The 576,716-nt window shown below is 38.5% G+C and overlaps 3 protein-coding genes and 2 pseudogenes across 8 annotated transcripts; 3 read left to right on the plus strand and 2 right to left on the minus strand.

Moving 5' to 3' along the window:
• The first annotated feature begins 374 nt into the window (after window positions 1-374).
• Window positions 375-272,403, plus strand: WDFY3 (WD repeat and FYVE domain containing 3). 6 transcript variants are annotated; one of them, XM_068542705.1, is made up of 68 exons: window positions 375-821; window positions 33,353-33,446; window positions 98,896-99,106; window positions 109,987-110,110; window positions 116,989-117,042; window positions 120,719-120,828; window positions 124,424-124,585; window positions 128,475-128,667; window positions 129,999-130,185; window positions 131,916-132,082; window positions 140,154-140,621; window positions 141,530-141,631; window positions 144,919-145,112; window positions 148,561-149,018; window positions 150,868-150,951; window positions 155,460-155,637; window positions 156,426-156,640; window positions 158,715-158,827; window positions 161,139-161,370; window positions 162,799-162,899; window positions 163,058-163,276; window positions 166,915-167,096; window positions 168,923-169,154; window positions 170,520-170,680; window positions 172,563-172,674; window positions 174,430-174,620; window positions 175,976-176,128; window positions 180,347-180,420; window positions 180,504-180,665; window positions 182,034-182,128; window positions 185,471-185,591; window positions 185,811-186,028; window positions 189,561-189,796; window positions 190,986-191,120; window positions 193,329-193,508; window positions 194,904-195,137; window positions 202,067-202,166; window positions 203,806-203,966; window positions 204,985-205,214; window positions 206,362-206,471; window positions 207,862-208,044; window positions 208,938-209,095; window positions 210,214-210,291; window positions 212,123-212,350; window positions 218,396-218,449; window positions 220,744-220,912; window positions 223,295-223,458; window positions 225,991-226,139; window positions 227,638-227,758; window positions 228,289-228,374; window positions 229,883-229,963; window positions 237,907-237,961; window positions 238,222-238,341; window positions 240,200-240,317; window positions 241,376-241,482; window positions 243,006-243,159; window positions 248,299-248,390; window positions 248,615-248,827; window positions 251,235-251,382; window positions 253,097-253,251; window positions 254,180-254,338; window positions 256,977-257,156; window positions 259,952-260,134; window positions 261,232-261,328; window positions 263,599-263,922; window positions 264,533-264,644; window positions 265,094-265,291; window positions 269,004-272,403. In XM_068542705.1, the coding sequence occupies exons 3-68, from the start codon at window positions 98,927-98,929 to the stop codon at window positions 269,125-269,127; spliced, it is 10,638 nt and encodes a 3,545-aa protein (XP_068398806.1). In that variant the 5' UTR covers window positions 375-821; window positions 33,353-33,446; window positions 98,896-98,926; the 3' UTR covers window positions 269,128-272,403. The 6 variants fall into 6 exon arrangements, with proteins under 6 accessions (XP_068398806.1, XP_068398807.1, XP_068398808.1 ...); XM_068542706.1 differs by having other exon boundaries at window positions 206,365-206,471; XM_068542707.1 differs by having other exon boundaries at window positions 189,561-189,751.
• Window positions 90,062-90,563, minus strand: LOC137763653 (protein transport protein Sec61 subunit beta pseudogene; annotated as a pseudogene).
• A 14,933-nt stretch (window positions 272,404-287,336) lies between the features above and the next one.
• CDS1 (CDP-diacylglycerol synthase 1) lies at window positions 287,337-360,697 on the minus strand. The gene is made up of 13 exons (XM_068542106.1): window positions 360,581-360,697; window positions 335,609-335,736; window positions 330,165-330,261; window positions 324,996-325,093; window positions 322,390-322,529; window positions 312,180-312,238; window positions 310,355-310,437; window positions 308,486-308,573; window positions 306,045-306,113; window positions 303,101-303,253; window positions 301,362-301,481; window positions 299,197-299,300; window positions 287,337-288,859 (listed from the first exon to the last, which is right to left on the minus strand). Exons 1-13 carry the CDS (start codon window positions 360,695-360,697, stop codon window positions 288,730-288,732), a joined length of 1,386 nt encoding a protein of 461 aa, XP_068398207.1. The 3' UTR covers window positions 287,337-288,729.
• Window positions 292,654-292,964, plus strand: LOC137763654 (vacuolar ATPase assembly integral membrane protein VMA21-like; annotated as a pseudogene).
• A 105,563-nt stretch (window positions 360,698-466,260) lies between the features above and the next one.
• On the plus strand, window positions 466,261-472,237 carry NKX6-1 (NK6 homeobox 1). The gene is made up of 3 exons (XM_068542108.1): window positions 466,261-467,764; window positions 469,449-469,621; window positions 471,889-472,237. The coding sequence occupies exons 1-3, from the start codon at window positions 467,095-467,097 to the stop codon at window positions 472,144-472,146; spliced, it is 1,101 nt and encodes a 366-aa protein (XP_068398209.1). The 5' UTR covers window positions 466,261-467,094; the 3' UTR covers window positions 472,147-472,237.
• The last annotated feature ends 104,479 nt before the right edge of the window (window positions 472,238-576,716 follow it).

Consider the following 576,716-nt stretch of genomic DNA (forward strand, 5'->3'; position numbering starts at 1 on the left):
GTGAGAACCACGGGAGAGGGAAACGGGAGCAGCTGAGAGCAGGACGGGGGAAAGGAAGGAAGCTGGGGTGTGTGCCTCTTGGAAGGGAAGGGAGAGAGGGACAAGAGTGAAAAGGGGGGCCAAACTCAGGCTAAGAGAATCAGAGCCCGCTGCCTGCAAGAGGGGGCGAAGCCAGCTAGTAAGAGAAGGGTAAAAGCGGGAAGCAGGGGGAAGGGAAGGAAGTAAGGAAAGAGGAAGGAAAAGCAAGAGGGTTAAGAGGAAGAGCGGCTGCAATTTCTGCGGCCGGCTCAGTAGGAGGAGCAGGAAGGGAAAGAGGAGGATCCAGAGTCAGTCAGTCAGGCAGCCAGCGGGAGGTGGAGAAAGCAGGAGGAGGAGGAGGGGGAGGATTAAAGATGGCCACCAACAGCTGCGGGAGACGGCAACAGCCCCTCACTTTCCGGGATGGTCCCTGCGGGGCGGCCCGGCCTTGATGGAGAAGAGAAGCCCGAGAAGCGCCGAGGCTGAGGCGGCGGCGGCGGCGGGGACCCAGCGAGGAGGAGGACGCGGGGGAGCAGGGAGCGGGGCAGGAGAAGGGAGAGGCGGCGGCGTCGCTACCCCGGCCGCCTAGCGCCGCTGCACGCCTCGGCCGACCGGCTCCCGCACCCCCCGGCCGCAGCATCGATCCCGGCCCGAAGCCCCGTCCCCCTCAGCGGGGCTCCCGGGCCCCACCGTGGACGCCGCGCCCGCCGCCCCCTCCCCGTCGCCAGCGCGCCCCCGGCGCGGAGCCCGGCCCGCCGCGGTCCCGCTCCGGGTCAGGCCAGCCCGCGCCCACCCTCCCTCCGGTGAGTGCCCCCTGTCCGCCACCTCCCACCCCCAGCCCTGCGCCCGGCGCGCCGCGGCCGCTTTGTTCGTAAGGGGCGGAGGCGCTGCCCACTCGCGGCCCTGCGCCCGCTGCCCCTGGGGACAGGCCGCGGCCCAGCTGCCGCCCTCCCCCGGGACCGCGCTGCCCCAGAGCCACCGCCGCCGCCTCCAGGGCTGACGGCCTGGCCTGTGCCCTCCACCGCGGGCTGGAGAGGGCGCCGTAGCGGACGGGTCGGGGTCGGGGTCAAGGGCTGCGGTCGGTGGGGAGCGATGCTGGGGTGGTTCGGGGGATGGGGGAGGAGGGGGCTGGACGTTACCTCCTGTAAGCAGTGGGGGCGTAACCTGGCGATACAGGAATCGGGGTCCGGTCCGGGTCCCTCAGCCAGACCCCGCGGGGTCTCGGCTTCCGGAGCCCCCCGCCCCCGGGCGCCGTCGAGCGAGGCCTCCATCCCTCGGGCGCTGTCTCCGCCGACTGCGGGCCTCTCCTGGCTTATTCCCGAGCCCTGCTCTTCCCCCACCTCCCCCCCACGCCCTGTGCTGGAAACCTTCGTTTGTGGAAGCAACCAGAGATGCTCTCGCGGAGTGTGTTTGCCCTTTTATTCTCTTGTACGGGGGATGTGGTGGCATCGCGAACGTTCACGGTTACCGTGGGATTTAAACAGCAGATGTGACCTTTCCGACCAACAGCCATTCGGCGGACCTGGCCAGTGTGTGATCCTCAGGTGCAGCGTTTCATTGATTTTTACCATGAATTCCGAGATCTACGGTATTAGGTTTTCTTTTCACTGAAATAATCAGATAAAACCGATTGAAAGGATGTTTACTATGTATGTGAACCCTTGCCTCGACTTCCAGTGCCTTAAAAATCGTTGTTTCCTGTGGGAGAATGGTGCTACTGCATGCGAAAAATTATTTTTTGTTCAGTGATGGGCATGAGTTGGTCAGTGCCAAGTGGTTATTGTAGTATGAAAACGAAACAATTAAAGGAAAACAAAACCTTTTGCTTTGAGATAGCAGCATATTTCCAGGTTGGAATTATTTGATAGCAGGTTTGGAACAGTTTCCACCATCAGACGGGGTAACAAGTAAACAACATAAAACAGAAGCAAAAATATGTTTGATTAAAAAAATAAATAGATGTGCTAGTAGTGCGTACATCTAGGAAAATATAAATCTCGCTTGAAAAGAAAAATAAAACTTTAACCTGGGACGCTAAGCATAGGAATCAGGTTTTTTTGATATTTAAAAATATATATTGCATTAGACTGACTTGGGAACCCTTCCTATGATATTTGAGCATCAGTGGTGCATGTTACACTATGAACCATTCATTCTCTGGCTGGTAGAAATATAGGTTTCGACTCCTAGTGTCTTTTTCTGAGTTGAAATTGATTCATGTAAAAAATGTTATGCTTCTAATTTAAAATTTCTGCAGAAAGGAGATATGAATTAGAAACATGATGTTCTGGTCTTACTTGCAAAAGAAAAGTTTTTTTAAAAAAAGTAGATGACAGTGTGCTGTTTCAATATTAGTTGGATTCTCTACTTTGACGATTCTTAAAATCCACTGCTCAACTTGGTAATTTTAAGAGTTTACATCAGACATTTTTAATTTCATGCATGAGCTTCAGAGGGTCCTTGAATCCTTGGGAATCATATGAATGTAGCATATATTTGCATTTTTTTCTGGGTAAAGGGTCCATGGAGTCAACACATTCTCAAAAAGATCTGGCTACGCAAAAAATTATGAACCACTGGATATATAATTAAAGAATAAATCTCCTATATTAGGAAAATTAAAATTCTTAGGATTAGAGTTGATAATTTATATCTTTCACTTCCAATTATGCATAAGAAGTGTTTGTTATTGATAGTTTAGCACATAGAAGTCATATTTCATGCATTCTTATTGAAACCTCAGGAAAATGTTAATCCCATTTTACAGATGGGGAAATAGATATCGAGAGAAGCTTGTTCAAAGTCACAGCCACTGGCGGGCCAACATTTGAGCCCAGACTGTGTAAAGCCAGAGCCAGCACTCCGAACAACAAGGCTACAGTTGGCTCTAAGTCAATGACAGCATTTGCTTGATGTTAATATTAGTAATTGATGTTTTGTTACAGTTGAAAAGTGGATCTGACATTGTCATAACACAAAATATCATGGGATTTTTGAGCCACTGACTCTGAGTAGGAAGAGACCTTAGTAATACTAACCTCTCGTAATGATACTAGTCTGGAATGACAAAGTAGGGCCATTTCTACATTATTCTTGGCAGGATTATCCCAACCCTGTTTTTTTACTTCCTGTGATTACAAGTTCACTTTTTTTTTTTTTTTTTTTACATTTTTAATCTTTTTCTATTTATGTGAGTTGTCTATTTCCACTGAGTTCCAGTTCCCTCTTTGTATGTGTGATGCATTTGTCATCCATAAAAGAATTAAGAGATAAATGACTTCTACTCTATAATTTTTTTGTAGTCAGGTTTATTGGGTGTAATTTACATGTGGTAAAAGTTTTGGCAGATGTATACAATTGGCTGATCACCACCACAATCAACATATGAAACATTTCTATCACTCCAAAAAGTTCTCTCATGCCCCTCTGTGGCGAATCCGTTCCCTCTACCTCCAGGCCTTGGCAACTGTTAATCAAATTAATGTCCCTGTTGTCCTTCTAGAATATCACATAAATGAAATCGTACAGTATGTATTCTTTGGTGTCTTCTTTCATTTATCGTAATCCTTTTTTTTTTCAACATCTTTATTGGAGTATAATTGCTCTACAATGGTGTGTTAGCTTCTGCTGTATAACAAAGTGAATCAGCTATACATATACATATGTTCCCATATCCCGTCCCTCATGCGTCTCCCTCTCACCCTCCCTATCCCACCCCTCTAGGTGATCACAAAGCACCGAGCTGATATCCCTGTGCGATGCAGCTGCTTCCCACCAGCCATCCATTCTACATGTGGTAGTGTATATACGTCCATGCCACTCTCTCACCTCCTCCCCATCCACCCCTCCCCCTCCCCGTGTCCTCACGTCCACTCTCCACGTCTGTGTCTTTATTCCTGTCCGCCCCTAGGTTCTTCAGAACCATTTTTTCTTTTAGATTGCATATATTTATCATAATACTTTTGATATTCATTAAGTTGTTGCATGTATCAGTAGTTTGTTAAATGGTATGCTGATAAACATTGTAACGGCCTGCTCTCCAAAAAAAAAAAAAAAATCCCTGATTGGTAGCATCTGCTAATTATTGCAGTGTATATACTCTCATCGCGGCCCGTGTTAAGCTACCTAAATCAGCTTGCAAAACTCCTGAAAATTAACAGTGGGCTTTCGTAAGCCGTACCAGTCAGCCCTAGCACGCCACTAAATTTGTTCCTTTGTATTGTTGAGTAGCATTCCATTATATTGAGGTACCACGATTTGTTCATCCGTTCATGAGTTGGACATTTGAGTTGTTCTCCGTTTTGGACAATTATAAATAAAGCTGCTGTAAACAATTATGTACAGGTCTGTGTGTACGACAGATGTTTTCAGTTTTCTTGAGTTGTACCTAGGAGTGGGATTACTGGGTCCTATGAAAAGTGTATATTTATCAATATTGGTAACTATTTGAACTGCCAAACCTATTTCCAAAATGACTACTGTTTTGCATTCTTATCTGAAGCAATGTAAGAAAATTTCAGTTGCTCTGCACCCTTGTTGACACTTAGTATTGTCAGTTATTAGAATTTTAGCTGTTTGTTATATCTAGTGGTCTCCTTTAATGTTTTTGACTTCTTCTTAATTCTTACGTTCAGTAGTATTTGAACTAGCGTAGGAAGTTTATGACAGACATTGCTAAATAATTTTTTTTTTTTTGGCTTGGTCATCGGTCATGATCTCAATATGAAGGCAGTAGCACTTAAAGGATGTTTCTTTGAGTTTCTTACTGTACAGTTGGCTTTCATTTATTAAAATTGCTTTTATAAAAGAAAGCATCATTAGAGAATTCTGATACTTAGCTCTTAACATTTTTTAATGTGGTTTTAGAAAAAGCTAGGTAAAGTTTTGTTTCTTTAAGAAAAATTTAGAATTAAAAAATTCTCAAATGATGAAGCATTTCTTCGATTTTTACTTGGACTTAGAGGGAAAACAATAGACTGAAATAATTCAGTCAAGTAGTCTTTGAAGTCATCCCAGATCTTGTAAGGATCATTAATCCATGAATAATTGCAGCATTACTTTTCAATATTTAGAAAGCCAATTTTCAGTTAATATTACAATGTGTGTTCCCCTCTGTTAAGGTGACTTTTGAGCAGAGGTTTGACACATTTAAGGGAGTGAGAGAGTTTTAGATCTGGGAGAAAAGCAGGTGCTGAGGCCCTGAAGCAGGAGGGTGTTGAAATGTTTAGAGAACAGTAGGGGGTTGGCTGGAGGGAGGTGAGAGCTGAGGTCAGGGTAGTGGAGGCCCACGGACCCTGTAGGCAGTGTAAGGACTTCTGATCTCAGTTTAAGCCTAGAGCGTGTCCTCTGCATGGACAGAGAAGTGTTCTGTTTCCTGCTTGAAGTTTCTGAAGTGTGCCACCCTCTCCTGCCTGGAAGCTGGTCCTTTTACCAGGAGTAGTGCTTGGTTGTCCCTCCCCTGTGTGTTCCCTTAGCACATTTTGTCATACCTCTACTTAATAGCTGCTTTATTTATCTGTCTCCTCTCCCTAGATGGAGGTCATAGATTTTTCTTTTAAACCTCTGAATTCCTGTTTCATTGGATGAATGTTTGTGGAATTATGGAATTGCTGAAAATGGTGTTAATCATTAAAAACTGGGTAAGAGATAATCCAAGAGTATTGCTCATGTAGACGTGGATTCTGTCTGTTTTGCTGACCGCTGTACATTTAGTGCTGGGGCAATGAGCTGTGCATAATAGGTGCTAAGTAAATACTTGGTGAATGACTGAATGGACATCCATGTGCCAGCCTCTCCTCCCTCTTTCCTCTGCTTCCCTTAAGCATTTACCATGGGCAAATCCCTTAACGTGTTTCCCTATGGACTTCCTTCTTCTAACTGCATGCTCAAGAAATGCCAAATACTTAGGAAATTCACTCATTCATTCATGCTAAACAAATGTAATAATAAAGAAATGTAGATAATTTCTCTCCAAGCTAAATAGTGTTCATTGAACAATGTTTTTGTTCATTCACACTTCTGTATTCCTTTCTTTAATGGGAATTTTTGAGGTTACTTTATAACTGGGCCCCTGAATCTTTAATAAACAAGACACTGATTATTTAATAAACAAGACACAAGGTCTAGAATATCACTTCTGTAAACAGCTGAAGCAGAAGCCCTGCAGAGTGAGAAAAGTCTAGTATAGCAATAAAGTCGATATTTTGTAGTGTTCCACTTGGTTGAACAGGCAGTCGTAGCTGCTGTATTTATTCGACTGTACGGATGCAGAGCTTTGGGGTTTTGTGCTCACCACTGAGACTGTAGAAATGTCCGGCTCCAGCACAGACACCCTCAACACTGGAACATCTAGGTTATCATCTTAAGCCTAGAATTGTTAACAGTAACTGCGAATCCCTCCGTCCTTACATCTCAGGCTTCCTCATTCTGTCTGATTCCCCAGTACCTGCATGTCTTTGAACCTGCAGGAGAAGGACATTGGGAGATGCTAAGTATTGCATCTGCAGAAGCTGTAAGACTTGAGGAAGAATATTTAAAGTAATGTTTTTTAGTGATATGAGTCATTTTCCCTCCATTTTTGTTTAGCCAAAAAATTATTGTGTACAATAGATTGTTTTGTGTGTAACAGATCATAAATATTGGATTATTGATCTTCATAGTGTTGTAATCCATTGTGACAAGTCTAGCAGTGATATGCCCTGTAGTTCTTTTGTATATGAAATACTTTGTATATCTTAGCCTGCTTAATGTAGATACTATTTGTATTTTGACCAACTACACTGTGCTTTCACTAAGTGCGGAAAGTTTGTTTGGGGTTTGGGTGTTTTTTTTTTTTTTTGCTGTTTTAATGGTTATGTGTGAGTAGGGCCTTGGTTTTACTTCTCTAGTAGAACAGTCTTAGTATTAAATTTGCACATTGGTTTTCTTAAGTCAAGGAAAATTATTAACAACTTAGATTTAAGTTTACTTCCATAAAGTTTGTTTTTAAATTTTTGTCACCTGCTTCGATTTGTGTATAGTATATTAGTATGTGGCTTGGCACAGTGTTAATGCAATTAGTTATTTTAAGTTTAATATATCATTGTTTTGTGATCAGGTGCTGTAGTACCCGCGCAAACTTGAGACTTTGACATGTACTGTGGCAACCCTTTTTATCATTATGCCAACTCAATAACAGATACTTTTAAGTCTTAAGAGAACTGAATCCCTACTCAGTAAAGAGAAGAGACTTAGGCGGTACTTTAGTTACGCATTTTGGTGAGATTGCAAGCTTAGATGAGTAACTTTAAATCAACTAGATACATGTGAAGCCACAATGGATTTAAAGCACTGCTGTACTGATTTTGGAGTTTAAAAGACTACTGAATGAGGATTTTAAAAAAATAAATAAATAAGCTAATTACGGTTGTTTGATTCTTTTGTGTGTGGCCTAATCCCTTTAAAGTATTTGTTATTACTACTTATAAAAGATAAGTGCCTATTTATAATGGTACTTCAGAGGCCCCCAAATTAAGAGATTTGAATTCTTGTTCTGCCTTTGCCCCTTGAAAGCTGTGTTACTTTGGGTGGGTCACCTGTCCTGTTTGCCCTCTGGTTCTTCATCTGTTGGCAGTCATTTCTACTCCATGTCCCTTACATAATAGTGATCATTGAGTTCTGACACAACTTCTTTTAGCTTTCCTTGTTTCTTAAGCCACTGGTACCTATGTTGTGAGAGGTGTCATGTTACAGCTTGATCTTTGACATACCTTTGATAGGTATATCTTCAACACTTGATGAATCTGCCAGGCCCAGCTTCCTCTTCCTGTATAATGTTTCTTCCTAGTTGTGTCCCTCTGTTCTCGAGCCAGTATGGACTTCAGGGAGACCAATTAATTTAATATTAGCCTAAGAAAAGTAGGAATCTGATACACAGTCATTATCTGATATTAGAAAGTCATACCAAAATTATTTTGTGTTTGCTATTTTTTCTTCAGGGGCGACAACTAGTTTATCAGCACAGAATCTTTTAGGTTTATTGCCTTGCTCTAAGTAAAGCATCCACTAAAAAAAAGCATGTAAGTAAAATTTTGCTTTATAAATTATATAACTTAGGAGGTGATTAATTATTGTAAATATATAGGACTCAACACTTTGAAAAGGACCCCACGAGTATCTTCTCAAAATATCCAGATTTCTTAGTACATTTTGAGTGTTTGAGTTTAGAAAAGCAGCTTACTAGTTTTAATTTCCCTAACATTTGTTCAAACTGCATTGCCTTACTGATATATTTTTTAAATTTTGAAGAAATTATAAACTCACAGGAAGTAGCGAAAACAGTAGTCCCATGTACCCTTCACCTATCACTCTTGACCAGTGGTAATATCTTACATGACTATAGTACAATACTGATTTGTACTTTATTACTAAAAGCACAGTGATCTTGCTAGCCTTGAAAAATGTTGACAAATACAAGAATGGTGATATTTTTGTTCTCCCCAGAGAGTGAAGAGGTTAGATTCTATACTTTGTTTCCATGGGCCAGCAGACCAAGGGTCTCTTTCTTTCCTTAATTTTCTGTGAAAAGGGCAACAGGTAACTAGGCAAATGGCTGATTATTTTCTACCAAGTAGGTTATTCACAGCCCCGATCTAGTCAGGTAAAATTCAATCACATGGCATTCTTTTTGCTGTGCTCTTTTATTTAATCACTACTATATTTGCTTATTGGGAACTTTCATTCTTAACAAGTAACAATATAAAGAAAGAAATATTGGACAGTTAGTCAAGGGATGGTATTTATTAAGTACCTGCTATCACTTTGTTGAATAGAGAGGAGATTTCAGAAATAGAAGGGGTGTTTTTAGTATAGTTGTATAAACAGCTGTAGAACATTACCATATATTGTATAATATATTTCAGCAAATTTTATTCTCTCTCTAAATACACATAGACATGTAATTGGCCTTCAGTAAGCACTGAATGAATGAATGTAGTTAGGTAATAAGGATGTTGTCAGAAAATTATGTAAGTCTTAAGAAAATAAATGTTTACTGTCACTCCTAGGAATTCTAAGACTTCATTATCAAGTGAAAGAATGATAATATATTTTTTTTATGTTTCCTTATTCTCTTTGTCCTAGAAATCCCTCAGTAAATTCATAATCAGATCTTCTTGATTGAAGCCTGGGTTTCTCTGACTCTAAAGCCCAAGTTCTTTTCCTGTGGCACACTGCTCATTAAAACACAGTGATTTAGATGATAAATGCCACAGTTAAGTAAACAAGTATGAAATAAAAATAAACTCAGTATTTTTAGAAATATCATTGTCGATTGATTGCCTAATAATTTTATTTAATCTGATTTATTTGTTTAACGCCTAGTGACTAAATTAGACCAAATATAAGGGATTCAACTTGCTCTGGGAACCTACTTCTTATTTCCCAAAATGCTAATACACTGTAAGTGGATTCTCAAATGATACTATAATGTAAATTAATAATTCTATACTTTTTCCTAATTATTTATTAAATGTTTTATTGTGTGCTGTCCTGAGTGCTCTGGTAGATACATGGATGTTTAAGACATGGATAGTTCTGCTCTCAATAACTTTACAATATAATGGAGATAAGATGGATGCATAAATAATTGGACAGTATGTGATTAGTCTGTCTGAGGGGTACAGAAGTTCTATGGATACTTAGAGAGTAGAAAGATTACTTTTAGTTGAAATGCTTAGGGTAACCCTAAGATGAGGTTTGATCTGAGTATCAGGTGGATTCGTAGAAATTCCTTGGTGAAAACTGTGAGATTTACTTATATTAGAATTACAGAAAATTATAAAATCAATCGATTTCACCATCAATGAATCAGATGAGGTCTCTTGGGAAAAAATTAGTCTGAATTTATTATTTAAGTAATGAGGAAAAGGAATACGGATAAAGTAAAACATTTAGAAGAAAACATATTTTTAACATGAAAACCTTAGTTTTGCTCCTGAAGCATTTTACAACTAGGTCACCATGAAAATTGTACTAAATATGACTTCCCTAGCATGTATTCTTTTTAAAGATAACTTGATCTGTTGGACTGATGACAGACGTGCTTTATGTATATCATTTCATTTGCTAAGTCCAGAAATAAATTAGATGAGTTACCTCTTTGGTCACGATGAAAACTGATTTGTTGCTGTTTTATTATTTCTGAAGTCTGACCGGTGTTTAAAGTATTTTTATTATCTCGGAGTGAAGTAGCATTGAAAAAATTATCTTGACATTGTGAACTTCAAAATTGCTAAGAGGTAGCTATTGGTGGCGGGCTTAAAGCAAAGGCTGGAGAAGGAAGGGAAAGGACAGTGTGGGTGAGTGGAAACACCATGGGGGGGAACAAGGAGAGAGAGAGAAAATAAAGAGTTCCCTGTAAAAGGGACTTGTTCTGCCCAGGGTCATTCAGTCTAGCAGATGCTGACCTGTATCTAGTCAAACCTGGAGCATTTCCGAAAGCTCGTTTCTTCGTCAAACTTATAAAAGAGCAGAAAATGTTGAGTTTGCTTCAGTTATACAATAAATATTAATGAAAAATGGTGTCATAACATGCATTTGTGTTCTCTGCCTCCTTTTCCACAGAGACCTAGATTTAAATCTGAGTCACCAGAGTAAATAAGTTCAGTGATTCCCAGCTTGAGTTAGGTTACATAACCACCACATGCGTTGGCATAGGTGTTTATACTTTAAGGAGGGTATGGGGAATCCTGACACGACATGGCAGCTGCTGAAAAGGCATTAAGACCACTGTAGCACCAACATGCACTTGTGTAGTTGGGAGAGGGCAGGGGGAAAATGTGCTGAATAGCCTTTCTGAGATGATAATACTAGTGATCTCTATTCATAGCTAGGGGTATTGTGTCTTTCTTAGAAAGCTTATTCTTTTTTCTCTTTATGGGTTTTCATGAACTCTGATTTTTCTCAGCCTAATGCATTCATCAGAAACGAGCCATTTTTTGACTGTTGTTTGCCAGCATTAAGAGATCTTTAAAAGGTCCCCATATTCTAGCCTTTCTTCTTGCTACTCTGCTTGTTGACACCCACTTTAGTGCAGAATTTAATAGTTGCTTTGCATATCCTAATGTCATCCAACAAAGCATCATTCCAGTCCAGTGAAGTTCTGCTCAGCGAGTGCTATTTTAATGGAAGAAGACTGGTTGCATTCCAGGACCTAATTGTTACTTTGGTCTTGTTATTTAACATCAAGCAAGCATACATTATAGATAGTAATCACACCTGGGTGTGCTTTCTTGTGTTTTGTTAAAGTTTAGAAATGCTCTTACATGATTAACATAGTGGTGACACTGATTTGTATTAAAAATTTTTTTATCTCATTTTTCTAAGTAGCAGAGGTAAGTACTATGCACAGGTTTTGAGTTAAGACTTTTGCATTTTGTCATCTGTTATTAAGAGATCAATAAGAAAGTCCTGTTTTTATTTTAAAAAAAGTTTAAAGATGGCAGAGTGACTAGTAAAGAATGCTATAGCTTATTGGAGTTACAGTTAAAACTAAATTTCGTTATTATTTTCCTCTTGGGACTTCAAATCACTAGAAAATGTCTATGAACAGCAATTTAGAAGATAAATTGGCCAGATGACTGAAATAGAGAAGTCCTACCAATGTAAACAAGTAGTAAGGTGAATTTTTAAAAGATAAATATTAAACATAGTGTTTGAGGAAAGTGTTATAGTAATATTAAGTTAGAATAGAGGGAAATAATTACCTGGTGAAAAGTTAAAAGCAAATGAAATTAATCCATCATGTGAGCTGCATTTTGCCTTGTGTTTATCGACTAGTAGAGAGTGTTTTGGGGGAAATGGGACTTAAGACTAATATTATACTTGGTTTTCTTCGAGTAAGGTCCTGCCTGGCAGTTGTCATTCCACAGTGGCTTTATTACACTGTAAGATGAGTACATTTGACACTGTTTTACTAGCCATCTGAATCCTTGATTTTTTTTTTTGTTTGATTTTTTTCATTCAGCAAGAGAATATTAACTGTCTACTTTGGGTTCTGAAAATAATAAGATGATAAGATACTATTTCTCCATTCAAAGAGCTAGTAAACTAGTTTAGTTTATGAACAGATAATTATTAAATAATGTGGTAACGACATCTGCTTTGAGGTTTTATTGGCTTTCCTTTCTAGCCACAGTATTTGGAGTTCCTTATTATCCATTGTACTTGTTCTTACTGCAGCCCTCTTGGCTTGTAAGGGGCCTGAAGTAAATACACACACCTTTTTCCTTGAATCTTGGGCTATTTTGCGGTTTTGTGTTAGGTCCATGATGATCCCATTTGTAACTTGATCTTTAGTTAGGAATCAAGGTAGAGAAAGCCAGGAGGGGAAACACCTTTAATGAGGATATACTATTAATAACAAAGCAAGACTTTGGAGAAAATGATGGGAATCCCATTTTTTGGCAATAGATGGAATTAGAAATTTAATCATGTTTCATAAAGAAGAATTTAGCATTGCTCAAAAGAGATACGAATTTATATGATTAGATGTATATACTTTATTGCTTTGATGTACCTTATTTGTTTTGTGTCAAGAAATTTCTGCTTGAACTCTTGGGAATGAAATGGTCATTTCTGTATGCTATAATAGACTATAGTTACAAAATGTAATTGTTTTTTTTCTCTACTTTTAGAAATTATAATCTGATGATTTAAAAAAAAAATTTTGGCATGTAAATGTCCAGGATTCATATGATGTTATTTTAATATCACTGTATTACAAAGTTTCCAATTCATACCATTTAGAAAAATTTTCTCATTTATTTGTTTTGTTTCTAAATTATGTTAAGTTTGTATACTTTTACCATATCTCAAGATTTGATAGAGTTTTGTTGTATTTGTGATATGACAGAGCATGGCCAAGTTTTAGAGTAGGGCTGAGCTTAACTGTTATACAGGACAGACTAGAATGAGTCCACATTTGAAAGACTGCTGCATGTTAGAGCCAATCTCACCTAAACTACAGGCGTTTGAGAAAAAGTTCTCTTTGGTAGCCCATGTCAGGGATAGAACAGGCAGAGAACAATCTGCACAATCTATTGCTAATGGGAATTCAAGGTGAAGAAGCACATAGAATTGAGAGAAAGAGAGAGAGAAATTAATGAGTGAGTTCATAAATTTATACATATATTTATGTGATTGGCTGCCAGAGAATTCTGTCTGGGTACTGGACTCCAGATAATGGCCTGATACCAGTCCTTGGGATTGGGACTGGTAATCGAAAGTAGGCATCCCAGTACTAGGAAGACACCAGGCAGGGACCAGACTAGGAATCTCCAGAAGTGTTAGAACAGAAGCCTAGTTACAATAACTGAGGTATAAACAGGGCTAGAACAGCAGAGAGGGTAAGAGTAGAACACAGTGAGTATCAGAACAAGTTAGGATCCCTAGTAATCTAATCTGGGATGTAAGGCTGGGTGAATTAATGTTAATAGTGACTTGATCCAGAATTGAAGATTAGGGCTGAAACTGCTTAAGCATCCCTTGTCAGAAGTCTATATCTAGGATATAAGTGACCGGAGAAGCAAGGCACGTGGAGAGCACAAAGAGACTAGGCTTGAAATTTTTTTTTATATACTATTGTCTTTTAAGGACAGAATTCATTTCCATTGTTAATCAGTAATCATTCACTTTGCTTTGTTGGCACTAGTATGGGATCACGAGATGCAGAGAACTGCTGACATTTCAGAGTAATGCCTTAACACGGAACTGGTGCTAAAATGAACAGACTGAAGCTTTGGGGTAAATGTGCTTTCTTGCAAAATAGGAGGATATGAAAAAGCACGTTAGGCATGAGAGTTCTAATGTCACAATTCTGAAGGCAAAAGTACACTATGTTAGTTTAGTTTTTGAGCGGGCTAAGAGGAAGCAAGGAAAATGTACGATTGTGATAATTTGACGTTAAAATGAGAACCTTCCATACCTTTTTACTTCCTAGAAGAAGTCAGTAGCATTTTGGGGTTTCAGTCAGCTGATACTCACCAGCTTAAGGGCGACCAAAAGGCATTTTTGGAACCCATACTGGAAATTGATGAATGGAATGAGTGGGGCTTGAACAGAAGAAACCAGAGCAGCTCTTGGGAGCTCATCAGCAGGAGTTTTTATACCTTCTTTCCAGACCCCTGCCATTAATGTGACTTCACTGTAAAGATTTATTCTCTGCCTTGCCTTTTCAATTTTTATATTCCAACAAGAAATGATTAGATTAGCCCTTTTCAGCTCAGGGATCTGTCTCCTAGAGCCAGAGGACCCACGGTTATGATGTACAGTCATAACCCCAGGAGTCTGCCCTTGTGTGGTGGGGACCATCCCCACAGAAAGAGAAATGGAAAGCCGGGCAGCCCTCCTCGGGGGTGTCTAGAAGATCTCACCCATTAGTGGTTTAACTACCCCTTTTCCTTCCCTTCTCTTCTTTCCCCTCACTTCCCTCCCCACTTGTATAAATGTCGAGATAATCCTGCTATATCCCATCCATGGAGGCAACTTTTCTAGTGGGAGAAAATCTAAATGCAAGCTGAAGTGCCACATTCAGAGGCAGAGGGCTACTGATTCGGGGTGATATCATGCTGCCCCTGGTTCCACTGTGATTCTATCTTGATATTTTACAACTTAAATTTAAATCCTGTTAACTTGCCATCTTCATGATTGGGAGAAAGGAAATAAAAAGAAAATGTATTTAAAGGGAAAGATGGAGGTACTTACCATCTACCAGTGACTAGTAAGGAAATTAGTGGTGGCTACAAGCCTTAATATTGTATCAGTGCACACACCCTGACCTGTTTCGCTTCAGATTTCATACCTTCTGCTAGCATCTCGGCTTATCGGGGTTCTTTTCCTCACAGCCTGACCCAGTCCTTCATTCTTTTTTTTTTTTTTAATTTTTATTTATTTTATTATTTATGGCTGTGTTGGGTCTTCGTTTCTGTGCGAGGGCTTTCTCTAGTTGTGGCAAGCGGGGGCCACTCTTCATCGCGGTGCGCGGGCCTCTCACCATCGCGGCTTCTCCTGTTGCGGAGCACAGGCTCCAGACGCGCAGGCTCAGCAATTGTGGCTCACGGGCCCAGCCGCTCCGCGGCACGCGGGATCTTCCCAGACCAGGGCTCGAACCCGTGTCCCCTGCATTGGCAGGCAGATTCTCAACAACTGCGCCACCAGGGAAGCCCCAGTCCTTCATTCTTGAAAGCGTCTGAGCTCCTTGTAGCTCTGACTGTATGGTATTGTGATAGGCTTCCACTAACCTTAACACTACATAGTACTACCAGAACTTAATCCAGTGGATTCCCCTGAGTTCTTCTCATGGTCTTCCTAGCCCCCAAAGGTAGAGTAGCAACCTCTCTCCCCCTTGATAGTCATGGACAGTCATTCTTAACCCATCCTGTAGCCTTCATTTTTGCTTGTTTTTCTACTGTCATGAAGAAATCAAACTGAACATGATAAGCTCAGATTTCAGTGGAGTAAAACGGTTATTTTGTCCCTGGTAGAAGTATTTTTTTTTTTTTTTTTTTGGTACTAAAACTTCTAGGTCAGCAGATTCCAGAGTTCATAAGATAAAAAACAAAACTTTGAGAGCAGAAAAGACACACCACTCCACTATTACTGTTTGGTTCCCACATCCAATATATTCTGGAGATGGGAGACAGCATATTTTGGTAGATGGTTCAGAGCCCATTTTGTATCCTGCAGGACAGCACCCCAAATTCAGAAGTTTTTAGCTCTGGCAATAACTCTTACATCAAGCTTCTCTAATCATTGCTTCCTACTGTGGGGACAGCTGTGTCTGAATAAGAGTCTATTTGATAAGATTAATCAGGCCATGTGCATCTACCCATTGCCATTTGAAGTGAATTCCTGGATCAGGGGCCGTGTGATTTATAGGAAGCATTCAGTTAATTCTGCATAGTGGTGCTGGCAGAGGCAAATTCCGAATTGATGACTCTTACAGCAAGGATCGGCCATCACCATTTCTGTAATCCAAGGGGCTTGATGCCTGCTAAGAGGTAGTGCCTGCGGGGGACTCAGGCAATTGGCTTCTCAATAGTAGAGGCAGTGAGGTCAGTCTTAGTGAGTCAATGTAATTGATCCCTTGCATAACTGCTTCTTCTGCCAGCTGCTTGTGGTTATTTTCATGAAACCACTGAGCAAGGACTAGGCTGGCTAGAGAGGGAGTGTGACTTGATCTATGATGAGGGTCATCTTGTCCACCCGATTATTAAGAGGCTTTATATTTTGATTTGTTTGCATTGATTGGCAGCGGCAGGGTTCTGGTGAGGAATTTTTTTAAATTGCGGTCCTGTTGTGAGAGATTCATTCAAATAGCCATTCCCTAAATCTCCCTATTAGTTTTTTCTCTGATCTTTTTCTTCAAGGCCATTGATCATGGCACAGAAAAGGGAAGGGACTGTAGGCACTCCAGCTACTCTAAGAAGTGTCTACAACAGAAATAATAATATATTCTGTAAGTTCTCAAAACTTAAGCAGGATTTCAAGTCACATCCAATGGCTGTGTTAAATTTTAACCTAGTTTTGTCTTACTTGACTCAAATCTTTTCCCCTTTTGATTTCATGTTTTACAGTTCCTCAATCATAAAAGCCTCATTTAAAAACTTTAAAAATTTTTGGTTAATAGAATTTTAAAATGTCATATATCCTGTATTTGTGATGGCGTGTGTGTGTACGTGTGTGTACCTATATATACTCATTTGAGCAGAGAAAATGTCTAAAGTGCATACCAGACTGTTAAAGACTATCTTTGGGGCATGGGTTAGGGAAAAAGAAGAGTTGCTGTTGTGGTGGAGAGCAGTTTTATTGTTTTGCTTCAAAAAATGTGCTACTTGACATTTTATATTCTACTAAGCATGTATTTTTATTAATACAAAAAATGCCAACATATAATTTTTGTTTCTTATAATGTTAGGAGAGATAATTTTGGGATGATTAAGGACTAATAAATAGTACTTACATATAAAGCTATCTGTGCTGCCAACAAAAGCGTATGTAATTTTTGTTTAAATTGAAGTATAGTTGATTTACAATATTGTGTTAGTTTCAGGTGTACAGCAAAGTGATTCACCTGTGTGTGTGTGTGTGTGTGTGTGTGTGTGTGTGTGTGTGTATAGATATTTCAGGTTATTTTCCATTATAGGTTATTCTAAGATATTGAATATAGTTCCTTGGGCTATACAGTAAATCTTTGTTGCTTATCTATTTTAAGTATATGTAATGTTTAAAATTTTTTTAGCATATGTGTTTGGCAATCAAATGTTTATTGAAAGTCACTGCATTAATTAGTTTTTTATGTAATTACACTAAAGTTGAATCTCTTTGCTTTTCTCATCAACATAAAGTTTCCACTTAAAAATGTAATTGACAAAAAGTATAATATATCCTAATCTGAAATGTCTAGAATTCAGAGGTCGAATTGCAATAAGGAATTGCAGAAGAGAGGCCCTCAACACAGTATTTTCCTTTGCTAATTTTAGTTTTCATGCCTGGGCATCTGATAGGACCCGGATGCTATGAAGGGCTCTTAAATTATATGGATATATTTTCTAGTTTTTAGTATTTGCAGACCATTTTGCATCGTCTTCAGACTACTGGTTGATGATGACTTTGTCACCTTTCAAAGAACCATCCATTATCTAGCTCCCTCTTTCTCTTTTTAAATAAACCTATTCCTTCAAGTATATACATAAATAAAAGTGAAGAAATTGTAGGTGTACAGCTCAATGAATTTTCTCTAAATGAACATTCTGTACCATTAAAAAAATGAAAAGGCTAGCCAAAGACTGGGAGAAATATTTGCAAAACATATATCCAACAAAGCATTTGAACCAGAATATCTTAAGAACTCTCATAATCTAATAATAAGACAAAGAACCCTGTCAAAAAATGGGCCAAGGATTTCAACAGACATTTCACCGTGGGTATATGAATGGCCAATACATACCACATAGAAAGATATAACTACACAGAAGGATGCTCAACATCACTAATCATCAAGGAAATGGAAAATTTCCCTAACATGGGAAAGGAAGTAGTCACCCAAGTCCAGGAAGCACAGAGAGTCCCATACAGGATAAACCCTAGGAGAAACACACCAAGACACATATTAATCAAACTAACAAAAATTAAATTCAAAGAAAAAATACTAAAATCAGCAAGCGAAAAACAACAAATAACATACAAAGGAATTCCCATAAGGTTATCAGCTGATTTTTCAGCAGAAACTCTGCAGGCCAGAAGGGAGTGGCAGGATATACTTAAAGTGATGAAAGAGAAAAACCTACAGCCAAGATTACTCTACCCAGCAAGGATCTCATTCAGATTTGATGGAGAAATCAAGAGCTTTTCAGACAAGCAAAAGCTAAGAGAATTCAACACCACCAAACCAGCTTTACAACAAATGCTAAAGAAACTTCTCTGGGTGGGAAACACAAGAGAAGAAAAAGACCCACAAAAACAAACCCAAAACAATTAAGAAAATGGTCATAGGAACATGCATATCAATAATTACCTTAAATGTAAATGGATTAAATGCTCCCACCAAAAGACACAGACTGGCTGAATGGATACAAAAACAAGACCCGTATATATGCTGTCTACAAGAGACCCACTTCAGACCTAGGGACACATACAGACTGAAAGTGAGGGGATGGAAAAAGATATTCCATGCAAATGGAAATCAAAAGAAAGCTGGAGTAGCTATACTCATATCAGATAGAATAGGCTTTAAAATAAAGACTGTTACAAGAGATAAGGAAGGACACTACATAACGATCAAGGGATCAATCCAAGAAGAAGATATAACAATTATAAATGTTTATGCACCCAACATAGGAGCATCTCAATAAATAAGGCAGATGCTAACAGTCATGAAAGGAGAAATCAACAGTGACGCAGTAATAGTAGGGGACTTTAACACTCCACTTACACCAATGGACAGATCATCCAAACAGAAAATAAATAAGGAAACACAAGCTTTAAATGATACGATAGATCAGATAGATTTAATGGGTATTTATAGAACATTCCACCTGAAAGTGGCAGAATACACTTTCTTCTCAAGTGCACATGGAACATTCTCCAGGATAGATCACATCTTGGGTCACAAATCAAGCCTCGGAAAATTTGAGAAAATTGAAATCATATTAAGCATCTTTTCTGACCACAACGCTATGAGATCGGGAGTTAATATCAGGAAAAAAACTGTAAAAAACACAAATACATGGAGGCTAATCAGTGCACTACTAAATAACCAAGAAATCACTAAAGAAATCAAAGAAGAAATTAAAAAATACATAGAAACAAATGACAACGAAAACACGAGGACCCAAAACCTATGGGATGAAGCAAAAGCAGTTCTAAGAGGGAAGTTTATAGCAATTCAGTCTCACCTCAAGAAACAAGAAAAATCTCAAATAAATAATCTAACCCTACACCTAAAGCAACTAGAGAAAGAAGAATAAAGAAAACCCAAAGTGAGTAGAAGGAAGGAAATCATAAAGATCAGAACAGAAATAAATGAAATACAAACAAAGAAAACAGTAGCAAAGATCGATAAAACTAAAATCTGGTTCTTTGAGAAGATAAACAAAATTGGTAAACCCTTAGCCAGCCTCATCAAGAAAAAAAGGGAGAGGATGCAAATCAATAAAATTAGAAATGAAAAAGGAGAAATCACAACTGACACTGCAGAAATACAAAGGATTATAAGAGACTACTACAAACCACTATATGCCAATAAAACAGACAACCACGAAGAAATGGGCAAATTCTTGGAAAGGTATAATTTTCCAAGACTGAACCAGGAATAATTAGAAAATATAAACAGACCTATCACAAGTAATGAAATTGAAACTGTAAATAAAAATGCTCCAGCAAACAGAAGTCCAGCACCAGATGGCTTCACAGGTGAATTCTATCAAACATCTAGAGAAGAGCTAACACCCATCCTTCTCAAACTCTTCCAAAAAATTACAGAGGGCGGAACACTCCCAAATTCATCCTCAAAGCCACCATCACCCTGATATCAAAACCAGTAAAAGATATCACAAAAAAAGAAAATTATAGACCAGCTTTACTGATGAACATAGATGCAAAAATCCTGAACAAAATACTAGCAAACAGAATCCAACAACATATTAAAAGGATCATACATCATGATCAAGTGGGATTTATCCCAGGGTTGCAAGAATTCTTCAATATATGCAAATCAATCAATGTGATACACCATATTAACAAATTAAGGAATAAAAACTATATGATCATCTCAATAGATGCAAAAAAAGCTTTTGACAAATTTCAACACCCATTTATGATAAAAACTCTCCAGAAAATGGACATAGAGGGAACCTACCTCAACATAATAAAGGCCATATATGACAAACACACAGCAAACATCATACTCAGTGGTGAAAAACTGAAAGCATTTCCGCTAAGATCAGGAAGAAGACAAGAATGTCCATTCTTGCCACTCTTATTCAACATAGTTTTGGAAGACCTAGCCATGGCAATCAGAGAAAAAAAAAAGAAATAAAAGGAATAAAAATTGGAAAAGAAGATAGAAAATCCTAAGGATGCCACCAGAAAAGTACTAGAACTAATCAGCGAATTTGGTAGGGTTGCAGGGTACAAAATTAATGTACAGAAATCTCTGGCATTCCTATAAACTAACAATGAAAAATCGGAAAGAGAAACTAAGGAAACAATCCCATTTACCATCGCAACAAAAAGAATAAAATACCTAAGAATAAACCTGCCTAAGGAGGCAAAAGACTTGTACTCAGAAAACTATAAAACACTGATGAAAGGAATCAAAGATGAAATAAACAGATGGAGAAATATACCATGTTCTTGGATTGGAAGAATCAGTATTGTGAAAATGACTATACTACCCAAAGCAATCTACAGATTCAGTGCAATCCCTATCAAACTAGTAATGGCATTCTTCACAGAATTAGAACAAAAAATTTTACAGTTCATATGGAAACACAAAAGACCCAGAATAGCCAAAACAATCTTGAGAAAGAAAAACGGAGCTGGAGGAATCAGGCTTCCCGACTTCAAACTATACTACAAAGCTACAGTAATCACGACAGTATGATACTGGCACAAAAACCAGAATTATAGATCAATGGTACAGGATAGAAAGCCCAGAGATAACCGACACACATATAGTCACCTAATTTACGACAAAGGAGGCAAGAACATACAGTGGAGAAAAGACAGCCTCTTCAATAAGTGGTGCTGGGAAAACTGGACAGCTACATGTAAAAGAATGAAATTAGAATACTCCCTAACACCATACACAAAAATAAACTCAAAATGGATTAAAGACCTAAATGTAAGACCATACAGTATAAAACTCTTAGAGGAAAACATAGGGAAAACACTCTTTGACATAAACCACAGCAAGATCTTTTTTGACCTACCTCCTAGAGTAATGAAAATAAAAACAAAAATAAACAAATGGGACCTAATTAAACGTAAAAGCTTTTGCACAGCAAAGGAAACCATAAACAAGATGAAAAGACAGCCCTCACAATGGGAGAAAATATTTGTAAATGAAACAGTGGACAAAGGATTAATGTCCAAAATATATAAACAGCTCATGGAGCTCAATATCAAAAAAACAAACAACCCAATCAAAAAATGGGTAGAAGACCTAAGTAGACATTTCACCAAAGAAGACATACAGATGGCCAAGTGGCACATGAAAAGCTGCTCAACATCACTAATTAGTAGAGAAATGCAAATCAAAACTACAATGAGGTATCACATCACACCGGTCAGAATGACCATTATCAAAAAATCTAGAAACAATAAATGCTGGAAAGGGTGTGGTGAAAAAGGAATCCTCCTGCACTGTTGGTGGGAATGTACATTGATGCAACCACTATGGAGAACAGTATGGAGGTTCCTTAAAAAAACTAAAAGTAGAACTACCATATGACCCAGCAATCCCACTACTTGGCATATACCCTGAGAAAACCATAATTCAAAGAGAGACGTGTACCACAATGTTCATTGCAGCACTATTTACAATAGCCGGGACATGGAAGCAACCTAAATGTCCATTGACAGATGAATGGATAAAGAAGATGTGGCACATATACACAATGGAATATTACTCGCCATAAGAGGAAACGAAATTGAGTTATTTGTAGTGAGGTGTGTGGACGTAGAGACTGTCATACAGAGTGAAGTAAGTTATAAAGAGAAAAGCAAATAACTGTATGCTAACACATATATATGGAATCTAAAAAAACATGGTACTGATGAACCTAGCGGCAGGGCAGGAATAAGACGTAGACGTAGAGAATGGACTTGAGGACGTGATGGGGGGAGGGCAAAGCTGGGGTGAAGTGAGAGTAACATCGACATACATACACTACCAAATGTAAAATAGCTAGCTAGTGGGAATCAGCAATATAGCACAGGGAGATCAGCTCAGTGCTTTGCTACAACCTAGAGTTGTGGGATTGGGAGGGTAGGAGGGAGGCTCAAGAGGGAGGGCATATGGGGATATATGTCAGCATAGGGCTGATTCAGTTTGTTGTACAACAGAAACTAACACAGTATTGTGAAGCAATTATACTCCAATAAAGATATATTAAAAAAACAACAACATGGAGATACTACTATACACCCACTAGCATGGCTAAGAATCAAGTCTCACAATGTTAAGATTGATGAGGATGTGGAGCAACTAGAAGTTTCCTCTCATACATTGCTGGTAAAAGGGTATAGCCACTTTAGCAAATAGTTGGTTAGTTTCTTACACAGTTAAACTTATTCCTTATGAGCTGTAAATTCCATTCCTAGGTATATATCCAAGAGAAATGAAAGCATATGTCTGCAAAAAAGCTGGTTTTCATAGCAGCATTATTAAAAATGGTTTTAATTTGCTTTTCATGAGTAAGTAATCATATTTACATCCTTTTATCTGCTTGTTTACCATCTACATCTGGTTTATTTTAGAAGTATTGACATCTTTTGCTCTTTTGAAAATTAGGCTGCTTGGGAATTCCCTGGTGGTCCATTGGTTAGGACTCCACACTTTCACTGCCAAGGGTGTGGGTTCAATCCATGGTTGGGGAACTAAGATCCCACAAGCCACAAGATGCGGACAAAAAATAAATAAATGAATAAATAAAATTAGGCTGCTTATTTTATTATTATTGAGTTTTAAGAGTTCTTTATATATTTTGGAAATACCGGTCTTTTAGCTGGTATTTGTTTTACAAATACGTTCTCCCATTTTTAAAATAGTGGCTTCATTTTTAAAACAGTGTCTTTTGAAGAGCAAAAGTTAATTATGATCAAATCCAGTTTCTCAGTTTTTTCTTTTACGTTTTGTGCTTTATATCCCATAGAACTTTTTGCCTAACCCAAAGTCACTGATTTAGCACCATTTTATTCTAGAAGTTTGATAAGTTTAAGGTTTTACATTTAGGTCTATGATCCATTTTGAGTTAAAGGTTGTATGTAATGTGATGTATGGGTTGACTGAGATTTTTTAGTTTTGTTTTGGACTTTTGTACGTGGATGTCCAATTGTTCTAGGACTATTTGGTGAAAAGCTTTTCTGTTCTCCATTCAGTTGCTTGACATCTTTGTCAGAAATCAGTTGACCATGTATGTCTACATCTGTTTCTGAAATCTTTCTTTTCCATTGATTTACTGTGGCTTTATAATAATCTTGGTATCATGTAATATGAGTACTCCAATTTTGTTTTGTTTTGAAATTGTTTTGGCTATTCTAGTTTCCTGGCTTTTCTATGTAAATTTTAGAATCATTCTGATGGTTTCCAAAAAAAAAAAAAAAAATCTGCCTGAGTTTTGATTGGGGTTGCATTGAATCTGTAGATAAATTTTGGGGAGGAGTGATAATTTAACTATGTTGAGTCTCCCAGTCCATCAATATGGTATATATATCTCTTCATTTACACACATCATCTTTGATTTATCTCATCAGTGTTTTATGGTTTTCAAAATACAGATCTTGCATATAGTTTGTTAGATTTATCCTTAAGAATTTCATGGTTTGGTGGTGGTATTATAAATGGCAATATAGTGGGTTGGCCAAAAAGTTCATTCGGGTTCTTCCATAACATCTTAACGGAGAAACCCAAGCGAACTTTTTGGCCAGCGCAATATAAATATGTAATTTCCAAGTGTTTCTTTGTTGATATGTGGAAACATGATTGATCTTTATATATTGGACTTTGTATACTACAACCTTGTTAAATTCCCTTATTATATCTAGTAGGCTTTTTGTTGTTGTTTTTGTTTTTTGTAGATTCTTTGGGATTTTCTGTCTATATAGACAGTCATGTTGCCTGGAATAACGAGTCTTATTTCTTCCATAGTAGTGTATGCCTTTTATTTCTTTTTCATACCATATAGCCCTGGCTAGTACTTCCAGTATAATGTTAAAGACAGAAAACATTCAGCCTTTCACCATTATGTATGATGTCAGCTGTATTTGTTTTATTTATTTATTTATTTATTTTTAGTTTTGGCTGTGTTGGGTCTTTGCTGCACGTGGCTTTCTCTAGTTGTGGCGAGCTGGGGCTACTCTTTGTTGCGGTGCATGGGCTCCTTATTTCAGTGGCTTCTCTTGTTGCGGAGCACAGGCTTTAGGTGCATGGGCTTCAGTAGTTGGAGCGCGCGGGCTTAGTAGTTGCGACATGCAGGCCCTAGAGTGCAGGCTCAGTAGTTGTGTCGCACGGGCTTAGTTGCTCTGTGGCATGTGGGATCTACCCGGACCAGGGCTCGAACCTGTGTCCCCTGTATTGGCAGGCAGATTCTTAACCACTGCGCCACCAGGGAAGTCCCTGTATTTGTTTTAAAGATGCCATTGTTCAGCTTAAGTTCCGTTGTATTCCTTGTTTACTAAGAGTTTTTAAAATCATGAATGAATGTTGAATTTTGTCCAATGCTATTTTTGCATCTATTGGAATCATCGTATGGTTTTTCTTTATTCTGTTGATATGGTGAATTATATTGATTAATTTTTGAATGTTGAACCAACCTTATATTTCCAGGGTAAACTTCAGTTGGTTATGGTGTAATATCCCTTTTATATATTGCTAAAATTCTGTTAAAATTTTTTGCATCTGTGTTCACAAAGATACTGGATTTCTAGTCTTCTTTTCTTGTAATGTCTCTGTCTGGTTTTGGTATTGAGGTATTGCTAGTCTTATAAATTACTTTGGGAAGAGCTTCCTCCAGTCTCGATTGAGCTGGTTAGTGTAAACACACATATTAGTTTGCTATCTTTTGTGAAAAAATGGCAGGGGTGGGGAGTGATAAAACGCACTCATGTCTGCTTAACTTCACAAAAAGAAGGGGCAGTAGAGAACAAAAGTTTATGGGAGGGAATGACACTTCTTAAGGCTATATACCTTTTTATATAGTTTTGACTTTTCAAAGCATATTATCTTCCATATTGAAAATAAAGATGGGAATGGGGAAAGTCCTAAACCACCAGAACAAATGAACCTGATTGTACTATAAATTAGTACTATACCTACATTGAAGGGGAAGAAAGAGTGACTGTAAGTAATTTTTTAACATAATATTTGACTGTTTACCCTCATCCTGGGTACCGGTAAGAGAGAGGGATTGCAAACAAATCCTGAACTCTTTCCTCTAGAGTTTATTTTTTGTAGTGATATGGACAAAGCAACTCTGGGTCATTTTTAGGTATATTATGGATTGAGTAAATGTTTTCAGGTTGTTGAAGCTAGGACCTGAGGAAGGAGGGACATACAAATATACATTGGGAGAAGGGAAAAATGAATCCTGTGGGGATGGATTGGAATTGAAGGTATCAGTGTAAATTTATTATTTTTGAAACCAGTATGTATACGTGCACATGTATATGTGTGTATGAACATATATTTATATGCATATGTGTATATGCATGCATGTATTTCCTAGTAGTTCTGTCCAAGAAAAAGGCAAAGAGCAGTTGGCACACCTAATCCCCCAATCTCGATATCTAATAGTATTCCCAACACAAAGGGACTGGAGTTCCTCAGAGGAATGGCTGATTGCAAGGGTATATACCGGGTGAATCTGTACCTTTTTTTTAATGCTAGAAAATAAAATGTTTTTGAAAAATATGGGAGCATGTCACAAGCCTTTTGGAGGTCCTACTGGTCTAGTCATCAGATAAGTATAGTAATGAGTTATGAACCATTAAAAATAGAAATCCATTATCCATAATGATAATAAACTAATAAATAAATGAACAAATAAGAGAGCTCTCATGCTTACAGTAGAATTCTGAATTCTAGAGTTGGAAAATCATCATTTTGCAGCTCTTATTAGGCAGGGCAAGAATCATAACAAAATCTAGGGGGGGAAATATTGATGAGGAGCAGGGTATTTCCATAGAGTTAAAGTGTCTCCCCACCGCCTGTGTATTATTTGCAAGGTTTAAAATAGGGATTATGCATTGGTGAAATCCAGCAACAACATGGGTACCACGTGAATCTAGATATGATGCCCTGAGGGGATATATCGTCATCTGTGTAGTATTCTGGCCAAGACTACATAACCTGAATCTGGAGGAAACAATAGACAAACCCCACACGAGAAACATTCTACGTAATAAAAAGGGGAGGAGGCTGTATTCTTAAAACAAAACAAAACAAAAAACAATGTCATAAAAGACAAAGGCTGTGGAAGTGTTCCAAATTATGGGAGGCTTAAGAAAGATAAGCCTAGGTATTGCATTAACTGCAATACCTGACCCTGGACTGGATCCTATACTGGGTGGGGGGAAAAATACTACTATAAAATGATTATCATTGGATTAATTGAAATAACTTGGAGTACTGATCCTAAATACAAATATTGTAGCAATGTTCAAATTACTGACAACAACTGTATTGTGGTTATGAAAGAGAATATCTCTAAGGAAATACACATTGAAGCAAAGGCGCAAAGAACCATGATATACATAATTCATCCTCAGTTGCTTTAGGAAAAAAAAAGACAGCTCAAGTGTGTCTGTCTGTGTGAAGGGAAAGAAAGTTCATGAGCACAAATGACAAAGTAAAGAAGGTACCGTTAACAATTGGTGACTTTGAGTATAAGGGTGATTCTTGTATTCTTATATTTGTAACTTTTCTGTAAGTTTGAAACTATTTCCAAACAAAATAGTTAAAACACTTAAAAATATCTGTCCTTTATTTTTAGACTTTCCTTATTTATAAAGAGCTCAGTTCTTTATCTGGAACAAGTTTGGAATGAACATTTTAATAATATTTTCCTATGTGTGTTGTGGCTCTGCAAACTAACCATTGTTGAATATGATAACACATGGGAAATAAATGTCACCCTGTGGACAGCCAGAGACTAAAACCTAATCTGGCAGGGGGTTGGGGGTGGGGTGGGGAACCATTTATTATAGTGGTTACTTAAAGTTTATGGAAGTATTGGTTACAACATCTACTGAAGTCTTTGAGTTGTTGTTATCACTTAACTATTGAAGAAATATTAGAATGATTGTTTTACATCAAGAATCTAGCTATTGTCTCCTGATTATTTATTTTCTTTTGTAAACTCAGAAAGATTGTCATATTTAGCCCTAAGAGTGTAACTATTCATTTCTTCATTCAAAAAATGTTTATTGAATGCCTACTATGTGCTGGACCCCTTCCTAAGCATTGAAGATGTAGCACGAAACAAAACAAAGCTCTTGCCCTTGTGGATTTTATGTGTTGGGGGGAGGAAATACACAAACAGGAATAGAAGTGAAATAAATGAATATTAGTAACATTGGAGAGAAATACATCAGGGAAGTGTGTTAGGGATGCTGGGAGCAGAATAGTTACAGTTTAAAATAGACCAAATAGGAAAGAGTTAACTCAGACGTTTGAGCAAAGATCTGAAGATAGCAAGGGAGTGAGGCAGGTGGAGATAATCATCTCAGAGTAGCTTTGAGGCAGAGAGAACAGTAAGTGTAAAGGCTCTGAGGCAGGAGTATGCCTAGCCTGTATAAGGAATAGCAAGGAGGTCAGTAGGAAATGAGGTCAGAGGTAATGGGGGCTAAACTATGTAGGTTCTATTTTGCTATTTTAAAGATTTTGGCGTTTGTGAGATGAGAAGCCATTGGGAGATTTTGGGCACAGATGTTACATTATATGATTTATGTAAGATTATCAGGATCACTCTGGCTGCTTTGATGAAAAAGGACTGAAATAGGGCAAGGGTAGAAGTTGGGAGGCCAGTTACTAAACTATGGAAAAAATCCTAGTGAGAGATGATAGTTACTACTACAGTTTCTACGTAGATGATGAGAAGTGGTCAGATTCTGGATATATTTTGTATATAGAGCCAGTAGTATTTGCTGATGGGTTAGAAAGAAGAGTCGGAACTTGAACTTCAGCGATGATGGAGAAAAGGAGAAATAAGCAAAGGAAGCTGAGGAGTGGCCAGTGAGATAGGATGAAACCAGGAGAAACTAGGAGAGTCTTTGTTCTGGAAGCCAGATAAAGAAAGTGTTATCAGGGCTTGATGAGTCATGCCGATTGCTGCAGATAGGGCAAGAAAGATGAGATCTGACTGGCTTTTGGATTTTACAATATATATGTAAGTAACTGGTGACTTTGGAGTTTCAGTGCTGTGTGCAGGAGCAAAAGTCTAATTGGAGTATGTTCAGTTTGAACTGAAGAATACTTGAAGACAGTAAGGATAACTCTTTTCTGACTTTTCGCTGAAGAGGGAATCAAAGAAATTGGCCATAATCTAGAGGGGTGGGGTCAAAAGCTTTGCTGCTGATGTTGTTTTCTAATGATTGGAAATATATATATATATATATACACACACACACCCCAGTGGTTCTGCTTTATTGGGAGGACAGAATTAAGAAATTGATGACATAGGAAAGAGAGGTGGGACTTACTAGAACAATTTCTTTGAATAGTAGGGACATAACATCTAGTATTAAAGTGGAAGAGTTAGACTTTGATGTGGTTTCAGAAAGTTTAAGCACAGTAGAAGGGTACAGATTCAGTACCCTGAATCTGTGGGTGAGTGTGGTTCTGGAAGTTCTCTTCTGATTGCGTACATAGGAATCAACGCCAGCATTGTAGAGTGATTTCAGATTTTATGTGGCTTTCTATTTTTTTTTTTCTGTGTGATGCTGTTCATCAGGTGATCTGCCAAGAGTCCTGAGAAGCCATAGGAGGGCTATAGTCCTGCTTGTTAACTTTTGTTTTTCAGATATTTAGCTTTTTGTTACTCTCTCCAGTTTACTTAACACTTGGGAAGAGATTCCTAAAACTCTTTTGGGGATATCTGGAAAAAAACTTTTTTCTCATTGATCTTCAAAGAGTATGATTCAAAGGTCCTTAGAATTTACCAGCACAATTTTCATGTTAGGTATAAGAAAACCAACTTAAAGACATAGTTAGGCCAAGGAGGTACAGCTAATTGTCTAGCCAAGCCTGGAATACAGGTCTTTGTTTTTCTAGTTTATATAATTTAGTTTTGAAATTCAGTTTTTATACCTATGTACATACACATTCATACTCAACGTTTTGACAATAAAGCTAACTTATTCTAAATTGGAGGCAACCAAAGCATGAAATAAAAACACTTAAAATGTCAGGGTCAAAATGTAACTCTGTCTAAAATGTGATTTAAATTTTGATTTGTATCAAATGGATACCTGAAATTATATTATATTGCATATTGTAATTAGAATGCACTGAAATCATATCAAAGCATTTGCCCTTGGCTAAATTTATATTAAAAGATTACAAAACAGGATCAGTAATATACCATTTTAAATTTCTGGTACTTTAAGACATCTGTAGATTGTAATAAAATACAAACATGGGTTGAGAAAAGCATTGGTATTCTAGCCCGCTCTTTCCAGTTCTGTCTGGCTTCCTGCTATTTCTGCTTCTTTATCTCAATACTTGGCTGTACCTGGTAATTCAAAATGGATAAAACCAAATAATCAGCATCCAAAATACATATATAATTTCTATGAAATAATAAGTAAAGGGCAAAAAACTGAGGAGGAAGTGGCCAATAGAAATAAAGAGGCATTTCATGAAAGAGGAAACATGAGTTAGCCAGTAAACCTGAAGAAATGCTCAGTATCATTAATCAACAGAAAAATGCAAATTAAGACTACAGTTAGGGCTTCCCTGGTGGCGCGGTGGTTGAGAATCTGCCTGCTAATGCAGGGGACACGGGTTCGAGCCCTAGGGTCTGGGAAGATCCCACATGCCGCGGAGCCACTAGGCCCGTGAGCCACAACTACTGAGCCTGCGCGTCTGGAGCCTGTGCTCCGCAACAAGAGAGGCCGCGATAGTGAGAGGCCCGCGCACCGCGATGAAGAGCGGCCCCCGCTTGCCGCAACTAGAGAAAGCCCTCGCACAGAAACGAAGACCCAACATAGCAATCAATCAATCAATAAATCTTTAAAAAAAAAAAAAAAAAAGACTATAGTTAGATGGTTTTACACCCCCAAATTAAGAAGTTGGCATTACTAAATGTTGGAGAGCATGTAGATCAATATGAACTACCTGGTGCTGATGAGATTATACATTGCTAAACACACTTTGGGAAAAAGAAAAATTGGCGACCTCATGAAAAAATTGAAAACACATATATTCCTCAACTCCTAGGCAAATACTTAAGAGAAACTTTGGCACATGTGGAACAGATGTGTATGAGAACTTTCATAACAGTAATGTTCATAATAGCAAAGCGAAACAAAACCTGGGGAGAAAATAAGATGCTATCATAAAGAGAATGAATAATTCAGTCATGGTGTATTTACACAATGTAGAATTATTCTGCCCTGAAATGAATGAACTACAACTATATGCAACATTTAGTTGCATATGTATCATGAATACATCTTGAAAACATAATATTGAATGAAAAGAAATGAAAGTGTTGTTGAAGGATATGTACATATGTGATATGCTTTCTAAAAATCAGAGGAATGATAAACACAAAACATAGGATAGCAGTTACAGAGGACTGAAGAGATGAGAGAGGTGGGGTATAGGACAGGGAAGAGCAAATCAGTAAAACATTACCAGTAACTTATATTTAGGTTCTTGTGTTGGGTGACAACCAACATGTTTTACGTAAGTTGGTGGTTAATATATTAAAAAAACAGTGCAGGTATATTCTGATGTTATGATTTAGGAGACCTGTCATCACTTCTGCCTACTCTCTCACTGCCACTTGAATCCCTAACATCACTCAGAATTTCACTAGAGGGATCTTGTTTTAAAATCTTATATCTCATTAAGCATGTGTCTGCCATCTGACAAGCCACTCAGAAACAACTTGGATGAATAACTGAATGAATGATTTGGGAAAATAATTCAGAATTTTTCTTAGAAACCACCTAAGAGGTAGGTTTTTTTTTTAAAATAAATTTATTTATTTATGTTTTTGGCTGCATTTGGTCTTCGTTGCTGTGCATGGGTTTTTCTCTAGTTGCGGTGAGCGAGGGCTACTCTTCGTTGCAGCGCGCAGGCTTTTCATTGCGGTGGCTTCTCTTGTTGCGGAGCACGGGCTCTAGGCGCACGGACTTCAGTAGTTGTGGCACGTGGACTCAGTAATTGTGGCTCGTGGGCTCTAGAGCGCAGGCTCAGTAGCTGTGGCGCACAGCCTTAGTTGCTCTGTGGCATGTGGGATCTTCCCGGACCAGGGCTTGAACCTGTGTCCCCTGCATTGGCAGGCAGATTCTTAACCACTGAGCCACCAGGGAAGTCCCAGAGGTAGACTTTTTAAAATACTTTTTCATAAGTAGTGAGATAGACAGCAGAACTAGGTTATTGCAAAACTAGGTTTTTGAATGAGAACTAACTGTATATTTGAGGGCAATATTATTGATGTTTGAACTATTGTACTAACAAGATTACAGAGATTAACAAACATATGACAAAAACAAATAGTTGATCAGTTGATCAGATTAACAAACATATGACAAAAACAAATATTGATGTTTGAACTATTGTACTAATATGACAGAGATTAACAAACATATGACAAAAACAAATAGTTGATCAGAAAAGCAGAATGTTGTTAAAAGATGAATCTATTCTTAGGCATAACTTTTTAGACTTAGAAAGCCCATGGGGATTAATCCAAGCTCCTCATTTTTTAAAAAAAATTTATTTTATTTATTTTTGGCTGCATTGGGTCTACATTGTTGCACGTGGGCTTTCTCTAGTTGCGGCGAGTGGGGGCTACTCTTGGTTGCAGTGCGCGGGCTTCTGATTGTGGTGGCTTCTCTTGCTGCGGAGCATGGGCTCTAGGTGCGTGGGCTTCAGTAGCTGTAGCACGTGGGCTCAGTAGTTGTGGCTTGCGGGCTCTAGAGCACAGGCTCAGTAGTTGTGGCACACGGGCTTAGTTGCTCCATGGCATGTGGGATCTTCCTGGACCAGAGATCGAACTCATGTCCCCTGCATTGGCAGGTGGATTCTTGGGATCTTCCTGGACCAGAGATCGAACTCATGTCCCCTGCATTGGCAGGCGGATTCTTAACCACTGTGCCACCAGGGAAGTCCCCAAGCTCCTCATTTTTGAATAAAGGAGCTTTGGAACCAAAGAAGTAATTGATTAAGGGCATAGAACTTGTTGAGAGCAGAGTTAAGAAAGACCAGAACCTATATCTCATCATTCATGTGCTGGTGTTTTCATTTTGGAATATTGAATGGTAAATAAAAGAAACAGTTAAATATCCTATATGAGACATGCTAAATAACTCGAGGTTGGATTATAACCATTGAGTGAGGAAGCACTGTTTTTTATTTTGACTTAGAACATATCAGTTCAGCTCTATACCACATTTATCTTCAACTACTCCTAGAGAAATAACATGATTTTTTTTTCTTTTTTGCTCATATTTGGTTCTCCAAAAAGAGACATTGTGATCTATGATGTACAAATGAATACTGGACTAAAGCAGAAAGAATTAGGTTCTGAACCTGGCTCTGCCACTAAATAACTGTGTTGTCGTTGATTCTTTGCATAACTTTTCCGGGTCTCGGCTTCCTCACCAGTAAAATAAAAAAGCTGAACCAGATGGTCTGTAGAGACCAGTTTTGAATGACTCTATATTCTCCTTTGAAGTTTGAATAGCAGATTTTATCTGTCTTAAATAAAGTGTTGTCATGTGTTCCAGTATGAAGCCATTGGCAAGAAATAAAGAGGTAAAGAGAATTAGTAGGAAATGAACAACTCATAAAAAACATTCTGAAAATAAACTGGGTTTTCTTTTTTTTTTTCTTTCATCACAGGTATAATACTTCTCCACGTCTGCTTCAGGAAGAAAGTGCCTGCCACTCCTATTGTTTCTACGCAGGTTCATGCCAGCCCAGAACATAGAATCAGGTCAGTTTTAGGATTGTTTTGTCTGTTGAACAAGAAGCCAGGAACAGAATCATGATAATCTTTGCTGCATTGTTGCATTGTAACTGAACTGTGACTCAGAAGGGCTGGGTTTTATCCTTCTTTACCACTGATGGCTGGGTGAACTAGACAAACCTTCTTTCCTGGATGGCTTTTAGTTTTTTGCACCAAAAAAAAAAAAAAAAAAAAAAGGATATATTGGAATATATTTAAGTTTCAATTCTGGCTTTAAAGCATCATATTTTATTGTAGACACCTACATAGAATAAAATCATGTTATTAAAGTTTTTCCTTTTTTTCCTGGAAAAATCTAGTTGTAAGCACAGGCTTTGGAACTTTTTATCGTATTATAGTAACTTTGAGTGACTAGTTTGAATAATGAACTACGTTGTGAGGCACTTGAGAGTACTATGGCTACTTAGTTGCCTGAGTTTTAGTATTTTACTTTGCTCTATTGTTACTGAAAAGTTTATTTTTAAACAACAGAAATTAATTTTCTCAACAATTCTAGAGGCTGGAAGTTCAAGATCAGGGTGTCAGTGTGGTTGGATTCTGGTACAAGCTCTCTTCTGACCTGTAGATGGTCACTGTCTAGCTTTGTCCTCACAAGGCAAAAAAAGGAGAAAGAGAGGGAGATCTCCCTTTACCTCTTCTTATCATATCAGTTTAGGGCCCCACCCCTATGACCTCATTTAACCTTAATAGCCTACTAAAGACCCTATCTCCAGATACAGTCATGCTGAGGGTTAAGGCTTCAACATATGAATTTTGGGGGGACACATTTCAGTCCATAGTAGCCACCTAGTAGTAAAATTGCTGGGTTGTATGAAATCTGCACTTTCAACTTTTCTAGATATTTCCAAATTGATCTCTAAAGTGGTTGTAATAATTTACACACCCACTAGCAAGTATATAGATGATGGGATTTTTTTAAATATAAATCTGATTCTTTTTTTATTTTTAATTAATTAATTAATTAATTAATTTTTTTTGGCTGTGTTGGGTCTTCGTTTCTGTGCGCGGGCTTTCTCTAGTTGCGGCGAGTGGGGGCCACTCTTCATCGCGGTGAGCAGGCCTCTCACTGTGGCGGCCTCTGTTGTTGCGGAGCACAGGCTCCAGACGCGCAGGCTCAGTAGTTGTGGCTCACGGGCTTAGTTGCTCCGCGGCATGTGGGATCTTCCCAGACCAGGGCTCAAACCCGTGTCCCCTGCATTGGCAGGCAGACTCTCAACTACTGCGCCACCAGGGAAGCCCCAATGATGGGATTTTTTTAACTAGAAGAACTAAAAAATCCCAAATGGAAGATAGAGGGTATAGTCTTTTCAAATTGCAACTTCTTTTTCCTATTCCACCAATGTCTGGAAAGTCTTCCAAATAGCTGTTTAAACCTTGGCTTCTGTCAATCATTTCTTTTGTTTGTAGCCATGATACTACATGGAGTGCTCTGTTCTCCTCTGTTTTTTTTTTTTTTTTTTTTGAATTACTAGTCATTCGATAATGTTCTTCAGCTGTAGAGAGGGTATCTTTTTGACCATGTTAGTTCTCTATTGATTGCATGTGACTCAGTTCAAATTAGCTTAAGCAGAAAGGGGAAGTTTATCAGACTTTTGGGCACACCAAAGGATCCAGGGCAGAAATGCAGCTGGGTTGTACACGGAGAACCCAGGAATCAAATGTAGTCAGGTCTCTCTCAAGCTCTCAGCGGCGTGCCTCTCCTGTGCATCTGTCTCACTCTCTTTGGCTTTCTCCATGTTTCCATTCTTTGTCATGGAAGCGTGGTTGCCACCACTGCCCATGATTTATATCTTGTAATTCAGACTCCCAGAGAAAGGCTTACTCTTAAGTACCTAATCCCAAATATTCCAGAAAAAAACTCTGATTCCCTGGACAAGTTTGCAGTGGCTGTCTTGCCATCTTTGTTTCAAGGCCTGTTCTCTGAAAGGGATCTGACTTATTCCTAGTAAAATGCAGATGACCAATAATATAGTATTACTCCTTCCAGGTGTATTTGTTAAGCTAAAGGTGTTTTTCTAAATGTTAAGCTAAAGCTGTTTTTCCAAACTGTGTGGAAGTGAAATCCTGTGTTCTGGTATATAAAAATGATTAACCTAGATGCAAGAAAAGTATTAGGAATTGAAAGGTAGTGTTTTAGGGTTCAGGGAGTGGAAGAAAATGAGTAACTCTGTAGGTAGAGGAGGAGGGCAGATAGTCAAATATATACTTCTAAGGTAGCAGTGTTACAAAGATTGAATACAGCAAGTAAAAGAAAAGTCTTTCTATTTGCCTTTTTTTTTTTTTTTTTCTATTTGCCTTTTTGAGAAAAGATTTGAAGGTAGGAGAAAGAACCATTAGCCTTAGTCCCATCTCAACTACTAACTATGATTTTGGATAAATCACTTATTTTCTGTGTACCTCGGTTTACTAAATCCTGGCTCCTTATCAGCTGTGTCCTTAACTCCTGGACATCAGTTTCTTCATCTTAAAAATGGAATTGATGATAGTGGTGCCTCAGAGGGTTCTTGTGAGGAATTAATATATGTTAAGTGTTCAAAACAGTTCCTGGCACATCAGCAGCAGCAGCGTCCATTTTTGAAATGCGTCAATTAGATTATATGATTGCAGGAGTCCCAGCTAACTTAAAAAAAAAAAATCTGTGGTCTAAGATCTTCTGATACGACCTTATGTCTTTTTTCAGAATAAAGACTTAGAAGCTTTGGCCATCTACTTGAGTCCTGCATTGAGGCTAATTTTTGTATTGCCAATAAAAGTCATTTTGAATTCAGTGTATGTATTAGTTCTTTTTGCTACATGTATTAATTTGTTAAGGTTGTCACAACAAATTACCACAAACTGAGTGGCTTAAACAGCAGAAATTTATTGTCTCACAGTCTGGAGGCTAGAAGTCTGAAATCAAAGTGTCAGCAGGACTGGTTGCTTCTGAGATCTATGAGGGAAGGATCTGTTCCAGGCCTCTTTCCTTGACCTGTAGATGGCCACCTTTTCTCCATAGCTCTTTGCATTGTCTTCCCTTTCTGTGTGTCTGTCTCTTTGTTCAAATTTCTCCTTTTTATAAGGATACTAGTCATATTGGATTAGGGCCCACCCTAATGAGCTCAGTTTAACTTGATTACCCCTGTAAAGGTCATGTCTCCAAATAAGGTCACATTCTGAGGTGCTGGGGGTTAGGACTTCAACATATGAATTTTGAGCAGGACACAGTTCAAGCCATAGCACTACATAACACATTACCCCAAAAGTTAGTGACTTAAAACAACAAACATTATTTCACAGTTCTTGTGGTCAAGAATCTGGGTGCCGTTTGCTGGGTCCTCTGGCTCAGGGTCTCTTGCAAAGCTGCATTTGACATGTCCACCAGGGCTGGTCTCATCTGAAAATCCTAGAGGAGGATCTGCCTGCAGTTCACTCACATGCTTGTTGGCAGTACTTAGTTCCTCACTGGTTGTCGGGCCGAAGGCCCCAGTTTCTTATGTTGGCTGTTTGCCAGCAGCCTACTAGTTCTTGCCGTGTGAGTCTTTGGTTTTTGTAGTGTAGTCTTGGAAGTGGCAACCCATCACTTTTTCCCTGTTCCATTCACTAGGAGTGAGTCATTAGGTCCAGTCCACACTTAAGGAGAGGTCCAGTCCACACTTACAGGGATGTGTATCCCAGGAGGGGAGGTTATTGGAAGCCATTTTGAAGCTCCCTGCAGTAGACTATAAGAATGAAGAAAGAAGAAAATATGCTAAGTGGAAAAATACATAAATTATTTAATATTCAGGAAGCTTTAGTCTTAAACTCTAAGCAGAAGTTTATCACTTTTGTGCCATATAGCTTTGTAATCAGAAAGTTACCCCCTCACCCTTAAAAAAAGGAAAAGTGTAACTCTTATCATTTCCTTTTTCTTTTTTTTTAAAACAAAGAGGAGTTAATTTTGTTCCATTTCATCAAATTTGTTATTTTTTTAATCCTATGTAGAATTCTTCAAGTGGTGCCTGACTTTTCACTTTGCTGAGTGAAACCTGCTATTTCTCATAAAATATCCAAAGGCCGACCCTCATTTCCCTAAAATACTTAAGAGCAAGAGGTCGTAGGTTATTAAGAGTACTTTAATTTTATCAGCTTTTCTGTGGTCACTTTCTACAACTAAGTTATAAAGTGTGAGAAATCATCAGACATTTGTGAAGATATTTAGTATACCAAATTGGCTAAGGGAAATGCCCAATTACAGTTACCTTTACAGAATATAGTGGCACAATCATGTATACTTCATTTACCAGCTAGCAGTTCTCAATATTTATATTGATGGAAAGGTAATTGGAAAGTATTATTATGGATTCATTTTTGTAATCTTTGTTTTGGAAGGCAGAATAGTTGTGTTTCTGCAAGCAAGATTTGACCTAGTTGGCATTATCTGTATAAGTTAATCTAAGGGGTGTGTGTGTGTGTGTGTGTGTGTGTGTGTGTGTGTTTAGCACATGGAATAACAGTGTTTTAGTAAATTTAGTCTAAGAAAATCTCAAATTCATTGAGAAAAGATTGTCTTAACTCCATTAGGGTAGATTGAGCATGTACTTCTAAAGCATCTGATTACATGACTGAATTTTATAAGGAGTTTTAAAATTATAATTATTTGTGGATTACTATAAATATAGATCATACATTTTAGTTTAGTTATTATTAGAAATGATGAGACTTATTTTTAAATCTCAGTAGGTTTGGAAGTCAAAGTCCTCTCATACTGTACAGAAATTAATTGATTATGAATTCAATAGGATTTCTATGTGATATCCCTTTTAACTTGTTAGGGGGATGTAGTTTAATAGAAACCATACAAATTTTTGATTTAAAACTTCCTTTTGATACACATAGAGTGGACTGGGGAATTCATTCTTATAGTTGAACAAATGGTAATGTTTTTTCTTAGAAAAAAAGCACTGTTGCATTGATATGGCAAAGAGGAAGTTTTAAACTTAAGCTCTTAGTATTTTGCATTACGAGGATGTTGAGCTAAGAGTTTTGTTTATAATTTACTCCCTTGTTTGAAAACTTCTGGGAATAGATTTATGACTAGATTTTGGGCTTTAGACTCTATATGAGAAAAATAGTATAGCATTTTTTGTGGTTTAGAAAACTATTACCCACAAATGAAATTCTGTAGAATGTATTCTTTCTAGAAACATATATTAAGAGAGTTTAAAAAGCTCAAAGAAGGGAACTCAGTGCAGTATAAAAAGTGCAGATGTACTTAATGTGAAGCTTAAATTACAAGATTTGAAAGGTTTTTATAATCAGAAAAAATAAGTTGAAAAGTAAAGTAGCACTACAAATTGGAGAATTGAGATTTAAAAATTTAATGCAGTTTTTCTTTATTTTAAGAAATAATACTTAAAGTTTGGGACTTAAAAATATGAATCATTTTAATCATACTTTAACCCATGTTGTGAAACTTTTTTTCTTTTTTTTTTCCCTTAGACTTTTGGTTTATTGTCTAGAGCTTACCGTTTCTATGACTATATCATTGAGTTGATTTTGATCCTGAATATCGCTTATTTGGCTCTTGTTTTGAGGTCAAATTATGCATCAGTCTTTATTGACAATATGTTAAAAAATTGTATAAAATATTAAAAGTAGATATAAGAGGGGGTAACTGCAGTGTGTAATATGTATTAAGATTCAGTTTCCAAACTTAGTCGTACTTCCTGGTTTAAATGTTGGTGTCATTGCTTACAGCTGTTTGCCCTAGTATAAATTTCTTAATTTCTTATGTCCTCATCTGTTAGATGGGTTTATTGATAGTATTTAATGGAAGCTCATAAGGGTTAAATGAGATAATGCTTGTAAAGTGCTTAATATTGTGTCTGGCACATAGTAAGTAAAAGCTAAATTCATGTTAGCTGCCATTTCTTGTTACAAGCATCGGCCTTAAGTCATTTTTGCTTATGTTTTTGAAGGATAGAATATAAGCAAACTGATGTCCTGTTAATGATAATATATAGCCCTTAGTATTCGGTTGATTGATTACATATGTTATTAGCATATAGACTTTATTTTTGAAAAGTAGAACAGAGTTTACATAAAAGGTTATGAGTTTAGAGCCATCACCAAAATTATTGACTTAAAAGGGGGGAGAAAAAGGGAATGGAGGAGGTAAGTGTGCTGTTTTTGCTGTAGGTCTGAGGAGAGATTTTGTAGTCACTAACAACATTTTTTTAAAAAAATTGGAAACATTAGAATGTCAGCTTTTCATTTTCATTTTCTTTTTAAACTTAACTGCTAGCCACTCTGTTCCGGTTTTTGTTTTGTTTTGACCTGGGGAAAAGGAGTGGGAGAAGGCGTGCCTGTTTTTTCCTAGTCTTACAAAGGATATAATATCCTTTTGGTCTTGTGTTCCCCGTGGCAGGATGTCCCTTGCGCCTCAGTTTTATGAAGACCTCTACTAAAAGGCATCTTTAAGTGTATTAATCTGGTCGTGAGATGACTGTGGCTACTTCGTAGCATCCTAAGAAAGCTAAACTCCTCCGTTTAGAAAAAGGGTCTATGCCTAAGTTGGGGGAAATAGGGAATTTAGGAGGAAGTTTCTGGCTCAGGTACATTTGCTCCTGATTTGGTCAGACATCAGCTCTATCTTTGCCTGAGGACATTTTTGTTGTGTGTGTGCTTTATGTAAATGAAAACAAAGATGACTGCTGCTCTCCTAAGAGCTTGTGAATGGAAAGTGTTATACAACATACATGATATAGAAGGAAAGGGAATGGGGGAGGGGGATTCTGAAATATAAGTAAGCTCTCAAGCTGTTTTATTATCTTCTTTGTGTGTAGTCGGGGAGGAGCTTTAAAAAGCCTAACTTAGAATCATATTTTGAAAGTAAAGATTCAGTATTTCTTGACTGAATGAAGGATTGTCGTGAATATGTCTATATGCTGAAGTAGAAGGTGAGTTAAAGAATTATTTGATTTCAAAATGTATAGGGAAGGAAGTACAGGTCGTTTTAATTTAAGTTGATATAATTTTTTGCTTTTTAATTTTTTACATAATCATTTTGGGTCTTTAAGTAAAGATTAGGATATTTTGGTTCTTTCCTCTTCCAAATAGCTGAAATTATTTGTAATAGTCTGTTCTCTCTTCCTTCCACCTTCCTTCCCTTCGCTTCCTTGTTTCCTTCCACATAGTTTTTGACCTTTCAGTTGGTTCTTTTATATTTGGTCTTAACCACATGTTTTGGAGGAAGCAAATCATGTAGCATGTGTTCATGATGCAAGGATTGTTTTTCTCCTTATGGTATCCCTAGCTCTTTCTTAACTGTATCATTGCCTAGTCCAAAAAACCCCACAGGAGTGAATTATTGTAGTTACCTCTGAACCAATCAGAATTCATACTTTATGAGAGCAGTTACTATTTGGTTTATTTTTTAAATCTTTTATAATTAAAAAAAATCTTTTAAAGATTTTTACCTTCCTCTAACATCAGTAGATTATCCTGTGCTTTGCTGTATCTAAGTGGGCGTTCAGGAAAAAGGGCTTCCTTTTTCGGCCAGAGTTTGTTGAAGGAAAGCTTTTATAAAACTTTATCAGAAGGCAAGCTATATCCCTCATGAAAGAATAACTCTTAGTTTATTGTTGCAGAAGCCCTACTAAAGAAATTGTGGGGTTTTTTTAAATGTGGGCTTATCTTTATCTGCCCTGTTTTTTGAATCATAGATTTTTAAGTTTTTCATTTCCTAAGCCTGCTAAAGAATGGCCTTGTTCAAGAAATTCAGTTTTATATGTCACAGATATATGAAATATACCTCCTTCCATGAATAATAATAAAAATAAATACTATTAATAACAATGAACATTTATTGTTTCTTAGGATTTTTGCATGTATTACATCATTTATTCTTCATAACAACCCTATGAAATTAGTTCTATTATAGTAATTTTGTATGTTAGAAACAGGCAGAAGTAACTTGCCCAAGGTTACAGGATTAGGAAATGGCAAAACCAGGATTCAAACGTAGGAGTCTGGCTCCAGGGTTCAGGCATTCACCTCCTCATCTATCCTGCCTCTCTTATACATGAAGAAAGACATCACTTATTTCTTTTCCCTAAAAGAATGTGAAGCATTCTTATTATATTCGAATTTATGTTTGAGGACAGTAGCCTGTGAATGTTCATTGTATCAAACATGGGCCTCTAATATTTTATTCTATTGCTGAGAAAAGTAATAAAAAATGTTTAGAGCAGAATGATTTGTTCTGTCTTCTCAGGTGACCTTGTGTAAAGTTAATATACTATATCGGGGAAGAATCTATTGATTTATAAGTAATTGAATCCTAGGCTTTGCTATGTCCTAACCATATTTTTGATATTTAGTATGCTAATTTTACTTGTTTATTTCCTTTGTAAGTTTTGTACCTACATAGATGTCCATATTTACCTTTTTTTCAAAAAAAAATAATATTTTGAGAACAATTATCCATTACCAGATACTATAGAACTCAAGTACAGGAAGTATAGCCAGGCTTCCAGGGAACTGAATATTTTTAGGTGTTTATTCTCTACTTCTTTTTCTGGAGTTGCCTGTACTCTTGTTTTTGTTTCTCTTTGCCAAGTGGTTTGCTCTGCTTTCTTAATCAGCGTACAGTGGTCAGTTGTGGGTGTTAGGTTCAGCTAGCTCTCAGCCCCCATAGCTAATTATCTTGGTTCTCATATTCTAAATTTTAACTTGCTAAGGGAGAGAATCCATTTGTCTCACATTATGAAGGATGTCCAACATTGTTCAGTCAGCGGTTATTGGAAGGACTCAGTTTTGTGTTCACAATAGTGTTGCCTTTTCAGTGAGTGGGGAAAGGACAGATTCTCTAAGGGCTTGTGTGTAGGAAGAAAATAAATATCTTTAGTATAGTAACTGAAGCTAACCATTATCCATGAAAAAATGTTTGAGATTTTAAGTTTCGATACATTTCAAGGTTATTGACTTGAGTTACCTCTTTGCTTTTTCTTACCTTTGTAAGTGTAGGGATTTTGTGGCAAGCATATTTTCCACAGCTCACAGTTTATGAGTCTGGAATGGGGAATTTTAAGTCTAATAGTGGAAAATGGTCTGCCAATTAAATGAATGAATTTTTCAGTCATATCTTATAACTTAATTTTGAAGAAGCATAGGTGCTTAAAAAATTTAAGGTGTTCTCTTTGACTTGTATTCCAGCAGAAAGAAAAAAAAGCAGTGGCCTTAGCCATTCTTTTTACATTTTCTTTTGGTCTATTATACTCCTTTCTGCATGGTTTGCCTAAGAGCTGGGCCTCCGAGAGTGGTTGGGCCTTTTAAGAATAAGAAAGTATCTATCACAGAATTAACAGAAAGGAGAACATATATGAGGTTGTGTAAGGTATATACAAATAATTCACAGATTTTATTAAAAAATATAGTTTGATCCCTTACCGTTTGTTTACGTTGGTATATGACGTTCTAATGGAGACTGTAAACTCCATGGTTTAAGGAAAGATTTGTGCAGTACAACCATAAATTTTCATCTTTGGTAACAAGGGAAAATTACATGGTTTTATGTTTAAAGTATTAATATAAAATACATTTGTTTTTAGAGGAAAAGGAAAGCGTTATAATTTTGCGTATCCCTCTAACTCACAACCTGGCTAGAGTAGTAACCCATTCTAATATTTAGCACTTAGCCCTTTGTAGACCAGTGGGAAGTTTCTTATTTATGCTCTAACAAAAGTACTAGAAATCTAAAAACAAGGGGTGACTGCCTAATGGTTTTATCCCCCTCCTTTTAAACCAAACTTTGAATTTCGAAATTTTCAAACATACAGAAAATCTCAATGAATAGTACAGTGTAGGGCTTCCCTGGTGGCGCAGTGGTTGAGAATCTGCCTGCCAATGCAGGGGACACAGGTTCGAGCCCTGGTCTGGGAAGATCCCACATGCCGCGGAGCAACTAGGCCCATGAGCCACAACTACTGAGCCTGCGCGTCTGGAGCCTGTGCTCCGCGACGGGAGAGGCCGCGACGGTGAGAGGCCCGCGCACTGCGATGAAGAGTGGCCCCCGCTTGCCACAACTAGAGAAAGCCCTCGCATAGAAAGGAAGACCCAACACAGTCAAAAATAAATAAATAAATAAAATAATAATAATACAGTGTACATCCAAATACCTTCAACCTTGATTCAACAATTACCAGTGTTTTGCCACATGTATTCTCATTGTGTTTATATACATTTCAGGGAGGAGGTGTGGCATCTCTGAACCATTTGAAAGTAATTTGAACCATCATGACACTTCACTTGTAAATACTTCAGCATGTACCTCCTAGAAGTAAGGACATTCTTCTCTGTGACTGCTGTATCATTACCATATATTAGAAAATAACAATAATTCCATACTGTCATGTTTAAGTCTAGTCCATATCCACATTTTCCAGTTGTCCCCAAGATTTCTTTTATAGCTTTTTTCACACAACGATAAGGTCTACTCATTACATTTGCTTATGTCTTTTTACTCTTTTAAAATCTAGATTAGTTTCCCCTATCCTTTTTCTCTTTTTCTGTTTTTTTTTTTTTAATGATAGTGACCTTTTGAAGAGAGTCCAGAAAAAATTTCTTACAGAAAGCCACATTCTGCATTTGTTTCTTCCTTGTAATGTTGGAAAATATTCCTGTCACAGGAGCAGGAAGCTACATGAGATATATGAGAAAAATCTCTGGGGAAATTAAATAGTGACTGGAAGTAGTTATTATTGGGTTGAGGTTAATAAATGAGAATAATTAAGAAAAGTTTCTTTCAGGTTAATGGAGCAGAAGTTGGGATAAGAAAGATGTTAAAGGGAATGCATATGGTACTGAGGTGAGGGATAGTATCAGGTAGTTACTTGGTAAAAAGAGGAGAGGGTTGGGGAATCACAGTCTTCAGCACCTAGAGGGTTAGTTGTTCAATTCTGTGTTGAGTGGTTGAACAAGCGAAGAAGTCTTTGAATTTTCTGCCCAGGTGAGCCCAGGTCAGCTTAACTGCTGTTGGAAAAGCAAAGAAGTTTGTGTGCATTAGACCTTTTGTATGTTATGAGGTTTTGTATGAAAGTACAGGTGTCATATTAATGGGTACTGCTTCTTGGAAATTTTCAGGGGAAAATATGGAGGCATGATTTTGTACATTGGCTATATCTCTGTGTTTTAGAATGATTGTATAGGTACTAAAGTGGGAAGTGCCAGGTACTATAGTGAAAAGAATTTCAGTATTAGAAATCTTAGGTTGAGATCTTGTTTACCACATACTAGCTAAGCAGTCTTGTTTGAGTACCTCAGCCTCTGTTTCCTCCTTTGTGATGATGAAGCGGCATGGTGTAAGGGAAAGAACAGGCTTTGGAGTTAGGCAGACCTGTTTCTCAAGCAGCCTAGTTTTTCTGGTTACTACCATGTGACCTTGGGCTACTTCTCTTATTCATAATATTCTCTTTGGTAGAAATGGGATTGATAATATCAATTTCATATGATTATTGTTAGAATTAAAGAGATAATGCATGTAAAATGCTGAATGTGGAGCCTGGCATATGGTAAATACTTGACACATGTTGCTATTCTTCCCACAGGATTATTGCCAGGATCCTGTTAAATGGTCAAATAAATGTGAAATCTCTTTGTGCAGAATTAAGACCTATACAGGAAACTTTGCCAGTGCCTAGGAAATAGGATATGGATATGGCATTTAGTTATTTTCATTTATTTTTACATTGAAGAAATCTCTGCAATGATGGTTTCCTAAGAAACATTCTGTAAATGCTATAAAATAACATTAATGGAATCTGCCTTTTAAGAAAATAGAATAAGTGTAAAAATTTTGTAATTATTTATGTTTTTGTGTATTGTAAAATGATTCATTGATCTCTCAGGTCTGTGAGCCAGAATCAGTGGGGCTAGATATTTATTGCCTGAATGCTTTTGATGTACCTTGCAAGAATTTGTTTTATTTTCAAAATTTTTTATAAAAGAACAAAAATAAGCTGATTAAAGTTTTGCAGTTTGGTAGGAAAAATAGTATCTCACTCATAGAGTTAAGGACTATTAATCTGTTATCCAATTGGAATTTTTATTTTTGATAGGTTGATACATGGTGTATGGAACCAACTGCTAAGAGTATCTATCATTAGCATTACAGATTGATAAGGACTTCATTAAGAATCTGATGATCTTTTCACCAAAAGACTAAGGTGATTTTCCCTTCCCCCATTATTTATAAAATCTAAAGAGGTACACAAACTACCTTTGTAAGCTCAAAGATCTCTAAGCATGTTTCCCAGTGGAATAGAAGATAGGTCAAACACTTCCGCATTTAGCTATCATTTAATTCTTTAAGCAATATGTATGGAGAGTAAATTAAACAACTTTGTGGCATATAAGTTTTTGCTGTACTATTGGCCAGTATATTTACATGCTTAGACCTATAGAAATGCAAGCAAAAGAGCCCATCTGTCAACTGAATTGACCTTTGGTATTACCTTTCTGTCTCTGTCTCTCTCTCCCCTGCCACCATCCCACCCGCTCCACACGCACGCACGCAAGTGCACGCACAGTTAAGATTTTTATTTTTTTAATTTTTTTTTTATTATTTTTTTTGACTGCACCACATGGCCTCTGGGATCTTAGTTCCCCGACCAGGGATCGAACCCACGCCCTCTGCATTGGAAGCGCGGATTCTTAACCACTGGGTCTCCAGGGAAGTCCCAAGATTTTTAAATTAAAGTCTGAAGGACAAATGTTACTTGTTACTGAAAGACTAAATGAGGTGATGAAAACAAAATTTTTGTGGGGAGAGGAGACCATGCTGAGACTTATTTAATCTTCAGTACTTCTATTTAGTTTGTTTTCTTCCTTCTTGATTTTGTTTTCACTGCCTAAAAGAACAGTTTCATAAAAATGTTCCAGTTCTAGGGAAAGAGGATGATAATTTCTATAAACTGGAAAAGAGCTATAAGAAGTAAGATTTTTGCCCTGAGGAACTAAATCGTTTAATGAGCTCTTTAATATATATTTGCCATCTGTTGTTTTTTATATTCTTAGTACAAAATATAAAGAAATTTTATATTTATAAAATAAAATGTTTTATTTATCTTTATTGTGCAGCTTAAAGTGCCACATGAAAGTTATTTGAATCTATTACTGATATCTAAAATCTACAATATGGGTACAAAAGTGGGATCCTAGAATTGAGATATAAATATATATTTCATAGCTTTTGTATATAATATATACATATATATTATATATGTATATAGTTTTATATAGTATATGGGTCTATATTGATGCCTTGAACTGAGAAATGAAAAAGGGTCTACAAAGTGAAAGCAGTAGAAACATGACTCCATATTTACTTATACTTTTCAGTGCTTATAGAATATACTTTGATTATGAATAATACTGCTCTCAAGTAACTTCTGATAAAATGTCAACTGTTCATAAAGAACATAGAATTTCATAAAGGAATTGTTCCATTAGGAACAATTAAGAGGGCTAGTTAATTCTCAAAAGGTTGACATCTTACCATTGAGACAGATCTATTTTTTACCCTGAAATCCTAGAGAATAGACTTTTTTCTTCTTCTCCCTTTCTTTCTGTTACCTTCTCTATTTTTCCCTCCTCACTTTTCAATACTCGACCCTTCCTCCCTTCTATTCCCTACCTTTTCTTTCCATTCTTTCCTTTTAATGACCTCTTTTTCCAGAGGTCCCATCTCATGTTATTTGTGTGAAACAGGCACTGAATATATTGCTCAATAGCAGTTGCTTTAGGATTGGGTCCAGGATGGCTCTTGCAGTTGTTTCATGACTAAGTTTACAATTATGTTAGACTAGCTCTTAAGGCTCTGGGCAATCATTTTTGCTTATTTGGATCTCAAGGTCCAAAGCAGTGTATTTTATCAATATTGGGATTTTTAAGTTGACCCAGTGCATTCTTTCCTACCGATGTTCAGTACCAGTTGAGAAATATAGAGAGTGACATGATCAGGTTTCATGTGGGGAAGGGCACTCTGTAGCAGTGGTTAGAGAGATTTAGAGCCAAGGCTGGAGAAAGGGTGAGCATTAGTAGATTGTAACAGTAAATCAGAGGAGAAATGCTAAATGATTAGGACCTGAACCAGTTTGGTATGATTGGAGAAAACAGGACAAATATACAAGATAGTCCCTTAGGGTATGTCCCTTTGGGTGTGGGAGTTGAAAGAAAAGAAGGAAATGAATTGAAACCCTTGGGTAATCTAGGTTAACTGCCAAGTTTCTAGCTGGATGACTGGTTGACAGTGGTCCTGTTCTGCTATGTAGAAATTATGGAAGAAAAAATAGAATTTAGTGGACTTCCCTGGGGGCGCAGTGGTTGAGAATCTGCCTGCCAATGCAGGGGACACGGGTTCTATCCCTGGTCCGGGAAGATCCCACATAACGCGGAGCAACTAAGCCTGTGCGCCGCAACTACTGAGCCTGCGCTCTAGAGCCCACGTGCCACAACTACTGAAACCCGTGCGCCTAGAGCCTGTGCTCTGCAACAAGAGAAGCCACCACAATGAGAAGCCTGCACACCGCAACAAGAGTAGCCCCCCGCTCGCGGCAACTAGAGAAAGACGGCGCCCAGCAACAAAGACTCAACTCAGCCAAAAATAAATAAACAAATAAATAAAATTTAATTTAAAAAAATAGAATTTAGGGAGAAAAATAATGTGTTAGATTTTGAACATAATGATTTTAGGGGGAAATAATTTCAAACTTGCAGAAAAGTTACAAAAATAAAATAAAGAACATCCATGTACCCTCACTCCAGATTCGCCTATTGTTAACCATTTGTCCTCAAATGCTTTATTATTCACTTTGTAAATGAATGTTTCTGTGTATGTATTTATAAATACATATATGCATATATGTGTATTCTTTTAATTGGACTATTTGAGAGTTACATTGACTATATCATAGCCCTTTTAGTCCTAAATACCTTAGTGTGAATTTCCCAAGAATAAGGATAATCTCTTGCATAAAGTCTAAAAAATCAGTGGATTTAACATTGTTACATTACTTTTATCTAATCTACCATTTTCCAATTTTGTCAATTGATCAAATAAGTGTCCTTTATAGCAAATTTCTTCCCCTTCAATACAGAATTTAGTCTATGATCTTTTTTTGCATTTAAATGTCATGTCTTTAGTATCTTTTAATCTAGAATTATTCTTCAACCTTTCTTTGTCATTTATTATATTGGCATTTTAAAAGTATACAGTCATTCCCTTCCCTCCCTTTTTTTTTTAAACAGTATATTCCTTATCTTTGGTTTATCTGATGTTTTCTCTTGATCAGATTCAGGTTATGCCTTCCTAGATGTAATATTACATAAAGGTTGTGTCTTTCTTAGCACATCTTATCTGGAGGTACACAATGTCCATCTGCTCTTTATTTGTGATACAAAATTTGACCACCTGTTTCATTGTCTGATTTCTCCACTGTGTTACTCTGCTCCCTTACAACTAATAAGCAATCCGTGAGGAGATACTTTAAGACAATTAAAATATCCCACTCTTCATCAAAATTTCATCCGCTATATGTAGGATCCATTGATGATAGCTTGCTTAAACCATGGTTCTAAAATGATGGTTTTTTCTAACTCCAGAACTCCTACTTTTATCAGTCATTACTCAGCATCCTACTGTAATAAGAGCCCTTTTATTTATCTATATATATTATTAGTTATTAAACTCATGGATTCCTATTTTTTCCCTGATGATTAATAATTCATTACTGTCCTTAAATATTTTGGCCTTCAAATTGTCTCAGATCTCACCAGTGGGACCCTCTTGTTTTCATGCTGCCTCCTTTCGTTTTTCATGCCTCCGTCACTTTTTTTTAATCACTTCATTATTTTCATCATTTATAAGACAACTCATCGTGTGTCTTCTCTGCCCAGCCTAGAGTCACTCATTTCTCCTAGAAGCCCTGGTCCCTTTGAGTGGGGAATGGGGAATGACAGAACCAAGATTTGGACACACAGTACGTATGTTGCTACTTGATGTCTTTACTTCTGAGCCCTGTGAGGGGACAGAGCTAGAAAATATGTCTTTATACGTACACATGTATGTATGTATATACACATTTGCATGCATATGCTCATGGATGTATGTTTGAACCTGGATGTATATCTTAGAATATGAGTTCACACTGATTTCTCCAATTCTCCTTTGTTCTGTAGTGAGAACATGGGCTCCTAACAGTACCAACATTCTTACGCATTTGCTCTAAATGAGTATCACCTAAAATAGTTTCAGAATTGTTTCATCTATACCACTACAAAAACAAAACAAAAGCAACACTCCATTTTTGTAGGTAAAAAAATGTATTGGTTTCTTGTTTATCCTTCTGATTTTTCTTTTGGTAATGAGCAGATATGTATGTTTTGTTTTTTTTTTAAATAAATTTATTTTACTTATTTATTTTTGGCTGCATTGGGTCTTTGTTGCTGCGTGCGGGCTTTCTCTAGTTGCGGCGAGCGGGGGCTACTCTTCGTTGTGGTGCGCGGGTTTCTCACTGCGGTGGCTTCTCTTGTTGCAGAGCACAGGCTCTAGGCATGCGGGCTCAGTAGTTGTGGCTTGCGGGCTCTACAGTGCAGGCTCAGTAGCTGTGGCACACGGGCTTCGTTGCTCTGCAGCATGTGGGATCTTCTCGGACCAGGGCTCGGACCCGTGTCCCCTGCGTTGGCAGGCAGATTCTTAACCACTGCACCACCAGGGAAGCCCTATGTTTCCTTATTTCACTTTTTCTAACACAAAAGGTAGCATACTGCCTATATAAGTACTTGGGCACGTAGTGATTTTCACTGAAAAATATACCCTGGAAATCACTCCATATCAATTCATAGAGATTGCCATCATTTTTCTGTGTATGTATGCCAGTTTATTCATCCTGTGTTCTGTGTTTGGCTATTCAGGTAATATTTTGCAATTTTAGAGTGCTGCAGTGAAATAACCTTGTGCATATGTCTTTTTCTGTTGTTGGAGGTATATCTTCAGGATTAATATAGGAGCGGGTTTATTGGGTCAAAGGGTAAATGGATATGTATATAGTTTTACTAGATGTCACCAAATTCCCTTTCACTGGTGTTGTACTGTTTTGCATTCCCACCAGCAATGTATATGAGACTGCCTATTTTTCCACAGCCTTACCGAGAGAGTATATTGTCAAGCCTTTGAGTTTTGCCAATCTGAAGGGCAAAGAAATAGTATCTCAGTGTAGTTTTAATGTGTATTTTTCCTGTCAGTTGAGTTTATATCTTTCAGATCTGTAAGAGCCATATATAGATATATGGGGATATTTATACATGTCTTTTTCCATTTTTCACTAGGATTTTTGGTCTTTTTTTCCTTCAGTTATTAAGGTCTTTGTATATTAGGGATATTAGCTCTTTACCTGTAATGTATATTTGGAAATATATCTCCCAGTGTTTTCATTTGTCTTTCGACTTTGCTTATGGTGTTTTTTTTGCCATTGAAAGATTAAAAAAAAATTTTATATAGTCAAATTTATGATTGATTTCTTCTATTGCCCTGGCATTTTTGAGTTATAGTTAGAAAACATAATGCATTTGGTGTATTTCACAGTGAAGGAATGAGGTAGTAATCTATACCAGAGAAACAGAGATAATTCTCTGTGCCCTGTTTCTCACTGACCCACAATTTTACATTTTAAAGCCTGAACCATAATAATTTCATACATAGAATATGCCAATTCATACATAGAATATGCCAATATATTCATACATAGAATTTCATACATAGAATATGCCAATATATTTATTTTACTTTTAACTTTTTATTACAGAAAATTTTAAACATCCATAAAATTAACACTTATATATACCTATCATATAGCTTCAGTATAGCTTTTAAAGCTACTGGGCCAAATGATCTAGATTTATAGGTTTTCAGTTATTGTGAATTATCTTTGTAAAGAGGAAAGTTTGGACTAGCTTAGTAGGCTTTGGCCAACTGGCCTCCCAAGCTCTCTGGCCTCTTTTCAATGATCTTGACACCAGATCTGACCTCTTTCAGGCTTCTGTAACTCCACTAAATCCACAGATCTGAAGTGTATAGAAAAAAGGTGAGAAAGATAATAAGTCAGAGAGTAGTAATGTTGCCATGGATCAGTGGAGTAACTCAAGAGAGGTCCGCTTGATTGATTCATTAGAAGTTATATCTTTTATTTCTGGTCAAAGTAAACACTGTTTACTGTGTACATATATATTTACATATGTAGTGTATTTATGTTTTTCGTGGTTCAATGTTATTAGAGTAGAACCAGCAAACATCTTTTATCAGTGCATCTAAAAAGATAACCTACAGACATTTGCTACTAGAATCTAAACATAACACAGAAAACACTCAAAAATTCTAACTTGCTTAATGGAATTTTCTTTGTACTGCAATTATTTTAAACTGAAATTATATTGTTTTCATTTGATAGCCTCCATGGAAATTGTTTTATTAATTCAGTATGTTCATTTTCAGTTTATCAAGAGGCCATGATTAGTGTCAGAGAATGACTGGAGATCACAAAAGCTCTGGGATTTCTTCATTTTAGTTTAAGGGCCTGTATCCTATTTGGAACAACATTCTTGATACATCAAAACCCAGTTGAGTTACAACTTCAGAGTTTTAGAATGGCTTTCTCTTCTCCTCAGGTAGAAGCCAGATAGTCACTTGCCAGTAATCATATGCTGAGAATATCACTGTTCTTTTAAAAATACTTTAGCAGAGGCAGGAAGGAAAATCAGTAAATTCTTCATCTAATGGCTATAAATAATTTGCATAAGTAAAGTCCACATTTGGTTTCTTTTTTTCACTGAGGATAACAATGGTAGTGATCATGGCAAGACAGAAAGCTTTCTGACGAGAAGTGGATGAAGAGGACTGATAATAATCACAGGGGAGTGTTGCTGCATGTGTCTGTATTCACTGTTTTTCCTCTGCCCATTTCTGTGAACTTGCCTCGATGGACTAAATGTTATCTTTTGCTTGTATTTTGCATTTCTTGACTTGTCCTTTTTGTCTTTCTGTTTTGCTTTAGTTTATGATGTTTTTCATCCCTCTTCTAAAATTACAGCTTGTCCACAAAAAGGTGGTCTTCTTACCTAGCCAGCATGATGTTAAAACATTTTTATGATTAATATCTACCCCCTAAATATATGACAAGGCTCTACTTTTGTGAATTAGGAACATCAAATGTAATTTCAAGATTAAGTTTATTTATTATGAAACATTCTTTATTAGTTTTTGGAAAATAGTAGCATTCCTTATTAGAAAATAGCATGTTAAGTGATTGGTTTTGTGCTGCTTGCCAAAAGCATGTAAGACCTTTTCTCCTAGTTTCTGTTAATTGAGGTTTGCACACTTAAAGTTTCTACTACCGGACTTCTCTGGTGGCGCAGTGGTTAAGAATCCGCCTGCCAGTGCAGGGGACATGGGTCCGAGCCCCGGTCTGGGAAGATCCCACATGCACGGAGCAACTAAGCCCATGCGCCACAACTACTGAGCCTGCGTGCCACAACTACTGAAGCCCGCACACCTAGAGCCTGTGCTCCGCAACAAGAGAAGCCACCACAATGAGAAGCCCGTGCACCGCAACGAAGAGTAGCCCCCGCTCGCCACAACTAGAGAAAGCTCACATGGAGCAACAAAGACCCAACGCAGCCAAAAATAAGTAAAATTAAAACTTAAAAAAAAAAAGTTTCTACTACCAAGAAATTATATAGTTTTGATTATTAAAAATTTACATGCAAAAAAAAAAACTTACATGCACATATTTTTTCTTGGGAGTCCCATTTTTAAACAAGTTTAAAGAGAGAGTTGTCCATGTGGAAATAGAAACAAAGTAAAAATAGACAACTAAAGACTTCAAGGCGCAATGAACTTAGTTTTATTTCCACGCAGTGTTTCTGAGTTTAGCTTGTCTTGAATGCCAAGTTCTTTCTATAAAAACAAAAATGTGTTTCTTTGGGTTAATTTATAAGCTGCTTTTTTAGTATGGCCAGTGGAGTTGGATGCTTGATATTAATGTTGGCTATATATCTTGAAGGTAGTACTGCATCAGTTTTTCTTAATTTGAAATTTTTGTTGTGATAGGCTTAGGTATAATTAAATTCTGCATTTCACGAATAATATTGAATCTTAAATGCTTTAATTTTTAAAAATTCTGGTAAAATACATAACCTAAAATTTACCATTTTAACCACTTTTAAGTGTACAATTTAGTGCTATTATATATATTCCAAATGTTGTCTAACCATCACCGCTATCTATTTCCAGAGCTTTTTCATCATCCCAAACAGAAACTCTGTACCTATTAGGCAGTAATTCCCCATTCTCCTTTCTCTTGGCACCTGGTAACCCCGATTTCTGTGTCTATGAATGTCCATATTCTAGATATTTTATGTAAGTGTGATCATACAAAATTTGTCCTTCTTTTTGTGTCTGACTTATTTCACTTAGTATGTTTTCAAGGTTCAATCCATGTTGTAGCATATATTAGAACGTTATTCCTTTTTATGACTCAGTAATCTTCCACTGTATGTATATACCACATTTTGTTTATTCATTAATCTATTGACAGACACTTTGGTTATTCCCACCTTTTGCTATTGTGAAATCTGCTGCTATGAACGTTGGCTCACAAGTACCTGTTAGAGTCTCTGCTTTCAGTTCTTCTATACACACACACAGACACAGACACAGACACACACACACACACACACACACACACACACACACCCACGAGTGGGATTGTTGAGTCATGGGGTAACTCTGTGGTTAATTTTTTGAGGAACTGCCATACTGTTTTCCATGGTGGCTACACCATTTTACATTATCACCAGCACTACGCAAGGATTCTAATTTCTCCACATCTTTGCCAAAACTTGTTATTTTTTTTATAACAGCCATCCTAGTGGATGTGAAGTAGTATCTCATTGTGGTTTTGATGGGCATTTTCTTGCTGACTAATTATTTTGAGCATTTTTTCATGTGCTTATTGACTGTATACATTCTTTGGTAAAATGCCTGTTTAAGTCCTATATTTTTAATTGGGTTGTCTTTTTGATGTTCTTTGTATATTCTGGATATTAAACCCTAGTCAGAGATGTGATTTGCAGTTATTTCTCCTTTCTGTGGATTGTCTTTTCACTCTTTAGATAGTGCCATTTGATGCACAGAAGTTTTTAACTTTGATGAAGTCAAATTTATTTGTTTTTCCTTCTGATGCCTGTGGTTTTGGTGTCATATTTAAGAAACCATTGCTAAATCCAAGGTCATGAAAAATTGCTCTTATGTTTTCTTGTAAGAATTTTATAGTTTTAGCTTTCAGATTAGGTCTGTGGTCCATTTTAAGTTTATTTTTGTATGTGGTGTAAGGTAAGAGTCCAACCTCGTTTTTTTTTTGCATGTGGATTTCCAGTTTTCCCATCACTTTTTTTTTGTTGTTTTTTAAGTCCTTTCCCTATTGAATGGTCTTGGCCCCCTTGTTGAAAATCAAATGGGCATATATGTGAAAGTTTATTTTGGGGCTCTGTTCTATTCCATTGGTCTATATGTCCATACTTAGGCCAGAACAATGTTGTTTTGATTACTATATCATATGTTTTATTTTTAACTGACTTATCATTCTTAATGTGTGCCTTTTAAAAGATTTCTAATATATCTTTAAATTTTGCATTTAATAGTTTCATTTAATTGACAGTACTCCAAAAAGAACTGTAAATATCAACTTTATAATAAGTTCTGCTGGATTTAGGTTACCAGGAAAATTAATATTAAAGCAAGCAAATTTGGGGTTATTTAATTGATATTGCACTTTCTTTGGAAATTAGAAGGAAAAGCATAACGACAAAAAATGAAACGTTAATTGTATTTGCTCACAGAAAGAATAAAAAGAACGGGAAAGACCAATTATTCACATAATCTATTAAGTGATCCTTTAATTTCATGTTAAATGTCACTTTTCTTTTAGTTCTGGAAGTAATCTACTTAATGAAACTCTTCAGGAATTTCATAAAAGAAAATATTGGCATTTTGTAAGGAACATTTTCAATAAGGAACTTGTAATGACTCTTAATTATTAAGCCAGAACCAAATAACTGTTTATTAGGCTTTTTTTTTTATGTTACAAATACCCAACTTAATTTTGGTCCTTTCAGTCTGCAACAAAGATTAGAAAACTTGAACATCAGCTGCTATTTTCCTTCTCTGTTGATATACAAATTTTATTTTCATCAGTTTTTTCAGAGTAGGTTTGTATCCTCTTCCCTTAAAAGAGTATTCTCTCCAATATTTTAACTATAGTTCTTAAATAAATTATTTGGGGTTTAGAACCATGAAGTAAAAATATTTTGTAACAAGAATTCTGGGCTATAAATTAAAAGCAAAAGCCTCTAAGAAAGTAAATTTAACCTCTTTAAAGTTTGTTATAAAGTAATTAATTCTGTCCCATACATTAAAAAGATACCCCTCCTTAATAACTCAATTGATTACTTTCACTTTTTTCTAATAGGTCTCACAAGGTTTTAAAAGTTGTATAATGGCCAGTCTTGTTCTATCTATATCCTCATACACTTATTCTACCCCTGAATTATTTTGAAACAAATCCCAAACATCATTTCATCAGTAAATATTTTAGTAGTTGTGTGCGTGTGTGTGTGTAGGAACAGACTGCTAGTATACAGTTTAGGGCAAATCCATTCAATAAATAATTTTTTAATTTCTACTATGGTCAAGATGCAGTGGGGGATAGAAAAATGTTGAAGTCATCATCTCTGTCCTAGAGGAGCTTACTTTATAGCTTAGAGCCAGTTCCTAAGTTGAAAATTTATGGGCACTGAAGTCCTGAAGAATTTGAGTCCAGCCTTAGAAAAACTAAATAGAACTCTTGAGCCAAATAAGAACAGTGAGCTGTATTCTGACATACCTGACTCACATACTCAAGGAGAGGTAATGCCATATCCTTTTATCTTAAAAGGGGAAAAAATAAAACTGTTCTTGATATCAGCAATAAAAAAAATGTTAGAAATATATAGAGTTGGGCTTATCAGTTATAAATGACTTAAAATTTTAGGTTACGTGAATTAGAATGATGCAAAACCACTTACGCTTTCATCATATTGACTTTATAGCTCCTTTTTTTTTGGACAGTCATAATTTAAAAATTCATTTCCATTTTCAGAATGTACTGGTGATTTTTATTAATTTAGAAGGTATACAACATATACCAATTAAGATTTTTCTTTTATTTGTTCAAAATATTTTTATAGTACTGCAGTTTTCCTTTTTTAGAGCTCTGAGATGTTGATGACATTTAATTTCAAATATAATCCCAAAGTTCTGTTTTTGTACCTTTTTAATGTCTATTGATTTCACCTACTACTTTTTGTCTTTCTTGTTGCTAACATTTTTCAGGCCATCATCCTGCCTAAACTGAATGGCTGCAATCTCCTTTTTTTAAAATAATTTTTAAAATATTTAATTTATTTATTTGGCTGCTCTGGGTCTTAGCTGCGGCACACAGGATCTTTAGTTGCGACGTGCACGTGGGATCTAGTTCCCTGACCAGGAATCGAACCCGGGCCCCCTTCATTGGGAGTGTGGAGCCTTAGCCGGGGGACCATCAGGGAAGTCCCTGCAATTTCCTCTTAACTGTCTGCACTAGAAAGAGCTCCTTTGGAGCCCTTTTCCATACTGCAGCCAGAGTCCTCTTTGTAGAATACAAATCTAATTTTTTTACTCTCCTTTTGGAAATTCTCAACGCCTCCCTACTGCCTTTAGATAAAGCCCAGAGTATGGTATATCACACATTTCTTTACCCAGTTGGAGCTTATATGTCCGGTCCCTTCAGGTGTCGTCTCTTGTGCTTTCCTCACCCCTAACGTGTAGATATTTATACCCATAACCATTCTTGCCTCCTGCAACAACTTCTCCTCATCTTCCTCTCTCTTCTTTTGAAATCTGGTATTATGTGCTGGGTATACAGGTAGGGTCTTGTTAGTTACCTTTTAAAAGCACTTTTACCTTATTACCAGCCTATTTAATTTCATCCCCTCTGTGATACATATAGTGTCTTATTTGTTCTCTGTATCTTTGGGGCCTGGTGACTGGGACATAATAGGCACAGATTGATATTTATTGAATAAATGAATGAATGAATGAATGTTACCTATCGCTATGATATGTTACCCTAAAGCTTAAAAAAAATAAACAAGCATTTATTATCTTATAGTTTCTGTAGGTCAGCCATTCAGGAGTGGTTTAGCTGGGTGGTTCTGGGCTGGAATCTCTCATGAGGCTGTAGTCATCAAGATGTTGGTCAGGGCTATTGGTGGTTTGACTGGGGCTCTCCATAGGGCTGCTTGGGTATCCTCATGACACGGAAGTCAGCTTCCTTCAGCGCAGGTGATCCAAGAGAGATAACAAGGAGGAAGCCACAGTGCCTTTTATAACGTGATCACACATAGTCACTGCCATTACATTCTGTTCTGTCACTAAATTTAACTCACAATTAAGAAGAGACTCAACTTTTGAAAGGAGGAGTATCAAAGAATTTGTGGCTGTATTTTATAACTGACCATCACAGAGTGGAACAGTAATTTATGATTCTCCCTTGGACGTGACCAAAATTGGTCATTTTCCCTCCTTTTGAAATGCATTTGTTCAAATGGAAATAAATTTTAAATGTATGCCTTTAAAATATTTTATTTTTTTAACTTTTTATTTTATATTGGAGTATAGTTGATTAACAATGTTGTATTAGTTTCAGGTGTACAGCAAAGTGATTCAGTTATACATATACATGTATCTATTCTTTTTCAAATTCTTTTCCCATTTAATATTTATTTATTTTTGATGATACAAAGTTAACTAGATTGCACATAAATACAATTATTTAAATGAGCTAATTATTTTCTAAATATTCATAATTTTATTGTAGCTCTTTCACTTAGATTCTGGAAATAAAATAAGAAAGTCATCTAAGTTTTATATTGTCTGTAAAATGAATGTGACACAGTATTCACTGCTTTAAGGCTTATTGCAGGTCTTCAAAAAATCAAACACATCTATCTGTGAGCCACATTTACATACTTTTAAGAGAGAAAATGATAATCTTTTAAACTTGTAGCTTAAAATAGTTTAAGTTAATTGTACAAAAATTAGTCTTTTTAGCCTAATATATATAACTTGCTCATTCAAGAAAAATTGGAGTCCCTAATATGTGCCAGGCATTTTACTAGGTGCTGGGTATGTACTGGTGAATAGAATAGACATATTTTTCCTACTTGGAGTTCATCTTTTGGAGAGCAGATAATAGATAAATAGATATCTATGGAGGAAATAAAGAAAGCAAAGTGACAGAGGACTATGGGAAGACAGATACTTCCACATTGTTAGAAAAAGATTGTCAGGGGAAGTGACCTTGAAGGTGAAAACTGAAGGAGTTATCCTTGCCAGGAGCTTTAGCACCCTGCAGTGTGAACAGTTGGTGTATGAGGAGTTGAAAGGATGCCTGGAGATGTCCGGGGGGGAAAGTGGAATGAAGTTTGAGAGATGGAAAGCGATCATATTATCTAGTTTAAGAGTCCATGATAAGCAATATGGATTTTATTCAGCATATTGAAAACCATTGAAGGATTTTGAAGTTATGATTTGTGCTAACCCCCTCGCCCCCCCAAAGAAAGACTTTTTGCCTGCAAAAAAAGAGAAAAGAGAGGAAGTGGGAAAATGGTAAGGAGGTCATTATATTGATAGTAGTCCACATGAACAATGATGGAGGTTTGTTCTAGAGTGATGGGAGAGAAGAGGATGGGTTTGAGGTCTAGTTTGTAGGTAGAACCAATGGGACTTAACATGGATCGTGAGGGAGAAGGAAAGTAAGGACAATACTCAGGTTTTTGGCTTGAGCAGACCAGTGAATGGTAATATCCTTAAATGAGATTGGAGCTCAGTGAGAAGGAAAATTGGGTTTATTTTTGACAATGTTAATTTTGTGATGTCTGCAAGTCATTTGGTAGACATGTCAGATGGCAGACAGTTACGCAGTCCTGGAGCTCAGAGGTTTGAGAGGAGATATACAGATGGTATTTAAAGTTGTGGAATGGTTGAGATCCTTTCTAGGGAGGGAATGCCCTAGGAACTCCAGCTTTTAGAATTTGCAGGTGTGGGCAACATTCTTGCTTTATTTTGTGAAACAACAAAAGGCAAAACTACAGCACAGAAAATTTGGTTTATTTCTATCTAATATATATTGAAGATATGTATGCTTTCTTTCCTTCAATTTGACAGTAGTGTAGTATATGAGAAAAAAGTTTAAAGCTCCACCCAGCCACTTGTTGAATGAATAACTAAGCCATTTACTAGCTGTATGACTTTGGAATTTTACCTGTCTGAGCCTCAGTTTCCTTATCTGTTAAAGGAAGTAAGAGGAGAGTTATTTTGAAGATTAAATGAATTAATTTATCCAAAGCATCTAGGACAGTGTCTGGTACATAGTAAATACTCAATATTCTTTATTTTCCCTTTCCTTGCTTTTAATTTGTTTATATGTGTGTCTGTGAGCAGGCGAGCCACTCTGAAACAGGTGTTGTATTTAATGCCATTCCCCCTGTTCTCATACAGTGTTAGAGAGAAAGGTAGATATAGACATGTGACACATAAATATATGGGTGTGTAGCATAGTTTCTTAAATATCTGAAAACTATTCTTTGCTAAATGTTCATACACTGTTTTTGTCCTGCTTTTCTTAGACTGTCATAACTCTGCTGCCTTCAAAGAAGGTTATCTCTTAAATAATGAAATACTAAGATAAAGGTTTGTTTTGAAATATGAAGTCTAGTGAGTATGAGAATGAATTAAAACAGTATTATAAAAATTTTCACTCTTATGTATTAAAGCTTTGTAATTATTAACATCGAGTTCTCAATTGCATATTAAATTGTTCATTGTCAGATATAAAATTGGATAATCTAATACTTTGAAGGCAAAAATAAAGTGTTAAATTTGAATCTATGAGGTCTGCTTCTAATTCATCCTTTCCCTCCCTCCCTCCTTCCTGCTCTCCTTGTCTCTTCCCTTTCTCTCCCTCCCTCCTTCCAAGTAAAAGCAGTGACTCAAACTCTCTTCATGTATGCTCTGCTATGGAAAATTCTCTAGAGGTGTCCTTTTGCTTTGAAATGTGATCATGTGTTTAATATCAAAAGGAAAACATGTATTCCATATGTGTTATTTCAGTTTTCTGTCACCTAAATGTACCCAATACAGCTACCAATGTTTTGGAAAGACCAGCATGCATTGTACAGTGGGGCTTACAGTAGACCTCCTTATCTAGTGCCCTACATGTGAGACAGCCTGCAAAACCTTAGTCTTTTGTTCTTTATTAATATTTCTCGGTACTTATAGGTATTGGCACAGTATTACAGAGAAACCCCTTGTGCCTTCAAGTACCCTGTGATAAGAAATCCCGTTTAGTAGATTTATCACAACCTTATTACCTTTCGTTTATGAATTTAAGTCATTGTAGAATGATGTACTATATTTCATCAATTCTAAGATACACTATTTTCTCATTTGCAGAATTTTGAAACTAGAATCATCTTACAGTAGATATAATAGGAAGTTATTTTTTTTTTTAAATTGGCAGTGTTTTTTCTTGGTGGTACATAAAATAACAATAGTCTTATAATTGATGGTAACTTGGATTTGATGAAATTTGGTATCCCTTCAACTGCAAGTCTCTAGCCATAGAATGCATTTGATATTAATTAATGCTTATGTAAAGTAAGAATCAATTTTTTAAGATCAGATCATGTTTTCTACATTTGTTTCCTACTTGATTTGTTGAGTATAACACAAGAGGTCAGCGAACTTTTTCTGTAAAAGGCCACAATGTAAATATATTAGGCTTTGTGGGCCATACCGTCCCTGTTGCAGCTCTTCAACTCTGCTGTTCAACAAAAGCAGCTTTAGACAATACATATGAAAATAGTTACGTTGCAATAAAACTTTATTTACAGAAACAGGCTGTGGGCCAAATTTGGCCCATGAGCTGTAGTTTGCCAGTCCATAGCAGAATATTGTAATGATCAAACAACTTCTCGAACGTTCACTCCCCAAAATACGACTTCTGGATCATCTTTGAGCCTTTGCGCGTGTATTCTATACCTAAAATTTTCTTTTTGTTTCTTTTGGTTGTTTGATCTCTTCCATCTGTCTGTGTCTAAATCAGGGTCATCATACTTAGGTTCATGAACCAGTAGATATTTTGTTTTTGTCCGTGTGAGTGATCTTTGGTTCAGATTTGTTACCCACTCTAACAAATGATTTGCCAGTTTGTGCAGTGAAAAGCTATTAACAGATTAATGAGTCAGAGATTTTTAAATACTGTGCCTGAGAATAATAGTTTATTTTAATTCAGTCCTCTTCCTTGCTTGTCAGAGTTGGTATCAGAAAGTCAGCTGCATTTGGATCCATGCTAATAAAGTTGAATCTGAGCGGTAACCTAATGAAGTTGAATATGAGAGGTAGCATAATAAAGTCATTAAGAGTACTAACTCTGGAGCCAGACAGCCTGATTAAATCTAGGCTCTACCACTTACTGGTCTTGTGACCTTGGGCTACGTACTTAACCTCTCTATGCCTCAGTTTCCTCTTCTTTAAAATGAGGATAATAACAGTACTTATAGGGTTGTTTTGAATATTAAATGAGTGCCTAGAACTTAACTGTCATAAATAAATAGGATTTTAAGCATAAGATATATGATCTTTAGAAATAATTCCATTACTATTGAATTTGTCAGAATATTTGCAATTTAAAATGATAAATTAAAAGGAGCTCATAATGAACAGTATTTTCTCCTTTTTTCCATGAACATATTTTAACTATCAGTGTTTTCTCCGTGTTTACCTCCATGGCAACATCCAGTATCTGGCTCTCAGTGAATGTTAATTAAATGAATGGGAATTTGTGTTTTTGTTTCAAGGTGCTGTTTTTCCAATTATTTTCCTAACTTTTATAAGACCCATCTTTTGTCTGATTTGGAGAGAGTAGTCTCTTGCTTTTTGAAAAACATGTTTTATATTTCACTATAATCTAAAAATCTGTGAATTGTTCTTAAGGCATTTCTGTAAGCCATTATTTCCCTCAGTTTCAATGCCTCCTGGTGATATTTCTGATAGAGACTGCTATAACTATATACAAATATATTTAACTTTTGTTTGATCTCAGAATAGGCTGGGTTAATAACTGACATATTAAAATGGCTATGAAAAAAAGACTGACTAGTTCATTATATAGCAATCTTGGCTTCAGTTTTTCTTGTGCCATAACTTGTGAGATATAAATTTATTTCAGTTTTTAGTAATAAGAAAATGCCTTTTCCATAATATTTCTATGCCTACCTGTATTTTCTTTATATAACTACCATTAGGTTTAACCATATAAAATTGCTGGTACTCTACCGTTTCTGACCTAACAAAAATCACATTTTACATAACTCAACCTAATAGAAAGCAAGATTTTTTTTCTAAAAGTCTTATGCTGTTTGTAGCTTCATTTGATTTCAGCAATTTGTGACTTTCATTCATTTAACAACATAATAAACATTTTTCATCTTTAACTTTTGATAATACACACCTTCCAGGAGCCTTTGAGAACTATATATAAGTGGTTAGTTAGAAGCTATATGTTAAGCTTTTAATGTTCTGGCATCACGTAAAAGGCTTAACGCACATTATCTCTGATCCTGACCATAGACCTGAAAGAGGAATTAATGTAAATGGCAGAGCTAGGATTTGAATTCATTCTAATGACCTAGTCTTGGAAGTTACGTAGTGTTAACTCCTAGCATCCTGTTTGTTAGGAGTCCCCATTCAGGAGGAAGGGAGATAGGCTCCTGTTTTTGAAGGTATCTAAGAATTTGTTGACATTTTAAAGTCACCACAAAAAGCTAGAGACTTCTGAATGTGTTTTCTGTCATGATGAAAAATTTTTCTTCTCTTTGATGTCGATGTAAATGATTTACAATTAGTGGTCATTCCTGAGTCCTTTGTCTTCCAGATTTTAACTTGAGACATGGTCTGTTAATTATACACAATGGAAGCAATCAATTTGAATGTTCTTACTGGTACAGGGATCTTAATCTTCCAGTTTTTCATGTTTGATTTTTTTAACCTATTTTATTGGATTTACAAAATATATAACTAATTTAAAAGTTGTTTTTATTATTGAGTCTGTGAAAGAACTAATTCCCATACCTCTGTTTTCCCTGAAAATTATTTTGTATTTGCCAGATTTATCTTTTGATTAAATGTGGTTGGCAGTTAGTTTACACACTGCTCATGGGCAGTCTGCAGGTCTGGCTGCCGAAAAGAAAGTTAGAGACCTTGTACAGAACTAAAACATATATGGTAGAATCTTTCGATGTGTGTATGGAATAAGATGTCAGATTTTCTAGACAGCTTGGAGGTGATGAGTGTGGAAAAAGGGCTGACAACTATGATATAAAACATACCTGTATATTTATGGCTAAATCTGGAAAGCAGAATGGGGGTATTCTGAGATAACTTGGATTGCAGTATTTCTTCATGTAATATGTCATATTTGACAGGGGAAGTATTGCATTGAGGGTTTTATGTTCACCCTCCGATATCACCTGTCAAACTGTGTGCACAAAAATCACAGAGACTATTTCTCTGTGATGTAATGCTTCATAGTGATTCAATGATAAAAACCAGGAATAAAACCCAAGAGTGTAGCGACCTAGACCACACTTGCTGATCTGATCTTTCTTGGTAAACTCTCATTCTTTGGCCTGAATTTTTGGAGTCTGTTTCCTTATTAGTTTATTGTTTTTCTTTAACCTAACATACTGTTTTATAAAATTTTTATTTTTCTAATTATTACACAGTAAAATTTATCTTTCTTTGGAGTACAGCTCTATGAACTTTGATACACAGATTAGTGTAACCTCTACGACAGTACAGACATAGAACACTTTTATCACCCCTAAAATTTCCTTGTCCTATCTGTTTATACACTTTTCTCTCCACCTCTGGCCCCTGGCAACCACTAATATGTCTTCATCAATAAAGTTTTCTCTTTTTAAAAATATCATATAAATGGAATCATGCAGTGTGTAACCTTTTGAGACTGTTTTCTTTCAGTCAGCATAATGCCTTTGAGAATCATTCAAGTTATTGTGTGTATCAAGTTTATTCACTTTTACTGTTGAGTTACGTGTGTGCCACAGTTTGTATATCCATTAACTGGTTGAAGGACATTTGGGTTGTTTCCGTTTTTCTGGCCATAATGAATAGAGCTGCTATAAACTTTGTGTATAGGTTTTATGTGATCATAAGTTATACAGATCAGCAGACTTTTTCTGTAAAGGACTAGATAGGCTGTATTTTAGGCCATATGATCTCTGTTGCAGGTGCTATGCTCTTGTAGGATGAAAACAGCCACACACAATACAAAAAAGAATGGATGTGGCTGTGTTCCAATAAGACTTGATTTACAAAACAGGTATCGCACATGGCCATAATTTTCCAACCCCTGTTCTATGGTAAATGTCTAAGAACAGGATTGCCAGCTACATGATCAATATATTTAACTTGATAAGAACCTGCTGGTTTATTGATTTTTTAAAATACTTAGTTTAATAATACTTGAATTATGGAATTTTAATGAACTCAGACCTTATAGTTCACACATCAGGCCTATATAATTTATGATAAGACAGACTTTGGTCTTGTCTTACATTGAGACTCTTTTTTGCCTTCTACTTTTGTTCATGTTCATGTGAGGTCTTTTGCTTAGAGGAATCTTGTCTTCCCAGATAAAGTACATACCCAAATTTCAGTAATTTTTATTTGACTTACTTAAGATATGATGAGATATTGCAGGGAGGTTTTTTTTCCCAGGGATGTATTAAGAACAGAGAATCATAGTGAGAGCTGCTAGATTTTAAAATCAATCAAACAGTTGACTTTTTTCCTATAAATTGAGTGTGACTGAATAGACAGCCATCACACCATGGCATACAGTCTCTTTATGTGTGTTTGTTCATTTTTTCAATTTCAAACCCAGATTGTTTATCCATAGTGGGAGTTAATCTGGGAGTTCATTGTCTTTATTTTGTGAAGTTCCTGATGACAAATTAGGTATTAAATCTTAGGTTTATGCTCATGCCTTGGAGTTCTTCTAAGGAACAGCATTCTACAGTTGCTGTTGGAAAGCTGTTGTTTCTGTTTGTTTTGTCTGTGGGATGCAGAATTAGCTTTCCATTAGTAGTATTTTGTTGTGATTCCCATTGCCACAAAGCAGGGGTGTGGGGTTAAAAGGAAGGCAAAGAATCTTGGATATACCACCAGCTAATGAAATTGGAGATGGTGAATAAAGCAAAGGAGGTGTATCTTTCTGGTTATGGTTTACGATTAGTTATGCTCTTCTGAAAAAGCAGTGAAGCCCCAGGACCATGACAACATCAAAGAGGTAGGAGAACATTTGGTACGAATCATAGTCCTACTTGTTTTGATGTGATGGGTGAAAGGTTATGTCCGTGGGTGGGAAGTGCTACTGTTTATATATGCTTTTTTTATAAGAGGTAACTGTTATAAAGTTTGGCTAGTGACCGCCATATTGGACATCACAGGCTTAAGCTCTTCCATGTCCCCTAGGTTAGAATCCCTATAAAAGAGATGTTGAGTATGCAACTTCTTGGGGGTCTCATTTGTTCACTTCACTGCTGATTTTTTGCAGTCAAGCAGTGATCATTGTCTCTGGCTGTTTGGTTGTTAAATTTTTAATATAAGTTTGGTTGTCTCTAAGTGTGAAACTTCTTTGTAAATCAGGGAGATTTAAATGCATTCCCACCTTTTGACCCTGTTTCTTCCATAACGCAGTTACTCGGAGCGGGTTTGTACTGGGCTGTTAGGCTTGTCCAGAGAACGTGAGGTGATGCTCTACTGGGTGCTGCACTGTGAGATTTCCCATCTCACTTTGTCCTGTATGAGGAACACTGATGATTTAGCGCCACCTTTGCCCAAGAGTTTTGTTTTGTTTCGTTTTTTTAATTTTTATTGTTTTTTTATTGGTTGAGTTGGGTCTCTGTTGCTGCGCGCGGGCTTTCTCTAGTTGCGGCGAGCGGGGGCTACTCTTCGTTGTGGTGAGCGGGCTTCTCATCGCAGTGGCTTCTCTTGCCGTGGAGCACGGGCTCTAGGTGCGTGGGCTTCAGTAGTTGTGGCAGGTGGGCTTCAGTAGTTGTGGCTCACGGGCTCTAGAGCACAGGCTCAGTAGTTGTGGCGCACGGGCTTAGTTGCTCCACGGCATGTGGGATCTTCCCAGACCAGGGCTTGAACCCGTGTCCCCTGCATTAGCAGGCGGATTCTTAACCACTGCACCGCCAGGTAAGCCCTGCCCAAGAATTTTAAAAGTACATTTCCCATACTAGAACATTATTTAGTAACAAGATAAAAAGGTTAAGGGTGCCTTCCATTAAATCTGATCTTACGTTTCTATTCTCAACCCTGGGTGCATGTTAGAATCAACTGGGGAACCTGTGAAGGCAATGCCTGGGCTCCAGCCCCAGAGATTTTGATTTGAATGGGAATCAGAATCTTTTTTCAAGGCCCTTAGTTGATTCTGATTGATTCTGATTGAATCAGGTTGAATCAGATTTGAATCAGATTTTCAACCAGGTTGAAAATCCCTCATGTATAAGGTCCAACCAGGTTGAAAATCCCTCATGTATAAGATAATTAGTGGACCTGGGCTAGCCATGTCTAGTAAAATATTCTGAATTAGAGACTAATTCATAATCTTTCCCCGCCCCTCTTTCCAGTTGGAGCCCAGATTTCAAGTCTTGAGTTAAAAATACCGTCAGGGAAATGGGCCTTATTGTGCTCACACATTCAGAACCTGTTATCCAAGGAATCCCCTGAAGGTCACTGTATGGGAAGAGAATTTAGTGGGGTTTTGTTTTTAATCTTTACTACCATTAAGTTTATTGGCAAATTAAGATTGCACACTACTTGTGAGTAGAAATGCCTTTTTTAATTGACTAGATTTTTAGTGCTATCATTATAAATTTGATTAATATAATACCATGTTTAGGAAATACAAATGTATCTTCGCATATTGTTTATTTTTAATAGGCTATTTAAATAAGCATACATAGAATATCTATCTATCTTTATGCTTATACACATGTAACATAGCTTTGCAAAGATATTCAAGAGATGAAAAACAATGATCGATTCTGGGAAGGCCAACTAGGGCCCAGTGGTGGAATACTTACTTTTACTGCATCTCCTTCTTTGCAGTATTTATTTTAACCCAGACATATATTAAATTTCAGAAAATCTTTTTCAATAAATAGAAATGCTTTTTTAAAAAAAGTTTTACAAATATGCTTATAGTATTTTCTATTTGGAAAATAGAAAATAACATCACAGTCATTTAAATTGAAGATCTCTGCTTATTATTTGGTACATTACCTCTTGTTTTGGATGTGTTATTTAGGTATATATCTGCTTTTTCCTCTCCTGAGCCCACGTCCTGGGTTTTTATTTTGCTTTACATTTTCTCATGGCTCTTTTATTTCACCATAGCTAAATTTGTCTCTTTTTATCTGTCCTATTAGTTCTTATTACTTTACTCTGTTTCCTTACTTAGTCGATGACACTACCATTCTTCCAGTACCTCAGGCTAGAAATCTTATTCTTCTTTGTCTGTTCTGTTTGATCCCGAAAGACATCTCATTCCCAGATTGTTAATCCTGTGTTGGTGACATTTTCCCATACCATTGCTCCTCACCCCTACCTCCACTGCCATTGCTTTTATCACTGAGGGATAATTAAAATATTCATTTCACACTTCACACTATGCTTAGAAATATATTGCTCTCCTGCTTAATGGGCATTTATTGTTATCCTAGTATGAAAGGCCTTTTATGATCTGCCCATGTCTACCTATTCTATGCAAACCTCATCTCCGGCTTTTCCCCACATTCACCCTGTGCTCCAGCTCTGCTAACCTACTAGAAAGACACAGCAGCGTGTCTTGTGCTTTCTCTTCAGTATACATATGGTCTGTTTGCCGGAAATAAGGTCGGGCCTATTTGTCAGCTGAAGGAACACCTATTCAGTTTCCAAAACAAAGTTCAAATGTCATTTTCTCTGTTGATCCTCAAATGCTTCTTCCTTTGTGTTCTCATAGCATCTTGTTTACTTACTGTTTGTTATAGTAGTTATCACATTACTTCTGTATTTTTAACTTAACTGTGAGACCCTAGAGGGTAGAACATGGTCTGTTTATCTTTCTGTTACTAACACTTAGCAGAGTACACGGATGTAAGAAGTGTTAGAAATGAACAAGGAAATAAAAGTTAACACATACAAAATTTTGTACTGTTTATAATCACTTGAACTCACTAATTCAATGTTTTTAATAACTTAGTAAGAGCTAAACTAAACTTTACATTTATGAAGAAAGGATTTATTTACTAAGTCGAATAACTGAGATTGAGGAAGCTGTTTACCCGTTTAAAAGAGCTGACATTTTTAAAGTACCTTTAGATGATTCAGAAGAATACTTTTTATGCAAATCGATTTATGGTAAGTACAAGACATTTTGACGATTATTTAAATCAGAAGCCAAAGTAAGCTTTTATTAACATAACCGGAGCTTATATTCTTGAAAGTAATAATGCTATGTTTACTTAACTTATATTCTGTTGTTTCAATGTTTACTTATTCTCTTTTCACTGCATATTCATTTGGATATCGATACCCATTTATTTGCCTTTTATCATTTCTTAGCTTGAATATAAGTATCATAGTAGAAATTTACTATAGTTCACAATTTTATATTTGTTTAGATACTTTAGTATATATTTAAAGTTGATTTTGTGCTAATTTTTTTGAACAAGAGTTATCAGTTTATAGATCTTGGTGGTTTATAATTTCTCAGATTTTCAAATAGGAAAATCTATTGACTGAAATAGAAAATGTAGGAATTGAGAAATGTAAGTTCTGCCCATCTATAGATGTACTACTCTTAATGGATGTTTAAAAGTGGTAGATAAGATAAAGGATTTCCACTTAAAGATAAATGAGTGAAACCATTTGTATTCTGTTCTGCTTCCTAATGCTAACTGGACATAACTAAAAGGATGAAGACTAGGGAAGAAACCTTTTAACTTTAGTGAAATGAGTAGAAAGCCACAATCCCAATCCTCAGACTACAAGAAGAGGTGTAATCTTTAGAGCAAATTGAAGAAGTGTGCAAACATCTTAAACGTGGCACAGAGCTCTCCCAAAGTCGGTGGCATAGGGGCTACAGAGTGTCAGGCTTGGTGAGGCTGCAGGAAAAGACACAGATGTACTTTTTATGCAGAAAACAGTGGGAAGACACAGCAGAGTGGAGGAGACAGTGTACAGAGCTGTCGCCTTGGTATCAGTTGATTCAGAGTGGCTGAAGAGAAGTAAACACTGAATCACAGTGCAGACAATCGACAGCTTAACACTCCCCCCCCCCCCCCGCTTTAACCTTACTGGCTTCATTACAGTTATCCAACCATGCTAAGCACGTTCTTCCATCCAGCCTTTGATTTTGCTTGTCCCTCAGCCTGGAAAATTCTTCCCCTAGAAATCCTTATGGATTACTCTCTCATTCATTCAAGTTTCTGTTCTGGTGTTAACTCCTTAGAAAAGCATTCCTTGACTGTGCAGACTCAAACAAGCAACCTGGGAATGTTCTATTTTCAAAGCTTACTTAGTTTTTCTTCGTAGCCATTACCATCAGACATATATTGGTTTATTTTTTTCCCTCCTTCACTAGAATCTGAGCTCCCAAAGGACACATACTTATTACTATGCCTATATTCCCCCTCTGTATTCTGAGGACCTAGAACACTGCCTGACACACGGTGGTTGCTGAATAAATGAACACACAGGTCTTCCAGTAGGCAACAGTATGTACCCTGTACAAACTGGGGAATCCCACATTGAGAAGCTTAAAGGACATCATCACCCAATAGCAATAATTGGTCCCTATTTTGATCCTGATTCATATAAAATAACTATAAAGAATGACATTTATAAAGTAATTGAACATTTAAACACTGGATACTTGATATTAAAGAATATATAGTAGCAGTATGGATCAGTCAGGATTTAGTTGCAGAGAACAGAATCCATTCTAGCCAGTTTAAGCAGAAAGATACTTATTACAGGGTATTCGTGGTTTATGAAGGGATAGAAAGGGATGAAGAAACAGATTTTAGGCTCATGGTTGAACTTTTATAAACACCTCCTAGTGCTATACCACAGAACTGGGCCTTCAGGGGAGCTGCTGCTTTCTCTATGGATCAGGATACGGTTGCAAGGGTTAGCAAACTATGGCCAGCAGGCAAAATCTGGCTTCAACAATTTATGTGTGTCCCTCCAGTTAAGAATGACTTTTGCATTTTTAAATGGTTGAAAAAATCAAAAGAAGAATAATAGGGTTTTAAAAAAATGATTATTGAGGTGTAATTGACATCCAACATTTTATTAGTTTTAGGTGTACAGAATGACTCAGTATTTGTATATATTACAAAATGATCATTACAAAAAGTCTAGTTAACATCTATCACCATGCATAGTTGTATTTGTTTTTCTTATGATGAGAACTTTAAAGATTTACTTTCTTAGCAACTTTCAAATACATAATACAGTATTATTAACTATAGTTGCCATGCTGTTCATTACATCCTCATGACTTAATCATTTTATAACTGGAAGTTTGTATCTTTTGACTCCCTTCACCCATTTGCCCACTCCCCCCCTACTGGCCCACCTCTGGCAGCCACCAGTCTGTTCTCTGTACCCATGAGCTTGGTTTTGTTTTTTAGATTCCACATATAAGTGAGATCCTATGGCATTTGTCTTTCTCTGTCTGACTTATTTCACTTAGCATATGCCCTTAAGGCCCACCCATGTTGTCACAAATGGCAAGATTTCCTTCTTTTTTTTTTAATGGCTGAATAATATTTCATTGTGTATATATACACATTTTCTTCATCCATTCATTTCTCCGTGGACACTTTGGTTGTTTCCATATCTTGGTTGTTGTATATAATGGTGCAGTGAACATGGGGGTACATATATCTTTAGTTAGTGTTAGCTGGTTAGTGTTTAGTTAGTGTTAGCGTTTAGTTAGTGTTTTAATTTTCTTCAGATAAATACCCAGGAGTGGAATTTCTGGATCATATGGTAGCTCTATTTTAAATTTTTTGAGGAACCTCCATACTGTTTCCATAGTGGCTATACCAACTTACATTCCCACCAACAGTACACAAGGGTTGAATGTTTTGTGGCACCTAAAAATTTTATGAAATTCAAATTTCGGTATCCATACATAAAATTTTATTAGAACACAGCCATACTTTTTAATTTACCTGTTGTGTATGGTTGCTTTCACACTTCAATGGCAACAGAAAACACATGGCAAAATATTTATTATCTAGCCCTTAAAAAAAAAGTTTGCTAACCCCTGCTCTAGAATACACACATTATTGTGGGCAGCCAAATGTTTGTGTCACACCCTGCCTCTCAGCAAACAGGAGGGTAATTACTGAATACTGAAATCTCTGTAGCTTAAAAATGTAAATGTCATCCAGAGTGTGGTTTCTCCTTCACTTCTGCCTTTCAGAATTTGGGCAAGTAGGTTTGATTGGCTGAACCTAAGTGGCAGCAAGAACCTATTTGCATATGAGTCTGTGGAAACCCTGCTTTTTGCTTTACAGCTTCTATAATGTAAACATTCTGCCTAATTCAGTTCTCAGTGCCTTTACAGAAGTTACAACCTCTTGCTTTGTTTCTTCAGCAAAAGACTAATAGACTTTATCCTCTTTTTTTTGGTGTAATATGGATTCATACTTAATGCAAAAGGCCTGTGATGTTCAACACTGTATAATTTATTACTTTCTTGGACAAAAAAACTGTAGAAATATTAGTATTGATATTATATACATTTATGTTTTATGAGGAACATATGCATAAGCTTCAAGCAAAATATTTATATCAGAATAAAAATTTAGTCTTAGCAACCTCACAAGGAATAGACTGCCTTTAAAGTAGCAGAGTATGCTAAATCAGGTCAATCAGATAAGGATTCAGGGAAACATTTCCTATGAGAGTATTTTGGTGAAATAATATTCTTAATTTAGATCCTTAGTCATAATCTTGTAACTCTTTGAGGTTAAGTCTAAATATTTTCAATGGTAGGCTTTGGAAAAAAATTAAATAGAAGGACAAAGTCAGAGTTTAAAGAGAAAAAGAAGAGACATAATGAAGTAAATAAAATATAAGCTTCTAAAGTGCTAGTGAGGCCTAAGCACAGTAGTGTGCTGATAAATGTTTAACAACTGGCTATTCAGGAAAAGACCCCAAGGAACCCCCATTTTTAGTATTTGTTGATTTCTTTGATATAAATGTTCTCCCCATGGCTGGTTTCAGGCTATTAAGGTTTGACAACTGGCTCTCTACAATTTCTGAAAATTTGGCCATCAGCTTTCACGAGCTAGTATGAGCTGGATCCACCACACCACTTAGCTTAGCCTAAGACCAAGGTAAGGAACAGTAGAGGCTGAAATAGTTGGCATTTACATTTATAGTGAATATGCAGGGAAAATATTCCATGAAACCTGAATTTCTCTTTACATCAAAAGCAATCATTTTATAAGGATAATATAAAAGTATATTATTTTATTCATAGAAGAATAAGATGAATAGTTTCTGTCGATGTTGGAGTAAATTTTTTCTAAGGTTATTATCTCATATTATTTTTCTTTAATGGAAAAAATTGCTCAGAACATGTTAAAGTACATACATAATACATTGTTATATTTAATGGCTGGTAATATATTTTTATTTGTAATTTTACTTCGAGGAATTCTGCCAGGAAATTATTTCCTTACTATTTCTAAATATTGTTCCATATTTGGGGTTATGTGGTTGAGTACATGGTGTGAGGATTGGGAAAGACTTGAACCAAAGAGAACAGGAGGGACTTCGCTAGTGGTCCAAGTGGTAAAGAATCCTTCCGCGATGCAGGGGACATGGGTTCCATCCCTGGTTGGGGAACTAAGATCCCACATGCCACAGGGCAACTAAGCCCGTGCGCCACAACTGCTGAGCCCGCGCACCTCCACTAGAGAGCCCGCGTGCTGCAAACTACAGAGCCCACGCGCTCTGGAGCCCGCACACCACAACTACAGAGCCCATGCGCCCTGGAGCCTGCACGGCACAACTAGAGAGAAGCCCACGCTCCGCAACAGAGATCCTGTATGCCGGAGCGAAGACCCGACGCAGCCACAAAATAAATAAATAAATAAGTAAAATAAATATTAAAAAAAAGAGAGAGAACAGAAAATTCAAAGGAAAAGAAAATATAGTTAGGTGTATATAACATTCCCTTGATCTGTCAGATGTGTGTCGAGATACTAAGAACTCTCAGCCCAGGATATTACGCATGAATCATATTTCTTGTTGCCAGTCTGGTTACACCCTCGGTGGGAGATACACAGAGTAAACATGGGTTTTGTGTGTTTTTTTTTTTGTTAACTTCTTGGGGACAAAAATACTTGGGTTAATTTTGTCCAAATGTTTTTAGAGAAGAACAAATAGTACTGTCATTGCTAGGAATAGTTAGAAAATAAAATCACAGTTGCTTTCATATATAAAATTATTTCATAAAGACAAAGAGACAGCTTCCAGTTAATAGGAAGAGCACTGGTCTTCAAGTTCCGTGTCTTGAATTCAAATTTCACGTAATGCTAGTTATTGGATTTTTTGGCAAGTTGCTTTCACCTCTCTGAACTTCAGTTTCTTAATCTATAAAGTAGGCATTGTACCACTTGTGGTAGGGAATAAATGAATACATTTCTGTGAAAATAACTAGCATTGTACTTGGGTATGGATCTTAACTCTGTATTTCCTAGACAAAAACTGACACAGAAGCAAGAAACAAGAGTTCCTTAGGGATTAACTCCAGCCCTGGCTGCTAATTGCTGATGCTGTCCCTTTAGACTCTTAAAATGATTCAAGGGCAGACGGCTGGTGTTTTCCACTTGGAAAAACTGATTACAAATCACGTATAGAAAAGTTTGCGTGTGAAGAGTTAACATACAGAAAACAAAGCTGCAAAAACCTGATTGTCTAGAATAGCCTGTGGATGGGCAGTGAAGTCTATTTGTTTTCTTCTGCTGTTGAAAATCTTCAAAAAATGTGCTTAATCTTCCCTGATACTCTTCCTCCCCACAGCCCGGCTACTCTGCAGCTAGATTAGGTTTCCCTGCTGTACTTTCTTTCCCCTAGTGTCTTATACTTCTGTGGTATAACATGCAACACCTATATCACACCATGGACTTTAAGCTCCATGAAATCAGATATCCTAAAAGAGTTGTCATTTCATAACAAATGGTAAATGTTACATTTGCTAGTTGTTGTTGGTATTCACCACTGTATCCCAAGGATCCACCTAGAGCAACAGTGGCTGACATTTTACACTTTACTCTTGATTCAGAATATTATAGTGCAGAAGTCATCATCCTCAACCATAATTCCATAGAAAGAATGGCAGATTATGCCAAAGTTGTAATGACTCCAAAATACTAATTGAAAGTTGCTTTCTTTTATTAAAACCATATCTCAGCTATCGAATACTACAGTACCATCCCCATTGGTATTCCCAATATGATTTCCTGTTGACGAAAACCATGGGTAGGCTTCTTTGAGGATTGGAAAAAGCTCAGATTTATTTTGTTTTTAAAAACTGCACAATTTATTTTGACATAATAAAGAACACAGTTTTATTTCCCCTTTTTCTCTCCGATAGTGGAAATCTTTCCGGATCTGAGGGAAGTTGACTGGTTTGGCTCTTCCCTCTCTGAGTCAGGTCCTGTTTCCTTATAGCTTATGATAGGTGGCAAGTCATCATCACTGGCCAACCAAGAGAGTTATTCCCTCCTCCCCAAGATGATGGACGGGTCGATCCAGACTTTATTTTGTTTATACCATTCTAACAGTCACGAATGTTAAAACAAAACAAAACAAAAAAACAAAAAAAACAGGAAACTTTAGCCAAATATTCCTACAGATACCAGTTTTTTTCTTGTTGCTTATGGAGCAGATAAAGTTTCCTTTAAGGAAATTTTTTAATGTCAGAGGAATAAAAAGGCTAAATTGAGGAAATCGCTTTAGGAAAAAAACCCTACTTGTATCTGATTTAAATATGGTTTCATTGAGAGTCATTCAAGAAATGAAAAAGTTGTTATTTAAGTAATTTTAGTTGTCTAATATAAATACATAGTTCTTATATAAAACAGTGATTTGTTGGGCTTAGTTTAACTAAATTCAAAAGTACTGGAAGGTAATTAATTATTGCCTTTAACGAGCCGCACATTTAGTGAGGGACAGGCACAACCCTTCTGAAGCATTTGGTGTTGTCATTCATTCATATGTGTTCTTGAAAAATACTTGTTTTGAGTGTATGTATATCTAGTATTCAAGAACTGGTATGTAATATATATTTCATCCTATTTCTTAGTTCCTTTCACTCATGATTATGTTTTTCAGATGCATTCGTGTGAAATATATACTTTTAAATGAATATGAATGATTGTACATCAACCCAGTTTTACTTACTCAGTTTGTTAGTGATGGGCAGTGATATGGACCTCCAAATAGCCTACAAGTCCCCAGTCACCACAAATAACAGTTCAGTATACATCCATTTACAAGTTCTCACCCTTAAGAATTTCTTTGGGATATATGCTGAGGAGCAGAATGCAATACTGAGTAATACACACTGCCCTTTAGATCCTCTGTCTGTTTTCCATCAGTCATATATGTGGGTCCTGTCCACATCTCCAAGAACACAAGGCATTTTCCAGCTTTCTGCTTGTTGCTAATCTAATAGGTATAAAGCGGCCTTTCCTTATTTTATTCTGCATTTCTTTGATTATCAAGTAAATTAAAATATCTCTTGCTATGTTTGATGGCCTTCCATTTTGCTTGTTCATATCTTTTTAAATTGAGATTGCTATATTTTTCTTGTTGATTTGGGAATTCCTTGTAAATTCTAAGTTATAATCCCTTTAGTTTTAGACATTTCAAATATCTTCTCCCATTGTGTTATCTCTCTTTTTGCTTGGTTCACAATGTTCTTTACTGAGCCAAAGTATTTAATTTTGATGTAAACACATTCATTTTATTTTTGCTTATGGCATGCAGCTCTGAAGTTATGCTTAAGAAAGTTTTACATGATTCATAAAGATATCCTTATATATTTTCTTCTCTTAACTTCGTAGTTTTACCCACCTTTGTGTATGGCTGTAGGTGTGAGTCTAATTTATTTTATTCTAAGAGTTTGTCACTTTCCCAATACCATCTACATAACAATCACACCCTTTTCCTGTGACCTTTATCATGTATTAGGTTCCCAGTACATATAAGGATCTGTTTCTGAGCTCTCTCATCTGTACTTTGGTTTGTTTGTTCTTATGTCAATCAGCCACTGGTTTTATTACCATGGTTTGGTAGAGGACTGTCTTTGAAATTTAAAATTATATAATTTAATTTTCAAGCTTCATGAAGTTTCAGCAAGTTTCACTGTTACCTCTTACCTTCTTTAAAGACATTTATGTTATGTTTAACAATCTAATTAGTAACTGTTATGATCCTTGAAACGTGTATTGGAAATTCTTGATCAACTTCTTTAAATATTATTGTATTCCAATTCAAAATCTACTTAAAAAATATAATTAAATATAATTGTTTCATGGGTCTCTTTTTTTCCCATTTTGTTTAAAGTGTTAAATTTTGCTTTTTAGGAACAATCAATTTGAAATTAAATGAGTTGTTATCTGAAGTTTGAGAGTATATTAAATGGTATAAAACATTTTTAATCATTCAAAAATTAAAAATAAGTGAAGTTTTTTAAAAACCTGGATATATAATAGCAAGTTTCACTGTAGGAATAGTTACTTTGAAAAACCTGTCCAAATATTTCAAGTAATCAAAGTTGGTGTAGCTCTCAGTATTTTTGAATGAATTAATATATGTTCTACTAGGAACATAAATGTATGCATAAACGAAAATGTCTTGGGATGACTCAGTTTTTTTTTTAAATAAATTTATTTTTATTTATTTATTTTTGGCTGCCTTGGGTCTTCGTTGCTGTGTGCGGGCTTCCTCTAGTTGTGGGCTTCCTCTAGTTGCGGCCAGCGGGGGCTACTCTTTGTTGCGGTGTGCGGGCTTCTCACTGCGGTGGCTTCTTTTGTTGTGGAGCACAGGCTCTAGGCACGCGGGCTTCAGTAGTTGTGGTACTCGGGCTCTAGAGCGCAGGCTCAGTAGTTGTGGCACACGGGCTTAGTTGCTCCGTGGCATGTGGGATCTTCCTGGACCAGGGCTCGAACCCGTGTCCCCTGCATTGGCAGGCGGATTCTTAACCACTGCGCCACCAGGGAAGCCCCTGATGACTCAGTTTTGACCATAGGATAACTTTCCTGAATGTAATTTCAAAAAGAAAAATAAATATGAAAAATAATCTATCTTTTCTTGAATCTCAAGTCTTTGCCTGCTGCTGTTCCCTACCTAGTAAATTTTGCTTAAAACCAATTGTAATTTTTAGAATGTCTTATGTACTTTGTAGGTGGAAGGTGGTTAACAAAATGAAACTCTGTACCCTTTATTTATTGAAAATTTTATTTCTTATAGCTTATATTTTCTGTTTTAGCAACTCTTCTGTTTAGGCTTTTGGATTCAAAAGCCCAGACATTGGAGATAAGATAACTAGATGATGTATTTAATTTTAACCTCCAGTGCTAAACCTGCTAGCAAATATCAAAACTAGGAGATTTTAGTTGTAAGGTCTTTACCCTTGTCCCCCAGCTCTAGTTGAGATGTTAATTGTGAAATATAAAAGGTGCAGAATGAGAAGAATAGCTAGTGTGCTTGATCCTCCAGTTCTGAAAGAAAAATCAGTGTTTTTTAAATTGTTCCCCCAAATAATGAGAGTTAGGCTTTATTATAGAATGTTTAAAATACATAAACAAACCTAGGAAATAGCCATCTCCCCAGTGTCAGGGGGTCAGTTCATTCAAGGTAGTATTTTATGTATTTTATTACATGGCATTCCTTCTAACAGGAAGATGAGACTACTATAAGAAAAATATGGTAAACTGGGTTGTACTATGCAAGGTTATTCACTTTAGTAACTTAACTTCCCAAGAATGACAGTATATTTTAAATATTATTGTTAATATTTCAGATGGATTTATAAAATCTATTAAATAACAAACTGATAAGAATAGCATTTTTCCTCTCATTCTTCCCCAAAGGCATTTTTAAAAATAGGCTATATGTGAACAACAGTGAAATGATATAATTGGGACATGGCTATTTGTGGTAATCATTCTTATGTTTTGCTCTGGTGGAAGAATAGAGAAACATAGCTTTCTTATTCTTTTCTCCCCTCCTTTCTTTTCAGCCTCTTCAGTCTTCAACCCCCATCCTTCAACCCCTTTAGTGAGAATGCACCTGTACCCCTTAGCCATGGGACATTTTTGTATTTCATTTGTAGAAGATCTAATGCCAGAATTATAAGGAAGCAATAAACACTGATTAGCAAAGGGTTATATCTGGTAACACATAAGTTTTTTGTCCTTAAGATTTTTTTTTTTAAAGTTTAATTTTTATTTATTTATTGATGGCTGTGTTGGGTCTTCATTTCTGTGCGAGGGCTTTCTCTAGTTGTGGCAAGTGGGGGCCACTCTTCATCGCGGTGTGCGGGCCTCTCATTATCGTGGCCTCTCGTCGTGGAGCACAGGCTCCAGACGCGCAGGCTCAGTAATTGTGGCTCACGGGCCCAGTTGCTCCGTGGCATGTGGGATCCTCCCAGACCAGGGCTCGAACTCGTGTCCCCTGCATTGGCAGGCAGATTCTCAACCACTGCGCCACCAGGGAAGCCCTGTCCTTAAGATTTATATCAGTACCACCTTTGATATTTTAAAGTATGTTCTTTAAAGATTTCATAAGTTTCCTAATTGTTTTCATTCATATACCTCTATTAAGTGAATAAAGAGTGTTTAAAATAATTATGATAGAGGAGTTTCTGGAAAAGTTAACAAATAAGGTGTCAGCAGGAAGATTTCCTGCCTCACTCCATCCATCCAACTATTGACCCAGCCATCCATAATACATTTATTAATTATCTTCAGTGTTTCAGGTACTGTGGCAAATACTAAAAAGTTGAATATAAAAAACACAGGTCACTGACCTCACACTAGGTTCATTTTCAAGGAATGGTGGAAAGGCTTCCTGTTCACTGGAAATACCCTCCATAAATCCTAGGATGTTTTTACTGTACCTGGGGTAGGTTGAGAAATACCCTTATAGGGGGTCAGACTAGGTTATTGGCTGTTGACTGTTAGCATAACCCTTGTGGAGAGACTTGATGTGGATATTAAGTGCATGTTTTTCTAGGGGATGAGAATGAGTATTTGTGGATTTGGGGTGGGTCAGACATACACACAGGGTAAATGAACAAACATCCTTACAACAAGGAGCAAAGAGCAGACAGAAAATTGTGTATTGATTTCCATTTCCTTTATTTACTGATGAGGTTATGCAGCCTTTGATATATTTGTGGTCATTCATTTTACTCTTTTTGTGAAATGCCTATTTGTCTTTTGTCCATTTTTGTATTGGATGGTTTGCCTTTCTCTCATTGATTTGTAGCTATTCTTTACATATTTTGGATCTAATGCTTTTTTGTTATTTATAGGTGTTGCAAATATTTTGTTCCCAATTTGTGGCTTGTGTTTTCTGTTAATTTTTCATGTACAGAAGTTTTTAGTTTTGATAGGGTCGTGTGTGTTTGTGTGTGTAGTTCTTTTTTTTAAGACATTCTTCCTTACCCTGAGATTATAAAGATATTTTCCAACATTTTCTTCTAAATGTTTAAAAAGTTTTGTTTTTCAAATTAATGTCTTAATTGCTTTGGTGGCAAGGACATGGTGAATATAAGCTACTGAAAGCAGAGCTACGTGGCTGGGGCAGAGAGAGATTCAGGTGGGATGGGGAGTGCGTTGATAAATATTTCTTTGAATCAGTGATCAAGTTGCTACTATAGAGTTAGGTTTAAATTGTTTTAGAATTAAATAAGGTCCTGAACTATTCATGATAGGTTGCCAGGCAGTAAAAAAAATCTGAGTAGGCCATTTCCGGAAGAGGAAAGACCATGTGGGAAAAGCAACAAGGGTTTGAAATTGCATGGCCTGTTCAGGGAACAGCAGTTAGGTGATGTGGTGTGAGCTGAGGCTGAGAGGAGGGATATTGCAGAAGATAGAGCTTCAAAGTTAGATGGACAACAGATTTTGAGGAGCCTTTTATACCTTGCAAAGGGTTTTGACTCTATCTCATTGTAGGCGATTGTGTCTTTTTTTTTAATTAATTAATTTATTTATTTATTTTTGGCTGCGTTGGGTCTTTGTTGCTGCACGTGGGCTTTCTCTAGTTGCGGCGAGCGGGGGCTACTCTTCGTTGCAGTGCGCAGGCTTCTCCCCGCGGTGGCTTCTCTTGCTGCGGAGCACGGGCTCTAAGCATGCGGGCTTCAGTAGTTGTGGCGCATGGGCTCTAGAGCGCAGGCTCAGTAGTTGTGGCGCACTGGCTTAGTTGCTCCGCGGCATGTGAGATCTTCCCGGACCAGGGCTCGAACCCGTGTCCCTTGCATTGGCAGGCGGATTCTCAATGGCTGCGCCACCAGGGAAGCCACGGATTGTGTCATTGTTAAGGAAAGTTATATACTGATCTGTTTGGAATTTTAGAAGAAATACAGCCACGCCATGGAGGTGGTTAAAAACTGGAGTTGGTACTCCCACAGCAACTTGCATACAGTAGGCAGACACTTAAGAAATTAAATTTTCAACAATGCATTGCTCAGTAACTATTTAGAATTTTTTCCCCATAATCAGCTTCAGAGTCTGCGATGCATTCTTTTGATTATTAGTGGTGAATTTTCAGTCTTTTTGAAAGGATTTGATATTTAGTAATCTGCAGAAGTTATTTGGGGGAAATTTGGAAACTAAGACAAATGAGCAAGCTGGGTAATTCCACTTTTGGTAAAACATGATATATGATGACACTAAGTTTTAGATATAGCTTATAAAATGATGTGAAAGCAATCTTTTTTTTTTTTTTTAAACATCTTTACTGGAGTATAATTGCTTTACAATGGTGTGTTAGTTTCTGCTTTATAACAAAGTGAATCAGTTATACATATACATATGTTCCCATATCTCTTCCCTCTTGCATCTCCCTCCCTCCCACCCTCCCTGTCCCACCCCTCTAGGTGGTCACAAAGCACTGAGCTGATCTCCCTGTGCTATGCGGCTGCTTCCCACTAGCTATCTATTTTACATTTGGTAGTGTATATATGTCCATGCCACTCTCACTTTGTCACATCTTACCCGTCTCCCTCCCCATATCCTCAAGTCCATTCTCTAGTAGGTCTGTGTCTTTACTCCCGTCTTGCCAATAGGTTCTTCATGATCTTTTTTTCCCTTAGATTCCATATATATGTGTTAGCATACTGTATTTGTTTTTCTCTTTCTGACTTACTTCACTCTGTATGACAGACTCTAACTCCATCCAACTCACTACAAATAACTCCATTTCGTTTCATTTTATGGCTGAGTAATATTCCATTGTATATATGTGCCACATCTTCTTTATCCATTCATCCGATGATGGACATTTAGATTGCTTCCATGTCCTGGCTATTGTAAATAGAGCTGCAATGAACATTTTGGTACATGACTCTTTTTGAATTATGGTTTTCTCAGCGTATATGCCCAGTAGTGGGATTGCTGGGTCGTATGGTAGTTCTATTTTTAGTTTTTTAAGGAACCTCCATACTGTTCTCCATAGTGGCTGTATCCATTTACATTCCCACCAACAGTGCAAGAGGGTTCCATTTTCTCCACACCCTCTTCAGCATTTATTGTTTCTAGATTTTTTGATGATGGCCATTCTGACCAGTGTGAGATGATATCTCATTGTAGTTTTGATTTGCATTTCTCTTAATGATTAATGATGTTGAGCATTCTTTCATGTGTTTGTTGGCAATCTGTATATCTTCTTTGGAGAAATGTCTATTTAGGTCTTCTGCCCATTTTTGGATTGGGTTGTTTGTTTTTTTGTTATTGAGCTGCATGAGCTGTTTGTAAATTTTGGAGATTAATCCTTTGTCAGTTGCTTCATTTGCAAATATTTTCTCCCATTCTGAGGGTTGTCTTTTGGTCTTGTTTATGGTTTCCTTTACTGTGCAAAAGCTTTTAAGTTTCCTTAGGTCCCATTTGTTTATTTTTGTTTTTATTTCCATTTCTCTAGGAGGTGGGTCAAAAAGGATCTTGCTGTGATTTATGTCATAGAGTGTTCTGCTTATGTTTTCCTCTAAGAGTTTGATAGTGTCTGGCCTTCCATTTAGGTCTTTAATCCATTTTGAGTTTATTTTTGTGTATGGTGTTAGGGAGTGTTCTAATTTCATACTTTTACATGTACCTGTGCAGTTTTCCCAGCACCACTTATTGAAGAGGCTGTCTTTTCTCCACTGTATATGCTTGCCTCCTTTATCAAAGATAAGGTGACCATATGTGTGTGGGTTTATCTCTAGTCTTTCTATCCTGTTCCATTGATCTATATTTCTGTTTTTGTACCAGTACCATACTGTCTTGATTACTGTAGCTTTGTAGTATAGTCTGAAGTCAGGAAGCCTGATTCCTCCAACTCCATTTTTCGTTCTCAAGATTGCTTTGGCTATTCGGGGTCTTTTGTGTTTCCATACAAATTGTGAAATTTTTTGTTCTAGTTTTGTGAAAAATGCCAGTGGTAGTTTGATAGGGATTGCATTGAATCTGTGGATTGCTTTGGGTAGTAGAGTCATTTTCACAGTGTTGATTCTTCCAATCCAAGAACATGGTATATCTCTCCATCTATTTGTATCATCTTTAATTTCTTTCATCAGTGTCTTATAATTTTCTGCATACAGGTCTTTTGTCTCCTTAGGTAGGTTTATTCCTAGATATTTTATTCTTTTCGTTGTAATGGTAAATGGGAGTGTTTTCTTAATTTCACTTTCAGATTTTTCATCATTAGTTTATAGAAATGCAAGAGATTTCTGTGCATTAATTTTGTATCCTGCTACTTTACCAAATTCATTGATAAGCTCTAGTAGTTTTCTGGTAGCATCTTTAGGATTCTCTATGTATAGTATCATGTCATCTGCAAACAGTGACAGCTTTACTTCTTCTTTTCCGATTTTGGATTCCTTTTATTTCTTTTTCTTCTCTGGTTGCTGTGGCTAACACTTCCAAAACTATGTTGAATAATAGCGGTAAGAGTGGGCAACCTTGTCTTGTTCCTGATCTTCGTGGAAATGGTTTCAGTTTTTCACCATTGAGAACGATGTTGGCTGTGGGTTTGTCATATATGGCCTTTATTATGTTGAGGAAAGTTCCCTCTATGCCTACTTTCTGCAGGGCTTTTATCATAAATGGATGTTGAATTTTGTCGAAAGCTTTCTCTGCATCTATTGAGATGATCATATGGTTTTTCTCCTTCAATTTGTTAATATGGTGTATCACATTGAGTGAGTTGCATACATTGAAGAATCCTTGCATTCCTGGGATAAACCCCACTTGATCATGGTGTATGATCCTTTTAATGTGCTGTTGGATTCTGTTTGCTAGTATTTTGTTGAGGATTTTTGCATCTATGTTCATCAGTGATATTGGCCTGTAGTTTTCTTTCTTTGTGACATCTTTGTCTGGTTTTGGTATCAGGGTGATGGTGGCCTCGTAGAATGAGTTGGGGAGTGTTCCTCCCTCTGCAATATTTTGGAAGAGTTTGAGAAGGATAGGTGTTAGCTCTTCCCTAAATGTTTGATAGAATTCGCCTGTGAAGCCATCTGGTCCTGGGCTTTTGTTCGTTGGAAGGTTTTTAATCACAGTTTCAATTTCAGTGCTTGTGATTGGTCTGTTCATATTTTCTATTTCTTCCTGGTTCAGTCTCGGCAGTTTGTGCATTTCTAAGAATCTGTCCATTTCTTCCAGGTTGTCCATTTTATTGGCATAGAGTTGCTTGTAGTAATCTCTCATGATCTTTTGTATTTCTGCAGTGTCAGTGGTTACTTCTCCTTTTTCATTTCTAATTCTATTGATTTGAGTCTTCTCCCTTTTTTTCTTGATGAGTCTGGCTAATGGTTTATCAATTTTGTTTATCTTCTCAAAGAACCAGCTTTTAGTTTTATTGATCTTTGCTATTGTCTCCTTCATTTCTTTTTCATTTATTTCTGATCTGATCTTTATGATTTCTTTCCTTCTGCTAGCTTTGGAGGTTTTTTGCTCTTCTTTCTCTAATTGCTTTAGGTGCAAGGTTAGGTTGTTTATTCGAGATGTTTCCTGTTTCTTGAGGTAGGCTTGTATTGCTATAAACTTCCCTCTTAGAACTGCTTTTGCTGCATCCCATAGGTTTTGGGTCATTGTGTCTCCATTGTCATTTGTTTCTAGGTATTTTTTGATTTCCCCTTTTATTTCTTCAGTGATCACTTCGTTATTAAGTAGTGTATTGTGTAGCCTCCATGTGTTTGTATTTTTTACAGATCTCTTCCTGTAATTGATATCTAGTCTCATAGCGTTGTGGTTGGAAAAGATACTTGATATGATTTCAATTTTCTTAAGTTTACCAAGGCTTGATTTGTGACCCAAGATATGATCTATCCTGGAGAATGTTCCATGAGCACTTGAGAAAAATGTGTATTCTGTTGCTTCTGGGTGGAATGTCCTATAAATATCCATTAAGTCCATCTTGTTTAATGTATCATTTAAAGCTTGTGTTTCCTTATTTATTTTCATTTTGGATGATCTGTCCATTGGTGAAAGTGGGGTGTTAAAGTCCCCTACTATGATTGTGTTACTGTTGATTTCCCCTTTTATGGCTGTTAGCATTTGCCTCATGTATTGAGGTGCTCCTATGTTGGGTGCATAGATATTTACAATTGTTATATCTTCTTCTTGAATCAATCCCTTGATCATTATATAGTGTCCGTCTTTGTCTCTTGTAATAGTCTTTATTTTAAAGTCTATTTTGTCTGATATGAGAATTGCTACTCCAGCTTTCTTTTGATTTCCATTTGCATGGAATATCTTTTTCCATCCCCTCACTTTCAGTCTGTATGTGTCCCTAGGTCTGAAGTGGGTCTCTTGTAGACAGCATATATATGGGTCTTGTTTTTGTATCCATTCAGCCAGTCTGTGTCTTTTGGTGGGAGCATTTAATCCATTAACATTTAAGGTAATTAGCGATATGTATGTTCCTTTTCCCATTTTCTTAAATGTTTTGGGTTTGTTATTGTAGGTGTTTTCCTTCTCTTGTGTTTCCTGCCTAGAGAAGTTCCTTTGGCATTTGTTGTAAAGCTGGTTTGGTTGTGCTGAACTCTCTCGGCTTTTGCTTGTCTGTAAAGGTTTTAATTTCTCCATCAAATCTGAATGAGGTCCTTGTTGGGTAGAGTAATCTTGGTTGTAGGTTTTTCTCCTTCATCACTTTAAATATGTCCTGCCACTCCCTTGTGGCTTGCAGAGTTTCTGCTGAAAGATCAGCTGTTAACCTTATGGGGATTCCCTTGTGTGTTATTTGATGGTAGTCTTTAAAGAGGAATTTTTAAAAGTATTTTGAACCATGTCAGCATCATTATGTGAATATAACCTTCTAAGATAACTAATGGGTAGGGCAAAATTTATCTGAATGTTTAAATGTTAATGTTTTTATAAATATAAAAGTATAGGAATTCACAGTTTAAACCCTCATTAACAGTATTATTTTTGTTGATATCATTGTTTTATTACTTTTTTCTTTCATTTGTGAGGTTTTACTAATATAATTCTGCATAATCTTTTGCATTTGTCATTTTCCTTTCATTGCTTTCAGACCGCAGCATATATTCCAGCTCATTCCGTGATGATTTGTTATCAATACTGGGGAGCTGACTGCTTCTTTTGGATATTCCTTTGTTGTTGATGCACCAATTCCCTGTGGAGGATTCCACTTATTGCCTTTTGTTTCGTCATCCTCTGCTTACCAACCAAACCTAACTATTAATAGTGATTTTTTTTTTTCTGCTTCTGCCCCTGCATTCACATTCATAGTTCTTACTTTCCAAATTTATACCAGTTTTCCCTGAATACTTTTATTCCTATGGGGTACTTAACACCTCCCAAGAAAAATAGTCATATGGTAATGGTTTATTATTTTTTCAAGTAATAAAACTGAATTTAAACAAACCATAAAGAACAAAGTAGTCATCTAAGCCTTCTTGTTTTAAAATAAACAGATAAGGAATTTAGAGAAAATTCTTTCTCTTTGGCCTATTTTAAATTAACCTTAACTTATTTTTGGCTTGAGCTGCCTCTAATTCATTCATTGTCTAAACATTTATTGATCACTTTTTACTCATTTGTTAATCATGTATTGCTTGTATCTTTTTTTGCCAGGCACTGTGTTAGACACTGAGGGAAGAAGTTGCATAGGACATGATCTTTGCCTTCCATTATCTTATATTATTTGTCTAGTGTTGGAAAAAGATAAACAAAATAACAGTTACATAACAAGGTGAGAAATGCTATAATAAAGATATGCCCAGGATTGTATGGGAAAAGAAGGGAGCATCTTTATTAAACTGAAAAATTAGGGAATGCTTTCTAGAAGAGGGGACAGTTGAGCTGAGATTTGCAGGATGATTAGTAATTAGCTAAATGTATAATTGCAGGGGGAGAACCCACCACTCCCACCCCAGGAAGGGTATATGAAGGCACAGAACTGTGAAGGCACATCAGGGAGATGTGCAGGAGACAAAGTATGGGTGGAATAAAGAGGAGGGTTAGATCTAGGGGCCAGGTAATGAAGAGCCTTGAAAGTTGTACTTTCCCTTAAAGCTATGGGAATTGTTGCTACATTCATTTGTTCATTTCTATTCTGTACTAAATCCTCAGCTAGTTGTTAAGGATTTGGAGAGCATAGCCTGCTTTTAGGGAATTTGTAATTTAATGAGAGATACTGATAATTAAGCAGAAAGAAATGATCTTTATTTAAGCAACTTGGTAACTTTTCAATTAAGAACAAATGGTTGTCAATGTAATTTTCTCCTGGAGATGTTTAAGAACTTCAACGTTTATGAACTGTGAAGACTTTCTATACGATGAAAACTAGGGCATAACTTTTTAAAATTTTTATGGGTAATATGTAATTTTTTGTGAGGAATAGTAAAAGTAGCACATCCGGAATTCAGAATGTCTGCACATAAAATATGATGCTACCATGTAGTAGGTGTATGACCGTATGTAAGTCTTTTAATGTTTATTTACGCACCACCTACTATGAACTAGGGATACAAAGTTAAATAAGATTTGGTTCTTACCACTAAAGACATGATAAATTAGTGGGAGTAAATAACCACTAGTTGGTATATGTTTGTTACAGTAGAATAGCAGTAAGAATAGCTGTCACTTACTGAGCACCCGTGCCAGAGATTACCCTAAAGCGTTTTCTGTGTAGTACCTCATTCGGTGAATTACACTTCACCACCACTCTGGCCTAGGTTCTGATAGTTACTCTCTTCTTGCACTTGAGGAATCTGATGCACAAGGATGGTGACTGACCTGCTAAAGTTACGCAGCTGGTAAATGGTGCAGCTAGGATTTGAATCCAGGCAATTAGTTGCAAAGCCTCTGTAACCACTATACTATACTGTCTCTCGTAATGAATATTTTATGCCAGACTCTTAAAGTACCATGGTAGGATAAAACAACAAATTCTGCCTGGAGGTTTGGGAAAGACTTCTCTGAGAACGCGGACTGAGAGCTTAGCTGCTAGGAAAAGTGGAAGGGGGCCTTCCTTGGCAGAGAGAACACCATACACAAACACACAGAGGGCTAAAGAAACCAACAAGGCTGGGAGATACTTTCAGTGGAGCAGAATTTAGAGTAAGGCAGGTGGCTTAGTGAGAGAGGAGGCTAGAAATATAAATGGGGCCAGAGTGTCTAAGAATTTAGATATTAAATTAAGGTGCTTCAGTTTATTCTTAGGCAATAGGGAATCAGCAGAGGTTTTAAATCAGAGAAGTGGTATATCTGCTTTGTTTTTCAGAAGAAAACTGAGGAGCTGTAGGGAAGATACACTCAAGACAGGGGCACCGGTCATATGGTAGTGAGACTGAGACTAATTTTATCCATCGTTTCAAAGAACCAGGCTTTGGGTTTTTTGATTTTCTCTGTTTTTCTTGTTTTCAATTTCATTGATTCGTTGCCCTCATTTATTTCTTTTCTTTTGCTTCCTTTAAGCTTAAATTGCTCATATTTTTCTAGTTTCCTAAGGTGGAAGGTTAGGCTATTTTTTATATCTTTTGTAATATATGTTTTTAGTGCTACAAATTTTCCTCTGAGAACATCTTTCACTGCATTTTATGCATTTTGATAAGTTATATTTTCATTCGGTTTAAAATGTTTAAAAATTTCTTTTGATACTTCTTTGGCTCATGTTATTTAGATGCATGTTGTTTAATTTCCAAATATTTGGGGGTTTTGCAGCTGTCTTTTGCTACTGATTTTCTGTTTAATTCCACTGTAATCTGATAGCATATTTGGTATGATTTCTATTCTTTTGAATTTGTTAAGGTGTGTTTACAGCCCAGTATGTGATCTTTTTTTTTTTTTTAATTTATTTTTGGCTGCGTTGGGTCTTCATTGCTGTGCTCAGGCTTTCTCTAGTTGCAGCGAGCGGGGGCTACTCTTCGTTGCGGTGCACAGGCTTCTCATTGTGGTGGCTTCTCTTGTCGCGGAGCATGGGCTTTAGGCATGCGGGCTTTAGGCATGCGGGCTTCAGTAGTTGTAGCTCGTGGGCTCTAGGGCGCAGGCTCAGTAGTTGTGGCGCACGGGCTTAGTTGCTCCATTGCACGTGGGATCTTCCCGGACCAGGGATGGAACCCGTGTACCCTGCATTGGCAGGCGGATTCTTAACCACTGTGCCACCAGGGAAGTCCCTGTGATCTGTCTTGGTGAATGTTCCATGTGAGTTTGAGAAGAATGTGAGTTCTGCTGTTGTTGGATGGAGTGTTCTGAAAATATCAACTATAGTTCTAGTTGGTTGATAGTACTGTTCAGTAAACTGTATTGATTTCCTGCACACTTGATCTATCAATTATTGTATGAGGGCTGTTGAAGTCTCCAACTCCAAAGTGGATTTGTTTTTTTCTTCCTTCAGTTCTATCAGTGCTTGCCGCATGTGGGATTTTCATGTTAGGCTTATACATGTTAAGGATTGTTAAGTCTTCTTAGAGAATTGACCCTTTTGTCAGTATGTAATACCTCTAACTATCCCTGATAGTTTTCCTTGTTGTAAAGACTGTTGTCTAAAGTTAATATAGTTACTTCAGCTTTCTTTCTTTCTTTTTTTTTTATGAATTAAAAAGTTTATTAGCCATAGGAAAAAAATGATTCCTTAAAATCGGTTTTCATTAAGTTCCCTGTAAAACAGTAAGCTTACAGAAAATTTCTTTCTCATGAACAGAAAATCACTATGCTTTTGGTCCAAGATATGTTGGGTTTTTTTCCTTTCTTCTTCACATGACAGACAGATGGATGTAGCCGAATCTATGAACAAGTATACTTGCCCCAAATGTGCAACATAAATACAGAAGCGATGAACAGAAGACTCATAACCAATACTGGAACAGGGCCAACTTTGAGCCCCGGTGAATCTTCTGTGTAGAATCGCCACATCCCCCCAGTGCCTGCTGAGGTCGTGCGGCCTGCGCTCCTCGTTCCGCAGCTGGCATTTTTCCTCTGCCAGACTGTGGATCCCGCCGCCCGGGCGGCCACTGCTTTGCTGGGAGAGCACCCTGAGGAGCCCACGTTAGTGCCACTGGGGGTCGGACCAGGCATGCTGAAGACAGGAAGGTGGCAGGAAGCTCTCAGCTTTCTTTCGACTGGAGTTAGCGTGGTTTACCTTTCTCCATCTCTTTACTTTCAGTCTATCTGATTATTTGTACTTAAAGCGGCTTTCTTATAGACACCATATAGTTGAGATGTGTTTTTTAATTCACTCTGACCGTCTGTCTTTTAATTGGTGCATTTAGTCCAGTCACATTTAAAGTGAGTTTTGATATAGTTGGATTAATATCTGTCTTGTTTAAAACTTTCGTATTTGTTGCATTTGTTATTTGGTTCCCCCTACTCCCCTTCTGTCTTCTCTGGTTTTAACTGAGCATTTTACATGTTTTCCTTTTATCTCCTCTCTCTGTGTATCAATTAAACTTTTTAAAAAAAATTTTAGTGGTTGCCCTAGAGTGAACATTTTTTTTTACTAATATTCATCTACCTTCAAATAACACTTTATTACTGAGGTATAGTATGGGTATCTTATAAAAGTATTCCCAGTTCCTTATGACATTGCTGTTATTCATCTTACTAATTCAGAAACTTTAGGCACCCAATGCATTATCACTGTTATTACTTTAAAAACAGTCTTTAGATCAGTTAAGGATAATAAAACAATTTTATTTCACCTTCATTTATTCCTTCTCTGATACCCTTCTCTTTATTATGTAAATAGAGACATACCTGGAGATATTCCAGACCACCTCAATAAAGCAAGTCCCACCAATTTTTTGGTTCCCCAATGGATATAATAGTTATGTTTACACTATACTGTAGTCTATTGAGTGTGCAATAACATTATGTCTAAAAAAGTATACATACCTTAATTTAAAAATACTTTATTCCTAAAAGACCATCATCTGACCACACAGGGTTGCCACAAACCTTCAGTTGGTAAAAACAAAACAAAACAAAACAAACAAAGAAAAAACAAACCTCAGTTTGTGAAGCGTAATAAAACATAGTACGCCTGTACAATTTTCTGACCTATATCATTTTTTTCTCCCAAAACAACTATTAATATTTCTGGTATGGCATGTCACCTCACAGTACTTTCACATTTTTTGAGTGTCTGAGAAATTGTTTATTCTTTCTTCACCTTCTTTTTTTTTTTAAGATTTATGTATTATTTATTTATTTATTTTAGGCTGCATCAAGTCTTAGTTGTGGCACGTGGGATCTTTGTTGAGGCATGCGGGATCTTTTGTTGCGGCACACAGCCTTCTCTCTAGTTGTGGCACGCAGGGTCCAGGGCACATGGGCTCACTAGTTGAGGTGCGTGAGCTCAGTCGTTGTGGCGTGTGGGCTGAGGTTGCCCCGTGGCATGTGGGATCCCAGTTCCCCGACAAGGGATCGAACCCCTGTCCCCTGCATTGTAAGGCAGATTTTTTTTACCCCTGGACCACCAGGGAAGTCCCTCTTCCTTCACTTTTGAAGGATAATTTCATTGGATATAGAATTCTAGGCTGGCAGGTTTTTCTTCCAACACTTTAAATATTCAATATTTCCTTTCATTCTCTTCTTGCTTGAACGTTTTGGATGAGAAACCCACTATAATATTCGTCCTTGTCCTTTTATAGGTAAGGTTTTCCTCCTCCTCCCACCCCCTCACCCCACTCCCTTTCAAGAGTCTCTCCTTATCTTTGACCTTCTATAGTTTGAATATGATATGCCTAAATATAGTCTTTTAGGTATTTAATCTTGATATTCTCTGAGCTTTCTGTACCTGTGGTTTGGTGTCTGTCATTAATTTTGCAAAGTACTTAGACTTTATTACTTCAAATATGCCACTCCTCCCTTTTCTCTTCTCCTTCTGGAAGCTTCTACTGATTTATCTTCAGGCTCACTGATTCTTTCCTTGGCCATATCCAGTCTACTACTGAGCTCATCAAAGCATTCTTCATAATTGTTACAGTGCTACAGTGTTGATTTCTTGCATTTCCTTTTGATTCTTTCTTAGAGCACAGTTGGTGGTTGTAAAGTGTAGAAGAGGGGAACTGTGATTAAATCTCATTGTTTTAGTGGGCCTGTAACTCTTGGGCTGTGAGCTTCACAAGTATTTCCCCAGGGTTATTTCTTCCCTCAGCTCCCTTAGGCAAGACTGGAAGGTTGGTGGAGGAGGGCGGGGAGGAAGAAGTGGGGTGAGAGAGATGCCCTTCCCTCAGGTGAGACAAGGCTAAGATAGTCTTTTACCCTGGAAAGTCGGCCTTTGTTAGAGAGTATCCTCTGGGAACATTTCAAAGTGATTGTGCTTCCCTTCCCTCTTGCCAGAGCCTGGAGGAGTGGGTCTTTCCCACATCTCTGTGAGAAAGAATCTGGTGGGGTTCCTAGAAGTGCAACCCAGGAAAGTTGTGGTGAGAGCCTGAAGACTGTGGCCCCCAGGAGTTTCTCCCTCTCATGCTAGCCCACTGTTAACCTCTAGCAGTTCTTCATACTCATCATTTAAGTGTTCCCACCAGTTATGGCTCCAGGGGTTTCTGTTCTAGATAAGCATATTTCATGTGTGAATTTCTGGATTTGCTTGTCTCTCCAGATTTCAGGGATTAGTTTGCCCTGCAACCTCAGTTCTCTGAGGGTTCCAGGAAAATCCTTGGTTTCCAGTTTATTCAGCTGTTTCTTGTGTAAGTACAGGAGTGATGACTTCTAAGCTCCTTACATTTTGGTGCTGAAATCCTGATTTTTTAAAATTTAACTTCTTTTTTCCTCCTAACTTTTAAGAATTGTACTATTCCATAATACAGGTGTACCATGAGTTGCCTATTCATCTATTAAAGGACTAGGCTATTTCTGATTTTTTGTTATTATAAACAATTATAGCAACATATAATGCAGTAAACTGTCTTGTACTGTGAGTATTGCTCTAGGACAGCTTCCTGGAAGAGGTATCACTAGAAGAAAGAGTAGGTATGTTGATACTATGAGATAGCCCTAAAAAAGGCTGCTAATTCAACAAGGTGTGTACATTTCAGTTTTTTCTATTCTTACTATGTATACATTTTGTAAATCCTATCAATTTTTTGCCAAACTGAGCAAATAGTTGTATTTGTTTTTATTTGCATTTCTCTGATTATTAGAGATTTTTAAGTGCCTTTTTATATGTACGTTGTGTTGCATTTCATATGTATAGTATTTTTACGGGGGATTGTCTATTTCTATTCAATTCTTATTTTGTTATCGTGTTGTTGATTTTAAGAGTTCCATGGATAGTCTCGTTATTAATTCTTTGTTATAAGGTTGCTATTATTTTTGTTTTTTTTTGTTGCTTGTCTTTTAACTTTGTGGTATTTTTAGCTATAAATCTGTTTTTTTTTTCCTTTTAAGAAGAATTTACCCTAAATTATAAGTATTTCCTTTTATATTTGCTTCCAATGTTTTACTGTTTGTTTACATTTAGATCTTTAATCCGTTTGGAATTATTAGTTTTTATTTATGAAAATAATAATTTTAGAAAAATCAAAATTTATGTTGTAAGCAGTCTGCAGAATTGTAGAATTTTCTCCACAGTATCCAGCAACCCAAAATTAGAAATGGAGAAATTGTGTGGTTGAATTCATCCAGGCATGGGTACTAGTTGGAAATAGGTATAGGCAGGAGTACAGGAGAACTGAAGGTACAGTTGTTAATGTCTTGAAGAGATTGAACATCATCTGAGGAGTAGAATTGGGAAAAGTTAGGAGGAATAAGCGATTCCAGTGAAGACCACAGATTTAGGGAGTGGGAAAGGCAGGTGGATTGAAAGTTAAGATCTCAGAGTAAGATTTCAAAACTTGCAATTTCAGAAATAGAGAAATTCCTAGTGCTGATAGGTCTAGGATATGGCCCTGAAAGTTCTAGGCCTACTTATATGCACTTCACTCCTGAGGTTAGTCTCCCTGCTCTGTGCCATCCATCCACTGAGGATACTGATACATTCACAGAGCTGAATGACTTGAACTAGAGGTTAGTGGAGATACAGGTATAATGCAAAATGTGTCAGTAGTACGCAGTCACAGCTTACAGAAGCATCGTGCTACAAAAATTCTTTTACAGGTCTTTCATACAAAATTTTGAACACATTTTCTTATAAAGATACACTTTCAGAGAATGCTGGAGAATCTCTGGTCAGCCTACAAAAGTTTATCCCGTAATATAATTTAATTGTACTATTTTTAATCATATCAAATAACTGTCATGTAACTATTGGGGTAAATGTGCCTTTGGGACTCCCAAAACAGCAGCAAGGGCCCTAGAAGGAGGGGTTTGAGAAAGCTGTCAGGGAGATGTCAGTAGTGGCTACTCATGATTGGAAATCATATCTAAATGAAGTGTCCTTAAATGGAGGCAAGTTGCTTTTGGATTTGGAATATCCTTTCATCTGTGAGGAGAGAAAATTAAGCACACTGAAAAAGATGTTTTGAGAAATTGTCCAGTTCAGTATATGTGTAGGATGATGAGTTCACCGATGGGGTCAGAAGGGTGAAGGATGTTGGGAATAGGTCTTAAGTATTTTGCCATAGAAATGAGATGGCTGATCTTGTCATATCTCATAGGTGGGGCTAAAATCTGATATGACTGTTCTTGAAAGGCAAAAACAATGTTTCAGCAGGTAGAAATTTTAAATTCTAATTCAGGACTGTGTTAGTAGTTCTTTTTCAATGTATGGGTTAGATTGCTGGGTTATATACACAGTTTTTTGGGAGCCTCTCAGAGTTCTGCCTTCATTCTTCAAAAGTGTAAGTTTTGCCTTTGCTCTTCACAATGTAAGAAAAAAAATAGGATCTTTTTCCCCAGAAAGTTTAAGAAAAAATTAAAAACCTGAGGAATTACTTATAATTCTTTGATGAAACTGTAAGATTTTCCCTCAGTCCTGTGAGCTATTTATTTCTTCTCTTGTGGAATTAAGGAGTTAACTTAGAAAAGCTATTTTAAGTTTTTAGCTGAGCTACTCAAAGGCCATTAGTTACTTGGCAAATATATTTTTACAAATTTAGGCTATTTACTTGTTCTATAATTTAAATAATGGCAGACTGTTTAAAGGACTTAAACAGTTTTTCAAGCATTTCCAGAGGATTTTTAAGCTTTAACACAAGAGATTAGAATAAGAAATACTGTCTGGGCTCATTGCAATAATTATCTCATTGCTATTTAAATAACCCCCTGTTGGCAGTACAAACACTTTTCTCTTGTGAAACAAAATAGAGTTTGCATTAGAAAACTAGTTCTTATGCACAATAATCTTTGTAAATATTTTGAAAATCCCTGATAACATTACCCCCAAAATAATCCTTCTATGATTTGTCCTCAGTATTATTAAATTTTGCCTATCTCTTCTGTATTGCTTTAGAAACCTCTTATCGAGCATCTAACTAAGAAATAAATTTTCCCTTAATTTTTTATTTATCATTTTGTAAGTCTCTAAAACATAGTACTGTAAGGGCCCACACTCTTTCCTTTGCCTTACTTGCTTAAATAACGAAAAATGTAAATGAAAAGAAATTAAATGTTTCATGATCAAGCTGAAGGAAGAAATTTAAAAATTGTTGAACATAATTAGTGTGTTTGGCACTTTATAGAAATGATGTTATTTTATGTATGCGTTACAAAAAGCCTATGAGGAAAGATTTTACGGGTGAGAAAAACCCAAGATTCAAGGGAATTAAGAGCCTTTCACCTGAAGTTACCTATCTTAAATGGACGTGTTGGTACAGATTTCACCAAGAAGTACCCATTCTTTTCTGCTCTTTCACTGCTGAAGGGTACTTTAAACATGATAGTTCTTGGTCTGAATTATACTTTAAGTTACAAACATTGAAGTGCAGACAAAACAATGAGTCAGCAATCTGATATGCTTAAGTGTTTCTTGGTAAATTAGGAGAAAAGGAGGAATCTGAATTTTTTTCCCCAGTACTGAGATTATCTGAGTAATCGAGAAATACCAGTAAACCCATTTAGCTGATTGATATATTGGGTTGGCCAAAAAGTTCGTTCAGGTTTTTCCATACCATCTTACGGAAAAACCCAAACGAACTTTTTGGTGAACCCAATATATCCCTTTGTATCTGACAAATATAAAATAACGGTGGTACGATAGCTTGATTTACATCTAGTGAATGTCTGTCTTTGTGTGATTATGTGTGTGTGTTTACTGATAATTGATTAGTGTATCTTCAGAAAAGTCAAACAGATTTCTTTTGCGTTCTAACTGCAACTTGATACTAAATAAATAAATATTCTAGAGTCACAGTTGCCAAAAATTTTGTAATTTAAAATAGGCACATGAATATAAGTAAGCAGGAAGGGCTGAACCAGGAGGTGGGAGTCCTGGATTCTCATTAAGTTCTTTTTCATTGTGAGATTTTGAGCAAATTGTTCTTGAGGCCTGACAAAAAGGTAGAATTAATCCCCTCCTCAGCCCCCTTGCTTAAGTTGGAATGAGGACCAAAGGAAATGGTCTGAAAGTGCTTTGACGCTCTATAAATAAAGATTGAGGCTTGGCTTTTTAATGACATAGACCTCTTTGAAAGCTGGAGATCTCTATAAAATGTTTTTTGAAGTGTTAGAGGATCATGAATCCTGTAAATCCTGTACACACGCTTTAGATTATGAACTGAAGCTATGGGTTAAGGAAAAAGAGCAGATCTATGTTTAATCTAAAGTGTTAGCTAATTTATGCAAGTTTTATAGTTAACTTCAAATTTTATTTTTGTCCTGGGGGTTTCCTGGGCAAAAAATACCAGCATATAGTAGGCTGTTTGAATGTATTTGTTGAAATGTTTATAATTTATACTTGAAGAACTTACACATTTTTCCGAGAATGAAATATGAAACAAGTTTGAACCGGACTGACTTTCACTTGTCATTCTGTAGTTCAGAGGGTCTCCTTGGCCCTGTGCCTGTGGTCTGAGCACTCTTCCCCACTACTGGACACCTTAGCAGTATTGAGTGCTCCTTGCACAGAGGTCCCTTGGCGCAGACCAGCCTTTGGCAGGGTGTTTTCCTGCTTCTCACCTGTGATGAGTCGCAGGTGGCCTCCTGTTGCAGTCAAGCTAGAATGCATAAACATGTGCCCGCAGGCAAACATGGAATCCACTCAAAATTCTCAAGGACAAGCATATTTAATATGCTAGTTCTTCTTAATTGTTTTAAAAAATCAATAGACAGATGTTTAGTAAATAAACCTCTAGCTTTGCAGTGGTCTCTCATTTCTTAAGAAATGCCATGCTGGCTTATGTGGCAAAATTAAAAATTAATTTTCAGATTATTCCTGCCTTTCTACAGATTAGAAAGCAAAATTGCCTTTTTCTCAAGTTCAGTATATCCATAGTGTCTGAACCAGCCTTCCTGGTTCCTTTTGTAAGATATCCTGTTTTTGTGTCTGAAATTAGCTAATTGCTGGCACAGTTCATGGTGGTTGAAAAGGGCTGATGATGCTTTCTGAAAGCTTAGTGTTATTGATTCTGGTGTATGTTCTAACCCAGTGATTGGTTTACTTATTTCTTAACCGCAGCTCTAGCCAGGGATACATACATTTTACATTGTGATTCAATACACATGAATACACCCTTACCTAAAATAAGTTTCATGAAATAATAATTGCCCTTACTACATGTATTCCAGTATCTTCTATTTCATTAAAAATATTTTTATTGAGGTATAGTTGATTTATAATATTATATTTTACTTCTTTTTTTTAATTGCTTGTCATGATCTATTAAATGAATTAACAGGACCTGCCAAAGGGTTTCAAACTATAGTTTGAAAAAAGTCTTAAGTTATATGACAATTTTCACTTTTTTTCTTATGATTTATAATATATTGGAGGGTATCATTTCATTTAATTTGCATGTTTCAAACTACAACTCTTCAGTGAGGACTATCCCAAGTGTAATCCTTCATCTACAAAAAAAGTTAAATAATTAAAAACAGAAAACTTTGTGGGGGTTTTTGTTTGTTTTTTTCAGTTGTTTGGATGTTTTGAAGTGAGGGTGAATTTTCTGTTCTTTTATTCTTTTTCCATATAGTCAACTATTAAACAACATATTAATTATAAGATTTATGATCCCTTTATTTGTTGAACTTATTATGACTAACTTGGAAATGTTTGTTGCTCATCCAGCAACAATTAATTTTTTACATTTAATGTTTTACATTTTATACAAATTGTGGCAAAGCCGGTGAGGAACACTGAGTGGCATAATTCCTAACTTGTCATCTAGGGAGATTTATCAGAATTAGCTTCGCCTCTCTGCCTTTTCTGTTCAAAAAGTAGAAAAAATATTTTAGGCAGAATTTTTTTGTTTTTCTGGCTTTTAATGAGCTCCGTGCGTGCTTGACCTGGTCAAGACGATGACATTTTGACTGTATGAACATCTTCCTGCAGAATTAGAAGTGTTTATCACCAACCAGCCAAGATGAATATGGTGAAGAGGATCATGGGGCGGCCGAGGCAGGAGGAGTGCAGCCCGCAAGACAACGCCTTAGGACTGATGCACCTCCGCCGACTCTTCACGGAGTTGTGCCATCCTCCCCGGCACATGACTCAGAAGGAACAAGAAGAGAAACTGTACATGATGCTGCCAGTGTTTAACAGGGTGAGTCCAGGTTGCCAAGCACATGCCTTCTATGATGGGTGGTACTGCAGGAATCTTGAGGTTATAATTAGTCACAGATGGGAAAAAAAAAATGATAGAATGAATTAATTTTTAAGAAGCTTGATTCCTTCCTTTCAATTTGCTATAAGGTGATTTGATGTGAGATCTGGTCAGAATGAACTCCTCTTAGTTCTAGCAGATAAAAGGAGGATTGCGAGCATTTTGTAAAATGTTCTTCTAATGGTTGACACTTGGAAGAGGGATAGGTTGTAAATTACCACTTATGTTATTTCTATTATCTTTTTAAGTGATGATTTATGGCATCAAATGGTGCAGTCGCCCAAGTGCTTTTTATGCTTTGAAGAATCATCTCAGTTTATTTTGTTATTTGGTGGATTTTCTATAAGAGAACTTGCAAGAGGATAGTTATAGGCTCTAGAGAGTCAAAATTGAGCTAATGTTTTAATGCATTTTGTCAAGTTGATCACATGTAGCAATCTTAGTGGGGATTTTTAAAATAATTTTAAAATTTTTATCAAAGATGTATATGTACATAGTGTAAAAAGTCAAGTACTTCCACAGGCTTATAGGGCCCTGCTGCTCTCCACTGCTAATTGTTGCTGCCACTTTTAGCTCTTTCAGCTTTTATATAACATACAGTACTTTTACTGCTGTCGTGATTATTCAGTTTTAATTGACTTCTTACTGAGAAATAGGAGAATTAGCTTTTTTTTTAAACTTCCCATCCCTCCAAAGCATGCACACACATACATTCACTCATACATGCTACCCTCCTCCTTATCCTTTCCATACAATAATACCATTTGTTTAAATAAGATTCAGTGCTTACAGTCTACTGACCCTGCTGTAAATATTATTCATAGATGAACCTTATAGCAAACCACCACTATTTTGCCACTCTTATAGAACTTGTTTTCCCCAGACTTTGTAACATAACTGTCTCAATTTCTGTCTTTCCTCCTGTCTCTTTCTTTTTCTCCCCCATCTCTCTTTTTCTCTCCTTAGACCTATCTCTGGCCTTCCCCTATCTTTCTCTCCTTCCCTTCCTGTTTCTGTCTGTTTCTCCCCATCTCTGCCTGTCTCTCCCTGTGTCTCTTTTCCCCGTCTCTCTCTGTTCCCCTCTCTTGGTCTCTGTCTCTCCCCCCGACCCCCCAGTTCTCTTTCCTTGTTTCTCCCCTCCCATGTCTTTCTCTTTTCCCTGCATCTGTGACTCATTGTTTCCCCCCCAAAGTCTCACTTGATCTCTTTATTGTTTGTTCTCTGTGTCTGTTAGTCGTTCTGTCTGAAATTTTCTAGGTTCTTCTTCTCATTATTTTGAAATTTTATTGAGGCTTCATGATGAACCTTCTTAATCTGCAAACTTGTACTTTTCAATTCTGGGAAAATATTTTGAAATATTTCTTTGTTAATATTCTTCCCTTTGTTTTATATGTTCCCTTTTTCTGCAACTCTATCAATCAAATATTAACTCTTCTGGATTAACCTTGATTTTTAACTTCCTTGAATTCTTCTTTATTAATTTAAAATTCTGCAATATCTCCTCATCCCTCTGAAAATATTAAAGCTTTTTCAAATTTTCTTATGCTTCTTTCATTGTTATTTGCTCCAAATCACTGTTTTTTCTTTGTTTATATTATTTCATATTAGAGTAGTCTCCAGATGTCTGGTGATAATTGTCTATACACTGATATTTAGGAATGAGGTATTGAAACACTAACTGGAAAGTACGTGTGCAGGGGTTAGACTTTTCCAGTGGTAGGATGATCTGGCTGGATAAAATGCAGAGATTCGTTAGCCTAGGATATGTTGATATTCCAGGAAGGGGTGTTTTCCAGTCTCCTGCCTGGAGCATATATACTTGCTAGTGTTTTCTTAAAGCTAAGTTGAGGAACAAGACTGATGTTTCATATTCAGTAGATAGACTTCCACTTAATCTCCAGTTTGCACCTATCAGTGTTCTTGGTTGTTCCTCTCTAGGGGTTAGACCTCCAGGTGTGTACTGCACTTGGGAGGAGCAGTCACCTTCAGTTTCTGGGCTGTAAAATAAGAATATCTACCTTGTGGGGTTGGTATGAAGATTAAGTAAGATAATGTACTTAAAGCACTTAACAAATGCTTGTCTTAGGGAACTTGTGTCTATTATTGTTACTGTTGTTATGGCATTGAAAATAAAGACATTACAAGGTGAAGCAAAGATTATAAACTATTTATGCTGAAATAATTTCATATTGAATATATGCTGAAATACATCTAGTTTATGTGTTACTCACACCAAGCCAAAGGCTAATTTGACACCAGAGAAGAGGGATAGACTCTACATATTCTATGTTTATTTGTTTGCTTGTCTCTTCATTTATTCTGTTATTGTGCATTACGGATTCATTCAGTAAATATGTGTCAAACAAATAGACAGTGTGCTCTACATCGGAGTTCTGAGATAAGATACAGTCCAGTTTTGTGAATCAGAAGTGTCATGAGGAAGATAAACATGTATTTCTGTTGGAGAAGAGATAAACACATAAACAGATAATAGAATAACAAAGAAATGTAGTATTAGAGACACAGCAGAGTATTATGGCACCCCTGAGAAGAAAGTTATCTGAAAGTCTGTGGGGATCAGGGAAGGGGAGCCTCCCTTGAGAATGTGATGTGATTCTTGAGTCCTTAAAAGATATGCATTAGCCAGCTTGGAACTAACTGAGCTAAATTAACCAAGAAGGTAATTAGAGTAAGAAGTTAAAGCATGAATCAAGATAAAGGCTACAAACATTTTGATGTGTGCTAGCATCTGTAAGTGGTCCAAGAAGTTGACATTATGTCAAGGAAGGGTAAAAACATAAAAGACTGTCAAGTTTGATAGGAGGCACATCATGACAGGTTTTATATCATATTAAGTGCTAATAATTTTTCTCAGAGGTATGCAGAGCCAATGAAGTATTCTAAGCAATAGAATAAGAAAGGAGAAGGGACCAAAGCAAGGCTGTCTCTTGGGTTTCTAATTTGGGAAACTGGGTGGATATTTTTCCTAGTAGCTGAGAAGGAGAGGTATAGGGGACAGATTCAGTTTGGGACATTGAGTCCAAACTGTTGATATTTGTGAGCTTCCCAGGTGGAGGTATTCAGTAGGCAGTTAGAAGCTCAGGTGAGGGACCCTGGGGACTACTGCAGAGATGTGGTAGTTGGAACCCTGGAAGGGGATAAGACATTACTCGTGCCTCCTGCTGCCCCATGAGTAGTATGCTAAGGATGAACCATGGAGAATATGAATGTTTAGTGAAAGAAGGGGAACCCATAAAGGATACAGAACAGGAATGGGTCAGTAGCAGTACAGAAAGAATCAGGAGAGGCTGGTTATGGAACTCAAGAGATAAAAGTTGCAAGAAGGAGGAGAGCAGTCAACACCGTCCTGTACGTTAGAGAGACCCAGTAAGATGGAGACTGAAAAATGTGCATGAGATTTGCCAGTTTGAAAGTTACTAGAACGGCAGCACCAGAAAGCAGTGAGTTGAGCAGTGAATGGGAGATGAGAAGAGACAGTATGGACTCAGCTTGTAGAAATGTGAAAGAAGAGAGGACAAAAGAGATTGATGGAGGTGAATTTGGCAACAGGGGGTTTGTGTTTGTATATTTCTGGTGTTTTGCTTTGTTTTTAAAAATGGGAGAGATCCAGGCATGCTCATGAAGAGAAGGAAGGAAACCAGCAGAGGGGGAAACTGGAAATTTTTAAGACAGTGAAATTGAGCATAGAGTCAAATTACAGGTGGGTGAGTGAGCCTTGAACAAGAGACACCGCACGCTGCAGGAGAGCATGTCTTGTTGGGTGTGAGCACAGATTTGTAGTGAAGGTAGTGGAAAGTTGAATAAGATCTTGCTTGATGACCTCAGTTTCTTATAGTTATCAACAGAAGATGTGGTCTGTTAAGAGTCTGGAGTAAGTAGGTCGAGTAGGAGACTTTAGGGAATGGTGACGGTTTGGAATATTAATGAAAGAGAATCGAGAAGGATAGTTGAAAGGGACAATAAAAGACTTAAAGAGAATTGAGGGCTCAGTGAAGGTTGGAGATAGTAGATTTGTACTGGATCTTATCCATGCAGGCGTGTGATTTTTCTCATTCAGTTACAAAGCAGCATGTGTGTAGAAGTAGAAAAGACAGATAGATGGGACTGAGATTTGCTGGGCTGGTAAAGCAAGAAGGGCAGGAGTAGAGAGACAGAGCATAGTAAGAGAGACTAATTCACATATCACTCGTGGAATTGGGTGGGATACCATAGGAACAGAGCAGAGGATGTTCACTTTTTAATCTATGAGATAAAAGGCTGAGAGTGAGGGAGGGGAGGGGATGATAGAGTAGGAATATGAGGAGAGGTAGGGAAAGGTTTAAGATAGCTGTTTTGAAATTGGGAGAGAACTGATTATGGACAAGCTATTTTTTCAAGCCCTGTTGAGGTAACAGTCATTAATTTTTATTGCAGCCAGTTCTAGGAAGTTGGTTTTGTTTTGTTTTTTTAATTTTAATGTTTTTGTTTTACTTCAGTGTCACAGTGTCCTACTGGCTATTAAGTAGTTTGAGATAAATTCCTTCTCTCAGATTCATAAACACTGACAAGGTGATGATAATGTTAAGAGTAGTTAGGACAATTGTTATTCTCAGCTATTAATACAGATTAATAACTAATATCCTGCATATGTGTCCCATGTATTTCATCAGTTAAGCTTCCACAGTCAATTCAAGTGAGTCTTAGACTAGAAGAATCAAACAGATACTTGAGGGTTTTGGGGTTTTTTTTTTTTTTTTTTTAGAAGATTTGAGTTGCTTTAGTGATTATTCTCTATTGCTTAGACTGTTTGTCTTAGTTCTGTTGTGTTCTGTGTTGCCATGAGTCTCTATTCTTTCAGGTCAGAAGTTTTTAGTTCGCTGATTAAAAGCATATACATATGCATTGCCTTAAACCTCTAATACAATGAGTGATTTAAATATCATAAAGGTTCATTCAACTCTTTTTTTTTCTGTTTTATTGTGCTTCACTTTACTGCAGTTTTTACAATTTAAAGGTTTGTGGCAACCCTGCATTGTCAGATAGTGGTTAGCGTTTTTTTAAATTAATTAATTTTTTTATTGAAGTATAGTTGATTTACAATGTTGTGTTAGTCTCAGGTGTACAGCAAAGTGATTCAGTTATATATATATTCTTTTTATACATATATACATATATATATTCTCTTTCAGGTTCTTTTCCTTTATCAACTTTTAACTAATGAAAAGAAAGTTATTTCTGGACTATTGTGACCAATTTAAAACATATATAGATTATATTCATTGGCCTATCATTAACAAACTAAAATTGTCCTTAGATAAGACACCACATCCATTAAATTTTGAAATAGATAACCATATTTATTTAATGTTTGACAACTTATACTTGAACATTCTCCACTAGTAAGAAATAGCTTGGATGAATGAATAGCTCAGTATGGCTCCAGACTTCCTGCCACGATTGCCAAAAATGAACCGTACTGTTGATTTTTGAGACTTTGTTTGATTCATGCCAAATGGCAAATAAACCATATTACAGTTAGACATGGTCATCCGTCTACAGAATCGTTTTTAAAGTGTGCTCCGTACTGTTATTTCAGTGTGTGGTTTTGGCCTGTAAGAGACACGAGGTTGAGAAATGGCGCGTGCTGAGCCCCTTTTCTGGGCCAGGACTCGTGCTGGGCTCTTCGGCTGCCCCTTGTGCTCTTCATCACAGTGCTGCACGGGTGCTGCTGGTGTCCTCCTTCTCACCAGCTCTCTCAAACTGAAAGATGATGCTAGGTCTGAGAATAGCTGGATAATATTTAATCAGCATTCTTAAAAATAATTAACCTTTAGTCCCAAGAACAAGAGCTTACAGAAAAGAATACTTCATTTAAACGTATTAAAAAATGAATAGCATTTTAGTCATCTAAAAGTTAACTGCCATTGTTAATTACCTTGGTGTATGTTATCATACTAAATTGTGTATGTTAAAATATAATATTTACTAACTGGATCTTCTTTTAGAGACTCCTCTTGTTTTTGAATTTGCTTCTAATTTATATTCAAGAAACATCTAAGTTGAATCCAGTGTCTCTTTTTTTTTATCCCTCACAAGTAACCTTTACTTTTTAAATTGTTGGCTTTAGAGGAAGGATACTCAAGTTCAGAACCAAATGTGAGATAGATCAAGAGTCAGACAGATGAACTCTTTGCATATATGAGGCTTATGTTTACAAATATACAGCTTTGTTACTTATTGCATAGTACCAATATTGGAGAATGGAGCTTAGGTCTGTGCAACAAAGGACTTGCTAGTTTCACCCTTGATACGGTTAAGCTTACTTACCCAGTCATTGGCAAATGTGGGCAAGCCACACTCAGAGCAGATGAGAGTACATGTTCTCTTGAGGCAGGCGTACCCTAGAAGGAGAGAGAGGGACTGAGATACACCTTCTCATTGTCTTCTCCTGCAAGTTCGTGGTCCTTAGGAACAAGAAGACTGTAAGTGTTAATGTAATGATTTATATTAATTGGTAAATGCAATTACATCTTCACTGTCAATTTTCAAAATCTGTTAGATATATCAAATTATTCATATACTCTGTAACTTAATTTTAGATATTAGTATATATAGGGGAAAAAAGACACCATTTTAGAAAACTGTGTAAAAATTCCTACCTCTCTTTTACTAATATTTAATAAAATTTTACTGAATAGCTTCATTCGGTAACAAATATATATTGAGCTGCTGCTTCCTGCATGCCATTATACAACACCATTCATTTGTTCCCCCTGAGTATACCAAAAATATTTTAGTTGAGGAGCAGCCAGGAAATTTTCTGAAATTTATTTAGGTGGATATTTAAAATGACCCTTCTAAAAACAAGTCGAGCTGTGCTTAATTCCCTCGTAAAGTGAACACTGTGCAAAGGTATAGTGATAGGGTTCCTGCGAAGTTTAATTCAGACAGTATATTACTAGGTGACTAAGAGCACAGCTTGGAATCAGACAGACCTAGTTTTGAATTCTCTCTCCACCATCTCCTGGCATCTACCTTCTCTAACCCTTAATTTCTTTTTCTGTAAAATGGGAGTAATGTGTAGGATTTCATGAGATTAGAATGACATTACATGTCAAGTATTTGAATAGTGCTAGGCACACTGTAAAGGCTCATTATATGATAATTGTTGTTATTTTTATTAAGTTTGCTAGAAGGCTTTTTGTTCCTCAGCACTGTTTTTTTCATCTGGGTAATGAATGTCACATGTCTATTATAGAATCATCCCTCTGAGTTGAGTGTATTACCGACCAGTTCTCTTGCTCAACTCTCCCCTTTAACAGATGAGGGAACTAAGAACCAGAAAATTTTGACCAGGGTCCCTGTGGGTGAGAAGGTGAATCCCAGCTCTGTGCTCCATCCTCTGTGGTGCACATTTACATGCATGATTGAAGCACTGTCTATTTCCCACTATTTGTGGAAGGTGGTGAATACATACCTAATATTTTTATATTTAATTGTTGAAGTCAGTCACCAAAAAATCTCTTTTCTTTACTGCCTTACACATTCAGTATTATCTAAAATGCCAGATACATGTTTTAGTCCCTGTACTTCTCCAGCCTTTTCTTGCTGCATTTCCCCTCATTGGAAACACTCCAGCTTCATCCCCGCCTTTTGATCTCTCAAGCTCCCAATCTCTTGCCCATGGTGAGGTCTTAGCACAGTTCTCACTGCCTGGAACCCTTGTTCCTTGGCTCTTTGAATTGTGACCTTTTTTCATTACTCAGTATCATCCTTCCGGGTCAGTATCATCTCAGAGAGCGTTTCTCATAACCTTTTCTCACTCCAGGCATTCCCTTTCAGTTACCCTGTTTACTTCCTTTATAACGCATCACTATCCAACATAATTTTCATTTTTAAAATAACTTCACTTTTGTCTCCTGTGCTAAAATGTACATTCGTGAGAACTGGAATCATATTGGCTTTATTTGCCTTTGTATTCACAATTCTTTATTTACTTTTGTATTCAAGGTTCCAAATATTGCCTGGCATATATAGTAGACCAGTAAATATTTATGAGTGAATAAATGAAAGAGTGAATCAATCAGTAGTGTTGGATCACTAGATTAAAGATTGTTTATGTTAAAGAAGCAGTAAGTAGTTGTTCATTTCAGATTAGCAAGTAGGACATGGTCCTTTTTCTGTAACATTTGGCTTGGTCAATTCAAGCAACACAGCTTTTGAAAAAAATTTCCTTATGAAAATAAAGCTGTAAATATCAGGATTTGTATGAAAAATTAGTTGCATTTTTAACGTATTATCCACCCAGCATGAAGACTGCTTAAATAACCATATGTTTATGCTAAGAAAAGAGCTATTTATTTTATGAAGTTGTCTTACTCTTAGGGATAACATAGTGCTTAATAATTCTTAGGAGCAAAATATACGTCACTATATTCTGAATAATAGGAATACTTATCTACTTTAAATCAGTTTGTCAAAAGGCTTAATAATTGCCTGAGCAGAATATACAATTGCTTTGTAAACACCTTCATTAGCCAGTTACATATTCATCTCTGGGTGAAAGTAGAATGGCTATTCAAGCATGTGTCGTTCCTCACTAGAAACCAAATGGTGTAGATATTTTATTTGATAAAGATAGTTGATGGTTTATTTTAAAAGATGCACTTTGAGTTGCAATATGTTATTTTTATATGGGCCAAAAAAAAAAAAAGAAAAGGAGGAAAGAAAGGAATGAATAAACTTTGTCGTAATCAACTGTGAACTTCAAGCCAGGTTGATTTTAGTAACCAAATTGCTTTGATTTGATATTAATGTGGTCTTACAGGGCTGTGCTTACCGGGCATACTTTTTAAGTCTGTGAGATAATTTTGGTTCAATAAATTGGCCATTCTTTTTATTTTTCTAAGACACAGAAATGTATTTAATAAAAACTTCAAGAGAGAGTGACAGGTAGCCTCTCTCCTCCTTGAAAGTATGCTCGAATTTAAAATTGAGGCTTCTCAATTTCTAATCTATCTCCAATTTGTTTGTTAAAGACTATGGGTATTTAGCAGGCGACATAGGTTAACTGTAAGCACATAACATTTATCAAAATCTCAGCAGAAAAACAATTTATTGAGGAGTTCCTGAAAAGAACAGTTTGTTTGTTCTTTGAGATAATTTAAAATTGTGTGTCAAGTTAAAGAACAGACTACCTGGCTAAAAGTATAACCTGTAGAACTGATTTATCATTTGTTTGGTACTTTCAGCTCAATTTGAGGGTGATTGTAAGAAACATGGTGTCTATTGTAAGAGTGTAAGAAACATTCCTATTACAAGGATATTATACGTTGTATCCTGTTATTAGGATCCTTGGAGAAAATCTTTACATTATGGTATGAAGACTAGAGGTACTTCGTTAAATATATGTTTTCCTTACCTAAGGACATTGTGAACCACGTAATTCACGAGGTTTTCTCTCCTGTATATTTGAGCCAAAATTCGTGACTAAAATATGGCAAGTATAGACTTTTTTTCCCCCCGTTTACCTCCTTAGCCTTGGTTTTATTATTTGATTGTTTTTGGTTTTTTTCTTACTTTTTGTTTATATTCTCATATTATAATTTGTGTGCTTGCATGCTACCTAAACATTTTCTAGAATTTGGTTGTGGGGGCAGGCAGCATACAAACAAACAGCCATATAAAAGGCAGGGTGCTAGCTTGGCAAGGAACACAATGACAGGTAAGATACGTTTCCTCCCTTTGCAGTGACATTTGAACAGATAACAAGAATACAAAATATTGGTTAGTTAATATTACAATAGAGGGCTATCATAATAGTTTCAGGAGACACAGAATTCTCTTTTAGCTATAAAGAACATTTTTTAAAAAAAAAATTTATTTATTTGGTTGCGCTGGGTCTTAGTTGCGGCAGGCGGGCTCCTTAGTTGTGGCAGGCAGACTCCTTCAGTGTGGCTTGCTGGCTCCTTAGTTGCCCTCTGTGAACTCTTAGTTGCGGCATGTATGTGGGATCTAGTTCCCTGACCAGGGATCGAGCCCAGGCCACCTGCATTGGGAGCATGGAGTCTTATCCACTGTGCCACCAGGGATGTCCTACTATAAAAAACATTTTTTAAAACAATATTCCAGGATGCATCCAGTTATATAGCGATTATAATACTATTTCTTTTTCTATGACAGTCTGTCCAGGTTTTGTTTTTTTCATTCTCTTTGCTGAACCCATGCCAGTTTGAGTGATTTATTCTAAAGTTCATCTAGTGTAGATTTTTGTAAAGACAAGTGTATTTCATGACCCTCTCATTCATTTTTATTCTAGTCTTTTCGTTAACAGCCTTGTTTTGGGAATTATTATGGTTAGAATTCAGAAATTCTGAGGTATAAGATGAGTTTAGTGAATTCCGTATTCAGCCCAGGACTTAGCATTAGATAAGTCCCTGCTTTTACCATCTGATATGTCTTTTCGCCATCAAAGGAACTTACCACTTTCCTCTAAATTCTTAATTTAGATTTCTTCAGAGGAACATTATATTTTGTAAAGTTTATTAGTAAGATTGATTTAAATTTTATAGATAACTGGTCTTTGGCTTTTAGATTTTGTTTATTTAATCATTCATTCAACAAATTATTTTACATGTATAAGAAAATGTGGTTAGATGGGATTTATTGAAAGAGTTATGTTTTAAACTTATTCAGATTGAAGTAACTATGCAAGCATACTTTCTTTTATTTGATTTTCAAGTCATACCACACCTTGAAAAGCACATAATAAAAGAAGAAAGTTGACAATGCTGTATCAAAATTGTTTTTCTCATCCACAGGTTTTTGGAAATGCTCCGCCAAATACAATGACAGAAAAATTTTCTGATCTTCTGCAGTTCACAACACAAGTCTCACGACTGATGGTGACAGAAATTCGAAGGAGAGCATCAAACAAATCCACAGGTATTTTTACAGAAACCAGCAAAAACTAATTTATTTGAATGGACAGTTTGGTAAAAGTGTTGTCGAAATCTAACAGAAAATTGACCTGATTTTAAGCACATGGATTTCAGTACCAGTCCCCATTCCCATTCTTACTGGCACATTCTTCTGTTGGTGTCAGCACCTTTTACTCTCAAGTGGAGTAGTTCTACCCAAGGCTACTTTCCTTGGACCACTACCACCCCTGCCCTAACCCTTTTAACAGCACTCTGTTTCCATCTGAACAGAATCCAAATTCCTAGCATGACGTTCAACACAAACTCAGGACCTGGAAATACATATATATACCCACACATTTTTGCATACCCTTTTTTATTTCTTGTTTCCTTTTTCTATATTTCAACCAAATCGCGAGTTACTTATGGTCCCAAACATGTCTGTGCTCTTCTTTCTATCCTTGTGATGCTTCATTCAGGAAGGAGCGTCTCCCCCCATCTTAGTACATCTGAGTCTTCTCAGCTTGGATTAAGTCACACTTCCTAGATAGAATGTTTCTTGATTCCCTTAATGAAAGGAAAAGTTTTCTCTTCTTAACTACTCAGCTTCACGAGTGGTGTTTATGTATGTATCTTTATCTTTCTATTAGACCATAAACTATTTACGAGTCTTTATATAACCTACAGTCTTTACCACAGTGCTTTACACAGTAGGCCTTTTATAAATGCTGCCTGAATAACTATTCTTATTCATAATTAGGTAATTTTAAAGTTCATAAAGTATCATCCCATTTAATCAAGATTAAAATAAGATTTTTTGATTTTAATTACCATTACTCATTTTCTAAATTAGCAATATGTTTGAAGGATTTTAATTTTTATCTTGTTGCTTTGGTTTTTAGTGGTTGTTTGAGTGATAGCTTTCCTACTGAAGCATTAGACCAAGAAGTCAATAATTTAAGTTTTGTTTCTATTGTCTCTTTGAAAAATCACTTATCGTTTCCACCCATTGAATTATTATCTTTCCAATTGTAACAATAATGCCTGTGTTATATAATCCTATTTTTTAATTTAGTTTTTACTTTTAGTTTTAAAAGTATATAGGTGCATGGTTTTAAGGGTCAAATAGTTTATAGGTTTATTAAAAACAGTATCTCCCTTCCATCATCCTGGTTCATCCTCATTTTTCACTCCTAAGATACACTGACTTTTTACATCTCTTAACTTTTTTTGATATTTATCTCTGTGTCTCTAACTAATGTGCTTATACTGTGTGCCCTTGATTTTTCATATTTAGATACTATCTCCAGGCTTACCACAAGAGAAGTGAGACCTTTAAGCTCACCACCACTATCCCACAGATTCTCACTTCTATATCCCCGTATCATTCTATCATAATTTGATTAGATCAGTATTCATTATATTATTGTGACTGAAAACATTATACAAAGATGAGCCATATGGTATACTCTGATTACTCTTCCTTTCTTGAAAACTTCTCCACCTCTATCAGAGTTAATAATTGCCTTTTTTTAAAAAAAAACTAGTTTTCTACATTTTCATTATGCATTCTTCCCCTACTCCTCTGTTTTTCTGAATTTCCCCCCAATATCATTGAAGACATCAGATATTCTGTCAGTTTCATCTTCTTGCAAATAGCTCTTCCAGAACCTTCTGGTCTGCTTTAATCTGTAGTAGTTGCTCTCTAGGCCAGCTGGACAGCTGTCACTTTTTCATCTTCACTCACTTCATCCTGGGATGTCTTTCCACTTCTTTGGGATAGAGCCTCTGTTTCCAGAATCTCACGTCATCTTTTTTCTCAAATTAACTTCCTCATTTTTGGTAAAATATCTTTTCCAGCAGCCTCCTGAAAAAGGATGCAGGGCAGTTATTATTTTGGTTTTTGGATTTTGTTTTTGTTTTTAGAAATCTGTGGGTGAAAATTCCTTTGACTCTTGCTATGTAAAATGAGTTCCTTCCCCTTAACCAAGGAAGGTGACAAGCTTTCAGGTACCGGGGCTTAGAACAAACTTTATCACATCATACAGGGTGGCTTTATTGCAGAAAGGGGAACTTGTAGAACCAGGCTTCAACAAGAGAAAAGAAGGCACAGATCCATCACCCTCGTTATCTCACAGAAGTGTGCTTGGGATATTCCCCCCCTCCCCCCCGCCAGAGCATGAATGCAGTCTTAATGGTGAAGAAACACCGTTTGTGATCTAAGCTGTTTGAGTACTGAATCTGAGTTCTTATTGAATGTTTCTAGGAGTTGTTTGAGAATGCCAGCTGTTTAGTTCCAGGAGACTTGGGGCCCAGGGGAAGCTACAGGCCCTCCCACAGGGAGTGGAAGCTACGAGTGTCATAGAAAATTGAGCTTGGGTGCAGCACCTCTGGGAACATGGTCAGTGGGTCCTTCTCCAGGCAGCCTAGGTTGAACTCTCAGGGTTATTTTGGAAAATCTCTCAGCTCGCATTACATTTATCCTCCTTTCAGTGGATATAAGGTTCTAGATTGGAAATCATTTTATCTCAGAATTTAAAAATCATTTCTCCATCATATTTTAGATTCCTGTACTCCTAGTGAGAAATCTGAAGCTACCTAAATTCTCCATTCTTTCTCTGTGGCCTGTACTGTGTGTGTGTGTGTGTGTGTGTGTGTGTGTGTGTGTGTGTGTGTGTTTATAAAAGCATTTAGAGTCCTCTCGTTGGCCCTCCTCTTCTAAAATTTCATGATAACATGCCTTAGAGTGGACCTATTTTTATACATTATGCTGAGTGCTCACTGGACCTGTTTAGTCTGGAAATTCGTATCCTTTAATTTTGAGAAAGGTTTGTGAATTGTTCATATAATAATATCCTCCCCTCTGTTTTCTCTTTCTTATCACGTGTACCCCTAAGACTGTCCCTCTCATTTTCTTATCTTTCCTCTGTTATTTTCTATCTTTGCTTTTTTTCTCTCTTTGCTAGGAGAGCTTTTCGGTTTTACCATCTATTCCTTCCGTGGGTGTTTTTTTTTTTTTTTCCCCTTTGGGGCATGATACTTTTAATTTCTAAGAGATTTTTTTTTTCTTTTTTATTGATGTCTTTTGTTTTCCTTTCATGGCTTCTCTTAGCTCTCTGAGGTTTCCTTTTCTTTTTTTAAAATTTCTTTTCAGATTTTTATCTTCCTCCACAGTCTGTTTCTTTCAGGTAGTCTTTTTTGTTACTTTATTTTTGTCTCTGTCTTTTATATTAGAGAATGTCCTCACGTGTCTCATTCTTGGCCCTCTACTGCTGTATAAGAATGGAATCTTGGAAAGTTGCTGGGTAGCTTTGTAATTGTGGCTGGAGCTTGCCTGGGCCTCAGCCTAAGGTCATTTTGCTGAGCCATTCTGTTGACCATCTTTCCCTTGAGCTAGACAGAGTCCCCAGAGAAGAATGTCCAGTCTTTACCTAGGCAGTATATGCCTGACTCTGAACATTTTAGAAGCCAGTGTCTGAGGACCCTCAACATTTAGTATCAATACATAAGCTTCTATTTTGTCTTCATGATGAGCCCACAGCTGTGCCTGGTGTAATGTCATTGTCCCCCTTCCACCCCAATCCAAACATCCTCTGTTTTTCTTTTTAGTGAATAAATCTCTAGTCTAGTACCCACATAGTAGTGGGCATCTGGGGGTCTAGCTGCTCTTACACAGACTTCACCAGTCCTGTGTGCAGTCCCACATTTACTTCTGCTTCTAAAGGTACTTAGTGCCACCAATTCCTGAGCCTCTTGGAGGTTGTGCTGTAGTTAGCTGCTTTTGTATTTTCCTTGTACTTGCTTTAAGTTAAGATTCTAGAGTCTGCTAAATCAGTTCCCACTAATTTCTCTCCTGTTTTATTATCCAAAACGTTGTTTTCACCTTTCCTATTTTCTTTGTTCTTATGGGTTTATGCTTTTTAAAAAGATCCTTAAACAACAATTTTAGTGGGTGTATTAGTCTGCTGGGACTGCCATAACAAAATACCATAGACCAGTATAAAACAGGAATTTTTCTTCACGATTCTAGAGGCCGGAAGTCTAGGAGCATGGTGCCAGCATGATTGGTTTCTGGTGAGATCTCTCTTCCTGGCTTGCAGATGGCACCTTCTCAATGTGGCCTCACCTCCAGGAGAGAGAACTCTCTGGTGTCTCTTCTTATAAGGGCCTTAATCCCATCATGAGGGCCACACCCTCATGACCTCGTCTAAACCCAATTACCTCCCAAAGGCTCCATCTACAAATACCATCACATTAGGAACTAAGGCTTCAAATATGAATTCTGGGGGGACACAATTCAGTTTATAGCAGTGAGGTTTCAGGACAGAGAAGAGATAAATGCATGTGCTCAACCTTCCATCTTTAACGGGGGGCCCATTATGGAGTCTTTCGAGCAACAGCCATTAAAGTATTTTTAGATTGAGGACAAAATCTCTTAATCGGAAGCTGTACATTACATGAATTGATGTATGGATTTTAAAGTGAGGCGGTTTTAATTATATTTGTAGTCCTTGAAGCAGTTCTGGTGAGAGGTGGTTAAGATAGTTTAAGGTAAACTTCCTGTCTTTTCCCTTCTCCACCAGAATGGGATTGCATCCTTTTTTTATCTTTATTGATTTCAGTTGTTCCTATACAAGTGAAAAGTTTGTCTTAAATATAAGATTTCTGTGTTTTATGCCTTTTTAGCTATTTTAAATAGGTAGTATGAAGGGAAATTTCTTTGTCACATGTTGACTCCTGTCATTGCGTTTTCTTTTTTGAGTGACATCCCTAGATTAGAAAAAAAATTCCAAAGCTTATTTATACTCTGTTTGCTGTTGCTGTCTTTATGAATACCTAATCTGCATGTTTGTAGAAAAACATTTTTCTACATTGGAGATTGTTTTCCTAAATCTCTTTACAGTTTTATATCCATAGGGAAATAATGAAGAGTATCTTAAATGGAGGAGATGTCTCATTGTTAATTACAGTAATAGTTACATAAGTTTTTTTTTTTTAAACTTTCTATTTTGAAATAATTTTGGACTCACAGGAAGTTGCAAACATAGTTAGAGCCCCTTGTGCCCTTCCTTCCTCCATTGGTGGCATATTGTTTGCCAGGTATTTTAAGATATATTTTTTCATATCATGTAATTCCATGTAAGTTTTAGTTTTAAACGTTTGAAATTGGTTAACTTCAGAATCCAGTGAGATTCAATTCAATTTTGTGTAAGTTTTACCTCCACAAGAGAAACCTTTCCAAATCACCCTATCTCAAATTGATCTTTTATCCTCTATCTCCACACCAGTGAGTATTTATTCAGTCACCTTAAATACTTCCTTTAGAGGTTTGTTGTCATCTGAAAGTACCCTGTTTATTTACTTATTTAATGTTATTGTCTCTTGTGTTCACCCCTGTATCACCTAAAAGAATGCTTGTCACAGATTAGGTGCTCAAAAAATTTTTACTGATTTTGACATAGGATTTCTCTGTGCTCCCCCCCACCCCATTATGCTTTAAGAGTTAGAAGAGTGTTAGAAAAGCCAGCTTACTGATGTTTAAGAGAGAAAAGCGTAGTTTTGGAGCGTCTCATCTGTCAGCCTTGAAGAACTCTGGCTTCTGGAATCCTTGTTCTCTTCTTTCATTTTTAGTTTTGAACATTGGAAGTTTCTTTTGATCAGTGCTGTTATCAAAAGTACTTTCATGGAGGTTTTTTGATATTTTGATTTTTCTAGTAAAAAATTCTAGATTTTGAGCATCTAGGTACATCCTGAATCATCTTTCTTCTTGCATATCCCATTCTGGTTTTCCGATTGATCAGTTGATTTCTGTTGTGGTAGAAACACTAACATGAGATCTGCCCTCTTAACAAACTTTTACATGTACAGTACAGTAAATTGTAAGTACAATGTTGTACAGCAGATCTCTAGAACTTTTTCATATTACACAACTGTAACTTTATACACATTTATCAGCAACTTTCCATTTCTTCCTCCTCTCAGCCTTTGGCAACCACCATTCCACTTTCTGCTTCTATGAGTCTGGCTGCTTTCAATACCTCACATAACCTTTTATTTTATAGGAAGTTATCATTGAAAGTAATTTTTGTTATGATTTACATGCACATAATTTTTCTCCAAAAGAAGCAGGTGGAATGAGTCCTCTATTATTCTTTTGAAAATTGGCTCTATCTGTTGTGCATCAGAGAAAGATTATTTTTCCAGGACTCCTCTGAATTTGGTGTGAAATACTTGTTATTTTGTTTGTTACCTAATCACCATTCACATATCAAGTCTTTTTACCACATCACTTCTAACATTCATTGTAGATATCTCAGTAGGAACCATGCTTATTGGCAATTCTGTTGTTTAAATCTATCCATCAGAAATTAGTAAAAATGGAAAATTTTAGGTAGGCCAACGTGCAAAGTGGGTACATGGGCTGATTCGTAATACAGTAGTCCTCTTCTCTCTGTCTCTCTTAATTCTCTTGGTTATAGCCTCCCTGTGGTTTTGTTAAAAATATGTAGTGACTTTCAACTAATTTGAAAAAATATATAATTTTGTAGCCATATTGTGTACAGGACACGGCTTAGACTTTTCCCTATCTCTTCTCGTCATTTGTTAAGTTCAGCCATGCAGTCTGCTTAATTCTGAGGTCAGTCACATGGTCGATTTTACATCATTGAAAGAGAACATTCCCACCGGTGTAAAAATAGTATCTTCAGTTTATTGTTAATGACTTTGCTGCATGCTAGGTGCCACTGTTAAGCCCAGTGCTGTAATCCCCACTGGGCAGCGGCGCAGTGATAGAGAAGCCAAATGATGCTGACCGCAGTTGGCATCTGATGCAGCATCTTGTGGTGGGATTAGTATAATGTAGTGAATCCCCAATTAGACAACCCAGCCTTTTTTTTTAAACAGAAAAACAGTGTGCCCCGCTGTCCTCCAAGGATTTCAAAGCCACAACACCTTCAGGTAATTTCATTCCCAAGGTGTGAATGTATTATCAAATTGAAAGAAGCATGGAAGCTGTGAGTCCTAATACTATTTTTCTCACTAATGTGGAAGTGGTTTTTTTTGGAAGGGAGGGATGGGAATGGGCGTTTAGGCTTGGTTTCTTCATTAATGAAAAAAGTGTAATAGTACTATTGATGTGTCTCACGTTATCATCCTGAAGCATAAGTCTGAAAATGACTATGCTTTAAATAGACTTTGCAAAAGGAAAAATTGTTGTATTACACTTATTATTAACACGTTTTGTGTTCTGGTTGTTCTGAATGCAGTCTAATTGAATTTACTTATACTCTCTCAGTGTAGACTGGGAACTTAACATTTCCTTGAAAACTGTCTACATTCTATTCTTACTTAATCTAATAATGAGCTCTACTAACTTCATTTCTGTATTTTTTTGGCCTAACTATGTGTACTGAAATGCAGCATGAAAGCTAAAGCTTAAATCAAAATGATTGGCAACTCTCAAGATGGGCTGATATTAATATGTTCTTTTCATTATAATCTTATAATCTTAAGTTAAATCAGTGTTTAAATTTGTATTTGTTGAAAATTAGTGAAAATAAAAGATCATAATGCAATATTTTTTGACTAGGAGTATTTTTCAAAGTTTTAAGAAATTCTGTGGTTTATGGAGGTTTACTACGTTGTCTACATAATTTTTTAAAGATAGCACTAAATGTTACATACTTTTACAATGAGCTTCTTGATTTATTTAAAATGAAAACTCGGAGATCCCATCAAATTGTTTTGCATGGCAACCTACTGAAATTAGTAGGTGAAAGTAAAATAGTTCTTCTGAATATGTTTGTTATGTAAAGATAGTCTATTTTATCAATGAGAGTTTCCAATTCAGCCACAACTATTGTCAAGACCTCTTTGTATGCACCTATAATTCAAAGCCAGATAACGTAATTATACATTATTGCTGATGTAACTGAAGTCTCTATCTTCTTCTCAAAAAGAGCAGTTGTTATTATTAAGTTGGTAACATTGTTAAAGGGACACCATGAATAATTATACTGTCTTGATCCTTTTCAAGGTTTATTTTCATACGTATTATCTCATTTAATCAGCTCAGCAATCTACTGAACTGTTGTAATGTTTAATAACAAATAGGACATTTTTGAAAATACATTGTCTTTTCTTATCTTGAGGAATATCTTAATGTTCATTGTCAACCAAAACGAAAGAAACCGCACACTTTTGTAAGTGCCATTGATCAGATAGATATGTGGAACTGTTTCAAACCAAGAGTACATTTTTGGTGTTTTGGTTCTCAAAATAACCATTGGCATTCATTGTTCGTAATTGGCAACTTGTTGAATAGCAGTGAAAAAAACATATTTGTCCAAACTTCTTTTAATGTTAATAGTGTTAAGTATTATGGGTGGAATCCGGAGTCACTCAAAATGTGTCTCATCTGTAGGTTTCTAGATTCTGTACCAGGGAGATAAATTTGTTTATCTTTTAAAGTAGGTTTAGTTCTTCAAAATATTTTTTTCCCTCTGTGAGAGACATAGGTGGTATTGATCAGTTGATTTACCAATCAGTGTTTCTTTTTTTAATGAAATAGAAGTTTATTACATTGGTTTAATTGTAAAATAAGCAATTTGAAGACTGCAGGTATTTTTTTTTAAGATGTGGAGTTACGAAATTGGAAATGCACAATTTAAAACCAAAGTTGCCTGGTTACGAAGAAGCCTAGGAAATGAAAGCATAGCACGTCAGCCTTTGATTAAGAGTTTTAGCCAACTGGTAAGGAGCTGTTTTCCTTACGTGAGCGTTTAATTCCTATCAAGGAAAGACTGCTCGTGTTATATAGCAAATGGCTGGGGTCCATTGTAGGCTTGCAGGAAAAATTTGCAGGTTAGTTTTTACCAATGATCTTAAACCGTGATTGCTAAAGATGGTTTCTCAATGGTACTCTTTTATTTGTTTTCTTCTTTCTCTATTTAATCAGCCTTGAACATTGCTTTCTTTGTATTACTCCCCTCTCAAAACTTTCAGGAATCTCTGTTACCCATAATAAATGCAAACCTACTGATGTTCTTGAGAAGTTGAATTCAATGTGTCCTTCTTTGATCTCCCTGGGTTGATTTATTCACTCATTTAACAAGTGTTTATTGAGTGCCCACTTAGTGCCAGTGATGTGCTCCATACTGGGGATCAGCTCTGAACAAGGCTGACAAAGTCTGCTCCCATGGTGTTTATTTTCTAGAGAGGGGCAAGAGACTATAAATTAGTGAGCATGAATACAGTAATTTCAACATTTACCAGATACTGAATACCAGAAGTAAGCCAGGGTTCTGTTGACTTCTCTTTTCCAGTAAAATTTTTTTATCACTATCTTTATCTTTTACAGGCTAAGCAGCCTGGATTTGAATATAAGTTCTGTCCCTGACTCTAGGCAAATTACTTATCCTCTCCATTTCTCAATTTATATTATAATAAGGGGTCTAAGAATAGAAAATAACTTACAGGGTTCTACATAAAGATTAAATGAGTTGAATCTGCAAGCACTTAAAACAGTGCTTGTTGTACAGTTAAGACTTAGTAAAAATAAGCTATCTTAAAAAATTTTCCTTTAACATGTTCTTTCAAATGGAAGTATATGAAGATGAAATATGCCCAGCACAGTATCATATGTAAGTTTTGTATCATTCAATTATTAAATAAAACACTTGTATCTTGATTGTCTTAAATGTCTTAAAGGAAAGAATACCTCTAAAGTAATCTAAATTCTATTCTACACCCTGTGTCTTTATGACATGTGTTAAGTATACGTTAGTAACTTAACATGTTGGTTTACAGTGAACAGATTGGACTTATTTTCTGACTTTAATTCATCTCCTATTACAATGTAAAAATTGATGAACCTCTGTGCTGATAAAATTAAATGCATGGTTAAGGATTTATCCATTTTCCCTTATCCTTAAAAACATAATCAACTAAGTTGACTTTCAAAGATTCTTCCAACACTAGAGTTCTATGAATGACTCCCTCACTGTTTATCTCTTCCTAATGTCAGCTGTTCAGGTCACCCCTTGTGTGTATCACTGAGCCAACCTCCTAATTTGTTTCCCCCATCAATCTCTTTGCCCTTGCAGTTTGTCATACACATCACTCTAAATTAATAGTCTTAAAATAATCCTTTCATCATCTACTTTGCTCAAGAAACTACATTTGCTCCCTCTTGCCCAAAGAGTCAAATACAGACAGCCCTTAGCTTACCTTCCTTCGTAAGTAGGCATTTTCTATCACTACTATTGATATTAGACTTTAATTCTCAACATATGCTCTTCTAGAATGTGAACCCTATGTTATTACAGTTGTTCCTCTTGATCATTCCTCTAGCCACACTTTTGTTTTAATACAGTGTGCCTAATCTCTCTGTTTCCATCCCTCCCTCACAGTTTCTAGAGAGACTTGTTTTCCAGGTAGGTTTAACTCAAATTTCCCCTATTCCATGACTCTTTTTGACTAGTTTGTGACGTACCTTTTCCTAAAATATATAGGTTGACTTTTACATTTCTGTATTGATATGATGACATCTACATATACCATTAAAACATTGCTCTCTTTAACGTATTTTGTATGTGATTTCTCTCCACCTAATGACTTTCCTTTGGTTTTATAGAGGCTGCAAGTCGGGCCATAGTCCAATTCTTGGAAATCAATCAGAGTGAAGAAGCCAGTAGAGGTTGGATGCTTCTGACAACAATTAATTTGTTAGCATCCTCTGGTCAGGTAAGTTCTTGGTTTTCATGTTTGAAATGTCTTTTTATCCTCTTGGGATTTTGTGAAATTAAATTTATCATCATATCCAAATAAGATTTTGTGACAATTCTGTGTATTCTTCTAATTCTTCTTACACATTATTTCATGCTTCTCACAACATCTCTATAAGGAGGTTAATGTTTCCATTTTACACATGAGGAAATGCTTAAATTAGAACAGTGTTTTCCATCTTTGTCACATCATAGCGCACATAGAGCATGGTACCATTTGTACAGCACACTGGGCAAAAAGATGGGCTACCTGTGGCTGGAGGGAAGTAGCCCAGGAACTGCATTTCTGTAACCCATATTAGGGAAACTTTGACTTGGAAGAGTCATCTAAGATTCATCTGAGGTCAGTTAGCTAATAAGGAATAAGTGACATGAAAAATACTTTAAAATTTTTCTAACTTTTATACAAAATAAGGAAATATTTTCGTTTTCAGGATAATACATATTTCCTTCCTACTGGATTTTTTCTGGAGATTGCTTTTTTTCCCTTTAAATCAACTTTAAGCATCTGTCATGATACATATGGCATGTAGTCATTTATGTGCTGTTTTAATACCCCATTTGTGACCTGTGATGTTTTGGGGATGAAGGAAGTTTATTCAGCCTTCTAAAATCCAGAGTATAATTACCTTCAAAGTCCACACCAATCTTGAGAATGACTATTGTCTAAATTACTATGGGCTTTCAAATACCTCATGGAATTTACAAAAGTAAATGTGACACCGATCATACTACCGTCACAGGCCACGGGAGAAACAATGCACATTTCTTAGTAACCATATCCTGAAACCAGTTACTAGCCTAAAGTAAGCAGCACTTGAATTTTTTTTCTTTGGAACGGCCTGTTTCCTTTTTCATTTGCTGGGTTTTTGTTTTGTTTTGTTTTCTATTTATTTTATTATTTTATTTTATTTAAAATTTTTATTTTATATTAGAGTATAGTTGATTTACAATATTGTGTTAGGTTTTGTTTTTTAAGTCAGAAAACAAATAAGACCAACTTGTCCTGATTTACCTGGGACTATCTGAGTTTTGGCATAGAAATCCCACATCCCAGGAAACCCCTCAGTCCTGGGCAAATGGAGATGTTTATTCACCCTAAGTACTAAGTAACCTTCAGATAGTCCTAAAGTAGACCATTGTTTTCATGTATCTGTGGCCACATCAAGTGACTATCAAAATACCAATTCTACTTGCTATCGATGTTAGCTATAAATGCCTCTATGTTACTGTACCAAAGTTTGGTTTGGCTTAGAATAATATATAAAATAATAGTGTTTAATTGGAATATTTCTAAGTTTTATTCATATTTTCTGTAGATGAACTATTTTTCTTTCTCTCTTGTGAGCATAGACTGTGTCATACCATGACACCTAGAACATGGTAGAAAATCAGTAAATGTGTATTAACTTAAATGTGCACAAATGGATAGACCATTTTAAAAGCATAAGAAAAGAATCAGGAGAAAAGAATCACTTAAAAAAATTACAAATGTTGCCAGTTACCAGTTTGGATACCCAGTTGTACTTTTAATCTATCCGTTATAAGATGAAAATGAATAATCATATCATCATTTTGCTTAATATGAAGGGACAGCTAGTAATAATCTAACTGGAAAAAGGCATTTTAAAAAGAAAATTCAGTGTTATGTTTTGAGCTGACTTTCTTGTTTGCATGCTGTCTTCTGTCGGCAGCAGTGAGATAGAGATGACAAAAACATGGTCCTGAATCAACATGTAGATGACAGAGATGAAGTGGATGAAGATAATACCATAAAATGCAATAATGGGCTATATGTAGTACTATGAAAATAGAAATGGAGTTGTACATTTTGTAGGTGAGGGTAGGAAGAAAGATGAGGAATTAAAGTTTCAGGCATGAACAGACATTTAAGTTGAGAGTCAGATGGAGACATGGGGTGTCTAGAAACAATAAATGGTAGATGAGAACTGCAGAGAGCTTTTGAGTATCAGAGGAGGGGAATGATAGTGGATATGTAGAAAGGGGCCAGATCTTGGAAAGGATTGTTGGTTAGGCGCTCTCTCCTCCCCGTCACCCAGCTACTGCATTAGCTCAGGCCCGGCCGCTCTTACCGTTTTCTGTACTAGTTTCCTAATTTCTCTCGCCTTCCTGCTCTTTAGTCTATGATCTATACTATCACCAGCTAATTTTCTAAAATCTGATTCTGTAACTCCTTTATTACACTTCATTGGGTCTCCAATCCCAGCAAAATGAAAGTAAAACTAAAATGGGAGACCACACGCATAGGTCACTGAGCATGTATAAACTGGTGGGCCACTTAACCCGCTCTCTAACCCCAGACAGGGTATATAAGTGATGAGCCTCAATTGCTCCCTTTGTAAAGTAAGGAGCGTATAGTAATAAAATCTACCTTGTAGGGATGACTTGAGAAATAGGTGAGAGCATGTATTTAGAGTGCTTAGCTTTATGCCTGTTATATAATAAACACTCATTACAGATTAGACATTATTATTGTGGCTTTTCAGGAGTCAGCAGTTTTGGACTCAGGTTCCTGAAACATTCTGTACCATATGGCCTGAGCTCCTGTGTATCTTCCAGGTGATCTTTCCCCTCTTGTTTTAATTCCTACACTTTTCCATTCTACTCCTGGCAGTGGTGATCATTCCCTTTTATATTAGCCTGAATGTACTGCCATTGTTACACATAAGAGATTAAATCATAGTTGTTAGCAAACCTGCTTCTGCTGTAGACTGCAGTCTTCTGAAGGGCAGGGATCCTTCATCATTGCATGCCGAGCTCCCAACACACTGACTGACATACCCTAGGCTTTCAGGAAATGTTTAATGTCAAAATTAATAAACAGATCAACAGACGATGCTAACCTGTTGATCGCCAGCATGGAAAAACTTTCTATTCCAAACTGTACCATGGAAAGATTTTTATAATTATTATAGCATATTTCTTAACAGTGCTGAAATGTTCACCATAAGAATGTCTAAAGTTTATTCCTTTAGTAATCTTTGAAAATAATGTAGAAATTTTTTTGTGTCAGTGATGGCTATATCCTTCAAGTGCCCTTCCAACCCTAAGAATCTACAATAAAAATAAAAGTGATAGTAAAGCAACTACTAATATATAGTTTGGTACTCAGTGTATCCTTGCATTTGTTATATAACCCTCATATTAACCCTAAGCGATATGTACTATTATATCCATTTTATAGGAGAGAAAGGTGAGGTCTAACAAAATTAGTTTGCCTAATAAGTTCATGGTTAAAATCTTTTCTAAATCCTAAAGTTTATGTTCTTTGAAACATGCTGCCTCTTAATAGTCAACCTAATAAATACCTTACTAAATAACAAACTTCTCAATATTTGGTTACAGCAAATTTGTCCAAATAGGAAATATGTATTTGTCAGCATGGAGTCATTTTAATTTTTTTTCAGACATTTAAAAAGTTATTTTGATATATAATTTTCTGGCTTAAAATTTAAGCTTACTTAGCTGTACCAAGTACAGTTATGTCTATCTGTCTATCTGTCTATTCACTTATTTACCGGTTTGTTTTCCAGAAAACCGTGGACTGCATGACAACGATGTCAGTGCCTTCCACCCTGGTTAAATGTTTATATCTGTTTTTTGACCTTCCACATGTGCCTGAGGCAGTTGGAGGTGCACAGAATGAGCTACCTCTAGCAGAACGTCGTGGACTACTCCAGAAAGTTTTTGTACAGGTATGGAAGTTGCTATTTGCCTGGCCATCTGTACCACTCTATCTAAAGTGTAACAGGTACACTCCTTAAATAGATGTCCTGCCTATTCCATTTTCTATAGTATTTCATGCTGTTTATTATAAGTTCACTTTATCTCATCTGTCACATTTCTTGAATCTGCACATTTCTTTTGAAGAATATTTGGATGAGGGATTAACAAGTTTGTTTCTCTGAACAGAGGTTACCTTTGATGTAGCAAAAACATCTCTAAAATGAACTAAGCAAGGAAATCTTTTATTGACAATATAATTAAGTTTTGCATAATATTTCTTCTAATGTCAAGAAATTCTGTTTTGTTGCTGTCTGTATATAGGAAGTCCTTAGCCTATAAATATTTAGCTTAGAAAAGACAGTTTATTTTTAGTGGCTGCTGCCACCTCCTCTCCTCCCTGCCTATAAAGCCCTTCTTTCCCACCTTTGCCACTCTTCTTTTAATAGCATTAGCAGATTAAATATACCTTTGTTAGCTAGCCTGGAAATATTGTCATCATTTTGATATCCTTTCTTGGGAGAAAATTTTCAAAACAAGCAAACTACAAACATTTAGAATATAATCTGTCCATGTAAAAATACATGTTTGACACAAGACGATAGATACTACATGGTTCCATTTATAAGTAAAGGGGTCAAACTTTTAAAAGTAGAGTGTTGGTTGCCAGGGGCTGGGAGGTGGGGAAAAGAAAGTTGTTGTTCAGTGTTACAGAGATTCAGCTTTGCAAGAGGAAAATGTTCTAGAGATGTGTTGCACAACAATGTGCATGTAGTTAACACTACTGTACTCTATATTTGCAAATGATTTAAGATGGTTAAATTTTGTTATGTGTTTTTATGCCTCAGTTTAAAAAACCAACACCTGTTTGAGTCCCATTTTCTGAAATAAGATGCCAAGGATTTGGGGAAAGATTAAATGAATAATAACCAAAGCTATGGTTCTCTGCTTCAGACATAGTAGACATGAAATAAAAATATTTATTTTTTAATAAATAATTGTGATTCCTGCTGTTGCCACCACCAGCGCCATAACCTGTGAGAGTAGGAAGAGAGAACAGAGAGGACAGTGGATCTGCAGTAGGTGCGGTAGAGTTGGGGACCCATGTTGATGACACCTGGTGTAACTGGGGTCGTTGCTCCAGGAATGCTCCAGGCTTTGTTGAGGTCTAGCAATGAAGATCGGGAAGAGGGAGACCCAGACGGTTTAGAAAGGAAAAGACAAGATTATCAATAAAATGCTAATTCAAAAAACATTTATTGAACACTTGATTTATTAGATACTTTTGTGCTGGTGTTTAGCATCCCTTGTCTCGTGTTAATTTACAAGACAATCCATGACTTCAGAGCTTCTGTTTTCCTCAAAAATGATGATGTGAGTGAATGGCAGAAACGGGATTAGACCTGAGGTTTATCTAACCCCTCAATTAGATTGGATGAGAAGAGCAGTGGGAATAAATAAAAGAGTAAATCACATAGGAATTAAAGCTATTTTAAGACATTGATGAATGGAGTGGGTTAGTCTTTGCTAATCAGACTAGAGCCCTGTTTCAATAAAGCCCTTCTGTAGAACTAATTAATACCTTAGGCAATAAATGGCGGCTGAATTTTTTTTTTTCTTCCACTTTTATTGAGCTGTAATTGCCTTACAGCACTGTTGAAGTTGAAGGTGTGCAGCATGGTGATTAGACTTATGTACATCATGAAATGAGGACCACAGTGTTTAGTGAGCATGCATCATCTCGCTTAGACACAACATGAGGAAGCTGAATTTTGTATATTTAACACTAAATAAGTAGCAGAGATTTTTTTCCTAAAACTTAATTTTTTCTATATCTGAAAACACTGGGTGCTGACTTTGAACTAAATGTGGGATTCATTTTAGCATATTGGAATCATTGAATGTTAAAGGCCAAAAGGGACTCAAAAGAAAATTTAAAGCAAATGCTTCATTCACAGTTATGGAAGCCGATCCACAGCAGGTGCGTGGCAGTGATTAGAGCGCAGCTCTCCCACCACCTAGTCCAGTACTCCTTTAGTGCATCACTTAACCTTTTTTAGTTCCTCATTGCAGGCTGGACATTGTTTTCATCATTTTGTCTAGAAAAACAATGGACACAACTTATTAAATGTTTTCAGAACACATAGTGTTTATGATAGATGAAATCCCTATGTTTATATTTTGTGACAGATGGTTTCCTGGGACCTTAGCAGTTGGTACTGCTTCATGTAGGCTTTTTTTTTTTTTTTTTTTTTGCATTTGCATTGATGTGGCCAATTACTGCTCTGCCACAGTTGGCTGAACTTTATAACAGAGTCCCTACAAATAGAAGTGGTTAGTGTAGGGGCCGAAGAGGAATGAGTAGACTCTTCAGTTTTCTCTTCTGTAAAATGAAAGGATTATACTAGATTATTTTAAGAATCCTTTTGCCTTTGAAGATTAAGAACTAGTTATCTTAAGAGTCAACATCAAGGAATTAAATCCAGCTTATTTTTGAGAACAAAGATTTGATTTGGAAAAAAGTATTTTATTTTCAGGTTTGTTTTTATGTTGTAGATTAGAGAAATGACATCTGTCCCTCTAATCACATAAGGGTAGTGTGAAAACCAACAAAAAGTATAATCAACAATACACTCTTCTGAGCTTTTTTTTTTCTTTTTTTGCTGCAATTGATTATCTTTTTTTCACATATCTTTTTTGTTGCATTTAACACATACGGAAAAAGATACACACGTTACATGTATGAATGGAAATTCGGTATCCAACAGTGTCTCCAGACATTTTTTTGGTGGGGGGGATTGCCTGTACTTACAGATTTTATAAATATTTTGTTTCTCTGAATTCTTAATTTTTTTCCCTGATATTTGGCAGCTATGAATTAGAAATTCTTGTATTTAAGTAAAATTTTGCATTGAAGGAAATAGGAAAAGGAAGACCTAGCTTTCTCGGACAAAACATGATACTTCAAATACATTTTTCTGTTTAGTAGTTTCCCCACAAATATTAAAATACTCTAATTTTATTTTATTTATTTTATAAAGTTTAAAAAATATTTAGATGAGAAAATTTAGCACAGAGAAGAAAAATTAACTTTTTCTGACACCAAATCGAGATTAGAAGTAAAAGGTCCATTGAGGGCAGAAACCATAGCTGCATTCCCCAAGTAGCAGGCCCTTAGGGCTGTAAACACTTGTGCAGTGTATATTTTGCAAACCATAGGTAAGGAATAAGTTCTTATTCCAGGGTTTAAGAAGTGTTGAATCATGCTTTAGAAGATTTTTGGCAACTAGACATAACTGATACTTCTGAATTAAGATGATTTTTTAGTTCTAATATCCCCTTCTACTTGTATAGAAGTTGGAACAATTTGAGAATACTTTTACTTTTAAAAACCTATTTTTACTTTCTTGTCTCCGTAAAACTGTTCCTTTTAGAGAAGAAAATTACATTTCACCTATGACAAACTAAGAATTAAGGAACCAAATTATCAATAGAAAACTAGAATGCTGATCTTGAAAGTTAACCTTTGATTTATTCCGTTTCATGGTAGGGTGAAACAATGCAAAAAAAAAAAAATACCACGGTAAAGAGAGGATGGTAAACATAGAACATTTTTAAAAAAAAAAATAAGCTGATAAAAGTAGAGGTGATTAACTGTCTTAACCGTAACACACTTCTAAATTGTGGGTGTCTTTTTTAATGTTGCCTAAGTTAGAGCACTCATCATTGTGGCTTTAATGATATCGCTCAGGACTAACCCTGAACTTTCAGAGTTTTTAATAATCAGATCTAGTCCTTTTCTAGCTCCTCCCTTTCCCCAACCATTCATTTATTTATGTACATATTTTGTTTGTTCTTTAGATCTTAGTGAAACTCTGCAGTTTTGTTTCTCCGGCCGAGGAGCTGGCTCAAAAAGACGACCTCCAGCTTTTATTCAGTGCAATAACCTCTTGGTGCCCTCCCTATAACCTGCCTTGGAGGAAGAGTGCCGGGGAAGTCCTTATGACCATATCCCGTCATGGTCTCAGTGTCAATGTGGTGAAGTATATTCACGGTGAATATCTCATAATGTATTCATCTTAGGTGCTCTGAATTTCCTCCACTTTTCTCTCCTCATATGATGGGAAATTTGTTTTTATCTCTCAGTTCTCCAAAGATTCTATTTTAAATTAAAAGTATGTTTGCCAGGAGAAAAAAATTTATTTTTTGTTTGTGAGGCATTTCAGGTGTAAGAAATTCTCATGTTCCAAATGATGGATATCTACAAGAGTTAAAATAACTGCTTTGTTATGTAAATGATCAATTGTAATATAATGTAATGTAAGTTCTATGTCATAGCCTATTCTTCCCTCCTTTTTTGCTGAATAGAAAGAGTGTTTTTGAGAAGCTATAGTTAAAGTCTTTCTGAAGATATTTCATAAGTAGACAATCTGTCCAATGCAGCATAAATAAAATTAGGTAGATTCTTTATCAGCACTGAGGAGAAATTGTCCATTCTGTTTTAACTCATATATAAATATGTCAGCTATCCCTTAAAATGTCTAATTAGGAGAAATAGGAGACAGTTGTAGCGTCTCAAATGGTCCATTTACGTATATATATATATATATAGATGTGTGTATATATATCTATATATATATAGATACAGATATAGATACACATAAACTGAAGAATCTGTCAAAATAATTTTTAGTACAACTATTCACTTACCTGAGGTCAGTGAGTCATTCAGTGTTTCTTACCTCCGTTCTTATGTTAAGTCTTGTTAGTTTTTGTTACGTGACACTGGGTTTCTTAAGACAAATAAATTTCATTAAAGGTAAGAGAGGGAATGTCTTCTTTGAAACACCTCCAATCCCAAAAGTCATTATGGGGTATAACTGTGTTTTAAACTAGTAAATATATACTACAAACATAATTTTTAAAATTTTATTTCCTTAAGTATTTCTGTATGTCAGTAGTCTATATTCACTCTAATTAGAACTTTTAACTAATTAGTAGATTTTTCTTCTTAAACTTAGAAGATAGTTTTTTTATTTTTTCTACTTTTTACTATATTGATAAAGATCAAAAATATCATATGGCAGCAGGCAGTCATTTTGTTGAATAGTAAAACATCTAAATATGATGTAGAAACTGTAATAAATGTCAACTAATTTTTAACATTTCCTGTATTACCCTTTGTTTACTACTTAGAGGCAGAGCTTCCTCAATCAATTTGAATCTTACATTTGCTTTTAGAATGTGTAACATTTGTCTTACAATATTTTATAGATACACTAAAATTTAATGTTTCATTAAACACCAGTTAAGAATGAAGGAAATTTTCTTAAGCAGTTGACAAATTATACATATATATACTTATTCAATTCTTTATTTTTACAGAAAAAGAATGTTTATCTACGTGTGTTCAGAATATGCAGCAATCAGATGACCTGTCTCCCCTAGAAATTGTTGAAATGTTTGCTGGGCTTTCTTGTTTCCTCAAAGATTCCAGTGATGTTTCCCAAACTCTTTTGGATGATTTTCGGATATGGCAAGGATACAGTTTCCTTTGTGATCTCTTGCTTAGGTAAAACCCCATAATTTAAGAATATATTTTAAATTTCTACTCAGTCTTTTCATCGAAGGAAACAATGTAGTTTGGGGTTATAGGGAAGAAGAAATCAACCAATCACTTTTTTAATGTATACTTTATCCTCTTAGCTTTAATCACTTCTTTTTATTCCTGTTCTGTCAAGAGAGTTCAAAGAATGAATTTACAGTTAATTTGGAAAATGTAGGCTGCAAACATGGAGTCAATGGTTAGATGTGAAGAAGAAATCTGCTCATCTTTAGTAGCTGAGGGAGAAGAGTTTGAACTAATTAACATCTTCCTGAAGTGTAAATTCTTCTTGCTTAATTATATTTTTGATTTTCCTTATCAGTACCTCCAGTGTTATTATTAATGTAGTTAATAATAAGAATAATTTTGTAGACTGAATGAGACATTACAAATGTATATATAAAACAAATGTCAGTCTAAAAATGTTTCACTAGCCTCCTTTTTCATCCCAAATGTTCCATGTATATACTGGGAAAATGGCTGGTTACAAGTTTATTAGGAAGAAGATACTCCTGTCTTGCTACTTGTTCCTGGGCCATTAATTATGTTTAAATTATTTGATCTACTGTAAACCAGCACTATTTTCTAAACTTTTTATTTCTAACACCAGTTTGACCTCATTGCCATTACTTAATACTAGGCAACCCCCAAGAATATAATCTTGCATATATATCCTAATTTCCAAACGAGGACATATGAAAGTTTATGAAATAACTAATTCACATTACTAATTGATGCAGTCCTTTGAGAATTCAAGAGCCTTAAAAATGTTGACACTCTTTGACAAAATAATTTCACTTATGTTTATTGATCCTAAAGATATAATTCTAAGGCACACAAAGTTTTATGCATGTTAGTGCTCCTGAATTCTGGTATCTACTAGCTGTCCCACCCTCCACTCCCCAAATCTACGGTTGGCTCTCCATAGCCATTAAAAGCATATCTATTGCGAGTTTATACTAACACGGAGAGGCATGTGCATAACACTAGTTAGTGAAAAAAAACAGGTTACAACATTCTGTGTATGGTATGAAAATATTATTAAAACAAAACTTTTCACATTAAAAAAAGACAACATTAAAGGAATTAAGACTGTTTTCAAAAATTGTTAGAGACTCTCAGAAGTTTATTTAAATGTACTGTAATGCGAGTATTTGAATTAATTAATGAAATACAGATAAAGTCTTACCAATCTTCCCAAGGAATTCACTTTTTAAAATTAACAGAGAAAAGCAATTATACTCCAGTAAAGATGTTAAAAAAAAAAATTAACAGAGAAAATATCTTGGGAAAGAAATGGTTGATAAGGTTTTTGGTTATAAACAGTGAAACTTTTATAACCTTAGAGCCTTAAGGAACTTAAGCGATATTTAATCTAATCCTTTTATATTATAGAGACTTTCTATACCAAAGATTAGTGATCTACCTAAAATAATACTGTTAGTGGCAAAATCAGCATTTATCAGGTGTCCTGACTATTGGTATAATTTCTTTCAAATGCACCATCGTATCTTATAATAAAATTTGTAGATTTATAAAAATAGTATGTTGTCATATAGGAAAAAAATGTAAGAAGAAACTTCTTGTAGTACTCTATACATTTATGTATTGCATATAAAATTGAAATTTTCTTTCTGTATTAAATTTGAAAATACAACACAAGAGAAAACATATTTGCTAAATCATACTTTTCCTAGATTGGAACAAGCAAAAGAGGCAGAATCCAAAGATGCCTTGAAAGATCTGGTTAATCTGATAACTTCCCTAACAACATATGGTGTCAGTGAACTAAAACCAGCTGGTATTACCACAGGGGCACCTTTTTTATTGCCTGGATTTGCAGTACCTCAGCCTGCAGGCAAAGGTGAGTCTTTTTTTTTTTGCCCCCATTCTGAGCCACTCAGAGAAATAGAGAAAGAATGAATTAGTCAGATTTTGATTGCTCTTTATTTATGTTATTTATAGAAAGGTAATATGCTGTTTTTCATTAAAGTTGGTGCTTTCTATGGTATAATTTCTTGAGTGACAGTCTTTAGCAGATCAAATACTTGAAAATAATATGAAAATATTTTAAAAAGCAGTAAGATTTATATTTTAGTATTTCATTTTAATATTCAAACAGTTTAATAATCCAAACATGCCTCTGTCGAATGTTGACACTCCACACATTTCCAGTTTATGTGGATGGAACTTGATTCACACTCTGATCTCTATACCTGTCTCTATATAAGAGGTATATAGAAAACACAGGGGTACATGCTTATATTTTATTTAAGCAAACCTACGTACAGAGAAGTTACATTACATATTTTTGGGTCAGAGAATAAACTTTATAGTTCAGATTTCCTAACTTTGGTTCTTCATCTAGTGATCTTTTACTAAGAAAATTTATTGTATAATTAATAACAGTTATGTAAGAGTGCAAGCTAGTTTTATTGTTTATTTTCATTTTTTAAATGCATAATAACCATTCTGAAAGAATCTGAGCCCACAGGCCTCTAATAGTTCCTTTCACATTATTGTTACATACTAAGTATTCAATACAATTATGATATTTGCATGTAAAATTTAACTAGCCAAAAAATATCAGAATGTCTGGTTATTTAAATTTCACAGTACGTTATCTATGTATTTTATGACATAGAAGCTAGCAGTTATAAATTTTTAAGTCAGTGAGAATAAATAGATATACTAGAATATCCTAAATTTAATTTACTGGAGAAAATTATATTGAAAAGTCACAACTTAGATTGAAGTTGTCAAACTTACTTCCATAAGATGTACCCTCAGTGTATAGGTTATACAGAACTTTTTAAGTAAGCAAAATCTGGGAATATCTTACTGAGCAGTTCAAGGCTTCATTTTATTTAATATTAAGGAACAATATTAAATTAACTCTTCTAATTCGTAGACTCTAGCTTGAGTATTCTACAATTAACTCTTTCTATGAGTTCAAACTAAAAATAGCTCAGCAATATACATCCTATTTTAGATTTCATTGTTTCATTTGGTTACTCAGTCTGCTTGTAACACTGATGTAATATTTAGTTACAGTAGTATAATTTTGTAATTACACTACTATAATGAGATAATTAATGCATCTAAATTAACCTTCCTCATATGTCTGCCTGATTTTGCCTCATCCATAACAGGGATGATATGTACATAACCTAGCACCTCTGGGGGTTATTTTGAGAATTCAGTGGCATGTTTATGAAAACAAGGTTAGCTAGAAAGGATGTTGCCCTAAGAGTCAGAATTCAGGTAACCATGAGTGACCTAACCTTTCTAGATATCAATTTCTTCTTCAGAAACATTGATGTAATATTCTATAAAATGAATGGGTCAAGCTAGGTCATTTTGAGTTTCATTTATAACTTAAAATTATCTCTTTCCCATGACCTACTTTGTAGAGTTATTATACAGGCTAAAGTAGATAGTTCTATTCCACATAAAGGGAATATGGAATGTGTTTTATTTTTTGTCAGCAGTATTGAGGTATAATTTGTATATATTAAAATGTATCCATTTTAAGTGTTGAGTTTGATGAGTTTAGGTAAATACATGTGGTTGTGCTCTCACCACCATAATCATGATATGGAATATTCCCATCCTTCTAAAAGTTTCCTTGTTCCTTTTTGTATTCAGTGCCCCCCTCATTATCCCCTTGCCCTGGTAACCACCGATCTGCTTTGGTTTTGCCCTTTCTAGAATTTCATAAACTAGACTCATAAATTATGTAGTTTCTTGTATCTGGCTTTGTTCATTTTCAACATTTATCCATGTTATTGCATATATCTGAAGTTCCTTTTTAATGCTGGATAGTATTTCATTGTTTAGATATCCTGCAATTTGTTTATCCATTCAACAGTTGATGGTGTTTATTTAACTGTCATGAATCAATGTACCAGAAACGTTCGTATAAAACAAGTCTTTGTGTGGACATATGTTTTCATTTCTTTGGGGTGATACCAAGCAGTGGAATTTCTGATTCATATGGTAGATGTATGTTTAACTTTATGAGAAACTGCCAAACTATTTTCTAAAGTGGCTGTCCCATTTTGCATTCACATCAGCTATGTATGAAAGTTTGCTTTACATCCTCAGAAACACTTGGTGTTATTAGTCTTAATTTTAGATATTCAAGTATGTAATAGTATCTTATTCTTTTTTATAATTTGCCTTTTCTAAAATATTTCAAGCATCTTTTTGTGTTCTTATTTGCTGTCTGTGTCTCTGCTTTGGTTCAGATCTCTGTGTCTAATGTTTGATAGGATTGTTTGTTTTATTGGAATTTTAAGAGTTCTTCAGATATTCTGGATAAGTCCTTTATAAGATACATACATTTTGTAAGTATGTTCTCTTAGTCTTGATGTGCCTTTTCTTGGTAGTATCTTTGATGATCACAAGTTTTTAATTTTGATGAAGTCCAAATTTATCACTTTTAAAATATTTTGTGGGTTTTGCCTCATACTGAAGAAATCTTAACCCAAATTCACTGAGATCTCCTGATTTCTTCTAGGAGTTTCATATTTTAACTCTTACACTAAGGTCTATGATACCTTTCAAGTTAATTTTTGTATATGGTAGGAAGTAGGGTTTGTTTTTTGTTTTCCCGCTACGGATATGCACACGTGCTAGGACTCTTTATTGAAAAAGATTATATAACGATACATCTGGAACTCTTTCTCAGTTCTGCTCCATTAATGTGTCTGTCCTTAAGCCAATACTGTATGGTCTTGATTGCTATATCTTTAAAGTCTTGAAATAGAGTCATTTAAGTTGTCCAATTTTGTTCTTCCTTTTCAAAATTATTTTGGCTATTCTAGGTCCTTTGAACTTCCATATGAATTTAATAATTTGTCAATTATTGAAAACAAAAAAAAAAGCCTGCTGAGATATTCATTGGGAGTACATTGAATCTGTAGATCAGTTTGGAGAGACTTGACAGCTTAACAGTATTGAGTCCTTCAATTCATGAGCATACAACTATCCCTTATTTGGGTCCTAGTATTTTCTCTCAGCAATGTTTTATAGTGTCCATTGTATAGAACTTCCAGTTCTTTTGTTAAATTTATTCGTAAATATTTTATTCTTTTTGATACTGTTGTGAATAAAATTGTTTTTTTTAATTTCATTTTGGATTACTTGTTGTAGTTTATAGAAGAGATAATGGACTATTGCACAGGAATGGAGATGAGGAAATCCAGCTGTGATGAGGCCATGTTTATTTAACATTGATAGAATGAGGCAATGATAGTCCTTTACAGATTTTAACTCTTTGGTCTGGACTATTTATAAGTTGGAGCTGTGTATATTCTGATATATTTGACACTATCATACTTTTTGTCAGTTATTTCTTAGGGGTACTTTGGGGAATATTTTCTTTGACTTCACTGGTTTCCCTTTCATTATCTATGAAAAGAAAATTCCTGTTACCAAGGAATTTTTACCCATTCATTGATAATTACATTTAAAAGGGAAAACATAAATATATCTGCCTTATATTGCTCTGTACATAGAAACAGTTTACCTACCTTATTTTTACTGCTGATTTTAGGTCAAGTGGAACAGTATAGAAATATAAAATTTAAAAGAAAAAGTAGACTGAGTTATTAGTGAAGCTGGTAAATGTATCTGTGTGTGTATGTTAAAGCTTGAAAATGACTCCTGTTTCTATATTATATAGCAAAAGCTTTTTATAAAACTTTGTATCCTCACCAGCAGATAGATTTTTCTAAAGAAGGAAATTAAAGAAAAATGTAGCAGTCCTTCTGTTTAATAACGACTCCATGGTGGATTTTTACCTTAACTATGCTAGAAACATCTTTGCAAGGTTGTACTCTGTAATTCATAGCTCTCCATAGCTTCCAAATTTGTTCCCAAAACACAGCGAGTGCTTTTAATACATGTTTAATAGAGAATATATCTCTTCATAAAAAAAGACCATACCTGTCTTTTTCAGAACTCTTCTGTGGCTTCACCTTTACAAACATTGTCTTGTAACACATTAATTCTCGTAACACATTAACCAATATAAAAGGATAATGTATTTTTTCCTTTCTCGTATTTTTGTTCACGCTAGTAACCAAAGTGCCTTGCATTGTTCATCATGGGTTTACTTTTGAGAGCTTTTTATCTCTTCTGGTTCACTTTGTATTGGATGCGAATGTGGCCGGGGCTGATGTTCAGCTGGCTTGCGGGAGTATATATAACCCTGAGGATTGTCTATAGCCAGCTGTCATTCTGATTGGTCACTCACATGTGTGTAATTCATTCGTTACTTTCTGTCTTATACTTCCTAAACATTTATTAATTTCCTCCCTTCTGGTAACAGCCCTACTGCCACTACCTTAGTTGAGGCTGTGCAGATCACTCACCTGGATTACCAGAGGTGTCTTTGTAACTGTTCACCTTTCTATTCGTCTCTTCTTCTCAGAGCCATCCTCTGCAGTGTTGTAAGAAATCTAACTCTGGTGACTTGGAATCTGAAAAACAATATTCAGTGTCTGTTTACTGAATGAACTCTTGCATTTCTTTATTTAGACCTTTATTCTTACTTCATTTTACATTTTGCTCATGCTTGTGTCATATAGGCTCTTTTTTTTTTTTTTAAAGTACTTGACCACTTTTTTCTTTCTTTTTTAAAATTTTTTATTTATTTATTTATTTTATTTATCTATGGCTGTGTTGGGTCTTCGTTTCTGTACGAGGGCTTTCTCCAGTTGCGGCAAGCAGGGGCCCCTCTTCATCGTGGTGCGCGGGCCTCTCACTATCGTGGCCTCTCTTGTTGCGGAGCACAGGCTCCAGACGCACAGGCTCAGCAATTGTGGCTCACGGGCCTAGTCGCTCCGCAGCATGTGGGATCTTCCCAGACCAGGGCTCAAACCCGTGTCCCCTGCATTGGCAGGTAGATTCTCAACCACTGCGCCACCAGGGAAGCCCTAGGCTCTTTTTTCAAGCGTTCACTTTTACATTAGATTCTGAAAATAAGAAAGCTCTATTCTTTGTTATATATACACTTATTCTTCTAAACCTTAGAATAATTAGTTTCTTTTGTTTCTGCTTATATAGACTTGAGAGTAATGAGATGGTGATTGTCATCTGTTAGAATGATTTCCTTACTTTACTCTTATTTTAGTTATTTGTGTGCTAAACAGATTTTAGTCAGTTAATGCAAATTTTGAAACTTATACAGGATACATCTGTTTAGTTAAAATATTAGAGCATTGATGTGTCAATATTTAGGGGATATTCCTGTCTCATATAGAGCAATCTTCTAATTATCTTTTAGATTTAATTATGCTCCCTTCCCAATTAAATATTGTAGGAATTTAATGGCTATGACAGTCCTGAATAATTACTGCTGATGCCGTCAACACTTCAAATGTGTGTGCCACTAATTTTGGAATTAGAGTTCTGACATTCCTTTAGATCGTTTTTCCTGATAGAAAGCCAAATTATTAGATTCTGTTTAGTTTCATTGTATATAAGGTGTACTAAATTTGGAAATAATGTTACAAAATCTGTTTCTGGATTAGTCACAGGAATGATTGAATTTTACATGTTAGTATAAGACTGATTGGTTATTCCGTTGGTTAAAATGCTCTGCTCTTGAAGCTGGTCTTGGAGACCAGTTAGTCTTCATGTTCCGTGGTCATTTACTCTGATCAACCTACTTTAACTCCTTGCTAATGGCCCCTAGATGAATTGGATAGCAAGGGGGATTAAGGAGTAAGTAATGAATCACAGCAGATTCATTACTGTAAGTAAAAAGAAATTACAAAGAGCCAAAATTCCTCTGACCACTGCATTTCTACTGTTAATCTTTATATGCAAGGATTACCACATTTTACATTTGACTTTTAATTGTGTGTATTTTTGCACATTGTGTTCGGTTCAGCTCTTGGGGGTTGGTGGTTAATATGCCTTATCTTTTGTCAGTGACATCACTTAAAACCAGATCATGAAAATTAAACTCGGAAAAATCTAAATTTTCCCACATTACCCTAAGTTCAGCTCTTTCTAACTCCTTTCTTTATGGTGAGAATTGATATTGTCATATAGCCCAAAGATGCAAAATATTGATTAGAGTTATTCTTTAACCTTATTAGTCACACGTAGTCAGACTTGTACATTTGTATGTTCATCAGTCTATCAAAGCTTGGTTTTTGACTACCTGCAGGTAATAAAAAGTAAAGATGTACTCAAAAAGAGCAAGCATCACATTAATAAGGAACTGGAAGTAAGGATTTGACATTTGGCACACATGGAATAAGATTGTATGTTATAAACAAACAGAAAGTTAAAGTCACATATAAACTGAAGATTTTTTAAAAATCTTTGCATTATACAGATAATGTCCAAACCAGAATTTCTGAGCAGTCTTTCTAACCCATTTTATATTTTTCCTCATTCTGTGTTTATCCTCTTTCTAAAATGCAGCTGATTCTGTAAGGCTCTGTGTTAACTGTTTGGTCACTATTGCAAATGCTCTATATTCCTAATGGTTGTGAACCTGGGGACAGTTTTTACAGACAAACGCTTGTTTTCATTTGCCTCACATATTTCCTATGTTAATTTCTTTATAATGATTGTCACTAATTTTCCTCACAAGAGCTATTATATACAGATTTTTGTTTTTTCCAGTTGGTGTGTTTGAAAATCAGATATTTATAAATATAGCTAGTAGCTGGCCATAAATTGCTTTAACAAATATGTATGTAAACAAATTACACTTCCAGCTTGAAAACAAAATAAATTTCCGAATTAAAATTTCATAAAAGTTCTAATGTTATAATTAAAAATGTAAAACTGGAACTTAGAGAATTATTTTCCCCTCCTGTTTTCCTGCTGCCATTTTTGCTGTTCTTATGCCTGTTATCTCTTCAGCCTGAAAGCCTTTTCACATTGAGAGGTAACTGTTCTTATAGTCAAGGTCAACCTTACAGATAATAAAAATGACACTCCTGCACATTTCCAAACTCTGAAGCCTAGACCTGTATAATTTGCTTTATGTTTTCTAAAACAGTCTGATGTTTCAATATATACTATTCTGGAATCAGAATATTCATAATGCTGCATTAAAAGCTTAAGTACTGTTATTTATTTTTAATTAAATGACTGAACCTGTTGAAGACAAAGAAGACCTTTTGTGAAAACAGGATGTATTCTTAGTAAATAGTTGATAGATGTTACAATTCATAATCTGTTTAAATAGACTTGTTTTGGGACTTCCCTGGTGGCACAGTGGTTAAGAATCTACCTGCCAGGGAGATCAGCTTGGTGCTTTGTGACCACCTAGAGCGGTGGGATAGGGAGGGTGGGAGGGAGGGAGATGCAAGAGGGAAGAGATATGGGGACATATGTATATGTATAACTGATTTACGTTGTTATAAAGCAGAAACTAACACACCATTGTAAAGCTATTATACTCCAATAAAGATGTTAAAAAAATTAAATTAAATTTAAAAAAATAAAGATATTATTTTGCTTACCAAAAAAAAAAAAGAATCTGCCTGCCAATGCAGGGGACAGGGGTTCAAGCCCTGGTCCAGGAAGATCCCACATGCCACAGAGCAACTAAGCCCACGCGCCACAACTACTGAGCCTGCGCTCTAGAGCCCGCGAGCCACAACTGCTGAGCCCATGTGCCACAACTACTGAAGCCCGCGTGCCTAGAGCCCTTGCTCCGCAACAAGAGAAGCCACCGCAGTGAGAAGCCAGCACACCGCAATGAAGAGTAGCCCCCCCTCGCCACAACTAGAGAAAGCCTGCATGTAGCAACAAAGACCCAACGCAGCCAAAAATAAATAAATAAAAATAAATAAATTTATTAAATTCCATATTTTAAAAATAAATAAATAAATAGACTTGTTTGCCACGATGAAAATATCACAAAGCACTGACTTTTGTGTTCTTGTTTTCTATTTTAGGTCACAGTGTGAGAAACATCCAGGCCTTTGCAGTTCTTCAGAATGCATTTTTAAAAGCAAAAACAAACTTCCTTGCCCACATCATTCTTGATGCCATCACAAATATTTACATGGCTGACAATGCCAATTATTTCATCCTAGAGTCACAGCACACACTGTCACAGTTTGCAGAAAAGATTTCTAAACTCCCAGAAGTACAAAACAAATACTTCGAGATGCTGGAGTTCGTCGTTTTTAGCTTAAATTATATCCCTTGTAAAGAACTTATTAGTGTTAGCATCCTCTTAAAATCTAGCTCTTCTTACCACTGTAGCATTATTGCAATGAAAACACTTCTTAAGTTTACACGACACGACTACATATTTAAAGACGTGTTCAGGGAGGTGGGCCTTCTGGAGGTCATGGTAAACCTTTTGCACAAATATGCTGCCCTCTTGAAGGATCCAACTCAGGCACTAAATGAACAAGGTAAAGCACTTTCCATAATTTTATTTTTATTTGACAAAGGGGTTTGAGCAGGGTGTTTTGTTCACGTTTTGCCTGTCATTTTTTTTATTGATTTGAATTACTTAGTAATGTGCATTATTATGAGATCCTTGTGAATGTTTCCCACAAGTTAACTTGTTCATTCAACCTCTATTAGGGAATTGGGGAAAGGCAGGGGGTTGGGGGGGACAGAAATATGTTGTGGTGGAAGAGAATTTAAGGTAAAAACTGAGGAAAACATTTATGATCCACGTGACCAATGTCTACTACTTTGTTTCTAAGAGGGAATAAAAAAAGCTTCTAGAAACAGTTGGGATGTTTAGGTGCCTTGAAACGTTTTTTTTTAATTATAGAGAGCAAATAAATACATCTCTTTAGTGATATTATGTATACACATATGAATTATCATTAGGTACCTTAAATTTGAGGTTTTTCGTCCTTTCTGATAAATCTGTTTAAAGCATAGTAGTATCTGCCACTTAGTATTAAACGTGTTGAATGAATTAATGCAAGTTGAATAGACAGCGCTATTCATAAACTTTTCATTCTCTTTGGTGCATTAAAATCTAGCATTCTTCCGTTGACCTCCTTGATTAGGAAAGCACCTGTGAGAAGGATACATTTTACTTTGATTGGCATTTTCCTTTTTAATATTTGTTAGGTAGCTCTAGCTTTCTAGCCACACCAAAATGAAATCTATAAACATTGATTTTGACTTCACTTTTGGTAGCTGGTAGACATGTGTATCATTTTTAAAGGCTGTATTATGTAAGTTGTGTTGATGGTAAAAGTGATAGGAATTATTTTTTAAATTATTTAAAAAATCCTAAATCCAGAAAAAAATAAGCTTATAACTTCTGTGATTTGGACCTTTAATTCTTTTTTCCTAGGGGACTCAAGAAATAATAGTTCATTTGAAGACCAAAAACACCTGGCTTTGTTGGTCATGGAGACCTTGACAGTGCTTCTTCAAGGATCAAACACAAATGCAGGTAATTAGAAAATTTTCTAGCAAATGCTTTGGGAGGATATTACCTCTGGTTTGTCTTCTGTAATGATTCTTGCTTCTGAAATGCTCCTGTCACTTAGAGGAAAAACTATTGATTCAGTGATGGCACCATCGTATCTCTAGAAATGCAATACTTTTGACCTTCCTAAGTTTATGAATGACAAAATATATAACATTATTATTACTTCAAAATATATTCTTATATTTTATTGTATGCCTTGTGTTTGAAGTATTCTTTTTCTGTTTTTTTACTTATATAGTGCAGACTCTTCATCAAATAACTTTGCTTATTTAAATATTTTCCAAAACATTGTGATTCTCTTAATTATTTAGTAATTCAAGTCAGAGTATTATAATGTTACAACCTTAGGGAAATACTGAAAAGAATAAAACTTGCCTCTCCCAGGTAAAAATGGATTCAGAAAATCTTTTGTTTATCTTTAATCTCAACTTTTCTTCAATCTTTTTCTACCTGTCATTAATAAACGGTCCAACTGTATTTATAAAATATCACACTTGCTTTTGAAAAAGATTACTTAAAATTTTAGCCAGTGTCAAGAACCTCCCAGGCACCAATGTCAATACAACTTGAAAGGAATAAGTGATGAGGAGGTGAGTTCAGATGAGTAGGCTGAGCGCAGATCATATAGAGCTTTTTTAGGCCATGCTGAGGAACTTGAATTGTATTTTAAGTGTTATGGCAAGCTAGAAACGAATGAGTTAATGAACAAATAAATGAACTAGCAAACACACAAATGCATGCCTATTTGCCTGAATGCGGAGGAGCCCAATATGCAACATATTTAAAATATATCGTGTGTCCTAGACACCATGCTAGGTGTTCAAAATGCAGAGATAATTCTTAGACTTACCTGGTGGTACAGTGGTTAAGAATCCGCCTGCCAATGCAGGGGACACGGGTTCGATCCCTGGTCCGGGAAGATCCCATGATCCCTGGTCCGGGAAGATCCCACATGCCACGGAACAACTAAGCCCGCGCGCCACAACTACTGAGTCTGTGCTCTAGAGCCCGCGCACTGCAACTACTGAGCCCACACACCACAACTACTGAAGCCTGTGAGCTCTAGGGCCTGCGTTCTGCAACTACTGAGCCCACGTGCTGCAACTACTGAAGCCCACGTGCCTAGAGTGCATGCTCTGCAACAAGAGAAGCCACCTCAATGAGAAGCCCGCGCACCGCAACGAAGAGTAGCCCCCACTCGCCACAACTAGAGAAAGCCCGCGCGCAGCAACAAAGACCCAACGCAGCCCAAAAGAAAGGATAATTCTCGCCCCAAAGGAATTACAACCTGATGAAGAAAGATGTAAACACATAATTGTATAAGTAATTATTTAAGTACAGTTTTGGTAAATGCCAGTACAGAGTTGAATGAATTTAGAAGGTAATACAAACAATAAGTATGATAAAATTTAATGGGTATGATACTAACATTTTGTCTGTGGTATCTTAATCTCCTTATTTCCACTAAGTTTAGTTAGCTGAAATAGTCAGAAATGAGGATGTACTAACAATTTATTTGGCAAATTAGCTTTTTATGACATGATCTAGAGTTACATAGGAAGAGACTGAACAATTCCACTGAAGAGTTGACCCTATAAGACCAAATGTCACTTAATCCATCTCCCAGCGTGCCAGAAATTTTCACAAAGTTCTTTTCTTATTGACTGTCTTTTCCTTGTTAAGAAAGGTGTTATTAGCTGTGTGATCTCAAGCACTTAAAATAGTATTTTGCTCATAGTAAGTATTCAAAAAATTATTAGCCATTATGATTGTCTAATGGGCACTACCTGACAACCAGGAAGTAAGTAAACCTGGCCTTCCATGTGCTAAATCTCAAGCACATGACTTACGTTCACTTCAAGGTTATAGAATTCTTATGAAGTTAGCAAATAGAAAGTCACTAAATAGAACAGTGGCCACTTCCACAAAATATACTGACATTTATTCCTTCAGGAAACATTTTTTGAAACACAGGCCAGAAGGAAATCAAATTCTAATGGGGGACCAAATATATAAGCAAATAATACTAAGACTGTTTGATACAAACTATTACAATTGTGGCATATACAAGGTACTCTGAAAGCATAAAGGATAGAACAATTACTTTGGAGGAAATACTAATTGATGATTTAGATCACTTGGTCCATTTTTTTTTATATACTCAAAAGATGGTATTTGACATAAGAATAGTATCATTCATGGTCAAAAGCACAGGCTATAGAACGCGCCTATATAGGCATAAATCCTGCTGGCTGCTTGCTAGCTGTATGGCTGACCTTGGCCACTCAACTTCTTGAGAAGTTACTCAACTTCTGCGTGTCTCATATGTTCATCTGTGTAGTAGGGGGTGAGGATTAAATAAATCAATCTACATAAAGCCTTTGGGACAGTGCAGTGACTAATGCTTTCTGTTATAGCGTTTGTCTTCTTTCTGTTTGTGTGCTCTACTAACTAAAAAAGTTTGGTTCCTTGTAATTTTTCTCATTGCAGAATAACTTATTCCATTGTTTTCTTGCTACTGTTTTAGAAGCCTTGTTCAGTTTAAACCTCATTTATTTGGGATATTGTTCATCTAAAAGCCTTTTACTAAACTGATTTCAAATATTGTTCAGTAAAGCCTCTACATAAAAATATTGGCCTCTTTGGTATCTACCTATGAAATTTCCGAATAGTCTAGATTTGGAGAAGTTGGACATGTTGACCATACCAGGACATGCTTTTTTTCTTTTCTTTTTTTTTTTTTTTTTTTTACAGTTGCTCCCTCTCTCTCTTTTTTTTTTTTTCCCAAATTTATTTATTTTATTTTTGGCTGCGTTGGGTCTTCGTTGCTGCGCTCTGGCTTTTCTCTGGTTGCAGTGAGCAGGGGCTACTCTTCGTTGAGGTGTGTGGGCTTATCTTGTTGCAGAGCACAGGCTCTAGGCACACGGGCTTCAGTAGCTGTGGCGCGTGGGCTTAGTTGCAGATTCTTAACCACTGCACTACCAGGGAAGCCCCAGGGCATTCTTGCATAAAGGAAATCTACAGAAAATTTGTATATGCCTTTGCTGACAACCCACAGTTTTGTATTGTATTGTAATTGTAAATTTAAAAGGAGATTTTTCTATTGTAATTTAAAAAGTGAAATAGCTGGGTGGGTGTTATGTGCATTCTTTTGAGTTACTCTTTCTACAAAAAGATCAGGTTTTAATTCATTCGGCTTAGAATGTTTTAAGTTAGCCCATATTGTTCTTTTTTCTCCTTCCTCCAAGGAATTTTTCGAGAATTTGGAGGCGCAAGATGTGCGCATAATATAGTAAGGTACCCGCAATGTCGGCAGCATGCCCTGATGATGATCCAGCAGTTGGTGCTTTCTCCAAATGGGGATGATGACATGGGCACGCTCCTGGGGTTGATGCACTCAGCCCCACCAACAGAACTGCAGCTGAAGACTGACATCCTAAGAGTAAGTTTGATAAGTGTGTTGGTATGACTTTTACTACTAAAATCTGTGGCAGTTTTTAAATAACTTAAAACTACTATGAAATATTCTTGCAATTTTTCTTCGAGTCTAAAATTATGTCAAAATAATAACTGAAGAAAAGCAGTGTCTCTAACCTGGCCTCCAAGGGCCCTGGGGACGACAGCTCTCTTCTCCCTCTGACTTCCTCTCCTGGGACCCTCACCCTGTTCCTGCCACAGACATGACAGGAAGTATAGCTCCCTTCTAGAATCATGTATTTCTTTTATTAAACTTTTGCTTTATTCAGTTAATTTCTCATCAATAATGAGAAATTTGTATGTTTTTCTTTATGCTGTTGTATGTTTCATCCTGTTTTGAGTATAATGACATTTTTTTTTTTTTTGGCCTGGCTGCATGGCTTGTGGGATCTTAGTTCCCCGACCAGGGATTGAACCCAGGCCCTGGCAGTGAAAGCACGGAGTCCTAACCACTGGACCGCCAGGGAATTCCCATAATGACAATTTTGAGTGTGCATTTTAACTTAAAAGCAAGAATAATCGGACCACAATTTATCTCTTAGACAAGGAAGACATCTACATGCGTATCAATATTGAGGAACATTTGTATATTTGAGGGGATTGTTGGGGTAAAAACAAGTGCCTTCAAAAGTTGTTAAGGTTGCCAACTTTTTAAACATACATTTTCCTCCTTTCTTGGTACCTTTGTAATTGGATTTGTAAAATATTGGTAGATAAAGCCAACAAGAGGCAATTAACTGACCTGTAATTTTAAAACAGTGCTGTTGTGATAAATGGTGATAACTGACTCTGAGACAGGAGGAAGACAGGAGTGTGTCCTGATATTGCTGCATTTACTGATTTCCATGGTGTCAGTACTCCCACTGTGACCTGTTTCAGGCAACTAATGTGTTACTGAATGTGGCTTGGGAAGAGGTGTACAGTAGTACCCCAATGTATAATATCTCAAGGGCACAAATAATAATAAAATATAGAAAATAACTAAGAAGTACAGAGTTTTGAGTATTTATTACTTTTGTTTTTAAAATAATTAATTTAGTTTTAAATTTATAGAACTTAGTGTTTAATTATGGTTATGTTTTTAACAACTGGTATGCAGAATTCCAAAAATAAAACTGTTGGCTCTCATGACCGGTATGAGCTGGCTCCAGCATTCCACTGCTTTGAGGGCATGAAGTAGTGTTGGAAGGCAGCGAGGAGGATTTGGGATTCCAGTTTCAGTTTCCATTTTTGCTTCATTCAGAATTGCTTCTCACGGTCTCCATTCAGTTGAGACAACCACAGACCTATGTAGTTTAATTTGTAATATGTAGTATTTTATAATTCTGCCAATGTACAAATTTGAATTGTAAGCATTAGATTTATGCAAATGGAGTTAATATGTAGCTGATGATTTTGCCTAATTAACCACCTAGCATCTACATTTCCTTGTAGCTTTGGCATTTGCTACATTATCATTAATTATTGATTTAAGCAGGATATTAAGTTATTCATGGTATTTGAAATTTTCAGATACCGAGATTATGCTGTGATGATGTCACAGTGCCAACAGAGTAACTAGTTTTGAGGCAGTAGGAGGTGAACTTATCCAGAAGCACACAACATAGAGTACTTTTGGACTAAGGATTAAGCACTGTTTTTCTGACCCCTATCATAATTCTGACCAACGATACGATTTTGTACATATTAGTTTGACTCTTAACTCGTGCTTCCTCGTATATAAAATAATACATGTCCAGTTTTTCCCCAGTGTGTTTTTGAAGATGATGATGGTTATGGGTTTTTATGCCAGGCACTTTGCTAAGGGTTTTACATGTATTTCCTGTAAAGTAAGTTCTTATTATTGTCTAGATTTTACATAAGAGGAAACTCTGGCACAGAAAGGTTAAGTAACTGACCATAGTGAAATGCTTTTGAATGTTGGGGTCAAAATTTCCACCCAAGCGGTCTAACTCTAGTCCTTGCATTTAACCTTCAGGCTAAGTTATAAGATGCTTAAAAATAACAAAAAGTTATGAAGTCTTGTTGTAAATAGGAGTTGATATTACAAGTACAGTTTATTAAATTTGAGAAGATACGGAAACAAAATGGAAACTTACTGCTTGCAGAATAATGGAAGGAATACACTGTATTTCTAAATTTTATTTACATATACAGATTGTACATTTTCTGTCTTTTAAAATAATAAGGTATAGGTATGTACAGTGGAATCTCATAATTTCTAAAGTATCAATAGTATATTTGAAAAAAGTAATTATATATATTAATATTTAGCTTTTCCCTTTTGCAAATACTATTAGAAATGTATGAGATATTTTAATAAAATGGCCTTTTCAAATGTAATGACTGGGAAGATTGTAAATTGTGTCTTAAGCAAAATTAGGTTCTCATGGTGTTTCAGTTGCTGAAACAGGGAAAAGGAGCCTGTGTATCTGCAAACAGATTTCGAATTGTTCTTCGGGGCAGTATAGCTTCATGGTTAAGTGCATGAATAGGGGAATCAGACTGCCTGGGTTTAAATCCTATCTTTGCCATTGTATAAGCCTTTGGCAAATTATTTAACCACGTGGGGCCTCAATTTTTCATCTCTAAAGTGCGGATAATAATAGTGTCCAATGCATAGGATTATTGAGAGAATTAAATAAGCTAATGTATTAAAGCACTTAAAGAAGTACCTAATACATGGTAAGTGCCCCATAAAATGTTAAGTAATTTTATAATGTGTTATTTTTAATAATAAACTATGTTAAAAGTATGACAGTTAAGAAGATAACTGATAGTTATAAAAGATTGTTTTACCTGTTTGGCCTTAAGAGCTATTCTGGGAAAGAGCATGCTTTCAGCCCTCAAGCCACAGTTCACTTTGCAAGAGAGAATGTCTAATAACTCCTCTGAAGTGACTGCTCTTTCCAAAGCATCAGGATATGGTCATTTTACATGAATCGGAATACTTCAGCCCTTGGCTTCCCTGATCATCTCTCTAATCCTTTCTAGAATAAATCATTTTGTATACACACAGTCATAAGTTTTCATGATTGTGTAAAATTATACTCGAATATGTATTTTACTTATTTAATAAAATTACTTTGTAAAAATCACTGAATTCATTGATGTCATTATTCATCAAATATATAGGGAAAGCTTTTCGGCCAGGATTTGGATATATCCATTATTCTGTCAAAAGCAATATGCGATAGTGTTTTCTAAAATGATCTTCTGCTTTTAATATGGCACTTTTTAATTAGCAAAATATTTGGCATGCTTCATAAGACTGCTTATTCGGTAAATGACAAAAATACTCATATCAGATGTTCACAGAATGGCATTCCCCTTTGACATTCATGTACGGTTATTTTTCTTTAATTTGAATGATAAGTTTGTTTTTGTTTGTGTTGTTTCTTTGTCCCCTGTAGGCCCTTCTGTCAGTCCTTCGAGAAAGCCATCGTTCAAGAACAGTTTTTAGGAAAGTTGGAGGATTTGTGTACATTACGTCCTTGCTTGTTGCTATGGAAAGATCTTTGAGCTCACCACCCAAGAATGGCTGGGAGAAAGTGAACCAGAATCAAGTGTTTGAACTTCTCCACACTGTGTTCTGCACATTGACTGCAGCAATGCGCTATGAGCCAGCCAACTCTCATTTCTTCAAAACAGAGATTCAGTATGAGAAGTTGGCAGATGCCGTTCGATTTCTTGGCTGTTTCTCAGACCTAAGAAAAATAAGCCCCATGAATGTCTTCCCCTCAAATACACAGCCATTTCAAAGACTTTTAGAGGAAGACGTAATCTTGATGGATTCAGTGTCACCCACTCTACGGCACTGCAGTAAACTCTTTATTTATCTCTACAAAGTAGCCACAGATTCTTTTGACAGGTATGGCTCTGCTCTGTGCTCTGAATTAAAGGGTGTACTACGTATGACTTCAACATTAAGGCTTAAATTATAATTTAACCTGAAAGAAAATGAAAACAAATGAATCTTCTCTCTCATTTACTTACCACTTTATTTGTGAATATTACTATTGCTCTGATGTTAAGCTTTTCAGCATGGACATCTGTGTGTTATTTGTAAAACCAGGTTAGAGTTAAGCTCTCAATGCACTTAGCAGAACAGTTTCAATGAAGTTTACTTTCCCCCCCCCCCCATGTTGGGTCTCAGTTGCTACGCGTGGGCTTTCTCTAGTTGCGGCGAGCGGGGGCTACTCTTCATTGTGGTGCGTGGGCTTCTCATTGTGGTGGCTTCTCATCTTGTGAAGCACCGGCCCTAGGCACACGGGCTTCAGTAGTTGCAGCACGCAGGCTCAGTAGTTGCGGCGCGCGGGCTCTAGGGCGCGCGGGCTTCGTAGTTGTGGCGCGTGGGCTCTAGAGCGCAGGCTCACTAGTCGTGGCGCATGGGCTTAGTTGTTCCACAGCATATGGGATCTTCCCAGACCAGGGATCAAACCCATGTCCCCTGCATTGGCAAGCGGATTCTTAACCACTGCGCCACCAGGGAAGTCCCTGAAGTTTACTTTTCATGAGGTTGTTTCCTATGTTTTCTTTTTCCTCTTTATTCTCAAGAACATTAGGTACATCCAGACTTATTGATATTAGTTATCAATAGAACATAGTTATGATTACATGTATTTTCAGACAGATGATATAGTCTCAACATTCATAATCATTCCTAACATTTTATAATCCTCAAAAAATGATTTATCTCCCTGGGAGACATTGACAGTTCAAGAGTCCATCAGATTAATTTACTCATTCCTTCATTAAACAAGTACTTAACAAACACCTATCGCATGCCAAGTCATCGTGCTAGGCGTTGAAGGTGCAATTCAGCACAAGGCTACTTTGGTTATATCCATCCTTTACCTTAAATACAAACACATAAATAAACGATAACATATCATGATAAAATCTATGATGTGGAAAATGCAGGGTTCTGAGATCGTAAGTCTGCTTTACCTAAATCACTTATTTTCAGTTCTTAAAGTGTGTTTTCAATTAAGCTCTCACTTTGAAAATAATGTGAGAGTGATCATGCTGATTGTGCTGCTAATTTGCCCCAAGCATTATCACTTTTAGCCATTACCACAGTTTTACTTCATAAAACAAGTGAATTGTTTCTATGATGGCCCCATAAATAAAGCAAGTAACTCTATTGGGTAGAGCTAAAAGCTTTTATATCCTTAACTGTAAAATTATCTACTTTGAAATGCCTACTGAGATGTTTCTTGTTTCTTAATATTTCTTTGGCCTTAGTATTTAGATAGAAAACACAGGTAATGTAAAAAAGGTTTTCAAATCTTCCCTGCCTTGAAAATAAAAATGCATATATATCGTTAACTTATAGAAACCATGGGAGAGTGTAGTGTTGAGGGAATAAGATGTTTTTTAAAATTAAAATTTGTGTATTTAGATTCAGCCTCTTTTCCCTTGTTTTCTAACTTATCCTGGTTAGTATACCTATTTTTAGTTTGCTTCCTCAAAAAACAAGGCCTATAGCACTCTGTTTAACAAATATGTTACGTGTTAACATGAATGAATAAGCATCTGCCCTAAGCATGCTTTTCTGTTTCCCTCAGTGCATGTGTTGTAGTCTTGTTCCTTGTTCCTGCTGAGTAGGGAGGATGTTCCCTATTAAACTTTTACTGGTATTTCTTGTGAAACTAACCAACTGCCAACCCGGTGTCCTGTTCTGACCTTTCTAAACCGCCCTGTTTTGTCGTCTGTAGTCGTGCAGAGCAGATCCCTCCTTGCCTGACAAGTGAGTCTTCTCTCCCCTCTCCTTGGGGTACACCAGCTTTGTCCAGGAAAAGGTACTGATCTAATAACCGAAGTCAGTCTTTACTTGTATGGGTTTTTTTCTTCTGTGCTCAATTATATGTTAATGTGGATTTTGTGCTTTGTAACTTTAATTATTTTCTTTCTATTTGATATCTTTGTTTTTGCTTTCAAAACTGTCAGCTTCTGCTGAGTATATTTATGAGAGTAAAATGTGTTGATGCTATGAAGATACGAAGGACATGTAGACTTTTGTCATCCAACCCTATTATTTGGACTAAAATATGCATTTTAGAGCCAGCATGTATTTTATTAAAATTAATTTAGAAATGAGGATGTAATGCCTCTACTCTTTAACTAGAATACTTTCCTCCTTTTTCTTTTCACTTTAAATGTGCTTGGGATCATTCTTTGGTTTTTAGTATTACTTCAAAATGAACATCCCAGCACTGGCTGAGGAAATGTGTATTTTCTCAATCGGGTTCAACCAGTTGAAATATGATGCTGTTATGAAGACTCAGCAGGCTAACCTTTGAAAAAGCGAATAAAAAAAATCTCCCCTAGCTCCTGTTTTCATCAGTTGTGTGTAAATCTCTTTCTAAACTGATGTAGTCTACCTCATATATAAAGCTTATGACTATAAAGAACCAGCAGTTGATTGACAAGAGTACAATTAAGATCCATTTGAGATTCCATTTGCGACCTGTACTTAAAAGGATCATAGTCTGTGCACTTGGCACCAAATACTCTTCCTGCCCCTGTTTTCCTCATAAGCAAGTGCAAGTCCTTAAGTCTTGTATTAATTCTCTTCCGCTGTGGCTTTTTAAAAATGAACCCTGAGGTTCTGCTATGTTGTTGTTTAATTTTATTTCTGTTGTTCAGATTTTGAAACTTGAACACAGTTGTGGTTAATTTAGTACTAAATTTGAAGTATTTGTTATAAATTTGGTATTTCAATATATTTTAAGAGTAATATTCATTAGGTATATAGGCTTATATTTATTTTCCTTTTTCTTTTAAATTTACACTGGGGCTTACAGCTCATTTTCTTCTAGTAAATCATGGCATAGTTAAATGAATTTAGTATTTTTCAATGTATTTGTATTTAAAAACTACTATTTCTTTTTTGTTTTTGTAAGAGCAGTTCTTGATTCAAGATATTATGAAATCAATTTGAGTTGACCTAGTGTATTTTTCTGTTGCTAAAATGAATAAGGTAAAAGGTATACTTTGTGTTGGAAGATTCATGTGTGCTTACTATCCCAGAGAACTACTGGACGTTAGAAAAATAGTTTCAATTACTAAATAATTTTAATCATTAAAAAAATCATATTTATGATTCTGTCATACATGGTAAAGGCTCAAAAATTGCTGTGTTTAAATTCATTAATTATTAACCAAAAATTACAGAACACTTTCAGTAGAGATCTACAGATTAAGGGGACAAATATTTAAAAATCTATCAGAACCTACTATTTATTTAAATAGTAGTTTGACAGAGGGAAAACAGCATTTTATTCCATATCATAGTTTTTTAAGGCCTTTGATCAAAAACATTTTTTCATCTTTTGCAACACAGCTACACGTAAGGATGTCCTGTCTTTGACCTAAGGGGAAACTGTCACTGAATCAGCAGTTGTAGTTGAGTGTATCTTATCCATGGGAATTCTAATGAGGCTTACAAGTTGATGTTACCCCAAGGAAGCTCCCAGTGCTGTTCCTGCTAATAATAAGATCAGTGTTGACATTTTCAGCTTGCCATTCTGGTCAGGTTACATACATTTTGCTCAGTGATAAGAATCATAAGCTAATAAAGAAAACTTTTTTTACTTCACAGTATAGTAATTTTTGAAGTTAGAATATCTCAAGAACATCTCAAATTACATCAGCTTATGGGCATCTTTTTTCTTGTGGCAAAACATGTTTTGTTTTGTTTGCAAAAGGAAAAACCCAACATTGTGTTAGTTTTATGGCTTGTGGAGATTAAGGTACTAAGGAAATTTCAACTTGTAATACTTGTCTGACAAGTAAAATCTTGGAGATTCTTCTCTATTAGAAGAATTGGAGGAAAAAGAACTAGGAAACCTTATTTTGGAAAACTAAAACTCGTAATTTTTTTCATTATTCAGAAGGAATAATGGAACAGTATTATGCTGAACAATATTCAATCACAGTTAGAGGAGGTGAAAACAAAATACAAAATAGTAACGAAGACTCTCAGAATATATCTGCAATAGCAAAAAAGGTGGCGAGTACTAGTTATCGTTCAAACATGGGGTCCATTACTTAGTGCCTATACACACTTGATAATTAAGGCAAAGCAAATTCAGAATTTAAATATTTAAGTATATATTCCCAAAAGAGGTAGATAAGTATATATAAGAATTTAGATTGAAATATTAAGTAGCAATTTCTTTAAGCTTTAAAAGTAACTGCAACATAAAAATTAACTAAATTTTGCAATGTCATTTTATCCTATCTTTACAAATGGTTAGGGCTTGGTTGGTAGCTACCAATTTAATAAGCTTACCACAGTCTCTAAATGTAAAAAGTGGTAATACCTGTGGTAATACCTAAGTGACTTAGTAAGAGTTAATGTTATATAATGGCTGTTAAAATCGACCTAATTTTACTTAATAAATACCATGTTTTAGATTTCTACGATGTTTGCAGTATTTTTCTAGTTTGAGAAGAATAATGTAATTCCTACATTAGAATATTTTTCTATATAAGATTTAAAAGTTTACTACTATAATAGTTACATATTAGTAGAGTTCAGTTTCCAAAGACATAAAGGACTTCTTCCTAGCTATACATATCAATAATTTAAGTTCAAATTTATATTAAATCAGGCAACTAAGAAATAATTTCAGAAGGCCTGTAACTAGAATATACAATTAGAATTGATGTTTTTTCTCAAAATTGCGTTAGTTTTTATGTGTAATGAAAACAATTTTTATGAAATTTCTTAATGGTTTGGAGTTCCTATTACACAATAGAGGAATTAGGAATCTTTTTGTTTTTCTAGTTAGGTCAAAATATTTTAAAGAATAAAGGGAGAAACATGGGAGGAGGATACCTGTTGTTAATAAACAGTTAGAAAACTATTCTAGTAAGTTTAGAAATTAAATCTTTCTGAACAGAAACAGAAAAAAAAAAAACCAGGGAGTGAAAAAAATGAGTAGGTGGAGGATATGCTGACTTTAAACAGTAGAGCACATGTGTTTTTTTTTTTCTTTTTTTAAAGTGAAGCTGAGTACTTTCCTAGAATCTCTGTTAAAAAGAGAATGGTACTTAAAAAAAAAAAAAAAAATGGCAGTGCCAATTCTTTGCTACTAAATCAGTGACTTAAAGCATCTGTTTCCCAAGCTGCTCTTGTGCCAGAGAGCTGAAACTGTGCTGCTCTCAGTGACAGAGCTCAGCATTAGACAAATTATGCTGAAACCAATTCATTGGAACAAAGAGCTCCCATAGGCTGAAGCCACAAGCATCTGTTTCCTTGTGCCAGGATACAAAATGTGCAAAACTCATGAATTGCAGAAGAAGAGTATGCAATAGACGGTGGAGATCATTGACGAGAAGAAATGTTGTGCATTCAGGGCATGGCTAGGCTTTCTAACTCATGGAAGCTTGTTACGTAAAATATCCCAAGTTTTTAAAAATTGTGAATATTCTCAGTGGTAGGGAGGATAATGCAAAAGAGCGTGAATGTTGTTCCAAATAAGCTAAAGGAGAACTCCTTGATTCTTAATACATTTATTGACACGCGGCCAGGATTCTGAGCCAACTCTGACTCAGTTGAACCAGTTACAGCGTAGGCCGCTTTGATCTTGTTTGTTCTTGATTATATTACCCATGGTTTAAGGAAAGGTTAAAAACACATAGGAAATTTCAAAGAAAACACTCTCACTGAGGCACTTAATATAACTTGTACGCTCATCACAAATTATCAGAACTATCATCTTTCTTAGAGCTTTGACTCACTGTAATTTCACCTATTCTTTATATCTTCTGTCATGTATGTTATTCTTTTTGTTTTTCTTTTTTTCAGTTTTACTGAGATATAATTGATACACTGCGCTGTATAACGTTTAAGGTGTACATCGTAATGACTTGGCTTACATGTGTTGCAAAATGCTTACCACAGTAGGTTTACTTAACATCCATCATCTTACATAGATTCAAGGAAGAAATGTTTTTTTCCTTGTCATGAGAACTTTTAGGATGTACTCTTTTAGCAACTTTCAAATACACCATAGAGTAATGTTAACTAGTTATCATGTGCCATTCTTTAATGAAACAATCCAAATAGTAAGTGGTAAAAACATATAAGAGCCTAAAAGACTTGATAAGTTGTCTGTATGTGACTCAAGAATTGATAATACATTGTTTTTTAATTTCCGAACGTTAAGGTGTTTTGTAACCCAACCCTTAATTATAAGGCTTTTTTTTACTCAGTGGAGAAAGGTAGTAGAAGATGAAGAAAATGAACAGAGAATGTGATTGAAATTAAATACCCAATTACCCTTCTTTCTTTTCATAGGCATGCATATCATTCTGTTTCAACTCCCGCCGTCTACCCTCCTAAAAATGTTGCTGACCTGAAACTACATGTGGCAACTTCATCTCTCCAGAGTTCTGATGCTGTCATCATCCATCCTGGAGCCATGCTTTCTATGCTGGACCTCCTGGCCTCTGTTGGGTCAGTGACACAGCCAGAAGTAAGCTTGGATAGATTGGTTCCTTCCCGTCTTTAATGAGTGGAAGGTGTGACTGCATGAGCAAGGGAGTGGGACCAAGAAGGTGACATGGAACCTTTCTGTGTCACATACTGAAGTAGGTAAAGGAAAAAAACAGGATTTTCGTGTTTGAGTCTTAACTTTCCTAATGAGTAGTAGATAACGTATGTTTTAGAATACAACTCATTTGTTAAAATGCAGTTACTGCTGGTACTAAAATAATTCTCTTTCTCCCTGTAAATCCTGCTCAGCAGTGGAAATTGTTAATAAATAATACAGGAAGAAAAATGACTGAAGGTACCATTTTGACGCTATTTATGTATTTTCATTTGTAACACTCAGGAGTTTGGGTGACTAGTTTTGTTTAAAATGTTGTATGGTTTCGAAGGCCTAAAGTGTCACAAATGTTAACAATAGGTCATTCTTTAAACTGGTTATTTACTTACCGTGAAAAATGTTTACTTTATACCCACTATTTCTATAAAAATAAAAATATTATTAGTTACATATAGTCATGTAATACGAAAGACTTGAAAGAAAATGGAGTCGAGCTAGGTATGCTTCTAGCAGAATGAAGACCAGAAATATTTCCCTAGCCCTGTTCTGGAGTTGCTGTGTCCCTCTAAGTCAGCCACTTAATTCATCTGAATGTAATCTGAAGCATGTAGGGACCTCATATTAAAAGGTGTGCTTCAACTGTTGAAAGGAGAGAACTATCACCTGTCTTATTAAGAATGCCCCGGTGGCATGAATTTCTTTGTTAACTCCAGCATGCTTTGGACCTTCAACTGGCCGTGGCAAATATTTTACAATCACTGGTGCACACAGAAAGAAACCAGCAAGTCATGTGTGAAGCTGGTCTCCATGCGCGACTGCTGCAGCGGTGCAGTGCTGCACTGGCTGATGAGGACCACTCGCTGCACCCGCCCCTCCAGCGGATGTTTGAACGATTAGCCTCTCAGGCTCTGGAGCCCATGGTGCTGAGGTCAGTGTGTTCTCTTCTTCACATTCAAATAAGCCACCATTAGTAATGGCCGTTTCTAGAGTCTTGATAGTCAAAGAGTTCTTCCTTTAATAAACATATATTCAGTTATCTGTGGGCAAAACCAAAACACCACAAAAATGGGCAAAATGCCCAAAATATCGTGCTTAGAAACAGATAAATCTAGTTATTAGTAAACAGGATGTTTTTGTCCGTTGGTCATTTCTTCTGCTTGAATCCAGCAAACTCTCACTTCCCTTTAAAAATGAAGTCATGTTATATTTGTATGACTTGCATCTACTTTATAGATAAGAACATTTTATGTGTACGAACTCTTTTAAGAAACACTTTTTAAATTTTAAAATAATTAGAGATTCAGAGGAAGTTGTAAAGGTAGATCAGAGAGATTCTGTGTCCCCATCATCCAGTCTCCCCCAGTGGTTACATCTTATGTAACTACAGTACAGTATCAAAACCAAGAAACGGACATTGGTACGATGTATCCATGTATGCTACAGTTCCCCCATTATTAATCACTTGTGTCAGATTGATGTAACCATCACACAATTAAGATGTCACAAAGATCTCCCCAGTGCTCCCTCTTTATTATCATATCCGCTTCCCTAACCCCCACGGTCTCTAACCCCTAGAAACCACTCTGTTCTCCATCTGCATAATTTTGTCACTTTGCCAATGTTATGTAAATTGAATCATACAGTATATGACCTTTTGTGATTAGCTTTTTTCACTTGTTGTAGTGCCTTTGAGATGCATCTAGATTGTTATGTATCAAGAGTTTGTTTCTTTCTTTTGCTGAGTTGTATTCCATGGTGTGGATATACCTTGCACAGTTTAGCCATTCGAGAAATAGGTATATTTGAATAACCTTTTTTAATATAAGAGAAACAGTGCTCTGTGTTTTAGGGATAAAACAACATTAAAAAAAAAATACTTTCCTTGAAATTACCTAGCCAAACAGATTTAATGTTTAAATCATCTTGTCCCTCCTTAAAAAAATACTCTCATGTATCTTGTCACTTTCAGCCACAACTAAGGAGCCCGCCTACTGCAACCAAGGCCCAGTGTAAATAAATAAATAAATATTTTTTAAAATAAATAAAATAATTCTTTTCTGCTGTTAAAGTACTCCGTTTTCATAAAACTTTTGGAACTTTCTTAAAAATGGTTGGACTCTATTTGTAATTTATATTTTTTAACTGACCCCAAGCTAAGAAAAACCTCTGTGGTTAACATTTGTTAAACAGTATTGTACAGGGCAGTGTGCCAGGCCTTAGTAATACCAAGATGAATGAGACAGTCTCCACTCACTTTGTCACATTATGAATATATTCAGAGACCTAAAGTTTTGAAAACAGCATGGAGATTTTCCCATGATCCTTTTTGATGATCTGCTACTTTAAACGTAGAGAGACTGAATGAGAAAAAGAGACTATCTCATACCTAATACTTGTGTTTTACTAAATAACTTGTACCGCCTACTTAGATAAACAGAGGAAGCAGTGGAAACCAACCATTGGGACATGCTTAGTTTTCACAGTGCATGAATTAGGTGAATGCAAAGGTCACCTGATGGTACAGGCATCTAGCTGCTGACAAGCCATAGATTATGAGCTAATTGTGTATCACACTCTATGTGAAAAACTGGCAAAGGGTACCTGACCTTTAAATATTTGTTTTTTCTGCTGTAGGGAATTGAAACTTCAGAGAAGTATTCTTTTTTTTATTTTTTCCCTTTACATGATGCTGTAAATGACTGCATATAAAGGGCTTCTGTCTTTGTCACCCCTGACAGTTCACTGTATTTCTGCCCGTCACATTCCAGGAGAGCGTGCTCCTCAGGTTTCCTTTGTAACTTTTCACAATACTTGGTGCTCTTTTCACTGCTTGGTGAATTGAAACATAAAATTAGCATTGTATATTATAATAACTGTTCAGATTGCTTTAGTATTTTTAATTAGTCTGTGATAATTCATTAAGTCACATTTTTTGTGTGTTTAGTTTATGAATTACGCGATGTTCCCAATCAAGGAATAACTTTGCTTTGTCTCTTCTTTAGGGAGTTTTTACGTTTGGCAAGTCCATTAAATTGTGGTGCCTGGGACAAAAAACTGCTAAAACAATATAGGGTCCACAAACCAAGTTCACTGAGTTATGAGCCAGAGATGAGAAGTAAGTTGACCTTTGAAGTTCCCTTTTTTTGGTTTATCTTATAAATGAAAATCATGTAGGGGGAGAAAATTATTTCAAGAAGTTCGACTGTAAAAGAAAAGAAAGGGAAGGGTTTGTTGTTGTTGTTTTTCATTTGTTGTTATTTAAATAGAAAAACTAAGATCTCATTGTTTGACTGGAGAAGCGGGCAGATGGGGGTGGCAAAGGAATCAGTGATACAAGCAAGATCCAGAGGAGGTGAGACCTATGTGCAGGATAACCCTTGGCTTGGAAGGGGGAATACCTCTTTCTCAGAAGATCCGTAATTTCTTTACCTTTCTCAATTAGCCTTTGCTGCCTGAACTAGAGTGGTTGACTGGGCTATTCACAGGCTGTGGCTTTGCAGGACAGCTGGTGCAGGAGGACATGGAGGACAGGACATTTAAAATACTAATAAAAGTAGTCGAAGAGAAACACCAAAGAGTATGGGATAGATGGGGGAAAAAGTAAAGTCAAGCAGCTAGTGATAGGCTGGGAGAAAAGGGATCGATCACTGGGCTGGAGAAGAATGGCTAGGCTAAAAAGCAAATGTAGTGAGAGAAAAAGAATGGGTGAACTGGAGGAATGAGGTCGGGTAATGGCAATCAAAATTGGAGCGATGAGACAAGCAGAGAAAAGGACTGTGCCCAAAATTTGGCTCTGGAGTAAAGTAGAGGTAAAGCTCATTGGAGGAAAGGTGATCATAGAAGGGAGGTGTTAGATAGGTTGTTCATGTGGACCTTGAGATCCCCCAGTGCACTGGCAAGAATTAGTACAGGGAAGAGGTGAGAATGAAATGCCAGCAATAGTAGATGGCAGTTTCATAGAGAGGTGTGTGATAGGATTGCTGATGCAGAACCTCCAAGGAAGAGAAGTTTTTGCATTAGGCTGATGCAAGGATGATGGAGAGGGGGGTGTTAGAATGTAGGCACTGCCTACCCATCCGGCATAGACCATGGAGGAGCACCAGATTCCATCCACTCAAGAGCCGTGGGGAAAGTGTATTCTCAATAGAGAGCTCAGATGCCCTGGATTTCCTCCCAGTGTTAATTCTATAGTTTGGTGGGTTTTAACTTTACAATTTATTTTGTCTTGTTGTTAGCCATAGTTAAGGCATCTGTGTTAATGGATTGAAATAACCATTACTAGTGAAGCAGGAAAGAATGGAACCTAGAAGAGTAGAATGCCTGTTCTTCAAGCATATAGTAATCATTTAGTTCAACCTTTTTTTTTTTTTTCAGGTGAGAATCAAAAGAGATTAAACAACCTTCAACCATTATTTCAACCTTACTATTTCCTCCTACAATTTATTGTCAGTGATTAGTGAATACTGTGTTTTGGAAACACTAAGATCTTTTGAGTTCCAACACAGTTTTATTGGAAAACAGTATTTCAGTTTTTCTTATCAATTAATATACATCCCCTGCATGTATATATTTTTGTTGTTGTTGTTGTTTTTGTACTTTACACAGTTCCTGAGAATTGACAAAAAATAGTTCCTTTCTCTAAGAATATTGAAATATTTTTATGGTTGCCTGACTGCTTAGCACACTTAAGAGGGAAATAATTAAATTCATGTGGTTTATCTTGAGAGGGAATATCTTCTCCATTATATTTATAACGTATTCCTGAAAGAATAGAACAGCTTGCTTAAATTTTATTTTTTTGTTCTTAAAATCATTACCATTTGCATGCATATAGGAATTTTTAAATTCAAGTATTTTGGTGATCACTTGTCTAATTTTAATAGCTACAAGGGAAGAATTAAAAATGGGGAGAAAATGGGAGAAGCAAGTTTCTGCTATTTAGCTCCGATTTTTTTTAATAAGAAAGATGACCTGTTTCTTTCCATGATAATACTTCTCAAATATTTTGTTTTCTTCTCAAAGAGAAATAACAAATTACTTTGTAAAATGAAAGTATAGTCTGGTTTTTATAAACATCATTAAGTGTAGCTTATAATTAAATTTTACTGTAGCAGTGGCTTGGATAGGGGTCATTGGTGATTTTTATTCTTTTTCTATCTGATCTTTACTTGCACTCTGTAGTTTCCAACATTTCTGCAATGTGTTTATTACTTTAGTAATAAATATAAAGTAAAAACATATGCTATGTAAGTTCTTAAGTGAACATAAAGTACATTAAAACTGGATAATAGCTTTGGAGTTTAAAAATAAAATTATTGTATATATTGAAACTGAAGAGTAGTATTTAAAATTAATCAGCCTTGTTAAAGTCACTATTTTAGAAATCTATATGATATTTTTCCCAAGAGATTTTCTTTGACTTACAGGTAGTATGATCACATCTATGGAAGGTCTGGGTTCTGATAATGTCTTCAGCTTACATGAAGATAACCATTACCGCATAAGCAAGAGCCTAGTGAAATCCGCAGAAGGAAGTACTGTACCCCTGACCAGGGTGAAGTGCCTGGTCTCCATGACAACCCCACATGACATCAGACTTCATGGGTCATCAGTTACTCCGACTTTTGTTGAATTTGACACATCCCTTGAAGGGTTTGGGTAAGAAGTTTGCCAGGTAGCCAAGCTATTGTGTTTCATGCCTCAGTCTTGCCTTTGAGAAATAGATCTTTGGTTTTAAATCTACTTGATTAAAATTTAGTATATGCTATATATTTTCAAATGATTGAGTTCCTTGAGCATGTTAAGATTTGTGGATTTAATTGTTTTAAATTATTTATTATGCTAAATAAGTTGATATGGTATAGGAGTCAGCAATCTAAGGTGCACGGTCCAAATCTGTTTTTGTAAATTCTCTTTTTTTCTTTTTTTGTAAATAAAGTTTCATGGTAACATAGCCACATTAATTTATGTATATGTATTATCTATGGCTGCTTTCATGCTAGACTGCAAAGTCATGATGGAGGCTATCTGGTCTGCAAAGCATAAAATATTTATGCTCTGGCCCGCTCTAGAAAATGTTTGTCAACCTCTGATTTAGTACAATAAGTTACAGATAATATGCAAATTAAAATTAGATTAAAAGCTCTTTGGCTGAGTTTTGTCCTTTTTTCTCTCAAATTACTTAACTTAGTATCTTATACATTATAAGTATTAGTATTTTATACATTATAAGTATTCAGTTACCATCACATTAAATGAATAAATACTTTGAAGTGGCAGAAAAAACTTTAATAGCAGAAGTAACAAATAAAGAATCTAGGGAGTTCCCTGGTGACCTAGTGGTTAAGATTCCTGGCTTTCACTGCCTTCGCCCAGGTTCAATCTGTGGTTGGGGAACTGAGATCCCATAAGCTACATGGCCAAAAACAAAAAGAGAGAGAGATTCTCCTCTGCTTATAAAAAATAAGTTTAAAAAGTTCTATAATAAAGTATATTAATCATTTAAAAAAAAGAATCTATAGTGAATCTAGAAGAGTATATTTATAAAGTCTGTCAGCCTCAAAATGGACATAAATGCTAAGAGAAAAAGCCTATGTCTGTACTGGTTGTTTGTGGGATTCTTCTACATTGATCTAAAACTATAAATTGTATTTTAAGAACATTGTCGTGGGTTAGTATCGAACAATGAATTAAAACATATTTGGGACTGGGCAAAACTAATCAGGACAGTGTAACAGAGGAGAGTGACTCACTAGAAAGGGGCACAGGGGAATTTTTCTGTGGTGATGAAAAATTTCCAATGTCTTGAACAAGGTTATACTTTGGTGCATTTTACCACGTGCAAATTATAGTATGATTTTTTTTAATTTAAATTTTTAAAAATGGAGATTTTTTAAATACATCTTTTGGTATTCTCACACAATTGAAAGAAGGGAAGGACTTTGTTAGGCATCCAGACTTATTCCATGATCTCTTATCTCTGGTTACCCTTAAATAATGGTAGTTTATTTCACTGTGGTAAGTACATAGTAATAAGAGAAGAAAACAGTTGCTCTCTAACATGTACGTTTTCTTTTCTTTTAATAGCTGCCTGTTCCTACCCAGTTTGGCCCCTCATAATGCCCCTACAAACAATGCCGTCACAACAGGTCTTACCGATGGGGCCGTGGTCAGTGGCATTGGTTCCGGTAAATATTACTTTCTCTGCTTATGAGATTCTTTTTTTTTTTTTTTTTACAGTAGATTATATTTTATTTAGAGATTTTGCTTTTCTTGGCATCTTTTTAAAATATAAATCTGAGTCAACACAAACTCTTTCATTGTTATTTTTCTATTTTCACTTTAGGTGAAAGATTCTTCCCTCCTCCATCTGGCTTAAGCTACTCCAGCTGGTTTTGCATTGAACATTTCAGTTCTCCTCCAAATAACCACCCTGTCAGACTTCTTACTATTGTTCGCCGAGCGAATTCTACTGAGCAGCATTATGTGTGCCTTGCCATAGTTCTATCAGCAAAAGACCGATCGCTGATTGTCTCCACCAAAGAGGAACTACTCCAAAACTATGGTCAGTATCTGTCTTTTTCTTTTTGCTTCTTGTGCCTAGTAAAAGTAACAAACTTCATTTTAATGGTGGGTTTTAAGGTCCAGCTGGTAATTCTTTTCTAATTTAAATTATTACAGAATAGAACAGGTTATATAAAATCTTGAATATTGTTTACCAGTGAAATTTTAAGGCACCTTCACTTTCAAAAGAGACTTAGATAGAAAACAGTGGAGAGAATTCCTAAAATAAGGATTCATCTCTACTTGCCAAGAAATCACAGCTTTTGCTAGGAATGCAGGATGCTTGTTTAATATATTTTAGTAGGGATTTTCATTGGCTGTGAATTCTGCTTAACTAATGAATATTCATTGAGCACCTGCCTACCATATGTGCCACTCTGTGCTAGACACAATAACATTTTAATTACTTTATTCATCACTTACCTTCAAGACTTAATACACTCCATTTAATAATCCTAATTCCCTAATTCCCTCCAATATGCCATAATGTTATGTTACTATACAATAGAACTTCAAACTCAAGGCATTCATGAATATCTTCCTAAATGATATAAGTAACGTAAAATAGAAATCTCAGTTCACTTAATTTTCTTTGCTCTGGATGTAAGCATTTGTGTATGTATGTATATATATATATATGTACCTCTTTTTTATCATCTGACTTTGTCTTTTAACTGACTAAATAAAATAATAGCACATATTGCTTCCCCTGTGGTTGGCATTCACATATTAATTGAATATGAATGTTAGCTCCTCAGTTTGATTGTAAGGCTTTTTGTCTTACTTAGTGTTCTTCATCATGACCAGCACAGAGTTAGGCATCAATACAGTAAGTGCTTTAAAATCCTAGTGGATACTTTATTTGCCCATTTTGTGGCATTTGATCCTATTGATGTTTTCTTCCTGATTAAAACTATCTGCAGTCTTCAATTTGAGATACCCATTCCTTGTTCTTTCACTATTTCTCTGACCTCTCTTGCAATTCCTTTCAACAGCTTTCTCTTCCATCTTCCCCTTAAAATTAGTATTCTTCAAGCTCTTATGTTTAGTCTTTGTACTCAACCTGTTCTTCATGAGAAAATGTCAATTTCTTTTAGCATTAGGTCTTTTTACCCTCAGGGACTCTGAAGTTAAAAAATTCTGATATGTCTGTGTCCCAGGCTTTGTCCTCATATTTTCAACTGCATATTAGATACCTTAATATGAATAATCCTCCTGAAAAAATTCAAACTGTAATATTTGTTCTTAAAATCTGTATCTCCTTCTATTTTCCTGTCTTGGTAAATGACACCCTCACTAGCAGTTATCCCATCTAGAAACCTCAAGTCATCCTTGAAAATACCACCCCTTCTGCTAAGTCTTACTGTATTATGCCTCCTTAACATGTCTTGAATCTTCCTTTCCTCCCTACGTCCCCTGTCATAGCCTTTGTTTAATATTCTTTATCACTTATCTGGATTTCATAGATTTTAATTCTTTGTTTTTGTCTGTCTACCTTACTAGAACTCTTAAGTTCCCACACACAGTGTTATTATCTTTGTAATCTAGGCCCTGCCACCAAAAATAGTGCCTAGCATATATTAGGCCCACAGATATTACCTAGAAGTATAAATGAATGAATCAGAAGAAGGAAAGATAAAGAAAAAAAAACACAGATGACTTGAAAGGGAAATAATGAGAAAAGTGAATAATAATGGAGAATTTGGAAAGAAGATAGAATTTCATGGAAAAGTTAGGATTAGATCTAGGGATATTTCAACAAAAAGTGTTTTCTAACTATATCGTTTTCACTAAATGTAATTTTCAAGACTACGATAGTATGTGTATGACTAGAAATTATAGTAACATATACCTTAGTAATACAAACGATGTTACTATTACAAGCATCCGTCCTCTGAACAACTGTAGTCCATTAAGATGCCTAGGTAACTAAGAGCTGTCAGAAACCAGTTGGCCCACCAAATATCCTGACACACCACTGAATGCTGGGTATATCTTAGTTTAAGCCTGAGTCAGAATGTGAAGCTCTCAGAAAATTTTTATAAGTAATATCTTCTACAGTTCTCAAGAAGAGTAAGTCTAATAACCAGGGAAGGGAGAGGGAACAGTTCTTGGTTTCACCCATAACCCTTTTATCTTTTCATTCTCATCCCTTGGTCCATAACACTAGACCTTTCAAAGCTATTTGACCCTGCTTTTTGCCTAGTTTATTCAAGTCTCTTCCTAATTAGGTCACCTATGGATAGGATGCTGTCTTTGTAGTGGTCTTAACTCATCAGTAGATGTATCTTCTGAATTGTCATTTAAAAATATAATCTTGGGGGACTTCCCTGGTGGCACAGTGGTTAAGAATCCACCTGCCAATTCAGGGGACATGGGTTCGATCCCTGATCCAGGAAGATCCCACATGCCGTGGATCAACTAAGCCCATGCGCCACAACTACTGAGCCTGTGCTCTAGAGCCCGTGAGCCACAACTACTGAGCCTGTGTGCCACAACTACTGAAGCCCGCACACCTAGAGCCCATGCTTTGCAACAAGAGAAGCCACCGCAATGAGAAGCCCGCACACCGCAACAAAGAATAGCCCCCGCTCGCCACAACTAGAGGAAGCCCGAGCACAGCAACGAAGACCCAACGCAGCCAAAAATTAATTAACTAATTAATTAATTAAAAAATAATAATAATCTTGGCATTTCAGTATATGCAAATATTAAGATTCCAGAAGTAGGATATTTTATTTGTAATTCTTTCTTCAAATAATTTAAACTTTTAATTTTCAGTATATTGTATGTGCTTGTACTGAAAACCGGTGGGTCTGCTTTAAGATACATGGTTAACATAAGCTCTTTTTAAAAATTTTTCTTGGGGTGGGGGAAGGAATGAATTTTTAACATCTGGATTTCTGCTGCTGTCCCACCTTCTCTCGAATTCTTATTAAAGATAAATTAATTTTTAACTATCTTAACATTAAGTTAATACTTAACCCATTATTTCCTGGCATGATTTGGCAACATACAGGGTAGCAGAGACAAGCCAGATTAGAGTCAAGAGTGATTGCAAATGTTAGCAAATCACCAGAGTTGTCAGGTAAAGCAGGAAACTTGGACCAAAAAAATACCTTTCCACTCCATAAATCACCTCCTTACTACCAGCTATTGTTAGACAAGGGTCAGGGCAGTACAACCACAAATTAAAAACAGATAGTTGCCCCCTTGTATCATTGAGAGCATAAAGCAAGAATAAAATTTTTAATTTTCTTGGTTGTTTTTCTAACCAGTGCTATAATCAAATGCATCTCAAACTAGGATTTTAAAAGACCTTTTATAACAGACCATGACAGGTAATAATCAACGAATCTCTTTTTGTTGTCTATTGTAACTTTACTTTACTGTCTATTTTATTTTATTTATTTTTTATTTCATTAGTTATTATAACTTTATTTGATTATAACTATATGTATCTTGAACAGAACAAAGCACAATGTATCCTAGGTTTTAGGTGAAGTGATTGAATGAATAGGGTATTTTCATTTACATCATCATCATATTATTTTAACATAGAGTCAAAGTCTAGATATGAATAATTGTTAGAATGAGGATGATGTTAAGTTTTTAATTTCTTTCCCCTCTTCATTGTAGTTGATGATTTTAGTGAAGAATCCTCTTTTTATGAGATTCTGCCATGCTGCGCTCGCTTCCGCTGTGGAGAACTGATCATTGAGGGACAGTGGCATCATCTGGTTCTGGTGATGAGCAAAGGGATGCTGAAGAACAGCACTGCAGCCCTCTACATTGATGGACAGCTTGTCAGCACCGTGAAGGTGAGCGTACTCGTGCTTATAAATCTCAACCTGCTTTTATAAGATAGTTTAGGGGTGGGTGTGCTTGCCTGTATGTGTGTTTGCAGGGTTGTTGTTTTAAATTGCCGTCTTAATTTTAAGTTGACCTCCGGTACCCATTTAAACAATATGTGACAGTCATGTGGCTGGTTAATTCAAGTCACTTTATTAGGAAAGACTCGAAAGGAGGGGTTACAGGGTACTAAAGATGTTAGTGAATATGTCAGTGCTTGAGCCAGATTGTTAAATGCTTTTTCACCAGAGAGAAACCAGTTGGATGGTTGGAAACCAGATGGATGCCTAAATTAAATAAATTATGAACACAGTATTTTGTCACTTCATTGTTATTACTGTATGCAGTCCAGTAGACTCTGTGCCCCTTTAGAGCTGGAACTGTTTTTATTCATCCTTGTTTTCAGATCACCCAGATTAGTCCCTGATAATAATAGTAATAAGGTGTTCCCTTATTGTTTGTTGAATAAATGAATGTATAAATATTACTCTAGATAGCTGTACTACAGTATTCAGAGGAGAGGCAAGAGAATTAAAGCAACCAGTAAAGAATCAGAAGTTCCTTTTGTGAATCAGAATGAATGCTACTAGTTACTTTCTAACGAATTGAGCTAGCAAGCTCTTAAAATTCTTTAACTTCTAAAAGATGGTATCCATTTTTATAGTGATATCACTTAAAAGAAGCAGCAAAGGTCTACCTTTTGTGTGAATTGAAGTTTAAAAAGCAGTGAAATGGGCAGCCTTTTTGAATACATTTCCTTCCTTAATGATATTTTATTGTGACATTGTGTTTCAGTATGATAAACCCTAAAATGAACTCTGGGAATAGTCATTTATTTTCTTTGTATACAGGATTGCATTTGAAATGGGCTTGTAGATTCTTTAGTAGGTTGCTCCTTCATTATTTTTAGTATCATTGAAAATAAAAGTGTCCTCAACTTCTAGAATTGAGAGGTAGGAGATTTATTATTAATATATTTACATCGTCATCATTACTGTGCCTGTGAGAAGTCACAGTCCTGTGAAACCAACTTTAGGTCACATGTTGCTCTTCATACTCATACTGTTAACATCACAGGGAGTTGTTCTTTAATATATGGAATAATAGATATGATCTGAAGCTAGGACAGTGTTACGACAAAACAATCTATGGGAATGTTACTCATTCTGTCAAGTGATGAAAGCTGCCTGTACTTCAGGAAGCAACTTGAGTTCCTAACCTCTTACACTCTAATTATATATTTATTGTAATGAAGCATCTTGTCTGTGTAATTTCAAATCTGAGAATATATTTTTCACTGAGATTAAACCGTGTGTGTGTAAATTATAACATAGACTATTTGTCTAATACTTTTATAGCCCTTTACCCATTGTAAAACACTTTGCATGAACAATTTTATTTAACAGACTCACACTGAAGGTATCAGAACTAATTTCAAGACTGCCTGAATATCATAGTTGGAAAGCTGTTTTTATATCAACCTGAAAATTTCATAGCAACATCGTTAATTTGGTATGCAAACCAACCAGATAGTAACAGAATCCCTATAGTTGACTGTCGCCCTTTCCAGCGTTAGGTAGTTTATCTGTATTACAGAGTTGGATTACAAATTTCCAACTTGCTGATCGGGTTCTAGAATCTTGGCCTGCCCTTATGTTTCTCTGCTCAACAGCTTTTGTACATTCATAAAGTTGTATGGCCTTGGGATAATGAAAATATACACAAAAAGTGGTTATTTTCGTGGTGAAAGTGTTTTGGGTTGAATTTCACACATTTGCTTTCATTTTCTTTATAGCTGCATTATGTTCACAGTACTCCCGGGGGCTCAGGCTCTGCCAATCCTCCGGTGGTTAGCACAGTCTATGCATACATTGGTACTCCGCCTGCCCAACGCCAAATTGCTTCATTGGTTTGGCGCTTGGGACCCACGCACTTTCTAGAAGAAGTTTTACCTCCTTCAAATGTTACTACCATTTATGAACTAGGACCAAATTATGTTGGAAGCTTTCAGGCCGTATGTATGCCATGTGAGTAACATATTCTTTGTTCATATAGTTGTATAAAACTTAACTCCTGTGTTATAGATGCTGCATGAATAAGTGCATATGTGTAGATTAGGTTATACATTACATTTATCCAAAAAAAGGGCCTTCTCCACTTTTCTTCAGCATGATACTATTGACCACTCACTCCTATTCAAAATGCTCTCCTCCACTGGTCATCCTATGCCTATGCTTTCTTGTTTCTTGTCTTCATGCCTAGTCACTAGTTTTCCAGTTTCTCTTGTTGGCTCCAAGATGTGGGTATATACTTTCTAACAGTCTAACCCCAGCCTTCTTCTCTCTGTCATTTCTCCTATTACATGAAGCAGTTTAAAGTATATCTACTCTGGTTAAAGGAAAGAAAGATGGGTCTAGAAAACACACACGTGTATTCTTTAGGTTAGACCAGTTAATATCAGTTTTCCTCATCTCTTTCTGCAGTCCACTCCTGTTATCCTTTCTCCCAAAAGGAATTTAGAATCAGAGAGTTGATGTTAAGCTACAGTTCCTTTGTAGTACTCTTTCCAAATGATGTCTTCCATTCCCTTGTTCTCATTCTGCCAAAGTTCTCAGAAGAGTTGGGACAAATATGTTGTAAATGGTCATAATCTTATGGCTAAGTAATTTCTCTTTCACTCAGGTTCTTGATTCAGATAGTGTCTGATAATAGCTAACACTGACTGAGCACTTAATGTGTGCTGAGTAAGTTAATATGCATGAAGGACATAGCTGCTCTGAGCCCTTCACAAGTATTTATTCATCACCTCAAAACACTGGGACTTAGGGGGCTGTTGTTTTCATCCCCATTTTACAGATGAGGAAACTGAGGTGCAGCGATGTACAGGTCACACAGCTTTTAAGCGATAAAGCAGAGGTTCAAACTTAAACCATCTCGCTTTAAAACTACTTTGCCATGTTGTCTGGAAGAATAAAGAGAGGCATATATGAGGGCTCTCATTGGGAAGGAGACCTAGTGCTACAAAGCTGATAGACATTCCACTCATTTTCATTCCCTTGTTCCTTGGAACCAAGGGGAAGTGTTTTGTGATTTGTTTGGTTAACAGTTAAAACTCTTCCTCTTCCTTTACATTATGCTGTATATTAAGTATATTTTAAGAGTAAAACTTAGGATGTAAAGCTTTATGACTGGATGCTTTTCCTTATCTTCTAATTAAAGAAATAAATGAAGAGCTGGAAACTAAATAAAACAGTTTTTGAATTTAGCTCCCTTGTTCCACTTCAAAAGATTTTCAAGGCTACCCATTTAAAAATGATAATAAGAATTAAAAAGTTGTGTTAGGATCAGGAGAAAAACTGACGATTTTGAAAAGGATTACTCTTCTTTTGAAGGTAAAGATGCAAAATCCGAAGGTGTGGTCCCGTCCCCTGTGTCATTAGTACCAGAGGAAAAGGTGTCATTTGGCCTTTATGCACTGTCTGTGTCCGCCCTAACAGTGGCAAGAATCCGGAAAGTGTACAACAAGTTGGACAGCAAAGCGATTGCTAAACAGGTAAGCAGATTGATTCCCCAGTGGGCTGCTGCAGATTCTCACTGGGAAGATGTTCCAGAGCTTCCTTCTGGGCACCACACAAGTATGAGTGGTTGCTAAAAACAATGCCTTTCATACATTGTTTCGGTTTATTTGCCTTTGAATTTAAGCCAAAACATATCTAGATATTTAGTTTAATTTGGAAGAGTGAGAATTCAAGTGCATAGTTTATATTAATTCTTATATTTTTATTGGCAATTAAGAAATCAAACTTTAGGAAACTAAAGGAAACAATTGCTATTTTTAAGGCTGTAATTTTTTTCTGGATAACCTACTAAATGCCGGGCACCATTTTGTTCATGACATAGCAGTAGATAAAGAGAAAATCACTGCCTTTATTAAGGTTCTTAACATTCTAGTGGAAGAGGCATACGATAATAACTAAAGAAATAACCTGATCATAGAGTATGTTAGAAGATGAAGAGTGCTATGTAGAAAAATAAAGCAGGAAAGGTGAGAGAAAGAAGCTTATAGTTTTAAGTAGGATGGTCAGAGGAGGCCTCACTGAGAAGGTGAAATTGGAGCAGCCTTTTGAAAGAGATGAGGCAGCAAAGCATGAGAATATGGAGAATAAGATGCATGTATGGGCAGGTGGGGTTTGCATTCCAGCAATACAAGTGTTAAGGCCCTGAGGAAAGTGCATGCCTGCCACAGAGGCAGGTGTGGCTAAACAAAACAAGAGAAGGCCTGTGGGGTAGACGAGGCAAAAGTAGAGTCACTTTTTCTGATATGGAGAAAACTATAGGAAGAGTAGTTGAGGGGTGGGGGAGGTATTGAGAATTAAGTTTTGCAAAAGTTTGAGAAGCATATTAGACATCTTGCGGGGGGGACATCATTGGAAATATGAATCTGAGTTCAGGGGAGAGGTTCGAATGCCACGGGTGTTCATAGGTGGTGTTAAGGCCACAAGACTGGGTACACTTACCAAAGAGTAGATGGAGATGGAGATGAGGAAAGGTTTACAGACGGAGACCTGGGACATTCCAGTGTGACAGCGTTGGGAAGATGATGCAGAAAAGACTACAGAGCCAGCAAGAATGGAGAAAAACTAGGAGAATCTGGTGTTGTAGAAGTCTTATTCACTGTGGCAGATGTGTTAGAGCAGTCAGAAAGATGAAGGCTGGCCATCGGGTTTAGGAAGGTGGAAGTCATCAGTGAGCTTGACAAGACGTTTTGGCTGATTAGAGGAGGCAAAGCTAAGGGGAAGGAAATCAAGAGGCTGGAAGGGAAAGGATTTGGGAACAGTAAGTATTGACGAGCTCTTGTGCAGAGGTTTGCCTGTGAATATATATATATATATAAAATCTTCTAAGGAATATTAACTACATAAATTTATTCTACCGCTAACAACAGAATTAAGTCTATGCCTTATATTTGCTTTAAAAGCACATTGTGTATGTATGTGCAAAATTTAACATTTATTTTGTGTACAGGGCATGTTTTATCCATAAACTTTTGGATAATCTATGTGACATTTACTTGGCTGTGGAGTAAAGCAAGTATTATATTCACCAATCAGAAATACTGTGAGGCAGCGAGTGATGAGAACCTTTAAACCACAGCAGAGTCTCATTCAGAAGGACTCCTGAGGCTGTTTCCCAAGACCCCCTCACCATCTTTCTCTCAGTAGACTGTATTTAACTGAGTCTACTCAGGTACCTCTGAGTTTCCACACCTTTGGAAGTATTTGCACATTTAAAAAAAAAAAGAATACTCATGTTTTTAATATTCTGTTACGGAGAGAGAGAAAAGATATGTTCCCCATCATGTTCTTTTTTCTTTTCTAGTCAAAATGTTCAGACTGTTCCTGTATAGTTACATTTTTCCCTTTCCTATTCTTCAGTTAGGCATCTCCTCCCATGAGAATGCCACTCCTGTGAAGTTGATACACAACTCAGCAGGGCATCTTAATGGACCAGCACGGACAATTGGGGCTACTCTGATTGGATACTTGGGTGAGTCAAATTGCCTTTGTCTTTCAGACTTCTTTATTTGCCTTCACATCCGCGTTCACTTTCTTCACTTGAGTGTGGTGTTTAAGTTCATATTCGATAGTGCTGACCTGTAGTGTTCTTACAATATTTAGAGATCAATGTCAATCCCAAACTCCAGTCAGCTTTAAAAATTATAATCTTTTATAAAATTCCATTAACTTTTCCCCTCTTTTGTCAACACTGATGAGCACTGACTGTATACTTCTACATAATTTCAAGGTAAAGGTCACACTACATTTAGGGACAGATGTAAAGACTTGGAAATGCTGATCATTGCTATTGTTACATGGTTTGGTGCTGCAGTGGTGACACTCATGGTGCTTTTTATTTGGAAATGAGCTAGAAATAAGAGCTTCAGAGTAGGAGCACTGTGGATCCAACTATAATAGAAGTCAGAGCTGCAGAGCCTCTTACCCGATGTCTGCTTAGAAAGAATTGATTGTTTTGGTTAGATAGAATTTTGAGACATAACCCAATCAGACCATCTAAAATTCAGAACTAGCAATTATGTATTTTAGTGTGCAAATCAGTACAGAATATTGGTTCCTTTTAAAATAAACAAAAAGTGTTGTGCTGGTCAGCGTCCTACATGTTTATCAGGCGATTATTATTGTCCCAGCAATGTGCACATCGCTTAACTTTGTTTTTCTTTTTTGGCTATGTTGCATTGATAAAAGTTTCCTTTATGCTAAGGCACATGGTAGTTTTTCTTTTTTCAATTCAGCAAATATTTACTGAGCACTGCTCTGTGTCCTTTGCAAAAATACAGCGGCACTGTGGTATAGTAGAAAGAGCAGTGAATGAAGAGTTCAGAGATTCAGGTTCTAACCCCTGTTCGGTCACTGTGTGGATTTAAGCCAGACATTGAGCTCCATGGATGTCAATTTTCGTATCTACAAACCAGTAATACTGGCCCTAATTACCTTAGAAGGTAGCTTTCAAAATCCAGTGCCATAGTATATGAAAGTATTGTGGATACTACAGAGCACCCAGAAATATAAAATGCATATTAGCTTTATTTTTTAAAAACTCAATCTTGATCAGTAGGCAAATGACATTCAAACAATGTCTTTTTTAAAAAACAAGGTTAGGAATGTAGATGTGAATTTTTTTTTTTTTTTTTTTTTAAATTGACAAAGTTAGTTCCAGTACTGTGTTTCCACATACTTAACGCTCTTCAGGGTCACTGATGTACTGTTACTCAGATTACATAACTAAGAGAAGCTTTGAGCAGTGGTCAGGAATGTGCTTTGTTTGGCTTTTCTATAGGGAATACTTCATCCTTGCCAGGGTGGCTTCTCCATCCCATTCCCCAGTTCACAGAGATGAAGTGCTTTTGCTCTCTCCCCAAGTTTATTCTCCAACAGTACCTAGTAAGGCATTCTCCCTTACTTCAGAAATATATTCCCAAGGCCTCTGTACTTTTGAGTTTTTACATTGCCCAAAGCTGTATAGTAGAAACACTTGTGCTGGCTCTCAAACCCTCTCTTCTCTACTCCCTCCTTTACTCCCAACTCTTCTCTGAAAGTATATATATCAGCATTTATTGCCTTCTCCCAAATTCTACCTTGAATTTTTTTTTTTTTTTTAGGATAGAAGGGTTTTTTGTTTTTAGGTATAATTTATAATTAATTAAATATTTCTTAAGATGATTTATTCAGTTCTTGTTTACAGTGGGGAATTTATTTTAATTATTTTTCACTGTCTTTTAATCAGGAGTAAGAACATTTGTTCCTAAGCCTGTTGCCACTACTTTGCAGTACATTGGTGGAGCTGCAGCCATCCTGGGCCTGGTGGCCATGGCTTCTGATGTGGAAGGGCTGTATGCAGCAGTCAAGGCCCTGGTTTGTGTGGTCAAGAGTAACCCACTAGCCAGCAAGGAGATGGAAAGAATCAAGGGCTACCAGGTTTGTAACCATAAAGCTTGGTCTTCACTTTACTTTGCATTAAAAATCTTCTAATTTTCATTGTAGTTCATGTAGTTTCAAACTCTGGAAGAATAGTACTGTCCAAGTAAACTTTAGAAGTTGGTAGTTTTTATTAAAACTAACATATTTCGAGTGAGAATATAAGTTGTTAGGTTGGAGTTATTTTTTTTCTGTGGAAACAGGAATTAAATGAAATAGGGTCATATTACCACCTGCTCTAGAGACTGCCAAATTGGTAATAGATCCAGAGTTCTCCTCGCTAACCCCGTCTCTCCCCTCCACACCCAGTCATCTTTTACTCCCCCCGCCCCCTTACTTACCTAGGGCATGTGAGAGCCACTGTGTGCCATTACTAGTCCTGAAAACACATGTGGGATTAAAAATATGTTGTGTTCATGTATTTACAATCTCTGCTAGGTTTAGGCAGAAAGTTACTTATAAGAAGAGAAACAAGTATTTGGAGCAAGATTAAATTCCTCTAGTGTAGATGAAGTACAAATGCCTTCTCTAACTTTAGCCAATAGTTCACTGGTAGTAGATAAGCTGTTTACTGTAGTGTTTTCTGTAGATTTAATTATCTAATTTGATGTTTTGTTTTACAAAACTTTCAAAACGATAATTGCAGCATTGTTTATCATGAAAAAATAGGAATAATCTAAACGTTCCAATAGTACGAGAATGACTAATAATACTATAACCATCTCACATATCATTCAACCTTTTAAAATTGTAATTACGGAAACTAGGTTGCAAAAGAAAAAAAATCCTTTGGATAAAATGTTATGTAGAGAACAAGAGTAGAAAATTGTATACACATGATGGCAACAATTTAAATATTTCTGTGTGAATAGAGTTTATGTAAAAGTGGATATTTTTACACTACCAAATGTAAAATAGATAGCTAGTGGGAAGCAGCCGCATAGCACAGGGAGATCAGCTCGGTGCTTTGTGACCACCTACACGGGTGGGATAGGGAGGGTGGGAGGGAGGGAGATGCAAGAGGGAAGAGATATGGGAACATATGTATATGTATAACTGATTCACTTTGTTATAAAGCAGAAACTAACACACCATTGTAAAGCAATTATACTCCAATAAAGATGTTTAAAAAAAAAAAAAGTGGATATTTTAATAAGAGGATGATGGGATTACCCTGCTTTTCAGATTTTCTCTGATGTTGCATTGTCATAGTAAAAATTTAGAAACCAGCGTAGAGGTCTCAGGAATTGCTCTACTTAGGGTCCTCCAGTGTGTGTTTGTGTGTGTGTATGTGTGTGTACGTATATGTGTATATGATGATTGACCAACAGGCATTTGGTGTTGCTTTCTTCTAGCTGCTGGCAATGCTGCTTAAGAAGAAACGTTCCCTTCTTAACAGCCACATTCTCCATCTAACTTTTTCCTTGGTGGGAACTGTTGACAGTGGACATGAGACCTCCATTATTCCAAATTCAACTGCTTTCCAGGATCTACTTTGTGATTTTGAAGTATGTATATAAACACTAACTGGTAATATATAATCAAGGAACTGATTTCTTATTCTGTATATTGATAGAGGTAACTGTTAAAACAGTTTTGTCTCTAAGGTGTGTTTATGTTCTAAAATTTTATGATGCTCATGTTAATGTCATTAGTAAAATATACAAAATAAGGTAGTGATTGGGTTCCTTCTTCCCAAAGATATTCCATTTTACAGGTAGTACAGAAGTGAAATGGTGCAATGCATATGCCTAACTATAGCCAGTTTGCTGTTGCCACTGGCATTACAAGAGGCAAACATATTTTCATCAAAAATTTTTGATAGTAACTTTTCCTCAATAAATAGGAGCTAGACCTGAAATTTTGGTTACTAGTAGCTGCATAGTAAAATATTCTTTTCGCCAAAATAGCAAAATTTTTATTTCTACTGTCTTATTACCATAACAGCTTCCACTCTGGCCTCTCAAGGCACCACTTAATCTTGCATTTTTCTTTTCATAATCTTTCTCCATTTCATTTCTTGTTCACAGCACTTTGCACACTCATCACTGTATAAAATCTCCCCCTGTGAGGCTGAAGTCCTTATGAATGCAGAGATCATGTCTATCTTCATCTTTGTATCCCTACCACCCAGAATGGTGCCTAACACTTGGTGTTTGCTGTGATGTCTGGCCCTCACTCTTCTTCTTTGTAACTCTTATAAGCTCGATCTTGTCAGTTATTGTAAATCCCTAACAAACAGACTGTGTGCCCGAATTGCTTTTCTGAAGCTTTATTTGAAAGCTTATTAGGAGCCCTCTTCTAAATAAAAATCCATGGCTTCTACTCAGTTCCCAGTACCCCCAGCTCTCAGCAGCATCTGATGCAGTCCATTTCCCTCTTCTTGCATCTCCTAGTTCTTTTACTAGCTTTTAGGCATCACTCTCCTGGTTCATATATCTTGCTCACTACTTTCCTCATAATTTTCTGGTTATGGAATTTTCATTACTTTGTATAAAAGTGTCCACCTTTGCTGCTTTATCCTTTCCTTTATTTGTTTTTTTTTTTTGTTTTTTTTTTTAAAGATAGTAGTCATTTTTTCTTTTTTAATTTTATTTATTTATTTATTTATTTTTGACTGTGTTGCGTCTTCGTTTCTGTGCGAGGGCTTCCTCTAGTTACGGCAAGCGGGGGCCGCTCTTCATCGCGGTGCGCGGGCCTCTCACTATCGCGGCCTCTCTTGTTGCGGAGCACAGGCTCCAGACGCGCAGGCTCAGTAGTTGTGGCTCACGGGCCCAGTTGCTCCGCGACATGTGAGATCTTCCCAGACCAGGGCTCGAACCCGTGTCCCCTGCATTGGCAGGCAGATTCTCAACCACTGCACCACCAGGGAAGCCCTATTTGTTGTTTTCTTTCCTTTAGATTCTCACCCAGTCCCACATCCTCATTTCTACAGAGGTGACTCACAAACCTAAATCTTTAGCTTGATATCTGAATTCCAGGCTTATTTCTAACTTCTTCCTCAACATTTCCATTTTTATATCCCAGCAACACCTACGCCGAACTTAACATCCTTCCCCAAGTTAGTGCTTCCTTTTAACTTCTGTTTCTATTAATAACACCACCATTCCCCCATTCACTGAGGCTTGAAATTGAAAAATCAGCTTCCTCGTTCCTCACTGTTTATAAACAGCCCATATTAAGTCATATAGATTCTGCTTCCACATTTCATGTAGTCTGTGTTTTCTCTTTCTCCTGCTACATCCTAATCCAAGCCCTAATCAATTCTATTCTTACTAAAATAATGATCAATCCTTTCTCCCTTTCCTCAATCTATCCTATATTTTTTTAACCTCATTCTTTCTAAGATATAATCATATAACTTATTAAAAAACTTTCAGTGCTTTTTCTTTCCTACACAATAAAATACACGTATCTCAGCCTGATATGCAAAGTTCTGATACACAGACCTCTCATTCTGTTAGAAAATAATTATTGAATATGTTTGAGCCAAGCACTGTATTAGGTGCTAAGGATGTGAAAATAAAAGATAGAGTCCATGCCTCAAGGCATTTAGTGCATTAGAAGAGAAAAGCAAATAGACAATAAAAATTTTGTGAAAGCACAGAGATAAAGGTATGCAGAGAGGATTATGAGAGTACTAAGGAGACCTACTTAATAAGCCTAGCTTTGTATACATCTGGTAATTGACACATTATCTTTAGTTTCAGATTTCTGACTGAACTTCAATATACAAACATCAGAAATATAGTTGCTTTACAAATTTTGGCTTCATTTTATAGTACTCTGCTACCTTTGTGGCTTCATATGGCATTCCTAATAACCCCAAACTGTAGTGGTCAATAAATACTTAATTTACCCTATTTTTAGAACAGCTATTTGACAATATAAGTAAAATAATTGTAATAGCATCCAAGCATTTTCTTTTTTAATGGTTGTCCTAGAATTTGCAACATACGTGTGTAACAATTCAGTCTGTCTTCAAAGTACATTATACCACTTCACCGATAGTGTAAAAACCTTGCGATGGTACCCTTCCATTTCTCCCTTCCTGTCCTTTGTGCCATTGTTGTCATACATTTTACTTCTATATGTTTATAATCCCCGCAATATTTGTATTATTTTTGCTTTAAATAGTCGATTATCTTTTAAAGGCATTAAAAATTTTTTATAGTCGCCCACATAGTATATGCAGCAAATAGTATTTATGGCATTCTTTATTCCTTTGTGTAGATCCAGATTTCCATCTTGTAATGGAATGATATGTCTGCCTGAAGAACTTGCTGTAACATTTCTTGTAGTGCAGGTTTACTGGTGATAAATTGTCCCATCTGAATAAGTATTTTTCCTTCTTTTTTGAAGGGTATTTTTGCATAGAATAGAATTCTAGTTGATGATTTTTATTCTTTTCATACTTTAAAATTGTCAGTTATTCCCTCGTCTTTATGTTTCTTCTGCCTGGGGTTTGTTGACTTTTTAAAGTTTGTGAGTTTGTCATTTTTATCAGATGGGAAATTTTTTAGCCATCATTTCTTCAGCTGTTCTCCCTCCCTGGTCGATACCCACACCCCCTCCAGCGCCACCACCTACACACACCTTTTTTGGGCTGCAGTTACACGTATCTTAGGTTCCTGGCTGTTGTCTCACAAGTCACTAATACTCTGTCTAGTCATTTATTTTCAGTATTTTTTTCTCATGCTTCATTTTGAATAGTTTCTGTTGTTATGCCTTTAAGTTTACTGAACTTTTTTCTGCAGTGTCTAATCCTCTGTTAGTCCCAGAGGATTTTCATTTTATGTTTTTCATTTTGAATATTTTATTTCTCATCTGTAGAAGTTCATTTTGGATCTTGGTTATCTTCTGTTTCTCTCCTCATCACTTTCATATTTTTTGTTACATTCTTTAGCTTATGGAGCATATTTAATAGCTTTTAAAACGTCTCAATAATTCTATCATCTCTGTCATTTCTGGGCCTATTTATAGTGATTGGGTTTTTTCTCCTACTTATGGCTCATATTTTCCCTTTTTTTGCATGCTTGGGAACTTGATTGGATGCTAAATTTTACATTGTTGAATGCTAAATTTTGTTTTATTCTTTTAAAGGGTATTAAACTTTGCTCTAGTATTGCAGTTCTCTTGATTCTTTTGAAGCTTGCTTTTAAGCTTTGTTAGGGTGGACTTTGATTAATCTTTAGTGGTAATTTAGCCCCCCTACTAAGGTATTACACTTCAGAGACCTCTACCCAACCTTCCCATGTATTATGAAGTCCCTATACTGGTTGGTGGGAGTGCAAAGTAGTTTCAGCCCTTTGTGAGTTTTAGGAGTTGTTTGCTGTGCCAGTTTGCAGTGGCTATTTCTAGTTTTGGACCCACACAAGATTCCTGTCACTCAGTTTTTGTATTCCATATTCATTCTATTCAGTATACTGTATTCAGTATTCGCTAATAGTATTCAGTCATTGATTCCAGAGAAATTTTCTATAGATCTTGCCTTTCTAGTTGTTTACTCTAGGAGGGTAATTTCCACAGCAATTATCTCTTTATGAACAGAACAGAAGTCCTATATACAAGCAGTTTTAAAGGGCTACAATAAAAAAAAACTAATAAAGTGGTTATATTCAATTAATTAAGTGAAATAAGTTACATGTGCTGCATTTGCACTTATTGGATTGGGACTTGGGGTATTTTTAACCCTAAATATACCACTGTTCTTTATTTTATTATAGGTCTGGCTCCATGCACCGTATGAACTTCATCTTTCCTTATTTGAACACTTTATTGAATTGCTCACGGAGTCCAGGTATTAGTTGGTACCTAAATTGTTAGCTGTTCAGTTATAGAAGAGATACTAGTACAGTGTATAAAATCTTCTTTCTCTTATAGTGAAGCTTCAAAGAATGCCAAGTTAATGAGGGAATTCCAGCTAATCCCAAAGCTACTACTGACTCTTCGAGATATGTCTTTATCCCAGCCTACCATTGCTGCTATTAGTAATGTGCTGAGCTTCTTACTGCAAGGTTTTCCCAACAGCAATGATCTGCTCAGGTAGTGAAAACTTCTGTATTTGTTTGTTTGTTAACTAAAAGTACCAATGAGGTTAAGATGATTGAGATGAACGTAATTGGTTCCTATGCCTAGGTAACACGTGTAAAGTTAATACTATTCAAGATATTTGTAAGGCATGGAAAACATGAATGTATCTTGCAAAGCCAGTTGTTGCCACTAGCGAATAATAGAATTCTGGTGAGAAAAGTTGTTAAAATTAGCCCAGTGAGGCTGATTGTCCTGGACATAAAAATGTTCAGTGTAGGAATTCTTGGTCCACAGCCCTCTTCCCCAGGCCTTGCTACTTCTCAGGTGTACGTGCAGAAGCACATATGCACATGCACGTACACCCAAAGCGTGTACGTGCCATGTCTTTTGTATTTGTCCTCTATCACCCAAACTGATGGTGGTATTTTATTGTTGTATATTCAGACCTTTTATATGAGTATTATTTTGCTGCCAATGTGAAATATGGCTTAAGACATATTTTATGGAGTGTATGTAGAAGTGTTCTAATAGGCACATGATAATTCTCATCTTGACTGAAAATGGAAGGAAAAAAACTACCTAAGATATTTTCCAAGTAGAGAACTGCTTAAATTAGACTTAATCGCTGCTTGTCATGTAATTGCTCAGGTATCACAGGTAAAATCACACATTATTGCTAGAGTATTCCCAGTAAACTAATCTCTAATTGGTGTAGCATGTAAGTCACTCATTTTATATACAGTTATCTTGAAAGCATTTTTTTTAACTTGGTGACAGATTTAAAACTGGAGTTTAAAAATTATTTTGGAACTTGTCATTATTATTAATATTTATTTAGGTCTTATCCTGGTGTTATGATGATCACTTTGCTGAAATTATCACTGAAACCTATCAAGGCTTTTATTTTTCTCTACATTACAAATTAAGAAATTAAAGCCCAGGGAGTTAAGCTACTTGCCCCAAGTAACATGATTAAAAACTGATAGAGCTAGGATTTTAATCTTACCTGTGTTTCCAAAACCCAAGTACTTAACTACTAGGCTACAGTAGATCCATATAGATAATGTTAGGACATTTTAATTTGGATCATACCGTTTGGTTTTTGAAATTTGGATTAGTGCATTAAAGGACTCATATTTCTGATGAAGTATATTTTTCCCTATACGTATTTTAAAACATTATAGCATATATAATGTTAATTGCAACAGTTCGAGGGGAAGCAAATGAAATACAATCATGTGAGGTCTGTAAAAGATTAGTTAAAATAAGAAGTACTATTTTGGTTTCCATTTCTTTGCTTTTTGTTTCTTTAGTGTTTTGTTGTTTGTTTCGGAGAGAGAAAAAATAAAATCTATAACCTCTTTTTTCTTGTATTTAAAGGTTTGGCCAGTTTATTTCTTCTACTTTACCAACCTTTGCAGTTTGTGAGAAATTTGTAGTTATGGAAATAAACCATGAAGAGAAGCCTGACCCTGGTGAGTCAATTCTGGAGCTTGGAACCTAATTACTATACCCTGTTTTCTTCTGACACAAGTTAGACCTGAATTATACGTGACACTGTTATATTACTTTTCTCCTTACATTACTTTTTTTGGTCTTTCACAGATATATTTGTCTTAGACCAAGCCTCTACGATATGCAGAAGTACAGAATTACCTACAAATTGAATAGGGTGTGAATTTACTTTAGAAATAAAATCTTTCCTATTTTTACAGGATTTATAGCAATGTTCCTTTAAATAATAAACTCTTCCAGTTAATTTTTGAACATTATTTTTTTTAATTTATGTAAAACTCTTCAGAAACATCGATTCTTGCTAAAGTGAATTGTATCTATATTGCGGTTATTTTTATTTCCCTGTTAAATATTTAATAGTCATTGAGGGAAAGAACATTTTACTAGAATCACTTTATGTAAGTGTAGAATAAAATTTTCTTAAGTTGTAGTTCCTGGGCCCATGACAACCACTTTTTTTAAAAAAAAAAAAACTTCCCTCCCTTGAGGCATATTTTTCTCTTGTTAGAATGTATTTTTCCGGTTGTGTATTCTAGAACAGGAGATTTGCTTGGAAAACATCAAAAGGACCTTTAGATTAACCTGTAATTAAATTCACAATATTTTATATTTGTTCAGCATTATTTACATTATTATCCTGTTACATTATTGCCAAATTATGTCACATAAATGATTTCCTTTAAAACTCTTACGACCCTGTCCATCTGGGAGTTCTCTACCACGTTGGCTGTATCAGTCAGAGCACAGCCTCTCTGGTGCTTCATGAATAAGAAGAGAAAGTGGTGTAATTATGTTTTTCAAAGGAGAAACAGAGATTTGAGAGGCTGACTTCTACAAATCATAGAGCAGAATATAAGGCCAGTAACCACTTACTTCCTACCATTTGGAAGAATGTTGATATTTCTTTGGTGAAGCAAATTAGCAGTGGGTGAGAAGCATATAGATCAAATCAATGGATAACACTTATTTAGTGCTTAATATTTGCCAGGCACTGTTAAGTGCTCTATATAATCTTATAACAGTCCTGTGAAATTGGTCCTGTTGTTATCACAGTTTTACAAAAAGTGAGGACACTGAGACCCAGAAAGTTTAAGAGAAACTTACCTGAGATCATACCACTGCATTTGAACTCAGGTAGTCCAACATTCTAAGCTTTTAACCACCGCGCTATTCTACCATATATAAAGATTATTTCTAAGTTCTGAATTAATATAAGGCAAGTAAATAGGAATTAAAAAGGGAAGTCCTGGGACTTCCCTAGCAGTCCAGTGGTTAAGACTCCACACTTCCACTGCAGGGGGCTCGGGTTCGATCCCTGGTCGGGGAACTAAGATCCTACATGCCGTGCCATGCTGCCAAAAAAAAAAAAGGAAAGTCCTTTTAAAATCTTTAGAACTGTATAACATGTTTATTTCAAGTATAAAAAATATATATAGGAAAAATATTTCTCTAGTCCCCGTATTTCTTGCTGGCCATTGAATTCAGTAACTACAACTAGTGCTGTAAACTTTTTTTGACAAGAGCACAGTAGCAGGGATGTATAAATTAGGAAAATTTTCTCTTGATCTGCCAAGTTGATTCGACTAGTCTTCTCCTCATCAATTTATTGCCATTTGAAAGAATAGAGAAAGTCAGAAGCATATTGCTGGTCTTGTTAGTATATGACCTTGATTGTTTAATTGGGTGGACTGGACCGTCTTAACTATAATGGGATGTTCCAAAAAATTAAAACCATAGTTTTTTCTTTCATGTAGCTTACATAGTATTCAGGATACACCTACCAAAAAAATGGCTTGAATAATGCTGAACTGTGATATAATAATTAATGCAAAATAAAATAAGTTGCATGAAAGGACAGTGCAATGTGGAGTAAAGCATCAGTTCGAATGGAAAGAAGATAACCTGGAAATTTCTTTCAGAGTTAATTGTTTTTTTTGTTTTGTTTGTTTTTAATTTTTTTTTTTTTTTAATTTTTTTTTTTTTTTGGCTGTGTTGGGTCTTCGTTGCTGTGCGCGGGCTTTCTCTAGTTGCGGCGAGCAGGGGCTACTCTTTGCTGCAGTGCACGGGCTTCTCTTGTTGCGGAGCATGGGCTCTTGGCGTGTGGGTTTCAGTAGTTGTGGCACGTGGGCTCAGTAGTTGTGGCACGTGGGCTCTAGAGCACAGGCTCAGTAGTTGCGGTGCACTGGCTTAGTTGCTCTGCAGCATGCGGGATCTTCCCGGACCAGGGCTTGAACCCGTGTCCCCTGCATTGGCAGGCGGATTTTTAACCACTGCACCACCAGGGAAGTCCCAGAGTTAATTGTTTTAAACTGTATTTGAAAATTAGCGGGAAATAACTGACAGTGAAAAAAATAGGCATAAAAACTAAGGAGAATTCTTAATTTCTATGTGGATTGTCATTTTATTGGAAGGAAGTAATTCGTTTGTCAATTTAGGTTGTCCATTCCATTTGTCAACAAGGCAATTTGTAAATTACCAGTCCTGTGCCTGTTAGCGGGAGGGAATCTTGAGTTCCCCTTGGTAAGCTTAAAGCACCCTTCCCAATGATTAAGGCACTAAGTTAGCATTTTAAAAGATACTATTTAAAGGTAAAAATAGTCCCTTGCCCAAACAAGTAAAAGCATATAATCATGGTCATTAAACTTTAGCCTGAGCTTCAATTGTAGAATAAAGGAAAGAAAGCATGTGGATTGTGACTTATTAACCCAGAGCTCTTAGTGGCAGAGCTGGGCCTGCAACGCTAGGCCATTGATCCCAGTCCCTTGTGCTTCCAGTACTATCCATTGAGAACCGTAAGCTTCTGTCTTCCTTCCTTTCCTCCCCAAGTTCTCCTGTGTATTTGTGTGCCTTTCCCTCTCGTCTGTGCTATTTAATTCTCACTTTACTTTATGTATTATAATTATTGAATAATTTATGCTTCCTCTTTTCATTTTTAAATCTGGAAATTTTAACCATTTAAGTCCTTCAAAAAGACTAGAAATTAAGGGTTTGCATTGTTATTTTTGTTCATCTGATCCTCGTTTGATTACTTTACCCCTGTTGGTAGGAGAAGGGAATATTAATATAAAAAAGGGTTCACAGTCTTTATTATCACTTTTTTAGATAATGTCTTAAGTAAATGAACAGTTTTCAGATTCTAAAGAGAAATGTTAGACCCTTTTTCTTGTTCACTTGAGTGGAAAGTACTCTTAGAGAAAATGTTTTCTGAAAGATGTGTTTCAGTGAGATTTCCTAGAACAGTGTTGGATGTTTTATCCTAGTTTATCAGCTAGGGCAATTTAATGTATTTATTTTCTTTGTAGGAACTGAAGAAGAGTTTGGAGGTCTTGTATCTGCCAATCTTATACTTTTGAGGAACAGACTTCTAGATATCTTACTAAAACTGGTTTACACATCTAAAGAAAAGACAAGCATTAATTTGCAGTAAGTAAAATCTTTTGAGCATTGATGGTAATAGTTGCTACTACTAGTTAATTCATAGTAGACAAAAGAAAGATTTGCCACTGACTTTTAATAGATTTTTTTTTAAACCCTGAAGTTTATCGTATCTCAAGAATGAAACTAGTCTTATTTTTTTTTTATTTGAAATCATAATCCTTTAAATTAATGTTTGTTTTGTTTAATCCATCTATCTTTGAATAGAGCTTGTGAAGAGCTGGTCAGGACGCTGGGTTTTGACTGGATTATGATGTTTATGGAAGAACACTTGCATTCCACCACAGTTACGGCAGCCATGAGGATTCTTGTCGTCCTACTGAGTAATCAGTCTATTCTCATCAAGTTCAAGGAAGGACTCAGTGGTGGAGGGTGGCTGGAACAGACAGATTCTGTCTTAACCAATAAGATCGGAACTGTATTAGGTATGGGACTTTTACAGTCGGCTGCTTTGAAATAAGCTGTTGTGTTTTGTTTTTAAATCTTATGTAAGCTTATACTCTTCAGTTTATCTAACAGCCATTGAGTCATGAATTTTAATTAATGATAGAGTAAAAAGCATAAAAAGTTTCAAATTTGGCTTTTTTAATTGCAAATCAAACTGAAGTGAGAGACAGGATAATAAGATGTGAAAACTCAAGTAAGTTCCTTATGATTTCTTTCTGTTTTATAGTCCCCTTTCTGATCTATAAATAATTTGCAAATTATCAGAACTGAATTAATAATAATAATATTTTGAGTGTTTACTCTGTACCAGTTACAAACACTTTTCAGTTTCACAGTAACTTATTTCATTTTCACAGTAACGCTATGATATATAAATACCCATTTTACAGATGAGAAAGTCAAGGCATAGTGGTGAAGTCACTTGTCAGCTAAGAAGTGTCAAAATCTGAATCCAGGTCACTCACTCCAAAACTCATGCTTTTAATAGTTATGTTATACTGCCACACAAAGATTTAAGCTCATGGAAGTTTCAGCCAAAGCTCCTTATTCTCTGCTCGCTGGTTCTATGCTGTTTTCAACACGGAACTGAGCATTTAAACAATATTAGAAAATTACAGTTTCCTGTGTTAGATTTATTTGAACTGGTATATATTTCTGTTCATATTAATGATCTTATTTTGGAAAATATATATTTAAGATAATGTTTTTATTGAAAATTATAGTCATTCAGTTCTTAAAGTATTTAAAAAATATATTTGTCTTTATAACATTAAAATCATATATAATTGTGTTCTGCAGTAGCATTAAGAATAACTATTTACCCTATCAGGTGGAGAAATTAGGGGTCAGAATTTAACATGTTATTTATCTGTTAAAAAAAAAATGTTCAAGTATCAATACCTAGGTGCAACCTGCACTACTTTGTCAAATGTTAAAGCAAATGGTAGGAAGACAGAGCTTACACCATAGGATTATTTTGTTATTTCACATGTGAAAAACGTCTCAAGGAACTTTGTGATGAAGAAAGAAATTCACTGTGAAATGTTTTCTCAAGAAAATTGTCTGCTTTAAAATAATGCATTTTAAATTATTATCATTATAGAGACTTTTATGATCTGAAAAATAGATTGCTGTTTGCATTGACTCTGGGAGAAACATATAGCCAACAAGTGTCATAAACAGTTTCGTAGCAAGAAATTTAGCTTTTTGACCTTAACAGTAGCTAGTAGCTACTAAGAGAATAAACAGTGAAAGGCACAATTCAGCGTGAGTTCGGAGAATGTAAGAGTTTTAAATGCTAATTGACAGCACTGCTTCTCACTGAAGGCCAAAATAATACCTGAGTTTCACCTAGGACTTTGCAGTTTGCAAAATTATTTAACATATGTCACCTCACTTGCCTTCAGGATTCCAGACACGGGTGTATGTATTTTATGGTATATAAGTTATATATTATAGGAAATAAACCTAATGAGTATACATTAAGAATTAATTTCTCTCTAATTAGGAAAATAATACTGTTAAATATATAAGGTTCCTGCGTCAGACAGTAATATGTCTGAGTATCTGTCTTCTGACGGTCAGTTCTGTCCTTTTTTTCTGTCCTACATCACTTCAGTAATATCAGGAAAAGGTGCTTTTAACTCATCTGACCTACCTGACTTCATGTCTTAGAATTTATTTGTGCTTCATTGATACCTGCTTGTACATTGCATATGCTGCTTTGGTTCTAAAAGAGAAATCTAGGTATTTAAGTTTAATTTAAATTTGATTCAATTTAATATAATTTTCCCTGAATATCTATCTGATACATACATACTTGTGTACATATATGGATGTATATCTATATCTACGTATATATAGATATATCATCTCATTTGATTCTATTTCTCTTTGATCTGATGAACAACCTAAAGTTTTTGAATGTTTTATTCATATTTGTTAGTTTTTTGTCAGATTTTTCTTTATAAAAATACCTTCCATGTAGCTGTAACTTGAATCTAAATTAATGCTTAATTGCTAATAACATATTAGATATTCCTTAAGATCAATTATGTGGTGGAAATAGAGTGTGAAAATTTGGAAAGGAAAATAAATGCTAGTATTGGTTTTCACTTAGGACATATAGTTTGATCAAAATTTCTTTTCCTACTTAATGTATAAAATACCACTTTATGTTTTTTGATTTCTCAAGGCTCAGACTTTTTTATATTCATGATTTCATTTAGAATTTACTACAAACAAAAATCACCCAGCATCCTAATGCAGCCAGTTTTTCAGAAATGTGGCAATGTCATGGAGAAGGCCAACGGAGACAGTGTAGCTTTACAGGCTCCAAGTCCTACTGCCACCACTCATTAACTTTATGACTTTGAACAAATCGCATATTTTCTGCATTATAAAAAGGATAATAGCAGTTTCTTACTCACATGCTCATTGTCTAAGAAATGAGATGATACATGAAAGAGGTTGGTAATTTGCTGTCCAATTTTTTGTTAATTAGAAGAGCATGCTTTAGAAGATTAATTCATATCACACTGAGCAGTCGATTTGGATGAACTATTTAAAAAGCCACCTAGATACAAATTTCTCTTTCATTATTTTAAGTAGTAACAAGTATGTGCTTACTTCATCTTAGAAAAAAGAACTTGGAAAAAAATGTGAATATTCATTTGAAATAAAAATTGTTTCAGAGTAAAAGTCCATCTTTCATCTTGCTGTTTGCAAAAGTTTTCCATTGAATCTCTAGCCAACATTTCTTCTGTACTGAGCACTGTACTAGGTTTGGGGTGGCAAAAGAAATAGATGTTTGAGTTGTTTCCCAAAGTTAGTTATTTAACGGAGGAAACAGGATTGATAGAAAGGCTGGTGCTATAAGCCACATTAATAAGCAGTGATCATCTCCTGGTACAGCTGTGGTTCTAGAACGGACTTTGGATGTTCAGATAACCACAGTGACAGTGGGTTCAGACTTGATATCCCACTGCCAGACAGCTTTCCAGCAGAGTTACAGATCATGTTGTGAGGAAAGATTATTTTGCATATTCATTTTGTCTTGTCTCTTGACTCATAGATCATTTAAGGTTATTAGTTTATCATGATTTTCAGGACAAATGAAATATATTAACTATATTTTGGTGCATTTTTAAGTTACATTTTTTGGTAGCATCCTAAATTCTGGCTGTTTTGAATATTACTTTCTTCTTAAGGAAATGTTAGAGCTCTTTGGAGGTCATTCTTTTAATGAGTAGAATTTATACTACCTGTTGTATCTGACTGCCTCAGCTATGTTTTGAGACCTGTATCCTAATAGACAGGCTTGCCAAAGTCACAGAGATAGTAAAGTAAAACTTTTGACTGAAAGATTAATTCAACAGTTGAGTAGTTAATATATTAATGTGAATGTTCTGGATGGAAATGTCACATACGCTGAATTACTCCTTTCTGTGTTAATGTAGCATGGTAATCGATTATTAATTTTGTCCTTATCGTTATTTCCTCTTCTCTTAGGATTCAACGTGGGCAGGAGTGCTGGTGGGAGATCGACTGTCAGGGAGATTAACCGGGATGCTTGTCATTTTCCTGGTTTTCCGGTTCTTCAGTCATTCCTTCCTAAACACACTAATGTCCCTGCCCTCTATTTTCTCCTCATGGCATTGTTTCTGCAGCAGCCAGTTAGTGAGCTGCCTGAGAACCTGCAGGTCAGTGTGCCTGTCATCAGCAGCCGATGTAAGCAGGGTTGCCAGGTAGGAATTATCTAGTAGGGTGTAAGTGTAATTACATTTGTCAGAAAGTCACTGCAGGGTGATGGGTTAATCACATTAAAACCAACTGGTTCCATCCCTTTCTCACGTTTGGGATTTGATTTGGAACATAAAAATCGGAAAGTACCATAGAAAATTTTCCCAAAAAGAAGTCCTTTGTACCTATTCTTTTTCTCTTTATGGTTACTCTATATGATTATATATACGTGAAGACTTTGGATGATATTTTAATGGTGATCAAAAGAATTCTTCTGAGTAACGTGATTTTATCCAGAAATATAGTTTCTGTAGAATTAAAAATGGAATAGTGTACATACCATAAATTGGGTGGGTATGAAAGGATTCTTAGTACAAGTCTGATTAGAAAAATGTTTTTAAATTCTTAATGATAGATAATGTCCACGTTAGGAAAACAGTAAGGCTTTACCTGATTTCTAATCTGAGACTATCATGGATATCTCTATCTGGTTCATGTTTGTGGCACTGCAAAGACATAGGAATTTAGTTTTAAACTCAGTTATACTTCCATAATAATGCCAAAATGCTATTCAAATCAACTCTAGTCATTGACAAAACCTTTTAAATGAAAACGCTGAGTCTGTACCCTTACATTAAGTCACAGTACAGATTCATGCTTAGCAGAGTTTGGTTGGTTATGTAATTTTCAAAATAAGCATGACACCATAGTCATAAAGTGTTATATAAAACTACTATGAATAAATCTCCTCAAACTGATTTTTATTTTGTCAAATCTTCATCTGTATGTAACCTAAAAGTGAATTAGAACATTGCTGAGAGCGGGGGAAAGAGTAAGTTCAATGTGCTTTTTAAAAAGATCCTGCTTAAAACCATCAGTTCTTTAATTTCATCGCCTAGCTAATTAGCAAGTATTTTATTTTTGTTTGTTTTCCTTAGGAAAAAAAAAAGAAAATGATGTTTTTAACATAGATACCTAAGACAGGATGGTACATGATATTCACTTTGTCTTGTAAATGTAAAAATGAGTTTTAAAATACAGGAGGGAGGAGTGCTAGGTCTCTATCTCTTTGTCATTGCTCACTTTGGAAAAAACTAATTAATTTCAAAGAAATTTTAGAATATTAGAACTTTTGAGGGTCTCTACTGAAAAAAATTGGCAATGGCTAATCTTTATTCACTTTCACCTCTGCAGTTTGATTTAGATTCCATTTGGACATTTATCTTTGGAGTGCCTGCCTCCAGTGGAACCGTGGTCTCTTCTATCCATAACGTATGCACAGAAGCTGCTTTTTTATTATTGGGAATGCTCCGCAGCATGTTGAATTCAGTAAGTTCCCTGAGATACTGATACCTGTCGGTAGTTCCTCCTGCCTGTGATATTTTTTAAAATAGAAGAATCCTTTGCTGTCATAACTCTTTATTTACTACGTAGTCTCTGGAACCTCAGCCTCTGTGTTTTGTTATCTTTAGTGTAAGGAAAGACCACACAGTTGTTAAGATCCTGAGCTCGGGAGCTGGGCTCAAAGTCCCAACTCTGGTACTTCAGACATACTAACCTCATGTGCGTCAGTTTCCTTATGTATAAAATGCTGGTGATAATAGAATTTATCTCTTAGGACTGTCGTGAGGATGTATGAGTTAGTATATACACAGAGCACTTACAGGAGTGCCTGGTGTAGAGTAAGCACTTCATAAGTGTTAACTGATGCTGTTAGCGCTATGAAATACATATTTCAATGTATAAGTGTATATAACGAATATATATTGTACTGTATGTCATTGCAATATGTTGTTTGAACTTTTAAAATCACTCTCATTTAGAGATTTAAAATGTTATCAGTGCAAGTTTTATTTTGTATTTGTTTTTATGTTTTCTAATTATTTCTAACTTAGATATGAAAAATTGAAAGAGTAAATGACAAAATGTATGTTCCTACCTTTCTTACAGGGATACCGTGAATAATGATTTAATTTGTTTACACGATTTAGGATCACATTGTAAGAGGAATTATTAACTAGTTTCTTTGGATTACAAGTACCTGATAAATCTGATTTTAGTCAAAACTATTCTTATGCCATCTAAGAAAAGAACGTTACTATTAAATGTGTTAATTTAGAATGCTTTGGGATTCTTGTTTTGGTTTTTATTCATAAACAATTAGAAAAATCTCAGCTGAAAAAGAAGCCACTCTCTGGGCAAGTATCAGAAGATAAGCATTGTTGAAATATATTCTTTTTTTGTTACTCTTTTATCATCATCATCACTGTTATTGTTTTAAGGAAAAACAACTCCTATGTGTCCACTTCATTCAGTATTCTACTACAACGCTACTTTACTTTTGACACTTCTGGTCACCAAGTATGTGGAAGGTTTCGCCACACTAGCTGGGTGTTCGACAGTTCAATTCAGTTCTGACACTATCTACTGGGAGGCAGCATCGGGTACCACAGGTTAAGGGCTCAGTCTCACAAGATACCCCTCCCCCCCACCAACCCTGCCCCACTTCAAATACCAGTCACAAGTCGAGGTTGTTACCTGTGTTTCTGACTCACCAGTTACAGATTGCAGGTTCCCGTGACTGAGGAAAACATTTTACTTCCTAGGTTACCAGTTTATTATAAAAGGACGTATCTCAGGAACAACCAGATGGAAGAGATGCATAGGGCAAGGTGGCAAGGGACACGGAGCCTCCACGCTCTCTCCGTCCTGCCACTCTCCCAGCACCTCCACGTGTTCATCAGTCCAGAAGCTTTCTGAACCCCGTGTTTTTTATTTTTATGGCGCCTTCATTACACAGGCATGATTAATTAAATCACTGGTCACTGGTGATTGAACCTGGTCTCCAGCCCCTCTTCGTCCCTGGGGGCTGTGGGGAGCAGATTCGGTTCACTTCCAGCCCTCTACTCCCATGGTTGGTTCCCCTGGCAAGACAGCCCATCAACATAAACTCAAGTGTGGTGGAAAGCGGCGTGTTATGAGTAACAAAAAGACACATTTATGGCTCTTTTATCACTTAGGAAATGCCAAGGGTTTTAGGATCTCTGTGCCTGAAATGGGACAAAGACTAAATATATATTTCTTATTATAAATCACAATATCACAGTTGCATAATGGTTAAGAGCACTATTCTCATTGTTTATATGACAGTACGAGGCTCAGAAAGGTCAAGTAACTTCCCCATTTTTATCTTAATCCTAACTCTCTGGCGTGATGGAGGATGGGGCAACTTTGATGGGAATAGAGCCACTACTGGCTCCAGCCATACTCATGTTGGTAACGATGAATAATCAAAACCATTGACTCCAGTTACTGAGCTGTGAGTACTCAAATGAATAGAAAAACATCCTGTCAGTTTCTAGGGGTATCACCTTTGTTTTAGCTTATTTCTAGATTTGTTGGCCTGTGTGTTTGCTCCTGTGTGTGGTTTACAAGAGTTCTGGACCATCAATTTATCCGGTTTTAGAAGAGTAGTGAGTAACTTTTAGTAGTGTCAGTTTTTCTAACATGTTATTTCCTCTCTTATCCCCATGACAGCCTTGGCAGTCAGAAGAAGAGGGATCTTGGCTCCGGGAATATCCTGTGACCCTGATGCAGTTCTTTAGATACTTGTACCACAACGTCCCAGACCTGGCCTCCATGTGGATGAGCCCTGACTTCCTGTGTGCATTAGCAGCCACGGTCTTCCCCTTCAACATTCGCCCTTACTCAGAGATGGTAGGAAAGGGGGAGGAAAATATCAAAACTGGAATTAGTCTGCTCCAATGGTTAGCAGATTTTTTTGGCCAATCTTTTAAGCTTCTCACCAAGTTACAGTTTCATAACTTTCTGCTTCATCTCTTACGTCATTATCTGGTATCTGGCTCCCCACACTCTCCTTCTGCTTTCCCCTAAAATAACAGTGAATTCTACTTCCTGTTTTCATTTGCCATATTCTTGTAAGTCCCTCATTAGTGAATTCCCTCTTCGTGTAGTTGTTGATCCATTTCTTATTATATGTAATGATAGCTGTATAGTTGTGAAATCAGGTTACAGAACTCTAGTCAGACCAAATTTATTTCCACTTCATTTATCTCAGGAATTAGGCATCTCCTGGATTTAGTCTTTACAAATTAATTACAGGATTGATTGTCTTTATAAGAAATGACATGTATGTTTGTCCTTTCTGTTCAACTTTTTCTATTTTGTTCAACTGTTATTTTTCATATTTTGCACTAACTTAAGAGAAAGTTATTAGACTATAATCATATGTAGTATAAATACTTCTTTTGTCCTTTAAAACGAACCCAAAAGACAGTTATTCTTCCATAGAACTTCAGAATTTCATGATGTTTTGTCTTACTTCTACCACTTACTCGAGAGCCTAGAATAAGGTATCTTCTTCATACTAATTTTTCTTCATGTATAATGGTGAAATACTCGTTCTAAAATTGTGGCGATTTTTAGGAGAAAGGCAAGTATAGCACGTGACCTTAACACCATGGCTTGTTTATAATTTTAGAATCCACATTTTTGGTAAAAAAAAAGGATTTTAGTAATATTTCAGTGTTTTTTCCTTGTCGGCATCTTGTAATCTGTCTTCTAATCCTTCTTTCTTTTTCTGTTGGCTCAAACTTGGTACTAGTTTTGTTGTTGTTTTGTATTGTTTATTTATTTGGGTTTTTTTTTTTTACCTACAAAAATGGGTCAGCCCTTGGGTGCAGTCATTATGCCAGATCTTTATCTGAAAGTCTGTAACACTTGACTTCTCAGTAGGTATGGTATGTTTTAAATATGCAAATATAGTCATTCTCATTTTATTATTTCATTTATTTCAAGTTCAGTTATCCACAGTAAAGATAAAATTCAACATAAAGCAGTTTATATGGTTAGTGGCCAGTGAGTAGCTTAATATTAGAAAGAGCATGTGTTGAGTAATCGTGACATGTGGTGCCCGATTACCACCCTGAAAAGAGAAAATAAGTAAAGCAAAGTGAACGATGTAATGCACTGAATAGCTTAATAGGAGGTAAACACTGAACAAAAATACTGTTGCTGCAACAATTTGGTGGAAGTAAAAATATCAAATGAAATTGAATGTGACTAGGATATATTTCCACTTGATTTTATTAGGTGACTGATCTCGATGATGAAGTTGGATCTCCAGCGGAAGAGTTTAAAGCCTTTGCAGCAGACACAGGGATGAACAGAAGCCAATCAGAGTACTGCAACGTGGGCGTCAAGACATACCTGACCAATCACCCAGCTAAAAAGTTTGTTTTTGACTTCATGCGGGTCTTAATAATAGACAACCTCTGTCTTACCCCTGCCAGCAAGCAGACTCCACTAATTGATCTTTTGTTGGAGGTAAAGACAAAGAAATGCATTTACATCTCTTTCAAATTGTTTTTATAATGAGAGCGTTAATAACCAAGCAAGTTTTATGTCACATATCTTTCAGATTTCTAATTCTTTTGGGTTGCAAAGGCAGAACATATCATGGGCTATGGGAATTTTTTATCACAAATGTGCTAATACATACCCTATCGATTTGTTTCTCTTCTTTCTTTTCCTCTTGACATGTCCTTAATTTAGTCCTTTATCACCCTTCCCCTGGATAGACCAGGAATTGACAAACTTTTTCTGTAAAGGGCCGAATAGTAAATATTTTCAGCTTTGTGAGCTGTACAGTCTCTCACAACTACTTCACTCTGCCATTGCAATGAGAAAGCAGCCACAGACAATACATAAACGAGTGAGTGTGGCCGTGTTCCAGTACAACTTTATGTACAGTAACAACTGTAAGCTGAATTTGGCCCATGGACCTTAGTGTTCTAGCTCCTTCTCTAGTCATTTACAGCAGCATTGTCTCCTTAGCTTATAACTCCCTACTTCAGTCCCTCTTATTTATCACTTCCGGTATCGCTTTTAGTGTCCTGTGGGGCTTAAGGCGTGGTGCATTGCACATAATAGGTGCTCAATATGCCCTTACTGAATTTTCCCCAAGGCAGCAAACTTGTAGGTTGCTTGGTATCTGAGCTCAGGCTCCTGTAACAAAATACCATAGACTGGGTGGCTTCAGTAGCAGATAGTCATTTCTCACAGTTCTGGAGACTGAGAAGTCTGACGTCAGGATGCCAGCTTGGTCAGGTTGTGGTGAGGGCCCTCTTCCTGGCTTGCAGATGGCTGCCTTGCTCTCACATGGCAGAGAAAGAGCTCAGGTGGTAATTCCTCTTCTTATAAGGGCATGAATCCCCTCCTGTGGACTCCCCATGACCTCATCTAAACCTAATTACCTCCAGAAAGCTCCACCTCTCTAATACCATCACATTGAGGGTTAGGGCTTAATTTATGAATTTTGCGGGGGGACACAAACATTTAGTCCATTGCACTTGCTAATTCTCCTGATAAGTGATAAGAACTAGCTGATGCATCAGAAAACAAACCCTAAAGTGGTCACACTGCTGGCTCTAGAAATTGACCATCCCTGAAAACCAAATGTTCACCTAGAAAAATCTCAAGAAAAAATAAAAGATCATTGAAGGGGATCTAATATATAATTAGTTGCCTATACATTCATTCTTTTGGCCAATTCATATAAATAGGGTCAAGCAGTACATGCCAGAGCTCTGAAAATAATATTTCATGAAAGATTCAATCAGTGTAAAAGACTAACTGCTTCTCTCTGTGAGGAGCTTCCCACATGCCGCCCTCAGCAGTTTGACAACTGAACCTGCACTTTCTCTGCTCCCTCTAGTGGCGAAAACGGTTAACTTTTTATTTGAAACCTTAAAATCCCAGCAAATGTTTTATCTTATTCATGTGAAAATATCTCAGTTTGGTCAATTAAAAGAAATCAGTGTAATTTAGGTACCAGCCACGCTAAGCACTTTAAAGCATTTTTTAATTTATTTATTATTTATTTATATATTTTTGGCTGCGTTGGGTCTTTGTTGCTGCGTACATGCTTTCTCTAGTTGCGGTGAGCGGGGGCTACTCTTCGTTGTGGTGAGAGGGCTTCTCATTGCGGTGGCTTCTCTTGTTGCAGAGCACGGGCTCTAGGCACGTGGGCTTCAGTAGTTGCAGCACTCGGGCTCAGTAGTTGTGGCTCGCGGGCTCTAGAGCTCAGGCTGAGTAGTTGTGGTGTACGGGTTTAGTTGCTCCGCAGCATGTGGGATCTTCCCCGACCAGGGCTCGAACCCATGTCCCCTGCATCGGCAGGCGGATTCTTAACCACTGCGCCACCATGGAAGTCCTATGCAAAGCATGTTAACCAGGACCACAGTGTTTAGTATTGGCAGAAAAATAATTGATTTCATCAAGAATTCATCTGGTAGAATTTAAAAGCCTGCCTGGTGGAGCTTGTCCTCTTTGGAAACTTTAAAACTTTGGAAACTTTAAAAGAAGAGAGATGGCTAGTATTTTAGTGCATGGGGTAAGAATTTGAAGCATTCTATGCAAAATAAAATGGTTTTCAGAAAATAACAGGATAAAGTTAAGAATAGGTGTGTGTAAGAAAGCATAACTGAGCCAAAAAATAAAATACACATATGCAGAGGAAATGGGGTAAGTGTATGTATTCAGTAATAACAGTCTTGTAGGAATCCTAATAGCTAATTAACTAGCAATGGGTAAATTGTATGATTGTCTTTTATTTTGGTTTTCTGTATTTTTCAGTAAGGAAAGTTTGATATGACATGTATTAACCTTGAGATAACATTCTCATTATTGTGGACACTAATTTGCCCTGAAGTGGAATTGTATCTGATTGCATTAGGGAGTCAGGGGCGGTAGGGTGGTATTTTAGGAAGAACCAGGGAGTGTCAAGATTGAATTTCCCAAATAGATCATCAACTCTTTAAAGTTAGGGACCAACTTTCATGTGTCCTTTTGTCTCTCACAAAGTTAGCTCAATGCCTTGCTGTGTTCTTTAAGTTTTTTTGAATTATTTAACTATAACTACATCCCTGGCAGTTCCCAAACAGGAAGATATGATACCATCTCATAAGAGAGAGATAAATTTGCTTTTAAAAATCAGCGCTTTGAGGAACTTCAAATCTAATACACAAACACAGAATACACATACCAAAAATATTTAGTGGAAATGCTGTTGCACTCCATGTCTTCCTGTGGTGTAAAATAATAAATTACAAGCATATGATTCTGAATGTTACAATTATGAAGTCTATCTCTGAAGAAAGTCAGCAAAAGAACTATCCTATATATTTACCATTTACTGACGTGAAGGAAGGTGTTTGAACCAACTGATTTTCGGGCTGATATGCTCAAGCCAGGCCATTTTCAGTCTCATGATTGTTGGGATGTCATCGTAAGAGTGTCTACTTACTTGATTGTGTCTATAAAAGAATGTGTGAAGTTATCTTCATTAGCAGTCTATAAAAAGAAAAGCTTCCCATTCATATAGACTGGCTTGAGTGTGAGTCAGGCCAAATACAAGGGAAGCAGTGTGGGGCCATAGAAGGACCTGGTTTGAATTCTGGCCCTGTGGTTTATTATGCAAACATTTTAATCTCACTGAGCTAAATTCATCCTCTGGAGAATGATCTTATATACTGTCTCCCCTGCATGATTGTTGTGAGAGTTAAATATATATAAATCACCCAGCAAAACTATTTTGAGAAATTAAACATGTGCTGCTTATAGCTGTGTAACCTTGGCCCAGCTCGGTTCTCTTCACCCCTTACAGTTTGCCCATCTGTAACGTAGCATAAAAATAGAACCTGTCTCTGAGGACTGTTGTGAGAATTAAGTAAGATAATACATATAAGATTCATAACACAGCGCCTGGCACGTAAGACCTGCTCCAAAATCAAGTGGCCTGCGGTGGCTTATACAATCACCAGCGTCCTCTGCTGTCACCACCAGGCATCTCATGAAAGGCCAAATGAATTTGCTGCACGTGGCCACGGAAGGAAAGTACCTGAGAACAGATCAAAAAGTACTCGTATATACCTGAAGGAAAGAAATATGATGAAACGAAGGAGGCTGATTTGGAGTGTGTGCCTGTCTGACACCACTTTTCTGTAGTCTGAGGAGTTCACTGCTTTCTGCTCCCGCCATCTGCTAAAAGACCTCCCCGTTCCCATCAGAGTACAGCGCCCCCTGCAGAGCAATAAACAAACCAAACAAAGTGGCAAAAGTGGGCACAGAGAGTGCTGTGAAATAACTGAGAGAAGAGAAGCCAGTCAGGAGGAGTACTGCAGTCAGAAGGGCAGAGCGGAAACCCCTCTTCCTTGAAGGCTTTGCCTGTTACGGAGCACTAACGGCCTCCCCGCCAGAGCCAGAGGGCTCTCAGCCACGGGCAGCACACGCGCCCACGACGACTCGGCATGGCGTTCCCAGGCCTCGAAAAGGACGCCTTGCGTCTGTGAAGACTCGTGTTGTTGACTGGCTTCACTGTCTTCTCTGGGAAGACAGATCTCGCAGGCAGAGCAGAGCATAGGGCTCACCCTGTCTTCCTTCGGCCCTGAACTCATCCTGGTTGTCTGGTGGGCCAACCAGGTTTATCTAAAAACATGATGGGGAGATTGTGGCTGAATTGCTCTTGTTGTGCATTTGTTAACTTCAGTATGGAGATTTTTAGTAGGGCTGGAAGAGTACGGAATGGCAGGTGAGGTGGTGAACTTTGGCGTCAAAGAAACTGACCGTTTGAAACCTAGTTGTGACTTGACCTCTCAAAGCCTCAATTATCTTATCTCTAAAGTGGAGATGATAGTATCTACTTCGAAAGGATATTGTACAGAATGAGGTAAGGTACATAAAACTAAGCACTGTGTAGTTACATAATTGTAGTCCAGTGAATTGTTTAAAAAAAAGAAAAAAACACCCAAGAAAACTACGCATGCACTCATATAAAGTCTTAAGTCCGTTAAAAGTTAGGCTACTATGAGTCTCAGCAAGAACATTTGAACTTGGCAGTTAGAGCCAGTAACAGAGTTAATTCTGGGTCATGATCATTCAAGAAACAGCTTCAGTGAGAGGAATCAGAGGATTAAATATGCCTGTTGGTGACTGAGCCAGCCTTAAATCCTTATAGAATACAAAAGAATACTTTCTAATTAAGTAAAAATAAATATTGTTGACAGATCAAGCTACTTCTCTATGTTCTATGTTCCCTGTTTTACATACTCCAAAACTTTGTCTAATTAAGATTTTATAAACCCTACTCATTATTACTTATCCCATTAGCCACATTGAGTTGATTATAATCCTGAATGAGTATTGCCATCTTCAGGGGTGTTTAAATCCTCCTGTGACTGGAGAGCCTTACTCCTTAGTAAATTTTGATCACTCATGCTGTTTGAAAATGGTCTCTGATCTGATTGCAGGGTAGTCCTCATAGACCTATCAATCTGTCACTTATCACTTGAAGGTTCTCGCTTTCCCTTCCGTTAACAGGGGTGGGGTCTTGATGTACTGTCAGCATGAGGAATAGGCAGGCCTTGGCCCCAGCTCTTCTGCTGACCATTGTATTAGTCTGTTCATCTACACAGGAAAATGTATTAAGATTATAAACAGGGACTTCCCTGGTGGCGCAGTCGTTAAGAATCCGTCTGCCAATCCAGGGGACACGGGTTCGAGCCCTGGTCCGGGAAGATTCCACGTGCCGCGGAGCAACTAAGCCCGTGCGCCACAACTACTGAGCCTGCTCTCTAGAGCCTGCGAGCCACAACTACTGAGCCTGCCCTCTAGGGCCCACGAGCCACAACTACTGAGCCTGTGTGCCACAACTGCTGAAGCGTGCGCGCCTAGAGCCCGTGCTCCGCAACAAGAGAAGCCACTGCAGTTAGAAGCCCGCACACCATAACTAGAGAAAGCCCGCACGCAGCAGTGAAGACCCAATGCAGCCAAAAATCAATCAATAAATAAATTTTCTAAAAAAAAGATTATAAACAACATGTCATGACCTTCACTTTTTCCCAAATTATTCTAATGCCAAACCAAACTCCTAAGAACTAATATTCTTTTAACTGTTACTAGGCCCATGTTTTGTCATTTTAAAACAAAATAAGTATGTTTTATCAGAAAAACAGAGAAACGTTCATTACAACTTTGGTTGGTTTTTGAATCCTTAGAATAATATCTTTGATCTGAATATAGGATTCCAATTTTAACTGCTTTTTAAAAATCTTCATCAGCACCACTTTGAAAATCAGAATAGAAAGAAGTGGGTTTTTCCCCAGGGGAACAGATTTTAACTTTAAATGCATAAAGCAGAACAGTGTTCTATAGCCCACTTCTGCGGCACGGTCATAAACATAGTCCTGGACCTGTCTGTGCGAGAAGGAATAGATTCTTTAACTTCACTTGCAAAGCATCAGTACGCTGCTTGCAGCTACAACATCCAGATCTCTTTTTAAGAAACAACTTTATGTCAGTTTATTGAATCGTTCAATATCCAGCTCCTCTCCAAAGCCAGCTAACACGAGTGGCGTTTGAGAAGAATGACAAAAGGATCTTTCCTACCTTTCACCCCTGAGTTCCCAGCGCTTTGCCACCTCTCAGGCTAGAGACCTGAAAGTTATGCACCTGGATCATACCACCCTAATTAGCAAAGAAATGCCATCAGAGAACTATAGTTTTAACTTTGTGCCCTAAGCTTTTATTCAAGATAATTTTAAAAATCATCCTTGTACTGTGTAAAACCGTTATCAAGGGTACAACCTATAGGGCTGTTCATTGTCCTCTTTATAAAAGCCCACAGGGAACATTCTTCTCAGAACAATCTTAGGAAAACATCCTTGCTGACTATATAGTATGCTTCCTTTTTTATAGATAATTAAAGGCTTTGTAAATCATATTATTTTTTTTCTCCTTCTGGACCCTAGGAAGCTCAAAGCAAAATTGTGTGCTTAATTGATTTTTTTGATATAAATACTCGCCTCCCCATTGACTTTACCTTCTTGGTTACTAGACTCCTGAGCTTTTGTGTTTGTTTAAATGGCTTTATGTTTTATTTTATCTGCATCTCATTAGAAACTGCCAGATCTCTTTTGGAAGTGAGGTAGATAGATAATAGATATCAAATATTTATTAAATACTTAAAATGTTTAGAATACTGCTTTTGGAGGAATGGATTCAAAAGAAGGTATGGTTTCACCTTTGCTTCAATTTGTTTTTTAATCTATGGTCAGAAAAATAAGAGAGTATAAGCATACACACCATCTCTCGTGACATAGTCTACTACTTACCAGTAGTTTTTTTTAATGTAACTATGGTTGAGCCTTACCTTTGTTTACTGGGTTCTGTTTCTAATTCTAAATTTTATTGATTAGGCTTCCCCTGAAAGATCGACAAGAACTCAGCAAAAAGAATTTCAGACTTATATTTTGGATAGTGTGATGGACCATTTGCTTGCAGCTGATGTTTTATTGGGTAATATCATGTTTTCTTTTCAGTCTGTTAAAAGTACCTATAATCACTTCCCTTCTCTATCTAAACCCCAAGTATACCACTTTTTTAACGTCATCTTTTTCCTTCTTTTCTGTGCATTTTCCCCTCTTATTGGTATTTTCCTATAATGAGGAAAAGGCCCATCCAGCTCCTTCCTTTGAACCTGGGATAAAGGATCAACAACAGGGAGTACGAAGTTGCTTGTCCACGTTCATATGCTCAGAGGTGGCAGGAAGAGGACAAGGAAAGAGAAAAAATGTTTTTAAAACCATATTATGTGAACAGTATACTTTTATGAATTATCTAATACTTTTAAAAGTTACCGTAATATACTTACAGATAAATTACAAATGTAGCACTCTGTGAATTACCACCCAGGCAACATGCCTGTATAAGAGCACTCAGATAGAAATGCATTACCAGCACCCTCAGAAACTCTACTTATTAGTGGAATTATTCAGTTATAGGTATCTATGTTATTCTTTAGAATGGCTTTCAGGATGTAAATTCAAAGCACATTAAAATGTTTTTCCTGTATGTCTCTAGTTACAATAAAACTACAAAACTTGATACATTTACAGTGGAGCTAACATTTATATGTAAAACAATGACAATTTAAAGGAGAAGGAAAAGTAATGATTTAGCATATTTGCTGCTTCTGGTAATTATATAAATCATAGAACCTCCATGCTATAATTACCATAGAATTTCTGGTAATTATATAAATCATAGAACCTCCATGCTATTACATTATCATTTTTTTTAACAAAGTAAGTTTGCCAAGAAAATCTTTAGTGTTGTCATAACATGCAACTCTCAAAGCGTGGTGTCAAGTCAGACTTTTGTATTTGTTCTTATCACTTGAGAATCTTAAGTAATATCAGTCTTACTACATAAAGACACAAAACGAAGAGTTTTGCATTGTGTAGTGATTTAGAGTTAGGTGGGAATAATAATTACAGTCAGTTAAGGCTCCTAATTTCTAGAAAGGAGGGAGGGGCTTAAAGGGGGCATTCTGTTGGAGGAGGAGCCAGGAGGATTAGTGCTGAGGCAGTGTGTACACAGCGAGCACGCTGAAGCCACCGGGGCAGCTTGTAGAAGAGAAACGGTGCTGATGGGAATCATGGAAGGGGCGAGAGGTACCCCATGGCACCACCACCACTGATGGTACTCTGTGTTTTACAGTTCTTCTGGACCTCTCTTCTGCCTCCATTACTTCGTTGTGCTTAAAGTTTTGTTTGATGATTTGTTTTGCCCTTTATTAGTTAGACAGAATCAATTTACAACTAATAAACTGACTTAATTTTTCTCTCAAAGGGAGGCTATATGTCACTGACAGTTGAAGAACTGTTTGCTTATCACAGACTGTCTTAAGGCAGTAAGAAACTTCCCAGTCTCCATCCGTAACACTTTTATCCTGCAGAAATTATTTCTTCCAACATTTATCATGACTTCTGGCCATGAACATCATTTTGCTTAAAGTAGTACATAAGAGCTAATGGTCCTATTTCTAACGGTAGTAGATGTACTCATCTTGCCTTAGCCTGATTTGTTGGAGGGTCTGGTCTTAGGCTGGTGGACATCAATTTTCTTAGACATTTTTTTTCCTGCTGGAATTTAGGGGAAGATGCATCTCTGCCTATTACCAGTGGAGGGAGCTACCAAGTATTGGTGAACAATGTGTTTTATTTCACACAACGTGTGGTGGACAAGCTTTGGCAAGGCATGTTCAACAAAGAATCTAAACTTCTTATAGATTTTATAATTCAACTAATTGCACAGGTAATCCATTGTCACATTAGTTGTAGAGTACATGTTTTCCTATTGAAAAACTTTGCCTCGGGTGTCAAAATTGTTGGAAATAAGTGTAACTAATAAGATAATGAATGTTGACATTTTAATGTAAAGCTCAGCTTATTAAAAGTGAATAAAACGTAGATCTGTAACCATTCCCCCCCTTACCCGTGGCCCGGTGCCGGTGTGTCCAGTATGTAAAGCTTCCTCATTCTCTCAAGCTGTGGGCGCCCACTGCCTTCCCCACTGGCATTGCTCTTTGCTAACCACATAGCTGGATAGCTTCCTGTTGGTTTAAAGACCTTAAGTTAATACAATTTGATAGATTTCCATAGTATGATGCATCAGTGTGTCAAGATTTACAGAGCATGGAGAGTTGATATTAGAGGAGTATTCTCTTCTTGTAATTGAATCTTTACAAAGTTCACTGTAGTCCTTGTTCCTTTGAAGATGTCATATTAGTGTGTGTTTGTGGTACCTTTTCCGGTTTGGCACAAGTGATAAATCTTATTCAACACACGATGTAGAAAGTAGGAAATACTGTTGTCATGTTATTAGACACACACATGTCACCCAAGAATTTTTTAAGAATAAATTTGTATTTAAGCCAAAGAGAAAAGTTCTCATGTGAGATGAAACAAGAATGTCAGAAGTTCTTTACTAACATTTTAGGTAATTTTTTTTTTTTTTTTTTAGTAATTTTGAGTAGCGGTTGATCACCCTTACAAAACTTGTGGGGTATGAGTCTCTACCCAGATGGCACTTCCCCGTGTTCTCAGGGAAACTGCTCTGCACACAGATGTGTATACACACAGCACTCAACTCATTACATTTATGTGTCTCTTGGGTTCTGAACCTCATAATAGCAAGAGCTTTGTATTTTTTATCTTAGCACCCCAGTACTTAGCATGGTGTCTGATACATAATAAACCTAATAAATGTTCATGTGTGAATGATAAGCAGACTTTTTTTGTCCATTTTACTAAAGTATCTCTCATGTCTTTAGTCAAAAAGAAGATCCCAGGGATTGTCACTGGATGCGGTTTATCACTGCCTCAATAGGACCATATTGTACCAGTTCTCCCGGGCGCACAAAACTGTCCCGCAGCAAGTAGCTCTCCTTGATTCACTCAGGGTCCTGACTGTAAACAGGAACTTGATCCTGGGCCCTGGGAACCATGACCAAGAATTCATTAGCTGTCTGGCTCACTGCCTCATTAACCTGCATGTTGGAAGGTAACTCTTTTAGGTTCAGTTTGAATTTGTCTTTGACAGTTTTCTACCAGAACTCTTTGTTCTACTTTTTTGATTATATCATTGTTTTTTCTTTAATCTCGGTTTTACTTAAAACTTCATGAGAAGGGAGAAGACAAGGGTTGAATTTCTGCAGTGAAATAATGAGTATATTTTTGCTTTAATTTTCTGTATCTTTAAATTTTTTGTTAATCACATGTCACATATATAATTTTTAAAAAAGAGTTTGCTTTTCAAGTAAAGTAGACACACACTGTTGGAGGTTAAGAGGGGTAAAAAGATAAGAATGCAATAAGTAAATGCAATATATGTTAAATGGGTAAAATTAGTATTTTGCCACTGATTGCTTTGCAAGATATTTCTTTGGTGTCTGCTGGGGGCCAGGCATTGAATTAGGGACTGGGATGAAATGTGAATGAGACAGACCCTGTGGCAGGTCTTGGAGCATGCAGCCTAGGAGGGAGGATCCATAACCAAGCAATGTGCTCTGCTAGAAGCACAGTGCTTTGGGAGCACATAACAGGTGCCCCTAGCCTGGGAGAGACACCTGCTGAGTTACAGCTTGAACCTGGTTGAGGAGGAAGTTAATCCTCCAAAGAGCATGGGGAAGAGTGATGTGGGAAGAAAGAGTCATCTACGCGATCGCCCAGAGGGCAAAAAGAATATGGCACATGTAGGGAACCGTAGGTATTTCCCTGCTGCTGGAGCAAAGAGTGGTGAGATAAGATATGGGAAAGGGGGCATATCTTAGGATATAGGAGGAGAACATGTTCTTATGTTTAAGAACATAGGAGGAGGACGTTCTTAAATGAACTTTTCGTAATTTTTAGGTAAAAATGTTAATAGTGATCAAAAAGCGTCTTAAATAGTAAGATGCTCCTCTTAATGCTGTCATTTAGTTTAATTACATTTCGTCGAGTGGATTTGTGACGTCATCGCTTGAAAATGGCATTTTCATGATAAACTCTTTAAGTTCTGTTCTGTGCATCTGCCAAATGTCTGTCTGCCACTTACGGAGCTCTGTGACAGACCCAGCGTTTCCTTGTGTCTGCAGAGTAGTACTTAGTCATCACAGTTTCCAGCTGCAGTAACTTTCTTCATGTAGTTTAAACTGACTGGAATTTTTCAGCAGTGTGGATGGGTTTGGACTGGAAGCAGAAGCCCGCATGACGACGTGGCACATCATGATCCCCTCGGACATTGAACCAGATGGTGGTTACAGCCAAGATATTAGTGAAGGTAGCTATCTCAATTTTTTCCCCCCTTTTCTCTCCACTCATTTCTGATCTTTAAGACATAACCAAAAACACCGACTTGAGAAACTGCCAACATTGACAGCCGACCTCTCCATAGGGCATACCTGAACATACACCGGTGTGCCCGCCAGCATGTACCAGCGTGCTAGCTGTACGTCTCCTTGTGCCAGGATGAGCAAACCCCTGAAATTGCTCGCCCTCCACATTTCATCGTAACACCAGGAAACTTGGTGATACTTACGTTTGCACAAGCAGTAGTGCAAGTATGATACTGACTTGGCGCTTACTATTAAGAGAGCTGGCTATTGGTAGTATTAGGCCAATCACAGTAGAGGCAAATATTGCTTGAGACAGATTGTCAGTACTACCATTTTTATTCTTTCTCCCTTTTTTAAATCTAGTTTTCCCACTGATTTTGTAAGTATCGTGCATATGAGAGTCTTTGGGTGGATTGATTTCTAATTTCCAACGTTGTTCAGTTGAAAAGATTAGATAATTACAGAAGTGCTTGTCTCTCCAGCAATATTTAGTGTGGTAGTTTTGCATATGATTTTATCTTTTGTAGGTCCAGCTCTCATTCCTTCATTCATTTAAGCATTAATTTGTTCTCTGTTCTTTCGCTAAAATTTCTTGAACCCCAGACACTAAGGACACAGTGATTGTTTTCACCCCCCCAAGGAACTAACAGTCTAGAACACTGGTTCTCAAAGTGAGGTGCTCAGACTAGTAACATTGGCATCGTTTGGGAACTACTTAGAAAAGCAGATTCTCTGGCCCCATTCAGATCTACTGAGTACTCAGTACTCAGATACTCTGGGGGGTGAAGACCAGCAGTCTGTTTGAACAACCTCCCAGGTGATTCTGATGCTTGCTAAAGATTGACTGGCCTAGAGCAGGAGTCGGACAAATTAGCAAAGAGTCCAAAGCAAGATGGAATTTAATAGTAAAACCTCTAAAAATATTTGTTTACTATTTCTTTCCTTTTGCAAAATCGTCAAGAACAATTAACTTATTTGTGAATATACCTTAAATATTTAGATCTAAAATTTACTTTTAAGTGGAGAATAAGTTCTTTTCTTTTATAGAAGAAGCTAGACAATGAAATATATATGTAATTTCCAGTTTTATAAATAAAAATGTAGTCTTTTTGCTTGATATAAAGTTTTTTGCTTTTTTTTTTAAGTTTTCCAAGTAGCCAACCGCATTTTTGGTTATCTGAATAATCCTATTTTACTGAGCTGGCTATGATGTGAAGCATTTTTTGGACAGTTAAGTACTATACATCTAAGTTGAAATCCTTAGATATAAAAGAAGAAAAAAATACTAACTACCTTTATATTCTCTTTGATCAGTTGCTGTTTTTCATTTCCTAGGGCGTCAGCTTCTCATAAAAGCTGTCAACAGAGTTTGGACTGAATTGATTCATAGTAAGAAACAAACCTTGGAGGAGCTTTTCAAAGTCACTCTACCTGTGAATGAAAGAGGCCATGTGGACATAGCTATAGCAAAGCCGCTCATTGAGGAAGCTGGTTTGAAATGTTGGCAGAATCATCTGGGTAAGAAAGTTTACAGATATCATGTGACCAAGGGACTTATATGCAACTATCATATTTGGGTGCACTTTAGATATGAAATTAAAACTTTCCCCCAAAGGTATTATGATGACAGTAGAAATGAAAATCAATACAATATAGCCCATTCTAGAATGATTATGCTGAGATTAGGCTTTTCTTCTTAGATTTTTTTTTTTAATTTTTTTAAAAAATGTGTTATACATCAGGCATCTATGAGCTTGGTAAATAGTACATTGCTCACAACTTTAGTATGGTCACCATCTTGGTTATGAGTCTACATCCCTTATCTATAATTCTGAAATTCAAAAAGCCCTGAAAACCCAAGGTGTTATTATTAATTTGATGCCAAAACTCACTTGGTAGCAAAACCTAACCTATCTTTGTTTATCCTACTAGGCATTAATATTCATACATTTTGCTGCAGAAATATTAATTATTATATTATTAATTATGGTTTATTACCCTAGACCTTCTGGTGGTCTAGGGTGATAAAGTACATATAATATACAGTATATGTACTGTATCACCTTCTTAAAATTTTAAATTCCAAAGTATACACGACACCAAAGATTTTAGGTAGGGGACTGTGAATTGTTATTAACATAGAAACTGATTACAGTTAAGATAAATTTGCATATTATTGCAGAGCTATGAGGTTTCACCCAAATGTGAGTTCAACTAGTACAATAATTGTCAAGCAGCTATCCTTATACAAGATAAGTAAATATAATATCTAAGAGAGTGTCTGCATCTGTAACATAAGCTGCTTTTGATAACTACAGAATTGTGGTTTGTAACCATTATGCAAAAGTATTAAAAGTAAGGCTAATAAGTACATGGAGAAACTGTAAAATACTCTAATTTTAATTTTGTAGCCCATGAAAAGAAATGCATAAGTCGAGGAGAAGCTTTAGTGCCCACCACACAATCCAAATTGTCCCGTGTCAGCAGTGGCTTTGGTCTTTCCAAGTTAACGGGATCGAGAAGGAATCGAAAGGAAAGTGGGCTTCATAAACACAGTCTTTCCACCCAGGTACATTGTATAGTTTTATTAATGATATGATTAGAAATTTGTAATTCAAGGTTTAGTTGTAGTGTTTTATATAATACACTTAATACATGCAAGCATATGATTTGAAATGGAAATTTTCTGCATTTTTTGCTTTAAACGAGAGAGAGAAATAACTCAGGTTGTGGAGCCTTCTCCCATTTTATTATGATAAAATTGCACTATGAGTGTCGTACATCCATTTCATAACTGGACATAAGATGAGATTCAGATATTGATATATGATAAACAATGGATAATTTTTTCTCAGCTTTTCCAAACCGTCAATACTTTTATTAATAGTTATATAAATTTTAAAGCAACAGCAGACAAAACAGCTTTTTATTTTTTTATAATTTTGTTGTACATGCCTGAGATTGATTTTTTTATTTTTTTTATTTTTAACTCCTCTACCTCCAGCATTAATTTCTTCCTCATCATACTGTCTTTGCCATCCCAGAATCTTAGTGGCAGCTGTGAAAAGGGCCTGGGAGAAACCATGTGTATGAGTCATTCCATGTGTCAGGTTGGGTTCCCCAGGAAGCACACTCTGAGAGGGGGTTTAGTGTGCAGGATGTTTATTAGGGGTGCCCTTGATATTTGTGGATGGGAGAAGAAGGAAGCAGGATTGGTCACAGGGAAATGTCAGGCTACAGTGCAGGTCTGGCGACAGACCCAGCTGTGACCCAGGTGGAGCTTTGGTACCAAAATGACCTGTCAGAGTTGACCTTTACTGAGCTGAAATGGCTGAGCCTGCTTGCCTCCAAATCAGCCAGTGATTCTGGGGTGCCCACAGCTCTCTGCAGCTGAGGTGATCCCTGAAGTACTGACAGCGCTCCCAGAAGTTGTGGCAGTGAGCCCTTCCTTGAAAGGTGCACTGGGGGATGGGGGGGGGGGGTATATGGATCTGTGTCCATCACATAAGCCTCCATCAGATTCATTATATAATTAATCTTTCAGAGTTTTCTGTGGGGTTTTTTGGGTATTGTTGTGATGCCTTTAATAGAATTTTAACTAACATGGGGGCATTATTTCAAGGCTAGTTAACATTTTTTTCCAGGAAATCCATGAAATATTAAGACTCTTTTTCCACTCATCGTTAGGAGATTTCTCAGTGGATGTTTACACACATCGCCGTTGTTCGTGACTTAGTAGATACACAATATAAGGAATATCAGGAGGTAAGAATCATAACCATAATAATGGTTTGTTTTGCATTCCTTGAGTGAGAAAAGACTGTTTCCCTTGATATCTTCCTCCTGCTTTTAAGAATAAGTTGCTGAACTGAATTTATCATCAGATAATGTTTTTGATTATCCCTGCCAGCAGCTACTTTGGCCATTGGTTTTTTTTGTTTTTTTTTTTTTAATTTTTATTTATTTATTTATTTATTTATTTATTTATTTATTTATGGCTGTGTTGGGTCTTCGTTTCTGTGCGAGGGCTTTCTCTAGTTGCAGCAAGTGGGGGCCACTCTTCATCGCGGTGCGCGGGCCTCTCACTATCGCGGCCTCTTGTTGCGGAGCACAGGTTCCAGATGCGCAGGCTCAGTAACTGTGGCTCACGGGCCCAGTTGCTTCGTGGCATGTGGGATCTTCCCAGACCAGGGCTCGAACCCGTGTCCCCTGCATTGGCAGGCAGATTCTCAACCACTGCGCCACCAGGGAAGTCCCCGGCCATTGGTTTTAACATAGAAAGGCTGGAACTTCCTATAGGCAAACTGCATTAAAAAGTGACAGACTGGAGATCAGCACAGCTGAATCCTAATGACATTCACTACCAACATATTGCATGTGTTTGTTCTTAATAAAAATTAAAATATTGGAAAGATCCCTTTCTTTCATACTTAACAAGGAGACCATGAAACTGTGCATCAAAATCTCTGAGAAGTCTCTTAAAATTCTAAAAAATTAAAAGATAAAGTTATTTTTTATTACAAGTGCTTGGTGATTTTGTCAGTAAGAAATATCTTCAGTGAAATCCTCTTGATGAATTCATAATTACTCAACAACTTATTCGAAATATTTTATTTCCATGGCAGCTGAGTTATATCTATTAAAGATTTCTGAATGATAAGCTGCTAAAATTTTATGGGCATGATACTAGATACTTAGTTGTTACAGGGGATTTCCTCCTGCCAGGAACACATAAGTACTATGATGGTATCATTATAATATCAAGATTACTTCTTCAATAATCATTAGTGTTAGTTGTACAGTATAAAGGGATCTTTATTCTTAAATTGTATACTTATATTCCATGAATTATTAGATAAGCATCTAATGATTAGATGCTTAGTTTTAAGCATCTACTGTTGAAATGTTACACATTTTGACATTTGACAAAAGAAGTTATTCCAAGTCATAAATTTCCATTTAAGTAAGGTGGTTTGGATCTATCTCAGGGCCAAGTAAAAATGGTTTTCCTTTAATTTTTATATGAATGTTAAGTTCCCTATCAGAGATGCATATGTATATTCTTTACCTAAAATTATTGGAAATGTTACGGTGATTACCAGGAATCTAGTGTGTTGGCAATATTTCTTGATGTGGCTTTCTAGATTTTCTTTTATTCATGTTCTAGTAACTGTTTTACAATTGGGGGTGGGGAAGGGGATTCATCCTTAAATAACTGTCTTTATTAACTCACACTGGACAAACCATTTCCATGTATTTTCGTAAGTAATATTACCATCATCCCTGTGCCCGAGCTACAAGTTCCTTCAACACTCTGATCAGGTGTACTGCACACGCTGCCCTGTAGGGATCTTCCATGTATTGTATACTTGGTGCTAAAATAATCGCCTTGGGCCATCACTAAAACCCCACCTTCTCACAAGATCGGCAGCTTACTTCAACCATAAATAAATGTAACTTTACTTTTATAATATTGCCTGAAATGACCTGGATTGGTTTTTGTTTCCAAAGAATAACTTGGTTTTAAGGTACTTGTAGACTGTTCATTGTTGCTCGTGCTTTTGCTTGAAAACCAACCTGGACTCCCTCTTGCTAGCGTCAGCAAAATGCCCTGAAGTACGTGACGGAGGAGTGGTGCCAAATCGAGTACGAGCTGCTGCGGGAGCGGGGGCTCTGGGGCCCCCCCATCGGTTCCCATCTCGACAAATGGATGTTGGAGATGACGGAAGGGCCCTGCAGAATGAGGAAAAAAATGGTGCGGAATGATATGTTTTACATCCATTACCCTTACGTGCCAGAAACGGAACAAGAGACTAACGTGGCGGTGAGTGCGCAGAATTCAGCGTTTGTAGTGACGCTTCCAAGTCTTCCTTCTTTTCTGTAAGCGTTTTCCCTTATTAGATCAATTACGAAAAACACCTAATTTAGGAGATTCGATGAACTATAGTAAGTTGATAATGCCTTGTGCTGGCAGTGGAATGAAAAGGTACAGCAGGGAGCCTTCACAGTGAAGTGGTTTGGATCTTAGACCCTGGAGCCAGCTGCCGGGTTTGAAACCTGCCTCTGCCCCTTCACTAGCTGGTGACCTCGTACCGGCCACGTTAACCTCTTCAGCTTCTGCTTTCTTTATGCCTAAAATGGAGAAAATAACAGTTCCATCTTAGAAGCTATTGGGAGGATTAAATTAATTAAAATTAGTAAAGTACTTAGAATAGTGTCTGGCACAGAATAAGCACTATCTAAGTGAGTGTTAATAAAATAAACATTGCCGCTAAGCAGTATTCTTTGAAGAAATACAGAGCACAGTTAAGGATTAATAATAGCCTGGGTGTATAGATCTTCCCATTTATATTGAGAAGCTTCATCACTGGCTCCACGGGTATAAAACGAACAACATTTGCCCCTCAAGTTCCTTTTTATTCAGACAGGTTACCCTTCCTAAAGCCTTCATTCAGATTTTTGCACTGACCATAAAAATTTTGTCTAAAACGATCATGATCCAGGAATCATGTTTTAGCGTTCGGGAAAATACAGTCGTCCCCAATAAAGTCACTGCAAATTTGGAAGAGAAACCCTTCATGGTTTAAGTACTTTCACATACTTGACTTTAATATGATTCTCTCAACAGTTGAAGAAACTAAGATTTATAAAGAAGACTTGTCACATGTGTCTTCTAGTAAGTAGTTCAGATCATATAACATGAGACAACTTGCATTGTTCCAGTGTCTCTTTTTTTCCCAGCCAAAACCCTGGCTCCATTTATCTTGTGCTAATTGACTACACATTTGTCCTGATGCTACTTAGAATACAGGCCTTAGATCTGCTAATATATAGTTATTTAAGTTTTTTTTTTTAAGATAGCTTCCTAAAGTTTACTTTTCTCAAAGCTGTTCCATTCTGTCAAGAATGCCGTACTTGGGGGACTTCCCTGGTTAAGACTTCACTTTCCAATGCAGGGGGTGTGGGTTGGCTCCCTGGTCAGAGAGCTAAGATCCCACATGCCTTGTAGCCAAAATACCGAAAGATACCGAGACTTCCCTGATGGCACAGTGGTTAAGAATCTGCCTGCCAATGCAGGGAACATGCATTCGATCCCTGGTCCAGGAAGATCCCACATGCCGCAGAGCAGCTAAGCCCGTGTGCCACAACTACTGAGCCTGGGCCCTAGAGCTCGCGAGCCACAACTACTGAAGCCCGCATGCCTAGAGCCCGTGCTCCTCAACAAGAGAAGCCACCGCAATGAGAAGCCCACGCACCGCAACGAAGAGTAGCCCCCGCTCGCCACAACTAGAGAAAGCCCGTGCGCAGCAACAAAGACCCAATGCAACCAAAAATAAATAAATAAAAAATAAAGTAAATTTTTTAAAGAACATAAAACAGAAGAACAAATTCAATAAAGACTTTTAAAAAATAATAAAAATAAAATAAAAAAAGAATGCCATACTTGGTAAATTTTAATTTAAAGCACTGTAATTTCTAATACTAGCACACTATGTAGAAAAAAAAAATCCACCCGTATTTTTTTTTTTTTTTTTTAACTTTCGGTTTATTTATTTATTTATTTATTTATTTATTTATTTGCGGCTGTGTTGGGTCTTTGTTTCTGTGCGAGGGCTTTCTCTAGTTGCGGCAAGTGGGGGCCACTCTTCATCACGGTGCACGGGTCTCTCATTATCGCGGCCTCTCTTGTTGCGGAGCACAGGCTCCAGACGCGCAGGCTCAGTAATTGTGGCTCACGGGCCTAGTTGCTCCGCGGCATGTGGGATCCTCCCAGACCAGGGCTCGAACCCGTGTCCCCTGCATTGGCAGGCAGATTCTCAACCACTGTGCCACCAGGGAAGCCCCACCCGTATTTTTACAGAGTCCACACTTACAACCTTAATATCATTAGCATTTTACCTAAGCGAAGGAGTTCACCAGTCTGTGAAATCTAAACAGACAGTCTCAGAAATAAGTATGAACCATACGGAACTTTTTTTTTTTTTTTTTTTTAACCAGATGGGTTACATATTGGGAAACACAAGGCAGTCAAGAAATGTTAGAGATACGTTTACAAAAAAGGAAAAAGCAGGTGGGAAGGGGAGATGATTACAGATTGTGGATTTCATGCTGCTGCTTAAGTTCATGCACAAGTCAAGGTTAATCTGCTATGATGAAGTTTTCTGAATGAATAATGATTTTGGTGTTGCTAGTTCAAAATCTTTTGTAAATTTGAAACCCCATTAAATGTCCACTTTTTTTCTTATGGAATATGCAATCTGGCAATATCAACAGCAAAGAGAATTCCAAAAAGTAGAGCGGCTGCTATCCCACTAACTTCTATTGTGAAATCAAAAAAGGAGAGCAGATACTTAACGAAGCACAGTGAGCTTGATGCTCTGCAGAGCGGTCACTTGCAGTTTCCTGTATGTCTCATGACAGCCCTCTGAAGTATAGTTATGTTATTATCCCAATTTCACAGATGATAAATAGAAGCCTAGAAGATTAAGGAACACCTTCTAGGTCATGCTAAGTACTGGAGCAAGATATAATGGCTAGATTGACAGTTCCTCAGAAGTTCCTCACTCTTGAAGAAGGATTCCGATCTTTGGTGGTTTTGAGAAGTTGTCAGTGGACAGTGAATTTCTTCCAGACAGAACCACATACTGGGTCGGCCAAAAAGCTCGTGCGGGTTTTTCCATAATGTCTTATGGAAAAACCCACACGAACTTTTTGGCCAACCCAATACTAGGTTTTGTCTCTCTAATGCTAAAGAATATCTAGAACTTAATAAATGTTGAGTGAATGGACTTACCAGCAGTCTTTCTTCCTAAGTTAGAGTTTATCCATTGCTTCCCATTCAGCATTCTTATAGAATTTTCCTAATTATTTTTCCGCTAAAAAGGGCTAGAGTCAAATTTTATGGGGTGTGAAGTTTACATAACTTGGGGAGGCGCTATAAGAAAAAGAGTACAAAATTATGAATACAAAATTACTAGGGCCCCACTTCCAGGACTTTGAAAGGAACCCATGGGAAGTGATGGCTGTTGAGGTATATGGTTCATTAATTTCACCATAAATCCTCCTGTGGTCTGAGCTGTATTAAATACTGCCTCCCAGAGTTAGAGATCAGTCACGTCTTCCCTTTCAGCTCCCATAAACGTGTTGCCCTCCTTGCACCCATGTTTATAAAATATAGGCAGTACTTCTTGTGACATTACAGGTATTTCAGGTATAACAGGTGCAAACTGAAAATTGCTTTTAAGGCCTCTTGATAGGTAAAACAGGCTTTGCCTGGAGTAAGGACAAATGATGTGATCTTTGCCTTGTTTATGAAGAGCAATTATTGTTTTAAGTAACATTTAAACCTTTAGGCCTCTTAATGGAACTGAAGAAATACAGTGATGATTTAAAAGTTATTTCTTGTTTTAAAATCTTTGATATGTTAGAAATGAATCAAGTGATTATTTCTTTAGTCATTAAAGTGTTACTTCTTAAACCTGGATAATGCTACATACGGTATTAAAAAGTAGCTTACCTTTTATTATAAGTCTTGAATTTTATTTTTAACTTAGTTGTTTATTTATAGAATGTAGAACATATTTGAGTGTTTCATTTGCCACTGACTTAAAAGCTTTGAAAGTTTATCAACTAAAATTGTTTTAATGAGAACAACAATAATTGTTTTGTCCTGAGAAAAGTTATGTACATGTGGAAAATTCTCTGATCTCACATAAAAATAACTTATCCCCTTTGCACAGGGACTTTCCTTAGGGGACCATTTTCAAAACTAAAATAGCTACACTGAATTGCGCTGTAATTCTGCATTTTAAGTGGTAATGTTAGTTATAAATATTAAGATGTGAGCCTGGGATGTGATGAAAATACAAAATATGGTCGTTTTTAAGCAGTTCTCTAATTACTCTGAATCCTAAGGAATGAGAATAAAATTCCATATTTTGCCATTTAAGAAGTTATATTTAAGTACTAAAACCAGGTTTTAACTCTGTAATCCCCCTATTTTCACAGAATAATAATCTCAAACAAATTTACTATTCTTTGCAAATACCATTCTGGCGAAGACCTCACCGTTTCCTATTAATGTTGGGCTGCTTGGGGCAGAAGGGTAAACGACTTACCTCAAGTTCCTCTTCTAATTAAGGGAGTCTCATGTGGGTGCCTCCACATATATTTTTATATAATATATAGGTATCACAGGACTCATAGGAACTAAGCAACTCATTCAAGAAATTCCATTGCCAGCAATATAGAAAAATTGGAAGTAAAGGGAGTATAAAATTATTTTCTACAAATTCTGACTTTGAAAAATTTAGGTTTTTATATAAACATAATTATAATAATTTAGTTATAAAAGTTTAAAGAGAGCTATGATAATACTAAAATTATTAGTATAACATGTATCTTCGCTAATGAATGCTGTACCTTTTAGTAAAATAAGATCCTCAGTCAGTAAGTGGTTCAGTGAGCAAATATGTATTAAACCAGCACTGTGCCATATGCTGCAGGGAAAATACGATTGTGTACGTGTCAGACCCTGCCCACATTCTGGTTGGGGATATATAGTGGGCATCAGAATTGGGTTTGACAATAGTAATTGGTCATTTTGCTATATTGGTTTATCACATATCTATCCAGTGATCTATCTTGTTTTTTTATTAATTTCAAAATGAGTTGCAGAGTCAGTACCCTTCACCCCTGAATACTTCCCCATGCATATCAATAGAGTTCAACATTTGTTCATAATTCTTTTTTATTGACATAAATTTTACATATATTGAAATATATAAATCCTAAGTGTACCGTTCAGTGAGGTTTAACAAATGTGTAGTAATACTCGTGTAACCCAAATCTTTACCAAGATTGAGAACATAGATGTATATTTTCAAGATTATCCTTCAACATAAGGTATGCTTTTAAAACTTTGCTTTTAAGGAGAGAGGTTTATTAAAACCATATTAAGTATTTGAAAGTATGCCCAGTAGTTCAATGTTTGTTTTGCCAAGGGAAGCAAACATTTGTAAAAGCATTTTGCTTGCTCATATTTACTCTAGGGAAAGGTACTAGAAGTCATCTCCAGGTACAAACTGTGAAAAGGAAGAAAAATTGGAATGATTCTTGGATGTGTTACTGTCTGTCTGTAGCTGTCTGTGTGTTTACACGCACAGGCCACACACTCCAGCTCAACAGATACTGCCGCCTTGTTAGTCGAGATTTTATTGAGAATAAAATATAGAGTAACTACCTAATTCTTTAGAAAGTAATTTCTACAAAAACTTTTGGTTTGGAGGCTGATGATCCAGGCTCCCTTCTGCTTTCAGCCTTTCTGAGGTCATAGCTGTGAAGGTAGCAGAGGAAATAGGCCCTTGGGCTTTTAGGGGAAGGTGTTTTTTCACTAACAAGCGCTTAGTGATTTCTGTGGTATGGGATACTGTAGATAATAGTTTAAACCAGTTGCTTCTGTTACAAAACAGATCTAGGGATAAACACAGTAAAAGGTAGGTGGAAGGTGATAGCTAGCACTAGATTCCATTATCTGGTTTTCTGTGTTTTTCCTTTGAAGCCATATAAAGAGTTGCCTGTAAATCATCCATGACACTGGCAGCCTGTGGTGAAGTTTTGTGTGGGTGATTTTTAAGTTTGTCCTGTTCAGTAGCCTTGAGAATTTTAGTGTAGTTTCTTTTACTTTAAAACTACTTTGGATAATTGAGAAAACAATCACACGATGCTAAGTGATTATTTCAAGCAGCTTAGGATATCATATTAATTTTGTGTGAGTGCATCTTCCATATTCCATACAGTCCTCAAGAATATTTTATTTTTGTGTTGTTATTTTTTTCTGATGTGTCTATACTTAATACCCTGTTTTCAGTCTGAGATCCCAAGTAAACAGCCTGAGACACCCGATGATATCATTCTGCAAAAGGTAAAACACAGCATACCATAAAAGAATGCAAAATACTTGCAGTTTTGTTTTTTTTTTCCTTTGTGTTATTTTGTTTTTGTTTTTGTTTTATTTTGTTGTATTTTAGTGCATGGTAGACTAGACTAACCTCAAGGGTTGACTTTCAATTTGTTGTTTCTGTAAGTTCCTTAGTGTTGAAAAGTGAATTTCATTCACGCTGAGAGGTGTCCTCGTCTCTCTCGCTTCGTTCTGATCAGCTTTCTAGGGTCTGTATGCCGCTCACTAACAGGCTGAGTATTCACTGCTCTCACCGTGAAATGTGTACTGCTTCACACTTACACTAACAAGTCCCAAGGCGTGTTAGTAATGGGCAGCCTGACACTACCAACTTGTTTTTTCAATTACTCATTTAATTCTTCTAGATATTAAACAGTATATATTTTGAGAATGCAAGTGTATTCTCTTTTAAAATTACTTTTTCAATCAGAAGAAACTAAATGGAAACTAAGCGTATATGACCACTTTTTAAAATACAATTTTAATTTATTTTAATTAATTTAAATTTATATAATTGTTTTCTTTTTCCAGAAGGATTCAGTACATAATTCAGTAAAAAAAACAAAAACAAACAAAAAATGCAGTTCAGAAATGTCACAGAAATATACCTCAAAATATTTAAGGGAAAATGCTTATAGTTCCAAGTTTAAGTCAGACATGAAGTCAGTAACCAAGATGTTGTCCCACATCTGTTAATTCATTGTCTTGCCCATCACTAACTATGCTTTCATCTTTTTTAAAATGAACAATTATGAGTTGAAGATAATTGTTAGATCTCCTGTAGAGAATTGTTATAGTACAAAATTTACTACCCTGCTTTCATTTCAAAAATATTGCAGTATTATTAGTTGGTTCATCAGATCCTTCCTTCCATAACTGTAATATTTTTTTTACATCATTTCAGTACTTTCCTATGTTATATATTTCAGTTTTCATTTGCTGCATATCATTCATCAGTTAGCTTGCAGCTCTCTTCATTCCCTAACTTTATACCTGAAGTTAAAAGAAGGGTAATGGTGGCTTGAGTTAGGCATCTTTTCATCTCAAAATTGGTTCAGTATTTTAGTCTAAATATTCCTGTTGGACACTTGTTTTCTACTTTAGTTGAAAATCATTTTTTTAGAAAGGTCTTGATTAAAATAAGCATTATTGTAGACAATACATATAACTACCTGAGTCGAAGAGTTAGGCTGATAGAATACTTTCAATTAGACATTCATAGGAAAGGAAAGGTAAGATTTTTTTTTTTTTTTTAAAAAGCAAGCAAGTTGAAAAAAAAAAAAAAGATAATGTTTAGAAAGGGAAGGTCTTTAAGCATGTTTCAAACCCTGTCTTTTTCTTAATTGTTAATTTAAAGTCTGGGTCTCATTATGATCAACCTGTATACATATCAACTTTTCCCTATGGTTTTACATTTTTGTAGGAAACTTTAGACCTTAATTTTTCATTATCTATTGTTCTAAGAAAAAAAAAAAAGTTTGGGTCAATTGGAGAACCTGTTTTTATGATAAATATTAATTATTCTGAAAAGGAAATGCTCTTGTATCATACACCAAAAAGGTAAATCTTTTCTAATGTTTCTACATAATTAATTTCTTCTTCAAAATGGACTTATATGTTCTTGATATACTCATTTAGTTAGTAAGTTTATGGATCACATTCTTTTACACAACAAACAACAGGATGTTTTAACAAATTAGACACGCCAGCTCGGAGTGGCAGGCCAACCAAACAGTGTCATCTGGCCTGAAGCCGGTCGATTCCATATTGGGTCAGGACTCTCTGAAGGTCTGGGCCATTTCCAGAGTTCCAGAGAGATATGGGAATATGGGAACAGGGCAGTTCTGGGTCCCTACCTTCAAATATCTGAAGTAAGCACTCACACAGGTAATTCCAACTGAATGGATGGCCCTTTAGGCCTATTTACTTGGGGTGGAAGCAAAGCTTCAGGCTCCTCAGAAACTAGACTCCCCTTGCAGCTTGATGCTCTCCGACACTGGGCATTCGCTCTACTGTACTGATGCATCAGTGAGGCTGTACTATACTAACATGGAAACATTTGGCTAAAGATGATGTGTTTCTTTTTTCGGGAGGAACAAAACTGCTAATATTGTTGTTTTATATATATATTTTTTTAAATCAGTGCAATTTAAAAATAGAGAAACTTAACCCAAAAGACTGTGGATTTACCCTGTATAAATAGTCTATTAATTCTTGAAGATAAATTATCTGAGTCCTTTCCTTTTGTTGTTTCTTAGAAACCTGCTCGATACAGAAGAGCTGTAAGTTATGACAGTAAAGAATACTACATGCGACTAGCCTCTGGCAACCCAGCCATTGTCCAAGATGCCATAGTAGAGAGTTCAGAAGGTGAAGCTACTCAACAAGAACCAGAGCATGGTGAAGACACTATTGCTAAAGTCAAAGGTCAGCCTTCCTCTCTGATTTTAATTAAAAACCATTTGGGAGCATTCCTTTTACTTGAATCTATATGAAAATATTAGCAACTAAAAACAGTAGGGCCTACCTAACAGTATCCGTACATATTTTACTATCGCACCCTTCTTAAAGATTGATTTCTGTATCAGAACTAAAGAGACTGGCTCTTCTTTATTGCCTACAGATGAATGTAATGTGCCGTTGGCTTGATAATTTTTTTTCACTGTATCTGGCAGAATTCTCAGTGGTACCTGATATTTTAAGTTAAGGCCCTGAAAACTAAATAAATATGTATAAAACTAAAACAACCACTAAATGTGTCATTAGTGCATGTTAGCCAACAGTAAGAAATAATGGTCTTTCTTCCAGTGAGCTAAGACAGATTATTCCAAAGCTATACTTTATGAGCCTAGAAAGACATGCATATGGTGATGAATTGGACTAAAATGGCCATGGACTTTTTGATTCTGTACTTCTGCATATGTGTGCCCTCTGCCCTCTTGCTACAGCTTCTCTGTGATCTGGACCTACCCAGTCTTGAAGATACTGGTCAAACTGTCCTACTCTGAAGGCTTTTCCAACTCCGCTGTCCTCCAATAGCACTTTGCTCATATCTTTTATAGCGATTTCAGTGATTTCTTTCACTGCTTTATGTTTTCCTAAATTATAAGTTTCTCAGAGGCAGAGATTATTTCTCCTCTCACTTGATAGATTTTGGCACATGCCTAGCACAAAATGGGGATTCAGTCAATATTGAATAAGTAAATCAGTCCATTGTTTTAATTTTTTAAGCCTCTGATTTATCATAAATTCAAAAGTCTTGGCGTAGTCTATAGATAAAGCCCTAGAATATTAATTAAGAACTGTAAATTAAAAATTATTTTCAGATCTCATTGATAAAAAACTAACAGTGTATGACCATGTCAACAAAAAAATTTATCTGTAATTGTGATCGGTTTCTCCTATTACATTATACCTGTTCTCTCTTGTGATAACTATGAATTACTAAACATTTCATAATCCATCTAACATTTTCATAGAATCACTGAAACTTTTATTAGTTGAACAAAGTTTTCAGCCTTATCATTTCTTGACACTGCATCAGCAAAGTTATTGAGATGGGTCCAAAGTTGTATTTCCTGGCTATAACCAAGGTGTATAATTCACAGAGTTTGCGATGTCTTGTGTTTGGGTCATTGGCATTAACTTCTCATCTTGGCCTCATTTTCCTAATGTCTAATTGAGCTAAAACCACAAATATTGGTGTCACTACTGTGATATGCAAGATGCTATGCTAGACATAGAGTTGGAGGTTTTGATTCGTCAAACTAAAAATAAAGCAGCTGGAAGCTTTTCCCCTTGTGGATATCTCAGCAAGACTTGATCTTTCTTGTTTATTTATTATACTCTTTCACATGTGAAAATGAGGTTCTTCCCAAGGCAGAGCAGAACCTCTGATAACTTGTGTTCAAAGGATAGGTTTCTAACAGGCTGATTTACGTTTTTCCAAAATTCTTAGTGTAACCATCATTGGTAGATACAACATTACTTGTTTTGGTACAGAACTAAAGAATATTAAATTAAATGTGAGATTTAGAGTTTATTTTGAGTGCTTCCCATACTCTGGGTTATCAGTGGTTACTTTCATCAGCTGATTTTAATTTCATCTCCTGTGATTATCAATAAAATTATCAAAATGTAGGCAGTAAAATGTTAACCTATGTGGCACATTAAATTGTCTGGCCCTATATTTTTAAAAGAATTGTGTTCTTATTCTTTATGGCGTGATGATTTAATCAAATTCATTCATGTATGAGTGACCATACTGCCACTTGTAATATGAGTCTTGAAGTAGTCCTCATGGGCCCTCCAAGTAGGTGGAATCTCTTATAATCATGTTTATAACTTGCTGTCCTTATTTTTGTTTCTGATAATGACTGATCATTTATTGAGGGTATCCCCTCAGTGACACCTGCCCATTAGCACCACCACTTTTACCATTAATTATGCTAAGCCCTCTGTTTATCATCATCATCTGACACTTACTGAGAATTTACTATTTATTATGCGTGATACTCAGCACTTTACATGAATTACCTCATTTAGTCCTCCAACAATCCTCCTGGTATCCATGATAGGTAGTATTCTTGTCCCGGTTTTATAGGTGAGAAACTGAGGTTCAGAGGGGACAAATAATACTCCAAGGTCAAGCGGCTGTTTAACTCCAGAGCCTGTGCTGTTGACCACTGAACGGTGCTGCCTCCCCATACCTTCCAGAACTCTCTCAAATTGGAAATGTAGAGGAGGGACTAAATGGCTCCCACATGACCCCAGCAAGACCACATGACCCTCTTGGCTCTTATCCTGCAGGACTGGTCAAGCCGCCTCTAAAACGGTCTCGATCTGCGCCTGATGGAGGAGATGAGGAGACCCAGGAGCAGCTACAAGACCAGATTGCTGAGGGTAGCTCTATAGAAGAGGAGGAGAAGACGGACAACGCCACCCTGCTGCGCCTATTAGAAGAGGGAGAAAAGGTGCCTTACTTCTGAAAAGGAGGGACTGTATTAAGTGGTTTGTCTCCATTTTACAAGACTAGTTGAAGGGTATTTATCTGGCAGCCAAAGATAAATATTTTAGCCTCTGCAGTGAAATCAGTATTAGGCGCCCTTTTGGGTTCAACACTCTGCGTCTTTCATCTGTAGGGTTTTCTGACCTCTCTGAACACACTGAACAGCAAGAAGTTGCATCAGATATAGTATTAACAGTTGACACCTAGTTCACTGTCTTCCTCTAAACCCTTTATTAGGCTGCCACTCTTGCCATAATTCTCATTTCAAACCCATGTACACAACCCATTCAGTAATTTGGCCCAGCATTTTTTCCTATACCTCTGTAATTCCAGTAACCACACAAGCAACTTCAACTAGCCCATCATCCCCAGCCTTGTACTTAACCCCTGCTGTGCTTCATTCACAAGAGACTACTTTGCCTTCCTGTTTCTCTCAGCCTCTTAACACCCTGCGACCCCTCCAGGCTCACTTTACTGACTCTGCCATGTAGCCTGAGCCCCCTGCATTTTGTGCCTTGCAGTTCACTACATCCATGATATTTCTTTACTCTGCGCTTTACTCATTGTGTTCTCTGCCTAAATGCCCCTCTTTCCATCACTTGCATAACCTCTATCCTAGTAACTCCCATCTGATGCAACATCATTTATCTGGATGTCTTTAATGCTCACACAGAGGAAGCTTTCCTTCACTGTCTTGCCAGCTCAGGCTTAGTTAGACACCCTCCTCTATGCTTTTATTAAGCCTTAAAGGTATCACTCATTTTATCATGTTATTATTATTTGTTCCTGTGTCTGTCTCTTCACCTAGATAGTGAGCTCTTTTGAGGCAGGCACTGTTTCTTATTTCTATCCCAGTGCCTTACACAGTTCCAGTCACCTGATAGAAACTCAGTAAACCTTGAATGAAGGGAGTGATTGGTTGAATAAATAAAGGGATAAATGAGTAAAGGAATGAGTGAATTGAATGTGCAGTGAGTATCACCTTTTTAAAGGTTGTTTTGCCTATTATATTAGATCTCGGTATAACACTTGAAATCTTACCCACTAAGAAATCGTAACTAGAAATTAAGGTTTAATTTTTTTAATTCTGTTCAAATATATGGCCTGATTAATCTTGAATGAAAACATAAGAAAAAAAGTATGTAACTATAAAAGTACATTAGATCTGAAGGAAGCACAAGAGAGGCTTCTAGGGCCTTGGGAATGTTCTGTTTCTTGATCTGGATGCTGGTTGCATCATATTTTAAGCATGTGAAAATTCATCAAGCTATGCCCTTATGAAATAAACATTTTTTTCTGTGTGTATATTATACTTACAATAGGGTTGTTTTAAAAGTATGTCAGTTTTTCTCCTGTAACATTCTAAGTTTTTATTATTGAAGTAGTTCAGATGTGGTGATGAAAATTAACTTACATTTGCATATTTTAGAAAATCTATTTTCTGATGCTGTCATTTTTTAAACTTTTTAAACTCATGAGTACAGTTTTTGCTCTAATTGCTTTAAGTTTGAATAGTGCAGGAGGTGTATTTAGACTGACATTTATTTGACATTTGTTTGACTCTGCTTTAATTGCTGATTTTTTTTTCCTTGATTCATGTTGAACTGAGTGTAAGCAAGAAAGAATTTTTACTAAGGACTAGATCCTGCCTGTTGGAAAGAAAACACTGCTAACATTGAGAGATTTAGCAAGTCCTTCCTTCTATGAGGAAAATGCAACTTCTGCCAAGTTTGGCATTTTACAATGGCACAACAGGCTGCCAGGCAGGCAGAATCCAGTGGAGAGCAAATAGAGACAAATTCCACAACTCCAGTTCCAGGGGTTGTTGTGGGAAAAGAGGAAAGTAAGCAATGTGGAAGAGAAGACAGCCAACAAATCCTAACATGATTATGTATGTCTCACTAACTCTCATGACAAGCCAATGAGGTATATTTGAAACTTATATGAAGACACAGAAGCCCAGAAACATTAAGAAATTTGACCAAATCTATAGTTGAACAACAGAACTGGGAATTCACTCAGGATTGTCAGGCTCTGCATACATTTTTCACTGTATCATCCTGCCTGGCCCAGGGCACAATCCTCATCTCCTCGCATGTATGCCTCAGTTCCCTTTCCTGCAAAGCTTGTGTCTGTCTCCTTCCTTTTCTAACTTGTTCATTGACTGTAGAGCCTAGTACACATGTGCCTGGCACGGAGTTAGTACTCAGTGAATGTTAGGATAAGTGGATTGGGTGGATGGATGTAAGTAATGGTTGTTTCCTTTTACTGAAGTCAACTGCAACTCAGACTGCAATCTTAGCTATTCTTTTTAATATGCTTAAACTCTGGTTAATATGCTTAGCTCAGGGGATGCCATCACAGAGTGACATCTTCATAAAATCTTGTTTGCCCATTAAATCCATGTTTAAAAACATTTTGCTTCATTTATATCAAAAAAAGAAATTACCTGATTTTTAAAAACTATGTTAATGAATGTTTATGGTTTTCTTTATAGATCCAGCACATGTACCGCTGTGCTCGAGTCCAGGGCCTAGATACCAGTGAAGGGCTACTTCTTTTTGGTAAAGAGCATTTTTATGTGATTGATGGATTTACAATGACAGCAACCAGGGAAATAAGAGATATTGAAACCTTACCTCCAAAGTAAGTAAATGAATGAAGAGACACAATGTATAGCTATCTTTAGAAAGCAATATATCTGCATGGGTTTGTTTGGTTTTTTTTCTTTTTTTTTGGCTGCATTGGGTCTTCATTGCTGCGCTCAGGCTTTCTCTAGTTGCGGCGAGCGGGGGCTACTCCTTGTTGCGGTGGGCAGGCTTCTCATTGCGGTGGCTTCTCTTGTTGCGGAGCACGGGCTCTAGGTGTGCAGGCTTCAGTAGTTGTGGCACGCAGGCTCAGTAGTTGTGGCTCGCAGGCTCTAGAGCACAGGCTCACTAGTTGTGGCGCACGGGCTTAGTTGCTCTGCGGCATGTGGGATCTTCCCAGACCAGGGCTCGAACCCGCGTCCCCTGCTTGGCATACGGATTCTTAACCACTGTGCCACCAGGGAAGTCCTACATAGTTTTTTTTTAATGCAAAAATTGTGTTTCAAGTAATGTTATCTCTCAGTTTTTGTGCATCCATCATTAAATACTCACCAGAGTAATAGTTATTTCAAGGCTATAAGAGACAAATTTGCCTTATTTATCAAAACGAAAACTAAATACAATTTATTGCTATGCATTAATAGCACTAGATATAATACAAGTTCCTTGTATTATAATCTATATATTTATAAAGTTATTCTGAATTTGTAAATTGTTCTTTTTTTCAAATTTCAGTGCAAACACAGTTGTAGAGAAAATGCAGGCGGCTGTATAATACTCTAACAAACGTAAGAGCATCCATGTCCTCTGAGTACCCTAGAAGCAGTGTGACTGAAGCACAGGCAGGAATTAACTGCCTGAGTTTATCCATCTTCCTTTTCTTCTGCCAGCCCTATGATGGACGTGATAGTGGGTAATGGAAAACCCAGAGACAGACAAAGCCCAAAGGGAGATGAAAACGCTTAAGGCTTAGAAAATCAACACGCTCTTCTCTTCCTTTAACATTTTGAACACCTAACATGCACTGTGAATGTGGACATGGTCATCTTCATTGCTAGGAGATATTTCAAATAATTACTTTCAGTAGCAATCAGGGCCACATTATGACTTTTATGGGCCTCTTCCTACATATAAAGATACCTAAGATGATGTTTTTCTGACTGTGTTGGTTTAAAGATGAACATATTCATATTATATATTAAAACATTTTCTTCTACCTGAAAGTTCAGTTTTTTCTTTTGATTTTAAAAGAAATTAAAACATTTTCTTGGACCCCCTAAAAGAATATAGGCCTTGGCACTTGCCAGCTGTGCCTGATAGATAAGCCCTGACAGCATGAATAGGATTTTTTTTAAGTTATATTCATCAAAGGGGGTTTCTGGTATACTGAGTAGCTACCAAATTATTCTCTTAAAGGTGTGTCTTTTTTGAACTAAATATTCGGATATATCGATTCCTGCTTCTCTTCACATGTTGAAAATAACACACTCTTTATTGAACAGTGAATTTATCTCTTGCTGTGTTTTTATTATCTCCTTTCTCTGGGCTGCCTATAGTATGCATGAGCCAATTATCCCTAGAGGAGCCAGGCAAGGCCCCAGTCAACTCAAGAGAACATGCAGCATTTTTGCCTATGAAGATATCAAGGAAGTTCATAAAAGGAGGTATCTCCTGCAGGTGGGTTGATTTAGTAGTAATAAACGTTTTGTCAGGTTCCTTTACTTAGAGGATGTATACATGATAGGATCCACATTATTCCTTAGAGTATTAGATTTGGTTGTATGATAGACAAGCTCATGTCACATGGGTGCATAACTTTATAATACATCCCCCTTCTTAAAAAAAGAAAAACAAAAACACAACCTAAAACTTTGAGTGATATTTTGTTATCCATCTTTCCCTATAGCTATCCAAATTTATATTATAATTTTCTTTTTATATAAAAATTGCATTCTCACTATAAATTTACAAAATTATAATTTTATAATTATTTTACCATTATTCTGTTAAAGATTTTAGAAACAAATTGAGCAGAACAAACTGGCGCTGTTTATTGTGTAATTTAATCTGCTGGGAATTCATGACTGTAACAATGTTCTTCAGTCAACAAGTTAATTTCTTCAACATTATAGAAATTCATAGTGGAAAAGTTAATATATAGCCCTATTTGTGTTTTTTCTTAATGTTTTTCTCTCTGATCATTTCAGCCTATTGCTGTGGAAGTTTTCTCTGGAGATGGACGGAATTACCTCCTTGCTTTTCAAAAAGGAATTAGAAACAAAGTCTATCAAAGGTATTGTTTATTAGGAATACTTCATAATGCTGTAATGGGAAGAAATGGGAGGTAAAGCATTGCCAGTTCAGCTAGTTTTTTAAAAATCTGTTAAATCCATGAATTAACTTCTTTGAAGAAAATGTTTGTTTCATTTTTGCCAGCCTCTTGAAATGTGATTCTTCTGATGCTATTCTATTTTGAAATCACATTTTTCCTTCTGGTAACTTGTAGTAGATATCATCAAAAGCCACCTTAGTGATAAAGTCCCATGTCTCTAAGTGTAAAAGGCTGATGAAACTGGAGCTTAAAAAAATAATACTTCAGATTCAAAATAGGCTTCTTTCATATTTACCAAAAAGAAGACAGTGTCATACCTTGCTATTGAATGCAGAGCCTGAGTTTCCTTAGAATTTATATTCATATGAGACTTTTCTGACTTTGGAAGAGAAGTTGGATACCTTCATCCCTGAAAAAGTAGCATAGCCAAGTAAAGCAGTTGATGTAATCTAACCATATTTCATTTTTGGTAAACTGTGTTTAAATTTTATCTTATAAAAGAAAAATAGTATATGTCCATGTGCTTGAAAATACTTCTGTTGGGCATGTGAATAGTAAGGCTTTTATGAACTTATCATAATATAATATGAGAGCCCTCTTATTCTTTGAAGAGTGGTGTAGATCCTGGCAATCCCTCTATTAGGGAAGTTTTGTATTTCAAGTGAGGAATGACTAATACCAAGCAACACTGCTTATCATTGCAGTACAGTAATACTACCAGTGAGCACGAGGGAAATGAGGGAGGTTCTTCAGATAAAGTGCCTCTGGATGTTGATTGGGAAGAGCTAAGTAAATGACTGAAATTTTAGTTACCTATCTTATGAATTTCTAAAGGTGATATTATTTTCAGTGTTAAGCCCAACTAGAAGCTGTGGCAAGGAGCTGAGATTGTCTTTATCTGAGAAATGTCTGTGTGTATGCCAACTTCAAGGTCCACATTCATTCCAAGAATTTTCCCACAATTCTTTTTTACCCTTAAAAAATGTATGTTGACCTTATGAGCAACTCTGAAAATAATTATAATAGTGTCACATAAAGGTTCTTATCATGTATATATTTTCATTTGTTAGAGATGTCTCTGTCCTAGCATTTGTTTAGCTGTTAGCACTACTGACTGTCATGTGAATATTCAGCTTTTAATCACTCTTTAGGACATCATTAAGTTGACTTATTAATTCCTGTGAATCAGTGTGTCAGGCTTTTTCTTCAAGTAATGTGGCAGCATATGTAAAAATCCAAAATGACAGATTTTGCTATGGATCTTTATATTTGGCTTTGGAAGCCATCATCCTACCCTTTTTTGTTACAGAATGTTCTAATTATTGTATATTCCCTTTGCCTGCCATTTACTGAGTAGTGCAGGGGCAAATGCATCAATTAAGATCTAAATGAATCATGCTTTTGTAAGTTCCCATTAGATCCTGACTGAAACGTCATTTCCAATTTTATACTGTTTTTAAATTTTCCAGGTTTTTGGCTGTAGTGCCATCTCTAACTGACAGTTCAGAGTCTGTGTCTGGGCAGCGGCCAAACACAAGCGTGGAGCAGGGGTAGGTTGCTTGCTTCTTGCACATTATAGTTTAATACTGCAGTTGGATCATTTATATCTGGACAGTATTATTTAATATTTTTAATGAATGTTCCCCCACCCCACGCCAACCCCCAGGGGTTTGCAAAAAAAAATTTAACTACTGAAAACTAGAAAAAAAGAAAGAAAATGGATGCATGATCGCTCAGTCACATCAGTGTCAAATTGATCACATTTTGATCAATTCCCTGTAATCTTTTAAGCATGCATATATTCCTATATGCACAATTGAGTCCATACTATAAACACAGATTTTTATTCTGCGTCTTCTATTCAGTCTTATATGTAAATATTTCCTCCTGGTTTAAAAAAATTCTTTAGAAACTTTGCCTTTATTTACTAGCCCTTCATCATATGTAGAAAGCATTCTCTTGTTTTTGGATATTTCATCTTTATCAGGTTTCCCTGTTATAATAATGCAAATGTGATACCTCATTATTTTTTTAGGATAAAATCCCCTTAGTAAAATGGTATGAATTTTAAGACTCTTAATATACAAAACCAACTAGATTTCTATAAAAATTATACACATCTATATTCCACCGATAGTAGATAAGTTTGCTTATCTCAAAAGATACCAGCTTTTTATATTTACTTTTTCATTTTTACCAGTTTTTAAAGATGCTTTTTTAAATGTGCATTTCTTTTCATATTAGAAATCTTGAGCTCTGTATATATTTGTTAGCCATTTAAAATTATCATTTATGAGTTATCTATAACTTTTGCCCATTTTTTTCCACTGAGTTCTTTATTGGTGGTGGTGGTGGTTTGGTTTTTTTTGTAGTTTTTTTGGTTTGTTTGTTTTGTTTTTTCAGATATAATTGACACTACATTAGTTTTAGGTGAACAATATAATAATTTACTTTTGTATATACTGTGAAATGACCACCTCAGTAAGTCTAGTTAACATCTCCTCTGAGTCCTTATTATCAATGTGTACAAGATTTTTCGGTAATAGCATATTATCCCTTTGCTTGTCGTATTTGTTGTAAATTGCCAAGTTTTTCTCGTAATTTTTTTCTCTTGCATTTAAATATAAACTTCTGTTTTTGTGTGTTCAAACCTATCAGTGGTTCCTTTGTGCTCTTTTCAGCTGCTTTTAATCTTAGGAAGTCTTTTGGATGATACAGCCATTTCAAGAATCTGTATACCCAGCTTCATTTTCAGGCACTCAGGAACTGGTAGCCCTTTATAATCCATTAGAAAAGAAGCAGTAGACAGCAGAAGCAAGAAGAACTACAGTCCTGCAGCCTGTGGAACAAAAAGCACATTCACAGAAAGATAGACAAAATGAAAAGTCAGAGGACTATGTGCCACATGAAGGAACAAGATCAAACCCCAGAAAAACAACTAAATGAAGTGGAGATAGGTAACCTTCCAGAAAAAGAATTCAGAATAATGACAGTGAAGATGATCCAGGACCTCGGAAAAAGAATGGCGGCAAAGATCGAGAAGATGCAAGAAATGTTTAACAAAGACCTAGAAGAATTAAAGAACAGACAAACAGAGATGAACAATACAATAACACTAGAAGGAATCAATAGCAGAATAACTGAGGCAGAAGAATGGATAAGTGACCTGGAAGACAGAACGGTGGAATTCACTGCCATGGAACAGAATAAAGGGAAAAGAATGAAAAGAAATGAAGACAGCCTAAGAGACCTCTGGGACAGCATTAAATGCATCAACATTTGCATTATAGGTGTCCCAGAAGGAGAAGAGAGAGAGAAAGGAACCAAGAAAATATTTGAAGAGATTATAGTCGAAAACTTCCCGAACTTGGGCAAGAAAATAGCCACCCAAATCTAGGAAGCGCAGAGAGTCCCAGGCAGGATAAACCCAAGGAAAAACACACCAAGACACATAGTAATCAAATTGACAAAAATTAAAGACAAAGAAAAATTATTAAAAGCAACAAGGGAAAAAAGACAAATAACATACAAGGGAACTCCCATAAGGTTAACAGCTGATTTCTCAGCAGAAACTCTACAAGCCAGGGAGTGGCACGATATATTTAAAGTGATGAAAGGGAAGAACCTACAACCAAGATTGCTCTCCCCAGCAAGGATCTCATTCTGATTCGGCGGAGAAATCAAAAACTTTACAGACAAGCAAAAGCTAAGAGAATTCAGCACCACCAAACCAACTCTACAACAAATGCTAAAGGGACTTCTCTAAGTGGGAAAAACAAGAGAAGGAAAGGACGTACAAAAACAAACCCAAAACAATTAAGAAAATGATAATAGGAACATACATATTGACAATTACCTTAAATGTGAATGGATTAAATGCTTCAACCAAAAGACACAGGCTTGCTGAATGGATACAAAAGCAAGACCCATATATATGCTGTCTATAAGAGACCCACTTCAGACCTAGGGACACATACAGACTGAAAGTGAGGGGATGGAAAAAGATATTCCATACAAATGGAAATCAAAAGAAAGCTGGAGTAGCAATACTCATATCAGATAAAATAGACTTTAAAATAATGATACAAGAGACAAGGAAGGACACTACATAATGATCCAGGGATCAATCCAAGAAGAAGATGTAACAATTATAAATATATATGCACCCAACATAGGAGTACCTCAATACATAAGGCAAATGCTAACCGCTATAAAAGAGGAAATTGACAGTAACACGATAATAGTGGGGGATTTTAACACCTCACTTCACCAATGGACAGATCATCCAGACAGAAAATTAATAAGGAAACACAAGCTTTAAATGGCACAACAGACCAGATGGATTTAATTGACATTTATAGGACATTCCATCCGAAAACAGCAGATTACACTTTCTTCTCAAGTGCACACGGAACATTCTCCAGGATAGATCACATCTTGGGTCACAAATCAAGCCTTGGTAAATTTAAGAAAATTGAAATCATATCAAGCATCTTTTCTGACCACAACGCTATGAGATTAGAAATAAATTACAGGGAAAAAAACATAAACAACACAAACACATGGAGGCTAAACAATACATTACTAAATAACCAAGAGATCACTGAAGAAATCAAAGAGGAAATCAAGAAATACCTGGAGTCCACTGACAACAAAAACACGATGATCCAAAACCTATGGGATGCAGCAAAAGCAGTTCTAAGAGGGGAGTTTATAGCAATACAGTCCTACCTCAAGAAACAAGAAATATCTCAAATAAACATTCTAACCTTACACCTAAAGGAACTAGAGAAAGAAGAACAAACGAAACCCAAAGTTAGCAGAAGGAAAGGAATCATAAAGACCAGAGCAGAAATAAATGAAATAGAAACAAAGAAAACAATAGCAAAGATCAATAAAACTAAAAGCTGGTTCTTTGAGAAGATAAACAAAATTGATAAACCTTTAGCCAGACTCATCAGGAAAAACAGGGAGAGGACTCAAATCAATAAAATTAGAAATGAAAAAGGAAAAGTTACAACGGACACCGCAGAAATACAAAGCATCATAAGAGACTACTGCAAGCAACTCTATGCCAATAAAATGGACAACCTGGAAGAAATGGACAAATTCTTAGAAAGGTATAACCTTCCGAGACTGAACCAGGAAGGAATAGAAAATATGAGCAGACCAATCACAAGTAATGAAATTGAAACTGTGATTAAAAATCTTCCAACAAACATAAGTCCAGGACCAGATGGCTTCACAGGTGAATTCTGTCAAATATTTAAACTCTTCAAAAAAATTGCAGAGGAAGGAACACTCCCAAACTCATTCTACAAGACCACCATCACCCTGATACCAAAACCAGACAAAGATACTGCAACAAAAAAAAATTATAGACCAATATCACTGATGAATATAGATGCAAAAATCCTTAACAAAATACTAGGAAACAGAATCCACCAACACATTAAAAGGATCATACACCATGATCAAGTGGGATTTATCCCAGGGATGTGAGAATTCTTCAGTATATGCAAATCAATCAATGTGATACACTGTATTTACAAATTGAAGAATAAAAACCATATGATCATCTCAATAGACGCAGAGAAAGCTTTTGACGAAATTCAACACTCATTTATGATAAAAACTCTCCAGAAAGTGGGCATAGAGGGAACCTACCTCAACCTAATAAAGGCCATATATGACAAACCCACAGCAAACATCATTCTCAATGGTGAAAAACTGAAAGCATTTCCTCTAAGATCAGGCACAAGACAAGGAAGTCCACTCTCACCACTGTTATTTAACATCGTTTTGGAAGTCCTAGCCATGGCAGTCAGAGAAGAAAAAGAAATTAAAGGAATACAAATTGGAAAAGAAGAAGTAAAACTGTCACTGTTTGCAGATGACATGAGAATACATACATACATAGAGAATCCTAAAGATGCCACCAGAAAACTACTAGAGCTAATCAATGAATTTGGTAAAGTAGCAGGATACAAAATTAATGTGCAGAAATCTCTTGCATTCCTATACACTTAACAACAAAAGATCAGAAAGAGAAATTAAGGAAACAATCCCATTTACCACTGCAACGAAAAGAATAAAATGCCTAGGAATAAACCTACCTAAGGAGGTAAAAGACCTGTACTCAGAAAACTATAAGACACTGATGAAAGAAATCAAAGATGACACCAACAGATGGAGAGATATACCATGTTCTTGGATTGGAAGAATCAACATTGTGAAAATAACTATACTACCCAAAGCAATCTGCAGATACAGTGCAATCCCTATCAAGCTACCAATGGTATTTTTCACAGAACTAGAACAAAAAAATTCACACTTTGTACGGAAACACAAAAGACCCCGAATAGCCAAAGCAATCTTGAGAAAGCAAAACAGAGCTGGAGGAATCAGGCTCCCTGACCTCAGAGTATACTACAAAGCCACAGTAATCAAGACCGTATGGTACTGGCACAAAAACAGAAATATAGATCAATGGAACAGGATAGAAAGCCCAGAGATAAACCCATGCACATACAGTCACCTTATCTTTGATAAAAGAGGCAAGAATATATATAATGGAGAAAAGACAGCCTCTTCAATAAGTGGTGCTGGGAAAACTGGACAGCCACATGTAAAAGAATGAAATTAGAACACTCCCTAACACCATACACAAAAATAAACTCAAAATGGATTAAAGACCTAAATGTAAGACCAGACGCTATTAAACTCATAGAGGAAAACATAGGAATAACACTCTTTGACATAAATCACAGCAAGATCTTTTTTGACCCACCTCCTAGAGTAATGGAAATAAAAACAAAAATAAACAAATGGGACCTAATGAAACTTAAAAGCTTTTGTACAGCAAAGGAAACTGTAAACAAGACGAAAAGACAATGCTTAGAATGGGAGAAAATATTTACAAAGAAATCAGCAGACAAAGGATTAATCTCCAAAATATATAAGCAGCTCATGCAGCTCAATATTAAAAAAAACAAACAACCCAATCAAAAAATTGGGCAGAAGGCCTAAATAGACATTTCTCCAAAGAAGACATACAGATGGCCAACAGACACATGAAAAGCTGCTCAACATCACTAATTATTAGAGAAATGCAAATCAAAACTACAGTGAGGTATCCCCTCACACCAGTTAGAATGGGCATCATCAGAAAATCTACAAACAAGAAAAGCTACAGAGGGTGTGGAGAAAACGGAACCCTCTTGCACTATTGGTGGGAATGTAAATTGATACAGCCACTATGGAGAACAGTATGGAGGTTCTTTAAAAAACTGAAAATAAGGGCTTCCCTGGTGGCGCAGTGGTTGAGAGTCCGCCTGCCAATGCAGGGGACACGGATTCGAGCCCTGGTCTGGGAAGATCCCACATGCCGCAGAGCAGCAAAGCCCGTGTGCCACAACTACTGAGCCTGCGCGTCTGGATCCCGTGCTCCGCAACAAGAGAGGCCGTGATAGTGAGAGGCCCGCGCACCGCGATGAGGAGTGGCCCCCGCTTGCCGCAACTGGAGAGGGCCCTCGTGCAGAGACGAAGACCCAACACAGCCAAAAATAAATAAATTAATTAATTAATTAATTTTCAAAAAGAAAGGTGGTTGAAGGTAGGACAGCTAAAAAAAAAAAAAACTGAAAATAGAACTACCATATGACCCAGCAATCCCACTACTGGGCATATACCCAGAGAAAACCATAATTCAAAAAGACACATGCACCCAGTGTTCATTGCCACACTATTTTCAATAGCCAAGACGTGGAAGCAACCTAAATGCCCATCGACAGACAAATGGGTAAAGAAAACGTGGTACGTATATACAGTGGAATATTACTCAGCCATAAAAAGAAACGAAATTGGGTCATTTGTAGAGACGTGGATGGACCTAGAGACGGTCATACAGAGTGAAGTAAGTCAGAAGAGAAAAACAGATATTGTATATTAACGCATGTATGTGGAATCTAGAAAAACGGTACAGATGAACCAGTTTGCAAAGCAGAAATAGAGACACAGATGTAGAGAACAAACATATGGACAGCAAGAGGGCAGAGCGGGGGCGGGGGGGGGGGGATGAATTGGGAGATTGGGATGGACATATATACACTAATATGTATAAAATAGATAACTAATAAGAACCTGCTGTATAAAAAAATAAATAAAATTCAAGAAAAAAAGAAGCAGTGCTTTGAGGCTACAAATTAATTATTACAACATGCAGGAAAATAACTTAAAACTTCTGGGGATTCTGTAATTTGTAAATAAAATTTTATTTCAATCTGTATGTGTCTAAATATGTTAATTTGTGTATTTCTCTTTAACTTACTGCTTTTATTTTTCTTTAGCTGAGATTTACAAATGCTGCTTATATGCTTTTGTTAACCTCAGAAACATGTTCTATTCCTAATCATTTGTGTTGCTGTTAAGATAAGTATAGGAAGTGAAAGGCTCCCTTAAAGCATACTAAGCCTTTTTTCTACTTGTAAGCAAATTGCTAGTACTTTTTCCTGCCTAGATAATCTTCAGCTTGCTATTTCATTGTTCTTACTACTGTCTGTGCTGAGTTGGCAGTTCTTGAAGAACTGTTGAAAACTCAAAGGCAAGAAATAGAAATTCATTCCCAACTTTAATCTTCTTTTCGGTTGTTCCCTTTCCTACAAAGTTGAGGAATGATCATAGCTCTTTTTCCAGGGAGAGTACCCTATACATTCAATTTGCCTGAAGGGAAGAATTTATCTGGAAGTGAAAAGTGGTATCTGTACCCTTGACCTAGATATGTTTATGAACTAAGGTTTACAAATCTCTTAATTTCCTTTCGGACAATAAAATATATAGTTAAGTGCTTTCCTACTGGTTCAGTGATCAACTGACAGTCTTCAGATTAATAATTATCAATAGTATAACCTTAAGGTTTTATAGCATTCTAGAAAATCCGCTATAGAAAAAATTCTATAATTTTCTGAACAGCAAAGACTTTCCTGTCATAAAATATTTATATTTTCATTCACTTTTTCAACATCTCTTTTAGGAAATGTACTGTGCACCTACTATGTACAAAATATTGTATACTCTTATCAGTTATTCCAATTTAATGTCTTTAGATCAGTCTATATAGAAATTATTGTAAAGGTTAGAAAGTTGAACTAGATCAATGTTTTTCAAACTCATTTTCTATAACCCACAGTAAAAAATACTACATTGCATCCCAAGTCACACAAACTTAGTTACAAATACTACAATAAAATTCACAGAAAATACTTTTCCTTCCTGTATGTAGTGCCTTCCGATGTTCTCTGTTTTCTTCAATTTGATTGTTATTTCATAATTCAAAATGCTGATCACAACCCCCTAAACTGATTTCATGACCCACTAATAGGTTGTCCTCCATAGTTTGAAAAATTCGTGGACCATTGACTTAAAATTTTCAGCTTTGTAATTACACAGATTTTTAAAGTTATGTTGCCTACAATTTATTATTTATCATTTTTAGATCTGGGTTGCTTAGCACTCTGGTTGGAGAGAAGTCTGTGACTCAGAGATGGGAGGTAAGTTCAATGAAAATGTAAGTTTCCTTCGTAATTTGTAGCTAGAAGGTGTAAGTCATACAGTTACAAGTACTTTAATAATTTATAAAATATATACCATAGAAAAAAGTTTTGTTTTTGTTTTTAGGGGAAAAAAATGCTTTATTGTTCTGAAATCTGCAAGAAACTGTCCTTTACCTCATTTTGCATATAAATTTTTTAAATTGAATGTAGCAGAAATAATTGATTGCTTTAAAATGAATCTATTTATCTTTCCCAAGAGAGGTGAAATCAGCAACTTTCAGTATTTGATGCACTTGAACACTTTGGCTGGCAGATCATATAATGACCTCATGCAGTATCCTGTCTTCCCCTGGATCCTTGCAGATTACGACTCAGAGGTAAATTTCAAATCATTTTGTGAAAGTGGAACACATTCTCGAAAGTAATTAAAAGATACTGCAGTGGCTCAAATGATTTATATGCTTTATAGTTTAAGTTCTCAACGGGCACTTACTCCCAAGAAGATGAGAAGAGCTTTAGCTTAGACTTGTACAAAGATTGGATACTTGATGAACTTCTTGGATTCACGATATCTATTGAATTTCCTAAAGTGCTAATAAATTTGTATCCACTGGAGGACGTCACTGTCCTCTGCACTGCAGCCAGCAGGAACAAATCTAATTGAGTCGTTCCTCAGTTTTAAATTATTGCATAAATCATCATCACAATTTGGAGAGAATCTTAAAACCTCGGTATAGCACCCTTCACAAAGTAGCTGATACGTAGATATCCCTCCTGTGCTTCGAGGACCGCTGTCCTGGGCTACCCCATTCTCTCTCAGCAGCTCTGCGTGTGCTGCTCTCCCCGCCTGCACTTCTCCCCATGCCCGTGCACATCTTCTCTCCCGCTGACAGGTTCCTCTGGCTAGCTGTATTTCATCCTCCAGGACACACTCCAGTATACCTCCGGGGAGCCTTGTGTCCTTTCTCTCCTCTTCCTTCTTCCTCTCTTCCCACACTGCCTTGTAGCTGTATCATGCTGCTTTCCTTTACAGCATGTTGTAGTCATGATTTTTGTCTGACCGCACTCAACTGTGAGGTCCTTAAAAACAAAGACTATCTTAACATAGCTCTTAAGCCCCAACCTCTAGAGCAGGGGTCCCCAACCCCCAGGATCTGATGCCCGATGATCTGAGGTGGAGCTGATGTAATAATAATAGAAGTAAAGTGCACAATAAGTGTAATGCGCTTGAATCATCCCAAAACCATCCTCCCACCCCCGGTCCTTGGAAAAATTGTCTTCCATGAAAACAGTCCCTGGTGCCAAAAAGGTTGGGGACCACTGCTCTAGAGCAATGCCCGGTACTTAGTAAATACTTTAATCTTTGTTGAAATAACCAAAAAAAGTATAAATGAGGTATTTTGCGTGTAGATTTTCAGAGGACAAATACTAACGACTTATATTGGTAAATGTGGATCAGTTTCTCCTGTTCAAGACTTTTAAAATATAAGTTGGCAAAATTGGTGGGCCATGATGCCCTATAAAAAGGACACAAATTACGTATCCCATGGGTATGTACTTCAAATTTCTACTTTTAAAACCCTCAGGAGGTAAATTTTGGTGTCCTTTTAAATACATGAATTAGGTCAGCTAGAAATGAGCTTTTAAAATAATCTCTGGTAGACTGAAAGAATCCATCTCATTTGGAAGTCACTTGATCTGGCATGATGTTGTCTTTTGGAGGTGAACAAATTACTGAGTGCTCTAGTTTATTTCACTTCCCTTTCACCTCTAGGAAGAAAATGCTCAGAAGTGAAGTTGGAGTGAAACGGGGGAGAGGGGAAGAGAACAAAAAGGAGATTTGATCCTCCAGTTATGTGGGTGACAGAGGATAAAGATGAATTGGAGCTTTTGTGTCCACAGTCTCCTGCTGTGCCCTTGCCAAGACTGGGAAGGGTTTTCCCTCTTATTCCTCATCTCCAAACCTGGATCCTGAGTGCCTTCCTCTGTGAACACTTAATTTCCAAAACAGTTGTCTTCAAGCCGAACCAATTAACAAACTGCCATGTGCCTGTCTGTAAAATATGGATAACCAGTAGGTGCATGGCATTGCCTTGGAGTCCAGTTCTGCTTGATGTGACCCCATAGATACTAGCACATTTACAGATCATCATTGCTGTAGCCATTGTGTCTGCTACATTGGTGAGAATAGAGGATGTGTAGTAATTTGGAATTGGGTTTCGTTTTGTATTTTAGGAGGTAGATCTTACTAATCCCAAGACATTTAGAAACCTGGCTAAGCCAATGGGAGCACAGACAGATGAACGATTAGCTCAGTATAAGAAGCGATATAAAGACTGGGAAGACCCTAATGGTAAGTAACTTTTCTTGTCAGGGGACTTTGTACCCAAGTTTCAAAAGTAAGCCATTATTTAGTGGTCTGACGCCCTTCCATCTTTCCCCAGATTGCTTATATATCTTTATATCTATATCTGTTGCATATGCACACTTATACACAACTATCACAGTAGAAGAATGAGGTTTTGCATACCAACTGATGGCCATGCTTAGAAGGCATTTTTTAGGTAGCTTGTCAGGTGCTGGCAGAAAGCAAAGTATGTCTGCTTTGTCTAGGGTAGAAATTTCCCATCATAATATACCATTATCTCTAATTGTGTTTAGGCCAGAAACTAAACTTTCCTTTGTTGACTCTTTTAATTTTTTTTATTGAAGTATAGTTGATGTACAGTTTTTCAGGTGTACAGCAAAGTGATTCAGTCATTCAGTTTTTTCAGATTGTTTTCCATTATAGGTTCTTTTAATTTTATTGAGGCACTTTTTAGAACCCGTTTGCATTAAAAAAGTATAGTTGACTACCTTCTAAAATACTACAGTTTACCTACTTTTTTTTTTATGTTTAATGTTTATCATGTATCCCTTCAAACAGGCAAAACAAACAAAAGAGAAAAAAACTAAGACTAACTGTATTCCCTGTGTGGAATCCTTTCTTTTTCCTGCAAGGAGAATATGTAGTAAAAATTGCATAATATTCGAAGACAACAATTTAGAGAAATTTATACTATTGCAAAGCCAGAACCTAATAAAAAGTCGCTGTATGTCAATATCTTGCTTTAGTCAAAGATGGTTTGCTATTAAGGGTTACCTGTTACAGTTAGCCTCAAAACATGAATTGCTAGATGTGCTCAGTTTGGGGGAAAGGCACAGAATTATACTAAACTGGATAACTGCCAAATATATAAGTGAGAGGTTGCAGTGTCATCATAAAGTTTTCATGCTGCAAATGCCAGTGCTAATTGCACTTAGTGTCACAGTTATCACATACGTTAGCATTTTCAAGTCTATTGATGAATGCCAATTTTATTTTTCATATTACTCTTTCATTTTCAATTATGCTTTAATTTTCTTGGCAAGGAGAAACTCCAGCCTACCACTATGGGACCCACTATTCATCTGCAATGATCGTGGCTTCGTACCTAGTAAGGATGGAGCCCTTCACACAGATATTCCTAAGGCTACAGGTAAAACTCTTAAGTTTAGAATTTTTGCATTTTATTCAAGCCTTTTATTTAAGATTGTTGCTTTTTTCTTTAATGTTGTTATCTTGCCTGACAAGAAGCCCTGTGAAGTTTTTAGTCACAAAAGTAGTCAAAACATAGTGAAAGTGGTATTTCACTGGACCAAAATTGATAAATAAACTAGAATTTGTTTACACTAAACAAGTGCCAGGGTCCTTTAGTCAAATAAGCAAGTAGCATATGCTTTCCAGCCAGGTGTATGGAATTCAGCCTTAACTGGTTGAATTCAACAAACATTTAAAAAAGAGTAATACTGTCTAGCTCATTTGCTGTCTTCCGTATTATAATTGCCTTTCTCCACATTCTCTTTCATTTATTCAGCAAATATTTATTGAATACTTACTGTATTCCAGGCACTGGTCTAGGTGCTTACAGATATCAGTGAATAAAGACAAAAGTCCTGTCTTATGGAATTTATATATTTTAGTTGAGGGAGACAGACAAACATCAATAAGTATATTGTAAGATGTTTTAGAATGTGATAAGTGCTATCAGAAAAATGTAGATCAGGGAAACGGAAAGGGAAGTACGGGAATGGGAGGTGGAGGAGGACATGATGGTCAGAGTAGGTCTCCTTGAAAAGGTGATATCTGAACAGAAACTTGAAGGAGGTGAGGGAGTTACTGGTGCAGATAATCTGGAGAAAGTATGTTCCAGGCAGAGAGAATGGCCTGTGAGGGGCCCTGAGTCAGGCATATCCCTGAGTTGCTTGAGGAACAGCAAGGAAGCCAGTATGTCTGGAGCAGGGTGACTGCAGGGGAAAGCAATAGGGGATGAGGTCAGAGAGGTAGCAGGGGCCAGATGGTGGTAGGCCTTGGTGGCCATTGTATGGACTTCAGCATTTTCACACAGTGAACTTCATTGTAAAGAAAAACACACTCAAACACAGCATAGGGAGTTTGATTGAGGAAGGGAGTGGTGTTATCTGTGAGGCTGTGCAAGCAAAAGAAATCCCTTTTCTATTTAAATTTGTTTTATCAATCTATAACTTTTTGATCACCTTCCAAGTTCTCCGCTTAATTCTCATTGGTGTGAGAACCTGAATGTCATGTTAATTTATAAAATTAGTCAAATACATGTATAAACTGAATATTTCCAACTGTAGATGGCTACATTAGAATCTTTTCTTTTAGGAGAGCATTATCAAACAATGGAGGAACTCCTCTATTTCCTTATAGTCTTGCCCTCTCTAAAAACTGATCTTTTTTTTAAATGACTTTTTAAAGACTTTGTACTTGGATTTCACTTTGATACAAAGCAAGAGCACCCTTGGTAAGGAGTACCCCGAAAAGAATTAGATTAATTTTCTTTTTGTGATTATTTAAAATTTTGTGTATTTAACGTAGGATGATGGGAAATTGAATTGTCGCCAAACACATTTACTTGGGTTTCAAGCCCTTGAGCTTGGAAGCTGTGAGGTGGGAGTGGTTCTCTAACAGAAAGGTGCCTTCTCGTTCTGCCCACAGGGAGGCCACTTTGACCTGGCTGACCGGATGTTTCACAGTGTACGCGAGGCCTGGTATTCAGCATCAAAGCACAACATGGCAGATGTAAAGGAACTTATCCCAGAATTTTTTTACTTACCAGAATTCCTGTTCAATTCCAACAACTTTGATCTGGGTATGTAGCACGATGGCACTATCTTAGGGTCATTAGCCAGGAAAAGACCAACAGAAATAAGTCAGTTTTCTGATGATTGTCTGTAGTACACACTGACAAGAAAAGATTTTGTTTCCAGACCAAGCTTGGATCCACTCACCTAACATGCAGCAAAGCCAATCTACTGACACTGGGTCGGTCATGGTGAAGGGAAAGCACAGCACTTATTGCAGGGCCAAGCAAGGAGAATGGGCAGCTCATGCTGAAAAGGCCTGAACTCCCCAGTGATGGCTTTCAGAGGAAGGTTTTTAAAGAGTGTGAGGGAGAGGGTCACACGATATGCATTCAGCTTGTGCACAAGTCTACGAGTGGTTGACTGTGAGGGTAACAGGGTGATGTTTCGGGAATATCAGTCATCAACCTTCTGGTTCCAACTGCTCTGGGGCCTGTGTGCTGGTGGTCAGCATGTAGTTAACTTCGTCCACCTGGTGGGGGTTTTAGTATCTGCAAAACAGCTCAAGGACATGGCTCAGGATATTGTCTATAGCCCTTGAGGAGGAACTAAAGGCCCTTGGCTTTGCTTTATGGCTAAACTAACATTATTTTGTCTTGCTTGAGTGTTTTCCTTTGTGTCTGCATTTTCTTACTTCTCTGATTAAATTTATGCTTTGGAACTTGGGGTAGGCCTAGGAGGCTAAAGCTTTTCTGCAAACAAGAGGCAGGGGACATGTTGGGGGTCAGGGGGGTATTGTTCTTGGGAAGGCCTTGCAGGTTCCTGCTTGGTTTCTATTTCCTTGTGAGTTTAGCTGCTGCTAATTACAACTGGGTGTATGAGAGTAAATATAACAAAGGAAAATAGATTTATGCCCCCAAATAAGCTGTTTCAAACCTATAGTTTTGGGAAAATTTAAGAATTAACAGATTACATCTAATGGTCAGAATATCATCATTTATTTCCGTGAAAACAAAGGTGAGGTGAAATTTTGTTTGAAAATTAATATGATTGAAACTCACAGGGGGAGGAGAGAAGATGGCGGAAGAGTAAGACGCGGAGATCACCTTCCTTCCCACAGATACAGTAGAAATACATCTACACGTGGAACTGCTCCTACAGAAACTCACAGCCAAGAGTGGCATATCCAAATTTTTCATGTATTGTTTAAATCTTTTGTATTGCCTGAGGCATTCTCAGCTTACATGCTAATAAAATTTAAAGTTAGAATTTCAGAATAACTTTAGGTAAATCCCTTTCTTCTTCCTGTTAGGGCACTATTTTCTAGAAAAACAGAACCAAATCAACACTTATAAAAAGGAGAGAAATTTCCTTGGTACTCTGCTCTCTTTATATTGTCCAGCAGTTTCAGGAAGTAGATTTGACTTTGGCTACAGTTTCTTGGAACACAGTTTGCTGATCTATGTTTCTGAATATTTATTTGTACGACATATCAAAATTCCATTGTTTCACTTTAGAATATTAGTGCCAGATATTGTTCTGTTTTCATACTTTTTTCATGCCCTGTATCATACTGCATTTAAGAGTTCAACATATAAACCATTACTATACTACCTCATAAAATCATTAATGGAAAATTCAGGGAATATTCATATCCAATATATTTGAGTGTTTTTTCTTTGTAATATAATTTTTATTAATTGTTCATCAGCAGCTTGAACCTTGTGAAATTGTAGCTCTAGGTGCAATAGGAAAGGCAGTAAGACTCTCAATAGCCCCAGCAAAAGGCCTGAAATTGAGTCTCATTACCTCTGATTGGGCCTGGAGCTCACCCTTGAGCAGCTAAAGACATCAAGTTCTAGCACTTGGAGGGAGTGGCAGTTCCTCAAATAGAGTAGATGGTGAACAGGGAAAAACAACAAATGTGTGCACAGCATTTGAATATGAATGCACGTTAGTGTTTTATTATGTTCACTTATAATTCACCTTTAGAGAATGCTACTCTCTTCCCTAGGGACACCACCTTCAAAGAGACAGATACGGAGAGGTGCAGAAAGAGATACCCCCAATATTCCAGAAACACTCAGTCCGTTATAATAATCTATGTCACAGAAATGTTCTAGCCAGACTACTTACAAACCCAACCAAATCATCTATTTTTAAATAAGTAAATGAAAGAAAGGTCATGTATGTTTGTCATGCTCACCTTCATAGCAAATCATCCCTCCTTGAAATCACACACTTTAAAAAACACTATTTGCATGTAAGAGCTAAAGCTATAAAACTCTTAAAAGAAAACATAGGGGTAAATCTTCATGATCTTGGATTTGGATCAACAGCATAAGCAAAAGCAACAAAAAAAGATAAATTGGACTTTATCAGAATTTAAAACTTATGCATCCAAGGGCATTACGAAGAAAACCTACAGAATGCGAGAAAATATTTGCAAGTGATGTATCTTATGAGGGTCTAGTATTCAGAATATAAAGAACTCTTACAACTTAACAGCAATAGGATAAGCAACCCAGTTCAAAGGGGCAAAAGACCTGAACAGACATTTCTCCAAAGAAGTTATACAAATGGCCAATAAGCATACGAAAAGATCATTAGTCATTAAGGAAATGCAAGTCAAAACCACAGTGAGGTACCACTTCACATTCGCTAGGGTGGCTGTGATGAAAAAAAAAAGCACACAAACAGAAGATGACAAGGGCTAGTGAGGATATGGAGAAAGTAGAACCTTTGTATGTTTCTGGTCAGAATGTAAAATCGTTCGGCACTGTGGGAAGCAGTTTGGTAGGAAATGTTGAATTGCCATATGACCAAGCAATTCCACTCCAAGAACTGTCCAAAAGAACTGAAAACAGGGACTTAAACAAAGACCTGTACGTGCACGTTCATTGCAGCATTATTCACAATAGCCAGATGGTAGAAACAGCCCACATACCTATCAATGGATAAACAAATTGTGGAATATACATATAATGGAATATTATTGAGCCATAAAATGGTATGAAATAATGATAAATGCTACAACGTGGATGAACCTCAAAAACATTGCACCAAGTAAAAGAAGCCAGACACAAAAGGTCACATAATGTATGATTTCCACTTACATGGAATGTCCAGAATAGGTAAATCTAGAGAGACAGAACACAGATTGGTGGTTACCAGGGGATGGGAGTAGGGGTGGGGAGGAATGGGGAACAACTGTTTGATTCGTTTAAGATTTCTTTCTGAGATGATGAAAATGTTTTAGGACTAGATAGAAGTGGTAGTTGCACAATATTGTAAACGTACGAAATGCCACTGGATTGTTCACTTTAAAATGGTTGATTTTATGTTATGTGAATTTTACCTCAATATAAAGAAAATCAGACAAAACACTGTTGGTCTCTCCACCCAGAAAAGATGGTAAATGATATAAAAGAAAGAGCACTTAGGTTTTTTTCCCTGGCTCTGGAGCAATTAGGTTTTTTTTGTCTGGTCTTATCTTGGTACCCTTGGATATACATGGAGGGGAACTGCAGAGTATCAGAATCAGACCAAGACATTTCTACAGACCGTTCCCTTTAAATGACATTTTAAAATTATAGATAGTGCTGATAAAATAAAATTATATCACACAGTATTTAGGGATTATGAACAAAATTTTGAAAAGTAGATTATATCTCAAGTAGCCTGGGGATTATTATTTGCTGCTTCTTATCAAAAAAATTATTACTTGCTTCTTATTCTTATTAGGCCTAGAGGGCATTTCAAGGAAGGTGGGGTAAGAGCCTGAGAGAGGGGGGAGGGGCTGTAATAATTGATTGTTTTATTTTTTTCTTAAGTTATATGGTAATTTTTCCAACTAAGTCAAGACATTCCTTTAAACAATAAACTGATTTTTGTATCTCTCACATTTTTATATCACATTGTACAGAAGCCGTCAAATTGCAGTGATGAAAACAAGATTATTTCTAAAGGAAATATTTTTACTGGCCCTTACTTGGAAACTGCCTTTTGTGTTCTAAAATGTGAACAATTATACTTCCCTATGAAAATTTATAATTCAGCTTTTTATCTAAGCAACTGCCATTAAGCTAATGAGTCAAAGTTATTTATAGAGTCATTTTTTACAGTGACCGTCTGATTTGTGCCTAGGAAAACTCTGTAAGCTAAAGTTAACTTTTTGATGTTATTTCGAAAAGAGGAAAAAAACCTATTTCCTCAGATGCCAGTCCCATTTAATGTGTTTTGTTGTCAATAGATTTCATAGCAAACGGTTTCTTTAATATTTTAGAGATTATCTGGCTGTGACTTAAAATAACAGTTTACGTGGGATAAATATTACTTTGTTATAAATTATTAGAACTTGTTTTTTTTTTCTGCCAGGTAGCCACATAGTCTTTCCAAAATTTTTTTTCTGTTAAATGATATAACAGCCAAAAGTTATATTGTTTCAGATTTTATTTTTTTAATGAGAATCCTTACAGCAAAATACATGTGGGTTCTACAGAGCTCTCTCAAGAATTTAAGAATCAGAAATATGAGCGAACACATGTATTGCAAATATTTCTAGGAGACTGTGGTACTTTTATTTTCTCTTAAGCCAAGAGAGCATTCAGACTGAAAATGGCTGAGGAGTTAGATATCCTTTCAATAACCTCTTCCATGTGAACGGCAGACCAGACAAGAAATTCAGTACTAGGTAACTGCTATTGACTCACCAAGCTTAAAGCATTCTGGAAAAGCCTAAATGAACAGTTTTTGAGAAATTGCTAAGGGTCTTACAAATCAGTGGTTTTAAGGGGCTTAAGCATTGATTTGAGCAGTTTTTCCAAACTCAAAACAGTAGACCCATAAAGTGTTTCATTCCTGTCGTCAATTAAGTTTCAGAAATGTTGTATCTAATATCCTTCCTAGGGAAGAGCAGTGTCTCCAAGGAGTCTTGCAGGAAAGAAACATGTTTAAGCTTGCCTAACTCAGCATTTCCTGAAGTCATTTGACAGCGGGAGCCCCTCAGTTTTGCTAACACTCAGTAAATTTCTCCGAGGGAGTGCCCTGAGGAGTCCTCTTGGGGAAATACCAGAGTAGATATCTCTGAGGGTCCTTTCTGTGGTAAAATTTTATAGTCCTGGTAATGAAACTAACCCACTATTTCTCTGTTACTTTACTATTTTTCTCATTCTTTTATTTTCTTTTTAATGTATCCAATTACACAGGTTGTAAACAAAATGGCACCAAGCTTGGAGATGTTATCCTTCCACCCTGGGCAAAAGGGGACCCACGAGAATTCATCCGAGTGCACCGTGAGGTAATGGCAGTACGCTGTGCAGTTGAACTGAGATCTCACTGGGTCACTGACCACAGTACAAAGAGAGGACCTTGAGCAATGTGTCCCCCGTGTGTTTAAGTTACTAATGTTGTTCGTATGAATTTTAGTTATTCTGGTTCCTATAGACCACTGGCGAATTCTTTTACTTTCTAAGGAAGTAATAAAAGCCAGCCAGTGACTGAACCTGTGTTTTGAAATTACAGGCTTTGGAATGTGACTATGTGAGTGCCCATCTGCATGAGTGGATTGACTTAATCTTCGGCTATAAACAGCAAGGTCCTGCTGCAGTAGAAGCTGTAAATGTCTTCCACCATCTTTTTTATGAGGGTCAAGTGGATATCTACAACATAAATGACCCACTAAAGGAGACAGCCACCATAGGGTTCATTAATAACTTTGGTCAGATCCCTAAACAGGTATGGATGTTTTTTCCTTATCATTGATATTTTCTGTTACATTTTTTTAAGCTCTGTAATATTTCTATAGATGGTAGATGACCATATAATAATTAAGTTTAGACTGAGTTTTTAATTAAGAACCATAAATATCACCCAATAGTTTCAGTAGGTCCCTAGATTATTACTCTCTCCTCCCTTTTACAGTCCAGATAAACAGAAATTTTGCTGGTCAAAGAGCATTTTTCCTCGCAGGCTAGTGCTTTCCTGTACCCACACAGTTCCTGGCAGGAAGACGGGAAGAGCATGGTCAGGGAAGCAGATGTGGCCTTGGAGGCCGCAGGATACACAGAGATGGGGTTTCATCCCACGGCCAGTAAAAAAACCAATGCTGACTTTAAGCATTGTCATATAAGGTCGTAGTTAGACTTTAAAGATCCCTCTGGTCACAATCTTACACATGCACATACTGTAGGGGAGCCAGATGAAGAGCAGGAAGCTCTCATAGTGGTTCAGGGAACAGACAGATAGCGGTGGTTTGGATTCGATGATCGGTGTAGGTCTGACAAGTGCTGGGGTGTGAGAGTGCACACCATGATTACGCCTAGGCCCGGCCCTGCACCAGCTCCTCCAACCACTATCTGGAACCTGGTGAGGAAGACCCAGACCCTCTCAGCACCCAGATGCTGTAGATCTCTCACCTTCAGCAATGAGCGAACCTCTGTTAAGGGAGTTCGTCCCTTCCTTCATCCTCATTGTCTCAGGCACACCAGGAGAGCAGAGTGCACCAGAAGAAACTGCAGCACAGTGGAGAAGGCTGGCTTTGCCGCCCCTTCACACCACCACCTTTTCCCTAGTGCCCTGGCCTCTGCATTTTGGCCCTGGCTATCCTTCTTTGTTCCTGCTTCAGATATCTCTCCTGGAATCCCTTTTTTTTAGGTTAACCAACTTTGAGGTTTCTGGGGTTGACAGTTGGGAACACAGAACAATGGCAAGTCTTTGTTCGTGGAAAAGCCGTGATAGACAGCGGGACACCCTGTAACTGCACCACTCACAGTGTAATCTGATTCCCCAATGCAGGAACCATGTTTACTTTTAAAGTGAAATGCTTGTTGATAAACTCTAATCATAGCAGAAGAACCTTAGCCATTTTTTGAGGGTTACAAGTGCGGGAACCGTGTTTCATACCTTCTGGGAAACAAATACTCTGAACAAAAAAAATCTAGACACATGCACTGTTGCAGTATTTTTGTTCCACTTTTGAGTTTAAGAGGCAAATAGTCTGGGAGATAGAGTTTGGATACTAACATATTTCTAGGACATTCCAGGAACTAATAGAGAGTACTTCCAAGTGTAACGATCCTAGAAACAACTAAGCTTTGTGATCACCATATTGATATATCCTTATATACGCTAGTCTGGCCTGCTCTGTCCTCAGGTCCTTGTAAAGTTCTTCAGTAAATGTTCATTCATGAACATGCTTTAAAGTATGTGGGTCTTTTTATAGAACTTCAGAGTCTTATCTCATTATTAACATTTATGAGAAATAACAGAACCCTGATCCTAAGCCCTGTATGCAGATAAAATGGGAATTATATGTTTAAAGTTTTGGGAGCCTAAAATGTATATCTTTCTCTATACAAAGCATTTTTTCTATTTTTTTCTCCTGGAAATCCAGAATGTCAAATTCACAGAGTGTGATGGTGTTGTAGTCATCTTAAATCTCATTTCATCTAAGGTTTTCCAGGTATCTTCTTCAAATATCAGTTGTCCATCAAAAAAGAGTCTGCCTATTTTGATGATCTATGGTATTTTAAGAACAGTCATCTTAAATGTATATTAAGACTTTTCAATTCTTTTAGAAATACTGAACAGAAATGCCAAAGATCTTCTTTTCTTTTTTTCCTTTACAACATTGCAAAGTAAAAAGAAGACAACCATGCTCACACTGTCAGCAAATTAGTAGCACCTAGACGGTACAGAAATGATGTCACATGCAGAAAGCCCATGTTGGAGCCAGAAGTAACCCAGTTAGAGAGAATGGCTGCCTGCCCTCAGTGGCACAGAATGGTATCGTGCTCTAAGAAACTGGTTAATTTTTAAACATCGCTGGAAAATAGTTGTCAACCTACTGTCATTTGAGGAGATTAATTTCCTTCTGAAAAATTCTCCTGAGCTCAGTGTAGCACAGAGCATGCTGGTAACCCAAGCTTTTGTGTAGGAGTCCTGTCCCCACTGACTGCGGCATGAGGTCTCTGGCAACCTTCTGAGCCTTTTTAAATTTCTTTCCTCAAGTGTCAAATGTGATAATGTGATACCTAATGGTTGTTGTGAAGCTTAAGTGAAATAACAGCAAAATACCTGGCATAGAAAAGGGCTTAATAAATGTTAGCTTCGGTATAAAATGTGTCATCTTCTCTCATACCAGTTATTTAAAAAGCCTCATCCACCGAAGCGAGTCAGGAGTCGACTCAACGGAGACAATGCAGGGATCTTGGTCCCACCAGGATCTACCAGTGACAAGATCTTTTTTCATCATCTAGACAACTTGAGGCCTTCTCTAACACCTGTAAAAGGTAAAATGACAGGAAATAAGCTTTTGATTCATGATTCTGTGGGATTATTTAATAATCCTAGTTTAGCAATAATAAATTTGCTTCTCAACAATAGCATAATTTGTAATAAGTGCTAAATCACCAAATACTTGTTAGATTTTCCTTTTCCGTTTCTTCTTTTGGCCTATTGGATTTTGCATCAAAAAGAACCCAGCAAGTTTCTCCTCTCTGCTAGGATAGTGAAAACTCTAATATACCAAACCTTATAGTTCAACTTTATATTCTACATGTAGAAAAACTTCTCTGTCATCTTCATTTACCCATGTTCCACCAATTTAGATCAGTAAGAAAACTGTGTTTTTAATATGCCAGCTAAAAGCCTCTTTTATCTAATGTTATCTTAAGTTATCTTAAATTACTTTTCCAAGTAGATTTTTTTTTCCCTTGTGTTACCGAAAGTGGGGTCCAGCTGCTCACCTCTCAAAAGCCAATGAAGAGGCAAGGTTGGTGGAAAGGGAAGTTTGCTTTATTTTGGATGCCAGCAACTGCGGGGACCCGGGGGTGGGGGGACTCCTGTCCAAAGGCAACCCCCCAACCCCGGCACTGACAACCAGTGGGCAAGAGCTTTTGTAGATGGAGGGAGGGGGCTCCGTGCAGAAACAGCACAGTCACCCCTGACAGTCATCTTGAAATTGCTCGTGCAGTGGCCTGACCAGCATCATCTAGATTGTTTTAAGTACAGTTAATCAGTTCAGTTCCAGGGTTGGTTTGTTCCCGTTTCCTTGGGGCCAGTTCTCAGAATTTTGGCAGCTTATGTCATGGCTACAGTCTGGTCATCGTGTAGTTAACTTCTTCCACCTGGTGTGGGTTTCAGTATCTACAAGACAGCTCACAGGACACGGCTCAGAACATTATCTAGAGCCCTTGAGGAGGAACTAAAGGTCCTTGACTATGCTTAATGACTAGACTATTAATATTTGGTTTCCTTTGACTGTTTTCCTTTGTTTCTGCATTTTCTCACTTCTCTAATTAAACTTATTCTTTGGCTAAAGTTTTTCCACAGGCAGAGGCAAGTGGAGGACATGGGGGTGAGGGGGAAGGACCACAGGGCTCTGCTCCATTTCGCTTAGAATGAAAAACTGGTTTACAGAGTCTTGAAGTTGTCACTTAACTCCAAAAATTGGAGCATCAAAGTCTGGTTAATTGGATTGGCTACCAGCTCTCTGCCATTTGTCTCATTCCACAGACTCTGCCCCGTGCCAGCTCCAGCCACTGCCCAGAGATGGTTGTGGAGCACTGGTGTGGTCGGTCGGCAGAGTCCTCGGGCAGAGCCGGGCTTCTCGGGGAACGTCACGGCCTTCCTTCAAGAAGCCTCAGGCTGAGAGGTCCTGAAGGCCTAGGTTGGTTGACGGTCTGTACAGCATTCTGGGGAACATCCCACGTCACTCTGGCAGTCCTGGAGATCAAGAAGGCGGGCCTGATGGCTGGGAACCAAACCCAAGCAAGTGTCCAGAAACAGGCAGGCTGGAGACACCAGTCAGGGTCGATGTCCGCCCAGCAGGTCTGCGGAAGACTCAAAAGCCAAGCCCTACTTACTTCTAAGGTCGTTTTTTCTTAATGTAGGTGTCAAGATGCTTAGTTTGTATGAATATTTGAGATCCCTTTACCATCCCCTATGGGATAATGAAGTTAGTTTTCCCTGTCCTTGTTCTAATGTGTTGATTGTTTTTTATAGAACTCAAAGAGCCTGTGGGACAAATCGTCTGTACAGACAAAGGCATTCTTGCAGTAGAACAGAATAAGGTTCTCATCCCACCAACCTGGAACAAAACTTTTGCATGGGGCTACGCAGACCTCAGCTGCAGGCTGGGAACCTATGAGTCAGACAAGGTTTGCATTGTTTATTGGCTCACTCATTTAATCTTGCTCTTCCGTGGTCTGGATATCCTGCTTAATGGGGATGGGGAGAGCCCAGGCCAAGGGCTTCTCAGCTGTTCCTCCACAGCCCAGAGGAAAGGAGAGCTTCACTGCATCAGATCAGGATAAAGGAGCTAGTGGACAAGTCATGTTTCCTGCAGAAAAGCCTCTCTTGGAAGGTTGTGTACTAGGGGCTAGCAGTTTCCCCCCACTCAAAGAATTCCTCCAGGAGGTCCTAGCCAACCAGGTATTTAATATTTCTGCCAACCAGAAGAGCTTCCTTTTGAGTCACCATCCGGCCCACTAATCATTTCACTACTCTTAAATGGCTGGCAGAATACCTGCCCCCCTTCCCCCAAGAAGCAGCAGCTACTGTTTTGAGTCCCATAAGCATCTCTTGGAGAGGCAGCATGTAGTGACCCTTTGGTGCCCTCTGTTTGCCCTTGACAGTCCTCTCCTGAACGCACGAGGGGCATAGTCTGTGCAAGTCAGTAACAGTTGTATTTAGCCATGCTCTCATGAACAGCAGCACTCATGCTTTCCTTTTACATTCTGCCTGGCTCCAGCAGACGCATGCTTTCACCAGATCACCCCCTGCATCTCACAGAGCATCATACAATCTGAACGTCAGTTTCCCAGACTGGAGAAACTGGAGACCCCCATTCTGAGCAAAGTTCTTATTATGGTTTTTAACAGCAACTATAGTTAGGAGGCTGTAGGGAGGAGTTCAGAGTAGAGTTTCAGTAAAGTGTTGCTAAACTGAAGCCAGTCCAGCACATGCGCAGCTATTTGCCTGGGGGAGACCAATATAGAGGTTCTCCTTCGCTCGGTATGTCCGTTGTGTCCCAGGAGTTTGTAGTGCTTGATGGCATGCATGTCTCACATCTGTTCTATTTTACAGGTAGTGACAGTTTATGAATGTTTGTCAGAGTGGGCCCAGATTCTCTGTGCAATCTGCCCCAACCCCAAGCTGGTCATCACAGGTGGAACAAGCACGGTCGTGTGTGTGTGGGAGATGGGTGCCTCGAAAGAAAAGGCTAAGACCCTCACTCTCAAACAGGTAACAGGATGTGTAGAAGACGGACGTAGCCCATCCCAGCTGCCCACACTCTAGAGAAACTAGAAACTGTCCTTAATTCCAAGGTGATTTAGACATAAATGGACAAAACCAAACAATGTATGTTCTTTTGCTAGAAATGGGTCTTAAAAAAAGGAAATGAAATCAGAAGATAACTATTTCTGAAAATGATCCAAGCTGTCCTTTTTTAAAATCTGAAGTAAGTTGTCTTTAGGTAATTTTTATTTTAATATATTTAAGTAATATAAATGTTTCTCAGAAGCTTTATGTAGGTTAAATTTTTGCAAACCAAGTTATATTTGCTACTGATTCATAATAACTTCTTTTCTGGATGATTTTCATTCATCTAGACCATTAAGTCTTTGATTCTTTTGTTTTTCTGTTTCTTCATTTATCATAATGCTTAAGAACATGACAAACTCATGAATATATTCAGAAGAAACACTGATGATATTATTAACATGTATTTTTGGTCACATGTAGTGACTATTATAAATTTTTAATCAAAGCAAGAATCCTTTTATAATTAAGCTATCATCTTTTTTTTTTTTTTTTTAATTTATGGCTGTGTTGGGTCTTCACTTCTGTGCGAGGGCTTCCTCCAGTTGCAGCAAGCGGGGGCCACTCTTCATCGCGTTGCGCGGGCCTCTTCACTATCGCGGCCTCTCTTGTTGCAGAGCACAGGCTCCAGATGCGCAGGCTCAGTAGTTGTGGCCCACGAGCCTAGTTGCTCCACGGCATGTGGGATCCTCCCAGACCAGGGCTCGAACCCGTGTGCCCTGCATTGGCAGGCAGACTCTCAACCACTGCGCCACCAGGGAAGCCCCAAGCTATCATCTTTTAATATTTGATATGTGAATTTACCATAAAGGTTTCTATCTATTGATTGATTGATTGATTGATTGATTGGCTGTGTTGGGTCTTTGCCACTGCACTCAGGCTTTCTCTAGTTGCACTGAGCGGGGGCTACTCTTTGTTGCGGTGCGTGGGCCTTTCACTGCAGTGGCCCCTCTTGTCGTGTAGCACGGGCCCTAGGTGCGTGGGCCTCAGTAGTTGTGGTGCGAGGGCTCAGTAGTTGTGGCACGTGGGCTCAGTAGTTGTGGCATGTGGGCTCAGTAGTTGTGGCTCATGGGCTCTAGAGCGCAGGCTCAGTAGTTGTGGCACACGGGCTTCGCTGCTCTGCGGCATGTGGGATCTTCCCGGACCAGGGCCCGAACCTGTGTCCCCTGCACTGACAGGCGGATTCCCAACCACTGTGCCACCAGGGAAGCCCCAAGCTTTCTTTTTAATGGAGTTTATTACATCTAGGTGTTTTTTATGATACACATTTGAAAAGTAGTGTTAACAATATCAGCCATTCATTGAGCACCGGCCATGTTCAGGGCACTGTACTAGGGGTTTAAAAAACGTAAAAACAACAATCCTGAATTCTCCAAGGTCGTTATTAGCCCTATTTACACCTGAAAAAACCGCAGCTTACAGAGGTTAAGACACAGGTCCACGTCACACTTTGTGGTAAAGCCAGGATATAAATGCAGTTCTTCCTGACTCCAAAGCTATTTTAAAGCCCGGTTCAAACAAACAGTGGTGTTTTAAGTATCTGTGGAAAGAACTGAGCCCCTCGTACTTACACCAACAACCGTCTCTGTAGTCCAGAAGCTTCACTGGTTGCTGGGTCTAAAGGTGAGCCCGTAAGAGACACGGTCTCGACGTGAACAGGTAAAAGGCTGACACGCAGTTTGCTGATCCAAACGCTCCTGCTTCCAGTGTTTTCAGTTTAGAAAATGGACTTCGAAGCTAGTGTGCCTGTAGCCCCTCAGTAGAAAGTACTTCTTACTTAAAACAGCCTTCTGGCGTTTGCTAAGTATACAGTAAGGGTGTCTGCATCACCAAAATTTTAAGCCAGCTCATTAAGTAAATAGTAACTACTCAGGAATTCCTAACAGTAATCTGAATCTTTTCCTTCAAAATGTTTATTTTCCCACATTGCCATTTCCCTGGATCCTGTTTCTCTTCATATTCCAGCAAAAGAGAAAAGTTTTTATTCTAGTTTGAAGAAGGGGTCCCTCTCGGGCACAGGAGATGTCCAGGTGTCTCCAGTTCAGTAACAGACGCCCAGCAGACACATCAGGACTGCATTTTCCTGTATCTTTCTAGGACCACGTACTACACCCATGCACTAGGATTTTTAAAAATCCATCCAATCGTAGTTCCTTAGAATGGACTTAGAGAAGTTGATGGCACAAAAAAATAGATTCCGAGTTTAAATTCTGAATTTGGGGGCCATAATCGATACATCTCCACGTGGAAAAGGTATGAAGAAACCCCAGCTGGGTTGCAGTTGCCATCTCTCCTTCTAAGGTACTGGCCCGAGTCCAGGAGAGAAGTAATATAAAAATGGAGATTAGAGCCTCCAGAGTCCTCCAGACTTCTCTCTTCCCCCTGGTGGGATGAGGCAGGGACAGTGGCAAGAAGAGAATGAAGACCTTCCAGATACTGCTGTGCAAGGCGCCCCCTCCCAGCACGTGCGCCTGTCAGCTCCCAGTGCGTCCGGCCCTCCTGGAGTCCCGTGCAGAGCATTGCCACTGTGGTCAGCTGGTTTTGTCTGTTCTCCTTTTAGGCCTTACTTGGCCACACTGATACTGTCACCTGTGCCACCGCCTCGTTAGCCTATCACATCATCGTCAGCGGGTCCCGTGACCGAACCTGCATCATTTGGGATCTGAACAAGCTGTCGTTCCTAACCCAGCTCCGAGGCCATCGGGCTCCCGTGTCTGCTCTCTGTATCAATGAATTAACAGTAAGTAGTAAATTGGCCACTTGGTTTCTATGTAGGAAGACAAATAGCTCTGGCCTACATAAATAAAAAATGGCTCTAAGTGTTTTCTAAGTTGATAGGCATGCATTTTATAAAAGCCACTTGTTTCAGATGTTGTTTGCAAAAGCGAATGGACATTAAAGTTTGTAACCCAGACAGCAGTTTTGTCTTAAAATCCAGTCACTGCAGCATACTTTAAAGGGCAAGATTTGGTGCAAAATAAAATATTCTAGAATACGCTTTTTTTAAAAGCAAGGAATTTGTGGGATTTGTTAAAATTGTTGAAGTTTTATGAAGTATACTCAAAGTATTTATTATATAAAGTGGAAAGAGTAACATTTGGGTACCCAAACAAGAGAAAAATTCTCGTAAAACTGTTTTCTAAACAGATTCCAAAGTTATCAAAGAAATTATCTTTTCTCAAAAATACAATGAATCAGAAGAAAATAAGTGCACCGGCGTAGAAGCCCCCCATGCAGACTGAGCAGGGAGGGGAGGATAGTCATTGCCGAGTCGTATTGGTAAACAGGGGACGCCAACGGTAGGTTTTGAGAGACTGAGGTCTCTGTGTCCAAGGGACAGATGATCCCATAGGCAGATCAGTCCTGCAGATCAGCCAGCACCCCCGCAGCCTCATCACTTCTTAGCTCTAAACATCCATTCCCACTCTTCCCCTCAGCCCTGCCCGGGATCATCCTACGTGGCGCAGAGTAGTTCTAGCCATGTCGTACCATCACCCACAGGCAGCTTTCCTTTTGAGGGAGGCTACATCTTTAATTTCTGCCAGAAGGTGCTAAGTACTATGCTTTTAGTCAGATACCTTGTAGCCACTCAAAGGAAAAGGGAAGTTACTCGGTTCTAGTTAATGGCACTTGGAATGTCTCATAATAATAAGGGTAATCAGAGTTGGGAATGAGTGGGAGCGTGTGGGGATAAAAGAGTCAAATTTGCTTTTGGTATATTTGAAAGGCTTAAAATGTCTTTAGAACAGCACCTTGGGCTGGTCCTACAAGCGCTCTAAGAGGTTTATGGAAATGTCAGCGCAACAGAGCCACTCTGACCCCCGCTGTGTTGCTCTGAGTCAAGTGCCTAATTGCACTATTTCAAGCACTCTGTTTTGGGGTTGTTCTTCACTCAAATGCTGACAATTTTCTTTATAGTTAGTTGTTATTTGAGCCAGCATACACCCATTGGATTGCAGTAGTTGCTGCGGACACTACGGGTGTGTTTGATTTTTCCCTTTTAAGATGCTTCTGTAATCTCTTCATAACTCATGAAAAGATTTCTATTTGTTATGTTTTTTCAGCCATTGTCAAGCCTACTTTACTTCATTCTACACTTTGGGCGTAAGCTACATTGCAGCTGCCCTTGGTTCTTCTTCTTACTCTCAGCCCTCATAACCACAGGGTTTGCTCTAATGGAGGCACCCTGGAGTAATTGCAGAAGGTCTTGCATGGGGCAGCGTGGAGTGGCTCTCCCCCGTCTCCTGCAGAGACTGAGGCCATTAGTTAAAACTCAGCTGCTGACACGCATTGTCAGAGGTGGTTCAGGGGCTGATACAGAGGTAGACGCAGCAGTGCTTTGCTAAGTATTATTTTTGTTTGGGTTTTGGTTTGGTTCTTGCCACCTTGGTAGACTAAGAGCAGAGGGAGGAAGGGGGCAGGGCAGGGGGGGGGAGAAAACAGTAGCAAGACCAGCACAGACAGTGGTTTGGAAAAGCCCCAGGCCGCCTTATCATGCCACCCCTGCCTCCCCTTTACCTTCTTTCTTGCGTTAGTACTGCTGTTCAGTTTCTACCTTCCCTCTGCTTTTGATGACCATCTGCCAGTTTCTGTAGGTTCTCATGTGCCTACTGCCTGTACTGAAACTCACCAAATCATTTCTGAAGTCACTACCTAGCATCAAGCCAGTCAGGCTGTCTCAGGGGTAAGGGAGGCCGCATGAGATGGTGAATAAGCTTTGGGATGTCTAAAGGGTCCACCACACTAACTGACACAGAGTAGATGCTTCAGGAAGTGTCTTATTTCCTTTAACAGTAGTGGATTGTATTCTCACCAGGTTGTATTCCCCCCAGCCTGGCAGAATTTGAAGGAAAAGGTTAGTTTTTTCCCATCTTTAGAACTCATGAAAACCTGAGTTATCAGCTCAGAGAGTCTTAGGGTTTATTCAGTTTGCCAAGAAATGACCTATATCCTAGTTTTCTTCTTTTTTTCCTCATTCCCCCACTCTTATTGTGAATAACAAATTTTAGGGTGTTACAATGTTACCAGGATTTCATCTTTGCACTAATTGGAGAGAGTTACAGCTGTACGTGGACTGACAGATTTCTCTTCTACCCTATGGTTTCGGTGATTTGGCTCATTTGATAAAACTAAGTGGATTCCTACCTCTCAGTGGAAGGTATAGATAGATTTTGTAAATAGCGGGAGGAAAAAGAGCAGTTCATCACCCCTCAGGTTACTGACAGCTTTGACTTGGAATGAAGGGGGCTCAGCACCGCGCGGGGGCATAGGCTGGGAGCGCGGAAGGGCTCCCGCCCCGTCTCCACGCGCGACCACCTTGGCCGCAGCCTCCACGCGGCCCCAGGTCCTGAAGGAGGCCGCTGTTTGGGGAATTTTTTTTAAGTCGGCAAGCACTGGATTCCAGGCTACCTCGGAAATTCCCCAGTCACTAGTCAGAGGACTGAGAGGGTTCCAAAGAGCGAAGCCAAGGATTCCGTTTGCTTCTGAAATGAGAACGTCATCTGGAGTGAGTGAAGTTTCTCTTCACCTTCTCAGGGGGACATTGTGTCCTGCGCCGGCACGTACATCCACGTGTGGAGCATCAATGGGAACCCCGTCGTGAGTGTGAACACATTCACAGGCAGGAGCCAGCAGATCATCTGCTGCTGCGTGTCGGAGATGAACGAGTGGGACACACAGAATGTCATAGTCACAGGCCACTCAGACGGTGTGGTCCGGGTAAGTCGGCTGTGAGGAAACGCATTAGGGTATTTGCTGCCGTGGTTCACCTGAAACTTCTGAAGCTGTCCACAGTTGAGGGACACCTGGAGGTTGTCGTATTGTTCAGCAGACTCTCACTCAGATGCAAACAAACCTTGGCCGTGGGGTTATCAGACGCGGAGAACATCTGTGACTCGGCTTCTCTTCTTCCCATTAGGTGGATCTATTAGTGCTGCTAGCCACTTGACAGCTTGACACAAGCAGATCACTTAAACACGATTTCCATGTCACGTCGGGATTGCTAAAAATGTCAGTTGCATAAGTATTGCCTTTTCAGCTTGTCAAACGGCTTCTTAGGGAAAACGGGGACTGTGTCTCCTCTGCAGAGAATCACTGAGCTGGAAGATGCTTCCAGGGGCCTCAGGTCATCCATTCATTCCCTGTCTAGGATCCACAGAGTATTTACCTTTGTAGTCTGTTCTAATATTTGGGTTTTTCTCTCAGGAGATTTTTCTTTGTGTCTTTCTTCATTAATTGCACTCTATAAAAGCAGAGAGCAGCTGGCCGCTGCCCTCGTAATCTCAGTCACATGCTGAGCAACGATGAGGCCATCGGCCAGTCCCACGCCACACCCTGCACCTCAGACAGCAGGCACACCCTAAAGCCGGCTGTCTGCAGAGCAGCATTCCACGTTAACCCATCTGTGGGGCATCGTGAAGAGCTCCGTAGCCAAATATGTCTGGGAATCCTGCTTCCTGTATGCCTTCTTGGAGATCTAGAGTATATATTAGTATATGCAGGGTTCTCGGGGGGTTTTGTAAGAACCAAAGACGTGTACTTAGTTGAACTATGTTTTTGAAATCTCTTTGACCCCAGTCCTTTTCCGTCGACCGTGAAACACCCACTCATATCTCGTGGAACACGGTTTGGGGAGAACTGTTTATTTGTAAGCAGTCCCTGCCACATTTTTCAAGATAACAGGGATATTAACTATACACAATGATAGGAATTAAGTTATCTGTTTAACCCTGCGAGCCAATCTTCATCCAGTAACTGGTAAATTGTTTCTGTAATCAGTTCAACTGTTTTTCATTTCCATACTTACTTAAATTCAGTTTTGGAGAATGGAGTTTTTGCAAGTTCCTGAAACACCAGCTCCTGAGACTGTTGAAGTCCTAGAAATGCAGGAAGACTGTCCAGAAGCACAAATAGGTATTTAATACTTTCTAAAAAGTTTTTCAATAGTTTTCATGTTTCTTTTTTTTTTAAGTCATTATGCGTAAACTTACATCAACCGAGATAAGCAAGAGCCTGACGTTGGGCGTTGCTGTCAGAAGCAGGATCACTGCCTAGCGTGTAAGGCAGCTGGGCCGGCATGCACAGTTCTGTCTGGTTCACCAGGCAGCACCCCTGTGGTCGTGTCTTTGTGGTCGGCTCCCACATCCCATAATAAATAACAGTTACAAGCTTCCTGGAATACCAGAGGCTTGGGCTTTCGGTTCTGAAAAATACAAAGCAGATCCAGAGGGCGCAGTGTTGGATGGGTCAGAGGGCCACACCTCAGTCGCACATCTGTCTCACCCTTCACTTGAACAGCTCCCTGTGAGTGACAGGGCAGCATCGTGTTTGTAAACTATTCACAGAGGCAGACCAGGGTCCACGCCCTGGACCTGCTCAAGAAGAACATTCATCAAACAGAAGCTTGGTGATCTGTATTCTGCTATCTGCTATTTGTGAAGCACTTTAAAATTTTCCAGTGAAATAATAGAGATAGGTTATATTTATGCAGAATGTTTGGAAACAGTGCCAGAGAATCAGGCTAAGATGTGCTTTGGGTTACTGAATCTCCAGAGAAGTTACCCCTCATCAATTTAGAACAGTTGGTGCAAGACACTTCATAGAAAGGAACAGGGTTTTTTAAGCTCAACCTCTAAATCGTCTCTCCATGGTTACTTTTTATACACTGAGAATTCAGCGTGAGTTTGACGATGTGAGGGAGTTGTTAAGGAAAAAGGCTTATTATCAGAGAGACACAAATCCCCTGTCCTTGTAAGCTGAAGGTAGTCTTTACTTTCTTTGCCAGAACGGGTGGACAGAACATTTTAAAGATTGTATTACTTTAATGCATGTAAATTTCCATAGTCAAATGTAGCTCCACTGAGGAAGTCATCTGGGCATTTGGGGACCTAAAAATTCAGTTCAATTCAGTTAGTATTTGGGGGTTAATAACTATTGTGTGTCGGACATTGGATTGTGTGGTCCAGTGAGAGGTGGGTCCCTTCCCTTCCTTTTAACAAAGTGTGTAAGTGGATAACAGCGAAAGATGAATAAGAGAGATAGAAGAAGGGGTTGGATCTGGGGAGGAGAGACATTTGTATGTCTTCGTCTTCCTTATGTTTCATACTGTGGACAAAGTTTGGCAGAAGCGGCAGAGGGAGAGAGCAGCCCACAGGAAGGATTGACTTGGGACAGTGTCGAAGTGGTGGGACTTGAGGGCAGTGGCCTGAGTGAAAGGGAAGATAAGCTAGTGGTTCTCTGGAAATCAAAGCTGCTTCAAAGACTGCTGTTTGAAGACTTTCATGATCATAAGCCAAGTTAAGTATCTGTCTTGCTAAAAAATATTTGTAGTGGGCTGGTGCTTGCTCACTCGTTCTTGCTCTCCTTTTTTCCTGTTACATATATTTATTTCCCATAAATTTTCCCTGCAGTAGACTTTATTGCAAGGGAGTTGAGATGAAGAAATGCACAGTAACAATGGAAAGAGGAGGAAGAACAAAGCTCTAAATTAAAGCTTTCATCCACAGTTCGGTCATCTGTGTTGGCATTGATATTGACTGCTATATGGAAGGCACTGTGCCTGGGACCCCTTCTCTCCAGCTGACCACTGTGTTGTAGAAAGAGTGACGGAAAGTAATAGTGTGGGGTGAGAATTTTAAATAGGTGAGAGCCATACAGCTGTTAAGGAGTCCAGGAGAGAGAGTTACTTTCTGTTGCAGGAACCAGGTGAGATTTTAGAGAAAGAAGCATTTAAGCTATGCTTTGGAAGATAGGTAACATCGGAACACGCAGAGATTGGGAAGGTGAGTCTAGGTAGGGCCAACCCGAGTGCGCAAAATTAGCTCTACGGAGGAGCAGCCAGCCTGCGTGGAGAGCAGAGTTGGCACCACCCAGCTGAACTGAGGCAGGAATGTGAGGCAGGTAGCGAGAATCCACAAAGGCAGGTTTGGGCCAGGTTGTGAAAGAATGAATGCCAAGCTAAGGATTTTGGCCAAAAGCATTCTGTGAACTCTACCGAAATTCCACCGTTTTGATATCTGTACCTAGCTGGAAGTTCTGGCAATTTATTTTCTCTGACTGTAATATTGAGCTTAAGATAGTATGTCTCTTGTGTCTTAACTAGTAGAGGAAAAATACCAGCGGGACAAAGCTGGATCTCGCTCTAATGTGTGTGTGTTCTCTGATTCTCCCACCGCAACACCCAGGGCCAGAAGCCCAGGACGAGGACAGCAGCGACTCCGAAGCAGAGGAGCAGAGCGTCAGCCAGGACCCCGGGGACACTCCCAGCCAGCCCAGCAGCACCAGCCACAGGCCCCGGGCGGCCTCCTGCCGAGCCACAGCCACCTGGTGTAACGACAGTGGCTCCGATGACTCCCGGCGCTGGTCCGACCAGCTCAGCCTCGACGAGAAAGACGGCTTCGTATTTGTGAACTATTCAGAGGGCCAGACCAGACCTCACCTGCAGGCTCCCCTTAATCACCCCCACCCCAATCCCGCTGAAGCGCGGAATTTCAGCAGATTGAAGCCCGGTAACTTGAAGTCTGGTGTCTGTTTCTCGCCTCTCGTGGGTGGCGCGAGGGTTGGTGGACGGAGGCAGTGGGCTGTAGCTCTCCCTTGCCCCAGCCCTGTGACCGAGACCCCCCAACAAAGAGGGCCTCAAGTTTCTTCTTGTGTAAGGCAGACTTAAAGGCCCTTGGGCATTCTCTCCTACCATGGTGTTTGCAATACGTTGGGCATTTTTTAAAGAAAAACACCTCAAACCAAAGCTTCATTCATCCACAGATTATGAAAGCCTTTGAAAATGGGCAAGCTGTTGATTACAGACAATAAAATTGTATTCACGGGTATCTTCGCCTATGATAGAGTTGGGGCAGCGTCCTCAACCGGAGAAATTGTGTCGTCTTGTACTGAGGATTTCCCCTTCTCCGTGTGTGTCTTTGTGAAGGCCTGACCTGGTCCATGGTCAGTGTCAAGCCAGACTGCTGTGCCTCTAACTGAGGCAGCAGCTGCCGAGAACAGAGAGGCTGCCGGAGCTGTGTTGCGGCACCCTGACGTGTTGAGGGCAGCGGGTTAGGGTGCACCTACCAAACGCTGGCTCCCCTCACTTTCTCAGTCACACGTCGCACTTTTCCACCCCAGGGTACCGGTGGGAACGGCAGCTGGTGTTCAGGAGTAAGCTGACGATGCACACGGCCTTCGACCGGAAGGACAACGCGCACCCGGCCGAGATCACTGCCCTGGGCGTCTCCAAGTAAGTGTCCAGGCTCTTCCGGCCACTCTTCCCCACGGGGCCGTCGGCTCAGCCTGGGCGCACACACTCAGGCAGTCTCTGGGAGCACAGGTTTCATCTGCATCATCGTGTGTGGCTCCAACAGACGAATCAGAAGAAGAAACCTGCCGGTGTGTGGATTTCACTTCCGAATTTCGAAAACCAAAAAGCTTTGCCTTCAGGAAAAAGGTAAAACAAAAACGAAAACTTTACCTTCTGTGTTCTTCAAAGGTACGGCACGGTTCGATTCCAGGGGAGCTGAAACGGAAGCGTACGTTCCGGCTCAGTCCCATTTTTGTCTCTTTGCACGCACGACCCCCTCCCCAGCGCACACGCCCCTGGGAACCGGCGTCACCGGAAGCTCTCGGGCCGCATGGCGGTGCCGGGGCCGAGGCCTTCCATGTGGTGACTCTGCGTCGTGTCTCCTGCAGGGACCACAGTAGGATCCTCGTGGGCGATAGTCGAGGCCGGGTTTTCAGCTGGTCTGTGAGTGACCAGCCGGGCCGCTCCGCCGCTGACCACTGGGTGAAGGACGAAGGAGGGGACAGCTGTTCGGGCTGCTCCGTGCGGTTTTCTCTCACGGAAAGACGGCACCATTGCAGGAACTGCGGTCAGCTCTTCTGCCAGAAGTAAGATGAGATACAAGCTTCCTGAGTGTCTGTGGGTTAAGCTCTGAGGATGTGCGTTATGCCCGGCACTTAGGTCCCGAATTGCCGCGGGCTCCCCGCTCCAGTGCGCTGTGTCTGTCTAAACCAGCCTTCACGTCCTCCTTGTTCTTTTTTATTGCCATTGTGAAGTATTTGTCACATTGGAAAATACAGAGGTAATCATCACAAACACATGGCCACCCGTGACTCAGGCTGGGAAGGTGCTAACATTTGATCACATTTGCATATAAAACAGTACAGATTCATTTTAAGTCCTCTCTTCACCCTCACCCATCACACCCTCTTCTCCATGTGTTTTTACTTTGAGTGCATACGTTGTGTTCGTAGATAACACTATATTACTGTTTATTGTGTTTTCAGTTTTACATAAATATAGCATCCTGTCTGTACCCCTCCGTAACTTGTTATTTTTCTTTTTACTCAACATTGTTTTTGAAATTCATTCACATAAGTAACTATTATTCTAATAATTTCATCTTAACTGCTGTCATTTTTTTTTTGTATGAATATATCAGTATTTATCTCCTTCCCTTTTGATGGACTGTTAAGGGATTTTCTTTCATTTTATCAGCACTTCAAACAGTGCTGCAATGCACACCCGTATAAATGCTCTCTTAATACACAAGCTAGAATTTCTCTAGAGGAGATAACCTCAGAATGGACTTGAAGATGGTAGACATACTCGTGAGCTTAACTAGATATTCAAAATACTCTCCAGAACAGTCGTGCTAGTTTACTCCACCGCCGGCAGTATATGCAGGTTCTCCCAGTTCTTACTCACACCTGGTATTGCCAAACTTTTCCACTTTTGCCAATCTGATAGCCAGTATTACTTTGTTGTTTTAACTTGCAGTGCTTCTGAGGTTGAACATCTTTTCATATGCTTATTGCCACTTTGAGTTTCCTCTTGGGTAACTTGGCCCATTTTCCTTTTGCGTTTGCTCTTCGATTTTTTTCCCCCTACTTGAGGAGTTGTTTTATGTATTCTGGGCTCTAATCCTTTGTCTTTCATATGCCTTGCAGATATCTTCTGCCAGTCTGTGGCTTGTGTTTCAACTTCATGTATGTTTTTTCTGTCACACAAGTTTTTAATTTTGATGTAGTAGTATGTATTGCTTTTTATGACTTCTGCTGTTTTTTGGTCTTAAAAAAATCTTTCCCTATCCTGTGGTCATAAAGATAGCCTTATTTATTTTCTTTTAAAAGTTTCAAAGTTTTGTTTTTCTTTTTTTTTTTTTTTTGCTAATATATGCGAAGCACCTGGTATTTATTTTTTTATTTTTATTATTATTTTTTAAATTTATTCTTGGCTACATTGGGTCTTCGTTGCTGTGCACGGGCTTTCTGTAGTTGTGGCGAGCAGGGGCTACTCTTTGTTGCAGTTCGCCGGCTTCAAATTGCGGTGGCTTCTTTTGTCGCGGAGCACCTGCTCTTGGCACGCGGGCTTCAGTAGTTGTGGCTCGCGGGCTCTAGAGCGCAGGCTCAGTAGTTGTGGCGCACTGGCTTAGTTGCCCTGCAGCGTGTGGGATCTTCCCGGACCAGGGCTCAAAACCCGTGTCCCCTGCATTGGCAGGCAGATTCTTAACCACTGTGCCACCAGGGAAGTCCTCAAAGTTTTGTTTTTCATGTTGAGGTCTTTAGGTCCAAATCCATTTGGAATTTATTTGAGAGTATGACATGGGGTGGGGATCACTTATATTTCCCCAGTATGAAGACTCAGCTGTCCCATCACCATTGATTTGGATGCCATGTCTTTTATACCCTGGGGTCCCACATATGCATGTACAGTCCTTTCCATGGCAGACAACAGAAAAGATCCCATGGGCAGTACCCTCTAATGCTTATATTGCCTTACTAGAGGGATGCTTTCACAGAAAACGCAAATTGTATCATTGCTTCTGAGTTAGTTATTGAGGGGCATTGGCTTATTGGAAAGGGGGTGGCCTTGGGTTTACACTGACAAATGCTCCCTGGGCTGCTGTCCATTGTGCCATCTCAGGCACGTTACTAACCCCTCTGAGCTTCAGTTTCTTCATCTGTAAGATGTGAATAATTACACCTGCTCAACAGAGGTGTTGAGAGAATTAAATGAAATCGTGTATGAGTTTTGTAAAGCACCAGGTGCAAAGTCTGGTAATATAGGTGTTCAGTAAGAAGTGTTATTATAATTATTAACTTTTTTCAGACTAATGTCTTCCTTTTCTCCTGGGAAGTCTTATTCAAGATGAAGCAGCAGAATGTTGCTGCCAGCCGTTTCTTATAAGAATTTCTATGAGGCTGGCAGAGGATTCTGTCTTGTGGTTCTGTGCTTTGAGACACCCACTCTGTAAAGCCTAGTGATCTGATAATTTCTTTTTTCTTTAATGTTTAGTTAGTTAGTTAGTTATTTGATTGCGCCAGGTCTTAATTATGGCAGGCAGGCTCCTTAGTTGCAGCACATGGGCTCCTTAGTTGCAGCTCACCGGCTCCTTAGTTGTGGCATGCATATGGGATCTAGTTCCCTGACCAGGGATTGAAGCGGGGCCCCCTGCTTTGGGAGCACAGTCTTAACCACTGTGCCACCAGGGAAATCCCCAATCTAATAATTTCTGATAGTCAGCACCTCCATTTATATGCTGGCACACATCTGTTCTTTGTAGAGTTTAATTTTTAAAGTACTGTTTAAATGTAGGTAATTCTTTAAATTATCTATTGCTCTCAAATGTGGGAGGGAGGCTTTATTTGAAAAACAAACCAAACAAGTGATTGATTATGACAGAGCAGGCACAGAAGGAATGCTGTCCAGGAGGGCGCGGCTCTACCGTGATCTTTGTGCCCTTCTGTTGCTGAGGGAGCTTGCCAGCCTTCATTCCTGAGGGTCTCCTCAAAGTCCAGTTCTTTAAACCCCCTCGGCTGGTGGCACTTCATGTATTCTCTGGGTACTTTTACTGGTCTAATGGAAGAAATAAAACTCTGTTTCAGTCTTGTGAAGAGCCAAGGTCAAAGTGATGAAGTGCCACACCCAAGGTCATACCCTGCCTTAGGCCGGGAATAGGAATGCTTTCTATGAAGGACTCTGACTTCGATAAGTATAGTCCACTTCAGGGAATTCTGTCAAGATAAACAGAAAATGAGAAAATTTGGACCAGACAGAAAAGCCAAACTACCTGTTTAAGAAATGACTGAGGAGTGAACCAAAGTGTTTAAAAGCCCAAAGGAACTTGATAGTGACCAAAGTGTCTTTTAAAATGGGTGGTAAGTCCTCTCTTGCCAAGAGAAAAAAGTCAGGCTCCAAGTAAAGACATTGGCATACCGCCCACGTTTATAGGGCACGAGGAAGAATGCATTTCCATCTTGCACAGGAAGAGTAGCCTCATAGATGTTCACTTCCTTGGCTTCATCCTGTAGGAAAATCTTTTTTTTTTTTTTTTCAATTCTCTGCAGTCAAATAAATGGCTTGCCTTGGTTTAATGTTACTTTTTTTCATAGAATGACACAAGTAATACAGCACTCATTTTGGTCCTTGGTCAAACCACATGACCCAAACCAGTATGGCTTTGGGCATTCTTCTGGCCCTGTACGGTCTTGGGCGTTATGCCACAAGCTGTCCATTCAGATTTTAAATTCGTGTTTCTGAGCCCAGTGATCAAACATGGAGAAGACCCGTAACTACCTCATTTTGCCTTTCCTTTAGGTGCAGCCGATTTCAGTCAGAAATCAAACGCTTGAAAATCTCATCCCCGGTACGTGTTTGTCAGAACTGTTATTACAATTTACAGCATGAGAGGGGTTCAGAAGATGGGCCTCGAAATTGTTGAAGATTCAACAAGCCGATTGGAGACCACGGTCTGTAGACCCCCTTCCCTATTCCCCTGTCACAACTCGCAGCTCGGAAGGCATCAAAACAGTCTCCGTTTACACATCTCTTCATACCGCGTGTTTGAAGTGTGGGATTCAAAGGGAACATTGAATAAACGGGTGTAGAGTACAGTCACGGGGCAGACACTATTCAGGTGAACAGCACAAGAAGAATACAAGGTGGTTCCTAGGAGCAACATTTCAATATCCGATTCTCCCTTAACAATAGCTGTCTCCAAGAGAAAATCCTCACGTATTAACTGTCCTTTTCTTGCGTCTCATTTTTGTAGAGTTCCTCATCCTTATTTGGAAAAACCAACGACTACAAAAAAAAAAAAAAAAAAAAAGGCTTTTAGAAAATAGTTGTAAATCTGACTTCTTTGCAAGTAACTGTGTATATTGTAAATAGGTACAAAGGCCTTTTTTCTAAATAAGGACTTAACTGCCTGTAACATGAGACTTCAAACTAAACCACTAACTCAATGAAATACTTACGGTTTGTCTGACATCGCTCACCAATTAATTATAAATATGTTTTATTTTTTAATCCTCAAAGACGTTATCTGTGGTCTTTCCCCCCCCCTTTCAAACCCAGCCCATGTGCCTGATGTCATTTCTTTCAAGTTGCCCGCAGTATCTCCACTTAACCTAAGCTAGTAACCAAAACAGTGTCATGTGGACCTTCTTTAGGAAACAGTGTGGGAGAATAAGAGTCTGGTCGTGAGATACCCTGGAAATCTTTGGGCATGTCATACGTTGCTACATCTCACACATGGCTACGCACCACCTCAGTGTTGTTCTAATGTCATAAGGCCCCTTGTAAGCTTCTCTTTGGACTGCCCTTTGGTCACAGCATCCCCTCTTAGCACTGCATAGCGGTGGTCGGGCAATCGACGCAGTGCAGGAAACAGCCCTGCCTCAGCTAATGGAAACATATTTGCATGTAACCCACGTTAGCTTCTCCTGCATAGAACATAAGAAGTATGTGTCTTTGGTGACACTAATGTTCTACTATAGCTTATTTTCAAAAAAGGGTTAAAAAAAGAAAAAAGTGTACAGAATTAACATATAAACCTTGTTGTAAAACTGGATCATGTCAGAACTGCTTATACTTAACCTTTACCATTTAATGCCATCTACCTGAAAACCGTGAGATTTATACTGTATCAATGTCTATTTTTTTGTTTTTGCTATGAATATAATTACAGTATTTTAATATTTAGTTATTTAATTTGTTCTACTAGTTGGATACAGAACACACAAATCCAGGGAGACTAAAGCTGGTGGGGGCTAAGAGATAAGTTTAGTTTACAGAAAAAAGGCTTTGGTGGTGGGATTTTTTTAAATGTGTGTTATGTACATATATAAATATATATATAAAACAAATGAAACAATTAATCTAGATTTTAACATTTTCAGATATTTAGTGATAATATTATGAACAATTCTAAAAGCCCTGTGATTTGAAAAATGTAGAAGCATTTATGGCCCAAGAAAGGAAGGAGAGGCCTTCACACCTCATGGAGTTATCATACGAAGGACAGCGGCTTTGGCTTTCCCGATTTTTCATCTTTAGGCCCTGGTGACAGGCACACTTATGCACTAAAATGCACATATATGCACATGCATTCAAAAATAGGCATTGGTACAATAGTAATCTTGTACCTAATGGGCTGAAACCAGCTTAAGAACAAATTTGTTCTTCCTGATAACTAGGTCTCCAAGAGAAAATATAAAGGCTGCTTTAGTGCCTTATGCTTACTAAATTTAAACCTTTATTTACCTAGGTTTGAGCCTACAGTCTATTTATGATTACATATCAAAATTGATTAAAACACTTCCATTTCTAAAAGTTCAAATATACTTGTTAATAAAAGGATTATTGGCATTAATACTTTAACTTGAAGAAAAGTTGTGTTCTGTTTTCCTTTCTGTGTCTCACTCCTCCCCACCTTCCTCTTCCCCCCGCACCTTCTTACTTCAATTCTAATAAATAATGCTGGATGTTCAACAGTTGCAGGACTTGTGCTCTCACATAATCATGGGCTTTGCCCCTGTCCGGCCCTAGAGATGAAGTTGTAGCAGTGTTATTCTACACTTTTTAAAAGAGGTGTCCTCCTTGTGTCCACAAACCATGTTTACCCCAAACCCAGTGGCAGAGATGTTCTTTTAAGACTTGAATATATGAATGTCTGTATGTAGTTACTTAAAGGTTATTCCTCTATGTAATATGAAGTTATATGGGATGAACACTTTGAAACTTTCCGACACAACTTCCATAACTAGAAGGTGGAAACCAAAACCCTCATGATAGTATTTCCTCTGGCAGCTGGTGCTGTGGGCAACTGTTTCGTTCAGTGGGTTTCTTTTCTTTTTGCTTTTAATGTAGAAATCACAAATCACTCACACATACAAGTACACTCACTTACGTAAACTAATCGTTCCTCTGGATGTCCTTCTGTGTTCCATGTAAATCTGTTTACCAACATATATTCTCAGCATGTACATCCACCTTTGTGTGGTCCGTATTCTTTCTCTGAGAGTACCTCACAGGGCTTCTGCCTGCTCTTCGTAGTAGTTTGTCCACCCACCCACCCATCCATCCATCCATCCATCCATCCATCCATCCATCCATCCATCCATCCATGTCTTCTAACATTCGTGTGTAGTGTGCAACCGTAATGTCATGCTTTTGAAGAGAAGAATAGCTGCCCCTAGCAGCCATCCGTCTGAATAATAGCAAAACACTCTAGATAAGTTATTTTGCACTTTCTTATGTATAAAGTTGGTAGAAACTTATTTTTCCTTTGTATCATTTAAATACATTTTGTTTTGGTAAATGAACTGTGTATAAAATATTTATGCCATTAAAACTGTTTTTAGAAAGTATTTTTAATTTCAGCAAGTTTGGTTACTTGTTGCATGACTATTAACACAGCTGACTTTTTGTGTCAGTGCAATGTATATTTTTTGTCCTGTTATTAACTTGTAAGCCCTAGTAATGGCCAATTATTTGTACAGCAACAGAAGTAAATTGAAGATACTGGCTAAGACTGGATTGATTGTGGACTTTTGTACTATATTGCAGAATCCAATATCTGTTCTTTGGTGGTTATGTAAAAGGCCTGAAGAATTACTATCTAGTGTGCAATCTGTGATAACTGAATGTTCATTGTATATCTGTCTCTGATGCAAAAAGGTAGAGTAACACAATTACAATACATGATTAAATGCAATAGTCCAGATACTTTTTTTTTCGTTTCAAATAAATACCTACTATCTACCACCGCCCCTTCTCATCCCCCCCACCCCCCTCAAAAAAAAAGAAAAGAAAAAAGAAAGTTTTTAAGCCAGCTCTTCAGGGGAGGAAAAACAAAACAAAACTGAGGTCTAATAAAACTTTGTGTAGATCTTTTCTAGTTGTGAATATATCTTTCAGAAGTGCCTGCTTAAAGTCTCTGCTTGCAGAGGTGTTGGCTGCTAGGGTCTGGTTCCAGTTCTAGTGCGATCCATCTTTAAAAACCAGGCTTTCTGCATCCTGAGCTTCCCAGTTGTGCTGGACTCCTGGGGCTGACTGTGTGCCCAGCCGCAGGGAGAGGCAAGTGGCTTCTGGGAGACACGACCCTCAGACTTGAATGGACCTGTGGAGAAGGACTACATCACATGGTTTGGGCTCCTTTTCCCTGAGCCTATTCTCTACCCATCATATTGTGGAAAGTAAGCAGTAATAAATTATACATCTATCTGTTATCTCCTGCCCCTGCCATATTCACGTCAGGAATACTCTGGTGTCCTGCCCCCCTTCCTGGAAGCACAGCGCCCACTGTCATTAGCTAGATAACTTGCCATTTCAGTCTTTGAGAGCGTTAGCCACTTACATCCGTTTTTATAGTTACTCGCTTTTTTGGTTTGAAAGCTGACTTCCCAGAACAGGAGAATGTAGAAAACACTTTTTAAAGTTTATTTAGGGTGCTTTAGTGACTTTTCTTCTTTCTAAAGATACTAACAAAATTCCCAGTTCATTTTAAGTATGATCAGCAGAGTTCCACATTTGAGGATATTGTGCTTATTACAAATTCCACTCCAGCGCAACTCCACTTCAGAGGCAGAAGATAGGGAATGTTAACAACTTCTACGACAATAGATATTTCTTCAAAAATAAGAAGTCAGTGGTAAGAGAGAAAACCTAGGGCAGTTCTCATTGTTTTAATGCAGTACTACTCATAATTCTAATGACCTCAAGAAGAGTTGCTATCAAATATGGGCTTGCAAAAATTCTTTTCAGGGTTTAAATGTGCAAATGATCTTCAGTAAGTCCCTTTTCTGCCATTTGCTTCTCATCTTTAATAAAATTTCCTCTTCACCCCTCATTTTGGCCCATTTGGAGTGTTGGAAGAAGCAGTCCAATGGAATTGGCTTAGCACTAGCTTAGTCTTTTTTGCCTTATCAATATTCTCATTTTCTCCCACCCATTGCAAAGCTCCTTTTTATTTATTTATTATTCCTATTGACTTTTGCTAGAAATGGCACCCAAACCAAGCTACCACACTCAAGAGATAGCATGGTGTTGGGAGAGCCCTGGCACAGGAATTCAGAGATGGAGCCTGCAGCTCTCCCCAGCTTGTGGACTTCCGAAGCCCCTCATGTAATCCCTCTTGGTGCACCAGGTTTCCTGTGTCAACACTGACCCTGAGAATGGGATGAGGCTAAAGTAATGTTTTTTCAACTTTCTGGTCTGAAGACCTTTTGATCCTTAAAAACTTGAGGACTCCACCCACTTTTGTTTATAGGGGCTGCATCTATTAGTAGTCACTGTATCAGAGATCAAAACTGAGATTTTAAAAATATATTAATTTATTTAGAAGTAGCAATGATGAAACTATTATGTAATAACATGGATTACATGTTTATATGAAAAAAAAACTTTTCCAAACAAAAAATATTAGAGAAGAGAGTGGAATGGTTTTACGATTTTGCAAATCTCTTTTATGTCTGGCTTAATTGAACACAGGTGGATTCTCATATCTGCTCCTACATTCAGCCTCTTGTGATTCTTCGTTTTGGTTGAAGCATATGAGGAAAATCCAGTCTCACACAGGTATGTGGTTAAAAGGGGGCGGGGAGAAGGATATTTTAATACCTTATGCAGGTCATTGTTTCTGAATAGCTTTCAGTTTCTTAAAGATTGATTGCTATGTGGCATTTGAAACTACATCAGTGAACTTTTTATACTCTATTACTTTAAACTCCTTTAGTCTATCTTGTACGTTGAATCTATTACCAATATGTAATTTTATAGCACCCATTGGCCATTTAGCACTACATCATTACTACTACTACAGTGTGTGTAGATCTTCCAAGATGTTTTATTCTGTAATACATCAAAAAAATCACATCATACATAATATCAAAATATCTCCAGCAGTCTCAGAAAATTCTAAGTCAAACAGTGGTGGATATCACAAGTTTCTCAGAATCAGAATTTTTGCTTAAAACCTGACATTTTTTCATCGGCACCAGTCACTGTTTGCTGTTTTCTTTGAAGCAATAGGCTCACTCTGTTAATTTCAGGAATATTTCTGTCAAAGAACCGTGGTTTGTCAGCTGTTCTTTCAGGGCGAAAAGATGTGCCGTGAGAAAAGCAGCAGGCCAGCCGCAACTCAATTGCACGAGTGCTTTTCTTCGAGACAAACATTGTACTTCAGGATGCAGACGCCTTGTGGGTACCTCTCATTTTGTGTCACATAACTTAAGGTTCAAGGTTCAATAAAAGTAGTAATTTTACTGCTTCTCCAAGGACATTCTTAAGCGAAACAGAGCCTTCTTTCTACTGGGAGTGCTTGATAATGAATAGTAGTAGTTTGGTGCCACCGCCTGATTTCATGCTTGGATTCCAGCAGTTTTACTCACCGTTGCTGTTGCACCTGAGTTCTATACAAATATCAATGCAGTTAAAAACGGCAAACAACATTTCAGTATTGTTATGAAAATAGTCTTCAGCTTGTAGACCCCATGAAAGGGTCTTCAGGACTCCCAGGGGTCTGGGACTCCCAGACTTTGAGAAGCACTGGTCCGAGGAGAAGATACGTGAGATGCTCCCTAAATTGTAAAGCAGCAGGTCTGAATCTCATCTGGGAACAGTGTTCCTAATCACAGACCCAGGGCTTTCAGCGGGGCTCCTGTTGAAACCTGCCAAGTGCAAGACCAGGTCCTGCCTCGCCACTGGGGCCATGGCCATCTGCTGGAATACTGCCTCCCCAGCCCAAAGCACACAGGGACCAAGAGTGCATCTCTGAAGTGCTGGAGTTTCTAAGAAGGTCTTTTTATAGTAACATTCGTCTAGTCAAGACTCCAAATTTTTGATAATGTAAAAAACAAATTGTAATCCTTTGATACTGGATACTGTTCTACCTAATATGGTGCACTGATCAGGAGACTGATGACCAAGAGTCAGTCTGGGGTTTAAGTTCTCGTTCTACCACTTACTGTGTGATATTAGGCCACTTCACATCTGAGCTTCCTCATAAGTAAATTTTGTATTATGGTACCTGCCCCCAGAGAATTGTTACAAAGACTAAATCAGGTAATATATGTAGGACATGTAGTGCTTGACCAGATGTTCTCAATATATTGTAGCAGTAATTTAGAAATATGAACATAAAAGAAATGGTGCACTAAAACATTGCCTAAAGCCTAAATATTTAAAGCCACTGATGGGGAGTTCATCTTCAGTCAGATACACAGCAGGCAAAATGTTAGCCTGGAAAGAGCCCTTGGAAATCATGCCGCCCAAACCCTCATTTAGCACAAGAGGAAAGGGACTCAGAGAAATGTTTGACATTCCCAAAGCCCTGTTGCTTGTTAAGTTTAACTCCCTGCTCTACCCCTAAACTTCCGACTCTCAGGCCAAGGATCTTTACAAACAGCTTCCAGGTCCCATTTTCCTTTTTTTTTTTTTTTTTTTTTGTAGGAGTGGGGACTACAATGAAAATGTACTTAGGATATCATTTCCCTACCATCCTGCCCTGCTTTATCATGAAGATAAAGGGTTCCTGGAACTTCAACCTTGGCCTTCAACTACAGTATTACACTTCCGGCTCAACAAAGACAAAGGGAAGTTGCAAGCTGCATTCCAGAGCAGAGGACCCTTAAAGGAAAACAACTCCTTCTTGATCTTGCTCTCAAGCACTGCTATCCGTTCCAAACAAAAGATATACCCTAAAAACACGTTCTGTTCATAAAAGCCAGCCACTCCTTTGCAAACTGATTTAGACAGAAATAAACCAGGGAGCAAAGGTCAACCTAAGGAGCCTGGCTGTAAACTTAAGGGTCATTACAGTCTGGCCCTGCGGGCTGATTCTGCAGAGAGGAAGGAACACAGACCTATTCCAGCAATGTTATCGAGTATGCTTGTGGCTCAAGTTTGGATCCACCCACGTAGATTTATTTTCCCTTCTCCTAAGGTAGCAATTTCCATGTCCCTGATGATATATATTACACTGATCCTTGAGGATGATATAAAAATGACATAACTACCCTCTTCAAGAACTTTCTAGCCTATAAACCAGGGGCTTGCCTTCATGTAGGTATAGTATCTGTAACCGAATTTTCAGCAAGTCTATTCCATTTCTCACCGTGTCTAATTCAGTAAGAAGGACACTGTCACCACAACTGGTTTTCTTAGCTCTGTGATCTTCATTTTCATATCATTGTATTTTTCTATCATCTCATCTTTGATCATTTATTGAATTCATATATGTTTTCACTAAGTTACATAATACAAAGGCTTCCCAGAAAATTCTCTTCTTTTAGGGTTGTTTCCCCCCCCCCCCCCCCCCCCGGACTGGGTTCTTGGTCATGTGTGAATACTTTCCTGCCTTCTCGCCTGCCTGTTTGTGTTTTGTGTTGGTGTCGTAGCATTAATTTGCATCTTCCTCCTTTTAAATGTGGGTACTCCAACCCAGGCTTTGCATTTGCTGACATACAGTGTGAGTGAATTCATCCTTAGTTTGGGGGCTGGCTGTGGGCTTTTTTTTTTAATTAGTCTTTATTGGAGTATAGTTGATTGACAATGTTGTGTTAGTTTCTGCTGTACAGCAAAGTGAATAGTTTTCTACCTCTGCCTTTGCCGCCATGGTCCATTCTCAACTCAGCGGCCAGGCAAGCCGACTAAGATACCCGATCCTGTCAGTCCCTGCTTAAAACCCCGCAGGGCTCCTCCCCTCCTCCCCTCTTTCACTCTGCTCAAATACTTGCCACACCTGCACCCGCACCCCGCCCCCGCCCCCGCCCCCGCCCGTCACCTCTGCCCTGTGGCTCCTAATCCAGCTGTGCTCTGCTTCCCCCCCTCACCCGTTTCAGTCACGTCTCAATGGTCACCTTCTACGGGAAGCCTTCCCTGACCACCCTGCAGTATTGAGCCACCCACCCCTCAGCGCTGCCCATCAGATAGCAAGGATGGGAGCCTGAACAAGCTGTGGGGTCCCCAGTGGCGGAGTCAACTGGCAGCCCTTTCCCGCCCCTCCCCAGACCCGGAACACCTTCCTCTGTAGATCCTACCATTACAGATTCTCTAGTCAGATTTTTAAACAACTTGATTGAGATATAATTAACATACTGTAAAATTCATCAAAGTATGCAACTTAATGGGTTTAGTATGTTTAGAGTTGTGCAACTATCACCATCGTCTAATTTTAGAACATTTTCATCACACCAAAAGAAAGCTCACACCATTAGCGGTCACACCCCATTCTCCTCCCTGTCCCCACCCCCTGGCAGCCACTAATCTACCCTCTGTCTATAGATTTGCCTATTCTGGACATTTTGAATAATGGAATTGTGTAATATGTGGTCTTTGGGAACTATCTCATTTCAGTGAACATAGTATTTTGGAGATTCATTCATATTGTAGCATGTATCAGAACTTCCTTCCTTTGTATTGCCAAGTACTTTAGTCCATTGTATGGATATACCACATTTTATTTATCCATTTCCCACCTGATGGACATTTAGTTTGCTTCTACTTTCTTACTGTTGTAGGTAATGCTGTTGTAAACGTTCATGTACAGGTTTTTGTGTGGATGGGCATTCTCATTTCTCTTGGGTATATACCGAAGACTGGAATTGCTGGATCATATGGTAAATCTTCAGCATGTTGAGGAACTGTCAAACTGTTTTACATTCACTCCAGCAATGCGTCCAGCTGGTTTTTATTCTCAGGGAACGGCACCAACCAACCCTCACTCCCTTCTCTGTCACCTACAAGCCCTCTTTAAAATGTTTCTTTGATTTAGAGACAGGCCACTTTTGGATATACTCTCAAGAAGGTATCTGTTAAGAAAGTAGCTGACAGCAACAGCCTGCACTAGCACCCTGGGAATGATGAGATAGATAGAACTTCAAGGAGAAACAGATGGATACACTTATCATAGTTGGAGACCTCAGCACCTCACTATCAGAAATGGACAGATGCAGCAGACAGAAATTCAGTACAGACATAGTTGAACTCAACAGCACCGTCAATCAACTGGATAAAATTGACACCCAACAACAGCAGAATACACATTCTTCTCAAGCTCCCATGCAATTCACCAAAATAGACCACATTCTGGGCCATAAAATACATCTTTTTTTTTTTTTTTTTACACACACATGCACGTATGCACATAGAATATTCATGCACGAACATCATAGCCACTTAATATTTCCCCAATTATTAAATTTTAATTTCATATCCTTTGTGTGTCTGTTCCTCCTCAGCAGTTATGATTTTAATCAGCTAGGAGCCATAGACTAAGACCTTCCCCACATTTGCAGTTTTTGTCATTCCCTCTTTGTTTCACTCTAGCAATTAGAAGGGAAATCCTGCAAATGAACTGAGACCCTGTTATCTTTTTTTTTTTTTAATTAATTAATTTATTTATTTATTTTTGGCTGTGTTGGGTCTTCGTTTCTGTGCGAGGGCTTTCTCTAGTTGCAGCAAGTGGGAGCCACTCTTCATCGCGGTGCGCGGGCCTCTCACTATCGCGGCCTCTCTTGTTGCGGAGCACAGGCTCCAGACGCGCAGGCTCAGTAACTGTGGCTCACGACGGGCCCAGTTGCTCCCTGGCATGTGGGATCTTCCCAGTCCAGGGCTCAAACCCGTGTCCCCTGCATTGGCAGGCAGATTCTCAACCACTGCACCACCAGGGAAGCCCCATAAAATGCATCTTAATTTAAAAGGAATGAAATCATATAATGTCCACTCTCAGACCACAAAGGAATTAAACTAGAAATCCCAAAATATATGGAGATTAAACACCACACTTCTAAATAACACATCAGCCAAAGAAGAAATCTCAAAAGAAATTTTAATATATTTTGAGCTAAATGAAAATGCAACTTACCAAAATTTGTAAGTGAAAGTTGTGCTTAGAGGGAGATTTATACCATTGAATGCATATATTAGAAAAGACGAAAGATCAAAAATCAGTAACCTAAGTTTTCACCTTAGGAAACCAGGAAAAGAAGAGCAAATTAAATCCAAAGGAAGCAGAAGAAGAGAAATGATATGAATTAGAGCAGAAATTAGTGAAACTGAAAATAAGAAATCAATACCAAAAAATCAGTGAAACCAAAATCTGGTTCTTTGAAAATATCAATAAAAAATCAATAAGCCTCTAGCCAGTCTACCTTAAAAGAAAAAAAGGAGAAAGAGAGGGAGAAGGAGGGAAGACACCAATTACTGATATTAGAAAAGAAATAGAGGCCATCACTGCAGATCCTGTGAAATTAAAAGGATAATAAAGCAACACTATGAACAACTCTATGCCCACAAATTTGATAATGTAGATGAAATGGACCAATTCCTTGAAAGGCACAATTTGCCAAAGCTCACACAAGAAGAAATTGTCTGAATAGGCCTATATCTATCAAAGAAATAATAACCTTCTAAAACAGAAAACAACAGGCCCAGGTGGGTTCACTGGTGAATTCTACCAAACAGGGAGAAATTAAACCAATTCTCTACAATCTCATTCAGAGGACAGAAGCAGAGGGAATACTTCCTAACTCATTCTATGAGGCTAGCATTACCCTAATACCAAAACCAGACAAAGACATTATAAGAAAAGAAAACTACAGACCAATCTCTCATGAACATAGGTGCAAAATCCTTAACAAAATATTAGCAAATCAAATCCAACAATGTATAAAAAGAATTATGTACGATAACCAAGTGAGATTTATTTCAAGTGTTCAAGGCTGGTTCACCATTTGAAAGTCAATTAATGTAATCCATCACATCATTTAGCTGAAAAAGAAAAATCACATGATCATATCATGTGCAAAAATAAAAAAGCATTTGACAAAATCCAACTCATTCATGATAAAAAGAACTCTCAGTAAAATAGGAATAGAAGGGGAACCACCTCAACTTGATAAAGGCTGTCTTTAAAAAACCTACAGCTAACATTATACTCAATGGTGAGAAACTCAAAGCTTTATCACTAAAATCAGCTACAAAGCAAGGATGTCTCCTTTCACCGCTCCTCAACATCATACTGGAAGTTCTACCTAATGCAATAAGACACAAAAAAGTATACAGCAGGGAAGAAAGACATAAAACTGTTTTTGTTGGCAGATGACAGGATTGTATGTAGAAACCCCCCCCCAAAAATTGACCAAAAACTCCTAGAACTAATAAGCAATTATAGGAAGTTTGCAGATTATAAGGATAGTATTAAAAAGTCAATCACTTTCCTATATACCAGCAATGAACAAGTGAAATTTGAAATTAAAAACACAATTCCATTTACATTAGCAACCCCCAAAATAAAATACTTAGGTATAGGGACTTCCCTGGCAGTCCAGTGGTTAAGACTGCACTTCCACCACAGGGGGTGCGGGTTTGATCCCTGTCTGGGGAACTAAGATCCTGCATGCCAAGCGGCCAAAAGAAAAATAGTTTATTGCTAAAAATGCTAACCATCACCTGAGCCTTCAGTGAGCTGCAATCTTTTTGCTGCTGGAGGATCTTGCCTCAGTGTTGATGCTGCTGACTGATCAGGGTGGTGGTTGCTGAGGCTGGGGTGGCTGAGGCAATTTCTTAAAACAACGATGAATTTTGCCCCATCATCGATTGACTTTTCCTTTCATAAACGATTTCTCTGTAGCATGCAATGCTGTTTGATAGCACTTTACCCTTAGTAGAACTTCTTTCAAAATTAGAGTCAGTCCTCTCAAACCCTGCCACTGCTTTATGAACTGCTTTATGTAACATTCTAAATCCTTTGTGTCATTTCAACAATCTTCACATCTTCACCAGGAGTAGCTTCTATCTCAAGGAACCACTTTCCTTTGCTCATCCATAAGAAGCAACTCCTCATCCATTAGTTTTATATTTATAACAAATATAATAATGAAAAAGTTTAAAATATCACGAGAATTACCAATTTGTGACACAGAGACTCCAAGTGAACAAATGCTGTTGGAAAAATAGCTCCAATAGCTCCAACCCTTGCTCAATGCAGGGCTGTCACTAAACCTCAATCTGTAAAAAAAAACACAAAATCTGCAAAGTGCAATAAAACGAGGTGTGTCTGTATGTGAAATCAAAGAATAAATAAATGGAGAGAGATATTCCATGTTCATGGATAGGAAAACTCAATATTGTCAAGATATCACTTCTTCCCTACTTGATCTGTAGATTCAAAGCAATCCCAATCAAAATCCCAAGTTATTTTGTGGCTATCAGTGAACTGATTCTAAAGTTCATATGGAGAGGCAAAAGACCTAGAATACCAGGACCAATACTGTAGGAAAACCAACTTGGAGGACCGACACTACCTGACCTCAAGACTTACCATAAAGCTACAATAATCAAGACAGTGTGGTATTGGTGAAAGAAGAGAGAAATAGATCGATGGAACAGAATACAGAGCCCAGAAATGGAAGCACATAAATACAGTCAACTGATCTTTGACAAAGGAACAAAGCCTATACAATGGAGCAAAGATAGTCTTTTAACAAATGGTACTGGAACAACTGGTCATCCACATGCAAAAAAATGAATCTAGTCACAGACCTTACACCTTTTAGAAAAATTAACTCAAGATGATGGTTTATAAACCTAAATGTAAAATGCAAAATTATAAAACTAGAATTTAACATCGAAAACCTAAATGACCTTGGGTACGGCAGTGATTTACAACATTAAAGTTGTTGTTACATCATGGTTACAACATCAAAGGCACAATCCATGAAAGAAAGAATTGGTAAAGCAGACTACATTAAAATTAAAAACTTTTGTTCTGCAAAAGATAATGTCAAGGGAAGAAGACAAGCCACAGATTAGTAGAAAATATTTGCAAAAGACAAATGTGATAAAGGACTGTTATCTAAAATATACAATGAACACTTAAAACTCAGCAGTAAGAAAATAACCTGATTTTAAAATGGGCTGAAGACATTAACAGACACCTCACCAAAGAAGATATACGGAGAGCAAATAAGCATATGAAAAGATGCTCCACACCATATGTCATCAGGGAAATGGAAGTTAAAACATTACATATCTATAAAATGACCAAAATCCAGAACACTGACAGAACCAAATGCTGACAAGGGTGTGGAACAATAGGAACCCTCACTCATTGCTGGTGAGAATGCAAAATGGTACAGCCACTTTGGAAGACAGTTTGGTGGTTTCTGACAAAACTGAACATATTCTTACCATGTGATCAAGCAACCACAATTCTTGGTATTTACCCAAAGGAGTTGAAAAAGTATGTCCGTCAAAAAACCTGCACACTGATGTTGACAGCAGCTTTATTCATTTTTGCCAAAACTTGGAAGGAAGCAAGCAAGCAAGCAAGATTCCTTCAGTAGGTGAATGGGTAAATAACTATGGTACGTCCAGACAATGGAATATCATTCAGCACTAAAAAGAAATGAGTTAAAGCCATGAAAAGACATGGAAGAATCTTAAATGCATATTACTAAGTGAAAGAAGCCAATCTGAAAAGGCTGCATACTGTATGATTCTAACTATATGACATTCTGGAAAAGGCAAAACAATGGAGACAGTAAAAAGATCAGGGGTTGGGGGTGTGTAGGAGGAATGAATAGGGGAAGCACAGAGGATTTTTAGGGCAGTGAAAATCCTCTGTATGGGACCATAATGATGGGTACGTGTCATACATTTCTCCAAATCCAAAGAATGTACGCTACCAAGGATGAGCCATAATGTGAACTAGGCACTTTGGGTGACTTTGATGTGTCACTGTAGGTTTATCAGTTGTAACAAACGTACCATTCTGGTTGGGGATACTGACAGTGGGAGAGGCTCTGCATGTGGTAGGCAGGGCTGGGGGGTGGGGCAGAGCAGAGGGTAAATGGGCAATCTCTGTGCCTTCCCCCCAGTTTCCCCATGAACCTTAAACTGCTCTAAATTGTCTTAAGAATGAAGGAAAAAAAAAAAAAAAAGCCACAGCCTTGGAGAAAATATCTGTAAGTCATGTATCTGATAAGGGATTTATAGCCAGGATATATAACAATGTCTTACAACTTAAGAAAAAACATCACATGTAAAAATGTGCAAAGATACGAACAGACATTTTATCAAAGAAGGTATACAAATGGCATATGAAAAGATGCTCAACACCAGTAGCCATTGGGGAAATGCAAACTAAAACCACGTTGGACACCAGCTAGAAAGGCTATCTTTAAAAAGACAAAGCTGAGTTTTGGTGAGGATGTATGGAAACTGGAACCTTGTACACTGCAGTAGGAATGTAAGATTGTATAGCCACTTTGGACAGTTTGGCCATTTCTTCAAAAGTTAAACATAAACTTACTATACGACCCAGGAATTCCACCCTAGAAATCTGACAGAAATGCAGACATGCCCACACGACATGTCCACAAATATCTACAGCAGCATTTTTCATAAGAACCAAAAATTGGAAATAACCCAAATAATCAACAGGTAAATGGATCAGCAAAATACAGTATTAATAAAAAAGAACAAAGTACTGATACATGCAAAAATATTATGCCAGACACAGAACACTACATAGTGTATGATTCTATTTACACGCAGTGTCCAGAAAAGGCAAATTTATAGAGACAGAAAGCAAATCAGTGGTTGCCTAAAGCTGGGGGTTGGACTGACGATTAACTGCAAATGGGCATCAGGGAATTTTTTGGAGTGATGGAAATATCCTCAAATCAGAGGTGGTACTAGTTGCACAGTGTTACGGTACATAAACTATATCTCAATAAAGCTATTGGGAAAAAAAAAAAAACCCAGAATTGCTAATGATTCAAATGTGTCTGTCTTACCTGTACTAGCTGAAGCCTCTGGTTCCTTCACAAAGTTTTGAGATTTATTAAAACTGATCAAAAATATACTTAAAAGATTACTCAAGAACGTTCTCCAAACTTATCACTTTTCTAGGTCCTGTCTGAAGTTTGACAATGAACCTTCTTGAATAGAAAACCACCTGGATCCATTAAACTCAAGCTGGATACACAGTGGAAAACGAGGGTATAAGAGCTTAAACCCCAAATCCATAACCTGTCGTCCTGTAAGTTTGACAGAGCAGTTTGACATTTCATTCTCTCCCTAAGAGGACACCTTTGGGCGGGCTGTCCCTCAATGATTTTCTCTCTCTGGGCAACAAGGCTGCTTTACCACCCATGTCCGTTGTACACATTAGAGGACCAGACTGTATTCTCTCAGCTCATTTTGGAAACCCAATTTGCCATCAACAGATAACATTCCGTTTATCGGCCCTTACTAAATGACTCTCCTTGTTATCTGATGATTCAAAAACGTTCTCCCCTTCTGTGCAGGAAAAGGAAGACAATGGAATTAAGGTAGGACAGGCTTTTGATTTTGGTTAAATTGTCTAGATCTGCTTTTATTTGCAGCCACTACACGCAGATTCCCAAATAGAGCCCCCCGCCCACGGAGTGAATTTTAAACTCTTAAGTAAGTTTCAGGAGCCAGTGGCAAGATCTGGCTGCGGACTTTCTGCAGGACAGAAATCTCCTCCATGGAGGTCAGAATGATGGTGTCCATTCAAGGAACACTTACATTAACACCACCTAAATCAGATGTGACCAGACACGTCGTTACCTTTCTGTTCGGTCCTATCAATCAAACTGTCTCTTCCCAGTGGAGACGGACAACAGGAGAGGAGCATATAGGAAGAAGAAAGGAACTCAGGATCAACTCCTGTATGTTGAACACAAAGGCACATTCAAATGAGTTTTCACTTAACCCTTAAAACAGCCCTAGGAACTAAGTATCATGAAGCCCATCTTAGAACCACACAAAATTGAAAACTGGGATGAGTGTGGAGGGGCTGTCCAAGAGACACAAATGGGAGCGTGCACAGTTGGTTCTTCAGACCCCAAACCTTTCATTTGTTCAGAAGCTTGAGGGCCTAGGGAGTTGCCGGCATTGAGCCAGACACTGGGAACACAGTGGCCATCAAAACAGACGCCACCCACTGTCCAAGTAGCTTAAAGCTCTCGTGGTGACTGGGTCAAAGATTCACAAAAATAAATAACATAATAATTATAAACTAAGAAGTACCCTAGAAATTCGGTGCTCTTTCAAGTAAGAGGACATCACCTCTCGACAAACACACATGTTCAGTGATCACCAGAACTTATTTATTCCCAGCCCTGAAGATGTCACTGTAGGTATCAGTGATGAAATATACACAGTATACAATATTTCTGTATTTGTCATTTTGTAAAGACTAGTTGAATGAATGTTTCCTCTCCAAAGAGAAAATGGCACAACAGAGTCAAAATGTGATTTGTTTCAGTTTTATTTTCCTATCTATCTCACTTTCAGTAAAAGGTTCAGAGAACTGATTGATTGACACATATCATAAGCTATCTATCTCCCACCCATATACAGTATATATACACTGTTTCCACTTTTTCTTTTCCCCTGAACAAGGTGATACTATCATCTTTGTTCAAACCAAATTACAAATGAAGAGATACTATAAATGAGAATAAAACGGTGGTGTGTGTGCGTGTAGGTGTGGTCTTTTTATTCTCAGACAGTAAAATGTATACCCACCACCACAAGGGGGAAAGCACGGAGGAAACATTTGTACTAAGCAGTTAGTACCATTAGAGTACCTCTCCAAATAGCACATTTGGAACAATAAGCCATTACTGTAACGGAAGTTCCTAGTCTTTCATTTTTCTGCCATCACATTGCTACACTGGAATTTAAACCCTCTTCAGAGTGCAAATATAAAAATGATCAAAGTCAGGGTTTTATGGCAATCTTTGCTAAAGTATATTCTTGATAAAATATATTCTATTTTAATATACATGCTATAAAAGTACACTAAAAACGTCAACCTTTAGAGTGCTGTTAAAATTAAGAATTTACTTTTTTACATACAGAATTAATATACACCCAACTCTAAATGTATTTGAGGATAGCTATTACTGTGACCCCAAATATTTCTAGCTTCATATTTTGTTTACCATAGTATTGATTTTATAATACATTGAATATGTATATGAATGTAATGTGCTCATAATTCTGTTTTGCAGTGCCTCACTCATCACTTTAAAGAAAAATGCAGAGGGAACTGCATATCTCCAAGTTCTTATGGTGCAATTCACCAAGTTTTCAACATAAGTTCCTATTACAAAATTTTCATTTTATTTTTTAAATTTTGGTAAGTAAATTCTTTTATGATCTACATTTGGAGCTTTTAATGCAGCAAGTAAAAATGAGCAATGTTGAAAATTAACTTGAAGGTAGCCTGATTTTAAAAATGATCACCTCCTTCTGTAATAACACCTCCAATGCCAATTCTAAATTTTTATGGAATAGTGTGAAATAATGCTGACTGCACACATCCAGTGGCGATGAATTGACTGAGTGCATGCCAAACCAAGAAATGAGACTCTTGGGACTGACTTTAACTGTATCCACCGTAATCATGTAGGTACACGATGAGGCTGCTAGTTACAGATTACATCTGTGGAACCCAGGCATATCTGCGATTTTTTTTTTTTTTAAGTAGAGTAGTAGAACAGAAATATAAAAGAATTGAAATTTGTTTCTGATTTAAACAAAAATATTTACTCTTTTCATTAGCAAAACATTCTTTAAAATATATCTATCTATCTTTCCTCTGAACATTTAGCCAAGGAGCATTAGGCAATTTTGAAGGTTTCACTGCTGACTGACTGTTCAATACAATAAATACAGCTGTAGAGAGCACACAGCAACAATAGCTTATTTACATCCACTGAGAAGAAATTTATTCTCATCTGGTTACAGTGTCCAGTCCACCAAAGGAAAGGTTTGGCATTCGTGTGCTTTTTGTTCTTGGTGGGAATCACTTCTGCTTGATTTTCATTGTTGAAAGAAAAAAAAAAAAAAATCAGCTGATGGCCTCAGATTTTCTGACATGATGTGAAAGAAGAATGCGACAAAAATTAGCTTCTACCATGGAGTTAGTCTGGGACTGGGTTTCCAGGCAGATCTCGCTTCTTCCCAGGTGAGTGTCCAGTGGGCTCCACGGGAACCAAGAGGTAGGTGCCCAGGACCCAGGCGTGCTGAGCCGCATCCAGAGACGGGTCACTCTCGCTCAGCTGAGCACCCCCTGCTCTGCCTCAGTCACCACCCCTACTCACTACCCTATGTACTGATGCTCGTGGCTACAGAACTTATGGAAACCAGTTCACAGAGAAACAAAAGCGGAGAACTCAACCGAGAGGTGGGCTATGCATTATGTCATCGTCCAGTGCTGCCTCCTGAGTTACTGTCTGTCTGTTGCGATCATGGGTGGAGGATGGGAACATATGTTCTTCATAGCAGAATTCTCCTGTGTTTCTCTTGAAAGTTTTTGAGAAGGTTATGTTTTTCCAAACAATTCGATCAAAGTAGAGTCTGATGTCTGCTCTTTCTGGCAAACCAATAATGGTAGAAATTTCAGCCTCTCTCTCTTGAATTTCAAACTTACCTAAAAGTGGCATGTTTTTCCCTGGCAAATGCTTACTTACTTCTTTGAAAAGTGGACAGTCTTTCTTTTTTGGATCCAACTCAGCCCTTCAGAAAATACTTCAGACTGAAAGAGGAGGAAGTAGAGGAGAACTAACTTCCTATTGTGCCTTACATAAAACATTTTGCTGAAATGAAGAGCAGCTCCGACTACAAAAGTAAATATTTGTGCAAAGGGCACACTGCCAGGTGCAATCTCAAGACATCCTCAATTTACTCATAGTGTTGTGACTCTTTAAAACACAAGTCTTTTAAGTGATGAAACCTAGCAAGTTATGGGAAGGAAGTTAACATCAGAAAATTCACTTAGAAAAAGTACAGGATATTTTGCCTGGCATTTGCTACTTATTTCATAACTTAGATCAAGTAAGTGTTAAATATTCACAGTAATTTCAGAGAAGAAACATTCATGTCTATAAAACCGCAATCTATTGCATTTTCAACATTTTTCTGTACAATTACAAAATTTCATCTGTCGGTGCTTTCCTGTAGAATTCTTTACTGTCAGTCCTTCCCTCTCCAGATCCAGTTATACCTTCAAGGTGGGCTGTAGGATTCCCTTCTCAATGAGATGAGTCTTCAGCGCTTTGTACACATTTAACTGCTGTTCTGGTTGAAGCACCAACAACTGCTGTAGCACTTTGCTGGGATTTGGACCCCTGATAACAGAGCAGAAAAGACAAAGTTCACACTATTATTTTAAGAGAGCTAAAGGAAGCATATACTTGTAATTTAAAATAAACCATGCATTTAAGTGCAGAGGATCAATCTTTACAGAATTGAAACAGCTCTTGATCAGAGCCCACTTTAATGCCCAACGTTAGTGTCAAAGGGAGAAAAAAAAAAACCTAGATCCACCTGCATTGAGAGGCGTACAGTCTAGATGTGGGAAGAATGCACAAACACAGAAGACGGGAACAACACGAGGCAATTTAGGGAGTGCAGATCTAAGTTCCACAAAAATCCACAAAAAGGCAAATCCTGAGATTGGACAAGACACGGAAATCATTCTGTAAAAAAAAAAAGGACCATTCCTGGTAGATGAGGATAAAGCAAAAGAGAACATGAAGACGACATAATTTAAGCCTTTAGCTTCAAAGAAACGTCAGACAGGGAAGGTACTCTGTTGAAGAAATACCGTCAGGGAACTCTTCCTGAGCCCAGCCCTGAAGCCCCCACCTGGGGTCTACAATGGGAACAGCCTTTTTTCAAAGAAGGTCTTAGGTAAACCCCAATATAGGAAACAAAATAAAAGCGGATCTGCTTTAGCAGGTGGAGAGCCCTGCCCATCTTCCCCAGCAGCCCCACTGGGGAGGAAATAAGCCCAGGCAGTGTTAAGTAAAGTATCCACTGGGCAGTGGCACTGCTCTCCAACAGCTATCATACCAGCCTGCACAGGGGCCTCTCCCTGGGCGGCTCCTTCTGGGGAAGCTCTCCAACATCCCCATGCCAGCCCTTCTCTCTGCACCCTCTGATGGTGCACTCTGGGTCAGAAAAGACCCCAACCAGGATTCCCACCCTCCAGAGACACCATGACAGTCAGGCGATTGCAGTTTCCTACCTTCTGCACTCTAGAACTCAACCCATTTATTATAAGCTGGAGATCACTTGTGTTTCTGCACTTACACTGCTAAAGTGCCATTTTGTTAAATTCAGAACGAACCTAATTCAGACTGTGATGTAGATGTACTGTTCTTTGCAATTTCTACAATCCACTTGAATAGGAAAAGCAGACTGGGCTTACTTTTTGTGGAGAGGGATTAGGGAAATCCAATGAGAAAAAGCAAGATGGAGAATGGCGCAGAATTCTGAGAAAGACATTTACATGGGTAATTACATTTATGACTTATTGCACAATAGCATGGATTAGCCGTCCCATGGATCAACTTTGTACACGTGGCTCAACTCATTTGCCTCAAACCTGAAGCCGTATGTCTCTCACAGCTACAGTCTACTCAAGTCAGGACACAGCTTGCCTTACATTTCTTCAAAAGATTCAGCAACTTCCTAACATAAACCCAGAGTAGGGCCCACAGAGAAAAGGAAGGCTATTCTAGCAAGTTCAGCTAAATGCAAAATTGTCAGCAGGGGCTCCCAGCTAGTTGCACACTGGCTCTAGCACTGTATTTCTACTCGTCTAAATGTGTACTTTCAAATGGAGGACAACATGGCTCATTCCCTACTGAGAGAACAGCAGATCAAAAAAAAAAAAAAAGTATGAGTTAATGCTCTAAAAGCTGCCATCTTCTGCAAATAAAGAGTTCTAAGGATTTAAAGCCACTAATTACTAATAATACTCAAATATATCAGTTAATAAATCATATGCAAATGGATTAAATACTCCAATTAAAAAGACAAAGATTGTCAGCTGGGTTATAAAAAACAAAGAAAATCCTTGTGAGAAGAGAAAAGAGAAACCCTTTAAATGTAAGGGAAAAGGCACGCAAAAAATAAAAGGATAGACAAAGAAATATTATGCAAACACTAATAAGAAGAAGGCTGATGTAGCTATACTTATATTCAACAAAATAAGCTTTAAACAAGTAGTATATAAAGATGGACATTATAGAATGATACTAAGAGTGATTCAACAGTGAGACACGAGTTCTAAATGTGTGGACACCTAATACAACCTCAACATTATATATAAAGCAGAAACTGGGAGATTCTGACAAAGCTCTCTTCGTAACTGATACAGAACAAGCAGATGGAAAAACAAACCAAAAAATCAGTACAGAAGATTTAGCTAAACTTCACCCAGTTGACTTAACAACACTAATCCTGAAACTGCACAATGCATATTTGATTCATGTGCACATGCAATGTATATCTGAGTAGACAATATGCCTGGGCACAAAGCAAGTCATGACAAATATTAATAAATACTGAAGTAATAAAGAGTATGTTTTCTGACCACAGTGGAATTAAAGCAAAAATCAATAAAGGAAGGAGAATGAGAAAATCTCCATTTCTTTGGAAGCAAATCAGTACACTTCTAAATAATCCCATGTCAAAGAAGATATAATACTGGAAATCAGAAAATATTTGTATCTGAATAATAAAACTACACATATAACATGTGGGATGAGAATACCTGAAAGTACTTAAAAAGAGCACTCAAAAAGCAGTAGTTAAGAGGAAATATATAATGTTAGATAAATATATTAGACAAGAAAGCTGAAAATCAGTAATCTAAGCTTTATCTCAAGAAGCTTGAGAAGGAACAGAAAATTGAACCTAAAGAAAGATAAAGGATGCAAAAACAGAAATATAGATCAATGGAACAGGATAGAAAGCCCAGAAGTAAACCCACACACCTATGGTCAATTAATCTATGACAAAGGAGGCAAGAATATACAATGGAGAAAAGACAGTCTCTTCAGTAAGTGGTGCTGGGAAAACTGGACAGCTACATGTAAAAGAATGAAATTAGAACATTCTCTAATACTATACACAAAAATAAACTCAAAATGGATCAAAGACCTAAATATAAGGCCAAACACTATAAAACTCTGAGAGGAAAACATAAGGAGAACACTCTTTGACATACAAGGCAGCAATATCTTTTGGGATCCACCTCCTAGAGTAATGAAAATAAAAACAGCAATAAATAAACAAATGGGATCTAATTAAACTTAAAAGCTTTTCCACAGCAAAGGAAACCACAAACAAAACGAAAAAATCCACAGAATGGGAGAAAATATTTGCAAATGAAGCGACTAACAAGGGATTAATCTCCAAAATATACAAACAACTCATGCAGCTCTATGTCAAAAAAAACCACAACCCAATCAAAAACTGGGCAGAAGATCTAAATAGGCATTTCTCCAAAGAAGACATACAGATGGCCAAGGAGCACATGGAAAGATGCTCAACATCATTAATTATCAGAGAAATGCAAATCAAAACTACAATGAGGTACAGCCAGAAAAAGGAACAAAATTGGGTCATTTGTAGAGACGTGGATGGATCTAGAGACTGTCATACAGAGTGAAGTAAGTCAGAAAGAGAAAAACAAATACCGTATATTAATGCATATCTGTGGAACCTAGAAAAATGGTACAGATGAACCGGTTTGCAGGGCAGAAATAGACACAGATGTAGAGAACAAACGTATGGACACCAAGGGGGGAAAGGGAGGGGGGGGGGGTGTGTGATGAATTGGGCGATTGGGATTGACATGTATACACTGATGTGTATAAAATGGATAACTAATAAGAACCTGCTGTATAAAAAAATAAATAAAATTTTAAAATTTAAAAAAAAAACTACAATGAGGTATCACCTCACACCAGTCAGAATGCCCATCATCAAAAAGTCCAGGCGGCCCACCGCCCGGCGCTCGCCGGCACTTCCGGCGCGGTCCGCCTCGACCGGTCTCCCGCGGAGCCGATTAAGCGCGGACGCGGAGCCCAGCCCACCTCTGAGCGCCTGCTGCGGGCGTGGCGACGCCATGGAGCGGTTTGATAAAGCGGCGCTGAATGCGACTTCAGAAATGAAAGTTCATTAGCATCCACTCTGAAGACGCTCCTGTTCTTCACAGCTTTAATGATCACTGTACCTATTGGGTTATATTTCACGACTAAATCTTATGTTTTTGAAGGCGCCTTTGGGATGTCCAATAGGGACAGCTATTTTTATGCTGCTATTGTTGCAGTGGTCGCCGTCCACGTGGTGCTGGCCCTCTTTGTTTATGTGGCCTGGAATGAAGGCTCACGGCAGTGGCGTGAAGGCAAACAGGATTAAAGTGAACATCACCTTTTGATAGCATTAAATTGATTTTTTTTTAATGGTAAATGCGTCTGGGGTATTGATGATTTTAATAAAGTTGAAAGAACATGTTAAAATCAATCTTATGGAATCACGTTTGACTAGTGTAAGTTTTGATCCTTCTAAAACAATGGTTTGTATCATCAGTTTTAACTGTATGAGCCTCTCGTTTGCAAATGAGAATTTGGAAAAGTTAAATTGGTTACAAATAAGTATGTGAAATTAGTTACACATTATTCTGGGAAGAATTTGATTATCTTACAACAAAACAATATTTTTATAGCATTTCGTCTTTTGGTTGGCTTTGAGTTTTACTCCTCTGGATATATTCAGATGTACATAGTGGAGCAAATCTAAACTTTATTTTTCACTGGAACACTTTTCCTAACTATCATGAAAATACCAGGTCATTGGATTTTGGGTTGTAAATGCGTATTGGAAATTGCTTAAATTGTGGACACTGGAATTAATCTGAATGTCACTGAGAAATTTTGCATAAAGTGTAATCCCTCGTCAATAGAAATCTTTCATTACATTATTTCCTGGGGAAACTAGGCTGACTCACACCCATTCATGTAAAAGGACTGGGTTTATTGAAGAATGCAGACAGCAAAGCAAAGAGAGCTACCTGCCTAGGCACCCAGCCTACTCCCTAAAGGCCCCTTGCAGGCCAGCCTCCTGCTTTCAGACAAACTCTGTAACAATCTGCTTTGCTCTGGTCATTCAACAATGAACTTACGCTTTAATTACAAGGTTGTGTAAACTCCCTTTAAATTTCTTTTTCCTACTTTTTAATAATGTATACGAATGAATTTACATTTAAACGTGTTCATTTTTGCATACTTAGGGAGTGTAAACAATCCTGAAAATAGATTATTTTTATCATCCAGGAAGTATTCTTGGAATTTCTAGTCTAGTCTTTTAAATCAGTGCCGTTATATCCCGTTATATCCCAGATACATCGATAGATAATGTATCTAACTTAGATAATCCTTGAGGTCCTTTCTGATAGAAAAAGACCCTGTGGTTTTACTTTCGTATCCTTGGTCTGTGTTCTTTCTAGCCACTTGGTACTTACTTGTGTGCAATCTAAAAACACACCCCCAAAAAGTGCATATTAAAACAGGAAGAAAATTTAAATTCCCTGTAATGTTGCCACCTGGAGATATCCACTATTTTGGTTTACATCCTGTGTGCATTTCTTAATGCTAGTTTGATGCTAAAAGTTTGGTTTAAGTTCAAATTCTGCCAATTTTACCTGGCGGCTATTTGCATTTTTTCAGATGAGTGATTATTGGCCGTTTTCTTAAAAAGCACATTCTACCTTTACTTTTTTTTTTTTTTTTAAATAGTAATAGCTTTCATTTATTGAGTCTTTTTTTTTTTAACATCTTTATTGAAGTGTGACTGCTTTACAATGGTGTGTTGGTTTCTGCTTTGTAACAGGGTGAATCAGTTATACATATGCGTATGTCCCCATGTCTCTTCCCTCTTGCGTCTCCCTCCCTCCCACCCTCCCTATCCCACCCCTCTAGGTGGTCATAGGGCACCGAGCTGATCTCCCTGTGCTGTGCGGCTGCTTCCCACTAGCTATCTATTTTATGTTTGGTAGTGTATGTATGTCCATGCCACTGTCTCACTTTGTCCCAGCTTACCCTTCCCCCTCCCCGTATCCTCAAGTCCATTCTCTAGTAGGTTACTCTTTTAACTAGATATCTCATTGTACAAATTTCCTGTCATTGATAATCCCTAATACAATGGCCCTTGCTGTGAGTGTTTGCCATTACTGATTTTGTTTGTTCACCCCTACTTTTGATTTTCTGGAACTGGACTAAAGGAGTAGAGAGGTAGTTAGGCATAAAAGCAGAGAAGGCATCTGTGTTTATTTAATTGTTGAGAAGAAATAAAAGATGATTACTGTAGGACTATTTTTTATTCTTGCTTATAGTTAAATGTTATCTAGAGTTTAAATGTATTAAGTAGTTATTCTAAATGTAAAATGTTTTCTTAAAAAGACTACAGTTTTGGTATAAAATTGTACAAATTTAATATGAAATTGTAGGATACTCCTGATTGAGTCTAGTGTACTGTATGGTAGATTTCTAGATGGTCCCCTCTTTAGATGCCTTGTTGTACTTAGAATTTGTCCACCTAATTTCTTTTTCTATAATGTCAAGATTTTTCTTGTACTTTTGGGATCTTATGCTATTTGTAAAACGTTAATGTCCAGTGTTGGATTGTTTTGTTTGATTTCAGACATTTGCTGAGTAGATAACATGGGTGTGTTTCTGCAAGTATTTAAACTGGGGATTCATGCAAAAGCAGATGTAATTTCCTCTTGGAAAAGGTACCCAGCATTTGAAAGTTAGAATCGGGTGCTAAGGTTGATGTTTGGGGTTATTACAATATAGACTTATTTTCACACCAGTTAATATTTTCTTAGGGTTTTAACTGTTAACTGAGTAGTTTGCTGCTGTTGAAATAACATGGTATTTGACAAATAGATTTATTTTTCAAGATGTCTCAGTGATTTCCTCTTGTACAATGTATATACTTCAGGATGTATAGAAAGGAAAGCTACAATTGAGCCCTTATATAAATGTTATAAGGTAGGAATATGTTCACTGTTGTTTGAAAACTGATTGTAAGAATAACCTCAATTAGGGAGTGTAACTTGAAGTGTCAGTACGGGCTACTGATTTAACACATGACCTTCTTCACCTCACCTCCCATTTTGCCCCCCAGAATATAATCTTTATTCTCATTGTGCTAAAAAATGAAAAGTCTGCTGTAGAATGCATCTGATGTCATTAGCTCTTCAAGTGGATACCATTTTACATGTGACAGCAGAATTCAGTTTTGAATTGCTGAAGAAATTTAAACCCTCCATAAAGAAGAAAAAAAAAACCCAACCTGCGTTTCATGGGAATCTAACAGAAATATACTGTAAGATTATTTTCATCATAAAGATCTCATCAGCTTTGCCCAAAAAGCAACTGCTTGACTTGTTTGGTGTTTATTTTCTGTTTTCGTATAAATTTTATATATACAGCTAGAGTACCCAAGGAGACCAGTAAAAACAGTTAAACAGATAGGGTGTACCCAAGGAAAGATGAAAGCTGAAGGTACATGAGACAAAGAATTTATATCCTGTTTTAAATGTATCTAGTGTATATTTCTTGTCTCCAGACAAGTTCATGTCTATTGTTTTATTTATGCTCAAGTGAAGTTGTAGATTGTTGGCAGGCCATTTTAGAAATGGGTTGTCTGTGGTACAAGTGGATTCACGCAGCCTCTGCTCTTCCATTTAAGATAGGGTTTGCAAGAGCTGGCCTGAAGCGGCACACTCACAACTTGACAAGATTTCTTTTTCCTTTTTGTAGGGGGAAGGGTCACCTGAGAAAATAAATTATTTTCAGGGACTTTGGGAACCTAACGGTAAATATTACATGTAACCTGTGAACAGATTAAGCCTTTATATATTCATTAAAGTACTCTGGAATTCCTCAACTTACCATCACTCCTGGCCACACTTTCCTTGCCTGTTTTGTTGCTACGTGTGCTTGAAAGTAATATCTGCGTTCCTTTGAAGCTGTTCTATAGGTCATATTTGTCAGTTACAGACTAGTCTTCCTTTTTCTCAAGTTCAGTGAAATCTCACTGAACAGTAATAATAGCAATAGCTAACATCTGCACAGCACCTTACAGTTTGCAGAAAACGTTCACATTTTCTCGTTTTTTTTGCATAGTGAACCTGTTATGAGATTTCTCTTGACCTTGATGCTAAAAGTGTTAGAATCTTTGAAGTCGCTAGAGTCACTGAATATGCTGTAGTCTTGAATAGCGCCCTGACAAGGGGCAGATTTTAGATGCGCTACCTTGAAAGCTGCGTGTAATTATCAAAATGGGGGGCTTGAGTTCTTTACCCACTTGAATCAGATTTACTTTTGTGAGTGATGCTTTTCTAACTGTTATCTGGATGGATTTTGTATTCATTATATTCTAACCTGTAACTTGTATAAACTTACCGTCTGTTGTCATTAAAAAAGTGTTCGTAATTACAAAAAAAAAAAAAAGTCCACAAACAATAAATGCTAAAGAGGGTGTGGGGAAAAGGGAACCCTCCTACACTGTTGGTGGGAATGTAAATTGGTAAACCCACTGTGGAGAACAGTACAGAGGTTCCTTAAAAATTAAAAATAGAACTACCATATGATCCAGCAATCCAACTCCTGGGCATATATTCAGAGAAAACCATAATTCGAAAAGTTACATGCAACCCCAACATTCACTGCAGCACTATGTACAATAGGCAAGACATGGAAGCAACCTAAATGTTCATCGACAGAGGAATGGATAAAGAAGATGTGGTACATATATACAATGGAGTATTACTCAGCCATAAAAAAGAACAAAATAATGCCATTTGCAGCAACACGGATGGACCTAGAGATGATCATACTAAGTAAAGTAAGTGAAGTAAGTCAGACAAGGACAAATACCATATGATATCATTCATATGTGGAATCTAATTTTTAAAAATGATATAAATGAACTTATTTACAAAACAGAAACAGACTCACAGATTTCAAAAACAAACTTATGGTTACCGAAGGCGAAACATGGCGGAGGAGGGGGCCAATAAATTAGGAGCTTGTGATTAACATACACACACTACTATATATAAAATAGATAACCAACAAGGACCTACTGTATAGCACAGGGAACTCTACTCAATATTCTATAATAACTTATATGGGTAAAGAGTCTGAAAAAGAATGAATATTTGTATAACTGAATCACTTTGCTGTACACCTGAAACTAGCACAGCATTGTAAATCAACTATAGGGCAATACAATTTTTAAAAAAGATAAAGGAGGGCTTCCCTGGTGGCGCAGTGGTTGAGAATCTGCCTGCTAATACAGGGGACACGTGTTCGAGCCCTGGTCTGGGAAGATCCCATATGCCGCGGAGCAACTAGGCCCGTGAGCCACAACTACTGAGCCTGCGCGTCTGGAGCCCGTGCTCCGCAACGGGAGAGGCCGCGATAGTGAGAGGCCCGTGCACCGTGATGAAGAGTGGCCCCCGCTTGCCACAACTGGAGGAAGCCCTCCCGCAGAAACGAAGACCCAACACAGCCAAAAATAAATTAATTAATTAATTTAAAAAAAAAAAAAAGATGAATGAAAGATGAGAGTAGACATCAATGAAACAGAAAACAAATACACAACAGAGAAAGTTAAGGTCAGAATTTGACTCTTTGAAAAGATTAATGAAATAGATAAACTAACAAGACTGCTCAAGGAAAATAAAAGTTAATGCAAAAATGCTCACACTACTATGGGTATATATTTAAAATGCATATTTAGGGACCTATAAGTATGAGTTTCAATCCACATAACTCTAAAGGAAATACAGGTTTTCTAGGCTCAGACACCAGTAGAGACCATGGCATGTAAATTTAACATGTGGTTGATGTGGTTAGCTTTCACACCTCAAACTGGCATTTCAGGGCAGATCCAAAACATTAAAGTTTAGTAATGAGAATAAAGCACCCCATATAAAACAGCAGCACCCTCCACCTAGCCCCTCCCTGCCTCTCCACTCCCCACCCCCACCCCATACACACCCGTAATCCCGCGGACTGCTCTGTGTTTCTCCGTGGCTCTTATAACCACCAAGCAAGCTACATTTGTTTGTTCTCCACTTCTGCCCCTTCTCTCTCCAACTCCCCAGTAAGAAAATAAGCCCTGAGGACAGGAACTTGGTTTGTTTTGTTCTCTGCTATATCCGTGCCCAGAACATTCCCCAACACATAGCAGGCACTCAAGCAATAACTGGTGGACTGGACGAATCATTATGTCCTCCTCCTCTTTAAATAACTCTTAGGGTTCACTGTCACCACAATGTCCACGGTTGAGAAATTAAACCTCCTGCTGTTCCAAATCTAGTACCATTCACCCACTCCAACTGAATCTTAACTCAGCCCTATTAGACTATGACATATACTAATACTATTTTTTTAACTTGTTGAAATGTAAGGGAAATAATTATAATTTAATCATACTGCCCAAGGCTACAGTGTGACACAGTTCCAGAAGCCACCATTCCCTTCGCGATTATAGATTACCAATGACAAAAAAAGTAACATTCAAACTAATGCCTATCGAAATGAGAACTCCAAGAAATCATCTAATAAAACATTTTTTAAAAATCTAGAAGTACCTTATAAAACTTGTGATGTACACATGCACAAAAGTTGCCATCAAATACTGACAATCAAATCTGTCCATTATCCCGCCATGTCCAGGAATGGTGTTTGCAAAATCCTTCAGAAAAAAACAAACATATTAGTAACTTTTAAAAAAAATCACCTGCTATGAAATTCCTATCTGTAAATGTCTCCTTGACATCATGGACTTGAAGGAAAATACTTTACTATTGGATTTTCCCACTAAATACAAACTTATTAGAACATGTCCAACAGATTAAAACTGTATCTTTGGAATATGTGCCCATGTTAGAATGATTACTGAATTGACCCACAGCTTTCAAATAACACTAATTAAATATTAGTTAAATCTAGCACTAACATTTTTTAGTTAATAAAACTTTTTCTAAATCAAAAATGCTATCAGCTATTACTAATCTAATCTTATAGCCTGCTCTTCTGTTTAATCAGAAACTATTTGGGGAGCTATTTTAGTGTTTTTGACAGATATACAACTGGTTCTAGCTCATGTTTATCCTAATGGTTCTTACTCTGAAATAAATATTTTACTACTGTGATAAATATTTCTTCTTTTTATGTGTTGGGGTAAAAAGGAAATCAAAATAGATAGTTCATTTGGGACATGTTTAGTCCATTAAATGGCCAAATTAAGGGAATGGTTAGTAAGCCTCTGCAGATTGACCCTGTATAGATCCATCCACACGTGTCAGGGCCCAGGAAATGGAAATGACTAATTGTCCTTCTCGTTCACTCAAGCAGCCTAAAAACCTCTAAAATGCAACCTTCGTTTCAGACATGAAAAGAAACCTCACCATTCACCAAGAAACCTTGGACTGGAGACCATTAAAGATCATTCTAAACATAACATTTCTCTGTTTAAAACAATTACTGAAAAACTCTTTGGTTAATTTTTGCCAACACATTTCCTTCCTTGTCTTCCCTACTAACCCAAGCACAATAGAGTCGTGGTAACTCCATCCCGCTTTGCTGTTTGCAGCCTTTACAGGCCTCTCGTCTTGCATAGCTATTGCTACGGTTCTTTGTGGATGTGTATTATCTCCCCTGGTAGGTGGTGAGCATCATGAGAACAGGGACAACATCTTGTACACTTTTGCATATTGCATTCCACCTAAGCTAGTATCTTCCCCATTGCAAGTGCTCGCTGAGTTCGCGTATTTATTTCCCTGGCCTCTGGGATCTGGCCACCACTCTCTGCAGTCTGATCGCCTACTCCCTACCATGGCCACAGTGTTCCTCTTCCCCTTCCAGCGGCTTATCTCCTCTATTCCTTTGCACTTGCTGGAACTCCCTTCCTTCGATTTCTCTGCAGGACTCATTCTCTTCCTTTCCTGATATCCCTGCTCAAATGCCACCTCCTCAGAGAAGCCTGCCCTGACCACCCCACCTTCAGTAGCCACTCTCTAACTCCCAATGGCACACATTCAGTCTTAACTTAGTAAAGCCATGTGAGGAGAGTTGAGATAATAGGCCAAATATATCTCACTTTACAAGAATTTAACTTAAACAAAACAGAGGGCTAATTTTAAGTATCTGGAACAGGGATCAGCAAACTATGTCCCACAGACCAATTCCAGCCCGCTGCCTGTTTCTCGTAAGTAAAGTTTTATTAGAACCCAGCCACACCCATTCATTGATGTATTGTCCACGGGGCTCTCACACTACAGTGGAAGACTTCAGAACTGAGTAGTTTGCAATATTGCTGCTATTAGCGTATGATTTGGCCCTTTACAGAAAGAGTTTGCTGACCCCTGGCCCGGCAGAATGGACAGTTACATATCCAAAGGCTCTCTTGCACTTCCCTTCACTTGAGACTGTGACAGGACACTAAACTTAGACAATTCATAGCTGGATTCTTGGATGAACACTTGAAGGACCAAGATTCTGTGTCTGTCCCAGCATTAAGTGACACATGCCATTTCTAGAAAAATGATATGTGATATAACACTTTAAAATGTATTAACACGGCATGACCAAAACCTAGCAAGAAAGAATATACTCTGTGAGGCTGACACAAATAGGGTGGAAAAGTTTTTGCCCAGGGGCTTAATGTGGGAGACCAAAAGAGAACCAAATTCCAACTATATTACATTCTCTAATTATATTCTGTAACACTGTAACAAAGAATCTAAACACACACCTTGATTTTGAAAGCTCTTTTGAATCCACTGGCAAAGAATCCTCCGAATGGGCCAATCAAAGATGCAAATGTGGAAAGAGCAATGCTGTGTATCTGGAAAGGATACAAGCTTACTGTTTCCTAAAGAGGGGGAAAAAAAGGAGAGGGGTTGGGGCTAACTGCATGAAAAATGTATTCGAGCACGCCACCTAAACTCAGAGCCATTATATATAAACACTAAGTCAAAGCACATGCCATATCTTTGTTAATTTCACAAACTTTCAAGATCATAGGAAAAAATAAATGTGTAAGCTCTCGTAACCATTCTCTGCTTATTCAGCCAGCACTCCCTACTCCCTCTGTAAGCGTACTGAAAGTGCCTGGTGTGCTAAAATCTGATAGGCTACTTTTCTAATTTGTCTAGAAACTTCTACATCACTTGGGTCGTAGGCTTACCAAGAATCAGTTAATTTCTGACAATGTTTTTTACCAGTAGCACTTTGTTTTTGTAATTATATAATGTATTTTGTATTTGTATTTTATTTCACTTTAATTTTATAATGACAAATGAGGGAAAAGTTGGTCTTCCTCTTAAAATTAAGTTAAATGCTGTGGAAACACCTGAAAATAAAATGCTTAAAAAGACTACCAAAATTAGCATCAGCAAGACAATTATAAAAGATTTGGGGAGGAAACCATAAACATTGAGAAGGATTCTGCAGTCAAATTATTTTGTAAATTCTTAGTTCTTACTCCACTTTAAATAAACTGAAACTACAAATTGTAGAGAGTGCATAATGGGTGTGGTTTAAGAAAGATCACTCCAATCTTTGGACCTGTTCGCAAAGGAACGGCCTTGCCCCAGTCAAAGATTAGCAGTATCAAAGAGTTTTACAGCAGATAATAGATGGCTTGGAAACTGAAAAAATTCTTGGAATCAATGTACTGAGCCCTCAAGTAGAGAAATAATTTGTTGGTTAACCTTCTTCTCAAAAATTAACTTTAGTTAAAAGTTAAATATTTCAGGGAATTCCCTGGAGGTCCAGTGATTAGGACTTGGTGCTTTCATTGCCAGAGCCCAGGGTTCAATTCCTGGTCAGGGAACTAAGATCCCGCAAGCTGTGTAGCACGGCCAAATAAGTAATAAATAAATAAATAATAAATGTTTCAGATGCATTCATGTGTACACACACACACACACACACACAATTATTTGATTCCCCACTTTAACCAACCACCCACTAGTCCTGGTAGCATAGATCAGCAGGGATCTACTGGACAGCATGTCAGCATCCTTCAAGGTTGCCTTTAAATGGCAGCAGTGTGCTTTTGGAAGGGAAACTGATTTTTAGAAACAGCAGCTTTCTGTACTAGTAAAAGTCCCCTAAAAATCAAGTAATTCTTGAGCTGGTGAATTTTAATTAAGTTTTAAATTGAGTCAATTTATACCAGTTACACGTGAAACTCATTATAACTCGTTTGCTTTGTAGAAATCTAAGAGACATTTAAAAATGTTTTCAAGATAAATTACCAGCAGTATTCAAACCATTAGGCAAGTAAGTTTCTAACAGACAACTGGTTTGTGATAGTAATATTCACTTTATATACAGAAAAGGGAAATCACAAGGGGATAGAATAGACGATTGATGCCAAGCAGACAGTGATCTGTATTAACAGTTAAAAATTCTGCAGAAATCGATCTCTTGCAATAAATGAAGCTTAATCTTTGGGAGGGAGGATCCTCACCATGTTTATCTTACCCGTCTCAACAATGCCTTCAAAAAGGGAGGAAGTGAATAACTCTGAAGCTGGAAAAGTTCTGAGGGTTCACATTCTGTAACGAAGGAGTTTACATCACTTCGGTATTCCACCGGGCAGACAAAGTACTGGTATTTGGATAACACGTAAGCGGCCTAAATAACAAAGCAAGCGTTCGTAAAACATTGAATGAAAATATATGTATGTGTGTGTGTGTGTGTGTGTGTGTGCGCGTGTGTGTATATATATAAAATTTTTTAAACGTATATATGTTATGTGTCAGAAAGGCCAGAAACAGAATGCCAAATTTTCCTTGCATTCACATCCTGCCATGTATTTTCAAAGTTAAATGACCATAACCGATGGAATTAAAAGACTTTAAAAAGCCATTAGAAAACAAAAGTTTTTGGAAATCAGTATGATTATAATCTCAGTATAACCACAATAAAAAGAGGGAAGGGGAAAGTGAGAAAAAGAAGCCGATTTGAACATTTAGACAAGCATTATAGCAAGGTTTTACTTTTTTTAAGAACACATATTTAAAATGTCAGCAGAAGCTAACAATCATAAAGGTATGGGAGAGTACAGGACTAAAGTTTCTTGCATAAAGGTTATATTAATTTCATCAATTAAAAAAATAAACAGTGATTCAAAATTACTAAGAAAACAGCACAGGTGAAAAACACCATTGTTCTTAACCAACCCAGACAATGTTGACTAAATTATTCTTTCCCTGGACACATCACTGTAATTTTTAAAACTAGCTGTCCTCAGCCATGGAAGAAGATACATAAAAACAAAATATCTTATTATAAATTTAAATTGCTAGACAATAGTTCATTTTCTTTTTTTTACAGACATTCACACCATTATACTGCTCAAGAATGGTTAATAGAAGTGCAAATATGACACTAGAAATGGATATAAATTGATTTTGCTTCCAAACAACCAGTTTCCTCAAAATTACTTATTAAAAAAATATATAAGCTCCCTCCTCCTTATTTTGTCATGCTTACATTCTTATAGGATAGCTCTTTATTTTCTTCCAATGATATGGCTGTTCTTGTAGTATTTCTAAATTGTCTTTAATGATACCAGATTCTTGTAGTATTATTTAACTTAATAATCCCTTCTTCATAATGTATAATCATTGGACAGGACCAGATCCCTTTTCATTATTCTGTTCATCAGTTATTACTTCATTGATATTCTACCAAATAAACACTGGAATAATTTTAATTCTATTGCAATTTTCATTGAGAATGAACTACACTGATAAACAGGAATTATGGTGGTTTTCCCATCCAGCCTGGCCCATTTCCATTTATTTGTATATTTGCTCCCTCTCAAAGCTCCATGCTGTTATTAGTCACTCTATATTTGGCTATAGAATATATTCTAGAACTGTTAGGGACAAGACTCTTAAAAAATTAAACTTCCTGACAGTAATTTTTTTTGGTATATTTATCTTATATCCAGCCATTTTTCTGTGCCTTTTTTGATTTCTCACAAGACACCTTTGAATAAAAACCTAAATTCCATAATTGTACACTAATTTTTAAAACATTAACAATATCCATTATTCACAGCTAAAAGTAAACATCAATTGTTTTCAACAAGCTTCTTCTGTAAACTGGAGTCACAGCAGGAAGCACCCACCAGGCCAAGCAGCTGGCATGTGTTAAAGAGACAGAACTCTTCAATATCATTTGCATTCTCTGCTTTTACTCAAAGCCACCACCCGTCCCAGCACCTGTGCACCCACAAGGCAGAACAGCTGTTAGAAACTACCAAAACACAAGAGCGGGTCTTAAGCCTAGCTTTATATGAGAATCAGCTGAGGGAGTTAATTGACCTGGGAGAGGGCTGGGACATACGTGTTGTGTCAGCTCCCCAGGTGGTTCTGATATGAGGCCAGGATGAGAGTTACTGGGCTATAGAATACAGGCATACCTCGTTTTATTGCACTCACTTTATTGTGCTTCACAGGTATTGTGTTTTTCACAAATTGAAGGTCTATGGCAACCCTGCCTCAAACCAAGTCTAATGGCACCATTTTTCCAACTGCAAGACTTCAGTGGCGGAAGTAAACTACAGATGTGGTAAACTAGCAAGAGAATTAGAAGTGGAGCCTGAAGAGGGGAATGAATTGCTGCAATCTCATTATAAAACGTTGACGGATGAGGAATTACTTCTTATGAATGAGTAAACAAAGTGGTTTCTTGAGATGAACTCTATTCCTGGTGAAGATGCAGTGAAGACTGCTGAAATGACAGCCAAGGATTTAGAACATTACATAAACTCAGTCAATAATTCAGCCGCAGGGTTTGAGAAGACTGACTCCAACTCTGAAAGAAGTTCTACTGAGCAGGGTGAAGTGCTACCAAACAGCCTTGCGTGCTACAGAGAAATCCTTCATGAAAGAAGAGACAATCGATGTGGCAGACCTCCTTGCTGTCTTATTCAAGAGACTGCCTCAGCCACCCCACCTTCAGCAACCACCACCCTGATCAGTCAGCAGCACCAACATCAGGGCAAGACCCCCCCCCCGCCGGCAAAAAGATTATGGCTCACTGAAGGCTCAGATGACGGTTAGCATTTTTTAGCCATAAAGTATTTAAAATTAAGGTATGTACACTGTTTTTTTTTTAGACTTAATCTAGTACACACTTAATAGACTACAGTATAATGTAACTGTAACTTTTATAAGCACTGGGAAACCAAAACATTCACGTGACTTGTGTTATAGCAATACTCGCTTTATTGTGGTGGCCTGAAACTGAAGCTGCAATATCTCTGAGGTATGCCTGTGGATTCTGTCTAGTGGGCTTCAGTTAATACATTATTAGCATTTTCTGGTTTAATTCTTTTAGGTTCAGAATAGACTAATAAACTTGCTACCACTTTTCAAAATCTAAATAAAATAAAAATCCTAGTGAAACTCACAATGAATCCAAAGATGACTGTGGAAAAGAAACCGCCAATGAATCCTTCCCAAGTCTTTTTAGGAGACAACTGAAAAAGGCCAAATAAAATTAGAAAGAGTTACTGCACTCACAAAACACACAGATACATATGTTCAATAAATTCCCATAATACCTTGTACCTCTCTCCTTCTTTTTTTCGTATTGGAAAGGCTTTGCAACCCTTTTTCCTTCAGTCCATGATGGTGATTTATTTGTGCAAATCTCTCTAGTAGAGTCGAACACATATTAGGCCTTCAGACATCCTACATACTGTGAATATGTTTGTTTCTGTAAATAGCCTCAATTTGCTTTTTTCACTCAAAGGACTATAAACTCTCTGCTGAAATAATTGTCCCATGATGTTCATGCTTATATAAACCCCCAGAATAATGTAATAAGGATGAGATATATTCATTTATTCAAAGTATACATGGTTTGTGTTGACCTACTACTGATCAAAAATAGAATGAGTATAACAAAACATGGATTCTGCAGCACCCCAGATTTTCATATATTCCCAAATGCCAAGCTTATAACAGTCCTCTTTCTAAAATGGCAAAAAGCTCCATAGCCCTAGGTACAGTATTTGCCTCACAAGTATGCACATATCCTCCCTCCTTTAGTCACTATATATGTCTTTCTCGATGAAGAAACATATTGGGCTTCTGAGAATACTGTTTGTTTCAGATTCCGGCTATTGTTTATTAGTCCATGGAGCATTCAGGGAGAGAAATCTGGAGGAAAGTCTGGAACTTGGTGAAGCAGGGGCAGGAGAAAAAGATTTAGGAGTCAACAGTGCTAACTGGCTGAGGCGCTCTGTAAGATAAGGACTCAGGACGGGGCCATGATCATCAGGAGATCACTGACGGCCTCTGTGACATTCCTTTCAGTGGATCAATGGGAACAGAAGCCAAATAAATATCAGAGGGAAGTTTCTGAGATAGAAATGGGTGATATGCTAAACTACATGAGCTCTTGTCCTGAAGTTCATAAAGCACCAAGCCTTTCTTGACCAATCTGACAACAATTCCGCCATAGAGAAGTGACTGATATACACTGTCTCCTAGGATAATTCAGTATTACTGTCATGAAGTAGGAGTTGACTCAAATTCAGAAGTGCCTGCTGATTATTTTAAAGATAGCTCATTGAATTAAATTGACCCATATCATATTGATTTAGGGGTTAACTTGCTTAATTACATCTGCATATATTATACAACTAATCCAGCCTGGTAATTCACTAGAAATTGATGTTCAAAATCAGACAGTGAGATTCTTCTACAGCCTCTGAGGGCTCCTAAGCCAACAACTTCTCAGCTGGTATAAAAGCCTTGACTACTTCACCACTTGCTCTTGTGCTGAAATAAGCTTTAGAGGCTTTAGAAATGTATATAGCTTGTTGGCCAGTATCCCCACAGCTCAGCTTAATGCTGTGTGCTGGACTCCTCTGTGGGGAAGAATTTAAGGAAGGTGTTTTTGAAGGACAGGCTGTCCACGCACTCCTCTAGGAATGATAAACTATCCTTACATCGCTCTGAACAAAACAGGTTTTCTATCTGAACAATTGTCTCAGTCCCTCCATAAATGCCTTCATGTGATAACATCAAAATAGCCAATTAATGCATTTGTCAGAATGTTATAAAAGACTTTGCCCAATATCTGAACTGAGTGAATCCTATATGTAGCCCCAACGTGAAAAGCTTTTTTATTTTTATTTTTAGAAGAAATCAGTTCTAGAAAAAGGTCTGTTTTTCCATGAGGAGTTGGTTTCTTTCTTTCTTTCCCAAGATGGGAACTGTATAAATTACTTCATTTTCTTCTTTGCCTCCACTGACTGTAAACAGAACCAAATCTAAGGCAAAACCACATGGTCTCCTCATGTGTACTTTCCTGTCCCTTATCTTCACTTTTCCTTATCACTTGCATCATTCATCAGCGTTTTATTGTAGGACCTCAAATTTTTTTTTTAAACAAATTTGGGTATAAAGGTCTTACAAATGGACATGACTATGTGACGATGGTATAATATACACTCTCAAACAATCTGGTGAAGGAGGAGATAAATGAGATGGCTTGAGAGGAAAGTAGAGTCAAGGACAGGCCTGTTTAGAGGGTTGTTGGGAAGCGGAATAAAGGACCGCACGACAGCCAAGGGAAAGAAACCAGCAAAAAGATGACATGAGCCTTCATGGGAGAGGGGAAATGACCGAGGAGCCAAGAGAATACCTGATGAAGAACCCAGATGGAATCACTGGGAAATACAGATCACTGCCTCTGCACTGTGGCTGCTGAGGGCAACTAAGGAAAATCAAAGCACCTCGGAAGTCAAAAATGTGCAACAGCGCCAAATTGTTGGGAATTTCTCCAGTGGCTAATCTTTTAGGTTATGGTCAGGGTTTGCTTGTGGTATTTTTCCATTACCTTAATTAATGGAGTTCTTCCAAAAAAAAATCCAAAAAGGTAAGCAGTTATGTCATTGCAAATAACACTTGATATTGGAACAAGGAACCTTAAAAAAAAAAAAAAGCAGAAAAAAGTCCATATGATTAAGTGGCAACTATTTCTACAGGTTATGACTCATAATGAACCAATGCAATAACCCTTTGGATTACATTGCAGCCTAGCCCAGAACATAGCATGTACTAAAAGATTAATTGACACAATAAATACCAACCAAATTTGCCCATTTAGCAATTAAGCAGAGCAAAATCTATAAACATACGAGAAGAACATTGCTAATGAAAATATTCAATAATCAACTTAACTTTAAAATTAAACAATCAATTTCTATAGCTATGGACTTTCAAATTTCAGTTTTATGAGGAATGCCAACCAAAAACTGTCACTCGCCATCTGGCTCTACAAGGATTAGGTCACTAGCCACTGCAGTCGCTGACCTCCAACACACCCTGAAAGGAGCTCAGGGTGGAGATCAGGAATGGGGCACTGTGTGCTCTGGGAAAAAACTGGCAGAACAGGCCTTCAGAGAGTTAGATATTTTTGGAAGATGATTTTATGAGCCCCATTTCTTACATCTTCTTATACCTAGAAAAGCACTAAAATCATTAACGGAGGCATCTGGTCCTCGTGACCAGCAGCAACCTTCTGCCAAAATGTGTGCTTGATGGCACATGCCCCCTTCACTAAAACCATGTATTACTGACCTCCCCTCCGACCTCTCCGCAGCAGTCCCTCAGAGCTATCTGAGACGCTGTCTCCCAGGCTATAGTCCTCATTTGGCTCCAAATAAAACTTAACTCACAACGCTCACGTTGTGCATTTTTTTCAGTTGACAGGAACAAGTTACAATGGTATAGAGAATTTTTTAAAAACAGCCTTTCAAAAGAGAAACGAGTCATTTGTTCAGACAGAGTATAATCTGATAAACCTACACCAAGCTCTTAATACAAACTCTTTCAGGAAAAATTATCAATTTTAATACTATCTTAGCCTGTAGTTGCATTAAACCCTACTAACTGTACAGAACCTACTAATTTCAGTAACTGCCTCCCATCAACTAAAAGTTTGTATATGGAAGACGATCTTAAAATGATTCCAGTTGTTTACACACACATACATATCTTGGTTAAAAAAACACAAACCTGTCAAGGGAACAAATTTATCTTGAATAAACCCATCAATTATAGAAGATTTTAATTACTGTATTTTAAAAGAATGTGGAGAAAATATAGTCAGATTTCTTAAAATCTTAAGTTTTTCTCCACTCTTATTTTTAATTTATAATAATTGTTACAATTTAAGCTAATTTTTAACTAATAAAAATGCTTTCTGAATCTGCAACCCACTGCTTATATAGCAAGTAACTCCAAATACCTGAAATCTGGACACCAACTCCTATTATAAAGGCAGAGTAGAACTTACCCAACGTTCACATTGTTTGCCAAAAAGCACTTTCCCTTTTTTCTTTTTTTTCTTTTTTTTTTTGCATCCCACATAAACAATACACTCTCTTTAAACACAATTCTTTGTTTTTTAAAAAAAAGTCATATTAAGGTGTAGTAACACCTGAAAATGTAATTAATTGTTTGGCGCTTTTATGAGGACTTCCTACATTTTATTTGAAACCCGAATAAGGAAGTTTTCCAGTTGTTAACAAAGCATTTGTCTTCAGTTGTCAAACAGTAAGCAAAACTCAGTAAGCTATTTTAATGGAATAGAGCAACAACAAATAGTACATTTTAGTAGAAATCTGTAAGACATTGTCCAATGTAAAAGAGCTTTAAAAGTGCTATGACTTAAATATAAAGCAGCATAATACTGTCCCCTTACCATATCATGCCTTCAAACAGATTTTGGATGACAAGATGTGACTGAGTAACTGTTATCAGTAAAGTGACATGAGTCCATGCGAACTGTTAATAGCACAACAATACAACAATTAGTGAACACAACGGATCAGTGCAGCCCACGAAGCAATTTTGAAACACAAATTTCTAGCATGACTGTTGGTCACATTTCATAAGATAAGGTCATACAAAATAAATGCCGTTAGTAAATTACATTCATTTTGGTGCCTACTGAGATCTGAAAACCATGAACACATTTAACAAAGTAACCTTAATTTATACACAAATGGAATGCTAATCATACTGAGATACACTACTAAGTTTAAAAAAGACGTATTAAAAAATAAACCATAATCTTGAATCATGAGATTAAAATGATAATGAGAAGTTTATGGTGTTGCTATGGCATTTAGATAGGAGCTAAAACTCTACTCTGGCTGCATTCTCTAGTTATTAGAAATGCTAAAAATGATTTTTCTCTGAGTTCACTATGGTACCATTTTCCCATAAAGAGTTATTTCTAACTTCAAATGATTCAAACCAGCAGGGATCAATTGCCCTTAAACTCAATCTTTTCATACTTGAAAGTTGATCTTCACAGCTCTGTGCAATGACAGTACACTCCATTTCAGATTTTCAAAGGCCTCTGTGTTTCATCAATTCCATCTAGCCTGAGAGATGGCCACTTTAACTACTTCTGGCATCATTAGTATGAGCAAATTGTGAACAAAAAGCGCTAATATTCCTATGTACTAGTCTCATAATTTTTATTGGAAGTTAGGACTTTTCAAAATTCTTAGGATTTTGATTTATTCAAAATAAACCTATTTTCCATTTCAGCAAAAAATACATTATATTGGTTGGTTTTTTTTTTTTTAATTTTCATCTGCTTAAACAATCCAATTCTCTTCTACCCTGATTGCTTCCAAATGCATAAAGGATTTTTTTCCAATAGGAACCATTTATATTTTCATAGCAGATTCTATTATTTCTAATTTGTGACAGATGGTTTCTAGATTTTCACTGAGAATTTTACTCTTCCCTCTCAAGACCCCCAGAAATTAGAAATGTAGGAAATACTACAATTTCCCAGCTATGGTGCTCAGCAGGATGTCTTAATGGGAAAAAGCACAGCCTGAAAAATAGGAAATATACCCCAAATCCAAAACAAGCCTTACTAATACATGAATTCACAGATCTAAATACTACATTTTGCGTTTTACAGTCTTATAATTAGCTACCTTTTAAGGAAATAAGAGAAGGTCATCATGTACAATGATAAACTTCATAAAACACTGAACACTGTTCAATGATACACTGAATGAAATATCTTTGGCCACAAAGAATCATGTGACTGTATAACTAACCAAGCTGTTATAACTGTATAACAGCTGCCAAGAAAATGTAAGCTCTGTTCCCCTTATGCCCAAGCTAAGAGCAAGTAAACATAGCTACTTTCCGTACAAAAAAGATGGTAGATGTTTCCAAGACTTACTAACTGTTCAGGAGACTGTGGAAACACCTCAAATTTCTACAAATTTAGGGAACCCAAATACTTGAATTTAACTTTATAGCCTTTGAAAATATTCAAAGAAAAAGTTTTTAGGAAAACTTTGGAAACAGTTAAAATTTTTAAATCCTCAAAAAATTTTCAGCTTCAAGTTTTATATATAATAGTAATCCAAAATTCAAATATCCCTCACATTTAGGCAACTAGCAGATTAGATTATATCCTCTCACTACAGAAAAGAATAAAGGTGAAGGTTTTTATTACATATAGTGACTACAGAATAATGGTTAATACACACCATATAAAACTGCAGACGATAATGTTTCTTCACCAAGCTCAGCACAAACATGCAGAAACCTGTTCAAGAACAAAAAACATGGCTTGTTGTATAATTTGTTACAAAGTTTAAGATTCACTGAGCTCATATAAGCCAAATTTCTATACCACATCTAGCTATACTTTAGCTACTCACTCATATGCTCTCTTTCCTGCTCTTCTATTAAGCATTTTAAGTAAAAGTTTCTCGAGGGAAATGATCCTGTATTCTCCAAAATGCCTAATATAGTCCGTGGCATAAATTCAATAAACATCTCCTGCATTAATTAAGTGAATTAGTCCCTTGCTAATGTGTGGACATGGAAAAACAGATCCTGAATTTCAGTTCACTAAAGTTTATTTGCTAGTCAATCCATCAAATGTCTGTGTAGAATGTTTCAATCTCTATATAATATAAAAATTAATAATAATTATTATGGCAGCTGACATCTACTGAACACTTACTGTGTTCCAGGCTCTTGTCTAAGCATTTTATAAGCATTAACTCATTTAACCCTTCCAACCTTCCTATGATGTAGGTACCTATTATCATCTCCAATTTACAGATGAAGAAAAATACACAAAGGACTTTATTAATTTACTGGGGATCACGGGGCTAGAAAAGAGTTAAACCCTTAGATCCTAATGACTCTCAAGAGTCTCGTGGTTCCATAAACTATCATCAGCAAGATTCAGGTTAAGAGTGATTTGAAATTTCTCAGACCCATGTTATAATAATTACAGTAAAACATAATACTCTTAATAATTTCATGATGTACAAACAGTATTTGTGTTTCTGTTTATATCCTACAAATTTATTACCATAAAATTTTACTAAAAATTCTACCTAATGAAATGAAATCTAATAATTATATACTAAATAATGGGAGGCAATATGAAGCACTTTTTGCCTAATATATCAGTAAAGTTCTAAAGATAATTATTTTTTTACGGAAGTAGATACTGGAAATGCATAAGCCAAGTTTTATTTCAGCTAAACAGCTACCCATGCATTCTGTTCTGCAATATCTTTAGAGAGTTCTCTAAGATAGAAAACGAACTGTCACCTAATCTATCCCATATGAAATAAGTACTAGACTTTGTATATCTAAGTTATACTGACCAAGGCAATTCTACCCACTAGAGTAAGCAAGGTTGATACTACTCTGACCAGAGCAAAGAATCAAACAGCAGCTGCTGGCAGCTATTTTTTGATGACCAATTTGTAATGTCAGTGTAAAGGATGATGATAAAGGAAGAGAATGCACACTGGCTCCCAGATCCTACCTCACCTCCTATTTGTCACCTATAGAATCTAACTGACTGAACTGCAAAAGAAATATGGAAACATTCTCTGAGTAGAGGCAAACTGACAGCCATATGCCACTTTCTTGAGAAAAAGAAAGGAAGCAAGGTGGGGCAGGGGGAGATTAAAACATGGAATTCATGGCACTGAAATCAGTAGCATAAAAGACCTCTTTAAAAAATCATTGCTTTTAAATTTCTCTTCAATAGCAGGTAGATTTATTTTTTGGCTTAAGGAATAATGAAATTTCTATGCTGCTTTATGCCATTGGTCCATGGTTAAAGGTGAATGTAGATTGGACTTGGTTCAGAGGCTAATGGGGTAAAAGCAAAGCAGAGGCAAGACACATGCCTCTGGAACCTCCCCTTCTGTCCAAACGGACCTCTCTGGCTCTCCCAGCGCAGCCTCGGGAACCTCTCAACATCATTAACTATGAATTACCTCTTCACAAATACTAGTACAACACGTTTGGTTCGTCTCTTTCTTGAAATTATATAATACCATTCACCCTTAAACATTTCTTCAAATAAAATTACCAGCAGGCTTATTCAATACTTTCCTAATGATGATTTTTATCCAGGACAGTCTTGGCAACTCACTTTTACGTGATCCAATTTCACTGTTAAATCAACCAGTAGCAATGCAGCTGTTTAGGGTGCTCTAATAAAGGATATAATTATCTGACTCCTAGATACATTAAAATAATACAGTTCTCTGAATGTGGAAGAGGAGGATGTAAAGTGTTTTCCTAGCATATCTAAGGTTAAATATTATTTTCAAAGAAAAAGAATCCAAGAAAGAAACATAAGTTTACTTTTTCATTCACAACCATCTAGCTATGTGTATATTTTATGTTTAACCGTGTAAAAATACATACACGCTATATTTCAATAAATCTATGGAAAGGATAACTTTATACATTTAGATCCATAGTTTTACATTTTCCCCAATTAACAAAGAACATTTGTACGGTTATATTTCCAATTAAAACATAGGATTTGTTACAGTATTGTAAACAAAAGTATTCATTGAAAAAGTTTCCTAACATACAGTTCTTGATATATAATTATGTTTAGTTACACTTACTGATCACCATTTATATAAACAGCACTGTGCTGTCCATGCAAAGATGTGTATATCCCGTTGCCCAGTATCAAGGAGTTCCCAGGTGGTTAGGGAGAGCCAGTTACCCAATAGATTACAGACAATTATATTCAAAAAGAACAAAAAAGAATGAGATTTCTAAAGCAGTCAGGAGAAGTGAAGGGAAAAAAAAGACATTGAAAAGTCCAAAAGATGGGATAGAGGAAATTTCCGAAAAAATGGACAATCAAAAAATATTCATGGAGCACTTTAGATGCACCAGACACAAGATACAAAAAAATGGATAAGATAGTCATTCCACTCAAGGAGCTCATAATCTAGTTGAAGAGACAGGAAGATATAAAGAAATAATCAAGTTATTTTTAAAATTTCTTATTGGTGATTAACCAATTCAGTAAACACATGCAGTCCTTAACTCAAAAAACAAACTAAGATGGACCCAGGATTAAATACTGGAGCTTACTGACTCATCCTTTACTCTTTCACATGGCTGTATTTTTCATTACACTCCCCTAACTAATCAAACTCCAAAACATTTCAAACATCATGTTCAACAAATTCAGAAGCACACTGCATTATGTGTGCCCATATTCAGCCACTAGAATACAACTGAGTTGTTCTAAAAAAGTTTGAACATGCACTGTAGAAATTCACACAAACCAACCATTATATTAGCTAAGATAGAGAAAAGCTTTCTCTTAATCTGCATGGTGAGTTTAAGGTATAGAACAAGACTGATATGTGTATAGATTCTAATCATCTTAATTTAAAAACTGTAAGTGGTTTTGAAGATACAGTCCTTTATGAACAGTTGTTTGTGACATCTTTCAAAGATTTCATCAACATCCTTTGAGATATTCAGGATATTTGGAAAAAAATTCTTAATCATGCATTAATTTTAGCTATAATTTAATCTTATATGTCCATTGATTTTTCTTGAATTCAAGGTATTATATTCAAGTCATAACTTACCCTTAAGGGTTTTTAAAAAGAAGTCAAAACAGTTAGCCATGCACAAATACAAGCAAAAACAAAACAAAACAAAAAAAAACAAAGCACTAAACTTAATACGCCTTTAATATGCCTATCACTGGTTGGATAAAGAGATCTTAAGGTGATGATATTAAGGGTCCAACATCTTAAGCTTATTCACCCATCATTACTAGACATGTAATCACATAGTTGCTCTGGTTTCTAAAGAGCCCCAAATCCAAGGCACCAAGATCTTTTTAAAATATATCCAGACTCTAGAGAAAATGTTGTTCCTATAATTTTCTTTTTGCTATCACTCAAATTCATTTTACAACAAAATTATCTAAGTGTCAGAATGACTTCCAGGTCCTAGTCAGTGAGTCATCTGGTATAATATTAAACAAGTCATTTAATGTGGTGGGCCTTGGTGAGTGGGTCAGACCTGGATATACGTACATTTTATTTTAATAAAATTCAACGTCAATGAAAGAGCTTGTGTTGTCTCTGCTTTTTAAATCTGCTAAGACCTATAAAAGTCATTTGACCACTGCAGAACTAAAATTTGGACAGGACCCCTGGAATGCTGTTTAACGAGAAGAATTCCAGAGATTTTTACCAGCATAATTTGAGAGAAAGGTACAAATATCTCAACAGAGCACACTTTCTATTTCCTCACTCCTGTTTTAAAGTCTACCTTCATTTGCTAGACTAAGCTCATGAATGTTGCTAATCACTTCAAGAACCACCAGTAAGGCCTCAAGACCCAGCAACCAAGACACTGATGCTGAAAAAAAACCTCTCTAAAAAGCACTGTGCGTGGATGTACATGTTCTCAGCCTCTTGATCATTCATCTAGTAAATGTGTGTTGGGAACCTAAATGCCAGACCCTGTGCTAGGCACTGGAAATTAAAAACACAAGAGAAACACAAAGTGAGTGCTTATGGTCGTTTAACAGGACCATATTTAGGACACATGTAAAATGATAACAGATATAGAATACTATGAATAATTTATATTGGAAGTTTCATCTCTTATCCCAGTAGCTCCTAGCTTACTACAAAGTTGTGTTTTACAGAAACAGACTCACAGACATAAAAAACAAACTTACAGTTACCAAAGGGGAAAAGGGGTGGGGAAGGGATAAATTAGGATTTGGGGGTTAGCAGATGCAATCTATAAAATATATATAAAATAGATAAACAACAAGGGCCAACTGTATAACACAGGGAACTATATTCAATACCCTGTAATAAACCAAAATGGAAAAGAACATGAAAAAGAATTTATATATGAATCACTTTGATGTATACCAGAAACTAACTCAACATTGTAAATCAATTATACTTTAAAAAAAAAAAAAAAAAAAGTTGTGCTTTAAAAATACATTTGTAAGACTGTAATAATGTCAATATCCTGGTGGGATCTTACACTGTAATTTTTCAAAATATTACCATTGGTGGAAACTAGGCAAAGTGCATAAGGGATTCTCTATTATTTCTTAAAACTACATGGAAATACATAATTATCTCAACAAAAAGTACATTTCAAGCCAATAATTTGGGATACAAAAGCAATTTTTCAAAGACTATCATAAATAGCAGTTGGTTTCTAAGATCAGCCCACAGTATTTTAATTTTCTTAAAAGAATTTTTTGGCCATGCCACGGAGCATGTGGGATCTTAGTTCCCCAACCAGGGATTGAACACCCGCTCCCTGCAGTGGGAGCTCGGAGTCTTAACCACTGGACTGCCAGGGAAGTCCCGTAATTTTTTAAAATTTATAACCCTCTTAGTATTAAATATAAACCTCAGGCCAGGCCTACATTATATTTAGTATGAATTAGAGCAACAGGTTCCTATCTTGTCACTCTATTAACGTTACCCAACTCATCCTTCATTTAATTACAAATCTGGTTATATCATCTCTTAGCTTAAAATCCTCCAGTGGTTCTCCTGGGATAAAGCCCAAACTCTTCCCACAATACACAAAGCTTCTCAAGATGGGGCTCCTGCCTACCTCTGCAACCTTCACTGCCTCTCACTGGTCCCGAACATGCCACCCTCTCTCGTTCTCAAGACTGTACAGCTGTTCCCTCCTCCTGGAATGCCCTTTCCTACTGTCCACCTGGCAAACACCTGCTTGTTCTTTGCTTCTCACGACACCTGTCATCTCTTCCTCAAGATGTTCTATGGCCTTCCCACCCCAGCAAAGCAAGGCCCTCCTTCCCCTTCTTTACGCTCTTAGAGGTCCTTGTTCACATTCCAGCAATGAACTAGGGGACATGTGTCTCAGCAGTTGCAAGACCCTGGAAGGCACGCTACCAGCCTATTTCCCTTTGTATCCTCAACACCATGTACAGTACTGGCACTTGGAAAGCACTCAAATGTTTGTTGAAAGAACAACACTGATGACTTTCAATAAGCTTCCATGATTCTATAAAAGAGCAAGTGGTAAGCTATGTCCATGGTGGAAATCAGTTAGAAAAGAGAAGAAATACTGATTCTGTTTTATAAAAGTAGAGTCAGAAATTTTAGGGAATGAAGAAACAATGACTGAAAAGGGTTGGTTGGGAGGCTATCATGTATACAATGTTATAAAAAGAAACAAGAAAGAAAATAAATTACATCGTCTTTACCCTCTCAATTGAGAAGTTCAAGTATAAGTTAGAGCAAATTCAAAGCAAGGAAACAGTAGTCAGTAGTTGCCTTATTTTCTGACACGCTACCCAACAGATTTTGCAGTATTCACATCAACACAGATGTAACTGCAGATACGGAAAATGTGAGATAAGTTTAGATGTGCCAATATAAAACACAAATAAGCTATATCAAGTGGGAAAAAACAGGTGCAGGATGGTCTGCTCTCATTTGTGTACAAAAATGAGGGAAGGAGGATATAAACATATAAGCTTGAATACTCAAATAATGTCTGAATAGTGGTAGGAAGCCCCTAGAAAGAGTAAGTAAGGCTCTGAACAGGGAGGGAGATATCACGGAATACTCCTTTTCAGCCCGAATTTTTACTGTGGGAACGTATTATGTTTTCATTTTTAAAAACTAGTTTTAAAAAACCATCCTAGGTAAGGACTCTTGAGATGCTTGGCTTTTGGTGCCCTCCCTATTCAGAACTCAGGCGTGGTGCTGAGAGAGCCAAGCCCCATGGAGAGCCCACACTCGGGTGCCCGGGTCACCAGCCAGCACTAACCGTGCCCGTGAGAGTGAGCCACCTTGGACGTCTAGCCCACTTAGGACACGCATGACCAGCACTACCGCCATCTGACTGCAACTGGAGGGGAGGCCCTAAGTTAGAACTGCCCAGTGAAGCGCAGTCAATCCACAGGACCAGGAGAAAAAAATTAGTTGTTGTTTTAAGCCAAGGGAAAAATAAAATACTAATCAAGGATTTCTGTTTTTAAATGGCCGATTGTTCATGTATTACATTTCTTTCTCTTCCGTCCTGGTAGCCCACTAAATCATGTTAAAAGAAATTACGGCAAAAACCTACAGAGCAAAGAGAATTGAAGAAATGTCAAGGAAAAAAGAAGAAAAATGGCTACAAAATTTGGAAGCTGGAAAACCGACTGGATGACTTTCAGCAGATCTGAGAAATCAGGGACAAGTAGAAGTATTTTCTAGAGAAAACTGAACAGGAAAGACTCACTGGAAGGCAAGGTTAAGGCTTGGGCTTCTAAACTAGAGGACTAAGTGCAAGTCTACTACTAGTAAGTGGAACCCTAGCCAAAGCAGTCAACTGTGAGAACAGAACAAAGATATTATTAGAAATGTATGAACATAAAACATTTACCTTCTAAGCACATTTCATAGGAAACTATTAGAGGCTATGCTGCAGCAGAATGAGGGTGTTATCCTAGAAATTGGAAGACACAGGAAAAGCCAAATCATGAGGGGACAGCTGACAGCAGGCCTACAAGCAGCCAGTCCAAACAGGAACGGGAGCCCAGACGTCCCTGGGATAAAGGTCACCAGGAAAAACGGGAACTAATCAACTCTCTGATTTCTGTGAACATCTGAAAAAATGACCAACAGACACGGGACAGACTCAAAAGGAAAATTAAGGATTCCTACACAGAAATTTATGAAGGTGGAAAAGAAAAGGTAAAGAGCAGCTATTAAGGGCAGGAAAAGCAAACAGTTGTGAAAGAATGGAAATGTAATCAAAGATACTATTTGGCTCTATAGGAAGTGATACTTTAGGTACCTATTTAATAATATAAATAATGACAATAAAAAACTGAGTATGGAGAAGAGAGAGAGGTTATTACAGGAAGTCAATAGATAATGCCTACATAAATTAAGAAATAGGCATATTACTTAGAAAAATGAAAACAATCTGCAAGTGTTGGGGTGCAGGGTTATTGTTTACATTAACAATAACATTATCAGATTCTTTTGACATTAGCAGATTTTTAAACTAATGGACATATGTTAATGATTTATATTTTAATTAATCACAATTTTACTATTAAGTAATTGTAAGAATAATTATATACGAAATAAAGTTATTGTTATTACAGACACTTTTTTTGCTAATAAGAAGTCTTGCCAGTAAAAATAGACTAAGAAGGTACAGTATGCTTCTCTCCTGTAATAGTAAAGAATCCATCCCAGAATTTACCTTACATTTAACAAAATGAATCAAATGTGTTTGTTTGGTAAGAGAAACTATGCAAAGTTTCTTTCTACCATGAAAAAAAATGTCACAGATGAGGTTTAATGAACATAAAATCAGAGTCAAGCATATTATTCTCCAAAATTTTAGCTGTTAGCAGTCATAATTAATCTCTCTATAATCATGATTCTTCTAAACAGATAAGAATTTAAAATGAAATAACTACCTTAGAATGAATAACTTCTTTTGCCCTTGAAAGAACAAAAATACTTTTCAATATCTATTTCCAAGAATGAAGATATCTACATTCAATATCTATTTCCAAGAATGTATTTTAGACATATCATTTATAATTTTAAAAAATTAAGTAATGGACTGAGAAAACTGGACTTAACAAAAAACCTGAATGTAAAACAGGCAATTTCCTTGGAAAAATGTAGGTTCCCCTGCCCCAAAAATGATTCTCTGAAAATTACCATTATCATTTCAGATTGTATTTCATTCTCTGGCTTCCTAGAATCAGAAGTAAAATAGAGACCAAGATCTGCCGGGGTGTTTATTAAAATTGAACACCATGAAAAAGATTATAATTACTGAATATAAATGACATACTTTTAAAGGACTGGACATTCTTCCCCACATACTCTGTATATTTTTTTGTTTAATGAGAAATGGAAGTCATCCATAGTGTATTCAGTTTCCAAAATTGTATTAACTGGAGAAGAATTTCTTTATGAGAAACTCCTAACAGCTAAAACAGTAACTATTAAAAGCTAAAGTGAAAACTCACATATAAATTTCATTTCCTCCTTTAAAAATGGAAATAATGATAATGATAAATACTTAAATAGTACCAGGTACTGTTCTAAGTGCTTGACAAAGAAACTGAGGCACAGGTAAATTAATTAAATTTCCCAAAGTTTATTCAGCTAGTAAGTGGTGGAACCAGGATTCATACTGGCAATCTGATTTTTAAACAGTACATATCTAAATCAATTTCTTAGAAATTTCTTTTATGATTGGTAAACTTTAATGGAAAACAAATCTATTAATTCTAATGTTATCCTAAGTATCTGATTTTTTTTTTCCATAGGATTTAATTTATTTATTTTCATTTATGGCCGTGTTGGGTCTTCGTTTCTGTGTGAGGGCTTTCTCTAGTTGTGTCAAGCAGGGGCCACTCTTCATCGCGGTGCGCGGGCCTCTCACTATGTGGCCTCTCTTGTTGCGGAGCACAGGCTCCAGACGCGCAGGCTCAGTAGTTGTAGCGCACGGGCCCAGTTGCTCCGCGGCATGTGGGATCTTCCCAGACCAGGGCTCAAACCCCTGTCCCCTGCATTGGCAGGCAGACTCTCAACCACTGCACCACCAGGGAAGCCCCTAAGTATCTGATTCTTAATCTAAAATCATAAAAACATGTGGTATAGCCTACTATAAACAAATATGTATATTTTATATATATATATATATATAAATAATATATAATAAACCATGTCAGGAAAACTAAGTACCCCGAATGATTCTATATGAAAACTCTATTTCCTAGGAACAAATAAAGCAATACATATGTGAAAGTTTCTTTGTAAATTATACTTGGTAAATAACCCATATATTTAAAAGTGCCTTGGGGCTTCCCTGGTGGCGCAGTGGTTGAGAATCTGCCTGCTAATGCAGGGGACACGGGTTCGAGCCCTGGTCTGGGAAGATCCCACATGCTGCGGAGCAACTGGGCCCGTGAGCCACAACTACTGAGCCTGCGCGTCTGGAGCCTGTGCTCTGCAACAAGAGAGGCCGCGATAGTGAGAGGCCCGCGCACCGTGATGAAGAGTGGTCCCCGCTTGCTGCAACTAGAGGAAGTCCTCGCACAGAAACGAAGACCCAACACAGCCAAAATAAATAAATAAATAATAATTAAAAGTGCCTTTACTATAATTTGTGAAGAAAATTTTCAAATATATGGAGTGACTATTAAGCAAGTACTTTTTTTTAAACCACCATTAGAGAGTGACTACTGCTTAAGACTGTGATGAAAGAAACAGCTTTATATATGAGACATTTTAAAAAGAGAAGCTGGATTAAAATGTAACAAATAAAGGATGTTATAAATGTAAATAACAAATAAAAATAAGCATGTAACATATATTGGCTACATATCAGTAAAGACTTTTTTCCTTAACTTACCTGCCAGATAGAGGGCAAATGATATAAATCTGTGGTAGCGAATGAGGAACTGAAGTTGCTCTTCTCTTTGAACAAATGTAGCAAAATAATCAGCTACAGTCTCTCCATAGAAAAAGTAGTTTACACACAGTAGAAAGTACCTATAATTTTAAAACAATTAGCTTCTTTAGATTTGAAATTTTTTTCCCCTCAAACTCAACAAAACTATTTTCTACAGTTTGATGATGACACAAAGTTCAAAACCAAGTTGAGAAGACCAGTTCATGATATATTCCACCAAAATGCTTTTTTTCCTGTTTTAAACTTAATTTCAAACTTATCAGTCAACAAAAATTTACTGAATAGTTCATGCCTTTATTTAGTTCAATATCTAAACGTCAGAGACAGATAATTAGGAAACAATGTAGAAAACAATGTAGAAAATACTAGACATACTCACTCTCTCTCACACACTCTCAGACACACACACACACACACACACACACCCCATTAAGTTTATACTGAAAATTCACTCCCAGCTACTCACAGCTCTAATGCTTTGTAAAGATCCTAAGCCAAATTCCCACCTGCCCTAGGGAAGATCAACAGGAAAAGAAGGTAGAGGTAATTTGACCTCTAACCTCCACCCTCCTGCCCTGCACACACTGGGGTCTTGCCCCCTCTTCTCAATGCTCCAGATGCACTCTAGTTGAGCAGTGACTCAAAAAGGGTAGCTGTGGGGAACGGAGCTAGCAGCGGGTAAAAATCTCTGGGAAAAACTTTAAAAACTTAATAAATGGCCTGTCCCTTCTCCCAGTTCTGGTATATCTTTGTCCCCGGGGAGAAGTTGAACCCATGAGATTTTGCTGATGGGAGCATGTGTGAGCCAGAAAAAAAGGCTGAGAAACACTGCCTTAGGGTTCCTCCCGGACTTCTCCTTAGAAGGGCAGAGTCTTAGGCAGCCAGGAAAGCAGCAGAAGATGAAAGGGGTGGTGGTTTCCCTCTGGTTCTCATGAATGGAATTACACCCCACTGTTCCCAAAGGGAAGTATTTTAATTTTTATCAGCTGTAGTTTTCTCTCTCCTACAATGGAAACTGACTGTGTCGCCTCTGTAAGGCTGTCAAAGCCTACTCCAGCCACCAATCCAACTTTTTGGCCACTACTCCCTAATAAATACACACCTTCTGCTCAGGAGGGCCAGGAAGATCTCACCATCTGTGGCACATGCCTCCTGGGTCCCACATCTGAAACCTGATGGGTGCTGCTTCCCCAACCCAGAACACTCTTCTCCAGCCAAAGCCTGTCTTTATTTCAAGTAACAGTTTCTCTCACACGTTCTCCATGAAGCCTCTACAATCACTGGAGCCCATCTTGACCTACCTTTTTTTTCTCCTGCGCTTAAAATCAATCCTGCACAGTTTAGCTTTTAATTACTCTCCGACTACTTAATCTACCTAACACTCCCTGTACACATTGCCGCTCATGAGGAAACTTTCCAGAAGGAAAAATTAAGTGTTAACAAAACCAAGAAACTGTTTTCGACTACCGTAAACCCAAAAAGTGATTTGTTTGTTATAATAAGACACTGGCCCCTCTGGCTGATACTAATCAAACAACTATATTCAAAGACATGGCCTGTTAGGTTAATTATGAACTATCGTATTATCATGTTTCATGGTCAAGGTCCTGATAACTAAGAAACCTAGAAAGTTTTAAAAATGTATAAAGCTTTAAATATTAAAATTATTTGGTGATTTTTATTTACTAATTTTGCATGCATTTGTACATATACAATATTTCAGAGGCTGGTAACTGCCCTGAAATATTTAGCAGAGTGCCTTACGCACTGACCCCAGAGTCTTCCTCTTCCCTCTGACTACCCTCCTTGTTGCATGTTACAGGGCCCAGGGCCTGGAGGAGACCAAACCAGAAGCAGCAAAGGTAAGGCCATCCCTCCTCTCACTGCCCTGTCCCCCCCCGCCCCCCTGCTGGCATCCTGGGGCCTATGGGGGCTTTGGAGAAGGTGGGCCAGCCTGCAGGGGTGGGGATGGGAGGGGAGGAGGGAGACAGACATTCAGCTTGGGCTTTCCCGTCCTGAATAAACCACTGATCACTCAAAAAAAAAAAAAAAAAAAAAAGACCAAAAAAGACAAAACAAAACAAAAAAACCCATAACTATTTTCATATCTCATCTTCAAGTCCTTGTAGAAATATCAAATTTTGTGTGTGGTCTCATATCAACTGAGGGGAAATAAGGCAAAAGGTTACACATATTCATAACATTTTACAAAATGAAACTTTCTGTTAAAATTGTAATTATAAAGGATATAAAAATGTGTCGAATATAATGCTGAGGTTTTTAAAAAGAGCACAAGAATAGTGTTTATATTCAGTTTAAATCAGGTATCTCTACAAAGAGTGAAAGATATGAAAATAGTTGTGTTGAAATGGGAGAGTTACAGGTAATTTCCTTCTTTCAAAATTCAATTTCATTCTTTTAATTTATATTTCTTTAAAATCAATCTATAAGGTCAACCGTATAGATACTGATTGATCAGGATGCTTCCTTACAAACTTTGGAAAAGAATCAGATTTTCATATCGGAAACAGTTTTAAGTCACTTACCAGCTTAGTGTTCTAAACCAAGGTAGGTCATAAGAACGATAGACTCTGTACCCTATAGTGATAATTTCATGGAAGCATTTCACTTGGATGCCTAGAACCTGAAACCAAGAGAAAACATTAACATACATTTCTCAATATTTACATTTATGCTTAGTTATTTAATAAGTAGCTTGTTGTCACATGTATTTTAAAAATCTTCAGCCTACCCACTTTTAGTTAGTCTAAATATCAGCGGCAAAAATTCAATATTCAACTTCTCTATAATCAAGTGATATCCCAAAGAGGCAAGCAAAACAATGTTTTATTCAAAAAGTTTGAGAGATCCTTCCCGGGGTAGGAGGTGGCATTGTAGTTTAGAGTTTGAAGGGTATAGTCTGATTGGGATCACAGCTGACTAGGCTTTATCTCTCATTACTGCTTCATTTCTTGTGGTTGTCCATCTCAAGATGGACGGTCTTTCTGTCCATTTTGTTTCTTGAGTTATCCTAGGAAAATGATCAAAAGTGAAAGTTTGCTTGTATATATTTTTAACCATACAACCTGGTATTCTTGCCACGGATAAAGATACTATCAGGACAAATGGCTAAAATATCTTTACCCAGTCACCCAGGGGTTTGGGCATGAGCTTTTCATTCTTCCCTCCAGGCCAACTCTCCCACAGCCAGCTACACACATCTCTGATCAACCCAAGCAGTGCTTCCTTGACAACTTATAAGCAGCTTTCTACATCTGCAGCCCCACTGGCCAGTCAAGTGAGTCCATGCGGTTCTGTCTGCATAGTGCCCAATACACATGCCTAGTAAATGGGTTTATATTCAAGAATCCCTTTTTGATGGTCTATGTAGCTGTCCTTCAAACTGCTAAATCCACCAATCTGGGTAAAGGTAATTTCTGAGACTGTAGCATCATATCCAGTGTTTGGCTTAAGACAATTCCAAGACTCAAAGAGCAAATGGCAAGCTGAACACTCATCACCATAAACTAAGAGATTCAAACCTTTGTGAATATAGCAGACTAACTTTTTCAACCTCTAGAGAATATACCCAAGGGCTTGTTTTTGTACAACCCTGGAGTTAAGAATGGATTTTATATTTTTAAAGAGTTAAAAATAAAAAACAAAGATTATATGACAGACACATACATATGTGGCTCCTTAAAGCCTAAAATACAACAATCTGGTCCTTTACAGAAAGAGCTAACCAAGAGCTGCCAAAGAATATACTTTGGGATTTCTCTTTGAGATCGCCACAAATCAGCTTTCCCAAACCTACTGCCCAGGATATTCTTAAGCTCTTTTTCCCCACTATACCTAGTACATGTCCAATGACATACTTAAAAAAAGTAGTTGTGTCCCCCCAGCCATACAGTAAGAAAATATTATGCCAAACTATTACAAATAGTTCTTTTAAGAAAAACTCATAAATGTGTTATAATGTAAACACAAGAGGAAATTTAAATACTGTCCTTCAGGGGCTTCCCTGGTGGCGCAGTGGTTGAGAATCCGCCTGCTAATGCAGGGGACACGGGTTCGAGCCCTGGTCTGGGAAGATCCCACATGCCGCAGAGCAACTGGGCCCGTGAGCCACAACTACTGAGCCTGCACGTCTGGAGCCTGTGCTCCGCAACAAGAGAGCCCACGATAGTGAGAGGCCCGCGCACCGCGATGAAGAGTGGCCCCCGCTTGCCGCAACTAGAGAAAGCCCTCGCACAGAAACGAAGACCCAACACAGCCAAAAATAAATAGATAAATTAATTTAAAAAAGAAAAAAAAATACTGTCCTTTAAATAGCCTTTGTGTATAACATCAAGTCATTTTTTTAACAATAATAGTCCGAGAATGGGGACAATGCTAGGTGTTAAGATAAAATGGCAAAGTCAAGCTATTTATAGAAACAAGGGCTTTTAGAATATCAAATGAACTGATGCTACTTCTATGAATACATTTGTTCAAGAGCAACCATTAGCACTATATATGGTGTTTCACTGAAAGAAGAAAAAAAGAATCTTTAATATCACACACATATATGTATATGGTTGTCACTTATAGCTTACCAGTAGAATATGGAACTGCTCGGAAAATAAAAAACAGGGAATTCAAAATAATAGACTAAGAACTGGGTGATCACACAGAAACTGATACGCCATGCCATCAATACTGGCAGCAATTCATTGGTAGGACTCTGTTGGCCCGATTAATGTGTTATGAGCATTAAAAACAACAATCGATATGTAAATACCTACTCTGCTAGTTAGTGAAGATTCAGAGAAATAATACAGGGTTTTTGTTCTCAAAGAGGCATAGTCTTTCAGGGAGAACACACACAACTACAATACCATGTGGAAACAGCCACATGGATATAGCACAGGCAGACAAAAAACCTGCAGTAAGGGTGGGGATGGGCCAGTTGGGGTGAAGGAGAAGGATGTACAGAGTCATGTACATAGGAGAGGAGGAGGATGTTAAGGGAACTACAAGTAGTCCAGAGCTGCTGGAACACAAAGCTGGGGTGAGAAGTAGAGAGAGATGAGTCTGGTCACAGTGCCACAGGAAACAGCATGAAAGGCTGCACAAAGGAGTTGGTGCCGATCATGAGAGGACATGATCAGACGTGAATGTCTGGGAATAACACAGGTAGAAAGAACTAACTGGGGAAGCAGCAAGAGAAGAGACAGTAAGGCAGGCAAGACACCACCCTCCAGATGAGTACGGATAAGTGGCAGAAGAGGGTGAAGTATAAGGAATGAGAGACATCAAGAAGGTAGAACTGACTGGGTTTGGTGCTTGAGGAAACTGGGGGGCTAAGGGAGAGAGGGGAACACAGGGCAACACCAGGGAAGGCTTGGAGAAGTAGATAGAGTTATGCAGAATGGCTGGTGAGAGAACAGAAGTTCAGATTTAGATATGTTGAGCTGGAACTATGTGTTATGCAGATAAAAGTGCCTATTTTCACTCTGGGAATCTATTTGAAGAAAATAATCCTGCATATGAAAAAGCTTTATATTCTAATATGTTTAGGATAATGTTATTCACAATAAAGAAAAACCAGAATATAACCTGAGCGTCTAAAAATAACACACTGCTTTAAATAACTTATGATGTACTACATTTCACTGAGTAGATGAAGGTATTAAAGCTGATGGCTATAAAGACCGTGGAGCAACACAAAACATTCAATATTTAGTTTAAAAAGGATACAAAATTTTAGTCACACTATAATTACAATCACGGTTTTTAAAAGAAAAAAAGATGAAAGGAAATACATCAAATGGCAGTATTAATTGAGTTTTGGTGGTTGATGATAGGGTTGGGGTGATTTTTTTTTTTAATTATCTATTTTCCAAAGTAATTTCAATATACTTTTATAACTCTCACAATGGGAAAAAAACTAATGCACTATTTAAAAATAAGTTAAATAATGTGAATTAAAACAGTTATTATAGGAGTTCCAGGAAGGGGTGGGGGAACCTCTTATATCTTTTATATGTTCACATCTACCTTTAAATCAAGATATGCTTTAGCAACTCCATCACTTAGAAAGTGTGATTCCAAGCTGTGACTGCAACAATTAAAGCACTATAAATAGAAGGTTGAAGGAAAAAAACTCCTTTTATTTTAAGGAATATGAGTATGAGTTCCATCTTAAAATAGTAGCTATCATTTGCTAGAAGTAAGTTTTTAATAAAACTCTCTTGAATTCGTCATTTTTGAGTGCTGATATTATAAGGCAAATGCAAGCTAGGTACAATGTGTACTTCTCAAAATATAAATATAAATGACCTAGTCAGGGTTGTGAATGTAAATAATACTTTAAAACACATAAAGGTAGTATCAATTGAGTACCAAGTGTGTGTATATCCATCCCTGTTCCCTTAACATAAACATCATAAATACAATTGAGATGGATGAAGACAAATAATAAAAAGGAGGGACACTGTACATACCCCCGAGAGCAGGCCCTCGCTGTTCACTGCTAAACCATGTTCAGCACCCAGGAAATGCGTGATGTTCGTCATGAATGAATTTCTCCTTCTTACTTCTATCACTTTGGGCTTCAAGTGTTTCATACTTCTTTAGATATAAAGGCTTTTATACACAGGGAATCCTTTGCTGTGAAAATCCTTCCTCCAAGGTCTCCCCTTCACCCCACTGAATCCTACTCAACTTTCAAGATCGCAGCGCAGACGCTGGGCACTGGATAAAGTCTGGAAAGTCTCCTGGCTCCCCCCTTTGCTCTCATAGCATCCAATTCTTTTTTTCAAATGCTTATTGCAGTTTATGATTACATATCTGATCAATTCTTTAATATGTAGACAGTAGGCTCCATGAGGGCAGACACAGGTGCATTTTTCTCAGCACGACTGCATCATTCCCCAGAACTGCCTAGCATGTAGCAGGCATCCTGAAGCATGTGTTAAATGAATGAATTAAAAGCTGAAAAAATGTGTCTGACTTCATAACTTGTTGGGCTTCCCATACACAACAAAATCCCAAACTCCCAGAATGGCTTTTGCTTGCCTCTCTAGTCTCATCCCTAGACACTCTCCACATGTATAACTCACAAATCCCCCAACGGACCACAGTCTCTCCTTATTACACCCCTGCCCCTGATATCCCCAACTTGGAATGCCCTCCCCTGTCCAGTGCTTCTTTCTGACTCAGCTTTCGCATCACCTCCTCTGGAAGTCTTCCCTCATCTCTCTCTCAGACTGGATGAGGTAATTTTTTTACTGTGCTCTTCCAACAAGATCTATCATGGGGTTTATTCCACTCATTTACTACACCATTTATTCATATGGTTACTTACATGTCTCTGCCATTAGAATGAGTCCCTGGAAGTCAGGGATCTAGCTAATAGTCATATACGTTGAAGTCGTGTGTGTGTGTGTGTGTGTGTGTGTGTGTGTGTTTCTGTTCTACCTAATGCTTGGTGCAATGTCTGACACAAAGTTGTGTATCTACTGAATATCACGTATACTTGATACACACTGAATGGCCAATTTGCAAATGGAAAAGATTAATCCAGGTCATTTTGTGAACCAGAAGATGCTTAAAAGAACTAAATTTGCTGCTGTCAAGTCTTGAACCACCTTCTTTTTCATGACATGCTCAAATTTACTTCAATATCAATGCTGAAAAACAAAGCAAGAGACACTTGGGCAAACACTTACAAGAAGCATCAGCATAAAGGATCCCATATAGATGATCAGGAAAAACAATGAAATCATAGTTAGAGTAAGAATTCCACGAATCCACCAGTTTTTCCACCTAAAAAGGAAATATTTGTAGAGTTAGCATTCACGTGTTCTTAAATTTTTGTGTGTTGTTTCAGTAATGAGTTGCCAGACTTACAGGTTTCCCTTAACTATGTTTTAGGAATCCCCTATACTTTACCTTATACAATAACAACAGCACAAACCAACCAAACAAACCAATAGCATTCGCTCACTCACGGAGAGCTAAAGCAAATGTAAAAATTATGTTAGCCGAAGAAAAAAACTAGTTTTTGTTGCATGTGAACGAGGATGAATCGTGAGGCTGGGAGGCGAGGTGGCCAACGCAGACGTGTGCACATTCCACCCAGGGTCACTCAGGTGGGAAGGAGGAGCCAGGTGCACAGCCCTCCCAAAGGGCGTCTGTCCTTCCGTGTGGTGGATAAAAAAAGTACTGATTTTAAGGTGGTGTAGAACAGAGAGCATGGCCTTGCAATGAGAAAAAGTAAAGAAAGGACAATGCGGAACTGAAACTGGAGAGCACCTCGATTTCAGGGAAACGAGGAAGGTGTGGGGAGGTCCGTCATTGAGGGCAAGGCCAGACGGAAGGTCAGTTCTTTCTGTTGCTCAGTGTGTGCTGCCTGCTTTCCTGCGGGACAGAGCCTTTCGTAGAAAAGTATTCTCTTCTCCTTGGGCCTCTGCTGGTGCTGAGAGCAGAGCTTCCCTGAGGCACACCTGGCTGGTCCCTGGTAGACTGAGACTTGACCTCCTCAACCCTCTGCCGTCAGTGAGGGCCTGGGGAGCCCATCTGCCTGCCCCCCACCACTGCAGGAGCCTCACACTTCACCCCCTGTGTACCTTACAAATATTTGCACTCTTTATGTGGTTACGTCATAAAAAATGTCAGCAGCCACTGTATGAAACACCTCCAATTGTTCTAACAACACCTATAGACGGATGATGCTTTCTGAATCTAAAACTGCTGCCCTCTGAGTTTATTCATTCTACACTCATTTTACGTTATACTCACAGTAAAATTTTTAAATAATTTTCTGATTTCTATTAATTCAAATGCTAACATTTAAATTATATCACAAGAGATTCTGACCCAACGTATAGTAACATATATGCACTGTATTCTAAGCACAAGCCCTCGTTCTCCTCTCTGTAATAGAAATATTAGCTGATTTCATCCATTTATCGAATACTGATTACACTCCCTGCTTTCAATCACTCTCCTATATAGTCTAGATACCCCTAGCTACTCTTCCTCAAATATCCCTTTGATCATGTCCTTTCTGCACACAAGACCTAAAATGCCAACATTAAGTCCAAACTCTTTTATATAGTTTCCAAGGTTTTTCACAAGGTGGTCAAATTGTACTTACCCAACTTTATTTCCCTCTACTGTTTAGTTAAGTATGTAGACGCATACATTTTTCATGAGACTGTAAGCTTTGAGGCTGAACTGAAATGAATGCAGAATCAAAAATGCTACAGCTGAAAGGTTCTATTTGACTTAATAGAACGAACTCTTTGAGGATGAATGAATGGATTAGGAAACTGGGCTAGGTCACAGAGCTAGTCAGAGGTAAATAAAGGACCATAAGCCAGTCTCCTGATAATAATCCTGTCTTCCTTGCACGAACCTCAGAAATGTACTTAGCCCTCCTTCATAACTGATTCTCAGACTCAGAATTACTGAGAACCTCTTCTAGAGAAGAGGACACTACCCAAGTGTCAGAAATCAGTCCTTGGTGGGAGCTGAAAGGTCCAAGTGTACCTCTAATGTTAAAGGGCTGGCTCTGAACGGCAGAGAATGGTAGCTTCTGAGAACCAGAGATTTAAACAAAGACCTACTCTCTTTTATTATACAGATGTTACTCCAGCCAGAAAAATTCCCCTCCCCAACAAGATCAAAGACTTAATTGCCTTATTTTAAGTTAAGTGACTCACCAAATCTCCCAAGAATACCTAACACAAAGTTAAGCACATAAAAGCACATACTTAATATATATATCCATTGATACAGTAACCAAAAGTTATCTCTCAGGGGAGAAGCACTGAATTCGAAACAGAGCATTGATATGCAAACAAATATGTACCACTGTTACTAAAATCCAGAGGAAAGTCTGGTTCCGAATTCAAAATTCTTGATTTCCTTTACCATGCCACCATGATCACATTAGAGAAAGCCTTAACTTTGAGTCCAAGTCATCACCTCACAGATTGTTTTAGATAAAGGAACTCAGAATCAGTAGAGAATTCCATTCAAGTCTCATGTTTCCAGGACCTATATGAGCTAGAAATGAAATTTCTAAAAAGTATATAATTAAGCAGTGTCCTTTAAAGTGATTATCTAAAGTGGTTACACATTTATTGCTCAAATCAGTTATGTGATGCACAATGTCTTACTGTTACTACAACTCTTAAGGGGTTTTTATTTCAAAAGTAATAAAAATTTATTTTCCTTTTTTTTTTTTTTTTTTGGCCACGCCACGCAGCATGTGGGATATCCTAGTTCCTCGACCAGAGATCGAACCCATGCCCCTTGCAGTGGAAACGCGGAGTTTTAACCACTGGACCGCTGGGGAAGTCCCAAAAGTAATAAAATTTTTTAAAAAATTTTCCTAATGGTACAAGCATAATGAGAAAGACCTAGGTTGACAAGGCAGCTCACCTGAGCCAAGAATTAGGGCACAGAGGCACTCTTCAAGAACAAACAAGAACCTGGTGGGCCATCTAGCAAAGAGCAAGAGTTTTGAGAAAGCCCATCTACCAGCCTTAAGAGGAAGTTGACAGGATGTGTGCAGGTTCCCAGGGAGAAGGAAGATGGCATTATAGAGTACAAGAGCACCAGCAAGACTGTGCCTGGGTATTTCCACGGTTTCTCAGCCTTCACTAGTAACGTTTGAGCCAGCTCATTCTTTGTTGTGAAGAGTTGTTCTGTGTACTGTAGGATCTTCCCTGGCCTCTACCTACTAAGTGCCAGCAGCACCATCTCTTATTGTGACAACCTAAAATGTCTCCAGACACTGCCAAATGTTCACTGGTTGGCGGAAGGTACAAAATCCAAGGCATTGCCCCGGGAGAGAACTACTAAGTTAGACTCATTGCTGAAGAAGCTCTTCACTAAAGGATAGAGCCAGACCTCACTGGCTAATGAATATTCATTTCCACAGACCCATACACGGGTCAAGAAACAGACTGCTGACAACTTGCCAAGTGACTGGAAGACCTTTCACGCTCTTTCCAATTTCAATGGCTTATGCTCGTTTTGGCATTATATATTAGAGCCTTAAAAATGAACATAAATCTTGACCAAGGAATTTCACTTTTAAAATTTTATACTAAGAAAATAATTATAGATGCTAAATAAAAGTTAGCTATAAAGAAATATATTTAAAGCAGAGTTGGTTTTAATTGTGAAAATTTAGAAATTGGCTAAATGTCCAGCAATTGCTGATTCAGTTAAGTAAGTTGAACTATAGCTGTACAAAGGAATATATCATACAGCCATTAAAATATTTACATATATTTAAGGATGTTGTTCCTAATACCAAGGCAGAAAACAGTACAATGCTATTTTTACATTACACACACAGGCACACACATGCACACAATGCAAAAAAATAAAAAGTTTCAAAGATAAACATCACAGTATTTTAAATATTAACGTCTTGGTAGGAGGATTATAGGGTTTTCTTCGGCAAACCCTGTACATTCCTTATGCAATTAGTATTTTTAATCCTATGCATCTACAATTTCTAAATCTTTGCCAGGCAGAGTATTTGGAGTATTAAGTAAAAAGAGGCTAAAATGTGTAAAATGTAGATTTTAAAACATTTATTTAATCTTTACAGAGAAGCTTCTCGAAAAGATTGAAACTAGTCATATATCATCTGCTGTTAAAACCAATTCTTTCATAAATAGAGCACAATGCCTAGGTTCAGAATGTGGCTCTATCACTTGCTAGCTACACGACCCTTGATATAAAACATTTCTGTGCTTCAGTTTCTCCATTTATACAACAGGTATATAGCCATACCTGTGTTACAGGGTTGTTGTGAGAATAAATTAGTCAACACATATAAAGTGCTTGGAGCAGCACGTAGCAAATATACATGCTCAATAAATACCAGCTACTACTACTTGCCATTGTTGCTTTATGCCAGGAAAAAAAAATTATTAAGGAAAATCTTGTTATGAATGACACACAGGAATCCAGCATTATTCTTACATAACATCAATATGAAAAAAAATCCAGATCTGAGAAAGACCAGGTGAGATTTTTTAAAAAAGGTACATCTGTGAACTAGGTCATGAAAACAACTGGGAACAAGAACTACTAAAATGATAACCATGCTTTTAATAATGGACAGCAAAAATTTATTCTATTGGCTAAAAAATATGAAAACTTTGTTTTGAACCAATTTATTCTACTATGGTCATCCTCCAGGAAATTAAAAATCAGAAAAGCTCATATTAGATTTACTAGATATGACTAAATCAGTATTTTCCAAACTCCAATTTATGACCCATGGGTAGTAAAATCAATTTAGTAATCCAGAGTATTTTTGTTCAATAACATAGAACAGCTATCAAAAATAAAAGAAATCAGAGAGCATCACACATAGCAATGGCAAGAATTGCTTTATAACATTTTTACAGCAGTTAAAATATACATTTGTGTGTCTCTTGGGGCATGGTGTAAAATGGACCTCTTACTGTGTGTCACAGTATTAAAAAGTTGAAAAAAGAGTGTTCGGTACCAATATTTAAGGTTTCATATGTTAATCTGGATAAAATATTATATTTATTTTGCTTTTATAAATTTTATAATTCATATTACAAAGAATACAATGGAGGGCAATATAAAATTAGCTGAAATTGGGTGGTTATTAAACATTTAAAAGTATAGCACACATATAAAAATAGTAAAGGGTTGTAGAGTTTTGGACAATGATTTTAAACTCTGTTAAAAGGAAAAAAATTACCTATTTCCATCTGGCATTTGAAAAACAGGGAACAGAGAATATAGAATTTTCTTTTTTAGATGTTCCAATACCAGAAAAGGCAACCTGATGTGGTAAATGGGTCACTGGCTTCAGAAACCTGGCAGACAAGGGCAGAAATGCCAAGTCCACAACTTACTAGCTCTGTAACCTTCACCAGTTAACCTCTCAGACTTGGTTTTCTCACACTTAACAAGATTTTAAGGATTTACGAAAGGATGTACATCAAGCCTCTAATACTGTGCTCATATATGGTGAAAAAGTGTAAAGCCTCCTCTCATAGCTCTAAAACTCACCAAAAGTGAAATTTATTACATTGGACATGGTCTAGGATAACCTCACAGCTTATCTTGTGTACCCATTAGATTCATCTTCAACCAACCATACCTTGAAGACAAACCAGATAGAGCTTTCTTGAGGATCTCAGGGGTTCTATCTGAGGATGGTGGAATTTCTGGAATATCAGAATCTGTTCTGGAATCCAAATCTCCATATCTGTCATCAATATCTGTTTCCTAAAATTAAAGAAAAAAGGAAATCACTTTGCAAAATAAAAGGAAGGAAAAGCACATGCTTGCCAATGCATTTATTTATTGCTCAGTGTGCCAACTCTCATTTATATAACTTAAAACAAAAAAATAACTATTAACTTATCTTGAATATCCAAGCACTGTTGTACATCCTAGTTAGGAAAGTTTGATTATCTTTGCTAAAGTCTATCAATATAAAGGATTAATTTAAACAAAAGACACAAAAAGAAACTCCTATATTATCTAAATCAGAAATTTTCCACAGAATCAAACATTTATTGTTTTTCTACTTAACAGAGAATATGGTGTTAATGCCACATAGATTCTGATCAACTGTACATAGTCTCTTTTTTTATTTGATTACAACCAAAGCATCAACAACAAGAGGAATGTCTTACACTGGCATAGCATTTTAGATAGATAGATAGATAGATAGATAGATAGATAGATAGATAGATAGATAGATAGATAGACAGACAGACAGACAGAGAAGCCGAATCCAGCCTCTGTACCCCGACACTGAGTTAAATCTCAGAGAGTTTTGGGTGAAGTAGAAAAGAATAGTTTTATTGCTTTGCCAGGCAAAGGGGGCCACAGTGGGCTAATGCCCTCAAAGTCCATGTGTCCCAACTTGGAGAGGGTAGTAAGAAGTTTTATAGTAATGGGGTGTGATCAGCTTGTGGACATTCTTCTGATTGGTTGGTTGGTGGTGAGGTAAGTGGAAGTCAGCATCATCAACCTTCAGGTTCCAACTGGTCTGGGGTCTACGTGCTTGTGGGAAGCATACCATCAATAATTGTTAACTCTTCCCACCTGGAGGGGGTTTCAGTATCTGCAAAACAGCTCAAAGATATTGTTGTGTGTATCCGTTGATGGGGAACCAGGACCTTGCCCCAAGGCTGCACTATTGTTTCTCTTGACTGTTTCTCCCTTGTCTCACATCCCCTCCGTTCCCTAATTAACAACTGCTTGAATCTGCCCACTGGAACTCAGAGAAGGTCATGGAGGCTGAATGAAGGCTACTTTCTGCAATCAGAGAAATGGGGGGACACAGAAAGCCTTTGTGCCCAAGAGCCCCACAGGGCCTTTGCTCGGTACCAATCCCCCCTTTCCTTTGATACTCCTCAACCTTGAGAACAGATGTTGGACAAGGAAGGGAATCATTGTTTTGGATAGAGACATTAATCATAAACCCAGCAGAGGAACTCGGTTTCAGGGGACTTGGTTTTAATCCCCCTTTTTTAACTTTTCCCGAATCTTTTAGGGAATAGAGTGACAACCGCTCTGGCTACTTCCAGCTGAAATGGGGCATAGTCCTGCCTTAATTTGGGACACTGAGTTGGAAATATTACTGAGTTCCAAGTCCTGGGTCTGAGTTTAGTATGATTAAGGTCTCAATCCCCTGGGAATTTAAGCCTGAAACCCAGTCTGGACCTGGCTCTTTAAGGGGGACTTGTAGCCAGGTAGCCAGTTGTCTAATTTTATCTAACTAGGTTTTAACTTCTGATATGGTATTAAGATATATATAACAGGAGCTATTGGCCATTAAATATGTCTCCTCTTTTGTTGTTAATATCTGATCTGAAGCAATTTTATTGTCTGAAAAATTTAATAGTTACAAGAGGATACCTTGAAACCATAAGGTTGCAGTTACCAGTGGACACTGTTTTGAGATTGGCTGGTGCCATCCCCTAGGTCTGACACAGCTCAGAAAATTCAAGTTCTCCGCAATACAGGAACATGTCTGAAATCACATCCATATGTCTGAACCAACAGCTACTCCATTTTCACTTTCAATTGCATTTCTCTTAATGGCCAAAGCAGATGTCACTGTTAATGATTTCAGTGCTTTTCTAGATATGAGAAGATGCAAGAATTTGGGCTCATAAAATCTTCTGAAAATATCTAACTATCTAAAGCCCTGTTCTGCCAGTTTTTCTCAGAGCAGAGTGCCTCATTCCTGATCTCCACCCTGAATTCCTTTCAGGGGGTGTTGAAGGTCAGTGGCCACAGTGGCCATTGACCTAATCCTTGCAGAGGCAGATGGCAATTTGCAGTTGGCAGAGCCCCTTCAGGATCATAAATTTGACCATGGTTTGGGGGGCATTTCATGACCATTTTGTCCCATGGTGCTAGGAATGCTCATTCCCAGGTCTGGCAAAGATTTCGCTGATAGGCCACTCAGTGTGCTATTACTTACTGGACTAGGCCTTACTAGTAACCAAAAGTCTCTGGGCCACCTGTCTTACTAGTCTCTTATGGTCCAGGAAACTATTCCCTCTTGTTGCTTCTTCCCATATCTAGAGTTACACTATTACAATCATTGATCTCAGATGGAGCTATACATCATCATTTTATCAGAGGCTCAGTCACACATTTGGTAATGCAAGAAACAACAATTTTGCAAAACAGGCAATATAAAAAACAATATAGCTAGCAGATTAGTAAGATCGTAAGTCAGAATATAAGTCAAGAACTTCCATTAGGTGCAGCCCAGTACATCCCAGGTCTTCTGACCTAGTCTGTTCTGTACCAATCCTTATCTTTAAGGGAAATTATATATTGGCATTGTCCATAAGGCACCCAGCCCAGTTTCCTAGTGTTACTAGTCTGGTTATCCCTAGTACGGGTTTAATTGTCCCCAACATAAGGGAGCCTTTAAATTTGAATGAACATAACCTGGTGTTAATCTCCTGGTTGTATATCACGGAGCATCTGATCTTTATCCAAAGACTGATTACAAAGTTAGGCTTCAGAAACAAACTTAGAGTGTTCTTCTGACAATTTAATTAAATTCTGGAACAGTATAACATAACCACAAGAAACTATCTGGGAAGTGAGTCTTGGTAAGCACAGACATTAATTAACAAAACTAGAATTTAATATTCAGTGAAACATAATTTTTTTCTACAATTGCCCCCATGTTCATCAAGTACAGCCAAGACTAATTTGTTTCTAAAATAAGATTGGTCCATTGACCACATAGGTTCTTCCACATTGACTCTGGTATAATTCCTCAGAAGAAGTCTCAGACTAAATTTCCAAAAGGTCTCTCAAGGCCAAGAAAGCCATACCAAAGGCCTGTCATCAGATTTTGCCTAGGTGGATTTCTCTCTTTTAGAGGTCCCCAAAATATCAAGATTTCTGCACATGCCAGGAGACAGTTTTTCTCATTCGCCTGATAAGGCTGCTCAGAGTCTCCAATTTTTGAAGGGAACAGGCAGAGGGAAAAGAAAAATATCTCAATTTTACTCACAGAGGTGTAATTTACCAAATTGTTGCAAATCATAACCAACTTGAGGGGAAGTTTTTTTCCTATATCTGGAAAACACAGATCAAAGCCAGTAACATTTCAGACAAAACCCATAAAATTTATCACCATATTCACCAGTTCATTTAGTAACCAATCCTCTTGTTAACTTTTTATGAAGCCGTCAGGTTTTCCCTTAGGATTTTTTTTTTTTTTAATTTCTTACCCAGTTTCCCAGTACAACCTGAGATTTATCAAAATACAATAATAACCGTCTATAAATCACAGAGACTTAAAAAGTCATGGTTAAACATTTGATCAAAATGGGATTGACAAAAGACACTTAGTTATTGCTGTAATGTGCAACATTTTAAAATAACTAGAATTATGACTGATAACATTTTACAAGGACATACTAGATTTTTAGGAATGCCATGTAATTTAACATACTAATTAAATATTTCTCTCTGAGAAACTCACGAGCTGTTGTCAAAAGCAGTAGTCCAAGAAAACTTTGAAGGGAGAAACTGAATCTGAATCCTGTCTTGCCCTAGCCCACTCCCAACAAAATCCATCTACCCAACTAGATTTAATAATCCAATCTTAGAAAATCCTGACCATGCACAATTCTAAAAACATGTGCTTTCTTAACAGAGAATATCCCAGGGTGGCACCAAATACCTTTAGATTCCTAAATACCTTTAGTCTCTCTCTGCCAAGGGAAGCCAACATTCACTAATTAATGTTTCAGTATCTTAATATTTTATTTGGAAATGACCTACCTATTCAATAAACTTCCATCATTTAACTTAACTCTAAATTTTTAAGCTACCAAGCAGCTGAAGAGATTATTCTTAAGTACACATTCCTAAAACAATTATTCCTAAAGAGTTTTACCCAAAAGCTCTTATCTCACTTGCATTACTTAACATTGATAACTCTAAAGAAATGTCTATATTAATCAAACCAACAAGCTTAATAGCCTTTCATGGGCACGCCAACTTCAATAGCAAGTATCAGTTCAGTACTGAATATTCCCCAGATCATGTGGTCCCAAAATTTATCTTGGCCATTTTCTACACATTTAGATTTAATTTGTAACTGCTTAATTTTAAGTGAATTAAATAGAGCTCATTTACAAGTTAACTTTTACATAAAGACAGAACCAGAAATCTGTTTTTCCGCTTGATTTTAAAAAGGCTTCCCCCCCCCGCCCCCCCCACACCCCACCCCACCCCCACCCCACCCCACCCCGCCTTTTTTTTTTTTTTTTCTAGAGATAGTCTAGATAAGATAAGTATTCGTGAGGGTCTGGGCACAGCGGGGAGAAATACCAATTCCCTTTTCATGGGAGCATAGTTGAAGATCTCACAGTTTTGTAACAATACCCTGGGGGGCGGGGGGCGGGTTAGAAGATGGAACAGAACTCTGGTTACCCATAACAAGGCTTGTCCCAAAGGGAAAATCCCAACCAGCATTCCGCCACAGGCAAAGCCTGACACAACAGGGAAGGATTCCCTGGTATTGTCGCATGTGAGCGCTGTTATTTAGCAAAGACGGTCAATATAAGTACTGACACACATACATACAAACAACAAACACGGTCCCACAAACAAAAGATCAGACAAGGTGTAGCCCAAAGATTCCATTTCCACTCCCAGACTGAGGACTCAAAATGGCTCGCAATGATTGGGTAGAATTTTCCCATCCTGTGCAAGCCTGAGTGGCTTACCCCAAAACAATATCCACAAACACACAAGCAACAGATAAACTATGGCCACACAGACAGAATATCAGAGGAGGTATAGTTTAAAAATTCCACTTCCACTCCCAGAGAAAGTCTTCCAAATAGATTGGGTCAGTTCTTGAAAGAGAACAAACCCAGAGTTGGCTCTCAGGGATCCCAGAGTGGCTAGCCCAGATGGAGTGGAGAGAATTCCCAGCCTTTCCATTCCTGTGACAAAACAACTTTACCTGAAGAATAGTATAATAATTTAGGCCACCATGCAAAGGCCACCTCTCCTCACTTTTAAGAATATACTTTGGGCAAACAGAATTACAATAGAACCTTATTCTTTTTAGTCATAGATTCATAGTTATAGGTCGACCAATATGCCAAAATTTTCCCGGGGGGCTATCAGATGGAATACAAGAAGAAGTGCTTCCCATGTTGAGTCAAATTAAACAGCCGTGCACACAAGATGGAAAGCAAAACCAGAATCCTCACCAGCCAAACAGAAGCCACCCACACACAAAAACAAACAGCCCAAGGCTCAAACTGGCTTCCAACTCCCACTAACCCGGTGGCCTTGGATCTTCCTAATGGAAAAATCCCCAAACGGGAACCAGAGGTTCACCAAACAGACCAAACCAAGTGGCCTCAGCATGCAAGCTGAGGGGGCTTACCAAAACACTGGCAGAGGTGTCGCAACATCCCAAACGCTACTTTTCTGCTTCCCCAAAACAATTCCTTGGAGTAGGAAGTCCAGGGCAGTCCAGGGAGGAGGAAGAGAGGAATGTCCTCAAGGCAAAGATGGCCTTGGCAGCTGCTAGGGTGGTCCCTCTTCCACCCTACTCCCGACTTGGAGTTCCAGCTGCCAGGATGGCGGACAGGATATGACTGGGGCTTGGCCTTTCCAGGCAAGAGTCCCAGGCGATCTGGCCTCTAAAGGAATTCTCCAACCCTCCGCTCTCTTGAAAGAGGCTGGCGTGGAGAAAACCTCGGAGCATCCGATCAAGCCAAGGGACCACCCCCCCACCTGGGACTGTCCCTCAGTCAGCCCCACGCTGTGCACCAAAATTGAAGCCAAATCCGGCCTCTGTACCCCGACACTGAGTTAAATCTCAGAGACAGAGTTTTGGGTGAAGTAGAAAAGAATAGCTTTATTGCTTTGCCAGGCAAAGCGGGCCACAGGGGGCTAATGCCCTCAAAACCGTGTGTCCCAACTTGGAGAGGGTGGTGAGAAGTTTTACAGTAATGGGGTGTGATCAGCTTGTGGACATTCTTCTGATTGGTTGGTTGGCGGTGAGCTAAGTAGGAGTCAGCATTATCAACCTTCAGGTTCCAACTGGTCTGGGGTCTACGTGCTTGTGGGAAGCATACCATCATTACTTGTTAGCTCTTCCCACCTGGAGGGGATTTTAGTATCTGCAAAACAGCTCAAAGGTATTGTTGTGTGTATCCGTTGATGGGGAACCTTGCCCCAAGGCTGCACTGTTGTTTCTCTTGACTGTTTCTCTCTTGTCTAGCATCCCCTCCCTTCCCTAATTAACAACTGCTTGAATCTGCCCACTGGAACTCAGGGAAAGTCATGGAGGCTGAATGAAGGCTATTTCCTGTAATCAAAGAAATGGGGGACTCAGAAAGGCTTTGTGCCCAAGAGCCCCACAGGGCCCTGCTCAGTATCAATCGATAGATAGGTATAGATATGTAGATATATAGATATACACACACATATATATGTATGAATATATATATATATATATATACACACACACACACATATAAAATTTTTTTAAGTGTTTAAACTTCCATCATTTTATTAGATCCTCAAGAGACAATCACAGCCAAGACGGTGGAGTACAAAAACCTTGAGCTCACCTCCTTTCATGGGCACACTAACTTTACAACTATAAACAGAACAACTACTGATGAGAGTAATAGAATCTATCAGAAAAGATCTTCTACAACTAAAGATCCAAAGAAGGAACCACAGGAGATGTGTAGGAGGGGCAGTGCTGTGGTATAGCCAAGAGCCATACCACCAGGTGGGCAACCCACAAACAGAAGAATAATTACAACTGCAGAGGTTCTCCCCTAGGAGTGAGGGGTCTGAGCCCCACACATTAAGCTCCCCAGCCTGGGGGCTCTTACACAGGGAAAACGAGCCCTCAGAACATTTGGCTTTGAAGGCCGGGGGACTTACTTTTGGGAGACCCAGAGGCTGTGGGAAACAGAAACTCCACTCTCAAAGAGTGCACAGAAAACTTCTCACACTCTGGGACCCAGGGCAGAAGCAGTAATTTGAAAGGAGCCTGGGTCAGGTCTATCTGCTGATGTTGGCAAGTCTCCAGTAGAGGCAGGAGACAACTGGCGCTCACCCCAGGGAAATAGACACTGGTGGCATCCATCTTGGGGAGCTCCTTCTCCCATGTAGAAGTGTCCCTCTAGAATTCTGATGCTGTCAAGTGATGCTGGATGCTGGCAAGTGTCCATCTGGAATTCTCCTTCTAGCTTACTAGCCTTTGGACCCAGTCTGCCACCCCACCCCACCCCCACCCACCAGACTACAGGCACCAGTACTGGGATACCTCAAGCCAAGTAACTAGCTGAGCATGTTACTTGCAGCCCCACCCATCAGAAGGCAGGTTACCTTAAGAACCTCTGAGCCCACAGCCACCCCTGGACACAGCCCTGTCCACCAGAGGGCCCAGGCCCTGGCCCCATACACCAGTGCCCAGGCACTAGACTCAGAACCCCCATGGCCTTACAGCTAGAGACCCTGGAACCCAGCTCCACCCACCAGTGAGCAGGCACTGGCCCCCAAATGCCATGGGTTTAGGCCTCGCCCACCAGTGAGCCACCTCTAGCCTCAGGATAAGCCACACCCACCAGCAGGACAACACCAGCTCTGAGACACCCCTTAACCAGTCACTCCGGGATCTGGCCCCACTAACCAGGGGGCTGACACAAGCTTCTGGACACCCTGGGTTCCACACCAGCGATGTCAGGAACCAATCCCACCCTATTGGGATCAGTCCGACACCAGTTCTGATGCCTAGGCCCCACAACCACCCACCCTAGAATCTGGCTCTGCTCATCAGTGAGCCAGCACTAGCCCTGGGACCCCCTGGGGTTCTGCACCCAGTGACCTTGTGACCCAGCCCTGCCAAACAGCAGCTGGCAGCCTGTGCACATGGCAGGGTCCAGCAACCAACTGGACGAGGGGCCAGCCACGCCAACCAGACCACCCACATTAGACAGCCCTCCATGAGAGAAGGTGCCATGCAGTCCACGTAGGGGGCATGCTTATAGCATATAGCTCTGATGACCAGAGGGGAGTGTGCTGCTGGGATGCACAGGACATCTCCTACAAAGAGCCACTTCTCCAAGGTCAAATGTAACCAGTCTACCAGATACATAGAAATAAAAACAGCAAATTAGGCAAAATGAGGCAACAGAGGAACATGTTCCAAATGAAGAAACAAGATAAAACCCTGGAAGAAGGCTAAGTGAAGGGGAGATAGGCAATCTACCCAAGAAAGAGTTCAGGGTAATGATCATAAAGACTATCAAAGAACTTGGAAGAAGAATGGATGAGTGAGAAGTTAGAAGTTCATAACAAAGAGTTAGAAGATATAAAGGAGAACCAAAAAGAGATGAAGAACACAATAACTGTAATGAAAAATACACTAGAAGGAATCAACAGTAGATTAAATGATACAAGGGAACAGATCAGTGAACTGGAAGACAGAATAGTGGATATCACTGAAGCTGAACAGAAAAAAGAAAAACAAATTAAAAAAAATGAGTACAGTTTAAGAGAGCTCCACTTCAACATCAGGCATACTAATATTTGCATCACAGAGGTCCCAGAAGGAGAAGAGAAATAGAAAGGGGCAGAGAACATACTGGCAGACATAAGAGCTGAAAAGTTCCCTAACCTGGAATAGGAAGCAAACATACAGGTCCAGGAAGCACAGGGCATCCCATACAGGATCAACCCAAAGAGGAACACACCAAGACACATCATAATTAAAATGGCAAAAATTAAAGATAGAGAATATTAAAAGCAGCAAGGTAAAAATCAACAAGTTATGTAAAAAGGAACTCCCATAAGTTTATCAACTGACTTTTCAGCACAAACTCTGCAGGCCAGAAGGGAGTGGCACGATATACTTAAAGTGTTGAAAGGGGAAAACCTAGCACCAGGAATACTCTACCTGGCAAGGCTTTCATTCAGATTTGATGAAGAGATGAAAAGTTTTGCAGACAAGCAAAAGCTAGAAGAGTTCAACACCACCAAATCATCTTTACAAGAAATGTTACAAGGACTTCTCTAAGAGAAAAAGAAAAGGCCACAACTAGAAACATGAAAACTACAAAAGGAAAAGGCTCATTGGTAAAGGCAAATACATAGTAAAGGTAGTAAATCAACCACATACAAAGCTAGTAGGAAGGCTAAAAGACAAAACTAGTAAAATCATCTATGTCTGTAATAAGGAGTTAAGGAATACACAAAACAAAAAGATGTAAAATATAATGTTGAAAACAGTCATTGTAAGGGTTCTCGAGAACAAATGCACAGTTGTTAAAATGTATTTGAAATTAAGAAATCTGCAACTTAAGACAACCATGTATGTATACAGATTGCTATGTATAAACCTGATGATAACTATAAACCAAAAATCGACAATAGATACACACACAAAAAAGAGGAAAGAATCCAAACATAACACTAAAGATAATCATCAAATCATGAGACAACAAAAGAAGAAAGGAACAAAAAAGAACTGCAAAAACAATTTAAAAAATGGCACCAAGAACATACATATCAATAACTACTTTCAATGTAAACGGACCAAATGCTCCAATCAAAAGTCACAAAGTGATAGAATGCATATAAAAACAAGGCCTATATATATGCTGCTTATAAGAGACTCACTTCAGATCTAAAGACACACACAGACTAAAAGTGAGGAGATGGAAAAAGGTATTCCATGCAAATGGAAATCGAAAGAAAGCCAAGGAAGTAATAATTATATCAGACAAAAATAGACTTTAAGACAAAGACTGTTATAAGAGACAAAGAACAATATTACATATGATATTATCAAGTGATCAATTCAAGAAGAAGATATAACAATTGCAAATACATATGCACCCAACATAGGAACACCTAAATAAATAAAGCAAATATTAACAGACATATAGGGAGAAATTGACAGTAACACAAAAATAGTAGGGGACCTTAACACCCCACTTATATCAATGGACAGATCATTCAGACAGAAAGTCAATAAGGAAACACTCGCCTTAAATGACACATTAGGCCAAATGAATTTAATAGATATATATAGAACATACCATCCAAAAGCAGCAGAATACACATTCTTTTCAAGTGCACATAGAATACATTCTCCAGGATAGATCACAAGCTGCACGTGTTAGGGCACAAAACAAGCCTTGGTAAATTTAAGGAAACTGAAATCATATCAAGCATCATTTTTGACTACAACACTATTTCAATTACAAGGAAAAAATGCAAAAAACCACAAACACGTGGCTAAACGCAAAAGACTAAACAATACGCTACTAAACAACCAATGGATCACTGAAGAAATCAATGCAGCCATAAATAAATAAATAAATTTATTTATTAAAAAAAAAAAAAAAAAAACTCCAACAAAAAAATGTCCAGGACCAGGTGGCTTCACAGGTGAATTCTACCAAACATTTAGGGAAGAGTTACCATCTATTTTTCTCAAACTATTCCAAAAAGTTGCAGAGGAAGGAATGCTTCCAAACTCATTCTATGGTACCAGCATCACCCTGATACCAAATCCAGAGAAAGATATCACAAAAAATGAAAATTACAGGTCAATATCACTGATAAACATAGATGCAGAAATCCTCAACAAAATATTAGCAAACTGAATCCAACAATGTATTTAAAAGATCATACACCATGATCAAGTGGGATCTGTCCCAGATGCAAGGATTTTTCAATATCCACAAATCAATCAACATGATATAACAACAAATCAACAGACTGAATAATAAAAATCATATGATTGTCTCAATAGATGCAGAAAAAGTTTTTGACAAAAATTTTTATGTAAAACACCCATTTATGACAAAAACTGTCAACAAGGTAAGTATACAGGGAGCATACCTCAACATAATACAGGCCATATATGATAAGCCCACAGCTAACATCATACCTAACAGTGAAAAGCTGAAAGCATTTCCTCTAAGATCAGGAACAGGGTGAGGATGCCCACTCTTGCCACTTTTATTCAACACAGTATTGGAAGTCCTAGCCATAGCAATCAAACAAGAAAAAGAAATAAAAGGAATCCAAACTGGAAAGGAAGAAGTAAAACTGTCACTGTTTGCAGTTGACATATTACACACAGAAAACCCTAAGGACGCCACCAAAAAACTACTAGGGCTCATCAATGATGATAAAGTTGGAGAATACAAAATTAATATACAAAAACCTACTGCATTTCTGTACACAACAGTGAACTACCAGAAAGAGAAATTGAGGAAACTATCCCATTTACAATCACATCAAAAAGAATAAAATACCTAGGAATAAACTTTCCTAAGGAGGTAAAAGACCTGTACTCAGGAAACTATAAGACCCTGATGAAAGAAATTGAAGATGACACAAACAGATGGAAAGATATACCATGTTCATGAATTGGGAGGACTAATATTGTTAAAATGACCATACTACCCAAGGCAATCTACAGATTCAATGCAATCCCTAACAAAATACCAATGGCATTTTTCACAAAGCTAGAACAAATAATTTTAAAATTTGTATGGAATCATAAAAGACCCCAAATAGTCAAAAAAAATCTTGAGAAAGAAGAACGGAGCTGGAAGCATCACATTCCCTGACTTCATACTATACTACAAAGCCACAGTCGTCAAAACAATATAGTACTGGCACAAGAACAGACACACAGATCAATGGAACAGAATAGAGAACCCAGAAATAAACCCAGGCACTTATGGTCAATTAATCTATAACAAAAGAGGCAAGAATATACAATGGAGAAAAAACAGTCTCTTCAATAACTGATGCTGGAAACTGGGCAGTTACATGTGAAAGAATGAAATTATAACGTTTTCTCATACCATATACAAAAATAAACTCAAAATGGATTAAAGACCTAAATGTAAGACTGGAAATCATAAAACTCCTAGAAGAAAACACTGGCAGAACACTCTTTGACATAAATTGTAGCAGTATTTTTTTGGATCAGTTTCCTAAAGCAAGGAAATAAAAGCAAAAATAAACAAATGAGACCTAATTAAAGGCTTTTGCACAGCAATGAAAACCATCAACAAAACAAAAACGCAACCTACTGAATGAGAGAAAATATATGTAAATGTTATGACTGATAAGGGATTAATATCCAAAATATATAAACAGCTCATACAACTCAATATCAAAAAAACCAAACAACTCAATCAAAAAATAGGCAGAAGACCTGTATAGACATTTTTCCAAAGAAGAGATAGGAATGGCCAAAAGGCACATGAAAAGGTGCTCAACATTAGTAATTATCATAGAAATGCAAATCAAAGCCACAATGATATATCATCTCACACCTGTCAGAATGACTAACGTCAAAAAGACCACAAATAACAAATGTTGTCGAGGATGTGGAGAAAAAGGAACTCTGTGCACTGTTGGTGGGATTGTAAATCGGTGTAGGCACTGTGGAAACAGTACGGAGGTTCCTGAAAAAACTAAAAATAGAACTACCATATGATCCAGCAATTCCACTTCTGGGTATATATCTGAAAAAATCAAAACCACTAATTAAAAAAGATACATGCACCCCAATGTTCAAAACAGCATTATTTACAATAGCCAACATATGGAAGCAAGCTAGGTGTCCATCAACAAATGAATAGATAAAGAAGATGTGGTGTATATATATATACACAATGGAATGCTACTCAACCATAAAAAAGAATAAATTTTGCCATTTGCAACAACGTGGATGGACCTGGAGGGTATCATGCTTAGTGAAATAAGTCAAACAGAGAAAGACAAACAGTACATCTTATCAATTACTCGCGGACTCTAAAACAAACAAACAAAAACAAAACAAAAAAAACGAAGCTAACGAAACAGAAACAGACTCACAGATATAGGGAACAGACTAATGGTTACCGGGGGAAGAGGGAAGGGGAGACGGGCACAATAGGGGTAGGGGATAAGAGGTACCAATTACTGTGTATAAAGTAAATAACTACAAGGATATAAGGTACAGAAAAAAAAAATATGCTTTTTTAAAAAAAAGAGACAACCCTAATGAAACAAGTCAAACAGACACTATCATTGCTGTTTTACTTATAGGTAAACTATGATCAAAAGCATTTGCTCTGGGGCTTCCCTGGTGGTGCAGTGGTTGAGAATCTGCCTGCCAATGCAGGGGACACGGGTTCGAGCCCTGGTCTGGGAGGATCCCACATGCCGCAGAGCAACTAGGCCCGTGAGCCACAACTACTGAGCCTGCGTGACTGGAGCCTGTGCTCCGCAACAAGAGAGGCCGCGATAGTGAGAGGCCCGCGCACCACGATGAAGAGTGGCCCCCGCTTGCCACAACTAGAGAAAGCCCTGGCACAGAAACAAAGACCCAACACAGCCAAAAATAAATAAATAAATAAATAAAAATTTAAAATAATACAGACATACACTTTATAAAAAAAAAACAAAAAACAAAAAACAAAACTCAAACTGAACTTCATATTTAAAAAAAAAAAAAAAGCATTTGCTCTGGTGGTGTGATTTTTTATAAAGTTATTTAAAACCCAAACTGACTTCTAAGAGTGCATGAACAAGAACTGTGTGTGTACGCTGGGGCCGTTACACAAAGATGGTCATTGTAGAACCTCCAGGGATAGAGTGGCTAAGGAATTTTAAGAGAAGAGTTGCCTCATGCTCAGTTTTGAAGTTGTTCATTCTGCTGTAAGGAACAGCCTCCACTCCTATGTCCTCCCCTCTCCTCTACCCATCCCTAGCAGCAACCTTCATTAAAGAGTGCTACACACACAAATGCTTTGGGAGAGTGGTTTACTGAGGGGGGAATTGGGGGAAGGGGACTGAACTGGGTCAGAGGGAAGAGAATATTCACAGGAGGTGAATACACGCAGAAGGAGCATTGAGCAGAATCTTGGGCCAGAAGTGATACTAGGAGTGAAAGCGCCTAGGGATTCAAAATGTTTAGGAATCTCAAACCAAACTCAGTCTTTATTAGCACCAAAGTTTTGGCAAATTTCATCACCCCTTCTAACTGATTCTTTATCCATAAAATGGAAACATTTAATATAATGCCAAGGACTCAGTTAAGTCAATGAAACAGTAAGCTATTATTACTATCGAATCCAATTCCTCATTAAGTGGCTTAACAAATAAAATGTCAGCCTTGGGAGAGTATTATCAGTTTTCATAAAGCAATAATAAACTTTTGTTTACTAACTACAACTTTCTTACTAAACAATTATGAAATTAAATGTGACATTATATCAAAACTGACAAATGAAACAAATGTCACATTCCCACTGTGACACTGAGAGTCAGTTGGCCCCAGAGCAACTTAAACAGAGAGAAATGTTGACAAGTAAATCAGCAGACAGGACATCTCCTGAAAACACCAGGGAACCTGCTGTTAGTCTGATGTGCCAGCAGGTTTTTGACATCTAGAATGATGGAACACATCACATTTTTTTCTTTGCTTTGCTCTCTTTTTTTTCACCTTCAGTAACCCAGAGCGTTGCAGGCATAGTGTGAGTGGTAGTCGAGACAGTGACTAATGGAAATGGCTCCATAAGGGCACATCACCAGGTTGCAGAAAGAGCACCAGATTAGGAGTCAGGAGTTGCAAGTACAGTGATCACTCAGTACCTGCTGGGAGTGGGGGAAGAGGGGTGGGGAATAGTTCCTGGACACCCTCAGATACAAAAATCAGAGAATATAACCTACACACATCCTCTCATACACTTTAAATCATCTCTAGGTTACTTATAAAACCCAAAACAATGTAAATAGTTGTAAGTACAATGTAAACAGTTGTTGAGTATGCAGCAAATTCAAGTTTTGCTTGTTGGAACTTTCTGGGATTTTTTTTTTTTTTTTTCAAATATCTTGACCCACAGTTGGTTGAATCCATGGATTTGCAACCCACGGATATGAGGGCTGACGGTACTGATTCCACCTCTAACTAGCACTATGACAAAAGGCAAAATACTTAACCCTAAAGAAACTCAGCCCTTGGTTTCCTTAAAAAATAAAACCATTGGACTTTCAACACACCACCTCAAAGTCCACTTGGCAATAATGGTGATGTGCCACAACCCTCCCCAGTAGTTCATAAGCTTTGTGAGAGGAAGAAATACTATTGGCCTCACTTTTGACTCGCAAGAGGCTGGCAGACGACCTTGCACAGTGGCTGGCATTTATTAGGCACTATGTAAATATGTGTTGAATGAACTGAGCCTGTCAGCTCATGCTAACATTTAAGATTAAAATAGTTCTCAACTGTTCTTGCTAGGTGAGTAATCTTGGCCAAGTCACCTTGAAGAGTAGCCCCCGCTCTCAGTAGCACTTACGTAAAATGAGGGCTTCTGACTATGAAAGACTACTCTTTTCCAAATATAAAATGATAATGAAAGTATTTCTGGTAAATGGTGGATGAAAGTTGAAAAACTTAAATTTTCTTTATTACCCTGTAAATCTAATTCCTACAGTGAAATGTACTTAGAAAATAAGAACAAAAGTACTTTACAAATATTGATTTATTTATACCTCACATTACCTTACAGATAAGTAAATAATCACATCCTTTTTATAAGTGGAAAAATTTAGGCTCAGAAAGGTTGAGTAAAGTGCCCAAGTTTACACAGCTCTAAGCAATGTAGCCAGGATGCAGAAAGGAAATTAAAATGACAATTTTCCTCCAAACTGATCTACAAATTCAATGCAATCCCAATCATCTCAATAGGCTTTTTTCGTGTGTGGAAATGTACAGACTGATTCTAAAATTTATATGAAAATGCAAAGGACCTAGAAGAGCCAAAACCACCTGGGGAAAAGAACTAAAACTGAAGGACTTACACTACCTGTTTTCAAAAGTTATTATAAAGTTGTAACTGTGGTACTGGCATAAAAGAAAACAAATGTCAATGGAACAGAAGAGAGAGTCCAGAAATAAATTCACACTTCTGTGGCCAACTAACTTCAACTAAGTTGAAAGGTAAATTCAATACATGATGCTGGAATAATTAGATATCCATATGTGAAAGGAAGGAAGGAAGAAGAAAAAACTTTGTACTTCACACCATTTACAAAAATTAATTCAAAACAAATCATAGACATTTACATAAAGATATAAAAATTCCATAAAATCTTTGGGACCTAGGGTTAGGCAAAGATTTCTTAAATATGACAACAATAGTATGATTCATATAAGAAAAACTGATAAATAAAACTACTTCAAAATTAAAATTTTCTGCTTTTCAAAAGACAGTGTTGGACTTCCCTGGTGGCACAGTGGTTAAGAATCCACTTACCAATGCGGGGGGCATGGGTTCGAGCCATGGTCCGGGAAGATCCCACATGCTGCAGACCAACTAGGCCTGTGTGCCACAACTACTGAGGCTGCGCTCTAGAGCCTGCGAGCCACAACTACTGAAGCCCACGTGCCTAAAGCCCATGCTCCGCAACAAGAGAAGCCACCGCAATGAGAAGCCCGTGCACTGCAACGAAGAGTAGCCCCTGCTCTCTGCAACTAGAGAAAGCCCGCATGCAGCAACGAAGACCCAACACAGCCAAAAATAAATAAATAAAATTTTAAAAATAAATAAATAGTAAATCCTAAAAGATTTCCAAAATCAATATTAAAAAAAACAAAAAGACAGTGTTAAGAGAATGAAAAAACAGCTATAGACTGGGAAAAGATATTTGCAAATCACAGGTCAAATAAAGGTCTTGCGTCCAGAACACATAAAGAATTCTCAAAATTCAATAAGAAAACAATCAACTCAATTAAAATACATGGGCAAAATATTTGAACAGACATATCACCAAAGGCAATACACAGATGGCAAATTAGCATATGAAGAAATGTTCAACATCTTAGTTACTAGGGAAATGCAAATCAAAACTGCAGTAAAATACTATGACACATCTTCTAGCATAGCTAAAATTTAAAACTGAACATACCAAGTCTCAGAGAAGATGTGTTGAAACTGGACCTCTCACACACTGCTGGTGGAAATGTGAAATGGTACAACCACTTTGGAAAGCAGTTTGGCAGTTTCTTAAAAAGTTAAATAATACATCCACCCTATGACATAGTCATTTCATTCCTAGGTATCTGCCCCAAAGAAATGAAAGTATATATCCACACAAAGACTGTACACAATGTTCATGGCAGCTATATTTGTAATAGCTCCAAACTGGAAACAACTCAAATGTTGAAAAAAACAAATTGGGCTACATCCATACAGTGGAATACTACTTGGCAACAAAAATGAACTATTGAAGTATGCAACAATACAGATGAATTTCAAAATTATGCTCAGTAAAAAGAAGCCAGACATGGACTTACCTGGTGGGGCAGTGGTTAAGAATCCGCCTGCCAATGCGGGGGACACGGGTTCGAGCCCTGGTCCAGGAAGACCCCACATGCCACGGAGCAGCAAAGCCCGTGCGCCACAACTACTGAGCCTGCGCTCTAGAGCCCACGAGCCACAACTACTGAAGCCCAAGCTCGTGCTCCGCAACAAGAGAAGCCACCGCAATGAGAAGCCCCCGCACCGCAATGAAGAGCAGCCCCCGCTCACCACAACTAGAGAAAGCCTGCGCGCAGCAACAAAGACCCAACACAGCCAAAAAAATAAATTATAAATAAATAAATAAATAAATAAATAAAAGCCAGACAAAATGTACATATAGTATGTATATGTATACATACATATGCAATGTGTATGTGCATACATGTATGTATGTATAGAATTCCACTTATATAAAATTCTAGAAAATACATACTCAACTATAGTGCCAGAAAGCAGATCAGTGGTTATCAAGGTGTAGAAGGGGAATTACAGAAGGGCAGGAGCAGACTTTCAGTGGTGACGGGGTTTGTTCATCATCTTTACTGCAGTGATGAACTCATCTGCGTTGCACATGTCCAATTGCACAGTGTAAGTATGGTCACTTTAGTGTATGTCACTTGTAGCTTATGGTGACTCCTGAAGAGTGCACAGGAGCCAGCGGACAGGGAAAGGTGCTTCTCAATACTAGAGACTGGAAAGCAGGAAGAACAAGGGCATGGGATTCCAGACCATTCAAGACGATGGCTCCAAAGTCTCTAAACTAATGAAGGTAAGCAGCAGTTTAGAATGCAACAAAGGATAACGTATTAAATCAATCACAATTTCCACCCCTTTTACACCTGGTCCCCTAAAAAGTGAGTCAATCAGGGTCAGCTTCTCCACTACAGGTCCCTTGAGGTTCACACTGATCCCTCCCTGTACCTAGTACAGCATTAAAATTGCAAACAAGCAAAAGGAAACCCTCAAGTGACACAGAGCTCTGTGCCTAAAAGGAGGGGGCCTTTTAAAAATCTTGAAGCTAAACAGGTCTTACTTTAAAGAATGGTAGGTTATACTACTGATTTCAGCATTTTCTCTCAGTCTCTTCATTGTTTCCATGTATTTTAAAGATGTGAGAAAGAAACTACATGCCTTCACCCCACAAAGCTTACTGCCTCCATGAACATGACTTTAGAATCCAATCGCCTTCATTACCATAGCTTTACTATTCCCAGATACTTGCTCTGGAGCTAACTGTTCATCACAAGAACTTCTGAAAAACATCAACCCTTTAATAGGAAGCACCAACGAACAAGTTTCCTCCTAAAACTCTTTGAACCCTTGCCTCAAAATCCTTGCCTGGCTATTGCCACCAATCCCAAACTGTTACATTGTGATCCGTACCCAGTCCTAATCAAGACCCTGCATTGAAAGACCTGCCTTAAACCAAACTTCCAATTCTCAATAAAATCCAACCTTGCCTTTCCCCCTCCAAGCTCTGCCAAAGCTTAGTATTGAGGTGGTGTTTTTCCTCACCACAGGAAGCAATAAACTCAACTTTGTCTTATCAGCTGGTGGGTTGGTGATATCTGGGGAGCCAGCATTCAAAAACCGTTGTTAAATAAAATGAATATGCTGCAAATGACAACATGGAAACTTATTTGGGTGATAACAGTGACTAACAATTGATGAACAATTGGGGAGTACCAACTTATATTTTATTCTGGATATCTGGATCTACATATTCATATTTTATTAATGGCCTATATTTAGATGGAAAAAATATAGAAAATGTTTAGCACACCTTCAAGTGACACCAAGACAACTCACAATGAAGGGTGCCAAAGTGAAGAATTTATGGAAACACAAGTTCCAAAATTAAAAGTTTATTTTTTAAATATTAGAATATTTTTGAAAGAAACGACACCCATCTCAAATGAGGAAGGACAGAAGTTAACTGACCTCCAGACTGTTTCACCCTCAACTTCACAAACCCAAATCTGTATCAGAGTAGCATCCCCACATACGACCCCACACGGGGTCCTCGCCTGACCGTGCACTGTTCCACCGGTGCTCCCCGTACTGGCTGCGGCTTCCCTGTGCACCCCCTTCTCTCCCATTTCCGGTCCAGTCAATTAGGTCTAGGCTTCACTTCAACTGCTCAGTCTCTCTCAATCCATCCAGGGCTTCAACAGCCCTCTTTGAGCTTCCGTCCACTTTCTTGCCTACCCTAACTGTGTTCAATCCTGGCCCCCCTGGCTCACTCACTCCTCTGGCATCCTTGTCCTGGCATTCCCGACCACAGTCACTCCCAGTGCCTTTCTTATTCTCAGCTATTAAATGGGAAATATTCCTAACCCATATAGCTGAGGAACAAAAAAAGAAAGATGTAAAAGTACTGTTTTCTCTAAATCACTCTACAAGCATCAACTATTATGACTACTACTGCTACTGAGTGAAGAACTATGCTAATTCAATACACAACAAATTTGTGTTATTTTAGTTCAACTGAATCTTCACTGAGTTTGATAATTCTGCCAGTTCCCTCTTGGTCATCTTACATCACACTCTCTAAAATGACATTCCAAAGGTGTCCCAGTCAGAAATGAGATCTAGTTCCAGCTCTGCTACCAGCTTGAGGTCATTTCGGGCAATAACAAACACAGTCTAGGGCAAGTTTATTATTTAAAAATACACACACACACACACACACACACACACACATATATATACACACACACACACATATATGTATGGTTGAACTAAATTGTTCCTAAGATCTCTTGAAGCTCTGTGGTTCTCAGACCCTACTTAACTGGGAAAATTTAAAGCGTCAAACACTGATCTCTCCTCTTCTGCTTTTCAAAATGTTTCTGTATCTAACCTCGATTCCTTCTTTCCTTTCCTTGAATACTCCAACCACCTGTACTCTCCACACCATGTCTACTTTCTTTTCCCTAGGGACTGCCCACCCTCATCAGCATCTGCGCTCCCATTTGACTTCTTTCTTTCTTCCTTCCTTCCTTTTTCCTTCCTTCCTTTCTTCCTTTCCTTCTTTCTTTCTTTCCTCCTTCCTTCCTTCCTCCCTCCCTCCCTCCCTTCCTTCCTCCTTTCTTCCTCCTTCTCTCCCTCCCTCCCTCTCTCTCTTTCTTTCTTTATCTTTGGCTGTGTTGGGTCTTCGTTGCTGCACACGGGCCTTCTCTAGTTGAGGTGCACGAGCTTCTCATTGCGGTGGCTTGTCTTTGTTGTGGAGCACGGGCTCTAGGCACGTGGGCTTCAGTAGCTGTGGCACATGGGCTCAGTAGTTGTGGCTCGAGGGCTCTAGAGCACAGGCTCAGTAGTTGTGGCGCACGGGCTTAGATGCTCTGCGGCATGTGTGTTCTTCCCGGACCAGGGCTCAAACCCGTGTCCCCTGCATTTGCAGGCGGATTCTTAACCACTGCACCACCAGAAGTCCACTGACTTCTTTATATAAATACCTACCTTCCCTTCTTTGAAAAAGGAAATTTTCACTTGATCCTCCAGGTCCACTCTAACTGCTATTCTGTACTCCCTTCCACCGGCACTTCCTACAATTACTACCAATATTTTACGTCTCACATTCCTCGGCCTAAAATGTGGCTTCTCTTAAGATCTTTTGCTGGGACTTCCCTGGTGGCACAGTGGTTAAGAATCCGCCTGCCAATGCAGGGGACACGGGTTCGAGCCCTGGTCCGGGAAGACCCCACGTGCCACGGAGCAACTAAGCCCGTGCACCACAACTACTGAGCCCGCATGCTGCAACTACTGAACCCTGCGCGCCTAGAGCCCGTGCTCCGCAACAAGAGAAGCCACCGCAATGAGAAGCTTGCGCACCGCAATGAAGAATAGCCCCCGCTCGCCGCAACTGGAGAAAGCCCGCGCACAGCGACAAAGACCCAGTGCAGCCATAAATAAAAATAAAGAAAGAAAGAAATTGAGAGGGAAATTAAATGAATTAGTATTATAAAACAATAAAAGATCTTTTGCTAAATTCCATGTTCTCTGCCCCTTCCTCATTTCTAAATACTAGTGATGATATCCTCTAAGCAATTCCTCCTCCTTTAGCTCCCAGGACCTCATTATCTTGGCACCTTCTTACATCTCCAACCCTACTCTAAACATGGGCACCTCCCAAGGCTCTGTCTTCAGTTCTCTGCCCTCTCTATCCTAATCAAAAGTCTCCACACCTGACCGTTCATTTCAGTTCCCAACACCACCTTGAACCACTTCTCTGTTTTAGAGAATGCCATTCCTGCCCCACCCAACTCACCCATCTCGCTCATAACCTGAAAAACCCTGCAAAACTGCCCAATCATTTTTGCTTCTTTCCTAAGTCTCTTAAGTTGTGCATCAAAATGTGTCTCCCAGCAGGCTCTTCTTTTATTAGTCTTACCCTGATCACCCTTGTCTAGGTCCCATCACCATTATCTAATATACGCTTCCTCTCTCTCAACCCCTACTCCCCAGCTCCTACTAGACTTAGTACATGCCCTCATTATTTCATATACATAGCATTTGCAATATACTCCTATCTGGTTTCTTTGTGGCAGGTCTCTCCCCCTCCCAACACTTTCTCCAGAGTGCTGCTAGAATGACAGGCTAACGCCTCTGCAAAAACTTTCCAGTGGCTTCCAGGAGTCCATGGAAGAAAGCCTAACCTCCTTCACAAGACTCTGAAACTCTCAACCCCTCCTCACAAACACATACAGTTTATGCTCCAGGATTATAAAACTAAGCTCAGTTCCCTGTGCCTAGAATGCTGATTTATGAAACAGTTCCACATGCCCTTTGCCTAGAATGCCCTTCCCTAACACTTGTCCACCTGGTGAGTCCCCAGGCATCTTTTAATTCCAAGGCTCAAACCCTCACCTCCTCTTAAAGCCTTTCCTGTTATCTCCATATAGCATCCAGCTATGCCCTCTTTGCTAACAATAAGCCTTGTTCAGACTTATATTAAATCTATCTCATATATATCTCCTGGGGGGTTCCTTGAAGAAGTGGTCTTGTTATCTTTCAAGTATTACTGCAGCATTCAGCAACTGGGAACATTCCCCTGCAGGTAAGAAGCACCTTTTCACGTGTTAATGCTCTGGACCACAGAACTTTCTCTCACTATGTCTCCAGGTCCTGAACAATGAGAAGGTCATGTTAATAACGCCGTTATAAAAAAGACTACAAAATGGCACGGGAGTGTACCATAACAGCAGAATATAACACACTTCCTGTACTTCTTTCATTAATTCCATAAGAGTTTTGCCTTTACTGCAACTTGAATGGAGAAGGCACTTACAAGAATTTCAATGGACCAAATATTAACCAGCCTCCGATGTGCAAACTGACTTTATAATGGCCCTTGACCCGGAAATACAGGTGCATTCAAATATACACCCTGATAAGAAAGGACATACAGAGGATAGAGTTCAGTGACACAAAGCTTGCCAAGTCAAAAGTTCCTTGCAATAAACTCTAAAAGTATGCAATATTTTAGATATGGTTTAGAAAATGCTCATCCTTGTCTAAGAAATCTTAACAGAACAGGTTACACATGGCAACACCTACTCTCAGAAAACAAAATCCCGCTGGGTATGTATTAATGAAAACCAATAGTGTGGCATTTATAAATAAATAAATAAATATGCAGTGAGGTAACCCACTCACAGATAGCTAGAGACAACAGTTCTAATGAGTCAAATCAAACCAGAGAAGTAGTTTCCATTTTAAATATATTAGGGTGTTAAGAAACTAATTAATTCAAAAGTTATTTTATGGATGGCTTCCTTGAACATGTTTTTCTTATTAAAAGCTTGTTCCAGTTAAGGAAGTGAACATGGGGAAGCTGGTATTTCCTTGATTCTAAACTATATCAGTGCTAAAACAAAACAAACCCCAACCTAATTAATTCTATTTTTGGTCTAGTTTCCAAGGCAGTCTTCACAAAAACTAGTCTTTGCCCACTCTTTTTAGCTTTGTAACATCAACCTTCAGAAGCTAGAAACTGTTACACTTTGTATAATTCCTTGATACATATGTTCTATCACAGACTCATTTTATTCCACCTGCCTATCAAGGGTAGGGGGGAAAAAAAGGATCTGTCTTCCCATTGATTCTAAAGTTTCATGCCTAAAATCACTGTTAAATTTATTATTTCATGATGTTGTCGGATATGTTCCTGCCAGAGCTTTATAAGGGGTTACCTCAAGTTCATCAACATCAAGTTCCAGGTGGAACCTTCCCCAAATCAGAACTGTGAGTGAGTCTCAGCAACAGTGCAAACCAGAAAAAAGGGAATCAGAGAACAGTTTCTAGTTCCAAAAGGCCACTGACTTGACCTTGAGCAATCTACTTCACTTCTGTAATTCAAACTGCAATACCTGCTTCCAAAAAAGAATGCTTCTAGGAATAGCTTAAGTGCTTTGAGTTTCTAAGATAAAATGGAATTTTATAAACAGAAGATTTTATAAAACAATCTATTGCCTGGCCCAGTTTCCTAAACTTATTACCAAATAAGCTGAACTTTGACTTTCTTCTACCTTTAAAAAGAATAGTGGCATTACATCTACTTATTCTTAAATGTCAAGCAAAGGCAATCTACAGAAATGGGAATTTTAAAAGTCCTCATGAATTAACGTGTCAGGTAAAATGAAATCTACTGCTGCACTGTCGGCCGTGGAGGGTCACAACTGGGTCACGTGTAGGAGCCTCTCAAACCTCCAAAATCTATTATACTGAAAAAGGATAGAGGAAACGAAAGTGCTGATGGGGGAGCGCAAGAAGCCAAGCCTCCAGCGTCAGGATCCAATGGCATGTTAGAAGCGAAGGTGCATGACTTAAGTTTAGTCCTTACTAACTGTGCTCCTCTCCCGAGAAGAGGTGTGAGGTGGCAGCTACTAGAAAGCTGCAGCTCTTAGGGAGGCAGGCTCCATCCCGATTCTAGCGTCGGCCGCAGACCCCGGGGAGGGGGACTCGAATGGGCAGAAACTAAATTAGAGTCAAGTTGAATCATCCAGCTACCCTGGCAGCGGTCGAGGTCATCCTGGGAAACGCACCATTGCTGGGGTCCGGGCCCCACGTGAGGAAGAAGGAAACAAAGCCAGGCTGGGAGGGGGGCGCAGCCCGCAACTTCACCTGACATTCCGTGGGGCCCCACCCTCCCTCCCAGGTGTCCCGGCCCCAACCAGGACGCAGCCGGGGCGCGGGTGCGCGCCTCTACTTACTTTGTCACTGGTGCTCTCGGTTTCGTGGTCGCCGCCGGCCGCCTCTCCCTCGCGGGGTGGCGGCGCCACCGCTCCCCCGGGGCCGGGGCAGCCTCCCCGGTGCCTGAGCTCCCACATGTCCCGCTCCCGCGCGGCCGGGGCGCTCTCCTCCAGCGTCCCGAAACCCGAGCTGCACGCGCGGTCTCGCCGGCTGGCCGCCCTGCCGCCCCGCAGCTACACACCCGACGTCCCGCAAAGCCGCGGCCACTAACACGCCCCCACCGTGGAGGCGCCGCCGCCGCCTCCGCCGCGCCGGGTCACCCCCAAAACGGCATCAACGAGCGAGCGCTCGAGGCCGCCCCCAGCGAGCGCGGGGCCGGCCGAGAGGCGAGGGGCGGGCGCCGGGGGCGGGCTCGGGGTGCAGGGCAGGCTCGGGGCGCCCGGCCAGAGCGGAGAAGGTGGGGGCGCGGCGGAGCGCGGCCGCCGGTTGCCAGGTGCGCGTCCCCACGCAGAGGCCCAGGTGGGAGGAGAAGAAAGGACGGGGAGGGAAGGAGGAAGCGTGACCCGCTTTAGCGCTTCACCGGGCGCCAGCCGCCCGGGCCCTGCCACTCCCCGCCCCGCCCCCGGACTCAAGAGTCGGCAGGTCCCGGCCCCCCCCCACACCTTTCTCCCGGTTGCTGCCTCCCGCAGCCAGGTCACGCGCCGCAAGCCCCACCCCGCCCCGCCCCTCTGCGCTGCACTGCGGTTCCCACAGCCCCGCCTCCATCGCAGAGGGGTGACGTCATGGGTCCGGACCGAGGCTCCGCCCGGGTCTCTGGGAGCACACAGGTGGCAGCGTTGAGAAAATGTACGGGCTGGAACAAAGGTGAGGAGCAGGGAGGTGGAGGAGGGATGAGCAGCTTGCTTGGAAGTGAGGCGTGAGAACTTGTGGACTCGTCACGGAGCAACTGGGAGGGCTGAAAGAACTACTCGAAGACGCCTGGTCAGTATTGACAGCACTCAGCACTACCCCTTCGAACGGCTCCGCGGCCGCCGAAGCTTGATACACCGCGGAGTGTCGGAGGTTTAGAGGCGTCCAGAAGCAGAAACTTGTCTGGCAGGAGGAACTCGACGACTTCGCGGCATTGTGACCCAGTGGCATCGCTTGCAAAATAGGAGATGCCTTTGCCTCACTGGGCGTCCCGGGTTGGCCAGTTTCAACCACATACCCAAACTCTGTCTCCAAGGAGCTCGAGTATTGAAATCTCTCCAAATTCACTGCCTAGGCCCTGAAGAGAGAACCAAGACCCTGAGGTGCCACGGGGTGCAGTTGCAAACCAGCTAATCTCTAAGCAGTCATGGACCTTGGGCTGCTAAAGTTGGAACAGGAAGGACACAAGATCCGCATTAATTCTGTTCCAAATCCTGTTAGAAGGTGATTAGTCTTCTTGACATGTATGTACCACCTGGTCATTACTGACAAGCTGACAAATGGGGGGCGGGGGGAGGAGACAGGCCGTCATACAAACAGGACAACATTCAGGAAAGCACCCTTAGAGAAATAAATCAACAGTAGAAATTTCTTCAGGTCATTACTGACACCCTGAAAATAAGTAAGGTTGTTCCGAAAATTGAATAACAAGCAAAAACAGAAAGTCAAAGTAGGATGCATTGAAAAGCAGAGCACAAAGACATTATTTTACTTCATCAAACAAATCTTTAGAGCTCTGAGTTCAGATTACGTCGCCATATTTTCAAAGGGATAGAGAGAAAAATCAGTCAGTCTTATGGGAAGAGTAATAAAAATGACAAAAGATATGAAAATAAGTCCTTTGAGTCACAGTCATGGTGTGGTTTTCCTTAAGGAACAGAAGACTATGGGGTGACTAGTTTAATCAATTGTTCTTCATTTCTTTGGAGGACCAGAGATGAAACGCTGCCTGATGGTCGGGAACACAAGGTTGAAGAGACTGCTGAAGGCGGTGGTGGAGTTTCCCACCTGGGTCCTAGTTCCACCAATGCCACTAACTGGGTGTGGTCTTGGATAAGTCATTAAGCCTCAATGTCCCCACCTATAAAGTGGATAGTAAGGAGGATGGCCTCTGTGGTCCCTTCCAGCTTACACATGATTCTGCAACTAAAGCCTCCCTTTATCAGACCCCAGTCCTTCCTTTCTCCCAAGCCTTAAGAAAAGGGGACCTAGCATTGCACCTGAATGGTTTCCTCCTTCCCCTTCCCCTAGTAAACCCAATAGCTCCTTTGACTTTCTTCTCCCTTTGCTGCAGGAGAAAAAATGGTAATGAGAAAAGTGGCAGGAGGGAACAACAGAGGACAGGAGTGCACGCCAGGAGAAATAGTATTCCCTGACCCAGGAAATGTGGGACCAGGGCAGAGACTGCCAGACTAGAGTGGTTTACTACTTTATCTCACTCTTCTTTAAGCTCTGTATTTCAGCGGAAATGGTCATTTCTTTCTGCCTTCATTATAGTTATTGCCACTCGTTGAGTGATTACACTGAACCCAGACAGAAGGAACCACTGTTTATTCATCTTCACAGCCCAATCCTTTGCCACAGGGCTGGCCCCCACTCTCATACAGTCAACACTTTTGTTGAAGAAGTGAACGAAGAAATGAATGAATGGCAGAGGTATAGCATAACCAGGGAAAGATATATAGTATTTGTAATTTTTTTTTAACTAAAAAGGTCTATATTAGCCTTAGAAAGGTACTCACGTGTCTTTGTTTTTCACTTTATGTGAAAAGGAGAAAGATTGATTTTAAGATGTATTAAAAGGGGGTTATAGTAACGACTGGTGCATTTTACTTAAGGTATATTATGATATAGTCAACCAGAACTGGCCTTACTGAGCCCTATAGTCTCAAACTTTTTTAACATTCTTCTTTTCTTTTTCATTTTTATCTTTTATTTTTCTTCATTCAGAGAGCTTACGTTCTCAAAGCTTATTACATTTATGTTCGATGACACAAAACCTGGCACGTAATGGTTTCTAAGGCCTCACCTGTTAGGTTTATAAGAATTTAATCTGCTAAAGGGCATCATGTAAACTCAAAGCACATGCATAGGCTAATCACAGGAGACACTCGGCCAACATTTCTTGGTTGATTTATAGATTTTCTACTTTAGTGATACTGAAACGATTTATAACTCTTATCGAGGCATTTGCTAAAGAGGAAAGAGAGAGTCCTATTTATATGATTTTTATTAGATTTTTCTTTTTACCTCCGCTTTTGCCCAAAGATGGAGGGACTTTGCCCGAAGTAGTAAGCTTATGAGATGGAGAGACCCCTTATCACCCTCTTCCCTGAGGACCCTCAAAATGTTCCCGGACTGATAAACATTCCCCTCTTGTGTGGGGATTTGAACTGCTTTCCACATCAGAGGCTCAAAGGCGCTCAACTGGAATGTCCCCAGCCTGCCAGGGAAAGAAGAAATCTTCCTCAGCCAAGCGTTTCTGGTTGCTTGGACACCTGCATTATAGTTTTTGTCGCTTGACCTATCTTCCTCTGTTGCCCTCCATCAGTTCCATCTGTAAGTCAGAGATAGAAATTTATGATTTAGGCCAACCAGAGAAACATTTTGTGGTAAATTATTGAAGGACAATTTATGTTTACATTCTTATTTTCAATGAAACTGCACAGGAAAACAACAGTGTACCATCAATTACATCTGACTATCAGAGGAGCAAGTACAGGGATATAGTAGGAAGCACGGTTTTATATACGGGTGACCCTGGTTTCAAGTCATAGCTCCGCCATCTTCTAGCTGTGACCCAATTAACTTTATGGAACATTTCATCACACACAGCTGAAGGTACATCCTAACTGACGTGCCCAAAGTTTCAGTAATAACTCTTTACGTAACACTTTAAAAAGCATTTTCACATGATTTTATTGATTCTAGTCAACAACCTATGAAGTAGGCAAGACAAGTATTATTATTCTTATTTAACAAGGAGGAAAATAGGAGGTTCAGCGTGTAAACTACCCAGGTTTGCCAAGGAAATTTGGAATTGAAACCTAGGTTTTTGTATTTTAAATTCTGCCAGGTTCACTATGTACTGCAAGTAAGTAGTAGCAAAAACAAGTAAATTCTAAGAGAGGGCAACTTGTTATAACAATTAAGCACAGGAATTCATCAGCAAACCTGCCTGAGTTCAAGTCCCAGCTCTGCCACCTACTGGCCCGCGTCACCAGTCAGGTAACTTAACCCCTCTGTACCTCAGTGTGCTCATGTATAAAATGAGGATAAGGGTGATACTATTTTCCTCCCAGAATTCTTATGAAGATTGAATTGGTTAATATACGTCAAGTACTTAGTACAATGCTTGGTCCTAGTGAAGCACTATACAGGTGTTACCTATTATTACCATTTATCAATATATTATTAAAAGCTGCATGTCTCAAGGAGAGCAATATTCAACTTCTAAACTCACTAAAGCTGCAACACCCCAGAAGACTCTGAAGAAAAAGGGATATGCTGACGTTGCTTTGGTAAGGTGCATAGAAATTATGAAATGAGGTAGGGCAACTTGGCAAATAATTGCAAAGAAATCATCAGCCTATCAAATTAATTAATTTTTGCTTTATCCTTCAGCAGTAGTAAGATTAATGAAATTGGCATTTCCTATTATTAACTAGAATCAATTTACTACCATGTAGTTTGCATATGTATGATGCAGAATTCCTTCCATTTCTAGCTTCTCCACTGAATCACAGTAAATCTGAGCAAATTATATTTTGGTGATTTAATTCCTTTGTAAAATAGGTAGTATATTCCTTATTTTTTAATTAATTTATTTATTTTTGGCTGCATTGGGTCTTCGTTGCTGTGCACGGGCTTTCTCTAGTTGCAGGGAGCAGGGGCTACTCTTCGTTGCAGTGTGTGGGCTTCGCATTGTAGTGGCTTCTCTTGTTGCAGAGCACAGTCTCTAGGCATGCAGGCTCAGTAGTTGTGGCTTGTGGGCTCTAGAGCACAGGCTCAGTAGTTGTGGGCTTAGTTGGGCTTAGTTGCTCTGCGCCATGTGGGATCATCCCTGGCCAGGGCTTGGACCCGTGTCCCCTGCATTGGCAGGTGGATTCTTAACCACTGCGCCACCAGGTAAGTCCCTATTCCTTCTATAACTTTGTGAGTTATATTTTAAAAGAATGGGTGTATGTGTGCTTTTGATACTGCATGATTCAACTATTTTTTAAATGTTGAATATGGCTGGATTTATATCTTTTTTGGAGATGGTCATTTAGAGAAGTGGAAGAGATTGGTAACTGTCCTTAGAAGAGCTAAATCACTGATTTGCTTCAAATTATATCAATTATCTCTGTTCAACAAACAGCTGAAATCCAGAAGTATCATCAGTCAAGGTTCTTAGATGCAATTCTGGCTGACTTAGGCAAAGAATTTATTGAAAGGTTAATAAGAAGGTCACAGAACTCTTTGGAAAGCTGGAGGACCCAGCATAGAAAACTGGTAGAAACAAAGGATGCCCAGCAGCAGCAAGGACCATAGTCAAAGCCATACCCATACCAGCCAACTAGGGCCCACATTGCTAGACCCACTGGCACAGACCACCACAGCTTGCACCATCACTGTGAGGGTGCCAGCCACTGGGTGCCACCGTTGCCATAGCTGACCTTTCCCACTTCTGTTTTATTTTACAAACTCTTGTGTACTTATACTTTTACAATGGAATCATTTCCTTATAAGATGCAATAATAGCCATAAGATCTCTTTGTGAAAAAAGCCTTACTGATCAGAGAAATAAAAGCTATACGATTCATATCTGTTGAAGCCATATCAAATACCATATCTCTTCTAAGACACCCTTTTTTTTTTTTAAGACACCCTTTTTAATTTACATTTTAACCTCTCTGAAATCATAGTGTGTCTTACAGTTGATAAGAATAATAAGAAAACATTGTTTTATATTTTAATTGGCCATTTAATTTTTCTTAGCAGTACATAAAATAATGGTGAGTTTTTTAGATGATGGTTTGAGTCAATGAAGCACAGCACTTTAAAGATTGACTATTGTTGATCAGGAAGATTACACATCTTGGATTTTTCCAGATCGTCCCAATTATATGTATTTTTTTTCAGTAAGTGTATTTATTAAATATATAACCATGTATGATAATGGTTTTAAAAAATCTACAAAACTTTCCCATGTCTTTATATTCTCATAGCAAAAAACAAAAACAAAAGACACATTTTGCTAGACTTTATGAAGCCTAATTTTTGGTTTGGAAAATATCAGCAAGCATGTTTAAAAGATTTTTTCAGTAGTGAATCTATTTTATTCCTGCATATTACAAAAGGCTTTTAAAATTAGATGTATTTCTAGTAATGCCTATTGTCTGTTGCCCCTCTTTTCTCAGAGTTTGATTTAGAAAAAATATATTTATCATATATTAAGAGATTTAATTGATTTGCTCCCCGAATTAATATTAATATCCTAAATTATTATGGAGACTAAATCAATCTCATCCATCCTCTTAACAACAATAATTTGTGCCTTGATCATTTAGTATCTGATGCATTTTCTGCATTTAACTGGTATGGGTTGATGTATGGGAGTGGGAAGGGGCTGTGGCCTTCACTGTGCCCCCCAGGCAGTTGGGAAGAGCCTAAAGCAGGAAATCGATTAGAGTATCTTTGGGTGGACCAGAAGGGGTTGTTAACCTAATATGCTTAAGAAGGACCTAATACTGCAGTGTGTGTTTTTTTCTCAGCAAACCTGGCTTCAGCAACATACCACTCAGACGGTAAATACTGTACTGCTGTGTTTAGGGAACAAATGCCAAAATGACTTACTAACTGGTTCTGCCAAGTTATTTCCAGTATGTTTGAGGAGGAATTAATGGTGCAATGAAAATATTTTATTGATTTAAAAATCCAGTGCAAAGACACTGAGATTTTTATAAGGCAAAACTTTCAATTAGCTTACTTGCAGAGCAAATTTATTTATTTATTTATTTATTTTTTCATCAGTCATCAATTTTATACACATCAGTGTATACATGTCAATCTCAATCGCCCAATTCAGCACACCACCATCCCCACCCCACCACGGTTTTCCCCCCTTGGTGTCCATACGTTTGTTCTCTACATCTGCGTCTCAACTACTGCCCTGTAAACCGGTTCATCTGTACCATTTTTCTACATACATACATGCGTTAATATACGATATTTGCTTTTCTCTTTCTGACTTACTTCACTCTGTATGACAGTCTCTAGATCCATCCACGTCTCAACAAATGACTCAGTTTCGTTCCTTTTTATGTCTGAGTAATATTCCATTGTATATATGTACCACTTCTTCTTTATCCATTCGTCTGTTGATGGGCATTTAGGTTGCTTCCATGACCTGGCTATTGTAAATAGTGCTGCAATGAACATTGGGGTGCATGTGTCTTTTTGAATTATGGTTTTCTCTGGGTATATGCCCAGTAGTGGGATTGCTGGATCATATGGTAATTTTATTTTTAGTTTTTTAAGGAACCTCCATATTGTTCTCCATAGTGGCTGTATCAATTTCCATTCCCACCAACAGTGCAAGAGGGTTCCCTTTTCTCCACACCCTCTCCAGCATTTGTTGTTTATAGATTTTCTGATGATACCCATTCTAACTGGTGTGAGGTGATACCTCATTGTAGTTTTGATTTGCATTTCTCTAATAATTAGTGATGTTGAGCAACTTTTCATGTGCTTCTTGGCCATCTGTATGTCTTCTTTGGAGAAATGTCTATTTAGGTCTTCTGCCCATTTTTGGATTGGGTTGTTTGTTTCTTTAATACTGAGCTGCATGAGCTGATTATATATTTTGGAGATTAATCCTTTGTCCGTTGATTTGTTTGCAAATATTCTCTCCCATTCTGAGGGTTCTCTTTTCGTTTTGTTTATGGTTTCCTTTGCTGTGCAAAAGCTTTTAAGTTTCATTAGGTCCCACTTGTTTATTTTTGTTTTTATTTCCATTATTCTAGGAGGTGGATCAAAAAAGATCTTGCTGTGATTTATGTCAAAGAGTATTCTTCCTATGTTTTCCTCTAAGAGTTTTATAGTGTCCGGTCTTACATTTAGGTCTCTAATCCATTTTGAGTTTAATTTTGTGTATGGTTTTAGCAAGTGTTCTAATTTCATTCTTTTACATGTAGCTGTCCAGTTTTCCCAGCACCACTTATTGAAGAGACTGTCTTTTCTCCATTGTATATCTTTGCCTCCTTTGTCATAGATTAGTTGACCATAGGTGCCTGGGTTTATCTCTGGGCTTTCTATCTTGTTCCATTGATCTGTGTTTCTATTTTTGTGCCAGTACCATATTGTCTTGATTATTGTAGCTTTGTAGTATAGTCTGAAGTCAGGGAGTCTGATTCCTCCAGCTCCGTTCTTTTCCCTCAAGACTGCTTTGGCTATTTGGGGTCTTTTGTGTCTCCATACAAATTTTAAGATGATTTGTTCTAGTTCCGTAAAAAATGCCATTGGTAATTTGATAGGGATTGCATTGAATCTGTAGATTGCTTTGTGTAGTAGAGTCATTTTCACAATATTGATTCTTCCAATCCAAGAGCATGGTATATCTCTCCATCTGTTTGTGTCATCTTTAATTTCTTTCATCAGTGTCTTATAGTTTTCTGCATACAGGTCTTTTGTCTCCCTAGGTAGGTTTATTCCTAGGTATTTTATTCTTTTTGTTGCAATGGTAAATGGGAGTGTTTCCATAATTTCTCTTTCAGATTTTTCATCATTAGTGTATAGGAATGCAAGAGATTTCTGTGCATTAATTTTGTATCCTGCTACTTTACCAAATTCATTGATTAGCTCTAGTAGTTTTCTGGTGGCATTTTTAGGATTCTCTATGTATAGTACCATGTCATCTGCAAACAGTGACAGTTTTACTTCTTCTTTTCCAATTTGTATTCCTTTTATTTCTTTTTCTTCTCTGACTGCCGTGGCTAGGACTTCCAAAACTACGTTGAATAATAGTGGTGAGAGTGGACATTCTTGTCTCATTCCTGATCTTAGAGGAAATGCTTTCAGTTTTTCACCATTGAGAATGATGTTTGCTGTGGGTTTGTCATATATGGCCTTTATTATGTTGAGGTAGGTTCCCTCTATGCCCACTTTCTGGAGAGTTTTTATCATAAATGGGTGTTGAATTTTGTCAAAAGCTTTTTCTGCATCTATTGAGATGATCATATGGTTTTTATTCTTCAATTTGTTAATATGGTGTATCACATTGATTGATTTGCATATATTGAAGAATCCTTGCATCCCTAGGATAAACCCCACTTGATCGTGGTGTATGATCCTTTTAATGTGTTGTTGGATTCTGTTTGCTAGTATTTTGTTGAGGATTTTTGCATCTATATTCATCAGTGATATTGGTCTGTAATTTTCTTTTTTTGTAGTATCTTTGTCTGGTTTTGGTATCAGGGTGATGGTGGCCTCATAGAATGAGTTTCGGAGTGTTCCTTTCTCACTTGCAGAGCAAATTTAGACAACCTTGTCATTTGGCAATCTAGTCAAGAGAATGCATGAATAGTATCACTCTGCATAAATATAGATTAAAGAAATTACTCAAAACTATGCAATCATTGACATATACTAGAAAAGAGGTTTATAAGTGTTTCAAAACACCAAGAAAATTGTTAATATGGCAATGTCAGGAAAAACTGACAAAGCTTCAGAAATGAGCAAAAGGGTCCCTGGCTGTCCTTGCAGTAGGCGTTAGGCATTACCTAGCAGTCCTGCTGAGGATTATCTGATACTAAAGAGGGATGCACCTTTGTTGTCTTAGTCAGATCAGGCCGCCATGACAAAAATACCATAGACCAGGTGACTTGTAAACAACAGAAGTTTACTTCTTGCAGTTTTGGAGGCTGGACGTCCAAGATCAGGGTGCCAGCATGGTTGAGTTCTTGTGAGGGCCCTCTTTCATGTTGTAGACTGCTGACTTCTCCTTGTATTCTCACATAGTAGAGAGCAGAGAGAGAAAACCAGCTCTCACATGACTCTTATAAGGTCACTAATCCAATTCATAAAGACTCCACCCTTGTGACCTCATCTCATCCTAATTACCTCCCAAAGGCCCCACCTCCTAATACCATCACATTGGAGGTAGGGGTTCAGTATTTGAATTTGTTGGGCAGGGTGAGGGGGGACACAAACATTGAGTCTATAGCAATTGCCTTTGATCCAATGAGGCTATTTTACAACTCTGTAGGGATGAAAGTTAATCTGTGGAAAACTGATAACCATACACATGGTTCTTGTTCAAGGCAATGTAAGTGAATTTTGTCTGATAGAGAAGTCCTACTGTCTATTTGCTGTCTGCAAGCTGGAAGCTTAGGGAAGCTGGGTGTTGTAGTTCCAGTACAAACCCAAAGGCCTGAGAACCAGGGAAGCCAATGGTGTAAATCCCCATCTGTGTCTGAAGGCCCAAGAACCAGGAGTGTGGATGTCCAAGGGTAGGAGAAGATGGATGCCCTAGCTCAAGCAAGAGAACAAATTCACTCGTCCTCCACTATTTTTTTCTATTAGGCCTTCAGAGGATTGAATGATGCTACCCGCATTGGTGAGGGCAATCTTCTTTACTCGGTCTACAGATTCAAATGCTAATCTCTTCTGGAAACACTCTCACAGACACACCAAGAAATAATGTTTTACCAGCTGTCTGGGCATTCCTTATCCCAGTCAAGCTGACACATAAAATTAACCATCACAGTGGTACAGCCAGGTCCCACTCTTAATGGAAGAGTTTGTCAGCACTACTTCTGTTTTCTCCTGCGGTTCATCTTCAGCTACGAGCTGCTGAAGTGGTCTCCTTAGCCTTCCCTTGCAGCATCTCTACCTCCCCATCATCACCCTCTTGACCCCCTCATCACTCCTCCTTTTCATACAGTACAATTTAGCTCGGTCCCAGCTGTCTCAGTTGTCCTTCCTACTCCTACTATTTCAAATATACAAAAGCCTTTATCCTGAAGATGACAAGCAAAAGATACTCCAATTACCAACCAATATTCATCCTCCTGGGAAGGGTGGTTGGAAGTGTGTGTATGGAGCAGGAGGGTAATTTTAAATAATAACTAATTTTGTTTTCCTATCAGATGTGTCTTTGTAAGTTAGTTTTGTTTTTGTTTTTCAAGGATTTTTACTTCTCTTTTCCTGGTATTTGGTCGATGGCTTAGTGCTTTGGTGATTGACTGGATATGAAGGATGATAGGAATGGATGTGTCAAGGATGACTACAAGGTCTTGACATTGGGGACGACAAGAGAATGGTCGTGTTTGCCAAAAGCAGGGAAATTGGAAAAAGCTGCTACTTCCTCCCTAACCCCAATGGAAATTAGTGGTGGGTGGGAACCGAGAATTTTATTTTGGACATGCACATTTTGAGATGATAGTAATACTCTGAAGTAAAACATTGAGGTAGTAGAAATTGTGTATGAGTGTGGTATAAGTGGAGGAAAAAAGATTGAAGATAAAAGACTTAGGAATTGACAGCATATAGGTGGGGGCTGGAGCAGAGAGACTGGAAAGACTCCCTCAAAGAATACATGCAAAATGTTGATTGAGTGAGGCAGGGCAAAGGGAAAGAATCCAAGACAACAACAAGCAAAGAAAGGACGGAGAGGTAAGAATCAGAATGTTACAACAATATGGAAGCCAAACAAGAAAAACATTCAACAAAAACAGTAGCTAACATTTATGAGCTTTTAATAATAGCATGCATTATTTCAGTTGAAATTCTCAATAACTATATGATTGAAGTACTGTTATTATACCTCTTCTCACTAATTAGGAAACTGACTTAGGAAGCTTACATAATTTGTCTGAAGTCATAGAGCTGGTAGTCAAATCAAGACTATAGGACCCTAAAAATCCAAGTTCCTACACACTACTCTACAGGATGCATTTGAGAATCCAGAGTTTCTGTGCAATTATTTAATCCTCATTGCATACCAGGCTCTGTTACGTGTCTTTTATATACTTACTGAATTTTCCACACTCTGCAGATCTACTATCCCCAAATAAAATATAGAGAAGTGTTATGTAACTCACCCAAAACCACATGGTTAAGTAATGGAGCTGAGATTTGAACTCTGTCAGTCTGTTCCAGAGTTTATACAAAAAAAGGTTAAGGGGGTGGGGGGAAGCCATTATTCCATTTCAGCAGTTAAGAAACATCAAGCCCTTTCTCACTCTGCAATGTATTCCACGGGATGAAACTTTGAAAGCCAATGTCTTAAACTGTGTCAGCTGTCTCCTTACACAGTGTCCACCTTGCAGGCTCAGCCTCTCAGAAAATCCTAACATCTTATCCATTCCATGGTCTCCTGCTGCCTTTTCTCCTTTTTGTTCTTCTCAACCATTGCAGGGAACTTGAAGTTTCTGAAGGGCCCAATAGTCTTCGTTGAGCAGATTTTAGTTAATATTAGAAAATAGCTGACTGTCCTAATGTGGCAAAAATGTTAGTCATGTAGGTATTCTTTACTTCTTTCCTTCTCTATTTCTTTTCTCTCTGCTCAAAGCCGGACAAATAGTAAATATTTTCCATCACCTCTTAAACTAGTATTCTCTCCTCCCCTCACCAATGAATGGATAGGGGAGCAGTGGTTAAAGGGAAATTTTATGTTCTTATTATGAGCAGAAGGTAGGGTGGCCAGATTTAGCAAATAAAAATAAAGGATGCCCATTTGGATTTGAATTTCAGTTAAAAAATAATTTTTTTTTTAGTATAAGTATGTCCCATGCAGTATTTGGAACATACTTATACTAAAAATAAATATTCACTGTTTATCTGAAATTGAAATTTAACTAGGCATCCTGTATTTTATCTGGCAACTATACCAGACTATGAATTCAGATCATTATTTTTGGACTTGGAAATTCAAATTAATTCAACCCAGTAACTCATGGTACAAAATGAGAAATGGTGCAAAATGTTGCATCTGAGAGGCTGTTCCATTTGAACTCACCTGGAGATATTTATAAACCACATTTCCTGAGTACTCTGATGCTATGGGCAAGGACGCCCACATTCCCCAGGCAAAGGAGCATGGAGATGCAGCTAACACAGAATGAAATTTTATTTGTGCTGTAATTTGAATCTGGGTGACTTGCAGCTGTCTGGTTTCACAGTGAATTTGAGTATTCACTGGCTAAATCTATCTAATCGAAAATTAGGGTCATTTCTGAAATTTTCAAATTTATTTAAATCAAGTAAATAACTATTTGAAGTCCCTCCAGAGCCTTTCCTTTTTAGTTTTAAGCATCTGGTTTAAGTCTTGAGGTAACCTAATTGTCTACTCGGTTACCCACTTTCTCACTTTCTATATACTATACTAATTTCAGACCCTTTTTCTTATCTATAAAACTATTAAAAATATCTAATCAGAAAGAAATGTGATTGCAGAGGATCAGCCAAGATGGCAGCACAGAAAGACCCTAAGTGCACCTCTTCTCATGGGCACACCAAAATTACAAATATTCACAGAGCAATCATCAATGAAAAAGATTGGAACCTGCCAGAAAAGACTATCTACAACTAAAATTATAAAGAAGGAACCCCAAGACAGGTGGGATGGGTGGAGTTGAGGTATAGTCAAGTCCCATACTGCCAGGTGGGTGACCCACAAACAGGAGAATAACTACAACTGCAGAGGTTCTCTCTAAGGAGTGATGGGTCTAACTCCACATCAGGTTACCGAGCCCAAGGGTCCTGCACCAAGAAGATGAACCTCAGAACGTTTGGCTTTGAAGGGCAGCGGGGCTTACTTTTGAAAGACCCAGAGGGCTGTGGGACATAGAAACTCCACTCTTAAGGGCACGCACAAAATCTCATATGCTCTGGGACCCAGGGCAGAAGCAGTAATTCGAAAACAGTCTGGGTCAGACCTACCTGCTAATCTTGGTGAGTCTCTAAGAGAAGCATGAGGCAACTGGAGCTTAACCTGGGGACACAGACATTGGCAGAAGCCATTATTGGGAGTTTGTTCTACCACATGGACACTGGGGCTGGCAAGCACCATTCTGGAATCCTCCCTTTAGCATACTGACCTTGGGACCCAGCCCCACTCCCTGCCTACCACCTGTAGGCACCAGTACTGGGGCACCTCAGGCCAAGCAACTAACTGGGCAGGCACACAGTCCCACCCACCAGAAGAGAGCCTGCCTTAAAACTCCCTGAACCCACAGCTTCCCCTGGGCACAGCCCTGCCCACCAGAGAGTCCAGGACCTGGTCCCACACACTAGTGTGCAGGCACTAGACTCCAGACCCCTAGCGCCCTGCAGCCAGAGACCCTACGACCCAGCTCCATCCACCAGTGGGCAGGTATCAACCCCAAAATACCAAGCCCCAACCACCATGAAGCCTGCCTAGCCTTGGGACCAGCCTAACCCACCAGCAGGCAGACACCAGCTCCAGGACAACAATAGCTCCACAGCCTGCAGACCCAGCCCACCAATCAGCAGGCCAACACCTGCCCCAGGACTGGCTGGGCCCTGACCCCACCTACAAGAAGGCCAAAACAAGCTTCAGGACACCCTGGACCCTACAGCCAGCTGCGTCAGGAACTGCCCCCCCCATCAGTGGTCCAACACCAGCTATGGGACCCCTGGGCCCTGCAGCAAGACCCCAGAACCTGGCTCTGCCAGTGGGCTGGCACTAGACCCAGGTCTGGTTTTACACTCTGGTGGGCAGACACCAGCACTGGGATCTCCTGGACCCTGAATCGGCCCATCAGCCAGCAGCTGGCAGGCTCCACATGAGGCATGCCCTGGCAACCAACCAGACCAGGGGCCAACCAAGCCTACCAAACCAAACACAATTGTCAGTGCACCACAACAGAAGGATCCACACAGCCCAAAGAGGGGGCACCTATAGCATATAACTCTGGTGACCAGAGGGGAGTGCACTGCTGGGATGCATAGGACATCTCCTACAAAAGGCCACTTCTCCAAGGCAGGACAATGTAACCAACCTACCACATATATATAAAAAAAAACCCAGTAAGTTAGGCAAAATGAGGCAACAAAGGAATATTCCAAATGGAGGGAACTAAGTGAAGAGGAGATAGGCAATCTACCCAAGAAAGAGTTCAGGGTGTCGATCAAAAAGATGATCAAAGAACTCCAGAGGATACACAGAGCAAGAAGTTAGAAGTTTTAAACAAATATTTGGAAAATATAAAGAAGAACCAAACAGAGATGAAGAATACAGTAATTGAAATGAAAAATACACTAGAAGCAATCAACAGTAGATTAAATGATACAGAGGAATGGCTCTGCAAGCTGGAAGACAGTAGTGGAAATCACTGAAGATGAACAGAGAAACGAAAAAAGAATAAAAACAAATGAGGACAGTTTGAGACCTCTGCGACAACATCAAGCGTACTAACATTCACATTATAAGAGTCCCAGAAGAAAGAGAGAAAGGGGCAGAGAACATATTAGACATAAGGGCTGAAAACTTCCCAAACCTGGGAAAGGAAACAGATTTCCAAGTTCAGAAAGCACAGAGTCCCATACAGGATCAACTCAAAGAGGAACATGCCAAGACACATTGTAACTAAAATGGCAAAAATTAAAGATAAAGAGAGACTATTAAAAGCAACAAGGAAAAGCAGTAAGTTATATAAAAAGGAACTCCCACAAGGCTATTAGCTGACTTTTCAGCAGAAACTCTGAAGTCCAGAAGGGAGTGTCACAATATACATAAAATGATGGAAGAGAAAAACCTACAACCAAGAATATTCTACACAGCAAGTCTCTTGTTCAGATTTCATGGAGACATCAACAAACAAACAAAATCTAAAAGAGTTTGGCACCACCAAATGAGTTTATAAGCAATGTTAAAGGGATTTCTCTAAGCAAAAAGTAAAGGCCATGAGAAACATGAGAGAAAACATGAGAAACATGAAACATGAGAAACATGAGAAACATGAAAATTACAAATGAAAAAGCTCATCAGTAAAGGCAAATATACAGTAAAGTTAGAAAATCAACCACATACAAAGGTAGTAGGAAGGTTAGCAGACAAAAGTAGTAAAATCATCTATATCCAGGATAAGCAGATAAGGGATACACAAAACAATTAGATGTAAAATATATTGTCAAAAACTGTAATTGTGAGGAGAGGAGAGTACAAACACAGTTTTCATAAAATGTGTTTGAAATTAAAAGTTTATCAACTTAAAAAAATCACAGGGCTTCCCTAGTGGTACAGTGGTTGAGAATCTGCCTGCTAATGCAGGGGACACAGGTTTGAGCCTTGGTCTGGGAAGATCCCACATGCCGCGGAGCAACTAGGCCCGTGAGCCACAACTACTGAGCCTGTGCGTCTGGAGCCTGTGCTCTGCAACAAGAGAGGCCACGATAGTGAGAGGCTGGCACACCGCGATGAAGAGTGGCCCCCGCTAGCCACAACTAGAGGAAGCCCTCACACAGAAACGAAGACCCAACACAGCCAAAAATAAATAAATAAATAAATTTTAAAAAAAAAGAAATCACAGAACTATATATAGATATGATTGTTATAACAATCATACATATGTAGATAGATAGCTAGATGGATAGATAGATAGATATAAATATCTGTGATTTTTTTTATATCTATGTATAAATCTCATGGTAAACACAAGCCAAAAATCAATAATAGATACACACACAAAAACGAGAAAAGAATCCAGACATAACACTAAAGATAGTCATCAAATCATACAAGAACAGAAGAAGAAGGGAACAAAAACGAACTACAAAAACAACCCCCAAACAATTAACAATATAGCAATAAGAACATATGTATCAATAGGTACTTTCAGTGTAAATAGACTAAATGCTCCAATCAAAAGACACAGAGTGACTGAATGGATACAAAAACAAGGCCTGTATATATGCTGCCTATAAGAGACTCACTTTAAATCTAAAGACACACACAGACTGAAAGTGAAGGGATGGAAAAAGGTATTCAATGCAAATGGAAATCAAAAGAAAGCCAGGGTAGCAATACTTGAATCAGACAAAATAGACTTTAAGACTGTTACAAGAGAAAAAGAATGACATTACGTAATGATATAATCAAGGGATCAATCCAAGAAGAAGATATAACAATTGTAAATACATATGCACCCAACATAGAAACACCTAAATACACAAAGCAAATATTAACAGACATAAAGGGAGAAACTGACAGTAACACAATAATAGTAGTGTGTTAATAATAATAACCCAACTTACATCAATGGACAGATCATCCAGACAGAAAGTCAATAAGAATACACTGGTCTTAAATGACACATTAGGCCAAATGGATTAATAGATATATATATAGAACATTCCATCCAAAAGCAGCAGAATATACATTCTTTTCAAGTGCACATGGATCATTCTCCAGGATAGATCACATGCTGTACATGCTAGGCCACAAAACAAGCCTCAGTAAATTTAAGAAACTTGAAATCATATCAAGCATTTTTTCCAACCACAACACTATGAGACCAGAAATCAATTAGAGGAAAAAAATTCAGAAAATACAAACACGTGAAAGCTAAACAATATGCCACTAAACAACCAATGGATCACTGAAAAAATCAAAGAGGAAGTAAATAAATACCTGGAGACAAATGAAAATGAAAACACAATGATGCAAAAGCTATGTGACACAGAAAAAGCAATTCTAAGAGGAAAGTTTAGAGCAGTACAAGCTGACCTCAGGAAACAAGAAAAATCTCAAATAAACAACCTAAACTTACACCTAAAGGAACTAGAAAAAGTAGAACAAAGCCCAAAGTTAGTAGAAGGAAGGAAATCATAAAGATCAGAGCAGAAACAAATGAAATAGAGACTAAAAAATCAACAGAAAAGATCAATGAAACTAAGAGCTGGTTATTTGAAAAGATAAACAAAATTGATAAACCTTTAGCCAGACTCATCAAGAAAAAAAAGAGAGAGAATCCAAGTCAATAAAATCAGACTTGAAAAAGAAGTTACAACCGATACCACAGAAATACAAAGGATCATAAGAGACTACTATGAAATACTCTATGCCAATAAAGTGGACAACCTAGAAATGGACAAATTCCTAGAAGTGTACAAACTCCCAAGACTGAACCAGGAAGAAATATAAAATATGAACAGCCCAATTACCAGTAATGAAATTGAATCAGTAGTTTTAAAAAACTCCTGATGAACCAAAGGCCAGGACCAGATGGTGTCACAGGTGATTTCTACCAAACAATTGGAGAAGAATTAACACTTATCCTTCCCAAACTATTCCAAAAAATTGCAGAGGAAGGAACACTTCCAAACTCATTTCACAAGGCCAGCATCACTGGGATACCAAAATCAGACAAAGGTATCACACAAAAAAGAAAATCATAGGCCAATATCACTGATGAACATAGATGCAAAAATCCTCAATAAAATATCAGCAAACTGAATTCAACCATACATTAAAAGGATCATACACCATGATCAAGTGGGATTTATCCCAGGGATTCAAGGATGATTAAATATCCACAAATCAATCAATATGATACATCACATTAACAAATTAAAGAATAACAATCATATGATCATCTCAATAGATGCAGAAAAATCTTCTGACATTCAACATTCAACATCCATTTATGATAAAAATTCTCCACAAAGTGAGTATAGAGAGAATATATCTCAACACAATACAGGCCATATATGATAAGCTGCAGCTAACAACATATTTAACAGTGAAAAGCTGAAAGCATTTCATCTAAGATCAGGAATAAGACAAAGATGTCCTTTCTTGCCACTTTTATTCAACACAGTATTGGAAGTCCTAGCCATAGAAATCAGAAAAGAAAAAACTAAATAAAATGAATCCAAATTGGAAAGGAAGAAGTAAAACTGTCACTGTTTGCAGATGACCTGATATTTTACATAGACAATTCTGAAGATGCTAATAAAAGCTACTCGAGCTTATCAAAGAATTTGGTAAAGTTGCAGGATACAAAATTAATACAGAGGAATCTGGTGCATGTCTACACATTAGCAATGAACTACCAGAAAGAGAAATTAAGAAAATTATCCCATTTACAACTGCATCAAATAGTATAAAATACCTATGAATAAACTTTCCTAAGGAGGTAAAAGACCTGTACTTGGGAAACTATACGGCACTGATGAAAGAAATTGAAGATGACATAAACAAATGGAAAAATATACCATGTTCATTGATTGGAAGAATTAATATTGATTAATATTGTTAAAGTGGCCATACATCCAAGGCAATCTACAGTCAATGCAATCCCTATCAAAATACCAATAGCATTTTTCACAGAACTAGAACAAATAATTTAAAATTTTTTATGGAAACTAAAAAAAAAAACCCAAATAGCCAAAACAACCTTGAGAAAAAGAACAGAGCTGGAGGTGTAATGCTCCCAGACTTCAGACTATAGTACAACACTACAGTCATCAAAACAGTATGGTACTAGCACAGAACCAGGCACATAGATCAATGGAACATAATAGAGAGCCCAGAAGTACACCCGTGCACTCATGGTCAATTAATCTATGACAAAGGAGGCAAGAATATACAATGGAGAAAAGACAGTCTCTTTAATAAGTGGTGCTGGGAAAACTGGACAGCTACATGTAAAAGAATGCCATTAGAACATTTTCTCACACTATACACAAAAATAAACTCAAGATGGATTAAAAATCTAAATGTGAGACTGGAAATCATAAAACTCCTAGAAGAAAACATTGGCAGAACACTCTTTGCCATAAACCATAGCAATATTTTTTTTGATCTGTTTCCTAGGCAACAGAAACAAAAGCAAAAATAAACAAATGGGACCTAATTAAACTTAAAAGCTTTTGCACAGCAATGGAAACCATTGACAAAATGAAAAGACAACCTACTGAATGGGAGAAAATATTTGCAAATGTTATGACCAATAAGGGATTAATATCCAAAATATATAAACAGCTCATACAGCTCAATATAAAAAAAAAACAACAACCTGATTAAAAAATGGGCAGAAGACCTGAGTAGACATTTTTCCAAAGAAGACATACAAATGGCCAGCAGACACATGAAAATGTGCTCAACATCAGTAATTATCACAGAAATGCAAATCAAAACCACAGTGATATATCACTTCACACCTGTCAGATGGCTATCATCAAAAAGACCTCAAATAACAAATGTTGACAAGGATGTGGAGAAGAGGGAACCCTTGTAACTGTTGGTGGGAATATAAATTGGTGTAGGCACTGTGGAAACAGTAGAGGGTATCCTCAAAAAACTAAAAATAGAACTACCATAAGATCTAGCAATTCTACTCCTGGTTATATATCTGAAGAAAATAAAAACATTAATTTGAAAAGATATATTCCCATGCTCTTGGACTGGAAGAATTAACATTGTTAAAATGGCTATACTACTCAAAGCAATCTACAGATTTAATGTGATCCCTATCAAATTACCCATGGCATTTTTCACAGAACTAGAACAAATAACCCTAAAATTTATATGGAACCATAAAAGACTCAGAATTGCCAAAGCAATCCTTAGGAAAAAGAAGGAAGAAAGCAGGAGGAATAACCCTCCCAGACTTCAGATAATACTACAAAGCTACAGTAAACAAAACAGCATATATAGGCACAAAAACAGACATATGGATCAATGGAACAGAATAGAGAGCCCAGAAATAAACCCACACATCTATGGACAATTAATCTTCAACAAAGGAGGCAAGAATATACAAAAGGGAAAAGACAGTCTCTTCAACAAGTGGTGTTGGAAAAGTTGAACAGCCACATGTAAACCAATGAAGTTAGAACACACCCTCACACCATACACAAAAATAAACTCAAAATGGCTTAAAGACTTAAATACAAGACATAACACCATAAAGCTCCTAGAAGAGAACATAGGCAAAACATTCTCTGACATAAATCGAACCAATGTTTTATTAGGTCAGTCTCCCAAGGAAATAGAAATAAAGGCAAAAATAAACAAATGGGACCTAATCACACTTACAAGCTTCTGTATAGCAAAGGAAACCATAAACAAAATGAAAAGACAACCTACAGACTGGGAGAAAATATTTGCAAGTGATGCGACCGACAAGGGCTTAATTTCCAAAATACACAAACAGCTCATTCAACTCAATAGTAAAAAAACAAACAACCCAATCAAAAAATGGGCAGATGACCGGACTTCCCTGGTGGCGCAGTGGTTGAGAATCTGCCTGCCAATGCAGGGGACACGGGTTCGAGCCCTGATCTGGGAAGATCCCACATGCCGTGGAGCAACTGGGCCCGTGCGCCACAATTACTGAGCCTGCGTGTCTGGAGCTTGTGTTCCTAACAAGAGAGGCTGCGATAGTGAGAGGCCCGCGCACCGCGATGAAGAGTGGCCCCCACTTGCCGCAACTAGAGAAAGCCCTCGTGCAGAAACGAAGACCCAACACAGCCATAAATAAATAAATAAAATTTAAAAAAAAAAAAATGGGCAGATGACCTAAATAGACATTTCTCCAAAGAAGATATACAGATGGCCAATAGGCACATGAAAAGATGCTCATCATCATAGGGGTGAATGAATGTTTTCGAATTATAGTTTTGTCTGTGAAACAGACCTGCATTGGTCTCTGCCCTGATGGAGCTCACAATACTCTCAGATGCTATTTCCTTTAATATATAAACTATGTGCAAACCCCAACGTTGATTAATAAAAGGCAAATGTAGTTGCCCCTTGAACAACGCAGGGGTTAGGGACGCCCACCCTCCACGGAGTCAAAATCCAAGCATAATTTATAGTTGGCCCTCCATATACGCAGTTGGGTTCCTCAGTATCTACTTACTCTTTTTAAATAAAATGATCTCTATTTCATAATAAATCCAATATGGTTCTTTAATCTTGTTTTCATTCTATATTTCCCGACTGCTCAATTCTGGAATGTATTTTGTAGGAGTGTGTTCTACCTACCCATCAAAACTGAATATCAAGAAATCCAAATTTGGGACTTCCCTGGTGGTGCAGTGGTTGAGAATCCACCTGCCAATGCAGGGGACATGGGTTCGATCCCTGGTCCACGAAGATCCCCCATACCACAGAGCAGCTAAGTCCGTGCGCCACAACTACTGAGCCTGTGCTCTAGAGCCTGCGCACCGCAACGAAGAGTAGCCCCCGCTCACTGCAACTAGACAAAGCCCACGGGCAGCAAAGAAGACCCAATGCAGAGAAAAATAAATAAATTAATTAATTTAAAAATAAAGAAATCTAAATTTGCCCAAATAAATATGCATGTGCACACGTGCACACACACACACACACACACACACAAACACAACTATTGCCTTGGAAATGATTTATTTATGGTATTACTTTAAAGAGCAAGTTCAGGGGAGCGGGGAGAAAAAATAAAAAAATAAAAAAATAAAGAGCAAGTTCTTCCTGGCTTGTTTAAAATCTTGTTCTAAAATACACATTCTTTCTGACCTCTGTCCTTCTGACCTCAGGAGAGTCAGACTTTTCAATAGTTCTAGATTTGCCCTGGCAAATCACAGTGTCAGTGTGTAGTAGGCAGTAGTGGAGACAGTGGAGGGAGGGGATTGGGAGACTGAGAGATGGGAAGGAGAGGTGACCTGACACTTTAAGCCGTATTGGGTGGTTGGCTGTAGCAAGGCCATGTCATCCGTTGGGCAAGAGCCTGGGCTTCCCAGGCAGGCTGCCCTAATTTGTCATTCTGGCTCTTTTACTTCCTGACATGTGAATAGCTTTGGGCAAGGTATTTAATCTCCATAAGCCTGTTTCCTCATCTGTAAAACTGAACAAATAATACTATAAACCTCATAGGGTTGACGTGAAATTTATAAAATAAGAAATACTTTCTACTTACATTAGTTTTTAAGACTTGTTATCATTCTAATTAGCAGTTTTATTCAGGCATTCCAGTTATTGAAAACCATTGGCTCAGCTGGGCAAGGAAAAAAGAGGTTGTTTTTTGTTTTTGTTTGGCCATGCGGCATAGCTTGTGGGATCTTAGTTCCCCTACCAGGGATTGAACCCGGAACCACAGCAGTGAAAGCACCGAGTCCTAACCATTGGACCACCAGGGAGCTCCCACAAAAAGAGTGTCGTTTTATTTTATATTTTGCTTAAGGAGTGTTATTTTAATTATAGCTAGTAGGATATTACCACTTAAAGATGTTATTCCTGTTTCCACACCTGCTTATAACACTGAAAATTATTTGCTGCTCTGAAATATCCTTAAGCACAAACAGTATCTCTTTCCAGGAGGAAGTTAAAAGCAGATAATGACAGCCTAACTTCTCCAAGTGTATTTCAATATGTTAATCAGGAAAAGATTTCTTTGTTTTCTTCTGCTTGAGCCCTGCAACTCAAAGGAAAAGACTGAACACAGAGTATCAGCTTTCTGTGCAAAGGAGAAACAAAAATAAGAATTGCAGGGCTGTGGAGTTCCAGCTTTCACTACCCTGCTGGCTTCTTCCGACACACCCAGAAACAATCTTAAAGATCATTATCTAAACCAAGAACCAAAGCCCACAAATCAGCATGCCTCTAGAGCAATGAGATGAAAAGAACACCAACAGCCTAAGGGTTATTTATTTCATGTTGATAGTATGATTACTTTGATTTTTTTTTTTTCTGGCCAAAACTGAAGTGAATTATATGAGGTTTGGGTTGGTTTGTGTATTAACTCTTACCCTTTAAAATGGTTATATTGTTTTTCCAGGATTTGGATTTCTCTGAAATCTTCCTTTAAACTGTAAATTATTGCTGACCTTTTGGTATATTCCCTTCTAGTCTTCTTTAGTTACAGACACAAAAACACACACAGTCAGCTCTCCTTATCGGCAGGTTTTACATACACAGATTCCAATAACCGTCGATTGAAAATATTTTTTAAAATTCCAGATAGTTCCAAAAAGCAAAACTTGAATTTGCTGCACGCCTGACAACTATTTATATAGCATTTACATCATACTACATATTATAAGAAATCTAGAGATGATTTAAAGTATACAGGAGGATGTGCATAGGTTATATGCAAATACTACATCCTCCTATAGAAGGGATTTGAGCTTCTGTGGGCTTTGGTATCCACAGAGGGTCTTGGAATCCATCACCCAGGGATACTGAGGGACGGCCATATACACACATACACACACACAAGCATCTCTACACACTGCATTTTAGTCTTTTTTTTCTTTTTCCCCCTTCGCTTAATAGTATAAAGCATTTCCCCAAGCACAACTTTTAAGGCCTGGATTTCACAGGAGTTTTTTTCTCCTAATTCTACTTCTCTGTGAAGTAGAGCCTCAAACAGCTGGCTTGATGTGGCAGTGCCACACCTGTGACGGGGCTGGGTGGGGGGGGTGGTGGTGGTGCCTACTCCTTGCTGGTTTCCCAGCGTACCCACTACATTGCCATCCTAAGTGGCACCTAGCCTCACACAACCTCAAGCCTTGATGGCTTATCTATTCAGTCGTCATTCTCCCAGTCACGCGTGCCTACCCACTCCACTGGTTAGCACGTCCATTTCTAGAGCCAGACCTTGGGGATGAGGGAAATGGGGGAAAAGGGATGCCAGCCAAGTTTCTGTTCTCATAATGCTAAGGTTCCTCAGCCCAAAGTGTAATTGCCGATGATACACACTCTGCTTTAACGCAGGATAGACAACCAGTCCATTGTCTGTTCCAGCCTTCCTCCACTTCCCTCGGACACCCCACGATGTGAACCAAAGCAGGGTTTAGGGTTTCCCATCCACGTGGTAAGCGAGGGGGGAGCACCACTAGGTAAGTGGGTACCACTTCTTGAGAGCCTGAAAGTGGCCAGGCACTATACTCAGAGCTTTACCACCATCTTTTTAAATTTTTACAATGATAGCACCAGATATTGCCATTATTTTACATGTTTCTAAACTGAGCTTCAGAGAAGGTAAGGATAGAGATTTGTCAAAGACTTAATGGCCATTCACTGCCAAAACTAGGGTTTGGACATAGGTCTGCTTTATATTAAGGTTTTGTTCTTTCCACAATGACGATCTGACTCCCCATATATGGCGATATTTCAGCATCCTATCAAGTTAATATATTTCAGTGACTCTAAGGGCCCTTCTTTTTTTTTTTAAATTAATAGCTACTCTATTTATTTATTTATTTATTTATTTTTAGCTGTGTTGGGTCTTCGTTTCGTGAGAGAGCTTTCTCTAGTTGTGGCAAGCGGGGGCCACTCTTCATCGCGGTGCGCGGGCCTCTCACTATCGCGGCCCCTCCCGTTGCGGGGCACAGGCTCCAGACGCACAGGCTCAGCAGTTGTGGCTCACGTAAGGGCCCTTCTTATATTTATTTATTTTGAATACTGCACATTGTTCTGCACCTTTTCTTTTTTGTTGTTTAACAACATACCTTGGAACTCTTTGTATATGAGGACACGTCAGTGAACTTCATAATTTTAATGTCTGGGTAGCATTCTATTTTTCATCGTATGGTAATTTTCATGATTCTTAGTCGTGCACACCAGAATTTCCTCTGGATGATTTAAACAGACGAGAGCAGTTTAAGAAATCTCGGGGACAATCAGAGAGCAATTGTCTGGAGCTCTGCAGCCAGCAACAGGACCCATAAAAAGCTGCTAGGAATTCCTGTGCATTGTAGGCCTTGCCGACTGGTGGTCTTCATCACTGCATGATCAAGTGGAGGCCCCTGAATATCAATATTATTTTTCTCTTTTTTTCCTGATTTAGTCAGTTTCCTCAGAGAGAAATTCTCCAGTCTTCTGCCTATGGATTTATCGCTCATGTTTTGGAAGCCATAGGGAGGTTGGTGGTGGACAGCTGTGGATTTAGAAGTCTCACCTTTGAGGATGTAGATTTCTATACTTGCCTTCAATTCAGTCCCGTACCACCACTTTCAGCTGTATGTAATGTTGTTACTGAATCCAAGCTCATACTGCTCGCCGCATGACAGGTCAATAAATTGAAAGACAAGTGTTGGGGCAAGGAATAGCAACTTTATTTGGAAAGCGAGTAGACTGCGAAGATGGTTGACTAGTGTCCCAAAGAACCATCTTATCCATGTTAGAATTCAGGCTCCTTTTACACTAAAAGGTAAGGGGGTGTGGCTGGTTGTTGCACAGAGGGGATGTGATAATCCTTTATTCTTGCAGCTGCCCAGATAGGTCTGGTCATCATGTTCCTGTAAACCTCCCATTTTCTGTACTGCAACTTTTTAGCTTTAAAGTGTTATACCTTTAAGGGTCAGGCATGGGAGGCAGAGCCTTGAGAAAGGGCTATTATGTACATTTCAGGCTACAGGCAACACTCTTTTACAAAGGTGCAGAGCCAGTTGACTAAGCATAGGCAACAGAACACAAAGGTTAGAGCTAAAGGAATAGATTCAATATGGAGTCAGGTTTGCTCTTCTCTGTTACAATGTCTCTAGCTCCATGGACTGCATGGTCCCAAGAGAATCAACCAGAGTGGCAGAGTCTTCTGCCAGAGTGAGGAACTAGCCTGGCTACATAGGGTGTGCATGGGGATCTTGAACTCTTTATAATTAGTATATTTGTTCCTTACATCAAATTTCAGTCAATCCTCCAGTTTTTAGCCCTACTCCTAACATCCACCTGCAGGTGGGCCTGGTGCTTCCACAACTTTTCAGTGGCAGCCGTAGAGGAGGAGGTTCACTGTAGTAGGAAATACCTTACTTTTTATTGGTTTTTCTCCTGGTAACAATTCAATTTCAGCTTTATACATCAGTTATTATTCATCTGTCTACTTTCTAGTTTCTAAAATGTTGACATTTTACCTGCTTTTTTCTCATTTCCTCTTTCTTTTCTTTTTCTTATCTCCATTTTTCTTTATTCTTTTGGCTTCATATCTTTTAAATTTCCTTACTCTAGTTTTAGTGAGTCTTGGTAGGTAGTGGAGATAAACATGGTATTAAATACACCATGTTTAAATGGATATCCTTATTGCAATATGACCTACAGTAATATTTATCAAAAAGAGGATCTCCAGCCCTGCCCTGATTTATCAAGTAATATTGTTGTCAGGGTTTCTAGGCATATCATATGAAGTTACTTAACTAGTCCCTGAGGAAACTCAGGTCACTGACTTCAGCATTCTAGGACTTTTGGCCAAGCTGTGCCTCATAATAGCTTACTTAAGTGATGAGAACCCTGCCCATAAAGAGATATCCTGGTACCAAAGAAAATATGATAATAAAAGCATGGGCTTTACTTACTTCTTAAAACATCTTTAAGGGTCATAAGAAAACTTAGACACTATTTATAGAGTTTTTTTCTCTTTCAGAATTTTTGTAAATTATTCACTTTGTCATTACAATGGTCATGACATTTCCCAATTTTTACAGAGAGATTTTGTTTTGAGAGTATAGAAAAAATTAAATTTGGAGGTTGGGAAAGATGGAGATACTGTGGATTTAGGGAAAAACTATCCAAAAATTTTAGACATAAAACAAAGAAAGCTAAAGTACTGGCACAAAAACAGACAAGTAGATAAATGAAACATAATAGAGAGCCCAGAAATAAACCCATGCACTTATGGTCAGTGAATCTATGACAAAGAAGGCAAGAATATACAATGGAGAAAAGAGTTTCTTCAACAAGTACTGCTGGGAAAACTGGATAGCTACATGTAAAAGAACGAAATTAGAACACTCCCTCACATCATATACAAAAATAAACTCAAAATGGACTAAAAACCTAAATGTAAGGCCAAACACTATAAAACTCTAAGAGGGAAACATAGGAAGAACACTCTTTGACATAAATCACAGCAAGATCCTTTTTTGACCCACCTCCTAGAGAAATGGAAATAAAAACAAAAATAAACAAATGAGAGCTAATTAAACTTAAAAGCTTTTGCACAGCAAAGGAAACCATAAACAAGACGAAAAGACAACCCTCAGAATGGGAGAAAAGATTGGCAAACAAAGCAACTGACAAAGACTAATCTCCAAAATATACAAGTGGCTCATGCAGCTCAATATCAAAAAAATAAACAACCCAATCCAAAAATGGGCAGAAGACCTAAATACACATTTCTCCAAAGAAGATATACAGACTGCCAACAAACACATGAAAGGATGCTCAACATCACTAATCATTAGAGAAATGCAAATCAAAACTGCAATGAGGTATCACCTCACACTGGTCAGAATGGCCATCATCAAAAAATCTACAAACAATAAATGCTGGAGAGGATGTGGAGAAAAGGGAACCCTCTCGCACTGTTGGTGGGAATGTAAATTGATACAGCCACTATGGAGAACAGTATGGAGATTCCTTAAAAAACTAAAAATAGAACTACCATATGATCCAGAAATTCCACTACTGGGCATATACCCTGAGAAAGCCATAATTCAAAAAGAGTCATGTACCACAACGTTCATTGCAGCACTATTTACAATAGCCAGGATATGGAAGCAACCTAAGTGTCCATCAACAGATGAATGTATAAAGAAGATGTGGCACATATATACAATGGAATATTACTCAGCCATAAAAAGAAATGAAATTGAGTTATTTGTAGTGAGGTGGATGGACCTAGAATCTGTCATACAGAGTGAAGTAAGTCAGAAAGAGAAAAACAAATAAAAACAAATACCGTATGCTAACACATATATATGGAATCTAAAAAAAAAAGCAAAAGAAAAAAAAATGGTTCTGATGAACCTAGGGGCAGGACAGGAATAAAGACACAGACGTAGAGAATGGACTTGAGGACATGGGGAGAGGGAAGGGTAAGCTGGGACGAAGTGAGAGAGTGGCATGGACATATATACACTACCAAATGTAAAATAGATAGCTAGTGGGAAGCAGCTGCATAGCACAGGGAGATCAGCTCAGTGCTTTGTGGCCACCTAGTGGGGTGGAATAGGGAGGGTTGGAGGGAGATGCAAGAGGGAGGGGATATGGGGATATATGTATACAAATAGCTGATTCACTTTGTTATACAGCAGAAACTAACACAATATTGTAAAGCAGTTATACTCCAATAAAGGTGTTAAATAAAAAAATAAATAAATAAAGCACTGGCAGAAAAACAGTCAAGTAGATAAATGAAACATAATAGAGAGACCAGAAGTAAACCCATGCACTTATGGTCAATTAATCTATGACAAAGAAGGCAAGAATATACAATGGAGAAAAGAGTTTCTTCAACAAGTACTGCTGGGAAAACTGGATAGCTACATGTAAAAGAATGAAGTTAGAACACTCCCTCACACCATATACAAAAATAAACTCAAAATGGTTTAAAGACCTAAATGTAAGACCTGAAACTATAAAACTCCTAGAAGAGAACATAGGCAGAACACTCCTTGACATAAGTTGTATCAATATTTTTTTTGGATCTGTCTCCTAAGGCAAAAGAAATAAATAAAGCAAAAATAAACAAATGGGACCTAATTAAACTTAAAATATTTTGCACAGTGAAGGAAACCATTGACAAAACAAAAAAACCCTACTGGATGAGAGAAAATATTTGCAAATGATATGACCAATAAGGGATTAATATCCAAAATCTATAAATAGCTCATACAACTCAATAAAAAAAAAAAAACAGGGCTTCCCTGGTGGCGCAGTGGTTGAGAATCTGCCTGCTAATGCAGGGGACGCGAGTTCGAGCCCTGGTCTGGGAAGATCCCACGTGCCGCGGGGCGGCTGGGCCCGTGAGCCACAATTGCTGAGCCTGCGTGTCTGGAGCCTGTGCTCCGCAGCAGGAGAGGCCGCGATGGTGAGAGGCCCGCGCACAGCGATGAAGAGTGGCTCCCACTTGCCACAACTAGGGAAAGCCCTCGCACAGAAACGAAGACCCAACATAGCCATAAATTAAAAATAAATAAATAAATAAAGATTTAAAAAAAAAAAAAAAACACCAAAACCAAAAAAATCAAACTCAATCAAAAAATGGGCAGAAGACCTGTATAGACATTTTTCTGAAGAAGACGTATGGATGGCTAATAGGCACATGATGCTCAGCTCAACATCACTAATTATTAGAACAATGCAAATCAAAAAAACGAGATATCACCTCACACCTGTCAGAATGGCTATTGTCAAAAAGCCTACAAATAACAAATGTTGGTGATGGTGTGGAGAAAAGGGAACCCTTGTACACTGTTGGTGGGAATGTTAATTGGTACAGCCACTGTGGAAACAGTATGGAGGTTTCAAGCTAAAAGTAGAACTACCATATGATTCAGCAATTCCGCTCCTGGATATATACTGGAAGAAAACAAAAACACTAATTCAAAAAGATACATGCACCCCAATGTTCATAGTGGCACTATTTGTAATAGCCAAGACATGGAAGCAACCCAAGTGCCCATCAACAGGTGAATGGATAAAGAAGATGTGGTGTGTGTATATATATATATATATATATATATATATATATATATATATATATATATATATATTGGAATAGTACTCAGCTGTAAAAAAAAAAAGAGTAAAATTCTGCCATTTGCAGTAATGTTGATGGACCTAAGGAATATTATGCTTAGTGAAATAAGTCAAATACTGTATGGTATCACTTATATGTGGAATCTAAAAAATTATAATAAAATATAATAATAAATAATAAAAATAATACAAATGAATGTATATGCAAAACAGAAGAACACTCACGGATACAGAAAACAAACTTGTGGTTACCAAAGCGGAAAGGGAAGAAGGGAGGGACAAATTCAGACTTTGGGATTAACAGATACAAATTACTATCTAACATAGATAAACAACAAGAATACACTGTATAGCACAGGGAATTATAGCCATTGTCTTGTAACAAGTTATAATGGAGTATAATCTATAAAAATACTGAGTCACTATACTGTATACTTGAAAATAATATAATATTGTAAATCAACTCTATACTTTAATTTAAAAAAAGGCAAAATACAAGAAAATAATTCATGTCAAATTAATTCACATGATTAGCTTACATGACTGAATATGAAGTTATTCTGAAATTTCCATTTTTAGCTATTATTGCATAATGAGGAAAATGGTGAGGACTTTTGAAATCTTATGTTACAGTGAGCCTCTGCTATGTTTGGTTCAGTCTTTCTCAGCTCCTTGTAATTAACCTGGCTTGATGAGATGGTTTGATGTCTGGGATTTGTTTCAAAATAACCCAGTGGAGTGAGTGGAGGGAAATGAATGGGTGTATAGATTAAACAAGATTGGCTGTGTGTTGATAATTACTGAAGCTGGCTTGATGGGTTCATTCTATTCTTTCTACTTTTGTACTTTTGAAAAAATTTATAAAACCTTAAAAGGAGAAAATTCACTTAAAAAAATAAACCTTATTTTTTAGAGCAGTTTTGAAGCACAATAAAATTGAGCAGAAAGTACAGAGAGTTTTCATATACCCCTTGTCCACCCCTCCCCCAGCCTCCCCCACAATCAACATCCCACATCAGAGTGGTTGCAATCAATGAACCCACATTTACAGATCATTATCGTCCAAAGTTCATAGCTTAGATTAGGGTTCACTCTTGGTGTGCATTCTACGAATTTGAACAAATGTATAACACAACATACCCACAATTATAACATACAGAATAATTTCACTGTTCTAAAAATCCTCTGTGCTCTGACAATTCATGCATCTCTCTCCACTAACCTCTGACAATCACTTTTACCATCTTTGTAGTTTTGCCGTTTCCAGAACGTCATATAGGCAAAATCAGAAATCACTTTTTCAAATCATGACTCAAAATTAAAATCAATATCTTGCCACATAACATTTATTTATGTAAAAATAAAAAGAATTCAAATAGAATAAAAATTTAAAAAATTTTAAAACCTGGCTTTCCCACAAAAGCATGAATGAGGAACATGCAACAACTGTCCCAGAGAGTAATACCCCACCTCAGGGACAAATAAAAATCGATCTTGTATTTGCCCACTTGAATCTGCTTCTCTTCTCTTCATCTCCCAGGATGCCCCCTGATATTCTCTTAGACTCCTTTCAACTGGAGACTTGCATTGGACTTGCTTTTCTGGCTTGACCTAACCCTCTTCTTAAGCCTCCACTCGACGTGGCTGACCCAGGTAAGGTCCTTGCTCAGCTGTCCCTACAGAGGAGCAAACACCAGGCTTAGAAATAAGCCAGGCCACAAAAAATAAATGCTGGAGAGGGTGTGGAGAAAAGGGAACCCTTCTACACTGTTGGTGGGAATGTAAATTGGTACAACCACTATGGAGAACAGTATGGAGGTTCCTTAAAAAACTGAAAATAGAACTACCATATTACCCAGCAATCCCACTACTGGGCATATATCGGAAGAAAACCATAGTTCAAAAAGATACATGCAACCCCAATATTCATTGCAGCTCTACTACAATAGCCAAGACATGGAAGCAACCGAAATGTCCATCGACAGAGGAATGGATAAAGAAGATGTGGTACATATATACAATGTAATATTACTCAGCCATAAAAAAGAACGAAATAATGCCATTTGCAGCAACATGGATGGACCTAGAGATTATCATACTAAGGGAAGAAGTCAGATAGAGAAAAACAAATATCATATAATATCACTCATATGTGGAATCTAATTTTAAAAAATAATACAAATGAACTTATTTACAAAACAGAAACAAACTCACAGATTTGAAAACAAATGCACGGTTACCAAAGGAGAAACTTGGGCAGGGAGGGATAAATTAGGAGCTTGGGATTAACATACACACACCACTATATATAAAATAGATAACCAATAAGGACCTATTGTATAGCACAGGGAACTCTACTCAATAATCAGCAATAGCCTATATGGGTAAAGAATCTGAAAAAGGGCTTTCCTGGTGGCGCAGTGGTTGAGAATCTGCCTGCCAATGCAGGGGACACAGGTTCGAACCCTGGTCTGGGAAGACCCCACATGCCACAGAGCAACTAGGCCCGTGAGCCACAACTACTGAGCCTGCGCATCTGGAGCCTGTGCTCCGCAACAAGAGAGGCTGCGATAGTGAGAGGCCTGCGCACTACGATGAAGAGTGGCCCCCGCTTGCCGCAAGTAGAGAAAGCCCTTGCACAGAAACGAAGACCCAACACAGCTAAAAATAAAATTAAAAAAAAAAAAAGAATCTGAAAAAGAATTAACATATGTATATGTATAACTGAATCACTTTGCTGTACACCTGAAACTAATACAACATTCTAAGTCAACTATAAAATTAAAAAAAAAAAAAAAAAGAAAGATGCCAGGTCATATACTTCCTTGTTAAAGAAGGACCTTGTTTGCTCTTTTTACATTTGCAATGGTGGAAAATATAATTAGAAGTATCATTTTTTAAAATGTTAACTTATACGACTTGACTGTTTTTATCCTCAGAACAGCCTTAACAAGATAGGTTTTAATATTACCTCCATTTTATAGATACAGACAGTGATGCAACAGAAAGTAAGTGGGTCAAGTTTGCCCTGTTGGTAAGAGGTGTGTAAACTCTGGGCTAGGAATTTGGAGATGATGTTCTCCTCCTGCCTCTGCTATAAACCAGTTATGTAACTTGAAAAACTTATAAACTTGGTCTGCAGGCACGGGGTTGGACTAGCACTAGATTATCTTCTGGATCCTGTTCAGATTTGTGATTCTCTGTGTGGTGTTCACACAAAAGGAGGCACCTCAAAAGGAGACATGTCCAGCCTTCAGTGAATCTCTTCTGGAGTATTGGGTTTTGTCAACTTTTCAGCTAAATGGAATGTGTCCAAGTAGTACATATTGTTTTACCTCTTCTTTCATTCTTGCATCCCCAAATGGTTCCTCAAAGTATGATTCATAATTGAGTGGCGTGGGCAGTTTGTTCTCATGTAATGTCTTCTTTCTCTAGGATTTCAAAAGCTTAATGCAATTCATCAGGACTCTTTATTCTTCTTCTCTTTTTTTTAAAATATTTATTTATTTATTTGTTTGCATCGGGTCTTAGTTGTGGCTTGCGGGCTCCTTAGTTGCAGCACGTGGTCTCCTTAGTTGTGGCTCCGGGGCTCCTTAGCTGCGGCTCGCCCGCTCCTTAGTTGCGGATGCAAACTCTTAGTTGCAGCATACATGTGGGATCTAGTTCCCTGGCCAGGGATCAAATCCAGGCCCCCTGCATTGGGGGCGTGGAGTCTTATCCACTGTGCCACCAGGGAAGTCCCCAGGACTCTTTGTTCTTAATGCAAATGTTTATCTAGAATCCACTTGTCAACCATTTGGTAATTCCCCTGCTTTTGTTATACTTTTGAGGCAAAACAAAAGCCCAAACAAAACAATTTGCACCTGTGGTAGCCATCCTCCACGGTGGCCTCCATCCTTGCTCTTGGTATTCACACACTTATATGGTTCCCTTCCACATTGTGCCAGCTGGTCTGTGTGACCAATGGTAGATGGCAGAAGTCGTATTTATCACTTCCAAGATTGGGTTATAAAAGCCACAGTGGCTTCTATCTTGGTGGCTCCCTCTGTTTTTCTCTTGGATCATTTGTTCTGGGGGAAGCCAGCTGCCATGTCAGGAGTAACTGTACTGAGAGTCTCAGGGAGGGAAGAGCTGAAGGCTCCTGGTTGAAGGAGATCCTCCAGCCCAGCCAAGCTTGAGATGACTGCAGCAGCTAACACCTTGACTGCAACCTCATGAGAGACCCTGAGCCTCAGGTCTGCCCAGTTAAACTGCATCTAAGTTTTAGGGTAATTTGTTATGCAGCAATAGGAAATTAATTTTACAGATGAGGAAACTGATGCACTGAAAAGTTGAGTGTGTTATCCAAGAACACTCAGCCAGCAAGTGGTATTGCTGAGTAAAGTTCATAATTGTGTTTCCTTCTCATTTTAACATCGTTTATCAGGGGCACATTTTTTTGGTCACTTTATGAAGGAATTTTTGTTTGGGTTAATGATATAAAAATGGTATAAAAAAGACTCTTGTTATACCTTTAACTTATAAAGTTACATTGTTTGTTGAACAATGAAGGACTGATGTGTTTTCAATTTTCTTACAGCCTTTATTCTAAAAGAATAATTACATAAAAACTGCAAAAAATGAAGGTAAATTTAAAATGACTTTTGTGTACTTATACCACACATGGGGCGTGATTAGCAGGGTGACCCAGTATGCTCAGCACAATCCTGCTTTTCGCCTGTTGTCTGGTGTAATTATTAGTAGTGCTCCCTTTCACACTCAAAAATGGACTATGAACTATATGATGACTAAGTCAATGAATTAGTCATTGCTTGTCTCCTACAACATCAGCTCCTATTTCAACCAGAGCAACCTGCTTGGCCCCTTAAGGCTCATTCATCGGCGTTCTTGGGTCGATTCTGGCCAGGTCAGGCCCTCCTCAGTGAGTCCTTGTCTAGGACACATTTAGGTCAGAATCAAGCAGATTCTTGCTGTCCATTCTCCTGCTGGTAGAAAGAGCAGGCTTTGCAGTCAAACAAATCTGCTCTCAAACACCACTCCATGACTTACCAGCAATGGGATCAAGTAGAGTAACTTAGATTAGGTTGTCCAATGGCACTTCTGCAATAACAGAAATGTTCTATAATTTGGCACTGTCAAATAGAGTAGCTACTAATCACATATGCTTACTGAGCACTTGCAGTGGGACTCGTATGAAGGAAGAACTTGATTTTTAGTCCTATTAAATTTAAAGATAAATAGCCACATGTGGCTAGTGGCTACCATAATAGATAGCACAAAAATTCCTAAGCCTTAGTTTCTTCTCTTAAGAAATAGAGAAGATACCTACTTTTCAAAGTTGTAATAAATTTGAGAAAATGCTTCACAAATATTTGACACTCAAATAATTGTTATATTCACATACATAGACTCTTTGCCAGATTCTGTTCTCCAGTTGACCACACTATGACTCTATGCTTTGACACCTCCCTCCTCATTGCCTCCATATGCAGTCAGTCACCCTCCAGTGTTACTGTACCTCCTGAAAATGCAGCAAGTGTCCCACACCTTCCTTTCAGGGCCACCATCCTAGCCTGAGCTAACTTCATCTGGTCGATTTTGGCCTCAACAGTCCCTCTGCTTCTTTCTTGCTCCTCTCCAACTCATTTGTGACACTGAAGCCCAAGACATATTTTAAAAACACAAATATTGTCATTCCCTTACTTAAACTCCTTCAGTGGTTTCTCAATGGTTAATTGAAGTTAAAGACCAAGACGCTTCTGGAGACATAAAAGCTGTGCATGATCCTGCCTCACCTGCCTTTCCAGCTCTCCTTCCTCATTGTTCTCCAACCACACCAGTCTCCTTTCTTATCATCTAGTACAGCAAGCTCCTTCATGCCTTCGGGCTTTCACAAATATGGTTCCTTTTGTCTGCACTGCTCTCAGTTCCTCCCTTTGCCTGGTTAACTCCTTCATAGGATTAAGATCTCTGCTCAGAAATGTCTCCTTCTCACGAGAGAACAGACTTCTGGCCAATTAAATTAGGGGGATCAACTCTCACTCCACCCTACCTTGCCTCTTCAAGGCACTGATCACAGTATGAAATTCTCTATTTATTTACAGATCATTTTTTTAAACAACTAACTCCCATGCCTGACTATAAACTTCAGGCGCACAGGTACTGTTTTTCTTCTGCTCACCATTGTATTCTTAGCACCTAATACAACACCTGGCTCATATCACATGCTCAATATGTATTTGTTAAGGGAAAGAGTGGGGCCAGGAAAATGATAGATTTTGCAATAGGTAAATGAAAACTGCAACTAGGACAGCAGCAAAACAGAACACATAAACAAAAACAGAGAGACAGAGTAGGATGAGAAGGAGAGAGAAAAGTTCAGCTTCAAATTAGTGTTTCAGAAAAATCTAGAAATAACCTATTCAATACAAACATATATGTAAGTTTTGAGTTTTGTGATTAAAAAAGAATTATGCTGAGAGTTGACAAGCAATTTTTTCAACATTAAAGCTTCTAATGTTCATAATCTGGCTCTAATTATGGCTGATTTTTAAAAACTTGTAAGTATTTTTCAAATTAAAAAATGAGCTGTGGACTTCCCTAGTGGCACAGTGGTTAAGAATCTGCCTGCTAATGCAGGAGACACAGGGTCGAGCCCTGGTCTGGGAAGATCCCACATGCCGCAGAGCAAATAAGCCCGTGCACCACAACTACTGAGCCTGCTCTCTGGAGCCCGCAAGCTGCAGCTACTGAGCCTGCATGCCACAACTACTGAAGCCTGTGCACCTAGAGCCTGTGCTCCGCAACAAGAGAAGCCACTGCAATGAGAAGCCCACGCACTGCAACAAAGAGTAGGTCCCCACTTGCCACAACTAGAGAAAGCCCACGTGCAGTAACGAAGACCCAATGCAGCCGAAAATAAATAAATAAATAAATAAATAAATAAATAAATAAATAAATAAATAAATTTATTTTTAAAAAATGAGCTGTATTACTTTTATTTTTTAAAAAAGCTTTGTTTAAAAGCTAGGTTAAAAGATGTTGTTGTTTATATTGATAAACATTTTGAAATCCACTTTATGATTTATATAGTATGAAAAATGAAGTAGAGTACAGTGAACTTGCATTGGATATATCCATAATAATTTTTTACTCTTACTTTCAGAATATTAGGCTGAAATAATTAGGAATGAACATTGAACATGTGCTAATTTATGAAATAAATCCATTTTGTGAGCACAAATAGGCACAATCAGAAAAAAATGGCAAAAGCAAATACAGATCACTTAAAGGTAAAGGAACTCACATATTCTGTTATCAAAAGGGGCATTCCAAGAATACTTTGTTTTCCCAGCAGAGAGAGAGAAAACCAAACCCCAATCTTGTAAGAGTTTACTTTTTTTTTTTTGGCTGTGCCTCCTGCAGTGTGTAGGATCTGAGTTCCCCAACCAGGCATCGAACCCACACCCCCTGCAGTGGAAGGGTGGAGTCTTAATCATTGGACTGCCAGGGAAGTCCCAGTTTACTTTTAATAACAAAATTTACTTAAATTCAATCTAATCTTAGTCAGTCTTCATCAGGCACAAAACCCTTTTCTCAAGGTTTCTTTTCCACAAACCTACCATCACTTTCTATATCCATATTAGTTTGTCCCTTATTTTTCTATGCAGAAACAACCAACTCTAGGATAAAATCACCCTTTTTTTCCACAACAAATGCATTTCCATTCTTTCCATTCTTCTAAAAACATACATCCTGCTTTCCTTGAACATTGAAATGTTTCCCTTATTATTCCTAGTAGCTTTTAATTACATGTATATTATAACTTTTAACCCTTAAAACAGCTTAATCTGTAGCAAAAACCAAGAAGCAAGCAACTGTGAACTGTTTTTCATACCAGTATTTCCTGATTGGCAGTGTGAGGGAGGGGGGCTGCAGGATGTGTGAGCAGCTCATGCTCACACAACCAATTCTTGGATTGGTTGGCATCAAGGTGAAGTTCCAAGCACCACCAATCTTCTGGTTTCAACCTATCTGGGGTTTACGTGTTTGTGGTCAGCAGTTTTAATCTGGTAGGGGTCTGGTCCCTGTAAAAATGACTTAGGAATGTGTCAGACCTTTATATATATATAAAATATATATATATATTTCAGGGAACTGGGAGTTTAGTGACTCTGCTATGTGGCTGGTTTATAGTCTAAATTATCACCAGTTTCCTGGCCCAACAAGTATTCTTTGTTTTTCCATCTTCACATTTCCTAATCATTAACTCTTGCAGCAGACTTCTGAGATTCAGAGGAGGCCTGGGAGGCTAAAGCAAAAGTCTTTTACTTCAAAAGACAGGTACACAGCGGCTTGTATGTGGATTCAATCCCCCCTTTTCTTTGATACACCTCAATCTTAAGGGGAACAGGTGTCGTACAAGAAAGGGAATAATGTTTTGGATAGAGAGGTTAATCATAAGCTCGACAGAGGAACTCAGTTTTAGGGGGACTCGGTTTCATATTCAGAATGAGATTAACATCATATTGCATATAAAATGCATTAATATGATATAAAATCATACTAGAAGAATGTCATTCATTGGAAATGTCCTTAGGCAAACGTATTTTTAAAAAATTCTTAAGGTTAAATAGTAGGTGAAATAGAAAATAAGACCACAGAAAGTATGGGAAAATATTTAAAAGGGGCTGATGTTTACCTATCACATATGGAAAGCTTCAAATATACTTTAGGTGACTATGTCAAGAATTTGAATATTAGTTGAATTAGATTAAGGGAAGTTGTTTTAAGGTCAATTGGTCTGTTTCTAAGGCAAGAACAATAAGGTTGGTGAGGAAGGGTGATATTTAGAAGGCAAAAATGCAGGACTTGGGAACAGATTAGATATATGAAAGTGACAGAGAAGGAGTCATTGATTCTCACATTCTTTCCTTGAACACCTGTGTAGGTACTGATACTGTATCCCATCCTGAGAGGATGAGAACTTGGAAGGAGGAGCATATGTGACAGCAGAAATTAGTTCATTTTGGAGCATGCTGAGTTTTGAGATACTTCTCAGATGGCAGTATATGTTCCATTTGGCAGTTAGATATATAGGTGTGGAACTCAGGAATAAAAATGAGGGTGATAAAAACATTTAGGGCTTATTCATATATAAGTGAAATCTGATGCTATGGGAGTAACAACAACAAAATCCTCCAAGGATATTGTGTAAAGTCTTGCTCTTCCGAGCATGGCCCATGGACCAGTGTGAAAGCCAGCGTCCAAGATGGTCCCCACCTCCAGGTATTCATGACCTTTTGTGGTCTCCTCCCACATTGAAAAAGGCTGACTTGTATAACTAGCAGGATGTCGTATAAATGACAGTGCGACTTCTGAGGCTGGGTCATAAAGGACGCTGTGGTTTTCTTTTGATCTCCTGAATCACTGGCTCTGTGGGAAGTCAACTGCCGAGTCCTGAGGACATTGAAATAACCCAATAATTAGGAACTCCTTCCGACAGTCACGTGGGTGAGCTATACTTGAATCAGATGATCCTCCCCTTGAACTTCAGATGACTACAGCCCTTGCCAACATTTTGTCTATAGCCTCACAAGAGATCCTGAGCCAGAACCATCCAGCTCCCAGGTTTCCTGACCTTTAAGAAATTGTGTGAAATAATACATTTGCTATGTTAAGCTGCTACATTTTGGAGTAATTTATATGCAGCAATAGATAACTAATACAGTCAGCATCAAAGCTGTAACCTGAAAGCTTGTTGACATGCAGAATCTCAGTCTCTACACAGGACCTATTGGACTAGAATCTGCATTTTAACAGAGCCCCTGGTGATTTGTATGCATGTTAAGTTTGAGAAGTCCTAGTACAGAGTTAAAAAAAGATAAGAGAGCCCAGGACAGTAAGTATGGGAGGGGGGAGGGTTAAAAGTTGGGCAGAGAAAAAGAAGTGACAGTGACAGAGGAAGAGTTGCTAGCAAGGGAGGAGGGACATCAGGAGAAATTAAACAACATCAGGAGAAAGAACTGATGAGGAAAATAAAGGAGGAAGTTTCAAGAAGAAAGCGAATGTCAGTATTATCAAAGGATGCAGTGAGACTGAGTGAGAGAAGAAACAGAAAAGGGCCATTAATGTTTGGTTATGGCTTTCTAAAAGTATTTTAAAAATAGTTTAGAAATAGACACTGACATAGTTAAGGATGATATGACATAATTTCTGGGATTTGCTTCAAAATACTATAAGAGGGTAGGAAATGGTAGTATAGATGAAGCATGCTTGACCATCAACTGATAATTGTTGAAACTGGGGGATGGGTACATGGGACAAATAGTATATTATGCTAGTTGGTCTGTTTTATGTACGTTGGAAATTTCTCACATTAAAAAGCTTTAAAATGTCTATAAAATTGCTTTAGAAGATTATGGGTGACTTTCATCAGGGTGAATTTATTAGAGTTTCAGAGCAGAAGCCAGGCTACAGTGAGTTGAGAAGAAAAGATAACAAATGAGGACAGGGAATGGAGATTATTTTTTTCAGAAATTTGATTTTGAAGGAAAGGAGAGAGAGCAGAAGCTTCAAGGGGAGAAAAGGTTAATGTGGGGTTGTTAGAATGAGAGAGCCAAAGGCTCTCTATAAAATAAAGAAAAAAATTCTACTTGTTATGACCAAGAAAAGTCATCAACATCAGCCTCAAGGCTGAGTCTTCCACTTGTTGTTCTTTAGTTTTGTTTGAAGACATTGTAAAATTTATTTGAATTGCCTTAAGAGTCTCCAAACCTTTTGATAATTCAATGACCAGAACTGTAGTTAAATATTTTCATAAACAGCTATTTATAGTGCTATGTATAACACTCAAGTGGTGAAGGTATTACCTGAGTTGAGAATTTTAGGATTGTTTAATGAAACCTCAAACAGAAATGAGTGGCCAAAGTCCAGTAATACCAGCCATGGGGTTGTTATGAGGATTATGTAACATGAGTAACAGTGCTCAATAAGTGTTACTTTTGTTTCCTTCATTATTATAAAATGACATTTTCCAAAATGTGTTTCAAGGACATGAATCCTAAAGGTTGTTAACAAATGTTATAAAAGTGTTCCATGGTTACATAAATTTGGGATATGTTGGGTTACCAGAGACATATCTATCCTTATCACTTCTTATAATCAGTTGCATGCTGAAGTGCATGGTGAATATCCAAGAATATTAAATATTTCCCAACTGTATTTAGCCAGTGAATCCTGTTGGAAAGGGGAATCTCTCAGGATTACTGTTCCGGAGAACCTACTTTGGGAAGTAATTGCACTAAATCATGTGAATCATGTAATCATCACATGACTCTGAACACATTTAAACACTTAACCATGACAGTTCCTTGTAGGGAAGTGCTCACTTTTGCTTTTCTGGTCTTATCAGTTACTCAAAAATACCATATACATTCTGAACAATGAAACACATCTTCCATGAGTCATTCATAAAGATTCATAAGAATGTCAAATTCCCTTCAACTCAACTGGAGTTGTTTGTTTTTGTATACTATTCTTCCATAGAGTCTTAGGAAACAGTTTTCAGTAGTGGTTAAGAATATCAGCTCTGGAATATGATAGCCAGTACAGAATTAGAACCCAACTGTGAGACTTACAGAATTAGACTTATAGAATCTGATAGTCTATACAGAATTAGACCCAGCTGTGAGCAAATCTCTTGGAGAAAACTCTGAGCCTCAGTGTTATCATCCATAAAATGGGGATAAACTATAGTCATCTCTGTTATACTGTTTGCTTTATACCCATATAAATACTTTAGTGAGCTGTCTAGTAAGTTGTATTTTATTCATATCCTCTTGTTGGTTTAGCTGTCTACAAGTAATGTCTTTATTTCCTTTATAAAAGTCTCTACACATATTTTTATTTATTTATTTATTTTTATCTTTTGGCCGCACTGCACGGCATGTGGGAGGATCTTAGTTCCCCGACCAGGGATCGAACCCACGCACCCTGCATTGGAAGCATGGAGTCTTAACCACTGGACTGCCAGGGAAGTCCCTCTACACATATTATTAAAAAAAAAAAAAAAAAATGAGAGCACAGGACTGAGAGGGCCTCACCAGCCAAAAATGAAGAAAGACTCTGCTGCTAAGATTAAGTGAGCAGGTATGAGTCTCTCCTTAATAAATGGTCAACATCCTAGGGATGCGGCTAGAGATTGGGACCTGTTTGGAGAAATGTCACAAATGGATAAAGCTAGAGGAGACATGTCACATCACATCCATGGAAGATCGCCAAGGGTGAAGCTGAAGAAACCAATTCTATCATCAGGTAGTAAGGATGTTGGTGATGATGAGAGATGAAGTGACAGGCAGGGATGGAACCAGAGCTGATTTGTGTAGGGGTTCAGAATGTCACCCCAAAACATGCCACTATGATATATCATTTTGAATTAAATGTGCTTGAGAAACAGCCAGTGCAAGAAGGACCCTCTGAGCCTTCTTGGTTTCCCTAAAAGAAGGAAATAAATCTTCCACATGAAAGGTACCAGGAGGGTGAAACAGATAGGAAATTCAGGGCCAAGAAGGCTTACTTAACAAACTTTGTTACCTCTTCACCATTTTACTACCCCTAGCCCGAACTCCTTTGTCTTGTTAATTCTTCACAAATGTATTGTTTCTTTGTCTAAAAGGCATCAAAGCTTCCTGCTCTGGTCACTCCTTTGAATCTCATACCTTTGTGGAGCTGCCATACATATTCATTAGTTTTTCTTCTATTAATCTTTTTACTAGAGAAAGGTCTCAGCCAAGAACCTAGAAGGGTAGAGAGAAAATTATTTTTCCTCCCCTGCACTTCAATACATGCAAGAAATAAAGCAGGGACAATTTGGGAGGGTTCAAACCTTTGTTGTAAACAGGGCTGAGTCACCCTGAGCTCCCTCTTAAAGTGTGCTGGCCGTATGGTAAGTGAGTGGTTTGTTCTGAGTATAAAGCAGGTGTCACAGCCAGGAGGTGCCTCAGCTGGTCTGTGTGGTTGCCCAACTCTTTACAGATACTTAAGCTGCTTAGTGAGTCATCTCTTCCTTCTTAGGCTCCTTCGTTACTCACTCCCACATTCCTACTTCCAAATGTTACTTGCAAACCCCTACTATTTGTATTAGTCAGGGTTCTCCAGAGAAAGAGAGCCAGTAGGATAGATATAGATGTGCAGATATAGAGAGAGGAAAAGAGAGAGAGACTTACTTAAAGAGTTGGCTCATGTAATTGTGGGAGCTAGCAAGTTCAACATTTGCAGGCTTGGCCAGCAGGCTGGAGACCTGGGGAAGAGTTGATGCAGTAGTTCAAGTCCCAAAGTAGTCTGCTGGTAGAATTCCTTATTTGGGGAAGGTCAGTCTTTTTCACTAAGGCCTTCAACTAACTGGATGAGGCCCACCTGCATTACAGGAGAAAAATCTGCTTTAATCAAAGTCTGATTTAAATGTTAATGTAATCTTAAAAATACCTTCACAGAAACATCTAGAATATCTGGGTACTGTGGACTAGCCAAGTTGACACATAAAATTAACATCACACATTCTTTCTTCTTCTTTTACCAAAAGCCTAGCTTCTTCTACCAGTTATCATATTAAAAAGAGAATTAGGTTGATTCTTGGAAACTTGAAACTCATGTTAGAGCTGTGTATTAATTTTTATGCTCTCATTATAGGGCTCTCACATTAGCATGGCCTAATTTCCACTACCAGGAATAGGATGTGTGCTGTGCAAATGGGAAATGGTATATTTAGTGTTTTGTATGATCATTCTTTAGTGTCTGTGTCCCTTTTATTGGATGACAGCCCACATGGAGTAGCTGGATGAAAGTGTCCTTTCTGCTTACCTGTGCATTAGGAATAAAAGAGAGAAAAAATATGCTTGTACTCAGGGAGAAAATCCATTACTTTACAGTTATTTATGGTATTATAATCAGTATAATAACTTTCAAGTACCTTCTAGTTAGTAAGCTCCAAAAACAATAGAATAATTTCATATTAACGTGAAGCTAGTGTCTTCTCCCATAGTGGGTTCAATTCCAGTTATGCTTTAAGTGACATATGTTCCTCCATAACATTTAACCACTAAGTACTAATTTTTGGGGGCAATGTAATTAATGAAATAATGATAAAATAGAATTTTAAAAAGGGCAATTCTTTTCAAACCTTATATAACTATATTATGGTTAGCAGATAGATAATATTTTTTGAATTAGAGTAATTTTAATCAATTCAGTGTCTAAAGACCACAATCAATTTAATTTTCACAACATGTTAAATAGCCATATTTGGTTTATATTAGAATAGCATAAAGGTGTGAAACCAATTTTTTGAAGCATCTAGACATTTTGCTTTGTGGACATATGGAGAAAGATAACATTTTCAAGTCAATCTATTGGTACCCAAGATTAAGAGAATGACAGATAACATAGACTCCATAAAGGTGGAGACCAAATCTCCTAGTTCTCCAAACAAGGAGATTTAACAGGATGTTTTGGTGTAACTGATGAGGAGAAGCTTGTTGTTGTTCTCAGAGTGAATCAGGGAACAGCCTGGTATACTTCAGTTAGAAATGGCTACACGGTCTCCTTGATGTCTTGTGGCTTCTTTAGCAACAATAAGGGCACGTGATCCTGGAAATGGGTACCCTTTGTTTTATTTCTGTAACTCTTTCAGTGGTTTATGAACTTAGGTGGAACAGCTTACACTCTTGACAAAAGAAATACACCCCGATATCTGAAAGTAGAGCATTCCTATGAAGCTTTTTTTCAATGAAATCTTTTATAAGTAAACCAAAATGACGTAAAGCAAAGAAGCAATTACCTTAGAACACATCTTGCTAACAGATGCATAAAATAAATTGAGATAAAGCACAGATACTCACGGACACAGTTCAAAGCTATGGCGGCTGATGCTGAGTGTCGTTCCCAGGGAAAGAGCTTGGCGGTGCTGCTCTCGCTGCTAGGGGTGTGCTCTGCCTCTATAATCACTGGCTGCAAAACAAATGCTGAACATTAGTTTTGCTTTCTGCCTTTGTGTGTGTGTGTGAAAGGGAAAATCCTCTTCAGATTTCTTTCAGGTAGTGAAAACAGGTATTAATGTAGGCCTTTCCTAAAACTGAAGAGGCCTAAAGCCAACTTTTGAAAAGCAGGGCATACCTGTAATGAAAAGCTGTATATTTTACAGAAAATTAAATACAAAGGTCCCTAAACCCATGAAGAGAACATGCAAATTAAAACTATACTGACATACCACATTTCACCTTGATAGGCAAAAATCCAAAGGTTTGACAGTTCATTCTGTGGGTGAGACTCTGGGGAAACAGTCACTATCACTTGTTGCTGTTGGAATTGCAAAATGTCATAAGAGGCACTGCAGGGAAATTGCTCATATCTTCAAACAGTGAAAGGCATTTATCTATTTTTTGCTCTTCTCTTTACTTCTCTGTACCATGAGAGGCTAACCCTTTTGGAAGGCCTCACCCACATTTCTTCATTAGCTGCTTTAAACCACTACAACACCTAAGTGGCTTGTTAGAGAGAGGTTGGCTCAGTGGCACCACAGACAAATCCACTAGACATGCTGGGTTTCTAGCCTGTCTCTCCTGTCTCCCCTTAAATCTCCAAAGTTCACATAAGCTGAGGGGAAAACACTTCCTAGAGTTTTGAAATACAGGCCTTAAGAGAGAAGTGTAAAGAAAGCATTGTTATGATTAGTGGACCCCAAACCTGATTGAGCATCAGAATTATCTGAGGTACTTATAAAATTAGTGCAAATTCTTTGACCCCATCACAATCAATTGCATTGGAATCTCAGGTGGGAGGGCTGGGAATCTGTCCTTTGAAGACCCATCATGTTTGGTAACCACTGACCTAAAGCAGTTTTTCACGTTGCTGCATCTGATCTAGATCACGGAGATGTTAATGTGTAGTCGTCTAAAATAATCATTGGAATACCACTAGCAATACAACAACAACAACAATAATATACCAATAACAAACACTTTTCTAGTGTTTACTAGGAGCCAAGTACTGTTCCAAATATTTCACGTTTGTTAACTCTTTGAATCTTCCTAACAACCCATAAAATAGCTGCCTTTATTATTTCAAATTTTCAGATTCAGAAACTGAGGCACAAAATGATTAAGTAATTTGTCCAAGATGGCACAGTTACCAGAGACATAGTTTGAACAAAGGCCATCTGGCTCTGGAGTCTGTGTACTAAAATAAGGGTTCTATGGTCAGACTTTTTTGGGAAATTCTGCTCTCTCTCAGATTATAATCTAACAGCATATTGGTATAAATCTTTGAGAAGTTTCTGTAAACAATCCTGCTTAATATCAAATTGTCTAATATTTTATAAATTTAACTCGGGAACCCTTTTATTTACAACATGTATTAACATCTTGAAGAACTTGTATTCCAAGGGATGCACAAGATTATCGCAATCTGATAAACAATAACAGAGATAGGGTGTCTTGATTACTCTTGATTCCAGTATTTTTTTCTTCTTTTTAAGATAAGAATGTTGTGGACCTTGACCTGGAGTCCAGAGACTTAGATTTCAGTTCAGGCTCTCACCCTACCAGCTGTATCATCTTGACCAATGATTCATCACCATGGATGTTAGTTTCCTCATGTGTGAAATGAGAAGGCTGGACTGATTGGCAGATTCCCTTCCAGCATAAGCATGACTGGATCTGTGGTTCTGGATAGGATGCTCTGTGAGTGATGTTGAATGGACCCATTTATTGTTACTAAGAAGAGTGGACTTTAATTTTAACAGGAGGAATTTGTGTAAGTTTTAAGAAAAATGTTCTGAATATAAGTATTACATGACTTTGAAACATTTTACCATGAAAATATTCTTATAATAATAGCAACAACAACTGTCAATAAAAAGTCAGACTGCTACAGTTTACAAAGCTCTTTCACCTCCACATGCCACATTTGGCATCCCCATAGGTGGAGATTACTATCATTTCCATTTTAAAGATGAATAAGGTTCAGTGAGGTTAGATGAAGTGCCCAAAAACAAGAGCCAGTAAATAGTTGAGCTATTTCAATCCATTACTTTTAGCTCCAAATCCCAGATCTTTCACATTTCCTCACGTGACCTTCAGTTTACATAGTGACTTGCACCCTATTAATCAGGCTAGATGGTCATCCATGTAGCAGAGTTTGAATGTAGACCTTTTGGAATGCGGGGTATGATCTTCTGGTTTCAGGGAAGTCCTGATAGTTTTTAAGAATGTTCTTTCACTTTTTTTCACCTTTTATTTTCCACAGATTTCTTTTTTTTTTTTCCAATAAGGATATAGGTACAGTTAAACACTGTAAAGAGCATAAAGCAATTCAAAGAGCAGTGTCTACTAAGGTGTTGGGATTCTAGCTGTAGTGATAATGGTGATGATGCTGTTTATATTTGTGATAAATTCTTATCATCATCATCACCATTGTCAAGCCCTTCTTTTCTCTTTGTTGGCTCTAGCTAGGGTATTTTTCTGGATTATCTATCACCATTATATTTCTGTAAGTTGAGTCATGTGATTTTATCTATTAAAACTAGACCTGACATTTGAATATATATTATAGAATTAGAGAGCTGCAATTAACAAGTCTTCTCAGACAGGTGTTTGTCACCTTAGAGTTACAGGGAACTTTCCCATTATTATATGGAAAATTTCCAGCATATATGAAGGTGGAGAAAATAGAATAAATGAACATCCATGTAGTTATCCAGCTTTAATAATTATCAAGTCACAGCCAATTTTCTTGCATCTATACCCTTACCCACTACCCTGCCACTGCCCAGATATTGTACCATTTTTTCAGGACACTTTTTGAGAAAGCTTTCCTGATATTTTAGTTAGAAACATCAGGGGGGAAATGAAGAAGAATTAAAGACTTACCTAAATTTTTAGCTAAAAGGGTAAAATAAAATTATTTTGAAGAACAATAAATGGACACCAATTATCATGACAAAAGAATAGCCAATATATCTCTCCTTGGAATAAGCCAAAATAACACAGTTGGACATTATAACTTACTTTTCCAGAACGCTTTATAACTCCCAGAGGACTTGCATATAGATTTCACGTTTGATATATAAAACAGATCTGTGAAGTAAGTAGGATCTTATTCTATTTTAAAGATAATCAATAAGGCTCAGACATGACTTATCCAGTGTGTCTTAGTTCATTCAGGCTGGTATAAAACAAAGAAAGAGCCCCACCCATCAGCAGACAGGCTGCTTATAGTCTTCCTAAGTCAACAGCTGCCCGATAAACACCTCCTGACATGGTCTTGTCCACCAGAGGGACAAGACCTAGCTCCACCCACCAGTGAGCAGGTACTAGTCCCTCCCACCAGGAAACCTGCACAAACCTCTCAGATAGCCTAATCCACCAGGGGGCAGACTGCAGAAGCAAGAAGAACTACAATCCTGCAGCCTGTGGAATGGAAACCACAATCACAGAAAGTTAGAAAAAATGAGGCAGAGGAATATGTCCCAGATGAAGGAACAAGATAAAACCCCAGAAGAACAACTAAGTGAAGTGGAGATAGGCAATCTACCTGAAAAAGAATCAGAGTAATGATAGTAAAGATGATCTAAGAGCTCAGAAAAAGAATGGAGGCACAGGTGGAGAAGATACAAGAAATGTTTTAACAAAGACCTAGAAGAACTAAAGAAGAAACAAACAGAGATGAACAATACAATAACTGAATTGAAAAATATACTAGAAGGAATCAATAGCAGAATAACTGAGGCAGAAGAATGGATAAGTGACCTGGAAGACAGAATTGTGGAAATCACTGCCACAGAACAGAAGAAAAAAGAATGAAAATAAATTAGGACTGTTTAAGAGATCTCTGGGACAAGATTAAATGCACCAACATTTGCATTATAGGGGTCCCAGAAGGAGGAGAGAGAGAGAAAGAACCTGAGAAAATATTTGAAGAGATAATAGCTGAAAACTTCCCTAACATGGGAAAGGAAACAGTCACCCAAGTCCAGGAAGCAGATAGTCCCAGGAAGGATAAACCCAAGGAGGAACATGCTGAGACATGTAGTAATCAAATTGACAAAAATTAAAGGCAAAGAAAAAATTTTAAAAGCAACAAGGGAAAAGCAACAAATAATGTACAGGGAACTCCCATAAGCAAGGCTCTCATTCAAATTTGGAGAAATCAAAAGTTTTACAAACAAGCAAAAGCTAAGAGAATTCAGGACCACCAGACCAGCTTTGCAACAAATGCTAAAGACGCTTTTCTAGGGGGAATAAAAAAGGCCACAACTATAAACAAGAAAATTACAAATGGAAGAGCTCACCAGTAAAAGCAAACATAAAGTAAAGGTAGGAAATCATCTGATCACCAATATGATATCAAAACTAGCAAATTGTGAGAAAAGGAGAGCACAAATGCAGGATATTGGAAATGCATTTGAAATTAAAAGACCAGCATCTTAAAACAATCTTGTTTATATATAGACTGCTATATCAAAACCTCATGGTAACCGCAAACCAAAAACCTACAATAGATATACACACAAAAAAGAAAATGGAATCCAAACACAACACTAAAGTTAGTTATCAAATCACAAGAGAAGAGAACAAAAGAGGAAGGGAAGAAAAATCACCTACAAAGTCAAATCCAAAACAATTAACAAAATGGCAATAAGAACATACATATTGATAATTAACTTAAATGTAAATGGATTAAATGCTGTAACCAAAAGACATAGACTGGCTGAATGGATACAAAAACATATATATGTTGTCTACAAGAGACCCACTTCAGACCTAGGGACACACACAGACTGAAAGTGAGGGGATAGAAAAATGTATTCCACGCAAATGGAAACCAAAAGAAAGCTGGAGTAGCAATACTCATATCAGACAAAATAGACTTTGAAATAAAACTGTTACAAGAGACAAAGGACACTACATAATGTATCGATCCAAGAGGAAGATATAACAATTGTAAATATATATACACCCAACATAGGGGCACCTCAATATAAAAAGCAAATGCTAACAGCCATAAAAAGGGAAATCAACAGCAACACAATAATAGTGGGGGACTTTAACACCCCATTTTCATCACTGGAAAGATCATCCAATCAATAAGGAAACACAAGCTTTAAGTGACACATTAGATCATAAGGACTTAATTGATATTTATAGAGCATTCCATCCAAAAGCAGCAGAATACACATTTTTCTAAAGTACACACAGAACATTCTCCAGGATCACATGCTGGGCCACAAAGCGAGCTTCAGTAAATTTAAGAAAATTGAAATCATATCAAGCATCTTTTCTGACCACAATGCTATGAGATTAGAAATCAAACACAAGAAAAAAAAAAACCATACAAACAATATGCTGCTAAACAAACAATGGATTACTGAAGAAGTCAAAGAGGAAATAAAAAAATACCTAGAGAGACTTCCCTGGTGGCACAGTGGTTAAGAATCTGCCTGCCAATGCAGGGGACACGGGTTCAATCCCTGGTCTGGGAAGATCTCACATGCCGTGGAGCAACTAAGCCTGTGTGCCACAACAACTGAGCCTGTGCTCTAGAGCCCCCAAGTCACAACTACTGAGCCCACATGCCACAACTACTGAAGCCCACACACCTAGAGTCTGTGCTCCTCAACAAGAGAAGCCATTGCAGTGAGAAGCCTGTGCATCTCAACGAACAGTAGTCTCCGCTTGCCGCAACTAGAGAAAGCCCACGCGCAGCAGTGAAGACCCAACACAGACATAAATAAATAAATAAATAAATAAATAAATAAATAAATAAATAAATAAACAAACAAACAAATTTATTTTAAAAAAGATACCTAGAGACAAATGAAAACAAAAGCACAACAATCCAAAACCTATGGGACACAGGAAAAGTGGTTCTAAGAGGGAAGTTTATGGCAATACAATCTTACCTCAGGAAACAAGAAAAATCTCAAACAACCTAACCTTACACCTACAGCAACTAGATAAAGAAGAACAAACAAAACCCAAAGTTAGCAGAAGGAAAGAAATGATAATGATCAGAGCAGAAATAAATGAAATAGAGATGAAGAAAGCAACAGAAAAGATCAATGACACTAAAAGCTGGTTCTTCAAAAAGATAAACAAAATTGATAAACTTTTAGCCAGACTCATCAAGAAAAAAACCGAGAGGGCAAATCAATAAAATTAGAAATGAAAAAGGAGAAGTAACAACCAATACAACAGAAATACAAAAGATCATGAGACTACTATGAATTACTATATGCCATTAAAATGGACAACCTAGAAGAAATGGATAAATTCTTAGAAAGGTACAACCTCCCAACACTGAACCAGGAAGAAATAGAAAATATGAACAGATGAATCACAAGCACCGAAATTGAAACTGTGATTAAGAAACTCCCAACAAACAAAAGTCTAGGACCAGTTGGCTTCACAGGTGAACTCCATCAGACATTTAGAGAAGAGTTAACATCTACCCTTCTGAAACTATTCCAAAATATTGCAGAGGAAGGAACACTCCCAAACTCATTCTGTGAGGCCAACATCACCCTGATATCGAAACCAAACAAAGATACCACAAAAAAAGAAAATTACAGACCAATATCACTGATGAACATAGATGCAAAATTCCTCAACAAAATACTAGCAAACTGAACCCAACAATACATTAAAAGGCTCATACACCATGATCAATTGGGATTTATCCCAGGGATGCAAGGATTCTTCAATATACACAAATCAATCAATGTGATACACCATATTAACAAATTGAAAAATAAAAACCATATGATTCTCTTAATAGATGAAGAAAAATCTTTTGACAAAATTCAAAACCCATTTATGACAAGAACTCTCCAGAAAGTGGGCATAGAGGGAACATACCTCAACATAATAAAGGCCATATATGACAAACGTACAGCTAACATCATACTCAATGGTGAAAAGCTGAAAGCATTTCCTCTAAGATCAGGAACAAGACAAGGATGTCCACTCTCACCACTTTTATTCAACATAGTTTTGGAAGTCTTATCCATGATAATCAGAGAAGAAAAAGAAATAATAGGAATCCAAATTGGAAAAGAAGAAGTAAAACTGTCACTGTTTGCAGATGACATGATACTATACATAGAAAATCATAAAGATGCTACCAGAAAAATACTAGAGCTCATCAATGAATATGGTAGAATTGCAGGATGCAAAATAAATACACAGATATTCATTTCTATACACTAATGGTGAAAGATCAGAAAGAGAAATTAAAGAAACAATCTCATTTACCATCACATTAAAAGAATAAAAGAATAAAATATCTAGGAATAAACCTACCTAAGGAGGCAAAAGACCTGTACTCCAAAAACTATAAGACGCTGATGAATGAAATTGAAGATGACACAAACAGATGGAAAGATATACCATGTTCTTGGATTGGAAGAATTAATATGGTCAAAATGTCTATACCACCCAAGGCAATCTACAGATTCAATGCAATCCCTATCAAATTACTGATGGCATTTTTCACAGAACTAGAACAAAAAATCTTAAAATTTGTATGGAGACAAAAAAGACCCCGAATAGCCAAAGCAATCTTGAGAAAGAAAAACGGAGCTGGAGGAATCAGGCTCCCTGGCTTCAGACTATACTACAAAGCTACAGTAATCAAAACAGTATGGTACTAGCACAAAAAGAAATATGGATCAATAGAACCAGACAGAAAGCTCAGAAATAAACCCGTACACATATGGTCAATTAATCTACAACAAAGGAGGCAAGTACAATGGAGAAAAGACAGTCTCTTCAATAAATAGTGTTGGGAAAACTGGACAGCTACATGTAAAAAACAAAAAAGAAATTAGAACATTCTGTAACACCATACACAAAAATAAACTCAAAATGGATTAAAGACCTAAATGTAAAACTGGATACTGTAAAACTCTTAGAGGAAAATGTATGCAGAACACTCTTTGATATAAATTGCAGCAATATCTTTTTCTTTTGTTTAAAATTTATTTTATTTTATTTTTTTAAAATACTTTTTATTTATCAATTAATTTATTTGTTTATTAATTAATTAATTTTTTGGCTGCATTGGGTCTTCATTGCTGCACACTGGCTTCCTCTCGCTGCAGCAAGCAAACCGGGGCTACTCTTCGTTGCAGTGCGTGGGCTTCTCATTGCAATGGCTTCTCTTGCTGTGGAGCACGGGCTCTAGGTGCGTGGGCTTCAGTAGTTGTGGCATGCGGGCTTCAGTAGTTGTGGCACACAGGCTCTAGAGCACAGGCTCAGTAGTTGTGTCTGGGCTTAGTTGCTCTGCAGCATGTGGGATCTTCCTGGACCAGGGATCGAACCTATGTCCCCTGCATTGGCAGACAGATTCTTAACCATTGCACCACCAGGGAAGTCCTGCAATATCTTTTTCGATCTGTCTCCTAGAGTAATGGAAATAAAAACAAAAATAAACAAATGGGACCTAATTAAACTCAAGTTTTTTTCACAGAAAAAAACCTAACAAAACAATAAACCGTACGAAAAGACAACCCACAAAATGGGAGAAAATATGTGCAAATGATGTGACTGACAAGGGATTAATCTCCAAAATTTACAAACAGTTCATGGGGCTCAATATCAAAAAAACAAACAACCCAATCAAAAAATGGACAGAAGACCTAAATAGACATTTCTCCAAAGAAGACATACAGATGGCCAACAAACACATGAAAAGATGCTCAATATCACTAATTATTAGAGAAATGCAAACCAAAACTACAATGAGATACCACCTCACACCAGTCAGAATGGCCATCAAAAAAAGTTTACAAACAATAAATACTGGAGAGGGTGTGGAGGAAGGGAACCCTCCTACACTGTTGGTGGGAATGTAAATTGGCACAGCCATGATGGAGCACAGTATGGAGGTTCCTTAAAAAACTAAAAATAGAGCTGCCATATGATCCAGCAATCCCACTCCTGGGCATATATCCAGAGAAAACCATCATTTGAAAAGATATATGCACCCCAGTGTTCATTGCAGCACTATTTACAATAGCCAGAACATGTAAGCAACCTAAATGTCCATCAACAGATGAATGGATAAAGAAGATGTGGTACATGTATACAATGGAATATTACTCAGACATAAAACGAATGAAATAATGCAATTTGCAGCAACATGGATGGACCTGGAAATTATCATACTAAGTGAAGTAAGCCAGTCAGAGAAAGACAAATATCACATGATATCACTTATATGTGGAATCTAAAAAAATTGATGCAAACGAACTTACTTACAAAACAGAAACAGACTCACAGACTTAGAGAACGAACTTATGGTTACCAGGGGGGCAAGGGTGGGGGAAGGGATAGATTGGGAAGTTGGGATTGACGTGTACATACTGCTATATTTAAAATAGATATATCAGACACTGATGAAAGAAATTAAAGATGATACAAATAGATGGAGAGATATACCATGTTCTTGGATTGGAAGAATCAACATTGTGAAAATGACTATATTACCCAAAGCGATCTACAGATTCAATGCAATCCCTATCAAACTACCAATGGCACTTTTCACAGAGCTAGAACAAAACATTTCACAATTTGTATGGAAACACAAAAGACCCAAAATAGCCAAAGCAATCTTGAGGAAGAAAAACGGAGCTGGAGGAATCAGGCTCCCGGACTTCAGATTATACTACAAAGCTACAGTAATCAAGACAGTATGGTACTGGCACAAAAACAGAAATATAGATCAATGGAACAGGATAGAAAGCCCAGAGATAAACCCACGCACATATCTTTGATAAAGGAGGCAAGAACATACAATGGAGAAAAGACAGCCTCTTCAATAAGTGGTGCTGGGAAAAGTGGACAGGTACATGTAAAAGTATGAAATTAGAACACTTCCCAACACCATACACAAAAATAAGCTCAAAATGGATTAAAGACCTAAATGTAAGGCCAGACACTATCAAACTCTTAGAGGAAAACATAGGCAGAACACTCTATGACATAAATCACAGCAAGATCCTTTTTGACCCGCCTCCTAGATAAATGGAAATAAAAACAAAAATAAACAAATGGGACCTAATGAAACTTAAAAGCTTTTGCACAGCAAAGGAAACCATAAATAAGACCAAAAGACAACCCTCAGAATGGGAGAAAATATTTGCAAGTGAAGCAACTGACAAAGGATTAATCTCCAAGATTTACAAGCAGCTCATGCAGCTCAATAACAAAAAAACAAACAACCCAATCCAAAAATGGGCAGAAGACCTAAATACACATTTCTCCAAAGAAGATATACAGATGGCCAACAGACACATGAAAGAACGCTCAACATCCTTAATCGTTAGAGAAATGCAAATCAAAACTACAATGAGGTATCATCTCACACCGGTCAGAATGGCCATCATCAAAAAATCTAGAAACAATAAATGCTGGATAGGGTGTGGAGAAAAGGGAACACTCTTGCACTGTTGGTGGGAATGTAAATTGATACAGCCACTATGGAGAACAGTATGGAGGTTCCTTAAAAAACTAAAAATAGAACTACCATATGACCCAGCAATCTCACTACTGGGCATATACCCTGAGAAAACCATAATTCAAAAAGAGTCATGTACCAAAATGTTCATTGCAGCTCTATTTACAATAGCCAGGACATGGAAGCAGCCTAAGTGTCCATCATCGGATGAATGGATAAAGAAGATGTGGCACATATATACAATGGAATATTACTCAGCCATAAAAAGAAATGAAATTGAGTTATTTGTAGTGAGGTGGATGGACCTAGAGTCTGTCATACAGAGTGAAGTAAGTCAGAATGAGAAAAACAAATACAGTATGCTAACACATATATATGGAATCTAAGAAAAAAAAAAAAAGGTCATGAAGAACCTAGGGGCAAGATGGGAATAAGGATGCAAACCTGCTAGAGAATGGACTTGAGGCTATGGGGAGGGGGAAGGGTAAGCTGTGACAAAGTGAGAGAGTGGCATGGACATATATACACTACCAAACATAAAATAGATAGCTAGTGGGAAGCAGCCGCATAGCACAGGGAGATCAGCTCGGTGGTTTGTGACCACCTAGAGGGGTGGGATGGGGAGGGTGGGAGGGAGGGAGATGCAAGAGGGAAGAGATATGGGAACATATGTATAGGTATAACTGATTCACTTTGTTGTAAAGCAGAAACTAACACACCATTGTAAAGCAATTATACTCCAATAAAGATGTTAAAAAAAAATTTAAAAAATTAAAAAAATAAAATAGATAACCAACAAGGATCTACTGTATAGCACAGGGAACTCTGCTCAATACTCTGTAAAAACCTAAATGGAAAAGAATTTGAAAAAGAATAGATATATGTATATGTATAACTTGTATCACTTTGCTGTACACCTGAAACACAACATTGTTAGTCAACTATACTCCAATACAAAATAAAAATTAAAAAATAAGAGAATAGTCAACTGACACCAATTTTCATGACAGAAGAACAGGCAATATATCTCTCCTTGGAATAAGCCAAACAACACAACTGGATATTAATAACTTACTTTTCCAGAATGCTGTATAATTCCAGAGCACTTGTAAAGAGATTTCACATTTTATGTATGAACAGATCTGTGAAGTAAGTTTGGTCTTATTCCATTTTAAAGATTATGAATAAGGCTCAGAAGTGACTTATCCCATGTGCCTTAGTTTGTTCAGGCTGGTATAAAAAAAAATGACACAGACTGGATGGCTTATAAGCAACAGAAATTTATTTCTCACAGTTCTGGAGGCTAGAAGTCTGAGATCAAGGTGTCAGCACCGTCAGTTGAGAGCCCTCTTCTGGGTTGCAGATTTCTCATTGTATCCTCACATGGAAGAAGGAACAAACACATTCTCTGGCCCTCTTTTATAAGGGCACTAATCCCATTGATGAGGACTCCATCCTTATGACCTAATCACCTCCCAAAGGCCCTACCTCCTAATACCATCATCTTGGGGATTAGGTTTCAACATATGAATTTGGGGGAAATAAAGACATTCAGACCATAGCACAATGTCCATTCAACTGATAAGTGGCAGAGCTTGAGACTTAAATTTTAAATTCCAGTCCCTCTTTTCTTTCCATGGCACACTGCAAATGCAATCTCAATGAAAGACCAAATTTATATGTAGTTTTTATTATTAGTGATCTTTTGTTGTAAATGACAGAATATCAACTCAAATAAGCTTAGCCAAAAAAGGGAATTTGTAGGTTTAGGAATTAAAGGTGCAGGGTAGGCCATGCTCAGATGCTGCAGGATCCAGGTGCTCAGACAGAAATCTGTCTCTTGATATGTCTTAGTTCTGCTCTCTTTTGCTTTGATCCCATTCTCTGACAGGTTCTTTCCATTGGTGGCAAAGTTGGCCATGAATAGCTCCAGGCTGACATTCTACCAGTCACCAACCCCAGCGAAAAGAGATTCACATTTATTGGCTTCAATTGAGTCAAATGCCTACTCTTGGAATGGGTATGGTATTAGCCCCACTAGTAATGTACTGTGCCCACTAATAATGAGGAGAACCTGCATCTAGAAAGGGACATTTGAGTGCCAGTACTAGTAAAAAGGGAAAAAGAGTGCTGGGTAGATTAAAAGCAGCAGGTATCCTCAGGACAAGTCCTTACAAAGGAGCAAGACATTCAGAAAAACATGTGGAAAAGGGGCTGATGCTCCCAGTTCTCTCAGCCAATCAATCTGCCCACTTCCCAAATCAATAAGGGGAGATGATGTTGCTGTAACATAAAGCTCCATAACTGGAATGCCTTCATGGTTTTACCACTGGATGGTTCTAGATTGAAGGGCATTTTCATGTCTACAAAGCATTTTTATGTACATTATTTTTATAACGTTCACAGTATTCTGAGTTAAATACCATTAGCCCCAAGGCCTGGAAATGAGAGCCACCCATGGGAATTTGAGGGGTAGGCTCTCAGCTTGGACTTACCACTCACTCTTTTCTAACAGTAGCATTTGAACCCTTCCGGTAGGACCAGAGGCTCACAGGGTGCTTGGCTACACCAAGCAAAGACCTGGGCACTGAAGAGTGTTCTACTTGGGCAAAGCAAGTCACTAAGTACAAGAGGGTACGGCATGTTATCTATAACCACTTATGGGGGTGAGCAGAGTACCTGAGCAGTACAGTCACCCCAAAGGGCTAGTTAGTTGTGAGGCTAACAACTTCTGAAAATCTAGTTAGTTAAGCAGAAGGCAAACTTGAGAGGTTGTCCAGAGCTCAGAAGAAAAGGGCGAAATGATGAAAATTATGAAAGCTACAAGTGGCACAGGTGGAAGAGATCCAATTTGTTAGTAAGAAGAATTTCGGAAAGGGATGACAGAATCACGGCAGAGCAGTAATCAAAGAAGATGAAAAAAGGCTATACTGCATTTATAGTTATTATAGAAGATGAGCTTCTTGAGCCAAAGAAAGATTTCAATCTGAAAATTAAGGGCAAGTACCATGTACTGGGCAAATTATTAGAAAAAAGGATACCTGAATGTATTCTGATAGAATTTTAAAGCAATAAGGAAGAAATTCTATGAGTACTCAGAAACGGTAGTTATTCACAAATAAATGAAAACATCAGGCAGGTCTCAGTCTTCTTCTCTGTAACATCAAGTGTTGAAAGGAGTCTCAGACTGGCTCCTGCCAGATGCAGAGCCTGAGACCAGGGCTTGAGTGCAGGCAGTTTATGTGGGGCACTTGTCAAGCGACACAGTATAGGATAGCAAGCCAAGGAAACTAGTCTCATATACAAACATGAGACACTAGAAGAGAGAATGCCCTTGCTGCCCCCCAAGGGGGGTGGAAATGGCAGATCCTGGCCACTATCCTTTAAGGCAGATGGTCCAAATAGATGAAGAATAATGGGGTCAGGGAGCTCCTAAGCTGGCACTTCAATTGAACTCTGAGTCTCGGATGACATTGGACATAGGGGGAAAGCCTATTGAATTTTTAGTCAACACCTGTGTCATTTACTTGGTTCTGAACACCAGATCAGGCAAACCTCGGTCACAAGAGTTGTAAAATTATGGGGGTATCAGGGAAGGCCCAAGATTGGGTATTTACAGAGCCACTAGAATGTAAATTCGACAAACACATACTCACCCACTCCTTCTTGTATGTCCCTGAATGCCCTGTACCCCTGCTAGGAAGAGATATCTTACATAAATTGGGGGCTACTATCTACTTAATGGGAGACAAACTGGAGATTGGAGTCCCCTTAGACAAAGAGCAAAGATGATAATGTTAATGTCTGAGGACACACCTCCCAGGACAGAGCAAGTTGATCTCCCTGGAGTAAATCCTGAGGTCTGGGCTCAGGGACGGGTGGGACGAGCTATAGGAACCAGTCCCGTGAGAATCCATCTAAAACCCAGACATACGTGGCCAATAGAAAACAGTACCCTCTCCATCAGGAGGCCCTATTGGGCATTGCCCCTATTATACAGGGCCTAATTGACCAGGGCCTTGTTAGACTATGCCAGTCAGCCTGGAATACAGTAAGTCCCCTACATACGAACGAGTTCCACATGAGAGTACATTCGTAAGTCCAATTTGTTCATAAGTCCGACAAAGTTTAGCCTAACTAAAATAATTGGCTATATAGTACTGTACAGTAATAAGTTTATAATACTTTTCACACAAATAATACATAAAAACAAACACAAAAAAATAAAGAAACATTTTAAATCTTACAGTACAGCACTTTGAAAAGTACAGTAGTACAGTACAGCAGCTGGCATACAGGGGCAAGTTCGCATCTTTGAAAGTTCGCAACTTGAAGGTTCGTATGTAGGGGACTTACTGTATCCCCCCCATTCTTCACGTAAAGAAACCCAGTGGGGAATACTGGATGGTACAGGACCTGAGGGCAGTCAATGAAGCCATCGAGGATATGCATCCAGCAGTCCCTAACCTCTATACTCTTCTGGCCACTCTACCATCTACCAGGACTTGGTATTCTGTATTAGGTTTAAAAGCTGTCTTCTTCTGTATTCTATTAGCCCCAGAGTCACAAAAAAGTTTTGCTTTTGAGTGGCAGGACCCAAACAAGCAACAAAAACAATACTGCTGGACAGTCCTGCCCTAAGAGTTCAAAAATTTCCCTACCATCTTCAGGGAAGCTTTAGCTAAGGAGCTAAAAGATCTACATCTGGAGGAGAAAACCCTCCTCCAGTATGTAGACAACATTCTGATCACCAGCCCTACTAAGGAGGCCTCTGAAAAAACACTGTAACCACTCTGAACCACCTAGCTGATAAAGAACATACGGTGTCCAAGAAAAAGGCTCAAATATCACAAACTAGGGTGACCTACCTAGGCTTCATTCTCACAGAAGGTCAGAGAAACCTACCCCAGGAAAGGAAAGAAGTCATTTTTGGCCTTGTCTCTCCTAAAACTAGAAGACAGCTTAGGAGTTTCCTGGGGATGGCCGGGTTCTGCCGTGTCTAGATCCTTAACTATGGTCTAATAACAAGGCCTCTATATGAAAAGTTGAAAGGAAAGGATGATGATTGTTTTGAATGGAATTCAGAATGCGGAGGGGCCTTTCAAGGATTGAAAGAGCAATTATTTCAGGCCCCTGCTCTGGCCCTCCCAGATTTAGCTAAACCCTTTGACTTTTCTATTCACGAGGGTAGGGGACTCACCCTTGGGGTATTAACTCAAAAACTGGGACCCTTTACTCAGGTGGTTGCTTGTTTCTCTAAACAATTAGATCAGACTACTAAGGGATGGCCTCCTTGCCTATGGCAGAAGCATCTACTACAACCCTGCTAAAGGAGGCTGAAATGTTAACGTTTGGTCAGCCAATCACTATAAGGACTCCACACCAGGTTCAGGCTTTAGTAAGTTCTAAGGAAACAGAGTGGCTCTCCCCCAGAAGGTTGATTCAAGTTCAGGCTATGCTTTTAGACAATCCACTGGCTACCATAAAAAACTGTCACATGCTAAATCCGGCCACCCTGCTACCTGCTGAAATGGGGCCCCTGGAGTGTGATTGTATAGAAACCATAGACACGATCTAGACTAATTGCCCCTACCTAGGAAGTCTCAAATGCGGAAGAGGAAGGGTTCAAGGACGGGAAGAGTTTAATGAGAGAAGGAAAAAGGCTAGTGAGATATGCAGTGACCTCCCAGACACAAGTCATAGAGGCACGAAGCCTAACCCCTGGGACTTCTGCCCAAAAGGCAGATCTGATAGCCCCCATCTGAGCCTTAGAGCTTAGGACAGGGAAGATCTTAAACATTTACACAGATTCCCGGTATGCGTATGCCATCCTACAGGCACAGGGGCTATTTGGAAGGAAAGAGGTAGCTTACTGTTGAGAATTAAAACGGACCTTGCACTCAGCCTGGAGACCCCAATCATCAGGAAAAGTAGAGAGATCCAATCAGGCCTTTAAAGCTTTGTCAGGAAACTCACAAGAAAATTGGATTAAGCTGCTTCTGATTCCCTTGCTCCTGCATGCAATTAGCCCCAAGGGATAAGTTAAAGTGCATTTGACCTTTTGTATGTAAACCCATTCCCCAAGCCTGAGAGAAAGGTCCCATATCCCCTTGAAATGGAACAACTCAAGTGTGCTCTCCAGTTGGAGAAACCATAAAAGCTCTCAGGAAATATGGTGACCAGGTGCTGCTTGCACCCACCGACCTGGCCCTTCACCCCTTCTGGCCAAGAGACCAGGTGAACCTAGAAACCTGGAAAACTGGCAGCCTGCAAATCAGCCTCCTCCTAAGAGGAACGGAACTCAGTGAGCTTAACCACCCATTTCTCCCTGAAGTTGCAGAGATCACTCTGTGGGGACAACGCACTCGAATGAAGAGGGCCCCCGAGCCTCAACCTCCGGAGAGACAACCTGGGGCAACGGACACCCCTGACTACTTGTGTGAACCTCTCTCTGGCCTGAAGCTTCTCTTCCGAAAAACAACAAAAGCGTGACCAGGGATACTCAGGCCCCGGCAATGAGCCTCAACATCAGGGCACACCTGTGCCTACAGGCAAAAGACCTAGATACCTTCATTTTTAGGAAAAATTTGACATGTGACCATTGATCTCTTGCTAATATTTGGGCCATGCATCTTAAATTGTCTGATGTCCTTTGTCTCCAAAAATTAGAGTTTATAAAACTCCAAACAGTGGTTGTTCGGGGTTGCAAAGAGTCAGGGCTGAGGCACATCTACAGGCTGCTGGGGAGACGCTCTGCTCCTTCACCCGGGGTTATGATGATGCCCCAAGTCAGCAGGAAACAGTTACAGAAGACGGACCTGTACCCGTCGGCGCCCCTCAAGAATGAGGAGCGGGACAAAGGACAGAGGAGGAGTTTGTCATCGGCAAAGCCCACTGACAATTCCCAAGAAATAAGAATAGAATCTGAGTAATAAAGTCTGACCTTTTAGTGCGTGTGCTTAGTCCAGTTTCCCTTGGTCACAGGGGGCCACATGCAGAAGCCTCGCACCCAGCACTTCAGACCAGAGTTCCTCGTGTGAAACAGCTGCTCTTGGTGGGCCCCAAGCAGAAGCTCACTGCGCGCTACCCTCAGTTCAGGATAGTGGTGGTAGGCTGCATGCAGAGATGCCGTCCCTGGCGCTGCATCATCTGGAGTGTGAGCTGTGCAGCTGGACCAACCCCGTGAGAACTCTGCCCTCTCCCTGCAGACGAGATCCTATAAAGCAGCCCCGCCCACGGCCTGTCTCGGAGAGCCAGTGCTCTAGAGCCAGAGCTCGTACCTCTCCATTCTCTGATCAAAGCATAAAGCTTTCCTTTGCTTCTGAACTAAACTCAGTCTCGTTCTATTGGTTTGAATGACACTGGGCAGGAAAACTCTTGCTGGGGACTGATTTGGGAGGGTTGGTAGCAGCTACATCTCTGATAGCTGCATGAAAGACCTTATAAGCATAAAAGAAATGGAAGAAATGCAATAGAAATATATGCAACATAATATTAAAATGCTGTGTTGATATTTAAAAAAAGACGGGCACATATTACCCAAGTACCAACCACGCCCACCTAATGACATATCTCTCCTGGCTTTGCTAACGATCAGGGACTTGCCTGTAAGGGCAAAGGAAAGAAATGCCATCTACCAGGGATGGTGGCAGACCAACTTTGAAGTACATAAAGTAGTGAGATTTTTAAATAGTTCTGTGGTTTATCTTAAAAACTCCTTATGTACTTGCTAACCTATTACATATATTTGTTTGAATATAAAAATGTATTGGGCTTCCCTGGTGGCGCAGTGGTTGAGAATCTGCCTGCCAATGCAGGGGACACGGGTTCGAGCCCTGGTCTGGGAAGATCCCACATGCAACTAAGCCCGTGAGCCACAACTACTGAGCCTGCGCGTCTGGAGCTTGTGCTCCGCAACAAGAGAGGCCGCAACAGTGAGAGGCCCGCGCACCGCGATGAAGAGTGGCCCCCGCTCGCCGCAACTAGAGAAAGCCCTCGCACAGAAACAAAGACCCAACACAGCCAAAAATAAATAAATAAATAAAGAATTATTTTAAAAAATGTATTAAAGTGTCCTTGAAGATGTGCCATTTTATCAGGGGCTTCTCAGACCTCTTGGTATACTCCCAGACACTCCTTTGAGAAGCAAACTGCTACATAGAATGAACTTTTCCCTCTGCTTGTCATACCCTTCACATCTGCCAACAGCTTCCCACATGACAACCCCAAGAATATATATATATTCTTACCTTCATGAATCTCGGGTGCAGAATGCTGAGTTGATCATACTTCTCTGTTCCTGGGTGGTGAAGTCTTCATTCATCCTTCAATACTCATCTCAGTACAGAGGCTTCACCTCCATGTGGCCTAACTGTACAACTCTGCAGAGAGGAGGGCCTCATCCCATTTCTGTCTTGGGACACACCACTGTCAAACATTACTTCAGGACATATCTTTATGTCTTCCTCTCCCCCCTATACAATCAGCTCCTGGAGAGTAGATGCTATCTGGAAACTGACAGTGTCTAGCACAGCCGTGATTATTGAGTAAATCCTTGTTACCGGGTTCGTTTTACCTGGCACACAGCAAGCCAAAACGCTGAGGCACTGAGATTTGTAGCAAAGAGAGGGTTTAATTACAATGCAGCCATGAGAGGAGATGAGAGAACTAGCCTCAGATCTATCTCCCTTAGGCAAGGGGCTCGGGGTATTTATGGTATGAAGAATAAAGAAGCAGGGTGGTCTGAGGTGTGGGGAGCATGGGAAGCATGGGGTAAGGTGATTGGAAAAAGGTGTGGTAATCGTAGTTTTGCACAGCTGTAGCTAAGCTACAGGCCTCAGCATGTTCAAAATGGAGGTGCTTAGCACAATCTAAGGGTGGAGTTTTCAACCCTCTGACGTCAAAAAGGTCACCAAGCGGACACTGGTGCATGCCCAGTTGTAGGAGCAGTGGTCCTACTCAGACTTAGCCAGGTCAGCTTGAACTAGACATAGCTGACTTCAATTTCCCGGACAACAACTCAGGCAAATATCTTATTGTTTAAGCTACATGATGCTTGGAGGACATACAAGTTTTAAAAAACCTTGATTTGTGAAGGAAGGTGAAATGGATTTGACTCATTACCCATGTTTCACTTTCTCATGTAAAATAGCACCTGCCAAAATAGGCCTTCTCCAATCATTACTTCAAATCAAGGCACCTGTTTTTGAGCTCACTGGTAAGTACTAGGCACAAGAGGTCACAGTTGGTCCTGTACATGTACAGGATATTTCCTTCCAATCTGACATATGTCTGTGAACATACACCATTGTTTGGTCAAAGTATTTTTAAAAAAATTTTTAAATTTAATTTTATTTATTTTTTTATACAGCAGGTTCTTATTAGTCATCAGTTTTATACACATCAGTGTATACACGTCAATCCCAATCGCCCAATTCATCACACCACCAAACCCAACCCCCGCCCCCTCTGCTTTCCCCCCTTGGTGTCCATACGTTTGTTCTCTACATCTGTGTCTCAATTTCTGCCCTGAAAACCGGTTCACCTGTACCATTTTTCTAGGTTCCAAGTATATGCGTTAATATATGATATTTGTTTTTCTCTTTCTGACTTACTTCACTCTGTATGACAGTCTCTAGATCCATCCACGTCTCCATAAATGACCCAGTTTCGTTCCGTTTTATGGCTGAATAATATTCCGTTGTATATATGTACATCTTCTTTATCCATTCATCTGTCGATGGGCATTTAGGTTGCTTCCATGACCTGGCTATTGTAAATAGTGCTGCAATGAACATTGGGGTGCATGTGTCTTTTTGAATTATGGTTTTGTCTGGGTATATGCCCAGTAGTGGGATTGCTGGATCATATGGTAATTCTATTTTTAGTTTTTTAAGGAACCTCCATACTGTTCTCCATAGTGGCTGTATCAGTTTACATTCCCACCAACAGTGCAAGAGGGTTCCCTTTTCTTCACACCCTCTCCAGCATTTGTTGTTTGGAGATTTTCTGATGAAGCCCATTCTAACTGGTGTGAGGTGATACCTTATTGTAGTTTTGATTTGCATTTCTCTAATAATTAGTGATGTTGAGCAGCTTTTCATGTGCCTCTTGGCCATCTGTATGTCTTCTTTGGAGAAATGTCTATTTAGGTCTTCTGCCCATTTTTGGATTGGGTTGTTTGTCTTTTTATTTTTTTATTTATTTATTTTTTTATTCTTTGCCTCTGAGTCCTTGTGGGATTTTTTTTTTTTAAATTCAGACAGAAAGTCACAAAAATTATACTCATCCTCATCAGTTCACTCAGTCCCATGTAATTAATTTTTTTTTTTAATCTTGATCTTTTGTTAGCACTTTTATGAGTTCATCAGTTTTTCATTAGAGTTCTGAAAATGCTTATTCATTCAGTTCAGCAGTACAGTCAGTTACCAGAAACCTGTACTTGTCAGAGTCTTTTCCATGAATTTTTTGAAGATGAAACCCTTTTATAGGAACATATTTGCCAAATCATCAGAGTACACCCAGAACTGTCTGTAAATGACAAAAGACTTAAAAATGACCATGGTTAAAGATTTGATGAAAGTTCATAATAATGCAGTTGAAAAGAAAATTAGTTATTTCTGAGATATACATTTTAAAGTAATAACTAGGATTATTACATATAACATTATACCAGAACATATAAGATTTTTAGAAATTTCATGTAATGTCTGAAACATTTATATTAACATATTTCCATACATATTTCCATACAAATACAAATATAAGATTTTTAGAAATTTCATGTAATGTCTGAAACATTTATATTAACATATTTCCATACATATTTCCATACAAATACAAATATAAGATTTTTAGAAATTTCATGTAATGTCTGAAACATTTATATTAACATATTTCCATACAAATAACCCAATAAAATTTTAGTATTAGTTGTTTTGTTTGTTTTTTTATACTGCAGGTTCTTATTAGGCATCAATTTTATACACATCAGTGTATACATGTCAATCCCAATCGCCCAATTCAGCACACCACCATCCCCACCTCACCGCAGTTTTCCCCCCTTGGTGTCCATATGTCCATTCTCTACATCTGTGTCTCAACTTCTGCCCTGCAAACTGGCTCATCTGTACCATTTTTCTAGGTTCCACATACATGCATTAATATACGATATTTGTTTTTCTCTTTCTGACTTACTTCACTCTGTATGACTGTCTCTAGATCCATCCACGTCTCAACAAATGACTCAGTTTCGTTCCTTTTTATGGCTGAGTAATATTCCATTGTATATATGTACCACTTCTTCTTTATCCATTCGTCTGCTGATGGGCATTTAGGTTGCTTCCATGACCTGGCTATTGTAAATAGTGCTGCAATGAACATTCGGGTGCATGTGTCTTTTTGAATTACGGTTTGCTCTGGGTATATGCCCAGTAGTGGGATTGCTGGATCATATGGTAATTCTATTTTTAGTTTTTTAAGGAACCTCCATATTGTTCTCCATAGTGGCTGTATCAATTTACATCCCACCAACAGTGCAAGAGGGTTCCCTTTTCTCCACACCCTCTCCAGCATTTGTTGTTTGTAGATTTTCTGATGATGCCCATTCTAACAGGAGTGAGGTGGTACCTCATTGTAGTTTTGATTTGCATTTCTCTAATAATTAGTGATGTTGAGCATCTTTTCATGTGCTTCGTGGCCGTCTGTATGTCTTCTTTGGAGAAATGTCTATTTAGGTCTTCTGCCCATTTTTGGATTGGGGTGTTTGTTTCTTTGATATTGAGCTGAATGAGCTGTTTATATATTTTGGAGATTAATCCTTTGTCCGTTGATTCATTTGCAAATATTTTCTCCCATTCTGAGGGTTGTCTTTTCGTCTTGTTTATGGTTTCCTTTGCTGTGCAAAAGCTTTGAAGTTTCATTAGGTCCCACTTGTTTATTTTTGTTTTTATTTCCATTACTCTAGGAGGTGGATCAAAAAAGATCTTGCTGTGATTTATGTCAAAGAGTGTTCTTCCTATGTTTTCCTCTAAGAGTTTTATAGTGTCCAGTCTTATATTTAGGTCTCTAATCCATTTTGAGTTTATTTTTGTGTATGGTGTTAGGGAGTATTCTAATTTCATTCTTTTACATGTAGCTGTCCAGTTTTCCCAGCACCACTTATTGAAGAGACTGTCTTTTCTCCATTGTTTATCTTTGCCTCCTTTGTCATAGATTAGTTGACCATAGGTGCGTGGGTTAATCTCTGGGCTTTCTATCTTGTTCCATTGATCTATGTTTCTGTTTTTGTGCCAGTACCATATTGTCTTGATTACTGTAGCTTTGTAGTATAGTCTGAAGTCAGGGAGTCTGATTCCTCCAGCTCCATTTTTTTGCCTCAAGACTGCTTTGGCTATTCGGGGTCTTTTGTGTCTCCATACAAATTTTAAGATGATTTGTTCTAGCTCCATAAAAAATGCCATTGGTAATTTGATAGGGATTGCATTGAATCTGTAGATTGCTTTGGGTAGTATACTCATTTTCACAATGTTGATTCTTCCAATCCAAGAACATGGTATATCTCTCCATCTGTTGGTATCATCTTTAATTTCTTTCATCAGTGTCTTATAGTTTTCTGCATACAGGTCTTTTGTCTCCCTAGGTAGGTTTATTCCTAAGTATTTTATTCTTTTTGTTGCAGTGGTAAATGGGAGTGTTTCCATAATTTCTCTTTCAGATTTTTCATCATTAGTGTAAAGGAATGCAAGAGATTTCTGTGCATTAATTTTGTATCCTGCAACTTTACCATATTCATTAATTAGCTCTAGCAGTTTTCTGGTGGCAGTTTTAGGATTCTCTATGTATAGTATCATGTCATCTGCAAACAGTGACAGTTTTACTTCTTCTTTTCCAATTTGTATTCCTTTTATTTCTTTTTCTTCTCTGATTGCCGTGGCTAGGACTTCCAGAACTATGTTGAATAATAGTGGTGAGAGTGGACATCCTTGTCTCGTTCCTGATCTTAGAGGAAATGCTTTCAGTTTTTCACCATTGAGAATGATGTTTGCTGTGGGTTTGTCATATATGGCCTTTATTATGTTGAGGTAGGTTCCCTCTATGCCCACTTTCTGGAGAGTTTTTATCATAAATGGGTGTTGAATTTTGTCAAAAGCTTTTTCTGCATCTATTGAGATGATCATATGGTTTTTCTTCTTCAATTTGTTAATATGGTGTATCACATTGATTGATTTGCGTATATTGAAGAATCCTTGCATCCCTGGGATAAATCCCACTTGATCGTGGTGTATGATCCTTTTAATGTGTTGTTGGATTCTGTTTGCTAGTATTTTGTTGAGGATTTTTGCATCTATATTCATCAGTGACATTGGTCTGTAATTTTCTTTTTTTGTAGTGTCTTTGTCTGGTTTTGGTATCAGGGTGATGGTGGCCTCATAGAATGAGTTTGGGAGTGTTCCTTCCTCTGCAATTTTTTGGAAGGTTTGAGAAGGATGGGTGTTAGCTCTTCTCTAAATGTTTGATAGAATTCACCTGTGAAGCCATCTGGTCCTGGACTTTTGTTTGTTGGAAGATTTTTAATCACAGTTTCAATTTCATTACTTGTGATTGGTCTGTTCATATTTTCTATTTCTTCCTGATTCAGTCTTGGAAGGTTATACCTTTCTAAGAATTTGTCCATTTCTTCCAGGTTGTCCATTTTATTGGCATAAAGTTGCTTGTAGTAGTCTCTTAGGATGCTTTGTATTTCTGCGGTGTCTGTTGTAACTTCTCCTTTTTCATTTCTGATTTTATTGATTTGAGTCCTCTCCCTCTTTTTCTTGATGAGTCTGGCTAATGGCTTATCAATTTTGTTTATCTTCTCAAAGAACCAACTTTTAGTTTTATTGATCTTTGCTATTGTTTTCTTTGTTTCTATTTCATTTATTTCTGCTCTGATCTTTATGATTTCTTTCCTTCTGCTAACTTTGGGTTTTGTTTGTTCTTCTTTCTCTAGTTTCTTTAGGTGTAAGGTTAGATTGTTTACTTGAGATTTTTCTTGTTTCTTTAGGTAGGCTTGTATAGCTATAAACTTCCCTCTTAGAACCGCTTTTGCTGCATCCCATAGGTTTTGGGTCGTCGTGTTTTCATTGTCATTTGTCTCTAGGTATTTTTTAATTTCCTCTTTGATTTCTTCAGTGATCTCTTGGTTATTTAGTAAAGTATTGTTTAGCCTCCATGTGTTTGTCTTTTTTACGTTTTTTTCCCTGTAATTCATTTCTAATCTCATAGCGTTGTGGTCAGAAAAGATGCTTGATATGATTTCAATTTTCTTAAATTTACTGAGGCTTGATTTGTGACCCAAGATGTGATCTATCCTGGAGAATGTTCCGTGCGCACTTGAGAAGAACGTGTAATCTGCTGTTTTTGGATGGAATGTCCTATAAATATCAATTAAATCTATCTGGTCTATTGTGTCATTTAAAGCTTCTGTTTCCTTATTTATTTTCATTTTGGATGATCTGTCCATTGGTGTAAGTGAAGTGTTAAAGTCCCCCACTATTATTGTGTTACTGTCGATTTCCTCTTTTATAGCTGTTAGCAGTTGCCTTATGTATTGAGGTGCTCCTATGTTGGGTGCATATATATTTATAATTGTTATATCTTCTTCTTGGATTGATCCCTGTATCATTATGTAGTGTCCTTCCTTGTCTCTTGTAACATTCTTTATTTTAAAGTCTATTTTATCTGATATGAGTATAGCTACTCCAGCTTTCTTTTGATTTCCATTTGCATGGAATATCTTTTTCCATCCCCTCACTTTCAGTCTGTATGTGTCCCTAGGTCTAAAGTGGGTCTCTTGTAGACAGCATATATATGGGTCTTGTTTTTGTATCCATTCAGCCAGTCTATGTCTTTTGGTTGGGGCATTTAGTCCATTCACGTTTAAGGTAATTATCGATATGTATTTTCCTATGACCATTTTCTTAATTGTTTTGGGTTTGTTTTTGTAGGTCCTTTTCTTCTCTTGTGTTTCCCACTTAGAGAAGTTCCTTTAGCATTTGTTGTAGAGCTGGTTTGGTGGTGGTGCTGAATTCTCTTAGCTTTTGCTTGTCTGTAAAGCTTTTGATTTCTCCATCAAATCTAAATGAGATCCTTGCCGGGTAGAGTAATCTTGGTTGTAGGTTCTTCCCTTTCATCACTTTAAGTATATCATGCCACTCCCTTCTGGCTTGCAGAGTTTCTGCTGAGAAATCAGCTGTTAACCTTATGGGAGTTCTCTTGTATGTTATTTGTCGTTTTTCCCTTGCTGCTTTCAATAATTTTTCTTTGTCTTTAATTTTTGCCACTTTCATTACTATGTGTCTCGGCGTGTTTCTCCTTGGGTTTATTCTGTATGGGACTCTCTGCGCTTCCTGGACTTGGGTGGCTATTTCCTTTCCCATGTTAGGGAAGTTTTCGACTATAATCTCTTCAAATATTTTCTCTGGTCCTTTCTCTCTCTCTTCTCCTTCTGGGACCCCTATAATGCGAATGTTGTTGCATTTAATGTTGTTCCAGAGGTCTCTTAGGCTGTCTTCATTTCTTTTCATTCTTTTTTCTTTAGTCTGTTCCGCAGCAGTGAATTCCACCATTCTGTCTTCCAGGTCACTTATCCGTTCTTCTGCCTCAGTTATTCTGCTATTGATTCCTTCTAGTGTAGTTTTCATTTCAGTTATTGTATTGGTCATCTCTGTTTGTTTGTTCTTTAATTCTTCTAGGTCTTTGTTAATCACTTCTTGCATCTTCTCAATCTTTGCCTCCATTCTTATTCCGAGGTCCTGGATCATCTTCACTATCATTATTCTGAATTCTTTTTCTGGAAGGTTGCCTATCTCCACTTCATTTAGTTGTTTTTCTGGGGTTTTTTCTTGTTCCTTCATCTGGTACATAGCCCTCTGCCTTTTCATCTTCTCTATCTTTCTGTAACTGTGGTTTTTGGTCCACAGGCTGCAGGATTGTAGTTTTTCTTGCTTCTGTTGTCTGCCCTCTGGTGGTTGAGGCTATCCTGTCTTTTTAATATTGAGCTGAATGAGCTGTTTATATATTTTGGAGATTAATCCTTTGTCCGTTGATTCGTTTGCAAATATTTTCTCCCATTCTGAGGGGTGTCTTTTCGTCTTGTTTATGGTTTCCTTTGCTGTGCAAAAGTTTTTAAGTTTCATTAGGTCCCATTTGTTTATTTTTGTTTTTATTTCCATTACTCTAGGAGGTGGATCAAAAAAGATCTTGCTGTGATTTATGTCAAAGAGTGTTCTTCCTATGTTTTCCTCTAAGAGTTTTATAGTGTCCGGTCTTACATTTAGGTCTTGAATCCATTTTGAGTTTATTTTTGTGTATGGTGTTAGGGAGTGTTCTAATTTCATTCTTTTACATGTAGCTGTCCAGTTTTCCCAGAACCACTTGTTGAAGAGACTGTCTTTTCTTCATTTTATATCCTTGCCTCCTTTGTCATAGATTAGTTGACCATAGGTGCGTGGGTTTACCTCTGGGCTTTCTATCTTGTTCCATTGATCTATGTTTCTGTTTTTGTGCCAGTACCCTATTGTCTTGATTACTGTAGCTTTGTAGTATAGTCTGAAGTCAGGGAGTCTGATTCCTCCAGCTCCGTTTTTTTCCCTCAAGACTGCTTTGGCTATTCGGGGTCTTTTGTGTCTCCATACAAATTTTAAGATTTTTTGTTCTAGTTCCATAAAAAATGACATTGGTAATTTGATAGGGATTGCATCGAATCTGTAGATTGCTTTGGGTAGTAGAGTCATTTTCACAATGTTGATTCTTCCAATCCAAGAACATGGTATATCTCTCCATCTGTTGGTATCATCTTTAATTTCTTTCATCAGTGCCTTATAGTTTTCTGCATACGGGTCTTGTGTCTCCCTAAGAAGGCTTATTCCTAGGTATTTTATTCTTTTTGTTGCAATGGTAAATGGGAGTGTTTCCTTAATTTCTTTCAGATTTTTCATCATCAGTGTATAGGAATGCAAGAGACTTCTGTGCATTAATTTTGTATCCTGCAACTTTTACCAAATTCATTGATTAGCTCTAGTAGTTTTCTGGTGGCATCTTTAAGATTCTCTATGTATAGAATCATGTCATCTGCAAACAGTGACAGTTTTACTTCTTCTTTTTCAATTTGTATTCCTTTTATTTCTTTTTTTTCCTCTGATTGCCGTGGCTAGGACTTCCAAAACTATGTTGAATAATAGCGGTGAGAGTGGACATCCTTGTCTTGTTCCTGATCTTAGAGGAAATGCTTTCAGTTTTTCACCATCGAGAATGATATTTGCTGTGGGTTTGTCGTATATGGCCTTTATTATGTTGAGGTATGTTCCCTCTGCCAACTTTCTGGAGAGTTTTTATCATAAACGGGTGTTGAATTTTGTCAAAAGCTTTTTCTGCATCTATTGAGACGATCATATGGTTTTTATTCTTCAATTTGTTAATATGGTTTATCGCATTTATTGATTTGTGTATATTGAAGAATCCTTGCATCCCTGGGATAAATCCTACTTGATCATGGTGTATGATCCTTTTAATGTGTTGTCGGATTCTGTTTCCTCATATTTTGTTGAGGATTTTTGCATCTATATTCATCAGTGACATTGGTCTGCAATTTTCTGTTTTTTGTAGTATCTTTGTCTGGTTTTGCTATCGGGGTGATGGTGGCCTCATAGAATGAGTTTGGGAGTGTTCCTCCCTCTGCAATTTTTTGGAAGAGTTTGAGAAGGATGGGTGTTAGCTCTTCTCTAAATGTCTGATAGAATTCACCTGTGAAGCCATCTGGTCCTGGACTTTTGTTTGTTGGAAGATTTTTAATCACAGTTTCAATTTCATTACTTGTGATTGGTCTGTTCATATTTTCTATTTCTTCCTGGTTCAGTCTTGGAAGGTTATACCTTTCTAAGAATTTGTCCATTTCTTCCAGGTTGTTCATTTTATTGGCATAGAGTTGTTGGTAGTAGTCTCTTAGGATGCTTTGTATTTCTGCAGTGTCTGTTGTAGCTTCTTTTTCATTTCTAATTTTATTGATTTGAGTCCTCTCCCTCTTTTTCTTGATGAGTCTGGCTGATGGTTTATCAATTTTGTTTATCTTCTCAAAGAACCAGCTTTTAGTTTTATTGATCTTTGCTATTGTTTTCTTTGTTCTATTTCATTTATTTCTGCTCTGATGTTTATGATTTTTTTCCTTCTGCTAACTTTGGGTTTTGTTTGTTCTTCTTTCTCTAGTTCCTTTAGGTGTAACATTAGATTGTTTATTTGAGGTTTTTCTCGTTTCTTGAGGTAGGCTTGTATAGCTATAAACTACCCTCTTAGAACTGCCTTTGCTGCATCCCACAGGTTTTGCAGTGTCGTGTTTTCATTGTCATTTGTCTCTAAGTACTTTTTGATTTCCTCTTTGATTTCTTCAGTGATCTCTTGGTTATTTAGTAACGTAGTGTTTAGCCTCCATGTGTTTGTGTTTTTCACGTTTTTTCCCCTGTAATTCATTTCTAATCTCATAGTGTTGTGGTCAGAAAAGATTCTTGATATGATTTCAATTTTCTTAAATTTACTGAGGCTTGATTTGTGACCCAAGATGTGATCTATCCTGGAAAATGTTCCATGAGCACTTGAGAAGGAAGTGTAATCTGCTGTTTTTGGATGGAATGTCCTATAAATATCAATTAAATCTATCTGGTCTATTGTGTCATTTAAAGCTTCTGTTTCCTTATTTATTTTCATTTTGGATGATCTGTCCATTGGTGTAAGTGAGGTGTTAAAGTCCCCCACTATTATTGTGTTACTGTTGATTTCTTCTTTTACAGCTCTTAGCAGTTGCCTTATGTATTGAGGTGCTCCTATGTTGGGTGCATATATATTTATAATTGTTATATCTTCTTCTTGGATTGATCCCTTGATCATTATGTAGTGTCCTTCCTTGTCTCTTGTAACATTCTTTATTTTAAAGTCTATTTTATCTGATATGAATATTGCTACTCCAGCTTTCTTTTGATTTCCATTTGCATGGAATATCTTTTTCCATCCCCTCACTTTCAGTCTGTATGTGTCCCTAGGTCTGGAGTGGGTCTCCTGTAGACAGCATATATATGGGTCTTGTTTTTGTATCCATTCAGCTAGCCTGTGTCTTTTGGTTGGAGCATTTAATCCATTCACGTTTAAGGTAATTATCGATATGTACGTTCCTATGACCATTTTCTTAATTGTTTTGGGTTTGTTTTTGTAGATCCTTTTCTTCTCTTGTGTTTCCCACTTAGAGAAGTTCCTTTAGCATTTGTTTTAGAGCTGGTTTGGTGGTGCTGAATTCTCTTAGCTTTTGCTTGTCTGTAAAGCTTTTGATTTCTCCATCAAATCTGAATGAGATCCTTGCTGGGTAGAGTAATCTTGGTTGTAGGTTCTTCCCTTTCATCACTTTAAGTATATCATGCCACTCCCTTCTGGCTTGTAGAGTTTCTGCTGAGAAATCAGCTGTTAACCTTATGGGAGTTCTCTTGTATGTTATTTGTCATTTTTCCCTTGCTGCTTTCAATAATTTTTCTTTGTCTTTAATTTTTGTCAATTTGATTACTATGTGTCTTGGTGTGTTTCTCCCTGGGTTTGTCCTGTATGGGACTTGCTGTGCTTCCTGGACTTGGGTGGCTATTTCCTTTCCCATGTTAGGGACGTTTTTGACTATAATCTCTGCAAATATTTTATCTGGTCCTTTCTCTCTCTCTTCTCCTTCTGGGACCCCTATAATGCGAATGTTGTTGCATTTAGTGTTGTCCCAGAGGTCTCTTAGGTTGTCTTTATTTGTTTTCATTCTTTTTTGTTTATTCTGTTCTGCAGCAGTGAATTCCACCATTCTGTCTTCCAGGTCACTTATCCGTTCTTCTGCCTCAGTTATTCTGCTATTGATTCCTTCTAGTGTAGTTTTCATTTCATTTATTGTATTGTTCATCTCTGTTTGTTTGTTCTTTAATTCTTCTAGGTCTTTGTTAAACATTTCTTGCATCTTCTCGATCTTTGCCTCCATTGTTTTTCCGAGGTCCTGGATCATCTTCACTATCATTATTCTGAATTCTTTTTCTGGAAGGTTGCTTATGTCCACTTCATTTAGTTGTTTTTCTGGGGTTTTATCTTGTTCCTTCATGTGGTACATAGCCCTCTGCCTTTTCATCTTGTCTATCTTTTTTTTTTTTAATTAATTAATTAATTTTTGGCTGTGTTGGGTCTTTGTTTCTGTGCAAGGGCTTTCTCTAGTTGCGGCAAGTGGGGGCCACTCTTCATCGTGGTGCGCGGGCCTCTCACTATCGTGGCCTCTCTTGTTGCGGAGCACAGGCTCCAGATGTGCAGGCTCAGTAGTTGTGGCTCATGGGCCTAGTTGCTCCGCGGCATGTGGGATCTTCCCAGACCAAGGCTCGAACCCGTTTCCCCTGCATTAGCAGGCAGATTCTCAACCACTGCGCCACCAGGGAAGCCCCTCATCTTGTCTATCTTTTTGTGAATGTGGTTTTTGTTCCACAGGCTGCAGGATTGTAGTTCTTCTTGCTTTTGCTGTCTGCCGTCTGGTGGATGGTCAACGTATTTATAATATTTTCTCCTAACCTGTTGCCCATTCCTCTTCCTCTGGGCATAACTCCATTTCCGATTTTTGGTATTGACCCATTCATGCCCTTTAGACCAGGGGTCCCCATCCCCCTGGCCGCAGACCAGTAGCGGCCTGGGGCCTGTTAGGAACCAGGCCACACAGCAGGAGGCGAGCGGCAGCCCAGCGAGCGAAGCTTCATCTGCTGCCCCCCATTGGTTGCATTACCGTGGTCCATCCCCGGGTCGGTGGAAAAATTGTCTTCCACGAAACGGGTCCCTGGTGCCCAAAACGTTGGGGACCACTGCTGTACAGCATTTGCGCCCTGCCCCCCCCAGAACGAAGTCTAGAAACAGGTATTGCATTTAGTTGTCATGTCTCTATAGCCTCTTTAATCCAGATTGTTTCCACAGCCTTTCTTTGTCTTTTGTGATTTTGACTGTTTGAAAGAATATACTCTCCCCATTTACAATAGCAGAACATTAATCATTTTGTCTTTTTCATCCCTGTGGTTGCACTCAGGTTATGCATTCCTGACTGGAATTCTACACACTTGATATGTTCTTCTGAGGGTCTCATATCTGGAGGCACATGATGCCCAGCTGTTCCCCACTGTGCTGTCAACGAAAATAATCAATAAACAATCTATAACAGGAATAGAAAAGAGTTTTATTTGAGCCATACTGAGGACTATAGCCTGGGAGACAGCCTCTCTGAGGAACTGCTCCAGAGAAGCATGGTTTCTGCTCTGTTTTATATCTTGTCGGAACAAAGAACATTAAACAGCTCAGGGATACATTCCTTCAAGTTTCAAACAACAATAAACAAACAAACAAAACCAGATCAGCATGTACACAGCAAGTCAGTGTGGTTTTGGTACCTGGGAAGGGAGTGTCATCATTGAAGGAGTACTAGCATTGGCATCCTGGGAAGGGAGGCACTTAATCTTTATTTTTAGCATGGACATCCTTTACTTCTGGTCAGTGCACACTTTTCTTTAATGATTAAAGCAGATGTACAATATATGTTTGTTAGGCTACAAACAGGAGGTTTTAGTTAGCATAAAATTCAACTTAAATCATGTATAAGCCAGAATGACTTCCCCATACCTCAATATGTGAAAATTTCATCCATTAGTGATGTACATTTGATCACCAGATCACGGTGTTATCTTATTTCTCCATTGTATAATTACTATTTTAATTTTCTTTCCTTGCAACTAATAAAGAGTAGGTGAGAAGATACTTTAAAATCATGCAAGTATCATGGTCCTCATCAAAATTTCTCCTTAGATTTGGAATCTATTGATGTTTCTTGCCTTATTCAATCTTACTACCATGGTGGCAAAATGATCATTTTAAACTCCTGCACTCCCTCCACATGTACCAGTCTGCCCTCACATTCTCCTGTCAACCAGAGCTCTCCCTTTTTCTTATCTATCTGCCTGCCTATCTATTTACCTGTCTATCTTAGTATGAACTCATGTATTCTTAATTTTTCAGTGGTTTAAAATGAATCATTTTGGTGCTCAAATTGTCCCAGATTTGGCAAGGAGAAGTCTCAAGGTAGCACCTGGGTCCTTGTGACATGCTCCTATCCTATCCTATCCTTTTTGTTTTTATTTGGAGGACTTCCTTACTTTCTGACATAACAAGCTGTTTTGGGATCATCTTGTATCCATTCTGCCCCAGCCCTGGAATTAATTAATACTACTTCTTATCTAGGTGGCAGTTGTAGACTCCGACGCATAGCATAAAGAGGGGAATTACAACCCTGGGGCAGGAAGACTTTGAGCCTTCTGTGATATAAGCAAAGTAGAATGGATAAATAATGAAGTAGTCTGGTGACCACGTTTGCTATTGTGAGAAAGACCACATATGACACATAAATTACTCTGTGGCTGTGTCAGAAGAATAGAATAGTGGCTTGGCCCATGGACCATGATGTCAGTCTACCTGAATTCCAATTTCAGCTCTCATGTGCTGACTCTATGTCCTTTGGCCAAAGACTTAGTTTCTTCATCTGTAAAATGAGAGTAGTAATACTATTCACAGCATAAAGTAATACAAGGACTGCATTAAATAACTCATGTAAGTGCTGAGCAAAATCCATAGCACATAGTGAATCATCAATAAATCACAGTTGTTATCATCAATTACATTCTGTGGATTCTTCTTTTTCATTTTTCCTGTTTCAAGTTGAATGAAAAAAATAACACTACTCTTTTCTAGTTGAAAGCCATTCTGCTAATAGGGTTAATTCTTTTGAGTGTACGTGGAACTGAAAAAATCATTTGACGACAAAACTTTTGTTTTACGTATGATAGAAAGAAAATTTCTGAGAAACTATATAACAAGCATTAAAATAGCCCTCAAGGGTGTTCAGAATATAATAGTGGGAATGTTCGCTAGGGGGAGCTATTATAACAGGTTATGTGGTGTTCCTTTTCAAAATATTTTTTGTAGTTTGTTGATAATGAATCTTTGCTGTGAAGTGAAAATTGATAAGTATTATGCTGTACCTTTGTGCAGACTATAAATATGACAGCTGACTGTTTTAAAAGATAAACATTAATGTAATTTGTAGAGAATAAATATTTACCAAGCTTTGAAAACTACACTAGGATCCTATTCCATCTTGGCCAGAAGGAGCTCATAAAAACTGTAAGAGCTAAATAATGAATAGGGCTATATAGTTAAATAAAGTTCACATTAAATAGTGAAACAAAATCAAACCATTTAAAACAGTTGCCAACATTCTCTGAAATGACTGTGGAAAGTAAAATAAACACAGATGACAATTTCAAAGCAGTTCTCCCGGGTCTTTCTCCAACCAGGAGTGAGGGCAGACTCATAACAGAAAAGAAGTGGCTTTGAATCAGAAATAATCCGGCGATTTGGGACATAGTGTGACACAGCAGCAGGGTAAAGGATCGGCCTGGTAGTCAGGTGACCTAACTTTCCTGCTGTTTGACCCCAGGTGAGTCATTGAGCCTCAGTTGCCTCATCTCTAACGGAAGGGGCTGGAGCTCCAAGGTTCCTTTGGGTTCTCACACTTTATGATGGTGACATTAAAAGCAGAAAGTTAGTGTAATTTTGTTTAAGGTAGTTATTTGCTTAACTTTTAATATTTTATGTGTTGTAGTCACCTGGTCCATATTTTACTCCAGCCAAATCCCCGCTAACACCAGAATCAGTCATAATTTATATATGTAAAAATGTCTAACATGGAATTACTACTATTGTTTTTGCTTTGTTTTGGTTCTTTTTGGAGGGTAAGAGAATACTAGTTTCTAAGGACTGGACTGAGCTGAAGAATGTTTAAGCTGGCTACGTTAGTACGGTTGGAAGAATAGATGGGCTGTAGTTCACTGCACAAAGCCAAATCAACTAATAGAAGAAGTATATATTTATTTAAATAAGATTTTGTATTTTCAGTGGAAAACTTCCATATCAATTGTGAATGTATTTGTAATTGGCAGACCCAAATCATAGTCCTACTTTTAATTTTGCTTGAGAAAATGCCTTTCAGTATTTGGAAAGATTCCTTACACCTTATAGAATTATATTTAAAAATACACTGTTCCCATTTCATTCAATACTGATTTTATACTGTATACCATAATACTAAAGAGCTTCTGGTAATTTGCAAAACTGTCTATTGGTCCCTTTCAAAGATGATGCGTCCATTTGTAGACCTTGTTGGGATCTTGATTCAAACAATCTACATGTAAAAAGACATTTATGGTACATTTGAGGAAATATGAACCCTGAAGAATATTTGATGGAGTTAACAAACTAAATTTTAGGTGTGAAAATGATAGTATAGTTATATGGGTTTTTTTTTTAAAGAGTCCTTCTCCTCTTTTAGACACTCACATTGAAGTAATTATAGATGTAATATGATGTCTGGGATTTGCATCAAAACAGTCCAGTGCTTGAGGAGAGAAAGGTGAGTGAGGTTATAGATGAAATAAGCTTAGCCATTAGTAATTTTGAAGCTGGGTCCTGAGTATATGGTGGGGAGGGTCATTATCTATTCTACTTTTGCATATTATAAAATTTTTCATAGTAAAACATTAAAAACAAATTGTAGGCCAAAAAACTCTCAAACCCAACTGCCATTATTTAATAACTTTGAACTTAGTGTGGACCTAAGAAGACATCTTTTACAAGAGAAATTTGCAGTTCCAAGTCTTTTTCTTGATGATTGGGTCTGAATGTGTTCATCAGCTCTGCCCTGTCGTAGCCCCTGACATAAGGAAAATGCTGAAATGTGATTTTCAAATCATAAAAATGTGCCCATAGTAATAGCTCCATCTTTTGCATAATATTTAAATCAATTCATGGATTTCCAGTTGCCTGATATGCTTATTTCAGTAACAAAATAAACGATATGTAGTTCAGTAAAGTTGAATCCATTTGGGTTCATTTGTGCGCAAAGTCTGAAGCCAATTAAGATCTGCTTCTTGGCTGCGTATATGGGCACAGGGCATCAGTTTCTTTGTAAGGCTTGGTATTTTTGCTTTCTTTATTGTACAGTAGTTCACCATGTTCTCAAAAAGAGAAATCAAGAGTAAAACGCACCCATGTCCTGCCTTGGCTCTTTGTATATTTGCCTGTAAAGAGATAGCGTCACAGTGAGTGTCTATAAACTCTTATAAATATCTCCATAAGAAAAGCAAAACATCCTCAGAAAGCAAAACTTCCCAACCCCATATTCTCCTTCTTTCTCTATGTTTCTGTTTCCCTTTCCAGCAGAACTCCTCAGATGTCAATAGTTGCTGTGTCTCCAGCTCCTTTCCTCGTACGATTTCTTGAATTCACTTCATCTGGGCTTTTTTTGCCCCTACCACCTCCCCTGTCTTGTCAAGGTTATTAATTGACTTTCCTTTTGCTAAATCCAAGTGTCAGTTCTTAGTCCCCACCTGACTTGACCTATCAGCAGCATCTGACATGGTTGACCACTCCGATACAGCTTTTCACTTCACTTTCAGATCACAACAATCTGCAGGTTTCCCTTATGCTTCACTGGTCACCCCTTCTCAGTCTTTCTTGCTGGTTCTTCCTCAGATTCTTGATTTTAAAGTATCCTGTCTCACTCCTTGAAATCCTTCTCTATCCATGCTCATTATCTTGATAATATCATTCACTCTCAACTTAGCTTTAAATGCCATATAAATACAGATGCTCCCGAATTTATATCCTCCCAAATTTCTCCCAATGAATTTCAGACTCACGTTTGACTACCTCCTTGATCTTTTGGATATAAAAATGCATCTCACAGTTAACATGTCCAAAACAACCATTAATCTCCCCACCCACCTGAAACCTGGTAGGGATGATGACGATGGAAGGGAGAAATAAAGTGACTGTATCAAATTCCTTCTTGGCTCTGTCATTTGCATAAGACAACTTACAGTTTATCAAGAGCCCTTTCATATGCATTATTGTTGGATTTGAGCCTCACAAACAACCTTCATGGATAAGCATCCTTATACCCAAGAGGTAGATGAGGAATCTGGGGCTGTGAGATGTTAAGGAACTGTCCCAAGACTGTGTAGCTACTTGGTGACATAGACAATAAGAAAGGAGCCCAGTGTTTGCTATGGAGGACATGGAATTGAATTCTACCTCCTTATCTGTGCAAATGCATTACTAAAATACCATAGGGTCTTGGTAAAGTCACTTAGGGTTTACATATCTGATATTAAGAAACCTATTGAAAATGAAAAATCCTGCTAAAATATTGTCTGTACTACAGCTTGATAGTTTCACTCTACTGATCCATTATGTTATTATGATGTGGAGACAGCCGTAGACTTTTCAATCATATTGTTGCAGGGGCACTTGAGACATCGTTTAGTTTACCCTGGACATTTTTTTCTGACAGGCCTGCAACAAAAACAGTAACAACTAAGATTACTAAGCACCCCCAATCGTACAAAGCACACTGGGCCATCACAGAAGAATAGGAAACTAGTCTATATTTGGAGGCCTCCAGAATGAGAGGAAATTCCACAAATTCTTCCTTGGTGACCTGTTTTGGTGTTTAATAATGCTCTCTGTGGTTGATCTTCTACTTAACAGATGAGAAATATAAAGTACCTATCAGATTCCCTGGCACAAGATTGGCACTCAATAAAAAGTATATATGAAGCTGTGGTTGATGAGCGTGTCACTTGCATACATGATCACCATTTAAAAATGGGACTTTAAAAAAAAATTTTATTTTATTGAAGTATAGTTGATTTACAGTGTTGTGTCAATTTCTGCTGTACAGCAAAGTAATTCAGTTATACATATGTATATTCTTTTTCATGTTCTTTTCCATTATGGTTTATCACAGGATATTAAATATAGTTCCCTGTGCAATGCAGTAGGACCTTGTTGTTTATCCATCTTATATATAATAGTTTGCATCTGCTAACCCTAAACTCCCAATCCATCTCTCTTCCACCTTGGCAACCACAAGTCTGTTCTCTATGTCTGTGAGTCTGTTTCTGTTCCATAGATAAGTTCATTTGTGTCATATTTTAGATTCCACATGTAAGTGATATAATATGGTACTTGTCTTTCTCTTTCTGACTTATTTCACTTAACATAATGCCTTCCAAGTCCATCCAGGTTGCTGCAAATGGCATTATTTCATTCTTTTTTATGGCTGAGTAGTATTCCATTGTATATATATACCACATCTTCTTTATCCATTCATCTTTTGATGGACATTTTGGTCTCTTCCATGTCTTGGCTATTGTAAATAGTGCTGCTATGAACATTGGAGTGTATGTATCTTTTTGAATTATAGTTTTTTCCAGATATATGCCCAGGCTGAGGGGTGGGCAAACTCTCCAATAAACAGTACACATTTAAAGATCACATATTCATCTGTCTCATTGGAAGAATTGTTACTCTAGCGTATCAGTCCTCAGACATTTTCCTCTCAGAACTCCTCTCCATCCTTAGAAATTATTGAGAACCTCAAAAAGCTTTTGTTTATGTGAGTTATGTCTATCAAAATAAATCATATAAGATATTAAACTGAAAAACATTTTAACTTATTAATCCATTCAAAAGTAACAGTAATACACCTATTACCTGTTAACATGGATAGCATATTTTTATGAAAAAAACCCATGTTTTTAAAAAAAATTAGTGAGAAGAATGTCACTGTTCTACATTTTTGTAAACTGCTTTGAAGCCTGGCTTTGTAGACAACTAGATTCTGGGGACTTCCCTAGTGGCGCAGTGGTTAAGAATCCGCCAGGCAATGCAGGGGACATGGGTTCGATCCGTGGTTCAGGAACATCCCCCATGCTGCGGAGCAACTAAGCCTGTGCACCACAACTACTGAGCCTGCGAGCCACAACTACTGAGCCTGCGAGCCACAACTACTGAGCCTGTGCGCCACAACTACTGAAGCCCATGCACCTAGAGCCCATGCTCCACAACAAGAGAAGCCACCGCAATAAGAAGCCCACACACTGCAGCAAAAAGGAGCCCCCACTAGCCGCAACTAGAGAAAGCCCGCGCACAGCAACAAAGACCCAACGCAGCCAAAAATTAAAAAAAAAAAAAGACAGCTAGATTGTCATATGTGCTTCTGCATTCAATCTGTTGCAATACATTGTTGTTTGGTTGAATTATATGAAGAAAGTCTGGGTTTACATGGATACATGATTGGAAAGGAGGAGTATTTTAATAGCTTTTTCAGATAATTGTGTATATTCTTCTTTGATAGTACATCAAAATTCAACAAATAGTAGTTTCTAAAAGGTTAGTTGCAATTTGGAACCTGAAATTTTTGTAGTGTGTAACATTAAATCCATTCGTCATACACTTTGAATGGCTCTTCTACCCATGCATGATTTTGAACATTAAACACTTGTCATTTTGAAAATGTAGGTTCACCAAGTTATGCCTATCTTCCAAATGTTGACACAATCACTTAAAAAGATATTTTAAAAAATCACATTTGTTAACATCACCACCTGTTGCAGGCAGAATAATGGTCCCTCAAAGATGTCCACATCCTAATGCCCAGAGTGGGTGAATATGATAGGTTACATGGCAAAAGGGAATTAAGGTGGCAGAAGAAATGAAGTTTGCATATTGGCTGAGCTTAACATAGGGAATCAGCTGTGATAATCCAGGTGGATGCAATGTAATCGTAAGGGTCTTTAAAAGTGGGACGCTGAAAGAGAGGGTCAGAGGAAAAAGATGCGATGACAGAAGCAGAGGTCAGAGAGATGTTATGTTGTTGGTGTTGAACCAAGAACCAAGGAAAATGGGCAGTCTCTAGAAGCTAGAAAAAGCAAGGAAACTGATTTTCCCCTAGAGCCTTCAGACAGCCCTGCTGACACATTGACTTTAGCCTAGAGAGAATTGTGTCAAATTTCTAGCCAACGTGACTATAATAAGGTAAAAAAATTGTGTTGTTTTAAGCCACTAAGTTTGTAGTAATTTGTTCTGAAAAGAAATCATTTTTCTGACCATCAATGTCATCAGAAAAGTTTTTAAATGCTGGGAAGTGGTCAAGCTCATAGTGGCAAATACGAGTTTTCAAAAGTTTTGCTTGAAACCTTACATTTTATCATTGGCGACAAATACTGTCCAATATTTTCCTTGTAGTGAGCAGCTTACCTTATTTATATTTGAGAAAATGCCTGCCAAATACCCAAGTCTGTTTGTTTATCAACTGTTCTTTCAAGTAAAAATGGTTTTCTTTGAGAACTACTGCTCTACTACACTTTGTAACAAAACTATAATTTGTTACATAAAGTATTATTTGTTGAAAAAAAGATACCCTTAAATAGTTTGGAAGACATTGAAATGCTGCTTACTTTTTAGCTTTCTTCTCTCCTATTTCCAGGTGATTTTTCAGTTTTAAAGTCATATTCCAAAAATTTCTGGGAGGGACTCCCTGGTCTCCAGAAAGGAAATCTTTCCCAGCATTAAAAATACCTGGAGTGAATTTTAAAAATAAACCTTGTGGTTGAAAAATGAAGTCATAACTTTAGAGTAGAACTGGCCCTGCCATCCTGAGTGAAGTATAACTTCTCTTAAGACCAAATTTATTCATTTACTCACCAAGTATTTACTAAATATACTAGGCACTATGCTTTGCATTGAGAAGGAAGAGAGGAAGGTATTGTCTCTACCTTTAAGGAGGTTACATTCTAATGAGGAAGCCCAGGAAGCTGACACTTTCAGTAACCAAAGGATAATACTGTGCGAGCTGAGCACAGGGTGCCAGGGAAACAAAGAAAGGGCACCCAGCCAGACAGAGAGGGTGTAGATGGGAGGCTCTGGGAGGCTTCCAGGCGTTGGAGCAGGAGCTGGGCCTGAGAAGGTAAGGAAGGAGTGGGTTCTTGTTCTACAGAGTAGCATGTGTGAAGGCTTGGTGGTGAGAGGGCTTAGCACATTCAGAAAGCTGCGGGTAGACAGCTGGGAGCACTCAGTTGAGTGTGAGGGTAGGGCAGGGCTGGTGCGCCTGGTAAAAGGCAGCCTTAGAGACATAAGCTGGAGCCAGAGCAAGAGTACACAACCTTGCCTTCCGTGGCAAGGAGTTGCACTTTGTGCTGAGGATTTAGGGAGAAACTGTTACGTTTCTAGAAGGGAGGTCATCCAGGGCTGGTCCTGAGTGCCCCAGATCCTCACATGGCCCTTCCCTCCCACTGCCCTGTCTGATCCCTGCAGGCTGCATTTCCCAGACCCCAGTATCTGCTGGCTTCTGGCTGGGTTTAGTGAAAGGGAGGTACTGTTAGGAAACTGGATGGTGGTGGGAAGGCAGAAATCAGGGTGTTTCTCCCGGACTCTTTCCACCTCAGGCAGCTTCGCCGGCTGCAACTCTATCTGCCCCGTGGCCTCTTCTCTCTTTGCACAGGCTGGATGTAGTTCCCACTTACGCTGGGTGACTCCAGACTCTGGGGTCCAGTAAGAACCCTATTTCCCTTTGTCCCTCCCCACCTTGGGTGGCAGTGGCTCGCTCTTCTGCCGTTGCTAATCCCTGGGTTGCCTCTCCATCCTTTCTTTGATTTCTAATCTATTTCATCACCTGTGTAATCAGTTTTCGGTATGAAATTACATCTGCTTTTCAGGGTAGCTGGTTTCCTGGCTGGACCCTGACTGGTAGAAAAAGGATATAATTAATTGACATCAAACTGCAGGGGAAGAATGAATTGCACGGAGGGAGGTGGAAGCAGGGAGACCAATTGAGGTTGATACGGTAACCTTTGTGACAGGCTGAGAGGTTGAATGTAGGCAGTGGCCAGAGTTTCAAATGAAAAGGGGTTAATCTGAGAAATGTTAAGAAGGTGGAATCCATAATAGTTGCGCCTGATGGGCTGTGGGAGAGGAGTTATAGTGATATCCATGTTTCTAGCTTGGGCAAATGGGTGAGGGCATTCCTTTAGGTGGGAAATATTGGAGAGAGAAGGAAGGTGATGGGTTCTGCTTTGGACCCATGGGGTTTGAGGAGTCTGTGAGATCAGTTATTGGACAGGTGAGTTAGAGCTCAAATAAGAGATCTGAGCTAGAGAAGTCTATGAGAGAATCACCAGAGTCTCCAGCTGTTTACAACCACAAAAGTGGCGGAGATCATACGAGGTAGTATGTGGAATAAGGACAGAGAGGGGATAATAGATGAGAAGAGACGTTTTTGAGGAACTACAAAATTGTCAGCAGCCTACTTTCAGATTTATAAGAATCTGTGGATTCTTTATTTATTTATTATTTTTGTCTGTTTGTGTGGTTTTGGCTGCGTGGCTTGCAGGATCTTATTTCCTCCGACCAGGGATTGAACCCGGGCCCACAGTGAAAGCTCCGAGTCCTTACCACTGGACCGCCAGGGAATTCCCCCGAATCTGTGGATTCTTTCCTGGCCTGTTGATTCAGAGCTTCTGCTTACCTCAAGAAGAGGCTGGCTAGAACAGACCCTTGGAAAAACTGGTTTGAACAAAGGAAAGAGGTTAGCAGGTAGTTGCCAAGGTACTGACTCATGCTTGTCAACCAGGATCTGATACTTGAAGCAGCCACTTCATCAAGCTTTATTACACGAGAAGTTTTCCTAAGCACTAATAAATATGGGCCAGCCTTAATTACTATTTAGCACAATGTGTTACATGTTTTGAGAAGGAAGGGCTTGGTCTGCATTGTTTGGATCAGAAAATGATTTGTACAAGTGAGGAGGATCTGGGCCTTTAGCACAGGCAGGGTTTAGCCAGCTAGAGAGGAAGGGCAGACAATCCCACTTTGCAGGACATGTCAGCAAAAAGGCAAAGACAAGGCTATATCTGTTCAAGGGACTGAGAGAAAATAATTTGAAAGAAAACAGAGAGTTTATAGGAGACAGTTGGGACAAATATGATAGCCCCAGAAAACAAATGTCTGGTTGAAAAACTGTCACGATGAGGAGGAATTTGACTTCTCTATATGATTCCAAAGGACGGCAGTTGAGCTGTAGGGCAAAGTTACAGGAGTCATACTTTAGCTGTGCCAGAGACACCCAGAGATAAAAAACCCCACCTTGGGAGGTAGTGAGTTCTCTGTCGCTGCAAGTTTTCAAGATGGACAGAAGATGCTGGAGAGGGCAATAGGACCAAATTCATTTTTCCCAAACTGCTCTTCAAGGCCCACTAATGGGTCATGAAATCAATTTAGTGTGTTGTATTAATTTGCTGGCTGCCATATAACAAAACACCATAGGCTGGGCGGCTTAAGCAGCAGAAATTGTCTCACAGTTCTGGAGGCTAGAAGCCCCAAATCAAGGTGTTGGCAGGGTTGGTTCCTTCTGAGGGCTGTGAGGGAAGAATCCGTTCCAGGCCTTTCTCCTTGGCCCATCTTCTCCCTATGTCTCTTCATATCGTCTTCCCTCTGTGCACGTCTCTGTGTCCAAATTTCCCGTTTTTATAAGGACACCAGTCATATTGGGTTAGAACTCACCCTAATGACCTTATTTTAACTTGCTTATCTCTGTAAAGGCACCATCTCCAAATATGGTCACCCTCTGAGGTATAGAGTTTAGGACTTCAGCACATGAAATTGGGTTGTGTGGAGGGGACACAATTAAACCCATAACAGCTTTCTTCATCAAAATTTAGAAAGAATGAAATTGCATAGAATAGACTAGAAAACATTAGAAGACATCATCTCTACGCGTATGTGCATGTGTCCTGGGTTGTCATGTAAAATGTCACAGTTAAAGTTTCTAAAGCTGAGAATTTGGACTTTAGATCGAGGGAAAGCTCAAAGGAGGATTTCAGAGCAGTTTTCCTTCCCCCACCGCCTCAGAAGTGGGAGAGATGAATCTGAGCGACTCTGCCTTGCTCTCTGCTACTCACGGGCTATCGCTCTGTGTGCACAAGGTGGGTCCCAGAGTTATCTGAGCAGTTCACGTCTGCAGGTCTATGTAGGCCCTGCGCGGGCCTTCCTGAGCCATGCTGGTCTGTGTTTGTACTGCCTGCTTTTCTTTTCCTGTGTGTTGTGCACACTTGTCTTTATTAAATTTTATTCCATTGGTACAGGAATCTCCTTGTGCTTCGTTTTTTTTTTTTTTTTCACAATGCTTTTACTCTTACTTAAAATTCCATTTGTAGAACGAATTTATTCTAAGCCTAACTTTAAACCGAGTTATGTGGGATGAACTATATCTTATCTTTGTTAAGGGAAAATACTAGTTATAAAAATATAGCTGTGTGGAAGCATACCATATTTCAAGTAATTGTGGCATTCGTTAGGACTGAACATATAAATCACCTCACTCTCTGCTCGGGGACGCTAGCAAGTGCCCCAGGTGAAATTTCCAGTGACGGTTCTCTACTTATTGACGGAAGAGATAGGACTGGTCTTGGCTGTTTGGATTTTATGCCTGAAAAATGCTCCACTTCACTCAGAATGTAATCAAATTTGTGACTTGGCATCTGTAGTCATCTGGGTGACTGTATTTTTTATGCATTTGAATCAATTGACAGGAAAATATGTCCTTTTACATAATTGCAGGTTCTTCTAACTGCAGAAAGGAATGCCCATTGGTGGGGGCTACTTTGGTAGTCAGGCCTCAGATACAAAGGTCAGGATGCAAAAGTCTGAGATGTAAACGGACAGCTCAGAGTAAGTTGCCTGAGTCACAGAGAACGGATAAATCTGTTTCTCTTCTGCTAAAAAAAATTCTGTGCATCTAGATCATGCAGTGCGTAAACATAGCACCAGGGGCGCGCTCCTGCAGGTGAACTATTAAGGGCCACCTTAAAGAGTAAATAAGGGTAAATTATGCGACGTGTCGATTAAGTCTGGAGGGGAAGTCAACGCGAGTCCGCTATAGTGCTGTTGTTTTACGTTTCAACTTCTTTCCTGTTAATTGAATCTTGATTAGGAGTCAGAGAGGATATTACGAATTTCTATCTTAATTCAGCACTATAATAAGCTCTCTAGGAGGAACCAATAGGTATTTTCCCTGAGTAATAGGTTTAAATGTAACTCCTTTTTTCTTTTTCTTTTTCTTTTTTTTTAAATGTAACTCCTTTGTCAGCAGTTCTGAATTTAGGGCACAGTTTTACTTTTTAAACCATACTGACATAATCGAAGTGAGAAACAGGAACTGTATTTTACCTCGTGGAAGAGATGATCATAGCCATAAGCTACTTACAAAATATCTCTTATAAGAAGTGCGGATAAAAATGATCACACTTACTGAGCCCTCTCTAGGTTCTGCAAAGCCTAGATATGGCCAGGCTGGCACAGAGAAGGCAAGCCCTCTCGCAAGCCCATGTCTCCACCCTAAAAATATAGGAATGAAGTAGTGCAAAGGCAAAGGAAAAGAATTCAAAGGCCAGCCTCTTTCTCTCACAGCATCAGTGGCATTGCTCACCATCTACAAATCACTCACTGCCCAGATTCCAGTGGGGGATGAGTGATGCTGGAGGAGCTGCTAGAGCAGATCCATCCATCCTGAAAAGTTCACGCAGCCCATTGGGTAGCTCCACCCTATGACTAAGTAATCCTTTATTCACCTCTTCTTGATCCATTCATGCATTTATCTTGGAAACTTGCATGAATTTTCTTTCTTCTCACATTGCCTGCTCTTCTCTGAATCTTTCCATCAAGGGGACATTTCCTGCTTACCTGATAGAAGTTTCCTTATCCACTCTACTCTCCTACCCTAAACATCTATGTTTCTTTATATCTAGTCCTGCCTCCTTCAACCTGAAAGAAAGGCTTACCTTTCTACCTATTTTCAGCCTCTTGGACAATTCTTATTCAATTATCCCCTCCTTCTTTAGACTTTCCAGTCTTTTCCATTGCATTTTCTTCCTTTTGGCTTTTTACAAAAATGCACAAGAATATCTGGTCCAGGAGAGAACACACAAACACACACTCAAAAGTGAAAAGGTCCAGCTTAGATTAGATTCTGCCTCATCTGCAGCTTTCTCTCTGACCAGAGGATCTCTTCTCCATGAACTCAAGCCCTCAGTTCTTGCTGACCAGGTGACATGTGGTACTTATCAGTTAGTCTCTGCCTTGTATTGCCAGTATTTTTACATATAAGAACAAAGTTATAGGTAGGCTCCTATAAGAGGGACTTAGTGGTTTTTGTTATACCTCTCAGCACCCAGCTGATTTGAGATCAAGACTATATTCTCTGTCCTAATGTCAAGGGAGAATTGATGTTCTGATTATCTGGACATATCAAAGAAAAAAAATTTGTTTTTAATATTAGGATAATTCAAGCAGAAGTAGATTTGTCATGTAGTGTTTAAGTAATACCAGGGACCCTCATAAGGACTTTTTTTACTGACGAGTCCCAGGGTCCCTTCTCAGACCATGGAAGTCCTTTGTTACCTTTTTCCATTACGGCAGGCCCCAGAAATTTTTACTTGCTTCTCTTCTTAGCAGCTGCCACCGCCCATGCCATTTCGTAGAATCAGAGCCTCTCAAAGGTGCAGAGGGACCCAAGCTACTTCCCATTTTCTGAAGTTCCTGGTATATTAAAGGATACATAAATTTCAAAATAGGATAATAAAAATTCTGGTCTGTTTAACAATTAAGCACTTTTAACATATGCATTGTTACTATTCATAGGATAATTATGAGATGTATTAAAAATATTAATGTAGATCCTATAAAGACCGTGTGGTTGGGTAATGGGACACAGGATTGAAATTGAAACATCTTTTTCAAAATTAATTTTTATTGGAGTATAATTAATTTACAACGTTGTGTTAGTTTCAGGCGTACAGCAAAGTGAATCAGTTATACATATACGTATATCCACTCTATTTTTATTTATTTATTTATTTATTTATTTATTTATTTATTTATCTATTTTTTTGGGTCTTTATTGCTGTGCGCGAGCTTTCTCTAGTTGTGGTGAGCAGGGGCTACTCTTCGTTGTGGTGCGCCGGCTTCTTGTTGCGGTGGCTTCTCTTGTTGCGGAGCACAGGCTCTATGCACGTGGGCTTCAGTAGTGGCCGCATGTGGGCTCAGTAGTTGTGGCTCGCAGGCTCTAGAGCGCAGGCTCAGTAGTTGTGGCGCATAGGCTTAGCTGCTCCGCGGCATGTGGGATCTTCCCGGACCAGGGATCAAACCCGTGACCCCTGCATTGGCAGGTGGATTCTTATCCACTGCACCAACAGGGAAGTCCTATCCACTCTTTTTTAGATTCTTTTCGCATATAAGTCATTACAGAGCATTGAGGAGAGTTCCCTGTGCTCTACAATAGGTCCTTATTCGTTACCTATTTTATATATAGTAGTGTGTATATGTCAATCCCAATCTCTAAATTTATCCCTCCCCCCCTTCTTTTTTAAAATTGAAAGGTCTTTTTCTTTCCATTGGTCAGTGTATGTGATTGTCTGTGATTGTGTGCATAGTCTTTCTTGGAGGTAACTTCCAACATCTAAATTTGAGGCCCTTTGTGTGTTGAAGTGCTCAGCCAAATAGCTTTCCTGCACTGCCTACCTGCTTCCTCCAGGTACCAGACACACAGACAAATGGTCCCACAGTCCAAGTGATATGTCTCCTTGGAGATAAGCTCTCCTCAAGACCTGCTGAAGAGTGGTAGGAAGTCTCCCAGGTATCACCCTGTCTTGCTGTCCCTAAATATAAGCACACAGAACCACTAGGCTTTGAGGAGAAAACAAAAGACAAGTATCCTTAAGTTATTAACTTTGGGAAATTTTACAGAGGTTTGATATTTCTAGTTCCTTGTGTCTGCCTCCTGACTCCCTGGGCTGAGATGGCACCTGAAAGCGCTGTGATTATGTCCTCCACCACTATTCTTCTGAAAGTTCAAGCTTATTACAGACACTCCATTATTCTTACTCCATCTTCTGTGAATCCCACTTGCTCCAGGATGTACAGGGAAGCCATGCAATCCCACACCAGCTCCTGTCATTAAAACTTGCTCTTAGGTAAGGATCTGCTAAATTCATTACACCGGGACTTATACGATTGCTAGGGCATACTTCTCGGTCTTCCCAAGGACTTACAATTTTAACCAAAGACAAAGCATTATTTTTAAAGAGCAATAACTGAAAAGCACCATAGTGCTATATAAAATGTAAACTACTCTTGTTGACTATTTAGGGATTTAAGCTTCTTACCTGATATTCTGCTGTGAGGCATTTTCAGTTTTGATCTAGAGATCTAAACAGAACTGGTTAGTTGATAACTAGTGTTTTGCTTCTTGCTCCCATGTCCTTAATGCATAGAAATTATGAAACGGGGAAAATTCATCCACTTGCTCTGTACAACAGCCTACAAAGTATATTTATCTATAAAAGAACGAACATGGTATTCAAGCATTCTTTTGCAGAATACTTAATCCTTCAGGGAGAAAAGATACAGTGCCTAGCATTCCTGCTCAGAATTTTAATGATAAACTTTATTATAGTTTAGTGTATCATTGGCTTGCATTTTTGTAATCTTACAAGAAAATTTCCGTTTCCACATAGCCATTAAATATCTGATTCATTTTCTTGGCCCAAGATAATGCCTTTCAGCTATACCACCAGCAAACCAGAGTCTGCATTGCACAATATAAGACTGAGGGTGATTAAGCTATTAAGTATTTTAATTACCTTTTACTGTTCTTTGGATATAGTATGTTTTTGAGGAAGCAGAAGCAGAATTGGAGTACCTTGATATTATACAGCTTTATAGAACAAGCATATGGACTTGGCTTATTCATCATAATTGGCAGAGATTCTGCTGTACAGAATCCTGCAACATCTCAATTTTCTTGCTCTAGTGAATGTCATGGTGAGCACATTTACAGCATGAGTTATGGAGAGAGTGAAAATATTTAAATCTTTATAGCATTTTTATGTTCTCTCTTCCTTTTTGGTAATCAGATCTTGATTAAGAGGTAGAATTAACACTCAGTAGGACATCAGTTTCTTGGCTTGAATCTTCTGCTTATCTTTTCCTTGTCCCTAGGACAGATAATGATTTATGGACTTCGTGATTCCGAAACAATAAAAAGTATCTGAATGCATATTTGCTGTTTCCTACAAGCCAATTACATCTTGTTTACAATACAAAATATAAAAGAAACTTGGAAGGGAAAATAAGTAAATTGGTGTCATTTTGTTTTCGTATTGCCTTAGTATGTTTTAATTTTCCATTTATAGGGCAGTCATTCCCATGCCCTTCCTCCATCAGTATCCATTTCTTTAGCTATTGAAATTTTGTCACTTCCTCTCTCAGCAGATTTCCTTAGGTGAGGACAACAGTAGGCGTGTTTTGCTCTTTATGGAGTGCTTTTGCCTATACTCTTGGCACTTTTTCACAATCTCTCTCTTATTTTAAAATATTTTATTGAGATATGTTTCATATGCCATAACAGTCACTCATTTAAAGTGTACAGTTCAGGGCTTTTTAGTATATTCACAGAGTTGTGCAACCATCACCAGAGTCTAATTTTAGAACATTTCAAAATCCCCTAAAGAACCTCTGGTAACCATTAATAGTCATTCCTGTTCCTGTTTCCCTCACCATGCTCCCAGCCCCAAGGGGCCACTAATCTATTTTCTGTCTCTGTGGATTTACCTATTCTGCACATTTCACATAAATGGAGTCATACAGTATGTGTGGTCTTTTGTCACTGGCCTCTTTACTTAGCAAAATGTTTTCAAGGTTCATCCATATTGCAGCATGAAGCGGTACTTCATTCCTTTCTATTGTTGAATAATACTCCATTATATAGATATATTATGTTTTATGTATCCATTCATTAATTGATGAACATTTGGGTTGCTTCTACTTTTTGGTTCTTATGAATAATGCTGCTGTGAACGTTAGCATAAAAGTTTTTGAATAGACATATGTTTAGTCTATTTTTTTTAAGGATGAGGAATATCAGACTCTGAGTGTTAGAACTTAGGCTTCTGATTCCTAATAAAGCTCTTTTCCTACTCACTGTATTCCAGAAATTTTAGAAATACAAGTTATTTTTAAAACTCTAGTATCACATATTGCTTCTATTTCTAAACTTGATTTGCATCCAAAATGCAGGAATATGTTTTAAATTTTTTCTCAAAATATTTTAAATATCTTTGCATCTGCCTATATATCTCTTCATAATCCAAATTGCAGTTAGGCAGTGATGCCAACCTTCTAGTAAGTCTTTGGGATACTTTGCCTGCAATATAATCCTTTTAAATAATAAATAATTGTGAAGGAATTCTGTTGAGAGTACTTATGGAATGAACAACCCCTTGTTATGGGCCTTAGAATGCTGAGGAAATGAATACTGTGCAGAACGACCTGGCTGTAATAAATCAACCTAACGTAAACTATGTCAAATTAAAATTGAGTGCCTAAATGAGCTGTGATCATAAGTGTGCTGCAGTCTCCAAGTACAGAAACTGCATACAGCCAGCTTGTAGCAACCTCCTGGAAAGTCAGTCCTCTGGAAACCAAACCACGGCAGCTGGTTAATGATATTTTCATTTGTACCCTCCTTCAGAGTGCTGGGCTTCCTCACTAGTTTCCTAGTTCTCCCCGCAGTCTGGTTTGTGTCTGCCTTTAGGTTGGCCTTTTGCATACACCTGGCTGTCAGTCAACTCTTAGGCCCATAGAATATGAGCATCAAAAGGCACCATAGAAATGACCTAAAGCAATGCTCTCCTTCACCCATCAATACGTTAAAGACGAGAAAAATTAGGTCTGCCAGGGTCAAATAAGCTGATGACCTAAACCCATACTATTCTGGAACTCCTAAATCCGAATCCAGTCTAATCCCAATCTAAGAGAGGCCCCAAAACCTGAGAACTGTGATGATTATAAGACATGACATTTGTTCCTTAGCTGTCTGAACAATTCAAGATTAATTGTGGTTACATCCATTTTATGTGGGCGCACACATGTTTTCATTATCAGTCACACAGCAAGATCAGGACTAAAAAGAAAATGCATGTGAGGTAGCGTTGATTGGTGGATATTAGGCACGGACTGTGTGCCAGGTACTGTGCTGGGTACTGGGGATGCAAAGATAAATAAGGCATGGTCCTGCTCTCAAGAAGTAAGCAAGTAGGTTCAATAGTGAAGTAGTGGGATATTCTAGGCACAGAACAACATAAACCAAGGTACAGAGAGAGAGCTGAGCACTGTGTGTGTGTGTGTGTGTCTGTGTGTGTGTGTGTTGTGTTTAAGACTGATAGCAGCTTACAGGAAAGAGTGGGTCATACGGAGGCAAACTGAAATAACCTATCAGTGCTCCTAACAGAACTTTCAGCAATGGTGGGAAAGCTCTATACCTGCGCTGTCCAATAGGGTAACCACTAGCCACATGTGGTTATTGAGCATTTGAAATGTGGCTGTGTGACTAAGGAATTATATATATATATATATATATTTTTTTTTTTTTAAATAGATTTATTTATTTATTTTTGGCTGTGTTGGGTCTTTGTTTCTGTGCGAGGGCTTTCTCTAGTTGCGGCGAGCAGGGGCCACTCTTCATCGCGGTGCCCGGGCCTCTCACTATCGCCGCCTCTCTTGTGGCGGAGCACAGGCTCCAGACGCGCAGGCTCAGCAATTGTGGCTCACAGGCCTAGTAGTTGTGGTGCACGGGCCCAGTTGCTCCGCGGCATGTGGGATCTTCCCAGACCAGGGCTCGAACCCGTGTACCCTGCATTGGCAGGCAGATTCTCAACCACTGCGCCACCAGGGAAGCCCAGGAACTAGATTTTAATTTTCATTTAAATTAATATAAATTTAAGTTGCCACATATGGTTAGTGGTTACTATATTGCATAGCTCAAGTCTAGATAGCCAAGCTAGATGCAATGGAGTTTTCTGGGTTAAAAGCAGAATTATATCCTGTATTCCATCTCTCTATATGCTCCAGACTGATGAGTCAAGTAGATGATAAGGATGTGCTCTGGTGAATGACTTTGACTTTTCACATCTCCTTTTGGTACCTTAGTTTCCTCATTGTTGTAATGACAGTAATAATGTCCTTCTCATGGGTTTTGAGGAGAATTAAACGAGATATTATATGTGAAAATGCTTTGCAAACTTAATATATAGGAAAACACTTTCTAAACTGTCTGAAGTTCTAAAACAGTGATTCTCAACGGGGACTTTTGGCACATCTGTGTGTGCTTTTCCTTTATCAGATTGGATAGGGGCAATACTGGCTAACAGGCAGGGCTCAGGAAGGCTCGACGTCCTGCATTGTGTGTGACATTCGTGCCAAAAGTAAAAATTTCAAATCTCCCAATGGACATTTACGTAGATGAAAAACCTACTTATTATTATTGAGCACATAATTTAGTCCGTTTTATATATAAACACAAAGCAATTTTATATGGTTTCAATAAACACTGAATTATCCAGGAGAGTAACTTCCATGTATATTAAAGGAAAAACATAGTGTCTCATTCAAGAGTTATTTACCATTTCTGAAAATCGACACACAAATGTTAATGTCACTAATTATATTTGAAACTCCTTAATCAGCCTGCATTTGCAGTGGTTGCATTTATCGTGATTATATGTGCATGTATGTCTGATTATTTCACTGTCTTCAGTGTAGATAGCCCCCATTCATTTACATACTGAATTGCACATCATATTATTATAAAGTATTTTCCATTTATTTTTCCTTTATGTTATAGCTCAGGTTGTATATTGATTGTTTTGGAAATTATGTGTGTAGTTAGATATGAATATCGCTTCAGGGCAGTAAAAGAGCCATTATTAAATATTTGTTATAAAAAGGTAGCACTCATTCTATCGGGTTGAGAACCACTGTTTTAAACCAACTTGGCTCTTGTTATCCCTGTTTGCTGTAGTCTCTTAACCCTATCAGAGAACTTTCTATGCATGTGAAAAACATAAATTGTTACTTCTGAGAGTACACTAGTGCTCTCCTTTCCAAGGTGGGGCAATAACTTTGTGGTGGAAGGGAGAAATAGCTGGACAGCCAACCTAGACAGCCTAGGAGGGGCACAGATCTCCCTCTAATATTGTGTGCAAATATGGACAGTGGATTTGTACTTTCTAGCAGCAATTCCTAGACCACGATAGAACATTTCAATAAAGCATAAGGAAAATTAAAAGGAAAAAATGAGTATCATGAAACTAGGTAAACTAGTTTATACAATGTACTCATCATCAGTTTGGGGTTCCCTTCAGGATTTTCTTCTTCCTAGATCAAATTTTGCTTCCATGTGATAGTGCTTAAATTTAACCTCTATCTTAAAAGCACCTTGGACAGCTCGAAATCCAAACCAAAACAAGGGACAGTCCGAGTGAGATAAACATTTTCTCTTTTCTTATCGTATGATGTCGCTTATATGCAGAATCTAAAAAGAAATGATACAAATGAACTTATTTACAAAACAAACACACTCACAGAATTAGAGAAGGAACTTACGGTTGGGGGGGGGAAGGGGGGGGAAGGGATAGTTAGGGAGTTTGGGATTGACATGTACACACTGCTATATTTAAAATGGATAACCAGCAAGGACATACTGTATAGCACAGGAAACTCTGCTCAATATTATGTAGCAACCTAAATGGGAAAAGAATTTGAAAAAGAATAGATACATGTATATGTATAACTGAATCACTTTGCTGTACACCTGAAACTATCACAACATTGTTAATCAACTATACTCCAATATAAAATAGAAAGTTAAAAAAAAATTTTCTCTTTTCTAATTATTTAAGGGCTGGCTTCAAGTATATCTTTCCTTCCCAAGGACCTGCTCTTTCACTGATGATTAAGATCAAGAAGTTCTACTTCATTTGAGTAAACTTCACCCCTGTATACATAGGGCCCTACTGCTGCAAGATTACCTCTACCAGCCAACTCTAGGAAAGACAATACACTAAGTCTAGAGACTCACTTATTAGCATGACAAAGTTCCAGTTTTAAATAAGAGTAATTAACTTGTCCAAGATCACAGCTAGGAGGGAGTAGAGCATGAATCAGATAGGGTTGCTGAATTCTAGGCTGATAAACAGCACATTTGTTCTAATAGACAGGGTATCACTTCTGGTTGGTTGATAGCTGTGCCCTGTAGATTGTAAAATAGCTTTAGTACCACTCCTATTCCATCATTATTTCATGATACCTAAAGTATACCAAGTACCTGGAGATTTTCTCACTGGGATAACCCACATCCTTGGCAATTTTGCAGGGTAAAATGGCCAGGTTGACAGGTTTATTTAGAAGTCTACCTGGCCCGTGAATAGCTAGTTAGAGCTATAATCCAGACCATCTGTGAAGCAAATCTATGAATAACCACTCCCCTGGATTCTGGGAACAAAAATATGAAGCTGAGGTGTGTATTTGTTAAAATTAAAAATTTAAGTTAAAGTAATTAAAATGCCTAAAACTACTCTAAAATAAGGTCTATTTTTTAAAAAAAGAAACTAAATTTAAAATTATTTTGAAACTGAAATACTTGTGTGTAAACCAAGGTCTAATATTATTTTCAGGAATTAAATTTTTATCTGAATAACTCAGAAAAGAATTCAATAAGCTGTATTATCCTTTTCAATGTTTTTCTTATCTAAGAAAATGTGAATTGTGTTTTTTTTCTGTAATAGAATATGCAAAGATTCACTTTATATTTACTTATCAATTTATAATATTCAGATTGCTTTCCTATGCATTAATTTTTTTTTCAGTTATCAGCAGAGCAGTTTAATATACTGGTTAAAAGTAGGGACTCTAGAACCAGACTACCCGGGGTTTAAATCCCAGCTTCCCAAATTAGTAGCTGTATAATCTTAAGCAAGTTACTTAACTTCTCTGTGCTTTAATTTCATCATCCTTATAATGGGCACAGCTCTTGTACCTAATTCAGAGATGCAGAGTTGTTGAATTAATGCTGTAAAGTACTTGAAACAGTAAACACTCAGTGTTAGCTATTGTTAATATTACTATGTCATAACATTCTGAGAACTAGTGGCAAAGTGTCTGAGGGGGTTAATGGTAAGTGGAAGAACCAGGGCAGGAACCTTGGCATTGGGGCACTTAGCGTCCCTGCAGGATTATGGTTTGTGGGAGTAGGCTGGACCCAGGCCTCTGACAGTGTGCAGGGCTCTAAGAGGAGACTAAGTCTGGGAGATTTCAGTGCTGATCTGTATCTGCTTCAATAAGTGAATAAAGCAGGTTATAAAATAAGCTTGAGGATACACTATTACATACTCAGTGTGATCTCAACCATTAAAACAAAACATAGAATAAGGATGGGAGAAAAGACAGCAAGCAAATATGCCAAAATATCAGAAGAGTTTGTGCCCTGAAGATGGGATTCTGGGTAACCCTTTGGGTTTATAATTCTCTCTACTTTCCAAATATTCTGAATGAAGTATTGTTTTGATAATTAGGGAAGAAAAGTAAAAAAAATAAAACAATTCCAATAAAAATTGAAATTCGTTTTATCCCAATTGAGTCAAATAATGGAGTGCAACGAAATGTAGGTGAGGAAAAAAGATTAAAATCGAAATGTTCATTTTAGAGGGCTTTTACTATCTGAATTAAAGCAAGAACTGAAACCCACGCTTCATTTTATGAATTTGGCATTTCAGATAAAAATTAAGCACATGTTCATCAACGAGCACAGCAGTTACACAAAGGCAAACCTCTTTGAGAAAATAAATCCTTCTAACACAATCGGGCAGGTTTGTCTACTCTAGACCGAATTAACCGCTAAGTTTTTTTCCACAAGAGGGCGGTAACTGCTCAGGATTTCTTCAAAAGGGCCTGAAGGACCCAGGAACTGTAAGCAAAGCAGTGACGCAAATAAAACAACTTTTTCTCATCGAAGAATACGGAGCCGCACGCGTGAGGCGGCTTAAAGGACCAATGCTGACACACTCACTCAACATGTAACGACTTTTAGCAGGACAGAAAGAGGAACTAGTTCACAGGCTCGTTTAAAATTACTTAAATTATGTTCAGTGGCCGTCATTTATACAGGTGTAAATTTTTTACCGCTGTTCACATCAGATATTGTTTAATCTGGTGGTGAAACTGAACCAGCATTTTATTCTTTAAGGAAATTGTAGAAACTCACAGACATTCCTTGGAGCGCATGATTCCACGCCGGGTCCCCGTCTCCAGAATATACATCAAAGCAAGTGGGTTCCCTGGAAGCAAATGGGGTCTCTGCAGAAAATGCTTGGGAGCGTGAGGGGTCGGGGGTATTATACATACATGTATGTGCTTTGCTGAAGTTATGTGTGCTTTGCTGAAGTTGAAGACTAGTTTTCTCTCTAGCAGGTCGTTGGTGTCTTCTTGCAATTATTCTTATTCCTGGATCGGGTCTTGATATTGCAGACATTTCCGGACTTCAGTATTCTGCATCTTCTTGGACTTTTCAGAACCCTCCCTTCCGAGTGCACGTGTCTCCCAGGAGAGCTCAGTGCGTATTCTGCAGTTGTGCACTGGACTGCCGTGCTGCTACTTTGAAGATCGCTTGGTGGTGGTGATGCTGGGGGGGTCCTGGCTTGACGTTCGAGATCTTTTTGGTAGTAGATCCAAAGAGGCAGTCTACACCGAGGGTCGCTTCCCTCTCGTGTTTTGCGTTGGCCTCGGCTGGGAGAGCGCCGACAGCAGGATCCCCCAGCGCTCTTCCCCACCCAGCATTGTTGGCCCCTCGCTACCCCAACCCTTCCCAAGTAGTCTCGTTAATTCCCTGTCAGCAGAAGCGGCCAAGGGTCGCGTTCCCATCCCGCCGCGTTTACGGGTTGCAAAGATGCAGACAGCCGTGCTCTCCCTCCTCGCCGGTTCTCCTTCTCTGACACTGGGTTGTTCCAAGATCGTGGACATTCTTCTTTCTCCCTTGAGTTGCCACTTCGCTGCCCGCTAGGCCCCTCTTTTAACATGAACGTAAACCCAGCCGGCCTCTGGGTTCAGCCCGAACAGGCCCCACTTGTCGGCGGAAGTGGAGTTATTAAAGAAGTCATCCAGACGATACAAGCAAACACATTTTCTAGTGGGTTTTGGCCTGAAACACACAAAATCCCCTTCATCCCCTCCTCCCTCCTTCTGCGAATATAGAATTGGCTTCCGGTGGCTACACTCGAGCATCCCGACCTTTTAACGTTAATATATCTGGGGAAGAATAGTTATCACCCATCAACGACAGACTGCTGAATTTAGGTACACTTAGCTGAGATTTCATTTGCATTCCTTCTGTGAATTACTCTGAATTTAGTGGCTGCTCCTTCATTTTAAAACAGAAGTATCAACGCACTAGGCGTCTGAGTCCAGGGTTAGATCGAGGGTAGGGTGGGCAGGTGCGTGGCGCAGGCTGCGTAATAGTAGGAGCGGCTAAAAACAGTAACTTGAGAACTGAGGCCCTTGTTTGCAGGCTTAAAGAAAGTCAAGGAGCTGGAGAGGGGTGCGTCGCCTTCCTCACCCCTACCCTTTTTAGCCCTTTTTGCAACCTCAGAATTTGCCAAACCGCTTTCATTTGTTTTCCAATTAAAATGCAAATCACTCGCTTTCAAACACAGTCCCCCCAAATATATATATACTGTTCAGAGACGCGGGGCGCGAGGGGCGTCGCGACCACGTGTGACACGTTCCATTCCTAGGGGTTGCTTAGAAATGCCGGACTTTATTAGGTCGTGGGCAGAAGCGCGCGAGGGTCCTGGGGGTTCCCCGAGGGAGAGAAGTCCGGACTCTCTAGGGCGTGTGTATGCAGTGTGTAAGATGGCCCCGACCGAAAACGGCCTCCCGCATCCGCGTCGGGATCTGCTCCTCCAGGACGCCGTCCTGAAGGTGGTTTTAGCTCTGGAGGGACAGGGCTATCTTTCCCCGCGAGAGACTGGGGCAGCCCACCCCCCTTCGAGGACGCGCCTCGCTCTCCCGGCTCCCAGCTGGAGACAGACGGAGCAGATCGATGACGACCACCAGCACCAGGCAAGAGGCACCGGCCTTCCTTCCGCGCCTCGCAGCGTGCGTCTGCAACACACACTGCCCCACGCGGGATTCAGGCACCCGGGGTTCACCCCCCGGGGATCGAGGTACACAGACCCCAGATTTGTTTTACTGTCACAATTAAGAACAATGCTGCTATTTTAATTCCCCAATGTGAATGATAAGTAAAAGCAAACGATTGAGACTTCTTACCCGTACCCAGCTTTGCAACTATTTACCGATGGCAATTAACCCGGAGTTGGGTGGAGTTGAATCAGTCTCTCCTGGTGTCGGTCTGTCTCTTTGATTTTACTCTGTCTCTACCTCACCCACCCCAAATCTGATACTAAATTTACAATAGGAAAATGCTCAGTTCTTTCCCAGGTCACGATATTTACATGAAATAAAGGGGAGTAGCTTTTTAAAATTGGCATCTTTGGGAATTACTGGCCTCCTTCCCTCTCCATTCCTACCTAGCCCTTGAGAATGCTGTGAGGAATGCCGGGGATGTGAGGTCGCTGGTGGCCAAGGCGCGCGGTCCAGGCGGAAGGTTGTGTGCCACCTCCGTATTGGAGACACACGAGGCGAGAAAAAGTTTCGTTTTTAACGAATCGAGAAGCAGAGGACCCCAACACTCGGGGCAGGGCCGGGCTACACGCGCCACTCTCCTGCAGCAGTCTCCCGGCCGGCCTGCCGAAGGGGCACGGCGCTGGGGTTTAGACCCATAGCCCAGCAAAACATCCTCGCCGGGAAATACAGATAGCCCCCTCATCATCTCTATTCTTGCTCTACTCAGCATAATTCACATTGAGGAAAGACTTCACCTTCCCCGGAGTCAGATTCTAAGGTCTATGAGGTGATGGGTTTAGCCCAGTCTTGAAGTTAATGAAAAAGGGTCGGGAAGCAAGAAGGGAACTTTACTTTTATCTCAAGTGAATAATAAAAGTGGCAAAAGATAAACAAAAACCCCTCAAGCTCAAGCTCAAGTTGCCACCCTTAAAAGACCAGTGCGTCGGAAATGAAGGTTATCAAAGCGGAATAATCCCTCTGGCTTTTGGTGCTTGGATGCAAATGAGTGCTTTTGGCACTCATAGCCAAACTCTGTCCATGGGTGGTGCCACTGGAATTTTATTCCTTTATTATAGCTGTTTATTTCTATTTTCTGCGAATTAAGTTTGGACTTAATGATCTCATCCAAATTACTCTAGTCACCACCCCTCAGTGGTGTGTTACTTTAATATCTTGAAATCTCTAAATTGTGCAAGGGTCCTCCTCCCCGTCTACACAGGTCAACCCTGCTGGAAATTTAAAGATCTCCAGGGATGGAAGAAATTGAGAGGGAATAAGGCAAACCGCCCTCCAACGCAAACCCTAGACATCCCATCACCACAGCGCAGAAGCCGTAACATCTCCATCTCCCGAAACAACCCTGGACTTGAGAGCAGGGGTAAGAGTTTCGGAGACGGTTTTCAAAATCTTACAGTGGATCGGGGGTGTAACCAGGTACTTCTGTATCTAAAGACTCCACCTCAATTTTGGTGATTCTGCCCCCGTAAAACTCAAAACGAATAATAATCACAGGGGAGAAAAGTTTAAAAAGTTCACTGCTCTCAGGTCGAAACATCACACGAGAAATAAATATTCCCAATAAGCTGATTCCGTTCCCTGCGAATTGAGTAAACCTATAAATGATAACATCGTGGGGGGGGGCGGGGGGGGACCCAGGACTAAAAAGAAAATGAAGGAGAAGGAACAGCGAAGGAGAGCGGGAGGTGGCAAAGACGGAAAAGGACGATGCTTCGGCCTACAAGAGGATTAAGGACATCTATAAGGCTTAAGGAGCAACAAATTAATTTACACAATCCTGGGAGAGCCCAGATGGCCTTTAATTAATCCCTTCAAAAGAAGGAGCCAGGCCAGGGCTACGCTGGCTGCCTGCTCCATTAGCTCCATTTTACAAGAGACCAGACTCTGTTCGAGGTGAGGCGTCGCGAGCTAGTGGGGGGAAGGGGGGTAAGGTGACGCGAGCGAGCAGGCGAGGGGGAGGAGAGGGAAGAGTATGAACTGCTTTTCCATAAAAGGGTTGGGTTTCCATTATTCTTCTCTTTAAAAAGTAATACCCTCTTCATCTCTGCTCCCCCCTCCCCTTTCCCGTTTTATTTAACACAATTAATTGAGGCGTCCACTGGCCCAGCGGCCGAACCTCACCACTCGCCAGGCCCCGCCTCCGGGCCCCACCCACAGGAGGGATGGAAGTGGGAGGGGGCGGGAACCAGGCGGGCGCGGCCCAACGGCTCGTCCTCCTAAGCCAATCAGAGGGCGCGGCGCTCCCGAGTGGGCGCGACCCGGAGGCGACGCAAGGCCCAAGGCTGAGTGCTATTGGAGACGGTGGTTACGCCCCCCGGCCTGCTCCCCCACTCCTCGGCCCCGCCCTTGCCGGCCGCCTCGGAGTGACGTCCTTCAAAGTTCTCATTTTGGACCCCCATTTCCCCCTCCCTCTCGTCCCCCAGCTAAAGAGGGGTAGGGAGTGATGCAAATGTTTTATTACCTTTGAGAGCTTCATCTGAACTGTCAGGCCCGAAGGGAAAAGGAGAGGAGAGAGAGGCAGTGGAAGAGCCGCGGAGAGGGTCAGCTTGGCCAGAGGACAGGACTTAGAAGAGCGAAGCCTGTAGAGCCGCGAAGAAAATGCGAGAGAGGAGAGGCAAAGGCGGAGAGTGAGAGGAAGAGAGGGCGCTGGTGGGGGGGGGTGGGGCCGGGGTCGCCAGGCCCGTTTACAGAAGTGGACAGACGAGTGGAGCTGTAACCGAAGCCGTCAGACTTTTCACTTAGTCTGTTTTCCCGTGTTTTTCTCGCCCTTTTTCTTTTCAATATTGCAACTCTAGTGCCCCGTGGCCCAGAGGGGAAGGCAGGTCGGCGCGCCGAATCCGGGAGCCGCGGGGATTGGTGGCACTGCCCTTTCTGGCGCAGAAGCCTCGGGCAGCGCTGGCGGAGGAAGCCCGCCCAGAGGCCAAACCCTCCCGCGGGCTGGATGCTCTCTCTCCCTGCGCGCTCTGAGCGCCGAGTGCGAATCAACCTCGTGGCCTAAAGAGCAGGGCATCCAAGTAAGATTGGACGAGCTCATCGGGCGGAACCCGGCGTCCTTTGAAACTCCCCAAAGAAAAAGAGCCAGCCCCCACTCTCCCACATCAAAGCGGAGATTCGGTGACTCTTAACTTTGTTACAAGCTCTCTGGGGCCGGCTGGGGTTTTGTTTTGCTTATTTCCAAGAGGGAGAAGATGAGAAGTAGCGCACTTTGAGCGGCGAGGAAAAAGTGAGGAAGAGAGAAGAGCCGGGGATTGAATCCGGGACTCTAAGAGGGAAAAGACAGCCCAAACCACCCGGACCCTCGCTGGTCTCGGCGAGCCACCGCCTCTCGACTGGTGTGTTTGGACATTTCTGCTGCGCAGTTACGAGAGCAACTCTCAGCGGCTGCATTCTTGGCCCAGTTGGCAGGTCGCCTCCTGGTGTGCGGAGCAACTCCTCGCTCGCGCCCTCGGCGCTTCTCGCTCTCCTGAGCCCCTCCGGGGGCACCGGCCGGCGCTCCCGCTGCGTGGCTGCGGGCTCCGGCCTGATCGTGGGATGTTAGCGGTGGGGGCGATGGAGGGCACCCGGCAGAGCGCGTTCCTGCTCAGCAGCCCGCCCCTGGCCGCCCTGCACAGCATGGCAGAAATGAAGACCCCGCTGTACCCCGCCGCGTACCCCCCGCTGCCCGCCGGGCCCCCCTCCTCCTCGTCCTCCTCGTCCTCCTCGTCGTCACCCTCCCCGCCTTTGGGCTCCCACAACCCAGGCAGCCTGAAGCCCCCGGCCGCGGGGGGGCTCTCATCCCTGGGCAGCCCCCCGCAGCAGCTCTCGGCCGCCACCCCACATGGCATCAACGACATCCTGAGCCGGCCCTCCATGCCTGTGGCCTCAGGGGCAGCCCTGCCCTCCGCCTCGCCCTCCGGTTCCTCCTCCTCCTCTTCCTCGTCCACCTCCGCTTCCTCCGCTTCGGCCGCCGCGGCCGCAGCTGCGGCCGCTGCCGCCGCCGCCTCAACCCCAGCGGGGCTGCTGGCCGGCCTGCCCCGTTTCAGCAGCCTGAGCCCGCCGCCGCCGCCGCCCGGGCTCTACTTCAGCCCCAGCGCCGCGGCCGTGGCCGCCGTGGGTCGGTACCCCAAGCCGCTAGCCGAGCTGCCCGGCCGGACGCCTATCTTCTGGCCAGGAGTGATGCAGAGCCCACCCTGGAGGGACGCACGCCTGGCCTGCACTCCTCGTGAGTACAATCGACTGCGCCCAGTTGTGCTTGTTTTGCCCGCTCTCAGGTCATGGCCCCTGGTGTGCATGCGGGTCGGTCCACCCTCTTGCCTGCCGAGTAGTTTGGCAGCACCAGAATCGCACGAGTTAGGTTGGGCCAGGGCGTTCAGCGAGGAACTCTCGCTGTCCTGAGCTCCATGGTTGCGTCCAAGCGCCCCCCTCTCCCCAAGCCTTGGGCACGCCTCGCGGAACCGGTGTGCATGCGTCTCCACGGAACACAATGTGGTGCGGGGCGTGTCTCATCCGAGGCCCTGGCTGCTCCCGGAACAGCCCGGCCGGAATCGCATACCCCTCCTGGGTTAAAGAGGTGGGGAGGGCAGGAGAGGCTACTGTGCTCCAGCCCGCACCCCAGCTTTCCAGTGTCCCATGCCGAAGTCCCACTCGACCTTCGCCAGCCTGACTGGCCTCCTCTCTACGAACCGGTGGGGACCGGCAGCGGCGAGCCCTCCACAGCCCTGAGCCGAACGTGTGTGTTTGATGTACGTCTCGGTCCAGGGTGTCCCCACCTCACCTCGTCGTCCTCGCCACCCTCCCCCCTCGTCCCCCGAGTACGCTCAGCCCAGGTGAGCCCACTGAAGACAGGTCCGCGGCCCGTGGAGGAGGGCAAGTGCCACTTCGGGCCGCTCCCCACCGCTGGGCCCTCGCTTTTCCACCTGCCTCGGCCCCGGACATATTGAGGGGCATCGTGGCTCTCAACATCCTAATATGAGAAAGAACCGGAGGAAGAACGAGGTAACAGGGCAAGGACGGGGGAAAATGCAACATCCCGCAAAGATCTTGCTCGAAACCAACTGAGTTACCCCAGGATCCCCCTAATCTTACAGGTAGTTGGCCAGCGCGCCGCGGAAGCTCCCATACTCCCAGGTGGCATTTAGGGGCCAGTCCCCTGTCCTTTTCTCGCTCTGTTCTTTGCTTTTGACCGAGTCCCCAAAGTTTCTTCTGTCTCCTGATCTCTTTCGTGTGGCTGAGCGGCAGTAACTGAGGGAAGCTGGGGGAGCCAAGCGGAGGCTCCCTTCGAAGCCTCGGGACAGGGGCGGCCGGGGCGGGGGCGGCTGTCGGGGAGACGTTATTGTATTCGTTTGGATGGCCGCGTAGGGACCGCCAACAAAGGCGGCGCCCCCTCCCCCTCGGCCGCAGCGGCGTTCGACTGGGGGCGATTTAGCTCTCTTGTGTTCCAAAAACAAGGCGCTCTTTGTTGCGCGGGCGCAGGTTAGGAAAGCGTTCGAGGAACAAAACTAGTCACCCCCATGCAAAGGCCCTGGGACCGAACGAGCCCCAACTAGACTTGGCGGTGAGAGGGGACTTCCCCCCCGCCCCGTACCCACACGCCTCAATTTACTGGGCCTAGAGATTGGGCCTCGGCAAACTTCAGCAGTGCGCTCCCTCTGTTGGACGTCGTTGTTGGGCCGAAGGTTATTTACAGCGGCTCCAAACACACGCGCTTTTAAAAAAACAGGTGGGTGTAAGAAGGCAAAGCGAGAAGCGCAGTGGGACTGCAAGTGCCACGGCCCTTCTCGTGCCGCCGCGGAATACGCTTCCCTTTCCCGCCACAACGTTGTTTCTGGAGTTCGTCTCTTCTCAGCGGAGCCGCTCGTAACTGGTTGTTTCCCCCCTTCCTTTCTTTTTTTAATCTGTTCTCGTAGATCAAGGATCCATTTTGTTGGACAAAGATGGGAAGAGAAAACACACGAGACCCACGTTCTCGGGCCAGCAGATCTTCGCCCTGGAGAAGACTTTCGAACAAACGAAATACTTGGCGGGGCCCGAGAGGGCTCGCTTGGCCTATTCGTTGGGGATGACGGAGAGTCAGGTCAAGGTGAGTGGACCTTGCAAACCTCGAGGGAGAGCTCCCCCATGTACGTCATGCGCGCGGGTGTGCGCGCACACACACACACACACACACACACACACACACACACACACATACCCCAAACTAACAAACAGCCGCCCGAGGGTGCAGTCTGAGAAGCATGGGGAGAGATGAGATCAGCGAAGGGGGTGGAGGGGGAGGTTACAAAGGCTCTGGGGTCTCTCGGGCGGGCAAACTGTTGATGAACAAAAGGAATCAAGCCTCCGCCTTTGAAATTAGGTTAATCTAGATAGCAGCATGTGCTGGGGGAACTCGCCATTATTAGAGAATAAAAGCATTACGGAAATATCAGCCCTGAGAATAGACCAGGCCAGTTAGATAGCTTCTATGTATTCTATTTGTAAGGATATTCAACCTTTTGTTTGTCAATTTAGGCTCCACTAGTTATATAATTTCCTAATGTAGATCAGCATTATAGTGCTACTGTATTAACTTGCAGGTTAAAAAAACCCCAATAAATCCACAAGATCTAACCACTTAGCATGGATGCATCTGCTTTTAGCTTACCTGAGGCAGCCACTTTGGAATAGTAATTTTCCAAATGAATTGACAAGATTATTACTGTATTATGAAATATAAGTTTATCAGTAGATGTAAGATGTTTTACTGTTTATGACAACAAATTATAATTAAAATGTCACTTACCTTATAATTGAGTTGTACGGTGTATTTCCAGGGAATCAAATTGGAGAAATCTTTCCCTGAAATATAAAGGGATTGAAACAGCTAGGTACTTTAAATCTACTGGTTTCCTATATTTCTGGTATTCTCTTTTGTTCCTCTTTTTCATTATATATATGTATGTATATATATATATATATTTTTTTTTTTGGTGTGTGTTTGTGTTTAAGTCTGTTTCTATTAGTTATACTGTTGCTTTTAAAATTAAGCAGGGATAACGTTAGCCATATCTGCTGGTCAGAGAGTATTTCCCCACAGACAAGCACCATGAAATGCATTTCAGGAGTGATTTTGTATGTGACCATTAGAGTACCATCGCAGTTAAAATTATTTTTGCAGTGGTTGGTACAGAGCCTACCACAGTAATCTGGAGATCTTCATTTGTCACCATAAATATGTCGGCGTGGCTAGAAGTGAATTATTATAGCTGTATAAAGAAACTAAAAATCACTTTCTTAACAATTCTGATTCTCTAGATAAATACATAACGGATGAGAAAATGGATGAGAAGCATAAAGAGAGGATGATTCAATATGTTTGGGAAATTGGTTGCTATTGCTGATGCTTTAGGTTAAAATATATGTATCAAACACGATGTCAGACATCGTGAATAGGTTTAAAATATTTGTATAAAAATGAATATCTTAGGGAGGGACAATATTAAAGTAATATTTGAAAGACTAGGCATGCTAATAGTGGGAAGTAATGTAACTGGCAAAATTTCACTTAAAAAAAATAACTGATGAAAATTCTTACTTTGACTTCGGTTTTATGAAAAACATTAAACCAGAGAGACAGAGAAAGACACACAAACTACTATGATGATTTCAACTTTTAAATATAAAATATTTTCATGCATTTATGTTGGTTATTATTACTGATTTGAGGTTTCTGTTTTAGCAGATTTTTTTTAACTTTACATCATACATTACAAGTGTAAATGGGGAGGGGTGTGTTTACCTACCATATTTGTGTGTATTCAGACCCGAAATAAGTGAAACAGACAAATACCCAAAAGTGAAAAGAACAGAGGTAATTGGGGTAAATGCTGTGGCTTCTCCCACAAATCACACTAAAAAGCCAGTACACTTCAGATTGTTTGAAATACCTTAATCTAAGAAAGTTGAAAACGAATAGAATCGCAGTCATTATGAGGCAACTTTACGAAAGGGAAAAGTTTTCTACTTCAATCGAGAAAGCAGGCAAGCGAACTCTTTTAGGGAAACTCATTTTAAGTTTCCAAGTTTTTTTCTTTTCTGAGAAATCGCTCACTGACAACCTCAATACTCTTGTGTTACCATCGCTATGGCAACGGCAGTCAGTTTGTTGGTGCCTGATACTCGGAGGAAGCTGGGGCAGTGGAGACCGACTTCAACGGCCCAGACATGGGAGGGCTCTGAGGGAGGGTGTCAAGACGTCAGGGGCCCGCAGGAGCGACTGCGGGATGTGGGAGAGAAGGCATTGCCTGGCTCTGCTCCCCTTAAACTCCTTCCGCCCCTGTCTCCCCTCTTCTCCGTTTTCTCGGCCCCCAGGTTTGGTTCCAGAACCGCCGGACCAAGTGGCGGAAGAAGCACGCAGCCGAGATGGCCACGGCCAAGAAGAAGCAGGACTCGGAAACCGAGCGGCTGAAAGGGGCCTCGGAGAACGAGGAAGAGGACGACGACTACAACAAGCCCCTGGACCCCAACTCGGACGACGAGAAAATCACGCAGCTGCTGAAGAAGCACAAGTCCGGCGGCGGCGGCGGCGGCCTCCTGCTGCACGCGTCCGAGAACGAGAGCTCGTCCTGAGCGCCCGCCGTCCGCCCGGCCTCCGGCCCCTCCGCGGCGACCGCGGGGACCGCGCGTCCCGTCTTCCCGCTCCTCGGGGCCCGGAGGACACGGCCCCGCCTGCCGGGGCCCTTTGCTATTTTCTAAGATGTACATATCTATTTTTTTAACCTAGAATTTGAGCGGGGCGGGGGAGAGAGACTCGGAGGATGATGAGAAGGCAGAGAAGACCACGAAATACACCGCAAGACTAACGCAACAGACGCCGCAGCTGGGCCACCCTCCCGCCCCGCTCGGTGTCCTAGTCGCGTCCCCCTTCCCGTGCCCCCCCCGCGCCCCCGCCCCCGCCTCTGTCTTGCGGCCGCTGGCCAGGGCGGCGGCGCTGAGAGGGCCTCTGGACCCGTCGACACCCACCGCGCGGGGGACCTCGGAGCCACGCGGGCGGGCGGCCGCCACAGATGGGAAGAGGGATGTTTCTCCCGCACACACTGCTGTGCCGACTAAAGTGGCCTGTTGAAGGCTCTTTGTAAATAAATCGTGAGTCTCACTGACTAGAAGTTACTTTATTGTGAATATTTAAAATGTAAAATGCTTTTTTGAATTTGGTATAAAAAGATGGACCTCCTTCTTCCTGCTACCCCTCCCCTTTTAAGAGCTATTCAAACCACGTTCCCCTTTGCTTAACTGGAGAAGTGTAGTAAAGAATGTTCTCATCCTCCCTCGCCCGGTCCCCTCCCGGGTTTGGATTTGATCAATCCCATTTCCCCTTCATCCCTCTTGCTCTTCCCGGACCACCCCTGGCTCCGCACCCGGCTCCCGCCTCCAGGACTTGAAGTAGAACACTTGGAACCAGGAAGGGCCTCAGGCCTGCCTCTCTGTTTCTCTCCGAAATTGCACAGTCGTTTGTTGCTATTTATTAGTGATTTAAAGAAAAGTGTTGGGGAGGGAGGGGCTACAATAGCTTGTATTTAATTTAACTCCTTTCTGATAAAAATGCGTGTTAAAGTAGATGGTGGGAATTGTTACGACTGCTCTGGGTCAGAAACATAAAAATCCATTTAGTTGCTGTAATTGAATTTTAAGTGTTTTGTATCATAAGAATACTATAGACTATGTAAATTGTTTTCTTTTTTAAGCTAATAACGGTGATATATTAGCATCTTTAACTTTTATTAATTTATATAAGGAATTCGGTTTGTAAAGAGAAGAAAACCCCCTTTGCAAGACCAGTTAAATGTAATGCACTTTCTGTTTCAAAGGATAAATCAAATTAAAAAACAGTTGAAGACGTCTGTTGCCTTGAATGAAAGGGTATAGATCGTTTGATCTCATCAGAGATCTCAAATAAAAGTCAAAACCACAAGCACTTTATACTGGTTTCTTGGGTAAAATAGCTGTTACCTGATTATTATTTTGGAAGAGTGGGGTCACATCTCCTGGTTTGGGAAGATAAATGCAGTCCCACTCATTGGGCTTCTTGGAGAGACTTGTCCAGCAGGCTGCCTCTGGTGTCTGTGTTGTCTAATTTTTTCCTGATGGCTTTTTCCTTTGCTAGGAATTCCCCGGGGGTTTTGGAGGAGACCTCATTTCCATACATCCAAGATAGCTTCTCAATTCAGCCTTAGCTCACTTAGCTGAGAGGAGGCAGCGGAGCCCGCTGTCAGCGCTGCATGGCTGTTGGATGCTAACATTTTCTCCCCAGTAGCCTGTAAGAATACAGAAGTTGGTGGAAAGCTGGGAACCTGGATTTTGCTAAAGATTACAATAAAGGATACATTTAAAGAAAGCTGCTTCTAACAGATGTGAAACTCTCTAGGATTAAGGAAGCAATGTCACAGCTTCTGCAGCTGAATTTGCCAAAAAAAAAAAAAAAAATTGGGAATTCCAGGGAGAGAGCTGTATCACTGTCTTGGGATCTTTTTGTTTTCAGACACTCAGTTATAGGCTCAGTGAAATATAGTTATCCCCTTAGTGTTTCAGGTTAATGAGCTTGTGTTCAAAGGGAGAAAAATCAATATAATTCAATAGATTCTTCAGGCTAGTGTTAGGTAAAGAAAGTGTGGGTCTGTTTTGTTCCCTTGAAAATAAAAAACAGTGAAAACTGGGAATGAAATTGCCTGAAGGAAATTATTGTAGAATACATTCCTGATGGCATGGTTTAATGGAAAAAAGGATGCAAATCTGCCTTATTTCTTTTCTCTAGTTTGTGAAGTTCCCAGTAAGTTTTAAACTTCTGAATTTCTGTGTGCTTAGCAAGACTAAGGTGTGTGTCCTACAAAGAGGCAGCTATTTCAAAAGAGGCTTTGCTGTGCTGGGGTGATATAATTTAAATCCTAGCTGTAAATAATAAGATCTTTCTTTTCCCTTCCTTCCCTCCCTCCCTCCCTCCCTCCCTCATCTTTTTCTTTATGAAAGAACCTGAGGGTGGGGCAAGTCTGTTATGTTAAAGCACCACTTTATTATTTGTTATTTTGCAACAACTGAGTCTCTTATCTACTTTATTTACTTATTTTTACCTTTACCATCCCTCTTCTGTCTTGAAAAGCCAAGCAACTTTTTATTTATTCCTTCTTCCTAAGAAAGCAAATCCACAAGATAATTAGAAATGCTATTCCTGAAATATAATAATAAAAACTACTACTATACCAGTAGTAGTAGTAATATAGTCATATCACTGATAGAAACTTGGAACTACGATTGAAACTTTTTCTCAAGAAGTAAATAGGGTTATAATATTTATCCCGAGTTAGATATGTGGAAAGACACCTCTTTTAGTTCCTTTAGGAAGCATTCTCTCTGAGCTCCTTATGTTTAGAGCGTCCGAGAAGTGTGAAAGTTTGTGGCCTGGCCTCCATCCTACAGGCAAATACGCAGAAGGCAGACAGAGTCTGCGTGCTTGCCAGCCTGAGCACAGAAGTGCTCTGAGTGGTGTGGGCAGTAGCCAGAGGTGGGCTCTGGGGCCATGCTGCACTGGCATTCGTTCCTTTATTCCAGGGGACTGCAGCAGTGACTCGAGTTTCCAGTTAATTTACTTCCACCCAGGATTCCAGCTGGCCACAAATTGGAACTGGCCCTGTAAAACTGGGAGTGAGCGAGAAGTGGGTGGAGGGCACCTTACTTAGGTGTCCTTTACCCTGGTTGGTTTGGTTTAGTTCCATGTATGCACAACAGGAATGTTTTTCCTAAGAGTTAGCACGGTGGAGAAGCTGAGGAAACGCTTTACAGCTCAAGCAAGGGAGAGTAAGAATTATCTCTCATCATGGCTCAAAAACTTTATGACATTAACCAGCCATAAGCATCTGACTGAGCCTGCCAATCAGTCATTACAGCTAAAGGGGGTCACGATTTAAAAACAAAAAGTAAGGGCAAGTGACCTCATACACCACTGCTTTTATTTTAACAATTTCCCCAGTTTCATTAAGATACAATTGACAAATAATATTTTGTAAGTATAAGGTGTACAACATAATGATTTGATATACATGTATATTGCAAAATGATCACAATAAATCTAGTTAATATTCATCACCTCACACAGTTACAATTTTTCTTCCTTATGATGAAAACTTTTAAGATCTACTCTCTTACTAACTTTTAAATACACAATACAGTATTGTTAACCATAGTCCCCAGGCCGTACATTACGTCCCCAGATGTTTTCTACCTTTTGACCACCTTCACCCATTTCCCGCTGCCCCCCACTTGACCTCTGCTTTTAAAAATGCTTACAGGTAACAAAGTGTCAACACGGAAAACAAAATGAGAAAAACAAGGGTTTTGTGTGTGTGGTGAAAGGAAGGTAAAACTGCTTTTTCGCTTTTGTTTTATAGTGTGTATGTGTCTTCTCCTGTAAAGGGAAAGCCAGTGAGGTTGGGTGAGGGATACAGAGTGGAAGGGAAGGGCCCTGTTTGTGTCTCTCAGATGTCCCGGCAGCATTCACAATTTGAGGCTTCTACACAGTTATTTTCCCAGTCCCCAAATTCCAAGCTCAGTTCTTTGGTTCACATTCAGAGGATTCTGTAACTTAAAGCTCTATACCTTCTTTCCCAGAAGTTGTGGTTTATTGAGTGGCTTCCCAAGCTTGTGAACACTGTAATCCACTTTTCCTTTCTCTACTTGGGAGATGGTGGGAAGAGAAGGAACCAAAAATGTTTCATTCTTCTCTGGAAAGATGTGCACCCCTCACCACTCAGTGTGCAGGCAATTCTGGACTGGAGGCCAGCTCTTCTTGTAAATATGGTATCAGGCAACAGAGTCAGAGGGCGCCTTTGAAAACTTTTGGAGCCTAATGTCATGTACATGAGTGTGTTATTAGACCAGCATCAGCTTGGGTTGATCTACACCATCTTGCCCTTTAAGCTGGTCATCAGGGCGCGCGTGCGCACGCGCACACACACACACACACACACACAGGAGAGGTGAAATTCCACTTGGTAACTCCTAGCACTGAATAGCTTAAAAAAGACAGTGACTCTTTTGTCAATCATTGACAATAGGATCGTGTAATAACAACAGAGGTAAGCAGCAAATTTCATCTAGAAACTCTATTTTAGGCTAATCTGAGCAGATTTCTGCACTAAATTTCCTCCCTCTTACCAGATACATGCAAAACGTATTCTTCTCCCTTCCTCAGTATGACTCTTTAAAAAAAGCCAGCTCCTCACTTTATTTCCTTTTTTCACAGGAAAGCGTGTATTTTGTTCTAAAGCATTTAGGCTCCAGCTTCACAGAGAAATATTCTCCCTAATGTAGCCCTTTTAAAGATCTGCAGAAATCACAATAATACAAACCCCACATCTATCAATGTAAAATTTGACTGGCGAGTAGAGTGATGGTGTGAGTTGGATGACAAAAGGGCTGGGATATTTTCCTGAATTTTAGCCTTCAACATTCCATAAATTGGCTTGGGATTGTTCCACAAACTGGAAAGTTTATCTGAGAGCCTCAGTTCACTCTCGGGTCTTCTTCTTTAATCCAACAGATCATTCACCTCAAGAATGAAATGTCTAGATATGCATCATTTATTTTCTGGTCTGGACCAGACATTTCCATGGAATACCACACTTGGAAAAAGGAAAGCATAATGTCTCTTTGGGGTTTAATATCTACTGGAGGCTGGCGAGAGTTCTGAAGTAGAAGCCTCATCCAGGGCTTCTATATTAGTATACTCTGAATAATAAGGGCTAGTTTGGATGAAGATACATTCAAAGGTGAATCCCTTCCTCATTATACGGAAAGAAAGAATTTTTAGTACACAATTTAAATGGGTGCATATTATTTTTGTAGAGGAACCCTACCACCTCCCTAATGTCACTGCCTATGTCTACCTTGGCGAAGCTAAAGGAAATCTTGAGATATAAATATCTTACATACTTGGTTATTACAAGGGAGACAGAGATATCAGGTTGAGAAAGAAAACCAGCACACCTCTAAAATATAGTTTTATTTCTTAAAACAATTCTGAAGGTGCATACATTCTGAAAAAACTATCAATCGTCAGTATGTTGCTTGGGATCAATCTGCTTGTATAGACCACAGGAAAGCAAGGTTGTTGAAAATCCATTAACCTAGTTATTAGCAGATGGTCTAACCACCTTCGAACAAAGGCAACCAATAAGTTTTCATGCCTCCAATCTGAGCCTCGTATGTGGATCCGCGGTTTGTAGTAATTCCTCTAGGCATCATCTGCTGCTTGGACCCTTGTGCTTGATGCTATGGCTCAGCTCTTAAAAAGAATTCTGTAAACTTTTTTTTTATCCTGGATTTTTCTTCTTCCCTCTCTGTGCTCTTCACTTTGGTCTATAAAGATCTGTCTAATTTTCTCCCAAATCCAAGTGGCCCCGAGTGAATAAGAGGCTCTGAGAAATCTTTTATCTTTGCCATAACCAGAAGAGCACACAGTGGTTGAGAGCACGACTGTGCAGCCAGATTATCTGGTCTATAGCACTCACTGGTTGTGGTCAAATGACTCCATCTCTCTGTGCCTCAGTCTTTTCATCTGTAAAATGGAGATGATAATTGTACCTATTTCATAGTGTTATTGGGAGAATTAAGTGAATTAACATATATGAAGTTCTTAGAACAGTGCCTGGCCTAGTAAGCTATGAAAGTCTTAGCTACCATCATCATCATCATCATCCTGAAAGGCCCAGTCTCGGGTCACTCCTAGCTCAGGCCCTGCTGTCTTGTACAGGATAACTATTCAACCGAGGAAAGGATTCAAAGTGAAAGTGAAAAGAGAAGTAGGAGCAAGGGATATTTTCTATCCTGTGACACTTAAAGGTCTAATTACCTGTGGTGGTTTTCAAATATTTCCAAAAATTCCTTGATATTCCTTTCTTTGAAAGATGGAGCCTAATGCCGCCCTTCCTGAGTGTGGCTTGTATTTAGTGACTCTCACGAATAGAGTGCAGCAGAAGTGATGGTGTGTGGTTGGGTCATAAAAGGCCCTGTGGCTTCCTCCTTGCTCTTTCTCTTGATCACTCACTCTGGCGCAAGTCAGCTGCCATGTTATAAGGACACTCAAGCAGCCCTATGTGGAGGTCCGTTTGGTGAGAAGCTGAGGCTTCTGTCAACAATCAGTCCTCATTTACAAGGAATGTCAGTGAACCCTGGAAGCAGATCCTCCAGCCCCACTCAGGCCATCACATGACTTCAGCCCTGGCCAACACGTTGACTGCAACCTTATGAGATGCTCTGAGGCTTAATCACCCATCTAAGCTCTCCAGGATTCCTGACCTACAACAACTGTGTGAGATAATCAAGGTTTATTGTTCTAAGTCATTACATCTGGGGGTAATTTGTTACATAGCATAGATAACGAATATAGTATTTAACAGACCTATCTCAGGATAGGTCTGTTTTCTGGATAAAGAAGAGTCTTTTGAAGGTAAAGATCTGGAGGGAGGCATCTTTTATGATTACTTAAACTCATTTGAAAATAACCCCATGTGGTGTGAAAGAAGCACTGGGTAACTTCATTAGGGTCAAAAAACGTGAGCCCTAGTGCCGGTTTCTATTTCTTGCTGATAACTGGATCCCAGAAAAGTCACTTAACTTTGGTAGGCTTCTGTTTCCTCATCTATAAAATTATCTTAATAATAATTACTGCCTCACAAAGTTACTGTGAAACTCAAAAGCAAAAGGGCTTTAAAAATATAACATAGCACATAAATAAATGTAAGCGGTGATGACTGTATTCTATAATGTGGATGTACAGTTTGGCTAAGTGTGTCATACTGCTGTTGAAGGAATCTCAGCCATGGAGAGAACTTGGATCTGGCTTCACAGGCCAGTATTATTTATTTCACCATAGAACATAGCCACAGACACTCTTCAATCTTTACTCTGGCTGGTTGGATGCCGGGAAACCTTTTCTCTAGCGGGAGAAAAGCTCAGGGAAACAAACAAAAAGGTACAAAGGAGAGAAGGGACCCTGAGTTTTGAGTAAGGATTGAGGGTTTGGAATTGCCCCCTTTATCTCTCCTTTGAGAACTGGGGACAAGACTCTGTTTCCAAGAGAGTCAAGGTGGCAAGAAGGCAGGAGAGAGAGGGGGTAAGTGATAGGCTCTGAACCTGCTGTTGGCTACTTGGGATGAAGGAAGGAAAGGAGGCAGCAAGCCCTTAGAAAAATAAAGTCCCCCAAAGCCAGGAGAGCTGGCTCTTGATTAAGAGGAAAGCTCCTGTAGACCTTGCTCCTTCCAGAGTGAACTTGGGCATTACTTGCCAACTGAAGTTGATGGGCAGAAGGCTCCTCTTCCTTGCCTGACTACTCTACTCTTGCGCATCCCTCCCAACAGAGCAGAAGCAGAGAAGTCAGTGCGCCAGGGTAACAGTACAAACTGCAAATACAGTTGAAGACTTGGGCTTCATGGCCTTTGGTGTAAGAAGCCATCCCAGCGCCAGTCTAGGTATCCTGATAGAGGCAATTGCAAAGAGACAAAGGACTGTAAAGGCATATATGAAATCAGCGTGTTGTCATTAATCTCCTTGGTATAGAGAGTAAGGCAGAAGTGGATGACTTCAAGGGACCTTGCTTCCAGCACACGCGGGGTGACTGTCAGCCTGGGACCCACGCTCTACCTAGAAGGATCATGATGTTTCCAGTGAACAGTCTGCCTGTCCGTTTGCCTGCCTCTCTCCCTCCCTTTCTCCTCTTCTTCCCTCTCCTCTTCCTTCTCCTTCTTTACAGTATAGTGCTGTGTTTTTTCACTCGGGAAGAATGTGCCTCAAAGGCCAAAGTGGGTGACAGCTTGGACAGAGCTGCAACTGTACTACCTCTTCGAAAACTAAGACGCAGAATAGTCAAACTGCAAGGGCACAGGCCCACATGCTCCTTGTTTACTGTTGGATCCCCAGCACACTGCATGGTGCCTGCCACATGGTGGGCATTCAAGGAATATTCTTCGAATGCGCGTGCGTGAGCACACACCCACACACACCCACAAAGCTGAAGCCACAGGGAACTTTGCATTCTCTTGAAGGTCTTAAAGAAAATGATAGACCTTTAATGCAACCCTTTCTCATCTCCCAGCCTGCAGGCAGAGAAGTGAACTCCAAGCTATCAGGGGTCTAATTTAACTCTGTGTATATATGTAAACATCTGACATATTGCTGTAAAAATAAGCACAAACAGCTTAAGTAGCAAACAGGTGAGTTCAAATATAAAAAATTTGTTTTTTGGACAAAATGCAAGATCAAGTAAGGGTATTAAAATACATTCATTTATCAGCTCACATAGTTCCTTTAAAATAACTTTAAAATACAATCTGCAGCATTATCATCATTTGTAGTGACGTTATGTCACTCTCCAAGACACATGGATTATAATCATGTGTAAAACAAATAAGAGGACTTATAGACCATTTAAAATATTCTTTGCAGTTGAGATGCATGTCTCAGTTACTGATTCCATCTAATAGTCTGCAATACCAAACTTAGATTTCCAGCAATATTTTCTTAGAAATAAAAATTTGAGAAGCTATACATTAATACGTCTAACTCCTGTATGTTTTAACTGGGTTTTCCTGCTGTTAGAGGATTCTCTCTCTAAGACTTGGAAGCATTTCTCTTGGCTACCCTCCATATCTGTCTCATGCTATTCTCAGTACCTGAAAAGTCTGGATGCACTGTGGAGACCTGTGCATCTTCAGAGACCTCTTTGTGGTGAACTGATCCTTGGAGGCTGTGAGAGATCTTGCTGCAAGTAGGTGGTGGTGGTAGTGGTGGGTTTGGAGTCAACTTCTTCTTGACCTGTTGGTCAAGGTTACAATTAAGCTGTTTTCTTTAGTCCACTCCCTTTTCTTTCCCCTAGAACAGGGAATTTAGGGGCTCCTGGTCCGTGTCCCCACCTTCCTCCACCAATGGCCTCTGTATTGAAAGCCAACCGCCAATGACCACTTCTATTTCCAAGGGAACGTTTTTAAAATTTTGTTCTGGAGAGAGGAACAAAATCTAGGACAAATCCAGGATCCAAGGAGGAGGAGGAATAAATAAATCAAGACCTCAGGTCTCTTCAATAAAACTATGAAACTAGCAATAGCTGCCCCGCCCCTGCAGTCCCCTATCCTCGCCTTCGCAAGGGGTATGAATTCTTCCACCTGTAATAGCGGCATCACTCAACAACTTTTATGCAGTACTCTATCTGTATTGCTGGCTTACAGCAGTAGCCACCCCACTGTGCCCTGGCTGCCCTGGGAAGCCTAGAAAAGTCCTTTGTGTGGTGCCTTTGCTCCCTGCAAATCTGGGAGATCCTTACCCAGGGAGTGGTGTCTGGTCTGCGGCTGTCCGTCCACAGCTTGAGTCCAGGCTATTTTACCTGGTCCTATTCCGCTGGGCGGAAAACTTGCTTTCGTTTTAAGAGCTGTTTCCCAGACCCCACCTCTTACTCGAACTGGCACCAATGAGGCTCTCTTTAAAGAGTGGGACGTGTATAAGAGCAAAGAATGAGGGAACTCAGCTTCCCCAGGGGAAAAAGGCCGTATCTGGTGAGGGAAGATTTCCCAGACCGGGACAAATGTGCCTAAGGGAAAAGTTTGCAGTGTGCTCTGCGTCCCACCTACAACAGGCAGGGGCTGAAATAATCGCCCGAAAGCCTGAGAGGCTGTGCCTGGTCTATAGGCCTCCCAAAACTTTCCATCCAGGTGAGGAGGGAGGGGACACCCTGAAGGGCTTGGAAGCCGGAAGCTCTCAAAAGGCCTTCCAGTTCAAAAAGGACCTGGAAGCAAAACATGTGGAGTTTGCGGGGGCTGAGATTCCCTTTGAATCACAAAGGTCTGAAGGAGACAAATGGGAATTCATCTTGATTAAATGGGAAGACAGTTGAAAAAACGCTATTTGCCTGCCTCATTCCATTTGCTCTGAAAGGGGCTCCCCACAGGGAAATCCTACATACAGGCTCAAGCTCCGTCCTCTCCCGTCCCTCTCCCGTCTCCCTCTCGTGAGACTCTGGGTCCTCGAGTCCACGGCTGCAAAGGGGGACAAGCGGGCAAGAGCGTGTCTGTAACGGGGGTTTAATGGGGTTCCTCGCGGAGCAGATGATGCGGGGATGCAGGCAAGGAGGGCCCACTGGATGGGTTTGCTTCTCTAGTTTGCTTACAGACTGCTTTAAGCCCAGAGGGCTGCGCCTCTGCGGATAGCTGCAGCGCTCATCCCGCCCTCCTAGGGAGCGCGCGCGCCTACCCTTAGAGGAACAGGTGCTGCAGATCCCGGATCCCTCCAGATCCCCTTAGATTGGGAAAGGGCACTTGTGGCTGCTGCCTTCTGTTATATGGCTGTCCCTTACTTTGTAGACTCCCTCTTGTCGTGCTGTCTCCTCTGCGACCCTCCCACGATTTGGATCGAGCTAAAACCCAGCCACTGCACAGCTGGTCACAGGGAACTCACCTCCACACATCATCAGACTCTCGCGACCACGTTCTCTACTTTCGGAGGTGACAAGGCCCAGGAAATTCGACAGAGTTCGGAAGTGGCAGGCACCGTGCTTCCCTCTCTGGTTTCGGCTCTGCCTTTTGGCAGATTCCTTATTGAGCCCAGCCAAACGAGGTGTGTTTGGGATTCAGGACACCCGGCCCCAGTCCGCTTGTGCCCAGGGCAGACTCCATCCCCGGACCCCGGGCCCCCGAGACACCCCGCGGCCTCGGCCCCTACCATTGGGCACAGGCCTGCGGGGGCCTTCGGGCTACACTTGCCATTGCCACGTGTGCGCAGCCAGTCGGGCTCCCTCCCGCAGGACAGCTTCCCGCTGAAACAAGAGGGTTCCAGAAGCCCCTGGGAAGGCACCACCGAGCCGCGGTACTATCTTCCTTTGATACTTCCGTGCCTAGAACTGAACCTATTCCCCTCCAGACACTTGACAGCTCGGCTTCACAGAGGAATAAAACTGGGGTGCCCAGGGCAGAGCCGAGCACGGCCCGCTCTTTCTTCTCCACCTCCAGGAGTTTTTTACCCGAGCTTGCAGGCTGAAGGCTGAGCCTCGGACGCCCGCGCGTCGACGCTGCAGCCTGGGCGCGCCCCCTGCAGGAGGGGCGGGCTGTTCCGGCGGTCGGGATTCCGACCGGGGCTGGGCCCACGGAGCCCGAGCGCGCCCCCTGCAGGCCGGGAGAGACCACGCGCACCCGCGGTGGCGCCCCGAGCTTGGTCACCACTCTCCCCTTGGTCCCAGCTTAATTTGCACCTCTGACGTGGTCGGCGCACGACGCCTTCGTCGCCAGCCCCCCTCCCGTCCGCCCAGGGAAAGGTCCCTCTTCTGGGCCTCCCCAGGTCGCAGAGCTGCAGCGCCCAGGCAGTGCACGCCGCGTTGTGCGATCCGTAGACGAGGGCGAGGCCTCTTCCCCGAGTTCCTCCGCACAGACCACCTAGACGCACTGCGCTCGCTTCCGCGTTTCCCAGCTTCACTCCGTACTTGGTTATCACGAAGAAACCGTAAAGGCCACCGCAGCCATGCTGGACTTTACCGTTAAAAAAAAAAAGCGATTAAATGATTCCTTTAGAGAAGTGTGTGCGCACGTGTGTACATAAATTTTCTCTTTTTCTCTCGCCTCTCTCACACACTCTCCTGATTCTTCCCCAGTCCATTCTCCCCTCAATACTGCCTCTCCCCTCTCCCCCGCAGCTCCCACCAGGTATGTTCTAGAACCGACAGAGGTTGCTAGCGCGGTCCACCAGCTGTCCCGAACATCAGTTACAAGTCTCCGCGAGGGACGAAAACATCTGTTCGGGTAGAGGCTGGAAGCAGCGGCGGCGGGTGTCGCGCGGTGGGGACGCACCACGCCCCGGCGCGGCGCCAAGGGAGAAGGGCCCTGCAGGTCACGAAGGATTTTCGAGATCGCAGGTACCCCTCGCGGAAGGGCACGGCGAGAGCGCTTCATGGTCTTCCACGCCCTGCCCCACCCACCTCCGACCTTTGTTTTTGCCCCACTCCCGCTAGGCTGGGGGTGGGGACATTCCCTCCACCTTCCGCGTCGGCTCCCGGGAAAGGTTTGCGCCCGCCCTTGTCCCGCAACGCGCCGACTGGGTGCGGGTGAAAGGGCTCATAGCGGCGGCGGCGCCCTGCGGGCACAGAGATGGGGCGCTGCTCCCCGCGCGCTGCCCGCGTCTCCGGCTCGGAAATCCCGCCGGAGACCTCGTTTGAGCCGTTTCTCCGGAGACCGCGAGGGAAGGCAAGGCCGCCTGCAGTTACAGATATATGTAATTTTTATAGTTTATTCATATTTTACTATGTAGTACGCGCACATGGTGAAAAGAAATTCAAGCAGCACAAAAGGATGCTCATGCAAGCAGGTATTTGAATATATCCTCTTGGGTGCCTCATCTACGGAGTGTCAGGGCTCTTGGCTCTCTGGGCGCAAAGAGACTCTCAAGTCCATATGCCCACAGACTCGGCGGACGCTTCCTGAGTTATCCACAGTTTCTCACTTAGTGGTTTTCTCATCCCCCCTGCTCAGCGGCAGTTCGCTGTGCTGTTCCCGGGAGAGCGGCTGCTTGTCCCGCGGGTTCTAGTTGAGCGTAGCCAGCCCTCTGTGACTTCCGACGGAGGGCTCCTGGTATCAAACGCTCGTTATTGACTACGTAGATGGCTAATACGGGAGGGGGTGAGCGGCGGGAGGGGGCGGTTTCATTTTTCTTTTTCATTCCCCTGATTACATTCACAGTGAACGTACTAATGGTTAATAAAATGTAGTTTGCGACGGTAATATGGGGACGGAGCGGTCCCAATAAATGTCACAAGATATAAGACAAAAAGTACCCTCCAACTGTATGCGGAACTGTATTGCTTCCAGTTTCGGCTACGGATGCACTAAAATAACTTGTTAACACACACCAAAGTGCATCCTTATAATAACCTCCTCAATCATTTATTAAAAGTCGTGTCAAGCAGGCCCGTATAACTCATCTCTATGCAAATACATCAATGTCAGGCCATTAGTGTATTGCTCAGGTTTTTATTAAAGTGCATTCTTTTTAATTCAGCCCCGTAAAATACGAGCCCCATTGCTCAAGAATTATAGCAACTATTAGAGTAACATATGGGCAACATGCACTCAGAAAATAAAAACCAACAGATAAAGTGGCAGGGTCACATCGCAGGAGCAAACACTTAACAAAATGGCAGTGGGGTAATAGATTTTTCTCCCAGGGCCTTTGCGAGAGGGTGTCATGGGCATCAACACCTCGGAAAAGGCAAGAGGCTCGAAGTTGCTCTGCCCGGTCCCAACCCCAGAACCAGCCCGGGATGGACATCGTAGGAGTTGAGAGAGGAGAAGCTTTCAGAGCTCCTCCGTATCTGGCCTCCATCTTTCGCCTCGAGGATTTCAACATTCACCGGAGAGAAAAGTCACCGCAGGGTGTTTGGTTGAAACCATTCTCTCACTTCCAGGCCCTCCACCTCTTCCCTCCCTCCCATCTCCCCGCCCCCGCCCCCCACCCGGTCAAGGCCACTTCTCAGGACTCACTGAGGAGGCTGGGAGCCCCACCCCCATCTCGAGCACTTCCTGAGATGTTCTTCCTTTCTTGCAGGAAAACCGAGCAGAAATGAACAAGGCCCAGGAAGGCCCGGGGATTTGCTGGCAAATTTCCCTCTCACGTGTAGAAGCCTGGAGAAAAACTTTCTATGAAATCAACCCATGGCTAAATAGTATGGACATCTCCTGTAAACTCCCGACTCAGAGGAAACGTAGGTGACCTCTGCCCGCTCCACCCCTTTCTCCCTCCCTCCCCGCTGGGCACCCGCCGGTTTTCCTGGTTAGAACTCTTTGCTGTCAATTTTGCTAAACCGGGGCAAGCTCTATTCTGATCCCGGGGGCCCTGGCTATTTTTTTGTACCGAATACCGAGGACGGTTTGGGGGGCCCTGCGTTCTTTCAACCAACAGCCAACGCACAGGTTTGAGGTGGGGTGGGGGAAGGGAGGGAGGGAGGGGGTAGAGAGAGAGAGAGGAGGGGGGGAAGGGGAAGAGGAGGGGGAGGAGGAGGGAGGGGGAGAGGGAGGGGGAGAGAGTGGGGGAGAGAGGGAGAAAGAGAACACCAAAGTGAAATAGCAGCTGACAAATCCACTGGAGAAGTCAGCAGCATCAAATTCAGTTTTTTATTTTTAATTCCGTTAGAACAATCAATTTCTAGAGGCCTCAAAATAAGCCTCAAATCCAAAGCACAGCACAGCTCTCACGGAAAAATAGAGAGAAAAGGGGAAAAAACTCTTAAGAACAATCTCCCAGATTTAATGAGAGAGTCGCCCACATCCTCATCACCCCAGCATGGTAATTGAGCAGATCTATTAACTTGTTACACTAGATTTGTTTAAAGAGACTATTACACAGTCATTTAATCAATTTGTTACACTGGAGGTCCTGACTTATGAGACACTTGCCTTATGATTCCTTAATGACTGAATTAATTTGTTTTAATAAAACCAACATTGTGTACGAGTACATTTCTAGAAATGTAATTTTGGAGACAGAGCAGTCCAATGCTTCATCTGATTAGGTCCTTTCTATGGTTTATCAAAGTCTGTAGTTTCTGACATAGCTGCTTGTATGGAGTATTTTTCTTTTTTATAGCGCCATTAATTTAATATGGATCATTAGTTCTTTATACACATGCATGTTCTGACAAATGTACCCAATGAATAATGCAGCTAATGTGCTTAGGCCCAAATGCATCACATCATAAACAGAGACCTCTGCAAAAATAACAACAATGAAATAAAACGCCCCCTCTAGTCAATGTGATCATCGTCAGGATAGCATTTCAGTTACAAGTTTTGCAGAGCAAGGTATGTTTGGCCCCAGGATTGTATCAGCATAACCAACTGGGTCTAACTATGCAGTGAGCACAAATAGATTTATGGTGAATTAAGGTTGTCTTGAGAGCAGATGCAGGACAAGAAAATCGGTTTTGCTCTTGATGGAAACTGACGTGTTCAGAATGAAATGTAAAGAAACAGAAAGTCCCCAAGAAAAGGGACTTGATGTTATTGATTATGTAAAATAATTAGGACATTACAAATGATAATGCACTACAAATAGTTGGCATTTATGCCTGGATTTTTTGCAGAAAGAAACGATTTAGGCTCTGAAACACCACTTGAAAAATGGGGCATGATCTGAAGGGCAATAAAAAAATTAATAATGGAGGGATTGGAATGACCAGTTTGTAACTGATAACTGATATAAATGATAACTGAATGAGCCTGCTGCAGAGTAAACATTTGAGCTTAGAGGAATATAAGGCGAGTGATGGCCCTACATGATCATTTGAGGCATAAAGTGCTTTTGTATAATGTGTAACTATGCACAGAAGCCGAATATTGACTGACTAGCTTACTATTATTACAGGGAAGAGAGAGAAGCTGGATATATTTCCAATAAGGAGATGCTTTACAAATCTTTCTTAACAATGCTGGACAGGCCGGCGTTTGAACTTGACTTCATTTCGAAAAAGACTCTAGGCTGCACACGTATTAACAGTATATTTGAATGCTTTCATGCCCTCCTTTTGGTGTCCTTTTCAAACAGAAATGGACATGAAGTTGATGAATGGAATTTGTAAATAAAAAGATATGGCTAGTTCTGCTGTATCAAGAGTCATTATGATGATTACATACCAATGAAACTCAGCTTAGAGTTATATGAATAGAAAGAAACTTGCTCTACAAATAGTCTGAAAAAAACCCTGCCAAGATTTCAATAAGAGGTACAAAAATCAGATGTGGTTGTGTGTATTGGTTTTGCTTAAACAATGTAATATTATTCATGGTTGGGATTCTCTTTTGAAACTAATTTTCCCAACATTGTTCTGTTGATAAAATAGGCTATTTTTGAGTCATTCATCCTAGAGTTTGTGGATAACCTGGAAGACGTCACTAGAGTTTTGGTTTTTGAAGCATAAACATTTGTAAAACAAGGAAGAGTTTTAGAAATCAGGTAGTTCTACAGTTCTGACATTTTCACAAGCTACATTTATCTTTTCTCTTTCACTAGATAGAGCTCAGTGATTTCTCTGCCTGAGATAGGAATGTTTATGATGATAAATCAGTGTTGTTTAATTAGATTCATCTTTACTTCATTTTAATGTTAGCTGGAAATGTATTTCTTTAGTTTATAAAAATGAATAATTTAATCACTTCCCGGTATAAAATAAGTGGTGTGTGAGCAAAAATCAATGTTGGCTCCTTTTTGGAATTTTTTGATTTATTTTAAATTCGTTATGTAATATCTTACCTTCTTGCTTTGACAAACGAATTTTATGCATCTCTTCCTATTTGTAAGCAGCTAATGTAAAATATATTTGCTACTTATTACAAAGTAAATGAATTTGACCTTTTGCCCGTCTCACCAGATGCTGTTTCTGACCATCCCAAAAAGCCTGTTTAAAGTCAACGACATGAAGCAGTTGAGGTCACAGGACCGACTCAAGGTCATTTTAATACTGGCAAAAGGTTAATTAGATCACTGCATTAAAACAGGAATAGACTTTTTTTCAACTTCATCTAAATAAGCACAGACAAGCTTACTTTACCTTTTAAGGTTTCCTTAAAGATTCTACCTCATTTCTTAGAATGGTAAAAAATAACTCTTTGTAAATATGTTTTAAAGATTTCCTTTCCCAAATTTTAGTAACATTTGTCATTTATTGGGTGCTTACTATATACCAGGCACTATCTAACATACTTTATACATATTCACATACTTTGCATCGTCTCATGTAATCCTCCCAATAACCCTATGAAGTATTATTATTATTATTATCCCCATTTTACAGATGAGTATACTGAGGGTCAGAGAGGTTACTTACTTGACCAAGATTAACAGAGGTGTTAATCTGGATTCAAATTCAGGCTCTAAACTTAACTGCTGCCTTCATTAAACATATTACACATCATGTTAAAGCCACAGACTTTTTCTTAATTTGAAGCTGTTGTCTATCATATAGTTTAACGTGATAGAAGAAGAGAGGCTAAGCAATATGTATAGTTATGTTGGTTCCAAGAACAGTGAACTTTTGTGCTTACCTCACACAACACTAATAAACAAGTATTCAGTATGAGGATAAATCAGTGTTGTTTAATTAAAACCGTCCCATAGTGTGTATGACAGTAAACACCACCAAGTGTAAATGGCCTGCCTATTAGTGCTCTGGAAAAGTACTTTACTACAGAATTCCTTATGGACCCTGAAGAAAAAGATTTGCACTCTCCAAGGGACAGTTTCTTGTGAGACTCTGTCGCTCCTAGAGAGAAACTTCTTTCCTAGTAAATTGACTGGTGGATTAATTGAATCATATTAGTTCACTTGGATGTCCCCCAAACGAACCCTGGTAACTTTCAATGTGACTTAGGAATAGTTACAAATTTTCAGGCATGCATCCTACTTTAGAGTTACTTTTTCTGGAGACTGGGAGGATTTGTTACTGTCTCCATACCTCAGCACTGTATTGTTTTCTATTTGTTTCATCTGGTTATTAACGTACTTTCCCAAGTAGACTGGACTAAATATTTTGAAGGGAAAAATACACGTTCTGCTCTAGTCTTTCTTCATCCAGATTATTTTTCTTCTCGGTCTCTGAAATGCAACTCTGGGACACTTGCAGGTCACAGATTGTAGAGGCAATCTTCTCATAAGCTTATATTTAAAATTAATTAGAAATAGATTTAGAAATAATTAGTTAGTAGAAATATTTCTGTTTTCCAGGTACTCAATATTCATTATACATTGTGGAAGATTTTTCAGTGGAATGAATCTGCACTCAGAGAGCAACAGGTGTTCCACGTTCTGCCTTCCAAATAGCCTGGCCCTTCTTTGAGTGCCTGTGAAGCTAGGCATCCTCTGGGACAGGGTTAAAAAGAAAGAATACCTAAAAGGAGATGAGCCGGGTAAGTCAGACAAATAACTTCATGTTGGAGCCTACATGGAATTTTCTTTTTTCCTTTATGAATGACAAGATTAAGATAATGTAATGAACATACCCACCACTCAGATTCTGGAATTACCATATCTTTTAACATAGAATTTAATTCTCATATATTAAATATGATAATACCTCAAGTGCTCTAAGGGCTGCCATATACAATTCATGATCTCCCAATCACTGCCAAGAACTAAAGATTCCAACTCCAACCTGATATACCACAGAGGCAGCAAATCCTATTTCCAAATTCCATGTGTTCAGACTTCATTTAAGTGGTTCTTGGTCAGGACTTTTCGGCTCTTGATCGCTACTGGAGGACTGAATGCTCCTGGTTTAGGTGAGCTCCAAGACAAGATGCTCCAGCCGTGAGATCTGGCCATAAAATTACAAGGCAGAACTTGCCCCTAAGAATGGATCTGGAAAACTCTTCTTAGGTTTTCTACTGGTTCTACTTTGGAATCTAGGCCTACTCTTTTGCCTTTCCTTTGGGGCTTTTCTGAGACATCATGTCCATCTTACAATCTGCAGACTGTACTGAATCTCCAGACTGCATGTGAAAATGTAGTGTCTTCTGGCTTTATGACCAATGGCATAACTAAATTTAAGTGAGATAATATGTAATGTGCATACAATAATGCTTGGCATGAAGTAACGGTATAATAATTGATAGCCGTTGTTATTATTGATGTTATTATTACTATGACAGTTGCTGTTACTGTTTTTTAAATTTTTTTATTTTTTATTTATTTATTTTTTAATGCTATTCTTGTCTGCTTACATTCTTTTTATGTATGTATGTATGTATGTATGTATGTATGTATGTATGTATGTATGGCTGTGTTGGGTCTTCGTTTCTGTGCCAGGGCTTTCTCTAGTTGCCGCAAGTGGGGGCCACTCTTCATCGTGGTGCGTGGGCCTCTCACTATGGCGGCCTCTTGTTACTGAGCACAGGCTCCAGACGCGCAGGCTCAGTAATTGTGGCTCACGGGCCGAGTTGCTCTGCGGCATGTGGGATCTTCCCAGACCAGGGCTCGAACCCGTGTCCCCTGCATTGGCAGGCAGATTCTCAACCACTGCGCCACCAGGGAAGCCCGCTGTTACTGTTTTTTACCCAGCTTTATTGAGATGTAATTGACACATAACACAGTGTAAGTTTAAGGTGTACAGTGTGCTGATTTCATACATGTACATAGTGTGAAGTGATTACCACAGTTATATTAGTTAACATGTCTTTCACCTCACCTAATTACCATTTTTTGTTGTTCTTTAGGTGAGAACATTTAAGATTTACTGTCGTACCAACCTTTAAGTATACAGTGCAGTATTATTAGATTATTATTGATGCTGTATGTTAGATCCTGAGAACTTATTCATCTTATGACTGGAATTTTGTACCCTTTAACCAGCATCTTCCCATGTATCCCACCACCTAGCCCCTTACAATCACCAGTCTACTCTTTGTTTCTGTGAGTTCTGCTTTTTTAGATTACACATATAAATGAAATCATACAGTGTTTGTCTTTCTCTCTCTGACTTATTTCACTTAGCATAATGTCCTCAAGGTCCATCCATGTTGTTGCAAGTGGATTTCCTTCTTTCTCCTGGCTGAGTAATATTCCACCGTATATATATACATACCACATTTTGTTGTTGTGAATGGCAGGATTTTTTTCTTTTTTATGGCTAAATAATGTTATCTATATATCTACCTATCTATCTATCTTTCTCACATTTTCTTTATTCATTCATTTGTTGATGGATACTTAGGTTGTTTCCATGTCTTGGTTATTGTGAATAGTGCTGCTGTGAAAATGGGAGTGCAGATGTCTCTTTGATATCTTGATTTCATTTCCTTTAATTTTTTTAATAACTTTTAAAATTTTATTTATTTAATTTATTTATTTTTGGCTGTGTTGGGTCTTCATTGCTGCACACGGGCTTTCTCTAGTTGTGGTGACCGGGGGGCTACTCTCTGTTGTGTTTTGCGGGCTTCTCATTGCCGTGGCTTCTCTTGTTGCAGAGCATGGGCTCTAGGCGTGTGGGCTTCGGTAGTTGTGGCACGAGGGCTCGGTAGTTGTGGCTCATGGGCTGAGTTGCTCCGTAGCATGTGGGATCTTCCTGGACCAGGGATCAAACCCATGTCCCCTGCATTGGCAGGCGGATTGTTAACCACTGCGCCACCAGGGAAGTCCCTCATTTCCTTTAGATATATATCCAGAAGTAGAATTGCTGGATCATATGGTATTCTATTTTAATTTTTTGAAGAACATCCATACTGTTTTCCTTAGTGGCTGCATCAATTTACATTCTCACCAACAGTGTACAAGTCCCCTTTTCTCCCCATTCTCACCAACACTTCTCTCGTCTTTTTGATAATAGCCTTCTCCAGGTGTGAGGTGATATCTCATTGTGGTTTTGATTAGCATTTCCCTAATGATTAGTGTTGTTGAGCACCTTTTCATAAGCGTGTTGGCTATTTGTATGTCTTCTTTGAAATGATGTCTATTCAGATCCTCTCCCCATTTTAAAATCAGATTATTTGTATTTTTTTGCTATTGAGTTATATGAGTTTGCTATGATGGTTAATAAGGCCAGGTTGTAATAAGAACAACAGTGGTCATAATGATCCTCCTAATCAACTTTGACCCTTGGGATGACTTCTGAATTCTGAAACTCCTTGATCTGAGTACAAGGCAAGGGCTGACATTTTATTTTTGGTACTCCACAGAAGCAAGAGGCAGTTTGAAGCCGGCCACCCCCCCCTGCCCCCCACCGCACCCCTGCATCTCCTTTTATAGGATAGCAATAAACACAGCTGTATCTCATTAAATTTAATGCGTCTTCATAAAATAACCATTACATTCTGAAGGTAATGAAAGAATAGCTTTGATGGTTAGTAAATAAACTACCAAGGGCAGTTTCATCACATTCTAGGGCTGCATGGGGTACAGGCAACATCAGGAAGGGACTGTAGCATTTTTGTGTTAAGACCAAGACAGGGTGTGCCTGGCTTCACTGCATGAAAACCCATGGGACAACAATCTTCATTTTGGCCAGGGTGTTCCCAGCTATGCCTTGGTTGTGAGATGTGATTAAATTGATTGGCTTAAAAATCTGCTAAAGGATTTTATGTGTACCATGTCAGTGATATTGAATTTGAATACTATCATAGTAGGTTAGACCAAATAATTTATCTTATAAACATAGAGGTAGAGCAGATTGAATAGAGTATGCAAATTTATGTAAATAACCCTACAAATTCAGACTCTTATGATCCAAGAGCCCTGGTACTTTATAAACAGGGCTGTAACATTGTAAATCAGGAGTTATTAACCTATGGTCCATGGCCCAGTAGGGTCCTGAATTTATATGCAAAATTGCATGCGTGTGTATTTTTCTAGAGAGAGGGTCCAAAGCTTTCATTATATTCTCAAAGGGGCTCACCACCAAAAGAGTGTAAGAACCATAATATAAATATTCTAGATGGTCATATTAAATCAAATCACATTTACACTCTCTGCTTTTCAGGAAGTGTTGCTTAATTAGAATAAGAATCTGCTACTTATTTATGATCTAAGTAGAACTAACAGTTCCTGACTTTTTAATGAAATCTTTCAGTTTCTTTTGTAGACATATAAATTAAAAAAATTCTATTCTTTCATATACTTGAATTTTTCTATGTTACTTTCTACCCCAGACTACTCTTTCACCTTCAGTAGTTTTTTTTTTTTTTTTCAGTTTTAATTTTCAATCTTTATTTTTTTGAATTCATTTTGATACCAAGCCACCAAAGGCTTTGGTCAAAGAAAATGGGTCTGAAAATAGGCTAAGGAGGAACAAAGGAAAATGAATCTATAAATAAACAATCCTTTCTGGTGCTATTTTTTTCTTCTAATTGTCTTTTAATCTAGATTATAAACTTCCTGAATTAATCTAATAATTATTCAAATATTTCAGATTGACAAATATAGCAGGAACACTTATGTCCCTAGATTATTCCTGCGAGATAGGCAGAGCATGTGTAAGATAGTTTTACTGTTATGTCAACTGAGCTCCAAGGAGATGTGTTTATGGCCGTAGAGTCCAGGTCTCCATAGCAAAGCGAAGGCAGAGAGTCAGAATTTTAGAGCTGGAAGGGATCTTTGATATTACTGAGTTATTCTTTACCAAGTTAAAAAAAAAAAGTAAAAAACTTTAACTTAGAACTCTTCTCCTAAATCGCAACCTAGAATTTACTTATGACACCGTATCACCAAAGGCAATCAGGTGTGTGTTTGGGATCAAATAAACACAGCAGTCTCAATGTATACCAACTCAAGGATAATTTCCAATTTGGCTGGTTCTTTTTTCTCCTGTGATTGTATGTATGTGTGTATCCATGTACATACACATACACATACAAATGTAAATATGTAGAAGCCCAAACATGTAAAGTGCTATTTATATACAGTCACAGTGAATTATTTCCTTTTCTTGGATCCCAACAAACTTCTTTGTAAGCAAGATAATCTTCTTTATTTAACAGGACCTAATTTCTCTCAAAATGAAGGCATTCTGGGTCAGGGATACTCTGGAAGTGTCACTGGTCACAATTTTTTTGTTGTTGTTTTGAAAACTGTAAACTGAGTGGACACACCAGAAGGACAGAGGATCTATATAAGTAGCCTTACAATTTCATCATTTCGGGGTATATAACATCACAAATAAGTCTATGTCTAGCCTCGTGCTGATGGATGGTTGGCATTACTTGCAAAATAATAATGATGTATAAAATAATTTTATAAAATAATGTGTATAAAAGTATTTAGTGGCTACATATCTCTTAACAAACATAAGGTCATTACTCACTAATCTGGAAAAATATTTCTTCTCTCTTGATTAAACAAATGTAATAGAAACTCTAGTATCTTTTCTTATAATGTGCCTGTAAAACACAGTGAGAAAATCAGCAGCATACTCTTGGTTTATGGAACCAGGAACATCCTCATTTCTTAGGAATCAGAGAAGATTCCAAATCCTTGAGCCTATGGATTTTTATTCCCCAAATCTTATACTTCTTGTAGCTCCTAATGAGAACATCCTTTGGGAAGTTGGAGTTTGAGCATAATTTCTGATATTTCGGGGGGATCTGATATTTCAGCTCAGCTGAATGCTCCAATTAGGCACTCTGGTTGCCATTTGGAAAAAATGGTCGGTTGCCTCTTTGTGGTCTGGGCTGCTTAATGAAGCTGTTGAAGACTTTTCCGTTAATCTTTAATCTTTTGGCCTCTGTAAAGTTCCCTACCTGTTGAATAGGTCACTACCTTAAAACAATGCATTCATGAACTCTTAAATAGGCTTGAACCCGTGGAACAGTTCCAGAGTCTTAGGACATAATTTGACTATTACATTAGTAATTGGAATATAAAGGTAAAAATAGATTTTTCTGAGTCCTTCTGTTCTCAGAACCCTAATTAATGATCAAAGAAAAGTGCTAAATGCTTCTAAAGGAGATTCCTGCCTTGACAATAAAAATGTTCCGCCCACTATTTCCATTTTTATATCTTCTCTATCTTTGGAAATAGGCAGAGATGTGAATCCATTCACAAATACAGACTCACATTAATACCAGAAAACAGAAACATGGGAAAGCAGTTAATGACCTTAACAGTAAACTATTGTGTGTGTATGTTGCACACTCTTACTTACATATAATATAATATAATAATTATTATTTTATTGTAGCATGGTTGTAATTTTTGTTGCATTATAAATATCGCAGATCCAATTTTTTTTTTTTTTTTTTTACTACCACAGCAGTTTCTGAAGACATGTAAACCCATAGTGTTATTACTCTCTAATCTAGCTGAGGTGATGAAATAGTGCCAAAACTCTCATTGCAATTTCATTAGCATATTCATGAGTCGCACTTTTGCAGTGTTGCAGAAACAACACAAATTGGTTTGTGGATTGTGAACTCCCCCTTCTTCTTCTCTCCAGAAGCACAGACTGTGGATTAGCAAGTCAAGTTGGTCCACAAACTTCTTTTTAAAATTTTTTTATTTTTTGCCCGTGCTGTGTGGCATGCGGGATCCTAGTTTCCCTAACCAGGGATCGAACCCACACCCCCTGCAATGGAAGCTTGGAGTCTCAACCGCTGGACTGCCAGGGAAGTCCCAGGTCCACACGCTTCTGAACACTGAATTGCCTAAGTTTTCTGCTCTGCTCTCATTTCCATATTTTATGATTCTTCTGTTGTTGAATGCCATGTGAATGGACATACCGTCCAATAGAAGAACAAGAATTGGGGTTTGAATGGCTTCGAAAAATGGAAGTTCTGGAAAAGCCAGACTAAATTGCCCTGCTAGAAGAGAACATTTCTTTTTTGGTTGTTCTTGATGTTTGTTCTCTTTCTTTTTTCTTTTGAATGGGGGTTAAGAGCACATTTGTAGTTTGACTGAAAATGGCTCTCAGTCTACTAAGTCAGTTTTCTTCCCGCCTTGGCAGACAACTAGACTACATTTTTCAAGCCTTCCTTGCATTTAGATGAGACCATAGTACTGATTTCAGGCCAATGGAATGTGAGTGGAAGATATGCACATCACTTCTACGTCTGACCCGAGGCACAGTCTCTGTGATGTTCTACCCTCCCTCTTGCTCCATCTACTGGACACATACTTATCCTTAGGGCAACTCTGGCAGCTGATAGTTGAAGATGACAGAACCTCCATCAGCCTGGGTCCCTGAATGACTGCATGGAATTCCTGCTCTCCATTCCTTCCTGAACCTTTGTGATAATCTGCTGAGATCTTAGATTTTATCTGTTAAAACATTTAGCATTATCTTAACTAATTCAATGATAACTTTATTATCCAGATTTTGTGCTCTTTAAGAAACTCAGTTGCTATTATTTAAATTTTTATTTGACATGAGAACTTTGAGGATTAAATGTATGGTTCATTTCTGCTGTTTGTTGTATTTTCTTGCTGTGGTTATGTCTTTTAGCTTCTTTGTGACCCATTTTTACTAATTACCTGCCCTGAAGGGACATTATACAATTAACTAAACCCAGTTCTTCCATCCCTCATAGTAAATTAAGTATTGAGAGAAATATCTGTGAACATATTCAAGTTCTAGGTAGAACACTGAAGTCCACCTGTTAGTTAACTAGAAAACTAGAAAAGTCAACTTTGCTCAGCACCCTGCATATTTCAGAAGTTAAACGCTGGGAATAGTGATGATTTTTAAAGCTTATGCAGCGCTTTTGGCTTTTCAAAACACTTCCACATAATAATGTACAGTGAAATGTATGTTTGCTCAGTTCTTTGAAAGATTTAGGTAAGAGATTTTTCTGAAGATGAAACATGCAATTTTAAATGAAAAATCTGTATTACAGTAACAACAACAACAAAATCACACACTGTTAACACACTGAAAAATGTATTTTGCTCCTAACTTTAGTAGGCAGCTCGGGAAAGTTACTCAAGGTGACCAGCTCTTCTTTGTTAGCACTGCTTTTGATTTATATGTTATGTTGCTATGGTACTTTCAAAAAATGTAAAGCCTTTCAGGCTTTGTGTGGGCAGCTAAAGATGGCTGATACCAAGGCACAATAAGAAAATTTTTATTGAAACTTTAAGGGTAGATAATCAGGGTAAGAGTTGGTACTGATGTACAAAAGATCACGAATTCTGGGCTTTTTCTAGCTTATTTGAGAGTCTATGTAGAAATCTGGATGAAGTTTAAATATGTTATAAAATGTCTTTGGTACCTCTCATCCCAGCCAAGAATCCATTATATTTAGAGTTCAGAGCTTTTTTGAGCAGATGACAGGCAATGTGTGAGGTATCCCATGTTTATATACATCTGAATTATAAATATGTTTTATTTAATTTTTCCATGGAAAGATTGCTGGGGGCTCACATTGTTCACATGGCATAATGCAACATAACTGATTTAATTAGAGCCTGTTTCTTGGCATGCAATCTCTCTATATGGGAGGGACTGCTTTTTCCATGGGAAAAACTATCAGTGGGTAACACGATTTAAGAGACAACTGCAGAATACATCCTCTGCTCTTTTTTCAGCCTTCAATCCATTGCTCAATTTAAGTATGGAAATACTGCTTGTCAAAGACTTCTTGACACATGAATTTTACAACAAAATATCCGCACACCTACTGCTTGGATTTCTAGCTCATTTATTTTACAGTATACAGCTAATCCAATCTACTGCTGCAAACATGGTTTGTGCAGTTATGCTTAGATACAGCACAATGGTTTTCTTTAAACTGGAGGGTTTTCTGAAGTTTTATTTTCTTTCCTTGGGCAGATAAAAGTGGACGAGACCTATTTTACTTGATAAACATGATGGTGTTGAGTCCATAAGTGGAAGAGTGGGGTTTGCAGAACTGAGAGGCTCTGGTTGCCTTTGAGACCAGCAAGACAGTGTCTTCTGAACTGAAGCTTAAGGGAAGACTCTAGGGAAGCGTGGTGCAAGAACTGGGGGGTGACTAGTAGGGAAATATCTGTAAAACTCTTGGAGAAAGATGCCTTAAAGGGGAAGAAATTATTTTACTCAACTCTGTTACGTTATTGGTGAGCTGAATTAAAGTGGAGGAGAAGCAAGTGTTTAGAATTTGCATTTAAAAAAGATGAAAAACGTAAGTGAAAGGGTCAATTTCTTTTTCTTCTTTGTATTATTTTTAATTTTAAGGATAGTGTATGCTTACTGTGAGAGACTTAGCCTCACTCTCCAGGGATTACCACTGTGAACTGCGTAATATATAGCCTGACTCTCTTTTTGCATATTTAAACACGTTAATTAAAAAGTAAAGGATTATCCTAGACATGTGTTCTATGACCAACTTTTTTTTTTTTAACATCTTTATTGGAGTATAATTGCTTTACAATGGTGTGTTAGTTTCTGCTGTATAACGAAGTGAGTCAGCTATACATATACACAAATCCCCATATCTCCTCCCTCTTGCATCTCCCTCCCACCCTCCCTATATCACCCCTCTAGGTGGTCACAAAGCACTGAGCTGATCTCCCTGTGCTATGCGGCTGCTTCCCACTAGCTATCTTTTTTACATTTGGTAGTGTATATATGTCCATGCTGCTCTCTCACTTCATCTCAGCTTACCCTTCCCCCTCCCCATGTCCTCAAGATGTTCTCTACATCTGCGTCTTCTTGTCCTGCTCCTAGGTTCTTCATAACCATTTTTTTAAGGTTCCATATATATGTGTTAGCATACGGTATTTGTTTTTCTCTTTCTGACTTACTTCACTCTGTATGACAGACTCTAGGTCCATCCACCTCACTACAGATAACTCAATTTCGTTTCTTTTTATGGCTGAGTAATATTCCATTGTATATATGTGCCACATCTTCTTTATCCATTCATCTGTCGATGGGCACTTAGGTTGCTTCCATGTCCTGGCTATTGTAAATAGAGCTGCAATGAACACTGTGGTACATGACTATTTTTGAATTATGGTTTCCTCAGTGTATATGCCCAGTAGTGGGATTGCTGGGTCATATGGTAGTTCTATTTTTAGTTTTTTAAGCAACCTCCATACTGTTCTCCATAGTGGCTGTATCAATTTACATTCTCACCAATAGTGCAGGAGGGTTCCCTTTTCTCCATACCCTTTCCAGCATTTATTGTTTGTAGATTTTTTGATGATGGCCATTCTGACCGGTGTGAGGTGATACCTCATTGTAGTTTTGATTTGCATTTCTCTAATGATTAGCAATATTGAGCATCATTTCATGTGTTTGTTGGCAATCTGTATATCTTCTTTGGAGAAATGTCTATTTAGGTCTTCTGCCCATTTTTGGATTGGGTTGTTTGTGTTTTTGATATTGAGCTGCATGAGCTGCTTGTATATTTTGGAGATTAATCCTTTGTCAGTTGCTTCATTTGCAAGTATTTTCTCCCATTCTGAGGGTTGTCTTTTGGTCTTGTTTATGGTTTCCTTTGCTGTGCAAAAGCTTTTAAATTTCATTAGGTCCCATTTGTTTAGTTTTGTTTTTATTTCCATTTCTCTAGGAGATGGGTATGACCAGCTTTTAAGAAAATTCACCAATATATTATGACAACCTATCTTTGTTCATACAACATAGAGTATGTGGTAGGCAAAATTCTAAGAATGACCTCTAATGACCTTTGCCCTTGCATAGATTCCTCCCCTTTTAGTGTGGGTGGAATCTCTGAATATGATGAGATATCACTTCCTTGATTATGTTACAATAAAGCAAGAGGAGGATTATCTGGATTTTCCTTTAAAGTAGAGAGTTTTTTTCTAGCAGATGAGTAGTAGGAATCAGTGATTCGAAGCCCGAGGGGGATTCACTGTGAGGGAGATTGGCCTTGAACACTTCTGCTGCCGCCGTGTTGTGAACTGCTTATGGGGAAGCCAGGTGAGAAGGCGTGTAGGCAGCCTCCAGCAGTGGAGAGCAGTCAGTTGACATCCAGCCAGGACATGGGAACCTTAGTTCTGCAGAACTGAAAGAACTGAAAATCTGCCAGCAACCTGAAGGAACTTGGAAGTGGATTCTTCCCTATCTGAGCCTCCAGAGGAGAGAAGGCAGCCTGGCTGATACCTTGATTACAACCCTGCGAGACCCAAAGCAGGAGACCCAGCTGCCCTGTGCCAGACTTCTGCCCCACAGAACCATGAGCTCGTAAATGGGGGTTGTTTTAAGCCATGAGGTGTGTGGGAATTTGTTACACAGCAATAGAAAATTAATACAGTGTAGGTGATTCCTCTCTGCTTCAGATTCCTCATCTGACTTCAGAGAGGCAAAAGGTCAAACAAAAGGAGCTTCAGAATTATAGTAATGTGATGTTCATTTATTCACTCAACAATAGTTTTGGATTATTACTGTGTGCCAATCATGATTCTAAGTGCTGGGGATACATCTACGGGCAAAGCAGACAGAAATATAGGTTGTTGATCTCTTAAAGGGGTGGAAGGGAATTGTTGTATTACAATAATGCACATATGTTTAGCACTTTATATATTACAAAGCATTTTTTTCATACAAGTTCTTATTCTGTTTCCCACTGATGTTTTCACTATGAGGCAGGTATTATTATTATTCTCTTTTAATAGGTATGCAAACCAATGCTCCTGTCCTAGAGATGAAGGGACTCCACAAGCTCACCCAGCTCCTAATGGCTTCAGGGATCTGTTCTTAGTAGTATTTTAAGGAGTGTTTGCAATGTACCTGACGTTTGTGTTGAGTGCTTTACAGGAATTATCTGAGTTAATCTTCACAACCACTCTGTGAGGTTGATAACTATATCTATCCTTATTTTATAGATGAGGAACTTGAGAGTGATCAAGGCTAAACAACTTTTCCATGCTGAAGCCAAGATCCAAACCCTGGCAGTCTGACTCCAAGATCCATCTTCTAAATCCTAAACTGCCTCCCCAGGCCAACATTACTGTGCTGGCCTTCCAGAAGGACTGGCCATAAGTGCACATTTATACTCTGCTGCATGTTACTTTAGGGCTTATGTATGTCTTCAGTTTTTATGATTTTAAGCTGCATTGTTCCTCATGTTTCTTGTTTTACCGTGTAGGTTACTTTTTTAACCCATGAAATGTGAAGTCATTGTTAAACAGAAAATGGTAGTTTATATTCTTTATAGTTTTCATTGAGAACATCGTAACATAAGGAACACTATCATAGGGCCAAGCATCGTCTACTTATTAAACTTTTATCTCTAACAACGGAACAAAAAAGTTTAGAAGTTTAGATTTATGCCCCCTCTGTTCTCTCAGCAGCTTACTCTGGATCGTTAATCCATGAATGTACACTTGTCTCAGATAGACGATTAATCTTGAAGAGAAGGTCCAAGTTTTAAGCATTTCTCTCATATCTAGAGTACTGGTATTCTAGACACAATAACAGGTACATCTTCATTAAATTAAATCTCAACTTATCTCCAACTGTATTGAAATTACTCCCTCCCCCCCTCCCCCACTAGCCCATCTCGCTTCTTGAAAGTAAGAATTTCCATGTTAGCTATCTTCCTTCCTTTGCTCTATAAAAACCTCTTTCCAATTTCAGTTGGTACTCTGGTGTTCTACGGTTTGATTAATGAGTTCATGTTTAAGCTGCCCATTCCATTTAAAACCATAATAACTTTGATTGTGTCCCCTTCACCCTCTGTCACTAAAACTAAATAGTCTTACTTTTAAAAAGTTTAACCTCGAAGACTACAGCCTCAGCCATCCCATTTATTATTATTGAAGTAGTCTTTCTCCAGGTCTCTCTTTTTTGTGCTGTGGGGACCACAATTGTGTGTATAATTTATAATTTGGTGTAAGAGTAAGATACTGCTTTTTAATTTTATTTACCCTGCCTCTTGGGTTGATGTTTGGTAATTTTGTACTCTTCACTGCAGCAGGACCCTGGGCAAGGCTCACAATGACTTGTAGGTTCATTTCCTGGGCAGTGACAGTCTGCCCAGTATCTTCTGTGTGTTTTTGGAAGTTTCCTTAACATACTATTGTGGTAATATTTTATATCTGGTTAAAAACTATGTTAAATTATATATATATATTTATATATATAAAATACATACATATATATATAAATGTTATTTGAAAGTGCTTTTTTAAAGAAGAGGTAATAGCCTCTGTAGAGAACACTTTCCGGTATAAACTGATATTTTTAGACCTCCAAATAAGATTTTGTGTTAGGTTGCTATTTCATACAATTTAACTGGATGATAGAATCTTAGTGATAATTTTATTAAAATTCCTTCCTTAGTAGATGAAACTGAGGCCTAGAAAAGGCAAGTGATAGGATCTAGGTGGGCCAGCTACTTGAGCAGTGAGACTTGGGTAAGGAAACAAAACAAATATGTTGAATGAAAGAAGAGGCAGTTGGGTTAAATATAAGACATATTACACTGTTATGACTTTTCGATTTTTGTTTCTTTTCTTTATAAAGTAAGAAAGCTAAGAGCTGAAGAACCACCATTTTAATTATCTTTAAAAGTCACCTGTAAATACCCCCTCCTTTTTTTTTTGTTTTAAGTGTGTGTATGTGTGATAGATTAAAAACAACAAGAAGCAAAGGAAAAGTCACAAACATTTGTTATCAAAGTGAACTGAGGTCTTGGAGACCATGGACTGGCCCTGGTAACATCGTGATTCCCAGATAATTACCTGGAATTAGAAAGGAACATCCTTCTCAATTCATAGATATAACCAGGTAGTTGACTACAGTTAGGAGTTAATGTGTAAGTGCTAAATTGTATTTAGATATTTAATTTATCTGAATTTCAAGTATTATATATAGCTTTAAAAATACTCCTTATCATTGTTATATTAATATTTTGATAAATAGTTCCTTTTTTATTTAAAAGATGAAAGATGTGATCATGTTTCTCTGGTTACCTAGATAATTGAAAGTTTGACTTCCATGCGTAAAAGTACTGTTTCTCTTCTAGATGAGGTTTACTCTAACTGCAGGGTATTCAGGAAAAATAAGCATGCTGAATTTCTACACCTACATATGTGAAGTGATGACAGCAAGTGTTTTGACATAATGAAGCTTTTCTGCCACTCTCACACTTTTGATTGATGTACGGAGGATATCGTTCTAAAATTTCTAAACTTTCTACAGTTATTTATTTCACTATTTTAAAGTGCTCAGTGCCTACAACAACTTGGATATTTCATATCGTAGGAGCGCTCCTTCCTTAACATTTTTCTGACAATTGCACTGAAGGCTTACTCAGTTTTTCCCACCCAATTTTTCCTATTTCTTTGAAGTTAGTTTCTTATCCTTCCCCATTAATCTCACAATGACTCAATTTTAATAACAATTGTCAAGGGAATATTATAAAGGTCTTTTGGAAATTCAATGTCAAGATAGCTTTCATGAACCTACAAAATGTATTCGCTTCTTGTTATAGAAATCTTGTGTCATTTACAAGGTGATCTTAAACTCTATCGAAACTTCTCTATAATGCATTGGCTTTGTTCCTAATTGATAATATTGCCTGGGATATTTGATTTCAGGAGTGGAAGAAGAACAGTAGAGTGTAGTATTGGCCAGTAGGTTAAATTCCACTGTTATTAGAGTATTTTAAAATTTTGAATTAATTTCCAAAATCCATATGTTAGGGGATTTCATACAAAATATTTATATCTCCAAGATTTCTATCTTCTCTTCAATAATTAGAAGAGCTGAAAACACTTGGTTTGCATCCTACATGTCAGTAGTCTGTTGGAATGTTTTTAAAAAATTTATTTAATTTTATTATCTTTTATTGAAGTATAGTTGATTTATAATGTTATATTAGTTTCAGGTATACAACATAGTGATTCAATATTTTTATAGATTATACTCCATTTAAAGTTATAAAACATTGGTTATATTCCCTATACATTATATCCTTGTATATTATTGATTTTATTTTATTTTTTAAATTTATTTATTTTTTAACATTTTTATTGGAGTATAATTGCTTTACACTGGTGTGTTAGTTTCTGCTTTATAACAAAGTGAATCAGTTATACATATACATATATCCCCATATCTCTTCCCTCTTGCGTCTCCCTCCCTCCCACCCTCCCTATCCCATCCTTCTAGCTGGTCACAAAGCACTGAGCTGATCTCCCTGGGCTATGCGACTGCTTCCCACTAGCTATCTATTTTACATGTGGTAGTGTATATATGTCCATATATACACTATCACTCTCTCACTTTGTCCCAGCTTACCCTTCCCCCTCCCCGTGTCCTCAAGTCCTTTCTATAGTAGGTCTGAGTCTTTATTCCCTTCTTGCCCCTAGGTTCTTCATGACCATTTTTTTTTTTTATATTCCATATATATGTGTTAGCATACAGTATTTGTTTTTCTCTTTCTGACTTACTTCACTTTGTATGACAGACTTTACGTCCATCCACCTCACTACAAATAACTCAATTTCGTTTCTTTTTATGGCTGAGTAATATTCCATTGTATATATGTGCCACATCTTCTTTATCCATTCATCTGTCGGTGGACACTTAGGTTGCTTCCATGTCCTGGCTATTGTAAATAGAGCTGCAATGAACATTGTGGTACATGACTCTTTTTGAATTACGGTTTTCTCAGGGTATATGCCCAGTAGTGTGATTGCTGGGTCATATGGTAGTTCTATTTTTAGCTTTTTAAGCAACCTCCATACTGTTCTCCATAGTGGCTGTATCAATTTACATTCCCACCAACAGTGTATGAGGGTTGCCTTTTCTCCACACCCTCTCCAGCATTTATTGTTTGTAGATGTTTTGATGATGGCCATTCTGACTGGTGTGAGGTGATATCGTGTTGTAGTTTTGATTTGCATTTCTCTAATGATTAATGATGTTGAGCATTCTTTCATGTGTTTTTTGGCAACCTGTATATCTTCTTTGGAGAAATGTCTATTTAGGTCTTGTGCCCATTTTTGGATTGGGTTGTTTGTGTTTTTGATATTGAGCTGCATGAGCTGCTTGTAAATTTTGGAGATTAATCCTTTGTCAGTTGCTTCATTTGCAAGTATTTTCTCCCGTTCTGAGGGTTGTCTTTTCGTCTTATTTATGGTTTCCTTTGATGTGCAAAAGCTTTTAAGTTTCATTAGGTCCCATTTGTTTATTTTTGTTTTTATTTCCACTTCTCTAGGAGGTGGGTCAAGGAGGATCTTGCTGTGATTTATATCATAGAGTGTTCTGCCTATGTTTTCCTCTAAGAGTTTGATAGTGTCTGGCCTTACATTTAGGTCTTTAATCCATTTTGAGTTTATTTTTGTGTGTGGTGTTAGGGAGTGTTCTAATTTCATTCTTTTACATGTAGCTGTCCAGTTTTCACAGTACCACTTATTGAAAAGGCTGTCTTTTCTCCATTGTATATTCTTGCCTCCTTTATCAAAGATAAGGCGACCATATGTGCGTGGGTTTATCTCTGGGCTTTCTATCCTGTTCCATTGAACTATATTTCTGTTTTTGTGCCAGCACCATACTGTCTTGATTACTGCAGCTTTGTAGTATAGTCTGAAGTGCAGGAGCCTGGTACCTCCAGCTCCGTTTTTCTTTCTCATGATTGCTTTGGCTATTCGGGGTCTTTTGTGTTTCCATACAAATTGTGAAATTTTTTGTTCTAGTTCTGTGAAAAATGCCATTGGTGGTTTGATAGGGATTGCATTGAATCTGTAGATTGCTTTGGGTAGTAGAGTCATTTTCACAATGTTGATTCTTCCAATCCAAGAACATGGTATATCTCTCCATCTATTTGTATCATCTTTAATTCCTTTCATCAGTGTCTTATAATTTTCTACATACAGGTCTTTTGTCTCCTTAGGTAGGTTTCTTCCTAGGTATTTTATTCTTTTTGTTGCAGTGGTAAATGGGAGTGTTTTCTTAATTTCACTTTCAGATTTTTCGTCATTAGTGTATAGGAATGCAAGAGATTTTTGTGCATTAATTTTGTATCCTGCTACTTTACCAAATTCATTGATTAGCTCTAGTAGTTTTCTGGTAGCATCTTTAGGATTCTCTATATATAGTATCATGTCATCTGCAAACAGTGACAGCTTTACTTCTTCTTTTCCGATTTGGATTCCTTTTATTTTTTTTCTGTCTTCTCTGATTGCTGTGGCTAAAACTTCCAAAACTATGTTGAATAATAGCGGTAAGAGTGGGCAACCTTGTCTTGTTCCTGATCTTAGTGGAAATGGTTTCAGTTTTTCACCATTGACGATGATGTTGACTGTGGGTTTGTCATATATGGTCTTTATTATGTTGAGGTAAGTTCCCTCTATGACTGCTTTCTGCAGGGCTTTTATCATAAATGGGTGTTGAATTTTGTCGAAAGCTTTCTCTGAATCTATTGAGATGATCATATGGTTTTTCTCCTTCAATTTGTTAATATGGTGTATCACATTGATTGATTTGTGTATATTGAAGAATCCTTGCATTCCTGGGATAAACTCCACTTGATCATGGTGTATGATCCTTTTAATGTGCTGTTGGATTCTGTTTGCTAGTATTTTGTTGAGGATTTTTGCATCTATGTTCATCAGTGATATTGGTCTGTAGTTTTCTTTTTTTGTGACATCTTTGTCTGGTTTTGGTATCAGGGTGATGGTGACCTCGTAGAATGAGTTTGGGAGTGTCCTCCCTCTGCTATATTTTGGAAGAGTTTAAGAAGGATAGGTGTTAGCTCTTCTCTACATGTTTGATAGAATTTGTCTGTGAAGCGATCTGGTCCTGGGCTTTTGTTTGTTGGAAGATTTTTAATCACAGTTTCAATTTCAGTGCTTGTGATTGGTCTGTTCATTTTTTCTATTTCTTCCTGGTTCAGTCTCGGAGGGTTGTGCATTTCTAAGAATTTGTCAATTTCTTCCAGGTTGTCCATTTTATTGGCATACAATTGCTTGTAGTAATCTCTCATGATCCTTTGTATTTCTGCCGTGTCCATTGTTACTTCCCTTTTTCATTTCTAATTCTATTGATTTGAGTCTTCTCCCTTTTTTTCTTGATGAGTCTGGCTGATGGTTTATCAACTTTGTTTATCTTCTCAAAGAACCAGCTTTTAGTTTTATTTATCTTTGCTATCATTTCCTTCATTTCTTTTTCATTTATTTCTGATCTGATCTTTATGATTTATTTCCTTTTGCTAACTTTGGGGTTTTTTTGTTCTTCTTTCTCTAATTACTTTAGGTGTAAGGTTAGGTTGTTTATTTGAGATGTTTCTTGTTTCTTAAGGTAGGATTGTATTGCTATAAACTTCCCTGTTATCACTGCTTTTGCTGCATCCCATAGGTTTTGCGTCGTTGTGTTTTCATTTTCATTTGTTTCTAGATATTTTTTGATTTTCTCTTTGATTTCTTCAGTGATCTCTTGGTTATTAAGTAATGTATTGTTTAGCCTCCATGTGTTTGTATTTTTTACAGATTTTTTCCTGTAATTGATATCTAGTCTCATAGCATTGTGGTCAGAGAAGATACTTGATACGATTTCAATTTTCTTAAATTTACCAAGGCTTGGTTTGTGACCCAAGATATGATCTATCTTGGAGAATGTTCCATCAGCACTTGAGAAGAAAGTGTATTCTGTTGTTTTTGGATGGAATATCCTATAAATATCAATTAAGTCCATCTTGTTTAATGTATCATTTAAAGCTTGTGTTTCCTTATTTATTTTCATTTTGGGTGATCTGTCCATTGGTGAAAGTGGGATGTTAAAGTCCCCTCGTATGACTGTGTTACTGTTGATTTCCCCTTTTATGGCTGTTAGTATTTGCCTTATATATTGAGGTGCTCCTATGTTGGGTGCATAAATATTTACAATTGTTATATCTTCTTCTTGGATTGATCCATTGATCGTTATGTAGTGTCCTTCTTTGTCTCTTGTAATAGTCTTTGTTTTAAAGTGTATTTTGTTTGATATGAGAATTGCTACTCCAGCTTTCTTTTTTTTTTTTAATTTTATTTATTTATTTATTTATTTATTTATGGCTGTGTTGGGTCTTCGTTTCTGTGAGAGGGCCCTCTCCAGTTGCGGCAAGCGGGGGCCACTCTTCATCGCGGTGCGCGGGCCTCTCACTATCGCGGCCTCTCTTGGTGTGGAGCACAGGCTCCAGACGCGCAGGCTTAGTAATTGTGGTTCACGGGCCTGGTTGCTCCGCCGCATGTGGGATCCTCCCAGACCAGGGCTTGAACCCGTGTCCCCTGCACCGGCAGGCAGACTCTCAACCACTGCGCCACCAGGGAAGCCCCAGCTTTCTTTTGATTTCCATTTGCATGGAATATCAATTTCCACCCCCTCACTTTCAGTCTGTATGTGTCCTTAGGTCTGTAGTGGGTGTCTTGTAGACAGCATATATATGGGTCTTGTTTTTGTATCCATTCAGCCAGTCTCTGTCTTTTGGTTGGAGCATTTAAACCATTTACATTTACGGTAATTATTGATATGTATGTTCCTATTACCATTTTCTTAATTGTTTTGGGTTTGTTATTGTAGGTGTTTTCCTACTCTTGTGTTTCCTGCCTAGAGAAGTTCCTTTAGCATTTGTTGTAAAACTGGTTTGGTGGTGCTGAATTCCCTAAGCTTTTGCTTGTCTGTAAAGGTTTTAATTTCTCCATGAAATCTGAATGAGATCCTTGCTGCATAGAGTAATCTTGGTTTTAGGTTTTTCCCTTTCATCACTTTAAGTATGTCCTGACACTCCCTTCTGGCTTGCAGAGTTTCTCCTGAAAGACCAGCTGTTAACCTTATGGGGATTCCCTTTTATGTTATTTGTTGTTTTTCCCTTGCTGCTTTTAATAGTTTTCTTTGTATTTAATTTTTGATAGTTTGACTAATATGTGTCTTGGCGTGTTTCTCCTTGTATTTATCCTGTATGGGACTCTCTGAACTTCCTGGACTTGATTAACTATTTCCTTTCCCATATTAGGGAAGTTTTCAACTATAATCTCTTCAAGTATTTTCTCAGTCCCTTTCTTTTTCTCTTCTTCTTCTGGGACCCCTAAAATTCGAATGTTGGTGCGTTTAATGTTGTCCCAGAGGTCTCTGAGACTGTCCTCAGTTCCTTTCATTCTTTTTTCCTTATTCTGCTCTGCAGTAGGTATTTCCACTGTTTTATCTTCCAGGTCACTTATCCGTTCTTTTGCCTCAGTTATTCTGCTATTGATCCCTTCTAGAGAATTTTTAATTTCATTTATTATGTTGTTCATGACTGTTTGTTTGCTCTTTAATTCTTCTAGGTCCTTGTTAAACATTTCTTGTATTTTCTCCATTCTATTTCCAAGATTATGGATCATCTTTACTATCATTATTCTGAATTCTTTTTCAGGTAGACTGCCCACTTCCTCTTCAGTTGTTAGGTCTCGTGGGTTTTTACCTTGCTCCTTCATCTGCTGTGTGTTTCTTTGTCTTCTCATTTTGCTTAACTTACTGTGTTTGGGTTCTCCTTTTCGCAGGCTGCAGGTTTGTAGTTCCTGTTGTTTTTGGTGTCTGCCCTCAGTGGCTAAGGTTGTTTCAGTGGGTTGTGCAGGCTTCCTGGTGGTGGGGACTAGTGCCTGTGTTCTGGTGGATGAGCCTGGATCTTGTCTTTCTGGTGGGCAGGTCCACGTCTGGTGGTGTTTTTTGGGGTGTCTGTGGCCTTATTATGATTTTAGGCAGCCTCTCTAATAATGCATGGTGTTGTGTTCCTGTCTTGCTAGTTGTTTGGCATAGAGTGTTGAGCACTGTAGCTTGCTGGTCATTGAGTGGAGCTGGGTCTTGGCATTGAGATAGAGATCTCTGGGAGATTTTTGCTGTTTGATATTATGTGGAGCTGGGAGGTCTCTGGTGGACCAATATCCTGAACTTGGCTCTCCCACCTCAGAGGCCCAGCCCTGACGCCTGGCTGGGGCACCAAGAACCTGTCATCCACACAGCTCACAATAAAAGGGGGAAAAAAGAAAGAAAGAAAAAGATAAAATTAAATTAAATAAAATTTTAAAAAGTTATTAAAATAAAAAACAGAAAATAATTATTAAAAAAATTTTAAAAAGTAATTTAAAAAAAAGAAAGAAGAGAACAAGCAAACTAATAAACTAATGCACCAATGATAACAAGCACTGAAATCTATACTAAAAAACAAAAAACAAAAAAAAGGATGGACAGAACCCTAAGACAAATGGTAAAAGCAAAGCTATACAGACAAAATCACACACAGAAGCATACACATACACACTCACAAAAAGAGAAAAAGGGGAAAAAAAAAATATATATATCGTTTCTCCCAAAATCCACCTCCTCAATTTGGGATGATTTGTTGTCTATTCAGGTATTCCACAGAGGCAGGGTACATCAAGTTGACTGTGGAGATTTAATCTGCTGCTCCTGAGACTGCTGGGAGAGATTTCCCTTTCTCTTCTTTGTTCACACATTTCCTGGGGTTCAGCTTTGGATTTGTCCCCATCTCTGCGTGTAGGTCGCCTGAGGGCGTCTGTTCTTTACTCAGACAGTACGGGGTTAAAGGAGCAGCTGATTCGGGGGCTCTGGCTCACTCAGACCGGGGGGAGGGAGGGATACGGGTGCAGGGTGAGCCTGCGACAGTAGAGGCTGGCGTGACATTGCACCAGCCTGAGGCGCGCCGTGCGTTCTCCCGGGGAAGTTGTCCCTGGATCACGGGAGCCTGGCAGTGGTGGGCTGCACAGGCTCCCGGGAGGGGCGGTGTGGATAGTGACCTGTGCTTGCACACAGGCTTCTTGGTGGCTGCAGCAGCAGCCTTAGCCTCTCATGCCCGTCTCTGGGGTCCGCACTGATAGCCGCGGCTTGCGCCCATCTCTGGAGCTCGTTTAGGTGGTGCTCTGAATCCCCTTTCCTTGTGCACCCCGAAACAATGGTCTCTTGCCTCTTAGGCAGGTCCAGACCTTTTCCTGGACTCCCTCCCGGCTAGCTGTGGTGCACTAGCCCCCTTCAGGCTGTGTTCACGCACCCAACCCCAGTCCTCTCCCTGGGGTCTGACCTCCGAAGCCAGAGCCTCAGCTCCCAGCACCCACCCGCCCCGGCGGGTGAGCAGACAAGCCTCTTGGGCTGGTGAGTGCTGGTCGGCACTGATCCTCTGTGCGGGAATCTCTCCACTTTGCCCTCTCTCCCCCTGTTGCTGCTCTGTCCTCCATGGCTCTGAAGCTTCCCCCCACCACCCCCGTCTCCACCAGTGAAGGGGCTGCCTAGTGTGTGGAAACCTTTCCTCCTTCACAGTTCCCTCCCACTGGTGCAGGTCCCATCCCTATTCTTTTGTCTCTGTTTTTTTTTTTTTCTTTTGCCCTACCCAGGTACAGGGGGAGTTTCTTGCCTTTTGGGAGGTCTGAGGTCTTCTGCCAGCGTTCAGTAGGTGTTTTGTAGGAGGTGTTCCACATGTAGATATATTTCTGATGTATTTGTGGGGAGGAAGGTGATCTCCACGTCTTACTATTCAGCCATCTTGAAGCTCCTCTCCTCTCTTATTGATTTTATACTAAGTAGTTTATATCTCTTAATCCCCTTCCTCTATCTTGCCCCTCCCCCCTTCCCTCTCCACATTGGTAACCACTAGTTTGTTTTCTAAATCTACGAGTCTTTTTCTGTTTTGTTATATTCATTCATTTGTTTTATTTTTTAGATTCCACATATAAGTGAAAACATACAGTATTTTGTCTTTCTCTGTCAGACTTACTTCATTAGGCATAATACTCTCCAGGTCAAATCATGCTGTTGCAAATAGCTAAATTTCATGCTTTTTTATGGCTGAGTAATATTCCATTATATCTTCATTTTCCATTCATTTGTTCATGGACACTTAGGCTGCTTCCATATCTTGGCTATTGTAAATAATGCTGTCATGAGCATTGGGGTGCATATATATATATATATATATATATATATATATATATATATATATATATATATATAATTTGTTTATTTTTGGCTGCACTGGGACTTCGTTGCTGTGTGCAGGCTTTCTCTTGTTGTGGCGAGCGGAGGCTACTCTTTGTTGCAGTGCACGGGCTTCTCATTGCAGTGGCTTCTCTTGTTGTGGAGTACGGGCTCTAGGCATTCAGGCTTCAGTAGTTGTGGCACATGGGCTTAGTTGCTCTGCGGCATGTGGGGTCTTCCTGGACCAGGGCTTGAACCTGTGTCCCCTGCATTGGCAGGTGGATTCTTAACCACTGCACCTCTGGGGAAGTCCACATATATTTTTTTGTTTTCTGTTGGAACTCTGTAGATGGGCCATGTTATGCATGTTTGCCTCAGTTCCCACTTTGTCCCTTTAGCCTTCTAGATTACCTGCCTGACCCAGGTAGAAGCAAATATTAGAGGCTTAAATCCGGATTACGAAATTCTCATCTCCCTACATATATATGCCTTTAAACGTCAAGTTTTAGTTCCCTCTGTCCCTGTTATCCAATAAAATGGGCATAGACAGCTAATTAATAACTGACAAAAGCCATTAGAGTTAAGAGTTTTCAAATCTCCAGATAAGGAGAGCCATAGCTTTCCTTTGCAAAGGAGATAGGAAAGTATTAAAAAATTGCTTTGACCTGCTTTTTGCAGTCATGATTTTGATGGGCAAACCATATTAGATCCATTGTAAAGAGCTTAAGCAGATCTTTGTCTTCAAAGACATATGCACATATTTGTCTATAGATATATTAAAATATTAAAAATTTTGGAAAAGGTATGCCAACCAACTAGAGGGCCTATTTGTTCTTCTAAAAAAAATATAATAGCCAAAAAACCTTTATAAATGTGTCCTGGCCATGAGAGAGCTTATCATGGTGTAGAACTTGTTCTTCCACCATAAACAACTAAAAGCTTGGACAAAATAAACAAATCTTTTCAAACCACACAGAATTGGGACAAAAAGCCATCCAGGACTGTGATCCCTGAAAGAATAGAAAAATATGAGCCCTATGAATAGTCCAGTCTCTAGAGGCAATTTTCAAACAGTGGCAGAGGGAGGGGGAACTCAAGCATAGCACATTACACTCACTGACTTGAGGAGATAGAAACTGCAGTGCTCAGGCAACTTGAATTTTAAAACAAAGTGCCAGTGTAGAAAAAGCTGTGCAGAGAGAGAGAGCGAGCTTCATGAACCTGCATGGGGGGTGTCCCTCAAGTCTTTGAATGAATAACTATCTGTCCATTTGCTCATGAAGCCAGGAAAAGAACATGTGTCATAAGAGAGCTCTAAGGTGAACAATTCCATTAACTCATGTAGGACAGAGAGTTAACCAGATTCCATCAAGCCAGACTAGAGAGACCTCCTGGAACACTTGGGGCGATTAGTAGATACCTCAGAAGAATCATGCCTCAATAACAGGGCTAAATTAGTCTCAGAGTAAAATTCCTGTTTAACCTGCCCTAAGTTTTTAAAAAGTCTTAGAAGGATTAAGCTGTAACTTATCTGATAATTAAAACAAATTGCCAAAACAAAAATATCCAACAGTCAATAGTATAACATCCACAATGTCCAGCACCAAAATCACTAGATATGTGAAAAAACATGTGTGACCCATAACCATGACTGGAAAGTCAGTCAACAGAAGCAGAGCCAGAAATGGCAGAATTAATGGAAATAACAGATGAGGACTTTAAAATCTCTACTACAAATATTTTCAAGGATTTAACAGAAAACATGAACATAACGAGGAGAGAAATGGAAGATATAAAAAGAACAAAGTGGAACTTTTAGACATTAAAAATATATGTCTAAAATGAAAAATTCACTGGATAGGTTTAAAAGGAGCCTATAAGCTACAGGTGAAAAACAAGTGACCTTGAAAACTTAGAAATAGAAAATAGTCAAGCTGAAAAACAGAGAGAAAAAAAATACTGAACAGAGTTTTAGTGAGCTATGGGACAATATTAAGAAATTTAACGTGCATGTAATTGGAGTCCAAGAAGAAGAGAATGGAGCAGAAAAAAATATGGAGAAACAATGATAAAGAACTTTCCAAGTTTGATAAAATATATAGACTCACAGATATAAGACAGTCAAAAATGGTAAGCAAAATAAATATGAACAAAACCATGTTGAGGCATGTCATAATTAAAATGCTGAAAACCAGTGTCAAAAAGCAAATTTTAAGAGCAACTAGAGAAAAAGGTCATATTCTGTACAGTGAAACAAAGATAAAAAAGACCACAAATACATACCACTACCAAGTAGGATTAGTTCCAGGTATGTAAATCCATCCTTCTTCAAGCCACCATGACTGGGGTTTTCCCATCAAAGTTTTAGCACTTCTGTTTAGAGCAGATTGGGCTTGCTCTGAAGTTAAAAAAAATAAAAAATAGGAAATGCATGTCAGTCATTTCTTCTAATTGATTCTTTTCCTGTTTCTGCCTGTTTTGGTTCACTCTTCATTGCCTTCAGATAGGTGTTTTTTGAAAATATTTTCCCATAATTTATAGATGTTATTTATAGAGGGTTCTGATAGTAGCTATTCATCAGTATCAGAAGAAATGATAATTGTCTACAGCAAAAGTAGTAATTACTTATTGTGGAATTTATACTATCAAATTAAAATCTCAACTGTAGAATAAAGGATAGGATAGGAGAATTGTAAGATTCTTTATATGTGAAGTATAACATTATTTGAAAGGGGACTGTGGTTAAGTTAAAGATGCATTTTGTAAGTCATATAGCAACAACTAAAATGATAAAACAAACAGGTATAACTAATAAGCCAATGGTGGAGATAAGATGAAGTCCTAAAAAATACTCAATTCATCTAAAAATAAGAAAAGAGTAAAGAAGGAACAAAGAGGAGATGGAACAAGTAGAATGAAAATGGCAAGAGGGTTGACTTAAATCCAACCATATGATAATTAACATAAATGTAAATGGCTTAAATGCTCCAAATAAAAGGCAGAGATTATCAAGATGGAAAAAATCAAGATCCAATTATATGCTATCTGCAGGAAACACACTTTATTAAATATGAAAACATGGATAGGAAAAAGTAAAAGGATACAATCAAACACTAATCATAAGTAAGCTGAGGTGACTATATTAATGTCAGAAAAAGAAGACATCAAGACAAGGAATATTACCTGAGATAAAGGATATTTCATAATGATGAAAGGGTCAGTTCATCAAGAAGACAGCAAATGTGTGTCTAACTGCAGAGCTGAAAGGAGAAATAAGCTATCCATAATTATAGTTGATAAAGGAGCAGACAGAAAATCAATAAAGGGGTAGAGGGGAAGTCTTGTAGGACTGAACCCGTAACCTGTGGAATTTGATGCTATCTCTGGGTAAATAGTGAGCTGAATTGTAGGACACCCAGCTGGTGCCTGAGAATTGCTTGTTGGTGTGGGGAAAACCTTGCCCCCAACCACATTGGAATTGGTACCAGAACCTATTTAACATGGTTCAAAACTGTGTTAGGAGTTAATGAGATGAGTTAATATAGTATATCCCCAGCTTGTTTCACAGTATACCAAAGTTGTGGTTGTACTATGAAAAAGTGGTTCCTTAGGCAAACATTTTGAGAAATGGTGCATATGTAATCCCTATCTGGAAATCCCTCCCCAGGCTTTACTAAGTTTTGCAGAAAAGAACTTGTTTAACTTCATTTAAACCAGTGTTTTCCAAGCTTAGTTAACCTCTAACATGGAATCCTCCATCCATACCAAATACTCATCAACATATTCTGAGAGTGTCTCACAGAAGCCACTTTGCAAAACCTGCACTTAAATATTGTTGAGTTGAATAGAGGGCCCTTCAAAGTTAGACAAAGTGGATTTATGATAGATTCTGTCAGTGTCATTTCCTCATATCTCCTAACAATACTCTGCCATCCAGGAGTCAGAGATGGGGAACATTGGGGCAGCCTAATGTGAGCAAGATTTGAGGCGGGAGTGGTCAACTGTAAAACAAATGTCACTAACCCTTAGTGTCCGTGGTATTAAAACTGAGTAGAAAGATGAAAGAAGCTAGATAGTGATGAGAACTAGGAAAACAGGGAGGCTGGTGGCTTTTATGAAGATGGAGAACAAGTTTGGTAGAAAGGAGGGAGCAGGAAAGGCAGAAGGTGGTGGACAGAGGGAATTTTGAGAACTTGAGATAATAAGGTGGTGACAACCTGAGCCCATTCTTCAGATTCTTTAGGGATTCGTAAAATGTAGAAGTTGTTTATTTGGAATACACAATCAAAAATCATCTCTAGTCATAGAGATGACTGGAAGTTTACTGCAGAGACAGTAGATCAGGTGGTTTTCAATGTGTGTTCATATTTGCCATATCTTTAGCAAAGACCAAATGACATCTAGTCTGAGAAGGCTGACAGCCAACCTTAAATTATTTTGCAATATAGGATCTGTGTATCTATAGACTGTGGACAATTGCTCATTACTCATATTGATTTATATTAGGCAGTGCAGTGAACATACAATTAATAGTTGACTTCATTGGCAGCCAGCTGTTAGTACCATAATTTACTATGAGAATGGTTTGGTCTGGGGATGAACAAGAATTATACTGGGAACTGTATTTTTTAACATTTTAAAGGTCAAACTCAACTCTTATTAATTTAGTCAGAGGTTTAGGTTGATTAAAAACAAGATTTTTGCTGATGCGGGATTTCTCACATGCTAATGTGAGACTAAACTTAGGTAAAGTCTCTTTTATTCTTTGATTTAAAGTTGCCTTTGAATTTAATGGTTAATGAAATCCAGATTTGGACTGGGTGAAAAATATCTGAAGATATTCTTGGAGAAGTTTTCAGAGTCTCAGAGAGTCTGAAGTCAGAACATAGCAGTTATTTGGCAGCAATAAATATTTTTTGCTTCTTGGAAGAACTACTTAAAGTTACCTCAAAGAGATAATCATAACGCAGTTGTGGCTTCAGTTAAAAATCATAAGCAGAGATTTTTCTATGACCATCTTAGTATTTAAAAAAATATTTATTGTGTGCCTACTATGTGCCAAGTTGCCATGCTGAGTGCTCTACTTGTTGCTCCCTTTCAATTCCCAAAATAGTTTTGTGAATTGTTCTCATTACCACCTCTCTTTTAGATGGGAAGAAACTGAAGCCTTGAAGGCAAAGTCATACCGCTCATGAATGGAAGAGCATGAATCATAATCTAGGCAGCCTTACTCTAGAATCTGCTCTCAAGTCCTGCATTAGACCGATCTAAATGCAGAAGGAACTCTGAGGAAGTCGGCATTTGGGTGTTTACCGAGTATGGTCTCTTTCTCCCCTTTAGGAATCTAAGATCAAAGCGTAGCTGAAGAATAAAATCTTTGGAGGCAGATGACTTGGGTTCAAACTTTAGCTTCCCATTTCCTGGCTGTTATTTAACCTCTATAAGGCTTAGTTGCCCCAGTTGTAAAATAGGTATTATAAAAATAATATCTGTCCTAGGTTTTTTTTTTTAAGATTAAATGAGATAATACGTGAGAAGTGCTTAGCAGTATGACTAGCACATCATAAGTTCTTAATAGATTTAGCTTGTGATTTATTATTAATTTTGATGAGTGCGCAACAATGACAAACGTCAGAAAAAATGCCAGAGATACGGTCCCATAGTAAGCTCTTTCAAAGCTAACATGGAACAGGACATTTAATGAGGGCTCACTCATTATACCATTTGGGGGGTTCATTATTTTATAAAAGTACTATACGGCCCCTACTGGGACAGTTTGAACATCTAAATGATCATAATGGCTTTTTACCCAGTGAATAAAACAGGAATTTCTAAGACCACACTGATAGAAATAAATGGGGAAGAGGAAAAACTCTTCATTAGAGTAGAAAGCTAACTGATACCTATAGAAGGAATGATGGAGTGATAAAATCACCACCTGGCAAATGTCATGGTAATATTGATTCCTGCAAGAATCATCAATAAATGTTAAAACTTAATATCATAGTAATGGTGCAGACCAACATATTCCTCTTAATATGATGCACTGAAATGGACATAACACCACTTCCATGTTAATACTGCCAAAAATGCATAACGATGATCTAATCATGAGAAATTCCCTGATAAAACCAAATTGAAGGCCTTCTACAAAATAACTTGGCCAGTTTTCTTAAGAATGGTCAAGGTAATGAAAGAAAAATATAGACTGAGGAACTGTTCCAAATTAAATGAGACTAAAGAGACATGGCAGCTAAATGCAATGTATGATACGTGATCAGAGATTTTTTTCCTATAAAGAGCATTATTGGGATAACTTCTGCAGATTAGATAATAACATTGAATCAATGTTACTTTCTGGATTTTGGTGATTGGTTATTGTAGAGAATGTCTTTTTTCTTAGGAAAAGCGTGTATTTATTGGTGAAAAGATATCATGTCTGCAACTTACTCTCAAATGGTTCAGAAAAAATCACACCTCCCCACCACATCCATACACAAAATAGCAAAGCAAATGTGGTGTAACATGTTGACAATTGATGCATCTGGGTGAAGGGTGTATGGAAGTTCTTTGTACTGTTCCTAAGCTTGAAACTATTTCAAACTTATCTGTAAATTTGAAATTATTTCAAAATAAAAAGTTAAAATTATTTCAAAAAGTACAATATAGGAAGTGAGTTATAGTGAGTTTTGCTTCAGTTAGCAAACCAGATTACCACAGTCAATTTTGTTTGTTAAAACTTTTAAATTTCTCTAGGTGCCTTTCTCTGTTTTGATATACTTAATTTTTCTGATTTCCCCTTCTTTTCTAGGTAAGAATTCATAGTGAGTCACTTATGACTTCATTGTGCTCTAATTTAATAAATTTCTTTTCCTGGAACATTTTACACTGGATTATGCTAGTATTTTTCATATGGTCAGGTTTATTTTCCATATGAAGACATGAAGTCTGCTTTGGTTATTTTGGAACATTTAAAAAATGTACATGTGGTAGATTGAATTGTTGCTCCATTTCTTCAACTCTCTATGTATCCGCACTCTTTGCCATGTGACTCTGGAGTGCTTGCCAATAGAGATAAAGTGTATTTCCTGCCTCTTGATTTTGGTCTTGATCACGTGACTTGCTTTTGGCCAATGTGATGTTATCAGGTGTGATGCAAACAGACACTTGTTGTTGCAAATGGCAGGATTTCCTTCTTTTTCATGGTTGAATAATGTTCCATTGTATATATGCACTGCATCTTTATCCATTCATCTGTTGATAGACATTTCGGTTCTTTACATATCTTGGCTAATCTTGAATAGTGCTGCAATGAACATGGGGGTGCAGATATCTCTTTGAGATCCTTTTTTCATTTCCTTTGGATGTATGCTCAGAAGTGGAATTTCTGGATCATATGGTATTCTGTTTTTAATTTTTTGAGGAATACCCACACTGTTTTTCACAGTGGCTGTACTAATTTACATTACCACTAATAGTGCACAAGGGTCCTCTTTTCTCCACATCCTTGCCAACACTTGTTACCTCTTGTCTTTTTGATGATTACCACCAGGGCACTTTCAAGCCAGCAACATGACATCACAGAATGAGGAGTTGGAGACAGATTTGCACAAATGCCTTTTGCAAGTTGATGGGAACTGGTTTTGGCTCCTCCACTGGAATGGAGGAATCTATGGTAGTATTTAGGTTTCTGGTTTCAACAAATGAGTGGATGTAATGCCATTCACTGAGAGGGTGACACTTTTTTGAGAAGCAAATTTGAAAGGGACAATGATGAGTTACATTTAGGACATGTGTCTAAGTTACAATTTTCCATTCGAATTGGTTAAATGGATCTTGAGCTTAGAAAAAAGTTCCAACACAGAATTTGGAGTCATTGGAGTATAAGTGGTTTTTGAAACCATGAAAGTGGCTGAGACTTTCTGGATAGCAAGACTGAGTGTGTAAAGAAAACAAAACTGGGGATTTCATTGCCCCCAAAAGTTTCCAACTAGATACATTCTGTTCTTCTGTTTTTCCTTTGCTCCATTTTAGGCCTTGAGGATTATTTATAAGAGAACCAGGTTGTGGGACTGCAAGTCCAGCCTCCCAAACTAGAGCTGTGTGTCTGCTTTGATCTGCGTTTTAGAAAATGTAGTAGTTACTGCGAAGACATCTAGAATGATACGCTGTTTCTTGTTTTCAGATTGGAGACTGCCAAGATCAGGTAAGAAAAGATCAGAGCTTTAAAAATTTTACTACATTTTAGAAGAGGCAAGCTGTTTTTACTGAGTAGGTAGAAAAATCACATGAGAAGATGGATCGGTCTACACTGTGGTTCAAAAATTGCTGCAACTAAGAACATAACAACAGCCTGGCTCAGCAAGAACAGAATGGGGCCAATACAAATATCATCATTCCCTTGCCTTTTTTTCCAACTGCGGGAGGAATTGAGGCAAGAAGGTGATATTATGCAAAAAGGAAAATTCTGTTTTTACTCATCTAGGAATAGTTATGATACCAGGCAAAAGTTGTTTTAACCTCCATCAGTTTAAAATTCTAAATCCCCTTCCTTGTTCCACATCAGCTTCCTTTCCATTACACTGCCCTTCAGGCATTTTTGATAAGGGCAAGTTGAATTGGGAAATCATTTAGTTGAGTTTAGTGCAATACACATTGAGGTTCAGAGTAACTTCCACATAGTTACGTTATTCCTAGCAGTCCCTGGATAGGAGAGTCTTCCAGGGATACTCTTAGAGCCTATGGCATGGATATCCTTTGTAATGGGAAAGTGCAAGGCCAGAGATCATATCTCAGTATGAATACATCCTTCAGTCCCTGTTTCTGGAAATATGTGGGTAGTGGAGGAGAAAGAAGGATTAAAATGTGCAAAGTCAGAAGCCAGTCTATGGAAGATTTTTCCAGCCATCAATCACGTACAAGTTCTAAGTGAGGAACTTCGTTCTCATCAAAGTGGAAGTTTTTTCTTGTCAGAAATATATTCAATGAGACAGTGTTTACAATTATAAACCCCTCATGATACATATATTTTTCTCTTTTGATGAGAATGATAAAAATAGTGTTTCTCAGAATTCTTGTGTTACACAGACATAAACTTTAGCAGAACCACAAATAGCAGATACCTCTGTGTGAAGTGGCCGGTTCTATGCACCTCCATTGATTGCATCATGTCTCAGCATAAGTCATGCATCTTGTTTTGACAAATTCTGTTGGTTCCAGATTAAATGGTACACAGAATTGCCACCAGTAAAAAAGCTTACTGCTTTCTAAATATTGTCTCAGAAAAATATGTAGTTTTAAAAAATAGAGGACCAGCAGATTGTATTGTGTGATTTCTAAATATTTAATACCTTGGGTTACTGTGTATGTGTTGGTTTGTAAATTGGCCCCTATATGCAGAGGGCAAGGAGGGACCAAAGAAAGAGAGTAGCCACCCGAGATTGGGAGGTGGCATATTTAAATAGTAAGGGAACCTAAACAGGAGACTTGTCATTGGTGGCTGCAAGACAAGTAAGTCTCCACACCTGCCCAACAGAATCAAAAGTTTATATATAGAGGCCTTAATGGGGTTCAGTCACACATACCATCCAGATGGTCTCAACATCACATTGCTCTCTCAAGGCTGTGTCCTTGAAAACGGCTCCAACTGTGCAACCAGTGGGTGTAATGTTCACTCCAAGGACGGGGGAGGGGGCGAGGAGCCTCCAATTGCCCCAGTCCAGCTCGTGGGTCAATGAGAGGTCACGTCTTCTCAGTAACCTCCATCAACAGTATGCCAACTTTTTCCATTATATTTACCGGCAGTTTATTGTTAGTACAATAAACAGTAGTAATAATTAATAGGCGATACTAATTTTTAAAAATATCTAGCTACTTCACTGAGCGCTCATACTGATGGATCATTTTTTTCAATTGATTTTCTTAGGTTTTGTAAGTATTCACACTATCGTTATTTGCAAATAGCAATAATTTTGCTTCCCACCCCCAATTTTCAAATAGCACTTATTTCTCTTTCAGACACAACTCAATTATTTGTGGTGACAAGGGATAGAATTTATATGGCTAAAAGAAATAGATAATTAAAATCTAAAAGTCATTTTAGCCTAATATTTAAAGCTCTTCTACTAAAATCTTTTATAAAAAATACACAAGCAATTAATGTTGCCTGTGTTTCACCCTAATTCTTTTTCTCAGCCTAGGATAGGACTTGTCTTTAGAGTTTTGAACAGAAGAGACAGAGTTGTGATCAAATTCATTTGGAGGGAAACAGATTCGGCCATGCAGTGACACTTTTTACCTTTCTGTAGCCCATAAATTTTCTTCATTGTATTGGAGTTATTCGTGAATATGTCTTCCCTTTTTTATTGGACTATAAGATTTTTCAAAGACTGGATCCTTATCATGTTCTCCCTGTATTTCGTGCTATGTCCAGTGTTTTGTGCAAATCATGAGTGTATTGAGTGGGCTTTGTTTTCTTCCAACTACTGCCATTCACCATGTTCTTCCTTCCCCGCCCCTTGACATCTTGGGTAGATCTCATATCTTTCTTTTTAAAAAATTATAAGAACACTGATTTTTAGTAATCAGGATATTTTTTCAGTTATTAAAAAGTCTGGTCTGGTATAAACTAAAACTTTCATTTCACATCCAATCCCAAGCTCACCCATTTCTTCTAGCTCAGACTTGACTTGTGGCACAGGAACCTGAGTGAGGAAGGGAGACTGGCATGTTATTTCACTTTTCCTCCTGGCCGTGTCACGCCACTATCTCTAATTCTGGTGCTTCTGCTGCTTTCAGGGCTGGATGGGGGAGGAGGGAAGAAAGACAGAAGGAGGGGTGTGGATTAGGGTCCCCTGGTATAATTCTGCCATGGTGTCCTGGAGTGCCAGGTACCCACATGGTAGGGCTCTCAAACGGGACATTTATGGGCTCTTTGGAACCCTTCTGTGGGGATCTGCCCATTTCTTTGATCAGTACCATGTACTTTCAGGCATATTTTTGATGACTTTCCCTTCAATTCTTGCTCTTAAATTGAACTCCTGCAGCAGACATTTACTTCTGGGATCTGCTCTCTCCAGGAGACCATGACTGAACCCTATTTCATTTGACAGACTCCACTTGGCTCATAGGAAACGTATCATCTTTGCCATGTAAAACCCTAGGGGTGTGGTTTGCCCAGTTGCTCCTTTCCTTCCTTTCCTTGCCATAGTTGGCATAAGTAGATTGCCTTCTGTCTTCCAAATTCACCAGGTAAGAAGCAGATACCAGTCTCCAAATTCGTAATTCCTCAAGCTCTAGGAGACACGCTGATTTCTTCTTAGAACTTTCTCACTGGGCCTTCTCTTGGTCCTGTGGCAGCACTGGGGTTAAATATTTTGTAGCCGGTAAACAATGCTCTGGGGAGTGAGAGTAGGGTTGTTCTAGTGATAGGGGTCCATAGTGCTGGTTGATAGCCATTTAGTAAGGCTGGCATTGATGTGATTATTTCCCCTTTTTTAGATTGTGAGGGTACTTATTGTTTTTAGCTTTGGTGTTTCAGCTAAGATTTCATGACTACAGAGATTAACCTGTCTAATGTTCTCTTATATACAGTATTCACTCAATCAATATGTGTCATTTAATTATTGATTAATTGTGAATCTGTAGGCAAATTATGGTAATATCTAAATTAAAACTAAAGTTATGCTATGGAATTTGATTTCCTTGAGTGATATGTCTAGAGACATTTACAGTCCTAATTTTTATTAGAACAGAAAACCTTAAGTGACTCCTTAAGGGATTTCAGTCCTGTTTTGAGAATACTGAAAGGTAAACTGAGGCATATAACTCTTTGACATAAATCTCAGCAATATTTTTTTTGCTCTGTCTCCTAGAGTAATGGAAATAAAAACAAAAATAAACAAATGGGGCCTAATTAAACTTAAAAGCTTTTGCACAGCAAAGGAAACCATAAACAAAACCAAAAGACAACCTACAGAAATGTTTGCAAACAATACCACTGACAAGGGATTAATCTTCAAAATATATAAACAGCTTATGCAGCTCAATATCAAAAAAACAAACAACCTAATCAAAAAGTGGGCAGAAGGTCTAAATAGACATTTCTCCAAAGAAGAGATACAGATGGGCAAAAGGCACATGAAAAGATGCTCAACATTGCTAATTATTAGAGAAATGCAAACCAAAACTACAATGAGATATCACCTCACACTGGTCAGAATGGCCATCATCAAAAAGTCTACAAACAATAAATGCTGGAGAGGGTGTGGAGAAAAGGGAACTCTCCTACACTGTTGGTGGGAATGTAAATTGGTACAGCCACTATGGAGAACAGTATGGAGGTTCCTTAAGAAACTAAAAATAGAGCTGCCATATGATCCAGCAATCCCACTCCTGGGCATATATCCGGAGAAAGCCATAATTCGTAAAGGTACATGCACCTCGATGTTCACTGCAGTGCTATAGCCAAGACATGGAAGCAACCTAAGTGTCCACTGACAGATGAATGGATAAAGAGGATGGGGTATCTATATATATATATATATATATACACACATACATATACACAATGGAATACTACTCAGCCATAAAAAAGAATGAAATAATGCCATTTGCAGCAACATGGATGGACCTAGAGATTATCATACTAAGTGAAGTAAGCCAGTCAGAGAAAGACAGATATCACATGATGTCGCTTATATGTGGAAACTAAAAAAATGATACAAATGAACTGATTTACAAAACAGAAATAGACTCAGACATAGAAAACAAATTTATAGTTACCAAAGGAGAAAGGGGAAGGGAGGGATAAATTAGGAGTTTGGGATTAAAATATAAACACTGCTATATATAAAGTAGATAACCAACAAGGACCTACTATATAGCAGAGGGAGCTCTACTTAGTATTTTGTTATAACCTATAAGGGAAAAGAATCCGAAAAAAATATAAAACGGAATCACTGTGCTATACACCTGAACCTATCACAACACTGTGAATCAACTATATTGCAATAAAATTAAAAAAAAAAATTTAAAAAGCAAAAAAAAGAGTTTTTTTAAAATACGTTGATGCAGAATTTCGGCACCAAACCAAAGGTGTTTAGGAGCATGCCACTGATAGGAGCTAGGGGGAAGCAAAGCAAGGAAATTATTTGATTGGCTACAGCTTGTTGCCTTATTTAGGGAAGTCTAGTTGGCTGTTTTTGATTGGTTGTTCTTAAGTTTCATTTTCTCCAGTTCAGTTGCGTTGAATCTGGCTTAGGTTTTGGTCTGCTTATGCAGACTGCCAAGGTACTAGAGCCACTCCAGTCTAATGGCTTCCTTGTTTAATTACTTTTATAAGAATCTCTGTACATGTGAAAACAAGTAAGGAACAAAGCTCCACCAAGAGTCTCATAGTCTGCTTAAGCTAAGTGAGTTACTACCACCTTACTGCTTTGACAAAGTTTGATTCAAGTGCTTGCTTTAGCAAAATTTAAAATCTTTACACATCTTAGACTTGTGACAGTGCTAAAAAATAGTTAAAGCCACAAATATCAAATTCACCACTGCTAAAGTGAATTTTATTTGGTGGGTCTACTTTTTATTAACCTTGTATTATAAAGACATAGAAAACTTTTGATCTGAATTTGTAATTCCTCTCTAAAAGACAGTGTAGTACACCATTCATTACAACAATATAATTTGCAGTGTTTAGAATGATAGATATTTGCTATAATTAAAGTAAACTGCTCCTCAAACAGTCCTATATTTTATCTTAATATGAATAGCCAGTTGGTCAAAAATTAAGAAAATAGGAAAATGTGTATGATTTAGAAAGCTTGTTAGCAATGAATCCAATGAAATATTAGAATAATCCTGTGAAGGAAATAATTAGATTTAGCTTTTTTTTTTTTTTAATTTATTTTTGGCTGCGTTGGGTCTTTGTTGCTGGGCGTGGGCTTTCTCTAGTTGCAGGGAGCAGGGGCTACTCTTCCTTGCGGTGAGCGGGCTTCTCATTGCAGTGGCTTCTCTTGTTGCGGAGCATGGGCTCTAGGGTGCCCAGGCTTCAGTGATTGCGGTGCACAGGTTCAGTAGTTGTGGCGCACGGCTTAGTTGCTCCGTGGCATGTGAGATCTTCCCGGACCAGGGCTCGAACACATGTCTCCTGCATTGGCAGGCGGATTCTTAACCACTGTGCCACCAGGGAAGCCCTAGATTTAGCTTTTTAACATTCATCAAATCATATTAAGTTTTCATGGGCTCTGTGGATTTTGCTACCCCTTGGGGCCTTCAGGCCATAGACTATATATATTTTTTTGTCTAAAATTATTGGGTTTTTTTTAGTAGCTCAAAATTCAATCATTTTCTCTATGGGACCTTTACCCATGGTTAACTCCCAATAGTCATTAAGACTAGAAAATGCCAAATACATTAGAAAATAAGGATCTTATGAATCAATCCAATCCTTAAGGAAGGTTTGGCTCTCTAGGCCCATCATTCAACACGTTCAACAAGTAGTATATTTATTGTGTGCCTATAAACGTTAGTATTTTTATCAATTCCTAGGACAAAACATGGATATAATCTTGACTACTGCTAGGCTTATTATATTTTATAATTTGGTAGGAAGGCTTTTTTAGCCTTACATGCCGATTTTCCAAAATTACCCACTTATCACTCAATGTTTCCATTGGCGTGATTGATATTCCCAGTTCTTCCTACAAAAATAGAGAACAACCATTGCCTCCTTAGTCACTGTCTCACTTCATTTTTTTATAGATTTATTTTATTATTTATTTATTGGCTTTGTTGGGTCTTCGTTGCTGCACACGGGCTTTCTCTAGTTGTGGCAAGCGGGGGCTACTCTTTGTTGTGGTGCGCGGGCTTCTCATTGTGGTGGCTTCTCTTGTTGCGGAGCACAGGCTCGAGGTGTGCAGGCTTCAGTAGTTGTGACATGCGGGCTTCTGTAGTTGTGGCTTGCGGGCTCTAGAGCACAGGCTCAGTAGCTGTGGTGCACAGGCTTAGTTGCTCCGCGGCATGTGGGATCTTCCTGGACCAGGGCTCGAACCCGTGTCCCCTGCATTGGCAGGTGGATTCTTAACCACTGTGCCACCAGGGAAGCCCTCACTTCATTTTTGATGTCTCTTTCTTATACCCTCAATTTTGTTGCCTTTCAAATATTTCTAAATGAACAACAAGTGAAAACAGCAAAGTTAGGACTTTATTTTTGAACCTGATAGCCATGTACTCTAACCACTAGGAGGAGCTCCATATTCCCAACATTTTTATACGCACACAACACACACACAGAGACACACACACACGCACACACACACACATCAAAAGAAACACAATTAAATGTAATTTTTAGTAGGAAGGCTAAAAGTATTACAAATAAAATTAAATGTAGGCTGTGCACTCTCCTTGGACCTTTCTTTGAAGTTCTCTTTTCTCTTAGCCTCATGAAACTTGTGGTTTAAGTTAGAGCTTCTAGGCATCTTACACTTGGCAGATGCCTCCACTTTTGGGACGCTAAGCTAGGCCAGGCTGGGGCTCAGAGAGAGGGAAGCATTGAGAAGAAGCTTAGGCATCCTCCACACTAGACCTTTGGAAGACCGGATGGTACTGTTTTGTTTACCTACCTTCTCATAATGTTACATCTGGATGACCAAGATCAGCTATATGGTATGGGTGAAATTGGGCAAGAAGATGGTTCTTTGTTCTGTTTCTAGTTTAGATCTTAAGCTAAAATAGCAGAATGAATCCACAGGCTTCTACATGGTCCAGCCCAGTTAATATCATGCATGTATGTAGATTGTCCCTTGTGCTTTACATCTCTCCTCAACCTACTGCAATGGGAGACAACTGTTAAGTCCTGGAGGGTGGTAGCCTAGCCTCTGTTATCATTAGGAGACCCAAATAACAGATCTCCTCTGCATTTGACTGAGAAATGATGTTCAATCATATAGGTGTCTTTGCATAGATGGTCTAGTTTATGTTGGCAATATGATATCAGGACTTAAAAGGGATAAAAAGCTCATAATAAATAATAATAAATGCCTGATAACACATAACTATTAAACACTGGGGCTTGCTCCTTTATTATTTATTCTCATTGCAAAGATAAAAACACATGCTATAAATAATTTAGAGAATTTAGAAATGTTTTAAAAAGTGACTCCCATACTTTTAATTTTCACAGATAACCATTGTTCAAAATTTGGTATCTATGTGTCTGTATATATATGTATATGCACATATGTATTAAATATATAGCAACATAAAGAATATATCTTAAGCGTCTTTTCATATCAGTACTCATAGGCCTTTTCCTATCAGTATACATTCTTTCTAACAGCTGCAGAAGATTCAGTTATGTGTAATTAATATCCTATTCATTAGTTTTAAAATCTTTTTATTACAAATTTTGCTGTATTGAATATTGGTGCTTATATTGGGTTGGCCAAAAAGTGCCTTCAGTTTTTAAGTAAAAATAAAAGACACATTTTTCATTTTCACCAAGAACTTTATTGAACAACGTATTCACCCTTTGTTCCACTACCTTCTGCCATTTTTCAGACAACTTCATAATTCCATCTTCCCAAAACTTTTTATCTTTTTGAGCAAAGAACTGTTCCAGGTGCCTTTTATAGTCTCCCAGGGAATTGAAATTTTTTCCATTAAGAGAATTTTGTAAAGACCGAAATAAATGGAAATCTGAAGGTGCAGTGTCTGGTGAATACGGCGGATGAATCAGAACTTCCCAGCCAAGCTGTAACAGTTTTTACCTAGTCATCAAAGAAACATATGGTCTTGCATTATGCTGATGGAAGATTATGCATTTTCTGTTGACTAATTCCGGATGCTTTTCCTCGAGTGGTGCTTTCAGTTGGTCTAATTGGGAGCAGCACTTGTTGGAATTAATCATTTGGTTTTCCAGAAGGAGCTCATAATAGAGGACTCCCAAACCCACCATAAACACATCACCATCTTTGGATGAAGACCAGCCTTTGGTGTGGTTGGTGGTGGTTCATTTCGCTTGCCCCACAATCTTTTCCATTCCACATTATTGTACTGTATCCACTTTTCATCGCCTGCCACAATTTGTTTTAAATATGGAACGTTTTCATTATGTTTAAGTAGAGAATCGCATGCGGAAATACAGTCAAGAAGGTTTTTTTCGCTTAACTTATGTGGAACCCAAACATCAAAGTGATTAACATAACCAAGCTGGTGCAAAGGATTTTCAGTGCTTGATTTAGATATTTTGAGTATGTCAGCTATCTCCCGCGTGGTGTAATGTTGATTGTTCTCAATTAATGTCTTGATTTGATCGCTGTCAACTTCAACTGGTCTACCCGACCGTGGAGCATCGTCCAGCGAGAAATCTTCAGCACGAAACTTCACAACCCACTTTTGACGTGTTCAATCAGTCACAGCACCTTCTCCATGCACTGCACAAATCTTTTTTTGTGTTTCAATTGCGTTTTCACCTTTCTTGAAATAATAAAGCATACTATGCCGAAAATGTTCCTTTTTTTCTTCTATCTTCAATATTAAAATGGCTACACAAAAATTCACCAATTTTGATAACTTTTTTTAAATGCACGCTGATATGACAGCTGTCACAATACAGTCTCATAAAATTGTTTCGAATGAAGTTAAAGATAACTAAGTGCTACTAGAGCCATCTTATGGAAAAAAACGAACGAACCTTTTGTCCAACCCAATATATGTGTACACACATCTTTAATTATACTTATGATTATTGGAAGTAAAATCACTGGGGGCGGGGATCAAAGGGTTAGCACATTTAAGACTTTAATAGATTTTACCAAATTTCTTTCTAAAAGGAAATGTAAGAATGTGTACTTTTCTGATAACGTGTGAATATTTCCCCACACCCTTGGACATTTTAAAACTTAAAATCTTTTGAATAAAATCTCCATTATTTGTTTTAATTTATATTTTAAATAAGGTCGAGCCATGCTAATTGACTATTTTTAGTTCTTCTTCTATGAGTTTCCTGGTCATGTCCTTTGCCCATTTTCTCATTTTGTTTTACCTTATTATTGTGCTTTGTAATAACTCTTTGTGAATAATGAGGTTTACTGTCTGACTTGTGTGTTACATTTTTTTTTAAACAATTTGTCATTTATCCTTTGGCTTTGTTTATGTTGTCATTATTTTGCAGTCAATTTAAAAATTTTACTCTGTTCTTAAATCTGTCATTCTTTTATGATTTTTTATGATAAATGAGTCAGTCTTTTATTATTTTTAGTTTTCATAAAATGTGCAAACAAAAGCTTCCCTATCACCCTAAGATTATAAAAAAGTTCACTCGCATATTATCCTAGTACTTTTATGACTTCATTTTTTTACATTTCCATCTTTTATTCAGTCTAGACACTAAGTTCCACAAAGGCAAGACCCTATTTCTTTTGTTTGTTTCTACATCTCCAGTGCCTAGTTTCTAAGTGATGCATGAATGAGTTTAGTGGAAAAACAAAGTGAATTGGCTCGTGGAAAATGAACTTTATGGAAACGTGAAAGGTTTAGAGAAGTTCTACCTTTATGTTTCTGCAAAAAACAAACAAACAAACAAAAAAACCTATGTAACCAAAACAATTTAGGTTCTAAAGAGAAGAGAAGATAGGGTAAACTATTGGTAGTTTGAGGGGGAGGGACACCATCAACACAGACACTTTGCATTTCTCTGGTGAAGGACTGTGTACAGGTTTTGAAGTCTTAGGATTTCCTGATCACAGTACCCACGACTCCTTCTGAGGTGTTCCTTGACAGTTGTGTAAATGGTGAGAATAACTTTACAAGTTTGAAAATAGGAGTGCTGTTCCTATTTCCAGAGTTTATTGTTCATTCTTGGATATGCATTAATGTAAAATATTTGTGTGAAGGAATATGAACCCAAAATTGAAGTTTGACTATTCACCCTTTGGTCTATTATCTGGGGGATTAGGTCACTTCTGTTTCCCCCTTTGGAAGCTTACTTTCAGAAATTCAGGCATATTTGTATGTCTCAGGGGGAAAAGGCTGGCTACTCAGTTTCCTAGTGAGAGCTGGATATTGGTATTCTGTCATATAAACTGATTTTAGAACTTGGGATATTACCGAGGAACACAAATCAAGGTGTAGTTGTTAATTATATTTTCTATTCCATCTGTACTGAAATTGGGAAAGACCTACAAACTGGACAGTGGACTTGACACAGCTATAGCTGGCCTAAACAAAAAGGAGTGCTTTATTTTTCTCTCTGTTTTCTCTAGTTTTGCTGGTGCTCCAGGAGTCACACAGTGATCTTTTCTGCCAACATTTTTCTTTTGTGTTGTTGTAGATCTCATAGTTATTGTTCCTCCTAATTTTTCACAAAGTAAACTTTTTCAACGTTTCTTGTATCTTCTTCACCCCTCCCCCGCCCAAAAGCTATCATCAGCTATCTCCTCACATTCATTTTTGTTGTCTTTATCTTCATTTGTTAGTTGAAAGGCAGGAAATATTGCCTCTTTGCTGGGACATAGGTGTCAGGATGTCTTAGGAGGATGAGCTAGGCAGGAAGGCCTCCTAGCTGTCATAAACCAGAGGGCAAGCAATTGGCCCCAAAAGATTGAATGGAGCTAGAGTGGATTAAGTATACAAGTAAGAGATTCAGTTGAGGGAAATCAACTAAATTGGAAAGGCTATTCATATTTGTAGGGTTCAGAGTTCAGGAGATCAGAGTTTCAAAAGCAGTGATGTTAGTCCTCTTCAAATCTTCCCACAGCTCATTCTTTCACACCATTTGGTTTTCTGTTGGGAGATCTCCCTGCCCACTTATCTAAAATTGCTCTCCTTATCTCCCATAACTCTGAATCTTTCATTCCTGATTTATTTTTCATTATCGCTGATCACAATTAGAAATGATTTAATGAATTGATTTTCTTACTCATTGTCCCACTAAATATAGGGTACATGAAGGTAGCAACTTTGTTTTGTTCACCTCTATAGCCACAGCACATACCTGCCCAAGAGTAGACTTGGACGAATATTCATTGCATGCATGAATGAATGAGTGAATGAGGGAGTGAATAAAACATAATCCTGTTTGTCTTCTTATAAAGGAAGTTGCCTAATCTGTGATAAATCTGTATCATATATTATCTTCAAAGCAGAGCACAGTAATCGTTTTGAAAAATAGGCTTATGGACAACAGCTTTTTGTATTCAGTATAACTATTCTACCCTGTTGGTCATAGATTGGCAGAAAGGTGAGAATGGATGATACAAATTCAGGAGTCCTTCATGCTGAGGAAACCCCTAGAGTTATCTGGGAATGGTTAAACAGTTAAACCTAAGAAGAAGTTTCCTTTGAATTGACTGAAAAACCTTATAAGGTTAGGTCCAAAAGGTCTTGGTAGGTAATGACATATGGGACAATACATGAAAGGTGCTTGAGCCAGCCGACAGACTGGAGGAACAAATTTTCTCTGAAAGGGATTGTGGGTAGTTTCCTCTGCATTGCCATAGTTACCTTTTGGTAACACCTCAGCCCTGAGTAATATGATGAAGCAGTAATATGATGAGATCTCTGCCATTTCTAGTTATTTCTTTAGGGTAGATTGTGGAATTACTACATCAAAGGGATTAAATATTTTAAACTGAATTAAAAGTTTTTTCTCCATAATTTCTTCAGCTGAAAATAAAGGATGCTAATATTTGTCCTGTTGACTTAACCAGTGTTGCCAGATGGTTTAAACTCATGTATGTAAGAGTGCTTTGTAAAACATATGGTGCTGAGCAAATACCAAATATGGTTTTTTATTGTAATGTATATAGGTTTTGCTCTCAGAAGTACCATAAGACACTTCTTAGAGCTTAGGCATATTTGGTTTATGTGGAGGAAAAGAGAAAATTTTCATTAGGTGTGCAAATGTGAAATAGGAAAGTATGGATGTTTTGTTCGGAGGGTTAAAATGTTGATACTATGTTATATCATGATGTTCAAAAGTGCATACCTTCTCCAGAATTCTTTCTCCCACTTAGTCTTTCTAGTGCATCTATAACTGATTACAAGCTCCCTCAAGGTTTTAGCAAGTGGATCACTAGCTACTTGGCAGGCATTTGGAGAGCTCTGTAGTGAAGGAGTGTGGAGTTGCCAAAGTGAGCTGATTGTAATCAATGTTCTGTGATTAATGCAGGGACATGTTCCTCCATTCTTTTTAGTATTGATGGGAGATCATGCTTAGCAAATGGAGAGATGAATGAACCTCTTTAAGAGTTCTTCTTCGAGGTATCATAGATGTTTCTAATATCTAGTTATGCCCCTGGCTTTACAGAGCAATACATTCCTGAGGTCTTCACCGTGAGGTAACTTAGCAAAGTGACAGCAAAATTCTTCACCTTGCTAGATAGCACCGTCACTATCTCATGACAGCAACAAAGAATCACGCTTAGTCTATTTCCCACACTCATGTTATAGATCACCAGCTCTTATCAGTTCTACTTCTGAAACATATCTGGAATCCATCTACTTCTTTTTACTGTACTGCCATCATGATAGTCAGAATGTTGTTATTTCTCACCCGGGCATCGCTGTAGCCTTGTCTTGTCTTCCTGATTCCATACCCACTCCTTTACAATATGTTCTCTACCCAACTGTTACTGTGGGTGATCTTTTAAGAACATTAAGCAGGTCACATCACGTTCCAGCCTAAACCTTCAAAAATTTCTCATCGCTCTTCAAATAAAACCAACCCCCTTAAAATGGCCTACAAGGTCCTGGATGCTCTGTAACCTCATTTTATCCCTCTTTCTGCACCCCAGCCAACCAGCCTCTTTTCTGATCCTCTGACCCAGCAAGCCCTCTTGTGCTGTGAGGCTTTCCTGCTCGCTGTTGCCTCAACCTGCAGTGCTCTTCTCCAGCTCTTTGTGTGTTAACTTATCTTCGTACTTCACTTTCAGCTCAAATGATTCCTACTCAGAGATTTTTTTTTTCTGATCACCCAATGTAAATTGGCCTTCCCTATGACTGTCTCATCACCCTGTTTCCCTCATAACACTTATCAGGATGTGTAATCATATTTTAAAATTTTTGTTTACTTGCCTAATTCCTTTCTCCCCTCCTGGAGTATAAGCACGTGAGGGCAGGTTTGTATACTCATGGGGCTGACCCTAATGCTTAGCAAAGTCTATGGCATGTGGTTAGTGCTCAATGATTGAATGAATGAATGAGATCCAATGTGTTTTATCCATCAGTTAAATTTGTTGAATGGGCAGCTAAAAGCAATAATCAGTGATGCTTAGCTGGAATTAGTGAGGAAGCAGTGTGGAAGAATGGAAAGGTTTGTGGATAAAGACTCAGGAGCACTTGTTTTTAGTCCTGACTCTGTCACTAATAAGCTTTGTAAGCTCTCTAATCTCTACTTTCTGTAGCTGGACAGCAGTTTCAAGCTCTGATATCTATAGGGTTCTTTAGATACCTTGGGCGAGATCTTTCTGATGTAAGATACTCCTAAGCTTTTACAAAATAGGTACCCTTAAAATTTTATGGGAGCCAGTCCATGACCTTTAAATGGGGTATCCTTTCCAAGAATCAAGAGGTGCAGTATCAAGGTTAGGACTGGGCATTTCTGGATATTATTTCCAACTTGAATCCTTTAGTGATTGTGAGGAAGAAACGTCTCTCTAGATTATTCAAAGATGCTGAGGAATGGGAATTGCCCATGCTAAGTGGGAATGGAGGGATTGCCTTCAAATTTGGTTATCTTTTGGGCTGGCTTCCAATGTACATCTAGAGGGTTTTGAACAAATTTCTTAAGAGAACTACTCTTTGAAAGAATTAAAACCATTTTCACTCATGTAATATGGAATTTGAGTGCAAAGAAGAGAGACACACCCTCTTCTGTCATTCTTGGTAGAGGCACATCCTAAATGATGAATTCCAGAAAGAAAAGTTGAATTATACTATCATAGTATTCTGGGAATGTCTCTAATGTCTCTAAAGTTGAATTATACTATCATAGTATTCTGGGAATGTCTCTATATCAGAGTAAGATTTTAGGAATGTTTAGAAGTTCTTGCATTGCCAATTTAACTCTCTCATTAGAAATGTAGATATTATTTCTGTACAGTTTGAGTTTAGATATAATAAACTCTTTGAAAATCAAGAAGATGGTAAATAATTTCATACAGCTCTTGTGGCAGTATTACTTAAGACATCCTTTTTAAAAAATTTTTAAATTTTATATTGGAGTATAGTTGATTAACAATGTTGTGTTAGTTTCAGGTGTGCAGCATAGTGATTCAGTTATGACATAAATCACAGCAGTATTTTTTTCGATCCATTTCCCAGAGTAATGGAAATAAAAACAAAAGTAAACAAATGGGACCTAATTAAACTCAAAAGCTTTTGCACAGCAAAGGAAACCATAAACAAAACTTAATAAGACATTCTATGGTGACTTTATGATGATTGGGAAGGGATTGGTACATTATATGTAAAACCAGGTCCCAAATATTTAGTTGCCATTTCTTTGCTAGATCTTTCATTATCCTATATCTATTAATGTTTCCCCTGGGCTAATAAATTCTTAGATTATTAACAATTAACTTTAATGCTAATTATAATGTTAATTAGAGACATCTTAAAATCTCAAAGCAGGTTAGTCTCCAGATTAGATATTAACCTAATCAGTGACTTAATTCTGTTGCCCAGACTTTGTGAAAGAAGAAATTGAGGCAAAGAGAATGGATATAACTTAGTCCATGCCCTAGAGAATGTCAGTAATGGAGTGGGAGACAAGAAGTTAGACCCACCAGGTCCCTGAGTGGTTGAGTTGCTCTTATCAGACTTTAGACATTTTACACTCATGTAATGAGGAACTAATTGATTTAGATTTGTGGTCAGGAGCAGGCGATGGAGCAGGAGATGGAGTGGGCAATGGTATGGTACTTCAAACAGCCATGATTAATCTTGGCGACATGGAGGTGCAGAGGGAATTGTTAAATAGGAAGTAGAGGAAGATGAAGAAAGACTTGAGGGGTGCATGAGAGTTGTTCTCAGATAATAGCTTTGGGATTTCTGGGTTGTAGTAAAAGAGGCTCTATGTGCATCACCTGCTCAACTGCACACACTCTCTGCTGAGCCCTCCAGGGACCTCTTTCCCTGTCTTTACTAATTTCAGTGTGTTTTTGCTTCCTTAGCTGGGTGATGCATACCCAGTGGGGTCTGCAATTGTCATGACGTAGATGCCAATATATGTTGAACTACACACAAAATAAAAGTCCCTGAGTAGGCCCAAGACGAAAATAATATTTTTTTTTGGTCCTTTGGAGAGTCAAAGCCAGATTAGACAACTCAGTCTAAGAAGAAACTCCTTTACACTCATTAGGATGGCTATTATTAAAAAAAAAATTAAAAAAACTAGAACATAAGTGTTGATGATGTGGAGAAATTGGAACACTTGTGCTTTGCTGGTAGGAATGTACAATGATGCAGTTGCTATGGAAAACAGTGTGGCAATTCCTCAAAAAATTAAAAATGGAATTGTCATATGATCTAGCCATTCCTCTTCTGGCTATATACTCAAAGGACTTGAAAGCATAGAATTTAACTAAGGAGATGAAAGATCTGTACATTGAAAACTATAAGACATTGATGAAGAAAATTAAGAAGACATAAATAAATGGAAAAATATTCTATGCTCACAGATTGGAAGAAATAATATTGTTAAAATGTCTATACTACCTAAAGTGATCTACAGATTCAATACAATCCTTACCAAAACTCCAAAGGCATTTTTTAGAGAAATAGAAAAAAACAATCCTAAAATTTGTATGGGACTACAAAAGACCTGGAATAGCCAAAGCAATTTTGAGAAAGAACAAAGTTGGAGGTATAACACTTCCTGATTTCAAACTACATTACAAAGCTGTAGTAATCAAAACTATATGGTACCAGCATAAAAATAGGCACAGAGCTCAATGGAACAGAATAAAGAGCCCAGAAATAAACCCATGCATATATGGGTTAACAACAAAAGAGCCAAGAATATACAATGAGGAAAGGATAGTGTCTTCAATAAATGGTTTTGGGAAAACTGGAAAGCCACATATAAAATAATGAAATTGGACCACTAACTTATACCATACCTCTAAATTAACTCAAAATAGATTAAAGACTTGAGCATAAGACCTGAAACCATAAAACTCCTAGAAGAAAACATAAGTGGTAAGCTCTTTGACATTGGTCTTGGAAATTATTTTTTGCATTTGACATCAATAGCAAAGGCAATGAAAGTAAAAATAAACACATGGGACTACATCAAACTAAAAAGCTTCTGCACAGCAAAGGAACCATCAACAAAATGAAAAGGCATCCTATGGAATGGGAAAAAATATTTGTAAATCACATATCCAATAAGGAGTTAATATCCAAAATATACAAGGAACTCATACAAATCAGTAGCAAAAACCAAATAATCCAATTAAAAAATGGGCAAAGGACCTGAATAAGCATTTTCCAAAGAAAAATACACATGGCCGACAGGAACACGAAAAGGTGTTCAACATCACTAATCATCAGGGAAGTACAAATGAAAACCACAATATCACCTCACACCTGTTAGGATGGCTATTATCAGAATACAAGAGATAACAAATGGTGGCAAGGATATGGAGAAAGAAATCCTTGTGCACTATTGGTGGGAATGTAAACTAATACAGCCACTATGAGAAGAGTATGGAGTTTCCTCAAGAAATTAAAAATAGAACTACCATACGATCCACAATCCGACTTCTTGGTATATATCCAAAGGAAATGAAATTATTATCTTGAAGAGATATCTGTACTCCCATGTTCATTGCAGCATTATTCACAATAAATAGGTTAGTAAAAGGGTACAAACCTTCAATTATAATATGAATAAGGACTGAGGATCTAATGTATAACATGGTGACTATAGTTCATAGAGCTGTATTGGATAATTGAAATTTGCAAAGAGAGTAGAACTTAAATGTTCTCACGAAAAATAAAAAAGGCACATACATGAAGTGATGGATTTGTTAATTAATTTCACGAGGGGAAACCTTTCACAATGTATTTGTGTATCAAATCATCAGGTTGTATACTTTAAATATCTTACAGTTTGGTCAATTATACCCCAATTAAAGCTGAACAAATGAACTGAAAGCAGGGATTTGAATAGATATTTGTATATACACATCTTCATGGCAGCATTACCCACAGTAGCCAAAAGGTAGAGGCAACCCAACTGTCCATCAATAGACAGATGAATGAATAAACAAAATGTGATATATACATACAATGGAATATTATTCAATCTTAAAAAGGAAGGAAATTCTGATAGTGTTACAATGTGGATGAAACTTGAAGACATTATGCTAAGTAAAAAGTAAAAATACTGTATGATTCCACTTATATGAGTTCCCTAGAGGAATCAAATTCATAGAGACAGGAAGTGAAATGGTGGTTTCCAGGGGTTGAGGGGAGGGGGCAATGGGGAGTTGTTCAGTGGGTACAGTTTCAGTCTGGGAAGATGAAAAAGCTCTGGACATGGATGGTGGTGATGGCTGCACAACAAAGTGAATATACTTAATGCCACTGAACTGCATACTTCAACATGGTTGAAATAGTAAATTTTACATTAAGTACATTAACATTTTTAAAAAATTAAGATTAAAAAAAGAAGAAACTTAAAGGAGCTGTTGCGAGAGGGGATCTTTAACCTTTCCTTTTCAGGTGCATCTGGTTACCTTCATGGTGACAAGGGACTGGCATATTTACTAGAGGGCTAAGGGTAAGGTGTGGTAAGGAGAGCCACACTTTGAGAACTGGTGTTATTTATTTTTGTTTCTGAAGAGTGATCTTACTCAAGGCATTCAATTATTATTTGTATTATGGTAAAAGTGCCTCCCCAGTCAACTTAAAATTGATCATAATGCTCAAGCCCATCATGATATCCATCACCCTTGCTCTGACAAAATCTGCCTTTATACTATTATTAGGGAAAGTGGTGTTTTTCTATCTTTTGTTTCTTTTCTCTTTTTCTTCCTCTTTCATTTGCCAACAAAAGAGTTGTCAAAAGTAATGTTTATAATAACTTAACGGATTATTTGCTTATTAGGTATTAATCATTCTGCCGTGCCTAGGGCCCATGCTGCTGCTTTGCTGCTAGAACAGTGATTCTGATCTCAATTAGATTATGTCTCTCTCCTTTACCTCCCCATAAATCATTCCGGCAAACTGAAATTAACAGCTACTGGAGCGCATTAATAATCTGCCTCACACATTGGAAAATGCATTAGCCGGAACCCTCCCATCGCTCTGACTGTTAAGCACATCATTTTGTTTATGAAATATAAACATTTCATGGAAGAGCTCTCCCACATTTCTCTGGGCCTGTGACAGCTAAAATGATTGCACACGATTGCCAGTCAGTCATGCGCCCAAATAAAGTTTGTTTAAAGTCATGGTTCTGTGACTGCCCCATTTTCTCAGGCATTTAAAAACCTACATTAAAAAAAAAAAATCCCCTGTGATCATGAAAATAATAATAATAGTACCTTAAAATTGATACCTCATGTGTACAGTCCTTTGCATCGTTTACAAAGTGCTTTCACTTTCTTATGCCTGTGAGCTAGCAGGATGCTATTATTATTCCCATTTTATTTTTCCCCATAGGGGAACTAAGGCTGAGAGATGATTTGATCAAGGTCACACAGCGAGTGATGGAAGGACGGTCTAGAGTCCAGGATTTGACTGTAAGTCTCATGTTCTTTTCAATGTTCTACATTCTATACTGTAAACCACACTCTTTGTGTATCTATGTTCACGCTATTTCTGTTTGTTCATTTTATAATGCAGCCATGTGTCCTTTGTGGAGAAATAAGTGACCTTCCTTTATTCTGACAGATTAAAGAGCAAAATCAAGAAAAGTCAGAGGTAAAAGGGTTATTTTCTTTATTTTAATTTACTGCACTTATTCATTGCATCAATTACAGTATATTCACTGCTGTACAATTCAGCGATGATGTGCACAGCAGAGTACTTAAAATGGAGATTTGATATATTATCAACAGCATTTTTGGGAATTCGCTGGTGGTCCAGTGGTTGGGACTCCGCGCTTTCACTGCCGAGGGCCTGGGTTCAATCCCTGGCTGGGGAACATCCTGCAAGCTGCACGGCTTGGCCGAAAGAAAAACCCAGCATTTTTTTTTTTTAAAGTTTTTAATTTAACTTAATTTATTTTTTATACAGCAGGTTCTTATTAGTTATCTATTTTATACATATTAGTGTATATATGTCAATCCCAATCAAAACCCAGCATTTTTTACTCCTATATAGATAGCATCTCTGGATGATTCAAGAACTTAAACACCCTCCTTACTTCAACAGTAAATGTCTTGGTCTTAATTTACTTTGATGGCAGAAAAAGTCAGATGGCAGCAAAGTTGATCAGTATTTTTTGTTGTTGTTATGTCCAAGCAGTTTTACTTAGTGAAGTTAAACTGATTACTGCCCAACTAGTATCTAAGTTCATCAGAAATATTGACTGCAGCATGTTTTGGCTGGTTTAATTATGGCAGGTAAATAACAGTCTTAGCTACCGAATGGAAGAAACAAAAATATAAATTTGTTGGAATTTTTTAAAGATTTATTGACAATCCAAACTTCAGACAAATTTGCATCTAGTCCCCATTGTTTTTATTTATTATTATTTCTATACTCCTGACTAGTCCCAGAATTGTCACTTCTGTGTGGTTAACCTCTCAAACCTTCAGTTTATTTATCTAGAAAATAAATATAATAACATACCCTCCTTATCCCAGAGGATCAAACAGGAAAAAGTGTGTGAAATGCATTTCACTAGAAAATTTTTTAAGATTATATATCATTTTAATCAATTATTTTGTGGCCAAGTAGTTGAACAAATTCTTACGAGGCGTATTTTTTCTAAGGAGTTCAGGTAGCTGAGAAGACACAGTCTCTTTTTTTTTTTTTAATTTATTTTTATTTTATTTATTTATTTTTGGCTGCACTGGGTCTTTGTTGCTGTGTGCAGGCTTTCTCTAGTTGTGGAGAGCGGGGGCTACTCTTCGTTGCCGTGCATGGGCTTCTCATTGAGATGGCTTCCCTTGTTGTGGAGCACGGGCTCTAGAGTGCAGGCTCAGTAGTTGTGGCACATGGGCTCAGTAGTTGTGGCTCACTGGCTCTAGAGCGCAGGCTCAGTAGTTGTGGCTCACTGGCTCTAGAGCGCAGGCTCAGTAGTTGTGGTGCACGGGCTTAGTTGCTCCGCGGTATGTGGGATCTTCCCGGACCGGGGCTCAATCCCATGTCCCCTGCATTGGCAGGCGGATTCTTAACCACTGCGCCACCAGGGAAGCCCGACACAGTCTCTTGACAGACTGTTGATTGATGCTGCAGGTGCCTTCCTCCCTTTGTCCCCACCCTCCCAAAGACTCACTCATTCACTTTCTTGCTGAACAAGAACAATACCTGAACTGTCTTTTGCCTGACGTCTATAGTTTCATGAGTATGTGTTAATAGGCTGGACGTACCTATGATTAAGTTTGAACACCAACCTGAAAAAAATAAAAATTTATTGATTGTAGACCTTAAGAACTTTGAGAACGTGACTGGTGTCTTTGGGATCCCAGCACCTAGCACAACGTTTGGCCTGCAGTAGGCATGTAATGAAAGTTTGTTTCATGAATCGAAAAATGTCACATTTCAGTCATGCTTCTATTGCACAAAACATTTTCCCATACTCTCCTTTTAGGTTGCTTACAGGTCACAGAAAACAAACAAACAGAAAACCCACAAACCAGACCAGTCTCATTAATCTCCGGCCAAACCAAAACTCTTGTGCTGGCTTCATTCACAAGTCTTGGCTAGTAATATCTTTATCTGTTTCAAAAGACTTTGCTCCTGAGAATTCCCTGGTGGTCCAGTGGTTAGGCCTTGGTGCTTTCATTGCCGGGGCCCAGGTTCAATCCCTAGTTGGGGAACTAAGATCCCACAAGCCATGTGGTGCTGCCAAAAAAAAAAAAAAAAAAAAGAAAAAGAAAAAGAAAAAAAAGACCTTGCTCCCAAAAGGATTTCGATCAGTCATAGTGATGATATTCAAATGACTATGCAAAAGCGTTTCACAAAGGCGTTACACCTTGTCAATCCATCTTGTAAATATGTATTATTACAAGTGTGTTACTTAAGTGTTTTCATTAAGGGAAAGAAATACTATGCAGATGAAAGTCAGTATGAATTAAAAAAATTTTTTTAAATGAACCTATTTAAACTTGATTGAAGTCCGTGTGTTTTGAAATACATTGTGGAGCACGTGGAATATTATTGCCTCTTTGGGTGAAACTATAGTGGCGCATTCTGTGAATGCTTATTAAGCATTATCCTGATCTTAATTATTTTCTTTTATGCCTCTGGATCCTGTAAAAAAATCACCATTGTAGTTTTCCAGAAATCTTCAGTGGCAGGGTAAGATCTTTCAGCCAATATTAATTTGGAGGTAAATAATTACTTTTAAAATGATGCAGGAAATTAAGTAATTTTTGCACAATCTATGTTACTCTTCAAGCAATCTTTAATGAGTGCAATATAATAAAGCAGTAATTGAATTGGTAATATATTTATCATTCCTGTTAAAAGCTCTTTCTTCTGCCCAGCAATAGGAGAGGGTCATTTGGAAAGTGAGCATTAAGTATGCACAATACATACAGTATCGCACAGTACTGCCAAGTATCTTTTGGAGAAGCAGCTTCTATGCATGTGTAATAACCAATCTTTAAATGTCAAAGTTGCAGCCATTTTAAGAAAGAAATCCATATTTTGGACTAAATGTCATTTCAGATAACCAAGCTATTTGAAAGCTCCACAAGGATTTTTTAAAAAGTAGAAAAAAGCCAGATCCCCATAAGCTTTGACTTATTTATTTTTGCATTTCCATAACTTGATAATGACCAAACCAAACTTCCCAGAAAACTGAAAGCAAAATTGTGCTCTGAGCCGAGACCTGGTGTTTCTTGCTTCACCCTGAAGGAAATCTTCAGTTTAGTTATAAATCCCTGAAAATTAGGTTTTATATTGGAAATGCTGAGAGGCTCTCTGCCATTTTAACAACCAGAGCTAGAACTGCTTTAAAAAGGATGTATGTGCCTATAATATGCATATATCAGGAGGTTATAGCTATCTTACCAGTGATAAAACATAACACTCATAAAAATTAGTTTCATATACTGTGTGTTGAATAAATTTTACCTGTTCCTCTTTGCCTTTCTCTTTACACCCACTTACCTACCAACAGGGGGGTAACAAAAACTATGCTCTTTTGCACCCAGGAGTAAAACTTGGTGCAGTCAAGTCCCTGGCTCTCCTGGCTTGTTGTTTCTTAGAGCAATTCATCAGACACCTAACAGTATCTGTGCAGACTAGGACCCAGCCTCTTTTTTTCCCTTTGTTTTATTAAACGATAATTTCTTGATATCTTGTGAGTGAAATCTTACACAGTTTTCTTTTAGGGCACATTCAGTACAAACCTATATGCAATACACCTTATACGTGTGGCAGGTTTACGCACGCTGCATTCAAAGAGGAGAGCCATCCAGGGATGGGGCTATGATTGGGCGTGGAAGGGAAACTTCACGTGGGGAGAGGATTGGACTTTGAAATGGATTGCCCCCCGTTGCCCCACAACAGACAACTACTACTATTTACTTCTGTCTCCAAATTTTATTTGATATTGTGGAGAAAGAGTCACTGTATTTTGGAACCAAAAAGAGTTAAGAATCTAGTCAAGAAGTAGTTCTTTTCTATAAAGATAGACAACAGGGGAAAAAAACCCTATTAATTCTTATTTCTAGTGCATCCCTTGTCCTTTGCAGGAGAGGCAATAAATCTTTGCTCCCCAAATGAACAGCAAACGGGAAAAAAATAATGTTAGGAGTGCCTACAACTTGTCAGATCAAATGTTAGTGAATCATGTCTTTGGAGGAAATGGTTTGCTGGAGAAGAGCTAGCTTGCTTGCTTGCTTTCTCTCTTTCTCTTTCTCTCTCTCTCCCCTTCCCTTCCCTTCCCTTTTCCTTTCTTTCCTATCCTTCTTGCTGCATGGGGCTGCAGGATGACAGCCATCATCATCATGTTTATTACGTCATATTTCTCCCCCTCTCCTCCTGTCTTCTAACACATAGACAATGCTTGGGAATTACTGACAAGTGACTTCTTGCAGGAGTTAGGAACAGGAAGAAAGACGCCACATACCCTGTAATACTGGCTGTGTGCCACGTACCTTTATGATGACTCTAAAATCTGCTTGCAGCTAGAATTTTGTGCCCTTTGAGCTGAAAACAAAGTCAAAATCGTAATTGATATTTTTTGTCCTTTCATTATTTCATGAGCATTATCTTCATTAACTAAATAACATAACCCGTTACTTTGAATGGTCAAGGTTTGGGGGCATATATGCTTTGAAATTCAAGTTTTGTGTTTCCTTGAAATGCAGACAGCCCATTTTATATTTTCATAAAGAAAAGGATGCCCGAAGGTGAATGATGGATGAATCTTAAATGGTTGGTGTCCAGTTTGAACAAGCACCTGGAAGGTGGGCTGTTTTGCTGCATTCCTACAGATCTTTATTATTACTTAGCATTCACACAGCATTTGGTATTTGCAAAGGGTTTCGCACTCATTTTTATAAGCTATTCTTCATACCAATCCTGAGAGGTAGGTTCATTTTCCTCAGTACTCCGCTGAGAAGACTTGGCAGAGGACTAGTTAGCTTCTTGCGTTAAGGCATGTGGGACCTTAAACAGGGCAGTGGTTAGGCTGAGTACGCTCAGCCATTGTGCTTCCAGGGTGTATTGGCGAGTGCTTGTTTTCATAGCTGAATTTACTTTGAAAGAACACTTTAATTTTACTAAGGCACAGCTTCCAAAGGAAAGAAAGGTTGATAAAGTAGATACTGTACTATAGCAAAGAAAGGCATCGATTCCCTGGAATATTCAGGGATCTCAGATATTTGATCTACATTTAGGGTGTTTTAGAGAAAGAGTACTGGAAAACAGTTTAGCTGAAATCATTTTTAAAGGACATCATCCTTCTCTCCTCTCCTTTTTTTTTTTTTTTAACCTTTTCTCCTTTCCCTGCCCCCCCCCCCCTTTCCATCTTTTGCCTTGTGGTCTAAGCCTTCTCCTTAACTCCTCATTTCTAAAATGTTGCTGTAAAGTCCTGCCTGAGATAATGCTGGTAAAGTGCCTGGTAAATTTGTTGGCTCACAGTAAATCGACATATCTTGTTATATTAGTGGTATTTTATGTTCTGGGATCAGTGTTATTTTCACATCTCTGGTTCAAATTAGGCATTAGCAGCAATATGTACCCAAGATACACACAGAATAAAGAGGAGGACTTGGTAACTATCCCAGGAGCTTAGGTATATTCCTTCCTTCTCAATTTTATAGGCAACTTAGGCAAAAATCACTGTTAGACGTTTACGTTAATATTAATTTATTTTGGAGGTGGGAGTGGTTTGCTAGAGAGAAAAGCTGAATTACCTTTGGCATTATGGAGTAAAGAATGAAGTCTGAATGTGAGACAAGCATTCTTATAATGTGGCTTCTAATACATCCATTGCTTTTCTGTCCATACATTCAGCATAAATTTTATCAAGTGGCCATTGATCAGTACTTATTTTTCTTTCTCCTAATCCTCACTGTAACGGGAAGGATTTGAGAAATGACCTACAATTTATGATGCTTTATCAATGTTTTTACTCACTATGGAGGAAAGTGTGAGGAACATATTTCATGATGAAGTGGGTCTCTAGTTAACAGGACAAAATGAAAGCAAAGTCATAGATCAGTGTAATATGTCAAGCACAGAAAGGATTCAATTTATTGTAAATAATACCCAAGTTGCAAAAGAAATACAGCAACAGAAATCAGCTTATTCTATATGTGAAAAAGGAAAATTACCAGGAAGAGGTAATAGGCTCCATTTATCCCTTGACAGAAATTCATATTGTTTGTGCTTACCCCCTCTGGGGGATCAAGGATTCTGTCTGTCTTTGGGATTTTTAGAAGGATGGGCAAACATATTAAACTTCCTCTGGCAAAGTTATAATAACCAGCACCTTTAAATTCAAAACATTTTGCTGCTGATATACAAAGGTACTTCAGGGGACATTCCACCATTTAAGCAGTGTTTCTCAAAGAGTGGTTCCAAGTCTGCCTGCACTGGAATCATTCATAGTGATTAATTAAAAAATAAGCTTTCCTGACCCCACGATAGAACAATCAAATCCAAATCTCTGGACTTGGGAGGGGAGGAATTGGATGAAGGAAGCCAAAAGGTACAAATTCCAGTTATAAGATAAATAAGTACTAGGGATGTAATGTACAGCATGATTAATACAATTGACACTGCTGTATGTTATATATGAAAGTTAAGAGAGCAAATCCTAAGAGTTCTCATGACAGGAAAAACATTTTTTTTTAATTTCTTTACTGTTGTATCTGTATGAGATGATTCATGTTCACTAAACTTATTGCGGTAATCATTTCATGATGTACGTAAGTCAAATCATTATGCTGTATACCTTAAACTTATACAGTGCTGTATGTCAATTACATCTCAATTGAAGAAAAAGAAAAAAACCCAAATCGATGGGGTTTGGAGACTGAGAATCTGCATTGTAAAGTAAATATTTCAGGTAATTCTTATTCTAGGCTTGCTAGATTTAGTAAACAAAACAAAATGCAAAAAACAAGCAAACAAAGAAAAAAAAAAACCCCAGGACACTCAGTTAAATTTGAATTTCAGACAAACAACATTTTTTAGGGATAAGTATATCCCATGTGATTTTGGGAACATATTTGTACTAAAAAACACTTTATTTTGATCTGAAATTCAAATCAAACTATGCATCCTGTCTTTTGTATGGCAACCCTATTTGACACACTCTGAAGTTTGAGAAACACTGATTTAAGGGGTATATTCAAATGTTCAGAACCAGCACAAAGCTCTGGCCATAGCTGAAAACTTTTTGGGAAATGAAGGGTGGAGGGATTTTTGCTGATCTGACTCTAAATGCCTAAGAAGAGCTTTGTAAACTACTAAAGCGTGCAAACATGGGGTCAGCAAAGCCTTGCTTCCATCCTGTTTTACCAGGTAAGTGTTTTCCCACAGGAAAAGCAACAACTTTAGGAAATCTGCGTGTTATCAGCACACAGCTCGTTATCTTTTTAACGCTTGTTCTCTTAACGGTAGGGGAAAAGAGAAGGGAGGATGGACAGGTGCTTCCTAGATGGACATTTTTACAACCTTCTTTGGGAACCTATGATGATTTTCTAAATATTGGGCTAAACAGTTTGTTAACTCCTGTTCAGCTCTATCCATGTTAGGGAAGTGAAGTTATTCCTTGGTTAACATCAGGCTGTATTTTTTGTAAGGAAACTTTTTGGAATTCTTGGTGCAAGTTTTAGTTTCTTTTAGAGGAGACGAGGGTTTGATGATTTTTTTATTTCGATAACAATCCAAACAATCTTTCAGGCTGAAAGGTGTGCAGAATTGTGAGAAAGTGATTGCCTGGGACATCTGTTCTCACAGGCATGCTCTCTCTTCAGAGGCCTGCTGAGGGGTGACTCTGGAGGAGTGAAACCATCTTTTCACCACCCAGGTTTGTATGAAACGTGCTTAAAAACATGCTTCATGAACAGACTGGAGAGTCCAGTAAAGTCTGATCCACAGTGGGCTCAAGAACATTGATAGAAAGAACATTCCTTCTTCTGACTTCATTTTACTACAGTTTCTTTCCAGCTGAAGGTAAGGCCTTTCATTGATTTTGACTGGCTGGGACCATATTTCTAATTTACATCTCCTGAGTCTACACTCACTGCAAAGAAGCCCCCCCAGATAAAGTGGAAGCAAACAGAGCCTGCTGGAGAAACCCTCAGCATGAGTAATATACTATTTACCTTAATGAAAGCACTATCAGAAACAGGAGGGCCAGCCTGTTTTGTTATTGCTACACACAAGCAGTCTGCAACCTGAAGGAATAATTGCTGCTCCGTGTTCTGTCTGAACCTTTCCTAAATAATTTCAATTCTGTTGACTTTTTTTGGCCTTTTAACCAAGCCATCAGCTTTCTAGATAGCTTTGCTTCCATTTCTAGAAATCCATAGCCCGTGGAAAGAGTGAGTAGCTCAAGACATCTTATAAACCTTACTTCCTTTATCCTTACCATAGCCTTGAGAAGTAAAAGGTCTATAAGTCCTAATGACCCCAGTTTTCATATATGAAGAATGAGGTACAGAAGGGCTATAAATGACACAGAGGCTGAGAGTTCCCTGAAAAACTAACAGTCTTCATACTTTTATCTGTGATTATTAATTATAAGCATTGGTTGGCTCTAGTACTAGGTGACCTATGAATAAAATAAAACTGCCTCTTTCCTGGAAGATTTGTAAAACGTTATGAGATTTTATTTAGAGTCTATATTCTTATCAGGTTAGAGCAATGTGCAGAAACCAAGGTCCCCTCTCAATATTGCCTAAGTTCTTTGAGTTTATCAAACACAGGTGATACACCATTAGAAGATGTTCATATGGGAGCTTTGGTGAGATGAATGCTTGTAGCCAACTGATCTAACCGAAGTCTTTCTTGGTGTGATCCAAGGGGCTTTAGTACCTAAATGATCAACCATTATACGGTCTTTTCTATCATATGGGTCCATTGGTGGGATGGCAAATATTTTCTGGGTTAGGAAAGATATCATCCCTTTATGATCCTGTTGCCGTAACTCAGACACTGGGTCCAAACCCAGCTCTCTAACCCTTGATCTAAAAGGTTGCAAATAAAATAGTAGACCATGGAACTGGTGAAAAGAATAGAAACACAGGGGGATGCCTGAACCTACTTGAATAAGGGGGACACTTGAGACCTCCACCTCTGGAGGGTTTTGCCAGCGTTCACAGACAGGGATAGTTTAGGTGGCAGATATATATGTCAGCAACTTTGACCACTCTTACTCCTTAGTGGTAAGATAAGAAGGGTTAACAGTTGAGTTGAGGAGAAGGTCACTACCTATGAGCTGAGTCTTCTGAACTCTGCTATGTTTATTGTCTAAGGAAAAGACCTGTGTCTATTAGATACCTTTCTGGGACAAGTGACAGGTCAGATTAGATGGGCTGGAGAGCGAGAGGGCTGGAGGACTAGATACAGAAAAACAGAGGAGGCGGGCTGTGTGCAGCCCCAGCTAGATTTATTTTAGCCCTTATAAATAAAAACATGAGCAGAGCCTCTCTACAGAATTATTTACGGAAGAATTTTAAGCTTTGGGCCCTTTCCAGGCTAAGCACTGAATGCTAAAGTTCATGATGTAGAATGACTTTGGCTCCTGTGGCCCCAATTTGGACAAATCTGCCATTAACACCAGCATGGCAGTTATTTTACTGGGGGTGACAGATTGTGAGGTAGGGAGAGTAATTCAGACTATTACCCAGGTGAAGGCACGAAAGCTCAGTGATATATGAAGACCACTTAAATTCATTGTATCTTGTACATCACATCTTTGATAGATTATAGCTGTGGCATTAAAATGGAAATGGTTTCTCTGAGGCCTGACAGGGGCTGGGGTGACCTATGACCTCCCTCTGAGGAATGTGACTGACCGAATTATCAGCTAAGAGAAAAATCTACGGGGAATAGACTCACAGTGATGGCGAATCCCCCATGCATATATATATATCTATATCTTTTAAACCTTTGGTTTGATTGAAAGCTTCAGCACTCAAACCTTGTTTCCACCTCCTGCCCCGGACCCTCCCCCCCGGCGCGCCTGCCGCAACCCACGCTAACTTTCTCAGCTCAGATTTCATACCGGCGAGGCCCCTAATATTGATTGAAAAATTGTTATTAGAGATAGTGGGCCTCCTGCATGCTGCCTACTGATTTAATTTGGAAAACATTTAATTTTATGAAGCGGTAAATGATGGTGCCACGCTCCCCTGTGTTAGGGAGCATCTGGCTCGTCACCTCCTCACCCGCCCGAGTCCCCAGCGTCCTCTTGGCAATCATGTGCTCCCTTCCCCTTTGCTTAACAAGTTATTTCAATTTCTAAACGAAGGCTGAACAAGAGAAAGACAACATGCAAATTGAGCTCCAAGCCGCCATTCACACGTGAAAAAGTTCCCCTGGAATTCCCTCAACTCAGCCCACCCCCCCTCTCTGCATCTGTCATGAAAAAAACAGAGCCCTTGTTCTCCTCAGATTGTTTTCACCAATGACCTGACACCACCATCTATAATTAATTACATCATTTACATTAGACTATTGACTAAACAAATACATAAATCATAGGCAGAGTCAATAGGTGCAGACATATTTAATCATGTTCTAAATAATGATTACTGCTCCCATAATGCAATAATTATTTTCAGCAGCTGACTTGAATTAATCTTCTGTCAGTGTGCCATCTGAAAAAAAAAAAAAAAAAGACGAAGGTGAAGAAGGCAGCGCCAACGATGGAGGAACTCTTCTGTTTCTCTCAGTGTCTCTTTTCATTCTTCCCTGCAGGTGCCCGCTGCTCTCCCTCTCTCTTTCTGTGACCCCTCTCGGCTTCTCTTTTCCTTTTCCTCTGCTTTTCACGCTCCCCTTTGTCTCCTCCTGTGTTCATGTCCGCGTCTCATACTTGTTCTTTTTGCCACCTGTCTCCGTGGCTCTTTCTCCCCCGACGTGTAACTTCCCCGCTCTTCTTCCTTTGCATTCGTCCTGCGGCTGGACCGTGGCCCTGGCGGCATCCAATCCCCCTTTCCCGCCCCCGCCCCTCTTGCCCCAACCCTCCTGCCCTCCCATCACCTTCATTTCTAAATCTCTGTGGACAGTTTAAATGTTAAAGACTCAGAGAAGCAGTTTTCTTAATAACTTATCCAGATTAGATTTTCCTTCTCTCCTGTTTGACAGCTTTTCCTAAATCATTTTCCACTTTGGAATGGCAAATTGATTAAAGAGATGGGGTAGTTATAACACAGGAGTACTCTCCAAATGCAACGCTCGTAATTTTTAGACTAATTTAGCTTTTGTCATCAGAGAGAAGAGAATAAATCAGTGTTTGTAGGTGTACATGGGTCTAAGTTAGAAATGGAATCAACTCTTCAAAGTATTTTATTTGGGATAGAACATACTACAGTTAGTGGGTGCTTTGCAAATAAAATAATGCCTCCTCTTCTACTTCATATTTGGCTATCAGTAGGCAAGGCCAATTATTAAGAAGTGACAGCCTGAAGGAAAGACATTTATTTACATACCAGTAGTTTGAAGTACTAATTCTAAGAGACTGCGTTAAGCATAAACGCAGAATATAATTTTACATGCTGTCTTGTCCTTAGCACCATCCCTTGCTTTCTTTTTTAAGTTTATAGACAGTTGTTACATCAGAGGAAAAGTCATTTTGGGTCAAATAATACAAAAGAGTTGCAAATGTTTACCCCCTGTAGTTAGTTTTAATGTTCTCTCCTGAAAGCTTTTCTGCAATGACCTTTTTAATTAATGCTTGTCCTCAGGGATTTGTGATCAAAAAAAGTCCCGGATCACTATCCATGAAATGGGGAATATATTTCCTAACCTCTTTTCTCTAGTCTCATCCCAAAGGATGAGCCATTTTTGATCCTGTGCACACTCATATGTTGTGTCTGGCTGGCCAGGCCCCTCTTAGCCTTTCAAGCAATGACATCCTTTCTGGTTGTGGTACATACTTGCCAATTTAAGGGCCATGTAATAGGAATGTGATTGGAATTTGTCCTGATTAGCGATATAAGGGAAGACAGCCTTGGCAGGGAATATTTAGAATCACAGGTAATAGAATATTCATTCATTCAAAAAATATGTACTGAGTGCCTGCCTGTGGCAGGTACTGTGCTAGGTACTGGTTATCCACAATAATCATCAGTTCATAGACATTATTAAAGCTACTTTCCTAAACTCCTCGTTAAATTCCATAGAAGCAAATTTAAATAAACAATTATTTTGAGAATAGCACACTGTACAATTGAAATTATTGAATATGCCAGCTAGGATGAATTTTTTTGGTGTCATGTGAACCGGGTATGTTCCAAACAGTTCAACAAAGGTGTGAGACTAATGTGAAACTCAGTGAAAACTATCTGAAAATGTTAGATGTGGGGTTTGTTTGACTTTTTCCCATTTACATGTCTGTTCCCTAAGGAAAAAGTCAGAGGATAGAGAAGGATAGTTAAACAAGAGACCTAGTAAAGGGAAAGAGAGAGGGCTATTAGGAAGAATGAAATAATTTCCTCCTGTCCACTGACCAAAACCATCACGCACTGTGGAAGTACTTACCTCAAACAGATCCTGCCTCTGAAATGAGAGCACTATTTTGAAATTTCTCCAGGGAACAAGTGGAAAGGGAATACACAATTTACATGAATTGTTTGAAACTCTGAGGTGTCATTTATTCAATATATTCCTTATTTATCAAGAACAACAAAAAATATCTTAGTAAAAAGGTAAAACTTGCAAGGCAAAATGCAGTTTTCTTATGTGAAAACAGGGGGAAAAAATCTACTTCCTAGGGATGTTGTGAAGTTTAAATGGCAACATATTTATGGAAATGCAGTGCATCTGGCAATAGGCCATACACATAGTAAGTTCTCATAAAATGGGCTCTGATGCTGTTACTACAGAATGATCAAGTATAGAGTCTTAGGGTGCTTGTAATTAATTGAAGGATGGGTTGATTCTTTTTAGGTAGTTTTGAGTAGAACAAACCTTTGTATGGTTCTGATCCCCCCCAAGATACGTGTGTGTGTGTGTGTGTATATATATATATATATATATATATATATATATATATATATATATATATATATATATATATATATACACACACACACATACATAGTTTGGCTGCACTGCATGGCTTGCCGCGGCAGTGAAAGCCTGAAATCCTAACCACTAGGCCACCAGAGAACTCCCCTAGGTATGTTTTTATATATACAACTCCATCGTTAGTTAGTTAATCTTTTATTAGTTACCAGAATCATTCATTCAAAAAACCCCACAAAACTATGCATAGTCTGTGTGTTAAAGAAATTCACATTCTAGGACTGGAGGCAAGTGCACAGACAATTTTCATAAAATTATGAAATGCAATGTAATATAATGTTCAGTAATCCTTTGTTCCTGTAGTGACTGGAACTTCCCATCTCTGTAGTGGTACTGTATAGTGCTTGGATTAAGTATACTGTTAAACCAGATTTAAAGTCAACACAGAGGTAAATACAAACTAAATTTTTCTAAATTAGCATGGCAGTCACTTCCTCTACTTGGTCTGCGACTCAGTGGTTTATTCTAACACACAAGCCATATGCCCACTAACTTGCCTGGGGAGGCCTGTTCTTAGTTGCTGTATAGTGAGTGACATACCATTTTTATGTATAAGCATCTTCTGAAATGCAGAGAAGTTTGGGGGCAGTTATAATAAACACTTCTTTTGGGACCCATAGCAAAGAATTTGTAGTACTTCATAACCTAGCACATCAAGGAGCTTATATAAAAATGGAGGAATTGTGCATTTTGGCTACCGATTTGAAGTATTTATAAAGGTAAATGAAAAAGGAGTCCACCTTTCCATCAGAGCCTGTGTTATAGCCTGGTTAATATTGCATGATGAGTGACCTATAAATAAACAATAAATAGAAATAAACATAGTGAATATAAAAATAATTATTGATATAAATAATAAATGAATAAAACATAAGTTTAGGGCTGAGATGGAATGGAACTAGATATGAAATTTAATTGAGCTTGATTCTGAGTTTAAGTCTTTTGGAACTGGGAGTTCAGTGAGGATTTCAGGATTTTTTTTCCTTTTAATTTTAAATGAATGTGCTCATAGATCCTGGCTCCTCAGGTCAGTCAACCAGAGATAACTATTACTGTAATTCTAAATAGCTGCCTGGGGGAAAGTATTTGGCCTGAGGATGGGTTTAGACCAGGGGGACCAGAGGTTTCCATTTTAAAAGGATCATCCCCTGCTCAAACAGTTTTGATCTGTCTTTTAAGAAGTCTTTGGGGAACTGTACATTATTCCCTTTTCTCCAGGAGAAAGCAGCAGGAGGAAATTCTTTTCTTCAGTCTTGGGAGAAGCCTTCCAGATCATTAACCAACTGGGCTATCGGAACCAAATTTTCCAGAGGAAGTTGTTTGGGGAAAAAAAAAAGTTTTAGTGCTCTACCTGCATGGACTCATTCCTTTAATTCTCCCAACAGTTTAATTCAATGAGGCAGGCTGTAAGAGTTCACATCTCTGTTTTAGAGGGGAAACTCAGAGAGATTAACAGACCCTTGCCCCGGGTTATAAGTGATGGAGCCAGCCTTTAGTTGGTCGGTCTGACTCCAGAGGCTACACTGAAAGCGGCAGGACACATGGTGAAATCAGAGGCCAAATCCTATGGGGAATTCTGAGGTTTTCCACCAGTAAACCGGTGAGATAAGCAAAGGTAGAACTCTATTCCTCCCTCTCCCCAGCTATCCCACCGTCCCTACGACCTCCCTCTTCTACTTCTTTTCCATGCTTTTCAGGTACATTTTGCCTCCTGCCTAGTTTCCTTTTGCATAGTTAATATTCCTGTCTTATACTTCACTAATGTATCCTTTTGTAGTATCTAATTTGCCATTAATATCATTCAGTGTATTTTTTCATCTTACACATTATAGTTTTTATCTCTAGAGGCTGTTTGGATTTAAAAAAAAATCTTCTATGTCTCTACCTAAATTTTGGATAATTATAAAAACTGTTATAAGGCTTAGGCCTGGTAATTCTAACATCTGGGTCAATATCAATTAATTGATCTTTTTTCCTCTTCATTATGGGTCACATTATCATGCTTTTTTGCATGCCTGGTACTCTTTGGTTCAATGCAAGGTATAAAAATATTGTTGCATTTTGTTCTGGGACACAGTTAAGATACATTTGGGTTTTGCTTTCAAGATTTGTTAGTAGGACCAGAGCCATGTTTAGTCTCTGGCTGATTATTCCTCACTACTAAGGCAAGACCCTTCTGAGTACTCTGCCCAATGCCCCATCCATTATGAGGTTTTCTAGTCTAGCTAGTAGGAACAAGCACTATTCCTGGCCCTGCGTGGGCACCAGGCCCTGTTCTATCTAACAGTGAGCAAGGTAGAAGACCCTGTGTCTTCCTTTATAGTCTATTGGGAGTTAATGCTGAGTGATAACTGCTGCGTGATGAGAGAACTATGATGGTATATCAGAGGCAGCCATGGCCAGACTAGAAGGATCAGGGGAGTTTTTTGTTTTTGTTTTTGTTTTTGTTTTTTAAGAGGAAGTGATCTCTAAATCAAGTTTAAAATCCGAATAGGTGTTATCCAGGCAAAGAATAGGGAGAAGTGCTTTCCACTTAAAGAAAATGACATATGCAAATGTCTAAAGCAAGATAGAACAGGGCCAGTTTGGTTTGAAGGATTGAAACAAATCTTAGATGGCTTTAGTGAGGAGTAGGAAGAGTAAGGGTAGGAGGCTGCCAGGTCAATTACTCTTAATAAGCAATTGAATACAGCATTAACACAAAAGGCTCCACAGTCAGACAACCTGTGTTCAAATTCTTGGGGACGATAATATTTATATATTATACTAGGATTAGGTTGGGCGACATGTAATAGAAAATCCAAAAGATCAGTAGCTTAAGAAAGGTGGAACTTTATTTCTCTCTGTGTAAGAGACGTCATCAGAACGACCTAGGCTCCTCCTGTCTTCTTTTGACATCCTGATGCATGGTTCAAAATGGCTGCTGGAGCTGCACCCATCACATCTGTTTTTCAGACAGAAGGAAGGAGGAAATGGGGAAAGGGCAAAAGCGGAGATGACTTTTTTTCTTTTTCTTTAAAGCTTCTTTCTTTCTTTCTTTTTGGCTGTGTTGGGTCTTCGTTTCTGTGCGAGGGCTTTCTCTAGTTGCGGCGAGCGGGGGCCACTCTTCATCGCGGTGCGCGGGCCTCTCACCATCGCGGCCTCTCTTGTTGCGGAGCACAGGCTCCAGACGCGCAGGCTCAGTAGTTGTGGCTCACGGGCCCAGTTGCTCCGCGGCATGTGGGATCTTCCCAGACCAGGGCTCGAACCCTCGTCCCCTGCATTGGCAGGCAGATTCTCAACCACTGCGCCACCAGGGAAGCCCGGAGATGACTTTTTAAAGAAACTATCTCTGAAATCCCTAACAACTCTTCTGCATAAATCTCATTGGTTAGAAATTATTCTCATGGCCTTCCTAGTTGTAAAGGAAGCTGAGAAATGTCTTTTTAGTTGGCAATATTGTCACCGTGAATAAAATTAGGGTTCTATTGCTGAGGACAAAAGGGAGAATGGATATTGGGTGAGCAAGAAGCAGTTTTTTTCTATGTCTCATAAGCTTAATGTAAGAATTAAAAAAAATGCATATAAAACATGTGTCATAGTCTCTGGCATGTGTTAATTGCTTAGTAGATGTTATCTCCACAAAGCCAATTCAAAACCACCCCTTTGGGGCTTCTGTGGTGGCGCAGTGGTTGAGAATCTGCCTGCTAATGCAGGGCACACGGGTTCGAGCCCTGGTCTGGGAAGATCCCACATGCCGCGGAGCAACTAGGCCCGTGAGCCACAATTACTGAGCCTGCGCGTCTGGAGCCTGTGCTTCGCAACAAGAGAGGCCGCGATAGTGAGAGGCCCGCGCATCGCGATGAGGAGTGGCCCCCGCTTGCCGCAACTGGAGAAAGCCCTCGCACAGAAACGAAGACCCAACGCAGCCAAAAATAAATATGAATAAAAATAAATTAAAAACAAAAAACAATGTAATGTAGGAGAAAAAAAAAAAAAACAACCCCTTTTCGGAAGCATTGTATAAGGGCAATTAGCTTTAAACTAAAGGGTCTCTTACCTACACTTGGATGAACTGGTTTTTCTCCTTCATTGCTGTGGCATAGGTGGGAGTCTGTGACACCATGCATATGACTAACAGCACAAGATCAAATAAATAAGTGTCCTTCACACTGTATTGGTATAACATATCCCACATCTAATTGCCCTTTGTTGACTTGAAGAGTTATAAATCTTTGTTAGAAAGACATGCTAATTGTACCTGATCAACCTGACAGAATAAGCAAATCATAAAGCCAACCAGGTAGAAGTCAAACAGAAAGAAAATGAATTTTTTTTTTGGTCATGGGGCCACCATATTTATTCATGAGGTGAAGCAAACAGTCATTTTATTGACTCAAGTTCTTTCATTTGCATCTTATCTCAGGCTATTTGCTTTAGTAGTTTAGCGCCCATCAGTTAGGAGAGAAGGCTGTCCGCATCCACCTCACATGCTGGCATCAGCACCATCATCATCATCACCAACACCATTACCCTCCCTGTGGTCATGATTACCCCCAGGCAGGGACGTTTTTCGCTAACCTACAATTAGCTTAGCTGGGCATGGTAAACAAAGGAAGTGCAGCCCTACTTCCCCTTGGCCTGCCTGACTGGGGATAGATCTAGCTGGAGCATTAACTAAGCACTAAGAGATAAAGCTATCGTCAGCTGGAGCAGTGAGGCTGGGAGGCAAGTCCATTAAAAACAGGGGAGGCTTGACTTATCACTACACGTGACTGTGTGCTTTTAAATGTCGACAGCTTCTATAAAAATTCCATCTTCCTCGCATGGGGTCAACTTGACCTACTGCAGTGAAAACTGGCAAGGTTCTGACCCTTCACATTTATCTCAGCTAGAGCCAGATAACCTTGCCCTGTGGCCTAAAAATACCCTGCCCTCCCCGGTATCCTCTTTATCTCTCTAGCAATAATGACAAAAATGAGCCTGGGCCTTGGAAACAACGTGTGGACTTGGAAAACTGTGCATTCCCACCCCTGCAGCCCGAACACACTAGACCTTTGTTTTCAGGAATTGTGAACACAGAAGCTCATGCCCAGGGGTGAGCTGAGGACACCTGCAGGCTTTCTCAGGCTCCCGCTGCCCCAGGTTGCAGCTGCTCCTGAAGTCCGCTGGTCACCAGGCCGGTCTGACAGCACTTTCTGTGGTTCTCTCTTCCCCTTCACTGGAGTAGTGGAATTAGGAGTCCAGAAGCCCTTGTTCAAGTCCTGTTTGGTCACTGAACTGTTGGCCTTGAGAAAGCCACTCAGATTTTGGGGTCTCCACTTCCTCATCGGTAACATAAGACAATTGATAAATCGTTTTCTAAAATCTTCCAACCTCTACAAGCAATGATTCTTTTTTCTCTTGCTGTTAACTTCCTAGCTTTTCATCCGACTGCCTCAGATTTTGCCTGCTTAAACTTCCGCTGGTGGTTTGCTTTATTTAACATCTTGTATTTTCTCCTCTGTCTCCACCTGGGATGTCAATCACGTGATCCCTGGGTTGGTGGGTAAGTCATTGTGGTGAGCGCCCCTGTATCCTCCACGGCACACACGAGCTGCCCAGAGTTTCAGAAGTTCCCAGGGATGATCTGAGATAAACCAAGACGATGTTTCTGGCCTCAAAGTGCTTGGAGCTCCTGGTATGTTCCTGGCAGTTTATAAAATTAAAGGAACAGAAAAGCTTTCCAATGTGGTCTCAGTAAACATTCCAGAAAGCACAAAGCCAGCAGAAAGAAACCTCGGTGCCTGGTTTCAGATATAACAGTGAGGCTGGGGACTAATCACCTGGACTGTCGTTTCAGTCATACTGAGAAAGGACAATCGCAGTGTGCTCGGTATAAAATGAGATTTAGGCTTTTGGAGGGATCGTGCTTGTTTGGCCAGCCCCAGCTCAACCCTAATTTGGTTCTGTACAGCACGGTGTTCACCTGCCTGATTTGGAGTGTGTCTCCTGGAGTTTGCTCCTTGGGTCGGAACTGACACAAACTTGAATGAGCTGAATGTGGCCTGAAACTGATACTGTAGGTGGAGCCCGAATGTTTTAAACAGTCCATAAGCAGATTGTTATTAATGAACTTTGTTAATTATCAGCTTAAGCTGTATTTAAAAATGACCTTTTAAAGTGATGCTTGAGAAGCACAGTCTATACCAATGTGAGCAAGCCTTTGACTTGATTAGATCCCAATACCTTTATCTTGATGAAATTGCAACTTATTAACATTCTCAAATGAGATGGAACTATAAATGTAAGTGGGTTTTAATACAATCATTTTTGAGGGAATGTCAAACTTCATTGCACTCCTCTCTCTCCTGCCCCCTCCTTTAATGGAAGAATTCAGTGAAGGACTGAGCCAGATTAATGAGCGAGGGATGGAGAGGATTTTGGAGCCAGGGAAAAGACCACATAGCCGATCAGTCTCTAATTTAACATTTTAGTAGGCTATTCAGTGAGCTAGCATTATTGAACTACCCCGATAGTATTTATGTACCTGTAGAAGGAAAAACAAGGGAGAAACTAGGGCTGAGTTTATGAACATGAGGGAGTCAGGAAAAGAGCAAAATTGTCAGCCCGAGAAGTCTGTGACCTGGAACCAAAAAGCATAATTAGCTAAGAAAATCCACATAAGTAAATTAAATATGAATAGCCACTGATTGGGAATTGCACCACGGACAGAATATGCTTGCTGTTAATGACCCACAACTTATTTACACCTTAAACACCGTGTTTCCGTACTGCTCTAAAGTAGTAAAATTGCCTTCTTCCTGGTGAAATTTATTGCCATTTAAACATGCCAAAAGGCCATTCTGGCAGTCATTACAATAATCTATCATTTCTGCAACTGCTGGTATCCTGTTCTGTGGTCAAATTCAATCTGAGAAGGGTCAACAGAATTTTTCCACCAAATGCTTCCCTCTTGACTATCATCAATTTACTTTTGTCAACAAAAAGGGCATTACTAGGGAATGAAACAGAAGATCCCCTTAAGACCTCTGGCAAACACCGTGAGCTTCTCTGTGTCTAGTGTCTCTTCAGCCTGCAGATCTGTCTTTCTGCATGTGTCTCTATGCATGGTTGGGTCACTGCATGCAGAAGCATGAGCGGGAACCCTGCCACCTGTCTGTTTTTCTTGCCAATGACAAAAGAAACGTACCTGACAGGAGCTGACATTCTTTATAGTTTCTGGTTTCCTGTAGGACTGGCATTTTCTTTGAAGGAGGAACTTTTTGGGATTTAGAGATGAATTGTTGCTATTGCTAGTCACACTGCTTTTCCCCTCTCTTCTTTTCTGTATCCCCTTACACCTCTTTGTCAGTTTTGATATGACACTTCTTGTTCAACATTCAGACCACACAGTTCCAACCACTGCACACAGCAAGGGATGCTGGCTCTGTGATATAGAAAGGAAAAAAAAAAAAAATCCTTTGTTATGGCGGTGAGCATTGAGATTTTCTCCACTCTGGAAAAATGAGATGGAAAATTAAAGAAAAAGAATGAGGTTAATTCAGATCTTCACCTGTGTTTTTTTCTGACAAACTTGGAAAAGGGGGCTGTTGCTTTTTATGGGAGTAAGGAGAGGGACTTGGATAAGTGGAACCATTTCTGTATCGTCTCCCTTGGTTAATGTTTGAGGATATAGCCCCCATTCCAGCTTTCCATGGCTGGGAGCGCAGCACAGCAGAACAAGTGACTGCCCTCTATATTATAACTACGTGGTGGTGATCACATTGCCCCTCAGCCATCACCTGGTCACATGGGCTGGAAACAGGTTATGATTTATAACCAACAGGTTTAATCTTTTTAAAAAAAAAAGTATTTTATTTTATTTATTTTTGGCTGCGTTGGGTCTTCCTTGCTGTGCGCGGTTCTTTTTCTCTAGTTGCAGACAGTGGGGGCTACTCTTTGTTGTGGTGCGTGGGCTTCTCATTGCGGTGGCCTCTCCAGCTGTGGAGCACGGGCTCTAGGCGCGCGGCCCTCGGCAGCTGCAGCACGTGGGCTCAGCAGCCATGGCTCGCGGGCTCTAGAGCGCAGGCTCAGCAGCTGTGGCGCACAGACCCAGTTGCCCCACGCATGCGGGATCCTACCGGACCAGGGCTCAAACCGCGTCCCCTGCATTGTCAGGTGCATTCTTTTTTTTTTTTTTTTTTTTAAAGATTGATTGATTGATTGATTGATTGATTGATTGCTATGTTGGGTCTTCGTTTCTGTGCTAGGGCTTTCTCTAGCTGCGGCAAGTGGGGGCCACTCTTCATCGCGGTGCGCGGGCCTCTCACTATCGCGGCCTCTCTTGTTGCGAAGCACAGGCTCCAGACGCGCAGTCTCAGTAATTGTGGCTCACGGGCCCAGTTGCTCCACGGCATGTGGGATCCTCCTAGACCAGGGCTCGAACCCGTGTCCCCTGCATTAGCAGGCAGATTCTCAACCACTGCGCCACCAGGGAAGCCCCCGTCAGGTGCATTCTTAACCACTGCGCCACCAGGGAAGTCCCAACAGGTTTAATCTTGAATGATCAGACTGCAAACTCGAGGATGATATAGTGTTTATAGTGTGTTTTTTGGGGTGGGCAGGATAAAAATTAACTTTTTATTGTTAGTAGCAGTCTTATATTTCTTTGATCATATAAAGTTTACTTTCACATTTTATCAGTTACCTGTATATATTTTTAAAAAATATTTATTTATTTATTTATGGCTGTGTTGGGTCTTCGTTTCTGTGAGTTACCTATATTTTTTTGCAACAATTCCAAGCAGGCTCTCTCTTCCTAGGAAAATGGATTTTTATTGGGATAGAATTGCCTTTTTAATTATGTATAAGGACCTTGACAAGCTGAGTGTTGCTCTTCTTTGGCTTTTTGATGCCTATCTTACCATTACATTTGTTAGGTTTAGTTTGTGTTTAGTTTGTTTACTTTCAACTTTATATATCATATGGGCAGATTTGGAATTTGGGTTAGTTTAGATGTGGCCATTACTTTTTTCCCCCAAGTTATTAAATTTTTATTTTATACTTTATGTTTTTTAAGTTTTAAGAAACATTTTACAAACCGAAGATTACAAGGGTTTCTCTTAATTTTATCTAGAAAATTTATATTTTTAACTCTCATATTTGGTTGATTATCTATTTTGAGTTTTCAATTACATACTGTGGAGATAAGAATTGAAGCTCAACTGTATATGGCTATCAAATCGTTGCAACATCCTGTTTCAAAAAGATTATCTTTTCTCCATTAAGTTTCCTTAGCAGCTTTGTTGAAAATCAATTGACTACATATATGTGGGTCTATTACTCAATTTTCTGTTTTGTTCAGTTGATGCATGTGTCCACGTTTTTGTCAAACCATGCAGAATCTATTACTCTAGCTTTTTTTTTTTTCAATTCTAGGCTGCAGCATAACAAAGAATGTATAATTCCTGCGGGGAAATCTGCATCTATCAGACCCAAACTGTGCTAACGTAAGCATTTTAAAATTGATCATCATCTCCTGTTTAGTTTAGTTAGAAGAGTAGGGAGTAGCAACCCATAGAGAAATGACTATTTTATGGAAGTCCTCCAAGTAGCTAATAATAGAAATAACCATGATTTATTATTGTTTATTAAGGCTAAGTAGTCTACTAGGTGTTCAATCTGCTATCTATATTATTAAAAAGCTCTTCTTAGGTATTAAAATTCACTTAATTAAAAAATAAAGCTTATATAAGAATTATCCCAATTTTTACCAAAAAAAGAAATGAAGCTTAAGTAAGGTAAATGACTTATTCTAAGTCACACAGGCAAAAACAGTAGGATATAGAACAGGGATTTGAACTCAGAGGTGTCTGAACTCAGTGTCCGTACTATTAACCTTATGCTAGGTACTCCTAACATAAGCAATGTACAGTGTTCCCTGGAAATCTCTGGAACAGAAATCTATGTCTGACTATTGTAAATACATTGTCTGATTTTTAGCTGTCAATTCTTTTTTAAAAAATTCTTTTAATTTTTATTTTATATTGGAGTATAGTTGATTAACAATGTGTTATTTTCAGGTGTACAGCAAAGTGATTCAGTTATACATACACATGTATCTATTCCTTTTAAAATTCTTTTCCTATTTAGGTTATTACAGAGTATTGAGCAGCGTTCCCTGTGCTATACAGTAGGTAGGTCCTTGTTGGTTATCTGTTTCAAATACAGTAGTGTGTATATGTCAATCCCAAACTCCCAATTTATCCTTCCCGCCGACCTTTCCCCTTTGGTAACCATAAGTTTGTTTTTTATGTCTCTGAGTCTATTTCTTAGAAAACATTTTTTGTTACAAAAAATTGATTCTAGAAAATATAAATAAGAAAAAAGAAAATTTTTATTATGATGATATTAAAATCATTAATAATCCTACAACAATAGAGATAATCGTTTTTAATATCTGGGTGTATAACTCCATACTTCTTTATCTATCTCCCTATATATATTTACAGAAAATATAGGCACACTATGAGTTTTATATAAGATGTTTGTAGGACTGCCGTTCATAATAGCAAATACCTGCAAACAACCTGAATATTCATCAAAATAAATTATAGTTCATTTATACAATGGAATAGTATATCACAGTCAAAATGAATGAGCTGAAGCTGGCCACAAAAATAGATGAATCTCAGCAACATAATTTGAAGCAAAAAATGTTTCTCCAAAGATTAGATACAGCATGATACACTTTTTATCATTAGGACAAAACCAACAAAACCAAAAAATGTTGTACCTATGCTTTAGAAATACAGATAGATGTGGTAGAAGTTGGAGGGTTTACTGCAAAGGTGGCAGTGGGAGTGGAGTAGTTGCCTGCTGTCCAACACTGGGGAAGAAACCCAGAGATGCTAACACTCGACAGACCAGTTTCTCTCTTTTCTGTCCCAATTCTCATCTGCTTCCAAGCCATTGGTATCTCAATCTTGGCACTACTGACGTTCAGGACAAGAGACCCCTTTGGTGTCGGAGCTGTCCAGTGCATTGTAGGATGTTTAGCAGCAGCCCTGTCCCCTCCCACTACCTTCAGTAGCACCCTTTCCCCCAGTTGTGATAATCAACAAATTCTCTAGACATGGCCAAATGTCCCCTGCCGGGCAAAATTGTCCCAGGTTGAGAATCACTGTGTTAGGAGAACGCACATCAACTGTTACTGGCTCAAGAAGAACATGGCTGGTAAAGTAGATCTTGTTTTAAAAATTCTCTGTTTTTAAAAACGTAGTTAATCACCACTTAGGACTATCCATCCTATAAACACTACAAAATGTAGTTCCCCATTTGGTTGATTTTGGTTTTAGTAGAGCCTGCTGAAATAACATAGCACAACCCACTAAAATGACTTGGTACAGAAATGGATTTTGCTGTTTTATTAAAAAGTCCTTTGTAAAAGCCACTGACATATTTTTGTTGGCTCCTATGGAGCTCTGTTCTGCAACATCATTGATTCTCTAGGCTGTATGGTAGGGGACCCATCCTGCTGGGTGACCTCAGGGAAGCCACTGTGCTTCATCAATCCCATATGGGAGAAAAAAAGAGCAGTCATAACAATTAAACTGGCTAGCCTAGAAGGCCTTCTGAAGAAAGGTCTGTGTGAGGACAAACTTGTAATATTTATTGTGATTATCAGCCCCTCAGGGGCCTTTTGAAGAATTCTGTCTGATTTATCAGGCAGCTGCCCCATGGATATGCATGAAGGGAGAGGGGAAGGATTGGGGGTGGGGTGGGGAGAAGTGGCGAGTGTGACCATGTTGATGGCAGTGCTCCAAGGGTGACCTCATATTTACCCCCAGATGTTCAAATCATTTCTAAATATCATCACAATCTTGGTGTGATGCCATTTTCTGTGCTTGCTAAACTTTGGGAAGCAAAGAAGACTTCAGAATTTTAATGCTCACTTTAGCCTGTGAAAGACATGGTAATGTTCAAAAGTAGCCTGACCTTTTCATTTTTCATTGCTGATTGGTTGAGTGACCATTTCTATTCCCAACCCAACTGCTTCAGCAACTTTCTTGTCTCCTCCCCTTCTTAGCACCAGGTACATAATTCTGTGGAGGCCCTGACCTTTTCCAGTATATTTCCTTACCAAGATCTTGTTTATCTTATTCTAGCCCATTTTTTTTTTCCAAGGTGAGAACTAAATGATGGAATTAAAGCTTAGCAGAAAAATCAAAATCAATGAATGCCAGTGTCTAGAATTATTCTTTCATCAACAACAAAAAAAAGGAACTATGTAATAGGCTAGCTTGTATAAGAAGCTGGGCATTGTCCTTAACAATTCAAATAATGTAGGTAATGAAAATGACTTTGAGGAGGAATACTCAGATTCCAATTAATTCCAAACAAGAAGGGGATATATATAATAAAAATATCCCTTTCAAATATTTTTCAGGCATTTCCTTGCCTGTTATTAGCAGTAACTCTGGCTGTTTCTCTACTTGTTATTTAAGGAAATCTTTAAGGCTCTAATTACGCAAATAATTTTCTCAGTGGTTGGATTTCGTGAATATCCTGGCTAAAAATTCCCACCACTAGCATCACTCTTGCCCATTAAGGTAGGAATATTTACCCTAGAGGCCATTACTGGAGTTCATATCTGTTACCTGGAAAGGGTAGAGGCATTGAGGAAAGGAGAGGTACAGCCATCTTCCATGGACACACTTTCAAAAACATAGCATTAAATGGTTGACTAAATTAACCATTTTGACATTGAAAGCAGAGAACAAGCTCTGGGTTATGGGATAGAGGAAAGACAAACTTTAAATAAACCTTTGTTTTCTGATATTGACTCTGAGAATATCATGTTGAATCCATTGTTTACCACTGGCTAAGTCCATTCTCAAGCTGTCCATATTTCTCTGATATAGAATAAGACATATTTGTGAAAAGAAGCTGGGGTGTTGAATCCATCACTGAAGTAGTGACAACCCTGTCAGCTTTAACTAGACAGAGGAAGCAATCGTTTAGTATGATCTTCACCACTTACAGATAAAGTAATCACTAAACACATGTTAGATGACAAAAAGATGTCTCTTCAATGACAGTTCCCTGAAAATGAAGAGCTGAGGTTCACCAGACAATAGAAAGCCCATGAACCAATACAAATCGAGGCTTTTCCTCCCCCATGTTAGACACTCCATCCTGACACCTAACAAGTACCAGACTTATCTCTAAAGGGATTAGCTAAGAAATTATTGCGTGCAGCTTGCACTCTACTAAGCTATCTTATACACCCTTATCAAAGACCATTTTGAAGTGGGTAGAGATTTACTAGGTATTTTATAAGCAATTAGTACCACCAACTAAAGGAATTATAATAAAGAAGTTCATTTGGAGTGGCACTGAAAAAAAAAACAGTCAATTTTTTTCTTCATTTTAGATGGAATAAAGACTGATTTAGACTGTGAGCTCCAAGAAGGCAGGGACTGGATCTGTCTTCTTCATGCTGTATCCTCAGCTCCCAGGGTGTGTACACATTAAAATTTGTAGGATAAATGAATCAATGAATAAATGTTTGCATTATATCAGTTTCCATGTGCAATTTCATTGATAAATGGCATTATGGCCAAGTTGTGAATTCCTCCATAGAATTATAATTGCTAACTTTTACTGAGTATTTACTATGCTCCAGGCACTTTTTAAAGTGCTTAACGTGTATAAGCACATTTAATCCTCTAACAATCCTATGCAGCAGGCACTCTTTTAATCACAAGTTTCATATGAGGAAATTGAAACTTAGAGAAGTAAAGTAACTTGCAGTTGGAACCAGAATTTGAATTCAGGTCTATCCAATTTAGATAATCCACTGTACTATTTGAGTTCCATTTAATTGTTTACTAAGATTAGTTCTAGACTTGGGGATTCCACTACTCCAATGAGGTGCAAATCCTTCTTGAAATTCCATCACATCGTTTCCCCTTCTTTTTCCTTTCTTCCTCTCTGCTCTTCTTCTTCCCCTTTCCTTCTCATCTTCTTGCCTTTCTCTAACCCAGTGGGGTAGTTGACTTTAAGGAATAGGGTCCGGATTGTCAAAGAGAGCGAGGGAAGAAATCATTCCATTCCCCTCGTAGTTTCCCTTTTCTTAACTCCTTTTCATGTTGCTGCTTGTGGTAATGGAGGATGTACCATAAAAAGTAAATAAAATCCAAGAGACCAACTTAACTTTTAACGTCTAGATTTTTATTTTTTATTTTGAGTTTGGAATCCTAACTCCATCACTCACTGTCTTTCCCTGCTTCTCTTTGCCTGTTTCTTCATCTGTGAGATGCAGGACTCCTGATGGTTGTGATGATGAAATGACATGATATATATAGTGCTGCCGTAATACTTTGCTCAAATTGTGAAAATTCAGTAAATGTTTAGTTTTTCCTTTTTCTTCGCTGTGTCTCTTCTTAGAAAGTGATGACCAAGTTGTGATGTCAGGGAATAGGGCAATAGAAGGACTATAAGGATGAAACAAGTTTAGGTATAGTTTCACCCAGATAAGCCTTGCGTATTTAATGACACTATGGTGCTTTCTCTTGAAGAGTCTAAAACCACTTTTTACTCAGGAAGGAGTGTCTCTCTTGGCCAGGCTCCACCTGATGGCCCATTTTAATTCCTCAGTAGGAGTCACTAAATGAACCAATGGCACATCTGCTAATTCTTTGGGTGGATTTTGAAATTTGTCTTCTTCAGGTCATTGTTTGAGTCACCTGATCCAGAGCTCCAGGGAGTCCCCTGGAGCTGTGCCCAGCCTGTGGGTTTTAACATTCCTGGAAGGAACCATCTAGTTTCTGGTACAGTACTACAGTAACCTGACCCTTTCTCTTGGCCCATATGGCTGGTACCAAGACACCTGAAAAACAGAAAAGCCAAATGAAGAAGACATCTGCCCACAATTATATCAGCTTTAGCTTTGTTTGGTTTTTGAAGAGTTATAAACAGGACATCATCGTAGGAGCAAATTCAAGTTTTTTGGGGGGCCTGAAGCTTATACAGTTCAGGGGGTATGATTCAAGAGGAAATATCAAACTGTCCCTTGAACATATTGCTAAAGCCCCTGGCAAGGCTTTGGAAGGAGCCCATGCAATTTGAGAGACTCTGCAAATAAACTTCATTAGCTTTGCGTTAAATCCACCCATGGTCATATGATTAAATCAGTTAAAGCCTTTTTAATCAACAGCTTGGACCTCAGCTGGGCCCATTTTATTGGGAGGTCATGCTCATTTGTATGAAAAATATGTTCTCTTTTTACTTTATTTTTTAGCTGTTTGAAGACAGTTTTTCCTGTCTTGGAATTACCAGAAGCTTCCAAATATCATTATAAAAGCTTCTAAATATCACTCTAAAGGGACCCTTGGCAAATAGATTATAGTTGTTGATTTGTAACAGTAGTTAATATATTTAAGCATTTACCGTGTGCTAGACACTGGGATAAAAACTTTACATGTAGTTTCCCGTTTAATTCTCACACTATCTCTATGAGATATCTGCTCTATATTTTTCTCACTCGATAAAGTAACTTGCTCATTCTCATGCCCAGTGGATGGAAGAAACAGGGTTCAAACCAAGGCCTGTGTGATTAGATTAGAATCCAATTTGTTAACCACTTTGCTGTAGTTTTAGGATTGAATATGTAGTGGGTGGGCGATACTAGTTGTTCTATGTGCGGTGGAAACAGTACACTTTAAAAAAGCAGGCAGTTTGGGATCCAGTTCTCCTCCATCTCATTTGCTTTCCTCCCCTCTTCCTTAACTAAATAACTGTGCAGCCATTAATAAATGAACCTACTTCTTCTACACCTCAGATGCCCCAGCTGTAAAATGGAATAATACCTTATCTGCCTGAAAGCTGCTGGCTAGGTCATATATTCCTTGAGGCTTAAGTTCTATAATTACTCAACCACTGCTCAAGTTCCTAAACACCTGTCTCAGTATTTGCCTGATTTCAGATCTTAAATAAATAACTGACATCCAAATGTTGTCCCAGAGTTTAGGATGGAGCCAGCCATCAAACAGAAGTCTCCAGTGGAATGAGCCAGTGCTCAGACTGAAAAACAAAGATCAGTCTGAAGAAGTTCAAAGAGAGGAAGAAAAAGGTATGTTCCTAGTTAAATGCACCCATGTTGAACTGAAGACTCAGAAAAGTTCTTTTCATTTTATTTTATGTTGGACTGACTTTTAAGAAAACAATCTTGGAAGTGTTTATTTTATAACTCTAACAGAGTCCAAGAAAATGTGGACGGCCAAACTCTGAAAAAGCACAGTTGTGAATAGAACTCATTTTCAGTAAGCAGAAAGCCCTTTCCTGTCCCGAACCTACATGGTCATAGTGAAACTGTCCCCCCAAGAGGAGAACAAAATACACTGTCAACTGGGTAAGGCCTCCTGAGCTAAGAAGGCTTCCTCTGGTGCTTCTTGAATTGGACAATTTGAAAGCTTGTTCTCCATCACAAAATGGGAGAGGAAGCCATATTCCTTATTCTTTTGATTAGTGTTGCAGCTCAGATTATGATTTGGGGATTTGGGGAGTAGGATGTCATCTTAAACAGACCCGAATGGACTACAGTTTGTGTTTTGCAGCACTGATGATGTGTATCAGGACAGTATTTCTGCTTTTTGTGTGTTCTTTAGTATTTAAGCAGTTGTAACCAAACAGATATTTCGTAGATCTTAGCTTATGCTATCGAGATTTGTTCAAGATAGCTTTAGATGGTATAATGGCCTGTGTGTGTGTGTGCGTGCGCGCATACTGCCGATATCCAGAAAGCACAGAACAAAACTGGAAATGACTGAAGTGATAACACCACTAGTTCTTAATACATATATGCACCTTGTATTTTTTGTTAGCACTTTAAAATACTTTATCAAAGTACTAATAGTTTACCACAAATTTATATTGAGGAGAAAATCCTATTGCTGTTAATCTGTGTTTAAATTTTTGATGAAATCTATATGTGGATATTAAAAAATATTTATCATAAGTTTAGACTGGGATTTTTTTGTTTTTTACAGATTTGTACCCAAGTTATTAAAAAGTGACAATACTTTAATGGAAAAGAATATCAGATTACTAAATTCTAAAGATAGGGTTCTAGTGTAAGTCCTGTTACTACCTACTCATGTAACTATGAGCAAGTCCTTCAATATCACTGAATCTCAGTTTCCCCATCAGCAAATTGGAATAATGATAACTTTGCCTCTTTCATAGACTGAAGCAATGACCAAATGAATTAATATATTTATGGAATTTAAGTGCTATGAAAATGCAAGGTGCATTTTGCTTCAGATATTGCTTCAGATTGTAGCTCCAAAGCATAGAACACATAAAGAACACAATTAGGCAGCAAGAAGTGTGATAACATTTAACCTCATGGCAAGAATAGCTTATTTCTCTAGTTTTCTGGCCAGATCATACACAGGCCTATGGTTATGATATCTGTACTGTAGATTAGAAGAGCTGCTTGGAGATATATAGAGAGTTTATAAGGAAATACGTGACCGCTGAAATATGGAGTTCTGTAAAATATTACACCAATTCTTGCAAGTGCAGATGGTTAATCGAAGGAGTCTAATGCAAATACATAGAGGTTTTCGACCTGGTTGTGCATCAAAATCTGTGGAGTTTTCTAAAACCACAGACTTGTGAGTCTCTTCCCTGGAGATTATTGATCCAGAGGTCCACAAATCCTGGGCATTTGTAGAGTTGAGAACCAATGCTGTGGCTATATTTACTGGCCAAAGTCATTACCATGGAATACAGTGAGGTGCATGTTTCTGTTGGTTCTAATTGGAGTTTGCAATGATGTCAGCCACATTGCATGACTTGTCATCAACTCCCAGGTCCTCACTCTTATGTTCTCTTCATCTTGCATGCCTTTTGGGTAATCTTTTTTTCGGCCCATCTCCTGAGCTTTCAGCTTCTGCTCTAACCATACAACCTTCTTGACATTCCTTCTGAGCCAACCACTCCTGACTGAAGCCATCACAAGTTCCGCCAACCAGAAATGCTTCCTTTACAAGTAATCTCTCTTAAAACCAGCCTGAATCTCAGCCTTCCATGATACCTTTCCAGACTGAGGAGTAGAGAAGTAAGGATGCCTGCCACTCTGCCTCCCTGGATTTTATGAATAGGGAGTAGTGTGATGAAAGCAATATTTTATGTTTTTTTATTTGGCTGCACCATGCGGCATGTGGGATTTTAGTTCCCAGACCAGGGATCGAACCCACTCCCCCTGGAGTGGAAACATGGAGTCTTAACCACTGGACCACCAGGGAAGTCCCCTGAAAGCAATATTTTAGATAGATGAGGCTAGCAGTGGGGTGCAGAATAGATGCAAAGGAGGAAAGCGTGGAAGCAAGGACATCACTAGAATTTTATTGCTTTGGTCCAGAGGGATGATGGGAGAATGATGCAATTTCCTAGTTGACTGAACTAGGGATGAGAATGGGAGTGAGGAACAGGAAAGGTGGAACCATTTGAGGAGAACAATCAATTTCTTCTTAAATATTCAGGGAATTTAGTGGTCATAATCCTTTTTGTTAAATAGTGAACCACAAATGCATTTTCAATGGCACATAGTATAGCAGAAATGGCCTGAAACAGGCGACAGAAAATTTGAGGTCTTAATACTAATCCTCCCTGGCTGTGTGTTCTCTGGCCCCTCATTTACCAAGTCTCTGCTTCAGTCTCTTCCTCTGAGGATCATAACACCTGCTGTATCTACCACACATGAGAAGGAAGTGTAACATACATACCACATTTCTGGTTTTCTTATGTGATAAGGTAGTTGAATAAATTCCACTTGAGGAAGAAAGGACGTCTTCAAATGTAGCCCAGGGAACAGACATCATGAGCACTGAAGCTCATTTCCACCCCTGGGTTATGCATTTTGCTCCTGGATTTTAAAGGCCTTGTCCTTGCAATCAAATTGCACTGGGTTTGTTAATAAATGACATCCAGGGAATCACACTGGCATTGGGATTTGTCTATTCAGGCAGGGCTTCCCGGAGTGAGGCAGCATGCTGCCCTCAACAGAGAACTCTGTTTATCACTTTGGAGATGCAATAAAAATAACAAATGTCCAGGGTAAACCTAATTCACTATGCTACTTAGTATTTGAAATACATAAATATGTCAAGCAAAAGACCTCTAATAGACCCTTTTATCCTGGTAATAGTGTACATATAATTTTCCTCTCATTAGTACAAAAACTACCTAGGGAACTCTCGGCCCATCCTTCATCCATTTAATCTGCATTAGTTTACTTTTACCTTGTGTTTAATCTGCTTTCCCTCAAGGTATTTTGAATAAATCAATAGGAATACATGATTGTTTAATGATTTTTAGAAGAGCTCCCTTCGACCACAGCTGCATGATTTGGAATGACTAATTCCACTTTTTACAATTGATCCTTCCCTGTGTTGACCATCCATTTCTGCCAGGCCATTGTGAGAGAATTCTACAGCAGACTGCTCCCTACTCTCAGGGCTCCTGGTGGCCGGATGGTGTGCTAGCTGGCAGTTCCACTACCTCATCACCATCTGATTAAGCATCACATAAAGGCCTAGTCTCAGCCCCTCTGCTCAGCTGCTGTTTGGGGGCAATTTTCTGGGAGCTTGAAGGTGTCCAGTTTCAAAATCTCTTTCTTCCATTTCTCTTTTCACTGTTCATGCCTGGGAGCTGGACTCCCCTTTAAATGTATTCAGAATTTCCTGAATATGCTGATAGAATGATGGGTACAGATATGACGAAGTAGCAGTAATTTACTTTGTTAGAGGCTCATAATAGCTGTCTAGGTTTATCCTGTGTGTGTGTGTGTGTGTGTGAGAGAGAGAGAGAGAGAGAGAGAGAGAGAGAAAGAGAAAGAGAGAGACCTTGGGATTCCTGTATTCCTGTTCTATATGGTTACTTTTGAGAATTCTGAATTGGGACTGAGAGATTATAGTCTCATCCTGGGTCAGTTGCTTGAATGCTCTGAGTAAGGAGCTGTGGATGGTGATGGGCTTGGAGAAGCAGAGAAAACTGACCAGCAAAGAAGGATGAGGCAAGAGGGGCAGACACAGGAGACTATGTGATGCCCTTCAGGGAGGGCGAGAGCTGAGAGAGTGACTGCTGCCTTCCTGCCAGCTTTTCAGGTCCTGGTCCTGCTCCTCTGAGACCTGGTGGTCTTCCCTCCCTGCGGTTCTCTGACTCTCTGTTTTCTTATAATAAATAAATCTCCTTTTTTTTTCTTAAGCAAATTTTTTTTTTAAACATCTTTATTGAAGTATAATTGCCTTACAATGGTGTGTTAGCTTCTGCTTTATAACAAAGTGAATCAGTTATACACATACAATATGTTCCCATATCTCTTCCCTCTTGCATCTCCCTCCCTCCCACCCTCCCCATCCCACCCCTCTAGGTGGTCACAAAGCACCGAGCTGATCTCCCTGTGTCTTAAGCAAATTTGATGTTTCTGTTACTTTAACTCAAGGAACTTTGTTTTTTATTTATTTTGAATTTTTGAATTTTATTTTATTTTTTTATACAGCAGGTTCTTATTAGTTATTTATTTTATACATATTAGTGTATATATGTCAATCCAAATCTCTCAATTCATCCCACCACCACTACCCACGCTACCACTTTCCCCCCTTGGTGTCCATACATTTATTCTCTACATCTGGGTCTCTATTACTGCCCTGCAAACTGGTTTCATCCGTACCATTTTTCTGGGTTCCACATATATGCGTGGAAATATATACGATATTTGTTTTTCTCTTTCTGACTTACTTCACTCTGTGTGACGGTCTCTAGATCCATCCACGTCTCTACAAATAACCCAATTTTGTTCCTTTTTATGGCTGAGTAATATTCCATTGTATATATGTACCACTTCTTCTTTATCCATTCGTCTGTTGATCAGCATTTAGGTTGCTTCCATGACTTGGCTATTGTAAACAGTGCTGCAGTGAGAACTGGGGTGCATGTGTCTTTTTGTATTATGGTTTTCTCTGGGTATATGCCTGGTAGTGGGACTGCTGGGTCATATGGTAATTCTATTTTTAGTTTTTTAAGGAACCTCCATATTGTTCTCTGTAGTGGCTGTATCAATTTATATTCCCACCAACAGTGCAAGAGGGTTCCCTTTTCTCCACACCCTCTCCAGCATTTGTTGTTTGTAGATTTTCTGATGATGCCCATTCTAACTGGTGTGAGGTGATACCTCATTGTAGTTTTGATTTGAACCTACCTCAACATAATAAAGGCCATATATGACAAACCCACAGCAAACATCATTCTCAATGGTGAAAAACTGAAAGCATTTTCTCTAAGATCAGGAACAAGACAAGGATGTCCACTCTTGCCACTATTATTCATCGTAGTTTTGGAAGTCCTAGCCACAACAATCAGAGAAGAAAAAGAAATAAAAGGAATACAAATTGGAAAAGAAGAAGTAAAACTGTCACTGTTTGCGGATGACATGAAAATACATACATAGAGAATCCTAAAGATGCCTCCAGAAAACTACTAGAGCTAATCAATGAATTTGGCAAAGTTGCCGGATACAAAATTAATGCATAGAAATCTCTTGCATTCCTATACACTAACAACAAAAGATCAAAAGAGAAATTAAGGAAACAATCCCATTCACCATTGCAACAAAAAGAATAAAATACCTAGGAATAAACCTACCTAAGGAGGTAAAAGACCTGTACCCAGAACTCTATAAGACACTGATGAAAGAAATCAAAGATGACACCAACAGATGGAGAGATACACCATGTTCTTGGATTGGAAGAATCAATATTGTGAAAATGACTGTATTACCCAAAGCAATCTACAGATTCAATGCAATCCCTATCAAATTACCAATGGCATTTTTTACGGAACTAGAACAAAAAATCTTAAAATTTGTATGGAGACACAAAAGACCCCGAATAGCCAAAGCAGTCTTGAGGGAAAAAAAATGGAGTTGGAGGAATCAGACTCCCTGACTTCAGACTATATTACAAAGCTACAGTAATCAAGACAATATGGTACTGGCACAAAAACAGAAATATAGATCAATGGAACAAGATAGAAAGCCCAGAGGTAAACCCACGCACCTATGGTCAAATAATCTATGATAAAGGAGGCAAGGTTATACAATGGAGAAAAGACAGTCTCTTCAATAAGTGGTGCTGGGAAAACTGGACAGCTATATGTAAAAACAAACAAAAAAAATGAAATTAGAACATTCTTTAACACCATACACAAAAATAAACTCAAAATGGATTAGAGACCTAAATGTAAGACCGGACACTATAAAACTCTTAGAGGAAAACATAGGAAGAACACTCTTTGACGTAAATCACAGCAAGATCTTTTTTGATCCACTTCCTAGAGTAATGGAAATAAAAACAAAAATAAACAAATGGGACCTAATGAAACTTAAAAGCTTTTGCAAAGCAAAGGAAACTACAAACAAGATGAAAAGACAACCCTCAGAATGGGAGAAAATATTTGCAAATGAATCAGTGGACAAAGGATTAATCTCCAAAATATGTAAACAGCTCATGCAGCTCAATATTAAAAAAACAAACAACCCAATCAAAAAATGGGCAGAAGACCTAAATAGACATTTCTCCAAAGAAGACATACGGATGGCCAAGAAGCACATGAAAAGCTGCTCAACATCACTATTTATTAGAGAAATGCAAATCAAGGAACTTTGAATGCAAGAGAATAGTGTTGATTGGACTCTAATGATATAAGACTTAATTAAAGTGATCATATTAGCTTAGATTCTTATCCCTATTAGACTCAGGAGGATAATCTTGGCGACTTCCACGTTCACAGAAAAGTAGATAAACAAACTGTATTCACAGTTTTCTGAAGCAGTGCCCACTATTAGCGAATGAAAATAAAATAGTTGATTCTCTATTGTTTG

This window comes from Eschrichtius robustus, chromosome 4, assembly GCF_028021215.1.
Source record: "Eschrichtius robustus isolate mEscRob2 chromosome 4, mEscRob2.pri, whole genome shotgun sequence".
Taxonomy (NCBI): Eukaryota; Metazoa; Chordata; class Mammalia; order Artiodactyla; family Eschrichtiidae; genus Eschrichtius; species Eschrichtius robustus.

Coding starts and splice junctions, on each gene's coding strand:
- NKX6-1 (XM_068542108.1), top strand. CDS start 467,095: ATGTTAGCGGTGGGGGCGATGGAGGGCACCCGGCAGAGCGCGTTCCTG. Junction 467,765..469,448: donor ACGCCTGGCCTGCACTCCTC/GTGAGTACAATC, acceptor CTGTTCTCGTAG/ATCAAGGATCCATTTTGTTG. Junction 469,622..471,888: donor TGACGGAGAGTCAGGTCAAG/GTGAGTGGACCT, acceptor CTCGGCCCCCAG/GTTTGGTTCCAGAACCGCCG.
- CDS1 (XM_068542106.1), bottom strand. CDS start 360,697: ATGTGGGAGCTCAGGCACCGGGGAGGCTGCCCCGGCCCCGGGGGAGCG. Junction 330,262..335,608: donor CTATCTGGTTTGTCTTCAAG/GTATGGTTGGTT, acceptor TTTCCTTTTTAG/GTGGAAAAACTGGTGGATTC. Junction 306,114..308,485: donor GAAGAACTCCATTAATTAAG/GTAATGGAAAAA, acceptor GGCCTTTTTCAG/TTGTCTCCTAAAAAGACTTG.
- WDFY3 (XM_068542705.1), top strand. CDS start 98,927: ATGAATATGGTGAAGAGGATCATGGGGCGGCCGAGGCAGGAGGAGTGC. Junction 158,828..161,138: donor TTATGAGCCAGAGATGAGAA/GTAAGTTGACCT, acceptor TTTGACTTACAG/GTAGTATGATCACATCTATG. Junction 251,383..253,096: donor TTCTCTAACACCTGTAAAAG/GTAAAATGACAG, acceptor TGTTTTTTATAG/AACTCAAAGAGCCTGTGGGA.